The 520,081-nt window shown below is 47.3% G+C and overlaps 3 protein-coding genes across 4 annotated transcripts; 2 read left to right on the top strand and 1 right to left on the bottom strand.

The window, feature by feature from the left end:
• Nucleotides 1-41,866: 41,866 nt before the first annotated feature.
• On the top strand, nucleotides 41,867-54,053 carry LOC136005110 (disintegrin and metalloproteinase domain-containing protein 19-like). The gene is made up of 13 exons (XM_065662273.1): nucleotides 41,867-42,145; nucleotides 42,480-42,569; nucleotides 42,861-43,056; nucleotides 43,954-44,062; nucleotides 44,550-44,754; nucleotides 46,022-46,099; nucleotides 47,664-47,772; nucleotides 48,102-48,252; nucleotides 48,988-49,078; nucleotides 50,037-50,267; nucleotides 50,560-50,726; nucleotides 51,462-51,479; nucleotides 52,902-54,053. Exons 1-13 carry the CDS (start codon nucleotides 41,882-41,884, stop codon nucleotides 52,951-52,953), a joined length of 1,761 nt encoding a protein of 586 aa, XP_065518345.1. The 5' UTR covers nucleotides 41,867-41,881; the 3' UTR covers nucleotides 52,954-54,053.
• A 192,593-nt stretch (nucleotides 54,054-246,646) lies between these two features.
• GFRA4 (GDNF family receptor alpha 4) lies at nucleotides 246,647-323,401 on the top strand. 2 transcript variants are annotated; one of them, XM_065662252.1, is made up of 8 exons: nucleotides 246,647-247,084; nucleotides 305,216-305,494; nucleotides 308,406-308,486; nucleotides 312,074-312,419; nucleotides 315,400-315,509; nucleotides 316,450-316,584; nucleotides 317,341-317,498; nucleotides 319,225-323,401. In XM_065662252.1, exons 1-8 carry the CDS (start codon nucleotides 247,045-247,047, stop codon nucleotides 319,423-319,425), a joined length of 1,350 nt encoding a protein of 449 aa, XP_065518324.1. In that variant the 5' UTR covers nucleotides 246,647-247,044; the 3' UTR covers nucleotides 319,426-323,401. The 2 variants fall into 2 exon arrangements, with proteins under 2 accessions (XP_065518324.1, XP_065518333.1); XM_065662261.1 differs by having other exon boundaries at nucleotides 318,897-319,317.
• Nucleotides 323,402-329,535: 6,134 nt separating this feature from the next.
• On the bottom strand, nucleotides 329,536-510,747 carry ATRN (attractin). Its single transcript, XM_065662241.1, is given in 30 exon segments — nucleotides 329,536-334,934; nucleotides 336,013-336,127; nucleotides 351,276-351,383; nucleotides 366,339-366,417; nucleotides 380,968-381,029; nucleotides 407,801-407,958; nucleotides 408,689-408,767; nucleotides 409,265-409,359; nucleotides 411,098-411,150; nucleotides 412,613-412,706; nucleotides 419,676-419,813; nucleotides 420,511-420,744; nucleotides 424,195-424,380; nucleotides 426,089-426,305; nucleotides 428,885-429,066; nucleotides 431,174-431,312; nucleotides 431,783-431,904; nucleotides 433,003-433,223; nucleotides 435,179-435,263; nucleotides 439,440-439,594; nucleotides 441,543-441,726; nucleotides 443,112-443,355; nucleotides 445,601-445,691; nucleotides 446,917-447,028; nucleotides 447,031-447,084; nucleotides 449,713-449,918; nucleotides 453,393-453,521; nucleotides 463,781-463,894; nucleotides 468,501-468,584; nucleotides 510,351-510,747. Coding segments are annotated over 30 exon segments (4,188 nt in total). The 5' UTR covers nucleotides 510,674-510,747; the 3' UTR covers nucleotides 329,536-334,809.
• Nucleotides 510,748-520,081: the final 9,334 nt, after the last annotated feature.

The raw sequence follows: 520,081 nt of genomic DNA, 5'->3' as shown, positions 1-520,081 counted from the left end.
GGTCCCCACGCAGCCTTCTCTTCTCCAGGCTGAACAGCCCCAACTTCCTCAGCCTGTCTTCATACGGGAGGTGCTCCAGCCCCTGATCATCCTCGTGGCCTCCTCTGGACTTGTTCCAGCAGTTCCGTGTCCTTTTTATGTTGAGGACACCAGAACTGCACACAATGCTCCAGGTGAGGTCTCACAAGAGCAGAGCAGAGGGGCAGGATCACCTCCTTCGCCCTGCTGGTCACGCTCCTTTGGATGCAGCCCAGGATCCGGTTGGCTTTCTGGGCTGCGAGCGCACACTGCAGCCGGCTCATGTTCATTTTCTCATCGACCAGCACCCCCAAGTCCTTCTCTGCAGGGCTGCTCTGAATCTCTTCTCTGCCCAACCTGTAGCTGTGCCTGGGATTGCTCCGACCCAGGTGCAGGACCTTGCACTTGTCATGATTGAACTTCATAAGGTTGGTATCAGCCCACCTCACAAGCGTGTCAAGGTCCCTCTGGATGGCATCCCTTCCCTCCAGCGTATCAACCGGACCACACAGCTTGGTGTCATCGGCAAACTTGCTGAGGGCGCGCTCAATCCCACTGTCCATGTCAGCGGCAAAGAGGTTGAACAAGACCAGTCCCAAGGCCACCTTAACCCAAGCTGTCCTTACTCATGGTCAGGCTTTGTTTCAAAGTGTTTGGTCGTGCACCTGAGTCTCCCTTGAAGCATCTCTGGTACCTCCACATCTTGGAGGCTGGTGGATATCCAGGCTGGATCTGGGGTCCAGCATCTGCTCTGATAACAAGTTACAGAATCAGTCAGGTTGAAAGGGACCTCTTGAGATCCTCCTCAGATGACCTCCAGAGGAGAGTATGAATGAACTGGTCCCTAAACCTTCCCAAGGTCCCAGTCTTTTTAGTGATCTCCCAAGGAATTCTGACATGGTCAGACTTGAGGAAGAGCCTACGGAGCTCCTGGAGAAGGGAAATCTTGCTCCTTGCCTGTGAATGCCCTCCCTTTTACAGTCCAGTATGGGTGTTAGCAGAGGGTTAAAGACTTGGAGAGGGCTTGGAGAAGTCACTGATGAAGAAGTGGTTGGAAGAAACTTTTCCCAATGATTTGGGCCATTTAACTCAATGACAAAGTGAGGGATGACAGCACAGCAGTCAAAAACCCACCTTACTGTGACACCAACAATTGAACGACCACATGAAGCTGATGCAATGTCCCTGGGCTTAGATTAGTGCCCATTGCTGTCACCTACCTGGCCATCACACTCCCTTTCATCTCCTCCTGTTCCCTATGGGGAGTGATGGGGAGTCTGCCCTTTACAACTGTCCAAGAGAGCAGAGCAAGGACATGCACATTTGGGGCTAAATTTGAGCTATCCAGGCTAGAAAGGAATTGATAGACCCTCAGTTTGTGATCTCAGGTATCTGCAAAGATGTACTGCCTTAATCACTGTCCCTGGAAGTGTTCAAATGCCATGTAGATGAGGCCCTCAGTGCCATGGGTTAGTGGTGGCCTTGGCAGTGCTGGGGTAAAGGTTGGACTTGATCTTAAAGGTCTTCTCCACCTGAGTTGATTCTGTGACTCTGTTCTAAGCACAATGAGTACTCAGAGATATTCTTGTCCTTCCCAAAGCCCCTTTCTCTGCCTGGGAGATGTCCTTATGTGTACCAGTGGGTTTTTCTTGAGGCAGATTGGCTTTGCTATGGTGCAGAAGCAGCCATTGCATCCCTTTTCCCCAGGCAGAGCAGCAGTGCTGAGAAGAGCCCTCCCAGTCCACATGCTCAGCCCAGCTCCTCTGCCCTTTGATGGCAAGCTGGCTCCCTGCTTGGAGCAGAGGTTGGAATTCAGGGGTGAAGCATGATGGTCTGTTTGCTGTCTAACCTGAGGTGGTCACAGGGAGTGCAGGTGGATGATGTCCGTCCTGATGTATCCACAGACGTGTGTGGGGGGTCCTTGGGATGCGCAGTACTTGAGGCCATGGAGCTGCTGTGAGGGCTGGAGCAGCTCTGCTCTGGAGCCAGGCTGAGAGAGCTGGGCTGGGGCAGCCTGGACAAGAGAAGGCTCCTGAAGGGGAGACCTGAGAGCAGCTCCAGTGCCTAAAGGGGCTGCAGGAAACCTGGAGAGGGGCTTGGGACAAGGGCCTGTAGGGCCAGGCCAAGGGGAATGGCTTGAACCTGCCCGAGGGGAGACTGAGCTGAGCTCTTAGGCAGAAGCTCTTCCCTGTGAGGGTGCTGAGGCGCTGGCACAGGGTGCCCAGAGAAGCTGTGGCTGCCCCATCCCTGGCAGTGCTCAAGGCCAGGTTGGACACAGGGGCTTGGAGCAAGCTGCTCCAGTGGAAGGGGTCCCTGCCCGTGGCAGGGGTTGGGGCTGGATGGGCTTTAAGTTCCCTTCCAGCCCAAACCAGGCTGGGATTCTATGGTTCTATGAACTCAATGAATGCAGGGAAGGCTTTCGGGTGCCCAGGCGGCACTAGATGGCAGCAGATGACCATGAAATCATCTGCTCAGCCTCGCTGCTGGGTTGTTGCTGGGTTTCTAGGGACCAGGTCCTCAAGTCTTTGACCTTTCTCCCCTGCCCCATCATCTGCAGATCCATTAAAAGGATGAGCTGGGCATGAGAGCTCTCGAGTGCCTCTCATGACTCGCTGAGCTTGCAGCTCATCCAAATGGACCTTTCCCCATTATAAAGAGGTTTGCTGCCTTTGGGTACCTTCGGATAGATACAGGAGGAGAACTGAGAAACCGCAGCCTTTCACCATACCACATCTTCAGCATCAAAGGCACCTTCCTGGCTAATGGAGCCTTGCTCACACAGCATGTGCCTGGTGAAGGGGAAAGGGGAAAGCTTCCATGGTCGTGGTCCTGTGCTTCAGTTCCCTTCAGTTTGTGAAATGGAGCCATTGTCCTTCATCTGTCCCAAGTGGTCCCCATCCTGCCCAGTCACCCTGGGGAGCAGGAGCCACAGCAAGAGGCCAGATCTTGCTCTGAAGCAGCTCCATGGCATTCTGGCCTGCTTGGTCTCTGCAGGGTTCCCAAGGGATGAAGGGGGACAGGAGGAAGAGCTGAGCAACGGAGGGGACAGGGAATTGTTCCCAGTGATTGAGTGGCTTCCAGTGAGCTTCAGACAGTGGGTGGCTTCTCTGGAGCACCCTCTGGAAGTCACTTTGGGACATGAAGCATCCTCCTCAGCTCCCTGGACCTGCACTTGGAGGTGCACCAAGTTTGCTCCGACTTGGCTGCGGGTGTCGTGGCACCAGGCAGGCTCTGCCCCTGGGATGCAGCACGAGGTGACACATACCGCATGTAAAACCATCTTCCTTTTGTTTCTGTCACCTGAAGCTGTGTCCTGAGGGGGCAGAGAGGGGGGGGACGGGCACCTGAACCAGGATCACACAGCTTCGGGCTGACAGACACATGCACAGAGCCAAAGGGAAAAGGAAAGAGGGGAAGGCAGGCAACAGGGCGGTTAATGAAGAAGAGGCTCCTGCAGCCAAGGAAGTTGGACCATTCATCATCTTCCAGGGCCTTTTCTTTCCTGTTGCTGTATTCGTCTTTGGCAGAAGACAATTCCTCTCTCCACCCGCTCCTGCCGTTCAGGGGCTGATAGCTCTCTCCTTGGAGCCAATAATGGTCCCATGGCTAATGGACGTAAAAAGCACAGCTTGATTTTAATTCACTGCGTCAACATCTCTACGTACACAGAGAGGTGGAAATACATCTGTAATATCATACACACGCACGCTGAAAGCTGGGGTCCTGTTGAGTGCTGTCACTGAAGTGTTGCCTGAAGCTGATTTCTTATCTCCCTCATTTCCAAGTATTGCTTAAAGAAAAGCATCTTTCAAGTCCCATTACTATGCAGTACAAAGCAGGGTTGGAGATGGAGCACACTTGTGGCAGTGGTGTCAAAGCAGGAGGCAGCTCTCCCTCTCCAATTTTCTGCTTTAAATCCTTGCTCGGAGAAGCAAGTGAAGAAATCAGAGCAAATCTGGACAACATTTGGAGCTGAAGAGGAACCCTGCTCTGTGATGATGGGGCATCTCGGTGCAAAGACACTGCTTTCGCCATCCACCATGGTTTGAAGAACATTGGCGGGAGGAGGCAGGTTGTACCCGGGTATCAGAGAGCGTGCAATGTGCCTGTTTCAGTCCCAGATGCTCAGATGAGACTGAGCTGAGCTCTTAGGCAGAAGCTCTTCCCTGTGAGGGTGCTGAGGCGCTGGCACAGGGTGCCCAGAGAAGCTGTGGCTGCCCCATCCCTGGCAGTGCTCAAGGCCAGGTTGGACACAGGGGCTTGGAGCAAGCTGCTCCAGTGGAAGGGGTCCCTGCCCGTGGCAGGGGCTGGAGCTGGAGGAGCTTTAAGCTCCCTTCCAACACAAACCAGTCTGGGGTTCTATGATTCTATGATTGCAGAGTGTAGAAATGGAGGTTGAGACACCACAGCGTGGCTTCAGATGCACTGTGTGACACCCCTCTTTTCAGTGGATGAGATCTGAAATGAAGAAGGATCTGCTCTGGCCTGATTAGCAAAGACAACCCAAATCACTGCCTTGAGAAACACATCTCAAAGCTCTTCCTGGCCTCCACACAGTGGTCACTGATGATGTGCTATGAGATGTTTGCAGTCACGACCAGCCTGACCCTAGACTAGGGAGTGAATGGGGCTGGTGGTGTCCAGGAGAATGGCTGAGCTTGCTGTCACCATCTTAGCCCACAGTGAAGGTCAGGGTGTTACTCACCAACCTTCCTACTTAGACAGGGAAAGCTGGTGGGCTTCTTGCCCAGGGCCAGAAGGAGGTTTATTGCTATTGCTGCAGCTTCTTTGGTACTCAAAGGTGCTTTAAATAGGTCTAAGATGATGTTTTTGTCATGAAAAGATAATTTTATCTCTATTGGTTTTGCATAGAAATAGATAAAGAAGCTGTTCCAGTCCAAAGTAACCTGTAACAGAGGGACAGAAGGGATGCCATCCAGAGGGACCTCGACATGCTTGTGAGGTGGGCCGATGCCAACTTTATGAAGTTCAACCACGACAAGTGCAAGGTCCTACACCTGGGTCGGAGCAATCCCAGGCACAGCTACAGGTTGGGCAGAGAAGAGATTCAGAGCGGCCCTGCAGAGAAGGACTTGGGGGTGCTGGTCGATGAGAAAATGAACATGAGCCGGCTGCAGTGTGCGCTCGCAGCCCAGAAACCAACCGGATCCTGGGCTGCATCCAAAGGAGCGTGACCAGCAGGGCGAAGGAGGTGATCCTGCCCCTCTGCTCTGCTCTTGTGAGACCTCACCTGGAGCATTGTGTGCAGTTCTGGTGTCCTCAACATAAAAAGGACATGGAACTGCTGGAACAAGTCCAGAGGAGGCCACGAGGATGATCAGGGACTGGAGCACCTCCCGTATGAAGACAGGCTGAGGAAGTTGGGGCTGTTCAGCCTGGAGAAGAGAAGGCTGCGGGGAGACCTCAGAGCAGCCTTCCAGTACCTGAAGGGGGCCTATAGGGATGCTGGGGAGGGACTCTTCATCAGGGACTGTAGTGACAGGACAAGGGGTAACGGGTTCAAACTGAAACAGGGGAAGTTTAGATTGGATCTAAGGAGGAAATTCTTTCCTGTGAGGGTGCTGAGGCACTGGAATGGGTTGCCCAGGGAGGTTGTGAGTGCTCCATCCCTGGCGGTGTTCAAGGCCAGGTTGGATGAAGCCTTGGGTGGGATGGTTTAGTGTGAGGTGTCCCTGCCCATGGGTTGGAACTGGATGGTCTTGAGGTCCTTTCCAACCCAAACTATTCTATGATTCTTTGACTTCATGCACGTTGTGATCCCCAGGCTTGCCGGGCAAGGAGCTTTGGTCATGGCTTTGCTCATAGATTAAAATGTGCTTGGGAATGTTTTGGGCTCCTGAGGCCAACGGCACAGGGCAGTCTTCATCTGTGTTATTAAACTCTCCTATCTTCAAAACAAAGTGGCCATCAGCAAACTGTCTGCAGGGATGATTCATGGGCCACATAAGTGGCTGACCCATGCAAGAAGCAGAGCTTTGTGCTGAGGCCAAATGTGAGTCAGGATGGACTGAGCTTGAGTTCAGGCCACTCTTCAGTTCATGAGTTCAGGCACAGCCCTTGGGACTAGGCTGAGAATGAATGGATTTCATCTCTGTGGCTCTCCTCAGCCAAGGGTGATCCATTTTTCTCTCCTGCTTCTGGCCGTGGTTGGTAAAGAATGGGTGAAGACAAAAGAAGAGAGTCCTTAAGTCATCTTAGACAGCATCAGTGCAAAAGGACTGCTCTAAGATGTACTTTGAAATGACCAGATGATGGTGCCAACATCCACCTCCACTGTGAGAAGCCAGTTATTCCTGTGGTCTGTGGTGTATATGAAGAACAAGGAAGTGTTAGACCCTTGTAAGTCCCTTCTCATTTACGGTCACCCTTCCTAGCTGGATCCACTTGATACGGCTTTTGGTCTCATTTTCAGGCAAGGTGTGGATTTACCCTTTTGGATTCATAGTGAGCTACTGCTAACATGAAGAAGGGCAGAAAGCACAAGGGGAAGGGAAAGGCAAGAGCCTATAGCTGCAGGACAGGACTTACCATGGTAGGAAATAGAGGGTCTCTAGAAACAGAGGGTTTCTAGAGCCTCTCGATGGGTGGCTCCGTGAAGACTCCTCCTTCTATGCAAAGGTCTCCAGCCATAGGCATATGTGTTGAAGCAGGATCTGAGATGAGAGTATACATCAGGTCAAACAGACAGGACAGGAGGTACAGATGTCATCCAGGCAATGTGTGACAGAAGGTACGTGGTGACCGAAGGCCAGAGTCCAACCTGCCAAGCCATTCATGGCTTTGCTTGATGAATCCAAACTGAGCCCCAGTTGAGATGAACAGCCTGATTTCCTCCTGGGTATAAAAATGAAGGTAGTTTTTCCAGCTGTTTCTTTATTCTACTTCATTTTGTTGGGTTTTCTGCACCTTCTTGCCCTTTCCAGAAAGAAAAGCCACGACTGCAAGGCAAAGTTTAGCCATTCTTTGAGTTTCAAATCATTCCTGGCGTGAATTGTTCACTGCATTCTCCCCAGCAGAGTGTTTCCCAGGAGGGTTTTGCGTGTGTGAAGCTTTATATTACAAGCATCAAGGTATTATCATCCATTCTTGTGCCTTGTCTCTACAGGACTCTGTTCCCAGGCACTTTATCATCATCACTTTGGTCTTTGCATGTTCTTTAGTTTATAACAGCAGTGAAAACAGCTCATTTTCTTTTGATGCTCCCTTGCATGGAGCTCTCTTTTATTTTTCTTCCTCTTTTAGAGCAGAAGCAGAAGAAACTCAGTTTAAATAAGGCACAGAAAGCTCTCAAAGCACAGTCTTCATCAAGTCAGCTTTGTGTTCAGTGTTCCTCCAGATCAGCTCTGAATCACTCCCCAAACCTGGCTGTTAATGACAAAGGCAAATCAGTGATGACACACTCGGAAATCCTCGGCATGAAGGACATGAAGGACAATTCAACCTATGAATGACATGCACAAACTCCAACAGACACTTGGCTGGAGAACTTTCTTCATCAAACTTCAAACCCCACATTGGTTTTTGGGATGGGAAATGCTCTTCTCTGCTCTGTCCTGTTAGAGAGCAGACCCTCGGTATAACTGAACTGAGCCTTGTTCTATCTTCAGCAGGAGGTCAGGATCTTCTCCAGGCCTTGCAGAGCTGTGACTGCCATCCCAAACATCCAGAGGATGCTGTCCCTTTCCTGTGGCAGGGATTAAAGATGAAGAAATAAGGGAGAAGTTCTTTCCTGTTAGGGTGGTGAGGCACTGGAATGGGTTGCCCAGGGAGGCTGTGAATGCTCCATCCCTGGCAGTGTTCAAGGCCAGGTTGGATAAAGCCCTGGCTGGTATGGTTTAGTGTGAGATGTCCCTGCCCATGGCAGAGGGGTTGGAACTGGATGATATTAAGGTCCTTTCCAACCCTAACTATTCTATGATTCTATGATTCTAAGAGCGCAGGTACAATTGGCATGACTGCCCTTTGGATGTCCATGTGGAATCTCCAACACTTCAGACAAAAGCTTGGTGTAAAAAGAGCTTGGAGACTTCCTGGCCCTTTTTTCCCTGTTAAATTGTGTTGGTAGCTTCACACCTCGTTTGAACTGTGCTACCTGGACCCTTTCAACTTGCAGAGGGCAGAGGTCCTTGGAGGTCTCTCACGTAGAGCTTGCAATGCTGGTGTCTCCTTGAGAACTAGGGAATGACCATGGGGCTGCTGGCAACCACGCCAGGGCAATCCCTGCCTCTGATGGGCATCCCCTGATGCTGCAAAGCTCTCTCTGTGATGAGACAAGGCACTCTCTTGGCTTGCAGGATGTGAATTTCATCCATTCTCAAGAATCACAGAGGTGCCAGTTGGAAAGGACCTGGAGCATCGGCTCAGAGCCTTTCCTCTTCTTCTTTCCAGGAAAAGGCTGGTGGTGATGGCACTTATGTCAGGTCAGCTTTAACATCCCCACTTCAACAAGACAGTCTTCTAAAACCTGGTCAGTGCCGGAGAGACAAGTCCTGTGCTGAGCAAGAGTCAGTCCCTCCTTGAGAGACTCCTTGGGGCCCCTTTCAATCTGTCCCCTGTGTATGCTGTATGTACGTACATATACTGTAAGTACATGTGTGTGGGTTACACCATCTCCTATGGTCTGGTGGTTGTTTTTTTACTACCATTGATCTGCAAACCCCACAAGGACTCTGCCAAGCACTGACCCAGCCCCAAGGCCTTCGATATGTAGCACATCACCAGCTTTGCCACTATCCACCTCCCAGACAACATCAGACTCCAATTCTCCATGACCCCAGGGGCTGACTAAGCCTTTGTCCCAGTTATTTCCCCTCTTTACAAGCGCACAACAGGGGTTATTGCTGTGAGGACCCTGCTTGTTTGCTCTGTCGATGAAGGACTGATGCGAGGTGGACTCCATTTCTCCTTGATCCCTAATGACCAGCAGAGCTCAGCCTGGAGTGAAAGCAGGAGATGGCTGCTCTGCAGCAGAATACCAATTCTGATGATTACACGCTGCACCGACACCCATCACAATAACAGGGGCCGCTGATGGATTTGGTAGCACCGGGCGCTTTAACGTTCTGCCTTGTTTTGCCTCCTGTCATTTCATGGTGCTAATGGCTTCTCCGTGATTTGTTAGATTACATGACCTCAAGGACATCCAGCTCCCTCCTTCTTTCCTCTTCCCTCCTTCTTTCCCTGTGTGTGTGGACGTGCGCTTCTGTTTTAATAGGATCTAAATGACACATCTCTGCTTTGGACAGGGCTCAGGAAAGCCATTGCAAGGACGGCAAAACCACAAGCGCCTTAGGAATGATTTCAGCTCTCTCTTGATAAGCTGGTGACTTGTTGCAGTGATGAAGATGAGGGGCTATTGGTTCAGCTTGTGGTGAACTGGCTTGGCATGTTGCTGGGAGGTTACACCTGTTTCATGATGAGAATGAATCACTGCTGAGCTGTTATGCCCGATGGTACCAAGTGGGACCAGGAATGAAGGAGCTGCTCTGGGGTTTCAGGGTCTCAAATAAATGCTTGACCTTAAGTATTAGACTTTACAGTCTATGGCCTCAATACATAAAGAACTATGGTCTTTAAGTCATAGACCTTACTTCACCAGCAGCAGTTTGTGGGACCAGAGATGGTGCCTGGATTGGGGAAGTCAAGGTCTTTCTAGTTCCCAGAGTCATAAATATGTCCTAGCTAAATCCTCTTGTCCATGTAGGAGCAAGACCTGGGCATGCATTGTGCCACCTCACAGCCCTACCTCGCTTTCCAAGCACAGAAAAGCCTCTTGCATGGTTCAGCGGAGAATCCTGTGGGTACAGTCTGAGGAATGGCAGAGGAGGACCCCAGTTAGGGGCAAGGGCATCCGGATACCTTGGCTGTGTAGGTGCAAGCAGAATAGACCCTCCAGCCACACAGCATCCTTTGTGCTTGTGCTGCCTCCAGGTCATCTCCTGCAAAGGAGTCTTTTAGGGGCATGGGAAATAGAGGCAGGGTCTGTGGTACCTTGGGGGTGGTTCTGGAGCCCATTATGAAGCTGCAGGACCAAGTTCTCTGCTGGGATGACACTATGGCAGCAAACAGTTTTGCTCTAGGACCAGTCTGAATGGGTGGGTTTATGAACCGGTGCAGCACCACCTCCATGTGAAAATCAAGGGCTTTTGGGCAAACCATGGAGCTGGACCATGGTACAGACAGCTATCGAAGGCAGTCTGGCTCTTGTCACATCCCTGCCGGCCCGTCTGGCCTGGCCTCACTATGCTCTCACCCTCCTGCCTCAAAGGCTGGGAGGAATCCAGCACGTGCCTCTTCTCTCCATTTGGGTTGACCAAGAAGAACGGTGGCTCCTTTTCTCCTGCTGTTCTGCCCAGATTTTACCTCTCCTTCTGAAACCAAGTTTGACCTATCTCTTTTGAAGGAAGCTGAGTATCACACATCTTGTTGGCATGGGTAGGAATTGCTGCTCAGTACACATTAAAAAGACTAATCAGAGAATCAATTAGGTTGGAAAAGACCTTTAAGATCATCAAGTCCAACCTTTAGAGAGTCATTATCCATTGAGAAGCTGGTGTCTCCTGACTCCAATCATCTAGGTCTTATGTTGATGCCCTGGGGTAACTCATGTGTCCCCTATGTGCTGCTCCAGGAGGATGCAAGTGTCTTGAATGACTTTGGGCATCTTGGATGCTTCACTTCAGGTAACTAAACGAAGTCTTTGGTCTTCATTGGCTGTGACAGGAACACAGACACCTACACTTAGACACTGAAATTTATGTGTTCCCATATATCAGTTAATCTTGCCTAGGGATTCAATGTAGCTGTTAATAATAAGTGTCTTGCAGGGCAGGAGGGAAGTGTCTCAATTATTAGGCTTATTCAGCCCTGAAATACATCACTGCTGCACTGCTGGGCACCTGCAGTGATGGAGCTGCTTGCAGGATGTCTCAGGAGATGCTGGACCCTGCAGGTTAGCTATGGGGCATATTGCCTTGAGCATCTTGATGCGATGAAGCACAGATGAGACCTTACAGCTGGCATGGAAGCAGCAAGGAGAGGAGCTGGAGATCCCACCTCTGGGCTTTGTCTTATCCAAGGTGGGCAATGCACGTGATTGAGGGGCTGGCTGGGAAGTTGTAACTGCAGCAAAGAGAAGTCCACACTACAGACCTGCCTCATTGCAGTGGACCAGCCCCAGCCCCTGGTTTCTCTTTTCCATGCAAGAAGCATAGAATCCCAGACTGGTTTGTGTTGGAAGGGACCTTAAAGCTCATCCAGCTCCAACCCCTGCCACGGGCAGGGACACCTTCCACTGGAGCAGCTTGCTCCAAGCCCCTGTGTCCAACCTGGCCTTGAGCACTGCCAGGGATGGGGCAGCCACAGCTTCTCTGGGCACCCTGTGCCAGCGCCTCAGCACCCTCACAGGGAAGAGCTTCTTCCTTATCTCCAACCTGAACTTCCCCTGTTTCAGTTCGAACCCATCACCCCTTGTCCTATAGCTACAGTCCCTGATGAAGAGTCCCTCTCCAGCATCCTTGTAAACCCCTTCAGATACTGGAAGCTGTTCTGAGGTCTCCACACAGTTTCTTTTCTCCAGGCTGAACAGTCCCTATGCTCTCAGCCTGCCTTTGTATGTGGTATATTCCTGTTGCCTTTGCACCAGGACTCACTTTGCTCCCGCTCCCATTTTATCCTCCCTTTGCTCCCAGCCTTGCAAGAGGAATTACTCAGTGGTGAACTGTTGCAGGCGGCTCTTCTCCAGCTTGGGCAGCTCAGTCCAATCACAACGGCCCCGTGTTGTTCCCTCCTGTGGTGTGGGGCTTTTTCCTTCCCCTTTTGTCTTTAGCTTCCAGATTCCCCTTAAGCCTCAGCACTGAAAGATCCCTGCTCTCCGTCCTTATCTGCAAGGTGAAAGGAGGGAGAAACTGTCTTCTGCCTTTGGGAAGATAAGTCACGTCGGAGTCTTCCTCTTTAGAAAACTCTCTAATGCCATTTATCAATTAATTACTGGGTTGCATTTATGCCCATTAATTCCCCCTGCTGTCTTTCATGTTTGGGAAGGTCTGTGATGCTCAGGATCTAATTGTCTTGCTCTTACACTGCTTTCTTTCTCATTTTCAAGTTAAGTGGATACCAGCGCTTTCTATAGCTGCTCTTTTAATTCCCTGCGGATTTCGCTGCTTCCCTCCTTTTCCCTTCCACCCCTGTCGTGCTCAAAGAGGATTTGACTGGGTTTGAGGAGGGAGTGGATTAAACAGTGTGGCCCAAGCCTGAAACCCTGATTCTGCTCATGAATCGATTGTTGCTGGAGCCAGGAAAAACATTTTCACTTGGAACCTTTTACAGTGAAAGATCCACTTTCAGGTCACCTGCAACACGCTGTGGCTTTATATCAATCCAGGTTTGTTGTTTGGGTTGAAATAACCAAACCAGACCGTTCTGGAAAGGAAAAGCTTCAATTTACTGCTTTTTTCCCCCCCACAACCAGTTGGATGTCTCCGTCTGAAACAATATCCCACTCGCTTCATTCAGCTTAAAACGCACAAGTATTTATTTTAAATGGGAAGACGTTCCCAAGTAAACAAAATGGGCTTATTTTCTTCAGATGATTTGCCAGTGGAAAATTGCAAAGTATACCTTCCACACAGGCCCAGCGGAATGCTTTCCTTCTGTTCAGTCACTTAATGATGGAGCTTTACTCACCACCCCACAACCGCCATGCCCAATGTCACCCAGAAGAGCAGAAATGCTGCCATTTCAGCCCTGTTTCAGCAGGGAAGGGGTTTATAATCCTTTGGTGTTAACTAAGGCAGCTTTTTAAAGGCCTGAGCAGGGTCAGCACCCTGGGGAAGGGGCTTGGTACCGAACAGCAAGAGCTCCGTGTTTCAGGACCCTTTTCCCCATGCATTCTGGAAGACATCGCATTGAAGGAAATCTTCTGTAATCACCCCCCAGCTTTGGTCAGAAAGAAGAGGGATGTGTTTTTTCTAATGCATCCAAACCCCATTGGTTCCTGCTGAGAGATAGATGTGTCTGGTGGGCACAGATGTGGTTGTGCCCAAGCTGGTAAGGCTAAAGACATGTGAGTTCTCCTATTGCCATCTGTCTTTGGAGACCAAGAGGAGATGAGCTATAATGCAAGGAGAGGGCTTTCTCTCAGGGTGTGCTCACCCAAGCCCATGGGTGAGATGTTGCTTTCGTTGCCTCCAGCAGGTCATGAACCTATTGACGCTGAACACCCTGGCAGTGTTCAAGGCTACGTTGGATGGGGCTTGGAGCAAGCTGCTCCAGTGGAAGGTGTCCCTGCCCGTGGCAGGGGTTGGAACTGGATGAGCTTTAAGCTCCCTTCCAATCCAAACCATTCCATGTTTCCCTGATTGTAAGTCATTGCCACCACACTTCCAGCTTCATGTCTGGTACTGGGTTCCTCCGCTATGTTGCTTCATGAATGGAGACCCTTGGAGGACTCAAAGCCAAAGCATCCCATCAACATCACCCTGTTGTTAGTTTTCATTATGAAGAAACTGGTACAATGAGGGGCTAAAGCTGGTCCTTGCTGTGTGCCTCCTTGCTAAGTGATGGGCAGCTTCTGGTTGCATTCCAACCATCTTCCTGTTCATGTGCAGAGAATTAGAGCATTTTGCTAAGCTGTGGCTGCAACTGGGAGAGTTCAGCACTCTTCGAACAAGAAAACCAAACCCAACAGCATCTGTTCCTGCTCTGAGTTTGGGGGGAAGCATAAGAGCAGGGGTGTTAAATGGTGACAGCTCAGTTCCTGCAGGGTTTAGACTGAAAGATGAAGTAACGCTGACACCGCATGGCCACACTGCCCACAGAGCCATTAAATACCCTTCATTGTCTTTGGCTTCTCATGCCAGGGCGGAGCAAAGAGTGGACACAGCAGATAAAGTCAGTTCTTACCATGGGAAAACGGCGTTTCTTGTTCTGCAGGATGTTTGGAAAATGGGATGGAAACCAACCAGGACCAAGTTCTGGAAGTGGTATGGAGAATATACATGCATTTCCTCCTATTTTGTACCTGCTGGGGGTGGAAGAAGGGAGAGATGCCTGTGAGATACCTGTGAGATACCTGTGAGATGAAGACAGGGTGAACCTGTCAGGGGACAAGCGGATGCAGCTTCTAAACCCGCTGGCCTTTTTGAAGTGTATAGAAGAAGACAAGAAGGGATCAAACACCTGCAGTTTTCACCCCTTTGTGAATCCCCAATATGCGACAATAAAAAGGCAAACCCATAAAGCCCTCCCTATTGACCCTACCTTTCTTGGGCATCTTGACCGCGACCCATAGAAAACCACAGGTCCCTGGGAATCTGCAGGTTGGAAACCTCCGGAAGACAGAGAAAGAGGGATGGAGGGAATCTTGGGGGGGAGATGGTGGAAGGAGAAGACTAGATGTAAAAACGGGAGCAGCTGCAGCATGTATTAAGCTTTAGCGAAGCCTTTTTCCTTAATGGCTGACAGGAGCTTAAATAAATCACCTGGAATGCTGGAAAGAAGCGGGATTGAGCTCTGCCTTGCTCAGAGCTCAAGAGCAGGAGAGATTCATGATGCACGGGCAGGTGAATGCTATTTACATGGTGGGTTAAGTGCTCTCCATCCACTGAGGTTGAGGAGATGCAGCTGGCAAAGGGGAAGCGAATGGGGAATTACGGTGAAAGTCCTTCGGTGTCAACATCAACAAGGAGGTGGAGGAGCAGGTTAGTGGGGGAGATCCTCGGCCCCTGCAAACGTGGGATAAAGTCACCATTCCAGCTTGAACCATCCCTTGGTGTTTTCTATGTGTGCAGGGGAGTTGTGCTTTTGAGTCATGACCTCTTATAGCTGGAATCATGACCTGCTTACGCACAAGTGCCCAACCTGGAGGGTTAGAGAAAGGTGAAGAGGCACCATGCAGGGTTTCCTGTTTCCATGCATTAAGCCATAGCAAAGCCCCTTTCCTAGCTGGCTGGCAGGATGGTCTTACTAAGCCATCCCTCTCGCTCTGTCACAACCCCAGCTTTAGGCTGCAGGTAGGTCCTACCTTCACTGCCCAGCACTCCTAAAGCTAGATTCAAGTGTGGCAAGGATGGTTATCTACCTTAGGAAGTTGGGGAAGGTCAGGTACCACCTTTGCCTGGTTCAGTCACCTCATCACCTGGACTTTAATCTTCTTTTCCAGACCCTCAGCCACCAGTTCCTTCTTCCCTCCAGGTGGAAAGGCCAGAAAGCAAATCCCATCCTTCATGCTGGCCCATTGCCATTCGTATTTTGCAGCAGCAGCTGTTGTCCAGCTTTACTGTACAAACCTTTGCTTGCTTTCCTCTTCTCATTCACAACACCCCCTCTCTGCTCCCCCTGCCCTTTCTCCTTCTCCTCCTCCTCTGGCCATTTGCCAGTGCCAAGCCAGAAGCCTGAGAGCCAAAGTGACATCCTTGTTTTCTCCTTGGCAAGAGACTGCCAAGGATCTGGGTTGTGTGAGGACGTGCACAGCAAGAAAGGGGAAGGAAGGATGGGATCTGCTTTGTAAAGCTGAGTTTTGTCTGCCTGGGAATGCGCTGGTTTGTGGTTCTCTCTGGACTGGAAGGCAGCAGGTTTGGTGGTGGATGCTCATCTCTGGGGGATCAGTATTACCCCTGGATTTGCCATGTCCTCCATGGAGATGCTGCACATGAGCTGTGCTGCAGCCCCATGCGTGATCTCCATGGGGAGGTGGTTTGTGGGGTCCTGAGGGCCCTGCATGGGTGCTCTTGCAGTGTGGGGGTGAGAGGTTGTCCCCTTGTCTTCAGCAGTGCAAAAGGGGATGCAGTGATTCACCCACTCTCCCTTTACCAGGCAGCCACTTGTCTGGGGCTGGAACCAGGACTGTGGTGGTTCCTGGGATGGTGTGAGCCTCCTGTGCCCCATCACTCTCAGCCCATATAGACATCACAACCCTCCCCAGTGGGCTGCCTTCCTCTCCATTTCCTGTGCGTGATACTCACTCTGTTAATGTCCACCTTCAATAACTCACAGGGTGGCTCTACAATTCCAGTAACAGTGGAATCTCTGCGTGTGAACAGGGGAAGATGGAGTGAATGTGTAATTGGGCTTAATCTTTCCTCACTCAAGGAAGCAACAAAACATCTCTCTTGGTCTATTTAGTCCAAACACGGCAACATCATTGCTCTGCTGCTCAGGAACAATAAAGATGCAAATAAAGTCAACATCTCCCAGGCTTTTGCCAGGACGGTTGCTGGGGAGAATATTATTGTGTTGTGATTACTGTGTATGAAATCCACTATCAGTGCTTGTGTGCGGCTTTGCTTCTTGAGGATGCTGAACTGAACCGGAATGAAAATGAGAGCCAGCAGCTCTGCTGCTCGGCCTCCATGCTCTGACTTGTGTTTTAGCTCCGGAGGCAGAGCTGGGTCTTTAGCAGTGCTGGAGGTAAAGAGAAGGAGTGCAATGTGTGGTTTGCGTTGTGTGGCGTTTGCACGTGTGTCTGGGGGTGGAAGCGGGATGCGTGTGGTGGTGAATGGATGTATGATATAGACTGGAGGGAAAGCAGTTAATATTCAGTCTCCTTGGCTGCACTGTGATGAAGTTGAACATGTACTGTTCATAGGGTGACCTGGGATTGTCACTTCATAGAATCATAGAACCAGCTAGGTTGGAAAAGACCTTCAAGACCTTTGAGTCCAACTGTTACCCCAGGACTGCCAAGTTCACCACTTCATCCCCTTCCACTCAATTTCCTAGGGATGAGGAGTCTTTGAGATTAAAAGTAGATGGATCCTCTTCACCTCCTTACCATGACCTGGAGACATACCTAAGGCAGGTCTATGCTGCAAACAGGAGTATGACACGGGTAAGGATGAGGTTTGTCCATTCCTGCATGCTGGAGGAGTTTAGCTGCAGCAGGAGGGAGAGAGGATGGAATCTTAGCCTGAGAAACAAGTAATGGAGCAAGTTATCAGCATTCCTGAGCTGCATCCAGATTTTCCTTTCACTGGTGGGGTGGGAATTTCTAGGACCTAATTTTCCTTTTGCCAATCCTTGAGACATGGTGCTCTGGGGACTTGCTGGAAAAGAGTGGTCACTCTTCTGTGCGTAAGGCAGTTAAGCTTCCCTAGTGAGGTTTAGTGTGAGGTGTCCCTGCCCATGATAGGGGGGTTGGAACTGGATGATCTTAAGGTCCTTTCCAACCCTAACTATTCTATGATTCCCTATATGTCCTATATATATATGTATGAAGAGATGTATATTTATACCTGTCCAATACAGAACCAGAGTGATGGGATAAACAACCTGGGGAGGGGACGATGGGTTGTGTTGGATGGGGATGCATGAGGTGTCCGGAGTGGGAGGTCAGCAGGATGGAGCTGGAAGGTCAAAGGACCTTTAAACAAGAAAACCCAGAGCTTTTATGGACTCAGTGCTGAGTGAAGGAGTCTGGGGCAGGGAAAACACCACCGTGAGGGTGATCTTAGTAAACCAGGTTGCATTGCCAGCTCCAGCATCAATGTCTCCTACTGAAGGAAATGAGTGGTTATCCCAGGAACGGTGTGTTGGTGGGTCCCAATGGCCTCTTTGTCCCGGGAGGACCCAGGAGCTAGTGGTGTTTATATCAGCTCCCTCCCCAAAAGCATTTGCTACCCATCAACAACAGCTATGAGGTGCTGATCCCCTGTGATGCCGAGAGCTGCCTCGTGTGACTTTAATTACTTCTGATAGGAGGCAGTGACAGATATTTATCCCCAAAAAGAATCCATTGCTCCCGAATGAAATATTTAGCCGAGAAGTGACTGGCATCTCTGATAGGGGAGCTGAAAAATACCAAGAACACAGGTACCAGCTATCTGGTACATGTGTGAGGTTCATATTCTGATACCAGTGTGGGAGGTTTCCTCAGTGTTAGCGTGCTCCTCTAGCTATACACAAGGAATCATTTCCCAGTAGCATGGGCTCGTTGATAAAATGGGGTTTCCAAACACTTTCTCCTCAGAATCACACCGATACAAAAGTAAAATTAAACTTTCAACACACAACCTTGATGTTTTGCCAAAAAAACGTAGAAACAAACCAAGACGCGCTCTTCGGTTGGGTTTGAGTTGGATTCTTCTGATCTTAATTGTTGCAAAGGGTTTTTGAGGGGGAAATGAAAGGCAGAAGACTCCTGTTTGAAATGCAAAAGAGTTTCCCTGGGTGTTTCATTAATTCCCAGCGCAAGAATAACAAAAGATAAGATAGAAAATCTCTCCCCAGAAAACAAAGTTACAGCGAGACGTTCATTTCCAAACACTAATGTGTTTGGATCTGAAACACTGTTTGGCTCCAACAGACAGATCCCGTGTCTGCTCCTTCCCCCCCTTGCTTCAGTTCATGTTTCTCTCTTCCCCTTTTGAGGCAGGGACTGCATGATGAATGTTTTACTCGATTATATCCCAAACCAATGAGTTCCAAAGGGACTGTTTGGTTTGTTTGGGTTGTTTCCCTTCTGCACTGCAGGAGCTAAAGGTTGTGCTGTGGCTTGTGTCTGCACTGAAAGCCAGTGAAAAAGGTCTTTAAAATCTGAAGGAAAAAACAATGTAATTGCCTACATCTCCTTTGAAAAGAGATTTTGGCTTCTTAGGTCATTTCTGTGCCTTGAACCTGCAGCCTTTTGCTGCCTACCTGTTATAAATCATGACGGCCCCATTGGTGCAGCCTGTCTCAGATGGTTTCTACCTCTGGCATCGCTTTCTTGCCTGTTCCCTTACCAGTTCATGCTCCAGCCTTTGTTTTTCCTTCCTTCCTCTCTCTCCCCAGCCCTTTACTTCAACCATTTATCTCTCAGATAAAACCTTTGAGATGCTCTTTGAGAGAAATCACAGTCTGAGAGAGTCATTTGCTTCCAATGCCGCAGTAGAAATGTCTTCAAAGATGCTTGACAAATCACCTAAGTGAGACCTCTCATTCCTGAGCTCACGCTGCTGCCTTTATTCAGGGCAGAGTTTGACCTGGCTTTTCCATTGTCCTCATGGCTTTCAGTGCAGTTTAACTCACTGAATGCTATGGAGAGGTGTGAATTGGGAAGTGAAGGAGGTGGGTTATTGATTTCATTCTAAGCCTGATGTTCGTCTCTATGAGGAGCACAGAGAGGGTTTGACAGTTTCCCACTGGCTCTAGGGTTACAAAACTCTCCAAGGATCAGGAACATGTCTACTCTCTTCCCCATTCCTTACCTCCCTGTCACCCCCTGAGCCCCACAACACCTCTTCAGCCATCGATGCCTGACACTTCTTTCACTGTCCTGAAGGAGGAACAGTCCACCATCCCTGGAGGTATTTAAAACACATACAGACGTAGCACTTAGGGACATGGTTTAGTGGTGGACTTGGCAGTGCTGAGTTAACTTTGGACTCAATGATCTCAGAGGTCTTTTCCAACCTAAGTAGACCAGTGATTCCAAAGTCTGCAGTGGGTACTCAGACCCTTGTATAACTACATGGAGGCATCTAAAGATGGGCATTGAGACTGGTGAATGAAATCCCACCTGCAGTGAGTGTGGTGCGAGCTGTACTTGACCATCTGCACTCCCATCCTGAGCTGTAACTTGGCAATGCTTTTGCTAGGCAGGAAGTGAAGAAACACCCTCCCCATCATCTCCACCTTCCATTGCAGTCTATGATGACTAACGGAGCTGGGAGCCTTCCATAAAGCTTGGACACATCAAGCTCTTGCAACATACTTGAAAACAATTGAGCAATTGTGCTTTAATGAGGTACCACCCGGTAGGAACTGATCTCGCACATGTTAATGTGTTGGTTTCAGCTGCTGGGAGCAGTTGTGGTTTGCTCGCATTGAGTCATGACGGACAGACCTCTATAACTATGCAAAGCACCCTGGATTGTCTCAAGGGCCATTGGGGTGGAGAACTGGTTCCTTCAATCACTGCAGAGTTTTCCAGCACAAAGCACTTGGGTTATTTAGGGAGTCACTTGAGTCCAGAAGGAATATGGATAGCTAAGCCTACATTGTCTCACAGCATTCCAAACAATGGGGTCACTCCTATAGATATCAAGGCAGGTTTAGGGACACCCAGCATCAGCTCCAAGTGAGGAAGCAGGTATCTGGTGTTACTGGGTTTTAAATACATACTTCAGCTGTAGGGACAGGCCAGGGGGAATGGCTTGAACCTGCCCGAGGGGAGACTGAGATGAGCTCTTGGGCAGAAGCTCTTCCCTGTGAGGGTGCTGAGGTGCTGGCACAGGGTGCCCAGAGAAGCTGTGGCTGCCCCATCCCTGGCAGTGCTCAAGGCCAGGTTGGACACAGGGGCTTGGAGCAAGCTGCTCCAGTGGAAGGGGTCCCTGCCCATGGCAGGGGTTGGAGCTGGGTGAGCTTTAAGGTCCCTTCCAACCCCAACCATTCCATGATCCTTAAATACCTTACCACTCACAATTCCCTTTGCGTCTCCCCCTGTCCATTGTTCCATCTCAGGACAAACCTCCCCTCGCACAGCCCCAGGAGGAAGGCCCACACTGGCAATGGCTATTTGCCCTCCAGCAATACTGGAGCAAAACATGTTGAAATGGATGTTCTTATCTGGCGCCGGTTGTGTGCAGAAGGGAGCGGGTTCCTTGCCGCTAATTGCCAGTGCTCTCTGCAATTTGTTGCACATTATTTCTTCTCCCTCCTCTAATTAACAATCGCTTTGTGTTCTCTCTGCTTGTTTTGCGCCTCTCACTCTCTTTCCCCAGCTCAGCCTCTTTGTTGGGTTATTTCTCTGATGCTTCTTCCTCCCCCTTCATCTTCCCCAACATCATCTGCTTGCTCTCTTGGGGGTCTCTTTCCAGTTAAACTGCTGCTGTTTCCAGCACACCAAGTTTCTCTTTTCGCATCTACTTCACTTTTGTTGTTGTTGTCCTCTTGATTGTTTTTTCCCCAACTGTTTCTTTAACATTCCTTGCATTTCTGCTTCCAGAGTGCACAGAAATTGTCCAATCCACTCCACTTTGGACCTGGCTTTGCATTTCTAGAAATTACCCTTAGTTTTCTGTGTTGTTTTATTCTTATAGAGGCTTCCAGCTGTGCTTCAGGTCACGGATGAGGTTGGCAAGTCCTGAGAGACCTTGGACATGTAATAGGAGCATCCAGAGGGTTGAATGTGCCCTCCGTCTCCAAAGCTGTTGACACGACAACTTGAATATGGATCCCTTGATTCAAGGAGCACACTGACCATTTGGAAAGCATTCAGAAAAGTGCCACAAGAAAGATCCAAGTTGTGGCAAATTTGCTGTCCAGGCAAAGCCATGGGTTATGTGTCAGTGTGGATTTCACTCTGCCCGTTGTTGGCCAACTGCAAGGCAGCTCCGAGGCAGAAATGAAGTGGGTTTGGCAAGCTCAATGGCTTTCTCAGGTTATTAAAGCTCAGCAGTGCTCAAACTAAGCTGTGATTTGGGTCAGACCTTGCTTGGGCAGCTGCGCTGACTATGGACACAGTGGGTTCAGTGATGCCTCGAGGGAAAAACCCTTCAGATCTGCCAGTGGTAGCAGAGAGCCCTGCGCAGAGCACTCCCACCTCATCACCAAGCTGCCTTCCCCAGGCTGTGGGAGATGTGCTTCGACCCTCAGGAGCAACAGCCCTTCCACCCTGTGGTTCTAGGATTCTATGTAGCTGGCCAGTCATCTCTGACACATTCTGGTGTGGATGGGGAGGAGAGATACCCCATGGGTCACACTTTAACCTCTTAGAATCATAGAATAATAGAATGGTTTGGGTTGGAAAGGACCTTAAAGCTTAAAGCATGGGCATTAAGTGTCAAATCACGGCTGCTGACATCAAGGCAGTGATGTGATGGTTAAGGAGATCTATGCTTTCTGGGGGCTTTCTCTCTGCACAATATCGCCCCATTTTTCCAGGGCACTACAGAAAAAGCTGTTTCTGCTGCTATACCATAAAAGAAGTATGTTTTTGAACATTATTTCTCCCTTTTTCTTATGTCCAGAGTACTCCAGGAGAGATTCAGCTCCAGATTCACATCCTGTACTTGCAGGTGTCTCCTAGGAGCAAGGCATGGGAGCTCATGGCAACATTTGGTGGCAACAGCAAGTATAGTCCAAGGAGCTTGGAGAGCAATTCTGCTCCCTCTGGAGCAGACACAGGCTCAGCTGAATTGCTCTTCATGCTCAAATGTCTATTTATTGGGGGCTTTGACTCGGTTTCTTAAAGGCAGATTCTAACGCTATTTGGGTTGTTCAGTGTTGTCTGAGATGTAGGGGTCTGCACAGAGTGTGTCCAGGGATGGTTGCATGAGGATTGTAGACCATGGATGACTTCATAGAATGGTTTGTGTTGGAAGGGACCTTAAAGCTCACCCAGTTCCAGCCCCCTGCCACGGGCAGGGACCCCTTCCACTGGAGCAACTTGCTCCAAGCCCCTGTGTCCAACCTGGCCTTGAGCACTGCCAGGGATGGGGCAGCCACAGCTCCTAAATCTCCCCTCTTCCAGTTTATCCTCTCACCTTCACAGCCTCATTACAAACCTGATCTTCTGTGGGGAGGAGCAAAGCTGCTTATTACAAGGGAATCTGACCACCACCAAGCTCTTTGACCTGTGGCTTCTGCTCTGCACTCACTGATGGGGACCATTATGTACCCTGCCATGCTGTGGCAGTAATGAACTGTAGCCATCTAAGCACTTCCCTGGGTTTATGTTTAGCATTCCCATCTGCTCCTTTATAATAATGCAATTTACCCTAATTCTTGGTGTCAGAGCATTCGGGTAGGGAAATTACATTCTGTCACCAAGGTGTCAGCCTTGCCTGGCTTTTAATGAAGCGATGACACCATTTGTAAGACAATAAATTAGGAGTTCCCATGTTCAAGCCCTGCCTCAAACCAGTGATGTTTCCTGCAGTCCCAGAGTAAACAGTGACAGTCCTGCAGGAGCACTGCACATTCCTTGTGACTAAGAATCACTGCACATGGCTGGAAACAGTGGGATGCAAATAGCTCCGGTGTTGGCAGCAGGTCCCACTTGGATGGGTTTCTGGGAGTAAGTGGCTGGGATACTAGGAGAGGATTTATTCTTAACCCATGCAAGGGAAGAGGAAAAGAATAATTTAGGGATGTCTGAGCTAGGAGTGAATTCCCCAATCTTCAATGTCAGAAGACCTGGAAATGGCTAAAATCTTGGTTTCTAATGGCCATAGACACAATGAAATGCCTTGGGAAGCCTAAGTGGAGCATTTAAGTAAGAACTCTTCTTTAGGCCTTAATATTCAGGTTAAAAGTAGGGGGTTGGAATTCAGCCCCTCTCTTGTAAGGACATCCTGAACCCGTGAAGTTGGAGCACATGGGCTTTCCATCCCTGGCCATGGGGAGGAGAGCTCCTGCAAAGCTCCTGTTCAAATGGGGGAAGAATAATGGTGTTCTTGTGAACAGGGAAGGAATTTACTGCACCAACACTGCAGTGGCAGTCACTGGCTCATAGTCTGGCTGGCACCACGGTCCCAAACCTGGAGGAGAAAGCAAGCCCTGTCTGCAAAATACGGAGCTAGATTCAGCCCAGGGGCTTAACCAGTCATGTCCCCTCCAGCACAGGGCCAGACCCATTGCTGAGCGTGCTGCTCGCATCCATCTGCTGCTCTCGATGGTGCTTTTAATGCAGCTCCTTTTTCACAGAAAACAAACTGTGTCAAGAAGAAACATATGTTAAATAAAACCCTATTGCCCAAATGGAGATTTAATGCATGTTTGGATACAGGGCCAGCTCCCTGCTGGCCGTGAATTGGCATTGTCCCAATGGTTTTCTGCTGCTTTACACCAGAGAAGGATCTCACCCTTAATTACTCTTTGTTTTGGAGCTAATGGGCTTTGTATTGCAGAGTGGATGGGCTGCATTTCCTATCAGGAACCCCCAGCCGACACTGAAGTGATCCTTGGGGTAGGGTTGGCTCCATGGCTGGGTGGCGAAGCAGGTAGATTGTACTGGAGAGGGCTTTTTGGGTCCCCCCATTTCAGGTTTGAGCCCTGAGTGTGCGTTTCACCCTTTCTATAGCCAAGGCTGCCTGCATTGCACTTTAACTCCTAACCCTCACCCAGGACTTACAGTTGCATGGAAAACTTGGAATTTCCATCCCAGAAAGGCCATTTCCTGCTGTTTGCCTCTGAGAAAGGATCCCATTTCCACCTCTCCTTCTCCCAGCTCTGTCTGAACCCTTCTTACCTCCAACCTATCACTCATATCACTGTTCAGCCTGGAGAAGAGAAGGCTGTGTGGAGACCTCAGAGCAGCCTTCCAGTACCTGAAGGGGGCCTATAGGGATGCTGGGGAGGGACTCTTCATCAGGGACTGTAGTGACAGGACAAGGGGTAATGGGTTAAAACTTAAACAGGGGAAGTTTAGATTGGATCTAAGGAGGAAGTTCTTTACTGTGAGGGTGGTGAGGCACTGGAATGGGTTGCCCAGGGAGGTTGTGAGTGCTCCATCCCTGGCAGTGTTCAAGGCCAGGTTGGTCAGAGCTTTGTGTGGGATGGTTTAGTGTGAGGTGTCCCTGGCCATGGCAGGGGGATTGGAACTGGATGAACTTAAGGTCCTTTCCAACCCTAACTATTCTATGATTCTATAACTCTATAGCAGTATCACTGCCCCTGGGGATAGTGAGAATTCAGAGAAAAACAAGATGGAAAAGATTTCAGATGTCTCCAAGAAATAACCCTGCAAATCACAGCAAGTGTCTTCCTGCTTCTTTGGGTCTTTGCTTTTCCTTATGACTACTCTAATATGGACCCCTTGAGGAAAAATGGAATAAAACATATGTACGTTACAGGGGCCTGGTGCATCGCCAGTGTTTAGCTTGCTCAATTAACTGGAAAATCCAGCATTCACATGCAATTTCACCATTGAGGGGGAAAAACCATCCCTGTCAAGAGAGTAATACTGGTTAATATGAGTGCTAAAATAAGGCTGGTAAACAAATAGACAGCGCATCTGCAAGGGGCAGGGGGGCACTTCCTAGAGAGGGGAAATCTTCCATTACAAATGGTTCAGTTTCCAAAAGGAAAGGCGCCCAGATGCAGAAGGGTTTCAGCTGGATGTGCATGCATAAACATCTCAACATTCAGATGAAATCTTTATTGCTGTTTTGTAACTAACCCCTGGTTTTCAGCATCCAAAATCCAGCTATCTTGAATATTTGCTCTGCTGAGCTGAGCCCACCTCCTTACTGCTTCTGAATTGGAAACGCAAACCTAATTCACAAGGTGAAGGGTTTGATTTGCGGCCACTGGGTTTCACAGGCTGCAAGAAAGTCCTGTGTTAGATGCCTACCTTTTATCCCACCCCTAGTTCCAAGAGTGGACAGTGAATTTACCCCATCCCCAGCACCAGAGTGGACAGTGTGAGGTCCCATAAGCCTGTGAATCACTGATGTCCTTCAAGCCACTGTATTCCAGATCTGTACTTCTGGGGGGCTTTCTCTCTGCACAATGTACCCCAGTTTTCCAGGGCACTACAGAAAAGGCTGTTTCTGCTCCTGCCACAAAAGAAGTATGTTTCTAAACATTATCTTTTCCTTTTTCTTATGCCAAAAGCACTCCAAGAGAGATTCAGCTCCAAATTCCCACCCTGGCTTTAGCTCTGTACTTGCAGATGTCTCCTAGGAACAAGGCATGGGAGCTCATGCTGTGATTTGGTGGCAACAGTAAATATAGTCCAAGGAGCTTGGAGAGCAATTCTGCTTCCTCTGGAGCAGACACAGGCTCAGCTGAATTGCTCTTCATGCTCAAATGTCTATCTGTTGGGGGCTTTGACTCGGTTTCTTAAAGGCAGATGCTAATGTTATTTGGGTTGTTCAGTGTTATCTGAGATGTAGGGGTCTGCACAGAGTGTGTCCAGGGATGGTTGCATGAGGATTGTAGACCATGGATGACTTCATAGAATGGTTTGTGTTGGAAGGGAGCTTAAAGCTCCTCCAGCTCCAACCCCTGCCACGGGCAGGGACCCCTTCCACTGGAGCAGCTTGCTCCAAGCCCCTGTGTCCAACCTGGCCTTGAGCACTGCCAGGGATGGGGCAGCCACAGCTTCTCTGGGCACCCTGTGCCAGCGCCTCAGCACCCTCCCAGGGAAGAGCTTCTGCCTAAGAGCTCAGCTCAGTCTCCCCTCGGGCAGGTTCAAGCCATTCCCCTTGGCCTGGCCCTACAGGCCCTTGTAAAACGTATTGCATCTTTGTAGCACCGTGACCCTCTGGATAATCTACAGCATCCTTCATGTCATGTTCTATTCCATGGTTCCATATGTTACATTCAGGCAACTGAATCAAGCACCCAGATCATGCAGAGATGCTCGTATTTAGGTGTCTGAATCTGCTTATGCAGTCTCCGCCTCCAACACATTGTGGTGTATTTGCAGGCATCAAGGTGCTGAGACCGTGGAACGATGAGAGAACTCCGCAGGGAATTCTCGCTGCTCTCTGGCATTTCCACCCAGTGCTTTTGTTCAGATGAATGGGGGAAGACACTGAAGGACTGCAGGGCTCTGATGTGTAACAACCATAAGAGACCTTTTTGCATCACGGAGCAGCTGTGTGCAGCAGCTGTGTGGTGACAAAAGGCCATTTGAGTTCATAACTGTTCCCATCTAAATGCAAATGCTGTCATATTCATGGGCTGGCAATGGGAGGGTGCATCCCCTGGCTCAGTGCTTGGGGCATCCTGGATCACGGGTTCTTCCACACAGGTACATCCAGAATGAGTAAGCGGACCATGGGCTATTAACACAGTTGTTACACAGTTATTCCCAACATCATATTCTCTATCATTTGTCTTCTCATTTGACCTCCTGCTTTGGGGAGACTTTCCTAACTTTAGTGCCAAGAGACTGGAAAATGCCAAGGGGGAATTTGGCACTTACTTAGACACACACCAAACCATAGGTGATTTGAGCTTCGAGTCTGGCGCCATCACCATCCCATGTTACTGCTTGGATAGGCCAGCTTGGATGGGGCTTGGAGCAACCTGCTCTAGTGGAAGGTGTTCCTGCCAGTGGCAGGGGGTTGGAAGTAGATGATCTTAGGGTCCTTTCCAACCTGAACCATTCTATGACACACAGCACAGCCCGTTCAAGCATAGCAACACCAATGACAGAATTGAGATTGAGGAGAATACAGCCTGAAAAGCTTTCCACATACTTTGGAAAGACACGAAAAGCTTAAGCATTGATTTAGGGCCTTACAAAAAAACCCTCTGTAAAATATCATTTCAGTCACTCACCCACAACATCCATTAAACAATTCCACTACGGTGAGCTCAGAGCAAGGCATTGCTCAGCAAAAAGGGTCTTTCCAACGGAAAGTGTTTGAATTCCCCTTGACTTGCTCGTCCATGGAGGCGGAGCAGGGGATGCTCAGTCCTGGGCGTTTCAAGCCTGTGTGGGAGCAGAAACTCAGCAAGCGTGGGCTTTACCCTGTTGTTTTCCATGTCTCTGCATGGATACCATATGCTGCCAAATTAATCTTCAGCTCCTTCCCTACCCAGCCTTGTCCTCCTGATTGTTCTGGTCCTATCTGCTCGTGGCTGCTTGTCTGTGGTCCAACAATTTCACTGTCCTTGAAGAACTGGAGCAGAAGAATGTAGTTGTATAAGCCTGTTGTTCTCAGGATAAAATGGTACTTGCTTTGGTCCCAAAGGCTCACCTACATGAGTCTTGCTCTGTGGGTCCTTGATTCCCTCAGCTGTGTTATGGGAGTACCAAGAGCCTTGGCACTGGAGTTCATCACCCTTCTGGTGTTATGCTTCCTCGCCAGTGTGACGTCTCTGACCTACATGTTCAAAGTCAAGGTCTCCTTGGTAAAGAGAAGAGCCAAAGATGACAACTGAGCTTTGGGGGAGCTGCTTTGTCTATCTTTGCTGTTGATTTATTTAAGGGGTGTCTTGTGTTAGAGCAGAGATGCCATTCTTTACACAACCCCTTTTCCCAGTTTGTCAAACCAGCTCAGCCTTTTAATCATTCCTCTATCCACGACCAGAGCTTGGTGAGGAAGCTTTGAGTTATTTTCTTGCAAACAAGGAGACAAAGATAAGGCAGTCGTATGTTTGGCTTGGTAAACACATGTTACCTCAGCAGGAAAATCAGCCCTGCAGACAGGACACAGGACTGCTCTAATAACCCATTGCTAATTCATCAGCATGGTTTCGCCTCCATAGGAATAATCAGCACACTCGGGAAAGGAGTTTATTAGTCAATCAGTCCCAGTGATTATATTTATCTTTGGAGCACATGCACAGAGTTGTTTTTTAACAAGACTCTTTCGGCCCCTGCAGATAATGGATGAAAAAGAGGAAAGATTCTGTTGGCACAAAGATGTGATCAGGTTTAATGGGATGGGGATAGGTCGATGGGGAGATGTTTTTGCATCGGTCTACGTGAGTCCATCATTCTCCTGATAACAACCTGATCCTCCACTCACCTTTGTGTGGGTTTATTATGGACCACCAGGATGAAGCATGGATGTTACCAAAAGAGCCCTTTCCTGGTGGGTCCCTGCAGCTGAGCATCCTCTCTGCATGATTACGGAGCCTCGCATCAATCCTTGGGGATCTTGGATGCTACGTTTGCTTCAGCTGAGCCATTTAATGGGACTAAAAGGCTTTTCCCAATCATCTTGTGATTCAGTCATCAAATCCCAACTGTGCTGCTCAGCTAACCAAGTGATCCAGCATTGGCCTTGCAGGGCAGGGTATCTGTGGCCACAAAATGTGTGCAAGAAGAGAAGGGATCTAGAAGAAACCACCTAATAAAACAAAAGCTATAAATGAGGAGTATCTCAGAAGAAAAGAATACGTTGAAAGTCTCAGGTGATATCAGAAGTGTAGCTGTGCATGTTCCAAGAATAACAGTTATTGACAAAGCTGAGAAGCTGGCCCATGATCTCTACTTGTCAGTATTAGTGTCATTACTGCTTGCTTTTAATTGCCTCTGGCATTCAAGGTCCTTTGGAGATGGCTGGTGTGGACCACTGGGAGAACAGGAGAGTGTGATGCCTGTTCTGATGCGAAATGTCAGTTATTAAAGTTAACTTCTAAGCACATGAAGTGTTCTAATAGAACTGCAAGGGCTGGGACAACCTTGTATGTGGACTTGCTGGGGCCAGGATGGCTGGAAAAAGCTCAGAGATGAGCTTAGTTGAGTCCCATTCTGAGGAAGTGGAAGGAGGGGATGAGACAGTGCCATCAGGGAAGAAGATGTGTGTGGAAAAATCCCCTTTGATAACTGGCACAACCTTTTAGCTCTCTGGGGCAGTTCATTCTCATAGTCCAGAGTGGTTTTAAGATCCCTTTATAACCTGAAGCACATTCAGCCATACGTAGATAGTGATGGGTGCTCTGTGCTAGGGGGAGAGAAGAGAAAGATCTCCCTATCTTGTCCTCTTTTTTATGCTTTCTTCCTCAGCATTGCATTGGCTCATGGTCAATGCACCAGGTGATGCTAGATGGACCTGTATGGTGGCTGAGGTCTTCTGTATGATGGACCTGGGCTCATCAGGCTTGTTTCCAGCTCAGAGCATGGAAGGATTAGGTTTATCTCTGTGTGTACCCAGACTTGTAGGCATACCCATAATTGGGGAGGGATTTAGCTGGGATACTGGCCCCTCTGCTACTACTTCAGCCCACTGTGGAACTGATGGGGCTTGAAGATATCACAGCCCGAAAAATATCAGCCCCTGGTCCCTATTATTGTCACCATTCCCATCTATCACGGTTTGTACAAGTGACGATACAGTCAAAGGACTTCCCATCCAAGTCAAGTGCAGATATGATCATTTTAGGTGGGATTCTTGCCTCCCTTAACCTTTTGCTTACCTAAAAGACTTCATGGGTTTACTCTGCCCTGACGCCAGCTCAGAGTCCCATCCTTGCCCAAGCATACAGATAGCCTTGCTCTAAATTTAACTCATTCATAGAATCACAGAATGGTTTGGCTTGGAAGGGACCTTAAAGATCATCTATCATCATTGATAACTTTTAACCCAAAAAGCCTCATGGATCCTCTTTACAAGCAACATCAGCAGAAAAATATTAAATAAATAAAAAGCAACATCGAAAAGAACCCTTAAGAAAACAGACCGAAATATAACTATGCAAATAAATACCCTTTGCAATCTGGACGCTTTACGGTTTGGGAAATGTTCTGGATATATAATCCAAGCAGTTATATTGCCAAGGAAATGTCACATAAAACCAGAAGAATCATAGTTTAGATCAGGGAGATAAAAAAGGACAAGACAATCTAATCAGATGTGACAGATGCAGCCCAATTCAGCATAACAACCAGAGCCAATGGGGGTTTGCTTGCAGAATACACCCCTTGCTCCCTCCCAACCTTCTCCTTTTGTTCCAGTATTCAGACCAGTGTTCATTTGAAGGGAAAATAAGTTGCATTTAGAAAGCTTTTTAGAGTTGTCCTTATAAGAAGGTAAATCACTGTGATCTTGGGAGCTGGGGCTGGTCGTCCAAAAATGAGCACCTGTATTTTGCTCTTTATTGGCCCAAACCCCAAGCAGGATTGGAGGAATCCCTGCTTGGGATTGCTCCTGGGGTCATGGCAAGCAGACAGGACGTGACTAATCACAGCTCTGCCAAAATTCATCCTTACCATGTCCACTGTGAGGACCACCAGCACCTGCATGTGTAACTGGGGACAGGCTGTGAGTTGAGCAGCGGCTCTCACCATCTGTAGGATGTTGTAAAAGCCATTTCCAAGCCTTGGGGTTCAATTTATCTTGCATAATCTTAATAGTCTACATGTGGATCTGAAGTAGGATTTCCCTCTAGGTTCCAGAATCGGACCTTAGAGAGTGACTGGCACCTCTGGTAAGTGATTTACCTGTTCTTAGACAAGTCCTAGCCTATTTCTTAGACAAACTCAGTGAAAACCATTCTGGATGCGAACCTACCCACTGCAACCAGCTCCTTTACCCACTGCAGATGGTTTACTGTAGGCTTCCAGTTCTTCATTACTTTAGAAATTGTGTCAGCACCTTTTTCCTGGCAGTTCTGGTCTTCACCAGCAAGAAAGGAATTGAATCATAGGATGGGAAGGGACCCTACCAGCCTGAAGAGGTGAAAGGCATCTGAACAGCATCATTTTGCTAGATGAGTTGGAATGGAGCTAAACTTGGGTCAAGGAACAATGCAAAAAGCTGGATGGGCAAAGTCAGACACTGTCCTTTGCCCATGTCATAGGCTGGGTACCACTCTGGCTAAGCTGGGGGAGATGAAAACAGCAACACAGTCAGGAGAGCAATGGCAAAAAGGCTTTAATGCTTCAGTGGATCAATTGTGTGAAGGCAAACAGGGCCAGTCCCCTGTGGCAGTGTTACTCAATGCCCTTGCAAAGAGCAAAGACCAGCCCTGGCCTCACCGACTTACTCCTGACCCAAGTAATTCACATCGGCAGTTGCTGAAACCCTCTCCAGGGTCTCTTCTTCATCGCATTTCCTGCAGAGAGAAACTGATATTTGGACCCAGCACTGGATCAGTTTGGTTTGGGTTCATCCCTTTTCCCCCCACACTCTCAGAGATAAAGGTGTTATTATCCCCAGTGGTACAGAGCAACAGGACTGGGAGCTTATCTCGAGGCCAGACATTTGATTTTTACCTTTATTTCCCCTCGGTTTGTTCCAATTAAATATGTGAACCTCCTCTGGAAATGATCACCACCTATTTAATGGCTCATTGATTTTAGGGGCTGCTGTATTTTCTTTCTCTCTCTTTATATTTAACTGTACATGTTCACCGCTATTGTTACTCTAATATCTGATTGTAGACACAGGAGGACATGGTTTTCAGTGGGAAAGCACCTGACAGCACAGGACAGGGGTTTGGTGTTTCCTCGGCATCTGCTCCCTGTAGACACTGCTTCGCTTTGCTATATTGAGATCTATGAAGTTTCTTTCTTTGTTCCCCGTGTTAGAGAGAAGAGAGGGTGTTGGTGAACTCTTCATCCTTGGGAAAGCACAATGGGATTCAGGAAAGGCCCTGAAAGGACAGAGCTTCCACCCCCTGATGTTTCTCCTAGGAACTGTAAGGTGAGAAGCGCTACTTCCCTTCTCCTCTCTGGATTCCCAAGGTGGCATTGCTCACTGCTGATTTTGCCAATGCCTGTGGGGACCAGGGAAAGGTTCTGAACTCTTCTGCAGAACGGAGAAAGGATAAACTTGTGCACAGCAAACCAGCAGCCTGGGACAGGGTGCTCAGTGCGTCTCCATCCTGCAAACCAAGTGAAGGGACATTGGAAGTGTTCAAGGCCAGGTTGGATGAGGCTTGGAGCAAGCTGCTCCAGTGGAAGGTGTCCCTGCCCGTAGCAGGGGTTGGAGCTGGATGAGCTCTAAGGTCCCTTCCAATACAAACCACTCTGAGAGTCTATGATTCTATGATCTGAGGGAGATGTTGCAACTTCATGCCTTTATGGTACATTTGCAGCTCCCTCCATCCCTGGGTTTAGTGGATGCCCACATGCAGACTGTGGGGGTTTCTTGTTGGGTGAGGAAGGCATTGTCTCCCATCCCACTTAATGGGATAAGAGTGGATTTAGGAGAAAAGAACAAAACCCACCCAGGACAGGTTGTGAAGTCTTTCCCATCACTGAGCAATCCAGCACGGCTGATCCACTTCTATTTACCCTGCCTAGCAAAAGAGCAACCGAACGTAATTTCTTGTTTGGTTGTTGTCCTGCTTTAACATGCAGCCTCAGGATCTTGTTATCTCTTTGTCTGACAGACAGATAAGTGATGCCAGCTTTCTGCACTTAATGAGGGGCCTCACAGAGAGTGCTCCAGCCACCCCTTGGCCTTCTTCTTTCGTAGCAGAATGACTTAAATTGCCAGCTCATCTCTGGTTAACTCAGACGTTCCACTTATTCAGCTCTTTCTGCTCTTGCTTTCAATGTAAATGCCAGAACAAGATGCAGTGTCCTAGTAACCCTACTGCTATATACAGATGTGATACTTTGCTCTCTCCTTGCAAAATCCCTGGTTTATGCACCCAAACCCCACACCATCTTCATCATCACACCATGAAGATGATGGGTGCTGAGGCACTGGAGCAGGTTGCCCAAAGAAGTGGTGAATGCTCCATTCCTGGCAGTGTTGATGGCCCCGTTGGACAGAGCCTTGGGTGACATGGTCAAGTGGAAGGTGCCCATGGCAGGGGGGTTGGAACTGGATGATCTTAAGGTCCTTTCCAACCCAAACCATTCTATGATTCTATGAGCCTCTGTACTGATCATACTTTGGACAGTATTGCCATGCCCACTGACTGCTCATGTCCTTCTCATCTAGGCTGCCTTCTATCAGCAGTATACTTGGCCAGTTTTGTTTCATCTGTAGGCTTCTTTGTCCTTAGGGCTTCTTTGTGGGTCACTGCTAGGTATGATGAGGGTGCACTGATCCCCTGGGATCTTCCTTGAGAATGTTTCCCATCTGTTGGCACAAGCTGAGGTCAGTCAAGGGCTTTGAATCCCTTTAATATGTGCCGTGTTCATTTTTGATCATCCTGCCTGTCCACCAAAGGGCTGTGGGGTAGAAAATCTGGTCTCTTGCAGGAGTACGTTAAATAAGCAGCTTTGCTTTTAATAACCACAGTGCTAATGGAGGCTTCCCTTTGAGTCTTACACAGAGAGCTGCCAAAAGAGATGTGTCTCCATCAGCTGGGTTTAATTTGTCTGCAGACTGTCTGAACACTCAGCCTGCTGCATGAAATCACCCAAACAGAGCATAATCTGGAGCAAAGCCTTTCTCAGTCTTTCCAACCCCACCTCTCTCCTCCTTATTCTTCTCCTTCATGTACCAGCCCAGCAGTGAGCTCTGCCAACCTACCATAAAGTCTTTGACATCTCATGCCATGAGTGTGCACAGCTTTTCCTGCCTTGGGTTGCTCCCTCTTGTTCTCCAAAGGTTGATAACATCTTCAATAAGCAACCTGCAGCACCTATCATCGCCTGCTGCACAGCAGTACATGTGTGTGTCAGGGTGGAGATGTGATGGGAAGGTATCTGATCTGATGCTATGAACCATAGCATGGCTGCAGCACCTGGTTTTTGCCAGGAGGATTATGGTAAAGTCCCCAGCTCCAGGATGCTCAGGGTGGTACAAAGAGCATCAGCTTTGATGGAAATTCCAGGGTGCCTGTGTTTTTCTGCAGCCCCATGTCCCTCCATCCCTGGCAGGTGGGATGAGCAGTCCATTTGGACACCAGAGTATTCATAATTTGATTTAGAACTATAACTAAATTGATATAAAATTACAATTACATGAGTGAAACACGGCCTTTTGGGAGAAAGCATTGTGTGAGCATCTCCCATTTGGCCAGGTACTAACCAAAGGGCAGGTATGGATGCCATAATGCACATGAAAAGGGGGAAGGCACTGAGGCAACGTACTGAGGTCGTGTGTTTTAACTGGAACACTAAGTTTTCCATATTCAAAGGCTTGTGACAAACCTATTTGCACATGGTCATGAGGCAGAGAACACCCACAGAAAAATGAGGGATCCAAAAGTTGTGTTGGACAGAAGTTTGTATTTGGACCTAAGTTCTTTATGTCCAAAGTTTTACAACAGTCCCTCCATTGGCAATAATGTTTATCACAAATATTTCAGCAGATGATACACTTTTAAAGTCCCAATTCCAGGAATTACATAATTATGCTATATTTTTTTATTCCCTCTCTAAAATTAATCTGTAAAAGCTCTTGTAATTATGAAGGAAAGCTGAAAAGTAAGACTTCAACACCTTAAACAGGAGCAGGCTGATAAGGAGGACATAATCCGGGTGGGTAACAGAGAGCTTAACCTGATACTGGTGATTTGGGAGAGGAGGTTGGATCATACTTGTTCTAGACTTAGAATCATTGAATCACAGACTGGTTTGTGTTGGAAGGGACCTTAAAGCTCACCCAGCTCCAACCCCTGCCATGGGCATGGACCCCTTCCACTGGAGCAGCTTGCTCCAAGCCCCTGTGTCCAACCTGGCCTTGAGCACTGCCAGGGATGGGGCAGCCACAGCTTCTCTGGGCACCCTGTGCCAGCGCCTCAGCACCCTCACAGGGAAGAGCTTCTGCCTTATATCCCACCTGAACTTTGCCTGTTTCAGTTTGAACCCATCACCCCTTGTCCTATCACTACAGTTCCTGATGAAGAGTCCCTCTCCATCATCCTTGTAGGTCTCTTCAGACACTGGAAGCTGCTCTGAGGTCACCTTATTCTTCTTTTACTGCTGATGGCTTTCTCTTCCCCAGCACACAATCTGCTTGAGTCTTTTTTATGAAAAACTCCTTTTTAGGACCTGAGTGCAGCTCTGCTTCCATTTATATAAATCAATTTAGAAACAGGGGACTTGAAGCAGTATCCCATCTTGGTTATGCAGTTTGAAGAGGACATAAGCGATAATAGCTTGTTTCTGCAATTAGAGAAACACCTTAATAACAGCAGAAAGCAGTTACCATAAAACCCTGAAGAGCAATAATCCCTATGTCCTGTACAGCACCCACCATCAGTGATTTTAAGGAGCAATTCACAGTAAAAAGGAAAATGAACCTGGAAAAGTTTTCTGACCACTCTGTGATGCAAAAGCCAGATGTTGCCCCTTGCTACAGTAATAGCATAGTGAGCACTAAGCTTTTAAGTACCCTTTCCAGAGCCCACTGTGCCCTCCCACAAAGCTTTTTGAAGCACAGTGTGAAGACAGTTTAGGCCTTTATATAAGACCTGCCCACCAACACAATTAAATCTGTGCTGGTCACTTTTCGGTTTCCAAAGGCAGGAAAATGCCTGGAAATGTCACAGCAAAAAAGCATCAATTGGGGTGGGTTTTTTTGTCCTGACAAGGAAGAGGGCTGGGAGGCAGAGGGTGGGACAGCTGCAAAACGAAGCCATTAATCTTTCAACAAAGGACAAAATAGAGATATTTGCCACCAACCATCTTTGTAGAGGGTAATGGGAATAATGCGGCATTTTTGCTGCCTGTTTTGCCAGGTCTGCAACAGAGGTGACAAGCAACAAGGTGTGAGAGGAGCTTTGCAATCTGGTTCGCTGTCCTTGTGAGAAAGGTGCATAGTACAGAAGTCGGTGGGACGGGGGAAAAACATTCCCCTGCTGTGTTTAGTGTCCCCAGTCAACTGGGGTTGGTCCTGGTGCCTCTTCTGCCTGTTTACCCAAAGCAGAGGGGACCCCATACCCTGCGCTCTGGACTGGGACACCCTTGGGACACCCCATGGCTGAGTGCCATACACAGATTTAAAGGGTGGCCCACCTTCATCTCACCTAGGTACAGGTGGGGCAGGATGCAGGGGCTCTCCATTCAACGTCCTAGTGTGATGTTTGATCAATGCCCATAGGACCTACAGGCCAGAATTAGCAAGATCAAACTGGTCTAGGTTTTCTCAGCTGTCACTAGCACATCTGATCTCTTACCAGCCAGGAGACAGGTACAGCCATGACCATGTGGAGCAGCGGTCTTCAAGTGGACTGCGGAGCTTAGAAGAGCCTCTGAGCCTTTTGAGAACCATCCTTAGGTTATAGAATCACAAAATCACAGCATGGGTTGGAAGGACCCCTGAAGCTCATCCAGTTCCAACCCCCTGTCACAGGCAGGGACACCTTCCACTAGAGCAGGCTGTTTCAAGCCCTGTCCAACCTGGCCTTGAACACTGCAAGGATGGAGCATTTGCCACTTCTTTGAGCAATCTGTACCAGGGCCTCACCACCCCCATTGTAAAGAACTTCCTTGTATCTAACTTAAATCTCCCCTTGTCATGAAGCTTTCAGTTTGGCTGAAAATACTCTATAAATGGGATGCTTTTGTACTCTACCTCCTATGGCCTGTGGACATCAGACAGGACTCTTCTCTGGTGCTGCTCCGTGTCTATAATATCAATAGTGACAGCCCCAAAAGATACCCAAACCCAAAAACTTAAATTCAATTCCTACAGAACAGCACTGTCTGCTGGATGCACGCACTTACTCTGAGACAGAAAGGGGAGACGGGTGAATTGCACATGACAGAAGTTGTCACTTAGGGTAGGAATCATTTGTCCACGTTTAGATTAATATGACCTACTTTCAGATGTCTACCTGCAGGAAGATGGACTTGCAGCCCAAAAAGAGAGCTGAGACAAAGGGATACGTGTGTTGTAAATATCCGAAGTTATCAGAGCTGCGGGACAGAAATAGAGGTGATAGAAGAACATGGACAGATCAGTGTTTCATATCATATACATGGAGAGGTTCATTTGCACATCAGGAGCCATCCTGTTTCCCTGTGTTTTCTTTGTGTCCCTATGTCCCCATGGATGTACCTGCATCCACCACCCTGCAACATAGATTTAGCTTCCTTTCAAGCCTTCCCTGACCCTGTTAATGCAATTTTTAGTGCCACACTGGGTCCAGAAGACTCCTGGAGAGTTTTCCTGGCTTTCCGCAGCAAGCTTTGCACTGGATCTGGAGCCTGGATGCTGCCTGCATCAGCAGATGCACCAGGAAGAGGTGAGCTTGGTGAGGTCTCACCTTCAGGCTCTTATCCTGCCACAAAAGCAAGACACTGGAGGGCCATGGAGACAAAGGGCCCTCAGTCTGTGCTTTGCACATACCTCCAACACAGTAAAACTCCCCAGGAGCTGCAGCTTAGTCCTTTCAGCAGGTCTTGGGCTGCAGCTCGGAGCTGCTAACTCAGGATGACAACGATTGTCAGCTCCTATTAAGATCAAGATAAAGGCTTTATCAAGCGAATCGGTGTGGATGCTGCTGTCCTAATGTTATTTTAAGTCACTCCTTCTCCATTACAAGGAGATTTGTGAAAGACAAGGGGCTATTGGTCCAAAACTGAGCTGCTGGGATTGGGACTCTGGCTGCTAATCCTCTTCTCGCAAAGAAACCTCCCGTCTGTAGGAATCATGTCCTGCCTCCCAACAGTCTGTATGATTACTCCAATTCCTTTCAGTGGAAAGCACGTTTTAACACTTATTAAATTGCTGTTGCTCTCAGCAGGGGCTGGGAGCCTGTTCTATTGCATCCCAAGAAGCACAAATCTCCCCCTGCGTTGGTGATAGCTGGTATCTGATCAATAGCAATGCAATCTTCTCTGCTGTGTTGTAAAGGCGTTCAGTTGGGCTAAAAATCAGTCAAAGTCATTTGATTCCCTTGGAGGGATGCCCTCTTACACCACCTGAGGATCTGGTCTCCATATTCTCTTTCGTTTATACAATTCAGGCCTTTCAGACATTCATTTAATAGCAGCGAGAGCGCAGGAGTCTGAAATGGCTGGGTTGGGATATCTTTTGTTATTGCTGGTTTTGCAAGTGCTTCATAGGAAAAAGCACCAGTGAACCAGCTGTAATATGTGATACTGTCTCGAATCCTGATTTAGAATCCTGCCAACTACATCAATTTGTCACGAATCCTGATTTAGGATCCTGCTGACTGTACAGATTTGTTTCGGATGAGTGGTTTAGATCGCTTAGAGAATCACTGTCAGAGGTATTAGCAAAAGGGGTTTTAATATGATGTTGTAAAAGTGCCGAACAAAAGTTCCATGGTGAGGTTCGCTCTATTATTTACTACGTGGAGGAAAAGTACAGAAGAAAATCGAGTTAGAATTGAGCTAGAATGATCTTTCCCCCTCTGATGCATTCTAGAGAGACCCCCCCCCCCCGTGTCCAGCTTTGGGGCAACAGCACAAGAGGGGCTTTGGGCAAGGTCCTGTAGGGCCAGGCCAAGGGGAATGGCTTGAACCTGCCCGAGGGGAGACTGAGCTGAGCTCTTAGGCAGAAGCTCTTCCCTGGGAGGGTGCTGAGGCGCTGGCACAGGGTGCCCAGAGAAGCTGTGGCTGCCCCATCCCTGGCAGTGCTCAAGGCCAGGTTGGACACAGGGGCTTGGAGCAAGCTGCTCCGGTGGAAGGGGTCCCTGCCCATGGCAGGGGTTGGAGCTGGGTGAGCTTTAAGGTCCCTTCCAACCCAAACCATTCTGAGATTCACATAGAGACCAAAGATGCAAAGGTGTAAGGGAGACCCTCTCATTGAGACATGAAGTTCAGAGCAAACTCACTTGTTCCCCAAACTGCTGAAGCAGCTTACATTTGTCTAGATCCAGTCTTAGTGTCAGACTTGGACAAACCTGCAACAGAATTGTCTATACAAACTTTGTAATAATTAACATTGAGTATTAATTTCATCGGTGTTAATTCAGCACTTACCAAGCATCTGTTGGGGCTAAGGATCTCTCTGCCTTGGGTAAGAAGGATTTCTTAGTCCCAGATTAAGGACTCTCAAGTCTTGAGAGGTGGCCTTGCCCAAGGGAGTCTCCTGGCATGCAGTTCAGGACTGATCCAAAGACCTGTCATTGGTAAAAGATCTTTATATCTCAAGGAGCAACCTTGAGAGGTGTTCTGGCTCAAGGGGAGATTGCTGCCTAGCAGGGAGAACTCAAAGGAGGCTCACTCAGGCTGTCATATTTATGGGATAAAGAGGTTGGCTTGTGGTCAAATTGCATACAGTGGGAAAGGTATGCGTCGAGACTCCTTGTACCCACAGCTTTCTTTGTTCCTTGATAAATGAGTCTTGGAAAAGCCACCCCCTATTCATATGATCGGTGTTCCAAGCATCAGCATTCACTGGGTCACTGTGTTGCTTTGTGGATTTCCTGGAAGAGGCTGCAGCTCAATCCTTTACCTCCTTTAGAGCCTGTACCAAACTACTGTTGGTTTGGTTAAGGGGTCAAGTGCATCCATCACAGATGACAGGGAAGGAAAGCAAAGTTCCAAGTTACAAAGTTCCAAGGCCTCCTTGGAACTCAATCTTGCTAGTCGGGTTAAAGACAATAGAAAGGGCTTCTTCAAATACATAGCAAATAAAACTAAAACAAGAGGCAATATAGGCCCACTGCTGAACGAAGTGGGTGCCCTGGAGACAGAGGATATAAAGAAGGCAGAGGTGCTGAATGCCTTCTTTGCCTCTGTCTTTACTCCTGCAGACTCTCCCCGAGGGCCCCGGATTTCTATAGCCCCAGAAGGAGTCAGGACAAAGGAGGAGTTTGCTTTGGTAGATGAGGATTGGGTTAGGGATCAGCTATGCAAACTGGACATCTGTAAATTGATGGGTCCGGATGGAATGCACCCACGGGTGCTGAGGGAGCTGGCGGAGGTCATTGCTAGGCCACTTTCCATCATCTTTGGTAAGTCGTGGGAAACGGGCGAGGTGCCTGAGGATTGGCGGATGGCAAAGGTCACACCAATCTATAAGAAGGGCAAGAAGGAGGAGCCGGGTAATTATAGACCGGTCAGCCTTACCTCCATCCCTGGAAAGGTGATGGAACAACTTATTCTTGACTCCATCACTAGGCATATCAAGGATGAGGGGGTCATTAAGAACAGCCAACATGGTTTTATGAGGGGGAAGTCATGTATGACCAACCTTATAGCCTTCTATGAGGAAGTGACTAGGTGGAGGGATGATGGTAGAGCGGTAGATGTAGTTTTTCTTGATTTCAGTAAGGCATTTGATACTGTCTCCCACAGCATCCTCATAGATAAGCTAAGGAAGTGTGGGCTTGACGATCAAGTAGTGAGGTGGATCGAGAACTGGTTGAAAGGAAGAAGGCAGAGAGTTGTGGTCAATGGCGCAGAATCTAGCTGGAGGTCTGTGACTAGTGGAGTCCCTCAGGGGTCGGTGCTGGGACCGGTGCTGTTTAATATTTTCATCAATGACCTGGATGAGGGAACTGAGTGCACCCTCAGCAAGTTTGCTGATGACACAAAACTGGGAGGAGTGGCTGACACACCAGAGGACTGTGCTGCCATTCAGCGAGACCTGGACAGGCTGGAGAGTTGGGCGGGGAGAAACTTGATGAAATTTAACAAGGGCAAGTGTAGAGTCTTGCATCTGGGGAAGAACAACCCCATGTACCAGTACAGGTTGGGGGGTGACCTGCTGGAAAGTAGTGAAGGGGAAAGGGACCTGGGGGTCCTGGTGGATAGGAGGATGACCATGAGCCAGCAATGTGCTCTTGTGGCCAAGAAGGCAAATGGCATCTTAGGGTGCATTAGAAAGGGAGTGGTTAGTAGGTCAAGAGAGGTTCTCCTCCCCCTCTACTCAGCCTTGGTGAGGCCGCATCTGGAATATTGCGTCCAGTTCTGGGCCCCTCTGTTCAAGAAGGACAGGGAATTGCTTGAAGGAGTCCAGCGCAGAGCCACAAAGATGATGAAGGGAGTGGAACATCTCCCTTATGAGGAGAGGCTGAGGGAGCTGGGTCTCTTTAGCTTGGAGAAGAGGAGACTGAGGGGTGACCTCATCAATGTTTACAAATATGTGAAGGGTGGGTGTCAGGATGATGGAGCTAGGCTTTTTTCAGTGATATCCAGTGATAGGACAAGGGGCAATGGGTGTAAACTGGAGCATAGGAAGTTCCACGTTAACATCAGGAAGAACTTCTTTACTGTAAGAGTGACAGAGCACTGGAACAGGCTGCCCAGGGGGGTTGTGGAGTCTCCTACACTGGAGATATTCAAGGCCCGCCTGGACAAGTTCCTGTGTGATGTCCTGTAGGTTACCCTGCTCTTGCAGGGGGGTTGGACTAGATGATCTTTTTAGGTCCCTTCCAACCCTTGGGATTCTGTGATTCTGTGATTCTGTGATTCTCCAAGAGGTTTCTTGCTGTGAAGGGTTGATGCTCAGGGGCTGCTGTAGAGCAGCTCTGATTGTCCACCCCATCCCTTTCTAAAGGGTGCTTGGGTTCGGCGGTGTCCTCTGGTTGTTGTTCTGGTGCTCAGCTCTGTGAGTTGGGTGGGAGATGCTCACGGTCTCGATGTACGGTGGCGGGTTCTGCCCTTGGAAGGGTTTGTGCCAGTTTGCCCATGTCCTTATTTCCCAGTTCTGACCGCGGTTTTCCACCTTCTCCTGGCCCTGGTCTCCCTATCCCTCCCCATCTATCCCCTTGCAGGCACCCCTTCCCTCGCGTGTTCAGCTCCTGCAGCAAGAGGCAGCTGGAGAGCTACTTCCAGAAGGGAGGTGGGATGTGTCTCTTCAACCTGCCCGACACCAAGGACCTGGTGGTGGGACGGAAATGTGGCAATGGCTTTCTGGAGGAAGGAGAAGACTGTGACTGCGGGGAGGTGGAGGTACGCTGCTGGGCTTGCATTGCTCTCCTGCACAGGCTTCTGCAGCTCAGCTCAAGGTAGCAGGATGCGGGCCATGTATTTCCAAGGGGTTTTCCAAGGGTTTGCTGGTCCATCCCAAGGGCTCTTCCCAGTCCCCGCTTCCTAAACCCATTTAACTGCTCCTGGCTTTCTTCTTGACTTTGCCTTAAGGTGCTCAGTTCTTCCTCACACCCCCGTGCCTCAGTTTCCCCAAATGAGGAGCAATGCTGTGGTGGGTGGAGGATGGATTGGGGGCAGCAATGGGGTGGAATGGAATCACTGACCATGGTGGTGTCTTCTCCACCTCTGCACACAGGAGTGCACCAACCCATGCTGCAATGCTCACAACTGCACACTGAAAGAGGGGGCCCAGTGTGCCCATGGTGACTGCTGCCAGAGCTGCAAGGTAAGACCTGCAACCGTGTCCCCACCATGACCACCTATGGGATGAGCAGGGAGATCCAGCCCCCACCATTCCCTTGGGACTCATGTGCTGCATGTCCGTAAGGTCAAACCCCCTGGTGCCAAATGAGGGCTCTGCAGGAGAGTCTCTGCTGGCTGCTTTGTGGCTGGGGTCCAGCCCAGGAAATTGGCTTTGTATCTTGACAACCCCATAGAGACCCACAGAGGACATTCTGGATGGTTTATGGTTCCAAGATGTGCTCGGTGCTGATGTTTCTCTCTCCTCCCATGGCAGCTGAAGGTGGCTGGGACAATCTGCAGGGATGCAGCAGGATCCTGTGACCTCCCTGAATACTGCACTGGTGCCTCACCCTACTGCCCAGCCAACGTGTACCTGCTGGATGGCTCATCCTGTGCCTACGGAGAGGCTTACTGCAACAACGGCATGTGCATGACCCACCATCAGCAGTGTGTCCAGCTCTGGGGACCGGGTGAGTCCCATCAGCCCCCAGCCTTGCCTCCTGACATCCCTCTCCGGAGCAAGAGCAGCCTGGTCTGCCCCAGCCCATGGCAGGGGTTGGAACTGGATGAGCTTTAAGGTCCCTTCCAATCCAAACCCACCCGGGATTCTGTGGTTCTCTTCTGCGCATGATCCCCATGCTGTGCATGACTTCATATGCTGCAAGTGACCTCCATGCTGTAGTGCAGCCCATAGACTACCTATGGCTTCAGCACTGCCTGCAGCTTGTACCCTACACAGACTGTGACTCCTTGCTTTAGTTAGCCCATATTCTGCATATGGCCCCCATGTTGCCTACAGACCTTATACTGCATATGGCCCAGAGGTGATGGGGCTCATAACCTGTTCATAGAATCACAGAATCATAGGTTTGGGTTGGAAAGGACCTTAAGATCATCGAGTTCCAACCCCCTGCCGTGGGCAGAGATGCCTCCCACGTGGCCGATGCTTCATTTGGTTGTTGCACACTTCATATATATGTATACACACACACATTATGTGGCTGCAGACTGCATACAGCTGCATATGGCCCCCACTCCACATACAGTCCATAGCTCATATACTCGCTATGACCTGGCAGTGCTCAAGGCCAGGTTGGACACAAGGGTGTAGAGCAATCTGCTCTAGTGGAAGGTGTCCCTGCCCATGGTAGGATGAGCTTTGAGGTCCCTTCCAAGGCAAACCACCCTGTGAATCTATGATTTCATCCCTCCTGTGCTGTTCTTGGCCTGGCACCCACAGCAGCAGCTCTCCAGGAGGCTTTTCCATGATGTTTTCTCCATAAGCATCCAGCTGCTGCTCCCAGTTTTGGTATTTCTCCCCATTGGCTGCTTTCCTCATTCCATGTGGACCTTTCCTCCCTCTGCAGGTGCCTGGCCTGCCCCAGATGCCTGCTTCCAGGATGTGAACATGGCTGGCAACACCTACGGCAACTGTGGCAAAGACAGCCAAGGGCGCTACGTGAAATGTGACAAGAGGTGGGTGCAGCGCTGGCACCCATGGGTGCCCCATCATCTCCTCCTCCTGCACTCTGTGAAGGGACTGGCAAGGTCCTACCTCAGCCTCTTGGCATCAGCTCCATTTTGGACCTCAGGAAGCCCCAGGTCCTTCCTGGGCTCCATCCCTGCAGGGAGGTTGTCCCACCACACATCACCTCCCAGCCGGGCCTGAAGGGAAGATCAAAGCCAGCATCAGCAGGATGCTGTTTAGGGACTGCGTGCCCTCCAGCATTCCCAGTTTGACCAGGGTTGTCAGGGGGTTCCTGACTGTTCCCTCCAGCATTTCCCTGTGCTGTCCATGATTTATCAAAGTCCTTTCTGAGCCCACTGAGTGTCTCTCATCACAACCTAGCATGGACATAAAGTCAGAGGGAGAGGAGCCAGCAGGCAGTGGGGCAGATGGGGCAGGCAGGGTGAGGTGGCTGGTACTCACATCCGCCCTCACCTCGCTGTGTCCTGCTCCTAGGGATGCCATGTGTGGCAAGATCCAGTGCCAGAGCTCAGCTAAGAAGCCTCAGGGGACCAACACTGTGTCCATCGACACCACCATCCGCTTCAATGGGCGGGAGGTGAAGTGCCGTGGTACCTACATGTACACTGCGAAGGATGACGAGGAAGACCTCTCTGACCCCGGGCTGGTGATGACAGGGACTAAATGTGGAGATGGGATGGTGAGTACCTCTTCCTAAGGCTCTGCTCTCCTACAGAATAACATCTCCTTGGCTGTTACCCCAGCTCCAATGTGGATATTGGCTCTTCCCTGCATTGCAGCTGGTCCATGGGATGTGGTTTCCTCCGCGCTTGCAGACATCTCTCTGGTGACATCTCAACCGGGGCATTTCTACACATCACCAGATGCTTGTGTGTAGGCCACCAAATTCTTCTCTCCGGCCTCCATGCTTCTTTGCTGATTTCATGCATAGTGCAGCGACCCCAACAAGAGTTGCATGCCCCAGGGCTTGATGGATGAGGATTCCTTCTGTGAATGAATTGCTTCCCAGGAGAAGTCTTAGGGAATGTGCGTTAGGGCAGCGTTAAGGATCAAGATGGGAGATCCAAACAGATGCTGCTAACTGAGCATTACTCTCTTTTCCAGCCCCCTACATCTCCAAGTACTTTAAGAAGGCTCAGTTCAGCTGAGAAAGGGCAGAAGCCTGGTAGAGCGCGTGGTAGCAGGGATGCGCGCCAGACAGCATTGGCCATGGAGATGTGCCCTTTGCTGTTTGGCATTTTAATTGTGAAATCTTCACCCCAGTTTAGGGTGGAAAGCCAAAATGTCAGCATTTTTATGGGAAAGGATGGCTGGGCTTGAAATCCAGTGTCGTTTTGCTTTGGATGGTGCCTGCGTTTTAGGGCCAGGTGGGAAATGCCATCTCCAGGAGCTGCCAGAGGGGTTGTCAAGGGAATAGTGGTGGCTGGTCTCATCTGAGCCATCCTGGATGAGGGAATGGCAGAGGTTTCCTGGGATGTGCTGAAACCTGGAGTGAAATGCACTGACTTGGCACAGTGTGATGTAACCAACCTGCATTTTGGATGCTGGAGAGGGACTCTTCATCAGAGACTATAGCGACAGGACAAGGGGTGATGGGTTCAGACTGAAACAGGGGAAGTTCAGGTTGGAGATAAGGAAGAAGCTCTTCCCTGGGAGGGTGCTGAGGCGCTGGCACAGGGTGCCCAGAGAAGCTGTGGCTGCCCCATCCCTGGCAGTGCTCAAGGCCAGGTTGGACACAGGGGCTTGGAGCAAGCTGCTCCAGTGGAAGGGGTCCCTGCCCGTGGCAGGGGTTGGAACTGGATGAGCTTTAAGCTCTCTTCCAACTCAAGCCAGTCTGGGATTCTACATTTTCCAATGGACAGCATCCTTTCAGAGCATTCCCAGCTGTAGATCCCTGTCCCTCTCCTGGGCCTTCCTCTAACCACAGTTTCTTGGCTGTCCCTTAGGTTTGCAAGGATCGCCGGTGCCAAAATGCCTCCCTTTTTGAGCTGGAAAAGTGTGTTTCCCGGTGCAACGGCCATGGGGTGAGTTACTCCCCGAGCAGGCTCCTGGGATCAGACACATTCTGAAGCAAAACCAAGTGTCTCCCACGGGGACGAGCCTTGCAATGCAGTGGGCATCTGCTTGTCATAGTTGTCTCATGCATCAGCTACGGGTGAGGCTGAGCTCAGATCTTTGCTCACCCGTGTCCCAGTTAGAGGAAGAAGATCATTTGTGATGTAAGGACCATCTGCAAAACTTGGATCAAGGTCCGGTTTGAACCGCAGGGTGTTTAGAGCTCGGAGCAGGTGCCTGTTCCCTCTGAGAGCAAAGCAAGGGTTAGAAACACAACAGGGACTGCAGAAAGGAGGGAAGTGGTTTAGTGAATAGGAAGACCCGCTGTTGTCCAAAGCTTAAAGCCTGCAGAGATTTGACCTCTGCGGAAGGCTTTGCCAAATCAGACAACAACAAGCTGCTGTAGAAGAGTCACTGCTGGATTATGTAGAGAAATATGAGATGTAAACCACCCAAATTTACCCTTCCTTTCTGCTCTTGGGTTGGATTCTCTGCTTCAGAAAGGCTGTGGTTTACTGGGAAAGACCCTGAGGGGAAGATGTTCAACAAACCCCTGGCTAATATAAAGTGTTAAGGGCGTTCAGCTTGTGTAGTCCAGCAGTGTGAAAGCTGAATGTACGAGATACCTGCCTGCCTTCAGGGTTTCTGCAAAGAGCAAGGAGATGAAAGTACCAGCAAGGAGATAATCTCTGTACATCACAGTCACAGATGTACGAGTACCCGAAGGGGGCCTATAGGGATGCTGGGGAGGGACTCTTCATCAGGGACTGTAGTGACAGGACAAGGGGTAACGGGTTCAAACTGAAACAGGGGAAGTTTAGATTGGATCTAAGGAGGAAATTCTTTCCTGTGAGGGTGGTGAGGCACTGGAATGGGTTGCCCAGGGAGGTTGTGAGTGCTCCATCCCTGGCAGTGTTCAAGGCCAGGTTGGATGAAGCCTTGGGTGGGATGGTTTAGTGTGAGGTGTCCCTGCCCATGGCAGGGGGGTTGGAACTGGATGATCTTGAGGTCCTTTCCAACCCAAACTATTCTATGATTCTATGTGAGGGCAACTCTGGCATGATCCAGGTGCTGTTCAAGGAGTGAATATTGGCAGGGGTTAAGCTCCCTCAGCCTGGACTGCCGCCATTGGCCATCTGCTGTCATCCCCATCACACAGACCATCATTCCCAACACAAGAGGGACGTGGAGCTGCTGGAGCGAGGCCAGAGGAGGCCATGGAGCTGCTGCGAGGGCTGGAGCAGCTCTGCTCTGGAGCCAGGCTGAGAGAGCTGGGCTGGGGCAGCCTGGACAAGAGAAGGCTCCTGAAGGGGAGACCTGAGAGCAGCTCCAGTGCCTAAAGGGGCTGCAGGGAACCTGGAGAGGGGCTTGGGACAAGGGCCTGTAGGGACAGGCCAAGAGGGAGATTGAAATGAAATCTTAGGAAGGTTGGAACTGGAGGAGCTTTAAGCTCCCTTCCAACACAAACCAGTCTGGAATTCTATGATTCCCACACCTCCCGTGTGTTCTCCAACCCTCCCTCTCTCTCTGCAGGTCTGCAACAGCAACAAGAACTGTCACTGTGATGCTGGCTGGGCTCCCCCCTACTGTGAGAAGCCAGGCTTGGGTGGCAGTGTGGACAGTGGCCCTGTGCAGCGAGACAGTGAGTTACATCTCCATCCCATGCCTTGTGACACTGCTGGGGCTGGAGCAATGCCATGAGAGGGGGAAACAGCATCACACAGCTGCTGACAGCCCTGCTTCCGAATGGGCTGGATTGGGTCCATTCAGGCTCACAGCCTGTGCCCAGCTCGGTGGCCACCCATCAGAGGCCACCGAATGGCTCTGCTCCCTCTTTGGTGGTTGATCAGCAATGATGTCCCTAGTTCGGGTGGCTGAGGATGGGCAGATGGGAGCAATGTTTCCACAGAGCGAAGCCAGAGGCTGTTTGCTCTCCCAGCCCCACACTTATCTTTGTGCTTTCCCTGCCAGATCATGAAGCCATCCTAATGACCCTCCTGCTCATCTTCCTGCTCTTCCTCCCGGCCCTGATGATCATCATCTACTTCTGGTACCGGAGGGAGAACTCGCTCCTGAATAAATGGATAAAGGAGATAAGGAGGAGGAGCCAGGAGACGTACAGGTGGGTGATGCCTCCTAAGTCCCTTCTCTCTCAAGGACCCAGTAAGACACAGAAACCTCATTTTCTTGCCACTGTTGGCATCCAGCCTGGTAGGAATGAGTGTGGAGAGCTGGTGGTGCACAGGGTCTGTTTCAAGGTGATGTGCGACCTGGTTTGAGATATGAAGAGCTCTCTCCTGGGAAAATCTGAGGCTCTCAGCTCTTCCCAGAGCAGAGGACAGGGATTGTCCCCCGAACAGGACAACCCCGGAAAGTGATGATGGAGGTGGCCTGGTACCAAGAAGCTTTCTCCCCATTTACTCCTAGGAGACTGCAAGAACAGGGAGGGCTCTAAAGAAGCATTGAATTTAGAGACTCTCATTTGGGCAACCTGGTCTTTTAAACAACCTGCTCTAGTGGAAGGTGTCCCTGCCTGTGACAGTGTTGGAACTGGAAGGGCGTTAAGCTCCCTTCAACACAAACCATTCTATGCTTGTTTCCCCTCCCGGTACAGGTACAGACACACACATACCTCAAAACCCCTGCAACAGTCTGAGAAAGCCAACCAACCACCTTCATCACCCTCATCACCTCAAGACAGATTTGTCATCCCTGCTCACCCAGTGCTTATCCCTCAGTGCCATGGGGTAGCGGTGGCCTTGGCAGTGCTGGGCAGCGGTTGGACTTGATGATCTTAAAGGACTTTTCCAACCCAGTTGATTCTGTGATCCTGATTTATGTTTGTGATCCCGAGCAGGAATAAAACCATGGGGCGGAAGTCACCCAGTGGCCACCCCAAAGCTGCTTTCACCTTGAGGAACATTTCCACCTCCAGCCACACTAGTAAAGTAAGTCATAACTCACTTGCCAGGTGGGGGGATCACATCTACTCTAGCAACCAGGCAAAGAACTGATGCTCCTTGATGGTTGTGCATTGGGTCTACACTGTGAGCCCTCGATCAGTTGTACACATCCCTCCTTAAGCTGAGTTTGTTGGGCTCTGCCTGTTCAGAAAGACCCTGGTGATTGCCAAGGGCCTTAACCAGGAAGTTGCCCATCACCACAGCAAAGCCTAACAGGGGCTGTGCTCTCCCTGTGATGACCTCGTGTTGGGTCTCCGGGAGGCAGATGTTCCTGCTGTGGTTGTGTCAGCTCTGGTGAGCCTCGGATGGGTAATTCCGGGTCTGAATCTGGGGAAGAATTGAGGTTTGTTGAGCATGGCCACAGCGGTTGAGAGCAGGGCAGTGTCTTTTCATTAGGGACTGTAGAGGTAGGACAAGGAGTGATGGGTTTAAACTTAAACAGGGGAAGTTCAGGTTGGAGATAAAGAAGAAATTCCTTACTGTGAGGGTGGTGAGGCACTGGAATGGGTTGCCCAGGGAGGTTGCGAGTGCTCCATCCCTGGCAGTGTTCAAGGCCAGGTTGGATGAAGCCTTGTGTGGGATGGTTTAGTGTGAGGCATCCCTGCCCATGGCAGGGGGTTGGAACTGGATGATCTTGAGGTCCTTTCCAACCCAAACCATTCCATGATTCTGTTTGTGGAAGTGGATTCAGCAGAGCTGAACCTGGTCCAGGTCTCCTGAGACCAGCACCTTGCCCATCCCTGTGTGCTCTCATATGGTTATCAGGAGCAAACACAGCTTTTGGGCTGGATGGTTAAAGTGGTGGTCCCAGGAAGTGCAATAAATACCCAGTGCTCCTCCTGCTGCTCCCTATACTCCCATTCTGGGCTCCATTTGCTTTCCATCACCCAGGCAAACTCACCTAAGGATTTTCTCCATGCTTCTGCTTTTCTCATCCCTGCAGGCCACAAGGGCCACGTTCCCTCCCAAACCCAGCTCTCAGCCCGTCAACATCGTCCACCCTCTTCGCCCAGCTCCTCACTCCATCCCTCCACGTCCAAGAGACCCCAAACCTGCCAGGCCACCACCTCCAGCCTGCAGATCGCCCATGGTGCCCACCAAAGCAGCTGTGTCCCAGGCTAAGCTGCCACCTCCAAAGAGACCTCTTCCCTGCAGCCCCGTGAGGACCCCACTGGTGAGCTTTGGCTGTGCTTTCCTTCTGGACTCATAGGAATTCCATGGGTTGTGGCTGTCTGTGGCTCTTTCGGGTTAGGTATCATTAAGGAGCTGTCATGCCAACCCTAAGAGATGAACCTGTTGTGGTGATGAAAGAAGCTCATTGGATAAGGAGAACCTTTTAAGCTGGTTTGGGTGTTATCAGATGCTTTGACGCATCCCAGCTCTGCAGCAGGGCACAGAGGTTTCTAGGAGGTCACTGGATGCTCCTCTAAGGATGTTGTCTCTCCGCATGCACTTTGTGATCCCAGGTCGCCCCAAAGCATCAGCCACCCCGTCGGCCGTTGCCTGGAAGTCCTCTTCTGGCCAAAGAACTGCCTCCTCCTGCACATGGACAGACCCTGCTGGTCATGGTCCCTCCTACCAACTTCAAGGTGCCAGGTACAAGCACCGTGAGCCACCCCACGAGGCCATTAAAGTAAGTTGAGGGAGCAGTTGAGCCACCCTGAAGGTGGACACAGTGGGGTGTATTGTGGGTCATGCCTGAATGGGACATCCCAAATGGCACTGTGTTGTGCTCTGCTCTGACCCTTATGGTGTCTTCACTGTGACCTGGGTTTCTCCTGTTTCTCCCCCAGGCTGGTGTGTGCAGGACAGGGTGCTCAGGAGCAGCAGAGATGTTCTGTGCTCTGGGCTGTGGGGGTTTGTTCTCTGGACCTACAAAGGAGCAAAAAGCCCACCAAATTCAGGGGAACTGGCCTGTAGGCCGTAGTAGATCTTTGGTGTGGGGCATTTGTGGGCAAAGGTGGGAAAGAAATCAGGAGACATCCTAAATTCTACTTGGGGAGTAGCTACAACCAAAGCATTTGTCTAGATGGGGATGCTATATGCATAAAAAGTCTTGTGCTCATTCTCCTTCCTGCATGGTGCAGGAAAAGAGCCTGCCCACTCAAGCAAGGTACCTGCAGGTGCCCATTATCTGCACCCGTGCCTTCACTGGGCAGGACCCCACAGGGTTTGGCCATTGACCAACGATGACCAAGGTTGGGACTTTGGGTCTTATACGGTCCTGATGGGTTATGGGAGATGCTATCCTTTGGGGCGCATGTGGCATCTCATCCCAGAGCACGGAGGGAGCTGTTGGTGTTATGCTGGGGGGCACTGGGGTGAAGGGGTAGACACTGATGCTGTCTTTCATCTTTCCTCCCTGCAGGCCGATGCCACCTCAAAGGTGAGTCACAGACACCCTGCAGGGCCAGGGGGACTGCTGGTGGGGGATGGCCTTTGGTTAAGCAGTGGAATGGGAGCCAGGATGCTGGGGAATAAACACCCACCTTCCCAGAGGCTCCTAGATGAGCAGGACATAGCCCCACTTGGTACCCCAACACGAGGTCCAAGGAATGAAGGGTTTTGAGTTTGGAGCTGGGAGATTCAGCCCAAATCCTTTACAACATCTCTACAAGCTTCAGCTCTCCTCTTGTGTACTGCTAAATCCTCTGCATATGGTCAGTGGTGCCTCAAGGGATTGTGCTTGCATCCACTCCTGTTAGCCAGGCTTGTGGGCTATATCCAGCCATGGAGAGCAGGCACCAGGCTGAACTGAAGCTGACCCTCATCTCCAGACAGTCTTAATGACTGCTTTGACCCTCCTACACTATTTTAGGTTCAGTTGTCTTTGTAGTTGCCACCACAGAGGCTGAACGTGCCCTGGCATTTCTCAGTGTAACTCAATCCCTGTAGCTCAGCTCTTCCCGTAGATAAAACAGGCCTGTTCTGCGGTCCCAGAAGGGAAAGACTTGGCACATCCTGGCAGCCAAACTTAGCTCCCTTTCTCAAAGGGTGTAGTTTTGTCCTTGCTGCCCACTGGACTGTTCCTGTCCGTTCTCTCTAGAAATAGTGCCCATGCCAGGACGTGTAGACTGGCAGAGCCAGACTTGGGCCATAGAGCAGGACATCCCCGTGTCCTGGTCCGTATTCACTACCTGACACTGCCAACATGCCAAGAGAGGGCCAGGGAGCTGTTGTCTTCCTGGGATGGATGAGGGGAGAGATTTCATGAATTCCCATGGACTGTAACATCCATATCAGGTTGTCGATTTGGTGATGTCTCTTGGTAGTGCTGTAGCAATAGGACAAGGGGGAATGGGTTTTCACTTGAGAAGTTCACATTAGACAGGGCTTGGAGCAAGCTGCTCCAGTGGAAGGTGTCCCTGCCCGTGGCAGGGGTTGGAATTGGATGAGCTTTAAGGTCCCTTCCAACCCAAACCAGTCTATGGTTCTGATTCTAGACCACCTTGCCTGAACTTGGGAAGCCAAGAGCAGTAAGCCTTTTGGGGATACCAATCCTACTGCTGATGAGCTCCCAGTTCTCACTGCTGGCTACTGCCTGGTGTCACCGTGTGCTTTGGTGGACTCTGTGTCCTGTCAGGGTTTTGAGGGTAGGCCAAAGGAAAACACTTTAAAACGATACAATCTGGGGCTGTATCTTTGAGACAGGATGTGGGTGACCATGACAGTCCCAGGTCTCTCTGGTCTCAGGGACAGCAGATGTTCTGTCTCCCCTGAGCTGTGGAAGGATGCTTGTGGTGGAGGTGACGGTTGCTTGTTCTCTGCACTCAAATGAGTTGTCTCCTTCCTCTTCTCCTCACTCCAGGCCAGTCCCAGCCATCAAAGTCCCATCAACCTCCTTCCCCTTGAAGAAGTGACAAACCAAGGACACCTTAAGCGCATCCTTCCTGAGCTGGCTCTCCTGATTTGCACTGCTGCTGGCGACAGGGGTCTTCTATTCCTCTCTTGTTTTATTTGTCTTTTGATACCAGAGGACTATTTTTATAAGACAGAATATGTATTCAGCACAAAAAACTGTAGTTTTGGTGGGGGGAGGAGAGGGGAAATTGGTACCGTGATGTAACTCAAGGGTTGGGATGGATTGGTGGTGGGGTTATACCATGATGGAGAACCCACCACAGCTCTGGCCGATTTACCCCCCAGCTTTAGTTACGTTTTGACATTGCACATGGGCTGGGATGGGGTGAACATCCAACACTGACAACAGTGGCAGCAAAAGCCTTGTCATATCCTTCTAGCTACCTCCTCCTTCTCCTCCAGGCCTGGTGAGACCCCACCATCACCCATGCCACCAGAGTTCAATGCTGGGCATTGTCTCCAGGGAGACATTTGCCATCAGAGCAAAGTGATTTCCAGTTTGGGCTGTGCCATACAGTGTGCTGGGACAATTCCATGAAGGATCCACGTTCTCGGGCTCCTCCTGGCCTCCTACCTGCTTGCACAAGAAACAACAGTGACAATGCTGGGGTCGTAGCTGGATGGAGAAGCGATATGAGAAGTGGTTCAATGTCCTAAGTACTGGTGGCGGCTTGTTACCAGGGTGCTTTCAAGGGGCTCAGGAGCCCCCCATAAACATTGCATACTCCCTGCCCATGGGGCAAGCCAAGCAGTGGCTCTGTGAGCTGCTCACACTCTGCTCTCCAAAGGGGGAAGGAGCCACAAGCCAGGAACAAGAGCAGGGAGACCTCCTGCCCGTGCCGTTGGCTTGCCAAGAGGCCTTGGCCAAACCGTTGCATTTCTCTGTGCCTCAGTTTCCCCCCTTGTCTGTCATGGGGGGGGTGATACCTACCTCACAGGGGTGTTGTGAGGTTTAACAAACTCGTGTCTTGAAAGGGCTTTTACAATCCTCAGACGAAAGGTGCTGTTGACCTGCACAGTATTCTACCGTGCCACTTTCCTATGACTTGACATGCGGCTCTGTCAGGGGCTGAAGTGAGAACAAAGGCTTTGTACAGTCCCCTGGCTCCTCTGTCTCTTTTCTTGCGCAGAACTTCCCCCAGCCTTTAAACCCCAAAGTCTTTGGGTATCCAACCACGCTGGTGCACACAGATCCTTGGAACAGCTTCTATTAGCCCTTAAACATGGGGTCGTTGGTCCAACTGTGTGTGATGTGTCAACTACCCTGGGGTACATCCCTTCTGACCTGGGATAGGTCTTCCTGGGGTGTGTCCAACCAATGTAAAGGTTGTTCACAGTGCAGGCTCAGGGACAACCCTCAGGAAACTGTTCTGCTGTTTCACAATGCCCAGTGTTAAACAATGGGTTGCTAATTGCAGGATGTGGTTATAGAATCATAGAATCATAGAATGGTTTGGGTTGGAAAGGACCTCAAGATCATCCAGTTCCAACCCCCCTGCCATGGGCAGGGACACCTCACACTAAACCATCCCACCCAAGGCTTCATCCAACCTGGCCTTGAACACAGCCAGGGATGGAGCACTCACAACCTCCCTGGGCAACCCATTCCAGTGCCTCACCACCCTAACAGGAAAGAATTTCCTCCTTAGATCCAATCTAAACTTCCCCTGTTTCAGTTTGAACCCATTACCCCTTGTCCTGTCAATACAGTCCCTGATGAAGAGTCCCTCCCCAGCATCCCTATAGGCCCCCTTCAGGTACTGGAAGGCTGCTATGAGGTCCCCACGCAGCCTTCTCTTCTCCAGGCTGAACAGCCCCAACTTCCTCAGCCTGTCTTCATACGGGAGGTGCTCCAGCCCCTGATCATCCTCGTGGCCTCCTCTGGACTTGTTCCAGCAGTTCCATGTCCTTTTTATGCTGAGGACACCAGAACTGCACACAATGCTCCAGGTGAGGTCTCACAAGAGCAGAGCAGAGGGGCAGGATCATCTCCTTCGCCCTGCTGGTCACGCTCCTTTGGATGCAGCCCAGGATCCGGTTGGTTTCTGGGCTGCGAGCGCACACTGCAGCCGGCTCATGCTCATTTTCTCATCGACCAGCACCCCCAAGTCCTTCTCCGCAGGGCCGCTCTGAATCTCTTCTCTGCCCAACCTATAGCTGTGCCTGGGATTGCTCCAACCCAGGTGTAGGACCCTGCACTTGTCGTGGTTGAACTTCATAAGGTTGGCATCAGCCCACCTTACAAGCGTGTCAAGGTCCCTCTGGATGGCATCCCTTCCCTCCAGCGTATCAACCGGACCACACAGCTTGGTGTCATCGGCAAACTTGCTGAGAGCGCACTCAATCCCACTGTCCATGTCAGCAGCAAAGAGGTTGAACAAGACCAGTCCCAAGGCCACCTTAACCCAAGCTGTCCTTACTCATGGTCAGGCTTTGTTTCAAAGTGTTTGGTCGTGCACCTGAGTCTCCCTTGAAGCATCTCTGGTACCTCCACATCTTGGAGGCTGGTGGATATCCAGGCTGGATCTGGGGTCCAGCATCTGCTCTGATAACAAGTTACAGAATCAGTCAGGTTGAAAGGGACCTCTTGAGATCCTCCTCAGATGACCTCCAGAGGAGAGTATGAATGAACTGGTCCCTAAACCTTCCCAAGGTCCCAGTCTTTTTAGTGATCTCCCAAGGAATTCTGACATGGTCAGACTTGAGGAAGAGCCTACGGAGCTCCTGGAGAAGGGAAATCTTGCTCCTTGCCTGTGAATGCCCTCCCTTTTACAGTCCAGTATGGGTGTTAGCAGAGGGTTAAAGACTTGGAGAGGGCTTGGAGAAGTCACTGATGAAGAAGTGGTTGGAAGAAACTTTTCCCAATGATTTGGGCCATTTAACTCAATGACAAAGTGAGGGATGACAGCACAGCAGTCAAAACCCCACCTTACTGTGACACCAACAATTGAACGACCACATGAAGCTGATGCAATGTCCCTGGGCTTAGATTAGTGCCCATTGCTGTCACCTACCTGGCCATCACACTCCCTTTCATCTCCTCCTGTTCCCTATGGGGAGTGATGGGGAGTCTGCCCTTTACAACTGTCCAAGAGAGCAGAGCAAGGACATGCACATTTGGGGCTAAATTTGAGCTATCCAGGCTAGAAAGGAATTGATAGACCCTCAGTTTGTGATCTCAGGTGTCTGCAAAGATGTACTGCCTTAATCACTGTCCCTGGAAGTGTTCAAATGCCATGTAGATGAGGCCCTCAGTGCCATGGGTTAGTGGTGGCCTTGGCAGTGCTGGGGTAAAGGTTGGACTTGATCTTAAAGGTCTTCTCCAACTGAGTTGATTCTGTGACTCTGTTCTAAGCACAATGAGTACTCAGAGATATTCTTGTCCTTCCCAAAGCCCCTGTCTCTGCCTGGGAGATGTCCTTATGTGTACCAGTGGGTTTTTCTTGAGGCAGATTGGCTTTGCTATGGTGCAGAAGCAGCCATTGCATCCCTTTTCCCCAGGCAGAGCAGCAGTGCTGAGAAGAGCCCTCCCAGTCCACATGCTCAGCCCAGCTCCTCTGCCCTTTGATGGCAAGCTGGCTCCCTGCTTGGAGCAGAGGTTGGAATTCAGGGGTGAAGCATGATGGTCTGTTTGCTGTCTAACCTGAGGTGGTCACAGGGAGTGCAGGTGGATGATGTCCGTCCTGATGTATCCACAGACGTGTGTGGGGGGTCCTTGGGATGCGCAGTACTTGAGGCCATGGAGCTGCTGTGAGGGCTGGAGCAGCTCTGCTCTGGAGCCAGGCTGAGAGAGCTGGGCTGGGGCAGCCTGGACGAGAGAAGGCTCCTGAAGGGGAGACCTGAGAGCAGCTCCAGTGCCTAAAGGGGCTGCAGGGAACCTGGAGAGGGGCTTGGGACAAGGGCCTGTAGGGACAGGCCAAGGGGAATGGCTTGAACCTGCCCGAGGGGAGACTGAGATGAGCTCTTAGGCAGAAGCTCTTCCCTGGGAGGGTGCTGAGGCGCTGGCACAGGGTGCCCAGAGAAGCTGTGGCTGCCCCATCCCTGGCAGTGCTCAAGGCCAGGTTGGACACAGGGGCTTGGAGCAAGCTGCTCCAGTGGAAGGGGTCCCTGTCCGTGGCAGGGGTTGTGACTGGATGGGCTTTAAGTTCCCTTCCAGCCCAAACCAGGCTGGGATTCTATGGTTCTATGAACTCAATGAATGCAGGGAAGGCTTTCGGGTGCCCAGACGGCACTAGATGGCAGCAGATGACCATGAAATCATCTGCTCAGCCTCGCTGCTGGGTTGTTGCTGGGTTTCTAGGGACCAGGTCCTCAAGTCCTTGACCTTTCTCCCCTGCCCCATCATCTGCAGATCCATTAAAAGGATGAGCTGGGCATGAGAGCTCTCGAGTGCCTCTCATGACTCGCTGAGCTTGCAGCTCATCCAAGTGGACCTTTCCCCATTATAAAGAGGTTTGCTGCCTTTGGGTACCTTCGGATAGATACAGGAGGAGAACTGAGAAACCGCAGCCTTTCACCATACCACATCTTCAGCATCAAAGGCACCTTCCTGGCTAATGGAGCCTTGCTCACACAGCATGTGCCTGGTGAAGGGGAAAGGGGAAAGCTTCCATGGTCGTGGTCCTGTGCTTCAGTTCCCTTCAGTTTGTGAAATGGAGCCATTGTCCTTCATCTGTCCCAAGTGGTCCCCATCCTGCCCAGTCACCCTGGGGAGCAGGAGCCACAGCAAGAGGCCAGATCTTGCTCTGAAGCAGCTCCATGGCATTCTGGCCTGCTTGGTCTCTGCAGGGTTCCCAAGGGATGAAGGGGGACAGGAGGAAGAGCTGAGCAACGGAGGGGACAGGGAATTGTTCCCAGTGATTGAGTGGCTTCCAGTGAGCTTCAGACAGTGGGTGGCTTCTCTGGAGCACCCTCTGGAAGTCACTTTGGGACATGAAGCATCCTCCTCAGCTCCCTGGACCTGCACTTGGAGGTGCACCAAGTTTGCTCCGACTTGGCTGCGGGTGTCGTGGCACCAGGCAGGCTCTGCCCCTGGGATGCAGCACGAGGTGACACATACCGCGTGTAAAACCATCTTCCTTTTGTTTCTGTCACCTGAAGCTGTGTCCTGAGGGGGCAGAGAGGGGGGGGACGGGCACCTGAACCAGGATCACACAGCTTCGGGCTGACAGACACATGCACAGAGCCAAAGGGAAAAGGAAAGAGGGGAAGGCAGGCAACAGGGCGGTTAATGAAGAAGAGGCTCCTGCAGCCAAGGAAGTTGGACCATTCATCATCTTCCAGGGCCTTTTCTTTCCTGTTGCTGTATTCGTCTTTGGCAGAAGACAATTCCTCTCTCCACCCGCTCCTGCCGTTCAGGGGCTGATAGCTCTCTCCTTGGAGCCAATAATGGTCCCATGGCTAATGGATGTAAAAAGCACAGCTTGATTTTAATTCACTGCGTCAACATCTCTACGTACACAGAGAGGTGGAAATACATCTGTAATATCATACACACGCACGCTGAAAGCTGGGGTCCTGTTGAGTGCTGTCACTGAAGTGTTGCCTGAAGCTGATTTCTTATCTCCCTCATTTCCAAGTATTGCTTAAAGAAAAGCATCTTTCAAGTCCCATTGCTATGCAGTACAAAGCAGGGTTGGAGATGGAGCACACTTGTGGCAGCGGTGTCAAAGCAGGAGGCAGCTCTCCCTCTCCAATTTTCTGCTTTAAATCCTTGCTCGGAGAAGCAAGTGAAGAAATCAGAGCAAATCTGGACAACATTTGGAGCTGAAGAGGAACCCTGCTCTGTGATGATGTGGCATCTCGGTGCAAAGACACTGCTTCCGCCATCCACCATGGTTTGAAGAACATCGGCGAGAGGAGGCAGGTTGTACCCGGGTATCAGAGAGCGTGCAATGTGCCTGTTTCAGTCCCAGATGCTCAGATGAGACTGAGCTGAGCTCTTAGGCAGAAGCTCTTCCCTGTGAGGGTGCTGAGGCGCTGGCACAGGGTGCCCAGAGAAGCTGTGGCTGCCCCATCCCTGGCAGTGCTCAAGGCCAGGTTGGACACAGGGGCTTGGAGCAAGCTGCTCCAGTGGAAGGGGTCCCTGCCCGGGGCAGGGGCTGGAGCTGGAGGAGCTTTAAGTTCCCTTCCAACACAAACCAGTCTGGGGTTCTATGATTCTATGATTGGAGAGTGTAGAAATGGAGGTTGAGACACCACAGCGTGGCTTCAGATGCACTGTGTGACACCCCTCTTTTCAGTGGATGAGATCTGAAATGAAGAAGGATCTGCTCTGGCCTGATTAGCAAAGACAACCCAAATCACTGCCTTGAGAAACACATCTCAAAGCTCTTCCTGGCCTCCACACAGTGGTCACTGATGATGTGCTATGAGATGTTTGCAGTCACGACCAGCCTGACCCTAGACTAGGGAGTGAATGGGGCTGGTGGTGTCCAGGAGAATGGCTGAGCTTGCTGTCACCATCTTAGCCCACAGTGAAGGTCAGGGTGTTACTCACCAACCTTCCTACTTAGACAGGGAAAGCTGGTGGGCTTCTTGCCCAGGGCCAGAAGGAGGTTTATTGCTATTGCTGCAGCTTCTTTGGTACTCAAAGGTGCTTTAAATAGGTCTAAGATGATGTTTTTGTCATGAAAAGATAATTTTATCTCTATTGGTTTTGCACAGAAATAGATAAAGAAGCTGTTCCAGTCCAAAGTAACCTGTAACAGAGGGACAGAAGGGATGCCATCCAGAGGGACCTCGACATGCTTGTGAGGTGGGCCGATGCCAACTTTATGAAGTTCAACCACGACAAGTGCAAGGTCCTACACCTGGGTCGGAGCAATCCCAGGCACAGCTACAGGTTGGGCAGAGAAGAGATTCAGAGCGGCCCTGCAGAGAAGGACTTGGGGGTGCTGGTCGATGAGAAAATGAACATGAGCCGGCTGCAGTGTGCGCTCGCAGCCCAGAAACCAACCGGATCCTGGGCTGCATCCAAAGGAGCGTGACCAGCAGGGCGAAGGAGGTGATCCTGCCCCTCTGCTCTGCTCTTGTGAGACCTCACCTGGAGCATTGTGTGCAGTTCTGGTGTCCTCAACATAAAAAGGACATGGAACTGTTGGAACAAGTCCAGAGGAGGCCACGAGGATGATCAGGGGCTGGAGCACCTCCTGTATGAAGACAGGCTGAGGAAGTTGGGGCTGTTCAGCCTGGAGAAGAGAAGGCTGCGGGGAGACCTCAGAGCAGCCTTCCAGTACCTGAAGGGGGCCTATAGGGATGCTGGGGAGGGACTCTTCATCAGGGACTGTAGTGACAGGACAAGGGGTAACGGGTTCAAACTGAAACAGGGGAAGTTTAGATTGGATCTAAGGAGGAAATTCTTTCCTGTGAGGGTGGTGAGGCACTGGAATGGGTTGCCCAGGGAGGTTGTGAGTGCTCCATCCCTGGCAGTGTTCAAGGCCAGGTTGGATGAAGCCTTGTGTGGGATGGTTTAGTGTGAGGTGTCCCTGCCCATGTCAGGGGGGTTGGAACTGGATGATCTTGAGGTCCTTTCCAATCCTAACTATTCTATGATTCTTTGACTTCATGCACGTTGTGATCCCCAGGCTTGCCGGGCAAGGAGCTTTGGTCATGGCTTTGCTCATAGATTAAAATGTGCTTGGGAATGTTTTGGGCTCCTGAGGCCAACGGCACAGAGCAGTCTTCATCTGTGTTATTAAACTCTCCTATCTTCAAAACAAAGTGGCCATCAGCAAACTGTCTGCAGGGATGATTCATGGGCCACATAAGTGGCTGACCCATGCAAGAAGCAGAGCTTTGTGCTGAGGCCAAATGTGAGTCAGGATGGACTGAGCTTGAGTTCAGGCCACTCTTCAGTTCATGAGTTCAGGCACAGCCCTTGGGACTAGGCTGAGAATGAATGGATTTCATCTCTGTGGCTCTCCTCAGCCAAGGGTGATCCATTTTTCTCTCCTGCTTCTGGCCGTGGTTGGTAAAGAATGGGTGAAGACAAAAGAAGAGAGTCCTTAAGTCATCTTAGACAGCATCAGTGCAAAATGACTGCTCTAAGATGTACTTTGAAATGACCAGATGATGGTGCCAACATCCACCTCCACTGTGAGAAGCCAGTTATTCCTGTGGTCTGTGGTGTATATGAGGAACAAGGAAGTGTTAGACCCTTGTAAGTCCCTTCTCATTTACGGTCACCCTTCCTAGCTGGATCCACTTGATACGGCTTTTGGTCTCATTTTCAGGCAAGGTGTGGATTTACCCTTTTGGATTCATAGTGAGCTTCTGCTAACATGAAGAAGGGCAGAAAGCACAAGGGGAAGGGAAAGGCAAGAGCCTATAGCTGCAGGACAGGACTTACCATGGTAGGAAATAGAGGGTCTCTAGAAACAGAGGGTTTCTAGAGCCTCTCGATGGGTGGCTCCGTGAAGACTCCTCCTTCTATGCAAAGGTCTCCAGCCATAGGCATATGTGTTGAAGCAGGATCTGAGATGAGAGTATACATCAGGTCAAACAGACAGGACAGGAGGTACAGATGTCATCCAGGCAATGTGTGACAGAAGGTACGTGGTGACCGAAGGCCAGAGTCCAACCTGCCAAGCCATTCATGGCTTTGCTTGATGAATCCAAACTGAGCCCCAGTTGGGATGAACAGCCTGATTTCCTCCTGGGTATAAAAATGAAGGTAGTTTTTCCAGCTGTTTCTTTATTCTACTTCATTTTGTTGGGTTTTCTGCACCTTCTTGCCCTTTCCAGAAAGAAAAGCCATGACTGCAAGGCAAAGTTTAGCCATTCTTTGAGTTTCAAATCATTCCTGGCGTGAATTGTTCACTGCATTCTCCCCAGCAGAGTGTTTCCCAGGAGGGTTTTGCGTGTGTGAAGCTTTATATTACAAGCATCAAGGTATTATCATCCATTCTTGTGCCTTGTCTCTACAGGACTCTGTTCCCAGGCACTTTATCATCATCACTTTGGTCTTTGCATGTTCTTTAGTTTATAACAGCAGTGAAAACAGCTCATTTTCTTTTGATGCTCCCTTGCATGGAGCTCTCTTTTATTTTTCTTCCTCTTTTAGAGCAGAAGCAGAAGAAACTCAGTTTAAATAAGGCACAGAAAGCTCTCAAAGCACAGTCTTCATCAAGTCAGCTTTGTGTTCAGTGTTCCTCCAGATCAGCTCTGAATCACTCCCCAAACCTGGCTGTTAATGACAAAGGCAAATCAGTGATGACACACTCGGAAATCCTCGGCATGAAGGACATGAAGGACAATTCAACCCATGAATGACATGCACAAACTCCAACAGACACTTGGCTGGAGAACTTTCTTCATCAAACTTCAAACCCCACATTGGTTTTTGGGATGGGAAATGCTCTTCTCTGCTCTGTCCTGTTAGAGAGCAGACCCTCGGTATAACTGAACTGAGCCTTGTTCTATCTTCAGCAGGAGGTCAGGATCTTCTCCAGGCCTTGCAGAGCTGTGACTGCCATCCCAAACATCCAGAGGATGCTGTCCCTTTCCTGTGGCAGGGATTAAAGATGAAGAAATAAGGGAGAAGTTCTTTCCTGTTAGGGTGGTGAGGCACTGGAATGGGTTGCCCAGGGAGGCTGTGAATGCTCCATCCCTGGCAGTGTTCAAGGCCAGGTTGGATAAAGCCCTGGCTGGTATGGTTTGGTGTGAGATGTCCCTGCCCATGGCAGAGGGGTTGGAACTGGATGATATTAAGGTCCTTTCCAACCCTAACTATTCTATGATTCTAAGAGCGCAGGTACAATTGGCATGACTGCCCTTTGGATGTCCATGTGGAATCTTCAACACTTCAGACAAAAGCTTGGTGTAAAAAGAGCTTGGAGACTTCCTGGCCCTTTTTTCCCTGTTAAATTGTGTTGGTAGCTTCACACCTCGTTTGAACTGTGCTACCTGGACCCTTTCAACTTGCAGAGAGCAGAGGTCCTTGGAGGTCTCTCACTTAGAGCTTGCAATGCTGGTGTCTCCTTGAGAACTAGGGAATGACCATGGGGCTGCTGGCAACCACGCCAGGGCAATCCCTGCCTCTGATGGGCATCCCCTGATGCTGCAAAGCTCTCTCTGTGATGAGACAAGGCACTCTCTTGGCTTGCAGGATGTGAATTTCATCCATTCTCAAGAATCACAGAGGTGCCAGTTGGAAAGGACCTGGAGCATCGGCTCAGAGCCTTTCCTCTTCTTCTTTCCAGGAAAAGGCTGGTGGTGATGGCACTTATGTCAGGTCAGCTTTAACATCCCCACTTCAACAAGACAGTCTTCTAAAACCTGGTCAGTGCCGGAGAGACAAGTCCTGTGCTGAGCAAGAGTCAGTCCCTCCTTGAGAGACTCCTTGGGGCCCCTTTCAATCTGTCCCCTGTGTATGCTGTATGTACATACATATGCTGTACGTACATGTGTGTGGGTTACACCATCTCCTATGGTCTGGTGGTTGTTTTTTTACTACCATTGATCTGCAAACCCCACAAGGACTCTGCCAAGCACTGACCCAGCCCCAAGGCCTTCGATATGTAGCACATCACCAGCTTTGCCACTATCCACCTCCCAGACAACATCAGACTCCAATTCTCCATGACCCCAGGGGCTGACTAAGCCTTTGTTCCAGTTATTTCCCCTCTTTACAAGCGCACAACAGGGGTTATTGCAGTGAGGACCCTGCTTGTTTGCTCTGTCGATGAAGGACTGATGCGAGGTGGACTCCATTTCTCCTTGATCCCTAATGACCAGCAGAGCTCAGCCTGGAGTGAAAGCAGGAGATGGCTGCTCTGCAGCAGAATACCAATTCTGATGATTACACGCTGCACCGACACCCATCACAATAACAGGGGCCGCTGATGGATTTGGTAGCAACCGGGCGCTTTAACGTTCTGCCTTGTTTTGCCTCCTGTCATTTCATGGTGCTAATGGCTTCTCCGTGATTTGTTAGATTACATGACCTCAAGGACATCCAGCTCCCTCCTTCTTTCCTCTTCCCTCCTTCTTTCCCTGCGTGTGTGGACGTGCGCTTCTGTTTTAATAGGATCTAAATGACACATCTCTGCTTTGGACAGGGTTCAGGAAAGCCATTGCAAGGACGGCAAAACCACAAGCGCCTTAGGAATGATTTCAGCTCTCTCTTGATAAGCTGGTGACTTGTTGCAGTGATGAAGATGAGGGGCTATTGGTTCAGCTTGTGGTGAACTGGCTTGGCACGTTGCTGGGAGGTTACACCTGTTTCGTGATGAGAATGAATCACTGCTGAGCTGTTATGCCCAATGGTACCAAGTGGGACCAGGAATGAAGGAGCTGCTCTGGGGTTTCAGGGTCTCAAATAAATGCTTGACCTTAAGTATTAGACTTTACAGTCTATGGCCTCAATACATAAAGAACTATGGTCTTTAAGTCATAGACCTTACTTCACCAGCAGCAGTTTGTGGGACCAGAGATGGTGCCTGGATTGGGGAAGTCAAGGTCTTCCTAGTTCCCAGAGTCATAAATATGTCCTAGCTAAATCCTCTTGTCCATGTAGGAACAAGACCTGGGCATGCAGTGTGCCACCTCACAGCCCTACCTCGCTTTCCAAGCACAGAAAAGCCTCTTGCATGGTTCAGCGGAGAATCCTGTGGGTACAGTCTGAGGAATGGCAGAGGAGGACCCCAGTTAGGGGCAAGGGCATCCGGATACCTTGGCTGTGTAGGTGCAAGCAGAATAGACCCTCCAGCCACACAGCATCCTTTGTGCTTGTGCTGCCTCCAGGTCATCTCCTGCAAAGGAGTCTTTTAGGGGCATGGAAAATAGAGGCAGGGTCTGTGGTACCTTGGAGGTGGTTCTGGAGCCCATTATGAAGCTGCAGGACCAAGTTCTCTGCTGGGATGACACTATGGCAGCAAACAGTTTTGCTCTAGGACCAGTCTGAATGGGTGGGTTTATGAACCGGTGCAGCACCACCTCCATGTGAAAATCAAGGGCTTTTGGGCAAACCACGGAGCTGGACCATGGTACAGACAGCTATCGAAGGCAGTCTGGCTCTTGTCACATCCCTGCCGGCCCGTCTGGCCTGGCCTCACTATGCTCTCACCCTCCTGCCTCAAAGGCTGGGAGGAATCCAGCACGTGCCTCTTCTCTCCATTTGGGTTGACCAAGAAGAACGGTGGCTCCTTTTCTCCTGCTGTTCTGCCCAGATTTTACCTCTCCTTCTGAAACCAAGTTTGACCTATCTCTTTTGAAGGAAGCTGAGTATCACACATCTTGTTGGCATGGGTAGGAATTGCTGCTCAGCACACATTAAAAAGACTAATCAGAGAATCAATTAGGTTGGAAAAGACCTTTAAGATCATCAAGTCCAACCTTTAGAGAGTCATTATCCATTGAGAAGCTGGTGTCTCCTGACTCCAATCATCTAGGTCTTATGTTGATGCCCTGGGGTAACTCATGTGTCCCCTATGTGCTGCTCCAGGAGGATGCAAGTGTCTTGAATGACTTTGGGCATCTTGGATGCTTCACTTCAGGTAACTAAACGAAGTCTTTGGTCTTCATTGGCTGTGACAGGAACACAGACACCTACACTTAGACACTGAAATTTATGTGTTCCCATATATCAGTTAATCTTGCCTAGGGATTCAATGTAGCTGTTAATAATAAGTGTCTTGCAGGGCAGGAGGGAAGTGTCTCAATTATTAGGCTTATTCAGCCCTGAAATACATCACTGCTGCACTGCTGGGCACCTGCAGTGATGGAGCTGCTTGCAGGATGTCTCAGGAGATGCTGGACCCTGCAGGTTAGCTATGGGGCATATTGCCTTGAGCATCTTGATGCGATGAAGCACAGATGAGACCTTACAGTTGGCATGGAAGCAGCAAGGAGAGGAGCTGGAGATCCCACCTCTGGGCTTTGTCTTGTCCAAGGTGGGCAATGCACGTGATTGAGGGGCTGGCTGGGAAGTTGTAACTGCAGCAAAGAGAAGTCCACACTACAGAGCTGCCTCATTGCAGTGGACCAGCCCCAGCCCCTGGTCTCTCTTTTCCATGCAAGAAGCATAGAATCCCAGACTGGTTTGTGTTGGAAGGGACCTTAAAGCTCATCCAGCTCCAACCCCTGCCACGGGCAGGGACCCCTTCCACTGGAGCAGCTTGCTCCAAGCCCCTGTGTCCAACCTGGCCTTGAGCACTGCCAGGGATGGGGCAGCCACAGCTTCTCTGGGCACCCTGTGCCAGCGCCTCAGCACCCTCACAGGGAAGAGCTTCTTCCTTATCTCCAACCTGAACTTCCCCTGTTTCAGTTCGAACCCATCACCCCTTGTCCTATAGCTACAGTCCCTGATGAAGAGCCCCTCTCCAGCATCCTTGTAACCCCCTTCAGATACTGGAAGCTGTTCTGAGGTCTCCACACAGTTTCTTTTCTCCAGGCTGAACAGTCCCTATGCTCTCAGCCTGCCTTTGTATGTGGTATATTCCTGTTGCCTTTGCACCAGGACTCACTTTGCTCCCGCTCCCATTTTATCCTCCCTTTGCTCCCAGCCTTGCAAGAGGAATTACTCAGTGGTGAACAGTTGCAGGCGGCTCTTCTCCAGCTTGGGCAGCTCAGTCCAATCACAACGGCCCCGTGTTGTTCCCTCCTGTGGTGTGGGGCTTTTTCCTTCCCCTTTTGTCTTTAGCTTCCAGATTCCCCTTAAGCCTCAGCACTGAAAGATCCCTGCTCTCCGTCCTTATCTGCAAGGTGAAAGGAGGGAGAAACTGTCTTCTGCCTTTGGGAAGATAAGTCACGTCGGAGTCTTCCTCTTTAGAAAACTCTCTAATGCCATTTATCAATTAATTACTGGGTTGCATTTATGCCCATTAATTCCCCCTGCTGTCTTTCATGTTTGGGAAGGTCTGTGATGCTCAGGATCTAATTGTCTTGCTCTTACACTGCTTTCTTTCTCATTTTCAAGTTAAGTGGATACCAGCGCTTTCTATAGCTGCTCTTTTAATTCCCTGCGGATTTCGCTGCTTCCCTCCTTTTCCCTTCCACCCCTGTCGTGCTCAAAGAGGATTTGACTGGGTTTGAGGTGGGAGTGGATTAAACAGTGTGGCCCAAGCCTGAAACCCTGATTCTGCTCATGAATCGATTGTTGCTGGAGCCAGGAAAAACATTTTCACTTGGAACCTTTTACAGTGAAAGATCCACTTTCAGGTCACCTGCAACACGCTGTGGCTTTATATCAATCCAGGTTTGTTGTTTGGGTTGAAATAACCAAACCAGACTGTTCTGGAAAGGAAAAGCTTCAATTTACTGCTTTTTTCCCCCCCACAACCAGTTGGATGTCTCCGTCTGAAACAATATCCCACTCGCTTCATTCAGCTTAAAACGCACAAGTATTTATTTTAAATGGGAAGACGTTCCCAAGTAAACAAAATGGGCTTATTTTCTTCAGATGATTTGCCAGTGGAAAATTGCAAAGTATACCTTCCACACAGGCCCAGCGGAATGCTTTCCTTCTGTTCAGTCACTTAATGATGGAGCTTTACTCACCCCCCCACAATCGCCATGCCCAATGTCACCCAGAACAGCAGAAATGCTGCCATTTCAGCCCTGTTTCAGCAGGGAAGGGGTTTATAATCCTTTGGTGTTAACTAAGGCAGCTTTTTAAAGGCCTGAGCAGGGTCAGCGCACTGGGGAAGGGGCTTGGTACCGAACAGCAAGAGCTCCGTGTTTCAGGACCCTTTTCCCCATGCATTCTGGAGGACATCGCATTGAAGGAAATCTTCTGTAATCACCCCCCAGCTTTGGTCAGAAAGAAGAGGGATGTGTTTTTTCTAATGCATCCAAACCCCATTGGTTCCTGCTGAGAGATAGATGTGTCTGGTGGGCACAGATGTGGTTGTGCCCAAGCTGGTAAGGCTAAAGACATGTGAGTTCTCCTATTGCCATCTGTCTTTGGAGACCAAGAGGAGATGAGCTATAATGCAAGGAGAGGGCTTTCTCTCAGGGTGTGCTCACCCAAGCCCATGGGTGAGATGTTGCTTTCGTTGCCTCCAGCAGGTCATGAACCTATTGACGCTGAACACCCTGGCAGTGTTCAAGGCTACGTTGGATGGGGCTTGGAGCAAGCTGCTCCAGTGGAAGGTGTCCCTGCCCGTGACAGGGGTTGGAACTGGATGAGCTTTAAGCTTCCTTCCAATCCAAACCATTCCATGTTTCCCTGATTGTAAGTCATTGCCACCACACTTCCAGCTTCATGTCTGGTAATGGGTTCCTCCGCTATGTTGCTTCATGAATGGAGACCCTTGGAGGACTCAAAGCCAAAGCATCCCATCAACATCACCCTGTTGTTAGTTTTCATTATGAAGAAGCTGGTACAATGAGGGGCTAAAGCTGGTCCTTGCTGTGTGCCTCCTTGCTAAGTGATGGCCAGCTTCTGGTTGCATTTCAACCATCTTCCTGTTCATGTGCAGAGAATTAGAGCATTTTGCTAAGCTGTGGCTGCAACTGGGAGAGTTCAGCACTCTTCGAACAAGAAAACCAAACCCAACAGCATCTGTTCCTGCTCTGAGTTTGGGGGGAAGCATAAGAGCAGGGGTGTTAAATGGTGACAGCTCAGTTCCTGCAGGGTTTAGACTGAAAGATGAAGTAACGCTGACACCGCATGGCCACACTGCCCACAGAGCCATTAAATACCCTTCATTGTCTTTGGCTTCTCATGCCAGGGCGGAGCAAAGAGTGGACACAGCAGATAAAGTCAGTTCTTACCATGGGAAAACGGCGTTTCTTGTTCTGCAGGATGTTTGGAAAATGGGATGGAAACCAACCAGGACCAAGTTCTGGAAGTGGTATGGAGAATATACATGCATTTCCTCCTATTTTGTACCTGCTGGGGGTGGAAGAAGGGAGAGATGCCTGTGAGATACCTGTGAGATACCTGTGAGATGAAGACAGGGTGAACCTGTCAGGGGACAAGCGGATGCAGCTTCTAAACCCGCTGGCCTTTTTGAAGTGTATAGAAGAAGACAAGAAGGGATCAAACACCTGCAGTTTTCACCCCTTTGTGAATCCCCAATATGCGACAATAAAAAGGCAAACCCATAAAGCCCTCCCTATTGACCCTACCTTTCTTGGGCATCTTGACCGCGATCCATAGAAAACCACAGGTCCCTGGGAATCTGCAGGTTGGAAACCTCCGGAAGACAGAGAAAGAGGGATGGAGGGAATCTTGGGGGGGAGATGGTGGAAGGAGAAGACTAGATGTAAAAACGGGAGCAGCTGCAGCATGTATTAAGCTTTAGCGAAGCCTTTTTCCTTAATGGCTGACAGGAGCTTAAATAAATCACCTGGAATGCTGGAAAGAAGCGGGATTGAGCTCTGCCTTGCTCAGAGCGCAAGAGCAGGAGAGATTCATGATGCACGGGCAGGTGAATGCTATTTACATGGTGGGTTAAGTGCTCTCCATCCACTGAGGTTGAGGAGATGCAGCTGGCAAAGGGGAAGCGAATGGGGAATTACGGTGAAAGTCCTTCGGTGTCAACATCAACAAGGAGGTGGAGGAGCAGGTTAGTGGGGGAGATCCTCGGCCCCTGCAAACGTGGGATAAAGTCACCATTCCAGCTTGAACCATCCCTTGGTGTTTTCTATGTGTGCAGGGGAGTTGTGCTTTTGAGTCATGACCTCTTATAGCTGGAATCATGACCTGCTTACGCACAAGTGCCCAACCTGGAGGGTTAGAGAAAGGTGAAGAGGCACCATGCAGGGTTTCCTGTTTCCATGCATTAAGCCATAGCAAAGCCCCTTTCCTAGCTGGCTGGCAGGATGGTCCTACTAAGCCATCCCTCTCGCTCTGTCACAACCCCAGCTTTAGGCTGCAGGTAGGTCCTACCTTCACTGCCCAGCACTCCTAAAGCTAGATTCAAGTGTGGCAAGGATGGTTATCTACCTTAGGAAGTTGGGGAAGGTCAGGTACCACCTTTGCCTGGTTCAGTCACCTCATCACCTGGACTTTAATCTTCTTTTCCAGACCCTCAGCCACCAGTTCCTTCTTCCCTCCAGGTGGAAAGGCCAGAAAGCAAATCCCATCCTTCATGCTGGCCCATTGCCATTCGTATTTTGCAGCAGCAGCTGTTGTCCAGCTTTACCGCACAAACCTTTGCTTGCTTTCCTCTTCTCATTCACAACACCCCCTCTCTGCTCCCCCTGCCCTTTCTCCTTCTCCTCCTCCTCTGGCCATTTGCCAGTGCCAAGCCAGAAGCCTGAGAGCCAAAGTGACATCCTTGTTTTCTCCTTGGCAAGAGACTGCCAAGGATCTGGGTTGTGTGAGGACGTGCACAGCAAGAAAGGGGAAGGAAGGATGGGATCTGCTTTGTAAAGCTGAGTTTTGTCTGCCTGGGAATGCGCTGGTTTGTGGTTCTCTCTGGACTGGAAGGCAGCAGGTTTGGTGGTGGATGCTCATCTCTGGGGGATCAGTATTACCCCTGGATTTGCCATGTCCTCCATGGAGATGCTGCACATGAGCTGTGCTGCAGCCCCATGCGTGATCTCCATGGGGAGGTGGTTTGTGGGGTCCTGAGGGCCCTGCATGGGTGCTCTTGCAGTGTGGGGGTGAGAGGTTGTCCCCTTGTCTTCAGCAGTGCAAAAGGGGATGCAGTGATTCACCCACTCTCCCTTTACCAGGCAGCCACTTGTCTGGGGCTGGAACCAGGACTGTGGTGGTTCCTGGGATGGTGTGAGCCTCCTGTGCCCCATCACTCTCAGCCCATATAGACATCACAACCCTCCCCAGTGGGCTGCCTTCCTCTCCATTTCCTGTGCGTGATACTCACTCTGTTAATGTCCACCTTCAATAACTCACAGGGTGGCTCTACAATTCCAGTAACAGTGGAATCTCTGCGTGTGAACAGGGGAAGATGGAGTGAATGTGTAATTGGGCTTAATCTTTCCTCACTCAAGGAAGCAACAAAACATCTCTCTTGGTCTATTTAGTCCAAACACGGCAACATCATTGCTCTGCTGCTCAGGAACAATAAAGATGCAAATAAAGTCAACATCTCCCAGGCTTTTGCCAGGACGGTTGCTGGGGAGAATATTATTGTGTTGTGATTACTGTGTATGAAATCCACTATCAGTGCTTGTGTGCGGCTTTGCTTCTTGAGGATGCTGAACTGAACCGGAATGAAAATGAGAGCCAGCAGCTCTGCTGCTCGGCCTCCATGCTCTGACTTGTGTTTTAGCTCCGGAGGCAGAGCTGGGTCTTTAGCAGTGCTGGAGGTAAAGAGAAGGAGTGCAATGTGTGGTTTGCGTTGTGTGGCGTTTGCACGTGTGTCTGGGGGTGGAAGCGGGATGCGTGTGATGGTGAATGGATGTATGATATAGACTGGAGGGAAAGCAGTTAATATTCAGTCTCCTTGGCTGCACTGTGATGAAGTTGAACATGTACTGTTCATAGGGTGACCTGGGATTGTCACTTCATAGAATCATAGAACCAGCTAGGTTGGAAAAGACCTTCAAGACCTTTGAGTCCAACTGTTACCCCAGGACTGCCAAGTTCACCACTTCATCCGCTTCCACTCAATTTCCTAGGGATGAGGAGTCTTTGAGATTAAAAGTAGATGGATCCTCTTCGCCTCCTTACCATGACCTGGAGACATACCTAAGGCAGGTCTATGCTGCAAACAGGAGTATGACAAGGGTAAGGATGAGGTTTGTCCATTCCTGCATGCTGGAGGAGTTTAGCTGCAGCAGGAGGGAGAGAGGATGGAATCTTAGCCTGAGAAACAAGTAATGGAGCAAGTTATCAGCATTCCTGAGCTGCATCCAGATTTTCCTTTCACTGGTGGGGTGGGAATTTCTAGGACCTAATTTTCCTTTTGCCAATCCTTGAGACATGGTGCTCTGGGGACTTGCTGGAAAAGAGTGGTCACTCTTCTGTGCGTAAGGCAGTTAAGCTTCCCTAGTGAGGTTTAGTGTGAGGTGTCCCTGCCCATGATAGGGGGGTTGGAACTGGATGATCTTAAGGTCCTTTCCAACCCTAACTATTCTATGATTCCCTATATGTCCTATATATATATGTATGAAGAGATGTATATTTATACCTGTCCAATACAGAACCAGAGTGATGGGATAAACAACCTGGGGAGGGGACGATGGGTTGTGTTGGATGGGGATGCATGAGGTGTCTGGAGTGGGAGGTCAGCAGGATGGAGCTGGAAGGTCAAAGGACCTTTAAACAAGAAAACCCAGAGCTTTTATGGACTCAGTGCTGAGTGAAGGAGTCTGGGGCAGGGAAAACACCACCGTGAGGGTGATCTTAGTAAACCAGGTTGCATTGCCAGCTCCAGCATCAATGTCTCCTACTGAAGGAAATGAGTGGTTATCCCAGGAACGGTGTGTTGGTGGGTCCCAATGACCTCTTTGTCCCGGGAGGACCCAGGAGCTAGTGGTGTTTATATCAGCTCCCTCCCCAAAAGCATTTGCTACCCATCAACAACAGCTATGAGGTGCTGATCCCCTGTGATGCCGAGAGCTGCCTCGTGTGACTTTAATTACTTCTGATAGGAGGCAGTGACAGATATTTATCCCCAAAAAGAATCCATTGCTCCCGAATGAAATATTTAGCTGAGAAGTGACTGGCATCTCTGATAGGGGAGCTGAAAAATACCAAGAACACAGGTACCAGCTATCTGGTACATGTGTGAGGTTCATATTCTGATACCAGTGTGGGAGGTTTCCTCAGTGTTAGCGTGCTCCTCTAGCTATACACAAGGAATCATTTCCCAGTAGCATGGGCTCGTTGATAAAATGGGGTTTCCAAACACTTTCTCCTCAGAATCACACCGATACAAAAGTAAAATTAAACTTTCAACACACAACCTTGATGTTTTGCCAAAAAAACGTAGAAACAAACCAAGACGCGCTCTTCGGTTGGGTTTGAGTTGGATTCTTCTGATCTTAATTGTTGCAAAGGGTTTTTGAGGGGGAAATGAAAGGCAGAAGACTCCTGTTTGAAATGCAAAAGAGTTTCCCTGGGTGTTTCATTAATTCCCAGCGCAAGAATAACAAAAGATAAGATAGAAAATCTCTCCCCAGAAAACAAAGTTACAGCGAGACGTTCATTTCCAAACACTAATGTGTTTGGATCTGAAACACTGTTTGGCTCCAACAGACAGATCCCGTGTCTGCTCCTTCCCCCCCTTGCTTCAGTTCATGTTTCTCTCTTCCCCTTTTGAGGCAGGGACTGCATGATGAATGTTTTACTCGATTATATCCCAAACCAATGAGTTCCAAAGGGACTGTTTGGTTTGTTTGGGTTGTTTCCCTTCTGCACTGCAGGAGCTAAAGGTTGTGCTGTGGCTTGTGTCTGCACTGAAAGCCAGTGAAAAAGGTCTTTAAAATCTGAAGGAAAAAACAATGTAATTGCCTACATCTCCTTTGAAAAGAGATTTTGGCTTCTTAGGTCATTTCTGTGCCTTGAACCTGCAGCCTTTTGCTGCCTACCTGTTATAAATCATGACGGCCCCATTGGTGCAGCCTGTCTCAGATGGTTTCTACCTCTGGCATCGCTTTCTTGCCTGTTCCCTTACCAGTTCATGCTCCAGCCTTTGTTTTTCCTTCCTTCCTCTCTCTCCCCAGCCCTTTACTTCAACCATTTATCTCTCAGATAAAACCTTTGAGATGCTCTTTGAGAGAAATCACAGTCTGAGAGAGTCATTTGCTTCCAATGCCGCAGTAGAAATGTCTTCAAAGATGCTTGACAAATCACCTAAGTGAGACCTCTCATTCCTGAGCTCACGCTGCTGTCTTTATTCAGGGCAGAGTTTGACCTGGCTTTTCCATTGTCCTCATGGCTTTCAGTGCAGTTTAACTCACTGAATGCTATGGAGAGGTGTGAATTGGGAAGTGAAGGAGGTGGGTTATTGATTTCATTCTAAGCCTGATGTTCGTCTCTACGAGGAGCACAGAGAGGGTTTGACAGTTTCCCACTGGCTCTAGGGTTACAAAACTCTCCAAGGATCAGGAACATGTCTACTCTCTTCCCCATTCCTTACCTCCCTGTCACCCCCTGAGCCCCACAACACCTCTTCAGCCATCGATGCCTGACACTTCTTTCACTGTCCTGAAGGAGGAACAGTCCACCATCCCTGGAGGTATTTAAAACACATACAGACGTAGCACTTAGGGACATGGTTTAGTGGTGGACTTGGCAGTGCTGAATTAACTTTGGACTCAATGATCTCAGAGGTCTTTTCCAACCTAAGTAGACCAGTGATTCCAAAGTCTGCAGTGGGTACTCAGACCCTTGTATAACTACATGGAGGCATCTAAAGATGGGCATTGAGACTGGTGAATGAAATCCCACCTGCAGTGAGTGTGGTGCGAGCTGTACTTGACCATCTGCACTCCCATCCTGAGCTGTAACTTGGCAATGCTTTTGCTAGGCAGGAAGTGAAGAAACACCCTCCCCATCATCTCCACCTTCCATTGCAGTCTATGATGACTAACGGAGCTGGGAGCCTTCCATAAAGCTTGGACACATCAAGCTCTTGCAACATACTTGAAAACAATTGAGCAATTGTGCTTTAATGAGGTACCACCCGGTAGGAACTGATCTCGCACATGTTAATGTGTTGGTTTCAGCTGCTGGGAGCAGTTGTGGTTTGCTCGCACTGAGTCATGACGGACAGGCCTCTATAACTATGCAAAGCACCCTGGATTGTCTCAAGGGCCAATGGGGTGGAGAACTGGTTCCTTCAGTCACTGCAGAGTTTTCCAGCACAAAGCACTTGGGTTATTTAGGGAGTCACTTGAGTCCAGAAGGAATATGGATAGCTAAGCCTACATTGTCTCACAGCATTCCAAACAATGGGGTCACTCCTATAGATATCAAGGCAGGTTTAGGGACACCCAGCATCAGCTCCAAGTGAGGAAGCAGGTATCTGGTGTTACTGGGTTTTAAATACATACTTCAGCTGTAGGGACAGGCCAGGGGGAATGGCTTGAACCTGCCCGAGGGGAGACTGAGATGAGCTCTTGGGCAGAAGCTCTTCCCTGTGAGGGTGCTGAGGCGCTGGCACAGGGTGCCCAGAGAAGCTGTGGCTGCCCCATCCCTGGCAGTGCTCAAGGCCAGGTTGGACACAGGGGCTTGGAGCAAGCTGCTCCAGTGGAAGGGGTCCCTGCCCATGGCAGGGGTTGGAGCTGGGTGAGCTTTAAGGTCCCTTCCAACCCCAACCATTCCATGATCCTTAAATCCCTTACCACTCACAATTCCCTTTGTGTCTCCCCCTGTCCATTGTTCCATCTCAGGACAAACCTCCCCTCGCACAGCCCCAGGAGGAAGGCCCACACTGGCAATGGCTATTTGCCCTCCAGCAATACTGGAGCAAAACATGTTGAAATGGATGTTCTTATCTGGCGCCGGTTGTGTGCAGAAGGGAGCGGGTTCCTTGCCGCTAATTGCCAGTGCTCTCTGCAATTTGTTGCACATTATTTCTTCTCCCTCCTCTAATTAACAATCGCTTTGTGTTCTCTCTGCTTGTTTTGCGCCTCTCACTCTCTTTCCCCAGCTCAGCCTCTTTGTTGGGTTATTTCTCTGATGCTTCTTCCTCCCCCTTCATCTTCCCCAACATCATCTGCTTGCTCTCTTGGGGGTCTCTTTCCAGTTAAACTGCTGCTGTTTCCAGCACACCAAGTTTCTCTTTTCGCATCTACTTCACTTTTGTTGTTGTTGTCCTCTTGATTGTTTTTTCCCCAACTGTTTCTTTAACATTCCTTGCATTTCTGCTTCCAGAGTGCACAGAAATTGTCCAATCCACTCCACTTTGGACCTGGCTTTGCATTTCTAGAAATTACCCTGAGTTTTCTGGGTTGTTTTATTCTTATAGAGGCTTCCAGCTGTGCTTCAGGTCACGGATGAGGTTGGCAAGTCCTGAGAGACCTTGGACATGTAATAGGAGCATCCAGAGGGTTGAATGTGCCCTCCCTCTCCAAAGCTGTTGACACGACAACTTGAATATGGATCCCTCGATTCAAGGAGCACACTGACCATTTGGAAAGCATTCAGAAAAGTGCCACAAGAAAGATCCAAGTTGTGGCAAATTTGCTGTCCAGGCAAAGCCATGGGTTATGTGTCAGTGTGGATTTCACTCTGCTCGTTGTTGGCCAACTGCAAGGCAGCTCCGAGGCAGAAATGAAGTGGGTTTGGCAAGCTCAATGGCTTTCTCAGGTTATTAAAGCTCAGCAGTGCTCAAACTAAGCTGTGATTTGGGTCAGACCTTGCTTGGGCAGCTGCGCTGACTATGGACACAGTGGGTTCAGTGATGCCTCAAGGGAAAAACCCTTTAGATCTGCCAGTGGTAGCAGAGAGCCCTGCGCAGGGGACTCTCACCTCATCACCAAGCTGCCTTCCCCAGGCTGTGGGAGATGTGCTTCGACCCTCAGGAGCAACAGCCCTTCCACCCTATGGTTCTAGGATTCTATGTAGCTGGCCAGTCATCTCTGACACATTCTGGTGTGGATGGGGAGGAGAGATACCCCATGGGTCACACTTTAACCTCTTAGAATCATAGAATAATAGAATGGTTTGGGTTGGAAGGGACCTTAAAGCATGGGCATTAAGTGTCAAATCACGGCTGCTGACATCAAGGCAGTGACGTGATGGTTAAGGAGATCTATGCTTTCTGGGGGCTTTCTCTCTGCACAATGTCACCCCATTTTTCCAGGGCACTACAGAAAAGGCTGTTTCTGCTGCTATACCACAAAAGAAGTATGTTTTTGAACATTATTTCCCCCTTTTTCTTATGTCCAGAGTACTCCAGGAGAGATTCAGCTCCAGATTCACATCCTGTACTTGCAGGTGTCTCCTAGGAGCAAGGCATGGGAGCTCATGGCAACATTTGGTGGCAACAGCAAGTATAGTCCAAGGAGCTTGGAGAGCAATTCTGCTCCCTCTGGAGCAGACACAGGCTCAGCTGAATTGCTCTTCATGCTCAAATGTCTGTTTATTGGGGGCTTTGACTCGGTTTCTTAAAGGCAGATTCTAATGCTATTTGGGTTGTTCAGTGTTGTCTGAGATGTAGGGGTCTGCACAGAGTGTGTCCAGGGATGGTTGCATGAGGATTGTAGACCATGGATGACTTCATAGAATGGTTTGTGTTGGAAGGGACCTTAAAGCTCACCCAGTTCCAGCCCCCTGCCACGGGCAGGGACCCCTTCCACTGGAGCAGCTTGCTCCAAGCCCCTGTGTCCAACCTGGCCTTGAGCACTGCCAGGGATGGGGCAGCCACAGCTCCTAAATCTCCCCTCTTCCAGTTTATCCTCTCACCTTCACAGCCTCATTACGAACCTGATCTTCTGTGGGGAGGAGCAAAGCTGTTTATTACAAGGGAATCTGACCACCACCAAGCTCTTTGACCTGTGGCTTCTGCTCTGCACTCACTGATGGGGACCATTATGTACCCTGCCATGCTGTGGCAGTAATGAACTGTAGCCATCTAAGCACTTCCCTGGGTTTATGTTTAGCATTCCCATCTGCTCCTTTATAATAATGCAATTTACCCTAATTCTTGGTGTCAGAGCATTCGGGTAGGGAAATTACATTCTGTCACCAAGGTGTCAGCCTTGCCTGGCTTTTAATGAAGCGATGACACCATTTGTAAGACAATAAATTAGGAGTTCCCATGTTCAAGCCCTGCCTCAAACCAGTGATGTTTCCTGCAGTCCCAGAGTAAACAGTGACAGTCCTGCAGGAGCACTGCACATTCCGTGTGACTAAGAATCACTGCACATGGCTGGAAACAGTGGGATGCAAATAGCTCCGGTGTTGGCAGCAGGTCCCACTTGGATGGGTTTCTGGGAGTAAGTGGCTGGGATACTAGGAGAGGATTTATTCTTAACCCATGCAAGGGAAGAGGAAAAGAATAATTTAGGGATGTCTGAGCTAGGAGTGAATTCCCCAATCTTCAATGTCAGAAGACCTGGAAATGGCTAAAATCTTGGTTTCTAATGGCCATAGACACAATGAAATGCCTTGGGAAGCCTAAGTGGAGCATTTAAGTAAGAACTCTTCTTTAGGCCTTAATATTCAGGTTAAAAGTAGGGGGTTGGAATTCAGCCCCTCTCTTGTAAGGACATCCTGAACCCGTGAAGTTGGAGCACATGGGCTTTCCATCCCTGGCCATGGGGAGGAGAGCTCCTGCAAAGCCCCTGTTCAAATGGGGGAAGAATAATGGTGTTCTTGTGAACAGGGAAGGAATTTACTGCACCAACACTGCAGTGGCAGTCACTGGCTCATAGTCTGGCTGGCACCACGGTCCCAAACCTGGAGGAGAAAGCAAGCCCTGTCTGCAAAATACGGAGCTAGATTCAGCCCAGGGGCTTAACCAGTCATGTCCCCTCCAGCACAGGGCCAGACCCATTGCTGAGCGTGCTGCTCGCATCCATCTGCTGCTCTCGATGGTGCTTTTAATGCAGCTCCTTTTTCACAGAAAACAAACTGTGTCAAGAAGAAACATATGTTAAATAAAACCCTATTGCCCAAATGGAGATTTAATGCATGTTTGGATACAGGGCCAGCTCCCTGCTGGCCGTGAATTGGCATTGTCCCAATGGTTTTCTGCTGCTTTACACCAGAGAAGGATCTCACCCTTAATTACTCTTTGTTTTGGAGCTAATGGGCTTTGTATTGCAGAGTGGATGGGCTGCATTTCCTATCAGGAACCCCCAGCCAACACTGAAGTGATCCTTGGGGTAGGGTTGGCTCCATGGCTGGGTGGCGAAGCAGGTTGATTGTACTGGAGATGGCTTTTTGGGTCCCCCCCATTTCAGGTTTGAGCCCTGAGTGTGCATTTCACCCTTTCTATAGCCAAGGCTGCCTGCATTGCACTTTAACTCCTAACCCTCACCCAGGACTTACAGTTTCATGGAAAACTTGGAATTTCCATCCCAGAAAGGCCATTTCCTGCTGTTTGCCTCTGAGAAAGGATCCCATTTCCACCTCTCCTTCTCCCAGCTCTGTCTGAACCCTTCTTACCTCCAACCTATCACTCATATCACTGTTCAGCCTGGAGAAGAGAAGGCTGTGTGGAGACCTCAGAGCAGCCTTCCAGTACCTGAAGGGGGCCTATAGGGATGCTGGGGAGGGACTCTTCATCAGGGACTGTAGTGACAGGACAAGGGGTAACGGGTTCAAACTGAAACAGGGGAAGTTTAGATTGGATCTAAGGAGGAAATTCTTTCCTGTGAGGGTGGTGAGGCACTGGAATGGGTTGCCCAGGGAGGTTGTGAGTGCTCCATCCCTGGCGGTGTTCAAGGCCAGGCTGGACAGAGCCTTGTGTGGGATGGTTTAGTGTGAGGTGTCCCTGTCCATGGCAGGGGGGTTGGAACTGGATGATCTTGAGGTCCTTTCCAACCCTAACTATTCCATGATTCTATAACTCTATAGCAGTATCACTGCCCCTGGGGATAGTGAGAATTCAGAGAAAAACAAGATGGAAAAGATTTCAGATGTCTCCAAGAAATAACCCTGCAAATCACAGCAAGTGTCTTCCTGCTTCTTTGGGTCTTTGCTTTTCCTTATGACTACTCTAATATGGACCCCTTGAGGAAAAATGGAATAAAACATACGTACGTTACAGGGGCCTGGTGCATCGCCAGTGTTTAGCTTGCTCAATTAACTGGAAAATCCAGCATTCACATGCAATTTCACCATTGAGGGGGAAAAACCATCCCTGTCAAGAGAGTAATACTGGTTAATATGAGTGCTAAAATAAGGCTGGTAAACAAATAGACAGCGCATCTGCAAGGGGCAGGGGGGCACTTCCTAGAGAGGGGAAATCTTCCATTACAAATGGTTCAGTTTCCAAAAGGAAAGGCGCCCAGATGCAGAAGGGTTTCAGCTGGATGTGCATGCATAAACATCTCAACATTCAGATGAAATCTTTATTGCTGTTTTGTAACTAACCCCTGGTTTTCAGCATCCAAAATCCAGCTATCTTGAATATTTGCTCTGCTGAGCTGAGCCCACCTCCTTACTGCTTCTGAATTGGAAACGCAAACCTAATTCACAAGGTGAAGGGTTTGATTTGCGGCCACTGGGTTTCACAGGCTGCAAGAAAGTCCTGTGTTAGATGCCTACCTTTTATCCCACCCCTAGTTCCAAGAGTGGACAGTGAATATACCCCATCCCCAGCACCAGAGTGGACAGTGTGAGGTCCCACAAGCCTGTGAATCACTGATGTCCTTCAAGCCACTGTATTCCAGATCTGTACTTCTGGGGGGCTTTCTCTCTGCACAATGTACCCCAGTTTTCCAGGGCACTACAGAAAAGGCTGTTTCTGCTCCTGCCACAAAAGAAGTATGTTTCTAAACATTATCTTTTCCTTTTTCTTATGCCAAAAGCACTCCAAGAGAGATTCAGCTCCAAATTCCCACCCTGGCTTTAGCTCTGTACTTGCAGATGTCTCCTAGGAACAAGGCATGGGAGCTCATGCTGTGATTTGGTGGCAACAGTAAATATAGTCCAAGGAGCTTGGAGAGCAATTCTGCTTCCTCTGGAGCAGACACAGGCTCAGCTGAATTGCTCTTCATGCTCAAATGTCTATCTGTTGGGGGCTTTGACTCGGTTTCTTAAAGGCAGATGCTAATGTTATTTGGGTTGTTCAGTGTTATCTGAGATGTAGGGGTCTGCACAGAGTGTGTCCAGGGATGGTTGCATGAGGATTGCAGACCATGGATGACTTCATAGAATGGTTTGTGTTGGAAGGGAGCTTAAAGCTCCTCCAGCTCCAACCCCTGCCACGGGCAGGGACCCCTTCCACTGGAGCAGCTTGCTCCAAGCCCCTGTGTCCAACCTGGCCTTGAGCACTGCCAGGGATGGGGCAGCCACAGCTTCTCTGGGCACCCTGTGCCAGCGCCTCAGCACCCTCCCAGGGAAGAGCTTCTGCCTAAGAGCTCAGCTCAGTCTCCCCTCGGGCAGGTTCAAGCCATTCCCCTTGGCCTGGCCCTACAGGCCCTTGTAAAACGTATTGCATCTTTGTAGCACCGTGACCCTCTGGATAATCTACAGCATCCTTCATGTCATGTTCTATTCCATGGTTCTATATGTTACATTCAGGCAACTGAATCAAGCACCCAGATCATGCAGAGATGCTCGTATTTAGGTGTCTGAATCTGCTTATGCAGTCTCCGCCTCCAACACACTGTGGTGTATTTGCAGGCACCAAGGTGCTGAGACCGTGGAACGATGAGAGAACTCCGCAGGGAATTCTCGCTGCTCTCTGGCATTTCCACCCAGTGCTTTTGTTCAGATGAATGGGGGAAGACACTGAAGGACTGCAGGGCTCTGATGTGTAACAACCATAAGAGACCTTTTTGCATCACGGAGCAGCTGTGTGCAGCAGCTGTGTGGTGACAAAAGGCCATTTGAGTTCATAACTGTTCCCATCTAAATGCAAATGCTGTCATATTCATGGGCTGGCAATGGGAGGGTGCATCCCCTGGCTCAGTGCTTGGGGCATCCTGGATCACGGGTTCTTCCACACAGGTACATCCAGAATGAGTAAGCGGACCATGGGCTATTAACACAGTTGTTACACAGTTATTCCCAACATCATATTCTCCATCATTTGTCTTCTCATTTGACCTCCTGCTTTGGGGAGACTTTCCTAACTTTAGTGCCAAGAGACTGGAAAATGCCAAGGGGGAATTTGGCACTCTACTTAGACACACACCAAACCATAGGTGATTTGAGCTTCGAGTCTGGCGCCATCACCATCCCATGTTACTGCTTGGATAGGCCAGCTTGGATGGGGCTTGGAGCAACCTGCTCTAGTGGAAGGTGTTCCTGCCAGTGGCAGGGGGTTGGAAGTAGATGATCTTAGGGTCCTTTCCAACCTGAACCATTCTATGACACACAGCACAGCCCGTTCAAGCATAGCAACACCAATGACAGAATTGAGATTGAGGAGAATACAGCCTGAAAAGCTTTCCACATACTTTGGAAAGACACGAAAAGCTTAAGCATTGATTTAGGGCCTTACAAAAAAACCCTCTGTAAAATATCATTTCAGTCACTCACCCACAACATCCATTAAACAATTCCACTACGGTGAGCTCAGAGCAAGGCATTGCTCAGCAAAAAGGGTCTTTCCAACGGAAAGTGTTTGAATTCCCCTTGACTTGCTCATCCATGGAGGCGGAGCAGGGGATGCTCAGTCCTGGGCGTTTCAAGCCTGTGTGGGAGCAGAAACTCAGCAAGCGTGGGCTTTACCCTGTTGTTTTCCATGTCTCTGCATGGATACCATATGCTGCCAAATTAATCTTCAGCTCCTTCCCTACCCAGCCTTGTCCTCCTGATTGTTCTGGTTCTATCCGCTCGTGGCTGCTTGTCTGTGGTCCAACAATTTCACTGTCCTTGAAGAACTGGAGCAGAAGAATGTAGTTGTATAAGCCTGTTGTTCTCAGGATAAAATGGTACTTGCTTTGGTCCCAAAGGCTCACCTACATGAGTCTTGCTCTGTGGGTCCTTGATTCCCTCAGCTGTGTTATGGGAGTACCAAGAGCCTTGGCACTGGAGTTCATCACCCTTCTGGTGTTATGCTTCCTTGCCAGTGTGACGTCTCTGACCTACATGTTCAAAGTCAAGGTCTCCTTGGTAAAGAGAAGAGTCAAAGATGACAACTGAGCTTTGGGGGAGCTGCTTTGTCTATCTTTGCTGTTGATTTATTTAAGGGGTGTCTTGTGTTAGAGCAGAGATGCCATTCTTTACACAACCCCTTTTCCCAGTTTGTCAAACCAGCTCAGCCTTTTAATCATTCCTCTATCCACGACCAGAGCTTGGTGAGGAAGCTTTGAGTTATTTTCTTGCAAACAAGGAGACAAAGATAAGGCAGTCGTATATTTGGCTTGGTAAACACATGTTACCTTAGCAGGAAAATCAGCCCTGCAGACAGGACACAGGACTGCTCTAATAACCCATTGCTAATTCATCAGCATGGTTTCGCCTCCATAGGAATAATCAGCACACTCTGGAAAGGAGTTTATTAGTCAATCAGTCCCAGTGATTATATTTATCTTTGGAGCACATGCACAGAGTTGTTTTTTAACAGGACTCTTTCGGCCCCTGCTGATAATGGATGAAAAAGAGGAAAGATTCTGTTGTCATAAAGATGTGATCAGGTTTAATGGGATGGGGATAGGTCGATGGGGAGATGTTTTTGCATCGGTCTACGTGAGTCCATCATTCTCCTGATAACAACCTGATCCTCCACTCACCTTTGTGTTGGTTTATTATGGACCACCAGGATGAAGCATGGATGTTACCAAAAGAGCCCTTTCCTGGTGGGTCCCTGCAGCTGAGCATCCTCTCTGCATGATTACGGAGCCTCGCATCAATCCTTGGGGATCTTGGATGCTATGTTTGCTTCAGCTGAGCCATTTAATGGGACTAAAAGGCTTTTCCCAATCATCTTGTGATTCAGTCATCAAATCCCAACTGTGCTGCTCAGCTAACCAAGTGATCCAGCATTGGCCTTGCAGGGCAGGGTATCTGTGGCCACAAAATGTGTGCAAGAAGAGAAGGGATCTAGAAGAAACCACCTAATAAAACAAAAGCTATAAATGAGGAGTATCTCAGAAGAAAAGAATACGTTGAAAGTCTCAGGTGATATCAGAAGTGTAGCTGTGCATGTTCCAAGAATAACAGTTATTGACAAAGCTGAGAAGCTGGCCCATGATCTCTACTTGTCAGTATTAGTGTCATTACTGCTTGCTTTTAATTGCCTCTGGCATTCAAGGTCCTTTGGAGATGGCTGGTGTGGACCACTGGGAGAACAGGAGAGTGTGATGCCTGTTCTGATGCGAAATGTCAGTTATTAAAGTTAACTTCTAAACACATGAAGTGTTCTAATAGAACTGCAAGGGCTGGGACAACCTTGTATGTGGGCTTGCTGGGGCCAGGATGGCTGGAAAAAGCTCAGAGATGAGCTTAGTTGAGTCCCATTCTGAGGAAGTGGAAGGAGGGGATGAGACAGTGCCATCAGGGAAGAAGATGTGTGTGGAAAAATCCCCTTTGATAACTGGCACAACCTTTTAGCTCTCTGGGGCAGTTCATTCTCATAGTCCAGAGTGGTTTTAAGATCCCTTTATAACCTGAAGCACATTCAGCCATACGTAGATAGTGATGGGTGCTCTGTGCTAGGGGGAGAGAAGAGAAAGATCTCCCTATCTTGTCCTCTTTTTTATGCTTTCTTCCTCAGCATTGCATTGGCTCATGGTCAATGCACCAGGTGATGCTAGATGGACCTGTATGGTGGCTGAGGTCTTCTGTATGATGGACCTGGGCTCATCAGGCTTGTTTCCAGCTCAGAGCATGGAAGGATTAGGTTTATCTCTGTGTGTACCCAGACTTGTAGGCATACCCATAATTGGAGAGGGATTTAGCTGGGATACTGGCCCCTCTGCTACTACTTCAGCCCACTGTGGAACTGATGGGGCTTGAAGATATCACAGCCCGAAAAATATCAGCCCCTGGTCCCTATTATTGTCACCATTCCCATCTATCACGGTTTGTACAAGTGACGATACAGTCAAAGGACTTCCCATCCAAGTCAAGTGCAGATATGATCATTTTAGGTGGGATTCTTGCCTCCCTTAACCTTTTGCTTACCTAAAAGACTTCATGGGTTTACTCTGCCCTGACGCCAGCTCAGAGTCCCATCCTTGCCCAAGCATACAGATAGCCTTGCTCTAAATTTAACTCATTCATAGAATCACAGAATGGTTTGGCTCGGAAGGGACCTTAAAGATCATCTATCATCATTGATAACTTTTAACCCAAAAAGCCTCATGGATCCTCTTTACAAGCAACATCAGCAGAAAAATATTAAATAAATAAAAAGCAACATCGAAAAGAACCCTTAAGAAAACAGACCGAAATATAACTATGCAAATAAATACCCTTTGCAATCTGGACGCTTTACGGTTTGGGAAATGTTCTGGATATATAATCCAAGCAGTTATATTGCCAAGGAAATGTCACATAAAACCAGAAGAATCATAGTTTAGATCAGGGAGATAAAAAAGGACAAGACAATCTAATCAGATGTGACAGATGCAGCCCAATTCAGCATAACAACCAGAGCCAATGGGGGTTTGCTTGCAGAATACACCCCTTGCTCCCTCCCAACCTTCTCCTTTTGTTCCAGTATTCAGACCAGTGTTCATTTGAAGGGAAAATAAGTTGCATTTAGAAAGCTTTTTAGAGGTGTCCTTATAAGAAGGTAAATCACTGTGATCTTGGGAGCTGGGGCTGGTCGTCCAAAAATGAGCACCTGTATTTTGCTCTTTATTGGCCCAAACCCCAAGCAGGATTGGAGGAATCCCTGCTTGGGATTGCTCCTGGGGTCATGGCAAGCAGATAGGACGTGACTAATCACAGCTCTGCCAAAATTCATCCTTACCATGTCCACTGTGAGGACCACCAGCACCTGCATGTGTAACTGGGGACAGGCTGTGAGTTGAGCAGCGGCTCTCACCATCTGTAGGATGTTGTAAAAGCCATTTCCAAGCCTGGGGGTTCAATTTATCTTGCCTAATCTTAATAGTCTACACATGGATCTGAAGTAGGATTTCCCTCTAGGTTCCAGAATTAGACCATAGATAGTGACTGGCACCTCTGGTAAGTGATTTACCTGTTCTTAGACAAGTCCTGGCCTATTTCTTAGACAAACTCAGTGAAAACCATTCTGGATGCGAACCTACCCACTGCAACCAGCTCCTTTACCCACTGCAGATGGTTTACTGTAGGCTTCCAGTTCTTCATTACTTTAGAAATTGTGTCAGCACCTTTTTCCTGGCAGTTCTGGTCTTCACCAGCAAGAAAGGAATAGAATCATAGGATGGGAAGGGACCCTACCAGCCTGAAGAGGTGAAAGGCATCTGAACAGCATCATTTTGCTAGATGAGTTGGAATGGAGCTAAACTTGGGTCAAGGAACAATGCAAAAAGCTGGATGGGCAAAGTCAGACACTGTCCTTTGCCCATGTCATAGGCTGGGTACCACTCTGGCTAAGCTGGGGGAGATGAAAACAGCAACACAGTCAGGAGAGCAATGGCAAAAAGGCTTTAATGCTTCAGTGGATCAATTGTGTGAAGGCAAACAGGGCCAGTCCCCTGTGGCAGTGTTACTCAATGCCCTTGCAAAGAGCAAAGACCAGCCCTGGCCTCACCGACTTACTCCTGACCCAAGTAATTCACATCGGCAGTTGCTGAAACCCTCTCCAGGGTCTCTTCTTCATCGCATTTCCTGCAGAGAGAAACTGATATTTGGACCCAGCACTGGATCAGTTTGGTTTGGGTTCATCCCTTTTCCCCCCACACTCTCAGAGATAAAGGTGTTATTATCCCCAGTGGTACAGAGCAACAGGACTGGGAGCTTGTCTCGAGGCCAGACATTTGATTTTTACCTTTATTTCCCCTCGGTTTGTTCCAATTAAATATGTGAACCTCCTCTGGAAATGATCACCACCTATTTAATGGCTCATTGATTTTAGGGGCTGCTGTATTTTCTTTCTCTCTCTTTATATTTAACTGTACATGTTCATTGCTATTGTTACTCTAATATCTGATTGTAGACACAGGAGGACATGGTTTTCAGTGGGAAAGCACCTGACAGCACAGGACAGGGGTTTGGTGTTTCCTCGGCATCTGCTCCCTGTAGACACTGCTTCGCTTTGCTATATTGAGATCTATGAAGTTTCTTTCTTTGTTCCCTGTGTTAGAGAGAAGAGAGGGTGTTGGTGAACTCTTCATCCTTGGGAAAGCACAATGGGATTCAGGAAAGGCCCTGAAAGGACAGAGCTTCCACCCCCTGATGTTTCTCCTAGGAACTGTAAGGTGAGAAGCGCTACTTCCCTTCTCCTCTCTGGATTCCCAAGGTGGCATTGCTCACTGCTGATTTTGCCAATGCCCGTGGGGACCAGGGAAAGGTTCTGAACTCTTCTGCAGAATGGAGAAAGGATAAACTTGTGCACAGCAAACCAGCAGCCTGGGACAGGGTGCTCAGTGCGTCTCCATCCTGCAAACCAAGTGAAGGGACATTGGAAGTGTTCAAGGCCAGGTTGGATGAGGCTTGGAGCAAGCTGCTCCAGTGGAAGGTGTCCCTGCCCGTAGCAGGGGTTGGAGCTGGATGAGCTCTAAGGTCCCTTCCAATACAAACCACTCTGAGAGTCTATGATTCTATGATCTGAGGGAGATGTTGCAACTTCATGCCTTTATGGTACATTTGCAGCTCCCTCCATCCCTGGGTTTAGTGGATGCCCACATGCAGACTGTGGGGGTTTCTTGTTGGGTGAGGAAGGCATTGTCTCCCATCCCACTTAATGGGATAAGAGTGGATTTAGGAGAAAAGAACAAAACCCACCCAGGACAGGTTGTGAAGTCTTTCCCATCACTGAGCAATCCAGCACGGCTGATCCACTTCTATTTACCCTGCCTAGCAAAAGAGCAACCGAACATAATTTCTTGTTTGGTTGTTGTCCTGCTTTAACATGCAGCCTCAGGATCTTGTTATCTCTTTGTCTGACAGACAGATAAGTGATGCCAGCTTTCTGCACTTAATGAGGGGCCTCACAGAGAGTGCTCCAGCCACCCCTTGGCCTTCTTCTTTCGTAGCAGAATGACTTAAATTGCCAGCTCATCTCTGGTTAACTCAGACGTTCCACTTATTCAGCTCTTTCTGCTCTTGCTTTCAATGTAAATGCCAGAACAAGATGCAGTGTCCTAGTAACCCTACTGCTATATACAGATGTGATACTTTGCTCTCTCCTTGCAAAATCCCTGGTTTATGCACCCAAACCCCACACCATCTTCATCATCACACCATGAAGATGATGGGTGCTGAGGCACTGGGGCAGGTTGCCCAAAGAAGTGGTGAATGCTCCATTCCTGGCAGTGTTGATGGCCCCGTTGGGCAGAGCCTTGGGTGACATGGTCAAGTGGAAGGTGCCCATGGCAGGGGGGTTGGAACTGGATGATCTTAAGGTCCTTTCCAACCCAAACCATTCTATGATTCTATGAGCCTCTGTACTGATCATACTTTGGACAGTATTGCCATGCCCACTGACTGCTCATGTCCTTCTCATCTAGGCTGCCTTCTATCAGCAGTATACTCGGCCAGTTTTGTTTCATCTGTAGGCTTTGTCCTTAGGGCTTCTTTGTGGGTCACTGCTAGGTATGATGAGGGTGCACTGATCCCCTGGGATCTTCCTTGAGAATGTTTCCCATCTGTTGGCACAAGCTGAGGTCAGTCAAGGGCTTTGAATCCCTTTAATATGTGCCGTGTTCATTTTAGATCATCCTGCCTGTCCACCAAAGGGCTGTGGGGTAGAAAATCTGGTCTCTTGCAGGAGTACGTTAAATAAGCAGCTTTGCTTTTAATAACCACAGTGCTAATGGAGGCTTCCCTTTGAGTCTTACACAGAGAGCTGCCAAAAGAGATGTGTCTCCATCAGCTGGGTTTAATTTGTCTGCAGACTGTCTGAACACTCAGCCTGCTGCATGAAATCACCCAAACAGAGCATAATCTGGAGCAAAGCCTTTCTCAGTCTTTCCAACCCCACCTCTCTCCTCCTTATTCTTCTCCTTCATGTACCAGCCCAGCAGTGAGCTCTGCCAACCTACCATAAAGTCTTTGACATCTCATGCCATGAGTGTGCACAGCTTTTCCTGCCTTGGGTTGCTCCCTCTTGCTCTCCAAAGGTTGATAACATCTTCAGTAAGCAACCTGCAGCACCTATCATCGCCTGCTGCACAGCAGTACATGTGTGTGTCAGGGTGGAGATGTGATGGGAAGGTATCTGATCTGATGCTATGAACCATAGCATGGCTGCAGCACCTGGTTTTTGCCAGGAGGATTATGGTAAAGTCCCCAGCTCCAGGATGCTCAGGGTGGTACAAAGAGCATCAGCTTTGATGGAAATTCCAGGGTGCCTGTGTTTTTCTGCAGCCCCATGTCCCTCCATCCCTGGCAGGTGGGATGAGCAGTCCATTTGGACACCAGAGTATTCATAATTTGATTTAGAACTATAACTAAATTGATATAAAATTACAATTACATGAGTGAAACACGTCCTTTTGGGAGAAAGCATTGTGTGAGCATCTCCCATTTGGCCAGGTACTAACCAAAGGGCAGGTATGGATGCCATAATGCACATGAAAAGGGGGAAGGCACTGAGGCAACGTACTGAGGTCGTGTGTTTTAACTGGAACACTAAGTTTTCCATATTCAAAGGCTTGTGACAAACCTATTTGCACATGGTCATGAGGCAGAGAACACCCACAGAAAAATGAGGGATCCAAAAGTTGTGTTGGACAGAAGTTTGTATTTGGACCTAAGTTCTTTATGTCCAAAGTTTTACAACAGTCCCTCCATTGGCAATAATGTTTATCACAAATATTTCAGCAGATGATACACTTTTAAAGTCCCAATTCCAGGAATTACATAATTATGCTATATTTTTTTATTCCCTCTCTAAAATTAATCTGTAAAAGCTCTTGTAATTATGAAGGAAAGCTGAAAAGTAAGACTTCAACACCTTAAACAGGAGCAGTCTGATAAGGAGGACATAATCCGGGTGGGTAACAGAGAGCTTAACCTGATACTGGTGATTTGGGAGAGGAGGTTGGATCATACTTGTTCTAGACTTAGAATCATTGAATCACAGACTGGTTTGTGTTGGAAGGGACCTTAAAGCTCACCCAGCTCCAACCCCTGCCATGGGCATGGACCCTTTCCACTGGAGCAGCTTGCTCCAAGCCCCTGTGTCCAACCTGGCCTTGAGCACTGCCAGGGATGGGGCAGCCACAGCTTCTCTGGGCACCCTGTGCCAGCGCCTCAGCACCCTCACAGGGAAGAGCTTCTGCCTTATATCCCACCTGAACTTTGCCTGTTTCAGTTTGAACCCATCACCCCTTGTCCTATCACTACAGTTCCTGATGAAGAGTCCCTCTCCATCATCCTTGTAAGTCTCTTCAGACACTGGAAGCTGCTCTGAGGTCACCTTATTCTTCTTTTACTGCTGATGGCTTTCTCTTCCCCAGCACACAATCTGCTTGAGTCTTTTTTATGAAAAACTCCTTTTTAGGACCTGAGTGCAGCTCTGCTTCCATTTATATAAATCAATTTAGAAACAGGGGACTTGAAGCAGTATCCCATCTTGGTTATGCAGTTTGAAGAGGACATAAGCGATAATAGCTTGTTTCTGCAATTAGAGAAACACCTTAATAACAGCAGAAAGCAGTTACCATAAAACCCTGAAGAGCAATAATCCCTATGTCCTGTACAGCACCCACCATCAGTGATTTTAAGGAGCAATTCACAGTAAAAAGGAAAATGAACCTGGAAAAGTTTTCTGACCACTCTGTGATGCAAAAGCCAGATGTTGCCCCTTGCTACAGTAATAGCATAGTGAGCACTAAGCTTTTAAGTACCCTTTCCAGAGCCCACTGTGCCCTCCCACAAAGCTTTTTGAAGCACAGTGTGAAGACAGTTTAGGCCTTTATATAAGACCTGCCCACCAACACAATTAAATCTGTGCTGGTCACTTTTCGGTTTCCAAAGGCAGGAAAATGCCTGGAAATGTCACAGCAAAAAAGCATCAATTGGGGTGGGTTTTTTTGTCCTGACAAGGAAGAGGGCTGGGAGGCAGAGGGTGGGACAGCTGCAAAACGAAGCCATTAATCTTTCAACAAAGGACAAAATAGAGATATTTGCCACCAACCATCTTTGTAGAGGGTAATGGGAATAATGCGGCATTTTTGCTGCCTGTTTTGCCAGGTCTGCAACAGAGGTGACAAGCAACAAGGTGTGAGAGGAGCTTTGCAATCTGGTTCGCTGTCCTTGTGAGAAAGGTGCATAGTACAGAAGTCGGTGGGACGGGGGAAAAACATTCCCCTGCTGTGTTTAGTGTCCCCAGTCAACTGGGGTTGGTCCTGGTGCCTCTTCTGCCTGTTTACCCAAAGCAGAGGGGACCCCATACCCTGCGCTCTGGACTGGGACACCCTTGGGACACCCCATGGCTGAGTGCCATACACAGATTTAAAGGGTGGCCCACCTTCATCTCACCTAGGTACAGGTGGGGCAGGATGCAGGGGCTCTCCATTCAACGTCCTAGTGTGATGTTTGATCAATGCCCATAGGACCTACAGGCCAGAATTAGCAAGATCAAACTGGTCTAGGTTTTCTCAGCTGTCACTAGCACATCTGATCTCTTACCAGCCAGGAGACAGGTACAGCCATGACCATGTGGAACAGCGGTCTCCAAGTGGACTGTGGAGCTTAGAAGAGCCTCTGAGTCTTTTGAGAACCATCCTTAGGTTATAGAATCACAAAATCACAGCATGGGTTGGAAGGACCCCTGAAGCTCATCCAGTTCCAACCCCCTGTCACAGGCAGGGACACCTTCCACTAGAGCAGGCTGTTTCAAGCCCTGTCCAACCTGGCCTTGAACACTGCAAGGATGGAGCATTGCCACTTCTTTGAGCAATCTGTACCAGGGCCTCACCACCCCCATTGTAAAGAACTTCCTTGTATCTAACTTAAATCTCCCCTTGTCATGAAGCTTTCAGTTTGGCTGAAAATACTCTATAAATGGGATGCTTTTGTACTCTACCTCCTATGGCCTGTGGACATCAGACAGGACTCTTCTCTGGTGCTGCTCCGTGTCTATAATATCAATAGTGACAGCCCCAAAAGATACCCAAACTCAAAAACTTAAATTCAATTCCTACAGAACAGCACTGTCTGCTGGATGCACGCACTTACTCTGAGACAGAAAGGGGAGACGGGTGAATTGCACATGACAGAAGTTGTCACTTAGGGTAGGAATCATTTGTCCACGTTTAGATTAATATGACCTACTTTCAGATGTCTACCTGCAGGAAGATGGACTTGCAGCCCAAAAAGAGAGCTGAGACAAAGGGATACGTGTGTTGTAAATATCCGAAGTTATCAGAGCTGCGGGACAGAAATAGAGGTGATAGAAGAACATGGACAGATCAGTGTTTCATATCATATACACGGAGAGGTTCATTTGCACATCAGGAGCCATCCTGTTTCCCTCTGTTTTCTTTGTGTCCCTATGTCCCCATGGATGTACCTGCATCCACCACCCTGCAACATAGATTTAGCTTCCTTTCAAGCCTTCCCTGACCCTGTTAATGCAATTTTTAGTGCCACACTGGGTCCAGAAGACTCCCGGAGAGTTTTCCTGGCTTTCCGCAGCAAGCTTTGCACTGGATCTGGAGCCTGGATGCTGCCTGCATCAGCAGATGCACCAGGAAGAGGTGAGCTTGGTGAGGTCTCACCTTCAGGCTCTTATCCTGCCACAAAAGCAAGACACTGGAGGACCATGGAGACAAAGGGCTCTCAGTCTGTGCTTTGCACATACCTCCAACACAGTAAAACTCCCCAGGAGCTGCAGCTTAGTCCTTTCAGCAGGTCTTGGGCTGCAGCTCCGAGCTGCTAACTCAGGATGACAACGATTGTCAGCTCCTATTAAGATCAAGATAAAGGCTTTATCAGGCGAATCGGTGTGGATGCTGCTGTCCTAATGTTATTTTAAGTCACTCCTTCTCCATTACAAGGAGATTTGTGAAAGACAAGAGGCTATTGGTCCAAAACTGAGCTGCTGGGATTGGGACTCTGGCTGCTAATCCTCTTCTCGCAAAGAAACCTCCCGTCTGTAGGAATCATGTCCTGCCTCCCAACAGTCTGTATGATTACTCCAATTCCTTTCAGTGGAAAGCACGTTTTAACACTTATTAAATTGCTGTTGCTCTCAGCAGGGGCTGGGAGCCTGTTCTATTGCATCCCAAGAAGCACAAATCTCCCCCTGCGTTGGTGATAGCTGGTATCTGATCAATAGCAATGCAATCTTCTCTGCTGTGTTGTAAAGGCGTTCAGTTGGGCTAAAAATCAGTCAAAGTCATTTGATTCCCTTGGAGGGATGCCCTCTTACACCACCTGAGGATCTGGTCTCCATATTCTCTTTCGTTTATACAATTCAGGCCTTTCAGACATTCATTTAATAGCAGCGAGAGCGCAGGAGTCTGAAATGGCTGGGTTGGGATATCTTTTGTTATTGCTGGTTTTGCAAGTGCTTCATAGGAAAAAGCACCAGTGAACCAGCTGTAATATGTGATACTGTCTCGAATCCTGATTTAGAATCCTGCCAACTACATCAATTTGTCACGAATCCTGATTTAGGATCCTGCTGACTGTACAGATTTGTTTCGGATGAGTGGTTTAGATCGCTTAGAGAATCACTGTCAGAGGTATTAGCAAAAGGGGTTTTAATATGATGTTGTAAAAGTGCCGAACAAAAGTTCCATGGTGAGGTTCGCTCTATTATTTACTACGTGGAGGAAAAGTACAGAAGAAAATCGAGTTAGAATTGAGCTAGAATGATCCTTCCCCCTCTGATGCATTCTAGAGAGACCCCCCCCTGTGTCCAGCTTTGGGGCAACAGCACAAGAAGGGCTTTGGGCAAGGGCCTGTAGGGCCAGGCCAAGGGGAATGGCTTGAACCTGCCCGAGGGGAGACTGAGCTGAGCTCTTAGGCAGAAGCTCTTCCCTGGGAGGGTGCTGAGGCGCTGGCACAGGGTGCCCAGAGAAGCTGTGGCTGCCCCATCCCTGGCAGTGCTCAAGGCCAGGTTGGACACAGGGGCTTGGAGCAAGCTGCTCCGGTGGAAGGGGTCCCTGCCCATGGCAGGGGTTGGAGCTGGGTGAGCTTTAAGGTCCCTTCCAACCCAAACCATTCTGAGATTCACATAGAGACCAAAGATGCAAAGGTGTAAGGGAGACCCTCTCATTGAGACATGAAGTTCAGAGCAAACTCACTTGTTCCCCAAACTGCTGAAGCAGCTTACATTTGTCTAGATCCAGTCTTAGTGTCAGACTTGGACAAACCTGCAACGGAATTGTCTATACAAACTTTGTAATAATTAACATTGAGTATTAATTTCATCGGTGTTAATTCAGCACTTACCAAGCATCTGTTGGGGCTAAGGATCTCTCTGCCTTGGGTAAGAAGGATTTCTTAGTCCCAGATAAGGACTCTCAAGTCTTGAGAGGTGGCCTTGCCCAAGGGAGTCTCCTGGCATGCAGTTCAGGACTGATCCAAAGACCTGTCATTGGTAAAAGATCTTTATATCTCAAGGAGCAACCTTGAGAGGTGTTCTGGCTCAAGGGGAGATTGCTGCCTAGCAGGGAGAACTCAAAGGAGGCTCACTCAGGCTGTCATATTTATGGGATAAAGAGGTTGGCTTGTGGTCAAATTGCATACAGTGGGAAAGGTATGCGTCGAGACTCCTTGTACCCACAGCTTTCTTTGTTCCTTGATAAATGAGTCTTGGAAAAGCCACCCCCTATTCATATGATCGGTGTTCCAAGCATCAGAATTCACTGGGTCACTGTGTTGCTTTGTGGATTTCCTGGAAGAGGCTGCAGCTCAATCCTTCACCTCCTTTAGAGCCTGTACCAAACTACTGTTGGTTTGGTTAAGGGGTCAAGTGCATCCATCACAGATGACAGGGAAGGAAAGCCTTATTCTAAATAGCATCCAACCATGTGTCCAGGTCTGTAGAGCTGCACTTTAACGATGGTTCCTCTGCCAGTGGGTTGGTTGGGTGTCTCTGGTGCAAGAGAAGCTCGGTGCTGGCCTTTCTGGTGAGAACAAGTGTCCTGGCTTGTCCATAGCTTGTCTATCCGCTGGATGAGCAAGATGGGTGCTCTGAAATGGCTTGCAGGACAGGGCGAGTATGAGGTGTGCCCTCAAAGGCTGTCCCAGCCTCCAGCAATTTGGAGGTTAGGGAATTAGCTGAGCTTGGTGATGTTCAAAGTGAAGATAGTCCAGCTTACTGTGAGAAATGAAAGTGGGCAATGCTTGCTGGAGATGGCTTTGACTTGTTCTGCTTCTATCACCTGGGTGGCTCTCTGAGCACTTGTCACTCTAACAGGGAAGAAGGGATGGCTGATGCTAAGATGTCTGCAACATCCTTCTTAAAGCTGTTTCAGCAGCTTGTGGGGATTTCATGCTCAAACATAGGACAAAAACTAACGGGACTTTTCAATAGCTGCATAAAGCAGCTGGGTAACCAGTGACTCAGACCCATGGATCCATCTCCCCTTGTCCACCACAAAGATTTGCCAGCTCCAAGCTGATGTGGTGGGCACCTCCAGGGAGGGATAGAGTGTGATAAACTCCTTTTGGGAAGCAGAATGCACAACGGATTTGGGGTTTGAGGCCCATTAGGGACACAGGGTGGGTAGCCCGCAGATTCTTCTGAACCAAACATCTTCCCCTGATTCCAGGTATTCACAGCTGAAAATCCATCATCTCATGCATCACTAACACCTCCTTTCACTGGTATGCTGATGTAGCAATGGCTTGGCACCTTGTCCTGCCTCCAACCCAAAGAGAACCAGTTGCTCCAGAGCCACAATGGATTACCCTGCATTTCCTTACACTGGGCTGTTTCTGCTGTCCTTTGCTGAGAGCTTTATCATTGTTGAGTTATATAGAGAACTACTAGTGACAAGGCATCACCGATAACTTCATTCTGGGTGCCTACCTTCATTCTGCTGTTGAAGCTCTTACTATGCTGAAGATGGGAATGGCAGCTGGATTGGTTCTGACAGGAGCAGTTTCTCCTCTCTGTTCCCATTACAAATGCCCTATTTCTTGGCATTTGACCATCTCAAAGAGCTAGTCTGGCTTTCAGCCTTTGTGTGCTGAGTATTGGGCTGCCCGTGGTAGGGAGAGCTGGGCTGCTGAATAAGGCAGAGCTGGAAATCCTCATGCAGATGGGTTAGAGCATGTTTCCATTAAAATCCTGCCTGCCTCTCCACTCTGCAGCATCAGTATCACTGGTTTGAGTGGCAGGATACTGAGGGCTTAGGAGAAATGTCCAATAGACCTCAGCAGGCCTCCTACCCCTGTTCATCAGAATGGGCAGCTGATGTGCAAATCTGAAGTGCTGCATAAAGTTAGAATGGGTCAAAGAGGAGGGATTAGGGATGGAAAACCAACATCAGGCTTTCAGATCCATGCTTTTGTACGCATGGAGCATGGAAGACCCCAAAGCAAACTGGTGTTTAGGACCTGGCAGAAAAGGCAGGCAAAACACCATCAAAACAGCACTAAGACAGTTTGACACGGGGACTGGAGGTGGGATAAAGCTGGTGCTGGGAGGCTTTTTAGGCAGAGAGGGGCAAGCAGTGCTGCCAGCATGGACATTCACATCCTTCTTGGCTCAGGATGATAATGCACATCCTGGCTTGCCATGAAAACCCACCCTGTGCTGCTGCCCAGCATGTGGTTGATACTTGGCTCCATGCACTGGGTAACTTTCTGGCCCCAGCATGCTGCAAAGGAGCTAAAGCCAACAGGCAGTTTTAGACCTGACAAAACACAGGTTAACTCCTTTAGAGGTCAGGAACAGCAGTACCTGTTGCCCGTGACCCAGGATGGCTTGTAAGCATTACCCAGGACTCCTTGTTCCCCCCTTCCACCTCTCTCCCAACAAAAATAAGGCCTGACATAACCACCAGCTATGGAAATAGTGTTAAAATGCAAAGCATAAGGCAAGGAAATGCTGCCTGCAAGCCTGGTTGTGTAATCTGCATCCCTCCTCCACTGTACACCGGATGCAAACCCTAATCCTGGTCACACACTGCTTTTTCCATTTACTCCCTGTTGCAGAGTACCACGGCAAGAGAATTTCCAGAACAAAAGCCTTACCACAAACTAATGAATACAGGAAAGCACTAGGTATTCCCTTGGAATATTATACTTGGAAATAACCGAACGATTTCTGTAGATGAGGTGAGTCTGGGGTAAAGCATCCTGTGTAGAAAATGTTAGACTAGCTGGATTCAGTTTAGCAGAGTTATAACTTACTGCAAATAAGCTCTTGTATGAGAAAGTGATAGGTGGCCTGAGCTAGAGGTTTATACACTTCTTCTGTGCGTAAAATCTATGTTTGTATGGCACAGATCAACTTCTTGAGCTCTCAACAATTAAGGAATTATCAAAGCAGCTCTTCACTAGTGAAATCACAAACCATACGCAGACCCTTGAAATGGTGATTTTTGATTGCCTTCCGTCATCTCCAAGCCTAGTTTAAGTGAAGCCTTACAAGGCAATTGTTTGCTTCCCGAGACAGGTCCTTTTCTCTTCCTATCCCGTTCAGTGAGAGAAACAGCCTTGAAGAGGGACTCTTCATCAGGGACTGTAGGCACAGGACAAGGGGTGATGGGTTCAAAGTGAAACAGGGGAAGTGCGGGTTAGATGTAAGGCAGAAGCTCTTCCCTGTGAGGGTGCTGAGGCGCTGGCACAGGGTGCCCAGAGAAGCTGTGGCTGCCCCATCCCTGGCAGTGCTCAAGGCCAGGTTGGACACAGGGGCTTGGAGCAAGCTGCTCCAGTGGAAGGGATCCCTGCCTGTGGCAGGGGTTGGAGCTGGATGAGCTTTAAGCTCCTTTCCAACCCCAATCCTTCTATGATTCTCTGACATCTTGTGGGATACCCTCTTGGTGGCCAAGGGGTGGTTCAGCATGCTCTGGATTCGCCTACCCCACGACAGGCTTGCAACAAGCAATACCAGAAGTTCTTCTCACTGCAGGTCCTGACGCAGCAGGTCCTTCACTTTACTTTCAGCGTGGTGTATGATAAACGTTAACAGTGGAGGGAAGCTGGAGATGTTCCTTGAGAAGAGATCCACTGAGGGTTGTTAAATTCATGGCAACCCTGTCTGGTTTGGGAAGCTGCAAAGGGCTGGACGCTGGGGTTGCGCTCAGGAGAGGTTTTGTCGTGGTACTGCCAAGTTCCTGCAGCAAGGGAAGATAAAATGCTATGAGGAATGTTTCCTGCTCAGAGCAAAATCCTTTTGCCATCTCTATGAGGACTGTAACAGAGAAGTGGAAAATCACTCTGTCTCTCCAGCTAAACACCCTATCTGCCTGCCCTTCCTCCACTGAAATGCTGCCCATGGATGTCAGTGAGCCTGGCCTCGGAACACCTCAGTGACCTGAGGCAGCGTTCTCCTTCTGGACAAAGAAAGAGAAGCCTGGGGTAAGGGCTGGATTTCCACCAGCCCGTTTGAAGGTCTGGCTCTTCATATCACAGTGGGAGATGCCAGATGCCTGCGGTCAGGAACAAATCTGGCTCTTGCTTTGGAGGGGTTTCTAACAGGAGCTGAGCTCTTTGAAACCTCTGCCCTGAGCTCGCTTGTTCAATAATCACATGGACAGCCTGAGGCAGAGCCAGGTTTGGAAACTGTGTCCCAGATCCAGAGACTGAAGGAGAGGAAAAGATTGCTCCTTGGGAATATTGCTTTCCGAGGGCCTGACAGCCTCACCTGCAATAGATGGGGAAATGGGTCCTGTCCGAGCAGTGGCTTGGGAAGTGGAACGTGCAAGAGACTTCATCTGCTGATGAAGGCACCTTATACCCAACCAGCAGGAAGAGCTTTAAAGGAGCAGGCAGGATGCTTCCCAGACCCAACCTCATCTCACCCAGCCTGATCCATCTCTCCTGAAGGTGCTAATCTCCCTTCAGTGACTAGAGAGGGAGTTTAAACTGGTGTAAGGTGTATTCCTAACCTTCAGGTGGCTAAAGGAATGATCAGGTCAGCCCTCGTTTTGGAGCTTATTTTCCTTTAAGTCTTGAAGCTGCTTGAAGGCAAGAGACCAATATTTTAGAGGTGGTAAACGGATGGATTCTGGTAATGAGTGACATGGGTTAGGGGTGGCCTTGGCAGTCCTGGTAATGGTTTGACTTGGTGATCTTAAAGGTCTTTTCCAACCTGGTTGATTCCATGATTCTATGATGTGTCTGCTGGCTTGCCATTGATTCTGGGCTGAGAAATAAGGAAAAAAGGATTGCCGATGGGAAACCTGGGAGCTACCTCTGTATGTGACTTTGTGCAAACACAGGCTGAGTGCTTTCCGCTCTCAATTGTGTTTGAATCCTTGTTTTATGAACCATAGCCTGAAATCTGACTTTTTACCAAACTAGTCCAGACAGAAAGTGATATTCCTACATAAAAAATCACTGCTCTCCTCTATCAACATCCATTGTGAGTCTTGGAGCCACATTCCTGATGGCCTTTTGAAATACGAAGATAACAAATGTGTACTGAAGATTTGAAACACTTAAACCCTTAGGGAAAAACAAGATCTCTGGCACTGTTGCAGAAAAGGGTCTCATCTGGTGTGTGACAGCTGAATGGGAGCACTGTCACTGCCTGGTGATCCTGGCTTGGCAAGGAAGTGCAGCTTTGCAAGAGGTTTAACTCCCTGCCTGCAGTGGTGCCAAGGACTGGGGTGGTGGGGCTGAGGGAGAAATGGGGAATAGGATCATCTGTGGCCAGTTCAGCTACCTGGATAAGTGGAATTAGATGGTGGTTACTTCTGTTCTGGCTTCTATATGGACTTCTATGAGGACATGCATCTGTGTGGGACTCAGTGTGCACAACACAGGGTGGTGCATCAGGACTGTGGTCTTCACTGCTGGTCTGGTATTCCTGGAGCAGAATCTGAATGTAGGACTCTGGTTCAGAAAGACACATGAGCACAGGACATCTTAAAACACTTCTGTGTCTGAGGAACCAGAGATGATCAGGGGCTGGAGCACCTCCCGTATGAAGACAGGCTGAGGAAGTTGGGGCTGTTCAGCCTGGAGAAGAGAAGGCTGCGTGGGGACCTCATAGCAGCCTTCCAGTACCTGAAGGGGGCCTATAGGGATGCTGGGGAGGGACTCTTCATCAGGGACTGTAGTGACAGGACAAGGGGTAACGGGTTCAAACTGAAACAGGGGAAGTTTAGATTGGATCTAAGGAGGAAATTCTTTCCTGTTAGGGTGGTGAGGCACTGGAATGGGTTGCCCAGGGAGGCTGTGAGTGCTCCATCCCTGGCGGTGTTCAAGGCCAGGTTGGATGAAGCCTTGGGTGAGATGGTTTAGTGTGAGGTGTCCCTGCCCATGGCAGGGGGGTTGGAACTGGATGATCTTGAGGTCCTTTCCAACCCTAACTATTCTATGATTCTATGATGAAATGGCTCATCAGACATAGCCCACACAGCATATACAGGGGGACCAGACTCAGCAGAGCCACTCAATGCAAACTGACACACTGGGCGTTGGACGCACTGAGGGTCTGGACAGGATGTGAGCTCCAGCTCCTGGGGTCTGTCCGTACCTACAGGATGCAAAAGTGTTTTCCAAGAAAGTGAGGTTGCAAAAGAGCTGATAAGTGAACAACAGTTCTGTGCCTGGGGCTAAACAGGCTTAAGCCATCCTTGGCCTTACAGACAATGGGCGCTTCAGTAAGAAAAAGCAGGCTGTATCACCTCTGCTTTTGGCAGCGCTGCAAATGCTATAGGAAAACTTCATCCAGACTGGGATCAAGAGTTGACTAGAGAGGGTTCAGGGAAGAGCCAAGAAAATGCTTAAAGGATTGGGAACCTGCTTATTGTGAGAAGCACCTGGATCTCACTGCGTTCAGCTTTACAATGAGAGGATTAAGGAATGACTTTATGCCAGCCCATGAATGAAGAACAGAAATCGATGAGAGAGCCTTGCTAGTCCTGCAGACAAAAGTGTAACAAGAATGAGTGGCTGCAAGTCCAAACTAGACAAATTAGACCAGAAAATGATGCTATTTTATTAGTGATGAAAGTAATTGATCACAGGAGCAGCAGACAAAAACCTGTGCTGCATTTACCCTCACTGATGATAGTTGTACTAAGGCGGGCTGTGTTTCAAAAGGAGGGATTCTCATCTGATCACAGTTATTGGATCTGAGGTGGGAATTAGTGCACAAAGCTTTTGGGCTGAATAGAGAAAATGATCCCAATGGATATTTTCATGCTTTTCTAAAAAATCTGTGAAGTCCTAAATGCAGCTGAATTTGTGTTCTTTTTTTTTTTTTGGGGGGGGGGGGGAAGGTAATAGGGAATTGAATCAGTTCTAAGCTGTTACAGATAGTGCAGCAGAGCAGAATAAATCACCATAATCAAAACAGAGCTGCCTTACGACGCTGAAAGCTGAACAATGAGCCTTCACATAAATCCACTCCACTTATTAGGCAGCAAAGCCCAGATAGTCAATATTCACATTAAACGTCTATCAGAAAAGCGCTTCACAGATTGCATCCCCATTTGGGAATTTCTCTATTTCATTGTCACTTGAAGGAGTACAGCTGATGATTGCTATTGGATAACACTACCTTCATGGGATGTAAAATCACCTGGGGAAGGGATGCTCGGATAGACGGGGGCATCTCTGCTGATACACAGCAATTGGGAGGCTCAGCTTGTTACCAAAGGTGTTACTGCTCTGTAGGACTTCTCTTATGGCAGATGGTCCATACAAACAGGCAGACATAAAGAGATTTCACTGCTGTATTCTTGGCATTTATCAGGAGGTGGCAGTCAGGCAGTAACAGCTCTCCATGAAGTCTGTAAGGAGGAGAATTTTGGCTTCCAGGAACCAGGCTGCTGAGGAAACACATCAAGACCAACTGTGAGGAACAGTGAGAACATCTGGAGATGATGGAGGTGATTGCCTTTTGTTGTTTAAGACTGATGGTCTATGAGGGGTGGTTGCCCCAGGCTACCCCGGTCTGCCATGCATCCACCATCCTGGTCACTGTGCATGGAGTCAGGCTTCTCCTCTTCCCTTCTTTCTGCTGCATCAGGGAACGGCTTTAAATACCAGTGATTTTAGATGACCAGTGGAGGTGTCTAACCCAGGGGTAAGGCAAGTTTTAATGTGAACAATGAAGCACCTTATCAAGAGTGAGAGCTGAGCATGTCACCCACAGGTCACAACTATGATCAGGATCAGCCAGGGCATGTCATGTCCCATGTGGCACAACATGGACCTCCAACATGAGAAGGACGTGGAGCTGTTGGACTGAGTCCAGAGGAGGCCATGGAGATGCTGCGAGGGCTGGAGCAGCTCTGCTCTGGAGCCAGGCTGAGAGAGCTGGGCTGGGGCAGCCTGGACAAGAGAAGGCTCCTGAAGGGGAGACCTGAGAGCAGCTCCAGTGCCTAAAGGGGCTGCAGGGAACCTGGAGAGGGGCTTGGGACAAGGGCCTGTAGGGCCAGGCCAAGGGGAATGGCTTGAACCTGCCCGAGGGGAGACTGAGCTGAGCTCTTAGGCAGAAGCTCTTCCCTGGGAGGGTGCTGAGGCGCTGGCACAGGGTGCCCAGAGAAGCTGTGGCTGCCCCATCCCTGGCAGTGCTCAAGGCCAGGTTGGACACAGGGGCTTGGAGCAAGCTGCTCCAGTGGAAGGGGTCCCTGCGCGTGGCAGGGGTTGGGACTGGATGAGCTTTAAGGTCCCATCAACCCAAACCCTTTTATGATTCTAAGATACGATTCGATGTTTTAACACAAGCCCAAAGACCACTAATGCCATAAGGATGCGGGATGAAGGAGATATTTTTCTAAAAGACCTAATGCAGGCAAAGAAGTGAATGGAAAAAGTGGTCAGAAAGAAAAACAGAAGAGTGGAAAAATAGGAAATACAATGATCGGTACCACAAAGAGAGGAAGAAGAAGGCACCGTCTGCATTGTGCACTGCTTAGCACTCTGAGGGAGCAATAAGCATTCCTGGAAACTTCTGTTTTTATGCTGCCTGAACCTCAATTCTCTATTTGTAAGTAGGGATAATGTACTCAAAGGAAGGCAAGATTAGTTAATTAATGGGTTGTGACATACTCTGATGCTGTGATAATGAGCTCTGCTAGGAAATCTGTGATTAAGGCTCTGGTTCAGTGTATTTTATTTACATAGCTCACCTGGGGGACAGAATCAGGCCCTGAGGCCATCTGAGCTTCTATGTAAGACAGAGAAATCCTGATGCTATGTCCTGACAGGCAGAGATCACAGAATCGTTAGGGCTGGAAGGGACCTTTGGAGATCATTGAGTTGGCTTAGGGAACACCTTGGAAGCTTGATTATGCCAGGTGATGCATAGCTCTTGGGAAAGGATGGAAACGTCACATCATCCTATACTGGAGCTGTCTGTACCATGACATACACACCTGTATACATACAGGCAAAAGACACACTGAACCCATGAAACCAGGCTGCAGGGCTGAGAAAGACAAGGACAGCATACAAGGAGCCACGGCTCAACCACCAGCGGTACAGCTGAGGGTTGGGTGACTTTGAGCAAGAATCAGTTGTATCTAGCACTTTGCTTTGGGCAGCTGTTGAGTGAAATGAGAGGAGACAGACGAGGAATAGCAACAGGATGGTCCAAAGCATCCAGAAATCCTGAGTCTGATAGGAAAGATCCAGCAACCGAGGTCACAGCTCAATGCATGGATGGAAGGGATGCAGGCTGAAGGCAGCATCCTTCCCTTGCCCTTCCCAAAGGGCAGACCAGGGCAGGAAGCCAGCATGCCCAAAGGCCCCCATGAGTCACCAGTGTCCTCAGAGAGTTCTCATGGGGAAAATGCCTCCTTGAAGGCTTTTGTGAGTCAGGCCTGCCACCGAGCTGATGATTGGAGTGCTTTGAAGCGATGGAAGATGAAGGTAAAGGGAACAAACGTCCTTTCTGCATCCTCTTCACTGGTGACCTCTTTCACAGGCTCCTTGCCCTGGAAATCATTGAAGGCTCCTCTTGTTATATGAAATGACCTAAAACTTTCTCAGTTACCTCCTTTCTCTTCTATTCCTACCATGAGAGCATGTAGCACCCATGAATGGGGCTCTTGCCACCTTGCAGGCGATGCTTGAGCTGGGGTAGCTGAGCTCTTAGGGGCTTTAGTTCTTGCCCTGGCCTTTTAGGCTGCAGAAATATAGGGTGTTAAGGGGATGCCTCACCCCATAATCTTGCCCAGGGTTGGAGCAGGAGTCTGAGGCAGAGCCAGCTACTTCTGCACATTAAACTCCTCACCTCTGCTTCCTGTTCCCATTAACAGACCTCCCTTGGATAATTTCTCCTTTGCACTGGGGTTGGTGGATCTTCCAGTTCTCACTTTACTGAAGCTTTTCTTTCATTGACCTTTTAAAGTCAAGTCACAATGGCTTGAAAGAAGATGACTCAAGCCTTAGAAGTCCCAGCAGCTCTTATCTCCTCTTTGGCACCAGCTGGGAGGTGGGAAAGAGGGAAGGGGAATAAGAACAAAGGAATCAATACATCTTTGATATGGTTTTCCACAGCTCACCTGTTCTCTGTGCTCTCTTTGCACTGCCTCTCAGCTGGGGAAGATAAGGTAATTTACTTGGTGGCAATACTTGTACCCTTTTAGTCTATAAATGCTTGAATTCATTAGCAGAGGTACAAACTAGTAGGATAGGAGTAGCTGTTTTTTGAGCATTTTAGGCTATAAGGAAGGAATCTTTCCTCCCCTTTTTATGTATATTTTGCATATTTGTATCTGTATATTTTTCTGCAATAGATACAAATACACACAGTACAATCCAGTGTGAGGGTGGTCTACAAAATCATGATGCTCACGGGTAAGATGGACCATTCAGAGTCTTCTCCAGGGTGAAAAATAGGATGCAACAAATGATGGCATCCAACTAGACAGGGCACCAGGTAGTTAAGCTGATGACTCTTTTCTGCAGGATGTTGTGGGTGCCAAGAGGTTACTTGGGAGTAACTGAGGAAAAAAATCATGGAAGAAAGGGTAACAGATGTGGTAAATTAAATGGAGGCATCACTATGTGGAAAAGCTGAGATGTGAAGAGCAGGAGGAGTAATCTGGAAGCTATCACTGTGTGCTGGCTGGTTTTCATGCTCTGCCTTTGGCAGCTGCAGCTGGCCACTGGGCCCAAGGTCTGGCTTGATTTTGCCGCTGTTGTATATCCTCCCTCACCCCCAACAAGACCACATCTTATCTTTTCCCACTGTGTGGGACCTGGTGCTGTCACTAACCCGATACAGTCCCTGTCAGAGGGACACAAGTCATAGAATCACAGCCTGGTTTGGGTTGGAAAGGACCTTAAGATCATCCAGTTCCAACCCTCTGCCATGGAACACCTCACCATAGACTAAAATTGTGGGTATCAACTGCTTCCAGGTGACTGGAAGGATGCTACCAGGTGCCTTACATCATCCACCTATGGTGGAGCTGGCCTTGACTACAATGCAAACATCCTCAACAGGGAATGACAAGCTTAGATAAATGGACCAGAGCCCTGCTACCAAGCTTGGTTTGAACCTTACAAAGCCATGCTGTGGATGGTGCAACAAGGAGAACTTTGCAGGGATGCCCTCATCAGCCAAGAGGTGATTCATGGTACCAGGATGTGGCAAGAAGCAGGGGAGGTGAAGGATGTGGAGGCGCATTTTCAAGGCCAGTAGATGCTTGTCAGAGCACAAAGAGCAAAGGGTGAAGGTATCGTTCTGTATTTCAGTACATGTCAGCCAATGCTATCATCCTTGGAAATGTTCAGGGATAGGTTGTACTGGGCTTGGAGCAAGCTGCTCTAGTAGAAGGTGTCCCTGCAAATGGCAGGGGTTGGAGATGGATGAGCTTTAAGGTCCCTTCCAACCCAAACCATTCTATGAAGTCAATGTTGGGAGTAATCAGGAAGTTCATTTGGGGAAGCCCTGTCACAGAAGAGATGAAGTTTTTAGGTCTCATATACTGGCCCATCATGTTTTAATGTGCTCCAAGTAAGGCATCAAATGCTTGATTAAGAGCATTGCTTGCTCCTGCCCTGCGACACGTTCTTCTGTAGAGCAGTGCCACCATCACCAAGACAAAGCTCCTGGCACTGTATTGACCTGGTCTGGAAAGGCAGTGATTTTGGGGGCTGGTGAAGAGAGGGAATCGTGGAGGGGCTGTGCTTCAGGAGCTTGGGATCCAGCAGGCCTGGTGCATGGGTTGCTGGTGGGAAGAGGACACTGGATGAGGAGTCTGTGTTAGTGGATCTGCAGGGCCAAGGAGATGGAGGGAAGCTGATGGAGAGCACGGGCATGAAATGAAGTACCTCCCGAGTCCGTAACCTGCTTTTTCCAGATAGTTTAGGCGAGGCTGGGGTTAGAGTTATGTGTCATTTTGGAAAACCATGGGGCAAAACAACAAAGAAAAGTAAGTAAGTGCAAATAATGCTCCCCAGGGACCAGCTTTAACTACAAAAGCACCAGAAACTGGCCTTTTAAAGGTCAATTGAAGTGAAAACCTTTGTAGAAAAATCACTTAAAGGCTTAAATCCCTCAATCACTTTGCCTCAGGCCAGTGGTTTTGGGAACTGACCTTTCCTTCTGCCTGTGGAGGGCAGCTCCCATTGATGCTCTGCAGGTGGCTGCACCCATCCAACACAGCCTTTCATCCTCCTGGAGCAATCTTCCTCTAGAATGGTAGAGGTAGAATAGTGTTAGAGGCCCGCATCTGGTGGTACAACATTTTGGACCCATTTCCAGCTCCACCATAGACTTGCCTTTGGCAAGGAGGTAGGTTTCCAGAAGGGTTTCCTTCTGGCTGCAAGCTGCCCATGAAGGGAAAAATCGGTTTCTTCCACCCTCTGAACCATCTCAGAGCTGGATGGCATCCTGGGAGGATTGTGGCTCTTATTACATAGAGCATTCCTATACAACCTCTCTGGCTTCCTGCCATCACTGCTCCCTTCAAGTAAGATTTGGAGTGGGGTTTCACTGATTTATTTACAATTATAATGATGATAATGTGATGATTGGGAAGGTGGGTCTGCTGAAGGAAATGGGAAGTTCAGGTTGGATATAAGGAAGAAGCTCTTCCCTGTGAGGGTGCTGAGGCGCTGGCACAGGGTGCCCAGAGAAGCTGTGGCTGCCCCATCCCTGGCAGTGCTCAAGGCCAGGTTGGACACAGGGGCTTGGAGCAAGCTGCTCCAGTGGAAGGGGTCCCTGCCTGTGGCAGGGGTTGGAGCTGGAGGAGCTTTAAGGTCCCTTCCAACACAAACCATTCTACGAAATGTGAGTTGCTTTCCATTTCCTCTTGCTATATGATACATTATATGTATATATATACATACACATGTTTACATATATATATATATATAAACAAATGCTTTTATAGCACTGGGAGTTGGTGAGTTGTATTGACATGCCCCAGTGCTCCTTTTGCACAAATGCCGCAGCTGAAGATCAGTGCTGGGTGCTCACAGACACCGTTTGGGTAGATCCTGATGCCTGTTGTGCATTTGTTTTGCTGGATAAAAAGACCTTGTTCACAGAAGCTGGAAACCAGAAGAGCTTCACCCCTCCAGAGATCCAGCTGGCAAAGGCGAGCATCCTGGAGATGGCTGGAAAGCTGCCTGGAGTGAAGCCAAGCATTCTATCAGAGGGTGGGATGTGCCCATGGGGATCACCATCCCTCTGTTTTCTGGCTGGGGATAGGCATATAGTGACTCTGTAGATATTTATATGCAGGGAAATGTTTGCCCAATGAGCTGGAAGAGATGGGCTGATCCTGCTGGAGAAGGGGCTGGATGGTGCCTTTCCTGAGGAAGGCAGCAGGTCTTATTCCTGCCTTTCCTGGGCACACATTGACCTCATGCCAACCTCTCTCACTGCTAAACTGCTGGGTCTTCCCCTCTGGATGAACTGGACTCAGCAGTGTGGAGCCAAGATGCGATAACTCCGTGTCTTTGTCAATAGGAATAGGACCTTATCCCTCTTCTATGGAGAGGCTGAAGCTACCATATCCCATCCGTACAGATCCAAACTAGGTGAGGAGTCCGTGTCTGTGGCTGCAAGTCAGACTTGAGAAAGCATCTCCTTTGCTTTTTTCCCATCTGAAACCATCCATGCATCCTGATGGTGACAGGAGGTGCTTGGACACACGGGGGTGAAGAACTGGTGTGCTGGGATCCAGGAACCGCAAGGGCTGCACTCAGACTTCAGGTCAGCCCCATGGGATGCTACTGCCTTTCCCCACTGCCCAGGCATGGAATGTCTGGAAGATGACAGATATTGTGGCCATGTCTTTAGTTGGCAGAGCCCAAATGGATTAACTCTTGGCAAACCCCTCCTTGCTTTCAGTCCATTGGCTTTCAGTTAATCCCAGCATGAATAAATCTGTTTGCTGGAAAGGTTTTGTGAATACAGACATTTAAGATGAGCTGAACAATGCTTCATCTTACAGCCTTTGAGATGGACCAGGCTTCCTAACAGCTCCAGGAGAAATGGTGACGTGTGTAGAGGTGCAAGACAAACAGACAGTATTTGTCCTGGTGCTTTGGGAGTGAGAACAGACATAGTGACACTTGTCAATCACAGCCATCAGTGACCCATCATTAGCAGTGATTAAGAAGCAGTAGGAAATGTTTTGGAGTGGCATCACATTTCCCTCCCCTCTCACTTTTGGGATGATCAGAGGAGGCCAAACGAGAGGCCAGTCTGTTGCAGAGATTCCCCTTTCCCTGCCTCTCATTTCTCCCTCTTCTCCCAAGGGATTTATAAGGTCTGTGATTTGAAATGGAAAGTAGTGTGTCTTAAATAAGCAGCGTTTGCTTCTAGTTGGGGTGCAGCTCTGCACACAAAAGGGAAAAAGGCAATTTAGGTGGCACATACTGTGTTGAAATGCTGGATTCTGGCTAGCAGGAGTCTGCAGGTGCTTGTGTAGGGAAAGCTGCCTCTGGCTTTGCCTTGTGGGCTGTGAAAAGAGCACAGTGCCTGGAGCACTGTTGGCTTTAGCTGTGATAGTGGCTAGAGACTGGTCCAGGCTGGCATTGCAACCCCAGCTTGTGCTCCAACTACCTTCCCAGCTAGGCAGGAATATGGCACATCCAAACCAGACGGGGATTAGATAACTTCATGGACAGCAGGTCCATAAACAGAGATATAAGAGGGGCAGGGATGTCCCATTAACATCCGCAGTAGAACAAATGGAGATGCTGGAGGAGAAGTGGAGAAGAACTGACAAAAAGCATCCTGGCTCACCCACTTCACTGAACTGTGTCTCTTACTGGTGCCATAGGAGGCAGCACACTGAGCTAGATGAACTGCTGCTCTGACTCTCTAGGGTACAGACTGCTTTAAGCAGTGAAAGCTCCAATTGGCCAGGACTAGTTACTATTTGGGCTGTAATTCATGTGTTTAGGGCTCATTTCTGGTTCTCCTAGGGCCATCCAGCTTACAGCTTTGGAAAAGTCCTTTAATAGTACTGTATTTCTGGTTTACATCTCTGTAAAAGCAGAAGTATAATCAGGTCTTGCTCTCAGAAGGCATTCCTTCTTCAGGGGGCCTCAAAGGGCTTTAGAAGGGAGGCTGCAATCTTTCCTTCCCTGCGAAGGAACATTGGTGGCGGTTTCAGCCATGCCAAGGCATTGGCCAGGAGGGGGTTTGCTCAAACCACCCAACGCTATACCAGGAGCTGATCAGCCTGGAAGATGTTCTCATGGCTTCATCCTGGATAAATGACCGCAAATAGAAGTCCATCAATGACTCATATAGGCGTAGCTGCAAGGGACAGGGCGGAACTGGGGGATGAAAGCTGAATAGAATTTGGCACCTTAATGCCAGTTCTTTAAGAGCCTTGAGGTCAGATGAGCTTCAAGATCCTTCCCAACCCAAACCATTCTATGATCCTATGATACTTCATTTGTCAGCTTTACAGTGAGGAGCATGAGGTCTGGTGGGCTGATACCAACCTTATGAAGTTCAACCACGACAAGTGCAAGGTCCTACACCTGGGCCGGGGCAAACCCAGGCACAGCTATGGACTGGGCAGAGAAGAGATTCAGAGCAGCCCTGCAGAGAAGGACTTGGGGGTGCTGGTCGATGAGAAAATGAACATGAGCCGGCTTCAGTGTGCGCTCGCAGCCCAGAAACCAACCGTATCCTGGGCTGCATCCAAAGGAGCGTGACCAGCAGGGCGAAGGAGGTGATCCTGCCCCTCTGCTCTGCTCTTGTGAGACCTCACCTGGAGCATTGTGTGCAGTTCTGGTGTCCTCAACATAAAAAGGACATGGAACTGCTGGAACAAGTCCAGAGGAGGCCATGAGGATGATCAGGGGCTGGAGCACCTCCCGTATGAAGACAGGCTGAGGAAGTTGGGGCTGTTCAGCCTGGAGAAGAGAAGCTGCGTGGAGACCTCAGAGCAGCTTCCAGTACCTGAAGGGGGCCTATAGGGATGCTGGGGACGGACTCTTCATCAGGGACTGTAGTGACAGGACAAGGGGTAACGGGTTCAAACTGAAACAGGGGAAGTTTAGATTGGATCTAAGGAGGAAATTCTTTCCTGTGAGGGTGGTGAGGCACTGGAATGGGTTGCCCAGGGAGGTTGTGAGTGCTCCATCCCTGGCAGTGTTCAAGGCCAGGTTGGATGAAGCCTTGTGTTGGATGGTTTAGTGAGAGGTGTCCCTGTCCATGGCAGGGGGGTTGGAACTGGATGATCTTGAGGTCCTTTCCAACCCTAACGATTCTATGATTCTATGATTTTATGGTGTGCACATCAGAGCAGCCTTTGGAGGACTCCAGCAAAGCCACCCAACAAAGGACTGAGGAATCCTGCCTCCTTCTCTCCTCCCTGGGTTTCTGAAGGACACTGCTTGCAGGGTATTAGCTCTTAGGAGTGGCAGCTACACTGATGGCAGTGCAAACACCATTGCTGCTATTCCCGAGGGAGCCCAGGGTGATCCAAAGTCATTACAGACTATTTCAGGCTGTTTCAGCTGAAGTAGAAATGGTGTTTCCCTTCTGTCAACTGAAAGTCAGAGCTCATTGCAATCCATGGTGGAGAAAGGGACCCTTGGTGCTTTGAGGCCAAGCAGCTTCCAAAACATGCTCCTTAGGGAACAGGCTGAGCCCTCCCTTATGTCCTTGAGGGTCTTTACAGGAGGAGCTGGCCCAGCCTGCCAGATTGGATCAGCCATGGAGACCAACCCTGGATCCCTTCTCCAGCACCACGCAAGGAAGGAAACGCGCCTCTCACCTCAGCTGTCTGCAGCACATCACATCCCTGTGCTCCTCTCTCACCTTGGACTGATGTCTCCCAGGCTGGAGACGTACAGGACCACTTCCATCGCACTGGTTTCCAGTGAGACCATTGGAGCTGCCTGGGAAAACCTGAGCAGGGTCTAAGAGAAAGGAGAGGATGCTGTGGGCCTGCCTGTGCGTGTGCAGAGGTGGCACTCTCAAGGTCTAAAATAGCCATAATGGTTGTATGCCACAGGCTTGTCAGGTGGAAAATGCCCTATTTGCATGAGATGCTTTGGCAAGGGCTGTGTTTATTGAGATTGGGTCTCACAACGTGATAAGACTTGCAAATGAAGATGTGACTCATGCAGATTCTGGTCTGTTATTTCTTGTTGTCATCTCTGGGGTCAGCCCCAACATGAGAGCAAGCGGGCTTCAGTGCTGCTGAGCTGCTGGAGCTCATGGGCCTGGAGCAAGGGGAGGCTGCTCTGGCTCTGCACCATGCAGGGCAGAGCTTCCTCCTTCAGGTGCTGCATGTCCCTGCTATAGACAGCCATGTGTGGGTAGGAAAGCAGGATCTTGGGGAAGGAGCTGGAAGCAAAACAAGCGAGAGTGTGGTCTGGAGCCAAAAAAGCACAGGCATGGTCCCCTTTGCACCCTGGGCTTTGAAGTGAGGATGCTGTGACAGGCTGGAGCCCTGCTCAGATCTTGGACCCAGGTCCCTCACAAGTGTGGGAGAAGCAGAAGGAGGTACCAGTGAGGCAGTTTGGCTGTGAGGACAGAGGGAAGCAGCAGAAGGATGCCCAGAGGCCAGTTCCAACAGCTGTCTCTGGAAATGGATGCAATGTCCATGGCCAGTCTCATGAATATGGAGACCAAGAGGTCTGCCCAGGCCTCTGCAGAAAAGTCTTGCTGATGTCCATGAAGATTTGATGATGGTGTTAACAGTGCTAAAGCAGTGCCTTCATGGAGGCATCTCCTGCGCTGCAGAGCTTTCAGGCCAAAAGGGCCACTTCACTGTACATTGGGGCAGAGAAGCAGAGGCATCCCCAGCTGAATTGCCATCATCAAAGTGTTTTATGTAATGGAAGGATTTTGGGATGCTGAGGGTACGAGGGGCATGTTTGGGCTGTTTTGGTGTGCATGTTCCTGGGCCAATAGGAACTCAAGCAGAGCCAGCTTGATTCGGGGAGTCTTCACAGCTTGTTTACCACAGGAAACAAGTGTTGGTGATTATCCTCTGTGTATGAGCATCCATTTCACCCCACCCTCATCTACTTTCTGAGCCAGTGAGAGAAAGCATTGGAGCAACAGACTTCATTTGCTGCTGGGTGATGGGGTCCCACCTTGCTCTCCTTGCCCCAGCTGCTCCATCAGCCCAGCTCTTTACACATCTGTCCACAGCAGTGGCTAAAAGAACTTATCCTGCTTTACGGAACCAGAAATCATGCTGTACGTTTCTCTCCCTCCTGTCATAGAATCAACCATGTTGGAAAAGCCGTTTGAGCTCATCCAGTCCAACCGTTCCCAGCACTGCCAAGGCCACCACTGCCCCATGGCACTGAGGCCTCGTCTCCACGCTGTGTGAGCACTTGCAGGGCCGGTGCCTGCAGCCCTGCCCTGGGCAGCCTGTTCCAATGCCTGAGCACCCTCTGGGGCAGGAATTGTTCCTCAGCTCCATCTAAACCTGCCCTGGGGCAGCTTGAGGCCGGTTCCTCTTGTCCCATCACCTCTCACTTCTGACACGTTGCAGGAGCCCAAGCTCCTGCATGAACCAGGGAAAACAGTCCCTGTTTCCCTGATTCATGCACCCCTCAGCTGACAGCCTTTGGAATGCCACTGGTTTGACGGGATGCATTAGCCTTGCTAAGGTCTGTCATGGCTTCAGGTTTATCACTTCATCACTTGGGTAATGAAGAGTGGCCTTGTCTGTTCCATCACAGGCTGCTGCCATCAGGGACAGAGACAAGTGATGATGAAGAGTAAGCTGGTGTTTAATTAACCCATGTGAGTCTCTGCAGGTTCCTTGCAGAGGCTGGGGTGGGAATGGGGCAAGGCAGGATAACAGAAGGGATTCACTGATCTTCGCTTCCCACTGCATTCCCTGCTTTGGTTTGCTCAAGAGCAGGCAGTGGTTGGAGAAGTGAAGGCTTTATAATGAGCAAAAGGGGTCCCATGCAGTGGGGAAGAGCCAGCCTCTCCCAGGTACCAGCGACCAGTGTGCCAGGTTGCCGTGTGGTCAGCCTGGATCCGTATGATGGCTTCATGCCTTTACTTCAATGATTTTGTGGGCCCTAAAATAAAATAGCCTTACGGAGTCAGTCAAAGGTGCCCCTAAGCCAGAGCAGTGTCTCTGACCAGCAGATGAATAAGGAGGAAGATGAAAACAACCAGAGAATGAGCTTTAGGGTTGCTGCAGGAGACACAAGGGTATGTTCAGAGACACCGCAGCTCCTGGTTGGGAAAGCTCTACCCAGGACCGTAACAGCATCCTCTTGTGTCAAATAGTTCTGCAGCCCAGCTGGATAACAAGTAAAGAGTTTTCACACTTGGTTGGTTTCGCAACTATTGGGGGATTTCTTCTCTGTCTCAGGAGGGAGATGCTCTTGGATTCACAAAGAGCTTGTGGAGCACATGATCCTTGAGGTCCTTTCCAACCTGATATTCAATGATTCTATGGAGCTCAGGATGCCATTGGCTGGGCTTACGGCCCTAAGGGCACACTGTTGGCTCGTGGGCAACTCCTTGTCCACCAGGACCCACAGGTATCTCTCCACAGAACTACTTTACAGCAGGCCAGCCCTCAGCCTGTACTGGTGCATGGGGTTATTCCCCTATAGGTGCAGGACTCTGCACTTGAAGATCCTCTCTCTTTGGATGTGGGCTCTTCGCATCCCTTTCCAGTGGTTTTGCTGAACAAAAGTCCCCAGCACTTCACTGTGGCCGTTCTGTTCTTTCAGCACCATTTGCAGTCTGGGGTCAGAGGAGAGAAGGCACCCCCTTGGCTGTCACAAGTCAGGCAGGGACAAGGTAGCATATGGGAAGGCACATGGGGCGAGTCCTTGGCTTTGTCTGTTTTAAGGGCAAAGGATGCTTTGTTGCTAAGGAGGCCAGCACAGTGGGCATCCTTGGAGTCCTAGATACACTCTTCAAAGGGAGGCTTTCCTGCCTGCCAGGCTCCCCACTGATGCAGTTCCCTTTGATTCCTGTTCCTCTCTGACCCACCTCAGGCAATGGTGTCCCCATTCCCCTGTGTGACAACATGCTGCGATTTAGTGATGGTGACCAGGGCTTCCTGCAGCTCGCTGTGCTCTGTGCAGAGCAGGTGGTGTGGGTTTAGAGCTGATCTGGTCAAGCACAGGTTGCTGAAAAGCAAGCTAAGGAGTGTGAAGGGTGAACCAAGCCACTCTCACCCACCAGGTTCTGTCATCTACAGGCTGGGGGTCCCGTGCAAGCTTCTGCAAGGAGCAAACTTAACGAAAAGAGAAGAAAACCCCGTTACTGAGCTGTCTTACAAATGTGAGCTACTTTTAAAAGGCCATTATGTATTTTTGCAGTCATAGGAGATGGGTTTTGGTTTGCTGACCTCTAGGTTCTTGTACTACCAGGGTGTGGAGCGGCTTCCAGTTGGCTGTGGCAGTCTGTCCCTGGTCTGTCTGTCCTTCGGGTCTTGCTGATTAATCCCTCAAGAACTCCAGGACTTTGGTGATGTTTAAATTCAAGTGGATTTAAGCTGAAAAAGGGTAGGTTTAGTTTTGATACACAGACAACATTCTTCACTGAGGGTGCTGAAGCACTGGCACTGGGTGCCCAGAGAAGCTGTGGCTGCCCCATCCCTGGCAGTGTTCAAGGCCAGGTTGGACACAGGGGCTTGGAGCAAGCTGCTCCAGTGGAAGGGGTCCTTGCCTGTGGCAAGGTGTTGGAACTGGACGGGCTTTAAGGTCCTTTCCAACCCTCTTCCTTCTATGATTCCATGATTGTGTGATTTCTCCCTGTGCTGGGAATCCAGGCATAACCAAAGGGAAACCTGAGTGTCTGCTGTGGGTAGGTTTTACAGGGAGGTGCAGGCAGGACTAAAGCTCGGGTTCTCACAGCACGCTATGGGTTCATCTCCATTTCATGTATGGCAGAATGAGGTCTAAATGTGAGGATGTGGACCCCTGGGAGGGTTTCAAGCTTGCTGTCCACAGTCCATTCTCTACAAAGGTTACACTAAGATACAGCCTCGGTCTCCCAGCCACTGGATTTGTGATGCCTTACTCACCAGATGTCCAGGTCTGTGACTGAAGTGGGAGGATACCAGATCTGACGGACACTTCTAACCCTAGGGAGTGATGAAAGGTGGATTCCTTCTTTCCAAACAACCACTTTGACATGTTCTTGTCAGAGCATCAATGGAAAGAGCAACAGCCATTGCAAGAGCACGCTGGCGCCTGTGTGCCCTAGTGAAAGACAATCACTAATTTCACTTGACAGCTCCCCTTAAGAAAGACACAGGGAAATTTGTAATACTGGCCAGAAAGGAAAAGGAACACGATGGAGCATTTCCTGGTACTTGACTGAGGTTTTTAACCTTCTGATTTATTTTTCCCCTCCCTCTAATAAAAGTCAAGCAATTATAAATAGTATTAACCAGATAAAACCTGCTGGCTCAGACACAGCTTTCCCATGCACTGATTTCTAGATCCTTGTCACTCCGGCTTGCTCCAGCTGCCACAGAAACAGAGGAGCTGGCAGATTCAGGATTAGAAACCCTTTGCCACCTTCTCTTTGCTGGAAGTGGTGAAAGTTTCTTTAGGAGAGAGAGATATTGCAATAAAGGTGATCATTTCCTTTTAGATCCCAATGTAGGTCGGGTTCCGAAATTAGGAGGTCACCTTGAAGTCTTGCAGCACTGGGTAGTTTGTGCTAGAACAAGGGTGGGTTTAGAAGCAGAGTGGGTAAGTGTGGCAGCAAATATCCTCAGCCATTAGAGGGATTAGATTAAAAGGCAGAAGCTCTTCCCTGTGAGGGTGCTGAGGCGCTGGCACAGGGTGCCCAGAGAAGCTGTGGCTGCCCCATCCCTGGCAGTGCTCAAGGCCAGGTTGGACACAGGGGCTTGGAGCAAGCTGCTCTAGTGGAAGGGGTCCCTGCCCGTGGCAGGGATTTAACGTCCCTTCCAACCCAAACCGCTCTGTGATTCTAAGTTCACACTCTGCTTTAGCTGCATTCTGAGCCTTTCCTCCTCTTCCAACACCCCACAGATTTGCTCTGGGGCCAGACCCACGCATTTGCTGTGAGAAGAGCAGTGCGATAGCAGAAAACCAGTCACATACAGGAATGTTGTGAGCCAGCTCCTGAGCTGAACTTAGATCTGGCTGCAGAGCCAAACCAACCCCTTCCTGGCAGGCTGTCCTGACACTTACAGTGTCAAACCGCTTCGGCACCGAGTTCATGGGATGTGAGTGGTGGCATTTTTCCCTGCTAGCACCATCCCGCGATTCTCCAAACAAACAGCACCAGCAAGAGCTCTGGGAAGGGAATGAGCTGTGCAGGGGAGAGGAGAAGGCTCTGGCTGAGTGGAGGCATTGCATTTGGAGGAGGGCATGTAATAATGCACAGTACGTGCTCTCTGAGAGCCCCGTGAGGGGCAAACGTGCTCGCACTGGGGCCAGTGTTTGCAGTGTGGGTTTGCAAACGGTGTGTTTGCAGCGGTATCTAAAGTGTTTCTAGCCTGATTTTTAGGTATGGATCTGCAGAGATACTCCCTTTAGCTCAGCTTAGAGGGCCTGGGCTGTACTATGGAGAGGAATTCAGTATGTTCATAAAGCTTTACTGTCTTTCATGATCAGAGATCCTGGCTACGCTCTGCTGCTTCTCAGCCAGTTCAAAGACAGGCTGAAGCATGCCAAGGGCAGTGAAGCTTATGAAGTGGGTGTAGACCAGTCCTGTTTTTTCCCTGCATCAGAAAAACACCCTTCCTACCATCCCTGGGAGCTTTTACACATCTTTGCTTAGCAGAAAGGTAGCACTGAGATTTTGCTGAGGACCAGAGAATGCTGAACAGACTTTTGGGGGTGAAAAATCTTTGCAATCCATTTGGGTCCATTGCTCTGAGGATGCAATGACAGGACAAGGGGTGATGGGTTTAAACTTCAACTGAGGAAGTTCAGGTTAGGTATAAGGAACAGTTCTTCCCTGTGAGGGTGCTGAGGCTCTGGCACAAGGTGCCCAGAGAAGCTGTGAATGCTCCATCCTTGGCAGTGCTCAAGGCCAGCTTGGACAGAGTCTTGGATGACACGGTCTAGGGTGAGGTGTCCCTGCCCATGGCAGGGTGTTGGAACTGGATGATCTTCGGTTCCTTTCCAACCCAAACCATTCTCATTCTATAAGAGAATGGGTGAGAATGGCTTGGGAAAAGTCTGGTGTTATTTGGGCTGTATTCCTGGTCTCTGTGCATAGATGTACCAGAGGTTTTGCCTGGTTGCACTCTCCAAACTAAGCAACACCCAGCCACTTGCCCCTTGTCTGCTGTTCCATGGCTTTTTGCTTCACTGTGTGCTGCTCCTCACCCACTGCCTTTGCCTCAAGCCCTGTGCTGCAAAAGCATTTCCTCAGTAGTAGATATTATTTAAGTAATGACAGATTTCCAAACAGCAATTCCACTGATTTATTAAGGAGAAAGCTGTGCTCATTATGCTAACAGGCCATGCCAGGATAATTCTTGCTGCAGTTATTCCCCCCATAGCCAGTCAGATCCCACTTCAGCTAACGTCTCCAGCACGGCTGCGTTATCACAGGATGCAGCATTCCCCCCAAGTGAGCTGCAGCAGGGATCTAACAATGGATTACACAAACCCAGCTTTTTCTGCCTTAGCATCCCTCCAAACTCTTATCTGTTGTCTGTGGATGGGCCCAGCTCAGTATGGGCATGGTGAGTCCCAGGGTCATGGTCACATGGGTCTGCTCTGCTCCTTGGACTTGATGATCTTAAAGGTCTTTTCCTACTTGGTTCTATGATTCTGTGTAGAAGGAAATAGTTTCTTTGCTTGTGTTGTTTTTACTGTGTTTAGCCCAGATACTTGAGGATGTTGGGAGGAATTCCCTGCTTTCTGGCCCAGACAAGAAGATGAAGATAAGGATAGTCCCTGTTGCTGGGGGACTGGTCTTGCTTCTGGACCAGGGGGGAAGGATAGCACAGCAAACCTCCAGCTCCAGTCTGTCACTGCTCTATGGATGGGCCGGAGAGACTGTGTTGGTAACATGGGCCCAGGTGCCCACGTTGGGGATGGAAAGGGCAGAAGCTCAGCACCCACCTGTGAGCTGTTTGTCTGCCCACAGTAATGAAGGTGAGAGCAGACATGGATGCACGGCTCAAGGCACATCCAGGGATATTCTTATGTCTTCTGTCCATTTGGCTCAATCTATACTTCCTCTTCCATGGGGAATGAACATCTCATAGGGGAAAAAGCCTTGGTAAACAACACCAGGTAATGCTGTGCCTTGGCTTGCAGACTAAGAACTCATGTTTCATCCTAACAAAGACAGCTAGCACTGAGCACTTGTCACCTTGATATCCAAAAGGTGATAATGAAGCCAGCGTAGCATGAATGCCTGTGGATATATCATCGGTGAATTCAACCCTTCTGTGATGCCCTGCTTACCAGTGAACAGGCTGGGACAACAGTACGTCCTCATTGGCAATGCTCCCCTTAGAGCACAGTGCACATAGAATCACAGAATAGTTAGGGTTGGAAAGGACCTCAAGATCATCCAGTTCCAACCCCCTGCCACGGGCAGGGACACCTCACACTAAACCATCCCACACAAGGCTTCATCCAACCTGGCCTTGAACACTGCCAGGGATGGAGCACTCACAGCCTCCATGGGCAACCCATTCCAGTGCCTCACCACCCTCACAGGAAAGAATTTCCTCCTTAGATCCAATCTAAACTTCCCCTGTTTCAGTTTGAACCCGTTACCCCTTGTCCTGTCACTGCAGTCCCTGATGAAGAGTCCCTCCCCAGCATCCCTATAGGCCCCCTTCAGGTACTGGAAGGCTGCTATGAGGTCTCCACGCAGTCTTCTTTTCTCCAGGCTGAACAGCCCTAACTTTGGAGTTCCCCAAAGTATTTCTACGGGACAGGACAACAGTAAGGACTGTTGTGCCACCAAGCATCTGCCACTACAGGAGAAACTCTGAACCTCACATTCTGGGGTTTTCAGGCTTGGCCACAAATTCAGGGCATTGTAACTCCTTGGAGCGTTTGGGTGGTGGATGTTGGCTGTCCTGTAGGCTAAGGAATGGCAAACTGTGCTCTACAGCCATTTAGCCTTAACAGTCCCTTACCTCTCCTGGAGATCAAGACCATGTGAAAGCAAAGGCCTTGGGTGGACAATTCCCCATTGGGCTTCTGGGCTTATGACCAGGTTTTTCTTCTCCAAATCAGTGCTGGGGTTGGGGTAACAGGCAGTGCAGTTCATCCCAGGAGCCATGAAGACTTTTATCACTGACAGATTAGATTATGAGCTGATCTGAGCTTTCCGGGAAACCAGCACACCTGCACATTATTGCTTGATGCCTTCTTTCAAGTCCCTGATAAAATACCCTCCCTCATCCTCCCTACTCCTCCAAAAGACCTGGCCTCGCAGCTGTACAAGCAAATGACATCCCCTCCATTTATAACCATCAAAGGAAAAACCAAGAAGGAGAGAAAAAAAAAAAACCCCAACCCTCAATGCTAAGAGCATGCATTAAAATGTTATTAAGTCTCTTGAATTTCATTTGCACAGCTGGAGCTGTCTTGGTCTCTTTGGAAAACCAGCAATAGGAAGAAAGGACACCCCTTCACCGCTTGCTGTTTTCCAAGCCTATCAGGGCAGCATCTCAGCAGGACGCACGTGTCCCTGTGTGATACACGGCAGATTTCTTCTCCCCTCTTCAGGCAGATGTATAAATAAACTGAATGGGTAATCGTGGTGTACCTGGGGAGTCAGTGATCCACCCGCAGCATTTCCCACAGAGAGCTGTGAGTGGAAAGTGAGGCGCATCGGAGATAATGGCTCAGCTTCGGTGCCAAATTGAGATGGATTTTACACCTCAAACCCCATCCAGCCCACAGCTAAAGCATCCTGGGAAGGCAGGATAAGATGTCCAGCTTTCCCTAAACACACAGACAAGGGGCTCATTTTTGATCCCTGGAAACTTGGGGTGGCTCCTATGAAGGGTCACCCTGATTTCAATGTGTCATTGCAAGCCAAGAGGGGAAAGCCTGGAGCTGGAGGAAGTGCTGATGAACTTGTGGAAGAGATGTCTTGCCATCACTCAGTGGGCAGGGAATTATAATGCAACACTGGGGTCTTTTAAACTTGCTCAGATCACAGGATTTTCCTCATTCCTAGCTCACAGACCACATGCAGAGGTGGCGTTGCTGCAGTGGCATTCTTCATAGAAAGGGCCAGACCTTTGTTCCCTCTGCAAGGTTTGCTGTGATGGAGAAAGACGTGGTCCTGCCATCATAGGCACAGCATCACTTACTGCTGGCTTGTACAAACATTGACATGCGCCTTTTCATCCCAGACCCCACCTTCTCTTACCCTGCTTTTTCCTGTTCTGTGCTATTCATCCCTCTGGACCTCAATGCTCATTGCTGGCTGCCATGGGGATCTGCTGTCCCTGTGGATGCCTCCAGCCTTCCCAGCTGCTCTCTGTGCTCTCTGTTTTCGGCTGCTGTTTCCCACACAACCAGATTCTGTTCTGCTTTCCTGCCTGGATGGACCCCGAAAAGGAGGCTGATGGTCACTGTGAGATGAGGAAAAGCAATTCTGCTCCCTCACTGGAACACCCATTGCGGGTGCTTGGCACGTAACAGGTCAGAAATGAGCACAGGTCGATATGAAGTTTGTGCTAGGAAAGAGTATTTGATAGCACTGCACAAGGGTAAAAGGATCAGCAGGAACTGTTCACCCTGAACCAAATAGCCCATGCATCAGACCCAAAAGCTGGGCTGAGCATGGGAAGGTGCAGGCAGCTCCAAATCCAAAAGGCCAGTTTAGTAGCCCAGGTCTGTCAATGGGCATCCCAGTTCTTAAGATAGGAAGATGGATGGTGGCTTTTTAGAGGGTGGTCAGTGGTTCATGCTGAGCAATGATGGGCTCCTAGAGAAATCAGTGCTATGCCTTAAGTGGCAATGTCCCAAAGCTCCGTCTTTGGGAAAAGATTGAAGATGTGCCATGATAGCACTAAGTGATGTGAATTGTGGTGCCAGCGTGCAAGTTCAAGGTAGGTTTTGGAGCACAAGTTCCCCCTCTGGAAGGTTTTCTTCTCCATGGTTGTGCTGGGGATTGTCCACCAGGTAAGAGGTGATGCTGTCTGCAAGTAACAGCAGAGGGCACAAGGCAATGCCAGTCCTCCAGATACAGGATGCTTTGTGGATGGGCAGGCTTGTGGACACTGACATTGTAAAGATCCAGCTGCTGTATCAGATCTCCAGGGATGTGGTGCCACCCCACCAAGCTGCAGGACCAGATGGTGAGAACCACTCGTGCCTCCATGCCCTGTGCACTGGATCCCCTGAAGCAAAACAGCGCTCACCCATCTGCCATCCCCTTGCACCAGCGGCTGATGTGCAGGGAATAAAACCACCCTGTGTGGGCATCACCCGTGGGGAAACCCTGAGGACAGACCTGGCAGCATCAGCCCTCCCCACACGCCACCTCTTTGATTAAAGGGAATAGGAGTGGGAAAGGATGGAGGGGAAGCCCGCGGAGGAAACCAAATCGAAATTCATGACAGCTCTGCCTTTTATTTGATGATTTCAGGGCCCTTCATAAATTTACATATTTAATTAAATGCCACAAGCAAATGATTTTTCCATTAGGCTCCGTGTTCCTTATTACACTTCACAAGGCGCAAGCTCTCCTTCCTTGCGTGCAAGGCCAGATAACGCTCCCCTGGCGTTCAGGGAAGCAGCAGGAGCACGTTTCCAGGTCTGTTAACACTGTGTGGGTTTTGTCTCTTCCCCATCACTGCTTCTTTTCTGAACAGGCTTGAATATATATATATAAAGAAGAGGGACGTTTCCATGCGGTTATCCCCCTCTCCCCCTCCTCTCCATCAAGGATGTCTTTGAGAGCATGAACTAGCAAAGAAGGAAGAAAGAGGGGATGCAGCACTGTGTGAAAGGAAAAGGGAGGGAATACAAAAGGCAAGTGAGCTGTATCCTTCCAAGTTGGTTTAAAAGCTCAGCATTTACTGCTTGAAGCTCCTTCCTGGCAAAGAAGATCCCAGGAAGAATCCCCTTTCCCTATACATCACTTGTCCCCTTTCAAGGAAAATTAGCTGGGAAGCTGCAAGTATGGGGCTGCATGGTGGAAATAAAGGTCTCTGGGATGAAAAGTGCTCTTGCACCCATCTCTTGCTTTTACTGCTGCTCCCATTGTTTCTCAGGACTGACTTTGTGGCTTGTTCACAGATGAAGTGAATTTGCTGCAGTGAAGCGCTTTGGTACCACTGTGTTTGACTCCAGGTGTCCCATCCTCTCCCTAAGAGCCTGAAAAGGAAAAACCTTGCCTTCCATCCTGTATTCACCCAGAGCCCTTGGCAACAACCCCTGCACATCCATAGTCAAGGGTTACATCAAAGATGTTTTGACATAGCAGTTTTCCAGTGCCTAAAGGGCTCAGCACTGATGCTTCTTATGGGCTCAAGACATCCAGGGAAGGATAATGCAGAAGAGCAATGAAAAACAGCACAAAAAATAAAGTTCGGCTCAGAAAGTCCTAAAACTGAAAGATTTTATGCCAAAAAGATATCATTCCACACCCACCCTCTTCTTGAAGCTCTCCCCTAAGCATTGGGACCTTCAAGGACAGACCTACCACTGGTTTGCTTCCCTCAGCTCCCTTGGGAAGCACCAACATGGGGATGTGGAGTGGAGCCATGACCTCTGTAAGAGGGCAGAGCACCCTCCTTTGCATGATGCTGTATTCAAGCTGATTAACCATGTCCTCTGTGGGGTTATTACCTTGTGTGCAGTGCTTAAACAACATGGATCTGGCTGTCATGCTGATGTCTGGTGCTGCTGCCACCAGTAAAGACACTGAAGTGTCTAACAGTGAGTATAAAGGCTGCCACTGTCATTGCAGCCCACCATCCCCAACTGCAGGGGGACCAAAAATGGAATGGAATCAAATAGAACAACATAGAATGGGTTGGGTTGGAAAGGACCTTAAAGCTCATCCAGCTCCAACCCCTGCCACAGGCAGGGACACCTTCCACTAGAGCAGCTTGTTTCAAGCCCCTGTGTCCAACCTGGCCTTGGACACTGCCAGGGATGGGGCAGCCACAGCTTCTCTGGGAAGCTTGTTCCAGTGCTTGGCCAAGCACAATGCCTAGATCAAGTCTCATTGTTATTCTTCCAGGTGACATTAAATCCTGTGTCTCAAGGAATAGATACTGTGCCATTCATACTTAGGGGAAAAAACCCACAAAACACCCCCATAACAATAACAGTGAAAAATATTCTGGGAGAAAAGCATGGGAAGGTTCTTTCCAGGCGATCATTCCCTTGCAGGAACAATTGGTTCTCTCCCTTTAAGCCAAAGACTCTTTGCTTCTGCTGATGGAAGTCACTTGAGAAAGGTAAAATAAAAGGCTCATGTAATCCTTGCTGTAGCCAGCATGCTCAGGAGACTGTACCCTCTTTTGTCACAAGGAAAATGAGCCTTTCAGCCTTTATTCCTAAGAAAGGACCACAAAACCCGACTTATCTCCTCAGTGATGCTTGGTTGCTTTGGCCCTTCTGTAAGGATTGGTTCCCTGAGTGCTAGTAAGCAAATGTTTAATGAAAAAACAACAGTTGTGGCTCTGGAAGGATATTTTGAAGTTGTTTTGTTCTTAATGTTGCTGGAGAGAGACGGAGATACGTAGCAAATTGGTTCTTGGGATGCATATGACGCTACAGGGAGCTGGGTATAATAAGGGAGTGTGATCATAAAACCTCTCGTCTCGTCCTCATAAAGGAATTTGACCCTCTCTGGAATTTGTCATCTGGGATTATGGATGATTTTTATCACGTTTTTAATAACTGCAGCCGGTGGTGGTCTTTCAGTTGCAGTCAGGGCTGAGCGGTGCCCGTTTGGAGCTGCTCTCATCGCAGCTCAGCGTGGGGGGAGTTGAGGGTACAGAACATTTTGCCTTTGGTCACCTCCCTCTTCCCGCAAAGAGTTTTACTTCCCTGCCAGGCAGGTGGGAAAGGAGCCAAAGGACTTTCCAAGGCTCTGCAGCATCTTCAGGAGGTGAGAAATAAGACCTCTATTATAGCAAAAGGGAAATAGAGGCATCTGGTTCCCACTACTTGCCAGGGTCAGACAGCAGGGGCCTGGCTGGACACTTACAATAATGCTTTACTACACTGTCACCTTCTCAGCTGCAGCTCATCCATCCGTGGTTGAGATGAGGTCAGCTGCTGGATCTCAGCTGGTCCTGCCTCAAGGGTCACAACTTATTAAAATGTAATTGCCTTGTCAATGGAATGCATTGAACTATTGTCTGATCCCCATCCAAGTCTGTGACCGGGATGGTAGAGAATGTTAATGATCTGGTCTACAAACCCCAGGAACCAGAGGAAACTTTATCTGCAGCCCTCACTCAAGGGCTATGTCTTGCTTCGCTGTTGGCTTGGCTCTAAGAGCAAGATCCTTACTCCTCTCTCAGCTGACATGTGGAGGTACCAACTCCACATGTGGTAAGCAGTGTAAAGGGTGGGGGGGGGGGGGTGTAAGAGATGCTGCAGTCTCCTGCAGTATGTGAGTGAAAAAGAGCAAGTGTAATGAGAGGAAAATGAGAGGAAAACAAGCAAAACCAGGCTCGCCTTTCCCCTTTGTAGAGTGCAGAGCTACGGAGGTCGCTGGCACAGAGACTCAAACCAGAAGCATAGAAATGCTCCCAAATTAGTGATGCAGCTAATATGCTGGATGGAGTTGGTCCAAACACAACACAAGCACCAAGGAGCATCCAGACAACACAGCACAGGCAGCCAAGGAGCAGAGACTACCAGGTAAGGAAGGTAACACAGTAGGTTAAAAGGTGACAACGAAAGCACATTGGGATGTCCACAACTTGTTGTGTCCAGTGATGGGGTTTAAACACTTCCCCACCTCCTACATGAGCCCTCAAGTTCCTCCTCTATGGGGCCGGCCAGGAGAAAAGGCATTGCTGCTGGTGACCTGCTGCAGAGCAACATCAGGAGCTGCTCGGCTGTGGGTCCTTCATGGGGCCCAAACGATGGAGATACTGACCCAGAGTATCCATCATTGCTCCTTCTCCCCTTTGAGCTCCAACCTCTCTCCCAGCAACATCCCCGGTCTATCCAAAGCAGGGGAGAGCAGATGAGTGATTTCACTCCAGAGCTGTTTGCTGGAATTGAGTCCGTGCCATCTGCTGTGGCATATGCTGTTCACACGACATGCCGACTGCATTGATGAGCAGACAAAATTGGATCCGCGGGTAGACGAGCCCCATTAATGAAACGTCACCAGGATCTTTTGGATCCTGTGGAGCTGTGAACACGTCTGGCTCGAGGGAGGCTTCAGAGGGGTGCCAAAAAGCCATTTTGGGAGGGTTATGCAGACCGCGGCTCAGATTGTGTCAAAGGAGGGGGATGTTCAAGCGAGCAGACCTGAAACGCAGCGCATCACATGCAGAGGTAATAGAAAGATGGTGTTGAGCTTAGAGTCCCACTTTGGTAATGACAGCAATTAGAATAGAGCTCCCATTAAAAGAAACACAATTCTGTTGTGTACACAGGCAGAGAAGAGTAAATACCCATTACTTTATCCATTTTATCTTCCTGAGTGTGGGCAATCAAAGGCTTCTGCTTGTTGGCAAATGAGCTCATTTACTGCATTGCAACCACCCCCCCTGCTCTGGGGGGGTGGTGGATGGAGGTGGAATCTGCTCATACTACTTGAAGAGAAGCCCTATCCCTGCTCTGCAGCTGTGTCCCACCATCCCTGCCTCTGGGCTGCATCTCACCTCCTATCCCCAGGTCCATCAAGCATTCACTGCGCTCTCTGGCCCTTTTACAGGACAAATCCCTGCAGACTCAGTTGTTCTGTCCTTTCCTTGCAGGAAGGAGTGGATTGCATGGAAGGTCTCGGATGCTGCAGCGTGGTGGGTCATGGATGGGGCTAGCTGCGAGGTGAAGTGACCAAAGCACCAACACGCTCTGCCTTGTGAGAGCATAAGCACACACAATGTGAGCTCGGAAAGATTTCCTGGATCCATGGGAGGTAAAGGCAAGCTCAGGGATGGTGGGGGAATAAAACGCGCTGAAATCCATTGTCCCTGCAGGGTTCCCGGTTAACACGGAGAAACTTGTCTCCCATCCCGTACGATAGTGCAAAATGAGCAGCAAATTGACCGATTCACAGCACATCCAGCTGGGCACGCTCTTTCTTAAAGCCTTTATATTGATATGTGGCAGAGAGGCCACGCCAGCACATGGAACGATGTTTGGTCAAATAGTTTATTATGCTGGAAAACGCAGATTTGGCTTGGGTGAAGCTCTCGGTGAACTTGTTTTCTGGTCATTTGATCAAAAGCCACTTACAGGATTTTTGGGGGTTTGCTTTTAAGATGATTCTGCTGTAGAACAGTCACAACAGCTCCGTTTGAATAACGCTGTCACATGAAACACTTTGATTTTTGCATTTGCCAGTGCTGCCCCATCGCAAAACATAGCAAAATGCAGCGATTCCTCTACAAGTAAAATGAGGGGAGGGAGCAACAAACCGAAACCTTTCCTTTGAGATAGGAAAAACATAATATCCCGTCGCTGTGCATCCAGAAATGATTTTTTCCCTCTGATTTGAAAGGGAGAGGAAGGGGTGATGCTGCATTCTTAATTTTACTCGATTCTGTGGGTTTTATTCCGGGTGGACTCAAAATGCATTTAAATACGTTATTGCTGCCATTGTCCCAATTAAAATGGAACAACCTATTTCCCACAGCATAGAAAAGGCTGCAAATAGAATCATGAGGAATTAGGAGAAGTGAGAGCTTTTCTTATGAAAATGTATTGGTTTCCAGGCTGATAACTGCCTGCTGATTTGCTCTGGGTACATTTGTCTGTTTGTTTGGGGGTTTTTGTTTGTTTTTTCTGTCATCTTTAACTGATGCAGTGATGTTTCACCATGCAAAGAGGGGAAGCCAGGCTGAGAGAGCTGGGCTGGGTCAGCCTGGACAAGAGAAGGCTCCTGAAGGGGAGACCTTAGAGCAGCTCCAGTGCCTAAAGGGGCTGCAGGGAACCTGGAGAGGGGCTTGGGACAAGGGCCTGTAGGGCCAGGCCAAGGGGAATGGCTTGAACCTGCCCGAGGGAGACTGAGCTGAGCTCTTAGGCAGAAGCTCTTCCCTGTGAGGGTGCTGAGGCGCTGGCACAGGGTGCCCAGAGAAGCTGTGGCTGCCCCATCCCTGGCAGTGCTCAAGGCCAGGTTGGACACAGGGGCTTGGAGCAAGCTGCTCCAGTGGAAGGGGTCCCTGCCTGTGTCAGGGGTTGGGACTGGGTGAGCTTTAAGGTCCCTTCCAAACTAAACCACTCTGTGATTCTATGAATCTATGATTCCATGTCCCTTGCTGTGCAGGGGACAGAATGCTGAGCATCACTTGAGCTTTACTGGGGAAAACTCCCAAGTCTCTGTCTCAGACTCCCAAAACACTGCTGGCATCCTCCAGCCCTAGAAATGGGAAGACTGTTGGACCACGTCTGTCCTAGCAGAATAAGTAGGAGAATCAGAAGCGGGGCTGCTGCCCATGTGGATAAAGGCAACTAGGGAAGCGATGCCATCGTGGGAGGTGCCTCTCACTTTTCATCTGCAAACTCCTCTCTGCAGGGATCGCTTTCACACCGTACACAAGAGCACCAGGGAGCATATTCCTCTCCTGTTCCGGAGAGAAACTTAGATCATCAATACTATTTGTTAAGTGTCTGTCCAGAGATAGGGAAGAGCTTTGAAATGCTGGGCTGAGTTCCTGTGGGGAAGCAAAGAGGGGAAATTGTTCTGCTGAGTTCAAAAGGGAAATAAGAAAAAATCCAGATTAAAATGGAAGATAAAGAAGAGATTCAGCCTCATGTATTAGTCTGAAGGACAGAATATGGAGAAAACCTCTTACTCTGATTTTCTGTATAGTCCAAAGCATCAGAGATGTCTTTGTCCCTTCCCTGTCATAGCAAAACAGCACAGAGTCCATGAGACATGAGCAGCTTCTGCTTGGGTTCACGCGGGTCTCATGGCGCCTTGAGGACAATGTAGGCTCATTACAGCATTAGTTTGGTGATGATAAGGAGGTGAGGAACACCTCTTCGTGGGGAATGGCAGTGAAGCCACCTAACTCCTTTGATATCGGTCGCTCTGCAAGATCCCTGCGTATCTACTCTTGGTGGATCCAGATTCAGCCAGACCCTGACTGATGTGACCCTTGCAATGCCCCAGAAAAGAGGGCATGGCACCAGACCCACTGTGGAAAAGGAGAATTGGGTCTATTTTTGGTGGAAACACTGTCCTTTTTTAAACTATAATGTAGGACCATGAATAGTGACTCGGGTTCAAGACCCTCATAAGGGAAATAGAGTTTCCCCTTGTCCCCTTGATTGGCAAGGCACCTTGTCCCGAACTTCAGGTTGGCATAAGGTGGCTGCCCACAAGGAAGGTCAGGAAGGGGCTTTGAGATGTCCAAAGGAAGAACAAGAGGTGTAAAGCCTTGGAGTAAAAAGTCCTGTGTGTTCATGCTGGGGTACTCATGATGGGGTAGATAGGGAGCAATGTGTACTCATGCTGGTAGGAGAGGGGAGATGGTAGCCCCACATCAAAGTGCAGGGCTCCATTGCAGGGCAAACCACATCTGGACTGGAATGAGGTACCTGGCAGTTATTCCAACCTGGAGCCAGGAAGTAGGAGAGAAGTGTCTTGGGTGCATGCACGCTTAGATGACCTCTCCGCAAGACCTGGTCCCAGGTATCTCCATGGCATGGATGGACAAATACCCCACAATGCCTAACCTAATACCTATAGGTCATGCTCTGGAATAGAAACTACAAGACCTTGATCTATGTGTAAGACTCTGATCCATGCTAATACAGTAAACCTGTGACAAAGCAAGGGTTTAAACACAGATATTCCCAAACCCAGATAAGAAGAGAGGTGAACATCCCCCTTTGCCCTCATCCCCTACATGAGACTGTTCTCTCCAAGCTAAGTTTTCTCCTTTCCCATCCTGTTACTCTTTGGCAGTGAAAACCCCTTATGCAGGCGTTCATGCAGTGTTAATTTTGACTGATAGCTGCTTTCCAGCCTCAGGAAAAACAGCTGCTGAATGTGTGAGGTTGGTACCATCCTTCTGCTGTTCCAGGGCTGGGGATGTGTTGGCTCCTCTGTTCAAAGCAGGGAGGATGCTCGGGGGAAGCTATGCTTGTTTCCCTCTCAAACACCTCCAAGAAGTGAGGAATCATCCCTGTGTCACCCCTGCTTTAGGCAGGCTTCAAGCGCAAAGGGATGGATCATCCCTTTGGTCTTGCTTTTCCTACTGTGGTCCTCACTGACATCAATGTCCCCTGGGGCAGGGCCACCAAACCGACAGAGGGGTAAAGGATGGGTAGGATGTTTTCTGGGCAGAAAATTGGGAATCTCCAGCCCTGTGAGACGAGAGGACCCCCCTCTCCATTCCACAAGCAGGTAAGTACAGTGCTGAGGGTCACAGACCAGATTCTCAAGAGGAATTGCATTACCCAGCACCATGGGCAGCCTTCATCTGCCTTGGACAAGATCACCTAAGATAGCTATAGGGTGGCTGGGACACAAACACCCATCTCCTGAATCCTTAAGCAGATGCCCAGACACCTCATCATCATTCCTGAGGTGGAATACTCTTTCTAGCAGTGCTTTAAGGGCTGGCCACCACCTCCTCCACTACAGTTGTAATTAGTTGTGACAATTGCTTTCCCTGCAAGAATAAAATGAAGACGTGTGAGTAGCTCTGTGACCACAGCAGCACAGCTCTCTGCTGTCAAGGCCTGCAAAAGCGTGATGCCTTCAGGCTCTGATGGCAGTGACAAAGTAGTCTGCTTTCCTTAATGCTAATTTTATTAGGATAGGTTTTTTGGGCAGGAGATAGCCCATTCAACTGCTGTACTTCACTGTCCAAAGGTAGGTGAAGTGGTGTTTTCACAGCAAGAGCTGCACAAGAAGGCAATGAACTTGTGGTTTAAGATGAAGAGTTGCACAGAGGGGTTGAGGTTGGGTTTCAAAGAGTCATAGAACAACACCAGGTAGGAAGGGACCTCTTTATTTCCAAAGCAAAAGCCTAAAGATTCCCAGTTCCAGGCAGGAGGTGATGAAATCACAATCAAGATCTCCACAGACAATGGAAGTCTATAATTCTGCTTTATTTTTTATATATATCATCAAAGAATTTATAATTCTACTGTTTTATATTCTCCTTATAAAGGGTCAAAGCAAATGTATAGACTGAGGGTGTGTATGTGTGGGGAAAGAGAGCACAATCACCTTCTCTGCCCACCCCAGCTCTCATCCTTCCCTTGCTAAACAACCCCACCTCCCCACTTCTTGCTCTCCATTCCCCATCGTCCCTCTTTGCCCCTTTTTTAACACGAGTTGTGCGATTTAGCTCATGATCCAGCCTAAAAAGTGATGGCTGGGACTCTGCAGCCATCAAAGCTGCTTAAAACACATCCCCTCTGCTCCTCCCTCGACACTGCCACAGGGCTCTATTGTCCATAAAGCAAGCAAACCGCTGGGCGTTGCTCCTTTGCAGCTCGTTTCTGCAGCCCACAATAGGCTCTGGAATCCTCCCTTTGAGGATGGCGAAATGCTAATCTAACCAAATTGCATGGCCCTGCTCTGTCACCACTGCAGGCTAAAAATCAAAGCTGTTTTGACATAAATGGCATCAACCGGCATCATTATAACCTCGACACTACAGAGACCAGCTGTAAAGCCTGTGTCAGAAGGAATATCTCTCCACGTATTATCAGCTGATTTAAATACTAATGAGCCAATAACCACATTTGAGCAGAATAATGGGCATGAGAATAGAAGCCATAAAATACAGAGGTACCTGCTATGTTCTCGGAAACGTTTCCAGGCTCCTTTTCACGCAGGTATTAGCCCTGTTAGTAGTTCTTGCAGGACGAAAGAGGGAAAAGGATGTCCAACAGTGCTCAGATGCAGCTGTAGAAAGGAGTTTAAGGGCACTGCATCTGGAAGGAACTGTGGACAGGTCTATTCTGCATTGTGGGCAAATGTGAGAAGTCTCCTGGGTCTGGGTCTCACTCCTTTTGTGGGTGATGGCAAACATTTGGAGCAAGTCCAAAGGAGGCCGCGAGGATGATCAGGGGCTGGAGCACCTCCTGTATGGAGGCAGACTGAGAACACTGGGGCTGTTCAGCCTGGAGAAGAGAAGGTGAGCAGAGACCTCAGATCAGCTTCCAGTGTCTGAAGGGGGCTACAAGGATGCTGGAGAGGGACTCTTCACCAGGGACTGTAGTGATAGGACAAGGGGTGATGGGTTCAAACTGAAACAGGCAAAGTTCAGGTTGGAGATAAGGAAGAAGTTCTCTACTGTGAGGGTGCTGAGGCACTGGCACAGGGTGCCCAAAGAAGTGATAAATGCTCCATCCCTGGCAGTGTTCAAGATCAGATTGGACGAAGCCTTGGGTGACATGGCTTAGTGTGAGGTGCGCCTGCCCATGGCAGCGGGGTTGGAACTGGATGATCTTAAGGTCCTTTCCAACCCAAACCATTCTATGATCCTGTGACTCTTTGATTTCCATGCTGGAGGTCTGTGCCCTGACTTGTAGGGGACACTTGACTTCTAAACGTCAGTGTAGACATCCGGAAGGTGTTTTGAAGGAAGATGATGTATTGGAGAAGGACTGAGTGGCTAGGAGTCACCAGATCCTCTCCACTGCGTGAAGCTCTATGGTAAGCCTTTGGTTTTCATGTCTTGAAGCAGACACTTGGATGCTGGCCCGAATCTCTCCCATCAGGTCTTGGAGGATTTGACTATGCTCCAGTGCCTAAAATCTGGAGGCTTTAATAGACTCCTCCAGAATCCAATGGAACTTGTTCATGTTTATGAGCCTTTGGATCTGTCCATGGCACAGCATCAGCTCTCAGTGCTACCTAGTGTTGATGAACATTTATCTGTCTTCAGACCTCTGCTTTTTCATCTTTAACCACTGTTATTATTATTACTATTATTATTGCCATTATTACTATTACTGCTATTATCACTATTTTAATTTTCCTTCTCAGACTTATGAAAGCTGGCTGCAAGCAGGGGATTGGAAATGAGAAAATCCACTCCTGGGTTACATCAGAGAGCCAGTACAGCAAGAGAATAGGAAATGAAGAGCAGCAATAAAATGAGTTATTAAATAAACCCCCGTTCCTATCCCCGAGTTCCTTGGTCAATTAGTAAGACTATAAGTTATTATAAAGGAAGAAGAGAATTACAAAGTGAAACCAAGTGAGGAATAGGAATTAATTAGAGGGGAATATAAGCAACAGTAAATAAGTGAGAAAAGAAGAAAAGATGATCAGGAGGTGGGAAGAGAGATGCTTGCTTCTGCAGCCTTGCCAAGGTGTCAAAGGGACACCTTTGGGGACATTCAGGAGGGTAAAAGGGACTGTGTAAAGGAGAAGCCAGTTTTGAGCTCGTTGGAATATCTGCCCCACCACTAAGTAAATCTCTCATGATTTGGCAGGATCCTGTTAAATTATCACAGCTTCCTAGGAGCCTTGGACTCACCATTTACCTACAGACCAGCCCCAAAACCTCAACCAAGGCTTGTCTGTGTCAGAGTAGATGCTGAGGAGAGAAAAGAACTGATTTCCCCAAGGTTTCCCAGCAGAGAAATGACAAAGGGAGCTTGGAATAGGTCCTAGGATTAGATCTGCTGCATTTATTTCTGGCTCTGAAGTACAGGAGCTGTTCAGGCTTTTAATTCATCTGAGAAAAGCTGGATCGTGGTTATGCCAAGCCTGTGATGTGGAGGAAGAGACACATATTGTCCTTGCTGAGCAGGCACCAACGGCGCTACAAGGACTTAGGCTCAGGGCAGGGGATTTGTTTTAATACCACAGCTGTCAGATCTACCCAGGTTCTGCTCCGTGGCGATCCGACACCCTCCTACTGATGGAGCATCTAAAGCCTCGTGGACCTGTATCTACAGCAAGATCAAGAACTAAATGCTTCCAAAGAGTGAGCATTTAGAGTCCTTTGGCCCCAGAGACACTCCCTGACAGCAGGAGATGAAGCACACTGCAAGCATGGGAAGGGGCCAGGGAAGGGCTCCAGCTTTCTGTCAGTCACTCTCACACCATATTTTGGTGACAAAAGCTTTAAGAACAAATGACTCATTTGACAGGAGCTGTGACATTCACCCTGTGGTGAAGGTCAGTTCTGAACTTGTGGTGCCGCATCGTGTAATGTGGGACCACGAGCAGCCTGTAAGAGTGAAGAGTGATAAGATGTATGATGTGGAAGAAGCCAAATGATGCCTCCAACAGCCTGTGCATGTTATGGACTGAGTGTAGATCAGGTGATGTCCAAGCAAAACAGTGAAGAGAGGAATTCTCCCCTTGCTGCATCCACAGAAATCTGGAGAGACTGGGTACCGGGATGATGGAAATCTGCATCTCTTGAACAGATTTAGCCATTGACACTGCATGAGAGTCTTTGCACAGACAACTTGTCATCTTGTGAGTGTTGGCGAGACGGTTTCAGAGAGGAGCACCCTTGCCAGGGTGGGTTTCCTACACTTCCAGCCAGCCTCATCCAAGGATGGGAGGAAGGATGTGCAAGATGCGTTTGCACTGAATTCAAACCTAGAGTGATGTTAGCAAGACCATCAGCATTAGTCCAAATGATGCTCATGGAATGAGACCTGAGAACGGCTTTTGGACCTGCCCTTGCAAAAGGCAGAGGAAGCAAGAAGCTTCAGCTGAAGGGGCCTGACAAACTATTGCCTCCCTAAAGCCTTTCTTGTAGTGGTTTCACACTCACCAGACTGGCAAAAGACCCCACTTACTCCTCACCAGGGATGCTGCCGCTCTGATACCTTGCTTTTGAGGTCTAACCTGCAGCAGAAAGCATCTCTGTGGCCAGGTATGATTTTCAGCTGTACAAACCTTGCAATTGGAAGGTCGCAGACTGACACCCAACCCAGCTTGCAGTGGTCCTGAAACTGCACAAGGGACAATGGGTCAGTTCTTATGTCTCTATGAAGAAACACCTCCTGACATGGATAAGGGCTTCATGATGGCTTAATACACCTAAAGGCACAAAAGTTCTCCTGTGTGAAAAGCCTGACGTATGGGAAGAGAACATAACTGGTTAAGCCATGGGGTCTGGGTCTGGTTTTGTCCTAGAGGGTTTCCAGCAATACAATAAGGAAAAGGGGGCATCATCCCATCACCCTCCCAACCATCATGCACATGGGGTCCATCTAGCACCAACGGTGTCAGAAGTGGTTTTGCCAACCTCCACTCTCCTGTGAGGGTGCTGGTGAATCCAGCTTTAGCAGTGAAGAGAGGCAGAAAAGGCTGTTCTCCCTTTGTGGAGCAATGGGTGAGCCCTCTGTTCCGAACTGGGTGCAAGTAATCATCTTGCTTACACCAGTGATGTGCTTTGGGGGCTTTCCTGGGGCTTGGAATCTTGTTCTGTCATTTCTGGCTGGCACTGGGGTGCCGTGGGGACAGGAGTGGCAGGGAAGGGTAGGAGACAGGCAGCAGGGTCTGGGTAGGAGATCCAGGTCTGTCTGAAGCCAACTGTTTCCATCACACTGAGCAGCAAAGCATAGGCCACATGTTTTCAAAGCAATTCCTCCTTTGTACTGGTTCAAACCAGCTTCCTGCTTCCCAGGAAAAACACACTGGGAATCCCTAGCCATGGGGGAAGGATCACTGCTGCTATCATCTTATTGAATTTTTAACAACATGAATGTTCTCTAACCAGAGATATCTGCCGTATTATCAGTGAAAGCTTTCCAAGACCACACAGGCCAGGCTGGATACTAACTATGACAAAAATCTCAGGTTGAACTGTTCCAGCCTGGCAACGAATGCAGCCACTGGAAACAGGAGCATGGAAGAGTGACTTCCAGGAAAGGTTTGCTGCTGTTAACAGCTGGACTGACCCACACTTGGTCTGTGGGACAGCAGAGATGACCCATACATAACATGGGTTGATGCTGAACCTGGAGTAGGGTACACGCATACAAATCAGAGCATCATCAGGGCTGAGCTACCTCTGCCTGAGAGCAGCAATGAATTAGCTGTATTTTATTTCACCAAACCTAGAAACCATGCCCAGGAAATCTTATTTGCCCCTGCAGTTGCTTCTGTGCCCAGTGCCTGGATGGAGGAGAAGGTGCATTATGATTACAGCAGATAACTTCATGCTCCACCAAAGAGAAGAGCTGTTATCAATGATTTCTGGAGCAGAGAGTGTCTTGGGCCCCATGGATTGTGCTTATCACAGAATAACATGTTGTTAAACTATAATTCACCACGGGAAGTTTCTCTTTAAGCTGGTTTAAGTAAAGAATTGATAAGTTGATAGAAGGAGCCCAGCTCGCTTATGGTGACCTTTAAAAGGAATATGACAGGGTTTCAGTGTCAAAGTTGTTTTGGCTGGACATGAGCCACAGGCATGCGGTTGCTATCGATTTCAAATCTGATTGCTGAGGTCCTGGGGAGAGCTGATGGGTAAACAAAGCTTTAGCACATTTCCCCTCTTGTCCATTTGGCACCCATCGAGCTGAGCATGGACAGGAAAGTCCCAGCCCTGCATCTACACCATTATCTTGTGGGGTTTTTTACCTTTCAGGTTGTGCAGCCTGCGGTATCTTGCCTGCAGGGATGGCAGGGCTACTCCAAGGTGGAAAAGGAACAGGGCTGCTGGAGGCAGCAGGCTGTGCTCATCTGGGTGTGCAGAATTGGTGCCGCGCAGTGTGGAGCAGCCATCAACAGCCACAGAAGCCATAGCCCAGATTTGGGACCTTCCTGCAATCCCAGTCTCAGCAGTGACCATACTTCCACATGTATTGACCTCCCCTCCTCTAAGATGAATGTCAGCAGAGGAGTTACACCAGAAACCAACCCATGGAACACCCAAAGATTGCCCTGGGACTGAGATGTGTTGGGTGCTTTTGCTGGGCAGCTACACAAGAGATTGACCTGGGGCTTCCCAGAGCATTGTGGTCTCCATGAGCTGTTCTCATCCATGTTAGCCAGTGCCTTTCAGTGCAGATCTCTGGGAGCCATGGCTAGTGCAGATCTCAGATGTTCCCTGAGGACCCCAGCAAGCTGCACGTAGCTCTCTTGTTCGCTGGTGGAAGTTGGATGCCCTGTTCTGGATTCCTTGCTTTCCATTTGGATGCAAGGCTCGGGGAAGCCCATGCACCATAGGAACAGCTTAGGTGGGGAACTCAGCAGGTCACAGATGTTGAAGAGGCATCTCGCAGTGAGCATCCATCTACCTGCAAAACCAGCTGGGCTGCAGGAGAGTGGCTGGGCAGGGACATGGTCATGGGATTGAGAGCCCATGGATGGAAAGTGCTCTGCAGCCTCCCATTGGGAAAGTGTTCTTTCAGTACTGGAGCAGTGCAGAGGGAGCAAAGGCTGGAGGCAGAAGAGCAATACTATCTAACCAACCCTTCATCCCTGCCCATCCAGTGCTGCCAGGCCATCAAGGTGCGATGGAAACACATCCCCAAAGCCCGTCACTTCTGCAAAGCTGAGCCCAAGGGTGTGCTTGCTCTCACTTCCTGCATGTTGACTACAGATGAGAGACTTTTATACCGATGCCAGGCTCCAAGTTGCTGTTTTCCATATCAGAACTCGAATATTTCTGCTTGCTAATGGAGATATACACATAAAAACCAGAGCAGCTCCCCTGGAGACCCCCATCATTTTAAACCTAGGCTGGGCAAACCTAACTAGAAAACACAGTGGGGGACAAACCTTTGCTAGCAGTGAGGTAGATGAGCTGCGCTAATAAGATCTTTTCCCATCTCTAATTTCTATGAATCTAACTGCTCATGCAGAAAGCAGGCACTGAGAGATTTGGAAAGGTATTTGTGTGGGTAATTGACATTATTTCCTCCACTAGGCACGATGCCCGACTTCCAGTGTTAATATAAACATTTTTTCAAATGATAGCTTGTGCGTTTTGTGGGCATAAAGCAGCATTTGTATTTACAGCCAAAAAGCATCATACAAACACGCATACATTCGATAGAATATTTTAGCTCCCTGGAAAAAAAAGAAAGCCTATCTATTCAAGCTGACCAGAAATGCTGGCTCATTCTGGCTGGACTTAGCAAAACATTGTGGTTAAAAGCATAAAACAAAGACTTGGGGATTTATTTGGATGTTCTGGAGGATGTGAAATGGGTTTTGATGGCCAAATGCAGCACAAAAATGCTTCTTTCTCGGAGGTTTGAAGTGATGTTTCAAAATTGACCTCTCTTAGCCTTTAGGTTTAGAAAAAGCTGGAACAAGGAAGCAAAGGGTTTATTCCAGGTTTGGTTCAGCCCACAATTGAATGTCTTTTGGGGGGTTTTGCGTATTTTGTTTGTGGGTCAATGGTTTTTAAAAGCTTGAGCTAAACCACACTGCTTTCCTCCTGTGTCTTCCATAGGGAACTACGGTTGGAATCAGATTCTGGGGAAGGAAATGGCTTGAGGTTTGTCTTCAACCCTTCTCCACTGCCCACCCTTCCCTGCTCTATGCCTACACCCCAGATGCATTGGCAGAACATTTAGGGCCCTGTGCTCTGTACCAGATGTATAAGATGATTTTCCATGTATATACAAACCAGTATTGAAAAAGGAAAGGGAAAGAATAGGCTGTTTCAACCACGTTCTGTCACCTTGCAGTATAACCTGGTCCTGTGCAGGGGGTTAACGGCAGTGCCCCTTTGCCCAAATCACACTAATACCATTTACCCTGTTTGCACCTTCCTCAGGTGGTTGTTGAGGGTATGTGGTCCATGGAGGGATGATGGATTAGGGATTCCTGCCTTCCCTTTCCTGCTCTTTCCTTACACATGCTTCCCCTCTCCTGCCCTTGCCCACTCATCAGTCTCCAAGGCAATGCTCTGAGCCAGATCTTTACTTGTCAGTTCAGCATAAGGCCCCTTGCTAAATATGTTTATAGGGTGGTGCAGAGCAGGATGGAGTAGATAGGGCAGCAAAGCAAAGAAGTAAGCCAGCACTGCTGTTAACAAATAGGCATGTGGAACCTTTCCTGATGCCCTGATGCTGCCAAACACATGCTCTACCCCAAGATCTGGCTGTATTAGAACACTGGATAACGTGAATTCCTATAAATCCCTTTTGGGAAATGCCTCAAACCTTGTGTCTGTGGGGTACGAAATCACCAGGGTGAGGGCCCTGGACTCAGCCCTGAGAGGGATGGAGCAAACACAACAGAAAAGGAAAGCCAAGTGGAAGTAGTATGGAAGTGACTGCAATATAATCTCCACCCTCTGGCTTGGACTTCCAACCTCACTAGTCCAAGGGGAAGAACAACCTCTGGAAAGCAGGAAGGAACTCATGTAGTGCACAAAGGACCTGAGATACATCAGCTCTGTAGTCAGCACGTGCAATCCCCTCCTCTGACTTCAAATTCCCATCCTTGTGCAGGCCAATATCCTGTTGAGGGATTCATGTGACTTCATCTTCAAGATACCACAATTAATGACTGATTTCCATTTGGTCGATCTCAAACCAAAGAGCTGTGACCAAGGCAGAGTAAGTAATAGCTCACTGCAGGCAGGATCAAAGCCCTTCTCCTAGCAGGTAGGGAACTGGCACCTGAAAGGGCATTTCAGCCTGCAGCTGCTCTGTGTTTTTGGAAGAGTACAGCTCAGTTGCTGCCTTGAAAGGGGAAGAGTAGGGCCTTTGAGTAGAGAAAACCGGGTAGAACTGAGTGAAATGGGACTGGAGAGCATTTCCACACTGTGACAGTAGCCAGCTCTGAGTATGGGAAGAGGCAGCCCTGGCAGATCAGTGTTGGGAGCCAAGATGAGTTGCCCAGTTAGAAATAGAGCACACTCAGCATCAGGAGGACCTCTCATCAGCTAACACAAACCCAGCTTCCTGCCATTTGCTATGGCTAGGATGCCACATAGTTCTTGTGGCCCTTTCATGCTGTAAAATCTTCATGGCTGAAATAATCCTTCCTGGATTGGCCAAAAGAGAGGTTGAAGGCTGGCATGAAAGCATCCTTTTCTCTACAGCAAGAGCGAGACATTTAGAGCTGCTCAGTAAATCTCTCTGTTTCATAGCTGAACACCATGAATTGGAGGGAGGGAGCTGGGCACCAGCAGCCTGTGCCACCTCCAGTGGCAGCTTGCTTTAAACAGGTTGATTTTGCCAGGGCAGGGATAGAAGCATTCATACATTTCCATCCCAGCACCTGCAGTGCAGGGACTACCATGTACCTTTACAGAAGGCGAAGTATAGATCAGCTTCCTCATTTAGAAAACGTCTGGGTTTTTTAAGTAAAAAACCTCAACCTTTGAAAACCAAACAAGAGGACTTATTTTTAAGGTAGGGAACTCTTCAAGGTGAATTTCTTCGCCACTGATGGAGTCGAGCCTCTGAACCCTGGGGAAAAAAGCTCTGTTGCTAAAGGAGTGCTCAAATGCTTCTCATTCCCAGTTCTGCATCTAACAAACGTATGGCAGCAAAAGATGAGGAGATGGAGCCAAGACCACAGCACATACATCTAGACAGGGTTCTGTAACCTTTCTGATAGGTGCAGTTTGGCTGTGGAAGATACTGGAGTTGGTTTTAAGCAGCATCAATGGGAGGTACAAAATGCACTGAGTCAAGTCCCTCGTCCCAGAATGGGAACAGGAATGACACACAGTCATGAACATCCACCCTCGCTGGCAAAGCACGAGTGGAGGGTGATGAACAAGCAGAAATCCAGTTGGCAAGGGAAAAGGGAAGGGAAAAAAATCACCGTCACAAAGTGAAACTCAGACTCTCCCAGTGAAATGCAGTGGTGAATATATTGAGTGTAGAAAATCTCATTGTGCTTCCAGAGGGACCTCTGTGGGTTGATGGCCCCATTCGGGGACCATCAGGTATGTATGAAATCATTGTTTTTGTCTGGGAAGGTTGCAGGTGAAGTCTGGATTTCATTATCTCCCTGCCCTCTAGCCTCAGAAACAAAGTCATGAGATAGTCTTTGGAGACAAGTTAGTATAGATTGGAAACATGCAGCAAGTCTCCAGGCAGCTGAATGCAGAAGGTAACTCTTGCCAAGCTGTCTGCTCACCTAAATAACCCTCCAAAGAGGGTGTGAGGGTCAAGTCCAACCACTCATTAAGACCTTGTAACTGCAGACCTCTATGGGGAAGAGAAGTCAGTCCTCATGTGAGCAATGCTAGCCAAGCCATCTGCACAGGGGATACCTTTCTCTTCAGTCATGGCTTGATACCTACTTCAGAGTGTCATTTGGGAAGTGCTGCCTGCTATGGGGTCTATAACTCCTGCATCACTGGGCAGGAATCCAAGAAGCTGACATGTATGATTATTATTATTAATTTTAATTCTTATTCTTACTACTGCCATTGAACTATGTTGGAGATTTCCTTTGAAATTCAAACCCAAGCCAACCAAACCACAAAACCCCATCTGCACTGGGATTCCCATTGGCCAAGCTTTGGTTCAAACCACAGGGAGACCACAAGCCCTTTTGGGGATCTTCCATGGAAGTAGGAAGGAAGAGACTGTTCACTAATGGGGTAGTGCCCAGGGAGGGAATTCATGCGATCACTTGTGAAATGAGGGAAGAGCTGAGATTTGAACCAAGACCTTTCAAAACAGCTCGTGATTATGAAAGCACCTTTTACTTATTATGTGATGAGTGTAGCTGTCCTAAGGTGTCCATCCAGGTACTGAAACCACCAAGCTCCTTGGAGAAGAAAGGGATTTTCAGCATCACATCAGATCATCGCTGTTGCTACAGTTCTCTTCCATTAAAATAGAGATAAGACAGCAATGAAACAACACCACTAAACTTGTTAACACTCCTTCCTTGCTTATTCCTCCCACCAAACATTTCCTATCAGCATTCAACCATTCAACCAGCTAATCTTCTCCTTTTGTCACTGAAACAAAAACACTTGCTCATTTTGTGTCATCTCCAAATACAGCAACAATAGAAGAATGCAGCCATTAATTACTGAAATTACAGTTACAAGAGAAAATTACAGTCATTAAACCCGAGGTGAAACTCATTTGTACTTTCCTCAACTTCTCCCTTTTAGATGTTTATGGAGTCACCAACTTAATGCATCCGGTAAAGACCCCGGAATGAAGCAAACTAAAAAGTCTGAGAGATGTGAGTGGCATGTTGTCACTTCCGAGAGCACTTCTGTTTTACTGGTGCAGATGCTCCTTTTCTTTCTTTGAGCTGTGCTGTAATATGGGGATACCTGGGGTAAGTGGCTTGGTCTTCCTTGTGACCCTATTTGCGCAACCGTGCCCCTGCTTGACATGATGGAAGATGTGTCTTGAATGGCCTTTATCCAAGCAGCATTGCTTTGGTGATGCCTTCACTTGGTTGATGTCCCCACAGAGGGAGAGTCAGTGGTGACAAGCAGTCACTTGATGATGTTCTGATTGCTTTGGAAACTGTTGGGCTTTCTGTTTGCTTCCACTCACCTTTCTGCTCTCTGGTGCTCCACTACACCTACCCTGATGCTCCTGCCCCTGTGTCCTCCTGCTTCAGCCAGACAGACTGGACTTTGTCATTTGTCTCATTTGAAGATCCAGTCGCTGTGCGACAGCATGAGAGAAGTGGAAAAGAAATATAACATCCTGTAGGGCATTGGAAAGATACCTGTTAAATCTCCCTGCTAGGAGGTGAGATTTGAATTTAGGTCAAAGCCTAGATGAATTGGGAACATTATTTTTGCTGTGAGTTCCAACAAGCTGAAATTATACGAAGGGGTCATAGATCTGCAAGGTCAGTGGTTGTGGTGCAACTGAGGGTTAGAAAATGCAGCACAATGTATTTACATTTCCTGAGAGCTTCTTGACAACATGAGTTGAGGCTACTACTCAGAGAAGGGCTGGTGGAAGAGTGAAGACCTGTTGCCAGGTTTTCCTCCCTCCCATCCATCAGAACCACTTGTAAGTGTTACCCTCCACCTCCTCAGTGTGATGTTCCTACAGCTCCAGAAAGGTCAGGATTGAGCACTTCTGTACTGTCTGTCCATGAAAATGTGGGATGTGATCATGAAGCAGAGAAGCACAGCACTGCTAGAAATGACATGGAGAAATACCAAAGCCTATTGAATGAACACAAGAGCTGCTGCGGATGTAATTGAGCTCTGCAGCAGATCTGATGTGCATAAACTCTCATGCTGAAGGTATCTAGGAGTTTTGGGAAGGACAAATATTTTCCAGCCACTGGAGCAGTGGAGGTGCTTTAGTGGCAGTCTCTGTGCCTGCCTTCCAGAAGTGGCAGTGGTTGAACAAGACGGTCAAGGGGGAATTTGAGAGTAGACGAAATAGACATTACAGGATCTATTGACCCTTAGTGTGGTCTTTTTGTCCTTTCTCCTATGAAAAAGGTACCTCCAAGGACAGTTGTATCCAACCTCAGAACTGTTTGTTCCATGAGAGCTGTAGTGACACTAATCCAAATGGGAAGCTGAACACGCACACCAGCACCCGATCAACAGCACTGGGGAACACAAGCTGATGTGCTAAATATGGTTACCATCATCTGACTTTGTTGATACCAGTGATGGTTAGTGGGAGTTAAGAGGAATCTGATTCATTGGTCTTATGCTGGATGCTTTATACACATAGATATAAACTGTATTTGTCATTTTCCACAGACTTCAGCCATAGGCAGTGCTTGAGAAAAAGAAGAGCATGGCTGGTTCATGCTATCAAGATAAAGGTTAAACACCCAATTATTATGTTTGGTAGCAAGGTTATGGGCCAGCACAATAAATGACTTTGTTAATATCTGCCTGGAAACTCAATTCCACTCCAAGCCACAGACTTGGCCTTTCTCTGTACACTGTTGCTCAGCAGTAACATTCAAGGTGTGCTTCAGCAGCCGTTTATTCAAAGCACCTTCCTTAGACTTAGGTTTAACTCTAAATTTTCATTCTTATTTCGTCACAGCAATCACTGAGTGCAGACAAAAAAGCAAGATTTTATGATTTCCTGCAAGGCTTTATGGGCAGTGACAAGCACCTCCTTAATCTCTGAATTTAGGTGACTTCTTTATGCCATTGCCTCGCTGTCAGCTATTTCACATCTGTGAGATGCCTTTTGATGAGTAAAGATGCACCAGGCCTTGTAGCTATTTTGTTTCTGGATGAAGCTGCATGAACAAAGGACAACCAGCACATCACACAACCTGGTGTCTTGCGATGGTTTGGCTTGTTTGGAGCTTCCCCCATAGAGTGATTTGCAAATGCTCTCATAATTGGGGAAATTCAGATGCAGACTCAGTTTGTCCCGTTTCTTTCCTCCCTTCTTTTCCTCTCTTACCATCCTTTCCTCTTTCTCGGCTGACTTTCTTCCAACTGCCTGTCATCAAATATTGCTCTGGAAGACGTGCCCAAGGTTTTACTTTTGGTTGGAGTTTTTTGTCACCACCACTGGAATGAGCGTGTGGTTGTCTAGTTCACAGGCTCCTTTTCAAACAGATGGCTAATTGTAAGCAGCCACAAAAGTTAATTCTAAATACGTAAATTGGGAAAGAATAAAATACTGCTTAACCATTAGGCATTTACTATGGAAATTAAGTGTCATTAGATGCACAAAAGACTTGCCCAGTGTTCGCTCTTGCGGCATTTCTCTTTAAGCCTTCATTAGTGGAGTGATCCTAATAAACACAGAAATGGGCCACGGCGTCTAAATGAAACCAGAGCCATCCTGAAAGTATGCCCAGAACCCAAACCCAAACATTTTTTACTTGTTTTGAGCTTTGGAGCTCTTCCATTGCTTTCATTTCCTTCCCCAGTTTGTGTTTCCTCTTTGATTCTTCATTCAGTCCCACAAAAGGAGTAAAGTCTACAACATAACACCATTTTTCTGATGAAAAGCCATTCACATCAAGTTTCTGACTGAATTGGAGCCAGATATTACAGAATCTTGAAGCATTCTTGGCAAAGTATTTAGAAAAACACCGATTTGGGGCTCTAGAGTAGGCAAAGTAGGGGCCTGGACCAAAATTCTTAGATTCTCTGGGAGCTGGAGATCAGATCAGACAAATATTTTTCCAAAGTGAAATAGTTATGGATTATCCTAACTCGTTTTCCGTGAGTCTATGAAACCAGCATCAGCATAAAGAAATCCAAAGGGATGTTATATTACATCAACAAGGGCATCTCCAGGAGAGATAAAGATGCCATTGTCCCACTCTGCTCAGTGCTGGTCAGGCCACCACTGGAATACTGTGTTCAGGTTTGGTCCCTGTTGTACAAAAAAGCTGTGGATGGGCTGGAGAGGGTCCAGAGAAGGGCCACAAAGATGATCCAGGGGCTGGAAAACGTGTGAAGAAAGGCTGAGAGAGCTGGGACTGTTCAGCCTGGAGACAAGAAGGCTCCGGGAGACCTTGTCACTGTGTTCCAGTATTTAAAAGGTGGCTACAATGAAGACAGAGGCTCCCTTTGTACAGGGAGTTGCATGGAAAATGCAAGGGGTGATGGGCACAAGTTACTGCTGGGGTGATTCCAGTTGAACACATTTATTCACAATGGGAACAATGAGCCACTGGAATAATCTCTCCAGGGAAGTGGTGGCTCCCCAGTGCTGGGGAAGGTCTGGCAAACTGTTAAGGTTTGGCTGGAGAGGTGCAGGGTCATTTAGTCTAGGTCGTGCTTTGCCTAGAAAGGTTGGACCAGATGATCCTTGAGGTCCTTTCCAGTCTGGGATTCCAGGATTCTATGATTGATGTCTTTCTAGTCCAGCCTCCCATCACGCTCACTCAGCATCCTCTCTGTCAGCCCACTCCATCTATCATAGGCCATGACTGCAGATGGAGATTAACTGCTTTTCTCCACAGCCTTCCTGCACTTTAGAGGTGGTGTGACATGGAAACCCACATGTGGAAGCTTCCAGAGGCCTGGGTCAGGTTTCTGAAGGACTTGTTTAGAGATGCACCAAAGCAGTCCTCTCAGATCCAGCAAAGTCAATCTGCTCACCAGGTCACTAGTGCAGAAGAGTTATTGATAGCAAGAAGTTCATTGGAACTCATCTTCAGGAAGAACTTCTTTACTGTAAGAGTGACAGAGCACTGGAACAGGTTGCCCAGGGGGGTTGTGGAGTCTCCTACACTGGAGATATTCAAGGCCCGCCTGGACAAGTTCCTGTGTGATGTACTGTAGGTTACCCTGCTCTTGCAGGGGGGTTGGACTAGATGATCTTTTTAGGTCCCTTCCAACCCTTGGGATTCTGTGATTCTGTGATTCTGTGATTCAGATAAGAAGATAATAACAAAAGGCTTGTGTGAATGATGGTGGGCCTTTGTAGATGTGTGAACTCTCCATTGTTAAGGTCTAGGGGACTTGCTGTGGTGAGTGGACTGAGAAGGTGACACTTTTATCCCTCCACACTCCATGCAAGCTAGTCAATCACAGTCCATGCCAACCTCAGCACTACAGTTCTACTTACAGCCAAAAAATTGTATGGAAAAGTGAAAATATTTTTTTTTCCCTGTAAATTTTCCCTAAGCCAGGATTGATTTGTCAAAATGAAAGAAAAATAAACCCAGGAAAATCAGAAACTTGGGAAAACTGTGGTGAAAGCACGTCAGTTTCTGTCTTTTCTCTTTCTGCAGCACCCCCCTACACACAGTCAGCCTATTGACAACAGAAAACTTATGATAGAAAAACACCTCAAATATTGTCACAGAACTTTCTATATTGTCCCCTTTAAGAGATTTTGAGACACTTTATGAGCCAAAATCTATTGATTTTGTGGCTACAAATACTGCACCACACAGTGTCCATCTAAGTATTTTCGGTATAAGTATATTCAGTTCAATACATTTTTTATCCCAAGTTCTTGCTCTATATTTTCTATGTATTAGTAATTCCATGCTGGCTTGGATAACAGCTGCCCCATTTTGCAGCATGTCAGTCTCACGTATCAGAGGAGAGCTTCCTTCTCTCCACAGAACTGAAAGTCATAGTAAAAGCATCATGGAAGGTCTTGAACCTTCTGTTGTCCTCTTCACCACCTAGGTGAGAGGGCTGCAAGTTGTTCCTTCAGCTGGGATCTTCTTATGCAGTCATTTTAGGTCTCAGTTGCCGGTCTAAGAAAGATGTGAAGAATATTGTTTGACTTGTCTGAACCAGTATTAACGTGGTGGGTGTTTGGCTCTAAACTCGCCTATTCCCCAAGATGGGCTTGGAGAGGCTGTGTTTTGCTGGCTATTCACTGGGCTGGAAATCAGGATCTGCTCTGAGATGTATTTTAACCTGTGTGACATAGGACAAACCAGCAAGATGTTCTTTATCACATGCCCACAACCATAAGAAAAACTCACAGTGATAGTTTGGACACCAAATACGACTTACAGAATGCATCATGAAAAGATGCTCCATCATAATAGATGATATTTTCTCTCTTCATAAGGAGAGATTCACCTCTTCCTGCTGCTGAAGAAAACCCACCATGGCATGTGAATACAGCTTAAAGGACTGACAGTCAATGGGCTTTCTAGTTGCCTTTTGAAGTAACTTCTGGTGCCCTCAGAGAGTCTGGATGCCACAGGCAACAAACTATGACACAGCATGAGGTGTAGGTAAAACATAACACCAGGATTTAAACCAGAAGCAACTGTCACTAGTGACAATGAATCCTTGTTGTTTGTAGGCAGCTTGCACTTTGAGGATACGCTTGCCCATGGCACCTCAGGCAAATGCCAAACTCTATCACTCCAAACTCCATCAGCCATGGGGCCCAATGTTCCTTAGACATTCGTCCATGAATAAACACAACCAAGTAATTATGAACTGTTTGCCTTCCAGCCAAAGCTTTTCTAGCCCTGAAGGTGTGATGGCTTTTGCATCAACCACAAGACAGCATTGTCATCTCCACTTTGTACCAGTGCTTGTGGGTTACAGAGGAACTTCTATGCCCCCTGCATCTTCCCGAAACATTACATCTTGAAGTTCACCGGACCATGGTTTGAAACATGAACGGTGTATGATTGCATGCAGATGGCTGAAGACCTGGATCTGTTTTATTTGTGCTTCTTGGAAAGATGTCATTCAATATGCCGATAGAGGTTTAAATGTTTGTTCTGAGCAATTCCCAGGCGAAATGTAACTAGCAGTCAATGGAAGAGCTTAATAAGGAGTGGGATGGAGGAAAGTCTTGTTCTGTGTCTGTAGATCATAAATCACAGATGTTGCAAGGGCCACAAATCTTGGCTTTTCATGCCATTTAATTTCAGCTCCCTGGCTGCTGATGAAGGTGATTTAAATTTAAATGAAGGAGATTTTATGCTCCTCGGAGACATAGGTGTGCTGATTTGCTCATTCTTTAAAAAGCTGAAGGGCTGGTAAAGGCTTCTACAGGCACAACATTGTGTCCAGGAAAGGGGAAAAGTAGTTTTCACCAAACGTGCTGAATAACACACGTGATTTTGGGCTGAACACCTGCAAAATAAAGAAAGTTCCCTTAGATCTGCCCTTGGTTTGACTTAACCAAATTAAACACATCTTGTTCTATGGATGTTCAGATAGTGCTAAATTATTTTGGCTAATGACAAAGTATTTAGGTAAAAATATGTGCTTTACTCCTTGCTAAATCATGCCCAGGATCCACTCCCAACCATTGGGTTGCCCAACCATCCGAAAGCAGAGCTGTCCTTTGGAAAACTTCTTGGGTGGGATGGTTTAGTGTGAGGTGTCCCTGCCCATGGCAGGGGGGTTGGAACTGGATAATCTTGAGGTCCTTTCCAACCCTAATGATTCTATGATTCTAAGCTCCTCATCCAGAGTCCCCCAGTAAAACAAGTTTGTGTTCCCTTTCCTAATGTCTGGGCACTTTCCAGAGCTTTTTTCCACCTCCTCGACCCTGGAAGCAAAAGGAGGGTTTAAAACTTTTCGCTTTCCTTTCGGGAGATGGTTGCAAACGCAGCCAATGCTTGAGGGCAGAAGAAAAGCTGCATTGGCCGCTGTCAGGCCTAAAAAACAAGTGACCTGGATAAAGCAATGCGCAGTCCTGGAAGTCTGAAATGTCTCTGCAGATTGGCAAAGCTCTGTTAACTTGTCAAGCCGGGGCACATAAAGTGGGGCCCTGGTCCAGCTCTAGTGTTGGCCTTATTGATGTCAAAGACTTTTCCTTGGTACCCACTGCATCCGAGATGCTGTGCTACCTCCTGCATCCAAAGCTGCATCCGACCCTTTGGAGAAGAGGGTTGTAATGGTGCTGTGAGCACGAAGGAAAAGACCAGATGTCTTTGGCAAGGCTGAAACATCAGCAGCATCCTTGCCAACAATAAATGCTGTTTTAAGGAAAACCCAGCCCTGATGCTATCTGTTTTTGCAGCCAGACTGAACTTCTCTTGTTTTACCTGCCTCTGTCTTGGATTGTTGTGGAATAACAGCTACAGCTCAGAGACCTTTACTTTTACAGCCATGAAGGGTCCATGCAGGCATTAGGTCCTACAGTTACCTCCCCATCCCAGCACAGGAGGAGGTTGGAAACTGCTGCTTGGATGCACAGGAAAGGAAAGGTCCTCATCCCGTGTGTCCTCCTCCATGGGACACTCCTGCCCCTCATTTTGCAGCCACCCAAAGGGACCAGGCACAGGAGGTGCAATATTTTCTAGCTGGTTTCTGCCAAGAGGCTTTGCCTCCATGTGTGTGTTGGGGGCATAAAGCACGGGCTTGTCAGAGGGAGAGCTGAAATACCTGTTCAAACCCAGCTTTTCCCGGAGGCTTTTGTCATATGAGTACAGGGTTCAGAATTAACCAACACATAAATAAATAACCTCTAAACACCAAGCCCGGCTGTTCTTTAAACCTGAGAAACCTCCTGGCAGGTGCTTAGGAAGTGATTTCATTCCCCAGGGGAAGAGTGATTTGTTTTCACACATGACATGAGGCTTTATTAAAGGACAGAGGCAATTTGGTGCTGGTGTTTCCCTCTGGCTCAGTTTGGTTCCCTTCCCTTCTACACCAGTCATGGGACAGGAGGGTGAGAGAAGAGGCTTTTAAATCGTCTTGATCTATTAAGCTGGCCAGGTCTAAAAGGGCTGTGTGTCATGACATGCACGTCCCAGGCTGGAAGGTTCCCCGTTAATGGGGTTTTCTTGCCCTTCTGGCCCTAGCCCCCTAGTTCCTTAGCTAAAACACCTGCACTCCCTCAGAAACGTGACTCTAAAACCATTTGTGTCTCCAAAGATGGTGGAGATGTGTGGACTGGCAAATAACACCATCCAATGAACCTTTGAGTGAGCTGGTGGTGCTTAGCAAAGCACCATCAATAACACCGTATAATAAACTTTCCTTATCCCACTCGGATTCAGGCGACTTTTCACCTGTCAACAAGCACATATCATTGGTTCCAGGAGAGGTCATATCCCAGTATTAGAATCATAGAATCATAGAATAGTTAGGGTTGGAAAGGACCTCAAGATCATCCAGTTCCAACCCCCCTGCCGTGGACAGGGACACCTCTCACTAAGCCATCTCACCCAAGGCTTCATCCAAGCTGGCCTTGAACACCGCCAGGGATGGAGCACTCACAACCTCCCTCGGCAACCCATTCCAGGGCCTCACCACCCTCACAGGAAAGAATTTCCTCCTTAGATCCAATCTAAACTTCCCCTGTTTCAGTTTTAACCCGTTACCCCTTGTCCTGTCACTACAGTCCCTGATGAAGAGTCCGTCCCCAGCATCCCTATAGGCCCCCTTCAGGTACTGGAAGCTGCTATGAGGTCTCCACGCAGCCTTCTCTTCTCCAGGCTGAACAGCCCCAACTTCCTCAGCCTGTCTTCATACGGGAGGTGCTCCAGCCCCTGATCATCCTCGTGGCCTCCTCTGGACTTGTTCCAGCAGTTCCATGTCCTTTTTATGTTGAGGACACCAGAACTGCACACAATGCTCCAGGTGAGGTCTCACAAGAGCAGAGCAGAGGGGCAGGATCACCTCCTTCGCCCTGCTGGTCACGCTCCTTTGGATGCAGCCCAGGATCCGGTTGGTTTCTGGGCTGCGAGCGCACACTGCAGCCGGCTCATGTTCATTTTCTCATCGACCAGCACCCCCAAGTCCTTCTCTGCAGGGCTGCTCTGAATCTCTTTGCCCAATAATCTCTTCTTTGCCCAATAATATTGTCCTATGAAAAGCAAAGAGGCAGCTTTGGCAAAGGCGACTGTGATTGAGACCCTAGCAAAGGTGCTTGCTTTGCATGGAAGTGAGTGCTGGTGCTGAGCAAGATTCTGTCCTACTTTCGAGGGAGGCCTATCTTAGGAAAAACACTGTTCTCCTACAGTTGGCAAGACTTGGTGCAGCTGCTTGAAGGGCAGTGAAGCAAAAAAGAGCCTTTGAGTTTCTGCCAGGCTGATCAGCAACTTCTTCATGGGGAGCTTGGAGGGCTCCTTAGCAACTGAACATTTCCATAAGCAAACGAACAGGGCCCCAAGGTACAGGGGAAAAAGGCATCCGCAGACTGCAAGGTCCAAAACCATCTGCTGCCCAGCTTCCTGCAGGTGCATCCGGCAGAACCAGAGGCTGAAAGAGCTGAAGTCCATCAGATGACAGGTCCTCATCTCTTCGAAGCAACACTGTCCTTTCAAAGCGCAATGTGAATGTGGAAGGAGAAGGAAGCAATAGGTTAGATGGGGAAGAGGGGCATGCCTTGATCTCTCCTACTCCTCCTTCAGGAGATGGTTGGGGCACTTTCAGTTAGCTGATGCCTTCTGCAGGGTGAAGAAGGGTGCCTTCTGCACCCATTAAGCCCATGGTGCAATTGCTTGCTGCTTTGGCAGAATAAGGATTCACATGCCAGCCAGCTTCCTGTATAGAAAGTTTCCTGTACAGCTCTCAGAGCAGGGCTTGTGTACATCCAGTAACACCTGCACCTTAGTGATGGTTGAGTGTTGCTCCTTTTGCTTAGATGCCCTGCTGAAAAGCATCCCACCAAGATCCATCAACACAAATTAATGACCACCAGTCAGCAGAGACACCATTACTGGATGGTGGATGCTCTTGTCCTAATGTAACCTGCATCCCAGTTTATTAGCTGTAACTCAATGATTAATGATAATGTGACTGTCCACCTGTGTTTGTTCTCACTGGTGCTCCATTCCCCATCTCTGCACCAAAGAAACTCAGGGTGCTCTCCATCAAACCAATGCACTGCATCAGTGCAAGAAGGATCAGTGCCTGGTGTCTCTGAGAAGTAGGAATGCTGAAGAGAGCACTGATTGAAGAGAGTTGGAGTGAAGTGGTAAGTGAAGCAATAGCTCCCTTTCCATGATGCTGCCCTGTGTTTGTAACCTGCCTCATGGCCACCAGATGATTAGGACCTTTCCTGAATGCATGATTTCCCTTTCCAGGGATGTTTACGATGGCTGGTTTCAATTACTTCTTTCCTTCACACTCTGTATTTCAACCTGCCTCTGATGAGCAATTCATCTCCTCTATCAAATGACTTACCAGGATAGATTTCACATACAAGGTGAATGCATTTTGCCTCCCTTCATAATTTCACCACACTGCTTTTTATAATTCTGCTTCGCTTGCCTTATTCCCAGCCAGCCTTTACCCAGAGCAGAGATTTTCATGGGTATAAAATGCCATTGGATAAGAAAAGCAACATTCACCTCTATTTTGTCTTAACTCTTGTGCCACAGCTTTTCCCGTGTTACTTGTCTTGATGTATAGAACTGGGCCAGAAGAATGCTGGGACCCTTGTGTAGGGCTGCAACAGCACCCAACCATGAGCTTCGCATTGATGTGTATGTTCAGAGTAATTGGTGTCAATGTAAAGTTGCGTTTAGTTGTGTTTTACCTATGCACGTGAACTCACACATGACCATCAAGCACCAGCTCTGCGACAAGGCTTGTGAAAAAGCTCCTTTCCCCACATATTTATCTTCTGTGAATAACTGATACCAATTTAATGAAGAATTATGGGAGAATTAAGGGAATTGGTGCATTTTTATGCATATGCATGTGGTTGCTCAGTCTTTATTTTCTTCTGCATTTAGCTAGCACGGGTGGGACCCACAGAGGGTGGCTAAATGAGTGATGAAGGCTCGGAGGGTGATTCCTTAGACATGGCATTGTGTGAGAGCCAAGGCTGGCACGGACACTGCTGTGGTTGAGATCTGTGTCAGCAAAAAAGCACAATGAATATCCAGGCGAGGCTGAACGAGCACTCAGCAAAATTCATCTGCAGTTCATTGAGGCAACACAGGGGAAGAGTTCACGGGGAGTTTATCATAGGAACTGTTGAGGGTTAATGGGCAGCAGAGCAGGCTGAGCGGTGGGATTACCAAATAATGAACTTTTCTCTCCAATAAATTCGGCCCTGACTTATAAAAAATCAATAACAAGCTGCACTTCAGACAGTTCCTTTTTCTTTCAGGGGTGGGGAGGGGACGTGGGCTCAGAGCAATTTTTAACCTGCTCTTTCATATATATATATATATATATAAATATATTTTACCCTGAACATTTATACAGAAGCTCTGATGTGCCACATTTACTGCAGCTTCATCACCTGGATAGATTTTTATGTGGGTGCCTGGCTATTGCTTTGTTTAATCATTCCTTTCTCTTCCCTCCCCAGCCCCTTCTCTCCTTCCCTTTCTCTGCTTTTTATGCCTCTATCACCAGCGTAGATCTACAGGAGGGTTTTCGTGTGATAAAGGATGTCAGAGAGGCCAGGTCAGCTGGGACAAAGCCAAAAATATTAGCATTTTCTAACCACTGAAGAGAGAAATTACAATAATCGTTGGCACTTACAAACTGGCAGATTTTCAACTGCAAGAAAAGGGAGGGCTTCTCCTTCCCTTTGGTTTTATTTTCTTTCTAAGGGGAGAGAAGATGGTTTCAGTTCCTGGCTGTACAACAGGCTTTCACTGTGGACTTGTGCTGGGGTTATGTTTGGGTTAGAAGTGGTCACTGGGCTGCTCTTTGAGCTTTGTGCTTCCTGGGTTCCCCCCAGTCCTGCTTCCCTCTATCTCTGTATGGAGGTAAGTCCCTCAAATGACCACATATAGTGGGTTCCCTCACAACAAACATCCCCTTCAATGCAGCTAAGTAATTGCTAGAACTAAATTTAAATTCTAGAGATGTATTCCCGGGAATTTCATCTCTCTTATGTTGGATATCTCTCAAATCCTGTCTGTTCTTCAAGGGGCCAGTGTACAGGACTGGGAATTAGACCCCAGCTAAAAGGTCCTGTTAAGCATCTGAACACCATGACCTTCAGCAAAGCTACTCAACTGCTTTGTGACATTTTTCTCTCTCACATAAAATGATAGGAAAAATCAAATCCAGATGCCTTGTGGTGCACAGAGGAGTCGTTTCATCACGAAGCAAAGGACTTTGCCTCTTTGATGGATGTCATGAATAGGTATGGATGTAAGGTTGCTTAGTGTGTCTCTGTGTGTGCTCTATTGCCCTGCAATGGGGAAAGTTAGAATTACCTTGCTGTGTACAAGTGTCTTCAAATCCTGTATGGTGTCAGAGAAGCTTTCTCAGTGGAAAGAGGAGGGATTTTACAATAAGGACAACTTGAGTGTCTACAGTTTTGTCGTTGTGTGCATACAGCATAGCAGAGGTGCACACAAATAGTTAAGATACCAAAATGTTACTGACCATTGCTCCAGAGTCTGTGAACCTGGAATCCACTGGGGATGGGCTGTGGGTGTATGTGAAATGGTAGCTACTGCTGGGGAATAGAATCATAGAATCATAGAATAGTTAGGGTTGGAAAGGACCTCAAGATCATAGAAATAGAAAGAGGCTTCTTCCAGTAGCTTCACTGCTGTCCTCACTCTTTGTCCTGGAAGCAGTGACAACCAGCTCTGATTTTCAGGGATCTCCTGGTCTCTTTGTTCTAACCATGAACTGTCAAATGCTGGTCAAACGATGACTCTTTCCCTTTCAGGTAAAGAAGCAGCCATTATCGATGCTGCCCTCAAGACATGCTCAAGAAAGTCAGGACTGAGATACAAAAGATAGGTGTCAAGGAACATTGCAAGAAGAGCATGGAGATGTGTTCTATCCCTATGTACCACATGCATCAGCAGGTCCACATGGCTCTGCCTCTATTCTGATGTGACAAGGCATCATGAGGATCTTCATGAAGGATGTCTTCCCAACAGGCCCACTGCAACCAGCCCTGGGCCAGCATTGCCAATAGACAGATAACACTTTGTCCCTAGCACTGGCTTAGATGACCAAGCATACTAAGTGCATGAAACCATTGCCCATGTTTCAACACTGGAAAGCTGCTGTCAGCAATGTTATGGGAAGTAGCTAGGATGATAAACTCCATCATCAGAAAGTCAAAAGCCAAGAGGTTTTAGGCTTTATAATTGAAGGTTGTTCCACAGCTCTCTGCAGGTTGGCAGTGAGTGGTGACCTTCACGTTACGGACAACATAACATTCCCAAAGGACAAGCAGCTGGGATGCTTATTTAAACCAAGGAGACCACTGGCTTGGCCTTCAACCCACTGTTGACTCTTCCAAAGGTCTTCCCTTGTCTGTCTGCTCATGGGCAGGCTTCAGCAAGAAGGTTTCCAGTCCCGTGTCTGTGTGATTATGGAAGTCCTACAGAGCACAGGGAGAAGCAAGTCTATTAGACATTAAAATCAATGTCTGTGGCTCTCTCTTTACCTTTTCCTTAGCACTGTGCCTATTTGTGGTGACTTACAGACCTCCCTAAATTCTCCAGGAGCTTACCCACACTTTTCTGACAGCTATTGGAGCTCAGCCGTCTCCTCTTGCTCCTAATTGCAGTTATTAACTTTTAGAGGGAGGAAGATTTATAGACATTATGAAATGGCCTAAATATGATTCTTTTCCTTCCAGTGTCATGTTGTCCTTGCTTATTTGGAAATCGTGACAAAAAGCAAACAGTTGGTGCTCATTAAAATGCCATCATGCAGGAATGCAGTGACATTTAGTGGAGGATGTTTTGGAGTAGTCTTTGACCTTTGCTCAGTGACAGAATTCAGGAGGTGCTTCCATGCCACAGCAACACTTCATTGAGCTAAGGAGCTTCTAGCATGATAGGGATTGCCACTGCGCAACAGCAAGGCCCACTTTTGTTGTCCCTGTCCTCTTTGTACCCTCCTGTCAGGTATTTATAGAATCATAGAATAGTTAGGGTTGGAAAGGACCTCAAGATCATCCAGTTCCAACCCCCCTGCCATGGGCAGGGACACCTCACACTAAACCATCCCACCCAAGGCTTTCTCCATCCTGGACTTGAACACCGCCAGGGATGGAGCACTCACAGCCTCCCTGGGCAACCCATTCCAGTGCCTCACCACCCTTACAGGAAAGAATTTCCTCCTTAGATCCAATCTAAACTTCCCCTGTTTCAGTTTGAACCTTTTAGCCCTTGTCCTGTCACTACAGTCCCTGACGTAGAGTCCCTCCCCACCATCCCTATAGGCCCCCTTCAGGTACTGGAAGGCTGCTCTGAGGTCCCCACGCAGCCTTCTCTTCTCCAGGCTGAACAGCCCCAACTTCCTCAGCCTGTCTTCATACGGGAGGTGCTCCAGCCCCTGATCATCCTCGTGGCCTCCTCTGGACTTGTTCCAGCAGTTCCATGTCCTTTTTATGTTGAGGACACCAGAACTGCACACAGTGCTCCAGGTGAGGTCTCACAAGAGCAGAGTAGAGGGGCAGGATCACCTCCTTCGCCCTGCTGGTCACGCTCCTTTGGATGCAGCCCAGGATACGGTTGGTTTCTGGGCTGCGAGCGCACACTGCAGCCGGCTCATGTTCATTTTCTCATCGACCAGCACCCCCAAGTCCTTCTCTGCAGGGCTGCTCTGAATCTCTTCTCTGCCCAACCTGTAGCTGTGCCTGGGATTGCTCCGACCCAGGTGTAGGACCTTGCACTTGTCGTGGTTGAACTTCATAAGGTTGGCATCAGCCCACCTCACAAGCGTGTCAAGGTCCCTCTGGATGGCATCCCTTCCCTCCAGCGTATCAACCGGAGCACACAGCTTGGTGTCATCGGCAACCTTGCTGAGGGTGCACTCAATCCCACTGTCCATGTCAGTGATGAAGATGTTAAACAAGACCGGTCCCAACACCGATCCCTGAGGGACACCACTCATTACCGGTCTCCAGCCGGGCAGTGAGCCATTGACCACAACACTTTATATGCATTAACAAGATCATTATGAGCCTTCTCTTCTCCAGGCTGAACAGTCCCAGCTCTCTCAGCCCCTCCTCATAGCAGAGATGCTCCAGCCCCTTCATCATCTTCATGGCCCTTTGCTGGGTTCTCTCTCTCTGTCCACATCTCTCTTGTACTGGGGAGTGCTCCACTGGACCCAGTGCTCCAGGTGTGGTCTCACCAGTACTCAGCAGAGAGGAAGGATCCCTTCCCTCAAGCTACTGGCAGTGCAACCCAGGATACCGTTAGCCTTCTTTGTAGCAAGGAACTTGATGTCCACCAGGACTCCAAAACCTTTTCTACCAAGCTATTTTCCAGCCAGGTGACCTCCATATACTCATATACTGGTGCATGGGATTGTTCCTTCCCCAGTGCAGGACTTTGTAGTTCTCCTTGTTGAACTTCAGGAGGTTCCTTTTTGCCCATTTCTCCAGCATTGTGAGGTTCTCCAGTACCTGGGACTGTGGGACCAGGGCACCATGACCCTCTTACTTGTTTTATTTCCCCATTAAGGAAGAACTTAGTGAACCATTATCACTTGAACCATCAAGCTAAAGCATTGTAGTGGTTTGGAAAACATTCAAAACAGAAGCCACCCATTGTCACCAAAGCCCAGAGTGCTTTGCAGGACCTGCCATCCAAAAACCAGCTCTCATCTGGTCTCCGGTGCTTCACTCTAACTCAGGCAAGGCTGTTACATGGTGGGGGAAGAAGCCAACCTGAGAGAACCAGCAGCTATAGAGCAATAACTGTTACTTGACCAAGAGCTGCAGCTGCGGTGCCAACAAGAACAAGAGAACAAGCAGCTGGCTTTGCCATCTGCGCCTGTTTAAATGCAGCTCAAAGAAACCCCTCTCCAGAGCTCCCAGCTGTGAGGAAAGGCAACAAATCCATGATAACATGGGGCTGCGCGTTGGGTCTGTGGCTTTTATGCACTCAGACATGTCAAGCCGTTCACACAAGATGTGCTACGCTTCCCAGCCTTGGCTTTGTGGGAGAGGGTGGTGATGGGCTCTGATGGACACGATCCTTCACTCAGCTGTGCAGATTGGACTTATTTCTAGCCCTGGTTGCAGTCCACAGTGAATAAAAGTCCAGGTGTTCAGAAATCACTCAGTGCATGAAGTACTTGCAGAGCTTTGCTGCATCTTTCCATCTGGCTGGGCATAACGAGGACAGCTCTGCAATAGAATCATAGAATAGTTAGGGTTGGAAAGGACCAGTGCTTCCCCTAAGAGTGCTGGGACACATGGGTGGAAAAGGCCACCTATGAAATCTGTCTCCTATGGTCCCATAGGGATCACAAACGTCCAGACAATAACCCCAAACCTGAAAAACAAATTAAAAGCATATGAAGTTATTTTCTTTTTTCCAAGGATTTTCACATGGTATGAGAGGAGACAGAGGGAATCCCCAATGTGCTGGGATCCTGCTATGATGAGGAAAGCTGAAAGTCAATTTCGAAACCGGATATTTACCTTCCATTGACTCCAAAGGGGTCTCAGACACCAGGTTAATCTGGATGGTGGACTCTCATCTAGTCGATTTTACCTGGGGTGCTTTGAGACACCTTGAGTTGTTCCTTCCCTCTCTCTAGACCATTTGTTATGTGTTTGGTGTCTTGTGTCTACACAAACTCAATTCCTTGTGGCTTTTGCCTGTCTGAGACCTGAGACAAGGCAGCAGGACCCCCTTTCTTTCTAGTATCGGGGGGAAGTGGTTCCTGTTCTACCTTTTTCTGTGCTCACCTGGAGCAATTCTGTGTTTGTTCCCTTTTAGCCATTGCTGTTTCCCTGATAAAGAACACACAAAGAGTCTTGGCAGAGATGAGAAACTTTGAACTCATGATCTGGTGACTGCTCCAGGGAAGGAATTGCACTGCTGTTTTGTTTTATTCGCATCGTCTGTGCCTCTTCCCATCTGGAAGTCCCCTGCAGCTCAGACATCAGAGATGTGGCCTCGCCAGTGTCCAGTACAGGGGCACAATCCCTGCCCTGGCCCTGCTGCACACTGATGCTGGTACAGACCACAATGCTGGTGGCTTCCTGCCTGCCTGGGCACAAGCGGCTCATGTTCAACTCCATCAATCAGCATCCCCAGGTCCTTTTCCATGAGCAGTTTCCAGCCACCTTTCCCCAAGCCTGGAGTGTTGCAGGGGATTGCTGTGGCCCAGGTGCAGGACCCATCACTTTGCCTTGTTGAACCTTATACAATCGGCCTCAGGCCATCGATTCAGCCTGTCCAGATCCCTCTGCAGAGCCTTCCTACTACAAACACATCAATACTCCCACCCATCTTGGTGTCATCTGCATGCTCACTGAGGGTGCACTTGATCCCCTCACCCAGATCATTGTTAAACAGAGCTGACCTCAACACTGAGCCCTGGGGAACATCAGTTGTGTCACCAACTGGGTATAACTTCCATCCAGTTTGCTTTATTCTGCCTGCAGCTGGTAGCACCCAGCATTGCAGGGGCTCAAAGTCTTGGTGAGGGGAGGCCAGGCCTCCAAACAACAGTCGCAGAGAGCTGCTCAGCTCATCTTTGTAACATCTGGAAACTGCTGGGCTATGTGGCACTCATTCCTGGTCTCACATTGGCTGTTTCTGTGCAGGGGCTATCCACTTAACAGTGATCTGTGTTTAATAACTGAGAAGCAGATGCCTAGGAACAGCCAACTAGAGCATAGATATACAATAAAGCATCCTGTAAGGGATTAAGAAGAGCACTGTTTGTTGGGGATTATCCAAAATCAAGACAGTTTTATCTATTACTTTTCTACCTCACTGTCTCTCTGGAAGTTCAGAAATCAAGGCTGTCTCTAGGTTCAATGTACTCTGTGACAGACAACAGGCATAATTTGTAGGGGATGCAAGGTCTTAAGAAGGTGAAAAGGAAGCAGTAATCTTTACTGTGCACTACATTTGCAGGAGAGATTCCCACGAGCAATGGCTTTGGTAGTCTGATTCATAAGGAGATGACCATCTGGAGGCACCAACACTGAGAAAGGAGGGAAACAAAAGTAATTATGAGTTTGACTAATGCATCGTGTCACAGCGTGCAGGAAGCTTGCTGCTCCTAGAGCTTCTGGCCCCAGATAGCTCTCTTTCTATAATGTTAATTAGGGTCAGATTTAGGGCTGTCAATGAAAGTCCTCCTCTTGGTTTTCCATCTCATCTTGCAACTCCCCAGTTCCTGTGATGGTCTCATCTCTACTTGCCATGCACATCTCCCAGACATTCCTTTTCCTACCATGAGGTTGACAAGCATGTTTGCATGCAGGTCTCAAACAGAGGCAGCTCACAACCCTAATTCCTCACTTCAACAACCTTCCTTCTGGCCTGGAGATAAGATTTCATGTCCAGCTCCTGCAAGGCACCGTGAAGGAGGCTGGAAAACACCTTGATATCACACACATGAAAGAAGAGATCACAATGCAGGGGTGGGACATCTCGCATGACTTTGATGGGAGAACAAAATTGACTACAGACATCACTGTAGTTACAGCTAAGCTGGCGCAGGAGCATGACAAGACAGGAACAAAATGCTCTATCTAGCAGGCATGCCCTGAAAGAAGAAGGACCAAAACTCCCTGACATAATGAAAGCGTTTTTATTAGGAAGGGTTTTCCCAGAGACATTCTTCCTTTGGCATCTCTGGAGCTGCTCAGTCACTTCTGCACTCAGTTGGATGTAGATGGGTAGAAATACAGACATGTAGTGCATGCTCTGCCCTAAGGCTTAGCCATTATTCTTTCTCATTTCTTTGATTCCCTATTTACAGTAAAGGTCACGCTACCTGAAAGCACTGGGTGGCATTTGGGAGTTTCTTTTCCATGAGGCCAAGGAAAATAACTAAGGTTACACTGGATACAGTAAGTATTTCTCAGTATTTACTCTGCATCCCCAGACCCATGTCGAGGAAGGAAAGCATCCTTCAAGAGACAGAAGAAAAGCTGGTAGCAGTAGCTTTCTTTGTATAATTCAGGCACCAACTATCTGTCACCAGAGCAAGGTAATTATCACAGTAAGATTTCCTGAACAAGAAAATATCATGGATTTTATAAGCCTTATTAACATGCGGTATGAATGCAAAACAACAAAAGGAGTCTTAAACCAAGATGTTATGTTAAAATCAATATTGATTGCCAGTGATAAGTGTTATACGAGGCAGTAAAACTCCATAAAATTCCTCCCCCAAACAAGGCTGTACACAAAGCAAAGGAGAGTGAAGAGTTCTAAAGCAGTCTAATCGCTTTGCAGATTGGGGAAGGAGCATCCTGATGCTGATGTGTTCCAACATCCTTCTTCCTCCTTTCATTCTTGTTCTCCTGCCCCCGTGCAACAAGCCCAGATAATAGCCCATTACTGAATGCTCCATAATGGTGCCTTCAGGGATGGGATTAGAGTAAGTATCAATTTGGAAATTAGCAGCCTGGTTCAACGAGCAGCACACCAGCCCTGCAGCACCGAGGCGACATTTGAAATCCACACATGTGCTGCTGCTTTCATCACCCTCTTCTCTTCTCCTCCCTGCAAACTCCTACAGCCTCTTCAGACAGACAGGCTCACTCACACCAGCTCATTGGCAGCATCCCTCAGCACCATGCTAAAGCAGAGACATTGGCCGGAGTATCCTTGTGTGGTCCTAGAGTCACAGAATCATGGAATCATGGAATAATAGAATGGTTTCGGTTGGAAGGGACCCCAAAACTCATCCAGTTCAAACCCCTGCCACGGGCAGGGACCCCTTCCACTGGAGCCCCTTGCTCCAAGCCCCTGTGTCCAACCTGGCCTTGAGCATTGCCAGGGATGGGGCAGCCACAGCTCCTCTGGGCACCCTGTGCCAGCGCCTCAGCACCCTCCCAGGGAAGAGCTTCTTCCTTATATCTAACCTTAATCTCCCCCGTTTAAGTTTGAACCCATTGCCCCTTGTCCTATCACCACAGTCCCTGATGAGGAGTCCCTCTCTGGCATCTTCCAGCTGTTGGCTTCCCCTCCATCCATCCTAAAACTATATGTCTTCAAGGCCCAGAGTAAGTGAACCCCAGCACTTGGGTGATGCTGTAGCAAGCTGAGGAACAGATCATGGTGGTGCTGGGCATCGCTGTGTGCTGAGCTCCTGTCCTTGCAGCATCAGGCTGCCAGGCTTCAGCCTCGAGCTATCTGTAGAGGTACATCCTGCCCCATGGTGTTTTGCAAACACCTCCAGGCCTTGCTTTGGGGATCTAAGATTGCCCAAATGCCCCCATACACAACTCAACTGAGATTTAAGCCACAAAGCCCTGTCCAAGGACTGCAGCTTGTCTGCATCCTGCACTGAGTGGAGGGAAGGGAAACTGTACTGTTCACTGCCAGCAACACTTCACTCTTTGGAACCTCAGCAGCAAAATGGATCTGGAATGACAGCCATGCACGGACACAGATCCTGGTCCTCCCACTATGAGGGGTGTCACGCTTGGGAATGCAGAAACCTGGGAGCTGCTTTGCCGACCTTTTGTCTCGGTCTCACCCAGTAAGTTCAGACAAGCACACATCTCTCTGCTGCTTTCAGCTCCTGGGCATCTCGGAAACATCTGGCGATGCCAAAAGGGACTTGCACCTCCACAGGTGCACTCAGGATTGACTGATGGTTGTGTCAGTGCTCTCTGCAGTAGCTAAGGCCAAGTGAATGCTTGGAGATAGAAGATACTTTACAGGGCAGCAGAGATGGGGCAAAGCTGCAACTCCACTCTGGAGAAGGTTGGTGCAGTAGGAACAGGTTTAGATCCCAGAACATGGATGGATGGGAAGGGGAGAAGGAAATAACTGAGTGGCTTCTGAGGTCACCTGGGCCAGGCAGGAACTGGGCTTGGTGAACTGAGAGTGCCCTGTTTGCACTGTGCTGCTACGAATAAAGAGCCACATCTGCCGTCAGAGAGCTGGAAGTTCCTCAATGGAATAAAAAAGGCCATAAGAATTCATGGCTTGGTCTGAATTAACAAATAAGTGTGGTGGATGAGAGAACTGCCAGCAATTCATTTCAGCATGTAGATCCCCTGGAGGAAGACAGAGCATTAATACTCCAGCAAGTGGTCGGAGACAGGGATAAACCAACACACCTCGTTTACTCTCCAAAGGGTATTTCATGCACCCTGTCTTCTACCTTCTTTCTCTGCCTATAACATCCCCTTTAGGAAAGGACACAAAATGACTCAAAGTCTTAGTAACTTCTGATGTTTCAGATGTTTCAGAGTGATGCTGTGCTGTCAGCCAGGGCTGGCAGCACTCTGGTGCCAGACAGGACATCTGGAAAGGAAATGAAGTCAAACCCACTCATTCTCTTTTATAAAGCAACTTTAGCTTGCAAAACTCCCCTTTGTTTGCCTGGGATGGAATCAGAGGATGCCCTGGAATTGATCTGACCTGAATCTGAAAACCTATGGTAAAAGGTACAAGTAAAATACACCTGGGATCAGAGCAAAACCCATGTTCCCTGCTCTCCCGCATGTAGACACACACACGCATGTCAATCTGGGCCACTGACTGGTTGCATTATAGGTGACATGAACTTAACCACAGGTAGACCTATAAAATGAGTTCTGGCTGAGAAACCCAGTCCTGGAACCATGATGGGCATACAAAAGAAGTGACATTTGGGGTATTTCCAATGAACACAAAGCTTCGATTCTGACATGTCAGCTCTTTTTGTGTCCCTGGAGAGGCTGAGGTGAAACATTCTGTTATTTCTAGGAATAAAGGGAAGTAATCAGGAGTTCTGTCTCTTTTCTTAAAAATTATTAGTTTTGTTAATACTTCAGGTTTGCATCTTGACTCAAACAGGAGCAAACAGGAAACACCAGAACTTCCTCCAGGACAGAAATTCCACTTTTCCCCACTGCTTTATTGTAGCCTATCCTCTTCCACAAGACGTTCCACTCCATGACAGATGAACCTTCGAGGGAGTTTTTCCAGCTAAGCCCTTAATACTTACATCATCCTTAGGGTGATGAACATGTCATTAGATCATCTTCCTCATCCTCACTCATTTGAGCCAACCCATTGATTAACTGCCTTAGCCACCGGCTCTCATGCCTCTTTTCACCCCAGTAAATGCAATGATGCTCTTCAGGCGCCGCAGACCTCAGCACTGGTTTTCTTTGATTTAGGGCTATTTTGGCCCATCATTGCTGGTTGGTAATGGTGTGAGGGTGTAAATGTCATTACAGCTTCCCCATCTGTGTTAATATGCAGAATTAATGCATATTAAGTGTATACCAGATGTGTACAAGAGCCAAAGATTCTTGCTGTGGTTTTAGTTTTGTCCTTTTCTCATTAAAATTACGGTTTGTCTCTGACCAGCAGTGAAATCCTAATGTGTAATTAGGGTTTCCTTTTGTAATTTGTTGCATTCTTTAACTTAAAATCATAATGCCTTTCTCTTTCCAGAATCAAGTAGAAGATTTTATCTCCTGGAATGGGGAAAACACCAGTGTGTGATAGAATTAGTACCCATCCCTTAGGATAAGCTGGATTTCACCCAGCAGACTCTCTTATCCACATTGACCAACCATGTGTGCTGTGAATTGTTCACCTCTGAGAAAGGCTGAAAGTCGAAGTAGGTGGTGGGCAAAGGGTGAACATTGCATTGGGTGTTGGAACAAGAGGTCCTGACTGTATTGGAGTTGCTGCAGCCCTTTGGTACCCTGATGGCCCTGCTTGGCCATGGGTGTAACTACTGCTGAAACCGAATGAAGTAACAGCTCTCTGGAGTTTTAGTCCTACTCCAGGCACTAGGAATGGAGGTGGGGATTGCAGAGCTGGCTGTTCTCCAGCCAGAGGAATTCCCACCTCTCACTGTGGATGCAAGCACATGGATCAAGAAAGGTTTGCCACAAAGACTAAAGAGAAAAGGAAAAGAGGTCGGTGCTCATCTCAATCCTACTGTAATCCCTTTGGAACTCTCAGCAAAGCAGATCAAGGCTGTAAGCTTGACCAGGCATGGGGTGTTACCACTGTGTTTTTGGAAGTCAAATAACAACTGAACCCTGATCCTGACCTCAATGCCTCAGAGGGGTACATTAAAATTACTAAAGAAATAATGTTAGTGATAATATTAATGATGAGTTTTGCACTGCTAAATGGGAAGTTTTGATTAGCAACAGCAACATTTCCCTCTGTGACGGGCAGCTAATTTGTTGCAATTGATGCCTTCTGCAATGAACACTGCAGTGATGCTGGGAATAGGTGGGTGAGTATTTCTCCAACCAAGCACTCTGGGTCAAATGCAGAATGATCTCATGCACTGTGTCACATGGCTGGCCTGAAATGTCAAGCCCTGCACTGGGACAGAGGGGAGAGCAGGCTAGGTCACATCTGGTGTTAAAAGGATTGTTTGTGCCATGCTCCGTCCAATGCCTTGGATTGCGAAGGCCCAAACAATCCGTCCCTTCATTCTCCACCAGAGTGGTATTTTCGGGGAGACAGGGAGCAGTAACTTCCTCGCATCTAATGGTATTTTTTCTCTTTTAGTTTTGACACACACACTGCTTGTGTAGTTGAAGGGAGGGATTCAAGTCTGGACTGATAACTGCGTCAGAGACAACAGAATCCGTAGGTCATCTCTTTCTTTCCCACTGTCCTTCTAGCAAAGAGCACAGACACCTTGAGGTTTGCATTCATTGATCCTGGGGTGCTGGGGACCTCCCAAGAGGAACAGACACACAGCAGTGATTTATCCATCACACACATCTCTTCTTCATCAGGACAGCAATAATGGAGCTGCACCTCATAAGGAAACCCCTATACAGAGTAGATGCTCCGGAGTGGTCCAGATCCATGTATTGCTCATGTGCTCAACGCTGTCATGACTATAAGGAGCACTTCATGTCACCTGCTCCACAGCATGGCCAGACCTCTCTGTGGAAGGGAGGGAGGTGGCTAGAGCATGGAAGATCACCTGCCTTCAATGCCAGAAGTTATTTCTATCCATAGGGAAATAAGGAGCCAGCGTTTGCAGGATGGGTGCTTCACACTGATTGCCTCCCTCTTGACCTTGCACAGCATGGTACTCACAGCGACCTCTCCATTAGCAGTATTCATCCTCAGCTCTCTTTATAGATGATGGCACTTCTGTGGCATGATTCATCCCACCAACATCAGCCAAAGCAGATCACCCGCTGGGAGTGCAGATTTCTTGCTGCTGACTGCCAGGTCAGCCAAAACCGATCAGCTCCAGTGGTGGCATTTGCAGCCCGCATGTCTCAGGTTAAAGGAGGTGAATCCTGCTCCCCACAAGGCACAAAAGGAGTCTGGATTCCTGAAAATGTTATAAACACCTCATGCAGGTCTGAACTCAGCCATAAGAATTTATCTGGTCTGGAGAGGAGGACATTATCCCCCAGGCCATGGAGACATCTCCTTTCCTGCGTTGCCCTGTCAGAGCTCACTTAAGAGCAGGGATTTGCAGAGAAACTTGCAGCATACTTGTCCCTGCCTCTTTGCACACTGGAGACAACACTACGGCTCTTCTAGCCAGCATGTAATGATTACTTCTGAATATGTGTGTTTTCACATCAAAGGGCCTAAACCAAAGCTATAGTTGTATTGTAGCCAGTTACTGGCTCTGAAGTTACTGCTGCCTCGTGGTGCGCAAGCATAGGGGTAAAGGGAATTCAGGCAGTCCAAATCTTGGTGGGATAATGATGAGGACTGGAGGTCTATTGCTTTTAGGACATTCTTGGGGTTAAATATCCCCAGAACGGTGCCCAGGTTTAGTTCCAGAGTTTTCTGTCTCCTGAAAGGAGTTGAGAATGGACTAATGTATGTATCATGTGGATCATCAAGGGAGCAAACAGCAGAGGGTTAGCTCACTGGGCAATGCAGATGCAACGTGGAACTCAGACCCTCAAAACCCCCCATGAGTTGAACACCTCAAAGCCTTTAAAGAATGGGGCAGCTGCTTCCTTAGCTTTGCAGGTAGGATTTCCTAAAAGGCTTAGCCACTTCTTAACCCTGCTCCCCTTAGCATCAGAAAGTGGAGGAGGCGGAAGAAGGAAATGACTGTTACAAGATTTCAATAGATGCTTAGAGTGTATTGAAATTGTCTCTTCTTCTTCCATCCTGTGTTGCAAGGATGTGTCCAGCCAAACCCTCATGATTCATACTACAGAGGCATCAGATCCTGTTACCACTTCTGTGTTTCGCTGTAAGAAAGACAGGTTATATTTCCTGCCTGTGACAAAAGACCAGTACCAGCAATTTACAGACAATACCCTAGTTAAGCACAACAGACAGAGTGTGTGTCATTAGCAACCAGACAAGTTCAAAGGCATGTGTACTCCCACCCAGGCACTCCAGTCAGTCTATTCAGGATTAGGAGAGCACTGCGTGTGCTTCTTGAGAACTCTTCTCTGTCAGACCACTAATATAACAAACCTTTTGTGCATCTTTTGTATAGCAATAAATGGGCTTGCAATTCTTCTTCAAAGGTTCAAGTACCGAGGATGAAGTGGTGATGTACTTGGGACCCAACAACCTCCAGATGTTGGGGGAAGGTAAGAAATATATCCAAGGAAAGAATTCCTTTCTTCCAACTGCCCAACCAGGGAGTGGGAATAGAACTCTGTGGGTTTGTAACCTGCTGGAACTGCTAAACTGATGCTGGAGGGCTTCTGTCCCACTGCTTGTTCACCAGGGGCTGAGCAGCCAAGGCCATCTGCTGTCTCAAAGAAGGGTTCATGCACGTCGGTCATCCCTACCCATATATATTTGTTGTAGACATTCATCCATGCCTCAGATCTAACAGTCCAAGGGAATGAGTCCCACTAACTGACTACATCTTGGTCATATTTTGACTTCCAAACTGACAAAAACTAGCCTTAGTCACCCAGAATGAGCCCTAAACATTTCAGAAACTGTTCTGTGAGCATTTATAGATTATAAAGGAGAACTTTGTCAATGAATAGGAGGTTTTTCCTGTAGGGACCACATCTTGTGTCATAGCAAGAGCACAGCAGGGAAAGCCAGATGGAAGAGCTCATAGTCTGACTGCAGGTGAGGTTCATGGGTTCTTTGCTAACCAATAACCAAACACAATTTCCAGTGAAACCTATTTTGAAAGCAGGGCACCGGACCAGAACCTCACCTCTGAGGTTGCTCTTGGTTTTCAAGGAGATGCTGAACTCTCTGCCTCACAGTATGTTCCCTGCTCTGAAGTTAACCAAGGGTAAGTTGCCCCTCATGCTTCAATAACAAGCTGGACTCGAGAGCACATTTGCTGCCAGCTCCTACGGATGGGAAAGCACGATTTATGAGATGCATTGTACATAAAGGAGTCACACACCTTCGTGTTGTATGCAGCAGAGTGGCCACAGCTGGAGGTCAATAGGCCAATACTTGACAGGGCACGGCTAATCCTCACTTGTTGTTTTGACACCCCGCTGCAAGCAGAGAGCAGAGACTGCGGAATCAGCAGCATTGGTCACCCTTCCTTTCAGTGCTTAAATTATTTACTTTACTGTTTTCTCTCCTCCTGGCAGCTGATTTGTCAGAGCAAGTGAAGCAGCTCGAAGAAGAGTTGTGGCTGCAGCAGGAATATTACAGCAATTAGAAAGGGCCATAAACAGTTCCCTGCATATGAAACCACTCATTGAATTTGACAAGCAGCCTTTTCTTCTTCTCCCAGCCACCAAACACAATGCAGCCTCTTTCCCCTTCAGAAATGCCAGCACTTTCTTTCATTCCCACCAAGGGGCCCATGCACACAGACCAATGCACTCACAGACTGAAAGAGACTTTTCTCCTCACTCTGAATGTCTTGTGGATAGAATTAACACTGATGGAGTATGTCACAGTCCGACCGTAATTTAGAGACCCATCACGAACCCATGCTGTCCTGGCACAGGTCCAGCTGTCAGATGCGATAGGAAAGTAAACCAGCCTCATCCAAGCCACCAGCACACTGCTCTCTGGCAGCCACTGATTCAAGCTTCCTACACGTTGTGGTGTGTCACTGGGAGATGATGGATGAGGTACCAATGGATGTTGCTTGCCCGTTCCTGGTGAGTAGTAGGTATGTCAGAATGACAGCTGGAAGGATTCTCTTAGGCTCATTTCCATGTTTGTGTGGACTAGAGAAAAAGAGAGAGGACATGCTACCACAGAGGAATGTTACAAATACCTCCATGCTATACTGAATAGGGCAGAAACCTGCCAAGGTTTCTTCAGACTTCATAGTCGTGGGGGGAGACATCCATCTCTTTACAGAGTTCCCTCCCATTTATGCGTTTTCTAAGGGTTAAAAATCTCATAACATCTCAGAAATAAGTCCTGCAGGGGATCTCCTAAACCACATGCCCTGCCATGAGGTAGAATCAGCTTTTCCCATTCCAGTGCTATCTAATTGCTGCACACTTGGGCCTTTGAGTCATTTTGGTTAATTTTTCCTTTGGAAACAGGCATCACGAGTAATTAATGTGTTAAGGTGTCCTTGTGGGAAGAAGTTGGTGTGATTTGAAGAGGAACATGGAGGGTTTTGCACCAAACTGCATTGCAATTGTGATGAGCAACTGCATTCAGCAAATACAGGCTGCCAACAAGGAGCAGGGCAAACATCAGCCCTGCAACACCAGGGTGGACACAGAGCGCTTCGCATTTGTCTGTGTGCTCCCTGTGTGTCTCTGTGCCTGTCAGTTTTTGCGAGGAAATTGGAGACAATTCCCTCAATTGTCTCCCGCTACACCATCCTTCTGGAGTATAGAATCATAGAATAGTTAGGGTTGGAAAGGACCTCAAGATCATCCAGTTCCAACCCCCCTGCCATGGGCAGGGACACCTCACACTAAACCATCCCACCCAAGGCTTCATCCAACCTGGCCTTGAACACTGCCAGGGATGGAGCACTCACAACCTCCTTGGGCAACCCATTCCAGTGCCTCACCACCCTTACAGTAAAGAACTTCTTCCTTATATCCAGTCTAAACTTCCCCTGTTTCAGTTTGAACCCATTACCCCTTGTCCTGTCACTACAGTCCCTGATGAAGAGTCCCTCCCCACCATCCCTATAGGCCCCCTTCAGGTACTGGAAGGCTGCTATGAGGTCCCCCCGCAGCCTTCTCTTCTCCAGGCTGAACAGCCCCAACTTCCTCAGCCTGTCTTCATACGGGAGGTGCTCCAGCCCCTGATCATCCTCGTGGCCTCCTCTGGACTTGTTCCAACAGTTCCATGTCCTTTTTATGTTGAGGGCACCAGAACTGCACACAATGCTCCAGGTGAGGTCTCGCAAGAGCAGAGCAGAGGGGCAGGATCACCTCCTTCGCCCTGCTGGTCACGCTCCTTTGGATGCAGCCCAGGATACGGTTGTTTTCTGGGCTGCAAGTGCACGCTGCAGCCAGCTCATGTTCATTTTCATTTTCTCCAACTAAATACCCCAGAAGGATGCTGTTTAGTTGGAGACAATTGAGGAAAGAGCTACAGGAGCAAGTGGAGGCTTGGAGATAGGGGTGGCAGGAGCAGGGGGAGGACACACATCTAAGGATCGGAGGCTTATGCTGCCTGGTGTTATGGAGAAAAGGTTAAAGGGTAATTTATCATTGTCTCTAAGTACCTGCTTGGGAACAGTAATTTGAAATGAGAGAGCTCTTAAGTTTGCATCACAAAAGACTAAAGTGAGCCACTGGCTCCGAGCTGAAGTGGTGTATTTTCTGAGACAGAGGCATAACAAAAGGAGGGGAGGAACGGCAACCCCCTGCAATGGATGCACCAACCCTCCACCTCCAGTGGTTACAAACCCCCTCTTTCCTTAACTGCACTTGTTCTCAAATGGCAAGGCTAATTTGAGCAGAATAGATGGGAGAATTAATCCCTCTCCCCATGAAAATACTAACATTTTTTTTTGCACAATGGGCCAAAATCATTGACACTCCAAAATTTTCTGCCGCCTTGTAATTCCGAGAGATCCCGACATGCCAGACTGTTTAGCTTCAGCGATTTTAACCCAAAGGGAACTTTAATAAACTCCCAAATCAATATGTTTGATTTTGCTACCACATTCCTCAATATTCAGCTGGAAGTCATGTCCTTTGTTAATCAGTGTTTTCTCGTTTTGACACGTTTCTTGTAATGTCATTTTGACCAATACCATCTACGTGCTATTGGCCTTGTTCCTTGGCTGCACTACACTTCCCATGTCACAAATAACCCTTGATTCTCACAATCATGCAGCTTAGGCATTGAAGAGACTCCTTGTGCACTATGAGGGACACAGTCCTCCAGCAAAGTCAGCTCTGAATGCAGCTTAAAGTCTGGAGTTCCCATTTTGCTAACATAATGTCCTCAGGAAAGAAAAATGTCACCTGAGACCAAACTCACAACGAAATCATTAATTCATATTGAAAATATAATTAAGGCCAGACGCAAAATGAGAGATTTCATCCTTGTGTCACGTAAATAAAAAGTTTTCCCACACCAAATGTAAATGGTGTGAAAAACCCTCCTGGGAAACCTGATTGATTGGAAGGTCCACGGCCAGTTCTGAGAATGATCCATTCAACATAGACCCTGATGACTATTCCACTGGAAATCAGTTTTATCTGCTAGAGGGAATACAGAAGAAGCAGCTCAGTTTAGCTTCAACCTCTGGGTCTATCTGTGGGTATCTCTAGGAGCTTTGTCTTAAGACAGTTGGTGAGACCACATTGCCGCTTGCTAGAGACAAGGACAGGAGCTTGCACCAGGGGCAAGTTGTCCCAATGTACTGTTCAGTGCTACATGTCCAGACTTTCTGGCTACCAAGCATTTAGATGGACAATGCAATTTTCATCCAAACACACTGCTCCTGGGCAGCTGAATGCAACCAGTCAGTCACAGCAAGGGCTGACCATGGGCAACATCTGGGGTGAGATGGGAATCTTCGTTCTCCAGTTGTTTCATGGATTATTTTAGGCTGTTTCTCCGTAAATTGGAAGTGCAGTCTTCTCCAAGGGGCCGGCTGTGTAACTGAGGGCTTTCCGTGGGACATACAAAATAAGAAGAAATGCTTACATTCTGCTTTCATCTCTAACTGCCCACACCCATGATCCAGAAACACAATGGTTTGCTTGACTCACACCTGATCTTGTAGACTGCTTACCTCCTGGAACAACTTCATATGGGAGGATTCACCTCCCTTGCCTTTAGTTGTGTAAAGGCCACGGGTCTGTTCCAAAGCAGGTGTCTATGCTCTCTTTTTTGACCACTGGATATAGATCAGGTGGGAAGACGAAGCCTCAGATTAGACAGAGGACTCAAAGTTAGAAGAAATGATTACCATCATATGCTATCTACATGTTTGCTTCTATGCATTTCCAGAGTGGCCCAAGTCCTAAGCACCAGTCTCTCTAAATGGCCCAGTGAAATACCCAGAACAAGCAGAGCTTTGTTTCATCATGAGATCCCACTTTTCAAAACAGGTCTTGCACATACCACAGCTGGAGCAGGAGAGAGGACCTTCTTTTGTACTGCGATTTGTTGGTGGCTACAGCATCTCCCCAGAGAGCAAGAGACCAGTGATACTCATCTCCTTCACCTGCAATCATGTGAGTCTTCTCATCCCCCATGAGTATCCAACAACATGGTAATAGGATACTCCAACACCAGGATCTCCTGTGATGATGGTGAAGCTACTCCATTTTCCATGAAAGGTGAGTGATGAACATCATTGGGGCAGTGACTATAGCTCACTTTCTTCATCCTCACTGTTGTATCATGTAGTCTGGCATCTGCTCTGCCTCTCCAGCTGGCTAATACTCTGCTTTTCAGCCCTAGCTTAAAGAAAAGTCAATCCAGATCCTGTCAGAGCCAAAGGATGACTCCCAAACCCCAGCCTGGGAGGGTATTGGCTCTCTTCCTGAAATCCACATTGTTCAGGGACCTCCACAAGCAAGTCTGAACAGCTCTGTGGCCTTTAGCAGGGCGGAAGACAGGGAGACAGCCCAGCTGGGAAAAGGATTTATGCCCATACAATGAGGATTTTTCATGGTGTGACATTTTATTGTGTGCTGATGTGTTGTCATGAGTCCCGTGAGTCACCATGAAGGCTGATTTCCGTCTTCTCAATTCTCAGCTCCTCTTTTGTCTACTGGGTTTGCTTCTACCAGGGATTTAGAGCTAATGAAATTAAGGTCTTTTGCTTCTGAATGAATTACGGCTCTAGTTCATGTCAGAGCATGAAGTCTGCAGAAGGGGGTAACAGAAGCATCTGATGGGGATGTGAGATCAAAGAATTAGAGGCAAACTTTTTCTGGTAGCAGGCTTTGTAGTTGTTCTTTTGAAGGTAAATTTGTTCAGGAGAAACTGAACATGAACTGCAATGTACAGCTCAGGGGAGAGCTGTGCTAAAATATGTGTTACCTGTAAGAGACACATGAAGACGGGTCTTTCTCATGGAAAGCATCAGATGGATAAGTTACAAGGTCCATGTTAACCCTGTCTACTTTGACACAGTGGATTTAAGTATCTCAAGATTAGGAAAACCCATTTGTAGATGGCAGGTGATGAAGCAGCTTAGCCCACTGTGATCCCAGAGAAGGAAGCCCATGGTGAGGCAGAATCACTTATGGATTTGGTATACAGCTCTGGAAACAAATCTGAGGATGATCATGATGGGAACAGCGGTGCAGCAACAGAATGAAGACAGTTTGTAAAGCTGACATGGTGACAACCTTGACTTGGCCCTGTCCAGACCACTGGAACCTTCTGTCCAGGTCCTGGATTTCAGGCAGTCTCCTCTGCCACTGTCAGTGTTGGAAGCTACTTCCTCATCTCAAAGGAACCTCTTCTCAAGCATGAACCCAGAAAAGTCCAAAGAAACTCAAATGTGCTCCATGAAGAGGCAATAAAAGAGCCAGGGTATCACCATATTCATAGCAGAAAAGCCTTGATTTTTGTAGCAAGACCAAGTTTGCAGACGGAAGCAGAAGCATATTTTGTTACGACAATCTATCTGATGGACAAGAGCAAAGTTCTCTGAGAGGATGACCCTTCTCCACGCTCAGATTGGAAATAAGGTGATAGATTCTGGGCCACCCTGCAGAAGGCAGCAAAAGGAATTGCAACAAACCCTACTGGTTGGACAACGGTTTGGGAACAAGGGAGGAAACTTCCTTCTTTATCCAGCTCCAGGATTCAGTTTAAATGCCACCATTCTTAGCTGGGTGAAACCAATGCATCTTCATTAACCAGCACACTCTGCCTTTCTGAAGATTTGATCTGCAAAGATGTCTCTAGGTCCAGCTAGAGGTGGGTTACTCATCCATAGGAGTAGCCATGCGGAAGGAGGTTTAGAGACAGAGCTATCAGGCAATTGTTTTGTAGGGAAGCCTGTGCCAAAGCTCTCAGTGTTGGCATTGTTTTTAATCCTAACTCATAATAGCTTCACTATTATAACCCAGGAGCCAGCAGCCAGGCAGGAAACATGACTTCAGACAGTGTGAAGGTAGCTGCTGTGATTTCATACACGGATGTTTTATGAGCGGTGTGCATTGACCTGTAACTTGAAAAACAAAAAAGGAAATCAAATTAACATCTCTATTTTAAACACAAGTTCTGTTTGCAACAGACCCACGGGGCTAATTTACAATTAAGCAGAGAGATGCTGTTTACAACCAGCAGAAAATTATTATGGATGCGTGAAGAGTAAGATTAATACAGCCCCTAAACATTTTACCACTAACACGCATAGTATTCTCTTCTGAAATGACCCTCTGCAAGCAGTCTGTGTCCTAGACCTGCAACACAAGGTTTAGGAGGTTGTGGAACTTGTGTTTTCCTTGTCCAGAGCTCCTATGTGATTGGATGGAACATATGCAGCACCCGGATCTTGGGGAGTTCTAGTTGCCTTTGCCAAGAGGCAGCAGAGGTGAACAACTTTCTCAATATGGGGCCACCCAGGCCATCTCCTTGTGTTTTCTGCATGTGCCTTCATGTGAGTAACTTCAGGGTGAGAAGTCTGTGTTTACAAAGCAGCATCTTACTAGGGTGTGTTAAGAGTTCCTGAAGTATTGCCATGTGTTTTCAATCCACACCATGATGACACTGTGCCTGGTGTTTCATTCTTACCACCATCACCCCCCTCACTTCTAGCAATTCATTGAGTGTTCAGTTCTGCTGCTACAATGACCCAGAGGAAGAAACAGAATGGCTTTATTCCAGAATAAGAAGGAAACTCATAGTTCATTTGTCACTCAACTCTATTCTCTACAGGTACCTTTCCATTTCACAGAATGAAGGCCTCAAACATGCTCCTGGTCATCCTAGCAAGCAGGGTTATTCTCTCCATCTGTGGTCTGATTATGGCAGCTGTCTTGAATTTGAAAGGAACTGGGGAGAAAGGGCAAGGGGACTCCACAGATACCACTCTCAAGGGCAAAAAGCAGAGAAGTTCCAGAGTCAGTTTCCAAACTGTGTCCGACTAGTGTGAGTAACGTCAGCAGCAACGGAGAACTAGGCATCTCCTTCTTGGCACGAACATCATGACAGCCACTTATGGACCCAACCCCATCTCCTCGCATGCAAGTCAAGGGAGCCCCAGGATATTTGCTGTTCTGATGGGAAAGTTGTCAGCTGTGCTCATTCCTAAGCTGTTATCCAGAGAAGCAAGCCTGGCACCTTCCTTGTGGTGGCGTAAATATGGAATCGTAGAATCAAGGAGTGGTTCAGGTTGGAAGGGACTTTAAAGATCATCGAGTTCCAACCCCTTACTATGGGCAGGGAAAAATGAGAAAATAATGGGCCAATAATGGGGAAAAAGTGGACAGAATATGCAAGATGTGGTTTGCAATGGATTGCAACCACCTCAGAATGATGGCAAAAACACCAGCAACTTGTAGGTCGTATCACTGGAGGCTAGCAAAGTACACCAACCTATTATATCCTTCCTGAAGTCTCTTCGGAAGGCAATTGCTGGCCATCAGCAGGCCATGTGACTCTGTAGCTGCAATTGGGCTAGACGAGGCTTTGGTCTGCACTGATGTGGCTGTTCTTGCTTTAATTCATCCTTCCAGCTTCCCCTGCTCTTGTCCCTTCCCAAGCTGTCCGGAAAAAGGAAAGCACTCAGGAGGGCACTATGAAAGAATATTAACTTCCCTATGAGGCTATATACAACCCTCAGGCCATGAGCAAACTGCTTTAGTGTATTCAGGAGATACATGCATCAAATGCAGCTTGAGTGGTCATATGTTACAGATAGACCATGCTTTCACCCCTCGAACACAGCCCTGATTTCTCATCGCCGAGCCCCCTCTTCAGAGCAGCTGTAATTTATGAACAAGATGATAAAGAAACGAAAAAGGATCCTGTCAAGGTTCTCTGTGTGTGTTGTAAATTGTCCATATATCAAAGATATTGCTTGCATTCAGCATTTAATGCTATCAGTAAAAATATAATGTGAGAGAGGGAAGAAAGAAGTTGCTCACAAGGAAGAATGAATAATCGGTGTGAAATATGAGGGTTGTAAAACCAGCATTTCTCCTTTTGGCTGGAGTGCTGGTATTTCTTCCTATTTAATTTGCATAAATCAATGAGGAAAAAAAAAGATGCAATAACAGAAATCAGATTCTGTAGCTGCAGGGAACCAGGGTAATCTGAAGAAGGATTTGGGGGATTATAGACGTGTTCCACAGAGAGCAGCGCTAAAACCACTGATTTTTCTCAACTTTTCTTGTTTTCCTTGCTCAGAGAAGTTTGCCTCTGCTGCTGCATGCCAAGGGTGAGGCGATGCCAGGAAAAAACAACAAAGTTGGCATTTTTAACTTTATATTTGTTGGTTCATTCATTGGATTTTCCACTGAATTTTGACTTCTGGAATGGTGACCTCAACCAGACCTGGCTAGTGAAAGAAACCAACAATAGAATCATAGAACCGTAGAATGGTTTGGGTTGGAAAGGACCTTAAGATCATCCAGTTGAACCCCCCTGCCATGGCCAAGGACACTTCACCCTAGACCATGTCACCCAAGGCTCTGTCCAACCTGGCCTTGAACACTGCCAGGGATGGAGAATTTACCACTTCTCTGGGCAACCTGTGCCAGTGCCTCAGCACCCTCATGGTAAAGAACTTCTTCCTTATATTTATAATAAAAGGTGATAGAAATATTCTGCATCACACTCCAATGTCTATTGAGAAATGTTGCTGGAAAGCAATTGAAAGGAACCAACGTCGTCTTACTATGGTCTCAGAACAAGAGAGGAGACACCTGAACGTACAATAAGCAGGAAAGGGACCTGGAATGAAGCTCAGGCTCTGCCACCCTAAACATGCCTTAATGCCTCCCAATCTAAACCTTCAGGATTCACTGATGTACCCATGTAGGATTCAGTCTTGGCTTGCTTTATGGCTTATCTCAATATCAAGGAAGCTGATACAGGACAGGGAAGGAGGGCAGTAGATCAGAGGGAGCTGTGTGGAACCTGCTGATGGATTCTGCCTTGCTCTTGGCTACAGCTCCATGTGCGGTGCTGGAAAATGAGAGTGGTTTTGTAAAGACCAGGAATCCAGCAAAGCCACTGGAGCACTTGTAAAGGGAGCCAGAAAAAGGCTGGAACTGGGTTCTTCTAGGTGGAAAAAAGCTTCCATCTATTTTCTTCCTTCTTCCTTCCTTTGTTTTCCCTTCCTGTGCCCTGAAGAAGCTGTTGATTATAATTTCAGTGCAGTTTGAGATGCAAGCTTTATGGATCAGGCCTTTCTATTTCTGTGCTCTGAGCATTGTCATATGAAATAACACAGATTATATTTTGTTGTTCATTCATTGAATATACTTGATATTTAAATCCAGCAGTGTTTACAGCAGGCTGAGGTTCTGTGCTGGGATTGGAGAGGCTTGAGGTTTGGTTGGCTTTCTTATTTATTCTGTGGAGATATGGAGACTCTGTCTTGTGGGTTTGTGGGCTTTGTTTTACTTCTTTAACCAGGCAACATTAAAACATAAATTGGAATGAAGGCCGGTTCTATCCTCCTTACTCATAACAAGCCCCATCTTAGAATCACAGAATCATAGAATAGTTTGGGTTGGAAAGGAGCTTAAGATCATCCAGTTCCAACCCCCTGCCATGGGCAGGGACACCTCACACTAAACCATCTCACCCAAGGCTCTGTCCAACCTGGCCTTGAACACTGCCAGGGATGGAGCATTCATGAATTCCCTGGGCAACCCATTCCAGTGCCTCACCACCCTCACAGTAAAGAACTTCCTCCTTAGATCCAATCTAAACTTCCCCTGTTTAAGTTTTAACTTGATCCTTACTTGATCCTGCTGAAAATGATTGCTACCAGCTTGATGTTTTACGGTAAAGGTCTAAAGGCCCAGTGTTAATTCTCTGTAGTCATATTTCTTACTGATCCTTCTGGTGTGATATTTCTAGTCTTAGATTTCTGCTTTCCCATTGTGGTGTCCTATAATTCCATTCCCATTGTGTGCTGTTCTCCACTGTTAGAGAAGCTTACACTGGTTAACCATGAGTATCACTGAGGCCAGGGACCAGCTGTGATGCTCTCTGAACTTCTGTTGTTAGAACCCAGCATGTGAGAAACTGCCTAATCCAGGAAGCCCTGAAATAGGCTAAGAACAGGTATAACAATGGGCTAAGAAGGGATATGAAATGGGCTAAGAAGTGATATAGCGGACCCTAAGCCTATTATTTGGGAAAAGCTCAATCTAAAGGGATGTGGTCCAAATTTACAGGGTGGTTCAGTTTTCTGCAGAGCTGGATTTTCAGAATAGGGCAGAAGGAATGTCTATTTCGGGTTTAATTTGGTTATGAGAGTGTCCCTGCACTGTTTCTCCACATTTCTTTGTGAGCATGTAGAGTGCGTTCAGTACCAAGGATGCTCTGCAGTTTCAGGGAGGTGACCCCTTCTTTTGCTGGATAATTGTTGGATGGTCCAGACATTTTAGCTAGAAGGCAGAGGCAAGGTTGGTTCAGGACCCACTGAGACCATTTTAGGCACCGTAAGGCTGCTGCACTAGAGCAGGCTACTCAAAGCCCCATCCAGCTTGGCCTTGATCACTGCCAGGGATGGGGCAGCCACAGCTTCTCTGGGCACCCTGTGCCAGCGCCTCAGCACCCTCCCAGGGAAGAGCTTCTGCCTAAGAGCTCATCTCAGTCTCCCCTCGGGCAGGTTCAAGCCATTCCCCTTGGCCTGGCCCTACAGGCCCTTGTCCCAAGCCCCTCTCCAGCTTTCCTGCAGCCCCTTTAGGCACTGGATCTGCTCTCAGGTCTCCCCTTCAGGAGCCTTCTCTTGTCCAGGCTGCCCCAGCCCAGCTCTCTCAGCCTGGCTCCAGAGCAGAGCTGCTCCAGCCCTTGCAGCATCTCCATGGCCTCCTCTGGACTCCCTTCAAAAGGTCCACATCCCTCTCGTGTCGGTATCCCCAGGACTGCAGGGGGGTCTCCCCAGAACAGTGCAGACTGCAGCTGAAATGGCTTCAAGAAACATCACCGTTCAAGGCTCTGCACTGAAGAGGGTCAAGTGAATCTAGACCAGCCTTGACAGCTTTATTTTACCTATTCATCAAACCTCACTGTGAGGGGGATGCTGTGGTCCCCCAGAAGCGAGGTGGATTGTTTCGCTATTGGGTAGTTAGAAGGTTTTCCCTATCATCCTTAATTCTTATTTTCACTTTTATTTTTAATATAAATGAAGCTGCCTTCCTTCTTGTCCTTCTCTCAGAGGACAAGACAACAGTTGATCTTGGACCCCTTTATAACAACCTTTTACTGCCGGAAGAGGGTTGCCATGCCAACCTTTTCTTCTGTTGCCAAGCAGAGGATGGAGTGATAGTTCCTCTTCCAATTCAGCACCAGGCATGAGATCTCAAGGGAAGCCATCTCCTCCACACTGAAATACAGCAGCAAATTCAGAGCACCCAATCTGTGCAATGTCTTTGACCTAACTATATCACCCTCTCCCAGGTGAGTCTGCTTGAAGTTAGCCCAAGTCAGATGCACCTCGTTTCTGTAACAGAGCTTTTTACTCTTGCATTTACTGATATAGGCATAGATGGGACCAAGTTGTTGTGGCTTTTTCCACAAGAGGTTCAAGCAGAACAGAAAAGTTGGCTCTGAGGAGCTAGAGGAAATCTGTCCTTGAAATCATGTACCAAACCCCTGGGAATGCTTGTGGGAACCTTATATATGCTTGAGAGGAGCTGTGCTTGGATCAGATGAATCAGGGGAAGGGATCAGTGGCAGCATGCACTGGTTCAGAGCATCAGTCCTTGCACTCAGATAGGAAGAAGCCTGTATTTGCTACTGATGGTAGAAGCAATGAATCTGCCTTTTAAATAGAACAAAGCAGAAGATGGAGCAAGATCAGAGATGAGGAAGAACCTGTTTGTCTCATACAGTTTCCCCAAGTCCATCCATTGGAGAACCATGACAATGTTGAAGGCCAAACTGAATGAGGCTTGGAGCAACCTGCTCTAGTGGAAGGTGTTCCTGCCCATGGCAAGGGATTGATCTTAAGGTCCTTTCCAACCCAAACCAGTCTGGGATTCTACTATTCTATGACATTTGCAAGGTTGACCAGGTTATGAGACCAGTATTGCTAAGTGTCAATCATGCAAGGTCAAAGCTGCTTGCAGTGGTGATGCCCTCAGTTGCCCGAATCAGCTAATGTCAGCAATGGGATCTCATTGCTAGTGGGTGGGCTTGTGTTAGTGCCGTACGGCACAGACAGGAAACCCTGGGTACCACTCTCCATGACTGCAACCTGTCTCTGTATCCCTTTTCCTCAGCCTGATAAGTATCTGTACAACCTCAGCCAGCTTCTGCAGTGGATCCCACCATTGTTTTACCATCATCTCTGACAACTGATAGTCATCAAAGCCACAATCTGGCCAAAGGGGAAGAGAGCCCAAGAAGATGAACACCCATGCATTCACAGGACTGATGTTTCAGAAAGCTGTATCTAAATGGAGCTGTGGAGGAGAACAGTGACACAATGGCACTCTAAACCCATTGTTTTTTCCTTCTCCTTACAGCCAACAGCAGCACAAGTCAATCAGGGTTCATGTCTGGGTACAGATGAGCTGAGGATGTTACATGATGTTTTGTCATTAGCTTTCAATGAGACCATGTGTCAAGGGAAAGGGTTCTGCAGTTTGAAGAGGGGATGATTTACAGACCTGAGAAATAACGAGCCTTGTAAGGAACAAAGCTTGGAAATAAAACTGCATGCTCCACCTGAATTGCTACCTACCCGTGTGTGTACTCAGAGCTCATATTTAGTGCTTCTGGTGGCACATTGACAGACGGCTTAGTGAAAACAAATGTTAATGTTAATTAAGCTGGAAAACTTCCCAGATTTTGAGAATGAGAGTGTTTGCTTGGATAATAATTCAGATAGCCTGTGCCCCGCTTAGCACTTCCATTGGGGAATGTGATCACTCAGAAACAGGGGATCAAACAACAGGAGGTACTCAGATAGATCTCAGATCTTCCTAGGATGGAGGGGTGCTGCTCCTTACAGCATCATTTCCAGCACTTTGAGCACAGCAAGTTTCACTGATACAAGTGATCAGACTTGTGAGAATACACTGTGCTAACAGAGCTCACAGCAAGGAAACACTTCCTCACATGCTTCCTAAATCCTCCTTTATTTAATTTCACTCCAATGCTTCCAGATGATGATAATTAACCTCACTTGCTGCAGAGGATAGCAAATAGCAAGAGCTTGGAGGTGTGGGTAAGGACAGGTTGGGCTGGGTTTCTTATGCGTATAGTCAGATCTCCCTGCTTAGTCTAAATCATTTTAGTTCTGTTGACTTTGACTGGTCTTCGCTGACTTGCACCAGCTAATGATGTGGCCCATTGATTTTAACTTCCCTGCTCCATCCTATTAATTCAAATCATGGTCACCAGTGCCAACCCGAGCCTTGCAAATACCAGAGAAGGGCTGTGGGCTAAATAGATGCTCCAGCTATTATCATGGGGCTGGGAATGCTTACGTATTTATTGAGTTAGTTATTGCTGAAAGGACTGAGGATAAAAAATAATAATGAGGAAATGAGGGGATGCACACAAATAGCTTAGAAACCCCTGGTAGCACTTCTCCCTTTTTAGAAGGCCACATGATGGCTCAACGCAGTCCTATTTTCTGCTTCAGTGAGATGACTTTCATATTGTGGATACAACATGCACCGAGTCCCAGCTGGCAGCTCAGCTGACCGTTGGTATTGTAATTAAGCCTCCTTGGTGTTCAGTTGGGGTGATGTTCCCCAGAGGCCTCCAAAGGGACGGAAGGGCAGCACTCAGAGATGCTGTCAGAGCATGGTGCAAGGCAGGATACTCTGCAGACCTCTCCCTGGAATGTAGAAGGCACACAGCTTATTTTCCTTTAATTGCCACTTGCTCAGAGGTCTCCTCCAAACTCTGTCATTTGGGTAGGAAGCATTTTCCCCTTCTGCATTTCCCCTTTACGACCTTCCTATATCCATCCTGGTTTGCATCGTGGCAGGTCTTGGAAGCTACAGTCAGGCTGTGGTGGATGTTGTGCTCACACTAAGAATATATGTCCTGGGAAATGTGCCATTTCAGTGCACTTCCAGCAAAGCCATTTAATCTAGTGAAAATACTCACAGGCTCCTCCCTAAATCATAGGATTGATGAAGGCCACATTGCACGAGGTGCACCAGGTTTTGTTATGCTCCATGTGAGGCTCTTTTTTATGGTGGCTCCTTTCCAAACAACAGTAAAAGTAAATAGAAGTGGGGGGAGAAAGGGTATGAAAATAAAGACCAGAGCATAAGGATTGGTTTGAGATGTGGTAAGTCACCTCTCAGTGAGCTGGCACTGAGTCCACAAGCAGTTACTGAGATGCCCACTGCTCTGCTAAGCTATTTGATGTGACACCAAGAGCTCAGATGGGGGGGGTCAGGAGAGGTGGTGACTTGGGAGCATTGGTACCTAATCACGAAAGCCTAAAAAGCCAACAAACAGCAAAACCCTGGAGTGCTGTGCTGCTGATGTCGCGTCTTCAAGGCCAGAAAACATCACTGGTCATTTCATTTGACCTCTTATTTGTGATTGAATTTCGCTGGTTAGCAGCACACTGAGAGCTTGAAGTTGAATGTGGTGCCTCTTTGAGGAAGATATTCAGGCTTGATTTGAAAGCCTGCAGCAGCAGAGAGATGCAGTGCTTGCCGTGGCACTTTGTTCAAATGGTCCATCACTCTGCTGAAAATTATTTCTATTTGAATACGCCAGGATTCCACTTCCAGTCATAAATACACCTTTCTCCACAAGATTAAAGATCACTTTGCTAGCCACAATTTTCTCTCTATGAAGGTACTTACACCTTAATCAAATCAGTCACCTCTCCATCTTCTTTTTATTATAAACTAAGCAGATTGCATTGAGGGAAGTCTCAGTACGATGCACTTTCTCATGCTCTCAAGTCATTTTTCTTGCACTTCCTTCTTTTGGATTCTCTTCAGGCCTTTCCCCAAACTCCTTTATAAAGTTGGCAGCAGACAACCAGCTGTTCTACACGCCTCAGTCTCACTGGTGTCTCACATAGAAGCAGAAAACATTTCTCCTCCCCTAATTACAACTCCCTTCTTGTTTTCTCCAGGGTCTCTGTTGATCTCTTTGCTACAGCACCATGGTGGGAATTTCTGGTGAGCTGCTTGCTTTCCGAGACCCCTTAACCCTATTCCCTAACATGGTCTGCATTCCTTAAATCTCTCTGGGTAACTTTGCAATTGTCTGTTTAAAACCTTTCCTATCCCTGTCTCGACTGATAAATATATTTACTTTGAGGAAAAGCTCATGTTTAAGCAGTGCAGGGATTACTACACGCCTGTGCAGATCTCTCAGCCAACATTTTAAGTGCATTATAACGACCTAACAAGTTTCAAACAAATGCATTCCTAGTAGTTACTTAATATCTTCTTCGATAATTATTGCTAACCATATTCATGAAAAACAAGTGCTTCTTTCGTATTCTTTTACAAAATGGGAGAGGAACGTGAGAACATCTTGAGGGGTGGAAAACATTCTTCTTTTGAGCTAGCAATGAGCTAAAAGCCATTGCTGAGATGCCTCGTGGTTATGACATGCACTACAGTTCTTTAAGCCCGAGACTTTCCCTAATGTCTTCAGTTTTCCTAACCAACTGAATTTTATAGCTTTTTATCGTCGCTAATCACCATCTTCCATGTTCTATTTTTCCTCTCTTGTCTTTTTATTTCTAATTGTTGCCTTCCTTTCACTGCTAGGCCAAAATGGGATTTTAGGCCACGCTGTCCTTTTTCTCTGTCTGCAAATAATGGTTTTACATGGAAGTGTGACTTGTTTCAATACTCTGTGGCGCTGGAAAATGTATAAAGACAGAATGACAAATCAGCAACAGTGCAAGAGCTAATTATAAAGCAAGAGCGAACAGTGGATACAGGCAATGAGGCTGCACAAGAAAACACTAAGGCAAATATACCCAGTTGCACCTAGCTGAAAAGTGTCTCATCCAGCTAAATTTGGTCATCTTCATGTCTCTGATCATTTACTCATGGAGGGATAACAATCTCCAATACCTGTTATTCCACAATTTCCCTCTATCTGTTACATTTCACTTAGGAAGAGATCACAGACAAAGGAAGAGGGTGTTTTATTCCCAAAGATGATATTTGGAGGTCCTGAATAAAGACTTTTCAAAGGCAGAACCTATCCAAGAGAAAAATGGCTTGGAATAATTTTGCTGTCACATTGCTGTTGCCAAGCAAACCAGGTTAATGCAGGCATCACAGAAAGAGAAGAGAAAAAAAAGCCTTTCTGTTTTCAGGGTACAGAAATAGGATAATTTGATGTTTTTGGATGGTGAAACTATGGCCAATAGAAATTGTATAGAAGTGGCCCAAGAAGTTATATTGAAAGCTGCATCTGACTGAAAGCTTATGGCTAAAAGAGCATTATGGTCTTTGGAAAGCAAGAAGAATGGGGGTACTACCTGGGACCAGAGCTCTGTCTGACCCATTATCTTGCATTTAATAAAAGGCAAAAGGCAATAGAATAAATAATTTCCAATAAAGGAACCAAAACCATGCGAGATCATCTACCTGGACTTGTGCAAAGCATTTGACACTGTCCCACACGACATCCTTCTCTCTAAATTGGAGGGATATCAATTTGATGGATGGACCACTCGGTGGATAAAGAACTGGTTGGACGGCCACACACAAAGAGTTGTGGTCAATGGCTCGATGTCCAGCTGGAGACCGGTAATGAGTGGTGTCCCTCAGGGACCGGTGTTGGGACCGGTCTTGTTCAACATCTTCGTCGCTGACATGGACAGTGGGATTGAGTGCGCCCTCAGCGAGTTTGCCGATGACACCAAGCTGTGTGGTTCGGTTGATACGATGGAGGGAAGGGATGCCATCCAGAGGGACCTTGACACGCTTGTGAGGTGGGCAGATGCCAACCTTATGAAGTTCAACCACGACAAGTGCAAGGTCCTACACCTGGGTCGGAGCAATCCCAGGCACAGCTACAGGTTGGGCAGAGAAGAGATACAGAGCGGCCCTGCGGAGAAGGACTTGGGGGTGCTGGTCGATGAGAAGATGAACATGAGCCGGCTTCAGTGTGCGCTCGCAGCCCAGAAACCAACCGGATCCTGGGCTGCATCCAAAGGAGCGTGACCAGCAGGGCGAAGGAGGTGATCCTGCCCCTCTACTCTGCTCTTGTGAGACCTCACCTGGAGCATTGTGTGCAGTTCTGGTGTCCTCAGCATAAAAAGGACATGGAACTGCTGGAACAAGTCCAGAGGAGGCCACGAGGATGATCAGGGGCTGGAGCACCTCCCGTATGAAGACAGGCTGAGGAAGTTGGGGCTGTTCAGCCTGGAGAAGAGAAGGCTGCGTGGAGACCTCAGAGCAGCCTTCCAGTACCTGAAGGGGGCCTATAGGGATGCTGGGGAGGGACTCTTCGTCAGGGACTGTAGTGACAGGACAAGGGGTAACGGGTTCAAACTGGAACAGGGGAAGTTTAGATTGGATCTAAGGAGGAAATTCTTTCCTGTGAGGGTGGTGAGGCACTGGAATGGGTTGCCCAGGGAGGTTGTGAGTGCTCCATCCCTGTCAGTGTTCAAGGCCAGGTTGGATGAAGCCTTGTGTGGGATGGTTTAGTGAGAGGTGTCCCTGTCCATGGCAGGGGGGTTGGAACTGGATGATCTTGAGGTCCTTTCCAACCCTAACTATTCTATGATTCTATGATTCTATGAGACACATACCCAGAACAGTAATTTGCACTGTCTTTTGCTGTATAGCTGCTAGTTTAGAGCCTCTCTTTCTGCCTTTAGGAAAGTGTGTGTACAAACGAGTTTTGGGGCCCCCAGTGGCTTTTCATACATTTCTGGATGCAAGCTGAGGTGGCTGCTGGCACCTGGAAGACTGTGAAAAATGCTTTTTATCAATGTAATGTTCTCCTCCTGTGCCCAGCTGAGCTTCTTGAGCTCAGAAAAACATGAGTTTAGAACAGGCGTGTCAGGAAGGAAGTTTAAGTCAACAGTCCTTATGGGGTTTTTTTGCAGCTTTTTGCCTGAAATGGGAGTTTAGAACTTTGTGTAGGTGGAAAAAAGAAGATATTTGTGTTTTCTACTTGCTTTGGGTTTTTGGAGAGCTCTGTGCACAGAGCTCAGCAGCTTCCCTCTGGTCACAGCTCATGGTTGGTTGGTGTTGCCAGAACTGAGTTCTCACTCTCACAAAGCTTGAGGTTTCATGTGGCTTCATGAGGAAGCTACAGAAAACTAAGGATGCCAGAGAGGGGCTCTTCGTCAGGGATTGCTGTGATAGGAAGGGAATGGGTTCAAACTGAAGAAGGGGAAGTTCAGGTTCGATATAAGGAAGAAGTTCTTTATTGTGAGGGCAGTGATGTGCTGGCACAGGGTGCCCAGAGAAGTGGTGACTGCTCCATCCCTGGCAGTGTTCAAGGCCAGGTTGGACAGAGCCTTGCGTGACTTGGTCTAATGTGAGACATCTCTGCCCATGGCAGGAGGGTAGAACTGGATGATCTTCAGGTCCTTTCTAATCCAAACCTTTCTATGTTTCTAAGATTTCAGCATAGGACCGTCCCACATTTGCTTCTGGACCAAGGTGCATTCAATTGAGATGAGGTTCCCAGAGATATCTGCTCCCCTCAGTCATTTCAGGCAATTCCAGGGGTTTCTTGCAAGATAGAAAACCAGATTGATCCATCAATTGATCGATCCATCAATTAATTGATCCGTGAATGATTGTCAGTGTTACCCTGGGTGCATGGCAGAGACAAAAACCTGGAGTTATAAACCTAAACAGCAATTGTAGTGAAATTAGGGTTCACTTGTGAACATCTTCCTTTTACTGGCTCAGGGCATGTACTGTAAAGAGACATTGTGCAAATAACCACGAACATTGTATATCCAGAGACTGTCAAAAAGCCAGATTAAGAAGAAGGAAAATGGGCACACAGTGTTCAGTCGCAAAACCACTGGAAAAGATGCTCAACAATGAAGTGGAATTAAACGAAATTCTAGCCACTCAGAATACATTATCCCTGCAGCATGTCCATGAAATCACTCTCTGAATTGCGGTGTAATTTGCTCTTAGCCTATGAAGCCTTTCTGGGCTTTTTTTTTTTCCCTTCCTTTATCCCCTCCTTCCCTTAATTTTTCCTCTTTTTTTTTTTTTTTTTTTTTTTGATAGCAATCATTTCAGAACTCATTTCTCCCTCATTTTGTTCCCGAAGGAAATATTCTACAAGGGAACAATAGTGATGTGTCATCATGACGTTACGGGTCACTCATTCAGCAACAGTAATGTGCCCACTTCCCAATTGCTTTGCCTGTGTGCACTAAGCTGCTTCTGGAAGGGCTTTCATGTCCTTTAACTCTTTGCTGGATTACTGGCTTATCGTTCCAGCAGCCACGAATTTGTCTTTCCAGAAGAACAAGCTGCATAGACTGACCTGGCAAGGATCCACACCAAATACTTCTCTTAATGTAATCAGCAGCTCTGAGGGAGAATAAAGCTGTAAAGAGTCTTTTGCTGGTGCAGAAGTTAAAACTAGCTTGACCCAAAGCAGTAATGGACAAACTAATTGCCCTAAAGACCTCCTGTGCTGTAGATCCTAGGTATGATGATCTTCATTATCATACTGTAGTATGATGATTGCTTGTATTTGCTGAGAGTCTTAGTGGTGGGGCTGGAGAGGATTGCGTCATAAGATGTAAGGGCTGATACGGCTCATGATGATGTGACAGCAAGTCATGTCCCCTGTTCTCCAGTTTAGGAACTGACTGTGGCATTCGTGTGTACAACTTACACAGGGCATCATCCTGTTTTGGGCCTGGTTTCCTAAGAGATTCAGCTTATGCATCTGTGCTGCCTTCATTCATCTGTGTGTCTGTCTGCACATCTACCCTTTGACAGAAACTTTTAACTCACTTGGATAATTTCAGCCAAGGGGGGTGTCTTTAATACATTAAACCATGAGTACATTAAACTTAACGAAAACAGACAGCTGGGCAGCAGAAAAGCTTTTTATTATTATCAAAGCTTATAGGATCAGCTAAAAAACCCTATTAGACACCAGAGAATCTACTCCAGCTCCAGCTCCACAAGTTCCTCCGTTCCCAGAACTCCTTATTAACATAATTAAAAGCCCTGAGACACAGACTCATCCCTGGCTCACATTTCCTGTTGCCATTTGTACTGCTGGAGAAGAGGTTTGAAGAGCTATTGGGTTTGAATAGCTGAGATGCTGCATTCGCTTTGCCACGATGTGGATGATGACACAGAGGAGCCTCGAGCTCTGCGAGTTCTGTTTTGTGGGGCTTTTTTAGTTGAGAAAAAAAGAGGCAATCTGTTCATTTTGCAGATGCTCAGCAGCTCTTGAGATATAATACAGGTGTGCACAGAAATAAACCTGCTTTGTTTGCTATGTAGTAAAATTAGGTGGAAAAAATCAAAAGGTATTGGAAAGTTTCTTTCTTTTCATTTCTTTTCACTTCTTTTCTTTCTTTCTTTCCTTCCTTCCTTCCTTCCTTCCTTCCTTCCTTCCTTCCTTCCTTCCTTCCTTCCTTCCTTCCTTCCTTCCTTCCTTCCTTCCTTCTTCCCTCCCTCCCTCCTTCCTTCCTTCCTTCCTTCCTTCCTTCCTTCCCTCCCTTCCTTCCTTCCTTCCTCCCTCCCTTCCTCCCTTCCTCCCTCCCTCTCTCCCTTCTTCCCTCCCTCCCTCCCTCCCTCCCTCCTTCCTCCCTCCCTTCCTTCCTTTGCCCAGGGGGGTTGTGGAGTCTCCTACACTGGAGATATTCAAGGCCCGCCTGGACAAGTTCCTGTGTGATGTACTGTAGGTTACCCTGCTCTTGCAGGGGGGTTGGACTAGATGATCTTTTTAGGTCCCTTCCAACCCTTGGGATTCTGTGATTCTGTGATTCTGTGATTCCTTCCTTCCTTCCTTCCTTCCTTCCTTCCTTCCCTCCCTTCCTTCCTTCCTTCCTCCCTCCCTTCCTCCCTTCCTCCCTTCCTCCCTCCCTCTCTCCCTTCTTCCCTCCCTCCCTCCCTCCCTCCTTCCTCCCTCCCTTCCTTCCTTCCTTCCTTCCTTCCTTCCTTCCTTCGTTCCTTCCTTCCTTCGTTCCTTCCTCCCTTCCTCCCTTCCTCCTTCTTCCCTTCCTTCCTTCTTCCCTCCCTCCCTCCCTCCCTCCCTCCCTTCCTTCCTTCCTTTCTCCCTTCCTCCCTCCCTTCCTCCCTTCCTCCCTCTCTTACTCCCTTCATTCCTGTCAAAAATAAGAAAAAAAAAAACAGTAAAGCCTCTTATTTGATGGAGGAGGAGGAATAAAAAAGTGGTGGAAGTTATTTTGTAAAATGTATTTATTTGTGTGCCTGAGCTCCTTTCACTAACTGAGTTTTCAGTCCTGCAAAGACTCACAAATGTGTTTAACTTGCAGGACCATGAATACGTTCATGGATTCAGTCTGCTGTCTCGTACGGAGATGTCAGTATCTTGATCTGGACACAAAAAATTAAGTTAAAAAAGTGTCTGGATTCTATTCATTTTCTATATCGCAAGGTTTTGATCTGCCTTGGTGTCCTTGTGTCTCATTTCAATGACATTTATTCTACAGCATCTCTCCACGCATTTAGGTTGTCAATCCCAACTAAATTTGCTCGTGTCTGCTTACAGAAAACCTATGCAGACATCAAAAATTGATCTAGCAGAAGTCAATAAAAATGTGGGCATCAGGAAAGCATCACAAGATAATCCAGAAACATTCTCTTTACTTATTCCTGCTGGAAGAAGTAAATAAGAGCAACATAACTGCCATAGCTGGGTTCAGATGAGCACTCAATTTACCAGCATGACAGATGCGTGTTTCTGGTGTAACTCAGTAATGAAATAAGAAGATGGGGATTTAGCCTGGGAAAGAGGCAAGTGAGATGACATAATAAAGTCTGGAAGTCAAGGTATGGATGTCACAGAAACTATAGAGAGGATTAATTCCTTCCTGCGTTTTCCAGTTCAACAACTAAGGACCATTGAAGGAAGCTAATGACAGATGGGTTCAGAAAAATAGTGAACAGAAAAGGAGTTTATTCTTTGCCACAATGTGAAGAAGAGCAAAGTAGCTTCTAGATGCAAGATGTTGTGGATAATAAACATTCATACTTGTTTGAAGGGAGACAGGACAAGAACAAGCCATTCACTGAAGGCTCATAGATACTAAGCCTAGTCCTGAAAGTCCTTTTGAATGATCGAAAGCTGGAAGATGCGAGTGCTTGTACTTAGACTTTTCGCTTGGCATCTGCTTTTAGCCATGCTTACAGATGGTACTGGGCATATGGTTCGATCCAGTAGGGTCTTTCTTACATTATCATTCATCTGATGACACATCAGCCCTCAGAAAGTTTGGAGAGGAAGCTGAACTAGTCAAAAAGGCTTCTTCTCTAGTCTGTGCAAGCTGATCAGCACTGCTAGGGAGGAATTAATTGCAGCCAAAAATAGATGCTAGTCCCTGTTGGCTCAAAACATGATGCTGGTCCAGTGAATGTAACATCCTTCAAATAATTCATGGACAGGAAAGCCTTTGTACCTGCAGACGGGTAGAAGTGTGCCTTAGAAATTATCCACTGGGACATGTCTGTACAATTAATAAGACAGGGCAAAGGAGCAATCTTTGGCTCAAAATCCAAATGGTGCAGTGACTGATCTCCACCATACCTCTAGTGCATGTCTAAAGTACCAGAGCATCTAAAGGACTGGTGGTACTAGCACAACTCAGCGCTTTCCCTGGGTTTCCTCTGGGGCCATGCTTCTCCAAGACTCTTGATGCACTCATGGACTATACTTTAGATCACCCTGCAACCTACTGGAAAGTAGTATTATATCACTAAATGCTATAACTTTATGGTCCTTAACATGGCATGAAGGCAGGGGTGAAGGTGCAAAGCAAGTTAGGATAGTGTTGGAGGACTTTGTAAGGCAGAGGGAGCCAATGCCGCCTTCTCCATGTGCTTTACAAGTGCACGACCATATTATTAATAATACTGTGGTGCAAAAAACTCAGCCAAGCGCAGGATCTCCTTGAGCTCAGCACTGACAGACACAGAACAGAAGTCAGTGTCTTATTTTAAGAGCTGTCATGCATTCCACAAGCACTAGCAAAGCACTGGCTTCCCATCCCTAGATTGCATCGGGATACAAGGAAATGAGGGACCAGTCCGATGGAAAATTCATTTGCATGAATATTTTTGTTTCACTTGCAATTGTCTCTCTGCACATTTTCTATTTCATGACTTGGCTTGACAGTTTAATTCAAAAGCATTGCCCCTAGACCCGGATGTGGTCCAAAACAGGCTGAAATGAAGGCCAGGCTGGCTAAAGCTTTGAGCAACCTGGTCTAGTGGAAGGTGTCCCTGCCCACAGCAGATAGATTTTAACTGGAAGAGCTTTAAGGGCCCTTCCAACCCAAACCATTCTATGATTCTATAATTCTATTAATTTTCTCATTGCCGGGTGGCTATCTTTCACAAGAGGGGTAGGAGAAGGAGGGACTTGCACAGTCCCTTGTAACATGGAAAAGAGTAGTTGGATTACATCCTGCTGCTTTCCGATCCTCCTTGAGATGATCTCTTCAATACCACCAGAAATAGCCCATAGTCTTTCCTCAAGCTATCTTTACCACTGATGCCATGCCTAGCACTGTGGTTGGGAGCTCAGACAGGTTCACGCACCGTCAGAAACTCCAGGTCATTCAGTGTCATGGTCCTTGTGGCTTTCCAGGGAAATGGAGGTGTCTTAATTTCAGAGCAAATCAATGATAACTTGGTGGTTTTCCCATTTCCATGGAGTTCTGACTAGAAAAAACAAGTTAAGATTGCTTGTTTAAAGTTCACTTGCACTTCAGGATTCATTTGGCAGCAAAACCCTGGAACTGGCAGAAACACTGATGATAAAATATTTCAGAAAGAGGAAAGGTTTTTTCAAGCAAAACATGTTGTTTTCTGGGAAAACATTTCCGATCATTTCTTTTCCAGAAGCAAATAAACAAACCATTGAACCAGAAATCCCTTTTTTTCTTCAAGCTTACACAACTTCCTCAATTTTATAGCACGATTATCCTCATATAAAAGGGAACCAGCAGTGTGGGAGGCTGGGAAGTAGGGAAAGGTCTTAGAAAAATGAAAACAAAGACAGGATTTTCATCTTTACGTATAGTAGTGAAGATGAGAGTGAGAAAACCCATTGAGGACTGTCTCTGTGTGTGTATGGAAAGGGCCATTTACTTCGCTCACACTTTCTCTCTGACCCAACCAAATTATGGGTTGAATGTCAAACGCTGCCAACGTCCAACCTGGTTTAATCCTTGGAATGCAAACAAGTGATCTGGGAATTTCTGACCCCATAAACACGTATCTTGTCTTCTCCTTGACCACCTAACCACAATGTCAGCAACAATGGAGAGCCTTATGCAGAAGCGAGACTGGTGTTGTGCTGCAGTCAGTCCTGCCCTCGCTCTGCACTCCCTTTCCTCTCACAGTGAAGATTTAAGGTAGAAATAACAGTGGGAGGTCATTAGGACATTTTAGTGTGTGTTTTATAGGACATCGTGACTCACTGTTTCAGGGAAGAACTTTGCAGCTCCCTACGAAATTGCCTGTTTCAATCAATCCTGCTGGTGGCTTCTCTAGGAATTTTATGAAGTGTAACTTATATATGTGTGTGCGAGTGCATATATATATGTATATTATAGAGGGTGCTGTATTTATTTTTGTTTCTGGAAGAAGCGGTTAAAAGCAAAAATGAAAATACTGTGATGGAAACCATGAAGCCTCCATGTGCTGAAAGCAGCACAAGACTCCATCAGGTCAGGAGAAGAGGATAGCTGTCATGAATAATCCTGGCAGGAAGGTCTCGGAGCTCAGTTGCTCAGAGAGTCAGCAGGGTCGTTGTCTTTGTTTTGCTTCTTTGAGAGATGGAGGCAGTCACCACCTCCTATGGCTCTAAAACTCCTGGGACAGTGATTTTCTAAGCTTTGCGAGTCTTTCTGTCATGGATGAATGGGTCATAAATCAGCCTTCTGCTGCTGGTGCAAATATTCTCTGTGTTGTTTTCAGTCTGGCTGCTGCATAGAGAGGTCTGAGGTCTCTGAGGATGCAGAGAGCTTGGCTGCTGCTGGTGTAAGGAACCTAAATACCCCAGGGTAGATACCTGTGCACAGTCCATGTGCCTCAGTATAAGAAACAACAACACTATGCTTCCACCTCCATCTTTTCCTGAAGGGAAAATACAGACCCTGGAGATAATATTACCAAACGCATCTCCAGGTTGGACTTGGAGCAAATCCTGGGCAGTGATTAAGGATGCTTGGAGGGAACTGGGGCACTGAAGAAAGAGAGAGAAAAGGTCAAGGGAAATTAGTTACTTTGGTAGTGATTCATCAAAGGTTTCATCTTGAGTGGGGACAGGGACCCTGAATACTTCAAATGAGCTTGTGGGAAGTGTAAAAGAAACATCTTTTCCCTCTTCTGGAGAGCTGTGTTGGGCCTTTTGTTATGGGATTGCACAAGGAACCCAGCATGTACACTTCTGATTTTGGGGATGGCAGAGACATCTCCATTGCGAGTATAGAGATGTCAGTACATAGCTGTCAAGGAGAACATGAAGGCTGGAAGAAGAGGGAGAACAGTTTGCTGTTGGCTCTTTGGGAACATGAGGAACATGGCTCGTCCAAAGGGTTAATTTGAACCATAGCATCAAAGGAAAAGAATATGCAAGTGTCGCTAAAGGGAGAAACTGAGGCAGAAGCTGCTTCCTTCAGAGAGGCCGTTGGGGTCTGAGGCTATGCTCTTACAGGGGGTTTGTGAGTGAAAAAGCTCAAAGCCCCAAAAGAAGAAGAAAATGGAGGTTATCTGTTGGAACTGTATGGGCCACAATGGGCACGCAATAAGACAGACATACAGCAGAGAATCCCTGGACTTGTTATCTAAGAGCAGTTTCTTGGCAATGGAAGGGGTGCAAGTTCTTCCTGAAGATGAGGAATGAGTTATGTTATAAGGCAAAGCTTAGGAAAGCACTCAAGGAAGGAGTACAGCCTGCTTATAGGCAGGCTTTAGGATATGACATAAATAGAAAGAGGCACCTCAGTGTGACTGCTTGGGGGTGACATCATGTTTAAGTGTGTGAATCAATGTGCACTTACTCGGTATGTTCTCCTTTCTCTTTTCTATAGGGAGAACTTCCCCTCCTGAGATAGGAGATTGCACCTTCACCTGGGATCTTCTCAGGTTTTCTCCAAATGGACCCTTTTTGCCCACAGTTCATTCATAACTGAACACTCATAACTAAACTAAAGGCACTGGCTGCAATGAATTGAGAGTATCATCCTGTTCCCATCTGAAGTCACTGGCAAAGGTCTCACTGAGTCTTAAGGAGAGCAGGATCAAAACACAGGGGAGAAGAAGCCCAAGAGTCCCACCATCTGACTTCCAAACAGGTCGCTGTGTGTAACACTGCTGTTGCTACTCTCACAGGAGAGGATTCATGGGATTACATAGGTTTTTGACACTCAGCTCTGATCCCTCTGAGAACACCTTATTGCAGGGAGAGACTCACCCGGAGTGCTGGGTCCAGTGCTGGGCTCCCCAGTACAAAAGAGACATGGACAGACTGGAGAGAGCCCAGCAAAGGGCCACAAAGATGATCAAAGGACTGGAGCATCGCAATTGTTCTGCTGGAGAAGGCTCAGGTGATCTTTGCAAGCAGTAAATGCTCCATCCCTGGCTTCGTTCGAGGCTAGGCTGGACAGAGCCTTGGGCAACATGGTCTGGGGTGACGTGAACATGCTCATGGCAGGGGGTTGGAACTGGATGATCTTAAGGCTGTTTCCAACACTAACTGTTCTATGATTCTATGATCTTACTATGATCTAAGATGTTCGATGGAGTGAACCCTACACTGAACTTTATATATATAAATACTTGAAGGGAGGCTGCAAAGAGGATGGAGCCAGGCTCATTTCAGTGGTGCCCAGTGACAGAACCAGAGTGCATTCAAGCCAAATGCATTTCTTCCTAATGTTTGTAGAAATTCAAGGTTTTTGAGGCAGAAAAATTGCCTGAAAATTGTCGGTGGGTTCAGAATTTATGAAGGAGGACTAAGACAGACAAGCAGATATTTTGGTACATAAAGGACTCATTTCCTTAGGAAGCCAGCCTGAAAAAATAATCACATCCTTCACAAAAAACTTATGTAGACAGATCCATCAGATCTGAGCCTGAACCCCGCACACATCCACAGTTCTCCCTGGAGAGGAATCCTCCCACCCATACTGTCTCAACTCGAGATCCTGGCAGGAAGCTTTTATCCCATCTGAGATGTGTGTTGTCCCGCAGCCAAGACGAGACCTCAACACCTCCCAGGGTTTCAGTGCGCAGCTCTTGTTCTTCCTGGGGGTTTCAAACATACCTGCCAAAAATAACAAGCCCTATCAATGACTTTTTAAGTTATAGCTGTAAATCTGATAGCAGGAGACTCGGGACTCCTGGCAACCTCAAAAGCAGTGGCAAGTGTCATTGACCCTGGACTCCCATATCTTCTGTCTTTACTGGATCCACACAAGATGTCAAATACAAGTGGCACATGTTCTAAAGGAAATAAGGGTCCTGCACCCAAGCAAGCTTCTGACTCTCCCCAGCGGTCTTGTACAGGCCATTCTGCCTGGTTCTTGGCTCATTGGAAAGTGATGGGACAGAGAAAGAGCACAGGACGTGCTGCTAGTGAAAGGTTCACTCTTTTAGCACAGTGTCACTGTGACCTCAATGAGAAACAGTGTGTTTGTTTACCTCATGTTCTTTATTGCTTAACAAGAAGAAATCCTGCTCTTTGCTGGTATGTGGGCAGAGAAGAATGCACAGCATTGCAGCTTTTGGTCTCTATTACGTTGCAAATGAAAAATGACAAGGCACTAACTAAAAACAGGGCTCATAGGTGCTACTTTCTATATTTCTAATGTAGAGATCCATTGGCATTAGAGATGACCTACCTCCTCCAGACTCGAGCTGAACCCATGGATTTGGTGGGTTTCTTGTAGAAATTGTAAGCCATCTGCCAGACTTTGGCGGTTGATAGCTTAGAATAGCATATATCTAGAATATCACTAGACACCAAGTTCAGAATTGAGCTCTAGTCTTCCCATGTCACGCTTAAAACCCTGTGCAAGGTGTCCAAACATGAGATGTAGATTATGGCTCATATGATGATCAGTACAGTGTGGTTAGTACAGTCAGTGGACAAGGTAGATCCTCCAGTTGACATCTGTGTTAAATTGGAATAATGATGGACTGAACTCTCCAGTTTGCATTGACTCATTATCTATTTACTACAGTCACACTAGACAGCTAAACTGGAGGTAGACCCCCGTGTTGTAGCTAATTCATCAACAGGAATGGCCAGCACAGTGAGGCTGACACCTGAAAGCTTTATGGCCACTTCAGGGCTCTGTAAGGATGGGTCATGGGATAGGCACAACCAGGAAAACAGCCAAAAACCAAGACTGACCAAAGGGAAGACTAGAAGAGCAGTAGCTCCATGCATTCACAGAATCATATTGGTGCTTGAGGTGGGCTCTGAAGGTCTCTAGTCCAACCTGTCACTTGAAGCAGGGTTGTCCCCCATTCTAGATCAGATCAACCATACCTCTCCTTGCCATGCAATGTGGAAATGGTTTCTTACTATCTGTAGTGCTGTTGTCTCCAGCCTTAAACATTTTCCTACGGCACAAACATCTGGGCTCCGAGAGACTTTGGGTATGCAGGCTGCCCACCTCACCTGCATATTGCATTACAGCATGATATCAGCACTGGACACAGGGGTTTCAAGGAAACCTTCTGCACCTCTAAGTAATGGCCTAAATCAGCTGCATTCACAACCTATCTATGTATGCATGTCTTCTTAAGCTCTTCTTCAGAAGGTGCTCAACAACATGAAAGAAGTCACATCAAAAGGTTGTTTCAGCAGTGTATCAAGTATCCATCAAGGCTGTGCCGGCTCCCATCAAGTAAAAGATTTGCACTGGTGTCAAAGACCATAGAAACTGCATTCCCTATAAACAGGGGATGCGGTGGTAGAAGGGTGGTTGAACAGAGTCCTTAAAGAGCAGTGCCTGCTTTGTACAGTAGCACTGCTTAATTGAGATGCTTCTCCCTGTGGTGGGCTGATGGTGCCCCACTAGTGATATAACTGTACCCACGGTTAGGACAACAAGCAGGGCCCACAAAGCACGTGGGGTACATTTTGCTTGCCGTATTATATTATTCTGTGCTACTCATGTACTGCATTATATAGCAAATTCTCTATGAGGATCTCAGTGCCATTAAGGAAATAACTAGTTTAAAAACATTGCTGGTGCTGGTGGCTTTATAGACCCAGAGGTCTGCAGGGCAAGGGGGGACATTTAGATCACATAATCTAAGGAGATGTGGTTTAAAGGGAAGCTCTCACACCGTTTGGTCTGTGTAGGGCCAGCACAGGCCTCTTCCCATCCTTCAGCTAATGCTGCATTGGCACTGTGGGGTTGGGGACTGTGGTCCTGCTATAAATGGGGAGGGACAGAGCAGGTTGGCCTCACACAAGTAATTTGTTTGTAGGTCAGACTCAGCGACTGATACTTGTTTTCTCATCTGTCACATACAGTTCACACTGCATTTCCCCTTATATATTCTATTTTAAAGTAACAGAAGAAGCAGGGATTTCATTACTTCCCTCACACAAAGGCCAACTACTCAGCACAGGTAGAAATGGCATCTTAATTTCCCTTTTACTGAGCAGATACCTGCTCTATCAGAAGGATGACATTTCTCTAAGAGCAGGCTACAAAACTCCAGTGAAATGATAAGCACAATGAGTGGACAATCATAACTCTTTGATGATATTTAGAAATGAGAAATTCGAACATCCTGTTTCAGTGGAACAGGGGGCTGGGACTTGTTTAAAAATGGAAAGAGAAAAAAAGTTCCCCTTTCCAGGAAGAGCACTTAACAATACGCAAGCAAAGTGGATAAAAGCAGATCCGTAACAACCCCAATTGCACAGAGATTGTCTTCTGCATTCCTGCACATCTTTGCCTTTTTGACATTTAACTTTAATTTATAGCAATTTAGCTTGCTCTTAAAGGCTGCACTGTACGTTTGGGAAAGCAAAGTGATCTGTTAAATGTTTGTCTGAAATTCAAATCAGGCACAAAGTACCTTTGTCTTTCCCTTAAAAAGGGAAAAAACAGAGCACCCTTTACTCCCATCTGAATAGACATATTTTGGCAGAGAGATGAACTATTCTCCTATGAGAAATACATAAATAGATAAAAGGACAGCTACAGATTAGTTTGGCCCATTGGTCAGGAGTTACAAAATGAGACAGCCATAGGCAGATTCCTAAATACGGAGTCAGGTTTGGAGTTAAGGTCCCAAATCAAGGAAAAAACACTCAAGTATATGGTGCAACTCATGGCCTGACCCTCACATGTGCCAGTCCCTGTGTTCACTCTGAGCTAGTACCTCATCACAACTCCTATTGGGAATTGAGTCTGAAGGGGATTGAATCTGAGCTCAGCCAAACTCTTGAGGTTTTTGGAGGCAGCTAAGGGTTATTCTGAACAGACAAACCTTGCTCATGGTCATTGTCTGTGCTGGGACCCAAAGGTCTCATTGCTCTTTGTGTGTCTTCTTCAGCTCCACGTGCCTGGAGTAACACAAGGACCATGCAGCCGCATGCTTGGCTTCGTTGCACACCCTGATAGTGTTACTCAGGCAGTCAAAGTCTTCAGATCCTTGTTGGAGGATTATGTAGGTCAGAAGGAACCATCCTACATGAGATGCATGATGGAATGAACCCTGCACTGAACCTTACCCAGCCATTTCCCCACAGGTTGATGTTCTGAGCTGCCAAAAACTAAACCTGGGACAACAACAGTGACAGGACACAACATTTGCTCCATAGCATCCTTTTATTTAGCAGTGGAAATGTAACATCTGAAAGCCACTGAAGTTCACTAGTCCTGCTGAGATCAGAAAAGGGCTAATCTGCCATGCTCAGGAGCCAGATCACGGTCGGAAGAGTCCATGAACACCACAGTCAGAGCAGAAGGACCACATGGCCATGAACAAGTGCGAAGAGAAGAAATAAGACATTTCTTTGCCATCGGTGAACCATTTAGTTGGTATAATTGCTCACAGTGACAGCTTTCTACAGGTGTCTGCTGCTCAAAATCGTTGGTGACTGAAATTTTTCTGTGCTGTGATGAACATCATTTTGTTGTCCGAAAAATATCATTTCCTTGCGTCCATTTTAACAAAACTAAAGCAGTGATAGGTGTCTGGGTAACAATTCATTCAAACTCCTACTTTCTGCCTCTTCCTGCTCATGAATTCCCTCGGGTTACCAATTATTCGGTTAGTCACTGATGACCTTGTGAATATTCCTTTCTGTTACTTGTGAGGAGTCTGTGAGAGGGATAATGTCTCAGGTTCAGGATTTGGTCTGGCCTCCAGGAGAGTCAGGTGGGACTGTGCATCTCCAACTGAAGTTGCACCACTTAATGCCTCTGGGCTTCCCATTCCAGGTCTGAGCTGAAACTTCCCTTCCATGGCAAGGACAGTTTGCATGACAATGGGGAAATCATTCACGTCTGCAAGGTGCTTCTGTGCTAATGCTAGTCAAAGGCCAAGGTGGAAGTATCCTGAGCCGTTAATTTCGAGGGAAGACACAATAAAGGTTGTGCTTCTGGTCAGGTGAGAAACTTAAAATCAGGTTTCTTGGGCACTTTCATATTTGAATGCAGATTCCTAGAAACCATGTGCTAACTAAATATGAGCTATTGCTCTCAGTGTGGGAGCAAGTGCCTGAAATCTCATAGCCATTTGCATACAGGGCTTCTTTTAGCCTTATAAATCAATTCAAAGCTTAATCCCCATGACCATTCTTGCACGCCGGCTGGGGGCAGCCAATTTCTGTTGCTGTTGCCTCCACAGTCTCAGTGCCAGGACTATTTGAAGAAAATGCACAGTTGAGAAAGTGTCACTGACACATTTGAAGAGGTTTGGTTAAAATTTCCAGCAAAGGCTGATGGAAAAACCCTTCTCAGATCTTACTGTACCACTTGTTAGAAGTGGCACAAAACCCCATTGACATGACATCAACCATGACTTCCTTCTTTTGTGGTAATCATAGAATCACATGATGGTTTGGGTTGGAAGAGATCTTAAAACTCATCTAGTTCCAGCCTATGGGCATGGGCAAAGACACCTTCCACTAGACCAGATTGCTCCAGCCTCATCCAACCTGGCATCTGACAATGGGGCGACAATACCGGTGACAATCTTCCTTTCAATCCCCTGCTTTTACCTCTTGCCTCCTGTGCTGTGTTTGCCAGTGAATGTCTCCTAAAAACATTCTGTACAAAGCCTCTGCTTTGCTGAGTGGAGGGGAGAGCTCAGGAAGTGTGACAGCTTCAGCAGTGACATTTAAGGGAGGTAAAAGCCCACGGTAGATTTGAACGCTGACATCCGTGCTCACTTACTCGCATCACCCCTTGGATTACCTGACAGCCGCGCACTGCGACCGTGCCCATCACAATGTGCAAGTGCCTGCTTCCCGAAGGCTTAAAGCAACTGGAAGGTGTAAGTCTTGGCCAGGACGTTCATCATGAACACATGGCTGCACATCATGTGTGTATCGCTGTGTTTGCTTATTGCCGTGGTATCTATTCTCCTGCCTCGATGGAGATAATGTGGATATTAAGGACATCAGAGAGTCTCCTCTTCTGCATAATATTCCTTTTCCCTAGTAATTCCTGCTGAGAGAATTATTCTTCCATAGCACAGGCATGACAGCATTCAGCCCATAAAGTTGGAGCTGAACTGCAGCATATCTTTTAGTAAGAAATCCTATCTCACTTTAAACCCTGGAGCGATAAGGTATTTACCACTGGCTTTGCAAAGCTCTTGCAGTCATTACTTCTCTGTGCAGCTAAAAAAATAAATCACCTTTCATTTCCAATGTGGAGTTTTTAACTTCAATGTCCAAACATGTTATATCAGCATGTGGGGAGGGAAAAAGTCTAATGTGAGGTACAGATCTTCTAACACCATAGGTAAACGAAATCTTGCTGACTCAGGTATTTATTCCATGTTCATCATCTCTGCGTGAACTAAGTAGGAAACTGAAGCTGTTCACATTATTTTGATAGACTCAGCTTGTCTCCAAATGGCCTTGATTTTTCCCTGCCCCATCCCTTTTGCTACATGAGACAGAGTGGCAAGCTTTTCTTTTTTCTTAAATGGCTTTTCTTTTTCACATGAAATGCCTCTTTTTCTGACATGTTCTGGTTTGACATCTCTTCATTACTGAACCAGTAATGAGCCATTACTGTTCAGCTGGGTTTCCTCTCCCCTTTACTCCTTAGATGCCGCCATTATAAGTCATCAGGAAAATGATGGAGAGGACAGTTGAGGTGAAGCATGACAGTGCCTTTGATACATTGGTCTGAAATCCCAACCTTCCTTCCAAAACTGTTGTGTTTCCATTGATGCAGCAGAGGGTTTCTGGCAGGTTCAGCCAACAAGGACAGGCATGAGCATCCTTACAGAATCATAAAATCACAGAATAGTTAGGGTTGGAAAGGACCTCAAGATCATCCAGTTCCACCCCCCCTGCCGTGGGCAGGGACTCCTCGCCCTAGACCATGTCACCCAAGGCTCTGTCCAACCTGGCCTTGAGCACTGCCAGGAATGGGGCATTTACGACTTCTTTGGGCAACCTGTTTCAATGCTTCACCACCCTCACAGTAAAGAACTTCTGCCTTATATCTAATCTGATCTTCCCCTGTTTAAGTCTGAACCCATTACCCCTTGTCCTATCACTACAGTCCCTGATGAAGAGTCCTGCGGCACCTTTGCAGGCCCCCTTAGAAGGCTGCTATGAGATCTCCACGCATCCTTGGTCCATACAGCGAGATCGAGATTGATGAAAACACCAGGCTGCTTACACCCTGTGGTGATGCCTTTCAGACACCTTTTTGCCTTGGCCAGCTCTGAAGACGTGGGTTTCCCCAATCAAGTCTTACAACAAAAGGCAGAGACATTTTAACTGTACGGAGCCCAAGAATCTGGCCACCCACTCGCACCAAAGAGGTAAAGAATAGTAAAATCCATTTAATTTTAAAGCCTCCTCTAGATTGTTAGATTGTCCCAGTGTGGATATGAGTTACTGGTGCCTGAGGAAAACTACATGACACCTCATCTAACAAATTAAATGTTTCCATGCAATTAAAATGAAGCACTCAGCCTTAGTGTAATAAACTTGAGGCTATTAGTATTCCTAGCGCTGTTGCCTTCATTGTGCTTTACAGTGCCATAAATATAGGCTCAGCATGATGGCTCAGCAGGCACTGGGCATGGAGAAAAATATCTTGTAATATTTGTTATTAAAACATTAAAAAGTCCTTTACTTGAGCACACACATTTTTAAAGTGTGTCTGACTTGGAGCCTCTGCTTTTAATCAGCCTCTGTGCCCTGTGGCATTCCATCGTGGCTTTTTGCTGGAGTGACAGGGAGAGATGCTGTGAAGTGCTGCATCCCCTCAGCTGCTGTGGGAAAAGCACCTGAAGAGTCATAAAATCATGGAATGGTTTGTGTTGGAAGGGACCTTAGAGCCCATCCAGTTCCAACCCCTGCCATGGGCAGGGACACCTTCCACTAGAGCAGCTTGCTCCAAGACCCATCCAACCTGGCCTTGAGTGCTTCTAGGGATGGGGCATCCAAAACTTCTCTGGGCAACTGGTCTGAGGTGAAGACCAGGCCCAAAGGTAGTGGAAACTCTGAGTTTTTCCAGGGACTTGAAGGCTGGATATGGAGAAGACTGTGCAGAGAAGGAAATGATCACAACTGGAGGGTCAAAACACCTGAGTACAGCCTGGTACCTTCAGATCAATAATCCTGTTAAGGGAGGATCCATCTTTCCTGGTATTAACTGTGGGATTCAGCTCGCATATGGTGGCACTGAAGTTCAGATGCCTAAATATGAGGTGTCCAGCTCCCTATTGTAACTTGAAGGAGATCAGGCATCTAGAGAGAAATGAGCAGACTTCGGGTAGAGTTGCCCATGTAAAGTTGTCTGGTACTGCTTGAGAAGCCATGGGGTATCTGAGACATCTGTGCAGTCCTAGATGACAGGACATAGGAGTCATAGGAGACTCAGGTTAGCTCCAGGAGGAACTGACCCAGCTCATAGGGTAAAACATCCCAAAATAAAGCAGCATAAAGTGTAGTTGTCTCCATGTTCTCTAGGTGTGCAAACTGCATGGAAATGTTTTCAGTAAAGTCAGTGAAGATGATGGTGTGATCCATCCAGCTGAATGAAGGCATCTTCTTCCTCATGGGATAAATCATGTCCTGGACTCCACCAGCTACGTTAGCAAGGTCTCCCCAAGGTGATGTGCTTGATGTGATGTCTCTAAAGAGCAACCAGGTGTAAGCAAACAAAGCTAATCTAAAGGCACTTGGAGGAGACACCTGAAAGCTCACAGCATCCCACTCAGTAGCCTGTGGTCTGGCTGGGAAGTAGCACAAGGAGCAGAGGAGGAGGATAGAATCATAGAATCATAGAATCATAGAATGGTTCGGGTTGGAAAGGACCTCAAGATCATCCAGTTCCAACCCCCCTGCCATGGACAGGGACACCTCTCACTAAACCATCCAACACAAGGCTTCATCCAACCTGGCCTTGAACACTGCCAGGGATGGAGCACTCACAACCTCCCTGGGCAACCCATTCCAGTGTCTCACCACCCTCACAGGAAAGAATTTCCTCCTTAGATCCAATCTAAACTTCCCCTGTTCAAGTTTTAACCCATTACCCCTTGTCCTGTCACTACAGTCCCAGCCAAAGAGTCCCTCCTGCTCGAAAGCAATGCAGAGCTTGGCTCATGGGATTTCCTTGAGTTAAGTCATGGAAATGTGACTCTACACTGAGAAAGGTAAAGCTGGAAACACAATTAGGAGCTGAGAGTATTGAAGGAGAGAAAGATTTCATTTGAAGGTTGGAGAAGAAACAGCAGTGTCTCAGTTACTCTAGCAGGAGTTATCCAAAGGAACTGGATTCCCGTTTCCCTCTTTTCCCCGCAATGAGCAGCTTCTCCACCTCTGAAATCCATCTGAGTCATCTTTGTCACGTTTTCACCCATGCCCTCCTATTTACACCCTCTTTAGCACCCCAGAGCAGTCTTGTGCCTCTGCAAGTCTCTATAGATGGTTAATACATTTCACACCCCAGTTTCCTCCATCACAGCCTAGCTAAGCAATGTGTATTGGAATTCATTCGGAGAGCAGGGTTGCAAGGGTTTTAATAAAATCCAAATAGAAACTCTTTATCCACTAATAGTTTCAGCTAAAAATAGGCAACAAATTTCTATGCTGAGATTTACTCTTCATATACTCGGGCATATGCTTGTGGGTTTGAGCTTTTTTCCCTCTCTTTATCCGCTCTGTAGGTACTGATTTCACTCAGCACTTGTTCTATTCGTTACACTTACAATTGCCAGAATTACTCTTCTTTCTAGTGAATGCATATGTTTTTTTTCTTAGATTTGCTTTTGCATTTTCAGTTTTGCTTTAGAGTTTCTTTTCTTCCTTCATTTTCCTCAGTCTGTAAGGGGGTGCCACTTACGCAGCCATACTAAATTCCTAAGCTCAGCTGGGCTATTCCCATACACCCCTGGATCCATGGTACCGTATCTCTTCTCACAGCTGTTGAAAGAGGATGAAGCATCTTTCTAAACCACCTGAGCTTTCCAAAGCCAAAACACTGAGAAGTGAAACTCTTTCCTCAGTATTAGAGCCTTCCTAGCACTGCCCCTTTCTCTTTAGAAGGGGACACATCGTTGACTCCACATTATTTCATCAATTCTTCAATTTCCAGTTTAAACATTTGCCAGTGGATTTTCTTAGCATCCTCTGCAGCACAAAATTGGGTGGTTGATTTGTGCTGTGCCTGCTCACAGTTTCTGAGAATCCCCTTATTGCCTCTTTATCAATAGCCACCCTGCTTTTCCAGGCAGCCTCACAATTTGTCTTGGCTGTTACAGATGGATTTAAAACAAGGAGTTTTATCTCTCAGCTATTTCTGGCTCAGTATCCCGATCACCTCTGCCATCATTCCCCCTCCTACTGAGATTCAACCACCACAGAATGAAGTGCATTTTGGAAACGTCTTGTTTATACCACGTAAAGGATGTACAGCCTGTCCCTTCAGCGTCCTCGTGCAGATATCCTCAGTGAATCTTGAGCTCATTTCTTACAGTATGAGCAAGTTGGAAATCCACTGTGTGAAAGCATCACCCATATGAAACCTGCAGTCATAGGTGCATGAAGGTTACCTACTGGGAGAGTTTGGAATGCAACAGCACGAGAGCTCTTATTAGCTCCCTGAATGCCTTTAAACTTTACAGACCGTCACAACATGGCCATCTGGATCCTGGGCACATGATCTAAAGAACAAAGCACTTGCCATTTACAGTACATAAATCTGGGGAGATTTCAGTGGAGGTGATCATAAAAATGTGGAAGCACTAGAGGTCAGGACGCTCGTACGATGGCAATAAAAACAACCACAATGCAGAAAGCAAGTCCTTTTCACTCAAATCTCTAATATCCTTCACTATTAGAAGCGAAATAACACTCATATAAGGCAGCAGGAGAAGACAAACCAGGGTTATCCTAAATGCTGGAGGGAAGAAATCTACTCATGTACTGTGAGACCAATAAAAGCATGTGCTATTTAATCTGAGAGATTCCCACTTATTGCTGGTGCTCCAAAGGTTTTCCTGTTGCTCCGTGGGAAATGCAAGTGTAAAGCATCCATCCAGATCTCCATCTCCTCTGACAATGGGTACCTTGCTCAGCGTCTCATCAGGGGAATTTGGTATTTACCGTTTGAATTAGAGTTCCATCCTGAGGAAACATCCTGCTGGAACTCGCCTGGCAATAGATTCATCACACAGCTTTGTGTATGTGCAAGTGAGAAAGAGAAGGAGCCTGCTAAGCCTTGCATCCCTGTCCTTCCTCCCCCACTATGTGCACTCACCCTAGTGCCGTCCAATTAGCGCTAATTGATGCTTTCAGCAGTGGGAGCTGAGCATGTCCCATTCTGTCTGTATTCCTAGAGAAGGTCATTCCTAGTCCCAGGCTGAGAGGGAGGTGTGGGGGGATGCGCTTGCACATGCATGGGGGACTGTGGAGGGGAGAAGGACTGGAGACCACCATGTCTTGCAGCAGAGATGCGCCTCCATCCTTCTCATTACCTGTCACCAGGGCTTTTTAATTACCCTTTCTCTCTGACAATCAGAATTGCAGCTCCTCCAGGACTCGTTTGCTGGAGGTGGGCAATGGCATTATTAAAGTCTGCCATGTACCAAATGTCAGGGACCGGAGCTGTCATATCCCCAGCATTAGTGTGCCCAGCATCAAATCCTCATCTCCCACTGCTCCCAGTATGGATCCTTCTGCAAAAACTTTCCATCTGAGGCAGTGTGTGACATGTATCACTCAGTGCTCTATGGGAGAAGAAAACAAGAGGTCAAAGACCTCATCAGAAACCTGCAGACATAGCAAATTAACCATATGGGCACCCACCAGCCCTTCCCAAGCTCCCCAGCATCACACCAACGTCATGCAGCAGGAGCTTCCGCATTAGTATCTGACCACTTCAGCATCCTCTTTCCATGGCTTTTTACACTTGGATCAGTACGATTACACTGGTAAAGGCAGAAAGGGGAAAGCTGTGTATGTGAGCCTGTATGACATGAACACATTTCTATCTGGTGCAGGATTAGACCTCAAATCCCTCCAGAGTCACCTCCTGATGGATCAGATATAAGCTGCTGCATCGGCTGGATTTTAGGGGGGGCTCAAGGGTAAATGATAGCATTCAGAGGTTCCTTTGCTCTCACTGAGACAGAGTTAGGTGTTTTTCAAGAGCTTTACTTCATAGTTATTTAGGTAGCCACCATTTTTTGACAAGAACATTAAGAGGCAGAATGAGATTTGAAAAGGAAAATAAGGGGAAATTTGAAGGGGAAAAAGAATGGAAACACTGCAAGGGTGAGAAAGAAAAAGGAGGACAGGAGTAGAGGAGGAGGATGAGAAGGGGTGCGAAGGAGAGATCAAACATGGGATCACATGGCATTTGAAGACTGCAGGGATCATCCTGGAGAGATGATGTGGTCAGGTAGGAAGCAGTGGATACTCCCTTAAAGGGAATTCCAGCTCTGCACTATGCTTTCAGGCACTAGACCCTGCATACCGTGATGAAGGGGTCACGAAGAGAGGGGCCATGTCATGCTGCAGTGCACCATGGCTCCCATTGGTTTGAGTGCTCCATGCTTCGGGTGGGAATTTGCTGGCTCATCCCAGCTGTGAAACTCTTATGTTCAACCCACAGTTGTCCAAGGATGGGCACAGCAAAGGTTGGAAGAAAGGAACTGAACAGCAATGCGGGGAAGATGACTCCTCTACTAGAGTGTCCACATCCCACCATACAGTATGAGGCTATAAACCGGAGGAGGAACTTTCCCATTGTCCCTCAAGGACATATTACATGGAAGGGCACACTCCTGGGCTTTGCAAGGAGCTCCTGCACTTGCGTAGTGAAAGTCAATACCAGAGTCAGAGGGTACCACTCAATGGCACCTCCAGTGCAGGTGCACCGCAAGGATGCAGGGACAAGTCCTCCTGGAATGAATCCACAAACAGTGAGCTGGCTGGTGAGGATCTAGTCCCTGAATCTCGAATAAAAGCTGGTCAGCAAAGCAAGCTGTGAAGTGACTAATCTGAGTAAGAGCTATTCTAAAATGCCTGTGAGCATGCTTTTAACTCTCTAACACATGTAACTTACCTAAACACTGCTCTACATACCTCAGAACTGCTGCTTTTCTCAGCCCTGAAGCAATACTGGTGTGTCTGGAGGAAAAGTGTGACGGTGCCTACTCTGATAATGATACAAGGGAGTCTGGGGGAGCTTTTAATAAAGCTCAGTCACGGGCACAAATTGCACCTTTCATAGTGGCTTTGGAGACAGAATCATTTTCATCTGGGGACAGGTGCTTTCGGGGCTCTCTTTATTTAAACTAATCTCTCTGTTTCCAGGAGATGGCAGATTGCAATTAGAGCACAGCATGCTGGTCAGGGCTGGGTGTCCACATTCCCATCCTCCAGTCCAACTGGGAAGGGAGGCATCTCCCCTAACAGAAGCAGCTGTTGGAAAGTGCAAAGCCAAGGCAGGAATGAGAAGGCAACACACAGCAGTGAGACTAATGAGTCTGCTGCTCGGCTCCTGCCTTATTTGAATTCATTTTGGGCTTAGGGAACTTTTCCTGCCTTTTCTTTATGGCTGTTCCTGTGTGGTTGAAGGACGTTTGTGCTGAAGGTAATTGGGTGGATTTAAAGCCTGTTTGAAATGCTCGGGAAGGAATTTTTCCCCCAAACAAAGCAAATTGTCTCTGGGTGAGATCCTCAGCTGCTGCAAAGTGATAGACATCCTGTGACCTCTGCTAAGGATTGGACATAAAGTGCTTTAGGAGGCTGTGTTTGTGTCCCTGTTGTTATTAATTTGTTAAAGGCTGAAACCTTCAAAAGGAGCCAAAGGAACAGAGGAGCCCAGTTCTTGCTGAATTGTGGCCAGGCTTATATGAATTTCTACAGGATACTGAATTCCCACAGCGCTCCTGGAACAATTCTGGCCTTTGGGCTGCTGATGTGATAAGCACTGTAACACACAAATAAAACTATTCCATCTGTGCCTCCTGAGCCCAAAGAGATTGACAGATTAAATTGAAAAGGTCCAAACAGGTCCTATTCGGAGGTTTAGAAATGCCCTATCTTCAGCCCAGCTCCCAACTAGGATGGAGGCGTGGGAGATCTATCATGGCCTGGCAGAGGTTTCATTCTTACATCAATATAGGGTTACCCCATCCTTCTTCCCCAAGGCTGAAGACAGAGTAAACCAGGACAGATTGCTTGTGGGCCACTTCAGCTGAGAGGGACACATCTCAAAGTGACTGTCCATGTAGGAGTCACAAGAGGTTTTCTGGCTGAGGATGACTAGGAAGCTATGCTGGCCATCCCTTCTAGCCTGCATATATGTGAGCCTATCTTGGGGCCTCCAAAGCACTGGAGCAAGAATATCTACTTGCAGTTTGTTTCAGAAGCACAATCGCATGCAAGATTGAGGCCTCAGGGATTCCCACCCCAAGCAGGAATGTGGTTTGAGGTTTGGTGAGTGAGGCACATGGTGCTGTTATAATGTGTACGCCCATGCCCTAGCACACAAGGTGAAAGATCATCCTCGCTGTTAGGTCAACCTCTCTCCCATTTAAATCATTCATAGCAACACAATGGTAGGGCCATCTTTAAGCCCCATTGGACTGAGGCCATCTAATACAGGCTCTTCAAAAGGATGGAGACACCCACCTTCTCAGAGGAAAATATTTCTTGAAGACAACAACCAACTGCCTTGTTCATGGTGCATCCCGTTCTCATCCCACAGACCTACCGAAGGATCCCTATTGCTAAGCACGTCAGCCTTTCACTGCAAGCATGGTTTAAGGTCTCAGGGAGACCAGGGATGGTTTCCACCAGGCAGTGGTCTAACCTGAGGGGAAGGGATAATCATATCCATATAGATGGAAGCTGGGCTGAGGGAGATGTGGCCTGAGGGATGCTTAAGTTTTGCAAGGCCAAGATTCCTTATGTCTCTGAGCTGCTACCTCTTCTCTCTCCAAATGGGGACCATGAAGTCCCTGCTTACCTGGCTCTGACTGCTGTGGTTACGGATCCCTCTAGTTTGGAGTAAAGTTGTAAAGAGCATCTGCTGGTGGATTGGGTTTGATTTGCTTGAGGTCAAGCAAAATCAAGCAAGGTCAGCAGCCATCAAATGGGATGGGGATGTGCCACTGGGATTTGCTGGCCCAGAAGTGAGTGAATGGGATCAGTTACTGGAGCTCAAGCAGGGCTCCCTGGTGGAGCCCCTGTGCTGAGGAAAGGCTGGATGAAGATCTTTCCAGCAGTGAACAAAGAGCTGGGGATGCGATCCAAAGTGAGGTGCATGGGGTCACACAGTCTGAGCAGCAGAGGCCAGCCCTGAACCCTGCTGCCTTCCAAACCAGCCTGGCATTCAGTGAGCATCCTGCTGCCTTCCGTGTGGGGTGATCGCCCTGTTTTAAAAAGCAAAGAGGATTGATTTGCTGAGTGTCCCTCTGCGCATGCAGCTTGCAGCTGCTGCTCTAACTGTGATACAGGAGCTCCTCCTGAGACAGGAAAGAATGTCAGCTTAGGTTAAAAAAATATGAAAATAAAAGGTGAAAACAGTCCTGCAAACTTAAGCAAAGGAATTTCAATTCAAACTTAAACAGGGGAAGTTTAGATTGGATATAAGGAAGAAATTCTTTATTGTTAAGGTGCTGAGGCACTGGAATGGGTCGCCCAGGGAGGTTATGAGTGCTCCATCTCTGGTGGTGCTCAAGGCCAGGTTGGATGAAGCCTTGGGTGGGATGGTTTAGTGTGAGGTGTCCCTGCCCATGGCAGGGGAGTTGGAACTGGATGATCTTCAGGTCCTTTCCAACCCTAACTATTCTATGATTCTATGAATTTGCACCATTCTGGAGCTTAGTGACAAGAATCACTCCCGAAACACCTCAGTAATAGTTAGTTCTAGTTAGAGCTAAGGCAGAAGCTCTTTACTGTGAGGGTGGTGAGGCTCTGCCACAGGTTGCTGAGAGAAGTGATTAATGTTCTATTCTTATCAGAGTTCAAGGCCAGGCTGGACAGAGTCTTGAGGGACATGGTCTAGTGTGTGGTGTCCAAGCCCATGGCAGGGGGTTGGAACTGGGTGATCCTTTCCAACCCAAACTACTCTGTGATTCTATGGTCCAATGTTTTAGTCCAGTTTCAAAGAACAAGCTGTGTCCTGATGTTGGATTTGTGCTACCCTGGGATTAAAGAACCAAACTGAGTTTGCAATATGTCATTTCCTTTGTATACAAGAGGCGTAAGGTGGGAATTTATGTTCAGATTGGGCTTTGGCCTCATTAACTCTTCCTAGCAGAGCAACGAGGTGACCAGATCAGCTTTGGGGAGGAAGCTAGAAGGAAAAGTTATTCAATGAGGATTTAAAAATAGGAATCTTTAAATATTCCCCTTCTGAAGCATTGTCCTGTTTTGGTATTTGTTCTTCTCTTCAACAGAGCCAAGAAGAGCCAAACATTGAATAGCATTTGGTTCAAACAGGAAAAAGAATTGTCTCCAAGGCAGTCAGATTGAGCTCAGGCAATGAAAGAGAGCACCAGATACCCCTTGAGCTACTGTCCAGGCGGAAAGAGAAGCGCATAAAACAAACCTGGGTCTAACAGCACTGGGAACTAATACTTCCATGAGGAACTGGCACACCTAGGGATGAATGAAACGTGAAATGAGGCAGCTTGTCTGGATTGTTCTCCATTGAAATTCTGTTAAAATCAATTTTCTCATCAATTTTTCTTAGTTCTGAATCATTGCGATTCCCAATGAGATGTAAAAGCTGCTTTTGGCCATCTGGGGTCACCGAACATATGAGATCTGTGCAGTTTTAAAGCATTGAAAATGCACACAGGCAATTTTATTTCGCATTGTAATTTCACTAAAGTGCTCCAATATCATGAACAACCCACACAGAATAAACAGCAAAATGTTTGCAATACTACACAAGAAATACGGGAAAACCAACCAGGTTTGCAATGCTCCAAGCCCATTTCCACCTGGGATAAATCGGAGAAGTTTTTGCTCCTTCGACTTTGCACTTGCTTTTCATTAAGATCTCCCTCAAAAGGGAGTAAAGGTGCAAAATTCTTTATCCCCCCAAAATTTGCTATTATATCTACCCACAAAGTAAAGTAGCAGCTTTGGGGTCCTCATTCCCACTTCTTTGTGTGCTTCCAGCTGTGCTGGCTTTGCTAATGAAAAAGGAAAACAACCCCAATCAGCTTCTCCCACCAAACTACTGTTGTGTAACATTCATCCACTGGTCCCTCAGACCAGAAGACAATAGATCGTGTTTTGGCTCAACATGTCTCCAACAGAGCAAGTAAAGCAGGCAAAAGATCCTCCATCAGCAGCTAGAACTATATATAACTATAGATAACTAGAAAGTTGTAGTTGTGGCTTGGGTCAGAGAAGCAAAAAGAGCCACATGGGAAAGCACTAAAGCTATGCAGATTGGTTTGACTTCCTTTTGGTCCTGGTAACACTACTGCAGCCACCCTATACTATGGAGATCCACACACTGAGAAGGTTGGGCTGTTGGATCAGTCATGTCCATGCAGCTGCAAGATGCAAAGGAGGTGCTTTTCTTCACACCATGTTCTTGTATTCATAACCCAAAGGGTCACAGGTTCATTTGGACTGAAAGAGACCTCAGGAGTTTCCCAGTCCAACCTCCTGCCCAAAGCAGGGCCAGCTACAAGATCAGATCAGCTTAGTCCGGCCTTTGTCCAGTCTGGTCTTGAAAACCTCCATGAATGGAGACTATGTTGGTGTCTCAGCCCTTTCCAGTGCTGGAAGATGATTTCCTTGCTGCTAGATACACATGTATATCGAACGTGAAGGTTATTCCAAGGAATCTGTCCTGAGGAATAGTGAAATCCTCAAATGATCAGTCTGGGGCTACAATTACAAGTCCATGGAATAACTCAATGCTGCATTTCTGCCCTCATGTGTCGGGCTGTAAAATTCTCAGTTACAAAAAAATGTTGGCTTTACCTAAGTCCAAAGTGAAAAAAAAGACCCCAACACCTTGCATCACAGGCAAGGAAGAAGTGTCCTACAGCATAGCCCATTATCCTCCTTCTAAGAGCAGCCACAGCAGAAGGTGTGAGTAGAATACAAACAGGAGTACATACATTACACTACCCAATAATACTCCCCCAATTCACAGTAATTCGTGGCTGTGTGTAATGAACAGATCTCACTGGATTTCCCACTGTGAATTCATCTCATCGACTTCCCAACCACTGTAAGTTTTTAGCGCACACCGTATCCTACAGCAAGGACCACCACTGCTAACAATGCGTGTGAAGAAGCACCTCCTTTTCTTCCTTTTAATCCTACCTCCTGCTGCTTTCCTTTGATGCCCTGGCACCCCTCAGTGAGAAGAAGCAGTGCTGTGCTGGCTAGGCACCCAAGGCTGGATCCTGGCTCTTGTTGTGAATAGTGCTTGGAAGCAGAGAGATGCTTTTATTCTCTGCTCCAAAGCAAGTGTGGACTTTAGAGGGTGTAACAGAATCATAGCATGGTTTGGGTAGGAACGGACCTTAAAGCTCCTCCAGCTCCAACCCCTGTCATGGGCAGGGACCCCTTCCACTGGAGCAGCTTGCTCCAAGCCCCTGTGTCCAACCTGGCCTTGAGCACTGCCAAGGATGGGGCAGCCACAGCTTCTTTGGGCACCCTGTGCCAGCACCTCAGCATCCTTATAGTGAAGAACTTCTTCCCCATCTCCAACCAGAACTTCCCCTGTTTCAGTTTGCACCCATCACCCCTTGCCCTGTAGCTACAGTCCCTGATGAAGAGTCTCTCTCCAGCATCTTTATAGCCTCCTTCAGACACTGGAAACTGCTCTGAGGTCTCCCCACAGCTTCTCCAGGCTGAACAGCCCCAGTTTTCTCTGCCTGCCTTTGTATGGAGGTGCTCCAGCCTCTGATCATCCTCGTGGCCTCCTTTGGACTTGCTCCAACAGTTCAACAGTCCAACAGTATCGTTAATGACCTGTGTTGTTGGCCAAATACCCAACTGTGTTTGCATTCCAGAGCCAAGGGAAAGTAGATTTGGGTACTAGTGAGTCCCCACCAAAGCTGCCATTCTTACAGTCTAGAGGATTATCCCAGGGATGAGATTGAGGGGTTGGACTGCAGGAAAACCATTTACCCACCTGAGTCTTAGCTTCTTCACTTACAAGGTGGGACAAGCTTTGCTTCAAAGAAGCTAGACCTCATAGCAGCTTCCAGTATCTGAAGGGGGGCTATAAGGATGCTGGGGAGGGACTCTTCATTAGGGAGTATAGTGATAGGATAAGGGGTGATGGGTTAAAACTTAAACAGGGGAAGTTTAGATTGGATATAAGGAAGAAGTTCTTTCCTGTTAGGGTGCTGAGGCACTGGAATGGGTTGCCCAAGGAATTAATGAATGCTCCATCCCTGGCAGTGTTCAAGGCCAGGCTGGACAGAGCCTTGGGTGCCATGGTTTAGTGTGAGGTGTCCCTGCCCGTGGCAGGGGGTTGGAACTGGATGATCTTAAGGTCCTTTCCAACCCAAACTATTCTATGATTCTAAGCCAGGGGATGCAGTTTGGCTTCTACACCACCTTTACCCTCAGTTTTACAACTCAAGTTTCATAGAAATTATGGAACTGGCTGAAGCTCACTACCAGAAAAATGCATTTCCACCAGCAAATGAAGCACTTCCCCAAGTCCTCTCCAGATGTAAAGGCACATCAGAGCTGTGGTTTAAAGCTCAGAGAGTAAGAAGCTCCTTCTGCCACCTGATGGTGAATGGAGGTAAGGAGTCACAGCACTACATCTGCTCAGTGCTTATCCAGAATTACTGAGGACCAGGCAGGGCATCGGTTTTTCCCACTCAGCTATTGGCAAGGGCTGAGAAACATGGCCACAGGGAGAGCTTCAGCTTCCAATGTCCATCCTTCACCTCCTCCAGTGACATGTGCAGTAGTCACTGGAACAGAAGCCAAACTGAGAGTACATCATGGGGTGCAAGCTGAAACGCCCAGGAAGATGTGGGACTGTGTTTGGACTTGTGGGAGGGAGGTGTGGGAGTGATCCTTGAACATCTTTGTTCCTCATGGGCATTTTTCTTTCACTGAGAGGACTATAAGAAACCGCTTGTATTGTAGGGATGCTCCCGTTTAACCAGCCCATAAACTAAAGTGACCCACAGCAAGGGGAAACAGCTTTGGAATTGACTCAGGAGCAGCATTACTGGTGCAAGCTTCCTTTTGGCCCTTGGAGAGTCTCTTCCCTCTCATCACTGCCCCAAAACCTGACTGAGCTCATTGTCATTGCTGTGACACCCATGTTCTTCCAGTCCAAGCATGGAGCTAATGGTATCTCCTCTGTCCTTCAGACTTCATACCTGCACCCAGTCTCTTTGGTCCCTGCACAAGCCGGTCATTCCAAGCATGGTGGTGCATGCATTCCCTGGCATGCTGTGACCCTGCTTTCTGGGAGTCCAAATTCCTGCTGCCCTGCAAGGTCCCAGAGCGGCTGACAGGGCATTGAGGTCTCTGTCACCGCAGTTAGAGTGTGAGTAGTGACCGTGTAAGTCCCCAGGTCTGCAAAGTGAAAGGTAAATCACACCTCATGTCAGTGCTGCTGGCTTGATGGAGGTTTGGGAGGGAAACAAACCCCAGCCATTGCCAGAATGGCAGTCTTTCAAACTGATAACAAGGGCTTGATTTTACAGAGGGTGACATTCCTCACATTTTTCCTTGTGATTAATGCTTTCCTTGTATGTCCTTGCCACACCGAGAGCTCCTTCATTGCACAATAACCCTTTGTGCGCTGCAGGACACATCCAGCAAGCAGCAGTAAGGTCTCGAAGCTAGATCCGTCATGATAAAGAGATGGGGGACAGTCTGGGTACCATGACTAAGAGTGTGGGCTGTATTGGGTGGAACAACCCTAGAAAACAAGACACTGGTGAAACAAGACACTGATAAAAGCATTCTGATAGTGGAAAGATGTGTCCCCCCCCCCCACAATACTGTTGACTTTGAGGCTCTTGGCATGAGCATTGTGGCATAAATCATGTCTGAAATGGCTGAGCTGGCCGCAATGATGCATACCAGAGCTTTGGACCTTCTCAGGGCTGTGGAAACATCATCTGCAGGGCCATGCTCGGGAGACAGACCTTGCAGAAAGCAGTGTTTTCCTGAAGAAGCCTCTGTTGCACCAGTTGTGGGACTGTGTCCGGGCAAGGACCACTTAGAAGCAACCCTAGACAATGGCAAAGAAGATCTGGACAGAGTCCCAAAAGCCTGGGAAGACATTCAGCATGGAAACACAGATAAACAGCCAAGGACCATCCTCCTTTGCAGTCTGCTGCAGTCTGTGGTCATGCTGTAGAGTCCATGCCCCTATGGAGGCTTTGGGATGAGCAAACAGCTGCATTATTGCTGCCTGACTGCCCACTGCAAACTCAGGTTGATTTCCAAAGCTGAGTCATGAAGTAGGATGGTATGAAAAAGGCAGCATCCCTTACTCATGCATGACATATAAGAGTGTGGGAGGAACAGGGGAGCTCTTGGGTTCCCAAGGCCTTTTGTAAGTCTGAAACAAAAGCAGTAAACTTCACATCACGACCAGGATGGAGAGGATTATTGCATGCTTTGATTGCTGATCAGTGAAACAACTGGAGCTGGTATCACTGGAGCAGAGATGTAGCAAAGAGAGAGCGGTGCGGTTGTTAATTTTCCTTATGAGTCTTGTTTATGTTCACAGAGTGTTGTGGCAGCAGCAGCATTACTCATCTGAGACCTGGGTCCTTCATGGACGTCAGACCTTCACAAGTAATCAGGTATGAGCTATTCTTTCCAGGGCAGGAACAAATCCTGAGAGTGTATCATCGCAGAATTGAATAGGGATGTGAAAGCAATGGAGAGTGCTTTTCAACATGGATCCGGTGCATTTTATTGTGTGAGCAGTGCATTCAAATCTCATTCAAATCACTTCTGGGCCCCCTCTCTGGGTGCTGAACAAGCCCCTCAGCATTTCTAACAGGTTCATGTTCATTGGTTCTCAGCTCAGCTTACTCCTTCTTCGTGCTTTACCATCATGTTGGGATTGAAGGGCACATCCGTTCCTTCACAGCTTGCTTACAGCAGTGGCTTCAGTGTTTCCGTTCCCTGCATGAAAAGGAAGCCAAGAAACCAGTGCTAATTGTACAGTAATTAAAAGCCAAGTGTGAACACTCAGTCAAGGGTCAGCTTGGGTGAAGTCCCAGGCGCAGCAGCAGAGGGGCTGTTTCAGGAGTGGGAACGTGCCTCATGTCTGAGCTCTGAGCACTGCAGAGATAATTGCTTAGCTGGGAGGGCTGCCCAGCTTTCAAGACCTGAGCCAGGCTCTTCACTTGGAGCCATGTGGTAGCAACAGCTTGTCCACATCTTAAACCTGGGGGTTGCAAGGCACCAGGGCAGGAGTTCAGGGATCAAGAAGCAAAGCTTCCTTCCCGAGAGGTTTCTGTCCTTGGGAGGCTCTGTTGGGAACTGTGACAAGAGGAGTGATGATCCAGGATGAGGTCAGACAACAGAGGATGTACCTTTCTTCTCTTGGGGCACGTGTGATGGGCACAGCTACACAGCACAGCTTTGTAGAATCTGGGCCTGGTCCTTTTGCTCCAAGGTGCAAATCATGAGTAGCTTCACAGATGCCATGGAGGTACCTCACAGGCTTTTTGGAAGCTCCCAAAGGGTGAGGGTTCCTTGATTATTTCTCTTTTATTAGTCTGATTAGTATATGTTTTTGAAGGTTGTCTCCTGGAGGCCATTTCCAGGGTCCCAGCTCTCCTGGGATTTGGTGGTTGAGGAAACCCTTAATACTGGGCTTAGGACCCCATTTCTTTCCTTCACTTTATTACCATTTTATTACTTTATTACTTTTCAAAATGTCTGTATCCATCCATGTGGAACTGGTGTGAGAACAGAACATGGTGCAGTGGCATTTAGCTGCCTTTTCATCTATCTTCCATCTTGATGTCATACACCAGAACCATCTTCTCTTTGAACCCTCATAGAGATGCTCTCCCACTGGCTTTCTCTGCAGCAGTGTTTACTCCACTCTACCTAAATATCAGATCCAAGCTGTCCAGTCATCAGGCAGTCAAATGCCCTCCTGAGTAGCTGACTATCTGGCAACAATACACTTGAATGGATGTTTTGAGAAACACTCCTGCAGGAAACCTTCCTCTCCTCCATCCCACTGTGATAGCATTGTCCATGTGCCTCTGTAGCCCATTGTATAGCAACAAAAATGCCTCTCCTCTCTTATTTAGATGAATAAAGATTTACCAAAAATGCTCATTTTCTAAGAGGGCACAGGAAAAGGGTTTCAATAAGATGGAATGACAATAACTAGGCAAGAAAACTTTACATTGCTGGGGGCTACCGATGAGATCAGTCTCAACTGAAGGAGACATTCAGAGGAGCATTTTCTCCAATTGCTACTACTGGGTCCTGGGGAAGAGCTGCATCCTAATTTCTTAAGGTAATTGTAGCTCTTGAGGTTCTTTCAGAAGAGGTAAAGGATTTGTCTGCATTTCATGGCCAGTTTTGAATGAGGTGATCCCATTTTACCTCCAGGGGAGGATGGCCTTCCCAATAACTCCGGAGCACTTGTCCCTAAGTCTGTGCATTTATGTTATGATGTGATACAAAAAATGCACATTGCCAAGTTTTCATATAGCTTCCACAGAACAGAACAAGATGCAGTTTCTCTCTATTAAAGAGAGTGCAAGAGTATGTGATTTAGTAATACTAGCTCCAGCTCTGGTGGATAGCTACATGCAAACCACTTGGGAAAGTGCCTGCCCAGAAGTGCATCCAGTGGGTGTCGAAGATTTCAGTGTCCTGTAATGGAAACAGGATGAACCAAGATGAGATGGATCCAAGTAGCAATATCAAAGATGAGATGGATCCAAGCAGCAATATCAAAGTAGCCACCATTAGAAAGTCTGGTTTTGTCTACATGCAACCAAGTTATTTCCTGCCAGTCAAGCAAGAAAGAGCAGTATTTCAGACATCTCCTTAATGGTTAATACAAGTCAATTTGGGCCATCAAATGCTGGATATAGACAATGCCACGGGCTATTGTAAATCTGCATAATTGGTACTTAACCAGTAATAGTGGAATCAGTTACAGCCATAATTAAGAGTGTGAAGTTTCAGTGTTTATTGCATTGGTGTAATGAGGACTGATCCTTTCTCAGTTTAAAGTGGAGTAACTGCCATCAGCCACCATCAGAAGGTCTCCAATCTTCACAAAGTACCCTAGCTTCTTGGATGGTGACAGCAGCTCTACGGTGGTGAGACGTTGATATGCCACCAGCTGAGGATCAGGCTCTCCTTGGTGTGCTCCAACTCAGGCACAGCAGAGCTCAGCAAAGCCAAGCAGGAGCAAAGAAAACATCTTTGCTCTTGTTCCCATACTCCTGAGCCTCTTCCAGGAAAGGACCAAGCAGTAGACGATAACAGCTCTTTGAGCTGACCTGGGGAGGGCAGGCCTGTGACTGAGATATAGGTCTCTGGGGACAGCAACAGTTGAAGTCTTTCCAATTAGCACTTTGGATTGGAGTCAAGAGCTGTCAGGGCTTTAATTTACTAACCTGTGTCCCTCTCCCTATATATCCATGTGACAGCTCATTCGTTTAGGGTTGATAGAGTGCGTGGTTGGCCTCTAACTGTTCTCCCATCCATCTCCCTCTCCAATTTACTCCCTCAAGAACATTTTCCAAAGTGGAATTTCCATGGCTTGTGAACGCCCAGGCCAGTTTGTGCCAAATATTCCTGATGAAAAAGAAAAGCTCAAGTCTCTCTGAGTCCTTTTACGCCTGTGGGTATGTTGGTTGATGTCCATCACCATAGGGAGGAGACAATGTTTTTCTCAACTGTGTGTTAAGCAAGCTTTTATCGAGCTTGTTGGGCACCAGCAGAACATAGGAGCTCTATTGATCCTCTTTGTCCAAGGTCAAAATAAGGGCTAACAAAATTGCATCCTGGTCAAATTGTTCCCTGAGAGACCCTGACACTTCAGTCCAGAAGATAGACTTCCTGGAAGACAGGGTATTGCATGTTCACCATCCACGTGCTTTGTTTAGGGTAGGCTCTTACCTGCCTCTTATTACCCAGCATCTCCCACCAACATCAACACTGTATTACTGTTGGGATAAACATGGACAGCCTTCCTTATTATTTCTGAGCATGTATTAAATGCCACTAAACTCCTGAGTCTGGTCAGAGCAGTAGATAAGGCCCAAGGCTCAAGTATGCACCCAAGTATGAGCCCCGGTAACTTCCTGAGATCCTTTGGCAACTGAACAGCCAAAAGCAGCAAACCGCTTGCAGATATGGTATAGGAACCCTTCTTTGGCATTTACAATCTATCCTACATCCTCATTAAACCTCATGGTTTCCTACCCAGAGCTGTCACTTTCGCTTTAGAGTGCAATAGATTTCCCAATGATATTAGGCATATAACTGAAAGGGTCTTATATCCAGAAAGGACCGTTATTACTCTTCTTAAACACCCATAATCCAGACTATCAGGCTTCATCTGACCTAGTGTCCATCCTAGAAACTCTGGTTCTGCTCGAATCTTCCTTAATATTATTTCTTCAGTCTACATGCCCACTTTTGAGCCAGTTGTCTACAGTGGTTCCTTTGGCCAAGTAGACAGGTCTACAACGTACAAGTCTCCACTGGAGTTAGCCCCCTGGGTTCCCTTTGTGGCCAGTGGGGAGAAACAGGATACAAGCCATCTGGTCTGTTGTAGAAATTTACTTAGGAGGCAATGAGTCATTCCTAGAAGTACCCATTTTGCTCCTTGGGTTACAACGGAGGGTGTGAAGCTAATTTGGATGGAGATGTGTGCACTGATATAAAGTCTCGGAGATCTAAGGTTTAAGGGCTTCAAATGATGTGAATCCAAATAACCATAATTACAGCATAAAGAGGAAGGAAAGGTACTTCAGCATCATTATGATGCTCATGGAATAAGAAACAAGAGTGAAAATACAGAGCCAAGACCACATGTTCTGCTATTAAACAGGCATCACAGGTCAGCTTCTCAACTGGTGGGAACCCGCTACTTCTTTTAACATCCATACTCCTTGACCAGGGAACATGAGTACCAAAAAGATGCTGTTGGTAGGTAGTTCCAGAGCAATGCAAGAATTAGTTTGAGGATCAGTGTAAGATCTCACAGTTTCTCGGTGCTGGTGAGATTTCAAGGACAGAAAGACACCTGTGCTTCAACAGAGACTGATGGGGAACAAATCCCTCCCGGTCCTTTGTGCCTTTGGATCTTTCCTATTCAGCTGCATTATGATAAAAACTACTGTAAACTGCGAGCTGGGAGGGGCAGAAAGCAGTGAGCAAGATCAGTCTTGTTAGTTGTTAGACTGACAAGAATAATGGAAAGGAGGAGGAGAGGGCACGAGAGAATGCAGAAGCATTAGGCAGAAACTCAGTGAAGCTTACGCAACCTAAAATACAACGCGATTTGCACGCAGCGCCGTTTAACCTCACGGCCCTGTGACTAATGAATTTTCAGTGCTGGGGGATAGAGAAAAAAACCAAACCACAACAATGACAGCAATAAAGTAAAAGCCACAGCAACCCACAATTAGCCGGCGAAGCAGCAAAAGGATGGTGTTTTCCCCAGCCTCCTTCGCAAAGCTTTCTCAGCAGTGTATCTTAGGGGGCATCAGTGGGAGACGGACAGGCTCAGCTCAGGACTTCAATTCTCAGGCATCGTCTGTCTGATAAAGGTTTTAATTGGAGTGTTTATGTTTCCAGTCCTCCAGCAACACAGATCTGCTCCGATAGTGTGTTTTAAGGGACCAGAGGTAACGTTTGGAAGATGAATGTGGTGTCAGATGCCCACTGGGTTACGCAGACATTATAGCCCACTGAGGATCCATTTTCCATTGTATTTTGAAGGCTTTTAATGAGTTTTCCAGGCATCTGCTTCTGGTTTTATGGAACTTTGCCTTTTCCCTCTGCTTTTAGGTATCAGACTGAATGATCACCTGATGTAAATCAAGTCACTTTCCTCGGCTGGCTTAGGTGGGCTGTCAGGTAGGATCTTGAACAGCAGAGTTACTCCGAAGACAGGACACTGGAGCTGCTGTTTTTATTACAGCCTAGGTCAGCAGTTTTCATAGGTAGGGGTTCTAACATGAGGAAGAGAAGCAACTTTTCATTCTCAGCTACAGGTTACAGACCATATATACAAAGGAAAAGGAGCCATGCTCTGCCTGACCTAATAGCCTATATGGCCATCAGTATCTCTGAAACCATGGATTAGAGGAAGGCAGGTAGAAGACATTCATGGTTGCACTTCCAACACCCAATTGTGAGATCTAGCTTTGGTGCCTAGCCCCGACCACTTCTTGTCTGGGGATAGGGTTGCTTGGCCAGTGACTTGTGGATGTGGATTACCCAACCCTGAAGCACCCAACAGTTCTAATTCAGAGATGGCTGCAGGCATTCTGCTGTGACTCTGGCCTTAGCAAGGGGCAGCAGTGTCATTCCCTCCCTAACACGCACAGGCAGCGACCTACACCATTTGTCTTCACTGCCTCCAGTGGCTTGATTAGCATGAGAAAGTCGGGCTGACACAGATTTATTTGTTTTAACTACATGTGGGACACATTCCAAAGTGCCACATTGACAGCCTGGGAGAGCACAGTCCTGCATTTGCCCTGGAAAAAGGGAAAACAGCCATACAGGCTCCAGCTTTTCTGGCCACCATCTTTAACGAGGAGCTATTAGGAAGATGGACCTCCAGGTAGAAGAATATTATCCCCTACCTCTTAAAGACAATTTGAAGCTGCCTCATAGCAGCTTGCTGGAACACCCCCTTTTCAGACTTGAAATCATTACAGATGAGTGAGGGGCAACTTTGAGCCTTTACAGCTTGATTTCAGCAGCAACCTAAGAACAAACACCACAGAAGCCCTCCGGTTTGTTCCCCTAAAAGACCACATTTGTCTAAAAAGGAGAAACCCAAAAGAAGTATTTTCCTTTCAGAAGTGATTTCCCCCTCTCCCCCAAATTCCTGGTTGTTCCCTTACAGCTTACAGGGCGGTCAGACTCATAGAGCTTGGGAACACGGAGACATGAAGTATTTAGAATTGGCATTGGCTTTATTTTCAGTCTTCCAAAGGCAGCCCGAAAGCAGAAAATCAGCCTCTGAAGATTCATATGCTCTTTGAATAAGCAGAGAGCAGAGATTTACATCGATCCCAGTTCATTTAAAGTGAGAGCTGAGCAAGGCTGGGGCTGTTGTGGGGTCACGACTAACAGAGATACACTTCCAAATGTCCTTGGAAATCCCAGTGTTATCGGCAACATCCTCTGCTCCTAGAAAATTCTTCCTTCTAGCAGTATACCTAAAATCCCTTAAAGATGGATATGCTGGGGCATGGCACATGAGTGTGCTCTTGGGGTAGATGCCGTGTACCACAAAACAATATCTTCATCTCCTTGTGGCTGTGTCTAATGAATGAGCTGCCCTCTCTCTTTGATGCAACTATAGAGATGTGTGTAAGGAGCAGGAAAACCAGCAGAATCACATCCAGTTTGTAACAAGAGGAAGATTTCCTTTATCCCAAATGGTTATCCAATTGAAACTGCGAAATGCTGGATGAACAGGGATGCTAAAAAGAGGATTCTCACTAAGAAAACAAGAGTTTCTCCTTTACAACCCACCCCTGAGTCAGCCCCTGGGAGAATTCACTGTCCTCCTCTTCCTTACAGTGGTTTGAACTGCATGGTATTGTATTATAACTATATGCAGAGTGCTCAGTATTGGGCTGTAATCACCAGCTCATGGCTGTCCTCATGTTCCCACCATTGCTGGATAACCAGCAAACTCCAAAGCAAGAAAGCAGAAATTGAAAGCTGTTGACTGACTTGGACCCAACATTGTGTAGGGTCCAATGAGTCATTTCGCACCAGAACTGATTCAATTAAAAGTGGAGGGATGGAGCCCGTGTGTTATTTGTGAATACGGGTTGAGTGCAGCTGATGGCTTTGGCTGAAAATAGAAGCACGGGGATGATAGAAGGGAAATGTCCAAATGTTTCTTTTCAACCTGTCTTATGTTTCACATCAGAAACACCGAGGCAATTTCAAAGCAAAACCTTTCAGCTTCTATCTGTCATTTCAGAGTGGAGTTTCTCTCAGTGTGGACCGGTTTCTTTTTAATAACTTAGAAATGAGACAAAAAAATTTAATTAGGTAGTCAAGGGAAATATTTTGGATTGACCCTAAATGATCTATTCCAGCTTCTTTTCCTTTCTCTGGAAATGAGAGGGGAAATGGTTGGGCTTGACTTATATCAGTTGTTTTTTATTGATTTTCCAGTAAAACCAAGAAAAAGAATGATTCCTGAGCTCTGAACCTTGCTCTGAACCATGCTGTATCTCACGCTAGTGTGGGTGAAGTACCTTCTCCTGATTATAAATAGTCTGTGCTTATAGAGAGTAGTTGAAAATACAAAGGATTGGGAAAAAAAACAGAGAAGAATAAAAGCTGTTTGAATGTCTCACCAGCTTCCATCATGCTGACAGCACTCAGCTCTGCTGGGGTTTTATCTGGAAGCACATCAGTCCTTAGAAGATGGGCAGGGATGGAGACAGAGCTGGGCTAAGGTGCTGGAGGTGGAAAGGGTAAAGAAATGACCAGGGAGCCTTGGGGTCACTGGAATGACTATGACACGGATCAGAGCTTGTTCTCCTCCTGCAGCCAAAGCAGCAGGGGAGGAAAGAGCTCAGCTCTATTTGGCTCCCTAAGGAGAGCATCTCTGCCCATAGCACTTCATCTGATCCCATTCCCCTAGTTTTCTCCCCTGGGAATGAGGCAGTAAGCACAGAAAAGGAATGGAATTTACCCCTTTAGGGTGTCTTGTGCTAACGCAGTGCTCAGTGCCTCCCAGGATGTGCAGTCTTCTGTTTAAACATGCTCCCAGGAGCATGCTGATTTGTCTGTGCTCCCTACTGAGACCTGCAGGGTCTTTGTTAGAACTGGGTGGGCAGTCCACATCCCAAAAGCTGCTATGAAAAAGCAGGCCAAACGTCTGAATTCTGGTCCCATGTTCTCTGGGAATGTGGATCATCTTCCTTGTGCACTCCAAACAGCCAGATTTACCCACAGCCTTTTCCTTAAAGAACTGGGGTTATTTCTGCCTGGTTTTAGGTCTTCCCTTCCCTCCTCCTCGCAACACCTCTTGAATCCACTTATCCGTTATCCATTTTTAAACCCCTTCAAAGCAGAAGGGAGAGTTCTCTGAGCTAACAAAGTCTGGGAAAAGCAGCAAGGTTGGGGAGAGAGACTCAAACACAGGGATTTATTTGCAGGCTCTATTGGCTTTTCTGGCCCTGGGCTTTGCTTTATCCTTGCTCAGTATCTCACAGCATGGAACAGACTTCGGCGCAGAGCTCCACAAGGCCTCACTTAGTCTATTGTCAGGACCTAAGGAGCCTGAGGATGTCCAAGATGTCTTGCTGACACCAGATGGGGTTTTCTATGGTTGTTTTCTAGAGGTGGCCTAGGTCCAAAGCAGGATCTGGCATGCTGCCACTGAGAGATGATGGTATAAATGCTTCCCTCATCACACAAATCAGGAGCTGGTGGCTCTCAGCAGTGGCAGTGGGAAGGTGGAAAGAGAAGATTTCCAGCCATCCCAATGCAAATCTCCTCTGTAAATCTCCCTTGAAGACTCTGACATATGTTGGGGCTGTTAACACTGAAATCCAAACTATCTGGGATTTCCTTTCCCAACACATCTGTATTCTCCTGGGAGAGGACTCTGCTCTGCGTCATGTCAACTCCGCGCTGAGTCTATGCTCAACACCTCTCCCTCTCTGCACACGCCATTTATACGTCTGAAAGGAGAAACTCAGAAAAGTAAAACAGAACAGAACAAATCAACCACCTAAGAAACACCAGGAAGAAAACAGCTGTTTCTGCAGCCCCAGAGGGAAAGCACAGCAAAAGAGCATCTTCGGAGGCTAGCAACCATCTAAGCAGGCAGAAATCCTCTCTCTGAGGCTGTGAGCTGCAGACTTTCCCACCCTTGCTCTCAGCCTGATTTCTGGGCAGCTGCAGCACAAAAAGGCGAGCTCACAAATGAATCAAGCCATCCCTGACGCTGCTTCTGCAGAACCCGTTGGGGAAATAATGTCTGTTGGGGCAAAAATAAAAGAGGAGAAAAACAAAGACATCTTTTAACACGTGTATTTTCTTTTACAGCATTACAGAGAAGACCAAAATGGACCAGGAAAAGCAGGCTGGTGCTCACCCCGAGTATGTATTTGACTCCAGTGGTGCTAGGGGATGTACATTAATTTATGCCAGTCAAGAAACAAGGCCTGGGGTTCTTATTATACAGACAGCACTGAATCCTGATTTATTGTTCCCCAGGAATGAAGAGAGGGAGATGGAGGGTCAGGCAGCATAAAGTCTGGATCAATAGGAGCAGGGAGTTATCCGGGTTCAAGTGGTGCTGCTGAAGTTTCAGGACAAGCAACTTCTTTACTGTAGGAAATGCTCTTTCTTCAACACCATCATGAAGTAAAGGAGTCCTCCCTTTTCAAGATCATGGAACCTGTGGTGGGGGCAAACCCAGCTTTTTAGAGGGGATGGGGAGTGCTCCCGCTCCATCTCCAATGGAGCAAGGCAAGGAGATCAGTGTGGCTGGTGGGACTGTGGGAAGCCTGCCCAAGCTCTGGAAATTGGTTGGGAAAGGTGACACAAAACTGGTTGGAGAGAGGCCAGAGGAGGCCATGGGGATGCTGCGAGGGCTGGAGCAGCTCTGCTCTGGAGCCAGGCTGAGAGAGCTGGGCTGGGGCAGCCTGCACAAGAGAAGGCTCCTGAAGGGGAGACCTGAGAGCAGATCCAGTGCCTGAAGGGGCTGCAGGAAAGCTGGAGAGGGGCTTGGGACAAGGGCCTGTAGGGCCAGGCCAAGGGGAATGGCTTGAACCTGCCCGAGGGGAGACTGAGCTGAGCTCTTAGGCAGAAGCTCTTCCCTGGGAGGGTGCTGAGGCGCTGGCACAGGGTGCCCAGAGAAGCTGTGGCTGCCCCATCCCTGGCAGTGCTCAAGGCCAGGTTGGACACAGGGGCTTGGAGCAAGCTGCTCCAGTGGAAGGGGTCCCTGCCCGTGGCAGGGGTTGGAGCTGGAGGAGCTTTAAGGTCCCTTCCAACCATGCCATGATCTATGACTACGTCTGCATCTCTCTAAAGAAAGAGAAAGGACGGTTTTGAGATTAAATGCCCCCAGAGTTTCTCTGGATTCTCTTCTTGAATCATACCCCTTGGCATAGCTGTCTCTTGGTGCAGCTGTAGACTCACTCTGCAAATGCAATAGCTCTGAGCTCAATGCTGACCTTTGGGGTGCAAAGGACTGGCTAAACTGTATGCGGTAATATTGCTCTGAAAATTGCAAGCTTTCTAGGAAAATTTAGGTGGGTTTCCCATTTTCTGGATAAAAGAGAGTACAAGGCAAAGAGATATCTCTGTATTCCCCATATGGTGGAAAACCAGGCAACAATAAAGTGGAGAATTTAGTGTGACTATCTTCTCAGGCAGCAACATCTGATGACCATGAGACATGTTCCTGTGGGGAACCAGATCATTCATGGAGCAAAGCTTGGAAAATGAATGTGGACACATAGCCCAAGGTGGAACATTAGGAAACACTGCCCTGGGACACGTGGGAATCATAAACCATCTCATAGGAGGGAGTAATCCTCACTATTGATGCAGAGATACCCATTTCAGCCAATAGACCACATGGTTTAGCTGTCCAGGCACTATGGGTTGTGTCTGGGAAATGCTGGATTGAACCAGTTATTATGTAGGACACTGGGCTAAGTGGACATAAAGGTATCTCCTGGCTTTTCTATCATAGACTCATAGAATAGTTAGGGTTGGAAAGGACCTAAAGATCATCCAGTTCCAACCTCAGCACACATCCTGACAAGGCTGGAAAACCAATGGCAGAATCAAACAGAAAGAAGACCCTTGTCATGGGAACCAGAGACTTTGAAGAATACCATAGTTAGTCCAGAGATGGTGCTGCAGAATCAGGCTCTCTGATAAGTGGTGCCACATGAGGACCAGGGGAAGAACGGAGCTCCTTTCCCTTTGAACCACAGGAGGATCTTTAGGAGTACAAGGGAGGACAAATAACTCTGCAGATCTCCTGCTGACATCCTTCTCTGATTCTGTTTGGCTTCCTGAACTAGGTCGAAAACTATCCTGGCTAATGAAATTCTGGGGTAGGAAGCTGAGCTTCTGTGCTCCTGTCGTCCAGCCCAGAAGGGAAATGAACTACAAGGGGATACGTTATAATTGTGATTGGAAGTAAAGAATACGCTCAAATGCTTCCCTGGAGGAAAATCATAATTGCATGTAATTTCAGAAGCTGTGAGAGAAGATGTGGGAGAACACAGGCCTGGAAAATAAAGCTTTCCCTCACTGTTGGAGTGGTTATGGGAAACACTGATTGGAGGGCACAGGGTAAGATCTAGGATGCTGTGATGATTAAAGAAACCCAAACCACAAATAGAAGAAACTTCCTAGTTAATGGCATGGAAGATTCCCCTCTAATAAACTGGAAAGCACTCTCTGAAGTAGTAATATAATAAGGCATGCTCCAGGAGGGGCTGCAGAGGAGCCAGCAACGGAGCAATTACCTGGTCATTGGCTTTGCAGAAAGCCTGAAGTGCAAAGGGAACCATCGCGGTGTGTGGTGCTGTGAGCTACCTGAGTGCGAATGGAAGTAGCTCTGACATCCGTCAATCACTTGATTCAAGATGGAGATGTCTGGACAACGATTGAAGAAAAGCAGAATTTGTCAGGATTTCTCCTAGAAGGTGATGCAGGACGTTAAAGAGTAACATTGCATCCAGCTGTTCAAATCTTTACATTTACACTCTTTTTAAGTGGGATTTGAGGGGTATAGAACAATTTCATTTTATTGTATTATTTTATTGTATTATTTTATTTTAGTTTATTTTAGTTTAGTTTATTTTATTTCAGTGTATTTTCTTTTGTTTTGGTTCATTTTATTATTTTTATGTTATTATTTAATTCAATTTCAGCTATTTTTTGTATGTGGGAAGTGTCTGCTTCCTCAGAAAGTGGTCCCGCTTCTCATTGAAGACTCAGGGAAGCTTTTTGCCAAAACCTCAAGAAATACTGGGGTTCAGTAGAAGGCTGGTTTTTTTCATCCTTGAAAGAACAGAAGCTCTCCTGTTCCATCTCTGATTCTGGTTTGATTCGATCTCTGCTTTCCGGAAAGAACAAACCATTTTCCAGCCACATTCACCTTAAAGGCTGGTAAGGTCAAAGTCTTGGAATATCTTCAGAAGCTTGGAAGGGGTCTCAAAAGTCTCTGTTCAAACCTGACTCTGGGCTGTAGCTACAGCTTCTGAGATAACGAATCAATGACTGATACAAAGATCAAGGACCTGAAGAGTTTTGAGGCTGGGACCAGAACAAATGTCACACTTTAGAGAAAGCATTGAAATCAGTGCCAGTTTCTGGCTCTGAATTCTCCAAATCATGGAGGCAGCTGCCAAGGGAAGATCCAAATTCCTCCCAATCCAAGACAAGATCAGAGTGCTTTGAAATGTAGCTTGATTCAAAGCTTGGATGTGAGTTCTGCTGGAATTCTCCCTGTCTTCCAGCAATGCCTTCAGAAAGCATCAGAGACACCAGAAGATCTCATCAGGACAAACCCAACTTGTGCAGGACTCCTTATTTTGATGTTATTCTTCATTTCTGGCGAGCAAAAGGGAGAAGAAGCTGCGTGACAAGAGTAACATATACAAGACACAAGAAGTTGGTCTGGTGTGTGATGGGGTTGGTTTGCTTTAACATCTCCCTGCCACAGCCATTAAGACAGTCAATGACTGGGGGCCAGGCAGGTACCTGACCATAGTAAGCCCTTAGATGCAGAAGAAGATGCCTCCTAAATCCAAATGAGGATGGAGGTTGATTCCCTGCTGTTTTTCACCATCCCAAGACTTTGTCAAAGAGTAGATTAATCTCTCCTAAGCACAGAGTTGAGATGCGGTTGCAATGCTCCTCACCCTGATGCTGGAGGTATGTAGCCAGAGGCAATGGTGGAAACAGGTCAACCAAGCTTCAGACCTCCACGTTTACGTTGTCATGACATGCTTCAGGCCTCACAGTTTACAACTGTCCCATGTAAAGGATGTATTTGGGGCTGATGTCCTCCATTGTTTTAGGGATCTTTGGTTCCAGCTTGAGAACCTGCTCATCCAGATGCAATCTCAAGGAGATGGAAGGGTGAATTCATTCTTGCACAACATATGTAAGAGATTATTACACAAAAACCCAAGAGATCCTTGGGCAGGGGCATTGGTGAAGAAAGCCAGTGGAAATAGTGTATTCTTGGAGTTCCTGCAGGTGTTTAAAAGACATGCAGAGGTGGTGCTTAGAGACATGGTTTAGTGATGGACTTGGCAGTTAACTGGACTTGATGAGCTTATAGGTCTTTTCCAACTTAGGTGATTCTACACTTCTTGGAGTTAGGACTTCTCCAGTTTATCTGACCCTCCAGATAAGCATAAAGCACCTTTTCAGCTTTAAATACTATCCAGGGATGTGGTCACTCCACTTCATGCATCCCAGCTTTTTTTTACCCAGGGAGCTTTGATCCTGTGACATGTTTCTCCATGGTCCAACACGAGAGACGAAGGGTATCATCAAGCAGTGGCCAGTGCCTGAGTGCTTGGAGCAGATGAGTCCAGTGGATTGACCCCTTGTACAAAAGAACTACGTACCCAGTGATTTGCTTGCCCGGTGAGGATGCTCCTTATGACAGGGAGGGGATGGAATCATAACTGGATCAAACTCATACCAGCCTCCAAAACAGCCACTGGTGCATCTAAATGCAGCATCTTGGCCTCATCCCTGTGCAACCCACCTGATGCTTTCTAAGAGGCGACTACTCATCTTCCACAGCTGAGCCTGTTCATGGGTTTATATGTGTCTGTGGGGTGAAGCTGGCTGGCTCCTTCCCCACACTTGCACACCACTCCATGCCCAGCTCCCCTGTCAGCAGTAAGTCCAGCTCTTTTCTGGCCACTGAGTGCATCCTTAGCAATTGCCTGGCCCCAGGGTTAGATGAAAGGAGAGCGGTGACAGGAGAGCTCTGGAGATTTGCACTTCCTTTGCCAGCATCCTGAAAGGCTGGTGCGTTCACAGACACAACACTCCATTATTCATGCCTGAAAGATGAAAAATAGGGCACATTATGATATCAAAACCCAGCACCTAAAATCTCTCACTTTGCAGTCTGCAACTGAAAGCATGTATCTGGCTGTATTAGGATGGAGAAATTTCTTTTCCCAGGGAAATTTCTCCTTCCCTGCTGCCGCAGGAATCTGTGTCCCTGCACTGTGGGGCACAGATTTTTGGCTGTGGCTGCTAACTCTGAAGGCAGAACATCTGCCTGCGTGCTCGGGGCAGCAAACTCCATCACCATCCAAGCATATCTTGATTTATATTGTGGCAAACCCAGACAGCAATCTGGTCTGCTGTTTCTTGGGAGAGGGGTGTCTGCACATATATATATAATGTATATATATATATTATGTGTGTATATATATTTATAGCATGTAAATCCATGCTATAAAGCAGCACTCATGGAGCTGTGGCTTTGCAAATTCACCTTCCTGTTGAAGCCACTGTTTTTCCCCGGGTCACACAACAGCCTTGCTTGCCTCTGACCTGGAGTTTTGAGGCTGAACAAGTGGCACACTTCAGAAACAGACCTTGCAGTGTTACCTGCCTGGCAGAACAGGGGCAAACAGCCCTGAACATCAAACATACGTGTTGCTGCTGTCTTGTTATGTCAACTCACTGTCTTCTAGAAGTAGCATTCATTTGTCATAAAGGTTAGGTGCCATTACTAGACCCAGAGGATGAGATTCATCTCATCAGCCTCCAGATGCAGGGCAGGTACCTATTCACTGTTGCTCTTCAGAGTCAATGGTGTAAGAAGACATGATGCTGGGGAGGGACTCTTCATCAGGGACTGTAGTGACAGGACAAGGGGTAACGGGTTAAAACTGCAACAGGGGAAGTTTAGACTGGATCTAAGGAGGAAATTCTTTCCTGTGAGGGTGGTGAGGCACTGGAATGGGTTGCCCAGGGAGGTTGTGAGTGCTCCATCCCTGGCAGTGTTCAAGGCCAGGTTGGATGAAGCCTTGGGTGAGATGGTTTAGTGTGAGGTGTCCCTGCCCATGGCGGGGGGCGTTGGAACTGGATGATCTTAAGGTCTTTTCCAACCCAAACTATTCTATGATTCTGTGTGTGCATATGTAGACATATAGCTTGAAACAAGATGAGTTGCACCCTAAACCTACCTATTTTTCCTTCCTAATTCTAAGGGTAATCTCAGTGACTGTCTTCAGCAATCAGCCTGACACACATTTCAAGTTCCAGCCTTGTCTTTCATGTTTGCCAAGGAAGACATTACACCAGGCATACCTTTGGGACAAGTTGAGACAAGGCAGAGGCATGCGAGGAAGGAAGAGTCCTGGCAATGAGGCACCTTGCTGCCAATTGGCTCCCCATCTGCAGAGACTGCCAACATCTGCCTCTTTCACAAACATCTGGATGCACTGACAGCAATGACATGTCAAGGGAAGATCTGCGATGAATCTTGGGAAGCAAAAGAGTCCAAAACCAACAGAGTATGTGCTTGTCTTCTTGCAAAAGCATGTTTCATGTAATTCCTTCTTACCCTCAAATCATTCTCTGAAGCACTACTGATTTATTATAGTTGGGGAAACTGAGGCAGACACAAGTGATGGTTCCAAGAGTGTTAGTCACTGTATGCCAAAGAAAAGGGTTGAGTCTTAAGTCTGAATGCTTTGGTCAGTGCTCTGAGCATTAGAAAATGTACCTTCCTGGTTGTCACATTGCTCCCCCTCCAACTTGGGAGGGAGAATATTGGCTGCAGGTGTCCCTTAAGAGGAAAGGGGAAAGATTAAAGGACAGAAGCAAAAGCTGTTCCCTTGTGGCATCATTTCCCTTTACAAGGTCCCAAACATCCATTAAGGAAGCTTTTAGGACCAGCCCTTTTTTTGTCTTACAAATGAAACCAGATGCCAAACCCCCTGAAGTGGCAGCAACAGTAAAACAAACCCAACCAACAGCTTCACCTCCTGAACCAGGCAGCAGCGTGAGGCCACCTCAGCAAAGCCATCACGGGACCATCCATCATCTCATCAAATTACTGCTGCTCTAATTAAAGACAGACCATAAAGATTTTGGAGGTTTTATCCAATATTGGAAAGCAAAGGCACCCACTGAAAAAGTGATTAAGATCTTCGTTGCTATTCATAAGGAGTTTCACTCAATGCGCATCTATGATGGATGATGGAGGGTTGTTCCTGCTCAGGAGCAAAGGGGCCTCATCCTGCATGGAGTAGAACATGGAAAGGGTTTTATTTTCAGTAGCCTTTCTTCTAATTCAACAATGGCTTGTGGGAAGAGATGCTTGTTTTTTATCTAGCTGGGGATGCTCACTTGTTATCTAGCTGGAGATGCTTGCTTCTTATCTAGCTGTGATGTGAAATACACCCTAAATATGCCCTTTCATGTGAAAAAAGGGTTCTGGGCTATATTTATTTGCTACCTTTTCCTCTGAACATCTTCATCTTCCCAATCCCTGTTTAGTGCTGCTGCAGCTCTGGGAGGGTGCTTCTCAAAACCAGAGACCTGAGCAAGGTCTCAGGCAATCCCATTACAAAGGGGTTGGGGTGAGCAATCATCTCCTTTCCAATGCCCCCCATCTCCTGACAAAGCACCTATTTAGGTTCTGATTTATGGAGGTTTTGGGCCACGGAGGAAATCACAGAATTAGAATGAGAAATGTGGGTTATATTTGCCTTTTTACTGAGCAGGTTTTTCACCAGGCAAAAGATGACTGGGGGAAAAGTGTTCTCGTTTCATCATCAAAACATCCTTCACTCTTCAGTGGCAACCTTTGCCGGCTTTTAACAAATCTTTTGAGGTGTGGAAGGGTTTTAGTACTTCCAGCAGTGTCAAGAAAAGATAGTACTTTCCCCTTTTATTCCTCCTCCTAATCACATCCTCCCCTGCCTGCCTTCCATCTCCCCAGAGCTGCCTGCACCCTGCTGCTTTCCCCATCCCAGCCTCTGTTTTCTTGCCCTGTTGGCATTTTTGCCATTTGCTTCCCCCCTCCTTTTATTTCCTGCCATTGAGGAGTTTTGGTAGCTCCTTTCCAGTGAATTTTTAGCTTTGGTAAATGTGCAAAGCCTGCTCCTTTGGGAGAAGCCGAGGAAGCATTTCCATTTCACTGCTAGGGACTAACAGTTCCTGAATCCCAATGCCCTTGAAGCTATGTGCCTTCCTCTGATTTAATATAGAGCCTTTATATGAAGTTAAGGACAAATACCTTCCCTTACAGAACCACTCCCTGTGACAGCCTCACTAATTAGTTGTTATTAACAGTGATAACAGAGCTATCAGATTTAATAGGCAGCAGATTATGGCAATTACAGTGAATTCACTGAGTATGGGAAGACTGAGGTTTGGCTCCGGGGACAAGAGGCACATTCTCTCAGGCAGCACATGCAGGGCAGAGCTGCTGCATGGAAGGGTGCTCCTTAAAGGTTGAAACCAAGGCTGGGATGATGTACCACCCAGTGGGACCATGGGGCCAGGGAGGGTACATACCATACATGTGAAAAATGGAAAGAGCAGGTTTGGAAATGCCGCTTTCTTGCTTTCCTTCATAATTTCCCTCTTGATTTCCTGTTTGCTTCCTTTCCCTCTTGCTTCCCTTCCTACTTGCTTCCCTTCCTTCTTGCTTCCCTTCCTTCTTGCTTCCCTTCCTTCTTGCTTCCCTTCCTTCTTGCTTTCCTTCTTTCTTGCTTCCTTTTTTTCTTCTCTCCCTTCTTGCTTCCCTTCTTTCTTGCTTTTCTTCCTTCTTGCTTCCCTTCCTTCTTGCTTCCCTTCCTTCTTGCTTCCCTTCCCTCTTGCTTTTTCCCCTTCCTTCTTGTTTCCCTTCCTACTTGCTTCCCTTATTTCTTGCTTCCCTTCCTTCTTGCTTCCCTTCCTTCTTGCTTCCCTTCCTTCTTGCTTCCCTTCCTTCTTGCTTTCCTTCTTTCTTGCTTCCTTTTTTTCTTCTCTCCCTTCTTGCTTCCCTTCTTTCTTGCTTTTCTTCCTTCTTGCTTCCCTTCCTTCTTGCTTCCCTTCCTTCTTGCTTCCCTTCCCTCTTGCTTTTTCCCCTTCCTTCTTGTTTCCCTTCCTTCTTGCTTCCCTTTTTTCTTGCTTCTCTTCCTTCTTGCTTTCCTTCTTTCTTGCTTCCCTTCCTGCTTTTACTTTTCTCTTGCACTTTTGCTCTTTGTCTCTCACTTTGTTCCTCTCTCCCCTCCCCTCTTCCAGGAGAAAACTGTGGGAAAGAGAAAGATGAGGAACATTCAGAAAACACGAACATGTAATTGTTTCTCACTGTCCCTGGCCAAGTGTCTCTGATGTGTGTGAGCTGGTTTTGCTCGCTCCCCTGGATGATCATGGAGAGCAGGGTGCCAAGGACCAACTTCAGGCTGAATCATTCTATAAACCACAGTGCAAAAGGGTCTGGGGTCCAAAGGCCACCTGGTCGGAGGAGTTGTGGTGTGGGAGAAACCCCAGAGGTCCGCACAGCTCAGCTCATCAGTGATTTCATCAAGTCCACCTGCCTGGACCTGTCTCATCAACCGTAAATGTGGAAACACCGCTGAGGACCACCTCATCCTCCCTCCCCGCTGAGCCTGCAGCCCCTCCGGCAGCGCAGGCATTTCCCTCTGCTCATGCATTCCCTTTTTCCCTGCTGAATTTTTCTTCATTAAATCAGCCTTTGGGAGCAAAACCACACACAACATCCTGACACCGCAGCCCATCACTCCTCGGGAACGCACTCACCAGAGGCAGCCCCGGCTGCTCTGTTTTCCCCATTAGCATGGAAGCTGCTGAAGACATCCCCCTCCAGTTTCTATAACATGCAAATCCCCGTCTCCCACTGCTCCCTCCACTTCACTCACCCCTCAGGAAAACAGCTTGGCTGGAAAAATGATCCAAGACACAGAGATCCTGGAGCACGGTTGCTGTGATAGCCCCCAAGGGACCACTCCTCTGGTCCTGAGCTCGACCCCCATGCCTCATGTAGCATCTTAGGGAGGGAACCCCACACAAGTGATGGCAGAAAGGCAAGAGGCTGAGGGGATACAGGTATGAATCCCCTCATGCTTCCACTTTGCACTTGTTTTCTTAATCAAATTCCAGGAGTGTTGAGACCACCACCGAGAACAAAGCCTTGTTAGGCTGAAAAAATAGGCAGATCCTACCCCTACAAAAATGATGAACTGAGCTGGGAAAAGGATAAGGGAAGGGGGCTTCAGGGACAAACTCCCAGGTCCTGCTTTTAAAGGCTGGGGTACAACCAGAATTACATCTCCTATCCCTTCTTGTGAATCATCATCCCTGGTTTCTCCGAAGCCATGAGTGAGATTTGCTGGCAAAAGAGGTGATATCAGAAAGAGATTTAGAAGATGTGGTATGGAGAAACCATATCTATTGCTCTTTGTCTGCTGCTTGCCCCTGCTGAGATTTTGCTGGATGCTTGCAAGGCTTGGGCTTGAATTGGTTGCTGTGTTTTAATGTGAGGAGCTGTGAAAGTCAATGCGTCAGACAGTGCTATAAGGAGAGCATCAGCCGCTAGCACAGCCACCATGAAGGGTGGTGGAGCTGTGATGAATAGGTGACCTCCCCAGACCTGAAACAGGCTGGAAAGTAGGTCTGATGGAAGCACAAACCTCCCAAAGACTATTTTGTGCAGCATCCTGTGTTGTAACAGGCCTTTTCTAAGATGTTTTGTCTTCTCCATAGATTTACAGACTCCTTTTTTCTGCTCCTCCTTCTCCCATCTCAAGGCTACTTTCTCATCACAACCCAACTGAGACCCCAAAGGGAAACAGCTCGACTAATAAACACTTGACCACTTGCCATGGGTTAGCTAATTCAGGCACAAAAAGCCTTTCTGGCATATCCAGAATGGGCCAGAACAGATATCTATGCAGCATTTTGGTTCAGAGTGGTTAGAATAAAAGAGATGCAAATACTGATAAATGATTCACTTCATTTTTTCCTTCTCTCTCACAAAGAAGAAAATAAATGGCACAGACTCAATTTCTATAATATTCTGTTTTCATCTGTAAGAAGAAAATTTTCAAGCTTAGGTGCCAAAAGCAGGAAAATTAAATCTCTGTTTAGACAGTTAAATAAGAGGCTCAGTTTTCAAAGGTACCAATACCCTGTATGCCTAATTGCTAGCAGAAGAGGCTGAAACCTTTACTTTTAAAAGGATATTTTCCAGCTCCATAAAAAAAAATGCTTTATTTTCAAAGCAATTTCCCAGAAAATGTCCATTAGGGAATGAGGGACAGAAGTCCGCTGAGAAACAACATCCATGTTGTTTCCTTTTAGAGTTCAACTGCTGGTGCTAGGCAACTCGGATTCAGTGGCAACAGAATTACAGTGATAAAGGTCCCATGCTCAGCTCTTCTTCCATTCCTCTGTACTGAAGGGTTGAATCCAAACTACTTCCAGTGGAAATTACGGAATTCTCAGTGTTGACCTCCTATGAGTTGACCTCCATCCACATGCTGGCTGGATGAGGGAAAACGCTATGGATGTTATCTACCTAGACACCATTTCCTACAGTATTCTCCTGGAGAAACTGGCTGCTTGTGCCCTGGATGGGTGTTCTCTTCTCTGGGTAAAAACCGGCTGCATGGCCGAGCTCAAAGAGCAATGGTGAATGGAGTTGTGCGAGTCCTCTTCTTGAGCTTAGTGCACCCCTACCTGCTCCATGTATTGAAAGTACAAATCCATTATTATACAGCCTTTGTTATACTGGTGTTCAATTCAGTACTCAGCACAGACAGGGAGGTCTCTAAGCAGATGGGAATGTCATTGGAGTAGGAGCTTCAGGATTTGACCTTGACCAAATCTTGAGAGATCTTGGATTACATCAAGCACTAAGAACTTCCTATCATTTCTCCTCAAAATGCCAAGACCCAAGATGGACACTGATGGAAGATTAGATGCTCTTAGAAAACTTTATGCGCGGTGGAATGGCTATGAGCATCAGGAAACAAATAAAATACAACCCAAAAGTATCATGAACTGAAAACCAACCTGGTGCTGGAATGAAGAATAACACGGTTTGGAGAAGAGCTGTCATCTAAAGATGGGTGAACTTTGTCCTCGTGTGCTTCTGAGAAAGCTCTGAGACATGCTAGTAAAGCCATGTGGGAAATGCAGTGTCAACCCTCCATGCCAGTGGATGAAGAGAGGACTTTGGTCCCCAAGGGCTGTCCATCAGCTTTGAGGCTATTCCATCAGATTTGCTCAAACAAGCTTGGAAGGCAAAGGCATAGACTTTAGAAGAAGGCCTCCAACCACAGGGAAGAGGATTCTTTGCCCCAGGTTCTATTTTGTTCTATTTTATGCTCATGCTGACTCCGAGTGGACACCCCCAGTGTGTGTGAGATCGCACAAATGCTGAATAAGAGAAATTCCTTTCTCCAAAAGGATGGGCAGCTGGATCAAGCCAGCAAATCCACTTTACAGGGTGAAAGTTATTCCGGCAGCTGCTGTTTCTGGACATGCAAACAAATTGGCACTGGTATATAGCTGGTTTCATAGCACTGTGGTTGTTCTCTAGTGTCTGGTCCCTAATAACCTCATGGGATGACCCATGGGTCATTTGGTGCATTGAATATTGAAGGGACTAAGGTGGCATTCAGGACATATGAATGATGTTTGTCATCAAAGACCCTCTTGCATTACACAAGGCAGCGAGAGCGTAGCTCAGTTATAAAACATGGTCACCTTGATAATGCATCAAGACACTGGCTATTAGAAGTTTAGCAATGAGCACAATATCCTCATGCTCTGAAGAAAAGGAGGAGGGGAGGAAAGCCTTTCAGCCATAAAAATGTCAATCTCTGGTTTACTTCAAAAAACCACTAAAACAATGAGCCAAAAACTGGAAATCCAGAAAACTCCTTCAATAAATGTCAGTACTTTTAAATTAGGACAAAGGAATTAGAAAAATGGAGGCTTATGTTTAATTCACTTGAAAGCAAATTAAAGGGTTCGGCTTATGGATGAAAGAGAAAATTAGGTTATTTTTTCTCTCGGAGAGTTACCAAGGCTACTGCAGCCCAGAGAAAGCCACAGTTCAGCACACAGCTTTGGAGAGCTGCTATTGACAGGGCTGTTTGCACATCTTAAGTGGATTTAGGAGAAGTGGCTCCATCTCGGAAGCTGGACCAGACACTGTCACATCCCAGCAGGGGCAGCACTTGGTTGGGTCTAACCCAGGCATTTTTCCCAATATGGGGATGAAGCCTCCAGCAGCAGGTTATTTGATTTTTGAGATACTCATGTGCCAGTTAAAGTCACCTTCTGACCCATAGTGTGGTACCTCCAGCATTTTCACATGGGCTAAATACCTGCTTTTAATCGAGTACCCTAAAATGTGCCCTTCAGTCTGTATGTGTGTGTTCATTACCCATTTATACTGCCATGGTTCAAGCTGGGAGTGATTTAACAGAAGAAACAGGTTTAACAATTGCTCTGTTCAAGGAAACCTTTGTTTTCAGGTTCTGAGTTTACATTTTGTACTATTTCATCCTGTTTCTGCTTGTTCTCAAGGTCTTCTTTTATTCAGCTCCTCCTACATTTCAGGGAGGTTTCTCAGCTTTGTTCCACCAACAAGCTTCATTAGCACTTCTTTTTTACATTGGGAGCCAAAATTGCTATAGGAAACCTGAAACAAATCAATTGCAAGAGAGACCCAGGAGATGCTCCACTGCTAGATGAGCTCCCCAGATCAGCACTGTTCAATATCATTTCCCCGTTAGCCACTGCCTTACTTTTGGCCTGGTTCCCTCATCAAACGCTGTGTTTTCTTGCTAGAGTAACAAGGTTACCCCATGGCATCGCATCAATTTTCCACTTAAACTCCAAAGAAAGGAGTTTTTTCTCATGTCCATTTTTTTGTTCCCAAACAAATGTATTTCATCCAGGAAAATACCAGGTTTGCGTGCTGTGATCTCCTGGCAATTCCCCATGTCTTCAGTTCCCCATTCCCCCCATATTCTTATAAAGCCCAGTGAAGCTTTGAGCAGATATTTGCATCTCTGATGTCTCTTGGATTACTTCTGTCTTTCTGATGTAAGCACTGCTCTTGCTGGTCCCCATTCCAGAGGCTGCCCCTTGAGTGGATAGTTTCTGGTTTGCATCCTTGCCTCCAAATCCAAGTTTGTGCATGTTGATCTGCGGAGCTATGGTGATGGAGAGTATGCAGTCCTTCTGATACGATGTTTTTGGGGATGGAGCTTCCCTGTAGTTCTCATTTCTCAAAGCATTTTCTTTCTCAGTGAACTTTGCTTTTGCCACCCTCTTCAAGAGTTCATCTTAACTGAAAGCAAAGGTGAAATACTTGTTGTTTCCCAAGGGATACCTACATTATGCAAGACATACAACTGGATATCAGCCATGAACTCTTCTTTCATTTCACTGTATAATGTATGCCCATCTTCTGTGTTTTCTTTTCAATGTATCCTATGAATGGATATATGAAGAGTACAGGCAGATTTGGGGTCACTACAACACCCAGATTCCTATTCCCTTTGTTTACCTCCAAATAACTACAAACCATGGAAGATTAACCCTGCTGTATCCCACCTAAGGGGTGGCTGTGGTCCAGCAAAGTGAGGAGTGTGATTTAATGCATTTATTGATGGCGTAACTCTGCAAGGTAATGTGGTCCTCCAATTGACCTGGCTGGGAGCTCAAGCTTCCCAAGATCTCAGGCTTCCCAGGATTTCACTAAAGGAACAGAGTTCATAAAACCTACAAGGATTCCCGAAGTCTTTGCATTTTCCTGGGAAGCCAAACCTACTAAACCAAGCAATGGGTTTGGACACCCTACAGGTGCTGAGACACTTTGGGGTCCTTGGAAGAATGAAGTTCTTTCTAGAAAGGTTTCACAGCAGCCACAATAAATTGCTTTGGGTGGTTTTGTTTGTTCTTTATTTGCTCCTAAATGGTAGCAAGAAACTCTCCTTCCCTCGTGGCAGCCCGATTTAATAGGTTTGCATGACATTATCGCAGAAGTTCAGCAACCAGAGTCCGTAACAACACACCTGCAAGCAACAAAGAGGAGCAAACCCCCTAAACTAGCAAAAACCCAGATATGTTTCCAATTCACAGCCCTTACAATCTCACAAAGAGCTGATAAGACCCTCAGCTGAACAGAACCAAGACCCTCCCCCTGCCCTCTCGTTAAAACCAGCACCAACACCACCTGATTAAGGAGGGTATGTAGAGAATGCGAGTTGGTGGTCAAGCACAGCAGGTGAGGATGAACATCACAGCAGCTCTTCCAGCTCAGGACAAGGTTATAGGATCACAGAGTCATAGAATAGTTAGGGTTGGAAAGATCATCCAGTTCCAACCCCCCTGCCATGGGCAGGGACACCTCACACTAAACCATGGCACCCAAGGCTCTGTTCAACCTGGCCTTGAACACTGCCAGGGATGCAGCATTCACAACTTCCCTGGGCAACCCATTCCAGTGCCTCACCACCCTCACAGTAAAGAATTTCCTCCTTATCTCCAATCTAAACTTCCCCTGTTTAAGTTTTAACCCGTTACCCCTTGTCCTATCACTACAGTCCCTAACGAAGAGTCCTTCCCCAGCATCCTTCAGATACTTCAAGGCTGCTATGATGTACCCATGCAGCTTTAAGTTAATCAGTTTCTGATAGTGGCCAGTATTGGTGTCTAAAGAAGACAATAAGAATGGGAACAGCTTGGGCCAAAACCTTTATAGAATATTCCCTTAACCTCCAAACTTGCAGCTCTGGGAGCTCCTGAGCTACAGGTAAGGTTTCTGTACTTAACTTACCCTGACTGGAAAAAGGTTACTCCTTACTTGTTACTGGAGTCCTTACTGTGAAGTAATCTAGTTTAGTTTTTTGGCGCTATGTTAGTTTCTAACAGTTACAAAGTCCTGTGTGAAGGCAGCAACACACGAAAGATCCACTTTTTGCAATCAGTTTTGGATCTGTTTGCTTTTGCTTTAATTTCTTGGCCCTTGCTCTGGTACAAGATGAGGCAGAAGACAGATGATGGCCATCCATCTTGTCCAAATAGATCTCTACTCTCTACTCACGCCTGCATCTTCTCTAGGCTGAAGAGAAGATGTAGTCAAGCTAAAGTTACTCTTTAGATCTACAGAAGCTGATCCACATCTTAGATCCTATGGTATAGATGAAGCAGGGAACAACCCCTCACCTGGCTCTGCAGGTTGAAATGGTTTTTGAAGGGGGTGTTTGGAAAAGATCTAGGAGCTCCAAAATCCTAATGGCAAGTGTGGTATTGACTTCCATTGGGAACTGCTCCCCCTGCTCCATGTTGTCCCCAGGAAGGGCACCAAATGAGCATCCTACAAGTAGGTATGTATGCGCCATTAACCATCCTACTGCAGAGCATCCCATGCTGGCTGACTTAGAAACATCCTCCTGTGCCTGCAGACAAGGTGCCAGCAGTCCTATGGGCTCTGAGTTTATCCTCCTCGCTTCCTGAGCTCTAACATCTCCAGGAAAACTCTCCTATCTCTGATCCACCTCCTTTGGGTGATCTCATTTTTGCTCATACAGAATGAGGTTTGTCTTGCCTTCACCTCTCTCTTTGATGCCCATCACTCCATCCTCCCTCGTAGGGTTTTCCAACTGGATTTTCCTCCACTGGATTTTCTTCCTGGGCTAGACAGCCAAATATTTCATGTGAAGGGGAGACAGTTCATCCTTTTTCCTCCTGTTTGTGAACATTCTCAGCACAGCAGGGGGTATATTCCCCTTTTTATTGCTTTGGTAAATATTCCTCTTTGCACTCAAACTTTTGCGTAGTTTTGAGCTTGAGAGGCAAAACGGTATCCAGTTTGGACACTCAGATTATTGCTAGAGTGAAGAAGGACTGGATCTCTGCAATTGTTTGGTTTATACACAGCTGATGTGAGGCTGGATGGGTTTTCATATGTTTTGAGCAGTCGTACCAACTATATCATCATCATCATCATCAGTGTTTTTTGAAGCCACATCAAGGAAGCTTGCAGAGCTGACCCGAAAGTGTGATGCCATTTTTTGGCTTATCTTAGTACAAATTTTGAGGTTTTCCAAATGGTTCCAAACAGTGAGGTAGAGAAATGTTTGGGGCAGGGAGTACTCTGGTGCCTCCCACTTTTGGAGGTCAAGATAGTCAGTGCTTGGAGCTTCTATCCACCTCTGCTGCCTGAGGCATCCCCTCCATGTCTGCCTTGCTTTTTCTGCCACCCCAGCAGCAGGTTTCCATAGATTCTTCCTGTTCCCATCCCACTTTTCTAGACAGTTTCATGTCTCCTGGCCAACATTGGTTTATCTTGTCTTGTGTGTTATAGGCCAAGAGCCTACCACCATTTCCATGAGAGGTGTTGTGAAGCAAGGGATGTTTGTACACGAGTGCTGTCCATGGATGGAGGGATGCTCTGGAATGGTCCTGACTGTTTTCCAGCTTCCCTGAATTGCATGAATCCCTTAATCTCTCAGTCATCGTTTCGCTGCTCATAAAAAGAGACAGCTACAGTTCTCTTGCCTTGTTTCTATGGCTATTTTTGGATGAGGAGACCATCTATTATCAAGGGAGTGTGCATGGCTGGGTCCTCCACAGCAGTCTTAAGGAAGACAAACCAACCTTGTGTTTCAGTTTCCATTGTAACCTGTTTCTGTCTCACAGCTGGATTTCTTTTAATCAGCATATTTCATGTGCCTTCCGTGCCCCACGATTTCTCTGTGGACCTACACGAACAATCCTTTCTTTCATTGCCTTTGCTGAATCTGTTGTCTGGAGCTCTGGGGAGCAGCTCCTTGGGATAGGTCTAATATGAGCAACAATACTTTGATCAATACCTGGATTCATTTGTAAGGAACGGTAGCAGGTAATTTCAGCAGAGGAGTGTGTATGTGTGTACAAGGAGTGGTTTACTTCCTTAACTCTATTCATCTCAGCATCTACCCAGCAATTAGGAGAAAGCCCGGATCTGATAAATAAGACAGCAAGCAGCAATGATCCCTCTTTCTTCATGGCATTTGCAGCATGTCTCTTCTGGAAGGCTTTTCCCAGTGCAGGAGTCCTTCTCCTAAAGAAAAAGCAGGAAATGCCTCCCTGTTGGGATAGGTGGTAGGGGTTGTCTATGCCTGGACTTTCGCCATCTCCCAACCCCCTGCTATTTCTATTTTCATCAAACTTAGGATGAAGTGTTGCTTTCATCGCACTGATTCACTGATGACTTCCCCTTGTACGAAGGGGGAGGCTGTAGCTTGTCCTTAGCCCAAGAAGGGACAGCAAGGCTGCTTTCACATTGCCTCCCCCAACTCTACATGTGCAGGTGGAGGAGGTTGATGCCGCTTCACTGATTGGACCAAAGGGAATGTTTTCCTGCAGCTCAGACCTCATCAGGGGGACAAGGTACAGTGCCAGGGAAAGAATCACAGCATCCCACATTGGTTTGGGTTGGAAGGGACTTTAAAGCCCATCCAGTTCCAACCCCTGCCACGGGCAGGGACCCCTTCCACTGGAGCAGCTTGCTCCAAGCCCCTGTGTCCAACCTGGCCTTGAGCACTGCCAGGGATGGGGCAGCCACAGCTTCTCTGGGCACCCTGTGCCAGCGCCTCAGCACCCTCCCAGGGAAGAGCTTCTGCCTAAGAGCTCATCTCAGTCTCCCCTCGGGCAGGTTCAAGCCATTCCCCTTGGCCTGTCCCTACAGGCCCTTGTCCCAAGCCCCTCTCCAGGTTCCCTGCAGCCCCTTTAGGCACTGGAGCTGCTCTAAGCCTATCAGCACCCTTGTGGGAGGTGGGACACTGGGTTAAACCCATCCTTTCTTTAAGGAGTGGAGTGACAAGGCTTAGGTCACCTGCTGTGGTCCAAGGGCATCAGAACATCTCATTCCTGAGGGGAAGGCAAACGTTTTCCAAGGAAAATATTTTTATTTGCTTGTTGAAAAGCCTACAAACCCTCCCATATGTTCCAGCGCTATTCTTTTTCCTGGGCAAACAGCTCCTTCAAAAATAGAACACTAAAAAGGAATCTGCAAAATAATTAAAAATAATAATAAGCAGAAAAATCCAATAATTCCCCCAGTTTCCCAGCTGGATGTTTCAATTGCATCTCATTGCCGTTTCACTTGGAAATTTGCTTAAACACAATCGTACTCTTCCTTAAGAAGTCAAAAATACCCCAGCTCCACAGTGATGCTTTTTTACTCCAAATGAGGTTTTCTTAACACTTTCTTTTCCTCCACTGAGTAGCTGAGGAAATGTTCCTTCGGGATGTGAAATACAGTTGTTAAAGGCACTGATTTATTTACAGCTTTTCAATGCTGACAGAGGACGAGGAAACTTGCTAAAGGAGCAGCTCCAGCCTGGAACATGGAAGAAGCTTTCCAAAGGAGAGGAATGCCAAAGATCACACTTTCTTTTTTCATTTTCCAAGAGGAAAAGGAAAACCAAAAGGAAAATCTCAAGTAGTATTTTCTCCACTTCTTTATGCTTGACACAGAACACCTACATGTGGCTGTAGGAATGATTTCCCTTCTCTGCTTTGCTCATTGGAAACACAAATGTGCAATTCCTCCTTTTTTTTCCTAGGAGAACTTGCAGGAGGATTAACGTGGTGATGCCACGAGGAAACCAAGTTAAGAACCCTGAACAGCTCCAGTACAAAAACCTTCCGGGGGCATTTAAGTACCTGCAGAGCTGAAATCCCAGAGCCAGCAGTTGGGAAAAGCTCTGGCTGCAGATGTTCAAGAGCATTGTCTGAGCTTTTGGCATGGAAAAAGTGCTCCAGTGCTGCTCTGAATCATTGGAGGAACATCTGTGTTAGAGAGATGGACAGGGAGGAAGGAGGGAAGGAAAGAGAGGAGGGAGGAAAAAGAAGGGATACACATTAAGAAGGGAAAAGCAAGAAAAAGAAGGGAATGGAAGGGAAGAAAGGGAAAGGAAGGAGAAGAGAAAGAGGGAAGAGAAAGGAGAAGGGAGGGAAAGGAAAGGAGAAGAAAAGGAAAAGAGAGGAGAAGAAGGAGGGAAAGGAGGGGAAAGATAAGACCTTTGGAAGGGCAAGCCTGCATTAGGAGGAGGAACAGGGGGGCTGTGTTTACAGGGTACTGCCTTGGGAATGAGGCTGCTTCCTCTGTCGGTCAGTTAATTACTAGGTGAACCTGAAGCCATCACTCCACATTTTGTGTCTCAGCTACTCCATGCATGAAATGGAGGTAGTGGAAAACGATGCTCACTCATCATAAAGATTAAGGAGCCAGGCTCTGCTGCTTGGCTTCCTCAGCGTGGGTCACATGCTGGGACATAGAGATGAGGTGGGGGGGAGATCCTGGGGAGTGAGAGAAGCACCAGGGGACCGCAGTGAGGGGTCTCTTGCAGGGACAGGATAGGGTCAGGGCACCGTGGAGAAGGAGGTGTGGGGACATGGATGGAGGTTTATGGAACTGAATTTACAGAGGTGTTTTCTTGGAGGAGCTTTGGCAGGTGATCGTGTTGTAGGGGATTAATGGAAGGTGTCATGGGAGGACGTGGCCCAAGACTTCAGGGCTGGGTCTCTGCTAGCAAGCAGTCAAGACCAGGACACAGGTCCTAAGGGGATGGGGCTGTCAGAGGCTCCCAAGAGATGAGGGTTTGGGGGTGTGGGGTGTGCTGGGACCCTGCAGGAGGTCACCGGGTGATGAAGAAGACACCTGGAAGGGGCCATGCCCCGGGAATACCTGGGGGACTCCAACACACCGATCTACGACCTGCTGCGGGTTGGAGGAGGCTCCACATCCCCCGGGGAGGCGGGGAGGAGCGGGGCCGGGCTGCCAGGCCCCTCCCCACGGGGCCGGGGCGAAGCGGCGGCGGCGGCGGCCCGGGGAAGGCATCCAGGGCTGCGGACAGAAGTTTGCTGCTGAAAGAGAGGGGAGAATCAATTATTTAATAAGAATAATATAATTAAACCTTCGAGGAAGCGCCCACCCCCTCCCCATCCTTCTTCATCCCTGCGGGGATGCGGCGGCGCTCGGCCGGCGGCAGCCCGCGGTACCCAGCCCGGCTGCGGGCATGACACGGGTCCGGAGCGGGGCTGGGCCGGCCGCGGTGTGAGCGATCGCCCCGGGGGCCGGGCTGGGGCGGCGGGGACGCCTCTCGCCCTGCCCAGCCTCCGCGCATCCTCCGCGGTGCCGAGCCGAGCCGGGCCGGTCGGTCCGAGCCGTGCCGAGTCGGTGTGATCCGCGCCGTGCCGAGCGGTAGGATGAGGGGCATCTTCTACTTCTGCACGCTGATCCTCCTGGGTGAGTAGCACGGAGGGGAGAACTTTGTGCTAGGGGTTGTTTGCGGGGTTGTTTCGGATACCCCGGGCTGGGGGGGGGGTCTTCCCTTTTCATCCCTCTTGGAGCAGTGTCAAGCCCGGGGCAGCATCGCCCATCTCTGCTGTGGACCGAAGGGCTGGGATGTTTCATACTGTCGCTCTGGATAGTCCTGTCTGTCGTGGAAATGGATAAATGTACCCCGAGAACTGAGGCTGGGGCAAGAGGAACGCGGAGGGATTGTGTTGAGGGGCACGGACACGGGTTTTGCACAGCGCCCGGAGCCCCACGGTGATGATGGAGATGGAATATGTCGGGGTTTGGGGCTTTGGGTTACGGGGTTGGCAGCCCCTGCTCCGTGTTGCGCCGTGCAGCGCCGTGCACCGTGCCCGGAGCACCGACCTGACCCCAGCCTGCTATGGGGTTCCTGCTGCAGATTTGCTCTTGTTCTCCCCCCAGAATGGGCTTTTGTATTGCGTGGGAGCAAGGGGTTCAGGACCCCCGATGTCTCCCCTGTTCCTTCAAGCCCTCCAAGGCAGCCTTCCTCCGCTCTCGTGGCTGGGAGATGCTGTTCCCCGTGAGGTGCTGCCGTATCCGGGAGGATGCGGTCTGCAGCACCCTTGCTTGGAGCATCCCGCTCGTATCCTGCTTCTCCCCAGCTCGGAGCGGACAGTTCTCCCGCTTGCAATTCCCAGGGCTTCCTTCCCGATTCCCTGGTTAGAGGCTGCAGCTCGGCTGGAAGCCGCCTCTTTTGCCTGGTTGTAACCCCGACAGCTCCCTTAGGGTATTATTTGCCCCTTTCCCTGTGCTTCTTGGAGATAGATAGCAAACCCAGAACGACTCCGTGCTGAAATAGACCAGGGAAAGCAGTGGGGAGGCAAAGGGGAGGATGCGCCCGTCCTCTTCGGTGATAACGTCTTGGGATGTATTGAAGCAGCTGGGACGTCCCGGGCCGCCTCCTCCGCCCCATGAGCATCCCTGCTGGGAGCCCACCTCCTTGGGAAGACCCTGGGAAGATTCTTCCCTCGGTGGGGAAAGCTTTGCCAGGGCTCCAGGTAACCTCTCTTGCCGGCTCTGCCTGTCACTAGATGTCAGCATCAGCAACTCTTGCAAGTCCCATTGACGGGTGTGTGTGTGTGTGTGTTGTGATTTCGATCCCTCAAGAGGGACCATCTCCAGCCGGGGAGCGCTTTGCTCCAGGATGCTTCTGCAGCCAACATGCCCCATGCTGGGATGGCTGCTGCCTCGCCAGGTCTGGAGCTGTGCCTTGGGCTGGGGAAGGTCTCAGCATCCCTCAGAGCTGGAGATTTTTCCTGCTCACAGGGCTTTTGGGTGGGAGCCCAGGTCTCTGCAGGACCCATTTTCCGAGCGGTTCAGATTGACTGCCTCACTGATTGACTGCCTGATTGACTGACTGCTGCACTGATTGATTTTCTCTAGAGAAAGCGGACTTAAAGAGCAAACGGGCAGCTCCCCATTGTCAGCAATGCAATTGGGAATAGCGGGCAGGTGTTAAGGATACACTCATCACTAGAGCCAGAGTAAAGCCGTCAGCTGGTATTCACCCTTTGGCCTTCTGATCCTTGGGTGTCCAAGAGGACCTTTTCATCTCCGAACTGGCATTTGATCCCCACAGGCTCAGCACCCCCTCAGCAAATGCCATTCAATGCCCTCAGCCTGCTCCCTAGGTATTTTCTAGATGTCTGTGTTATGGATGGGTGAGGGCTGCTCATTTAGATGTGCCTGAGGAGATCCCCTGCAGGGATTGGGGGTGCTGGGCTGGAGATGACAACCTCTGCAGCTGCAGGCATGGCAATTCCCAGCTTCTCCATCACTGGCTGCACACCAGAGTGAGAGCCTTGCTTTGTGTGTGTGTCCCCTGCCATGTTTGGGATGACCCTGGCTGGAGAAGGCAGGGCTTGGAGAAATCAGGGCTCTCCAAGATGAGATTAGGCAGCATCGCCATCATCCAGCCTGGATGGGGAGCTCTTGCTGCCACTTCGTACCCAGCAAACTGGTGGCACAGGGTGACCCAGACCAGGCAACTTCCATAGTTGAACGCAACAACCACTCTTTATCTAGACCAGGTCCCTGACTTGTCCCACCAGCAGCCACAGGAGTACCAGCAGCAAGGACAGAACAGTCACACAGCTGGGGACAGGGACGTGGCTTTGGGGAAGTTCATAGTAGTGTCCTCTGGTATTTGCTTGCATGTGTGGTATTGGATAGAAATCTCACCCAGAGGACAGTGGTGAGGCATCCAGGAAGAGTTGATGGAAAATCAGTGCTCTGGAAAGCACTTATATGGTGAAATATAAAGAAGATAATGAATTTTACAAGGACACTGGGTTCCACCTGCAACCAAAGCTTTGCCCATCCCTCATGTAGCTTCCAGAGGACACATCAGTCCCTGCACTAACATCATAATAATGAAAGGATGAGAATGAAAATCTGGGCTTGAGTTTAAGCAGCAGTGAAGTCCCCAGTGGGACCAAGAGTCATTTCTGGACCATTGCAATGGAGAGCAGGATCCCAAAATGACATCTGGGCTGTCTCCTGCTGACAACTGCTGCTTTACCTGGCAGGTTTTACTGCGCTCCGTCGTTAGCATAATTCCTGGCATATGTTTCGCACAGGCTCTTCACAGATGCAATCAAACCCAAGGGATCGTCTGGCGGATTTTCACCTGGTTTTTGGGAACTCGCATTCCAAGGGGGAGAGCAAGAAAAAAAACCTCTCTTGAAAAACGCATCTGTGTGTATGAGAGAGGGAAACGCTCCTTAAATTAGCGCCTTTGTCAGTTCTGACAGGAGCAATCCGTTACTTGCATCAATAAGAGTGGGATATTTATGTCTCTCCATATTGGTGTGGAGGAGAAATAAAACCTCTCCCTTACCAGGCTGCCCTCAAACACTGTGCAAATCCCTCTGCAAGGATCTCGCTGCACCCAGAAAGTCGTTTTTCCAGCGCTCTGGAGCCTTAAATAGTAATTACTGCAGGGTAAAAATTAGTACTAGTTAAGACGAATCATTATGACGAATTACTGTGGCTGGGGTTTTATTTTGCTTTTGGAGACAGAAATGTCTTCTCTGCTCTCTCGGCAATTTTCACAGATGACTTCTATTGTGCCTGCAATTCCCCTCATCATTTTCACACAAGACTTGTTCATTTTTATAACTTTCCACTTGGTCATTTTTAAACAGGGCTTTTAATGTCGCTCAAGTTTCCCACCTTCCAATAAAAATACTCTCCTACCCATGAGTTCTTTTTCCTTCCATTGGCCTTTATATTCCTTTGGCTTCCTTAGAATAAATGACCTCTTTCTTCTCAACCCCAAAGTGGGAAAGGACAGATTCAAAGGCAGTTCTCCTGCTGAAACAGCTTTTTTAGAAGGACACAATTCACTGAAAAAAAGGAAAAGGAACCCAACTATAAAAAGCTTGTTCCTGTCAGTCTTCAGTTCAGAACAGCTCCCTTGTTTCAAGTGCATCTGTCAAAGTCCCCTCTGGCAACACCTGCTGGCAGTGATCTTCAAGCCTGGATGGACTGATGGTGGGAGCTGCATGGTAGCGGGTGCAGGAGCAGGGCTGGGAAGGCATTTCCATCACCTTGTGTGCTCCGCTTTCATCTCTTTGGGTATCACAGCTTTAAAGCTTCAAATATGGGCACGTTGGGGATGGAGTCCTGATGAAAGCAGAGTGGAAAACAACAGTTGAGAGAATGGGTTTGAAGAGGTGGATGGGATGTGGAGCTGTGGATGGGAAGTGGAGCCATTGATGAGCATTAGGTCCTGGAGATGGAAAAGGAGGAAGAAAGAAGTTGAGTGGGGAATTGTGTCCAGGAGGGTGTTGTGGTGTTCAAGGTGATGGAGGCTTCGGACCCAGGAGAGCAGGAAAGGTTTCCAGAAGGTGAAGCCACCATTCGTCCTGAGTAATGAGAACCTGGGACTGCCATAGGGTAGAAAAATTGGTGTGCAGGAAGGATAAGTCTCTTCTAAGGTCACATCACATTAAAATCACCCAAAACTCCTCCAGGATTTGGGTCTAATAACAAGTGATGTCACAGCTGCCTATTGCTGATCTGTAGTGAGCTTGGTAGGTGTTAAGAAAGGTTGAATATGCCCACGCATCCCCCTGCACCTTACTGCAGCTGAGGTGGTAGGAAGCTCTACCCTAGCTCAGATCTGCCTTGACGGACCCCCAGAGATAGAGACCAAATCTCTCTGGGATGCTGGTCCACTGCTTGACTGCCCTCATGGGGGGGAAACAAGTGCTTCCCTGTATCCCACTGGATAAGATATATATTCCCCGGCTCTAAAGTGCCCTGGCCATACCCTTGGATCTCATCTTGTCACCTCTCTCCATGCAAATCTCTCTTCTTCCTTCACAGGTAGCTCCCCAGGGCTCATGTTCTTTCTGTCCAAAGCCATCTGGAAAGCAACTTTGTTTGAAAGATGCAGTAAAAATAGTTGTGCTGTGGTTTTGATTTATTGAATCCAACTGGAAAACCCTGTCTGCAATACCTGCCCTCGCTGAGTGCTTTGACAGAGCTATTAGCAGCACTCCCCACGCTACTGCTGACATATGGGCTGGGGTGTCGTTTTCACACACACAAGTGCAGGCATCTGGCTTCAAGTTCATGGGTCCAGTTTATTGAGGGGAAAGGAATGGGGCAGCTTTTCTGGTGCTTCTTCCAAAAGCAGGATCAAATGGCTCATCTTTCATACATTGCCAGGCTAAGCCATCAATTCTTTGTGCCCAAGGGATGGCAGCTCACTGTGGGATGGGATTTTAAACAGGTCCAGATGTTACAGGGCTGTGAGTTAAGACCTGAGAAACTAGTGAGTTTGGCTTTCCTCCTCTCTTCCTCTTACTTGTACAATGAAAATAAAGGCCAAGCACATAAGCTGAGTCAAGACTCAGCTTTGATGTTCCTGTCTGAACTGCAGGTCCTTAGCTATAAGTGATCCTTGTTCCCTGGATGGAGGCATCACACACATATGATTCTGATCTGATCTAGTGGAGGGTGTCCCTGCTCATTACATGGGGATTGGACTAGACGACCTTTGAAGGTCCCTTCCAACCCAAACTGTTCTATGATTCTATGATCTCTTCTGCCTTAAGGGAGTTTAGCCACTAAACCCATCAGGAGTGGAGGTACCCATGAGAAGTGCTTGATTCTCCAGACAGGCAGCAACAGGAGTGTCCTTGGGAGGCTCTGTCTGTGTGATTTGATGTCTCTGGAGGCTCAGAGCTGAACTAGACCCAACGAATGCTCAGGCCAGGTCTTGGGAGAGCTCCAGGGTGCCTTCAAAGATGGCAAGTTGAACATAATCTCTGCCAAATAATCAGGCTTCACTTCAAGCCTTGCATCAAACGGGGCTGGCTGATGCCTCTGCAGCAGCCACCTGGGAAATCCCATCATTCTTGATTAATCAGAGCAAAGGAAACACAGGGCAGCTACAGCCTCGTGGGAAGGCAGCCTTCACTTGCATGACAGCTGTGCAGTTTTTGGAGCAAACCTGGTGTCTGGGCCACTCATACAGGGTTCATGTGGTCCCGGCCGTGAGAAGTTTTCATAAACACCCAAATCAATCATAAAGGGGTTTGAATTTCTCAATTCATCTTCTTTTACAGCCTTTATTGAATGCTTTGCTCTGTCGTTTTTAGCTCCTGCTGCCCATACTGAACCCTCCTTAAGTATCGGCTCCGTCATGCTTATAACTTGAATTTCTTCCTGTCCAGCGCTCATCTGCATCACCCATAACTAGTGTCCAGGACCTACAAACTGGCTCCCAAGGTGTTGTATGGAGATGCAATGATTTGGCTCGCAGTCGACCTGACCCCGTCAGACTTTTCCCAGAGGAAAAGCCAGGAGGAAACTCATAGCTTCTCAGAGCTACCTGTCTCTGTGACTTTGGATAAACAAGCCTTAATAACACACTAGCTATTTCTTCTGAGATTATAACTGCCATGCATGTGAAGATAAATGCATCTCCCATGACAGCCTTCACAGCAATATCTCTTAGATATTGTACAGCCGACTCGGTTACCTGCAGTCTGGAAACAGGGAGCAGATGTCTCCTGTAGCACCAGGCATTTTCCCCTTTGTTGCTGTCTGTGCTCTCTTTTGATGTTCGGCATGTACAGCAGAAGGCACCTTAAAAAGATGTCACAAGGCACAGGGCGACATAAATCCATGCACACTGAATCTTCTGTAATACAGGCTGCAGGTTCGGATGGTGTGTTTGCTATCTGCTAATGGAGAGGAGAGCAAACCAGCACACTGAATTATGAGACAGGGCTTGGAATTAATCAAAGCTGTTTGACCTGTTTGTGTAAAGCCCCAGACAAAGCTGAGTGTCCTAAGTGTTTCCTCTGTGTGGTGAGGCATCACACTGCTCCTTGCCAGTGTTAGTTGATTTGATACTAGAGTTAGAGCAATTTCATGTAGATCTCTTCTTTCTTCTTCCTTTTTTGCCCCTTCCAATCTGTTTTGTTTCTTTCTCTTGGTAAGAGAACTTAACCCAGAGAGGCTGCTTGAGAGACAAACTGCACACCTTGGTGTGCCTTGGTCACCGCCACACCATCTTCAGAGAGAGGGCATGGGCAGGGGCATCTCAGCTGAGCTTTCCTCCCAGTGTGGGGAAAAAAGGGGTTCATGGTGCTCACAGCCTACTCAAGGTGATGCAAGGGCTCTGTTCTCCACCTCACAAAGAGCTGAAATGGGAAAGAATCTGAGCTGTGTGTTAGGAATAAAAGCTTTGATTTCAACCAGGATAATATCTGATTACTTAAAAGAAGGGAGAAGAGCAGGTTGCCCTTTGGGAAGATGATGGGATCACCTGGGGGCTTGTCAGGGTTTTTAGGCTTTAGCAAAACTTGAAGTCATAAGCTGTGCTGCCTGAGGAATTCCTGAAAGGTGGACAGGTATCCTATTCCCAAAGAATTTTGTAGAGTCCCAAACTGGTTTGTGTTGAAGGGACATTAAAGCCCATCCAGTTCCAACCCTCCGTCACGGGCAGGGACACCTTTCACTAGAGCAGGTTGCTCCAAGCCCTGCCCAACCTGGCCTTTGTTTTCCCTGTTCCATAGGAAAGCTTATCTCCTCTTTATTATGATCTAGGATGCTCATTCTAATTTCTAATTAGGATGCTAATGCTAATTTCAGGAGGAAATTCTTTCCTGTTAGGGTGCTGAGGCCCTGGAATGGGTTGCCCAGGGAGGCTGTGAGTGCTCCATCCCTGGCAGTGTTCAAGGCCAGGTTGAGTGAAGCCTTGTGTGGGATGGTTTAGTGTGAGGTGTCCCTGCCCGTGGCAGGGGGGTTGGAACTGGATGATCTTGAGGTCCTTTCCAACCCTAACTATTCTATGATTCTATGATTCTAATTGTAGGGAAAAATCTGAGACCCAGATAAGGAACTTCCTCTAGGATCCACCCTTAGGAAGCTCTCTCAGGAACTGCAGAAAACTTGCAGCACAAGACTTCTCCATAGGGGCCTGAAGGTATGGGAAGTGAATAGAAGGGGAAATCTTAAGCTAATTCTGGTCTGGATATGGGAAGCAAAGGAGAGGCTGGATGGAAGATGCAGATGAAACTTAATAGGGAATCCAGGAGCTGGGAGTAGGAAAGTGTAGGACTGTGAAGGTCTCAGAGCCATTCTGGAGCTGGGGAAGCTCTAAGGGTTGGATTCCCCCATTTACAAAAGGTGATGTGAGACTCCTCAGGCAAAGTGCATATGAAGTGAGAGCTCAGGGACCCATCCATCAGTGTGGAGGCACATGCTCCAGGTACAGCAGCTTCAGAGTTACCACACTCCTGGGACTAATGCAAGGAAATTTATCTCCTTCTCCTGCTATTGCTTCATTCTTCCTCCCTACAGATGCAGCCAGACCAATCCTTAATGTGGGCTGGAAAGCCTGTTAGAAATTAAGTACTTGACTAGAGGGGAGCCAGATCCCTGGCTGAGTTTGTTATATGTTATTACATTACCAATAAGTTTTAATTATAATCTGAAAGAGTAGAGCGAAAACCAAAATGAACAAATAAACCCTTAATTAACAAAAAGAAATCCCATGATCTCCCCCAAACGTGCTCAATCTGCAGGTTGAATGCTGTGCAAAGGTGAGGAATTAGGGCATCTCTTTCTGGGTGTCTCTCAGTTGTGGAAAATGATGCACACTCACTACATCACACTGTAAAATGAGGTTATTTTTAAGGTAAGGAAATGACGGTGAGGCAGAACCGGGTGAGAGCGCAGGGTCTGACCTGAGATGTTTGTGTTTGTGGGAAGCAGCTAACTACAAGCTGGGATCAGAGCTTCTCATCAGCGCATCGGGAGCAATGTGACTTTCAGCAGCACCCGCTGTGCACGCAATGTGTTCGGCTCTTATTTTGCTGGGCAAGAAACTGAATTCAAGTGCAGTAGCTGGCTAATCTGCTCTGAAAATCTTCCCGTATCCCCAACACGGGGATCAGGGATCCTGCTTTGCTCTGCGATTAGTGCTGTGGGCTGCTAAAGAGAAAGGGTTGAATTCAGCGGCGTGGCACAGAGATGGGAGCAGCCGTGGGGTGTAGAAAAGAAAAGCCTCTGATAGCAGAGGAGGCTGGAAAACAGAAACTCATTCTGCCAGAAAAATACTGGGCTTTTGGTACAATTTGGCTCCTGAACAACAGTGACAAATCAGGAATAGTAAATATTGCAATAAAAGATAGCGAGAGGGAAATAAAAGGCTCATTGAGGATAATTTCAGGGGAAGGAAAATGAGGACTAAAATAAAGCCCCAGATGTTTCTGTTCTGTTTTACCTGCTTTTATTAAGATACCAGAAAGCGGTCTTCCTGGAGGGAAGCTAGACAGGAAAAGAAATGGACCCTGTTTCCTACTCCCCATACACTAGACAGGTCCCAGCAGGCTGCAGGAGATGGATTTCACCCCACTTGGTTTTCCCCTGGTATTCTGAACTTTAAATCAGAGGAGAGAGACTGACAGGTCCGGAGGGACATTTGCCCTCTCTACAGATTGCTGTTATCACCAAGGACTACAAAACAAATCAAGGTGGCAGTTTTAGGCCTTTCCTTCATTTCGCTTGAAGCTCAATAAGATGAACCCATCTAAGACACCAAGGTCTTGGCCTACAAGAGAGCTGGTGATGGAAGGAGCAGTCAGGGAGCCATCATTTCAATTTCAAACCCAATTAAAACTAAAAGAAAGATGAAGAATGTAGTATTAAAACATTACTTAGCACTTTGTTTTTCGACTTACAACTCCCAGATTTTCCCAGGGAAAGCATTTTCCCATGGTAAAAAGAGAAAGAAAGGAATCCAATGGGGAATTTCCAACTGATGGCTCCAGTTGCAGTGATGATTGGAAACACCTGGAGCTGGTGACATTGTTGGGGGTCATGGGGGCCACTCGTAAATCACACAGTGCCCAGGAGCCTTTGGAGGTGTTTGAATCTGGTGGTCACATCTATTAAAATCCCTGAAGTGGTTTTGACCATGGCCAACTAACCATCTTCTGGACGTTGATCAGAAGATAGCACAAGCCAAAGCCCATCCCCAGTTGTTTTGCAAGTGGTTGCTGTGTTTTGAAGGGGAGGAGAGTTTAATAGCATAAATGAGGCAGTTCTGGGTCACTGGGACCAGCACCTTGAGTTTCTTTAGTTAACTAAGTGTAAAAACCACGCTTTCCCTTTCAGACAACGTGCAGATGTTGGACAAACGTGTTTCGTCTTAATCTCTTTCACCCCCCTGCATTCATCTTGCTTTTTGCTGCTTCCAGCTCAGAAGGCAGAGCACGAACAATGACATGAGATAACACAAAATAACTGATAACACTGGCTAATTTGTTCAGGAAGAGATAAATCTCCCTGTTCCTAATGCGCTCAGGTGTGTGCAAGCCTCGTTTACGCAGACCCAGCAAGAGGCCAGGGATGTGCATATGCAAAGTGAGTCCATCAGAAGTTTCTTGCAGAGCCTGCGTAACGGCTGTATCAGCTCTGAAGTGTCCCCTCCAACAGGCAAAGCCTTTCTTGCCTTGCCATCGCAGTTAGCATGACCTCGTGAAAGATAAGACACATGAGAGAAGTCTGAGGAAGCTTGATTTGTCTCGAGTTGAAAAGGGAAGAAAGACACAGGAGAGAACACGATCACACTCTATAAATACCTTCAAGGTAACAGTGCAAGGGAAGGAAGAGGATTAGTCACACTTCTGTAAGACAAGGAGGGGAGGAGAGAGAGCAACAGCATGAGGCAAAGAAAGAAAAAGTTTTAAGTATTAGGAGTGAAATGTTTAGGCTATTTTTCTGTCTCATTTTTCCTGGAAAAAAAGGTATTGAATGTCTTGGTTTGGGCTTGAGGCTTAATGAAATTCTCCTTCAGGAGAGTTGTGGATCATGGGCATGAGGATTAAATGGTGCATCCATGTGTAGGATCCACAGGTCCTGGGTCAATCTGTGAGCTAAATAAGGGGCCCATGTAGCCTCCATGGCAGCATCAGTGTCACAAGACACAGGGTTACCACGCTTCCTGGTGCCCTTGGAGTTGAGGGTTGGCCGGAGTTGTTTCACTCCCCCCTTTTCCCTGGACTCCATATATCCCACACTCATGTTGAAGGTACCATGGAGAGATGGTGCTGCTCAACCAAGGGTCCTAATGGTAGAGCTGCAAGGTGGCTCAATGATGGATGACGAGTCTGGGTCAGCCAAGAGGCTTGGCTGGCCCTGGGCTCTGCCTGTTGGTAATAGGTGACGAGGTTTCTCCTTCTCTCTAGTAAAACAGCCTTGCACTCGGTGCCTTAGACCTCACCTCACCCTTTCCACCTCCCAAATCATAGAATAGTTTGTGTTGGAAGGGACGTTAAAGATCACCTAGTTCCAGCCCTGCTGTCAAGCGCAGAGACATCTTCCTCTAGACCAGGTTGCACTCAGGACAAGAAGCCTCCTGCCCTCAGACCTGGCCCCATCCTCCCTGGGAATGGAGGTGAGGAAGGCAGGAGCTTTGATGCAGCCTCCCTGAGGGATTAGCTCCAAGTCGGGCTTGGACAATCATTGTTACTGTCACCTTCTATCATGCTGGGACTCGAAAGTAAACCTTTTCCCAAAACTGCGGGTAGCTGCTGCCAAGATGTAGCAAGTGCCAAGAACTCTTTCTTCTCATAACAAATCAGCTATCCAAATATAGGTGTCCCTGGAGGAAACCCTTTAGGCTGGTAAGAATGAATGTATTGATTCAAGTAAAGGTAAACAAGCTGTTCTTCATCTGTGGTTTCCTAAGAAAATGGGTCTCGTGTATGTGTGTCAGTCTGTCCGACCCGCATGACTTTTGAGTCCCCTGGCCAGGTCAGATAGGTTTGATAGAAGCCTTTGAAGATGTTGAGATCCCATAGGTTGATGTGAAATTGACTGTGGAAAAGGGAATGAGCATTTAGTTTTGCTAAGACTTAGTGAAGTTCATAGCAGAATAGGTGCCTGTGGAAGGAGATGTAGAAATGCAGGCTTCTTTCATAGGTTTTTCCTAGCTAAGCAGTAAGGTGTCTGATGCAGATCAGTGCAGAGCTAAAGAAGCATCTTCCTAGGACCACAAAAGCAGTCCATGAAACTTGCAAGTCCAGGGAGAAAAGGTAAAGTGAGAACTTTATGTGGGTTCAGAACTGCTCTGAAGATAAAAGCGGCTGAGTATGGTACTGTAGATGTTAATCATTGCAATGTGATATGGCTATGGACACTAATGCAACGTGCCACCTCCCAGGTGCTGCCCAGGACATTGGTCCTCTGCCATCTGCACCTTCCAAGGAAGGCTATGTATTTCAGAGGGATGCATATTAGCATGGAAATCTGTAGGAACTTCCCAAGGTTGTTGTCACCTTGAACATGCCAAGGACGTAGGAAAATTGCTCACAGGGCATTGGATAACTGATGGTGATGAAGGGAATTGGGTAAAGCATAGGCTGGTATTCAGAGGGTCCATAGGTCCAGAGCATCCCAAGATGAAGTTCACCTTGTTGAACAAAGTATGGACAACAGGGAATGCCTGGTTATAGTAAGACTTTCAGTGTGTGCTGCAGCTCTGCTTACACCTCCTTTGCTGCTTGGCTCAGACGTGACACACAGCTCTCTCCATCTCCGTCATCTGATGGTTTGGGTGGCAAAGGTTAATGGCATGGCATGCAATGGTCGATAGCTGTCGACTACAATGGATATTGTGACAGCTTCCAGTGAAGAAGGAACAGGGATTAAGTGAATTGGCTGGTGCTGTCTCTGCTTCTGTGCATACGATTTGTGTGTGCACCCATCTGAACCTCACTGTTTGTTCTTGTTGCCTCATGTCCTGCCACCCCACAAATTCAGGGGCTGGTCCAGAGGTGCAGAGCATCAAATCTGCCCCATGGTAGATTATCAAAGGTAAAATCACAAGGTAAAAGATGAGAAGGAAAAAAGGTGGAAGAGAGGGAGGGGAAATAATATTCCTTCATGGTGCTTTTGTTTTCTAACAGTGTTGACATTATGTGGAGTAACCGAGTATAAAATCTGCCTATCGTTTGGGAGCTGGTGTGCAGAAAAGATGCTATTATCTGAGCCTTTTATGCCTCTTTACCCTGTCTGGATCAGAGGAGATAAATGCGTAGATAGGAGCTGAGGCTCCTATCTTTATATAAGCTGTCAGGTACCACTACGTTATTTTATGCTGATTGTTATAGAAAGCCTCCACAAAGAGATATATGTTTCTATATTCCCCCCACGTTTCCTATTTTAATCTATAATTTAATAATAAAAGAGATGTATTTGCCTATATTATTTTTATTTGTAGTGTCAGTGCTTCTCTTTCACTCTTATTTTTTCATATAAACACTCACAGACACAAAGCACTTAAAATATGCACATAATCAATCTTCCCTGTTCTCATTTGGGCTCCCTTTTGACTATTATTGCAGTCCTACTTTAATTTACACACTAATGCAAAAACATCTTCGGTATAAAGCAGGTTCCCTGTGGGGATGGCAAACTCACACTGAGCACACACACATGAATGCATGGCCATAATTACATTCAAGCACTTCCCCACATCCACATGGCTCACAGGGCTGAAGTTAAGCACACATACACATGAAATGATGCAAAAGCCATATCTGTTGATGTTAAACAGTCAATAGTGCTGGGAACAGACCAGGTTGACCAGAGAAGTTTTAGGTGCCCCATCCCCTGGCAGTGTTCAAGGCCATGCTGGATGGGGCTTGGAGCAACCTGCTCTAGTTGAAGATGTCCCTGCATATTGCAAGAAGTTTGGACTAGATGAGCTTTGAAGATCCCATCCAACCTGACCCTGTGATTCTATGATTCTGAGCATCCTTAAGCCTGTCCTACTGTTGTCCAACCTGGTTATCTATCACCTCACTGATACTGTTTTGGCTTCTCCTGACCAAACAGTACGTTGGCACACATAGGAGGTGTTGTAGACTCAGGATGAAGGTGTCTGTACTGGTGGAGGAAGGTTTAAGCATGTGGACACAGGCAAGCCAGAATGTCCCTTTTGACTCCAGGGTCAATGGTTTTCTCCAGGCTTGTTTTACATGGTAGTACAGTTAAAACTCAAGATGCCCTCAGAAGCATGGGGCTGACCTCAGTTTCCAAAGGAATGTTTCCCACCATGAGTTAGCCATTTCTCAGCTATTCCTCAGTGCAATACGGACGCTTTAAGGCCAAATTGCAACTGGGTCAGCAGCCAACAAATGTGAATAGGAAATATATGGGGCACAGAGTTTTGCTAAAGTGAGTCCATGTTTGACCTCCTGCTTCTTCACAAGCACTGTCAAAGACAGGGTCTTTCTCTTCCTTTCTTCTAGTTGCACCGGTTTTACCTGTGCATACTCAGGGACTGTAGTGACAGGACAAGGGGTAACGGGTTCAAACTTAAACAGGGGAAGTTTAGATTGGATATAGGGAGGAAATTCTTTCCTGTTAGGGTGGTGAGGCACTGGAATGGGTTGCCCAGGGAGGTTGTGAGTGCTCCATCCCTGGCAGTGTTCAAGGCCAGGTTGGATGAAGCCTTAGGTGGGATGGTTTAGTGTGAGGTGTCCCTGCCCATGGCAGGGGGGTTGAAACTGGATGATCTTGAGGTCCTTTCCAACCCTAACTATTCTATGATTCTATGATTCTACCCCATGCAGCCAACTATTCAATAAGGCCAACAGCTGTAAAAGTGCCTGCTGGAAAAGCAAGTGATTGACATATCAAAGGACAGGGAAAGCACTGATGCCCAAGATTGAAATGTGCGAGCCAGGAGGGACAATGGAGATGTCATTGTGGGTAACTAACCGAAATTGCTCCATTTCTAATCACAGAGCTTTCAGAGGTAACTCAATCACTTTGCTGTTACGTCTGTTAACAGATGTTGGGGTTGACTTACCCAGCAGGGCTTGGGCAATATTGAGATGCCTTCATCATATTAGGACATTGAGCTTCCCACAGGTTTTGGAGAGAGTTAAGTACCTTAGGAGGAGGTATGTCATGAATGCCTATGGGTCTGGACCCAGCCATCTAGCATACATTTAGATCTTGGGTGAGTTTGCTTGAGTTGAGCCTATAACCATGACTTCTCTGCAGCTTGGACTCTCTTTGACCTTACCTGCTTGAGTCATCAATGTAGATAGCAGACAAATTGCTCCAGACACCGCTGTAGGAACCACTGATGGTTGAAGCAAGCAAAGGGCTTGTGAGGTGTCTTTCTCTTGAGTTTAACAGACATTTCACCTCACTTCTTCCTCTGCAGAAATAGTCTTTCAATCATCTGAAGCCACTTAGAATCATTTCTGTTTTGGAGGAGAATTATCTGCCTTCTGCTTTGGCTTTATTTTGAGGCTTAAAGGAGTGTAATAGCCCTTACTGTCCTCAGAATTTCCAATGGGCAGCACTTGGGAACATCAGTTTGATGGACTTGAGGCTGTAGTTGGGCTGGGCTGTGTCACCAGACTATATCTCCTAAGGTGCATGATGAGAGCCCGGTGTGCAACTGTCCTGCTGGCGAGCCTGGACTATGGAGAGAAGGGTAACTAAAGCTGTTTGAACTATTCCCAAGCAGCAGCTTGGCAGCATTTCAGCTTTTCAAAGTGACACAATTACTGGAAGTAGTTTCAGTCTTGATTATTTCCCTCTTATGGCAGAAAAACAATCTGTGGAAAACTGGGACAGTTTCTCTCCAAGTGTGTTGAAATTGTATCCAAAGGGAAAATGAGGGAATCCCAATGTTGGCCCAAGATCTTTTGCTACTACACATCTGAACCTTGTGCCATCTAGTACCCAATTCTGTCCAGCATCTCCTCATACGCCTGTCTATAGAACTACAGTACTGCAGAACTACAGTAGGAGTTACAAGATAGGAATTACAAGCAGGAGCTTTATCTAGTTTAAACCCAGCCCCTGATATCCAAGCAATAGGATTTCTTCAGGAAAAAAGAACATCTGTATAAAGGATTCCTTCTGCTCACATTAAAAAACTCCCAAGAGAAAAAATTATATGACAAAGCAAAAAGGAGCCACTAATACAGACATGTCTCTATTGTAGTGATTTCTTTTCATTTGGATTAACACGATTGTGTTTAAACCCCAGATCCTGCTTTCAGGTCGTCAGAGCTGCAGGTTGTTTCTTGACCTCCATCACATCTCGCGGTGGCAGTAGGAAGGCTGTTATTTGAGATATACAGAACTCTGGATTCACAGAGAGACCATGAGCACAAAGACTGCCTGTTGCTTCCTCCACACTGTGCTCAAAGCCAGGAGCAAAGTTTCTCTGCATCACAAAAGAGCCAAGTTGGAAAGGACCATTCTGACCTTTCCCTGCCAGTTCATAACTGGCCTTTAGATTGGAAAGATGCACAGACCATCCTTTCCAGCACATTTCCCAAAACCCAGGAAAACTGCAGTGCAAACTATTAACACATACTCCCTGTGCCTCCTGACATGTGGTGACTATTCCCGCTGGTGCTGTGCATCCCTTGGGATATGAGCTCGGCCACGTACACCCAACCATGCACACTGATGCTCTGAGTCCTTCAAGGACACAGCCATGATGCAAAGTGCAAGACAGGCTCAAGAACAGACTGAATCATTTTCCCCCCTGGGGACCTTGTGCCCATGTTGCCCACATTGCTGCCCCGAACCCAGTTGGAGCACAGCAATATCTACACATACATCTATACTCCAACTCAGTTGGAGCACAACAATATCCGAATCTACTGTTTTGGAAGACCTTTTCTGAGAGCAGGAGGTCATCTTTTGTGGTCCTGCTCCATCCAGCCCACTGATGCTTCTGCCTTCCAGAGAGGTCTATGTGGGAGTTGCTATTGGGACTGGCAGCATGGACAGTAGGTAAGGACTTAAGAGTAGTCTTAGTCCAACCAATACCTGCTGAATTACATATATCTTTATTTATGGTTTTCTTCCTACACAGACAGGGAGAGTACATTCATTGTGGCTTCAGGTAGGAAATGAATCAAAAGCTTATGCAAAGGAATAACCCAGCTTGGTCCTACTACAAATCTTTGTCCTCCTCCAGCCCTGGCCACCTCCCTTGGCAGTTCATGACAACCAATTTCTACCTGTGGCCGTGTCACAGGCCATGAAAGGCTGCCCATCTCCCCAAAGCCTGCTACAGGGACCTCAGAGATCTGGTTTAATCAGCAGGTTTGCAGAGAAAATGAGATTTGTTTTTCCTGGCTGACTTCCATCAGCAGCAGCTCCATCTCTCCAAGGCACATCTCAATTAATTAATACAGTCAAACCTTATTAGAGACAATGGTTGGCCAGAAATTACCCTGTCCTGAGTTCTCTTTGCTTTTCTCCTTGTTGTTTCTCACTGTTACTTTCCTCCCCAATGCCTCTCTCAACAACAAGGGGCAAAGCGTGATGTAAAGTGGGAGCTTCTTCAGTGTGCAATGGGAGTTCAGCCCTTCTCTAGCCCAATGCCTTGCTGCAGCTGAGGTTCCCAAGCAGATCTCAGCACAGCCTGGCCAGAAGCTATGCAGCCAGCCCAGGCAGGTTACAGCAGTTGGGGTCCCAGGGGCTCTCCTGTCATTGCAGACTTGATGTTGGTTGAAGAGCAGTGAGCTTCTGCTGTGAGACAAGTGAGAATGTCACCCAGGAAGCTGCTGTGATGGGGGCTAAAAGCACGCCAGGCAGATAGAGGTTTGACCTGAGAGCCTCTGAGTCTTCTAGACAAGAGAGGTTGGAAGGAAGGAAGGCTGGATAGATGATAGAAAGATGGAAGGAAAGAAGAGAGGAAGGGACAAAGGAAAAAGGAAGGAAAGAAGGAAAGACAAAAACTAAACCCAGCACATTCCAAACCAAAACACACATCAGCACATGCAAAAGGTGTTTGGTTCTGTGTCACTAGCCACAACTGCTGCAGAATTCCTCACCTAATTGTTTTGACACTTTGGTAAATACTAAAGTGCAAGGAGGACAAAGGATAGTCCTTGGAAGCAATACGTGATGCCGAGGGAGGAAGGGCTGAGGCAATGCCATGAAGAAGAAGGTGGCAAGATCCCCCACCTGCCCTGCCAGTGGTGAGAGCCTTCTTAAATGAAATCAAGTCCTGGGGCTGGGGTTTGCTCCTCTACTTAGCAGGAAGGTTTTGGGATACCTGAAGATGGATGCCCCATCCCTGGCAGTGTTCAAGGCCAGGTTGGACACAGGGGCTTGGAGCAAGCTGCTCCAGCGGAAGGTGGCCCTGCCCTTGGCAGCGGGTTGGAATTGGATGTGCTTTGAGGTCTCTTCCAACCCAAACCATCCCGGGATTCTATGAAGACCAGGAGGGTCCCTTTACCTCAGCTCCCACCCTACAGCTGCGTGAGCCATGGTCATGGGTTGTTGGTGTAGCGATATCCTGGCGTGCAGCTTGCAAGAGCCCCTGAGCCTGGGAAGTGGAGTTTTAAGTGACAGAGACATGGTTTGGAGGGTGGTCTGGGGTCCTCAGAACAACCGTGTCCAAAACTAGGCTGCTGTCTCTCAAAACAGTGGTGACAGAGCAGCAGAGACTGCTTTGTGTCTGCGGGTAAATGAGAGGCATTGTCCAGGGCTGTCAGAGCAGCACTTTTCATCAGCCTCAAATTATTATTATTACTTTCTTTTAACACGAATGCAAACACATCAACCTTTCTAGATGGCTTCATTAACCAGCCAGCACGTCACTCAGAGCCTCACAGCTCTTGTCAAGTACTGACACCCGCTTCCCATGTTCATTGCAGGGGCTGAATTCCTCTAACTCCATCTCGTGATGGAAAACAGGCTCAGGGTAGGATTGAAAACAAAGATAACAGCAATTGTTCTTCTTCCTTACAGTCCCTAAATAACAGGGTAGTTACCTGACAGTCACTGACGCTTACATCCAGACTAACTCAGTGCTGTATCACAGTGATGCAAGCAAAAACTGAGTCTCATCCTGGGTTTTAGTGGGTTTGAGTTGAAAGGCAGGGCAATGCCTCATCCTGTGTGGGGCGGGGAGGAAGAAATCTCTATCTTCCTCATTTTGCTTCTTCTGATTGATTAAACAGGAGGGAAACAAGAAAAGTGTTGCAGGGTTGTTATTAAAGCTGATCCAAACTTCAATTGACTAAAAGCAGAAAAATCCTTTTATTACATAAAGGTCTTGATTTGCTTATTTTAATCAATGCATTTCTTTAAGCCTCAACACATGCCATTCCATTTCCCAGGAACCTTACCCACCTTTCTCTCCAAAACATTGTCAAATAGAGGTTGTGCATCACTTTACCGTGCATCACTTTACCATGCATCACTTTACCGTGCATCTCATGGTCAGAGACCGCTGCAAGCCTTACCCATGCCTGCTCCACTCTTTGTTGGGCTGGCCCAGTGTCTTGTTGTGTTTCTCCTTCTCAAGCCTGGCTTTGAGACTCAGCGTTCCCCCTTCAAAGCTTCAGCTGCTAGAATCAGGTGCTTATAGGAGAATTTAATTTCTTTTCCCTGAACAGCTACTCATCATGCAGAGAGAGAGATGTCAGAAAACAAAACATAGAAGGCTCTGTCCTCCCATTCCTTCGGGGATGCAAACAGCCCTTCCCTTGTGCTGATCCCTTCCAAGGCATGTCCAGGCTGACCCTGTTTCTCCCACTGCATCTCTGCTGTCCTGTAAGAAGGTCCTTCTCCTCTCAGACACATACCATCGAGAGGTCTTTCCTTCAAAGCCCTCAGAACAAGGGACAGCTCAATATATCTCCTGAATAAATGGAGCATGGAGAGGTGGTTTCTACACCTCTTTTGAGGCTGGGGAGCTCTTCAATATACTGTAAGAAAACACAGTTGAAGAGGTAATTTGGAGGAAAGGAATATTGTGAATTCACCCCTGGTCCTGCTGCATTTCAAGATCAGTCAAGAAAAGAATGTGTAGAGGATTTCAGCAGAAGGCACAACACATGGACCGGCTCAAAGATGTTGGGAGAGGATCAAAACCATTGCTTCAGATGTGAATGGAGAAGACTGTGTTGGCTGATGTGCAGGAAGGCAGTTTTAAGTATGTTTTAGCTGCAGTACGTCTAAAATGCTTGAGCTTTGATCCTCAGCTAGACAAAGAAAGGAGCTGCAGGCTCCAAAGTCTTTGAGACTTCGTTTTAATCAAGGATAGGTACTCCAAAAACTGCAGACTGAACTGGCAAGAGAAATGAAGGAAGTCTGAGGCGCTAATTAAAACACCACAGTCACTGTTTGGTTACTCATAGAGCCGTGAAAGCTGTTAGAAAGCTCAAACCAAGCTTTACATTTGATGATGCGGTGGTATTTTTATAGCTGAAGTAACTTTGGCTGCACTGGCTTATTATCAGCCTCTGCAGAACCATACCTGTGAACCCTCCTGGTCCCTGGAGAGACAGAGGGCCGCTGCTGGTGACCCTTTTCAAATCAAAGGCGCTGTTGCACAGAGGAGGTATCAGCGTGTCTGAAAGCAAAGGCATCCTTGGAGAGGTGCAGGGCACATGTTTACAGATGAATTTCCTCAGTGCAGTGGTGGGGAGCAGGGAAATGTGATTGCCAGCCTTTGAAAAGCAAGGCTGGGAGCTGTAAAACCAGCTGTGTGTGGAAAAGCAAGCAGAAGTCAAGGAGGAAGAAAGAGCAGTCTCCTGAGGTTAAACTCTTTCAACTTGAACCAGTGCAACATTCAATACTTACAACTTTCAATACTTACAACTTTCAACACTTACAACTTTCAATACTTAAAGGGGCTTACAAGAAAGATGGGGACAGGCTTTTTAGTAGGGCCTGTAAGGGAAAGGACAAGGATAATGTTTTTACATTGAAAGAGGGTAGATTCAGACTAGATATAATGAAGACATTTTTTACAATGAGGGTGCCGAGGTGCTGGCACAGGGTGCCCAGAGAGCTGGTAGATGCCCCATGCAGTGTTCGAGGCAAGGTTGGATGGGGCTATGAGCAATCTGATCTCGTGGAAGGTGTCCCTGCATTGCAGGGGGGGCTACGTACCCCAAAGGGCTACGTGAAATTTAACATCCTGTCCAACCCAAACCACTCTGATTATAAGCATCCTTAAGCCCTGTCTTAGTGTTGCCTAATCTGGTTATCTATCAGGTCACTGGCATAGTTTTGGATCCTCCTGACCAAAGAGTGCGTCTATGGTTCTATGTTTCTGTAACATCCATTTGGTTGCACCAGGCTCCGGGAAAAGCAACCCGCTGCCAAGCTTCTGCAGCCAGGCTTGGAGAGGGCACCTGGAGCGGATCCTGGTGGCTGCCGTGAGGGCTATGGTGGCTATTCGTGAGGGCTACTCATGGGGACTATTCTCGCCCTGCGGAGAAGGACTTGGGGGTGCTGGTCGATGAGAAAATGAACATTCAGTGTGCACTCCCAGTCCAGAAAGCAACCGTATCCTGGGCTGCATCCAAAGGAGCGTGACCAGCAGGGCGAAGGAGGTGATCCTGCCCCTCTGCTCTGCTCTTGGGAGACCTCACCTGGAGCACTGTGTGCAGTTCTGGTGTCCTCAACATAAAAAGGACACGGAACTGCTGGAACAAGTCCAGAGGAGGCCACGAGGATGATCAGGGGCTGGAGCACCTCCCGTGTGAAGACAGGCTGAGGAAGTTGGGGCTGTTCAGCCTGGAGAAGAGAAGGCTGCGTGGGGACCTCAGAGCAGCCTTCCAGTACCTGAAGGGGGCCTATAGGGATGCTGGGGAGGGACTCTTCATCAGGGACTGTAGTGACAGGACAAGGGGTAACGGGTTCAAACTTAAACAGGGGAAGTTTAGATTGGATCTAAGGAGGAAATTCTTTCCTGTGAGGGTGGTGAGGCACTGGAATGGGTTGCCCAGGGAAGCTGTGAATGCTCCATCCCTGGCAGTGTTCAAGGCCAGGCTGGACAGAGTCTTGGGTGCCATAGTTTAGCATGAGGTGTCCCTGCCCATGGCAGGGGGTTGGAACTGGATGATCTTAAGGTCCTTTCCAACCCTAACTATTCTATGGTTCTATGATTCTATGACGAAGACAGCAAAACGCAGGTTCTGCTCACTAATCACCAGGAATTTACTCGGGGACAGGGGCTGTTTGCTTGTCGCTCAAGCCCTACTTTGGGCTTTGAACTGGAGGAGAAATGGGCATTGGAAGTGCTTGGCCACACTGTTGATGTGCCTGAGTGCAGAGGTGTTGACAGGGCTGTGGAGGAGAAGCAGAGGAGGGTTTTATTGCTCCTCTCCAGTGCTCACACAGAGGTAAGAGCTCAGCCACAGTGTCTGCAGAAGCATTCAGCAAAGGTGATGCCAGATTGGGAAGAGAGGAAGAACAAACCCAGCACAAATCGGGGTGTTACAGAAAGTCTTTAATGTTCCCCAGCCTTCTCGCCACAAAATCCATGTACTGCTTGAAGAGAACCTACAAAAACCTGTTTTGGAACACCAATGCTCATACTGTCTGTATAAGACCCTTCATTTTCATCAATCTGAAAGAAACCAAAGATTTTTTCCTTTTAGAACCATTTTTCGTTTAAATTTATTAATACTCAGGAGTGCTACTGCTGTCACTATCACAGTAAAGATGAATTACTCCAAATCGATTAAAATGACCGTGTAAGTTGTCAGCATAAAATCTGATGAAGTCATGTTTTCCTTTAAAATACACAGCTCCTTCCGCTCAAATAGCAGAGGAAACCCTGCACGCTCCTAACTCACCTGGTACAAACACCCGTGTGTGTTTGTAGAGCTGTATCTCTTAATGCAGGATCCGAGGCAGGTGGCCTTTGGCTTTGTGGGTTTGCTTTAGACCTCAATGTGCAAATACATCATTCTTTGGGTTTGGAATAGTTTGCAATATTCCTTGTATGACCTCAGAATGCTTTACTTGAGAAATGCTGCCATGCAGAATTCCTTGCAAACTACTGCTAAAGGAGGTTTTTATCTGCTCTGTAAGCAAAGATAGGGACTTTGGTTAGCAGAGGCAATCCATGCAAAACCCAAGTGCTGTGTGTGCAAACTGAGTTATAATGATGGTTATAGTTATTCCAGGGCTGTAGTAGGAACAGCTACTCCCTCTGGGAGGTCTGGGTTTGGGCAGAGGAACAAATGAGTAGAAAGCAGGGATTTTAAGCTCAGCAGCCAAACTAAGTTGGAAACCCAAGTCAAGCTAATACACAGCAGTTAAGGGGCAAAAACGGGCATGGGCTGTGTGGATGCATGTGGCTCTTGGGGGACACTTCAGAGACCCCTCATCTTCTAACTATTTCTTAGCATCTGGGAAAGCATCACCCCCTTGGACTGAGAAAATGAACTCTTCACACTCCTTTAATAGCAAATAAATGCTGGGGAGAAGCCAGTGTTTTCAAGGTTATACCCAGGGGGGCCTGTCAGAGTGTATTTAATGCAGATTTTCTCAGCCATCCTGAGACTAGAAACTTAATGAAGTTTGAAAGGAAAAGGAGCATCCCTAGGATTCAGCAAAAGGAAAACCCTTTTTAATACCGCTGGTCTCTCTGCACTGGAGAGCAGGGCGGTGGTGTCAGCAGCCACTGGTACTTCTGACCTCAGTGAATGCAGTGTATAGGGTGGGTGAAGGACTCTCATGGTTCCACCTTTAAGGGTCTGAGTCTGATGTCTCCTGTGCAAGTGACTGCTCTCAACTTTCTTTGGGGGTTGGAGTTTGCTCTCCAGGTTGTTTTCTTGTCTGTTTGTCCCCAGGTGTCCACTCCCGATAGAAAGCAGAGACTGCCTTGGGCCAGTCTCTACTCAAATCTAAAAGCAAGCAGCTGAAAAAACATGATGTGTTTTACATATTTGCAATGTATTCCCTCGTATTTGCACTCTCACTTCTTTCCATAGAATCATAGAATCATGGAGTGGTTTGGGTTAAAAAGACCTTAAAGCTCCTCCAGCTCCAACCCCTGCCACGGGCAGGGACCCCTTCCACTGGAGCAGCTTGCTCCAAGCCCCTGTGTCCAACCTGGCCTTGAGCACTGCCAGGGATGGGGCAGCCACAGCTTCTCTGGGCACCCTGTGCCAGCGCCTCAGCACCCTCCCAGGGAAGAATAAGATCTGATCTTAGGATGGAGGGAGTGATACTGAACATTTTACTCATGGTTACAGTCGTGCTGTGGCCCAGGGCTGTTGTTATTTGGTCACTCCAAATCTCTCCAATTTTCCCCTCTAAGTGAATTTTTTCCAGGATTTTGCAGACAAGATCCAGTAACCAAAGCCAAGCAATTAAATCATCCATCTCCTTTTTCCCCAACTTTTCCTCTCGTTTGCACTGGACGAGTCTGTTGGCATCACAAAATGTTATTTCCTTTTTCACGTTTTCCACCATTTTTTCCTCGTTTAAAATCTCATAAGGAGGCTTTTCTACTCTCCATCACACAGTGTTTCAAACACCCGTCAGTGTCATATATGTATTACTTACAAAGTCAAGGGAACTTCCATCCTCCTGAGCAGCCTTTCAATAGGGGCAGCCATGAGATTGGCCAATTTTGAGTTTAGCTAACAGTGTGTTGTGTATCTGAAAGTGTCAGTGCTGTTGATGAGGCTGAGCACACTTCCTGGTCATATACCACCCATATACATACACATATATATACTGGTCATATTCATCGTATACATACATATTCTGATATAAAGTTCTACTTTATACTTGTGTTTTTCCATGTCATGCAACCGTGTTTAACCTTGTTGGAGTCTCCTAAAGACCTTACTTTCACCTAGAAGTGAAGGACACTACTAGAAGATACCTCAGATTGCAAATACCTCTGCAACACGTATGGAGAGAGGGGCAGAGGCTCTATCAATGTTCCTGCAACTGAAAACCCCTCTTTATTTAACCCCTACCCAGGAAGAAGGTTTGCAGGCTGGTAAAGCATCCCTTTGGGTGGCATAGGACAGACAGAAGAGGGACATGGCTGAAACCCTGCTGCAATAACAGGAACCCAGGGTGGAAGCTCCCTGCTGTGAGTTTCAGTATAGAGCATGGGTGAAAAGTGGGGATGGGATCCCTCTCCTGTGTGTTTAATTGATGCTGATCCTCTCTATTACTGTATGGAAGATCACTTTCTAAATGTTCTAAGGGCGCTGGCTCTTCTGGTACCCATGGCTTCATGCAGGTATCAGGTAGACAACCCAAGGAATTTCTCATGGCAGGGCATCGTGGATGTGTACATGGGTCTCTGGGGAAACTGGAGAGGTTCCCCAAAGAGAAATCTTCTCAGAGGGAATGTATTGTGTAGAATGTATTGAATGACGTCCTTTTTGCTCAGGACGTCAGATACCGTGTAGATCAGGCCCTTAGTGACATGGTTTATTGGTGGTCCTGGCAGTGCTGGGGAGCAGTTGGACTTGATGACATTGATGGTCTTTTTCAACCTTGTTGATTCTAGGTTTCTATGTCCACAGAATGAAGACTGGAAAGGTTTCGGGGGGTAGTATCATGTGCTGATCCCATTTTTGCAGTCTTCCCCGGGCATTTTCTGTTGGTCACTGCACCCAGACCCCCTGGAGCAGATGATGGAGAAGAGGGGCTCAGTGGTGCTAACAGGATAGACTTTGTCTGAGCACAAACCTGGTCTTGCGCCGCAACCTTACAGCATCTTCCCAACCCGGCAGGCAGGGAAAACAGATGGAGAGATGAACCCAGCAGGAGGAGAAAATGTTTTGAGAAGAGGGAGGAGGAAGGGAGAGGAAAAAATACAAACAAGGGGGATGGTGTCAGCATATTAGCAGAAAACAGTGTTTGCCAGGATTTGTCCTTGGGAGTGTTCGTGCCCAGGGTGCTTTGTGATGCTAATCGAGCAGGTGAGGGAAGGAGGATGATGTAAGTCTTTCTCCCAGGGTAAGAAGAGATGTGATACCTTTGCCAAGTGAGGAGGGAATAAAAACACTGCTATCTGAAGTCCGAGGCAGAGTTAGCAGCATGGAGGACTGAGTCAATAACTCGGGGCAGGAGGGATGGAGGGGCGGGTTTTACAAAGTTCATTTATATACCTGGAGTTAAAATGCTACTTACCCATTGTGATAAAAGTTAAGGGAGAGCTTTTCACCCATCCCTCTGGGGCAAAGCTAATGACTTGTCTCTGAATCCATCAGCTCCATGCTGTTCCTCTCTCACCCCAGCCTACACCAAGGTGAGCAGACTGGTCCGTGCTGGTCTGTCTCAGCTATGTGCAAGGATGGAGGTCAAATGATGGAGGAGTCTGGCTTTGTGGCCATGCTGGAGTGGAAGATGACCCAGGGCATCATGACAGCACTGGGAAGGACTTCTTATGTGTGTGCAGGATGGATGCGATGGCGCTTGAACGGCTGAGACTAGGGTGGATGTAAAGGGGTCTTTATGAACTTCTGTAGAGTTATTTGCTTGGCACTGGCTTAAATTTGGTCCCAGAGCGTGCAAGATTAGTATCTAGTTCCCCCAAAAAAGCTTTGTTAACCCACCTCTGAAGCCTTTGAAATCCAACAGGGAGCAAGTGCATCATGGCAGGTTACCCCTGCTTTCTTCTACAGTGTCCAAAGTAATTCCAAGTCTTGAGGTCAAAAGCACCAGCTCCTGCCCCCAAATAATTGATACTTTGGGGACCCAAACATCATCTGCATTTGACAGCTCAAACAGAGGAAATGGCAGCAGCTTCGCAGGCCCCAGCTTTGCAAAGCTGCCTCATGTAGTGCTTTGTGTTTGATGACAAGTTTTCCTTTAGTGATTGAATGTGCAGGGAAGTAACCCATCTCAGGGTGACACCATGGACCTCAAACACGACCCACGGAGGAGACCCAGTTGTGAGATAACACAATAAGGAAGGGTGAGAGGGAAAGCAGGCAAAGGAGGAGGTCTGGAAAGCCTAACTGGGCACAAAGAAGATAAATAAAGCTTAGATTTGTGATTGGCAAGGGTGGGAGAAGGAGTGTGTGCTGTCCTGGGATTAATTTAACTCCTAGGAATGTGCTCCCAAGCAACCAGTTCATTTCCAGTGTCCAGGGGAAAAGAAAGGAGAAAAAAAGGAAACAGTCCAAACCTCAAATACACCCACTAAAGAGAATTGCAGTGATACAGAATCATAGAATGGTTTGGATTGGAAAGCACCTCAAAATCATCTAGTTCTAACCCCCTGCCATATGTAACTAAACAGGCGTACCCACACCCAAACGCCCAGATTCCCAGCTAAATTCTTAGCCCTTCATCCTCCTATTTATGAAGGATCTCTGCTGGTTCACGTCTGCTGAAGCTCTGGCTTTGACACTTTGAAATGGCCAGCGTTCTTTTGGAAGATAATCAGCACCTCCAAAGGCTTTTCTTCCTCCTTTCCACCTTCCCACCAGGATAACAGATTTCCCTGCATAATAATTGGCCCGAATGGAAATTGCACACGTTTTTCCCTAAGGTATGCACAGCCGAGCATCTGCGGGCTCAGCTGGGAAGTTCGATTTTATTCAGCCATTCAGCCCGGTGCTCAATAAAAAATGCAAGTGTGACAACAACATAAAACCACCCAAATCAAAGGGCAAAGGAAGGTAATATTGCTGCCAGCTAAACGACTCCTTTTAATCTGGGCTCTGTCCCCCTCCTTCTGATGGGGGGAATGGTGTTGTTATTAAAGTCAGATGAGAGGGAGAGATGGGATCCTGGGTGTGCGGAGCTGGAGTGGTTTCAGGAGATAACATTTAATTTTCAGAGGCAGAAGCTGGAGCTTTGTTGTTGCAGAAGGTGTGTGGATGCGTCAGGGGAGGCTATGGAGAGCAGATGACGTTTAAACTTCACTCAGTACCAGTGCAGAGCGGTACGGGGCTGGATCTGTATGGTTGGCCAGAGGCAGAGCAAGTGGAGAAGAAGAGAACGATTTATGCTGGGTTTCAGATGGTGATTTGTTCTGAAAGATTCTTTTCCTTATTGGGATGAGGTGGGAGCTCCTAATGATACAGTTCCTACATCCTGAGCTGCGTGAAAAGGAGTGTGACCAGCAGGGCGAAGGAGGTGATCCTGCCCCTCTGCTCTGCTCTCCTGAGACCTCACCTGGAGCATTGTGTGCAGTTCTGGTGTCCTCAGCATAAAAAGGACATGGAACTGCTGGAACAAGTCCAGAGGAGGCCACGAGGATGCTCAGGGGCTGGAGCACCTCCCGTATGAAGACAGGCTGAGGAAGTTGGGGCTGTTCAGCCTGGAGAAGAGAAGGCTGCGTGGGGACCTCATAGCAGCTTCCAGTACCTGAAGGGGGCCTATAGGGATGCTGGGGAGGGACTCTTCATCAGGGACTGTAGTGACAGGACAAGGGGTAACGGGTTCAAACTGAAACAGGGGAAGTTTAGATTGGATCTAAGGAGGAAATTCTTCCCTGTGAGGGTGCTGAGGCACTGGAATGGGTTGCCCAGGGAGGCTGTGAATGCTCCATCCCTGGCGGTGTTCAAGCCCAGGTTAGACAGAGCCTTGCTTGCCATGGTTTAGTGTGAGGTGTCCCTGCCCATGGCAGGGGGTTGGAACTGGATGATCTTGAGGTCCTTTCCAACCCTAACTATTCTATGATTCTATGATCCTTTGTAGCATCCCAAGGCATCCAAAGCGCATGGAGCCATTCTGTATGGGTATGTGGATCCTACCCAGTCTCTCCACTTGCTGCAATGGGAGCTGAGGAAGCTGCCAGCCACATTAACTGTCTTATGGATCAACTTGGTGACATGGAGCTCTGTGCTCTGACTCCAAATTGGTTGAAGGCCCTTCTTGTTTGTGACACAGGATTCCCCTCTCCTGGTCCCTGTAGCTGGTGGTAGCTGGAAGGACATTCTGCCATGGATTAAATGCTCAAGGATGTTTGGCCAGTTAGCCAGTTTTGGATGATGGTTGGAGACATACAGTGCAATGCAAACCCAACTTTTCCAGGCGCAGCAGCCCAGATTGTATCCCTGGACACCAAATAATCAGCCTAACTTGGAGAGGTGCTGACTTTCCCACTTCAATTCTTTTATTGAAGGCCAAGCTGGATGGGGTTTGGAGCAACCTGCTCTAGTGGAAAGTGTCCCTGCCTGTTGCAGGGGGTTGGAACTGGATGAGCTTTAAGGTCCCTTCCAACCCAACCCAGTCTGGGATTCTATGATCTTATGGTTTTGAAGGAATATGGACAATGTTTGGCACCTCTGACAGGCAGACCACTGTTATGCCCGGAGTAGTTGCAGGCAGCCATGTTTAGGAAGCCAGGTATCCTGGAGTTACAAGAGAACCTGTGTAGCTCCTTCGTGGAGCTACAAAGCCTGCTCAGAGCCTGCATTTTCCAGCCTATTCTGGGTAATTCTCCATTATCATTACAGATACTGCTATGGCATTGCACAGAATCGTTGAGGTTGGAAAGGACCTCTGGAGATCATCTGGTCCAACCCCTATTCTCAAGCATGGTCACATAGAACCAGTTGCCTGGGACAGTGTCCAGTTGTGTTTTGAATATCTACAAGGATGGAGACTCCACAACCTCTTCAGTCACCCTCACAATAAAAACCACTTGTTTTTCCTGCTTAGTGGCAATTCCTGTGTTTCATTTCTTGCTCATGCCCTCCATTCCTGTCACTGGGCACCACTGGGAAGAATCTGCGTCAGCCTTCCTTACTCCTCCCAACAGGTATCTACATGAAGGCAGAGCTCCGGCCTCAAAGCAGAGGCAGACTGGATCCAAGGCCAGGGCTCAGCTGAACTTCTCTGGTCAGGAGTATGTGAAAACTTGGAGCTGGGGCTCAGGGGACTCTGGGCTGTCCCTTTTCTGCCACTGACTTTTTGTGTTCCATGGGGAAGAAACCTTACCTTGCCAGGTTTATGCTTTTTGTCTTTGCATTAAAACCCCACAGCAATGGATGAATGGCTCCTCCTTATTGTCTTAAAGAGGCTTTAGAGTGCAATAACTACCCTCAGTGCAAGGAATTCCACTTTTTAGCCCTGAAATGGACCAAAATGTCATCAATAACCTCATCTTGATGAGAACTGAGTGTTTTCCTGTGTTCCAAAATGCCTATTTTTTTTGTCCCAAGGTGCTCATGTGGTGCTGGGAAAAGAAACTGTGCGGAATACGAATATGTAAGTGTGTGTACATCACAACTGCTGAGGAAGAAAGAGGAAAAGCATCAGTCAGGCATGGGTTTGCCATGCTTAAAGATCCAGCAGGAGTAAGTTCAGGTCCTCCTTTTGTAACTCACCCCCATACAGCATCAGGAACATGGTGGTTTGGGTTATGCCTGTATAACCCCAACCCAAACCTCTTTAAAGAGCTATTCCAGATGCCTGTTGATGGTCAGAGAGAAGGAACCATCAGTGTTAGTGAGGGCAGGTGGGGATGGAGGGCTTGTTTGCTGGTGCTCAGCAGTCGGAGGTTGGTACAGCTGCTTCCGTATCCTCAGCTTTAGTTTGGTTGGGATTGCTCTGGGATTGCTGTGTGATGGGCACCAGAAAAGTCCCATGATCCCCTACTGCTGGTTGAGGTCAAGGATTAGGTGTGAGTGGTCTGCAATTCTGAACTGTGGCTCAGAACACTCGTGTCTTAATCTCAGCTTTCGAATCATCCTTTTTGCTAGGACCAGGGCTTTCTGCCTTGGTCTTGAAGACCTCCGTGGCAGGGACCATATGCTTTAGAGAGGTGGTGGCATGCAGGGGGACCTCACAGTCTCCTGTGCTACAAAAATGGCCATGCCCCCACTATTAGAGCCAGAGTGAAATAATAGAGAAGTAACTTGCCCTGAACTGTGCCAGGAGCCTGTGCCAGGAGTGGGAACAACCCTGAGGGATTCCCAGTTGCATTTGATGCTTATCAACATGCCAGCAGGCTTTTCAATGACAAACTCAGCCTTAATCCTCACTACCTTGATGGACTTTTTGAGTGTGTGTTTATAGCTACCAAACAGTCGGGAAAGTGTCTCTGAGCTTTAAGGGAGTGAGAATAAACCCCCACGCTTTCACATGAAGGTAGGGATGTGAGCTCCCAGAGCAGCCATTGGTGTGAGACAGTGAGAACCCTCTGGGTACCTGAGTGAGTAACATTCAGGCATCCTCCTGCATTCATAAAATTGGGGTCAATAACACCATTACTGATTCTAACTATGGCAGCCCCATCTCCCAGAGTGTCTGCTGCAATAAAAGAGCTCCCCAAATGTCAGGCTGAACATAAAGGATATTAGAAACCTAATGGAGCACATTCATACTCCTAATTGTGAGTAAAACATCAGCAAATGACTGCATACTTTGACAGGGTTGTTTAATAATTAGGCCAGGATGCAAGAGATGGGATTGAGCTTGCTGCTGAAAATGAGGCAGGGCTCATGATGAGGGGAATAAAGAAAGCCTTTTCCAAAGGCAATTTGAGACGAAATATTGCTGGAAGAGGGCTGTAAAAAATGTCATGGGTATGGTCTCAGCGTGCATAGTCAATGGGAGGGTGAGCTCGCTGCACTGATTGCCCAGGGAGGAGACTGCCAGAGCTACATGTGGGTGAACACATGAAGTTTAAAGAGCAACTTTGTCGTGTTTGCTTTCATTTGGGTTTTTACATCAAAGACCTCATTTATCCTCTCCTGCAAGCAACAGGCTACAAGAGGTAGAGCCATCCTGCTACCTGAGCGGTAATGAAAACCCAACGGCTTTGAGCTAGAAACATGAATGACCTTCTTTGTGACCCTGTTTTGACTTTGACTCTGGAGGTCCTCCCCATCCCTTGATTGCTGCACTTCTCTGACTGATGCCATCCCTTCATGTAACTGCACTGAACTGCTGGGGAGATGTTTGGTGTTGAAGATATGAGAAGAGTCTTCTCTTTTTCCTCCATGGGGATGTGGCACTTTGACCACCTCCTCTCACCACTGTGTAGGAGAGACTGTTACCTTTGGTGACTCTTATACCAGACCACGTCCATCAATGTCACCTTGATGGAAGAGTGTGGACAGAAACGGTGCAGCAGATCTACTCAGGGCAAAGAGGGTTGTGAAGATAGGTATGGGGAATACAATGAGTGAATTGAATACTGCTGTGATAGGGGTTGATGAATGCCTGTGACATACAGATAGGAGATCTTTGAGGAGATACCAGTGGATTTTAGGGTACAAGTTTCCAACCAGTGCAATGTTGGCTGGACTTTGGGACAGGAGAACAAATAGAATCACAGACTAGTTTGGATTGGAAAGAACCTTAAGATCGTCCATTTCCAACCCCTGCCACAGGCAGGGACACCTTCCACTAGAGCAGGTTGCTCCAAGCCCCATCCAATCTGGCCTTGAGCACTACCTGGGGTGGAGCATTCACAACTTCCTTGAGCATCCTGTTCCAGGGCCTCACCACCCTCACAGTAGAGAACATCCTTATATCCAACCTAAATCTCCCCTGTTTGTCTGAACCCAGATGAAATGATCTTCTCTTGCCTCCATCAGTTGTGCTTTACAACTCCCATGGCATTTTCAGCACAATCAGCAGAGGGTGATCGCTGGCATCCCTGCTCTGTTCCAGCAGTAACAGTTATACTCTGCCTCCCTAAACCCATCCTATCCTCTCAATTAGAAACAATTTTCTTTCTCACTTCATGACCCAAACAGTTGCCTCTCTTAATGGTGCAATCTTGATTAAACAAGCCAGTTCTATAGATGGTTATGAAGGAGTCCGTAGGGATTCAAGCACTGATGGAATGCACAATATTAATAGAAATCAATCGAATTAATAGGTTAATTCCTTGCTAATACATAGTACTGGAGGAGAAGTTAGGCTAATGAAAATGCATGTATTCCCTAAACCATTCCGTTTGCATCAAATGACTCATCCACCAGTGTTTCTTTCGAACAACATTATGATATTAAAAGCACATTTACTAAGTGTGCATGACCAAGGGGGAAGAGAGCACAAAGTTGCTTTCAGCAAGTTCTGCCTTATCAAATTCCCTGTGTAAGGTGCTCTCTCTGTACCTGCTGTTTTGCAGGTTAGCTGGGGAGAAGAGAGAATCAGGGATCTGTTGTGGAAAGCGGGATTTTCCTTTGAAGCAAGCAGTTCTTCTCTAGTGATGGCAGGATAATTTGTCTAGATAGACACTGGACATGCCCTGGGCTAGCTAAAACGGTGGTAAGGAGTGAGAAGCTGTAGCTATTCTGATGCCACATTAAACCCTGCCTTGTACCGGCTTTGTTTTGCTTGTGCTGGATAGACCCACCAAGACCCAGCTCCTGGGTTTTTCCTTCTGCTGGTGCTGATTTGTGATTGGAAATGGGTCTCAGTGGGACCGCTAAAATGAGGTAATAGTTGCAAATATCTGGGTCTGCAAAAACAGATGCACATTTTCGATATACTTAGACATCAGTAGGCACCAGTCCTTGACAAAGGTCAAGAGAGCCTGGAGAAGAGATGCAGGGGGATAGAGTGTTGAGCAGCAGAGCAGATAATACATCTCTTGCATCCTTTTATAAAGGGCAAGAAGTCATGGGCTTAACATGAGGGAAGATCAGGAGTTAGAAAACACTTTCTGAGCACTGGCAAATAGAAACACTGGTGCTGCAGACATCATGGATGTGTGTAAAATGTAGAATCAGAGAATGGTTTGGGTGGGAAGGGGACTTAAAGCTCATTCAGTTCCAACCCCCTCCCATGGGCAGGGACCCCTTCCACTGGAGCAGCTTGCTCCAAGCCCCTGTGTCCAACCTGGCCTTGAACACAGCCACAGATGGGGCAACTGCAGCTTCTCTGAGCACCCTGTGCCAGCGCCTCACTAACTCCACAGGGAAGAACTTCTGCCTTATATCCAACTTAAATCTTTCCTATTAAAGTCTGAACCCATCACCTCTTGTCCTATCACTACAGTTACTGATGAAGAGTCCCTCTCCAGCATCCTTGTAGCCCCCTTCAGACACTGGAAGCTGCTCTGAGGTCTCCACTCAGCTTCTCTTCTCCAGGCTGAACAGCCCCAACTTCCTCAGCCTGTTTCCATATGGGAGGTGCTCCAGGCCCTGATCATCCTCATGGTCATGCACAACCAAAGAACATTTCAACCGTGACCCTGGGTGGTCGGTCTGATAAAAGAGCCCTTTGTAGGCTTCATCCAAAGGCCACCCGGGCAGCTCATGACTCACTTCAAAACCAAGGCAGGAGCTTGCTGTGGGGCAACCCGCCACTGGCCACGGGCAGCCTCAGCCTGAAGACAAACCCCACTGAGCAGGCGGTTATTCTAATCAAGCAGAGCAGGTTGCAAACCCTTTGGAGTTTGTTTCCCCTCTGTGGGAAGTATTGACAAAACCAGAGGCAAGAAAAACGATCCAGGCAGCCCCTGAAGTTTTGGCAAAAGAGAAAATGCTTTTGGCTGAAAAGTAGGTGATTTGGATCATGCATCCGTACTGCACGCTGGGCGATGAACTCCAGCTGCACAACCCAGAGCAGAACTGAGCCAGACTGCGGAACTCACCATGGCCACAGATCAGAGGCCACATCCGTCTTAGTTTGGGGACATTAGTTTCCTTGATTTAAAGGCAAAAAATATCTATCATCTTCTCTTTGTCTCTCTGCTTTGGGTAGGTGAAAAGAAATATTCGATCCCTCAGCAGTTTGGAAAACAGTGCTTGGAGAGATCGCTCCAAAGCTGGAAAAGGAATACATTTCAATCAGCCAGACAAAAAGCTTTGTGGCAAACGAGCAGCAACAGCCACTGAGTTTCCCACTTGTTATAGCAAGGCTGATATGGAAACTGATGGTCATGCATGTCCCACCGCTGTTTCTGCGTCTCCTGAGCTCAGGAACTCCCTCTGCCAAAATCCCTGTGCTGCTCTTGTGTTTGAGTATGTGCAGTGAGGCTGGGCTGGCAAAAGAAGACACCTTTTAAGTGATGGGTAGTCCTTGGTCCCCAGGAACACTGGAGCTGGTTGTTCTTGGCATCCCACTATCTCCAGTTTTCCATCAATAACCATTTGAAGAAGTCTTGTTATCTCCAGAGTACTTTCACTCTCCATTAAAAGATGTCTCTTTTTTGGCCCTGGAATACCCCAATCCACGCTTAGCAAATAATTCAGTGGTCAGAGCTACTGTCAATACGTGGATTAGCTTGGTTTAATGAGAATAGATTTTATTTTAAACATTGCCATTTGGGACAACTTTAGGCCTTGCCCAAAGTAAAATGCAGTGAAAAGGTTTCTTCATTTGGGGGAGGAAAGGTTTAGTTAGATAATTTGAGGCAAAGCCTTCCTTTTTGATTTAAACAGGGTTTCTGACTAATTCTGCTTTGTAGAGTGACTCCAAAGCTAAACTTGGGACTAACCCCCCAACCTCACCGCTTGCTCTATGCCACAAAAAACAAGATTTCTCCTTCTAACAAGGGTGCTTTTATCGTCTCTCTGGGTAGCCAGGAGACAGCGCCTTTCCCCAGCCACGCATGTACAATGTCAATACAATATTTTCTTTAATTTACCAAAAAGTGGCATTGATTTCCCACTTGATCTATCAGTCTTCTGGACCTGAGCGCCGCTGTGATTTTCACATAATGAGCTCTGTATTCAAAAGCACTTACGTGATGTAGGAACCTCATTTCCAGAAGTGGTTTACAATTTTATGAGCATGTCTCCTGGATTACAAGAGCAGGAGAAATGTCTCATTCCTGTGCCCATTGGTGTGCCTTGGCCCTGGCCCAAGGTTTTAGCCCACTTTAGGCTCTACTTTGACCTACTTTTTGGTATCCATAGGAAGGAAACCTGGATGCACAGCCTGGAAGGACTCAGGGAGCATGCAAGCCAGGACTGCTCATCTCTGTGACTCTTCTCCTCTCTCAATGAAATATGAGTTAGTCAACAGTGTAGAAATGTATGCATCTGTCTTCATTGGGGCTACCTTTAGTGGTGGCTGTTGGGACCAGTCATGGGTGTGAGCAACCATGATACAAAGTCACTCCTGATGTGTATGCACATCTGGAATTGTTCAAGGCCAGGTTGGACACAGGGGCTTGGAGCAAGCTGCTCCAGTGGAAGGGGTCCCTGCCCGTGGCAGGGGTTGGGACTGGATGAGCTTTAAGGTCCCTTCCAACCTAAACCATTCTATGACTCTATGGAAACCTCTCCAATATAAATGTTTGTATGCCCAGAAGAGGAAGCAGGGATAACCGGGCGCATCAGCACATTGTCCAGCTCATGAAACTTACCTTTAATCTCACCCTTTTATACACCACTGTCTTCACTGCAGAACTGACACCACCAAAAATAAGACCAAGGCCTTTTCCTTGTCCACTAGAGACACCTGTTATATTAGCAAAAACCCAGAGTCACCAGACTGAGCTCCATAGAATTACTGTGGCTTCAATGTTGTGTAACTGTGATTAAAACCTTGTCCATACATTAATTCATATTTCACAGACCTTTTTGTGGATGTTCCACATTGCGAGTCCGCTGGGGAAATTCCAGCTGCCTGTTCTAGATTCATGATTTGCTTTATTTTGCCATCTATTCAGTTCTTGTCACTGCGGCTACTCAGCCAAAGGAGAGGGAAATTGTCGTGGCTTTCCCCCAGGCTGGTGTAAATCAGCGTAGCTTCAGTACAGTCATCTTAGTCAGCTGTGCCTCGGGTATGCCAGCTTCTAATTTCGTGAAATTGGGGATATCTCCATAGAGAATGGCATTGCAACGGGCTGGGAATATGCAGAAGTGTAGTGCAAAATTCCCAGTTCACAAAAGCAACCTAAAGAGGGACTGTCTGAAAAGGAGGTGGATGGGGGGAATGGAGTTTGATTCATGACTTAGAGCCAGTAGACAACCAAGTCTGCAACCAGGATCACTACAGAATCACACAGAATCACAGAATCCCAAGGGTTGGAAGGGACCTAAAAAGATCATCTAGTCCAACCCCCCTGCAAGAGCAGGGTAACCTACAGTACATCACACAGGAACTTGTCCAGGCAGGCCTTGAATATCTCCAGTGTAGGAGACTCCACAACCCCCCTGGGCAACCTGTTCCAGTGCTCTTACAGTAAAGAAGTTCTTCCTGATGTTAACATGGAACTTCCTATGCTCCAGTTTACACCCATTGCCCCTTGTCCTATCACTGGATATCACCGAAAAAAGCCTAGCTCCATCATCCTGACACCTACCCTTTACATATTTGTAAACATTGATGAGGTCACCCCTCAGTCTCCTCTTTTGCAAGCTAAAGAGACCCAGCTCCCTCAGCCTCTCCTCATAAGGGAGATGTTCCACTCCCTTCATCATCTTTGTGGCTCTGCGCTGGACTCCTTCAAGCAATTCCCTGTCCTTCTTGAGCAGAGGGGCCCAGAACTGGACGCAATATTCCAGATGCGGCCTCACCAAGGCTGAGTAGAGGGGGAGGACGTTTGTCTAGTTCAATACGTGGGCCCAACTATCAGCCCAGACTCATAAGAAATACAGGAGGTTTGAGGGCATGCTTGATGAACCCAGATGAGCTCAACCCACTTCAAATCTGTCCCCATTATGTTTGTCCTTAACAAGTACCCCACAAAAGCTGCAAGCAAACTGGAATTGGGTTAAGTATGAAGGTAGAAAGGCCAAACAGTCAAAAGACAGATCCAAGGCTGTCCGTGCAATATTATTCTTTTCCCCTGGTCCGCATCCATTCTGATATGGTCTTCAATTGCATGATTAAAAAGATCGATGTTGTTCTTGGACAAGCTAACAATGTGTAGTGTGGAGGTACTGAGTACACAAATCCTCATCATGGGTACATAAGCGAGGCAGATGCAATGAGCTTTTTCTTCATCTGAATGCAGCGTCCAGGTTAACCAGGATGGGAGGGAAAACTGAATCCCTTATCACAGAATGATGATATTTTGGCAGGGAGAGGAGGTAGGGGCCATGGTGAGCAGGCAATCCTGATGATCTGCTGAGAAGATGTGGTCTGCAGGACTCAATCCCTCCATGGACACAGAAATGAAAGCTCCATGCTGGAGCACAGCTGGGGTGGATGCCAAAACATTGGCGATAGGCCCCTTCCCATTACCTGGAAGGTCAGATTTGGAGCCATTGGATCAGTGGATGAAAGAACTGCAGGAATAATATGTGATTCTGCAAAGGCCTTCCAGGGTCTGAGATTTTAAGGAATGCAGTTGTTGAGGAAGGGAAACGAGTGGGGCAATGATTCTGTTATCACAGTGTTTTCAGGAGGAGGAGAAATATTAAACCCCAAAGGGAAACCAGTAACAAGAGGCAGGGGAAGACGTTGGGCCAGATACAACCCAAAGAGCCAAAAGAAGCACATTTTGGCAAGAAGGGTGATTAACTGATGGAGCAAACTACTCAGGATGATAACAGATTTCTTTCTCTCTTGAGGTCTTTTAATCAATGGGGGTTCTTTCCTGGAAAATACTCTTGAGCCAAAGACAAATTATAAGGGCCATTCCCACTTTAAGTAGATGAAATCCTTTAGCCTGCGTAAAGGAGAAGGTCAGCTTTGACCTCCTGGCCTCTGAACTTGTGAATCATCTAGTCATTTGGCTTTCTGAAAGGCCCTTGCCTCTCTCACGTAGACAGCACTGAGGGATTTAATCAACTACTTGCTGACCACAGCAGAATGGTGATGCTCGCACATCCCGGCTGTAAATGCAAGCCGCGATAGAGAAACAGCCAAGTGCTTCAGACCTTTCCCCTCTTCCACCCATGGGTGGGTTTTGTTCCGAATAACCTTACACTGACCCACTTCTTGACTATGCATATTAGCTCTGTTCTGATCAACAACCACATCCACCCTCTGTTCATCCAACACAAACACTTCATTCCTACAATCCCAACGCCTACCCTAATTTGCTGCCTCTCCTTCATCTCATTTACTCCATAACAGCTGCTAACAATCCACTATGAGCCCACACAAGCAAAGGAGCTTGCACTCACACCAACATCCAGGAAGTTCCCATCATCTGCCTTTCCTCCTCTGAGATGGTACCAACCTTCTTCAGTGGGTCTGGTCTGAAGACAGGCTCACGCTAATTCCCTCCTGGCTGTCATCTCTCCCCCGTGGTTTCTGTAGTTTCAAATGGGTGTAGAAGTCTTCTTTTCCCAAGGGCACTGAGGTCTCCATCTCATTTGATGTTTCCCAACCTTCTTCTGCATCGGGTCCTTTCTGCTACTGAGCAGGGCGCCATGGGGGAATAATGCAGGAGTTTAATTCTTCTTTGGGCACTGGGAACCTCAAGTTCATCACACAGCTGAAAAAACACTTTGAAGATGAAAAGCAGCCACTGCAGCCCTTTGCTTTATTGTTTATCCCTGCACACAGCCAGGAACGCTGGCCCCTAACTGCAAGAGCAATTGTGAACAGAAGTATGACTCTATAAGGTGAAAGGCAGCAGAGGAATTGGACTTGACTGGTAGTATTGTCCCTGGCCAGGCTCCGAGCAGCTCTGAATTACTTTTCATCATGTGATGGAGGAAGGGGGTCCTCACAGTCAGCTGCTGGCACAGTTCTGTGTTGACTGAGAGCAGCCTTAATGCTCCATATGGGGGGAAAATGGGTTATTGAAATAACAAACGCCATTCAAGAAGGGCTGTGATTAGCTGGACTTCATACAGACAGTTAGGAGGAAAGCTCAGCTTTATTGCTTCTGGCTTTTTCAGCTGCCTCTGGTCTATTCAAACTCCATGACACTCAATATCAGATTAAACTTCTCTAAAGTGGGAAACCAAAGTCAACAGGGAGCAGGGAAGAGACCTAGCACGCTGTTACCTACATTGATTAGACGGTAGAAAATGTGATTTTTCTTCAAAGGTCCTGTCGATTTAAGTGCCTGAAATTCAGTGATGTGCAATAGAGTTTCTAATAGTCCACATGTTCCTGGTAAACCTTCGTAATCAATTTCCTTTATGCTGCTCTCTCGTATTATCCATCATAATCATCTTCCCCCAGCTCTCCTCAGCAAGTAATTCTAAATTTCAGGCTTGTTTGCAACCTGGTGACCTTACCCCCTTTCCCCAGTATGAAACCTATGAATAATCATTGGAAGCGTGTTATAAATAATTGCATGTGTACTGCAGCCAGTAATTAAATATTAGGATTCTGCTCCTGTGTGGATTTTCTCTTTGCCAGGGTAAGAGAAGCCTTTGAGCAAGACACTAGACCTCTGTATGGATGAAGTTGTCTTGGATTGCAAGGTCATTTCTTGCGGCAAAATTCTTCTTTGCTGATTTGAGCTGAGGCTGAAAACTGATTTCCAGGAGAGAAAGAGGGAGGGCGTAAGGAGAAAGTTCAGCATGAATGTTCAAACCTTGCTGAATAACTCATTATTATTTAATTTCCCTCCACCTCCTGGGATCTCTCGGAGGGATGGAACACGTAATTGCCATAAACGCAGGTCTAACTCAGGTGAAGACATAGTGACTTCAGGATGCTGTTTCCTTCCTCGGTGTTTCAGCAGTGCTGCTTTCCAGGGAGCTTGGTGTTTACAGCAGATGACACCGCTGGCACTTTGCTGATGCGTTGTGCTGTGAAAGCCCATCCCACCTTAAACAAGCCCTGGCTCCGCATGGTTTATTTAATCCCTGACACAAACCACAGGTCTTCTCTTTAATCAGCTCCCTGCTTTCCCTGACAATGAAGTTAATGATCCCTGCTGTGTCCACATTTGACACCAGGGGCTTACGTTTTCACTATCATCTCTCTTTGTTTCAATGCACCTTCAGCAGTTTGTTCCTATGTGACCAGGATTAAGCTTTAAGGGTTGTATCCCTCTAAATTAATACCAGTGTCCACCTGCGGCTGGGTTGGTTGCCCTGCCTAATGTTCTGCTTGGTTTCCAGCTGCTGCTGTGTATATGCACAGACTTCCCATGAGACTGTGTCACATCTGCAGTCCTGTTTATGTCTCAGATACCCTAGAGCATGTGGGATGGCACCAAGCACCTACAGATGGACAATCAGCTTCTCTAGGGATACAGAAATACCTAGCTCAGATGGGGTCAACTAACTGAATGCTGATGATTTCCCATCTCTCTTCCTCTGTTCAACTTTTTTATGACAAATAATCAAATTTTCACTTTTTATCCTGCATTTTCCATTTTTTTTTCTAACACACTGCCCTCATCCTTCATTATCTGCCTATTTCTTCCTGCCTCCTGCCCAACACCTCAACTCAGCATCTCTAGGGGAAACCAGTCTGTCATCTTGGGTTTGGAACAGCCCCAAGACATGGTCAACTTTTCTTCTCTCTTTCTCTCTCTCTCTCATATTGTTTCCAGTGTGTTTCCCTGTTCTGTGGCCTCCACATTGGTTTTATGCCTTTTATTGCTAACAGTTAGCTGGATGAAATACCTCTTTCACTCTCTCTTTTATGACGTGTATTTGGAAAGAGTAGCCAAGTCTGCTTAGATCTTGCAATGCTGCTTCTTACTGCTCTGTGTAGCACTCGAAATAATATACAAGGTACAAATATGAGGCTTATATCGCTTCCAAAGGCAGATATTTAACATGAGTTTGGTGATTAAAATAACATCTCTGGGTCTAACTTGCGGTCAGCCCCTGATGTTCTGGACAATGCAGATACACATAATAAGAAACACTCGTGTGTGTAAAGTTATATTGATGCATAGACTGGAGTTATTTTGTGATTGTGTTTGTATAGACTATGCCATCATGCTGGTTTGGGATGAGGACGGGTGATTTCAGCTCCTTCTGCATTACTCATGGCGTGTCCCAGCTTGTGAATCCTTGCATTTACAACCTCAATGTCCTTTTAATGTGGAGTTTTGTTGATTTCAGTATAGCTTCTCATGGGTTTGTCTTTTTGCTCTTCCAACACAGCCTGCCTTTTCCTTTCCATGACCTCCCACCCCATGCTTATTATCTGCCTCCCCCCATCAGCCTTGTTGGCTATGGGGTTAATCACAGCTAAGTGAGGCTCCCTGCTGTCTCCTGTAGTTGCTGAAGGCATGAAGTGTTTCCAGAGAGTAACAGAAAGCACTTAATTTAGCTTTCTCTTTGGATTGTAGCTCTCTTAATCAGCTCTATGTTGACTAACTCTCTGCAGTGATGCAATATATTTTACCTACATTTAAAATACATACTTACATATATGTAAATACATATATATATGTGCATGCCTCAAATCCATCTGTCTTGCACCGGCGCTCATTTCTCATTGCCTTTTCTCTTCCTCTCTTCTTCAACTAGAAGCTTCTTCGTTTTTTCCATCTTGGCTTTCTCGTCTAATCTCAGTTTCTGCTTTATTTGTCCTCACTTATGCTTTAGGCTCTCAAACTCCAGCCTTCATATTTAATATCTAGTGTCAGAAGCAAAAAGAGGTTGGCATGAGAAGAACAGATGATAGATAGAAGCAATGACCTGGGCTGGTACAGACATGTACACAAATTTGTCTTTGAACCCAAGGTTGCCTGGAAAAGTGCCACTGGAGAACATATATTGGAACCCTGTGGCTTGGTAAAGTCAGGAGAAGGATCTCTGTTCTTTGATTTTAATCATCATTCATCTTCATAAAACTTCAGGGGGGTTTAGCTTTTGTTTGAATGAATTTTGTGACTTCCAGAGAAAACAGAGACGGGGGAGTATAATTGAGAGCTTGTTTAGTGCCAAATTCATCTTAAAGCAAGGAATGCAAATCGCGTAGCAAGTGTGGAATTATATATGATTAAAACTGCTTCAGCCCTTGTAAAGAAAAATAGAAAAGAACCTTTATATTCACCAGTTAATCATGTTCAAAAAAAAAAAAAAAAACCCAACCCTGGATGGAACAAAAATGAACTTAATCACAGAAAAAGGGGTCACAGGTCCTGCTTAACATATAGGTTCTCTATCTTAACAGTGCAGAGCAGAATGCAATGTCACTGAAGTGGTTTAAAGAGGTACATTAAGAGGAGAGCTCATTGATAAATGAACCTTTAAAACTGGGTGAGAGTCTCTCTTTAGCAATGAATGCTCAAGGTCTGCACAGTTGTCTTGGACTGTCTTGCACGCTCTTGCATTTCGCAGGCAGAGCTGGAAGGTTTTCAGTGCTTAGTTCTATGTAATGATGTATAGATAAGAGGGCGTTGAATCCACTGAAGGCATGATCCAAACAGTGTCCATTTTTTGCTAGCAATTGCTAGCCTGGCAGTGGTTCAAACTCGGCACCGTTTGAGGTGGAATTTCCTGATCCACAGAGAGCCAGAGATCAAACAAAGAGAATGTAATTTTCTCCTTGCTTCTCTCCAGTGAGAATGGTAATCTGAAAATGAATCCCAGACCCTGCTGAACCAACGACGTTAACATGCTCTCAGGACTGTTTGATGCAGTGGGCATCACAGCTTCCTCAGAGAGCTTGCTGAGCTTCATGTACTGAGTGGTCTGTCTTTGAAGACACTGCACTTATCTTGCTATTGGCAGGAGTGGACAAGGGGATGCTACGTGCTCTGCCTTATGATCAAGCCTACAAGAGATGGTGTTGAGACAAAGGCAGGTGCGGAGTGAACCAATGGGACAGCAGGCTCCTTCAGCTCTCTGGCAGGGATGGCAAAGGAGGACACAGACCCTCAGTGGGTGCTGAAAAGTGCTTAAGACCGCTCCCCCCCAGCCACCTTTCTGCTGCTTTGGTAGCAGAGTTGTCAGCATTTGATGGTAGCCAGTGGATGCATAAGGAGCTTCAGTAGCTGTGTTAGAGCCTGGTGAAGCAAGGAAGAGCTATTTGAGGAGTGCTGGCCAGATCTATTTGCTGAACAAAGCAGAAGCATTCATGTATCTGAAATTTAAATACAATGGGAGAACATCCTACCATCTCTCCTGGGAACTGGATGTCCCTTAGTCAACCTGCCCAATACTGGGCTCTCTACCATCCCCAGCAGAGCCCTGTGTTGAGCCAGTAGGCACCTACTTTCTCTATATTTCATTTCCGGGGTAATACAAATAGTTAAATTTCCCCATTACCATGCTCAGCACATACCCAAATCTGTATTCAGTCTTAAACAGCTTGTCTTTTGTGGGTTAGTGTTGCGGTTGCAGCTCTTCCCTGATGGGAGGGATTCCAAATGCATTGCCTTTGCTTCCCAAGAATGTCCCTAAACACCAGCCTGCATAATCATCCTCAGAGGCAGAACTGATGCTTCTTATTTTCACAACAGCCTTACAGGCTTCTTTCTTCTCTGCTTTGTTTTTACACACCTTCATGTTGAATACTTCAGTGAAGTCAGTGCTGATGAACACCAACTTAACTGTGAGATGCCTTCTTCTGGGAGAGCCAGACTTCACACGGACTTCATTCACTTTTCATTTGTGTCTGATTCCAGTGTAACTCCTTTGATTTTGTGGCACTAACTCCCACTTTACAAGTCCACACCAGCCACAAGGTCTTCAGTGGACAGTGTCGCATGTATGGAGAATGGGAAGTGACTGCATGGATAAAGCCCGCTGTTCCAGCAGAGAAGGGAGGATGCAGGAGCTGTTTCTGACAGATGCTTCTGTAAATGATTCTACTGCTGGGGATTAAAGAGACCCTCTGGAATCTGTTCCACTTTTTAACTTCCATGGTACATTTTTCTTAATATCTAACTAAATATCCCTTGCTGCGCATTTACTCAGAATTATTCCCATCTTACATCCCACGACGGTGGAGGGTTATCTGTCACTGTCCTTCTGAACTGTCTTGTTTACGTATCCAATGCTCTGGTTTTGCTTCTTCACAGCCTTCATCCTAAACTACACAAACACTATTCTTTCAGCCTTTCCTCAGCAAAACCACTTATAAATTTAATAGAACTCTGCTGGGATGTTGTCATCTTATTTAATGCCTTTTTCTCCTCAAAAAGATGGACCCAAACTCCAGTTAACTCCTCAATGGAGCTGAGAAGTGCAGGATAATTGCTTCTTGTGATAAATATGGACAATTCATGTCCCAGAACCTTGTGTTTCCTGGTTTGCATCCTGTTGCTTTTTCTTGCGCAGCCCATGGTCATGTCTCCCATTGTCGTGGTTTAAACAAAAGTCATCCATAAATCACGCAGTTGCTTTCTCACTCCCCCCCTTCTTGCCCTCCCCTTACTCCCAGAGGGACGGAGAGGAGAATCAAAAAGAATGCAACTCCCACGGGCTGAGATAAGAACAGTTCAGTAACTAAGGTATAACACAAATCACTGCTGCTACCACCAATAATAATAATGATAAAGGAAATAACAAGGGAAGAGAATCCAACACCTCAACACCAGCCGACAAATAACTCGCCCCACTCCCCCTAGCTGAGCACTGACCGATACCTTGTCCAACCCTGCAGCCCCTCTCACCCTTCCGGGTCACTCCAAGTTACATCCTGGGCATGACGTGCTGTGGTATGGATACCTCTTTGGCTAGCTTGGGTCAGGTGTCCTGTCTCTGCTTCCTCCTGGCCTCCCCTCCGCCCTGGCAGAGCAAGAGGCTCAGAAAGTCCTTGGCCAGAGCAAACATTTGAGCAGCAACTGAAAACATCGGCGTTATCAGCGCTGTTCCCAGGCCAAAAATCAAAACCACAGCGTTGCACCAGCCACTAAGAGGGAGAAGAATTACTGCTACTGCTAAACCCAGGACACCCATGCTGTTGGCAAGCTACCCATTCCTTAGGGTCTGCTTTTCCCTCCTGTTCTTTTGCACTCACATCGCCCAGTGCCACTTTTGCTTCAGTGTCATCCTCCTGATTGCAGACAATGCCTTTAGCAGACTAAGATAACTTTGAATTCCAGTCTGGTCCTGAACATTGCTTGTGACCCCCTCCTCATCTTCTGTCAGCCACAAATTACAGAAACCTATTCTCTATTCCATCATCCAAGTCATTATGTGAATATTGAACAGCACCAGACTCAGGACAGACTCCTGAAGACCTTCTTAGTCTGAAAATGTGCCTTTCCTACTCTTCTTGGAGCACAGTATTCATGAGCATGCACTTTTACCGTGATTGCTCTGAGGCCATTCTTAAGGGCACATCATATGGAGCTGTGCCAAATAGCTTGCAGAAGTAAAATCATACCATGTCACCCCTTACTTTCCTCGCCAGCCTCATCCACATGATTGGCCTATAATTCATTTGGTTCCTTCTTCTGCTTCTTTAAAAAGGGATTCCTTTCTTTGCCTTTGTTCGCTCCTTTGGGATCTTATTCTTGGTGGGGATTGGGAAGATAAAGGTGTTACTTTCCTACCATTTCTTGTCGTTGATGTTCACAGGTACCAACAACCCCTGGGAGAACATATTTCGATATAAATAGTTGTGTGGCATGAAGGGTGGTGGTGTCTTAAAACAGTATCTGAAAGGAAAATCTCTTATTCTATGAAGAATGTGATGGCACATGGCAAGAAGCGGCCTGGATGTTGTTCTGAAGGTCTTGCCCAAAATGGTCCTCAAAGTGCTTCATCTTCTTGGAACTGCTGCTCATCTCATCACCTACCACCTGTCTAGCCTTTCACAACAGCAGAAATTCAGGGTCTTACATTTCATTTTCTCAGAGGAGGAGAAGCCAATGACATGCCTACCAGATACATTTCTGTTCCTGATTTATGAGTATGTACCTGTCCATCAGTGGATCACCGTCACTAACACCCACCTCTGCATCCTCAGCCTCACTCCATCAACTGCTTCTTGGTTAACAGCTCCTCCGTAGGAACTGATTGCCAACAGAGACCAAAGCAGATGAAAAACTTTCTCCCTGCTTTCATTTTTACCCCAGTGTAAATCCTTCTTTAGGTTTACATCTTTAAAGAATCTGAAACACTGGATGGTATCAGGAGCAGGAAAGTGATAGACAGCAAAGAAGTGTTGACCAGGAAAGAGAAGTTCTGGGATTATTTGGGGTTAAATTAAGCTAAAATTTATCAACCGACAAAGAGCATTCATCAGCAGTGTGTGTGGGTGGATCACAGTCATGAGATAGGTGAGGTTCTGACTTGTCATAAAAGAAAGAATCTGGTTAAAGATAAGAAAACAGGGAAAATAAAATAGCATTAAGATGTCTTTAATGGCACTGGTGAACAAGGCATAGGAATCTGTGCAGTCAGATCCAAATCACTCAGTGCTTCAGCCTCCAGGAATGCTTCTCTGTTCATAAGACACAAATTAAGGGAAGGATTTGGACTATCTACTAACACTGGAAATAACCTTGAAAAATAGAAGCCACTGCAATGTGCCAGCCCCCAGGAACAGCAGGAAAGAAGGACAAGTCCCTCGGACTGAGATTAGATCCCAAAGAACTCAACAGGAATATCCAGAGACAGTATTTTCCTTTGCCTGCCAAGGGAGATGTTTCCAATACAATGGCTGGAGATGTGTTTCCTTTTAGGCTGTTAGATGCCTCTCTTGTGTCCTTGCAAATTGCCCTGAGAGGACACTGGAAGTCTGCATTTTCAATCCTCCTTGAAGGGAGATGCTGCTTGTAGGGCTTTAACTTGCTCCTGAGGCTTTTGACAGAAAAGTGCAATAATTACTTAAAGGAAACGAGGGCATTGCAATACACATAGAGAATACAATAGAATAAAATATTAACTAGAATTAATAGAATAGAATAGAGTAGACTATTAAAATAATATCCTCAAAGATTGAGGTGGGAACAGCAAAAGAGGAAGAAGGCAACAAAAGGTTGCAGAAATAGGTCAGGAAATGGGGCATGGCAAGAGAAGTCTAATTTAAAATCAGATGCATGATCTATATGGGAGAAAGCATAACTGAAGTGACATCTACACAGACTCTGGCCAAAGCCGGGTGATTACAGAGATGTTGTTTTGACAGATAAGAAAGATTTGCAGAGGTTGGTTCCTGGAATAAAACAAGGTGGCAATTCTTCTTGATGGGTTGTAATGCATAAGGACTCAAAATGAAACAGAACTGTCGACCTGGGCTGGGAGCTTTGAAAGTCAAAGAAAGTAAGCACTTGAGTTCTGGCAAGAAGTCACCCAAAGATGCACTTCCTGGCCAGCGAATCCCTCTGTAAATGATTTAGGGCACTGCGACAAAACTCTTCTGCAGTTTGCAAGCTGGTGGCATGGGTTTTCAGAGACGCTCTGGGAGAAACAACATCTTAATGTCTTCTTGGCTTCCCAGGGTAGTGGTGGAATCGCGGTCCCTTGGAAGTGTTCAGAAACCATGTAGATGAGGCCCTTAGTGACATGGTTCAGTGACGGACTTGGAGTAACGATTGCACTTGATGATCTTAAATGTCTTTTCCAACCTTGTTGATCCTACGATTTAATGATTTAATGTATAGAGGGATGTCTTTGCTGCATGTTAAAGAAAAATACCCAGGTAGGGAAGATGGATTCCAACAAAAAAGAAGGACCCTAAATTCCAAGTTTCCAAAGCAAAAAGCTCATTCACCTGCCAGAAAGCAGGAGGGTGTTTAGCTTTCCATGAAGCCTGAGTAGTGTGCAAGCCAGGAAAATGAGAGCTGAGAGCAGCCACAGTCCCTAGACTGTGAAGGGACAGTCCCCTGAAGACTATGTGGAGAACAACATAACATATGCAAATCTGGGGGAAGAGATTTCTCTCATCTCAAACGCAGTAGGGAATAAACTTCTGGAGGCCACAGCCAAAGACAAGACATTGCAGAAAGCTATTAACAGTGTCACTGAAGTAGGCAGTGTCCACTGCTTGGGACTTAGATGTCAATTCAGATCGGAGCTTTCTGTAATTGATAGGATAGCATACAGATGCCGAAAATTAGCAGTGCCAAAAATACTGCAGCCCTGAGGTATTCCATAGAATCTGTGAGATCTTGAAGAATGTGTTGCAGTGGTCACAAATGGTCACAGAGGAGAAGAAAAATGATAAATGGATATGCACATGGAATGTCAATGTTTCTACCTCAGAAAAGCCAGTGATGATGGGTCAGATATGGTAGACCTGTTGGATTATCCAGGTACACTAAGAATGCATCACTGGAGACTCTTCTACTAAGGCATTTTGTAGGGAACAGTAAACCTTTTTTTGGCAGATATAGGCTTCTAGAAATAACATGTTTTAGATCATTCCATGCTTAACTGACAGGACTTGGCAAGATTTTGACGAGTTAGTGAACACCAGAATTCTTCAGTCAAATGATTCAAAGTAAAAGTGAAGTTAAGGGAGTTAAGAACATTTCATATATATATATTTTATATCTGTATAAAACCATTACAGGCTCTGAAAAAGATCAGTATCTTGCTCTGCTGGACTTCAGAAAACTGCCTTTGAGGCACTGATTGTTGCTAGCTGGAACTTTGATCAGAAGGCTGAGAATTAGACTGTCTTGCTTAGTCAAATCTGGGCTGGGAAGCTGAGATCATCTTGAGGCACAGATAGGTAGAGAGATATATAAAAATACAGGTGCAAAACAGAATGATAGATGAGAAACCTAGTGTGTGTGAGGTGTCCCTGCCTATGGTAGAGGGTTGGAACTAGATGATCTTAAGGTCCTTTCCAACCCTAACTATTCTATGATTCTATGAAACTCAGTTACTGTAGGCTCAGTGGCTGATGACCCCTGAATGCTGTTTTAGTGACAGCTGGACATAAGCTGCAATGCAAGAAGAACTTCTGTTTGCAAAACAGATATGAAGGGGTCACACTCAGGTTAATCTAGGAAATAGAGAGCAAGGAACATATTCTCCAATCTCTAGTCTCAACATAGGCCTGATAAGCATTTCTTTTCAATATAAGCCTTCCTATTTATTCCATAAATTTCCTGTATTTTCAATATAAATATTCCTATAAGGTGTGGATTGTTGAGGAACCCCAAACATCACAGCACTAAGCTCTTTTGAGATCTCACAGCTCAGTGACTATAGTTAAGGAGCATACACTTATCACTGCTGTGCTCAAGAAGGGAAAATGTAGTCATTAGAAGCATCAGAGCCTGTACTAACAGTTGGATCATGCAGCACTCTATTTCCTCTAAAGACTGGAAAACTGGCCCTGAAGCAATTAGTGGTAATGAACTCGAGGGTGGTCAGGCCCTGGCACAGGGTGCCCAGAGAAGCTGTGGCTGCCCCATCCCTGGCAGTGCTCAAGGCCAGGCTGGATGGGGCTTGGAGCAAGCTGAACCAGTAGAAGGTGTCCCTGCCTGTAGCAGGGGTTGGAACTGGATGAACTTTAAGGTCCCTTCCAACACAAACCATTCTATTATTCTATAATCTTTTTGAAGTCACTGGCTTCCCATCTAGAATTTCCTCTTTTTTGCCACTATATAGTCTGGTCACATGCATAAAAGCATCCTTTTTCCCCTCCAGTGAGGGATGGACTTCTACCTTTGGGGCTGCTATATTCAGATCTTGCTTAGAAAGAGACCTCATCAGGACTGTTGCTTTTACCATTGCAATGGAGAGCTCTGATATGTCTCAGTCTTCTCAAGGACATCAAAGAGGAAATGTCACAGCACTGGATGGCAAACAGAAGCCACCCATGTGTGAAGCATTACTGATGATTGCTCTCCTTTTCAGATCGCTCTCGATTCACCCGAATGAGGCACCAATTGAAGGGATAATGACTCCTCTTTCAATGGCAGCTTTCATTCCAAGTATTTTGATATGCCAGTAAGAGTTGCTTTAAAATGCTAGCAATAAATACACATTCAAAGCAATACATTTAGTGCCTCAGCTGTAAAGTCCATGTATGTTCCCATCAGCTGTACTTTTGATGGAATAAATGCTAGGCAGGAACAATATTCACTGCATTTTCTACAGCCCTTCCTCCACACACACACACAGAGTCACTTGGACATGCACATACACACACACGTTCTCTCTTCCCTGTTTTCTGGAGAGATCCCAATGAGGTTTTCCAGGAGATGCAGGTGACCTGTGTGCTTCCCACTTTGCAGCCATGGTCAGTTACACCACCTTGCTGCGCCATGCCTCTCCAAGAAAAGGCATAATGGATTCCCCTCTTAGGGACAGGATGCCCACAATGTCTTCTTGGGATCAGCCTAATAGGAATAGCAAAGATCATTCTGAATATAAGGAAACTTTGGTATTCTTCTCAAGTCACCTTCCTTAGGATGTGCTTTCTGAAGTGTATGAAAGTCAAATACCAGACTTGAAGCCACAGGAAGTCATGCAATCAAAGCTCTTCCTCATCATAATCTTTTGGGTGAATAGGGGCATGTCTGAGCCTTGTCCAACACATAAATTGATCTCCGGACTAGGAATATGAGATGTCAGAAAGAGGAAGAAGACAAGGTGGTATGATTGAATAGACCCAGCCAGAGTTAAACCCAAAAAGGAGACATCTTGGGTCTGAATTTGCTTTGCTGTGCCTCAGGAGAGAATATTTAAGTCTCTATCATGTGGCCAGGGTATTTTAAATTCAAACTTAATTGGAGCTTGTGGTCTTATATATATTCACTTTAAGTATTTAAAGACCTCCTCTAGCCCTTTAGACCTTAAAGTCTTCAATACAGTTGTCCTTACAGCTCTCTGCTGGATGTGTTCTTATCTTCACAGACAAGGAGCTCATATCCAAAGACCCTCAGTTATCCCACCGGACACTTATTTTTTGGCACCTATGTTAAGATCCTAGTGATCACACGCCTCTTTTACTCCCGTCTCCTGTTGGTGGCATAGCTGGTTGGCACTGGGATGGGGGAAGCACCTCTGTTATAGCAGAAATCAGGGATTGAAGCCCCCCAGTACAAGATCAAGGTGTCCCCAGATTTTGGCAAGCAATGCACATGACGGGGATCATGTTCACTGCAAAGACTTGTATCTTGTTTTATGATATGGGTTCAGGGTTCAGATTTCAGAAGAGTACCCAGTTTGAGACTTGATGGATGCTCAGAAATTTTGAGCTTTCTTTCTGATCAGATGGATTATTTGGAATAGATACAGAACTATTTGCAACCAGATCATGCACTGAGTGTAATGGCCTGATTTGCATCTTCTTTTCTCATAAGAATATTGTTGATAGCTGATTTTGTGGTTGCTCTGGTTGAGTCAGTCCGGGAGGACAGGGCATTCCAGAGGCATCTTTGGAAAACAAAGAGCTGAAGCCTTGTCAAAAAGGATGTGTTACTGCAGGAGAGTAATGATCTCTAGGGAGACTTCACCCCAAGTTATAGTGAGAGCTTTCATGAAGAGTTCTTTTCTCCTTTAGGGTAATGGAGGCACGATGTAACTTCACTTGACCGCGGACACCCAGAAGGCTATGGATGATCTTCCAACTTGAAAGTCTGCAAACACAATCCAACAACTAATGCCTCAGCACTCGGTTTTTGGTATTTTCTTCCAGTCAAGTTCTAGTCATTGACTTGGTGGGGGTCAAATAAATTGCTTCATCTATTTGGGCTTCATCAGAGTGACACTTGCCTCCTTGGCAAATGGCTTAGAGAGAAGGGCTGCCAAAGACAAATAGGGGATTATTGAGTTTATCTCAGCAGATGTCTAAAACCCAGCTCACTGAGCCCTCTTTGGCTTTCCTTTAACACTTGCGGCCATGACACTCCACTCTCACTTCGCATCGTAAGTCCTCACAGGGCAGAGAACTGGGCATCATCTGACTTGCTCAGATCCATCATGCCAAAGGGCAGGTAGGATGGTTTGCCTAATAAAATTAGGCAGGGGTCTTGACCCACAGGACATCTCAAGTTTTCAGGCCTCTCTGGAGATATCTAGGTGTCATGTATGATAAGCAGGATTGCTGATCAGAGGAATGTGGTTTCTTCTCGTTCTGATTCTATACAATAATTATCTTCTATGTGGATCAGCTATTAGAGGAGAAGAAAACATGTAGTGAATGTTACTGTGTTTATTTGTATTTCCGCAGTGCCTGTGAAGTCCTGCTTGAAGGCAGTGAGCAAATACAGACATAAGATTGCTTATAACCCGAAAGTAAGGCGAGAAAGGTCAGAGCTGTAGTTACAGTCAGGAAGTACATTTTCAATACCCACTCCAGACATGCAGTATGTTGTTGGCCTGAACTCTCTAGTAGTGACACCCTCAGACATCACATTCCTGAGGTGCCCTCAGCAAATTCCACCAGCCCAGTGCTGTCTGGGGAGAATCACTGGCAAAAGGAGATCAGTTTGCACCATTGGGTTTCATTATGTGCGTGTTATGTCTGTAAAACCATCTAAGTCCACAGAGGACTTCAGGCAGTGATAACAGTGAGTGGTGTCGTCCTCCTTGTATGAGCTGCTGGTCTAATCCAGCAGAACAGTGAGCCAGCCCTCAAAGTGTCCGTGGTGTTGGAGCAGTAAGCATGCACTAAGCTCAGGGCAAGAAGGAGGAAAGGGAAGGAAACCTTTCCTTGCCTAGAGAACAGTATCCTAAAAGGTACCAACCTGGTGTAGTGGAAGGTGTCGGGGGATTGGAACTGGATGAGCTTTAAGGTCCCTCCAACCCAAACCAGTCTGGGACTCTGGGTCAATTGCTGGGCACTATGATATCGAGGTGATAACTATGAGCTCTGGACAAGGTGTATGGGATACCCTGGAGAGGCTGTTCTCAAGCAGGTTTAGGGGAAGAACCATTGGTACAGCAAATACGTTCACACTGCAGCCATGTCGACAGTAAATGGGAAACGAAGCTTGAGCTCTTTCCTTAGGTGAGCACTTGACTGTAAAATCATGATGTGAGAACCTAGTCTAAAAGAGGTTTAACAGTGACCACCTGCGTTAGCCACCTGGTCCCATTCATGCATCATTGTTGGTTTATGGATAGTTGGGAAATACTAGGAATATTTCTTCCAGACTTTCTTTCCCATCATTTTTCACTCAGGACAACAGTGTGTAACAGCTTATTTCTGACAGCTCTGGGTAAGCTGAAAGGTTCTGGATATCAGGCAGTTGCCTATCAGCAAGCACCAGCATCTGTCCTGTAGATTTAATGTGACCCAGTCTGTTAGGGTTGCCCAATGATGGCCACTTCTCCCAACTGAACAGAGGAATGGTCTGGTGCCCACCTCAGGTTTAGACCCTGTTTCTATAGGTGTCTGCCACGTTAGTACAGGATGCAAGTTCACTTTGCAATGTCCTCTCCCAGTCATTTACATGCGCTGGCTGTGAGAGTGACTCTGGCATGAAGAGAGACATCCACCTTTGCTTGTAGAGGGACAGCCCCTCACACACCATGACATGTTGGATGTGGTGTGTTTGGTCAGCAGAAGACCTCCAAAGTGGAGCTGGTACAGGAGGTGGTAGAGCAGAAGGGATCGCATACCATGGAGGATGCAGGCGCACAGGAGATCCAGCCTGAGCACAAGGGCAGTGAAAGGCAGGAGCCTTCTGCATCACTCATTGTGCAAGATTTGACAGGCCTTATTTAGGGAGAATTATGTAAAATGTGTCCAAATAACCTACAGGGGTGATAAACCACTCCTGATGCTTTGTTGGAGATTTTGGGTGGTTATTTCCCTCTTTGCAGCAAATACTATAAAAGCAAACACCAAATGTTCTGGAGTCAACAGCTTGTCATGGAAATAACAGTGTTCATAGCTCCCTAGGACTGCGTGTGAATGAGGGATGTCAAAGGCTTCACACCTAATACACACAGAACTGGAGGGGAGGGGGATGCATCCCAGAGCACCAGGTCAAACCGCATCAAGGGAAACTGTGGCTCCTCCTTAAACATCCAAAGCACAAGTGTTGGTTGGATCAGGAAGGCAAAGTGACGGGGACCTGTGCGGGTGCTCTCCAGGCATTTTATTCACTGTTTCCAGAGCACATGGGGTCATTTTTACTGTGAGGGTGCTGAGGCGCTGGCACAGGGTGCCCAGAGAAGCTGTGGCTGCCCCATCCCTGGCAGTGCTCAAGGCCAGGTTGGACACAGGGGCTTGGAGCAAGCTGCTCCAGTGGAAGGGGTCCCTGCCCGTGGCAGGGGTTGGGGCTGGAGGAGCTTTAAGGTCCCTTCCAACACAAACCATTCCTTGATGCTATGATTCTACCTTCATACTTCTGTACCCCAGGCACAGCCGCCTTCCCTTGGTGAAGGAAATGGTCTCCTTGGAGGAGAGTCAGACCCCCTCAGTGAACAAAATGCACTTTGAGATACCTGTGTAAGAACCGAGGGTCTGTTAAGGTGGTGGGAAGAGACAGATTTTTCTCTTACGCCTGTGCATTAGGAGTAACTTCATGTAAGTGTCACTGAGGTAAGCAAGAGCAGAAACAGATGTGGAGCACGGCTACAAACAGGATGTGAAAATAAGCTCATTACTCCATCTGCCCTCCGTAAACAGCGTGAAATTAGCAGCAAGTGAGAAATAAAAATGCAGACAAATAGCCTTTTAAAGAGACCAGAGGGAGCTGGAAGGTCTGCTATTAGAAAAGCAGAGGCATTGAAAGCCCTTAACTACTCACAACCCAGTGCGTACCCTGAGCCCCTGGTCAGTCAAGGGGTAAAGGTGGAGGAAAATCCCTCAGCAGAGTCCACAAGGTGCTATGTTTGAAGGCAAAACCAGAAAGAACACTCCACCTTTAGGAGAGAAGACCTGATTTTGCTCCTGTCCCTGCCTGTTAGGAAGCACCATCTATTTCATAAGTCACAGAGATTTATTATCTTTTTCCCCCTAAGAGGCACTCTCTTAATGTTGCATAAAATTACTCTCCCAGGGGTAGTGTGCGGAGGATAACGTGGTGTTATGTTGTCTCAGTCGCAAAGACATCGCCAACAATCAAAGCCCTTGAATGATTTGGGTTTTAAGTGACGTGGTTATGGAACGGGTCATTCGTGACGCTCCAAGTTGCTTCAAACACCTCTGGCATTAAGTCTGAATGGGGGTGTTTTGTGCTTTGGGTTTAGGCTGTAAATATTCACCCCCGGCTTTCGTTCTATGGGGCAAATCTCACCTTGAGGATATATTTACTTAGAATTTCACAGGGAAATCTCTCATGGTCGATGTGCTTGATTTATTTAAAGTGGGATCCCAAAGTGGTTTACAGCTTTTACAGGCTGGCTGTGTTTATAACCATCCTGGGGAGTATCTTCCACATTTCATGTAGCAGAGAGGGGAAAGGAGGGTCATAACTTCTATTTCAGCCTACTTTTCTAGCAGCTGACATGACAGTGGCAAAGTCATCTCTTCTAGAGTTAAACCTGCCATGTGTTATCCTTGTCCAGAGGAGAGCCTTCAGAGAAAGCCAGGGTAAAATAAGTCAAGGACTTGCTTTCTTTTCCCTATGGCTTCAGATATGTGCATGGAACATTCAGTGGTGTTTGAAAGCAGAGGCTGTGAGCAGCTCCGGTTCATTTTATGGATCTCAGTGAAATTGCAGAGACCAAATGATATTTCAAGGAAACTGGTTCCTTGTGTTCAGAGTTCTTCAAGATACGACAGCCCAAGGCAGAGTTTGTTACACGTTGGAAATAATCTTTCTCTCCACATTTGGCAGATCCAAACAAGCCTTGAGTGCTAAATAAACCAGGTCTATGAATAAATCAGGGGTGGAAGAACTCAAATTGGAGGTGATGTGAGATTGAAATAACTGAAAGCTCGATGTTGGCCACAAGGCACTTCGAAATAGTCTGGAGTTTGATGAAAGGTTTTGCATTTGAGATGCCATTGGGATATTTCAGGAGGAAACCTCCTGGTGGGTTCACCCAAAGTCTGTAATAAACGTAATTGAAATATCTGAACCCCAGCTGCTGCCTTCTATTCTAATCAAGAGCAATAGAAGCAGCTCCTTCTTAGCAAACACCCTGCGACTGCTGAGGGAAGGGGAATGGCCGTACTGGGCTCAACACTCTCCAACTGGGAGGGCAGCAGAGGCAGACAGAGAAATTAAGGACAGGAGAGGTAGCAAGTGGAAATAGGGAAAAGGGAATTTATTGAAAAATCAGTAGAGTCTTGGAGAGAAGGGAGATCTCATGAACCCCCAGAAATGGAAATCAGAGCCCCTGATTTTCTAATATTGTCCAATTTGGATCTCATGAGGAACACATCCTGGAAAGTCTCAGAAACCAGAAGATGCACCCATCTTATATACCCCATGAAGGGTAAGGTATCCTTACCCTTCTGGTTGCTATCCAAAGGGAAGACAAGTTAAGCTAGGGACAAAGAGTTCCTTTGAGAAGTGTTTAAGAAGTCCTTCTTCAAGGTCATGACAGCAGTTTCTGGTGTTCTAGTACAGCAGGATCTGAAATTACATTATAGGCACAGGGACTGATTCTCCCCTTCCATAAACCAGGTTTCCTTCATCACACCCCCAAGCCATGGTTCAGTCATGCCTGATCTATGTCAGCATGGTCCAGAGCATCACACCAACTAGGAGGGTGATTTGACTTGTTCTGGTCCTTATCTCCTCTGGGTGCCACCATGCTCTGCTGAGTACAGCTGAGCCCCTGGCATTGCCATTGCTGGGGTGGAACAATACAACCATGAGCCTTGGAATGAGAACATCCCCCGGAGTCTGTCTGGATGTGGCCAGCCTGCTTCAGAAAGGAAGCACATTTAATAGCATGGAATTGGTCTGCTCCAGGCCATGGGGACACAGCATCATTGAGCCCTGCTGAACTAATTTATTGGTGTATGAGTAGCAATAACGTCTTCCTCCCATGCTTTCATCTCTCTTCTCAGTACGTGGAAGAGGGCACATTGTGTTTTTACAATAAACTCCAAGGAGAACTTAGAGAAGCTTGGAAAAAGCCAGGACAGAACAGTGGGAGCCCTGGGGAGGGGGTGACAGCAAACATGGGCCAACTGCTGGGATGCATGTGAGCTGACTCCATGTCAAATCACAGAGCCATCCATAGCTGCAGTGAGGTGTAGGCAGGGTTAAGCCATGTCCAAGGGGTAAAGGCTGGGATCTCCATAGCATTTGGGATGCTGTTAACTTTGGAGGACAAAATGAGGGAGAGCTGGGGGAGCAATGGGTTTGGAAAGCTTTTTGTGCACCAAGAAAGAGCAAGCACAGGAACTGGCCATATTTCTGCCATATATAATCTAGCTTCCAGATCCTTCCTTGTCCAGGGTCTCTCTCTCAAATCAGGAAGAACCTGGTCTCCAGGAGAGAGGTGACCTCTCCTGGATCCTCAGCAGGATGCCGCATTGCTACTGGTGACCCACCAATATGAGAGAGAGGGCTGGGTTGGGGTGTTGAATCTCAGGTTGTGTCTTGTCCCCTTAACACCCTTCCAACTTCCTTTTACCCACTCCTATTCCTCTGTCATGCTGCTGTGCAGTGCTACAGCCAGTGCTCTCCATTACATGGGCAACCCTTGTGTAGGAATGGTAAGACTGAGCGTTTAAACCCTCCATTGACCTGCTGGGGAGGGATCTGCCCACTTACAGATCTCAGAAGCAAGGTCATTGCTTGTAGAGCTGCTGACGATGAGAGGGATTTCCATCTCTGCATATGAAGTTCTGGAGACCTCATAGCATCATTCCAGTATATGAAGGGTGCCCACAGGGATGCTGAAGAGGGACTCTTCATCAGAGACCATAGTGACAGGACAAGGGATAATGAGTTTAAATTTAAACAGGGGAAGTGCAGGTTAGATATAAGAAGAAATTCTTTACTGTGAGGGTGCTGAGGCGCTGGCACAGGCTGCCCAGAGAAGCTGTGGCTGCCCCATCCCTGGCAGTGCTCAAGGCCAGGTTGGACACAGGGGCTTGGAGCAAGCTGCTCCAGTGGAAGGGGTCCCTGCCCGGGGCAGGGGGTTGGAACTGTATGACCATTAAGGTCCTTTCCAAACCAAATCATGCTATGATTCTAAGATGGACATCCCAGCTTGGTCATGGGAGACACAATTCATTTCCCACCTGAGGCTGCTCCATCACCCTTAAACCACTTGTCTGGTTTTCTTGCAGAAGGCATGGCGGAAGCTGTCAGCTCGAGCAGGGACTGCCTTCAAGCAGGCGAGTCCTGTACCAACGACCCCATCTGCAGTGCCAAATTCAGGACCCTCCGGCAATGCATTGCAGGCAATGGAGCCAACAAGCTGGGCCCCGATGCCAAGAACCAGTGCAGGAGCACAGTGACGGCCCTGCTCTCCAGCCAACTGTACGGCTGTAAGTGCAAGCGTGGCATGAAAAAGGAGAAGCACTGCTTGAGCGTCTACTGGAGCATCCACCACACGTTGATGGAAGGTCAGTCAAGCAGGGTGCTCATTTCTTGATGGTCTTCCTCAAAGGGAATTGCTGCTAGGGCTTTATACAGAGCTCCCCAAAAGTGGCCGCAAAGAAGGCCATCTCTGCAGCGTCCTATTCCCTCTCATAACCTACTGATCCCTATGGTATAGATATTTTGGGGAAAACAATCCCTCTCTCCTTTGCTTTTTTAACCTGGCCTCTTTTTTATGGTGTTCCCAGTATACCTTGATATCTTTTGCTGCAGAAATACATGCTATGTTTTCCATCTACCTGTGTTGCCAAGACCATGAAAGCATGGATATAGTACACAAAGCATGGGCACTGAGCTAAAAAACAGCATGAACTTAAAAAATATCACTCTCTTGGAGGCTTTCAAATGCGCCGATGTCTTTGGGTTAGTGAAGATTTGGGGCAGGTGACATCAGCTGGAATTTAAAGTGTTCCCAGAGCCAGTATTTAGTAAGTTTGGATTTTGATGGGTTTTAAGAGTCATCATAAAAGCACACCTCAGTGGCCATAACTCTTCCCTGTCAGGCTGGTGAGTATTTTATGCACCATGAAAATTAAAATGGGGAATAAAACAGAACCTTCCAGCTATGGGCTGCGATATAGATTAATAAAACACTGCTGGCTGAACACTGAAGGGAAAGGTGCAGGGTGATGGCACAGGCCAAAAGGCCAAGCAAAACAAAGAGGATGGAGACTCTAACGCACAGGCTTTGCCAGAATGGAAACTGCTTGATCAAGTTCCCAGAAAGCTGTCAGGTGCTACAGCCTGGGGGGAGCAGAGCATGGGGCTATGAAGTGACTGGGGAAATAAGAAGCCACAGCACCATCCAGGATCAAATCTTTCCCATAATTATAGCCCAGATAGTTGCTTGTGTTGAAGCAAACTTTTTATAAGGCACAGGCCAAGGGGAATGGCTTGAACCTGCCCGAGGGGAGACTGAGCTGAGCTCTTAGGCAGAAGCTCTTCCCTGGGAGGGTGCTGAGGCGCTGGCACAGGGTGCCCAGAGGAGCTGTGGCTGCCCCATCCCTGGCAGTGCTCAAGGCCAGGTTGGACACAGGGGCTTGGAGCAAGCTGCTCCAGTGGAAGGGGTCCCTGCCAGGGGCAGGGGTTGGGACTGGATGAGCTTTAAGGTCCCTTCCAACCCAAACCATGCTGGGATTCTATCATTCTAGGAAGTGAAGCCTAGGGAAGAGGTGGCAATCCAGCCTCTCCCTTCATCAGAACAGGCTGACCTTCACGTCCTGAATCTTTGGGCACACCTCATCTGCACCATGGCTGTGCAGGACAGTGGTGTCAGGAGCACTTCCAGATCCGGGACCACTCCTGGAAGAGCAATGTGAGGACAGCAGGGAGTGCTGGAAACAGGCAGGGGCCAGGTGTGGGTCTGCAGATGCAGAGTAGGAGATGCTGAATGGCCAGAATGGATGCACTTCCTGCCCAGCAGCCTGGGACCTCCATCTAGGGAATGACTGAGAAAGCTGGTATCAGAGACTGCCAAGACTCTGCCCTACGTGTCCTCTGCTGTCGTGTCCTGAGCCCCACATCTTTTCAAGCTCAGAGTGCACTTGCAATGCAGATTCACGCTCCCAAACCTTCGATTCCCTTACCTTAATTTCCCCCGGGAAATATACTTCATAACAGTCCCAGGTTTCAGAGTCCTTACACATGTTTAATTGACTGCGAAAGGAAGCCAATCCACATGCCCCGTGTAGAGCTTTGTCTCTCAGTCCTCCATACCCACGAGGCTGTAAAAAGCTTCCTAGAAGCCCTCTTATGAAATCAATTGTGGAAGTGTGCGTTCAGGGAATTTGCAAAGCATACTATTTACTCAGCTTCTCTTGAGCGCGCCTGTGTTTAGCCACCTTTCCATTTGGAGACACAATAACAAGATGACAACCCGATAACAATTCTCTGATAAGGTGCTATATCATCAGGACATAAAACTGCTACCCTGGAACATACAAATGGGCCCCTTTCCAGTCAGTAACGATGCAAGATATTTCAATGAAGGTGTAAAGCTGCCTTGTAAATGCACCTGTAGTAATTGCACAGGGCTCTGTACCCTGGGAGCTATTTCTTCCTGACCGCAGCTGGTGATCAGCATATGCCTGGAGCACGAGGTTTGATAGTCCTTTTATCCCAGCCAGTACATCTGCTGCTGCTGTCCGTATCCATCTAAATGTCTAATAAAGGAAAAAATGATACTGAGCTGTTTGCCTCAATAATATTCTGTGGTATCCATCAGGGTGACGGGGCATTACAGAACACTGAGTGCATGAAAGGGAAGCACCGACTGAACAAAATTAGCTTCCCAACAACTTAAAAATGGAGAGGGGAAGTTTCTGCGGGAGCTGTGGGTCATTAGCTCCATGCCAAGTAAGAAACGGCTGTTGGCAAGGAGAAAGGAAGAGGTGTAATAAATAGGAAGGCATGTGTTGCCGCACACACAACACTGTCCAGGTGAGGACCATTTACCCAGGGAGGGACATATAGGGAACAGCAGAATGGTGATGGAAACCCCATGTATATAGGGAGCTGGTGGTTTGAATCCTGCCCATGAGCCTGTACTACAGTTTGGTGTCCTCAGTGGCAAGCCCTATAAGAGGGCCCAAGACTTGAGTTACAGAGGGTTGCAACCCAGCAGTTCCCTGAAAAGCCTTCCAAAGCTGTGATGTACTTTTAAAAGCCAGTTATATCCTATTCCCTTTTCTAAGCATATGGCCACGCATCAGTTCCTGTGACTCTGAGTATCCACTTACTTATGGCCTTTTGGGCACATCCCCTTGGACCCATCAAGCAAACCTGCACTGCGGATGTTGAACCTTGTTCTGATGTCTGAACCCAGACACCCCTGAGGAGCCTCAGCTGCCTTCTCACCACCTTCTCTTTTCACCGCAGGCATGAACGTACTGGAGAGTTCCCCTTACGAGCCATTCATCAGGGGCTTTGATTATGTCCGGCTGGCATCCATCACTGCAGGTAAGTGGTGGAAAGATGCTCCTACACCTACTGGTTCACGCTGGGGGGAACTGGCTGTGGGATCAAGTGCTACAGACAGGGTAGTCCTTTGTGCTCTCTTATGGCCCATTCACACAATGGTTCAGGACTAGCAATCACTTTTCCAGGGAGCTGCTTATGATTCCTGGGTTAAACTTTTACATGTCCTAGGAAAAACACTTGTGATTTTCATAATTTGGCTTTTCCATGTCCCTACTGTGAATGGCTGGGATTGAGGAACATGGTAGGAAGGTCTTTTGCAATGAGCCATGTTGGGTGGGCTGATTCTCCATAGCAGGTGGATGACCTGTGTCATGCAGACACCCTGCTGGGGTATCGTTAGGTATGAGAAGGTGTTTCCACATCAGTCACAGGATCAAACTCTGTAAGCAAAAAGATCAATAACCTGATCTACGGGTTGATCCCAGCCACAGCCTTTAACCCCATGCCCTGAGGGCAACCTCAGGACTCAGACCCATGTTCTGCTCTGAGTCATATAATCCACTTCATAATGTTAGCAGAGCTGCCCAACACCTTTTAACCCCCTTGAGGACACGAACCCCAGCTCAGCAGCTAAAAGGTCAGTGTGGTAGCTGTTAAGCCATCCATCATCAACATCACAGCTGCCACCACAATCACTGTTTGACTCTGCTTATATACCACAGACACGGGGAACCTTTACCAGCAGTGATATTCCTTACCAAATAACCAATATGGGAGCACATAATGTTCTCCTCATGTGCCTCTAGCAGATGTACCAAAACATCAGCCCTGCTGCAGCTCATCCCAAATGTGCACAGGACTCCAAGGTGGCATCCACAGATGGAGTTCACCCAAGCGAGTAAGGAGCAGCAGGTCCCTGCAGCCGATGGATGCCTGCAGTCCCCGCGATGGAGGGGCACTTGTTAGGTGAAAACGTCCAGGAGCAAATTAACCCATCAGCCCTCAACAATATGAGCAGAGAGGGGAAAGGGGGTGCTCCTTGACCTCGTGTCTTCATATTGACTCCACTTGACTGATTCGAGCGTGGAAAGTGAAGCATGCACAAAGCTGTTTGCAGGGTCATGGCCTTCTTTACCAGAGACTTTTCCCTTTTGCTGAGAGTCCTACAGGGCTCTTCAGAGCACGGCAGAATCTATGGATGGGGATTTTTATGCATGGTTAACACATTGCAGGTTTTTAAAGCAGACTGAAACCGGTTGGGCAGTGAAGCAAATGGGCCCAGAGCAGCAAGGGTATGTGCCAAAGGACTCAGCATCCATCTAGGGATGCGAAGTTTCTTGGTTTAACCTGTTTTTCCCCTACTTATACTCAACACCTTCAATAACATACTTTATGACCTACTAACCAGTGCCCAGATCATACAGCCAGCACTGCCAAAGAACCCTCTTTTAAACCTCCCAAATACAAAAATTCCCAAGAGCTTATTGAAACATGAGACATCCTCATGACCACGCGTCAAGTCAGAGCAACAGATATTTTGAACCCGATTTTACATAAACAATGCATATCAATTATTCAAACTGTGCAAATGGAATTCTACCTCTCTGCTCTAATTGTAAAAACCGTGCAAATGGAATTCCATCTCTCTGCTCTAATTGTAGCGGTGATTTAAAAAAGCACATCCTGTTATTGCGTGGGAAGAGGAGACAAACGAGTGTGTTCCTTGTGATTCATTAGCTGAATGGGTAACGAAACCCTTACAAATAACTTTCCGCTGACAGCTCCCCTGGGTAAACTGTTTCGCTCACAGTATTCACCTCCGGGTATATTAAAGGGAAGGACTTCGGTGGTGGGAACGCACTAAGCAAACGTTTCACCCATCATAAAGTAGCTTCGAAACTTGGGATGTGACTTCCAGCTCACTATACACAGAGGGGACAACAGGAAGGGACAAAGAAGTGCTAGGATAAGGAGTATCTGATAATGCCAGTGAAAATGAAGAAGGGCAGCCAGTTCTGAAGTGCTCAGAGGGACTGTCAATGTTGTAACACTTGTTCAGCACTGACTGGCTGGTTTTAACCCACAACCAAAGACAAGGCTTGACTCTGCATTGGAAATTTATCTTTCTGGGGATATTTCCTCTCTAAAAAGTCCTTCTGTGCTGGGGACAAAGCCCTTCTAATGTGCTTCAGGTCGTGGGCTTCATTCAGAGAGGTGAAAAACGGCTTCAAATTCCTTTTCTCTCTTATGGTTGGAGGATCTTCATCTTATCGGTCTGATCAGACAGATCCTAATGTCTCAATCGAGTCCCACCTGTGGCATTTCCCCTTCTATAAAACAGAGATCAACTCACTTTTGAAGGACCCCAAAAACCAGTGTTAGACAAATACCTTTCCCTCTTATCTATTTCCCACATTTGTAGGGGAGGTTGCTGGCATACAAACTCATGAGAGATATATTTGCTTACTGAAGACGGTGTGTTTCTCATCTGTCACTGTAGGTTTTGTTTCATTTTCCTGATTGTTCCCCTGATGCAAGTTTTCCTCCACCTCCCCAGCATCCTAAAGGCACGCCACTTCTCTCAGGCTAACCTGGGGCTTCCTTTCCCCTCTTGTTCAAGAGGACAGAGATGCAGAGTGATCTTGTTGAAGCTGGTGATCCATCCACAGGGAGAGACCCACATATGCTCACATGCAGGCAGCATCAAGGTCCCAGGGACATCACGTTGGGTGGTAGCTCTGATTGCCATCCCAAAAAAGGCACTGTTGCGACTTAGGACATGGGCATACTGGGCAGGACTGGTTTGAATTGGGAAAACCAGGGCTTTGTTGCGATGCTTTGAGACCCAGATAGCTCTCGCTTAGCTAGGCAAGAACATAGCACAGCTGCTGCCAAAGCCAGACTTGGTCCTACCCAGGCCTGAAGAAACTCATTGTACAGCATACGGGTGCAAGTCTGAGATGAAAGGGTTGACACCAACCGCCCATGTATCATTGCCACTAACTCAGTGTTTGATCTTGAGCAGAGTTTGGGGAAAAAGGGGCCATTAGAAGAGGTCCCATCTCACTGGTGGATCCAGTCATGGCCAGAAGTAGATGCACTTTCTAACGACTGCTGTCTTCCCAGGCCACAAGTTGGTTAATTCATGTTGGGAAAGTGTTATGAGACAGCCAGGGTACTACAAATCTTCATTTCATTAAATCACAGAATCACAGAATGGCTTGGGTTGGAAAGGACCTTAAAGTTCATCCAGCTCCAACCCCTGCCACAGGTAGGGACGCCTTCCTCTAGAGCAGCTTGCTCCAAGCCCCTGTGTCCAACCTGGCCTTGAACACTGCCACGGATGGGGCATGTAAATATAGGAGCTTGGAGGAGCAGTCTCTGGGGTGTAAGGTTTGTTGTGTGGCCATGGAACCTCTTGGGAAAGGTGAGTAGGGAAAGTGGATTTTGTCCTGCCATGGCACAGAGAGCAAATGTAGACCTCACCCTGGTCACTGCCTTCCTGAGCAGGTGATGGTCTCACCAAGGTGGCCATGGGTGAGAGCAGGATGGGGTGAAGGTACCTGCACAGGGAGGTGCTGCTGGGTGGGGTGATGAGCACAAAACCCTATCCCCATCTCCCACAGGCTCTGAGAACGAGGTGACCCAGGTGAACCGGTGTCTGGACGCTGCCAAAGCCTGTAACGTGGACGAGATGTGCCAGCGGCTGCGGACCGAGTACGTGTCCTTCTGCATCCGGCGCCTGGCGCGGGCTGATACCTGCAACCGCTCCAAGTGCCACAAGGCTCTGCGCAAGTTCTTCGACCGCGTGCCACCGGAGTACACCCATGAGCTGCTCTTCTGCCCCTGTGAAGACACAGCCTGCGCCGAACGCCGGCGGCAGACCATCGTTCCTGCCTGCTCCTATGAGTCCAAGGAGAAGCCCAACTGCCTGGCGCCTCTGGACTCCTGCCGGGAAAACTATGTCTGCAGGTAAAGCTTGCATACACCGGGGTGGCCAACACAGAGAGCTGTGCCTTGGACAAGCCTTGGGTTCATCCACTGGTGACAGCCCAGAGCCAATGCACTCATCTAAAGGATGCTGACTAGAGGCACCCATCCCACCACAGCCCATTGACAGGCCGTTGCCTGAGTGGCTTCTTCCCATGACCCATGTCCTTGTCTTACATTTCTATATAGAAACAGAATATGTTCTGTTATATATAACAGAAAAAGATTTGAGATGTTCATGTTGGAGTTTTTTAGATCTTTTCAATGGGTTTTTGGCTTTTATCCCAAAAAAGACATAGTGTAGTGTAGTATAGTGTAGTATACTGTAGCACAGTGTAGTATATTGTAGTGTGGTGTAGTACAGTATAGTAGTAGTATAGTATAGTAGTAGTATAGTATAAGTATATATAGTACATATAGTACATCTATATACTATATATATATATATATATATACACACACATATATACACTATTTCCAGGTCTACTATGCTATGCTATGCTGCTATGCTATGATGCTATGCTATGCCATCCCATCCCACTCCATCCAATACTAATACCATACTATGCTAATATATAGTGTATAGTACATACGTAGCATAGCATAGTAGACCTGAAAATAGTTCCAGGAAGGTGCAAGCTAGGCGGGGATGTGATATGGGGTGCTTGCAGCCACTTTCACCAATCTGTCTCCCTACTGCCTATCTCCCCTAGTCCAGAGAGCATCCTACAGGAGCACCCAAGCTATCCCGACAGTCACAGGCACTTGCAGATACCTTAAAACCCCATTTTTCTTCTTTTTTATTAGAAAACTTAATGATGTGTGTAAAAGCACACCTTTCTGCTGCGAGGCTGGATCTACTGATTGTGATGAGTTCCAGCATCACGGTTGTCACTCCAGATCCACCATGTAGCATGTGGCCAGGGTGGTTTCATTCTCTGTTTCCATTTAAACTGCATACATGCACACATACACAGACCCATTCCAAAGTGCACACCCACAGGAATATCCCTTAAGTGTTTTTCCCTCAGCCGTATCATTTTCACCCCTCTATTTCTCCAAAAGGTTTACCCATACAGCTCTCAGGAGTGGAGCCCGTCTGTCAGTAGATGTAAGACTATAACAGAAGCCTTACTGCATTATGGTGGTCCCAGCCCAGCATCTTGTGTGCAGCTGTGGCCAGGAGCAGACACCTGAGGAAGAGCACAAGGGCAAGTGTAGGACACATGTCCCACTATTGTCCTAGTCTCTAATTAGAGGTGGGTTTTGGGACTTCCTGAGCCGAGCTTCCAGCAGCCGCCCGCTACCAGGACATATCTTTAAATATCTTTTTGCAAAGGGAGGTGATAACAGCAGCATCCTCTTGGAAGGGTGGACTGGTGCTAATGCTCTCAACCCCAGGAATGTGGATGAAGGAGAACAACTAAGCTATATATCTGAAGCTCATCCTGAAAGACGCAAAGCCCCTGAGCCACACCAGGTTTCCCCCAGCTACCGAGGGAGTCCAAAACGGATGGGTACTGCCCTCTCCCTAACAAGATATCAGGCCCAGAGGGAATGAAGAGGTTTAAAGCGATTTCCAGGAGGGTGGGAACCATCTCCTGCAAGCAGCACAGCTGATCATTATCTGGTTCTTTGGTCTCTGAATATATAATATATAACATCCTCTAGAGACACAGCAGGAGCACGGGGTTGACGTGTGACCTGGTCAAAGCTAGCGGTGCAGAAACCACAAGGAAAGCCAGGCACAAATCATGGCACTTGAAAGGAAGAGAGTAAAATACCCCAGGGCTAACCCAGCCTGCACTGCTTAATCCTCCTGCAGCTTCTCCCCAGCTGTAACCCCTTGCATGTCTCAGCTTGGAGGGATGGGATCTAATAATATGAATAATACAAACCTGCAATCAGTACCTCCCTCCCTAAATAATGCAGCAATGGGTTGCCTGGCCATGGCTTAGGGGAAAAGGGTTGGTGTGAGGTAAACATGGAAACAAAGAAGAGTTAAAAGGGAGGAAAGTAGGGGGCAAAGAAGCGGGCAGGAAAGTACCAGTTGGAGTGCTGACACTGACCAGGAGCACTGGCAAAATGCCTGGAAAAGAGAGGTTTTCTGGGGGATCAGCGTGCTCAGATTTCCTGAGATGCCCTAGGAAGAGCAAATGTTTGACATACTCGGTTCATAGTTCAGACCCTGCAGGTTGTCATCTAAAGGGCCCTATCTTTAAGTGCTGGCAATGCTAGTGCTTGCTCGGGTTTCCTAAGCAGCTCGAAATCCATGGGAGATGACTTCTTGCCTGGTCACAGGATGCTTGTTCAGACGGATCTGAACCTTCAGCATGTCCTGTGTCCTACCTGAAAGCTCCATGTGAACGGTTTAGATATCCCACAGTATCAGTTTAAAGCCATTCCCCTTGGCCTGGCCCTACAGGCCCTTGTCCCAAGCCCCTCTCCAGCTTTCCTGCAGCCCCTTTAGGCACTGGAGCTGCTCTCAGGTCTCCCCTTCAGGAGCCTTCTCTTGTCCAGGCTGCCCCAGCCCAGCTCTCTCAGCCTGGCTCCAGCGCAGAGCTGCCCCAGCCCTCGCAGCATCTTTGCAGCCCATTACTTGCAGCCCCAGAGGGACCTTGCAAAACATTCACTACAACACCTACTTGTGGCTCATCTCAAAGGGATAAAACCTGCTTCTGGGTTTGTTGGAGTGAGGGGGGGTGTTCAAGGCCAGGTTGGATGAAGCCTTGTGTGGAATGGTTTAGTGTGAGGTGTCCCTGCCCATGGCAGGGGGGTTGGAACTGGATGGTCCTTTCCAACCCTGACTATTCTATGATTCAACCCAGTTTAGTAACACCTACAGCAGCAAAGGACTTAGCAAATATGTCCCCTTCTGTAAACACCACCAGTGCGCCCCTATGTGCCTTTTTGCCCCGAATATATGTGCTGATATGTCCCTTTTGCTCTCTTGCTCCATCAGGTCGCGCTACGCAGAGTTCCAGTTTAATTGCCAGCCATCACTGCAGACTGCGAGCGGCTGCCGGAGGGAGAGCTACGCTGCCTGTCTGCTGGCCTATACGGGGATCATAGGTAGGAGCTGTGCCCTGCAGCTGGTTCCCTCTCTAGGTGGGAAATATCATAGAATCATGGCATGGTTTGGGTTGGAAGGGACCTGAAAGCTCCTCCAGCTCCAACCCCTGCCACGGGCAGGGACCCCTTCCACTGGAGCAGCTTGCTCCAAGCCCCTGTGTCCAACCTGGCCTTGAGCACTGCCAGGGATGGGGCAGCCACAGCTTCTCTGGGCACCCTGTGCCAGCGCCTCAGCACCCTCACTGGGAAGAGCTTCTTCCCAATGTCTTACCTAAATCTCCAGTTTCAGCTTAAAGCCGTGAAAATGGGGCAACTTTAGGATATCTGCAGCATAAGGAGAAAAACCATGCTGCAAAATCCCAGCTTCTCTCTCAGGTGGAAACAGATGGGCCATCCCAGGGTGTCTGCTCTGTGAGGGGTTCCCTAATGCCATCACTAGTGATGCCACTGGAAATCACCATCCGCTGCCATCTTGCTGTCTTCAGAGGCTGTCAGATTGGGTTTTACAGATACTCCAGAGACCCAGCTGGTAGCAGTTAGCACATACAGAATCCCAAAAGAAGTGCCAATGACCATTGGACTTGGTCCATGCTGACGGATGGGACAGATTGTCAGCTATTCAGGTCAAGATTTCATTCTGGTTTAATCCTTCTTTTGTTTTCTCTGACCATTCTGGAGACTGATTTTTGGCTCCTCTATTGACAGCATGGAAACCTTTATGCACATTCACATATGGTTTTTGAATGTTATTAGGGAACCTGAGATCCCAGGAGCTGCACGTTCCTTGGGCCAATAGCACTTTTTAATTGACTGACGGCTCTGTTGGTGGTGGGGTGAACAGAAGGGTCCCGGGGACCCCAACAAAGCAGCAAGGAGGGCAATCATTGTCCCTTCTTGATGTACCAGCCTTGCCCTAACACTTCTCCATCCTTCCCGGTAGGCAGCCCCATCACACCCAACTACATTGACAACTCCACTTCCAGCATAGCTCCCTGGTGCACGTGCAACGCCAGCGGCAACCGGCAGGAAGAGTGTGAGAGCTTCCTGCATCTCTTCACTGACAACATCTGTCTCCGTGAGTATCACCCCTGGTACATTGCTGCTCCTGCAGCATCACCTGCAAGCTGGTCAGGCTGCTTGTGGTGAGGATATGAATGATAAAATCCCAGCCTGGTTTGGGTAGAAGGGACCCTAAAGCTCCTCCAGCTCCAACCCCTGCCATGGGCAGGGACCCCTTCCACTGGAGCAGCTTGCTCCAAGCCCCTGTGTCCAACCTGGCCTTGAGCACTGCAGGGATGGGGCAGCCACAGCTTCTCTGGGCACCCTGTGCCAGCGCCTCAGCACCCTCACAGGGAAGAACTTCTTCCTTAGATCCAATCTAAACTTCCCCTGTTTCAGTTTGAACCCGTTACCCCTTGTCCTGTCACTACAGTCCCTGATGAAGAGTCCCTCCCCAGCATCCCTATAGGCCCCCTTCAGGTACTGGAAGCTGCTCTGAGGTCTCCACGCAGCCTTCTCTTCTCCAGGCTGAACAGCCCCAACTTTCTCAGCCTGTCTTCATATGGGAGGTGCTCCAGTCCCCTGATCATCCTCGTGTCCTCCTCTCAACTCGCTCCAACACTTCCATGTCCTTCTTATGTTGAGAAGGATGAAAATGCCTGGGTCCTCAAGTTGATAGGTGTTCAGCTCCCTGTTCTTTCAACAAAGCAGCTCTTAAGACAGGCATGCATTTGGGTGATGCAGTCAGAGGAGGCTGGAGAAGGGATGTGTGTGCTTCTCCTTGGAAACATTGCCCTGACAACACTTTTCTTCATCTCTTCCCCACACAAAGAAAATGCCATTCTGGCCTTTGGCAATGGGACCTACCTGAACGCAGCCATGGCCCCATCCATCCCCCCCACCACACAGATGTACAAGCAGGAGCAAAATGCCAACAGAGCCGTGGCCACCCTCAGAGAGAACATCTTCGACCACCTCCAGCCCACCAAGGTAGGAGAGGGCAGGGCCCTAAGACCTGCTTGGCTGCGTCTATACCTCCTCCATGTCCTCCAGCCACCCTCAGCTCCGTCTTCCACCTGTGTCGTGTCAGCTATGTACAGACATTCACCTCCTGAAGTCCTTGATTCACCCTCTTCTTCATACCCTCATGTATTCTTCCCCATCATCAAGCACACGGCAACATGTTCCTCCCCCTGACCCTGCCCTCCTGCCTGTTGGTCACCTTCTCTTTTCTTTTATGGATGCTACAGAGAGATATACTGAGTTTTTCTTATAAGTACTGGGACATCCATGGGCTTTTCAGGAGTGTAGGAGGGAGCCAGGACCACTCCACTCGTTTGGCTCCTCACCTTCCTGCAGGGCTTCAGACAAGCATTTCAGGTGCATGGGACACAGGTTCCTCCCTTGTTAGATGAGGCTCCTGGAGGTCATAACATAGTTTTAACTGCCTGAGGCTTGTAGATGAGATCTTCTGGCCATCAGCAAATTGTTAGCATCAAAATGAGATGAAATTTAAATTATTTCAAACCAAACGACAGATGAATTTACTGACGGTGGCAGCAGTAGGCATTAAATATCTCATTTTCAAATGAAATCACACCGACCTTGGTTTGTCACCCACCAGAGCGATTTTCAGATTGAATTATTTCACTGTTGAATAATTAACAGTGACCCTGATTTGCTGACCGTTCAGGCAACAGAAGCTGTCAGGTAACTAGACTTCAAGGGCTGAGCCTGGGCCTTGCACTGGGCTTAGTGGATCCCTTCGGAGAGCTTCCACACACCGGGCTTTTGAATCCCCTTCCCTGTTTCTTTTGCTGGGAAATCACTGGATTCATGTCCCACCAGTCTGTTTTCACAGAGCAGCAGGTTGGGAGCTTAGAAATGTGGCATCAGCTGCCTTCCTTTGCTGCTTTTCAGGGCATTGGTAGCCATGCGCAGCACAGGCAGACTTTCACCAGGTTATATATACACCCTATACAAACATTTCTCTTCCCCTTTCCCTTCCCCTTCCCTTTCCTCTTCCCCCTTCCCTTTCCTCTTCTTCTTTCCTCCCTTCCTCCCTCCCTTCCTTCCTCCCTTCCTCCCTTCCTCCCTCCCTCCCTCCTTCCCTTCCTTCCTTCCTGCCTTCCTTTCTTCCTTCCTTTCTCTCTTTCTCTCTCTTTCTCTCTTTCCTTCTTTCTCTTCCTCTTCTTTCTCTTCCTCTTTCTCTTCCTTCTCTTCCTCTTTCTCTCTTTCTTTCTTTCCTTCCTTCCTTCCTTCCTTCCTTCCTTCCTTCCTTCCTTCCTTCCTTCCTTCCTTCCTTCCTTCCTTCCTTTCTCTTTCTTTTGCTCTTTCTCTCTTTTCCCCTTCCTCCTCCTCTTCCTTCTCCTTCTCTTCCTCTTTCAGGTGGCCAGAGAGGAGAGGTTCCTGCGGGGCTCCACTCGTCTGTCATCAGGGACCTCCAGCGCAGCAGCTCCCTCCCTCTGGGCAGCCTCTCCACTGCAGATGTGGCTTCTCCTGGCTCTTGCCGAGCTGAGCCTCTTTGCGATGTAAAGCAGGGCGGGCACACGCCAGGCACAGACTCACTTTGTGTTGGTTTCTTTACAAAACAACCAGAAACTTGTTTGGGGAGAGGGGGTGGGAGGAGGGAGGGGATGGGAAGGAGACGCGAGCGTGCAGGCATCCCTTCCTCCTCCTCATCCGTCTGCCACTCGATTTGGTTTTATACAATCAGCATCGTCGACAGCCAGCTCACGCTTGGTCCTGGCCACCTTTCCACCCCATGGCTTGGTGGTCTCTCCAGCTCTGTGGATGGGGTTGGAGCCACGGACAGTTAATTCCCTTGGAAAAGGTGAAGGAGAGAGTTGAGCCAAGAAATGAGATCTGCAAAGGAAAGGCTTTTGCCTGCCCCAGCCAAGGGGGGAAAGACTTTTGATGGATGAGCTGTCAGGAGGTTTCCTGATGCCCTGACTCACACTGCGGGGCTCTTGACAGCACACGTCAAGCAATGTGGAGTTCAGACTGTCTCCAGGGTTGCTCAGGACACAAAGGGCATCCCAACCGGTTCAGACTGAAACCAGAGCACCAGTGAGAAGGTGGTTGGTTCTGTTGACCAGAGAGCACCTTTGGTTTGGACCAAGAAACCACACCAAGAACTGGCTTGAAACCATGGCCAGAGTGCAACCAGCATGCACCTCCAAGCTGTCACCTACCCCTTGGGCCCTCCTTTTTAGAGAAACCTGTGTCATGTATTGGTGGTGTTCAGGAAGAAACACGTGTGTTGCGTTTCGTTCGTGGCTGGCTTCCCTCATGCCCCAACCCTTGCATCACTGCTCACTGGTCCTGTAAAGCGTCTGGGGGAGGTATTTTCCTGTCACATCCAAACAACCAGAGGCCAATGTTGTCCCACTCCAAGTTAACCTTTCTCCATGAGGGATGAATATGTGAGCCCATGGGCAGGACTCGATGTGAACCCAATGCAACCCATTCTCACGTGCTACCTGTGCATCTGTTGGTCCTGCAGAGACAGATGTTCCTAAGTCAGGATTTCATTAGTTTTCCTAGGAAGAGATAGGATGGAAAAGGTTTGCCAGATAGCACCCTGGGGATGTAAATACCCAGCCAGTTTGTGAAAAGGCCGAGTCATGGACCGTTTAATGGGTAGAGAGTGGATTTCTATGGTTCCCCTCCTTTCATTGCTGGCAGAAGCAATCACTTGTATCCAGGTTATCAGGTGAAGGACATTGCCTCTTGACAAGTCCTATTTACTAAGCTGAGAGGTCATTTAAGCAAAGGTTGATGAAGCGACCCATTCCACTGAGCTGCAACCAGAGCCCAGCTGGAGTGTGAGGACAAGCATCCCCCTGGTCTCTCAGGGAGGCAGATACATGATTTTGGGCTACCTGAGCACTGGGGTCTTCTGTCCAGGAGGTGAGCTGAGGACTCCCAATGCCTTCTTGAGGGGGTTAACCCCTCACTAGGTCAAGCCAAGAAAGAAGATGATAAGGAAGGGCGAGAAGGTTTCCCAGGATAGAAGCTTACCCATGCTGACCATCATGGAAGGCACAGGAATAGCCTCAGATTTATCCAGAGTATTTGGGCCTGGGCTTTGAAGGAGCCCATTTATTCCTTGGTTTGTACTCCTCAAGGAACATCATTAGTTCCGTAGCATTTGGATCCACAGAAAGGCTTAAGAGCAGCTGATGCAGCAAAGTCCATCGCTTCTTATTCCCATTCCTTGCAGAACACCTTCCATTGTTTATTGCTTCAGATTTTGCTGGGAAACTGCAGCAGCTTTCTTGGGTTTTGGTCACTTGGTTTTGAACACTTGTGGAGGTGTGAAACATGCCCCGAAATCCTTCTGGCTGCATCCTATCCAAAGTTCTGCTCCTCAACGTCCTATGGGCTGTAGGGACCCGCCTGTCTTAATCCAGGGCTGTGCAAATGAACGTCAGTTCCTAGATTCATGGAGTTGTTCAGGTTGGAAAAGACCCTTAAGATCACCGAGTCCAACAGTTAACCTGCCAAGATCCAAGTCTTGCGTGCAGGGTGCCAAGTCTCACTCCGAACTGAAACTTGGATGTGAGCTCTCCGCTGCCAAGAGGCTCACCCAGAGCAGAAAAGCAGGCAGGGAGGCAGTGATACAGGCAGGGAGGCAGTGATACAGGCAGGGAGGCAGTGATACAGGCAGGGAGGCAGTGATACAGGCAGGGAGGCAGTGATACAGGCAGGGAGGCAGTGATACAGGCAGGGAGATAGTACTACAGGCAGGAAAGCCCCTCACCTCCCTCCCCAGTGCCACAGCCGTGCTCTGAGTGTGAACATCTCCCTTTTATCCAGGACATCAGTGTCCTCTGGGAGACCATGGAGCCATCTCTGCTCCAAGTGACACTACTACTAGCTGCAGCGGTGCAAAGCTGGTGTCCTCTGAGCCACAGGTGAGAAAGGGGTTAAACCCTGATGCTCAGCCCTTCAAAGGCAAGGAACTACCTCAACATCACGAGGTCATGCTGTGAATTGCCTTCTCCTGCCTCTTTCCTTCCAAGTCCTGTGGTCATGCCCTGCTTTTCTACACATCCATCTCCACCAGCCTTGAATCTCTCTGTGTAGGATAGGCATGAAGTGCCAGCTGCTTTCCAGGAGTACCCACTCACGGCTCCACTCCTGTGCCTCTCATAACTCACTGCTGGTGATGCTGAAATGACACTTTGCCATTTCCTTCTCTGACTGATCGACATCCAGCAGAGACAGACTCCTTGTGGGTGGTCAGGATGACAACCCCGCTTCAGGTCTCCCTTAGGACTGTGAAAAATACATCTGGGGAATCAGAGACTAGAGAGGATGGAGGAGACCTCCAGAGGTTACCTGGTCCATTACCATGCCCCACATCAGGACCAATGGTCTGTTTATGTTTTAAGGCAGATTTATCTTAAATGACTTTTAACTATGGACAAAGCCTTGGGTGGGATGGTTTAGTGTGAGGTGTCCCTGCCCATGGCAGGGCGGTTGGAACTGGATGATCTTGAGGTCCTTTCCAACCCTAACCATTCTGTGACTCTATTTCAATGAAACACATCATCATCATCATCTTCCCTGGGTTTATAACTTGCTTTAAAGACTCCTTAGGATATTAGCTGTCTCCAAGCATCACAGGCCAACGAGACCCTCAATTCCTATTGCGGTGTCTTCTCAAGCCCTCACTTTTGGAAGGCTGGCAAACCAACAGCTGAAAGTGACAGCCAGCTGCCATGGATCACACCAGAGCCGTTGCATGAGAAACTCAAACCCCACAGCAGTGATCTACTGGGATCCCTGCACAAGCTGCAGTGATCTTGTGTCAATAGGTGTCTGTGAGAGGGGTTTCCTCCTTATGCCCGTGGTTGAGGGACCTCAAATCATCTGTAGAGATGAGGGCATAGGTCTCAAAGTGTCCTCAACCTTTGTCTTGTGCTGTGATTTGGATACAGCATCCTTCAAGCACTGTCTTAGGCCAAGTCCTGCACACTGGGGTCTGGGGATGCTCCGAGGTGAAGGGCACAGAGTACTGAGCCTCTCATGCAGCAGGAGGGAGCCAGGGGGTTGGGATGGGCACTCATATGACACAGAATTAAAGCCAGTAATAATCCCCAAACCTGCATGAGTTTTTACCGGTCATTTCACCCCTTTTGCCACCATTTAATGACAATTCCCCCTCCAGGCCCATTGAAATCACACTTTGCGAAAGAAGGATGGCTTTCGAGCATTCCTGTTGGAGGAAGGAAACCCGAGTACATTCCTCCCCACCTACAGACACGTGTGTGCACGGGGCACTTCTTTTCCCTGGTGAAAAGTCAGTCATTTTCTGGGATGAAATTCCATCTCTGTTGAACTCTGTGAAGTGAACCACGGATCTTCATTTTGAAGTCTCCTGAGTCACCACCAAAGTCAGAGCAGCTGCTTGTAAAGGCAAAGGATAGGGAAAGCCAAAAGAGAGGGAAGGAAACAATACTTTTAGGGATTCCTCCATATCTGGGGACTTCCATAAGCACAAAGAAGAATCACGTGGGACAAGTAATAAGAACCAAACCAAACCAGCCACTGAACTCCGTTTTTTTGGCTGCTCAGCATCATTCCCAATGGTTTGGCATCCTGAAAGCCCATGGAATGTTGTGTGTGTGTACAAATACCATGTCATCATCAAAGCCAGAGCATGAGCAAGGAGGGAGACACCGTGGTGGGGAGCTGGTTTCGGAGCAATAACCCCATGGGTACCAGGGTGATGCTGAAGGCTCTACGTGTGTGTGTATACACATGCACATGGGGAGGGTGGTTGGTGTCTGCCTGTACTACTGGGGTATAACTTGTACTTATCTCTTCTGTACATGTCAATATTCCAATATATCCATGAATAAAGCACACATGCATTTTCCTGACCCCTTTCCTGTCTGTGATGCTGGGATGTCCGTGTCTGCATGTCCTGGTCTCATGCTGTAAGGGCAGCTGGAAGGAATAAGGGAGATGTTCTGGGGGGTGGGTAGCAGAGCTGTGGGATTCAAATGCCCTGTGCTTGGCTAGAAACCCAGCTCTGATGCGATGCCTCCCAGCAAGAAGGTGCAGCAGGGGAAAACCCAACTGTTGTGAGATGGAGAGACACCAGTGCCACCGGGGAATGGGACATGGACCCTTGTGAGTCCTGGGGGTGCTGGTGCTGCATGCAAGGGCCACGCACACAAAGATTTGAATACTCCATCCCTAGCAGTGCTCAAGGCCAGGTTGGACACAGGGGCTTGGAGCAAGCTGCTCCAGTGGAAGGGGTCCCTGCCCGTGGCAGGGGTTGGAGCTGGAGGAGCTTCAAGGTCCCTTCCAACACAAACCAGGCTGGGGTTCTGTGTAGCAGGGATGGCAATAGCTGCACCCACAATTAGGGGCACTTGGACCAATAATGCTGAGATACCACCGTATACCCTGGGTGGGTGGCAATAACTGGGGTGGCGGTTGCTGCATCCTCCCGCAGGGCGCAGGAGGAGGGAGCTGGAGGAGGAGGGAGGCGATGGTTGATGCCAGCTGGGGAGGCTTCTGTTCGTGCCATGCACATCTGTGAGTTATTTTTGGCAACTTAGAAAAACCCCATAAAATCACAGGCAAATTGATGAGAGGCAAATTGAATGTTTTCCTGCCAATTTTGGGTGGGGAAAAAAAGATCTAGAAAGCAAATGTATATGAAATTTATATTAAAAAAGCAAACGAAATTCAAGTTGTTTCCTAAACACAAAGTGAGCTCAAGGTCGAACCCAGAAATGTTGCACTTTTTCCTCCCCAAAACCATGTTTGTCTCTATACATGCATGAAGCAGCCTGAGGGGAGCGAAGCCTGAGGGTTATGGCCAGCGCTAGGTCTCTCGTCTGTCCTAGGTTCAGCAGTAGCAGTTATTTTCCTCCTTAGTGGCTGGTGCAGTGCTGTGTTTTGACTTTCAGCCTGGGAACAGCGCTGATAACGCCGATGTTTTCAGTTGCTGCTCGAATGTTTGCTCTGGCCAAGGACTTTCTGAGCCTCTTGCTCTGCCAGGGCGGAGGGGAGGCCGGGAGGAAGCAGAGACAGGAACCTGACCCAAACTGACCAAAGAGGTATCCATACCACAGCACGTCATGCCCAGGATATAGAACTGGGAGTTACCCGGAAGGGCAGGGACTGCAGGGCTGGAGGAGGTATCAGTCCGTGCTCTGCTGGGGGGAGTGGGGCGAGTTATCGGTTGGTGGGTGTTGAGGTGTTGTATTCTCTTCCCTTGTTATTTCCTTTATCATTATCATTGGTGGCAGCAGCAGTGATTTGTGTTACACCTTAGTTACTGAACTGTGCTTATCTCAGCCCATGGGAGTTGCATTCTTTTCGATTCTCCTCTCCGCCCCTCCGGGAGTAGAGGGAGGGCAAGAAGGGGAGGAGTGAGTGAACGAACTGTGTGGATTGGTTTAAACCACGACATCGTCAAAGCCAGTTCCTTCCCCACCGTTCTTGGGCTGTTTTGGTGGATGCGGTTTTGCTGGCACAATGAAGAACTCCCTGGGAAAATTCCAGCTGGTTGGATCCAGCTGATTGGATCTAAGGAGGAAATTCTTTCCTGTGAGGGTGGTGAGGCACTGGAATGGGTTGCCCAGGGAGGTTGTGAGTGCTCCATCCCTGGCAGTGTTCAAGGCCAGGTTGGATGAAGCCTTGTGTGGGATGGTTTAGTGTGAGGTGTCCCTGCCCATGGCAGGGGGGCTGGAACTGGATGATCTTGAGGTCCTTTCCAACCCGAACCATTCTATGATTCTATGACCTGGAATACGCTGCGGGAACGCTGCAGGTCTGGTGGGTTTTCCCTGCTTCCTGGCAGGCAGCTGCTCAACCAAGGTCAGCACCCGGAAAGCTGCTGTGGGACGGTCCAGGGCCTGATGGAGAAGGGGTTGACAGCAGCTCATGGGTTGCAGGGGGGAACCTGGCCTTGAAGGAGACCTTGGGACTGTCATGGTTGTAGAGCCTGTCCTGGCTCCTGCAGGCTTTGCGTGCTGGATTGATGGATACAGGGCAAAGCATGCGGCTGGTTAGAGCATTGCTGCTCTGGGTCATAGCGACTGGCTTCGAGCAAGTCTGGGCATCACCCTAAAGATGGGGCGAAGAGATTTTGGACCAGGAGCACCACCAACAGCTAAAGGGGGCTTTGCCTGACCCCCATTTCTATCACATCTCTGAGTATGGTTTTTGAGGGCACTGGCTGTACCCATAAGAAAACTGAGCCCCGCTCCCTCCTCTAACCAGACATTGTACAGATGAGGTCCTCAGTGCCATGGGCTAGTGGTGGCCTTGGCACTGCTGGCATAGTAGTTGGGTTTGATGATCTTAAAGGTCTTTTCCAACATGGTTGATTCTATGATTACCAGACAGTTACAAACACTGAAGCAAGAGCAGGTGAAGTGGTTTACCCTAATTCCCAGAGTAAACACCCCACAACCTCTGTAGAATCATAGAACCATAGAACAGTTAGGGTTGGAAAGGACCTCAAGATCATCCAGTTCCAACCCCCCTGCCATGGGCAGGGACACCTCACACTAAACCATCCCACCCAAGGCTTCATCCAACCTGGCCTTGAACACTGCCAGGGATGGAGCACTCACAACCTCCCTGGGCAACCCATTCCAGTGCCTCACCACCCTCACAGGAAAGAATTTCCTCCTTAGATCCAATCTAAACTTCCCCTGTTTCAGTTTGAACCCGTTACCCCTTGTCCTGTCACTGCAGTCCCTGATGAAGAGTCCCTCCCCAGCATCCCTATAGGCCCCCTTCAGGTACTGGAAGGCTGCTCTGAGGTCCCCACGCAGCCTTCTCTTCTCCAGGCTGAACAGCCCCAACTTCCTCAGCCTGTCTTCATACAGGAGGTGCTCCAGCCCCTGATCATCCTCGTGGCCTCCTCTGGACTTGTTCCAGCAGTTCCATGTCCTTTTTATGTTGAGGACACCAGAACTGCACACAATGCTCCAGGTGAGGTCTCACAAGAGCAGAGCAGAGGGGCAGGATCACCTCCTTCGCCCTGCTGGTCACGCTCCTTTGGATGCAGCCCAGGATCCGGTTGCTTTCTGGGCTGCGAGCGCACACTGCGGCCGGCTCATGTTCATTTTCTCATCGACCAGCACCCCCAAGTCCTCCGCAGGGCTGCTCTGAATCTCTTCTTTGCCCAATAAGTAGTAGCCCCGAGGATGGAGAAGAGCCCAGGGTATCTGTCTGCAGACAGGACCTGATGGCGACCAACAACCCCCATCACACCATGACCGCAGACTCAGCACAAGCCAAACCCTGCAGCTGATGTGCAACCGCTGTGAGGGGACCTTTACAGCAGAAACAACAACTTCCCATCCGTTATCTCCATGCAAACAGTGCTCATGTGCTGATAGGGCTGGATGCACCTCGCTTCGGTTGTTAAAACGCTGTCATTCCGTGCCAAGCACGGAAACAGCGGCTCTTTGCCAAAGGGAAGCGCTGCAGAATCAGCTCTGACATCAAAAATGTTCAAAGCACTTTGGGTTTTCTTAATCGAAGGAGAAGTGGCAATGATTTCTGGTGGGAACAGGGATCCCAGGGAACGTGACAATGGAATTCCTGCCCGGCCTGCTGCCGGAGGCACAGTGAGGCTGCAGACTGGAAAGCTGAGCTGACAAAACACTGAGGGGGCTGCTGGTGATGGATGGGGAAATGTGGACACCAGAGTCATAGAATCATGGAACAGTTTGGGTTGGAAGGGAACTTCAAAGCTCATCCAGTCCAATCCCCCTGCAATGAGCAGGAGCACCTTCACCTAAATCAGCTAGATCCACGCTCTCCTTTCGGACCCCATCCCAGTGTGATCTGCTGTCACGGTCCAAACCTACCCACTAAACCTCTGCTTCCATATTAAATTCAGGGGATAGCGTGAGGACCAGGATGGGTTAAACCCCCCCTCTCGTGGCATCACTGATGACCACTAATACGGGGTGAGACCAGAACCAGCCCCAGTCCTTCAGGCTATGGGCTTACGGAGCTGTGACCCCAGCTCCTTGCCAGCAGCAGGGAAATAAAGAGGAGCAAGTTGTTATCCTCCCTGTCAGAGCCAGAGGGGCCACAGGTGCTTTTGGCAGTGTAATTTGGGCTAAATTCCCTGCGGATGTGGCTTCTTCGAGGTGCACGAGGTCTGAGTGGGGCTTAGGAATAGGAAAAGGGGAAGGAAGGGTCTGATTGCGCATCTCAAGGTGGTTTGAACCTTTGAATGTTTGAACCATCAAGGCCAGGTTGGACACAGGGGCTTGGAGCAAGCTGCTCCAGTGGAAGGGGTCCCTGCCCGTGGCAGGGGTCAGAACTGGATGAGCTTTAAGGCTCCTCCAACACAAAGCATTCCATGGTTCTGTGGTCTTGCTTCGGTTTGGGGGAAGGTTTTATCATGCAAGAGTTATGCAAAACCCCATCTTAGGGTTCCTTGGGTAAAGAGAAACAGCGCCCAGCCTCTGGTCCAGGCTTTCTGTGGGGTGGTTGGGTTAAATTGGTGGCTTTGTAAGAAGACTTAAAACTGCCTCCCCTCTTCCCATAAATACTTGATATTTAGGTCTTGTGGGAAGAAAACCTGCATGGCAAATACTTTACTCGTTACTCACCCAACCACGTTCCTCAGCAATGGGATGACAGCAAAGAGCATCATCCTGGAGGCACACAGAGCCTTGCAGTGCCTCCACACCACCTTCCATTCCTTCCCTGCAAACCACGTTTCTTCGCTACAGCACAGGAATAAAACATCAGAGCAGAGATGGAACGTGGCCCCAGACCTCTGCATTTTATCCCGCTGTCCAAAATGAGTTTACACCGGCTGTAAAACCACTACCCCCTGCCCATTTCATTTCAAGCCTGGACACACCACGCTGTGCTTGCAGGCTGGCATGCTCCGCTCAGCTCAGCAGCAAACTGGGCTTCTGCATCCAAGTTTAATGCCATGGGATGAAGCAGCACAACGGTCCTCGGAGATGGCGGTGACTGAAACCTTCATGGCTCATAAAAGCCAGGTTCAACCCTGCTTCGTCTCAGCGGCGCTCAATTCCAGAGCTGGAGAGAGACATAAAAATAAATGGAGAACAACGGATTGCATCTCACCAGGGATGCGTTTCGGGATGCCAGGGAGCGCTGCAGGCAGGGGTGGGAGAGGAGAGGTCACCTCCGGCATCGCTCTCCAGCTTTCCTGCGTGTCTCAAACACCAGCTGGCACCAACATGCGATAAGGTGGCAACATCATCAGCGAAGCTCTTTGGAGAGACAGGCTTCCGGGATGTCAGGTTCCCCTGCTGGAGTTCAAAGGAAGGAGCAGTTTAGTGGGGAAATCGGTGGCGAGCGAGCTGAGATTGCGCATTTTGATTGGGTTTATTTAACCACTGAATGCAGAAGCCCTGGGTGCTGGGGCAGTAACACAGTCACCAAACCAGATAAACACAGATTCATAGAAGCATGGGTGGGAAGGGACCTTAAAGCTCCTCCAGCTCCAACCCCTGCCCCGGGCAGGGACCCCTTCCACTGGAGCAGCTTGCTCCAAGCCCCTGTGTCCAACCTGGCCTTGAGCACTGCCAGGGATGGGGCAGCCACAGCTTCTCTGGGCACCCTGTGCCAGCGCCTCAGCACCCTCACAGGGAAGAGCTTCTGCCTAAGAGCTCATCTCAGTCTCCCCTCGGGCAGGTTCAAGCCATTCCCCTTGGCCTGGCCCTACAGGCCCTTGTCCCAAGCCCCTCTCCATGTTCCCTGCAGCCCCTTTAGGCACTGGAGCTGCTCTCAGGTCTCCCCTTCAGGAGCCTTCTCTTGTCCAGGCTGCCCCAGCCCAGCTCTCTCAGCCTGGCTCCAGAGCAGAGCTGCTCCAGCCCTCGCAGCATCTCCATGGCCTCCTCTGGCCTCGCTCCAGCAGCTCCACGTCCCTCTTGTGTTTTATCCCGACAGCAAGGACTCACAAACCCAGCGCTGCGGAGGTCGGAGCATCCTTCCCTTCGCTTTAAGAAAGCACAAGAAAAGAAGACAAAAGCAGAGGAAACAGAAATTTAACCAGGTCATCTACTTTTTATTTCAGAGGAAAGATTTGCGTTATTTACTTTTGATTTATGTACACGGACTTCACATTTTTGTATTTAAAACGCACAGACCTCCCAAGAATTTCCTCCTTCCTGCTTGAAATTGGCTGTTATTTTACAATACAAAAAAATTATACCAAAACCTGCAGTCCCAAATGTGTGTCTGCATTAACACCCCCAGCCAGGAAATAGTTTACAATGCTTGCTCGTATTTACATGTGAATGCAAGAAATGCTGAATTATACATATTAACAAACTAAGCTCAAGTCGGAACACAGATAAGAATCGTCAATAATTACAGAACAAAGGGGAAATAATCCAGAATACAATTAATTCAAGGATCTCGGTGGAAAGAACAGTTATTGTGCACAAATCCGAGTCATAGAAAACGCCGTTTTTTATTCTTTTTTGTTGTTTTCTTAAAAAGGAAAAAAAAAAAAAGAAATGGGCTGACATCTGTTCCACTCCACTATTCTTTATTTCTCTTCTTTCTTCTGGTGAGGTTTGTGGAATCAATGATAAATGGAGAGGAAATGCCTAAAGAATTATAGTACCTGGAAGACGCACACCAATAGAGCGTGTGTAGTGTTAGAATGAAGGAAGAAACCGAACAAAACATGCCCCGGTGCAGAAGCAGAAGAACCAGCTTCTGCACTGGTATCCTAGCAGGGGAAACTCCTCTGATTTAAGCAGCCATCAACAGAAAAAGGGGGAATTTCAGTTAAGTTGCCACCAAGATGTCCAAAACTGAGGCTCCGTCCCTTTGCTCCTGCATCCCTGAGTGCTTGAGCATCTTCCAGCAGCACCTTCCCACGTCAAACACGCACAATTCCCTCTCCCAACCTGCAGCTTAGCTCAGGAGGCTCCGAAATCCCATCCCCGTCCCTCCCCTGCCCCTATGGCATTCCCAAATGAAGAGAAAAAGCAGGAAAAGAAGAGGCATCCGCAGGTGATGCAGAGTTGGATGGATGAGGTTAAGAGTTGCTCCTGGCACGCAGGGTCTGTTCTTTGCTCACAAGCTCAGTGCTGGCAAATCCCTGTTTGCAGGGAAAGGGTTTTAGAGGCTCAGGGATGCAACTGATGCTCCATCCCTAACTCGGGTAGCATGGAGAAGGGAATGCAGCTGCTGACACTGGGAGCAGTCAAGGATGGAGAATCAGCAGCGTCTTTGCTGCACTGGGCTTTTGGTGGGTTACGGGAGAAGCCTGAGGTTTAAGCGAAGGCATTTCATAAGAAGCTCTTTTCAGCTTATTTAGGGCCCAGCAAGCTGAGCTGCCATTTGAAAACCACACCATAAACCCAGTTTAATGATGTTTATGAGCAATATTTACTATAGAAACTACCGCATAGGAAGCGTGTATCTGCCAACAGGGGCCGTCATGCTTTCCTGGTACCGTACCATCACATTTTGGTACATTGCACACTACAACTTTATGCTAATCACAGGCATTATCCCATCATGTAGAGCTTTATTCTGGCAATTCCAATACAGCACATTTTAAACCCAGGGAGGGTGGCAATAACTGAAAACTCGTGTCCCGTACATCTTCTTGCATCCAACATATTGACCCACACTGGGGCAGAGCCACTGTCACTGATGCTACAACAAGCCGGAGGGAATTCTGGGCTAAAGAAAAGGGAAAATGGTGAACGATGAAATACGTGTTATTTGGAGCTTTCCACAAAAAAGGGGCTACAGTATTTCCAAGGTTTTATGGGTTTTCTTTTAAAGGCTACTTTCAATGAATAGAACTGGAGGGTTGAGACCTTGAAGGCTGAATTTCAGGCAGTTATAAACGCTTGAGAAGAGTGATTCTGAATGGAAATCACTGGCACAATCTTAATGGTAGAGGCTCAAACTGCTGACTTAATCCTCCAAGTAATGACTCCTTTAAGTACATTTATTACTTGTCTTCAAGTGTTGGGGTTTTTTTCCTCCCCTTTTCAAATGGAAGAGTTGTATTTTACTTCACTTATACAGTTAAGTGAACTGCATTTGAATACATAAAAGTCAAGTTATGCCTCCCTGTTTTATACTGCAAGATAGCACGACTATAATTTGATGTTTCTTTAAAGCTCTGGGAACTTACCTAATACTGATCAGATGAAGAAGTTATTAAGACAAACCTCATACATCATTTAAAATGCATCAAAAATACATTCAAAAGGTTTTCTTCTGGTTTATGTACACTTTAAATCTTCCAGTGCTCTGCACGCTACTGTATACGTTATGTACAAGTGCAAAATCGGTGTGTTATTTGTCATCTATTTACAGGTTCTCCCATGAAATAAGGTTGTTCTTTCCCCCAGCACCACCTCCAAAAGAACTGAACCCACAAATCCTTCACTTCTGATATTGGCCTGGTGATAAAGCACCGGCAGGTCTCTTCCCCCCATCCATTCCCACCTTTGTCTCTATTTTACCTTTCAAGTTGGGATGAAACTGCTTGCAGCAGACACGTGTGTGAGAGTTCTCTTTCCCCCTCATCAGTATGGAGATGAGACGCAGAGCAGAGCTGCATCCTCAAGGAGCTGTTTCATTTTCTATATATAAATAAGTCTTGTTCCTCCATTTACATCATTTGGTTCTCCTAAACCTCAAAGTTTGATCATTTTTTGCTCCGCTTTCCAATATCTGACACTTGGTGGCTACAGTTCTGGGCACATTCCAGCATTAAGACCCAGCTCTCCAGGAGGGGGAGATCACCCACCAAACCCACATTTAAGTCTTTTTGTAATGTAAGAATACATCACCCCTCTAGGCCCATTGACCTGAAAGCTGTTTCTGCCCAGCAAAACCCAAGCAATGACTTTAAGCCCTTGCTTAAGCGCTGTTCTAACTATGGAGACTTAAGCACAAAAGCTTGGGGTGGCAGTTCGGCTCCTAAAGCAGCACTGGAGAAGCCAGAAGCCATCTCCGAACATGAGGGTGTACATAACGACATGTAAAGGAGTAACAGGGAAGGGATTTTAGTCCAGTATTATTTCTCTAGTTCAGGTTATCACTATACACATAGGGAGTTAGAAACTACTTTCAGGAGATGAATCTGTCTGAGGTACTCTGTGCATCAGTTAAAACTTCAATTGCCTAAACCCCTTCATCCTAAAAGACAAAGCTCACCCCTTCCCCTCCCGTAAGTTCTTTTCCCCAGAGGGCATTTAAACTTCTGGTTTAGAAAAGGATGCATTTTATTTATATATATATCTATACACACACACATATATATATATAAAAATGCATTTTTTTCCACAATATCTTGTTTCTCTGCAGTCCTCTCGTATTTGTTAAATGACACATTAAATCAGAATTATAACCCACCACAGTCTTTAAACCAGCAGCCTTTTACCCCATCACTGCCGCCGGGACACGCACAACCATTCACATCTTTATTGCGATGCCGCCGCGCTCCAAAGAGCTTCTTCAAAATACATGGTTAAATAACCCCCAAACAAAGCAAAAATGAGTGGCTGATATGTGATTGATCACCAAAACATGCACACAAAAAAAGATGCAGTTCCTTGGGTTTCATTTTGGGGAAGGATGCTACCTGGCCAGAAGATTCGAGAGCACTCTCCTTCGCTCCTCTCCGTGTGTTCTCTCTTCATTTCACAAATACCTGATGTTCTCATCAGATACCATGACCTGAATGAAACCACATTATTAAGCAATAATTACAACCCCTCATTTGGCACCTTCTCTTAACATCTTCCTACCAGCTTCAACATCACAACCTCGTGCGAGCTGGCTCCAGCACTGCGCCACATTCCAGAGTCAAGGGAGACACTGGACAGCAGCAGGCACAGACTGAGGTGTTAATTCCAACCCTGAGCCTCAAAACATGAAACCCAACCAGTCAGACTACTTCAGATGGTTTGATACATCCCCTCAAAGCTAAGCCTTCTCTTTGCTCTTTGTAAGTGCCTTCCTTTCACCAACAAGCCACCTCCTTCAGCATCCTAGAGCTCAACCCCAATGGGGAATATCAGGTAACTGACCTTGGAAAACTTGAACCTGTGGCCAAACGAAGCTGCTCTGCTTGCCTGTTATTTAAAGTGCTTTTTCACTTCATCCTCAAATGATCGGGCACCCAGAGCCTTGCTTTTTACACCCTATAAGGAGACAGAGCAAATCTTACTGCTGAGGAGCGATGCCTGAGCCCTGGCACAGCTCAGCTCTCATCCAGAAGAATGGCAGGAGGGCAGAGGCAGGGAAAGAAAGGAAATGGACAGAGAAAATGAGAAGAAATATAATGCATCTGGCCTGGAACACAAACTGCTTCTATTAAAAGCACTGGTGAAACCAGTTTTCTTATGAGATACAGAAACTCTCCTTTCCCTCCAGGTATTTCCATCTGGTTGACTAGTCTGTTGGTCAGGAAAATGCCGTTTTCCCCTGACCGCATGTGATGTATCACAGGGAACACAGGTTGCCTGGGGTGACTGTATCTGTGTGTCTACACATACATTTAAAAGGAATATAATGATGGCAAAAAGGAAGTTGTGTAGCAGTCTCCTCACTCCCTAGATCTGTTCAAGTCTAGGCACTTGTGTGTGGTGTACTCCAAGCAGGTTAAGACTATGTAAACACTGAGTCCTTCCAAAGTGACATTCAGCTTCTCCAGGTACTGCACGTGGTCTGAAGCGACACGTGACATCAACCTTTAAACCATCCCAGCTTCTGCATTCCTCATGCTCTGGACCATGATGACTACAAAACCGCTGCACCTGGAAGAGAGTTCCACTTAAATGAGGGAACAGACATGTAATAGTAAATGAAAACAAAGGATGAAGATGCTTTGAAGATTAATAGTAGTGTTTATGTGTTGAGAGCTGACACCTGTAAACACTGCATCTTTTTCTTGCTGTACAGTTTGATAAATACAGGAACTACAAAGCACTTTCCATGTATAAACCTGAGTGTCATTCAGATTGGACTACTGTTCTATTTACACTGACCATGAATGGTGGCGACTGGATGTTACTGGACCTGCAATAAAATCATTTTACTTTAAACTGGAAGAAAACAAAGGAGCAATCTGAAGCCACGTGTCAGTAAAACTTAAGTGGAGCAGTTGTCAAATAAAGCCAACTATCACGTAGATGAGAGAAAAAGTTGGGTTCAAGGAAGTTGTGTTTCGTCTTCTAGTCTCTTGGGACACAACTTGGAAATCTTCCTCCTCCTCCTCCTCGGTATTACTTCTCCGTTTTGTTTAAAACCCTATGCAGTTTCTGATGTCCATGCATCAAATACAGGTTCCTGGCTGTGCAGGGGGCTGCTGTTTCCGATTTCGTATTGCACCCGATTTCTCTTTGTAGGCAATTGGCATCTGTTGTGAAATGTCCACCAGTGCACTGGCCACTGCGAGACCTGAGGCAACAAAAGAAACAGTCCCTGAATGAAACAGTCACAGAGATAAATCCCTCCCCCCCAGCCCAGGAAACCCCCAAAGCCACAAAATAAATATCATTTTCTGAGTTCTTCTTAAAAATAGCAAACTAGAAAAGCATTTTGGCTTCAGAGATTAAACCTCTAGGCCAGGCTGATGGGGCTTGGAGCAACCTGGTCTAGTGGAAGGTGCCCTGACTATGACAGGAGTTTGGAACTGTATGAGCTTTAAGGTCTGTTTCAACCCAAACCATTCTGTGATTCTACTCTGAGATAAGCTTTTAAATACTGCATGTTTTATCCAAAGCAACCGGCAATAAGAAGTATGGGTATTAATGAAACCCACCATATGGAAGAGATGTCTCTTCCTCTGCACCAGTGGATGTGCTGGAATAAATCCTGCAAGCACAAGGGCATGGAGGTTTCGCTGTGCTGCTGCACATCCATCATCTCTGCAACCTCCTCCCAGCAGATCCACTGACAAACCACTGCTGGCCACTGGGATTTAGCTCAATAGAGCTCACACACCAACCATCTCACCTCAAACCCAGCTAATGCTCTGCTCCAGTGTGCTCCCTGGGCATTGGAGAAACCCCAGTGAAACCACAAACTGCGCAGGACATGATGGCTCAGTGCCCTGACCTCAGGTTTGAGTGCAAAAGGGCTGAGAACAAGGAAACCTTAAGCTGAAGGGAGAAAACTCCTTTATCCAGAGCTGCTAAGAGAAGAACACAGACGCTCTGAAAGGATTCGATGTCTCTCTACAGGTGATGGGATCAAACTTAAACCGAGGAGATTTAAGTTGCATATAAGGCAGAAGCTCTTTCTTGTGAGGGTGCTGAGGCGCTGGCACAGGGTGCCCAGAGAAGCTGTGGCTGCCCCATCCCTGGCAGTGCTCAAGGCCAGGTTGGACACAGGGGCTTGGAGCAAGCTGCTCCAGTGGAAGGGGTCCCTGCCCGTGGAAGGGGTTGGGAATGGGTAAGCTTTAAGGTCCCTTCTGACCCAAACCATGCTGGGATTCTACGAATACCAAGCCAGCAGAGACAATGACATTCCTCACCTGACTGTCCTGGTGGTGGTATACCCCCAAGTCCTCGAGGCAACCTCACGAACACAGAGAGAACGGCTGCTTTGTTCCCAAAGCAGGGCTCCAGCGCGATTGGCTTTGGTACAGTCTGCAGTGAGGGAAGGGAGAGGAGAAAACAAATGTTATACAGCGTGTGACACCCTCCCTCTTCCTCCTGTGTTGTCTCTCTCGGATCGTACAAGCTTCAGGCCATGAACCGTGTTTCTGTGCCTGGCAAATATCCAGCCTGAAGCCTGCAAAACTCAAAGCAGTGATAATAACAATCAGAACCCCGGTCATGGCAAAAAACACATTTACCTAACTATTAAAAAGTCAAGCACTGCACAGGGTTTGTATTTCTCCCTGAATTCAATAACGAAGGAGCAGCTTACGCAAAACAACAGGATGGACGGTTAATTTTCCTTGGAACCCACCAGCACATGTATCACAAATATATTCACGTCTGACCACTGTAATTTGGCCATTCAACATCTACTTCCAGACTTTAACTTCATGTAACACCTTCACAGCACTGTAAGAACCAACACTGAATCATGGAATCGTTAGGGTTGGAAAGGACCTCAAGATCATCCAGTTCCAACCCCCCTGCCATGGGCAGGGACACCTCACACTAAACCATCCCACCCAAGGCTTCATCCAACCTGGCCTTGAACACTGCCAGGGATGGAGCACTCACAACCTCCCTGGGCAACCCATTCCAGTGCCTCAGCACCCTCACAGGAAAGAACTTCTTCCTTAGATCCAATATAAACTTCTCCTGTTACAGTTTTAACCCTTGTCCTGTCACTACAGTCCCTAATGAGTAATTCATCCCCAGCATCCCTATAGGCCCCCTTCAGATACTGGAAGGCTGCTATGAGGTCCCCACGCAGCCTTCTCTTCTCCAGGCTGAACAGCCCCAACTTCCTCAGCCTGTCTTCATACGGGAGGTGCTCCAGCCCCTGATCATCCTCGTGGCCTCCTCTGGACTTGTTCCAACAGTTCCATGTCCTTTTTATGTTGAGGACACCAGAACTGCACACAGTACTCAATACACGGCAAAGTACATTTACCCCTAAACACTCTATTTCACTGTTGTTTGCTTTAAGCCAAGTTCCCTCAGCTTTGTCTTTCATTTATCATCTTTCCCAAGCAGTTGTACTCATTTTCCAGTGGTCTTCCATACCACTCTGGACTATACTCTGAGATAGCTGCTTGCCCTGTGAGCTGAAAGTGCTTTAGGAAGCCTACTGGATTGTCCTGCCCTTTTTAGACTGAAATCAGTAGGGCCGAGGGTGGGTTTGTGATCCTGACTCTATATCTGGTTGCAATGACCTACGATGGACCACTCATAACATGCTTTCCTGAAGCCTGTTTAACTCAAATACAAATATTTCACACTTATGTTACAAGCATGGACATGAAATAAAGTCTTCAGATAAGATATGAATTGAATGGGGCTTGGAGCAAGCTGCTCTAGTGGAAGGTGTCCCTGCCACGGAAGGGGGTTGGAACTGGATGAGCTTTAAGGTGCCTTCCAACCCAAACCAGTCTATGATTCTATGATATAATGGGCACCCTTTCTCCCACCGTGGAGGAGCAAGGGACTGGCTCCCTTGTTGACCCTCAGTGTCTTTGAATATCACCCTCCCTCTGTATTCTTATAAAGATTTTCTTTCTATCATCAGCTAATTTCAATATGTCATTAGAAAGACAAAATGCAACAACAAAAGTCAAACTAGAATATGTTCTACCTGATCTGGGCCATGATCCCATGCAGAATTACATACATTCTTCTTGTATAGCACGAGACTAAGATGAGGATGCAAGACTATGGCTATGAGTACAGGTACAAGCAAATGCCTTCTTTTGTTTTACATAAGCAAAAAAGATGTGAAGCCCAATTTTAGCTGATACACTCAATACTTTCTGATTCAGTAAATCCTACCCTGGTATTAATGAAATAATTATTGTTTTTTCCATTAGGCATAAAATTGTTCTTCTGTACTTAAATGTTCAGCAGAAACTCAATAGAATGCAAAGCACAGAAAACAGGAGTCAAACAATGCTATTCAATTACTGCTGCTCAATAAAAGAGAAAGAAAGAGATGACAGCAAGCAAAATGAAACTTAAAACTGTTTTCATATCTCGTATCTGCTGTAATGATTGCAACAACAATTTGTATGCCTGTGCAAGGTGGATAAATACGTATTGCACAGGCTGTAATGATGTAAGCTGCTGTCTGCCTGCTTTATGACTGCAGTTTTCTTCATCTTCTCCCCAACGAAGGGATTAAACTCCAAACAATGCTTTTCCCACAAGGCACCCAAGCACAGCCTGGTGCTTTATCCCACAGGAGACTCAATTAGCAGAGGGAATAGGGAAAGCACAGGCAAGGCAACTGCGGAAGTACAGCCAAGGGACTCCTGGAGCAGGAATGGAAGTGTGCACGAAGCACAATGTTTGTTTTCTTTTGCAGAGAGCCAAGTACTTCACTTATGCCACTGTTGATAAAACATTCCTGCTGAATCCCTGAGCGCTTGGGTGTTACAGTGAGGACTTGTGCTCATCCTCAGCATTGAACAGAGTGAGCAGCAAGAACCAAGCAGAGGAGAAGCAGTGGGGGAAGAGGAGGACGAAGGAGCAACTGAACAAGCCAAGAAGAATTTGCGTTTTCTAAGACCTTTAAATGTATTCACTTTGAATTCCTATTGGATGAATGGCCACGGAGATGCTGCGAGGGCTGGAGCAGCTCTGCTCTGGAGCCAGGCTGAGAGAGCTGGGCTGGGGCAGCCTGGACAAGAGAAGGCTCCTGAAGGGGAGACCTGAGAGCAGCTCCAGTGCCTAAAGGGGCTGCAGGGAACCTGGAGAGGGGCTTGGGACAAGGGCCTGTAGGGCCAGGCCAAGGGGAATGGCTTGAACCTGCCTGAGGGGAGACCGAGATGAGCTCTTAGGCAGAAGCTCTTCCCTGGGAGGGTGCTGAGGCGCTGGCACAGGGTGCCCAGAGAAGCTGTGGCTGCCCCATCCCTGGCAGTGCTCAAGGCCAGGTTGGACACAGGGGCTTGGAGCAGGCTGCTCTGGTGGAAGGTGTCCCTGCCCATGGCAGGAAGGTTGGACTAGATGACTGTCAAAGTCCTTTCCAACCCAAACCATTCTATGACTCTAATTGAAACACTTGCGCAACTCTCTTCCTTCCCCAACATACATTACTTAGTGCAACTGTACTCCAACACACTCTGTAATGGCCTGGGGATGCTCAGCAGCATGCTCATCATCTTCCAGCCACTATGCAGAAACAGGAGAATGGAAAACCCTTCTCATGGTCACTAAATCCAGCCCCTCACTTATGGAGGTGACCGCACATACAAGTGCAAGGCTCTGATTTAAAAGCAGTTCCACTTTCAGCCTGTGTCATCACCTCTGTGAGACCTTTCCAGGGGCTCCTGGATCTCACAGCTCTGACACCAGAAACGTTCTTCTAAGCTCTTTTCCTTCCCACATGAATTTATTCATCCGCTTGGTTTCTTCTGTGCCCTCAGCCTGTCCCTGGGCTATACCCTGCTGCACATCCTGGCCTTCATATGGCTCATCTGAATAAGCAACCCTGCATTTCTTCTTTGAAGACAAACACTCCCTTCTCCAGCTCTCCCAACCATCCCTCCACACCTCATTTGCTCCTCTGGACCACAGGTGACCTGAGAAGTGTTTCAGGCTTTGACAAGGGTACTATAACAGCATCAAACCCACCCCAATTCTCCTGCATACCGCAACACGGTAAGGAATGGAAGCAGTTCATTATACAGCTCTCAGTCACAGAGCTGAAAGGATTTTGAGGTAATTTAGCTCATCCCTTAGCCCCAAGCAGGAACCTTTCTCCTCCTCTGCCCTTTCCAACTAACAAACCCTGAGCATGCAGCAGAAATTCTCATTATAAGTCCCTATGGGCAGGATCTTTCCCTTCCCATATGATTTCTATTTCATTCCTCAAGGGCAGACGTCTTCCTCCTCTCTGCTCTCCTGATCCCCAATCTAAACCATAAGAAGCTCCTATGCAGGTGCCATTGGTGCTGGTAAACCCTCCAGTCAGGCAGCCAAGTGCCATCCCCCAGCAAAAGACAGAGACGGCGACCACACCAATACCTAAAATCCAGTGTTATTTCATGGGGATGAGTCTGACCCTCATGCTGCAGTGATTTTTTAATCCATCTGATATTCCATGGATAGTTGACGGCAGAGGACGTACCTCTGAGCATCCTTCCTTCCCCTGTCAGAGAAGCTGAGCGTTAGTAACATGTTGTTCAGATCTCTCCGCATGGTGTACTCTGTTTCTATTTCCCATGCATAGCAAGGAAGTATTCTTCCCATAACCGTGCATCCAAAATCAGGCAGTTACAAGCTGATCTGGGAGGAATTAAGCACAAGATCATCTTCCTGCAGCTCCTCTTCACCTTAAATCTCAGAGGGGAAGAAGTGGTCCGCTGTCCATCAATACCAGCCGTTTTTCCTGACACAAGCTGCAGTTCAGAGCAGCGAAACCCCAGCATAAAGAATCAGATCCTGCCAATTTGGTTTTGACAGCACCAGTTCAGGCACCTGCTTTTTGAACTGTGACTCATTCTGCATCTCATCTCCAAAGCGTGCGCTCACCAGGCCAAGAGACAAAGCGCAGCCTGATGAAATGACTCACATGCGGAGGGATGGGAATGATGAATTGGATGCAAGCAAGAGGTCAGCCCAGAGCGAAGGGCACACTGTGAGCTCTGCGAGACACAAAGCGACCCAGCGGCGCAGCCTGGGGACTGTATTCTGTAGACAGGGAGGAAAACACGTGGGCAATTCAACCAGCAACTGAATGGTGACCACACTGAGCTATGTGGCACGCTGGGAGCCAGGTTGGACACAGGGGCTTGGAGCAAGCTGCTTCAGTGGAAGGGGTCCCTGCCCATGGCAGGGGCTGGAGCTGGAGGAGCTTTAAGGTCTCTCGCAACACAAACCAGGCTGGGACTACAGATCTCACTCACTGCTGGCCTTGCTCTAAGCCTGCTTGTGTCTTTACATGACCCACGGAGGTGATACCACGGCACAAAGCAGCTAAGGAGAAGCTGGCTGACTACATCAAGTTGACATTTTCATGCGGAGGCTGAAGAAGAGCTTATGCCTCCTTTCCTTCCCCACCTCTGCGCTGTGCCTGCCTCTTGCGTGGTTTCTGAATGCTCTCGTTGAAAGAGATCCAAGCTGCTATTCTGCAAGAAGGTTTGGGACTGGACTTGGGAACCAAGATGAGGTCATTATAAATGCTCGTGCTTCAGTCGGACAGGTGGCTTTTAATGGCCCACTTAAGGAAAAAGAGAAAATAAAGCAGCTTTCCAAACTTTGTAAGACCTTTCATGAGATGGTTAAAACCAGCCTCTGCCAGAGACTTCTATTTAGAGTGTTTTGATAAACCCATTGTTGAATTATAGAAGAAATTCCTTTTTATTGAAGGCTTAATGGCACAATAAAGTGGACATTATTCAAATCTATGCAAATAAGGTGCATCCCTCAGACACTTGGCACACAATGACTGCTTTGGGCAGTGCCTGAACAGCAGAGTCCCACACTAGGATTGGGGCACAGAGAGGAGAGCAGAGCCCAGCTGCTGGAGAGATGGACAAAGAGCACAGTTAATGGGATAAGAGGATCTTGGCTTTAGCGGATTGGGTCAAACTGTATAAGCCACACTGCCATCCAAGAGCCCATCGGAAAGGAGCCATGCCCTTCATAAAACACAGAGCACACCTGCATCCAGCCAACTGCACAGCAGCAGCAAGAAATGTGGAGCCAGATCACCTCCCTGCTGGCTGCAGCCAGGACGGAGGGCAGTGAAGGGGATGCTGCACTGCCCTGGTTGTATCTGTGATATAAACAGAGAACTATAGCTGGTCTACCCATGAGATACCTCCCCTAAAGGCTCTTTTTGTTCTCATAGAAGTACTGTGAGTGTGCAGGAGTGACAATTTAATGCAGCTCATCATAGAATCCCAGATTGGTTTAGGTTGGAAGGGACCTTAAGGCTCCTCCTGCTCCAACCCCTACCACGGGCAGGGACCCCTTCCACTGGAGCAGCTTGCTCCAAGCCCCTGTGTCCAACCTGGCCTTGAGCACTGCCAGGGATGGGGCAGCCACAGCTTCTCTGGGCACCCTGTGCCAGCGCCTCAGCACCCTCCCAGGGAAGAGCTTCTGCCTAAGAGCTCATCTCAGTCTCCCCTCGGGCAGGTTCAAGCCATTCCCCTTGGCCTGTCCCTACAGGCCCTTGTCCCAAGCCCCTCTCCAGCTTTCCTGCAGCCCCTTCAGGCACTGGAGCTGCTCTCAGGTCTCCCCTTCAGGAGCCTTCTCTTGTCCAGGCTGCCCCAGCCCAGCTCTCTCAGCCTGGCTCCAGAGCAGAGCTGCTCCAGCCCTCGCAGCATCTCCATGGCCTCCTCTGGGCTCGCTCCAGCAGCTCCACGTCCCTCTTGTGCTGCTGCCCCAGAGCTGGATCAGGGCTGCAGGGGGGGTCTCCCCATCACACAGCAGAGGGGCAGGATCCCCTCCTTGAGCTGCTGCTCACAAACAGCCTCAACCTTCCTCCTGCATTGGACTTGGATGGCTCCTCCACACCACCCATGCTATGATCAGTGGAAACAGTGGGAAAAAACCCAACAACTAACTAAGAATCAGAATAGTGCAAATTTCAAACAAAGACCAAAAAAATCCAGCAAAGTCCTCTCAGCTCTCAGCCTCGTGCAGATCTGAACACACTTTACTGGGCAATGTGCACCCTGAGGAAGGTGCACTGCAGCATATGGCTTTTAACCAGGAAGCGCTACCCCATGTTTGGTGTTAGGCAGCGCCTGGAAGTAGTGAATACCCTCTTTTGGATGAAAATGTAAAGTTCCTGGTATTTTACTAAGTGGTGACACAAGGCCGGTGTTCCCAGAGGCAGGGAATTCTGTTTTCAGCTGTTTTCCACTTTACTGTCCAAAACCAGCCCAAAAAAGCCAGGTCACCCAAGCCATTCAAAGCAGTAAGAAACCTGTTAGGTCATCTAAGTAGCCCAGCTTCTCCAGCAGGATTTCCTCCACAAAGAGGGAATTTCCAGGACTTTGGGCTATTTCTAGGTGACCCAGGTATAGAGTACATCACCAGTTCCCTTGGGAGACAATTTCACAGCCAAACGCTTTCCCCCATCAAGTTGAATTGTGCGATGTTCAACCTCCCCATCTCTCTTTCATTTCATCTCATTGTTTCTATTTGCGCTGCTTATATTTGACAAATTCGAGAGGTTAATAACGTGCCACATAAAAACTAATGGCCAGAACAATAAATATTCTGTGTCATTTCAAAAACACAGCGTCAATTTTGGGTAGGGCCCGGAACGCACTGCTGGAATATTGCTTTTCAACATGTATTAAGGAAGAAATAACTGTAGAGAATATTTCTGTCCTTAACAAGAAAACATTATTTCTGTGGTTTGATCAAATAACCCGGACATGGTTTTCAATTTCCAGCAAGGAAATTAAAATAAAGGGAAAATCTTATGGTGGGAGAAGAGGAACATTATTGAAACAGTTCAACTTTATTATTTGACTCCACTTCTTTAGATGGTTTTTTACTCGGTAGCAAAAAGGGTCAAACTGTATTTGCAAGTTTCCAAATGGTGCCATTAAAAGAGGAGCGAACGTCTGTAAAATCAGTTACAAGCAATTTTCTATAAAGAAGAGAGTATTAAGCTTTAAAGAAATCATATTCTCAGGGTAATATGTACGTTCTCCAGGATCGAGATGAATGGAATTTCAGCAATGATTTGCAGTAAATGAGTCTAGATTAGAAATGTACATTTACCTCATCCCTGATAGCTACGATGGAAGTGACACAAGGGCTGGGGAATGAATTGCTCACAACTCAGCCCCAAACCTGCAGACGAGGAACTGAATCAACTGAGTAAAAATCAGACGCAAAGATTTCTTCATCTTCAATGAATTCTAACAAGCTGAAATTGAAAATACGTACCCGAGCATCCCGAGCTTCCAATAACAGGGAGCACACACGCAAAGCAGCCTCCATGGGGCACCGAGTTTGCTCCCACTGCGTTTAACAACCGCTTTCTATCTTAAAGCACCCTTTGTCAACCCAGCAAAATGGAAACACAAGCTCTGGGTGAAGGAAAAGATCTGTATTTCAAAAGCAGTCATCCTGAAATGACAGAATCTCGTGTCACAGCTTGGAGCATTGCTGCTCACATAAACCAACGCTCGCCCTCCTTTCGCAAATCCCTGCTGATGCCCTGGGGAGGGGATGGGATGGACAAGGCCATGGGTAGCAATATATATATATATATATATGGCCAAGGGTGGGCTATTTATTTTGATTTTACATGGGTGAAGAGGCAGGATTTTTCTGGTTCTATTCAACCACTCGGCTGGTTTTTGCACTTGAAAAAGTATAAGCTAAAACCGCTACAAAATAGTACAGCTGGATGAAGATGGCAAACACAAGACACACAAAACAACTACTTGGCATCAAGGAACGCAAACAGGTCTCTGATAACGTTCTGGAGAAGCTGCTGGTGTTACTAGTACTTCAATCAGAACAGACACTCGTTTGCACTAGAGGGAAAAAAGAGCTTAGAAAAACCCTCTCCTGTGGGAAGCTTTGAGCTCCATCCTCTCCCTCCAGCAAATTCCTCCTTATTGGCGAAAAATCAGGGTCCTTCCTGCTGAAATAGTTACAGTCCTCAAACCTACAGCCAGTTAAATCTCAGTTATCAGCCAAATAGTCCCTAAAGACAAGGCGGGTTTAACAGATGTCTCCATTGATCTCATGATAGCTCCCTTCCAAATATTTATATTCCGTACTATATTATGGAAGTGGTAAAAGTTTCCCCCCTCCAAGTCCTTTATTCTGCAACAGAAATCAAAACAAGATACCCAGCACCAGTTAACTGGAAATAATTCATTAGGTGAAGGTTTTATCAGGTGTTTTTGTTGTTGGTTTCTCAGCAGGGATCACAGCCAGGCTATGTGCAGTTGCAGCGCAGCTAATCCATTCTGCACACTTCAGCTGTCCAGATAACACTCCCTTCTTACTATGTTACTCCCTTCTTATTCCATCCAGCACAGGGTTCCTTCAAAAAGGACCATACACTCTTACATGGATTAGAAAGTGGGCCAGTATAAGGAGAATTAACACCAAATGTAAAGTACAAGCTGGAATGCCCCATCCCTGGCAGTGTTCAAGGCCAGGTTGGATGGGGCTTGGAGCAAGCTGCTCTAGTGGTAGGCGTCACTGCCCATGGCAGGGGGTTGGACCTGGATGAGCTTTAAGGTCCCTTCCACCCCAAACCTGTGATTCTATGAGTCTTGTGCTCCCTCATCACCCTGATGCCACAGGAAGCCTCCTGCCTCCACTTGCACACACAGTCTAACAAGCGGAAAGGCTTTTGCTAAAGACAAGGAGACAGCTACACACTGACATGCTTTGAACACCTTCATGTCAATGCAAGGAAGAGCTCCTAGAAGCAGCCAGTGCTAGAAACCCCAGAAATAATACATTAGAAATCAAACTGCATCCCAAAAGGCAAGCTAACAAACCCAAGCAGCCTGTCCCAGACAGGTCAGGCAAAACGAAACCAGCCTTTCTGGCCTCAGAGGCTGCACGTGAACCATCTCCAGTAACTGCCACATCACATCAAGCTTATTCAGTTTATGGTTTCCCTCCTCAAATTCATTCCCTTTCCTCCAACCATTACCCTCCTTTTGAGGATAATGAATGACTCTCCCTTTCAGCTTATTTATACCATCCTTAAAAAACCCTAATTTGCTTTCCGCCTCCCTCTAATGCATCTTGATAGCCTGGGCATTTCTGCTTAAGACTACTTTTATATATCACAGCTCAACCCTGACAGCCTTTCAAACCTATCTGCTTGCACGAGGACCCCATGACTCTCAGCTCAGTGGCACGGTGACTGTGTGCTCACCATGCTTCCCCTAACCCAGCTCATTTTAAGTGAAGCGGGTTGGGAGGGGGTCACAGAAGCTGGCCCATCAGTGAATTGACGGACTAATAGCAGGGCAGTAACATGTGAAGAAAGGGGGGAAGTGAGTCATCAGAAGCGACAACCAAAACAGGCTAAAAGCTGTAAAAAAAATCAATTCCTTGGCCCTTTGTTGTTCTTCACTGAACTTCTCCATTAAGTGAAATAACCCAACATAGAGCTACACGTAAACATGAAGTTGTGCTGTGGAAGCACTGGAGCTGGATGATGCTTCATTTCAAATCACTCCTCAGTGCAGTGGTACCCCAGAGGCTTCCCCTAACCCACTGCCCTGTGGGACACGCATTTAACTATCATTTGCTTCTGCCCATGGCAGGGGGGTTGGAACTGGATGGTCTGTAAAGTCCCTTTCAATCCAATCCAGTCTGATTCCTACTCCTCTGCTGGTCACAACTTCACCGCAAGATAAAAAGAATTTAATAAGGGCTCAGATGCAAAATACAAGTAAACTGAAAATATATATCTGTGGTATCCCTTGCCCACTCCTAACTCAGCCCACCACTTCATCTCCGTGCTTCTCAAACAGATGGGATCTTCTGGCACTCTTTAAACCACTCAACAGCACTTTCTTCCCTAACAAAGCAAACAATTACTGGAGTAAGATGCTATTTCCCATCATTTTTTCCCTTCTGTTTTTAAGGAATCAGCCAGCCTGGTGAGCTGCTGAAGGATTTGCAGTGCAGCTATTCTGCCCTCAGAAGCCTAACACAGCAGAATTGAACGCACGTTGGCATGAAGGTACAGAACGTGCTAAATGAACTTCACGAGGAGTTTGTTCACTCAATCCTTCCCTCAAGAGCTGTGGACAGCCTGTCGATCACAGATGCAAAGATAATCACTTCTTAGCATTGCCTTCACACTTCGGATCCCTAAACGCAGCGCAGCAAAGGCTGCTCTATGCACCAGCTCTGCTAGGTGAACATCCACCTTTGTGGATGCTGTTTGTCAAACCCTATAAAAGCTTTCAAGGTATTTTTTTCTAATTTAAGGCTATTTTTAATCTAATGCAACAATCTTCTTGTTAACCCTGTAGGTGTTTTGCTCAAGCTAAGCATTTGCTGTGCTATGTATGTGGTACTCCCCAGGAATCCACAAACATTAACTTTTTGCCATCACCAACTTCAAGATATCTGGAAATCAATGTCAGAATTATAAACTCAGAATCACAGAATCATAGAATAGTTAGGGTTGGAAAGGACCTTAAGATCATCCAGTTCCAACCCCCTGCCATGGGCAGGGGGACCTCACACTAAACCATGGCACCCAAGGCTCTGTCCAACCTGGCCTTGAACACTGCCAGGGATGGAGCATTCACAGCTTCCTTGGGAAACTCATTCCAGTGCCTCACCACCCTCACAGTAAAGAACTTCTTCCTTACATCTAACCTGAACTTCCCCTTTCAGTTTGAACCCATCACCCCTTGTCCTATCACTACAGTCCCTGACGAAGAGTCCCTCTCCAGCATCTTTGTAGCCCACTTCAGGCACTGGAAGTTGCTCTGAGGTCTCCATGCAGGTTCTCTTCTCCAGGCTGAACAGCCCCAATGTTCTCAGCCTGTCCTCAAATTCTTTCTGGAAAGCTTCTTCTAAAAGTGGCTGCAGAGGACTACAGGACTCAGATTAAGCAGATAACAAGACCTAAAAAGGCCTGAGTTACATTAATACCAGTTCAGACACTTGGATGAGGCCCAGATACCCAGAGATGTTAAATACAGACCATTGCAATATGCACCACCTCCAAGTACACAAAAGCTGCAGAGAAAAGCCAGTGGATTTTGTAATAACTAAGCAAATTTAGCAGTAGATTTGCAATCCAGTGGGTATTTGTTGAGTGGGAAATCAACCCAAGCAGCTAGTTACGTGTTGCCTAGCTGCAGTCTGTAATATGAATAGTCTCCCTGCAGGTAAATCACTTTCTATTACTTCTAAGTACCCCAGGAAAAATACTAATTGAAAACATGGTTCTAATACTGTCCAGCTGGAAAACATTAGCTTGGGATGAAACTAGTTTGACACTGGCTGCCAACTGGCCTTCCACAATGGAAAAGGAAATTAATCTCTTGCAGACAAGACGTCCCATTTTCCACTTCTCCTTTGTAGCCCTCAAATCAACTCGTTATTAACCAAAGGCTTTGATTCACATGAGGAAAGAAAAACACCAATGCAGTTATGATAACACAAGGCTGGATTTCTTGCTTTAAAATGAAGGCGCTTGGAGCTGGACACAGCGAATGGCAGAGGAACTGAAGAACAGTTTAGTCAGCAACGCAGCACCACTTCACTCTTTTCTTGGGTAGTAACTGACAAAATACAAAGTAAAATGCACTTCTACTGCTCTGTATCATCCCAGCCCATCTTTCTTCAGCTCCCTCCTGCTAAGAGCCTTTTTCCCTACGCAGGTGCAAAAAGGATGAGGAGAAAAACCAAAGCTGATCCCACGGATGTTGAGACTGCTTTTTCACTTCAATTTATATTTATTTAGATGCAGTATCCAAGAGGCCAGACTAAGAAGTGTCATTTCCCAAGTTGCTCACAACCCCCATACTTCCGGAGCCTCCTCTCCCTGTGATTTCAACTTTGCTGAAACATTCCAGACTTTTATTCATGCTTTTATCCCCTATCCAAGTTCTCCAAGATGGTAAAAAACCTATATAAAGCACCCCCAAAATGTAGTGATTCTCCCTGCCATGGAGAAGCATCCTTGTTCTGCACCCAAATCTTCCAGCAGATGAAGGTACCTGCTGGCACAACAGCCCATGTCCACGTTCTGTATTTGGCTTCCTGTAACTGCACAGGTTTTGTGCCATTTGCCTCAATCAGACCATCTCATCCATGCCTAAAGTTGACTGAGAAACAGTTGTATGAGTTACCAGCACAGAGGGCAATTAGCAGTTGGTAACAGTTTCTGGGTCTAAAAGGGGACGTATGTCCACAGTCTGAGTTACTATGCTTAAAACCAGCTTCTCCATCCCTTCTTGAGTAACCCAAGGAGGTCAGAGAAGTGAGATACGGAAGATGACAGACATGGGAAAGCAAGGAAAGTGAGTGAGAGAAAGAGGAAATCCTGTCTGTGGTGCTGCCTATGGAAGCACTTCAAAAGAGAAGAGTTCAACATTCCTATGATCACAAAAGTAATTGAGATGATGACAAAGCACAGAGAGGCACGGAGGAGAAATCAGACCATAAGCCCAAATGAAAAGGAAAAGCATTGCCAGGTGAACAAGAGGAGAAATCACACACTGATCAGAAGGTAAGAGATCCAAGTTTGCTATCTCCTCTGCAGCTCTGAGTGCTGACAAACTTGTCAGAGAGATCAAAAAGTTAGGGATGGCTTTGTTCTGTCCTGATCCTACTGGAGAGGTGCTCTTAGTTTATCTTATTTCCAGAAAATGGGAAGAGGAGAAGGAAAGGGGCCCCAAACAGACAGACTGCAACCCAAAAGCAGCAGCAGCCAGGCTACAGCCTCACAAATCCACCTCCGGCCCGATGGGAACATCCATACACATCCCACAGCTTCTCCAACGAAGCAACCAAAAAAAGGCTCATCCTAATTTGCTGAGTGACAATCCTATTTTACAAGCCTGTATTTCAAAGTCTTGGGGAGCTATTAATGGCTAATGACTTCCAGAGCCTACCAGCCTTGTAAGAGAAATCACAGCAACTCACAAAAACTGAGTGATCTGGAGTCAAATGAAAGTCAATGGGGAGTAGAACTACTCGGAACCTCTAGAGGTCCCAGAGGCAGGTGAGCTTAGCTGCTCAGTCACTGAGTATCCCAATATCCCAAATTACTGAGTACCTTTGTAAATGGAGCATAGTGTGGAAATGGAGTTACAAGTTTCACCTCTGCAAAACATGGACATTAATCCCTGACTTCAGAGAAAGGCAAGGGGGAGCTCAGGAATTATTCAAGCTTGGGACTAAAGGTTCGGATGTAAGACAGTAAATAACCAGAACAAATAATGAAACTAGGAGAATATACCAAAAAAGCTTTGTTCTTTACTGTGAGGGTGGTGAGGCACTGGAATGGGTTGCCCAAGGAAGTTGTGAATGCTCCATCCCCGGCAGTGTTCAAGGCCAGGTTGGACAGAGCCTTGGGTGCCATGGTTTAGTGTGAGCTGTCCCTGCCCATGGCAGGGGCGGTTGGGACTGGATGACCTTAAGGTCCTTTCCAACCCTAACTGTTCTATGATTCTACACAGTGCCCACCCAGAACATGGTTCAGGACATCAATCAGGCAGAAAAAGTATTGCAACTTGCCATGAAACACTATATTCTCACATAAATAAGGAAAAGCTATAGCTATCCAGGCATCCTTAATTGTGGCATTTCCTGATACGAAGGCCAAGATTTAAATATCCCTACTCAGCAAACAGAAGTCCTGGGGTCAGACTGTTTTCATGTGCTTTGCAATAATTAAAATACACATTTTTTTAATAGAAAAACAGAACTTGCTCTCTTGTCCCAGCAACAGAACATGAGAAACTTAGTGCCTGGACTAATGACTTCCAAAATACCTTAAGTCTAAATAAAATAAGATAAAACAGCTGTGTCAGGAGAGAAAATAATCAGTGTTCTCAGGTTCTTAACTTTTTCCTTTTATATACAAGTCTGCTAGTCAAAGCATCACATCAAAAAGGTCTTTTAATTCATTAGTTTCCTTTTAAACAGGCTTTTCTTAAAACTATATGTTCTAAGAACACGCCAGCCTGGTGCAAGACAGTGATTTCTCCCCACTCATCTCTGCACATCACAAGATGTATTTGAACTTATACATGATATAATCTGAAATATGCTAACTCTATTGTAATACACAGACATGATTATATTCCTGTTTACTTTGAGATATCACAGAAAAAATGGCTTTTATCTGCAGCACCTATAGCTATTTGTAGCCAAACTATTGAGTGAAGCTGCATCCTTCTTGATTACAAGGGATAAAACTTACAAGGCAAACAAAATCCATGCCACAGACCCAGCATAACTTTCAATCTAAACCAGCCCCCAAGTAGTAATCACATTCCTGAAGGGATAAAACCAAATCAAAACAGTATTTATTGGCCTTCCCAAACTTACTGCTTCTTGCAGGTATATAACAGAGGATTTGGGATTATCGAGTTAACCAGAGTTGAAAAGAAGCATCCATGATTAATTGTGAGGATCATCCTCAAGCACCAGCTCTCACCTTTATGCTTCCCCCAATGAGATCTGGCGGCTCTTCATCTGTTTCTAAGGCAACGTTGATGGAGGCGAAGGGGCGACTTGCCATCTGTTGCATCTCCCGGAGTAGTTGCTAATTTAATAAACAGAAAAATATTATTATCATCTTGTTCCAACACAGAGATGGAAAAAACCCACCACATGTATCTGAGGGGTTTTACCCCATATGAAGGGATACCAATGAATATAAAGAAATAACCTCCTGGTGCTGTAACAGGCTTAAGGGTACAGAGAGAGAATCGTAGACATTCACATCACTACAACGGAATAGGTTACTGCGAGTAAAGCTACATAGCCTGAGCCTGACCCATTTGTGATGGCAAATGCAGCAGCTTAACTGTCCACAAAGCAGTTATTTACTTTTTAAGCTGCGATACCCTGGTTGTTTGTTATCATCTGGCTGGGACACAACAGGGCTCCATAGGATTTGTGGGAACCATTGGAAAATGCAACTCATAGCAGCATGGAACCACTGTAAGACAGGATTTGATATTGTTTATAACAGCGCTAGCAAAACGCTGTCAGGTTTCGACTGAATAATCATCTTTTTCTTAGTGTTTGTTTCCTTCTGAATGCAGCAAATGGGAAGAACGCGTCCTTGTTGCAATGTGTTTTATTAAAATAGAAAACCTTTTCCTGGGTAAATCTCTGCAGGCCTTTATGACACGAGGCATCTTTTTATTGTCCTCTTAAGCACTTTGAAGCATTATGATGCAGCTCCCTTTCTTTAACACATACAAAAAATAAGACATTTCCTACATGGCTGGGCTGCAAACAGCATTTCAGTTTTAGCTGAGCTGTGGCTATCCTTCTTTTTGGCTTTGGTGCCTAATCTTTAATACTAAGAGCAAGCTACACAACCCAGAAGTGGGTGCAGAAGCCATAACCCTAATTCCCAGAAGCAATGGGTCTGATGTGACTCAGTGCCCCTATTTAATAAGGGAAGAGGCATCCACTTTGTGTAAGGTGGAAAAACACAGCAGTCTTACCCTTAAGTGCAGCAAATGCCTACTGAATCACCTGCTGTATGCAGCTTCACACACTTAGCATTCATACTTAGCTGCAGCAATACTAGTTATACTCTATTTTTAAGCTAGATTGAGGCACCATCAAATGTCTCTGTACTTGCCACCATCACCACCCACATTTCCCCATTAATTCTGGACAATTCGACCTTCCAAGTCCTAACTGGTCATTTAGAGCACTCAGAAAGGGCTAAAGAAACACAACAAAATTAATTGTGGCCCAAATAACCCCCATCCAGAACAGCAGAAGAGGACAGAGCAGATGAGCAAAAGGGAGATGATGCTACAAGATGTTGTCGATGCAGGGGAGCCCTGAGGAGATGGACTCGATAGTGTTGGGTGAGGAGAAGCTCCCCATGACCCAGCTTCAGTGAGCGCTTGAGCCCAGAGCCCCCCCGTGTGCTGGGTGCACCCCCAGAGCGTGAGCAGCAGCTCAGGGAGGGGATCCTGCCCCTCTGCTGTGTGATGGGGAGACCCCCCCTGCAGCCCTGATCCAGCTCTGGGGCAGCAGCACAAGAGGGACGTGGAGCTGCTGGAGGGAGGCCAGAGGAGGCCATGGGGATGCTGCGAGGGCTGGAGCAGCTCTGCTCTGGAGCCAGGCTGAGAGAGCTGGGCTGGGGCAGCCTGGACAAGAGAAGGCTCCTGAAGGGGAGACCTGAGAGCAGCTCCAGGGCCTAAAGGGGCTGCAGGGAACCTGGAGAGGGGCTTGGGACAAGGGCCTGTAGGGCCAGGCCAAGGGGAATGGCTTGAACCTGCCCGAGGGGAGACTGAGCTGAGCTCTTAGGCAGAAGCTCTTCCCTGGGAGGGTGCTGAGGCGCTGGCACAGGGTGCCCAGAGAAGCTGTGGCTGCCCCACCCCTGGCAGTGCTCAAGGCCAGGTTGGACACAGGGGCTTGGAGCAAGCTGCTCCAGTGGAAGGGGTCCCTGCCAGGGGCAGGGGTTGGAGCTGGATGAGCTTTAAGGTCCCTTCCGACCCAAACCAGGCTGGGATTCTATGATTCTATCCAGCCTGCAACTCATTTGGACAATACTTATTACATCACCTTTTTCTTAAACTCATAAACCTTCTATGGCCTTTTCTCTGGGAAGCCACCGTTTGGTTTTGGAGTGGTTTTAGTGTAGAAAACTGGAATGCTGTCTCTTTAAGAAGCTTTGGATTCAGGCAATGTGGCAGGCAGGCACGACAAGGTCAATACAACTAAGCTTTGGGTATATATAAGCCTCTATGCTTTTCATACAGCTCTCACACTAATAAAATACAACAATTCACTGCCATAAAAGGCCTGTGGCAAAGTTTTCCTTCATTTCTGAGAGAAAAGGGGAAAAAAAAAAAAGGAAAACAGAAAATATTTTGGAGCAGATTGTAGATACTGTCACAAAGCAAAAAACCCAGCGAACTGCCACCAATGGAGCCGTACTAAGCGCTTGCAAGCAAACTTGTGGGTAACTCACACTTGGGTAAGAGAACACGAGGAGTTTTGGAATATTTAAAGCACGCCAGCAGATTGCAGACGAAAGCAAGTGTGAAACAGATTGCTGGGTTGTTGTTTCTGCAATTGTCCCCTTCAGCTATCATAAAGCGCTTTGTTGAATGGCTATAAAATCAAAGAACAAGCTGTCCTGATGAAGATGTCCAAGAGACTTAGGAACTAAAAGCTATCAGCTCTTTGAAGGAAGCTTCGTTTACTCAAGGAAATGTGCAATTTGGCAACATGACTCCTATTGAAGTCAATCGTAGCTTCGAGATATAAAACCCAGAGCAGTGCTGTGAAGGCAGAGATGTGACACAACATGAGCAGTGGGAAAAGCAGTGCTGACAGCGGCGTTATTGTCTTTGTGTTCTGAACCGGCTGAGGAATGGCACTGCTTTTGGGGTTGCCCCAGCTGAGTCTCAATAAAACAGTGGCCAGACCAGGTAAGACAAAAGGTCCCGGGTACAATCAGAGCAGTAAATGCCTAAGGGAGCATCCTGTTCCTACCGCCAGTTTATGGCGCAGCACAAGTGATGCTACTCAATTTCAACCCCCTCAAAATCAAGAAGAAATTTGAGAAGTTACTGTCCTGTAACCAGAATGTCACTCTTTCCCCAACGCATGCGCTGTGCATGTTTAACCCTAGAACCACAGAATGGTTTGGGTTGGAAGGGACCTGAAAGCTCCTCCAGCTCCAACCCCTGCCACGGGCAGGGACCCCTTCCACTGGAGCAGCTTGCTCCAAGCCCCTGTGTCCAACCTGGCCTTGAGCACTGCCAGGGATGGGGCAGCCACAGCTTCTCTGGGCACCCTGTGCCAGCGCCTCAGCACCCTCCCAGGGAAGAGCTTCTGCCTTGTATCTAACCTAACTCTCCCCTGTTTAAGTCTGACCCCGTAACCTGTGCACATGTGTTTCCTTCAGTGTTTTTTGGTATATGAAAACTTTAATTAAAAGAAGTTATTGTGTTGTGAGGGAGAAATTGCGGCGTTTCCCTAGCCGAGACATCGAGCACAGCATTAGAAATCAGCAGCAGTTAACGTCAAGATACCACGAAGCTGGCTCCCCCTCATTCCTAATGATTGGCTTTCTGAGATTCGACATAACGAACCTCAACGCTCTTTCAAGCAAAGCTTTGGTTTCTAGATCACACAATTAATAAGACAACCTGGGAATATTTTAAATCACTTAGGTCTGAAGAGGATTTAAAAGGCAAAACGTTTGACAGGCTTACAATAAAAACACATCAAAAAGCAGGAATTGGAGCCCCTGGCCTTTAATATTTAAGTAACTGCAAACTGAGAACCTGCAACTTTCATTTGCATTGATTTTCTTTTTTTTCCTCCCACTATCACTAGCAAAACTCTGCTCAAAAAGAATCACAAGTTAAAGCAATCGCAGAGTGGGAAGTGTTGAAACAAAGCCTGAAGGCTTTGGTGCAACCACACTAAGAGAACCTGACAATAAACAAACTCAACAGTCCACAGCGGAAAAGAGCAGCGAGGTGGGGAGACAACCGATGTCACCCATCTCATTGTGCCAGGACGAGGGGTGCAGATGCGGGAGCAAGCAGTGCAGAACTGCAGTGTTTTATACCAGTGATTCTTTAAACTCATACCTGTTGAGTAATGGAGAATCCAAAATGAAAAGTGTGCTGCTGATGGGAGGAAAAACCACCGGAGGAACTGAGGAAAACCTCTACATGCAATAGCATAGGCTCTCACGTTAAAGAAAAACAGCTCTTCAGGTTACCAGGTTAATTGACTAATATAACCTATCCTGTGTTTTCTGACAAGAAAAGCCTGAACATTTTATTCATGCTAATAAAGCAGTCAGCACTCTTTGTATAACCATGCTGCTACCATCCATCTCAGCAATTGCCCCCTGCAGAGGCTCTTTTATGAGCACGGTACCTTTCGGGCTGGGGGTCTGGTATCTTCAGCCGTGAAAGGGTGATGATTCTTGCAGAAGAAAGCCACACGTTTCGGATTTTATTTGCTCCTTATAAAGGATGGCTTTAAAAAACTAAGCTAAGCAAAACTGCTATCTACAGCTTGTAATGAACACAAGAGTGTACATGAGTCTTTCATCTCGGTTTTCAATGGAGATGAGAAGGAAAAAGGCAGAAACTCAAGGAGGAAGAAACCACGGGTGTGCTAAGTGAACAATGGGCACGGTGGAGCTTTCATTTAAAGGCAGAGTAAATGCAAAGGAAGCAGGACCCCAGGAGAAAGGGAACAGTTATGTCCAGCAGACAGGAGGCACAGCAGGAATAATGTGGACATGCTGCAGTGGGTCCAGAGGAGGCCATGGAGATTCTCCAAGGGTTGGAGCAACTCTGGAGCCAGGCTGAGAGAGCTGGGCTGGGGCAGCCTGGACAAGAGAAGGCTCCTGAAGGGGAGACCTGAGAGCAGCTCCAGTGCCTAAAGGGGCTGCAGGAAACCGGGAGAGGGGCTTGGGACAAGGGCCTGTAGGGCCAGGCCAAGGGGAATGGCTTGAACCTGCCCGAGGGGAGACTGAGCTGAGCTCTTAGGCAGAAGCTCTTCCCTGGGAGGGTGCTGAGGCGCTGGCACAGGGTGCCCAGAGAAGCTGTGGCTGCCCCATCCCTGGCAGTGCTCAAGGCCAGGTTGGACACAGGGGCTTGGAGCAAGCTGCTCCAGTGGAAGGGGTCCCTGCCCGTGGCAGGGGTTGGAGCTGGAGGAGCTTTAAGGTCCCTTCCAATACAAACCAGGCTGGGATTCTATGAAAAAAATCAAGCTTCACTCTCTTATGAAGAAGCAAAACCCCTTCCCGTGTTCTCCATGCTCTCTAAAACCAACTTTAAGAACCAGGAGACTCTGAAATGAGCTCTGTGTTCTGAGCCACTACCCTGTCTGTATTGCAAAGATAAAGTGGCCAAAATAGGCCAGTTTAATTGGCCAAAACCCAGGGACTTCACACAACAGCCCCAGTGTCACAAAAAGAGGAGAAAGACAGAAAGATGAAGAAGACAAGGAAAGGACCAACCAAACCACAAATCATTTTAAGACATTTAGGAAAATGAAATATTTTGGGGCAGAACCGAATACTTTTGATTTTCCTGTATCAAGCTGAAGTGTGCAGCTCTACCACACAGTGCTAAAGATTCTCCAGCATGGATTCTGCAAGCCTGGTCATCCACTCCCTTCCAACGTTAAATACAGGGTGGTCCAGAAACCAGAGATGTTTCCTTCTTCCTGACCAGTCTTCTAAATTGCATTAGTTCTGCAAAGTTAGTTAAAGAGTGTCAATCCTCTTACATGTCCCCTCCAAGGCACATAAAACACACAATCTAATTGAATACCTAAAGGTCTCTCTGCATTCACAGAGCAGAGGGTAACAGAATTCTCTCAGAAAAGCTCTTTAGCTCTGACTTGACTGTTTACTGATAGCAAGGATTAACAGGGATTTGGTTGAGGTCAAAGGATGGAGAGCACTCCTATCCTTCCAGAACACACTATGTAGAGTGGTTGCACTGATAGACAGGCAGTTTGAGCTTATTCCTGCACATCCTACGTTGCTTTAAAGGCTTCATTTGAATTCAGAAGGCGGCTCATCCCATTTGTGCACAGATACATATTTGCGTATGCACGTCAACTACCAGCTACCTATCTGCAGGCATGACTTAGAGAACCTTGTCTGCAGAACTTGTCCCATAGCTCTCCTGTAATGACATCTGCCCAAGCAGCAGCTCAGAGGCTGCTGATGGCCAGTGTGGAAGGGGCCATCATCTCCTGGGGCTCCCAAAGGACTTTGGAGATGGTGCCCATCTTGGTGGCAGTGGCAATGGTGGGCAGATGGAGCTGTGTGGCTGGTGGGTGAGCAGGCATCACTGTGCATTAGTCTGAAGCAAAATAAGTATCCCAGTGTGGAAACCTTTGCTTTACATTATAGTGACCTTAAAGGAAAGAGGAGAAAACAGTGGAGCTTCCCAGAAAACACAAAGGGACATCAGCAAAGAAATACACAGAAAAGCCATAAATATTGCACAAAGACGAGCCACATCATCTCAGAAATCAGTGATTTAAAGCATTTAGCCACAATTACATTAACTGCCATGTAAGTCAACAAGCAAACCATTTGCTCTGACGCTTCCATCATCACTGAAAATGAAGTTTTTCAGCCCCTAGAGCTGTGCACATATTAACATTAGTTAATTAGTTCTGCAACTGACGTTGCAGGCTGTGTTGAAAGAGAGAGGAGGAGAGAATTAATGTTCAAATGCTTGTGAACAGGCATTTCCACACTTCAAAACCATAACAAACCAGAAAGCAAAAGCTGTTGGGAAGTTGCCTTATGCTGAAATGACAGAAGAGATTTAATTCAGGGCTGATTAAGAGAACTAAGTTATTCATCATAATCATGCCCAGTAGGAGGGCACAGAAAAAGCTGACCTTTAATAAGAAGAATAAGATATCATTTCTTTATAAAATGATCAGAAGTATATGGCCCATGCAGACTAAAATATATACCAATAGCAGATAATTACACAATAGCAGAGCACACCTTTGATTGACTAGAGCTCTTCTAGCCTAATTACACAACACTGCTTCTCTCCCTGATTTTCCCAAATGGCTAAATTAGATACCTGTACCACTGATTCCTATCATCAGAGAGGGATCTAAGAGTCTGAAACAACAGCATCAATATACATACAGGTATGGGAGTTATTAAATGAGGTTGAACTCTGCTAAGGCCAGATTTGATGATAGCTGAGCTTCAGCATTGCAAATAGAATCACAGAATGGTTTGGGTTGGAAAGGACCTCAAGATCATCCAGTTCCAACCCCCTGCCATGGGCAGGGACACCTCACACTAAACCATCCCACCCAAGGCTTCATCCAACCTGGCCTTGAACACTGCCAGGGATGGAGCACTCACAACCTCCCTGGGCAACCCATTCCAGTGCCTCACCACCCTCACAGGAAAGAATTTCCTCCTTAGATCCAATCTAAACTTCCCCTGTTTCAGTTTGAACCCGTTACCCCTTGTCCTGTCACTACAGTCCCTGATGAAGAGTCCCTCCCCAGCATCCCTATAGGCCCCCTTCAGGTACTGGAAGGCTGCTATGAGGTCTCCCCGCAGCCTTCTCTTCTCCAGGCTGAACAGCCCCAACTTCCTCAGCCTGTCTTCATACGGGAGGGGCTCCAGTCCCTGATCATCCTCGTGGCCTCCTCTGGACTTGTTCCACCAGTTCCATGTCCTTTTTATGTTGAGGACACCAGAACTGCACACAATGCTCCAGGTGAGGTCTCACAAGAGCAGAGCAGAGGGGCAGGATCACCTCCTGCCAACTGTTCAAGGCCAATTTGGACGGGGCTTGGAGCAACCTGCTCTCATGGAAGGTGTTGGAACTGGATGAGCTTTAAGGTCCCTTCCAATCCAAACCACTCTATAGTTTTTGGGATATACTAAACCCAACTTAATTCTCTAACAGCAACACCACTAAAGACCATGTGAGGAGAAGAGCTCAGCTGGATACCAACACTGCATATGAGATTGCCAACCTGATATGATGGGGCCCGACATGGACATACTAAGGCTACAAATGGCCAGCTGTAACCACAAGTTCAACCAGAGATGAGTTCAATTAGGCACAGATGTGACAGCAGCCATATTCAAACAGAAATGGGCCATTGATTTCCCACTAAGCTGGAATCTCTTGTCAACATTAATATTTTGGGAGGTTTTTCCTCTTCAGAGCATCTTATTTCTGCCACAATTTCCTCCAATTGGTGACCAAAGCCACACAGATCACTGCAGATGTTTCTTATTTGAATAAAGTCGACAGGTACTATGAGGTGGTTCCCACTTATAGATTTTAAATTTAGGGAGAGCAGAAGGACTATTTGATCTGACCTCCTGCATAGTATGAGCCACTGAATTCCACCATGCAGTTGACCTAGAAAAGATCCTTCTAAGGGCAATCAAATTCTGAGAGCCATGGTCCTACAAAAACCTGCTCACATTGCCACTCTTCCCATTCAAAAGAGGAGAAAAACGTAACAGCTTTTGACTTTTATACCTCCAGTTGCAGACACAGGGTGTTCTGCCTTTGGCTGATCGGTTACAAGAAGCTCAACCCATCATGAATCTTCTACGATTCCTCTTCAAAGACACTAACTCATCGCATCTCTGCATGTTCTTCCTTGAACAAAATGAGCCACTTGTGATGCTTTAGTCTCTCGCTTACATTCTAGACCGTGAATTAATCCCAGCCTGGTTTGGGTTGGAAGGGACCTTAAAGCTCCTCCTGCTCCAACCCCTGCCATGGGCAGGGACCCCTTCCACTGGAGCAGCTTGCTCCAAGCCCCTGTGTCCAACCTGGCCTTGAGCACTGCCAGGGATGGGGCAGCCACAGCTTCTCTGGGCACCCTGTGCCAGCGCCTCAGCACCCTCCCAGGGAAGAGCTTCTGCCTAAGAGCTCAGCTCAGTCTCCCCTCGGGCAGGTTCAAGCCATTCCCCTTGGCCTGGCCCTACAGGCCCTTGTCCCAAGCCCCTCTCCAGCTTTCCTGCAGCCCCTTTAGGCACTGGAGCTGCTCTCAGGTCTCCCCTTCAGGAGCCTTCTCTTGTCCAGGCTGCCCCAGCCCAGCTCTCTCAGCCTGGCTCCAGAGCAGAGCTGCTCCAGCCCTTAGATCATCCTTCAGAGCTCAGTCTCTTGTGGTGTTGTTCTTTACCATCTGCAACACCCAAGACATCACTGAGACCAGAGTGGACACAGTATTCCAATAACTGGTTACTCATAACACTAACACTATGCTCTTTTATTATTACTCTATTTCTAAATGCAGGAACTGGGAAATGACGTAGGGTTATTAAACCACCACTGCCATCACCATTTCAGTCTGTGTTCCAGGAATAGGCATTCTGGGAAGTAAGCTCACCTTAACTGCTTAAAAAATACATAAAGGCTTATGTTTCACCGGGCAATGACACAACTGAGTACACTAACCGTGTCATCTACCCCTCCTTCAAAGTTACCTGCTAGCCACGATTTCTCACTCCTCCAATTCGTGTTTCCTCTACAAACTACACCCCCACCAAGTTAATGTTTCCTTCTCCCTGACAGACACTGAATAGCACTGTCAGCTTTATCGAACAAGGTCTACATGCCAAATGACTGCTAGGAGCTTGGAGAATACAGCAGCAAATTTCAGCACCAGCACATCTTGTTTCTTACAAGCCCTCCGAAGCACCACGGGCTGCCTGAATCTAAGGATGTTTGTAGCCTGACCTTTTCATGTTCCTGCATAAAGCTGATACCAGATCCTTCCAAAACACCACTGTGGGCTCTAGAGAGCGAGGAACATCCTGGTTTACAATTACGGCTGGAAAAAATTCCAATCCTGAATCCTTTGCTTTGACAAAGGATGCGCTAAATCACAGCCTAGGACAGAAGATTTGAGGTGAATGAAATACTAACAGGTGAGAGCAGGAAGGGGAAGAAAATGAAGGCAGGGCAGTAACACAGCACACACCCCTTGGAAAGTCTTTGCTGTCAACTGAACACAGCAATCTGCCTCCCTAAATGGTATTCAGTGTTCTCAGACGTTACAGAGGAGGATGCCAGTGGAAAAGAAGCACTGCTACAGTTTGAATCCACTTGGGAGGGAAAAAGGTTTCAGCAATGAGGTCAGGAAGGAGAAGGATAATCCCTGCAGTAAATCAATTCAAACTCCATCCTGAATAAACCGGGTAGTGCACAGAGTGAAAACGTTCAGTCCTGGATAGTCTTGGCAAGAAGGGAGGCAAAATGAAGACAATTTTATGTATGTTAAAGGTGCAACTGAGGTCTAGACACCCAAATTTAGTTATTATAGAATCCCAGACTGGTTTGGGCTGGAAGGGACCTTAAAGCTCCTCCAGCTCCAACCCCTGCCATGGGCAGGGACCCCTTCCACTGGAGCAGCTTGCTCCAAGCCCCTGTGTCCAACCTGGCCTTGAGTACTGCCAAGGATGGGGCAGCCACAGCTTCCCTGGGCACCCTGTGCCAGCGCCTCAGCACCCTCACAGGGAAGAGCTTCTGCCTAAGAGCTCAGCTCAGTCTCCCCTCGGGCAGGTTCAAGCCATTCCCTCTTTTCCTACCACTTTGCTCCCCACACATCCCAATGGGGCACTGCCATTGCTCATGCAATTACACTGGGTTGGCCATCACTACCCACGCTCCATTTGCTGGAAATGTTAAGAGGAATTATTTCTTGCTCAAAGTGGAGGAGACGAAGCAGACTGAGGGTGAAGAGAACAGAAACTGGATGCTGGAATAAAATAGGACAGAAAATTCACGACAGCAGATGAGCATATTAAATTTCTAATGCCACTCTCGTATTTTGTGCATTATTCTCTATTACCACCTCGATACATTTAACGTGTCATTTTCTAGAGACAAGATAGAAAGGTTTCCTATCCCTATTTCCTAATGTCATTCACCCCTTCCTAAGCCTCCTATAAAAGCTGCCATTTGATTTCCATTTTCCCCTCTTTAAGATGTCTGAAGGTACTTAAACTTGGTGCTCACTGGAGAGGGAATAAACACACAATTTACAATCTCATCTCCTCCATGCCTGAAATGACACAAATTGTTCCCATTTTTACTTTGGGTCAAGCTTTATACTCTGCAAGGCCTGTACTTTTGCCCAGTGCTCTAAACTCATTTTCCTACAGCTAAACATTTGCTACACAGTGTTTGCACACCCAAAAGACCCTTTAGCCAGGAAGCTGGGGAGCATCAGCACTGATACGTGGTCAAAGAGGATTAGCTGCAGAAATGAAAAGGGAAAGAAAAAAAGGGAGAATCTTATGGAATCATAGAATGATTTGGGTTGGAAGGGACCTTAAATACATTGTACAAGATCCTGATGTAGATGCTGGATTTAACACACTGCTTTCTCAGTAAGGAGTAATGCAAATTCACTTTGAACCAAATGATGCTGCTCTGTTCCATTAACCCAACGCACCAAGCGCAACTGTACAACTTCTCCCAGAATACTGAATAATTCTGATTACCAGACCTTTCAACACACTCCCTCTCCTGTCCTATACATATCTCAGATCTAGCTATCTACTTTTCACTCTGCACTGTGATAAGAAGTTAGGCACTGCAGTGCTTATATTGGAAGCAGACGTGATTGATAGCCGGGAATTACTCACAGATTGTGTTATATTTTACTTACTTTGGGGTTAAGATTAAAGAATGAGCACAGAATTACTACAGCACAGCCCATGGGAGACAGGCAACTGTAACATGACTACTAAAAATACAGCCCAAACCAGAGAAATACCTTCCTCCAGAGCTGCTGCATATATTCACTCAAAGGTTGATGATGATGTCTGAATCCAGTGCCCTGCCACTGCTGCTTACTCCACCCAGCATTTAAACTGCAGTGGGAGGAGGTGGAGGAGGTGGTCTCCATCAAGTATGTCAGCAGTTTGTAGAGGAAAAATGAGTGAATCATAGAATGGTTTGGGTTGGAAAGGACCTTAACATCATCCAGTTCCAACCCCCTGCCATAGGCAGGGAAGCAAAACCTGTTTTTCCCAGTCCAGCAAAATGTGACATAAGAGCCCTGTAAACGTACTGGAGAAACCCAAAGAGAGCAGCCACCACCAAAGGAAGGGAGAATGGCAGGTGTGAAACGGACCCACTTCAGGAACATCCTCAGAACAGAGGGAAGTTTTGGTACACCTTAACTTTGCAATGAAATAAATTGCTATTAATCACTGAGCAAGCTGCTCTAGTGGAAGGTGTCCCTGCCCATGGCAGGGGACTGGAACTGGAGGAGCTTTGAGGTCCCTCCCAACCCAAACCAGTCTGGGATTCTCTGATTAACTACTGATGCTTAAAGAGAGCCTTGATAGAATTTATTGACAGTCTGTATAAAATAAAAACCCTGCAAGCTATAAAATCATCTTAGATTATATAAAAAGCTGCAGAATTTTTGAGTGAACTTCCGCTTCTGAAGACAGACTTTATTAATGCACCTAATAATGGCACGACAGAGATTTAAAATGGCTTCATAGAATCACAGACTGGTTTAGACTGGAAAAGATCTCAAGATCTTCCATCTCCAACCCCTGCCCCAGGCAGGGACCCCTTCCACTGGAGCAGCTTGCTCCAAGCCCCTGTGTCCAACCTGGCCTTGAGCACTGCCAGGGATGGGGCAGCCACAGCTTCTCTGGGCACCCTGTGCCAGCGCCTCAGCACCCTCACAGGGAACAGCTTCTGCCTAAGAGCTCATCTCAATCTCCCCTCGGGCAGGTTCAAGCCATTCCCCTCGGCCTGTCCCTACAGGCCCTTGTCCCAAGCCCCTCTCCACTCCCTTGAGTTGTACGGGTATCTCTAACAAAACAGGAATGGAATACCAGAGATCTATGACCTACAAGATTGAGATGAGAAGTAGGAACAAGACAAATAGCAGCAAAAGACAAGAATCTGGCAGGACACACCAATGAGATGCCCATCAGACAGAGGTGTAAATGGAGTTTAAAACATACCAAGACGTTATAAGCACTCCAGCTTTTTTCCTTAAAATGCAGATCAGACTGAAAGGAACTTAATTTACCGAGACATTTTTCATTTAGGCCCCTGCTAAAGTATTTTAACTGAGCTCCAAAGCGCTGTATTTACTTCTCAGTCTATACCCCTCCTACATTCCTAGATAACATTTAACCCCAGGAGCCAACAGGGAATGCTACGCTGACTCCAGCTTACTTGCCTGCCAAGAAAGTGAGAAGGAGAAAACCAGGCTCCCTAGTAAAAATTTATCTACCTTCAGAGAGTACAGGAAACCTCAAAGACTTAAATTACTTCCAAGATGAAGGCTTATCAGCTTGAAAGCCACTGATTATATTATGCATTTGAGCTCACTAGTAAGAGCAAAAACATCCGAAGCAGAAAGAGGAAGAGTTATCAGGCATCGTCCTGCTTTATTAGGAGAAAGGAGATCCTCAGATTGAATAAATTTATCCTATTCCCACTACTGTGCTGGAAAGTACAACCACATACAGAGTTTGGAAGAGATGCATGAAATGGGCACTTGCACTGAATTTCAGCACTGTAAAAATTAATCCCCAGAATAGTCTTGATCAACTACTACATATGAATAAACTGCCCTTGAATAGAGCAGTTACAGGGCTGGATGTCTGCAGCATCATTCCAGCAGGGCAGATAGGAGGAAAAACTATGGGAATAGGCAGATTTCACCCTAAAGTCTAATAGCAGGGGAGAAACACACCTCACTCCTTAGGAGATATCTGGTCTTGAGGGATGACCTCCTATGAAGAGAGGCTGAGAGAGCTGTGCTGGTTCAGCCTGGACAAGAGAAGGCTCCTCAAGGGGAGACCTGAGAGCAGCTCCAGTGCCTAAAGGGGCTGCAGGAAAGCTGGAGAGGGGCTTGGGACAAGGGCCTGTAGGGACAGGCCAAGGGGAATGGCTTGAACCTGCCGAGGGGAGACTGAGATGAGCTCTTAGGCAGAAGCTCTGCCCTGTGAGGGTGCTGAGGCGCTGGCACAAGGTGCCCAGAGGAGCTGTGGCTGCCCCATCCCTGGCAGTGCTCAAGGCCAGGTTGGACACAGGGGCTTGGAGCAAGCTGCTCCAGTGGAAGGGGTCCCTGCCCGTGGCAGGGGTTTGGAACTGGATGAGCTTTAAGGTCCCTTCCAACTCAAAACAGTCTGTGATTCTTACTTAAATATGAGAGATAAGGACACATTCTGTATACTATGGGGCAACAACATGTTGGCCGTCCTATCTTGATCAGCCTGAGTACTTTAGGTCTAACATGAAATTAGCTTCAACTGATAAGCAGGAAAAAGGAGCAGTGAAAAACCCCCACCAAATGCATCAGGGATAAACAAGGAGGACCCATATTTGGGGTGTGTAAAGCACTTTTTTTTTTACATGCTGCAAACAGGAAGGATTTGGGAAACTGGTATGGGCTGAAAAGGAGAAAGCTCTGGCACTAGAAGTGTCCTTTTTAAGTAGTACACAAAAGCTTTCCAAGTCCTGCGTGGCTTCTCCCACCTTTCTGTTCTGCTACTATGCTCCCCGGGTAAAAACCATCCCAAAACACCCACCCAAACCATTTAGATAGGCTTTTAATTTGAAAAGGGGGATCAGCCTCTTTAAACAGATTGAAGCATGGGCAAATGTGGGTCAGAGGCTTCAGCACAGAAACCTCCCCTTTTGACACAGATGTAAAGAATCTCCTAAATTGTAGTGGGGTTATATTTCTGCTCCAAATACATTTCAGTCTAGAAGCTGAGTTCTTGGAACTCAGGACATTCACCCCTATTTTTTTTTGTGCTTTACAGAAACTGCAGCATCAGGATACTAAAATAGCATCATTTGTCACTGAGACTGCAATCGAACATACACTATTATAAATCCCTAAACAGAAGCACTTATAGATTAGTGGAGCTTATCCTTAACTGAAGGTTAATGCTATGCATATGTGAATAAATACAACAGAGAACTATAAAAGAAGTCATTGAAAAGATAGCATTCAGTTTTGTCATTTCAACCTCTCTTCGCCGCGATGCCCAGCAACTCTGCTTGATCTTCCAAACCACAGCTGCCACCAGGAGCAAAGACAGGAAACAACTGTAAAGGGAAAAGAGAGAGAAAATATCTTATTGGCCTTGCTCAGAACGTGACAGCAGCTGAAAAATCCTAGTAAGTCAAAGAAACAGACTAAAAGTTCATAGAGTGCTTAAAGGTACTTGGCTAGAAGACAACACAGGAGAGTGGTTCACATGTTTCAGTGCCTATGACACTGGGTGAGGAACAATGCACATCTGTTTTATCAGGGAAGACTGTTGCTCCCACATTACCTGTTTGATCTGCTTATATGACATCCACCAGTCTTCACTAGGAAATCAGACCAGTAACTTAAAACTTAAACAGGGGAAGTTTAGATTGGATATAAGGAGGAAGTTCTTTACTGTAAGGGTGGTGAGGCACTGGAATGGGTTGCCCAGGGAGGCTGTGAATGCTCCATCCCTGGCAGTGTTCAAGGCCAGGCTGGACGAAGCCTTGGGTGGGATGGTTTAGTGTGAGGTGTCCCTGCCCATGGCAGGGGGGTTGGAACTGCATGACCTTAAGGTCCTTTCCAACCCTAACTATTCTGTGATTCTATGATTCTATGAGGCTGAAAGATTAAATTAAATTGAAAAAGCCAGGATTTCCCATCTTGTTAAAGTGAGAGAATAAGCCCCAAAAGAAAAGCCTTGACAGAAGCAGAGAAAATTGATCATTTATTCTTCTGTACCCTAAGATAAAGTGTGTAGTAGCTGGGTTCTTTTTAACTGGCTGTTGCAGAATATAAGCATCTCCTGCTTTCCCCAACTATACTCCTTTCCTTAAATCTAAATAGAAGAAAAGGAAGAATAAAATCATCAATATCCAGGGAAAGTGCAAAGATTTAACAAAGCAGCAGATTTAACAAAAAGCACTAATAATAATAATAAATAATAACAGCTGCTGACTCTATTGACAGATCTTATCATGGTGAATGCTCAATGAGCAACTTCAAGGCACACAAGCTTTTTAAGATCAAAATCTTTCCTTTTAGATACCTGGACCCAACGGAAAGCCTCTCTTCTCAAGTATCACATTGATGGGTAAGAGAAAATGTCTCCAAACCTCCCTCCCCACTCTCTAGGGTGTATTTAAAGACAGTGCTTAAAGGAAGATGAAAACAGATAAATTATTTCCTAAGGTGCACTATTTACAGTGACTGCTGGGCTCTGTATGCTACAACAGGGATTTCTGTGGAAGGGGGGACTGGCGTGCCCCTCTCCCTGTCTCTGCGCATGGCTTGGTTCTTGCCATTCTAGGGCTTCCAATGGAGACTACAGCCATGCAGAACAGACCATGGTGGGAGCAAGACTGTGACTGCTCAGTACTCCCTGCCTTTGACGAGAAACTCAGCTCTGCTTCCAAAACTCTATCCCCCAAGCTCCTATTTCCAAACAACACTGTGGTTTCCACTGTGCTCTCCCACCCTACTCATACAAATAGCCATGACTACAATGATCATAGAATCCCAGACTGGTTTGGGTTGGAAGGGAGCTTAAAGCTTACCCAGTCCCAACCCCTGCCACGGGCAGGGACCCCTTCCACTGGAGCAGCTTGCTCCAAGCCCCTGTGTCCAACCTGGCCTTGAGCACTGCCAGGGATGGGGCAGCCACAGCTTCTCTGGGCACCCTGTGCCAGCGCCTCAGCACCCTCCCAGGGAAGAGCTTCTGCCTAAGAGCTCAGCTCAGTCTCCCCTCAGGCAGGTTCAAGCCATTCCCCTTGGCCTGGCCCTACAGGCCCTCGTAGCCCTACAGGCTTTCTTGTAGCCCTTTTAGTTCTTGGAAGACCGCTTCCATTGGACATGAAGCCACTGCTGCACTGCTGACCAAAAACCCAGCTTACAATGATCAATGCCATCAGTTCTCTGCTGGTCCCTCTCTTCCTAACATGTTTGCCTTATACGAGCTGCAAGGGCTGCACATTTTGGCCTTCAAGCATTACTACAACTGGGAGTCCTACTCTACAACGGCAAATCCTATAGCAGTGACTAGTGCAAAGACTTGGAAATATATATCATTAAAAAAAGGACAGACAGCAGGAACCATTCCTTGAGATGCAAAAGGAGGAGAGCCCATTCCTCACTCCATGTCATTATCCACAGCCTATATATTATGAAAGCTGCATGTGATTGGGCACTGAACACTCAAGGGGCAACACAACTGCAGTTCTCAGGCTTGGATATGCACAAGAATATGTTTTACTATCATATAGTGTATGAGATTAAAACATTGGCACTTGTGTCACTTCAGCATTAAAACGTCTGCACAGCTTTGAAAGACTCCTACAGTGCCTACTTCTTTATAAATCTAAGCAGGATCATGGTGAGATTTTTTGGGGCCCTTTCTCATTTCAAGACATATGTATTCCAATCACTTCCCCCACATTTTCTCGACATACTAAAATCTGACATTATTTCACTGTAAAAGCCAGGCCATTTTTCTGCAAGCAAAAATAGTTTAGACAAGCATTGTCAGTGGCTTTTATTTTCCTGTTTCATGGCATCATAGAACAGACCAAATCTACTCTCTTGAAGGCCAGGGTAGGGAGCTTGATGTGCACCCTCCCTGGAGAAGAGAAGGCTGCGTGGGGACCTCAGAGCAGCCTTCCAGTGTCTGAAGGGGGCCTATAGGGATGCTGGGGAGGGACTCTTCATCAGGGACTGTAGTGACAGGACAAGGGGTAACGGGTTCAAACTGAAACAGGGGAAGTTTAGATTGGATCTAAGGAGGAAATTCTTTCCTGTTAGGGTGCTGAGGCACTGGAATGGGTTGCCCAGGGAGGTTGTGAGTGCTCCATCCCTGGCAGTGTTCAAGGCCAGGTTGGATGAAGCCTTGCGTGGGATGGTTTAGTGTGAGGTGTCCCTGCCCATGGCAGGGGGGTTGGAACTGGATGATCTTGAGGTCCTTTCCAACCCAAACTATTCTATGATTCTATCTTGAACATCATTTTATGGTCACTCATGCCAAGGCTGCCCTTGAGCTTCACATTCTTCACCAGCCCCTCCCTGCTGGTGAGAACAAGGTCCACACAGCACCTCCACCCCTTGGCTCCTCTATCACTTGGAGAAGGAAGCTATCACCACCGCATTCTAGGAACCTCTTGGATTGCTCATGTATGGGTGTGCGCTTCAAGGAGGCTGAAGTCTCCCATGAGGACTAGGGCTTGTGAGCACAAGACTGCACCTACCCAACTATAGCCTCATCCACTTGGTCTTCCTGGTCAATCAGCCTGCAGCAGACCCCACTATAATGTCCCCTGCCCTCTCTTTAATCCTGACTCTCAGTTGGCTCCTCATCCATCCCCAAGCACTGCAGCTGGTCACAGACACAGAGGGTAACACTTTCTGTCTCTTCAGCCTGGTCTGCATCCTCCCGTTTCACCGCTCCAACCGTAGGAGCCATCCCACCACATCTCTGTGATACCAGTAACACAGCCCTGCAGGCATGCACACAGTGTGCAAGGCCAAGGTGGATAGGGTCTCGAGCAACCTGGTCTAGGTGAAGGTGTCTGTGCCCATGGCAGGAGGGTGGGAACTGGATGAGCTTTAAGGTCCTTTCCAACCCAAATCATTCTACGATTTTATGATCTCTAACTCCTCTTATTTATTACCCACTCTACATACGTTTGCACAGAGGCTTTTAAGTTGGGCCTCAGTGCTAAGCCAGCTTTCTGGCTGGAGGGGCTGGAATTCCTTTGTGCTGCTCTTCAGGTGCTCTCCTGCTGACCTGTGATGCCTTTCCAGGCTTTAGGCATCTCTTGCTGGCAATGGCATCAAACTCATGGATTGAGGCTCCCCTCCCTACAACTTTTAGTATAAAGCCCTCCTCATCAGCCTGGCAAGCCTGTAACTGAAGATGCTCTTCCTCTTCTCTGACAGATGGACCCCATCAGGCCAGGTTCCTCAAAGCCAGTTCCATGATCTAAGTAGTCAAACCCTGGCTGTGACACAAGTCCTGTAACCATTTATTGATTCACCAGATTCAACTGGCCCTTCGGATGGGAAGGCCTGATGAGAAAACTACCTGCGCTCCAGAGTCCCTCAACCACCACTCCCAGGGCTCTGTAATCCTTGATACTCCTCACACTGCTCCTGGCTATGACACTGGTGCCCACATGAAACAACAGCAGTGGATAATGTATGAGGTTTGGTCTCTTGGTGACATCCCTGATATGGCCCCCAGCTGGCAGCACACCTCTCTGCAGAGTGCATCAGATTGGGAAAAGTGCCACCATTAACTAATAAAGCATACATTACATCTTTAATTGCTATTTTTGTTAAGGAAGCTAGCATGCATTATTGATGACTGAGGATTTCATAGAATCCCAGATGGGTCTGGGTTGGAAGAGACCTTAAAGCTCACCCAGTTCCAATCCCTGTCATGGGCAGGGACAACTTCCAGTGGTCCAGATTGCTGAAAGTCCCATCCATCCTGGCCGTACCTGTTCACACATTCAGCTTTCCCAAAGCTCTCTACTGCTGCATTAAGTACGATAGCAGACTGTACCACCTGGGAACAGTATCTCTCCTGGACAAGGTCACGTCTGGACTAGATGGGTTTTCACTTATGCCACAGATGAGCAGGCACGAGTGAATGATGGACCAGAAAAATCCTGAGTGCCCGCATTTGTCTTAGGACTCCTGTCGGCTCCCCATGGCATGAATGCCACCACTCTTGCTCAATGCCTTTGGTAAGCTTTTTTCCTCTTGTTTTAAGCTCCTTTTTCCCCCAAGAAACCTAAAGGCTTTCTAAGGTGCAATGTTTGATTTATCCCTGAGGCCAAAAGAGGACAGTGCTCCTTGAAGCGCAAAAGTCCAAGATGTCTCCATGCAAAACCAGCAGAGCTAAGATCGTAAGGTAAATCTTTGGTCTGCTTTGGTTTCAGTATCATTTTCACATCATCATACAAACGGAGGGTGGAAACAAATCAAAATCTTCAAAGCATCAGGGAAAAGCATTCCTAGCTCCTCATTTAATTGAATCATGAAAACAACAATATACAAAACGTGTGCAGGAGTCTCCAGGACAGGCTGCCAAAGCTCAATACCTACAAGGCCACCATGTTCACCTCTTGACTCCAGTGAGAGGTTCTATTTCAGATGCAGCTTATGGGCAACACCTACTGCCATGCATTATCCAAGTCTACCTCCTCAATATCCCTTTATCTGGGGAAAGGAGACGGAAGTCCAAAGAGATGGATAATCAATCAACAATCTCAGCACCTCTGTGTTATAAAGACCCATTTTACAGAGGTTTACCTTCATGAGGAGTTTCTCAGGTGGTCAAGCATACAGATGAACCCGCGCTGTCCCATCCTGCCATTGAGATCTCCCCCTTTCTGTAGGTTACCCTTATAAGACATATGTGCTCCATTCACATTTATCTATCAGACAGCACCGGAAACATACACACCAAACTGAGGATACCCATCAAAACATGCTGAATTCCTATCAGGATGGCTCCTTTTTAGGACAAATGTGACCTCAGTGAGCTGTCCATGTCGCTTAGGGAGAAGTTTCCCTGTGAGGGTGCTGAGGCGCTGGCACAGGGTGCCCAGAGAAGCTGTGGCTGCCCCATCCCTGGCAGTGCTCAAGGCCAGGTTGGACACAGGGGCTTGGAGCAAGCTGCTCCAGTGGAAGGGGTCCCTGCCCGGGGCAGGGGTTGGAGCTGGAGGAGCTTTAAGGTCCCTTCCAACACAAACCAGGCTGGGATTCTATGATTTGAACATGGTGTCTCCCTAAATAATCATTTACATTTAGTCCCCTGGAGAAAGAAGGCTGGAGTGAAGAATTAAGAGCATCACCTTTATGCTTATATTAAATATATCATATAGAAATGTATTATATATCCTTATATTAAATCCCCTTTCCAAAACATAACATTGCATGAGATTATACATGCCAGAACCTCACAGGTTTCTCTTTCCTGCCTCACTTCTGGCACCACAGCCAAGACTTCCTGAAGAAAGCACAGTCAGGAATTAACAATTAGGGACTAATAAAAACTCCTCCTAAACCACAGCACCCTGTATTTCAGAGGAACAGCACCATACATCTTTGTACCGTCACAAGGAGGCAGCAAATACCCACAAAAGCCATAAAACCTCTAAGGAAATACATTTCCCCCCTGCACTACATCCCCCTGGCAGCAAAGGGAGGAATGAAATGCAGCACCCACTTGCTGGGCTTCAGTCCATCACCTACTGGAGGAGCCCTGGGGGTAGAGCAAAGTCAAGATCTATGTGCTGGGTTTACTCAGCCGAAACTCTCCTGAAATAAGGTATGAAGACTTGTCCTCACATCAGCAGCTTTAAAGAAGCGTATTTTTCCCCATCCTTTCTCTTGGAAAGCAACTGTGTGAATATGGAGCCAGTGGAAAGAAACTTCTGCATGGAACGAGAGCTGCCTTGGAAAATGATGTGGAGTGAAAGCCTACGGTTGGCAGAGTCCTGGTCAAACACCATGCTCTGTCCTTAACTGGCTCAGCAATCTCTGTGCCAGCTATGAATATGCACCCATTTCCAAATGGCTTTACAAAGAAACCTTCACTGCAGGACTTGCTTTACCTTCTCCTTCTGTTCCTTGCTCCTCCAAAAATAACAGCCTACCAAGGGCCTCCTTCATCCCTGTTGGTTCAAGTCCTCTTTCTACACCTTCCTCTATCTCAAACACTGCTTCTCCTCACACATCTCTCTGAAAAGAAGGTAAAGGAGATGGAAATGTTCCTGGGGTTGGAACATCCCAGTACATTCCTGTAAGCATGTATGGGCAAAACAGCACATCCAGGAGCTGTACCTCAACTATCAGCTCTTGTATTCTCATGTTTCTAAGGCCAGCAATGAGTCCCATTTGAGAGCAGTTCAATTTTTACAACAGAAAAAGAGGAAACCAGAAAATTCAGCCTTAAGAGAAGCTGTGTGGAGACCCCAGAGCAGCCTTCCAGTATCTGAAGGGGACTACAAGGATGCTGAGGAGGAACTCTTCATCAGGGACTACAGCGATAGGACAAGGGGTGTGATGAGTCAAAATTGAAACGGGAGATTTAGGTTAGATATAAGGAAGAAGCTCTTCCCTGTGAAGGTGGTGAGGCATTAGAACAGGTTGCCCAGAGAAGCTGTGGCTGCCCCATCCCTGGAAGTGCTCAAGGCCAGGTTGGACATGGCTTGGAGCAACCTGGCCTGATGATCTTAAGGTCCCTTCCAACCCAAGCCATTCTGTGATTCAGTGAAACCAACTGGAAAGAAAAAGAGCTGTCTGCAGTCATCTAATACCCTTGGAGAGTTTTTCATCCCTTTACTCGTCTTTTGGGTAAAAAACAACTTTCATTGGTCTATACAAGTTATAAAGACTTATGCTTATGCAGCATAAATACTGTAATATAGGGAGAAGTTCCATTTATATTTTATGGACACTATTCTATTTGATAAATAGCCTAAGCAATCCTTAATTATTTCTTAGATTATTTAAGTCCAGTCAACAAGCTACATGCTCATAAGTTATCTCCCCTCAGCTGGCCTCAACACATCCATTAATCGCTAGTTGATAGACCTTCAGCTCTCTTTATACCACCGGGTATTCCCACCTTGGCCAAAACCCTGAACTTCCCCACCCTGTCTGGTTTTATTCTATACTCAGAGCTCTTTTTCATAGCAGGGAAGATATTTTCTCCACTCCAGGTATCCTCAGAGCATCTTCAAACAACTACTTTTCATTTCTAAAAGGCTGGAAAACTTCATCAGCACTTTGAGATGATGCATTCTCAGGAGGAGCGAAGGAAATCCATCCGGCATATTAGGGCCCAATTATTAACCTCTCCTACATCCAAATTGCTAGTAAAAAATGGCAGGTTTAAATGCCAAAATATACAGCAGCAGCAGTACTAATACGCTTTAACATATATAGGTTACTTAATAATTTTAGAAAGCACTGCAATGACTACTAGAAACACATCCCAGATTATTTTGATGAATTGGGAGCTATTGAAGGGCTATTTAAAAGTAAATTTTAATCTGCTGGAGAGTTACAGGACACATTTTTAAGTACTTGATGCGTTAAACCTCAAAATAATTGGTGTATGCACATAACGCAGGAGGAGCACACACGGTTTGCCTTTGCCAAACAGGTATCTGCGGCCTACAGCAAACCAGCAGATCTGATCTACAGATCGAACCTTACCCTGCTGCTGAAGACGGCACCGAGGTTTAACAAGCCACAACCCATGTTATTTATAGCAGGGGATGCTATTTTTCATTGTGTCTGTTTTAGGAAGCTACTTCTTGGCTAGCACAAACCATCTGACGCTACGTAAAACAGTGGCAGCTTCCATAAACACATCAGCCTAACCGGAGGTCTTTTCATAGAATCATAGAATAGTTGGGGTTGGAAAGGACCTCAAGATCATCCAGTTCCAACCCCCTGCCATGGGCAGGGACACCTCACACTAAACCATCCCACCCAAGGCTTCATCCAACCTGGCCTTGAACACTGCCAGGGATGGAGCACTCACAACCTCCCTGGGCAACCCATTCCAGTGCCTCACCACCCTCACAGGAAAGAATTTCCTCCTTAGATCCGATCTAAAAATCTAATCTTTTGGGAAAGCAGGTATTAGTATATTTGTCTGGGTTTTCTTTGTTTGTTTGGGTATTTTAACTTGGGTTTGGTTTGCTTTTTAGCATTCAGATTTGTAAGCCCTTCTTGGGCACAACATTAGATAAAGGGAAGAAGTCATCTTGCAGGTCCAGAAGATGGAGGTTTAAGTAAACACACCAAAAATCATGGGACACATGATGAAACTGGAATGGAAATCAGTGTTATTTTGACCTGTGCTTTGAAGGCTTTTCCCTATACTATTTTCAGACAGGAAAACAAGCTATTCCAAAGGCAGGGAAGTCTGAGCAGGCTGTAGCTATGAGTAGGACTGGGGACCAAGCATGGTGTTGGCCATGGTGATTCCTTCCATTCTCAGTTCTCCTCTTCTGTAGTCTCTCCACCCACCTGGTCATCTTGACCACTTAACTCATCATAAATACCAAAATGAATTAAAGTCAGTGGAGAGTGATGTGGCTCACCCTAAAGTGGACACTATGCCTGGTAACCAAACTGCTCTTAGGTGTCTGTCAGCTGCGCCGATTAGAACAGCTTCAACACAACACAGAGAAACCTCAATAAAGAGTGTCAAAGCTATAAACTAAATCCCACCAAACAAAGGTTTAAAAACCCAAAGCGGTTTTATCACCCCCTAAACCACGATGCTGTCACAGGAGACTTTCAAGTCCAAAAGCATAAATAAGTGCAGACAATGGTGGGACTAAGGAATGGAGGAGAGACCAAACAGCCCCAGTGCTCTGGTCTGCATGTGATCACTGTGGAGGACAAAGTAGAGAGTGATGAAGACAACATGGAAAACAGGAGAGATGCTGAACTGTTAAACTTCTTTCTTGTTAGATATAATGTGAAGATCCTCCCAAGCTCTTCCTTTTCCTCCAGAAGGGCTTCAGACTGTATTTTAGACATTACGTAGTAATGCCATTTGTGCTGCAGTAAAAAGAATACTTAATAAGCAAAAAGAGTGAATAACGTACCTGCAGCACAACTTTAGATTTGAATTATTGACACAGGTCATTCCCACTTATTGAAAACACCGGGTAAATGCTTACAGCCAGGAAAAACAATATACAGCACATTAAACCATCTGCCTGACTTGCACAGAGACCAATACTGCTCTCTTATAAGTCTTCTGAGGACCTAGTCCAATTATTTGCACAGAACTAAAATTACATTGTTCGATATTGAGACCTTAGGAGAGACACAAGATGTTTGATGCGATGAAAACACAAAACTGGCAACTTTTGTTCCATTCAGGCAATAGGCCCATTTCTCTAATAATCATTGTGAGACTAAGATGGAACTAGAGAAAGTCAGTGATGAGCACCCTTAGAAGGATGTCTGAAGGGGAGATATGAAAAATAAGACATACAACAGTTGAAAAATGGGATAAAACAATGCATGTGAGGACACAGAAGTGCAGTAGAAGGCACCACAACTCTGTAGTAAATCAGTTTAACAAAGCTCAGGATGAGATTCTAGAAAAGAATCAGAGCCCAACTGGTTTGTGTTGGAAGGGAGCTTAAAGCTCATCCAGCTCCAACCCCTGCCCCGGGCAGGGACCCCTTCCACTGGAGCAGCTTGCTCCAAGCCCCTGTGTCCAACCTGGCCTTGAGCACTGCCAGGGATGGGGCAGGCACAGCTTCTCTGGGCACCCTGTGCCAGCGCCTCAGCACCCTCCCAGGGAAGAGCTTCTGCCTAAGAGCTCATCTCAGTCTCCCCTCGGGCAGGTTCAAGCCATTCCCCTTGTCCTACTGCTACAGGCCCTACTAAAAAGTCTCTTCCCATCTTTCTTACAGACAGGTGCAGTGGCAGACATGGATTTTTTGGAAGATAAGGAAGCACAGATACTTACTAGAGACTGTCAAAGAGCTCAAACTATCTGCTGAAAGACAACAGCAAAGCTCCTGCCCAGAGAAACGACACAAAGATGATCCAAGGGCTGGGAAGCCTTTTGAGGAAAGGCTGAGAGAGCTGGGACTGTTCAGCCTGCAGAAGAGAAGGCTCAGGGAGCCCTTGTCACCATGCTCCAGTATTTAAAGGGTGGCTCAAAGAAGATGGAGACTCCCTTTGGACAAGGAGTCCAATAGAGAAGATAAGGAGTGATGGGCACAAGTTACTGCTCGGGAGATTCTGACTGGACACAGGAGGAAAACATTTGCCAGTGAGAGCAACCATCGGAATAATCTCCCCAGGGAAGTGGTGATTCCCCAACACTGGACACTGCTAAGATTGGGCTGGACAGGGTCCTGGAACATCTGGTCTAGGTGATGCTGTGCCTGGAAAGGTTGGACCAGATGATCCTTGAGGTCCCTTCCAACCTGGGATTCTAGGAGAATCTGTTAACCCAGGCCATCTGTAAAGTAAAGAGCTATGTTATGAAAAGCAAAGAGGAGGAAACAGAAACACACAGTTTGCCCGCAATTCATTCAGCTCTGCAAACGTTAACAGTATCATTGCTCCTGCAGCTCCAATTACAACGCAGTATTAATGACCCTGTAACTGCACCGTTCTACCCAACCTTTATCCACTGACATTTTCATAGCTTGAAATAAAACATTAACGTGATGCAGCATAAGTACTGGTAACACACAGCCACATGCCCAGCTTTGTACTGAACACTGACTCCAGAAGGAGCTCCACAAGTATAACAACACCTCCAAATGCAAGGAACACCCCTCCTCTAACCCGCAGTAGTCTGGCTCTTCATGAAATGGAAATCAAATCCAGCAGACCTGTTTCATCCTGCCCCACGCTGATGCTGTCTAATGTATAGTCAGGTTTCTGGCTTCTCCATCACGTTATGCGCTTCACCACGTCCAGCCAATGCCTGGGATACTCCATAAACTCAGCAGTGCTGGAGTTTGGGAATGCAGCTTGGTCTGCAGTGCCCACTGAAAGGGCTGACTTGACCTCAGTCATCACCAATGTCAGCAATGACACTGAAAATCTAACCCCCATGTTGCACTACACAGTTCCCCATGCAGCTCAAGGCACAGCTGTTTCTTATAGCAGCAAGGTGGAAGAGCACATTTAGGATGCGGTTACAATGGAGGATGTGGCCTCTAGAAGATGCAATGTGCCACAGCATCACCAGCACATAAAAAGTCCCCTAAACTACCTGCAGAATGGCAAAACGAAACAAGACCCTTGAACATGCCAAAGGAAAGTCATTCTAAATATTCATGTTCCAGAACAAATTCTCTTTTTGTGTCCATTACGGTAAAACATGGAACAGGTTGCCCAGAGAGGCTGCAGATGCGCGATCCCTGGAGGTATCCAAGGCCAGGCTGGATGTGGTTTTGGGCAACCTGATCTAGTTGAAGACCCCCTGCAGGGGTTGGACTAGGTAACCTTTGAAGGTCCCTTCCAACCCAAACTAGTATTGTGTGCAGTTCTGGTGCCCTCAACATAAAAAGGACATGGAACTGCTGGAACAAGTCCAGAGGAGGCCACGAGGATGATCAGGGGCTGGAGCACCTCCCGTATGAAGACAGGCTGAGGAAGTTGGGGCTGTTCAGCCTGGAGAAGAGAAGCTGCGTGGAGACCTCAGAGCAGCCTTCCAGTACCTGAAGGGGGCCTATAGGGATGCTGGGGAGGGACTCTTCATTAGGGACTGCAGTGACAGGACAAGGGGTAACGGGTTCAAACTGAAACAGGGGAAGATTGGACTCGATATAAGGAAGAAGTTCTTTCCTGTGAGGGTGGTGAGGCACTGGAATGGGTTGCCCAGGGAGGTTGTGAGTGCTCCATCCCTGGCAGTGTTCAAGGCCAGGTTGGACGAAGCCTTGGGTGAGATGGTTTAGTGTGAGGTGTCCCTGTCCATGGCAGGGGGGTTGGAACTGGATGATCTTAAGGTCCTTTCCAACCCTAACTATTCCATGATTCTATGATTGCACTCCAAGTACTGATATATATCTCTGTTTCCTAGTTAGAGGTGGCCTGTGTCCCAAAGGTGGTTTTACCAATTGTCTTTAGGCTTTGCAGGAAACATTTTCATTGCCTCTACTCCATGTGCAAATGTTCAGCTAACTCCATCTCATTAACATCACAGGGGGCTATCAGATATTACTTATTTATGACCTAACTTGGATTCAAGTGTAATTATGAAATGCACCCTGGAGCATTAAAAATGCCAGCGTTTCAATAGTTTCCCCTACAAATAGCAGAGATGGATCATGCTGTTCTAATATACTGCTTAATTAGTGAGTTGTAAAATAAAAGAGAGGAAAAGGAACTAAGCAGTAGCTACAGTTAAAGAATCAAAGCACTTTTAATACATCATAAATGCTTCCTTGGAAAACACCAATAAACTCTCCTCTCCCAAATACACATTTCTTATTCCTTTGGCATAGTATGATCTTAATACTGCAACATTACTTCTCGAGGAGATCCATGATAGCAGTGATGGAGGGAAGGAAAAGCACTGTTGATTATCTTCAGCCTGCCTGACTGTTGGACATGTATTTTCAGCTGCATGTGCTCATTGGGATACATAATTCACCTTTCTTCTGCTTCAAACTGTGATTCTCTTCCAACAATGGAACTGGAGGAATCACTCTTATTGAAGAGTTTCAAATTCTCATAGGCAGGTGGATTTGGGTCTGGAAAGAACTATGGGAGGTTTTTATAGTGTGGATTGATCTTATGCCTTCAAAAAGGAATTAAGGAACCAACTGCTTCCCCATTTGTTCTCCTTATAAGCAATTACCTGCCACCAAGATTTTTAGGGAAGACCTTGACTGTGATGGATTCAGCAGAACCAATGCTTAAGTCTGATCCAGGAGTAAGCATTTACACCATATCAGTGGAAGCAGAGTGGTGATCCCAGCCTGTTGTTCATCTGGGATTGTACTAAAGCACATTAAACTCTGCAAAAGTTACATCCTAAAAACATAAAACTGATATAAACCACTTGTCTGAAGAACCCAACTGAAGCTCCTTGCTTTAACTAAATTTAGCATGGAATCCCTGGCAGTGTTCAAAGCCAGGCTGGATCGGGTCTTGGGTGACACAGTCCAGTGTGAGGTGTCCCTGCCCATGGCAGGGGGGTTGGAACTGGATGATCTTAAGGTCCTTTCCAACCCTAACTGTTCCATGATTCTAAGATACTATTCCCACTGCTCATTTTTAAATGGGCATAATATTGCCTCCTTTGACCACGTTTTAGGATCTGGAGTACTGTTTACTCCATGTATATCCCTTCAAGGGACTTCTTATTGATCAAGTATTGCTTTATATATGTGGAGTATTAACAGGTCCTAAAACAGAGGCTAACACAGAAGATTTGGAAGCTTTATAGAAATGTTCTGCTATGCTTCAGGAGGTATTTAACCTCTTGGTTAGGGCTATATTCTTTCTGAAGGATGGAAGACAAAACAAGTATTGAAACTGAGTCTGTTGGTTCCAACTCCTGTGGAATCATCCATTTGCTTCACACTATAAATGAACTTCACCAAGCAGCAGGACGGGAGGGTGTTTAGCTTCAACGTTGAAATGTACGCTTGTATTTAACTTGACGTGCTTTCAGAGTCCAGCTGAAAACCAAAGGGTGCCACCTAAAGAGCCTGAAATCAACCCATGCTTAACTCTTTGCAAAATCACTTCCTTACTTTATGATTTGGGTCAAGTAACGTACGAGCATCTGCAGCTTCTGTAAGTCACACATTATTCGGAGGGTAGTAACTCGGGAGGTGTCTTCTATAGCATTTTAGAAGTTCTCCATGTCAAAACGCCCTCCCCACCTCCAAACTCCCCTTCCCTGCATGCACAGCACAAGATGCACAGATGGGCATCCAATTTCCTCAACATATTTCCTCATTAAATACTTTACACAGAGTGGAGATTGCCGTTTGCTGGGCTGTGATGCAAGCAGGATGCTTAAGTAAAAAACCCATAACCACAAAAAACCAACCACCACACTCAAACCCAAAGAGCTTTCCTGACGAAGAAACATAAAGGAGAAGTACCTGAAGAATGTCACAAAGAACTGTACCAGGTCCATAAAGTTGCTGTGCTGCGAGAATGCAATCTGCAAGAGAAAAGCAAATGCTTTCAATTACTGGAAAGGAAATTCATCTTTCAGCTGCCTTGTTGCTGGGCTGAAAAATGACAATAAAATACACCTTTACTTCAGTCACTTAACGTTTTTGTTAATTTGGGAATAGCACTGAAATATCCTGAGGGAAAAGAAAGCAAACTGTAAACTCCCATCATTTTGAAACCATACATCCAAGAAATGAGCCTAAACAAGGAACATCTCTCCCTGCGATGTCCCAGGAATAACCTTCAGCGCGCATTAACTACCATGGGGAAAACACTAGCTCAGAAAGTTAGAACACAGGAGTTTTATGAAGCTAGAAAGAGAGTAGCTTTAATCAGTGTATACACAGCAACCCAAAGTACAGCATTTAAAGCTCCACGCACATGCTCCCATTCAAGCAATATTCATACATGGAAATCTCCTTGAATAAGGAACTTACACTGAGAGCAGCAAAGAGGCATGAAACACAGAAGATAATAGATACCGTAAAGACAGCTATGGCATTCATCTTAACTCACTTTCCTCCAATCCACTCCAACTGCAAAGGAAAGTGGAAAACAACCGAGTATTTTGGATGAAAAACAGAGGGAAGAAAGCGAACAGGAAATTGGGAGGTGGTCAGAGGCAAAGGGAAAGATTAGGGAGCCTGGTTAAAAATCACAAAGCCGAGGGGAGGCAAGCCAACAACTTCTGCAATATTAGGAATCAGAAGTTCTTTCCAGGTACCTCCTATTTCCTCTGACTATCAATCTCAGCACCACAACAGGGCATTAACTCTTTCAGGAAGGAACTGAGCTGCTTTCAAAGCCAAACTGAAAGCTGCACTTCCCAAAGTTTTCCATGGATACTGAACTCATTTAAGGCACGATTCGTTGTTCTTTATTTCCTTAATAAACTGCATTTCATGGTACCATTAGCATAAACACAAAACTCCCCTCCCAGCAATAGTCACACTGCAAAACTGACAAATGCATGCAAAATGAGTGGTTGCTTGGATTTCTCTTGCTCTAGAACACCTTCTATCATCGTACTTGCTTTAAATATCCACCATCACTTGGCACAGAAGCTGCCCAAAACAATTTTCTTGTAAACATAATGAAATGCTCGAAAGCTGAAAGCTTTTTACAGCGCGTAACTTCTGTTTCGCTGGAAAGCGAGCTCAAAACCTGCAGACCAGATGCTTGGGACCTCAGTTAACTGCAGCCTACAAAAGACAAGAAAACACACAGCTTCTTGCTGATCTTTTCCTTTATAAAGTGCTTCCCAATAGCTCTCCGATTAGAAAAAGAGAGCATGATTTCATTTTGTCTTCTAAAACGCAGAGAGACGGTTTTCTATTCACGGAACTATTCTTTAAGGTGCTTCTTTAAGGCAAAGAATTTCCTTGCTAAAAATCACAGAATCATAAACTAACTTGGAAAAGACCCTTCACATCATCAAGTCCAACCTTTACCCCAGGACTGCCCAAGTCCACCAATATCACATCCAAAACCACAAACATACACTCAGCATATAGAAACACGGCTTGAGAATAACTACGATGCTGACCGACTATAAGAGATGCATTTCCAAACAAAGACCTTATTATGTACCAACAGCTTATATTCAAAACTAAAAGCACAAAGAACTCATTAACAGGCCAGTCCTTTGAAGACAGATAGACCAGTTTCTGTGATGGAAACCAAAGCCTGCTCCAAATTAGAAGAAACAAGTATCTGCTCATTTGAAGAGAGGTTCTATGAAAGATTAATGAGACTGAAATCTCATCTCTCGACTCACCAGAGAAGGGCTTCTCATTTTTTGATAACACAATTGTAGGAAACCAATAAAACAGAGAAGGAAAATGTGGGTTTCATCACACGGAAGCACTATAAATGCTTTACCAATGCTGGTTCTTCTCCCTACCTGTTGGAGCTCTTCTCTTGCAAAGACCAACTGAGGATCTGTACCTCATACATGGGTTAAAAAAGCAAGAGTCTAGGTTGGTTTCTGCAATTTACTTCTCACAAGCTGAAAACACTTTCTGTTATTAAACCTGACCAATCTGTGTCACAGGCAATTTAGTATCATAATTGTTAATGGTTTGCTTACTTAGAGCTTAATTTCCCCTAATATAATCTGTTCCTAGGACTTAATTAATTCAGTTACAGAGAAAGTTTGGTTAGAAATAGCTGTGAGAAGTAGAAGGTTCAGTCTGGATACAGGAAAAATATGGTACAAATTCCTTTGCAGTATGGATTTCTAATTATGTTTAAATGACAGTAGGAGATTCATTTAGCCATTCTCAAACAACTCATTTTGTACCAAAGGAATAAGCAGTGTAAAAGCAGGAAAACATCCTGTATCTCGTGCTGGGGGCTCGGAGAGCCTCCACCAGGTACTGAGCAGAACTTCAGCTCAGTTGCAAAATCAAACTGCCACTTTCATAACATCCATGTCATAGAACCATGGGATGCTTTGGGTTGGAAGGGACCTTAAAGCTCATCCAGCTCCAACCCCTGCCACGGGCAGGGACCCCTTCCACTGGAGCAGCTTGCTCCAAACCCCTGTGTCCAACCCGGCCTTGAGCACTGCCAGGGATGGGGCAGCCACAGCTTCTCTGGGTACCTTGTGCCAGCGCCTCAGCACCTTCCTTCAAGGATGCTTTATACTACGTTCTTAGGAATAAATGCAGCATCCTCAAGTAGGTGAGATGAAAAAACACCCAAAATTTAATTACATTAATTCCAGGGAATATTATTAAGCCAGTGTTTATCTGATCCGAAGAAGTACCTGCAAAAGCAAACCAGTCGACCACGCTTCTTTTAATGCCACATCATTTGAAGTACGGCAGAAATCTGGCTGCTTTCCAGATGAACAGAAATTGCTGGCAATAGAACGCATAAAAGCGTAAAAGTTTTGAGTTTTGTTTTCTTTATTATTTGATTAGCATAAAATATTAAGCCAAGGAGAAAATTTGGCTGCCTCTACATCTCAAAAGCTCCCTGGTTTTGTAATCAGCACACACACATTTCAGAGGAGTTAACGGCCAAGTACTAGGCCACAAAATCTTCTGAGTAGAGGAAAAGCAATTTGAACCCAACTGATGTTCCAGTAACAGTTGGTATGCCAAACTCCAAATGCTTCTGGAGTTAAAACTACAGCCTATGACTACTATCATAGAATCATAGAATAGTTAGGGTTGGAAAGGACCTCAAGATCATCCAGTTCCAACCCCCCTGCCATGGGCAGGGACACCTCACACTAAACCATCCCACCCAAGGCTTCATCCAACCTGGCCTTGAACACTGCCAGGGATGGAGCACTCACAACCTCCCTGGGCAACCCATTCCAGTGCCTCACCACCCTCACAGGAAAGAATTTCCTCCTTAGATCCAATCTAAACTTCCCCTGTTTCAGTTTGAACCCGTTACCCCTTGTCCTGTCACTACAGTCCCTGATGAAGAGTCCCTCCCCAGCATCCCTATAGGCCCCCTTCAGGTACTGGAAGGCTGCTCTGAGGTCCCCACGCAGCCTTCTCTTCTCCAGGCTGAACAGCCCCAACTTCCTCAGCCTGTCTTCATACAGGAGGTGCTCCAGTCCCTGATCATCCTCGTGGCCTCCTCTGGACTTGTTCCAGCAGTTCCATGTCCTTTTTATGTTGAGGACACCAGAACTGCACACAATGCTCCAGGTGAGGTCTCACGACAGCAGAGCAGAGGGGCAGGATCACCTCCTTCGCCCTGCTGGTCACGCTCCTTTGGATGCGGCCCAGGATCCGGTTGGTTTCTGGGCTGCGAGCGCACACTGCAGCCGGCTCATGTTCATTTTCTCATCGACCAGCACCCCCAAGTCCTTCTCTGCAGGGCCGCTCTGAATCTCTTCTCTGCCCAACCTGTAGCTGTGCCTGGGATTGGTAAGACCCAGGTGTAGGACCTTGCACTTGTCGTGGTTGAACTTCATAAGGCTGGCATCAGCCCACCTTACAAGTGTGTTAAGGTCCCTCTGGATGGCATCCCTTCCCTCCAGCGTGTATATATATATATTGCACCACAACATAACTCTTCCCACTTGTGCTGGAAATTTCTGTTATTTTAGAGAAATAAAAGCCCAACTAATAACAACAGCAGGGATGGGGCAAATCTCTCTCCAAACCTAAATAATTTCTACTACTATACATAATATTCTAATATTATACATAATATCAGTACTCCTAATCTAAACTTCTTAACTGCAGAACTCCTAATGTACTTAAGAATGGCATTTTCCTAACATATTTTGGTACATTTTGGGGATCTAAATGCTTGTGACAACACAAATGAAGACAGAAAACACTGTTTTTACAACTTTTCTTTCCCCGCTAACAATTCAGGGGCATTTATATGCTGTATTTTTGCCTTTCTCAACTACTGTATTAAGTGACTCGGTATCAGTGCTGCCTTTCTTCTCAAACCCTACTTTGCACTAGCGATGAGGAAAAGGGAAATTGGAAACGATATTTTCAACGGGACAAACTCTTAGAATAGAATTACGAAGGAGAGAAAAATAAAAGTCTAATTAAGTTATGAAACCAGAGAAGCACAACAGAGAAGGCACAACGCGAAGCAGGCTACGGAGCTCGGTGCTTGCTGTGCATTCAGGAGATATCAAAAGGTCCCTCCTGCTACATCCATTAACCTCAGCCAGCAGGTGGGAGGATGCTACAGCACTCGTGTTTTGAATGTCTCCAGGACCACACAGCACGGAAAAGCACAGGAATTCAGGGATTTGAGGCTGCTTTGCTTTTACATGAATACAGCCCCCATGACAAAGTTAATGAATGAAGAAGTAGCAGGTAATAGTGAAAGCCTGAGAGCTCCATGGGCTCCCAAAGAGACAAAGCCAACAGCCAAACAAGCTGCAGGTGACATGTATGTACATCTTCCTCTATTTCTTCCTCAGCATCTCCACTGCCTCTTCTTTTTTATCCATTTTTATGGTTAGAGGCAAGGATTCAATCTGACCTTGGAGAATACAGACAAGAATAGCAGGATGCTGCGGCCTGAATGCTGAGTGCCTGCGCTGCTGTCGAAGGACCTGCTGAAAAACAAATGGGTTTTAAGTATTCTTGAGCGATGCCAAAGTCATCAAAACATTCATTCTGCCCTCTGTGATAGTGATGGAATGAAAAACTGCTCTTCAGCTCAAGAGACACGTCGTTCCCTGCTTCAGTTCTCCTTTAAACACAAATACAACACGCTCTAGTAAAACACATAGCAGAGAACATGTGCTGCTCTTGGTGCTCTCCACTCAGCAGGAGCGATGAGCCAAGTCCAACAGACAGAGTGATGGGATTTCAAGGAACACTGAGCCAAGCCAGCAATCCAGCTCCACCACCTAAAAGGTGGTATCAGCTCTGCCACATGCTGATGCTGCTGTTTCATGTGTTCACCAATATGGTCTGGCTAGACAGGGCTTGGAGCAAGCTGCTCTAGTGGAAGGTGTCCCTGCCCGTGGCAGGGGGTTGGAACTGGATGAGCTTGAATGTCCCTTCTAACCCAAACCATTCCTTGATTCTATGATTCTATGGGTTGCTCAGAGAGGTTGTGAACGCTCCATCCCTGGTGGTGTTCAAGGCCAGGTAGGACGGAGCCTTGGGTGCCATGGTTTTGTGTGTACTGTAAGAGTGACAGAGCACTGGAACAGGTTGCCCAGGGGGGTTGTGGAGTCTCCTACACTGGAGATATTCAAGGCCCGCCTGGACAAGTTCCTGTGTGATGTACTGTAGGTTACCCTGCTCTTGCAGGGGGGTTGGACTAGATGATCTTTTTAGGTCCCTTCCAACCCTTGGGATTCTGTGATTCTGTGATTCTGTGATTCTGTGTGAGGTGTCCCTGCCCATGGCAGGGGGTTGGAACTGGATGATCTTAAGGTCCTTTCCAACCCTAACTATTCTATGATTCTATGATTCAGAGGTGGGAGATCCTGGAGAGTTTCTAACACAAACCCACACCTGATGGTGCAGGTGTGGACGTCAGAAGTTGTGATGCTCAATTGCAAGTTGACAAATGTGACTAGGGGATAACCACTCATAGCTGCAACACCAGCTGATCTGACAGCTCAAAGACCAGGAGACTTGGGTCATAGAAAGCATTTAAGTCCCAGACATAAATCCAGATTGAGCTGTCACTGCTTGCATTAAAAGAATTACTCATTGCTCATCAGAAGCTTAAAACCCAATTTGCATCCAAGCACACTCAACAGATTGCTGCTTTACATTTTGCAGAAGATAAACTTCTGCCTCCTTGGTGCAGCTGAAGGGGCTCACAGGCTCAGATTTACATTCTACAACAAGCCACAATAAAACCCCCACTAAAATTTGATTTTCACACCTACAACTACAAGCCACGGTGCTCCTGCGCGAAGGACCAATGAAAGAGATAAACGACTTCCTCCTCGCTTGCCGCAATATTAACTAAGCCATTGAGCTTTATGGCACAAACACTTGATCCTGTGCAAATAGAAAACTTGGTTCACTCCTGAACTTACACGAGATGGAAATCGATTTACATTCCAGTACTGTGCTGCCGTTCTGCAGCAGTCACTTTTCAGCTAATTGGTGCAGTTGGCTCCGAAATGCCAATTATAAAAGCTTTGTCTCCCTATGCGAACCCTCAGGTTGCTCTGCAGAGCAAAGATGGGCATAGTTGTCTGTGCATTACAAAGAGTGCTCGAGATTGAGTCCCCCATTTCTCTGCATCAAAAGAAACTGCTACACAAATATGACAAAGGGGAAGTATTTGTTCAATAAACAGCCAGGGGTTGAAGAGTGATATGATGCTCATCTAAATTTAAAGTGCACTAGCAAACAGTGTTCTGGGAAGTCCCGTAATTGGAATAGCAATCTCAGCTCAGACCCTGCACACCTTCTCATTACAGTCACCCAGCACCAGATACCACATGAAGCATAACGTAGGGCTGGAAAAAAATCAGTTCTGACCGTCAGGCAAATACAGTAAAGCTAAAGATCATTCGCTCCCATAGACCTCTGCAGCATCAAGGCCAGGCTGGATGGGGCTTGGAGCAACCTGGTCTAGTGGAAAGTGACCTTGCCCATGGCAGGGAGTTGGAACCGGATGAGCTTTGAGGTCCCTTCCAACACAAAGGGGCCTAGGATTGTATGATGCGATAGGCCGCTGATAAACCTTGCTGCAGTGGGTTAAGAGGTGCTGTCCCAACTCTCCTCTCAACCAGGAGGTAAGCAGCCTCCAAGGAGGTTTAGAGAAGGAATTCACACCTGTAATTCTGCCCCAGAAGTGCAAAGTGCAACTTCTCAGGCTGATCTACAAGATGGTGACTTTCCACCAGAGCCCTGTGTTTTGTGTTGCGGCAACAAGTCCATCCTTGCAGGTGACTCCATAGACACAGCGGCCAAAGTGAGACTGAAGAGGGAGGTATCAACTTCTAGAAGTACTTCGGCAAAAAACTCCATTGGGCTTGTAAAGCTTGACAGAACATTCAGTGAAGAGGCAGAGGATGAGAGCAGACGAGAGGATGAGGAGTAGATCCAACAACCTGAGATGGCCAAGTTATCATGAAAAACTCCATGAGGTTCCAGAGAAGCTGTGGCTGCCCCATCCCTGGCAGTGCTCAAGGCCAGGTTGGACACAGGGGCTTGGAGCAAGCTGCTCCAGTGGAAAGGGTCCCTGCCCGTGGCAGGGGTTGGAGCTGGATGGGATTTAAGGGCCTTCCATGGGGAAGATGACCTCCGAGGTGCACTTCAACTCCCCCAGGCTTTGGTTCTCCAAAGCGAAGAGCACAATACTCAAAGAACCCTGCTTCATTTGTGTTCCTGCAAACAAGTGAACCAGTTACTCAGTTGTTTCAACTTGCTGTTGTTGAATCCTGGTGAATCTGCACATAATCACTCACGCTTACGACTGAAGTTAAAAATAGTGCATTTCATGATAACGGCAATTAAGTTCAGACAAATTACTATCATCAACTGGAGACAGAAACTAACAACATTAATCACTTCTAGCAGTAAACAGCACCACAGATTTCAGTGTAGAAAGGAAAATCTGCTTTAGGAGTATTTAAGGCTTTGGGAACAGAATCGAATGGTCAAGACTCTCCCAACCTCACATACTGCTGGTAGAAGAAAATCTGTGCTTACCCTTGGCCTCCCCAAAACCCAAGCGTTGGTGAGGTGCCCACAAGAATAACTTTGAGTGCAAATATGGTGCTGGAGATGCAGAAGGAAAAGGGTGTTATTGCCCCAGAGATGGATCAGGAGTGCAAGGGGGGGATGTCTCCCCAGAGCGTAACACAGGGAGAGAATCACTTCCATGCCCTGCTGCTAACGCTCTGGGGGTGCAGCCCAGGATACAGTTATCACATGGCTTTTGCGCCTAAACAACTCGCTTCCTAAGAGCTTCTTTTCATCCAAGAAGGGAATTCCTGTTGCTTACAAACTCTTGTCTGCACTTAACCATGAAGACTGACCCACAGGTTTGGTAGAAGTCACTTGAAAAGGGATTCATTGAGCAATCTACATTGCCCTGTTTAATTCTGCAGTATCTAAAGCAACGGTACCTTCGCAAGCACAGCAGAGAAACTTCATGCCATTTCTACTATAAATGTTTAACTAGAGGGAAAAACCTCTTTGGTAAATGGTCTTGCATGGTAAACGAAGTTCAGGTACGGAATTCACTCCTTTAAGAGGAAGTCAGCTGAGAAAAACAATGCAATAAAACCCCTCATTTATAAAATAAATAAAAATGCACATTTTCCATTGCTTGGTTTTAAAGCAGCAGCTTCCAAAGGATAAGATTCATTCAGAATGTGTATAAAACATCAACCCTTATACTGGACCTCAGATGCGCTTGTTCTGAGTTACCTTTCTCTTGGCAGTAGGGATTGTGCACCCATGGGCTGTCCTGAGCAATGGATGGCTGCAGGAGGCTTGCAAGGGTGCATCTACCCAGGACAGGCACCCCAAGATAAGCCCCAGCAGCAAAGCTGGGCTCACTCATAAAGCACAAAGCACTCAGCTTATGCTACAAGAAAAAGGTTATAATCTGCAGCTGAGGATAACATTTTGGTTACAGAGTGAGCTTTCTTGCCAATGTGAGAGGCTTTAAAGAGAAAAATGCTGATGTGTTCCTTATTTTAGAGGGATGTGGATTTATACGTGACTACAAAAATAATTCTGGAGACAAGGCAGTTCTGAGCTACTTTGAAAAATACTGATACAAATAAAAATGCCCAAACTAAACTAATGCCCTAACTAGACACAGCAAGTGAGCTGTGAGCATTAGAGCACACCACTCTCCCCAGATGCACGCCCTCAAAGAGGACAAAGAAGTTCCCCAACACAAGAGGGATGTGGAGCTGCTGGAGCGAGTCCAGAGGAGGCCATGGAGATGCTGCGAGGGCTGGAGCAGCTCTGCTCTGGAGCCAGGCTGAGAGAGCTGGGCTGGGGCAGCCTGGACAAGAGAAGGCTCCTGAAGGGGAGACCTGAGAGCAGCTCCAGTGCCTAAAGGGGCTGCAGGAAAGCTGGAGAGGGGCTTGGGACAAGGGCCTGTAGGGACAGGCCAAGGGGAATGGCTTGAACCTGCCCGAGGGGAGACTGAGATGAGCTCTTAGGCAGAAGCTCTTCCCTGTGAGGGTGCTGAGGCGCTGGCACAGGGTGCCCAGAGAAGCTGTGGCTGCCCCATCCCTGGCAGTGCTCAAGGCCAGGTTGGACACAGGGGCTTGGAGCAAGCTGCTCCAGTGGAAGGGGTCGCTGCCCATGGCAGGGGTTGGAGCTGGAGGAGCTTTAAGGTCGTTTCGAACACAAGCTATTCTATGAAATACCTCCCTGAAGTATCAGATGTTGCTGTGTGGATGCATTTGTGAAGGATCCCATTCCTCGGCTTTGTGCCGAGCAGAGCTCTGACACCATCTGCATTCAGGAGAAGTTACGTTCGTCAGCATACCAGCTATCTCTGCAGAGCTTCCACATGGAAAACATTAAAACCTCAGCACACAACAGCTCAAAGATTCCCTCAGAACCTGGAAGTCCGGCAAAAAGATGAGCTTTACGATCTACAACTACTTGTGTGTCAAAAGCTGAAAAGGATTAAAAGTTGCTTTGCTAAAGAGCTTGAACTGGAAGTACACAAGAAGGAATCAAGAACAGAAAGAAAAGCAAAGCAACAAATCCATTCTTTTTAGGCTGCAAACTAGCTGACAGATGGAAATGGGCCAAACCTTATGTCTTGCATCATTTCTGACCAGACAAAACACTAGGAACATACGACAGACCGAGCTCAGTGCTGCAGTGGGTATTAGCGGAGAAAAACTCTGCCTCCTTCGCCAAGGATGCTTTGATTTCTCAGCATCATGTGCGATGACAGATTAAAAATGTTTATCAATCTGTATCACAAAAGGCTTTGCAATGCACCAGCTGCAGGAGGCTCTACAGCAACTCAAAGTATTTTATATCCTTAATAAAATAAAGTAGTAAAATAAGTGCGTATATTTATATACACTGCATATACCAACTATATATACAGTTCAAGGTAAAATAAGTATAGATTTATATAAATTACCAAATAAAAATACCTTTTAGTGACAATATTTCTTACATTACTGAGCAATACAGAAGCCACACGCTATTTCAAACCTGCTGTTGCGTTACCATGTGAAGTGATGTGACACTAACAAAAAGCAAAAACCAAAGCCAAAATTACCTTCAAACTACCTATTTGGAGGGAGAAAAAAAAAAAAAAAAAAGATAAAAGAAGCAAAGACAGGCACAATAATTTAAAGTTTAACTCATTTTAGGATTTTTTAAATGAGAATGCTCCAGGGAGACCTTAGAGCAGCTCCAGTGCCTAAGAGAGGGGCTTGGGACAAGGGCCTGTAGGGCCAGGCCAAGGGGAATGGCTTGAACCTGCCCGAGGGGAGACTGAGCTGAGCTCTTAGGCAGAAGCTCTTCCCTGTGAGGGTGCTGAGGCGCTGGCACAGGGTGCCCAGAGAAGCTGTGGCTGCCCCATCCCTGGCAGTGCTCAAGGCCAGGTTGGACACAGGGGCTTGGAGCAAGCTGCTCCAGTGGAAGGGGTCCCTGCCCGTGGCAGGGGTTGGAGCTGGATGAGCTTTAAGGTCCCTTCCAATCCAACCCATTCCATGATTCTATGTTCTAGCATACTTATGAAATTAAAATGCTGAGAGCTTTAATGAACACCCATAAGCAGCAGCACTGGGAGCTTGATCTGTGTTTCCATCATAATACCAGAGGAAAACCATCAGGTTCTTTGAAAGGTAACTGGATGCTGTGGAGCACCGTGTCTGAGCTCACGCAAGGACTGATGAAAGGGCTGCCTCATTCTGCAGCCTCAGCTTTGAGAGAGCTGTGAAGTCAGAAATCACAGCCTGGGCTGGTTTACTCATCCAGGTTTTATTTGTTGAGAGCCACAGCTATGAATTTATGCTAAGGAAATCTTAATATGAAAAACATAACAGTGCTGGGTAGGGAAAAATGATCAGTCTACATATATAAGCTCTCATGTTGGCATTAAAAAAGGAGAGGTAGTTACTATCTACCAGTAAGGGCTTTCTAGAACATCTATTTCACCACCGTGTCTTGAGAAACCCAGTAAAGAACTGAACTGCCAAATCAATCTATTCTGATGTATTTCAATCCCCGTAGTCAAAGTAGTCATGTAGCTTAAGGATAGTTTGGGGCCAGGTATAGAAACCAGGATGGTGCTAGTCCCATACACAGACTGTTTTAAGAAACAACTATACACGACACTCACAAATAAGGGGATAAAAAGAAAGAAGAAACCAATTTAGGGGGAAATAACCCACCAAAACCCCCCCAGTCATCCCAGAGATTTATTATACAGGGCTGTGATTGCACCAAACCCCTGATCCCAGCTCTCCACGCTGGTTGCCAAGGCTGCTGCGAGCAAGATTTGCCAATGTGGTTAAAGGAAACATCACGTAATAATAGGAAGTCAGGAAACTAAGGGAGAGAAAAAGGAGTTTTAGTGACATTCCAGGAACGGTTTGCTTTGAACAAAAGCAGACCCGCAGAGCCATCTGAGGGCTGTTATTCTAGCACTGGTGGCTCTGTCTTCACGTCCCTTAGTTAAACAAGCCTGAGGCTTTTTGGTGTTCTCACCCAGGATACATTCCCCCCTCCATGATTTACCCAGGCTTTACTGTTGCATTTGAGCCTGCTGGTTTCTTCTCTTTTATTAGCAGCGTGCTTTTCTCCTCTTCATTAACTCTGCTTACTATTCTTTGACTCTTTAAATAAGCTTTGGTATACAAGGAAATATATCCAGCTCTTCTGATAGCTGTAAAAGCTTCCCAGCCATGGCCCACATGGCTCGTTTTCTGAACTACATCTGAACCTGAGGTTTACATTTACATGCAGCCAGTGGCATACTGTATTTTCAAGAGCTATACAGAACCGAGGTACAGCAAGTGCAAGCAGCCAGCACACCATCACCCCCGGCCTCACCCAGGAGATATTACCTGCCTAATGTGGACTTTGCTTCCATAGAACATTAATTCTGAAGTGTTTTGATAGCATGCTTCCCAGCCCTGCATCTTGAAAGGGCAGAAAAAAAGATCCTTAAAAATAGGACAATCCATACATATCTTATGCTCGTATCTGAAAAAAAACCATCCTAAGAAATCCTCCTGGTATTATTAAATCTGGATCTCAGTCTGTGTCTCTCTGTTCTCCTCTAACTTGCCTTATTTATGCAGCTGATGTTTTGCAACAGCCACATGAGACTTCCAAAGCTGCGCGGTGTTATAGTATACCTGGCAAACAACAATACATGAGTTACTACACTTCATCCATGTATAGCAACAAGTTGTAGACACAAACCCCCAAGATTTCAATGGGTAAAAGGATAAAAAACCAATGCAACAACACAACACTTCAGAACTGAGTCCAGAGGTGACCATAAAGATGCTGCGAGGGCTGGAGCAGCTCTGCTCTGGAGCCAGGCTGAGAGAGCTGGGCTGGGGCAGCCTGGACAAGAGAAGGCTCCTGAAGGGGAGACCTGAGAGCAGCTCCAGTGCCTAAAGGGGCTGCAGGAAAGCTGGAGAGGGGCTTGGGACAAGGGCCTGTAGGGCCAGGCCAAGGGGAATGGCTTGAACCTGCCCGAGGGGAGACTGAGCTGAGCTCTTAGGCAGAAGCTCTTCCCTGGGAGGGTGCTGAGGCGCTGGCACAGGGTGCCCAGAGAAGCTGTGGCTGCCCCATCCCTGGCAGTGCTCAAGGCCAGGTTGGACACAGGGGCTTGGAGCAAGCTGCTCCAGTGGAAGGGGTCCCTGCCCGGGGCAGGGGTTGGAGCTGGAGGAGCTTTAATGTCCCTTCCAACCCAAACCAGGCTGGGATTCTATGAAAGTTCAGTGTTAGCCATTTTCAAGGTTGCTGAAGCCACCACCTCCAGTGAAAAGTCCTGATGTTAACAACCCATCCGACAAAGGGCTTAACTGCTTTTGGGAGAAACCCTTGGTTTTAAGGATTTTAAGAAGCTGCTTGCAAAAATACTACTTATATACGAAAGGGAACAACTTCTGAAAGGGGAAAAATGTCACCGGTTGATGCCAAAAATAAGGCGGCGGGAGCGGATAAAAAGGAAGCAGCTGTTTCATGTTTTAAAGTACCATTTAACTGTTGTGTTTTAAATCTTTCCCTCCCCGGCAGAAGATGTCAGTTTGCCTGCTCTGAAAAACCAGCATGTAATTGCATGTCTCCAAAAAGTAATTACATCCAACAGCAGATTTCATCAGATTAACAAATTGATTTACGTTTCATTGTTGAGTTTAAAGCAAAGCTCTCACCGCAGCGAGGGGGCTGCGGCAGAAGGGGCTCAAAAGCACCTGCAGTTATAGCTAAATAAAGGCAAGGGGCATCATTAGCAAACAACTTTGGCATTCCACTGCTTTCCGAAGCAAAGGAAAAAGAACATTTTTGGAACAGAAGGGTCCCAGGGAGCTAAGGATGATTTTATCTCCGCACCTACATCTATTCCTCATTAACGGTGCATGAGGCACGCTGAGGACCCGACAGGAATGCTAGCAAGATCACCAGCCTCAGTATGGTTTCAAGCCTACATAATTATTTTATCAAAGCAATCACTACTTATCTATATGTATTTTATTCTCTTTGGCCAACAACAAAGATACTTTTTCATTCCCTTTGCCCTTACTGAGAGCTTTCACTTGGTTAACCCAGAGCTTTTTATTACAGAACGACATTAATGTAGAGGAAGGCTGGATACCTCCATGGGTCATATCTGCTCCTTAGGGATATTGATGCCCTGTATCAAATACATAGTGCTTCCTCCAGAGACAAATCAGGGGATTAGAGTCAGTTACAGACCCTGCTTTTTAACTGCGGCTCTGTTTCTTCTCTCCATCTTATTATGTGCATTATCAAAGCCTTTTCGTTAGGCTGTTAACCCCACTGAGGTAACCCTAGAGAGCAGCACTGCTGGTGCTATTCATGTCACCTTAAAGAGGTTGAAAGCTGAATATGAAAGGAAGGTGGGAGCACGGGATGTGACATTCCTCCAGTTCTGTTTCTGAGCCTTCCTCGCCTGGCAGGAGCTAAGGGTACCCCAACACCTTCCTTGGCTGTAGCAAAGTGCCATCCATCATTTAACTCTGCAAGAAAACAAATGCTTCTTGAACCACACTAAACACTGAATGGCAAGTAAAATGAAAGCTTAATTGAAACTGGTATTAAGATTCGTGCTAATGGAGACCACCTGCTTTATGGGTAACAGAGCCAATAAAAATAGAAGGATGGGGGAAAGAGTGTCAGGAGAAGAAATTCAATCCAAAGCTGCTTTAATGAAGGAGATCTCCTTTGAAAAATGAGAACTTGGGAAGATGTCACTATCTGCACACCGCTGGACACATGAACCATGTAACATTAAGATAATGATGCTAAGGAGTAAGAGCTTTGAGGACTGTGAAGTCTTTTCAGGAATGGAATTCTTGGCACTTTAGAAAATATTGGCTACTATTTCCCACTTAAAAAGCCCCGCTCAGCATAAGAGAAAATGAACCTGCTTTAATCAGCCAGACAGCTATTCCTTAGAAGAACCTAGCTTATAATTCATCTCCACTTTGAAATCCAGCTGACACCAGCAGCATATGGCTCCACGTGAACGTTGCCTACATACTAACACAGGGAATATCTACTGGCTTAAGGAAAAGACACATTTACAATGTCACTGCCAGCTCTGCAAAGCCAAATAGATGCAAAGAGAATCTGCTCTCTTACATTCCTATGCAGACGTTCAGCATACCATTGTAAACCACTGGGAACAGCAATACAGGTCAAAGGAGCCCATTAGAGGAAATACTACAGTCCCAGAGCAAACTCAAAATGAGAGGCAGAGGAGAAGTCTTTTGATGCATGGGAATAAACAGAGCTTAGGCTGTTCCCTTAATCTAACAACTAAGGAAGGAAGAAAAGGTCTTAAAACTGCATCAAAATTAGTAGTCACAGGCATAATATACAGAGCACTCAAAGCCAAGAAAGTGTCATTGCTGGAAGCTTGATCCAGAGCCGAATCGTACTCCTACATCTATTTGAAATCTTATTAAATCACAGCAGTGCAGCTCTTAACTGAAGCACTAAAATGCACATTTCAGCTTCCCAACTTGGATGGAGTCATCCTGGCAATGTCTGTTGCCAGAACAACAGGAACATAAGGCAGTGACAGGAGGGACCCAAAGGCAGGTAGCTTGTTATAGAGTACATCATCCAAGAGGTCTGCATCCAGTGCTTCACGTTTCATTCCTTACACATGGCACTGCGCGCACACACAGGATAGTGATGGTCACCCGGAGCAGCTCCTAAAGCACGGGAGGCTGAGTTAAGGACGGAACAATTGAGGTTCTCCTCAGTTTCCAGGTCACCCGTTTGGTATGGTTTCTGCGCTTGAACTTCTGGCAGCTCCTTGGAAGCAGCGATCAAGTTAAGGGAGATGGATTGCTTCCACCTTTCACTTCACCATTCACAGTTTCAGCAGAGGAACTAGGCAGCAATTCAACACTTGGGGTGGGATCATAAATATTTCCCTATGGCAGCAGACAGTGTATTTTGAAACACTGAGAGTAATGATGATAAGACATGTAGATGCCCCATCCCTGGCAGTGTTCAAGGCCAGGTTGGACACAGGGGCTTGGAGCAAGCTGCTCCAGTGGAAGGGGTCCCTGCCCATGGCAAGGGTTGGAACTTGAGGAGCTTTAAGGTCCCTTCTGACACAAACCAATCTATAATTCTTTGATCTGATTCTATGAATTAAACTATCTACAGTGCCTTAACATTCTGTGTAGAAGCGAATTAAGCTTTAGAAGAGACTATACAGACCCACAGTCCTGAAATAAGTCGACTGGAGGAACCCAAGAAATAGCTTCAGCAGCCCATGCAAAACTTTGGGAAACTACAAACTCTAGACAGCAGAGGCAATTTTAGCTGGTTTTCTACTACAGCATTTATGAAATCAGAGTGGAAGGAAACAATTTAAGTGACTTGGAAATTTTCCACTGATTATCAGACACTCACATCCTCCAACAGTGTAAGCTGTCTAATGGTGCTGCGCTGCTCCACCAAGCAGCATGTGCAACGATGCTACGTAGTCATGGTGATGATACAAGGGCCTATAGGGACAGGACAAGCAGGAATGGCTTAAATGGAAAGAAGGCAGATTGAGATGAGCTCTTAGGCAGAAGCTCTTCCTTGTGAGGGTGCTGAGGTGCTGGCACAGGGTGCCCAGAGAAGCTGTGGCTGCCTCATCCCTGGCAGTGCTCAAGGCCAGGTTGGACACAGGGGCTTGGAGCAAGCTGCTCCAGTGGAAGGGGTCCCTGCTTGTGGCAAGGGTTGGAGCTGGATAAGCTTTAAGGTCCCTTCCAATACAAACCAGTCTGGGATTCTATGATGAATTGTCAGGCAAGCAATATGTAGTGACTATTGGATGAGATTTTACAAATGGTGTCTTTTGTATGCAAGAGGCTCAAAAATCCATTTGCTTCTTTTTGTTCCTTGAAGCATTTGGCTCATAATTAAGGTTTAAGCACATTGAAGTTAAAATACTTCAACCAACGTGAGGGAAAGAGCGGAGGCAACTGACAGTTAATGATACAATTACAAACTGTGTTTTTCCCTTAATCAACTCCTAGGCTACTTCCAGACACTCAGAAAGAAGAGATCAATGCAAAAAGACTTCCCAGTGAGGGCTCTGGATCTGGGAGAAAGATCTAAAATCAAATGGGACAGAATGTTAATGCAAAGAACAGTTTGGGAATGAAACGAGACAAGAACACAGGTTTATATTCAGTGAGTGGTAGAAAACACCATCAGCAGTAAGCTGTGATGGAGCAGAAAGCTTACAGGCATTAGAAGGGGTTGAAGCTTGCTTTATCAGCAACTCTGATTTTCACCCTGTGCATTCAGGAGAGGGACTCACCCATTGGAAGCAGCCCCAGGTAAATACATGCCACTTTAAATGTTATTAAGAACCGCTGACATGTGCGCCACTATTAAAGAGAGGTTCAAATTCTCACCATTAACTACTTGTCAGCTCCAGAAGTGATGTTTCACCTCTGGGTGAGCTGATTTGTGTGGATTGAAATCCATGGAAATGAATCCTCTGGAAGTTTCTGCATTTAATTTCCTTGCTCTTGGCGTAATATTGTAGAGCTGGTTATTTGTATTCCATAGCTCCTTTGTAATCCAAGATATATGATGAAAGAATTACAGAGCAAACTTCCGAGGAAGATTAAGAAAACAGAAGAAAATAGTGGGGGAAAAGATAATACTAGATTTGCATGACTACAGAAAAAACATCAACCATAACAGCATCCACTAATGTCCTTTTCTAATGGGTGCACTCACAGCTGGGTAGCAGATGAGGAATACTTAGGGCAGCTCTTTCCAAGGAAAAGAGACATAAGTGAAGAGCTGGAGTTTGCACGATGCTTATAAAGCTTCTGTGGCTGTTCCAGACCAAGTCTGGCAGCAGGGAGGAGCTGCAAAGCAGAGAATGGAGATACTCAACAAGACCTTACCTGGATTTTCACGAGAGCTTGGCAAGCAAAGGTTGGAAGGGAACTCCGCAACGCAGCTTTCAGCCCTTGAATCCACTCAGCCAGGAGGTGTTAGGAAGCCGACCGCTGTGTTTAAAGGCTTGCTGCATTTTGCAGCTTCAGTTCTTTTACAAAATCATCATTTCAAGTGATTAAAGGCGGCAGGGAAAGACATCTTAAACCAGTGCACTTAACAACACCCCAACTGAAGTGGTTTTGAAGAGAGGTGGAGCAAGAGGTGGGGGGGGGAAAGCCAGCATTCAGCATTGGCAGGGACACAGCTATCTCTAACACAAAAGAGCATTTATACTCTCCAAGTCCACACTTTAACAGGCAAGAAGAGAGGGAAAGAGACAGATTTCCATCAAGGACTTGAGAATTAAGTTCCTAATGCTTAAAATTACACAGTGTAGATCCAGTGCTCTGCAGTAAAGCCTGTTCATTTCTGAAGTTCTCTGTTGCAAGGTTTTGTGTAGAAACAAATCCTTCTGTTTAGCTACACCTACTGTACTTAAACTGAAAATAAGCCAAGATAAGAGTGTGTAGGTACAATGACTGCTTATTATACTATTCAAACAAAGAAACCCCCAAACTACCCATTGGACACGCATAGGAACAGCCCAAGCACATGCATAAGCTACAAGGTGACGCACACACAGACACAGAGAGTATTTTCCAACAGTCTGGCAGTAGCAGAGTTTCACTGACTTCATCCTAGTTCTTATATTAAAACCACCCCTGTTTTCCAAAGGGAACTTGAAACATGTTGTGCAGCTGCAAAAAGTTTGATGGTGTAATTGCAGTGGGCAAACCTGGAGGAGATGGCGTCTGAGATAAGAAAAGCAGTTTGCACCCTGGCCACAGCGTAACACAGGGCTTTAGTTAATGCCTCAGCTTGCCTGAGGGACTAAACCAAACTGAACTGGAACTTCGGTGCACAGAAATAAGTGACAGTAACTTAGAAGAGGGGCCACAGAGATGCTGCGAGGGCTGGAGCAGCTCTGCTCTGGAGCCAGGCTGAGAGAGCTGGGCTGGGGCAGCCTGGACAAGAGAAGGCTCCTGAAGGGGAGACCTGAGAGCAGCTCCAGTGCCTAAAGGGGCTGCAGGGAACCTGGAGAGGGGCTTGGGACAAGGGCCTGTAGGGACAGGCCAAGGGGAATGGCTTGAACCTGCCCGAGGGGAGACTGAGCTGAGCTCTTAGGCAGAAGCTCTTCCCTGGGAGGGTGCTGAGGCGCTGGCACAGGGTGCCCAGAGAAGCTGTGGCTGCCCCATCCCTGGCAGTGCTCAAGGCCAGGTTGGACACAGGGGCTTGGAGCAAGCTGCTCCAGTGGAAGGGGTCCCTGCCCGTGGCAGGGGTTGGAGCTGGAGGAGCTTTAAGGTCCCTTCCAACCCAAACCAGGCTGGGATTCTGTGAGTATGGAAAAGTTCTGAGTAAAAACTATTCCTAAGAAGAAAAGAGTGGTTTTGCTGGTGTGAGATGAGTGCTGAAGGAGCAGCCATAGGAAGCAGTGAGGTCAAGAAGGAAGAAGTCACTTTATGGCTTTCTTTTAAATCTCGTGGTGACCCCCAGCCAAGGACTGATTGCTGGGAAGTCTTTTTCCCCAAAAAATCCATACCACGATTTATCTTCTATTTTATCTCATTGAAGATAAACTTCTACAGAGAGCCAAGACTTTACAAGAAAGGAAGAAAAAGTAGGGAAAGCAAATCGGAAGGAGGTACAGCAAGGACAGGCAGGGACACAGACTGCAATTAAGGGCAATTGAGGGCAGCTCAATCCACCACAGAAGATTGCACAAGACCTGAAAGGACACAGTGAGTCCTGGAGACAAATCATACCTTTTTATTGACTTTTCTCCAGTCCTTCCTCTCTGCAACCATTACTTTTCGTAATCCATCTCCTGCTCATAAACTGCTTTGAAAAACTGATAAGGATGGTGAGGAGGGAGAAGAAGCTGGAGTAAAGCAGAACGCCGGGGTGGTGTGAGAAGGGTAGTGTCAAACTGTATTCTCCAGCCTCTTGGCATAAAGCTTTCATGTGGCATCAATTCTGATAGTGCTGTTACACCCAGTGGTGAATGGACTCAACAGTACGGTGTGATACCAGCCAAAAGCAAATCAGCAGTGGCAGTGCCACACCTGGAGTACTGGGTACAGTTCTGCGCTCCCCAGTACAAGAGATACATGGACAGGGAGAGCTTCCAACAGAGGGCCACAGAGATAATTCAGGGGTTGGAGCATCTCTGCTATAAGGAAAGGCTGAGAGAGCTGGGACTGTTCAGCCTGGAGCAGAGGTGGCTCAGCACAGGTCTCAATGTATATAAACCCCAGAAGTGAGGCGTTTCAGGCTCTTTCCAGGGGAGCCCAGTGAGAGGACAAGGGGTGTCGGGCACAAACTGAGCACAACAGGGGGTCTCTTTGATTGTAAGAACATCTGTACAATGACCGGTTCCATATGTGCCTATCGGTGACAAGCATCTCAATGAAGATGACCCTGCTCATTCCAAAGAGGTTGGACTAGATGATCTTTGGAGGTCCCTTCCAACCCAAACTATTCTATGATTCCATGAGGAAACACTAGTTTTACTACAAGCATGATCAAACACTGGCGCAGGTTGTCCAGGGAGGTTGTGGAGCCTCCATCCTTGGAAATACTCAAAAGCTGCATGTTCATGGCTCTTGGCAACTTGCTTTAGGTGGCCCTGTTTGAGCAGGAGTTTGAATCAGATGACCTCCAGAGGTCCCTTCCAATCTCAGCCACGTTGGGATGCTGTGAAGGCGATGATGCTGTTTGTCAAATTAAGGAATGCGAAGTCATAGAACCACAGAAGAGTTTGGGTTGGAAGGGCCCTTCAAAGCTCATCTAGTCCAACCCCCTGCCATGAGCAGGGAAACCTTCGATCAGGTCAGAACCACTGGTTTTATCTAACACTCAAACACTGCTGGGTTGCTGTGAGAAAGAAGGGATGAATGCTGTGTTGAGTGATGATGGTACATCCAGCGAAAGGAGGTACAAGTGGGCTTCCTGGAGAAGGATAAAGCCATAGCAAAGTAACAACTGTTACTGCAAACAGGAGAAAGGACTCAGACAACACCAATGAGTATTTGTAGACAGATGACAGAAAAACAGAGCGAGGAAACAAGCTTCTTAGCTATGAAATGAAAAGCAAGCTACTAGAAATCATAAGGACCACATATTCCTGGATGCTGTAGCACTGCCAGGCTTCTTCACTAAAAGGGTCTCAACCTGTAAGAGCTGATGCTACTTTAGGCTGTGTTTTGGCAAGTAACAAGGGCATTAAGAAGAGCTGGTGCTACAAAATTACCTCGGATTGAGCGCACACAGGCACATTCATTAAATTAAGGATCAAATGAGGTAAGTGTTGTAAGAGAATCAAAGTTCACTCTTTAACTATGAGAAATTAAGTAAGACAGTAAAATCAAGTGGACTGAGGAGATAAGGAATAGGAAAGCAGCCATCTAAGTACTTCTCTCAGGTCAAAGATGCAAAACTATTTGAAAGCTGTATCCTCAGAACTAACCTTAAAAAGGACATCAGGAACAATTGAAGAGTCTGCTTATTATGGAGAGGAACGGACTCATTAGCAATGCCTTAGAATCCAGCAAGTAGTACAGAGAGAAAATAAGAACTGCCAAATGTCAGGCTGTGCTAGACCCCAGCAAAGGATAAACAAAATAGCGTGAGATGTTTCAGCCACACAAGTAAAGGAGACCAGGAAGGGAAGGGGAAGAGGGCATGCTCTGAGGATAGGCAGGAGATTAAAACCACTCAGCTGCATCCCTAAAGCTAATTTAGAGCTTTCATTAAGGACAAGGACACTGAACACAGGTGCAAGGGAAAGTGCTGAATGGGAAGGAGGTTATAAGATACACAACCAAGGTGGAGACAGAACTTAGATGTTTCTATGTGTTTGAAATCAGTGAAAGCAGAAAGCGAGCATCCCAGCACTCTAAATGGCACGTGAAATAACACCTCTGATAGCAAGACAGTTAAAGGAATCTACCAGCTGAGCATGGCCCTATGGAACACTTAAAGTTTGTATTTAGAGCAGGAAGGAGAATCTAGATATCCATGCTTCCAAGACCTCAACATTATGTAAAGCTTCAGGACAAGTTTTGAGTAAAAGAACTGAAATAGTAAATGAAAGACCAAAACCATCAAGCAACAGAGCTGACAACAGTGATCTGCACCATACCAGCCCAGTGTTTTCTGTCTGTAATAAGAATTGTATAGACCTAAGCAGTACAGCTGAGCTACTCAAATTTCATTATAAATATCCATATATTGGGAATTCCTGGGCAACATGAAGGTGGTGAAGATTATTTCAAAAATCATAGGACTTAAAGAGGATAGAAGTTAGTTCAAGGATAGCATTTGGACAGTCTTTTGCTGATCTATCCATTAACTACACAGACACAGAAAAAAAGCGTGCTAACATCACAATCTGCTGATGAAGTTGAAGGGGTCCATCAATATGGACAAGAACCACAAGAAAGAACACAAGAAAGAGCACTGCTGATACTATCCAGGAACACCAGGGAGATAACATTTTTCAATTTACCTCTGCTCTGGAGCCAGGCTGAGAGAGCTGGGCTGGGGCAGCCTGGACAAGAGAAGGCTCCTGAAGGGGAGACCTGAGAGCAGCTCCAGTGCCTAAAGGGGCTGCAGGAAAGCTGGAGAGGGGCTTGGGACAAGGGCCTGTAGGGCCAGGCCAAGGGGAATGGCTTGAACCTGCCCGAGGGGAGACTGAGATGAGCTCTTAGGCAGAAGCTCTTCCCTGGGAGGGTGCCGAGGCACTGGCACAGGGTGCCCAGAGAAGCTGTGGCTGCCCCATCCCTGGCAGTGCTCAAGGCCAGGTTGGACACAGGGGCTTGGAGCAAGCTGCTCCAGTGGAAGGGGTCCCTGCCCGTGGCAGGGGTTGGAGCTGGGTGAGCTTTAAGGTCCCTTCCTACCCAAACCAGGCTGGGATTCTGTGATGCTATTAGTGACTGAGAAGAACGTTCGCTACCGAGACTGGGAGCTCATCATCTGGAAACAGAGGACGTGAAAGAACAAGGTGTATTAGTGCATATGAAAATGAATAAGGACTATCAAATACTGCAGCCATGAGAATGAGCAAACCAAAATAGCTCTAGTACAATACAAAACAGATCTAGTAAGGTCTACAAAAACCCAGAGATACCACTGTGCAAAGCAGCAGCAAGACCTGATCTACATGGCCTTATACACGGCTGACCAAAACTATACAAGAGAGATTAATATAAGTGACAGTAGTGGAAACTACTGTCAAACAAAATGAGAAATTTGTTTCTCATTTGGAAACAAATGAGGTAACTGAACCTGAATATCCTGTTTCACCGGATGAGATGAAGAGGGTTTGTCTTGCTCAAGCCAACAAACACTAAAGGCTGAGAGAGGATACGACCTGTCCAAATTCATCCAGGGAAGCAAACAAGACGATGGAGAGAACATTTAAGCTCAATGACAACACTGACATAGGAAAAGCTAGCAGAAATTCATTCTAAGTACAGGTGGGGTGGAGGCTGCAGTAAACACAGGAGAGATTAAGGGACTTAAGGGACAGGAGACAGCACTGCTCTTAAACATCTACAAAGTCCGAACACACGGTTCTTCCTCAAGAAATGGCAAATAGATAAATCAGGGGAAGGTACAGTACAGCACTGCTTACGGAAAGTAAATTATCAGCCAACAGAACCTCTAAGTTACATAAAATATGGCTTTTTTCTGACCCCTGTGATTACCAATTTGATAACAGAGAAGCCTGACTATTTAAATAAACCAGTAAGTGAATCACAGCGCCCAGCTTTTACACAGAATGTTAACTTCCTCTGTTGGAGGCAGTACTTAAATGAAAATGATGAGGCATAGTACTCACTGCTTGAGTATCCAGTGACATAAAGGTTTTCACCTTGCAGTTCTTCAGTACCTGAAGGGGGCCTATAGGGATGCTGGGGAGGGACTCTTCATCAGGGACTGTAGTGACAGGACAAGGGGTAACGGGTTCAAACTGAAACAGGGGAAGTTTAGATTGGATCTAAGGAGGAAGTTCTTTACTGTAAGGGTGGTGAGGCACTGGGATGGGTTGCCCAGGGAGGTTGTGAGTGCTCCATCCCTGGCGGTGTTCAAGGCCAGGTAGGACAGAGCCTTGGGTGGGATGGTTTAGTGTGAGGTGTCCCTGGCCATGGCAGGGGGGTTGGAACTGGATGATCTTGAGGTCCTTTCCAACCCTAACTGTTCTATGATTCTCACAAACATACATAAAAATGAGGATTTGACAATGAACCAAGACTTTACCAGGGTGCAAGTAAAAACTCTCCAGCTGGAAAATAATTACCCATATTATCAGTGATATTCCAAAGTACCAAAATGCTGCCCTAAGTCAGCTTATCGAATGGACCAAGCAACAAGACAAAGTTTGTCAGTACTTAAACCCCCCTGTCTTTACCACAGCGTGATGCAGCACAAGTATCCCTAAGAGTTTCCTAAAAGTTCAGGAAATACCTTGAAAAATACCACTACAGAGTAAAGATCTTCTTTCCAGGAGGACCTCATTTCCTTGCTCAATATTACGATGTGCATTATCCTTGTTGGAAGTGACCCCTATGGTGAGATCGTGGGACTGACAGGCCTGAAATATCAAGGAAATTACTGTGAAGATATCATCTTTCATAGAATAACTGGCTGAATAAGGGTGAAGTTGGAAGAATGTGGTCCCCACTTTTGACTAGCCTACTTAAAAAGGAAGAATCCAAATACACAGAGTCTCACTGGAGTCTCTGTTCCAGACCAAGAAGTACTTTTGCCTTTCAAAGGGCCCCTGTATCACTGAGTACACTATGGGTTCACACTTGAGTTTAGCCCAGAGCAAGAAGGTGGCTGAGGTTTCTCTGAATTATTAGCTGCTGCAGTGGTTGCAGAGTCTCTGTGATTGCACTGTGTGATCTATGAGTGTTTTCATGATCCACCAAGCTTCATCAGCACTAGCCTTATCATCACAGTCAGTCTGACACCACAGGCAATGCGTGTGTTAAAGGACTGCAGTGAATTAAGGGAAAGAATGAGCTTCATCTCATTCTTGCAGGTACCACAAGTCTTGGGCAGCGCAAGGAAAGAAGGGATGGCCCTTAAGCTGTGACTTTTGAGAACAAGATGTTAAAAAGAGACACTAAGAACATTTCCTCTGTTTTCTCATTCCAGGACTGGGTTTTGGCTGTACGACTCTGTTTTCTTCAACATCAGTATCTACACGTCTAAAGTCAGAGACCTTGTTAGAACACAGCCCTGTTAATAAGTGAGCATCCCGCTTTATTTCACAGCACATTTTTAGATCCACTGGTGTTGCGGTTTAACCCCAGTTGGCAACCAAGCCCCATGCAGCCTCTCACTCATTCCCCCGCGGTGGGATGAGGAGAAAATGGAAAGATAAAAGTGAGAAAACTTTTGGGTTGAGATAAAGACAATTTAACAGGTAAAGCAAAAGCCGTGCACAAGCAAAGCAAAACAAGGAGCTCATTCAGCACTTCCCATCACAGGCAGGTGTTTAGGCATCCCCAGGACAGCAGGAATCCATCACAGGTAACAGTCACTTGCAAAGACAAACGCAATCACTCCAAATCATAGAATCACAGAACAGTTAAGGTTGGAAAGGACCTCAAGATCATCCAGTTCCAACCCCCATACCATGGGCAGCGACACCTCACATTAAAACATCTCACTCAAGGCTTCATCCAACCTGGCCTTGAACACCGCCAGGGATGGAACATTCACAACCTCCCTGGGCAACCCATTCCAGTGCCTCACCACCCTCACAGGAAAGAATTTCCTCCTTAGATCCAATCTAAACTTCCCCTGTTTCAGTTTGAACCCGTTACCCCTTGTCCCACCACGACAGTCCCTGGTGAAGAGTCCCTCTCCAGCATCCCTATAACCTTCAGGTACTGGAAGGCTGCTCTGAGGTCTCCACGCAGCCTTCTCTTCTCCAGGCTGAACAGCCCCAACTTCCTCAGCCTGTCTTCATACGGGAGGTGCTCCAGCCCCTGATCATCCTCGTGGCCTCCTCTGGACTTGTTCCAACAGTTCCATGTCCTTTTTATGTTGAGGACACCAGAACTGCACACAATACTCCAAGTGAGGTCAAATATCCCCCCTTCCTCCTTCTTCCTCCAGCTTTATAGGCTGAGCATGATGCCATCTGGTTTAGAATATCCCTTGTGTCACAGCTGTGTCCCTCCCCAACTCCTTATGCCTCCCCCAGCCTCCTCACTGGTGGGGTGAGGAGCAGAAAAGGCCTTGACCCTGTGTAAGCACTGCTCAGCAATATCAAAAACATCCCTGCGTTATCAACACTGTTCCCAGCACAAATCCACAACACAGCCCCATAACCAGCTACTGGGAAGAAAACTAACACCCCCCCCAGTGAAACACAGCCCAGCTGGGCTGAGGCAACATCAGAAGGCGACGCAACATTAGATGAGAACACAACGTCAGAGGATGACACAACATTTTGCCCTTAATTGGGAACATCAACCCCTCTGTCTGCTGCAGGACTGTACTGAGAGCTTGGACCACAAAGAAGAATGCAAACTGCCCTGAGGGAAACCAGAAAGTACTTCCAAGTGATGATACACAAGGTAGCAGCTCCTACCTGGATTTTTATCGGCCAGGTGAAATTGCTGACGTAGACGAAGAAAGTGATGTTCGGATTGTTGCGGAAATCAAACTTCTCATTGGAGAAGCTGTCCTTGTATTCCTTTATATTGGTTCTTGAAACAACTGGCATCTCCTCCCCAGCCTGTGTGCCAGCTGTTTTAAATGACAGAAAGCAAGAAAAGTTGTTTCAATGCATATTTTAAATTACAAGCAAAAAGGCAAATCATCCCAGATTCTAATGCTATAAAATCAATTATTCATCTGAACGTGACTATTCTAAACTACTGTCATAGAAATAGTTAGGGTTGGAAAGGACCTTAAGATCATCCAGTTCCAACCCCCCTGCCATGGGCAGGGACACCTCACACTAAACCATCCCACCCAAGGCTTCATCCAACCTGGCCTTGAACACTGCCAGGGATGGAGCACTCACAACCTCCCTGGACAACCCATTCCAGTGCCTCATCACCCTCACAGGAAAGAATTTCCTCCTTAGATCCAATCTAAACTTCCCCTGCTTCAGTTTGAACCCGTTACCCCTTGTCCTGTCACTACAGTCCCTGACAAAGAGTCCCTCCCCAGCATCCCTATAGGCCCCCTTCAGATACTGGAAAGCTGCTATGAGGTCTCCACAATCGACACTGCATATGCCAACCTACTGCATTACTAAAAATCAAATTGGCACCTTTGATGTTTCCAAAATACACTATTAAGATGGAAAACATAGTTCTTTTTAACAGTCTGCCTCCAGCTCCAACATTTAAGAACTAAGCAACAAGTTCATAGGTTAAAAACCAAACCTGTTTCCCCTATTAAATCTGTGTTTCTCAGAAACTGATAACTGAAACAAGCTACCAAGCAACTAGGATCATGCTCATTTTACCTGCAAAACTCGTTGACCAAGTGATGTTGAGGTTGAAGTTTTTAGATGCATTGATAAACATGTCCAGGTCTCTGTTTTGCTAGGGAGGGAAGAAAAAGAAACCCCATTTTTAGGGTAACCAATTTTAGTGTTTCCTCACGAATCTTCAGTGAAAAATAAAATAATCTTGGAATTTGTTACTGACGTGAAGACCGCAAGCAAAAAGCTATTTACATTTCCTGAAAGCAGTATTCTCCTCCCCAAGGAAAGCATAATAAAGGATAGAACAAGTCACGTGTACAGAATATGAATTGAGACACAACGTATGGGGTGAATAAGCAAAACTGGAGTAGCTCAGAGGTTTTAAAACTGTGAAGAATCAATTGTGGTTCCTTATGAAATTCTACTGTGAAGATTTGAATCTGTATGGCCAAAGCAAGGTCGAAAGGTTCTTGCTTTGTGGAACTGGACACACATGCACATCACCAGACTGAAGCTGAAGACTCGCAGAGCTGTAACGATTCATCACCTCCATGGCCAAGAGAGGACAAAAATACACCCAAAGGATGAAGTTTAAAGGGAAAGGAGAGAATTTACCTCTTCAGGTGTTGCTACAAAGTTGATTGCTGTGTAATAGCGATCGTCCTCTTGAGAAAGGCTGAAGGTGAACTGATAGTCAATGAGGAGAGTATCTGTAAGGAATGCATGGAGAGAATTATCCCGTGTCTTGGAATAAACCAAAGTACACTGCATCATGCAATGCAAGGCATGATGCTGCTGAAGTGCTTCATGCACTGAGAGCACAACCAGGAGTCACTGCACTGCTGCAAATGACTCCAACACAAAAGGGACAAAGATTTAAGTTAAGCCTAGAGAGGAGAAAGAGGCAACTTACATTTTCCAAGCAAAAGCCTCCAGCGTTAACCTAAATGAACATTCACACCAATACACTGTAAAAAGCATAAGCATGCCAAGACATTTACTATTTCCTTACTACAATACCTCTATGTTCTAAGGGAATACTAGAACAATGAAATAGATGTGTAATCCCTGCTTGGAGGGGACAAAGTTCCACACATTAGATGTCTCTATACATCACTGGACTTCACAGAGGGGATTTCTACAGAGCAGCAGCTTGATAATGGACCAAGCTACCATCCTGCTCCAAATCACATCATCCTCACGCATGCCAGGACCACTTTCTGGTCTATGCCCTCCTATACTCATGTCTACCTCAGGCTGGGGTACCACCTCTCTGTCAACCAACAGTGCACAGCTAGTCTGGGGATACATCCACCAGTCTCAGCATCCTGCTGTTAAAACACACTTGTAGGATTGTACGTATTCCCAAAGCCTTGCAGAGACTCCAAGCAACAATACATATGAAGATATACACTAGGTGTTATTTTTCTCTTATTGCCTCCTGGAGACCCTTTGTTGGATAGACACAAGCTGGATGACCTCCTGACACACACCACCTTCTACTTAAAACATCTATGAACATTAATGAATTTTCAAGGAAGAAAACCAAGTGAGGTTATAACACAAGGCTGTTCCTTAAGAGTTGTTATGCTCTGCCTGTTTCCCCCTTTTTGCCCACTTTATCCCCACTGACAGTAATGAATTTGGTCATGGACAGAGTCTTGGGTGCCATGGTTTAGTGTGAGGCATCCCTGCCCATGGCAGGGGCTTGGAACTGGATGATCTTAGAGTCCTTCCCAACCCAAACTATTGTATGATTCTATGGTTCCTCCAACGAGGCTGTTGTGAGAAGCCATCAAAGCACTCTTTGGCTGTCGAAGGGGAATTCGAACCTGCTAAAGAAAGCATGAGGATAATTTGCGTTGCACAAACCCACTATTTGAGACTTGCTTCTTTAAGTCATTTAAGATCTGTGCATGCCAGTGAGCTGATTGCTAATATTTGCAAATAGAAGCTGGAGAGTTTCCATTTAGTAATCTGAATCTTGGCAAAGGATCTTCTGTAGTTGCACAAGAATCCAACTGTTCATTTCAGAGGAAACGTGGCAAGTTTGAAACCTTACCCACGCTAACACGGACCAGGATGTTAAGCAACACCATTTTGCACTTACAGAAGTTCTGAAGACGTGCTTTGGGTTGGAGTTCTTAGCTATGTATTTTAGTGTTATTCTCCAGAAGACCAGCTTTTATTTCAAAGCCATGTGAAAAACATTCACAAGTTTGTTCTGACAGATCCAATCATCACACAAACCTTATCAAGAGAAGTATTTTCAGTCTCTTTAAACAATACTTCTGTGAAAACGGAAGGATTTTAAACCAGTTTTCAATCCTCCCCTTAATCCCCTGTATTTTAAATAGGTGCTGAGGCAACCAAAACTAGTTTCAAATAAGATATTTTAAACTTCAAACACATTTTATATCTGAGAAATAAAATCCCAAGAGTACTCACAGTAACACGTTCCTTTCAGTGGATTTCCCTGATATCTGTTTTCAACTTCACACCTAAAAAGAACAAGTATTTTTAATAAATGGATTTTTTCACTCTATTTCTATCTATTCCCAGCCACTACAAACCAGAAAACACCACCCAGGCATATAACAGTATGCAATTAAAAGCAATAGATGTATTTCTGAGCTGTACTGAACTGCTCCAGTTCACGGCCACGACCATGGTCCGGACCAGAAATTCCATGGTCAAAACTAGTTATGCAGCAAGAACTGGATGTAAAATCCTGGCTATTAACCTTTGCATCACTTGGAATGTATGTATGACATGGTGTAGTGTGTGGTGTCCCTGCCCATGCAGGGGGGTTGGAACTAGATGATCTTAAGGTCCTTTCCAACCTAACCCATTCTATGATTCCATGATTAACTCTTCACAATGCACAGAAGTGGATTAAGACACTCAAAACCTAAAGTCTCCATTTACATTTACGGCTATTCCAGGATCTAGTCTTATAAATGCTTACTCATGTGAACAAGCCTTTAAAAATAAAACTGGCAATGAAATTATTTGGAATGAAATTATTTCCACTAACATTACACTAAAAGCATCCCTGTTCTGTTACAGGGAACCCTCCAGCACATTTGCTGTTCTCAAACTGCTCCATTAAAATGCTGGAACGTCAAATTCTTATTTCAGGTATATCCACGCTCCCCCAGAACAGCATCAGAGTGCACAGACCATAAAAATCTAACAATTAGAGGGATAAAGTGAAGTGGAGCGAGGCCAGAGGAGTCCACGGAGATGCTGCGAGGGCTGGAGCAGCTCTGCTCTGGAGCCAGGCTGAGAGAGCTGGGCTGGGGCAGCCTGGACAAGAGAAGGCTCCTGAAGGGGAGACCTGAGAGCAGCTCCAGTGCCTAAAGGGGCTGCAGGAAACCTGGAGAGGGGCTTGGGACAAGGGCCTGTAGGGCCAGGCCAAGGGGAATGGCTTGAACCTGCCCGAGGGGAGACTGAGCTGAGCTCTTAGGCAGAAGCTCTTCCCTGTGAGGGTGCTGAGGCGCTGGCACAGGGTGCCCAGAGAAGCTGTGGCTGCCCCATCCCTGGCAGTGCTCAAGGCCAGGTTGGACACAGGGGCTTGGAGCAAGCTGCTGCAGTGGAAGGGGTCCGTGCCCGTGGCAGGGGTTAGAGCTGGATGAGCTTTAAGGTCCTTTCCAAACCAAGCCAGTCTATCATTCTATGTATAGTTTGTAGGGCTGGTGGCATTATTTGTTCACCCCATCCCTTCTGTATGACATTCCTGGTTGAAATGTTCTTAAAAATGGAAATCTTCAGGAAATCATTTAGTTCATGTCATGCCCCCGGGGGAAGCACGGCCGGCTGCACCATCAATGGAGTTAGTCAACTGTCAGCAGGAAGAGAGCAGCAGATACATCACAAATACAGTGATTAAAAAATGCAGGGGTTCTATGCCAGTATGTGCACAGCCTTTTGATTTCAAATAACAAAGTGAAATGAACTCACAGTTGACACTCATCTCCTTTTATTCCCTTTGTGGTGCAGAAACATTTCCCTGTATTTGTGTTGCAGACGGACGCGTGGCCATTGCACTTGCAAGCTGTTGAGCAGAGGGAGAAAAAGATGCAACGTTGAATGAAGCAAAAGACACTGATTCCATAGCAATTAAGTCCTTTAGTTGCCAAACTGAGAGACATCAACAACTGAAGTGGATATGAAAACCTATTTGGTGCTATTTGGTTTCTTTGTGATGCAGAAGGCAGCTAGAAATAGAACTGTGCGTCAACCGTGCAGAGTGAGTGCGGGCTCCAGGACTGATGTTTTACATGAAATCACAATCACACTGTGGGTTTTAGCCTCAAAATTTACTTAACTTCCTCTCTTGTTGTTAGATAGTGCAAAGTTCTGTTACAGTTCTGGTGTCCTCAACATAAAAAGGACATGGAACTGCTGAAACAAGTCCAGAGGAGGCCACGAGGATGATCAGGGGCTGGAGCACCTCCCGTATGAAGACAGGCTGAGGAAGTTGGGGCTGTTCAGCCTGGAGAAGAGAAGGCTGCGTGGAGACCTCATAGCAGCCTTCCAGTATCTGAAGAGGGCCTATAGGGATGCTGGGGAGGGACTCTTCATCAGGGACTGTAGTGACAGGACAAGGGGTAACGGGTTCAAACTGAAACAGGGGAAGTTTAGATTGGATCTAAGGAGGAAATTCTTTCCTGTGAGGGTGGTGAGGCACTGGAATGGGTTGCCCAGGGAGGTTGTGAGTGCTCCATCCCTGGAGGTGTTCAAGGCCTGGTTGAACATAGCCTTGGGTGACATGGTTTAGCATGAGGTGTCCCTGCCCATGGCAGGGGGTTGGAACTGGATGATCTTAAGGACTTTTCCAACCCTAACTAGTCTATGGTTCTATGGCTCTATAACCAGAAAGAAAAAGCCAATATTTGAATAGTTTGGGGCTTGGTAACACGTTTCAGTCAAACTCAAAGCTCTTGAGAGGAGACTATTTTTGCAAATCAAGCAGAGCTCGTGGTGTTTTTAGGGATTTTTCCAGAGACAAATAGGCCTTTTAGAAAATAATGGCATTATCAACAATGTCAATGTATCTGCACTATAAAGTGGATGGTGCTAAGAAACCACGCTCTAAGTGGTCTGAGGCATACGCCCAATGCGTCTGAGCTTTAGCCTGGTCTCACGAACTCAACGTCACTCATTTGTGGAAGAAGCAAAGTAGCCCACTCCTAGACTACATCAGGTTTGTGCCCTGCCCAAAACAGACCAGCTCATATGCTCTGAGCCTGCTTGAGATGCAAACCAAGGTATGACAGTGGGATGTAAGGGAGGTGTCCTTCAAAAGAACACTCTCGATTAACATCAAGCTGCTAACATTGATACACTTTAAGCCTTTTAGTCATAAAGAAGTAGAGGAAGTACATGCAAAACCACCCCAAAACCAAACCAACAACCAACATCAAAACCAACACAAGCAGTTGTCTTTGATATAATGTTCACTGTAACTACAAGAACGGATATAACAACTTTTCCCAGAAGGTAGATGACTTTTAGAAGCTGTTCTATCAAGGAACTGGAAGATGCTTTCATCTGAGCTCCACATGGGAGAGCGTACAATATAAGAAGGGAAAAAATACATAAAGAGAAGATCCTTCATTTGGTGCCCCTGAGCTTGCTGCAAATAGTATGCTTCAAAGGCTGCCAAACCTCCTTGTTATGAAGACATATGCCTTCTCATTACGAAGACACGAGCCACTCAATGTACCAGCAGATTCTTAGACATGAAGTACCCATCCTGAATATCCTTGCCAACCTTGAAGCTTATTTTATGAACCTTTTTGATGTCTTCTTTATATTGGCATGTAATGGAAGCTCTGTTGTATCAGGGACACTTAATTGTGCTTCTCAGATGTGGATGAGTGGTTTCCTAGCAGCAACACGGAACAAAAGAGGAAGAAGCATAAAGGCCTATTGTGGGAACAAGTAGATTGAAGGGAGATTTGACAAAATAATTGTATTCTGTGAAGCAAACACAATTCTCATTAGTGGCACTTCAAAAAAAATAACCCTTCACACATTGAGGATGCTCTGTACTTCCTTACGCTCTGCAAAAGGTAAGCAAGGTGAAACCTGACCAATAGTCAACATTACCATACAGAACAACTGGGAGAAATCTTGAATTTCATGTTGTTTAGACGCAGATCACAGCATCTCGAGCACTAACATTAATGCTTCTTCATCCTGTGATAACCACACGCTTATCAAGGAGAATGAACACTCCAAGATCTCTACTTAAAACAGAGCCTATTTATTCATGTATTTTCCTAAGAGCCCTGTAACTGGAGATCATTGACTAAAGGACTAGAATATGCCCAAAGAGAAATCTGCCCATGGCTTTTCAAACAACTGTGGAGTTTGGAGACAAACTATGGACAAGAGGTACTAGATACTGGAGTCTACAAATGAGTATTTCTCTCCAGAGTCTGATGCCAGAGCAGAAAGCCAAAATTACTGGAAACAGCTTTTTGACTGGCCTAGAAGGGTGCTGGAGAGGGACCTTCATCAGGGACTGCAGTGACAGGATGAGGGGTGATGGGCTCGAATTGAAAGAGGGGAAGTTCAGGTTAGATATAAGGAAGAAGCTTTTCCCTGTGAGGGTGCTGAGGCATTGGCAACAGGATGCCCTAGAGAAGCTGTGGCTGCCCCATCCCTGGCAGTGCTCAAGGCCAGGTTGGACACAGGCGCTTGGAGCAAGCTGCTCCAGTGGAAGGGGTCCCTGCCCGTGGCAGGGGTTGGAACTGGATGATCTTAAGGTCCTTTCCAACCCAAACCATTCTATGATCCTGTAACTGTGAAGCACGGTCTGACAATGAACCACCTCACAGTGAGTCTCTTTCTACCTTCTTCCCAAGCCATGGATCAAGACCTCACTCCAAGATGTTCACAGGGATCGCTGCTCCTCTTCCTGCAGTCATTATGATCTAGCTTCCTAAGAGCAACTACATCACCCACCTGACCAACCCTATTTGTCCACTCTAAGTGCTTTGACCATCCTCTAAGACCAACGTGGCAGCCGAGAGCAGGCAGGACCACAGCCCTATAGCTCATCACGGGCCACCAGCACACGCTCCACAGCGGCATTCAGTAGCGCTGCCGCCACAGCAATCTGATTTCAGGCATAATAGTGCCTTCCCTTCTCTTGCAAATGACTTCCTTATCTGCCCCTAACATATTTTCCTGTGAAACTTTAATCAGAAGAATTCTAAATCCTGAATGCAGAGAAAGCCCCTTGCAGCTATTTTTACATTTGATGTGCTGCATTTCCTGCTCTTCCCGATTAACACTCCTCTACGTTGGACACTACCTAAAAGCAACTGCTGAGGAGTGATTTACCTCCCGTTTAGTTATTATCTGCCCAGCTCTGCGAACACCAATGCCCATGATGATATGCAACCAATTCCTTCAGAGAAATAACTGCAGCTTATCAAAATGTTTTCAACACAAGGGATATGGCAGCATTCACCTGGTGGCACAGAGCAGAAGGAAAAAGCAACTTATTCCATCCACTCTTCTTATTCCTCCCCTGGCTTCTGAAGCCCAGGACCGCTACTTCCAGCTCTGCATGGCCTAACATGTTGGAAGGGTGGCTGCTATCCCAGCAGTGTCACTCAGGCTCCTCATGGAATGGGGAATACCAAACACTAACACTCTTCCCAGCGCTGGAAATGGATGCCATTCTGAGGATATTATTCTTGAGGATGGGGTTTTGGAGGATTTTTAGGGCTGACCTACAAGAGAGCAGTTCAGCTGAGGACCTGGGAGTGTTGGTGGATGACAACAACTATGAGCAGCAGTGTGCCCTTGAGCCAGGAGAGACAAGAGTATCCTGGGGTGCACTGGGAGGAGTGTGGCAGTAGGTCAAGGGAGGTGATTCCTCCCCCTCTACTTGATCCAGCTGAGGCCACATCTGGAATTCTGTGTCCCCGTCTGGGCTCCTCAGTACAAGAAATACAAGGAGTTACTAGAGAGGGTCCAGCGGAGGCCACAAAGATGAGCAAGGGTCTGGATCATCTTTATCATAATAAAGGAGAGATTGTGGGAGCTGGATCTGTTTAGTCTAGAGAAGAGCAGACTGAGAGGGCATCTCATTAATACAGATCAATATCTCAAGGGTGTGTACCAGGAGGATGGTGACCGGCTCTCTTCAGCAGCGCCCAGTGACAGGATGAGGAGCAATGGCCATAAAACACAAGAAGTTTCATCTCAACAGGAGGAAGAACTCTATATTGAGGGTGACAGAGCCCTGGCACAGGCTGCCCAGGGGGGTTATGGAGTCTCCCTAACTGGAGACATTCAAACCCCACCATGGACACATTCTATGTAAGCTGCTTCAGGTGGCTTTGCCTTGGCAGAGAGGTCCCTTCCAACCCTAATGATGCTGTCATTCTGTGACATTTATGGTCCCCATGCTGCTCGGGCCACTGGGCTGATGTTACAGATCTACACCTCAACGTACAAGGACTCACAAAAGGCACCCAGCGTACAAACACACGGATGCTTGTGCATCAGGGTGGAGGGTACCAACAACCATCTCCAGCACAGATGTGACCGTGGGCTCTAAAAACAGTGCAACACACAACATTGGACACAGAATACATTAAAAAAGTGGAATCAGCACATTATTAATGGGAAAGGAAGGAGGGACCCATGGCTTAGAGGAGGGAAAAAGCTGGAGTTGGCTCTGTTGCCCATCACCCATTCCTTATGTGAGGAATTGTCCTTTGGAAACCTTCTCATCAAGGAAAATATGCAGCAGTGGCTCTGGCTGCATCAGACAGATGGCTTCCTTTTGCTTTCCCTCTTCCAACCCACCTCAGTCTTTTTGCCCAGCTTCCTGTGTTCCTCACTCTTTCACCTTCACAGTAAATACCGTTAAATCACAGCAAATTAAAACCCCGGGCCCAAAGCACTTGAGAGCACAGCACTTCTGACATGAGCTACTGGTTTCATCAGATAATGAATGAATGCTGTTCCACAGTCTCTCAACACATTCTCTAATTTCTTTTTCAGGCATCTGGATGACTTTAGTCTATCATTCATTATCTCTACAATAAACTGGTTTTGGACAATCCTCATGCGAAAGAGTCCAAAGGAACTTACTCTCAATTTCCATACACATAGAAAAGCAACAAACATCAAAAGGCACGTTGCGATCCAGTGATTAAACCTGAATGCTCTGACTAGAATTGTGTCTCTTCTCAGGCCAACTCAGCCTCAATTTATTCACTCCTGCACTTCACATTATCTTCACACAAAATGAGTTTACATATATCAGCGGTATTTAATCTTGCAGATAATGCTCTGGAATAAAGTGTCAGAGATGCACCTTCTCCTCTGCAGCTGTGCTGTTGTGCTGCCTGCTGTAATTTCATATCCCAGCTACTGCAACACCCTTTTCTCTAAGCAAAGCACCTCATCCCTGCTGTGATCTTTTCACACCCCCCTCCTCAAATGCATCCACATGAAGGTTCTTCATTGCCTCATTTGCCACCAACATGCTCTTGCTTTAGGAAAAAGGATGTTCATGCTCCAGCTACTGACTCATCTTCATCCAAAAGGTCAACGGAATTTCATGTATCTCCAAGTATTTTCTACTGGATTGTCTCCACACTTGGAAGGAGCAACTCAAAAGTCTTCAATGTCCCCTCGTTAATCGTGTTCCCTTATTTCTTCTGGGATGCCTAGAAAACATCCACACTCTTTTATGTGGAAGTACTGATATTACTCTGACAGTGAAAGATGTTATTTTGGTTCTGCCTTTCCCATCATTGTATCTAGCCAAGGAGGAGGAGGTTGACGGTTATGTGGTGAGGAAACAGCAGAGCTGCTTTTTGGATGTCTCCAGAATGTGAGATTGAACTGATTCTGGAGACTCTACTCAAGCAGCACTGATTTACAGCGATGTCCTGGACTAAACGAGGTCTTTAACAAGGGCATGCAAGGATAGAACAAGGGGGAATGGCTTTAACCTTGTCAAAGGAGAGATCAAGATGAGCTCTTAGGCAGAAGCTCTTCCCTGGGAGGGTGCTGAGGTGCTGGCACAGGGTGCCCAGAGAAGCTGTGGCTGCCCCATCCCTGGCAGTGCTCAAGGCCAGGTTGGACACAGGGGCTTGGAGCAAGCTGCTCCAGCGGAAGGGGTCCCTGCCTGTGGCAGGGGTTGGAGCTGGATGAGCTTTAAGCTCCCTTCAACTCAAACCAGGCTGGGAGTCTGTGAATTATATCACTCCACCTAACTACAGTCCATTAAAGCTCTTCAGAGTAAGAAGCACCTTCCCATACATCTGTATATCACCTGTCACAGCCGGATTCTGGTTTACAACTCTTCTCCCCATGCCACAACTACAAAATTCCCAGTAATTCAGAATAACGTTGCAAGGTTCAAGGGCAAGACTCCCAATCCCTCATGTTCATCTCTCAGTATTTACCTGTATTGCTCCCTCAAGAGAGACCTTTTCCCTGCTTCTTAACACAACCACAAAAAGTTCTTCGTGCCAAAGAGCCCCACAGCACTTGACAAACTCAAAATGCAATTTTAACAAGGGTTCACCTAATCCTCAACTGAAATCCAGCCAACTCCTCTGTGCAATATGGCAAGCCTTTTATGCAGAGACAATTACAGCAATAAGCACACAACACATTAACCAAATGTAATAGAAGGTGGAATTTAGATAAGCAGAAATTTGTTCAAGACATTGGGATTAACAGTGTTTCTTTTCAAAATGAGGCTGTCAACCACTAAAAATCACATGTTTTTCACTGTGGTCATCTCAAGTTTATGAAGGACAGTAAAAAACCATCTTTATCTCATGCAATGAAAGTCAAAGAAAATTTCATCAAGCAGTTTGCCTATCTTTCATTTGAAGAAATAAGGATTGTGCCTTGCTTGCAGGAAAGACATCACGCATTATCAGGGTATAATTTCGGTTAAGATAGCAGAGGAATGAGTAAAGAGAGGAAACACCAAAGACTTCAGCGTAGGAAGATTTAGAGCATCACTTACGCTGACATGTTCCTCCATTGGTAGGATCACCGTAGTAGCCTGAGATACAAGTTTCACAGTGTTTGCCAGTCGTCAGATTTTCACACTTCTCACAGATGCTTTCATTGACACACTTACTGTGCCCGTTACACTGGCAGGCTGCAGGAAAGAGGAAAGGATGAGTATCTGTGCTCAAATATAGTGCTTTATTTAGATCCTCAGAGCAATGTGTTCTGCAGAGCCTGAATGAAACCATGTCATGCACCTTCCAAAGCAGTTCTTGCAGTCTTGCTGGAGACCCATGAACTCAGAAAGGTGTGTGCTGGAAACATGGAATGTAAAGCAATACATGGAAAACCGAACTCCAAAACATTACGTGCATACTGGAAAGACACGATGGGAAGCAGCTGGTGGGATAGATTTACAGAGAGGAATGGGGAAGAAAGGGTTTAGCAGCAGTCCATGTAAATTCATTCCATACGTTTGGTGTCAAAAGTGTTACTTCCCTGAGCATTACTAACAGCTAAATCACCCTTCAGAGAGAGAATTGCCTTGTTTTCCAACAACCCTAAGCCAAATGAGCAAACTAAAGTTAAAACTCAGTAAAGGTTTGTAGGGAAAGGGAACATCTCACTGCAGTAATGCATAATAAGTCTTCGTTCAGCTCCCCTGCAGACACTTGCATAACTCCTTCCACCTCAAAATGAGTTATTTCTTCTTTGTCTTCCAAGCTCTTTTCGTCCCCCCATGAACAGGACGGAACACAGACAACACTACAGTCTGAAACAGTCTCTCCCCTCACATTTAATTGTTGCCACGGCTGAACTGTTTGAACAATTACACATTGCTCATTTACCTGGACACTGAATAAAGGACCAATTATAGTTGTTCTCCACAGGACACATGCTGACATTGAGGACGGGCTCCAAGCTATGCTTCCCTGTTGAGGATGGGGTTGGCATCTTCACCGGACCTCTGTAGGAGCCTTCGATGCACTTCCCTTTGCCTGTGTTGCTTGGATCCGTGCACCAACCGCAGCCAGGCTGCTCCAGACAGTGAGCACACGTGCAGTAACCTGAACAGTTTTCAGCTATAAAGACAAAATCAAACATCAAATTGTGGCATAAATCACTGCCCCAAAACACAGAAAAGAATGGAAACAGAAACCCTTTGATGTCCTTTCTGACCTTAAGCATTTATGTCACCCAATCTGTATACATTTATTCTGATAGTCACAGTAACACATATATCAGAATCATAAAATGGTTTGTGTTGGAAGGAGCATTGAAGACCATCCAGTTCCAATGTTCTAGTTGAACACTGCTAGGGATGGGGCAGCCACAGCTTCTCTGGGCACCCTGTGCCAGTGCCTCAGCACCCTCACAGGGAAGAACTTCTGCCTGAGATCTAATCCAAATCTCCCCTCTTGTCAGTTTAAGGCCATTCCCCCCTGCCTGAGCCTTACATGCCTGAATGAGTATATACAGATATACTCATAGAATAGTTAGGGTTGGAAAGGACCTCAAGATCATCCAGTTCCAACCCCCCTGCCACAGGCAGGGACACCTCACACTAAACCATCCCACCCAAGGCTTCATCCAACCTGGCCTTGAAAATTGATTGAATGAATATATATATATATATTCATACATATATATATATATATATATTCATATCAGCATATTTGTTGTGGTTGCCCCATCCCTGGCAGTGTTCATGGCCAGGTTGGACACAGGGTCTTGAAGCAACCTGCTCTAGTGGAAGGTGTCCCTGCCCATGGCAGAGGGTTGGAGCTGGATGCTATGAAACAACACGACACACACAAAGGTTTTTTCTAACCATTGCACACCACCCACTGAAACCAGAGGTTAATGCTCCCAGCTACAAAAGATCTCTGATGTACAACACATCAGATGATAAAATCAGCCATCTGGAAGCAAAGGCTAAAAACCAGTTTATTTACTCGCTTTGAGTCTCTTCTTACCATAGGCTTTAATATCCCATGCTACTATTGAAAGTATTTATTGAGCCAAAATGCATAGAATACGAATAGAGAATCAAATCTGTCTTAGGATGCCCAGAGTGCCACATGCAGATCCCTGGGCTCAGCAATCAGCTATATCAGGGAAAAGCCATCCCCACCCTTTCACCATTCCCTTCTCAAATGGGATTGTATTTCAGCGGTGACAAACTCTTTCTATATAGAAAAGTTTCTCTATTCCTTTCCCCATCCCATCTTAGAAAAGATATTTTAGATTCTTGGTGTTCCATCTTGATGTTTCATAGAACCATAGAATAGTTTGGGTTGGAAAGGACCTTAAGATCATCCAGTTCCAACCCCCTGACATGGACAGGGACACCTCACACTAAACCATCCCACACAAGGCTCTGTCCAACCTGGCCTTGAACACTGCCAGGGATGGAGCACTCACAACCTCCCTGGGCAACCCATTCCAGTGCCTCACCACCCTCACAGGAAAGAATTTCCTCCTTAGATCCAATCTAAACTTCCCCTGTTTCAGTTTGAACCCTTTAGCCCTTGTCCTGTCACTACAGTCCCTGATGAAGAGTCCCTCCCCAGCATCCCTATAGGCCCCCTTCAGGTACTGGAAGGCTGCTATGAGGTCCCCACGCAGCTTCTCTTCTCCAGGCTGAACAGCCCCAACTTCCTCAGCCTGTCTTCATACGGGAGGTGCTCCAGCCCCTGATCATCCTCGTGGCCTCCTCTGGACTTGTTCCAGCAGTTCCATGTCCTTTTTATGCTGAGGACACCAGAACTGCACACAATGCTCCAGGTGAGGTCTCACAAGAGCAGAGCAGAGGGGCAGGATCACCTCCTTCGACCTGCTGGTCACGCTCCTGTCGATGCAGCCCAGGACACGGTTGGTTTCTGGGCTGCAAGCGCGCACTGCTGGCTAAATAAAGAGTAATGTTTACATAAACAGTATTTGCCTTTAAGACAAAAAGTAGTAGAAAACCCTTGTTTTCCATTATTTCAGCCTACTGAAACAATGCATCTCCTGCCTGATGCTTCCTCCAGCTCCTGACCTTTGGCAATATGGGAAGTTCACACTCTCATGTGTGACTGTTACCTGAAACTGATTGCCTGGATTTGGCAACACTTTTGACCTTATTCTCATCAGCTTCTGAAAGTTCCTGGAGCAAATAAAGCATCTTCAACTGCCCAGCTTCCCTCCTGGGGATCATACGCACTCCTCTCCGTATGCTATCCAGACACTCCTGGCTTTCCCAACTCTCCTGCCCACACACAGCTCTTAAAGGACTCAACATACAGCAAAATAACTTCTTAAGCTGTTCATAACTGTTTAGGCTATTTCACCCAAGTTTGAAACCAAAAAACACTGTTCCAAAGCACCATCAACCTCCGGCACTTTGCTCACATCAACCTAAAGGGTAAAAAGGAAATGATTCATTTAAAATAAGTTAGAAATTCCTACTTTGGGCTGTATGTGGACAATACTTCAGAATAAATCAGTCCTGTAAACCCTAACCTGGATTTGACAGTCTAATATTAAATTACGTGGCTCCATATGTGAATAAAAGAGATGCAGAAGAGCTACAAAAGCAATTAATCACATGAAATTATGTAACAATTAATTTGAAGGATGGCAATTCAAATAATGACACAAGTACTTCATGTAAAACAAAAAGTGGAGGTTTCATCACCTCACATCAAAGCCTTCACTATGTCCCATTTAGTTTAACTGACAGTTCCCATCACTGGGACGTAATTCCATTTAATGCTTTACATGATGCAGGACTGAGTTGGACACATGTTGCTTTTGGGGTCAGGCACTTGTCACTTCTGTCCAGTGGATTTTCACTGTGACTGATGGGCGGTTTGATGACTTTTGCTACCACCCTCAGCAGGTTTAATGACAACAGCGAGCTGTGTGGTGCAGTCATCACACTGGAGGGAAGGGATGGAATTGAGAAAGACCTGGACAGGCTGAAGACGTGGGACTGTGCAAACCTCATGGAGCTCAACAAAGCCAAGTGCAAGGTACTAGGTCAGGGCAATCCCAAGCACAACTCTGGCTGGAAAAGAATGCATAGAGAGCATCCCTGGGGAGAAGGACTTGGGGGTGTTGGGTGAGGAGAAGCTCCCCATGACGCAGCTTTAGTGGGTGCTTGAGCCCAGAACCCCGCTATGTGCTGGGCTGCACCCCCAGAGCGTGAGCAGCAGGTCAAGGGAGCAACAGGACAAGGGCAAATGGCTTTAACCTGCCCGAGGGGAGACTGAGATGAGCTCTTAGGCAGAAGCTCTTCCCTGGGAGGGTGCTGAGGCGCTGGCACAGGGTGCCCAGAGAAGCTGTGGCTGCCCCATCCCTGGCAGTGCTCAAGGCCAGGTTGGACACAGGGGCTTGGAGCAAGCTGCTCCAGTGGAAGGGGTCCCTGCCCGTGGCAGGGGTTGGAGCTGGAGGAGCTTTAAGCTCCCTTCCAACCCAAACCAGTCTATGACATGCTGGCAGACCCATGACTCCATCCCACCCACCAAGACGCAGAAGCAATTACTCACGTGGACAACTGCTCATGGTGTACCACTCCATGCACTGCCCGTACGGGAAGGAGGCCACGTAAGCGTTGGAGTCCACGCACTGTTTCATGTTGCTGCACCACATGCATTCGGAGCTGCCGCTCGTGCACTCCCCGCACATGGTCCGCAGGGCGCAGGGCGTGCGGCACTGCTTAGCGCTGTGGTTAGCTGCGGAGACACACATACACAAGAGTCAGCTTTCCCCCAGAGAGAAACAGGCAACAAGCCCCAAGATGGAAGGGCAGAAGATAAAAAGCCTTGAGTAATATTCAGGATGAAAAATAGTTCAGTATCATAGATCTGAAACACTTCCTCTGGGATGCGGTGATGCTGGATGGAGCTGGAGATAGCTTTTCAACAGTGAATATTAGAAATGCAGTATGTACTGCAAAATATTTCCCTCTTTATGTATCCTCCAAGTGTTAATACCTTTCTAAGGTGGGCAGGAAACAACTCAAATGGTGTATGAATGAGGTCTTTATCTGTCTGCAGTGTAAATGGTCTCCTTAGCTATTCTCTCAACCAAAGCGTTGGGATGGAATCCCACTTTCTATGTGGGCACACTGGGATGTGTTTTAAGTTATTTGATCAGTTTCACACATAAAATGAGCACTGAAAGCAGCTCTAACGCAGGAGTTTCTGCTGTGAGCCAATGCTTTATCAACCATTTCAAGCGGCTGTTCTCAGACCATAAAAAACAAGTTAAAGCTTAAACGAACCCACAGCGCTGCAAATCAAAACATACAAGGCTTTGAGGTCAGGTTCCACATCCATGATCTGCATCCTGCTCTTCCACAGAGAATGATTTAAAGTTGTGGCTGATTACATGGAATTGTAGAAATTCCATGCAATCAGCCAGCTTTCTTAGAACTTAAAGAGGTATTCAGAAATAATCAGCTACGATGGAGAGGTAACAGACCAAGCCCTTGGAAAAGAGAGGTGGGTCCAATGACACTTGAAGTCTTCTCCCCAAAGCACAGGGGTTCTTTGTCAAAGTTCTCACATTTCCAAAGGGTTTTTCCCAGTTCATTTCAAAGTTTGATAAAATCCTCCTCTGGCTATGGAGCAAGGGAAGGAAGAAGGGGGAGTTCAGCTGGAAAGTAGCTTTGATTTATTTCATTTATAAACGGGAGATTGCTCCATGCTATAATTAACCTAAATGTCACATTCAGGTATGCAATTAAGATAAAAATAATTAAACTATAATGTACGTGGAGCAGTTTACAGCTAACAGTGCAAAATTAAGATCTCCAATTCCCGCATGAAATACCTACACAAGACACTTTTCCAGAACTACTTCTCTTTGGCAATGTTATAGAAACACAGAATTACCCAAGTTAGAAAAGCCCTTTAAGCTCATCCAGTGCAACCATTCCCAGCACTGCCAAGGCCACCACTGCCCCATGGCACTGAGGCCTCGTCTCCACGCTGTGTGAACACCTCCAGGGCCGGTGCCTGCAGCCCTGCCCTGGGCAGCCTGTTCCAATGCTGAGCACCCTCTGGGGCAGGAATTGTTCCTCAGCTCCATCTAAACCTGCCCTGGGGCAGCTTGAGGCCGGTTCCTCTTGTCCCATCCCTTGTTCCTTGGGAGCAGAGCCCAGCCCCTCCTGGCTCCATCCTCCTGGCAGGCACTTGTAGGGAGCCATCAGGTCCCCCCTGAGCCTTCTCTTCTCCATCTGAACCCCCCAGGTCCCTCAGGTGTTCCCCATCACACTTGGGCTCCAGGCCCTGCACCAGCTCCATTGCCTTTCTCTGGACCCATCATGATGCAGCCAGTCTTAAACTAATGAATGGGATCCTCTTTACTCTCTATAGGACATACAAATACTTATCAGCCCCCCTGCTCCCATGGGACACACGAATTGAATCTCATCACCTGGCCTCTCGCAGACACTGCCATTGACCTCATTGATGCACGTTGCTGCCTTCAGGCCCTCATTGGAAAGCTCAGCTAAATAACCACAAAATCCAGCGTCACTTGGTTCGCTGGGAAGCCACTTGAGGAGGCTGTTGGTGAAGGGGGACATGTCTTCCCAGCACCAATAAGACACGTTGATCTTCCTCAGGCCAACCCATGGAGTCAAAGTTTTGGGCTAGAAATAAAGGAAAACAGTAGATTTAATGCTCTGTTTTATTACCTTGGGTATGAAAAGAAAATACACATCACCGTATCATGCTCATAACAACTTTGCCAGGTTAGGTATTGCAAAAACAGATGAGGGAAGTAGTTGTTTCCCAGTGCTATCAGAATTAAATGCCAGAGACAGAAAAATCCTGCAGGAAACACCACTGGTTCTTTTCCTAACTAAATTTCTTATTTTCTGAACCAAGAGGAGAGCAAATCAAACCTTCACACTGGCTGACATTAACTGCAAGTTTCATTGCTCTTTATATGCTTGTGACTCCTATAAATGGCTAGAGATAGGAAAAGAAATTCGGGAGCTACAGTTTGACATGAGGAAGAAAACTAGCTATCCCCTGTACAATTTAAATGATACAATCTACTTACTCTACAGTGTGACTGGGAGACCTCTACTTTTTAACAGCGTGTATATATGGATGGGTGGAGAGACAGAGCAGGGCAAATCTGAATTTGTGTTGCTGGTAATAAAATTCTCCATATGAGGAACTCATAACACAGCTATTGCTACTGGCAATTTCTTTTTTAGCATACTTATATTGGGGAAAGGCAGTTTAACTCTTTTGATACAGAATCCCAGACTGGTTTGTGCTGGAAGGGACCTTAAAGCTCCTCCAGCTCCAACCCCTGCCCCAGGCAGGGACCCCTTCCACTGGAGCAGCTTGCTCCAAGCCCCTGTGTCCAACCTGGCCTTGAGCACTGCCAGGGATGGGGCAGCCACAGCTTCTCTGGGCACCCTGTGCCAGTGCCTCAGCACCCTCACAGGGAAGAGCTTCTGCCTAAGAGCTCAGCTCAGTCTCCCCTCGGGCAGGTTCAAGCCATTCCCCTTGGCCTGGCCCTGCAGGCCCTTGTCCCAAGCCCCTCTCCTGGTTTCCTGCAGCCCCTTTAGGCAGTGGTGTTATTACCTATATTACAGATACTATCCCAAACCATCTATACACAGCTTATTTAAAGGACCAACTGCAAACCACAGCCTCCCTCTAGAACAGTCACAACGTGCCAGTGAGTGGCACAAGTTCACGTACCAGACACAGGCTGGATTTTAGCAAAGGCATTTTCCCACATTACAAACATTCCTTACTGATATCGACTAAAAAGAACTTACAGTCTCTTTAGATTTCCAAGGCTCTCTTTTTAAAGGACACTACAGAAGAAAAAAAGCTGTAGATTATCAGCTTTTTTCTCCCCAGTGTACTGGTTCAAACACTATTAGGCAAGGGTTGCCATGTGTCTTTAGGGATTTACACTACACTTATCTACTGGCATATCCAGAAACACCTGGAGCTGCTCGAACCACACACTTTTACTGCACCCCAGGTTTGACTTCGCCTTGTTACAAAAGATTTAACAAACAATCTTGCTTGAATTGCACCTTACCTTTTTTATGGCTAAACTGAAACCCCTCTAAAACCCCATAATTGTGGAAATGCCACTTTCAAACTACAAAGAGAATCAAAGCAGGGAATGTTTTCTTTTCAACAGGGGAATATTGCTCTTTAGTATTCAAGTACATTCTGTGGAAAGCAGCAATGCTACTGCCTCCAGCCTCATTTTTCATTAGATCATAGAATCCCAGAATGATCTGGGCTTGGAAGGGACCTTAAAGCTCCTGCAGTTCCAACCACTGCCATGGGCAGGGACCCCTTCCACTGGAGCAGCTTGCGCCAAGCCCCTGTGTCCAACCTGGCCTTGAGCACTGCCAGGGATGGGGCAGCCACAGCTCCTCTGTGCTCATCACTCTCGTAGTAAAGAATTCCTTCATACTGTCCAATCTTTCCCAATATAAAGCTCTCCCTGTTTTGTCAGCCCTGCCCACAGCATCCTTGGGACCCATGAATCTGATGTGGTGTGAAGCCTCAGCAGGTCTGCATTCTAACCCAGGCTTTCAGCAAAACTGCCCAGCATCATCATTCTTCGTTAGGGCTTTAGCATCAGCTACACAACCTGCCCTGAAAACCTCCAAACTTCTGGTGGGGACCAGGAAATCAAGAAGCATTCATTTTCTTGATGCATAAAGAGGAAGAGATTCCAATTCGCTTCTCACCGGCTCCGACAGAAAAGCACCTGCCACTAAAGCAAAGCTAAACAACTCTAAATAAGCCATGTAGCTCTGCGGTATAAGAAGCCAACATTTTACACAGCTCCTTTTCTAAGCAGAATAAACAACTTTAAATGCTTTACATGAAGCACCTCTGGTGCCCCAAAGGGACCTTTATTTATCAACTGTTGTGTACAAGTCACGAGAGGAGCCCTGCCGCAGTCGTGTATCGCCACAAGAGACGTGTGTGTGTGATTCCATTACAGATGCGATACCTTTGAGGCACAGTGTGTGTTTATATTTATCTTCCCCATTTACATTCTCGACAATTTCGGTTCAAAAGCACCCAGAGGGGATGCTGAATTTCAAAAGAACGAGCAGTCCTTTGCACTGAAGAGGCATGTCTATGCCGCACCGAGCATACAATACCACAGCAAGGACTTCTCCGCAGTCAGAGCTTAATTACTCAGGGGACAGAGAAGAGAAGCACTCACCGAAGACTGCATCTTCTGCAGCTCCTTGAGGACAAATTCCACCTTTTTCTGCGTCGTGAGTGAAGCCAGCAAAGCACCGTTGGATCTGCAGGACAGTTTGGCGTGATCATAGGTCTCCTTTGCGTTTGTGATTTTCAAGCAGGAGTTGCCAACCAAATGCCAGTTTGTTCCACAGATGTTTTCTAGAGGGGAGGATAAGAGATACAAGTGACCTTCACGACATATAAAGCACTGGAAGAGCCCTTCCATCACAATAAAACCTCCAGCCCCATCCCATGAGCATGACCTATTGGCATGCTCATAAGTATCTATGTAGGATAATCCCAGAGGAAAAGGAAAGCTGTTTAGGGGAGCTGAAGTGCGACATCAGCGCTTATCTGTAGTAGGTGGTCAAAGCACTTGTTTCAACATCAAACAGTAAAACCATTGTAGAAGAGCAAGCAGAGAAAAGCAAATGAGTATTTTGCTGATGGTTTAAAGCCACTTATTCAACCACAGTTATTAGGATACCAAGCAACAGAAGAGGGTTGATGGGCTAATCCTGCCGACAGCTTCCAACTTGCAGGATTAATCCCTATTTCATATTGAGCACAGCCATCCCTGCTACTAAAGAACTCCTTATGCTTCGGGGTTAATTATTTCCCTTACAGAAAACCTGATGGACATATTCAGTGTGAATTTCTGCAGAGCTGATGTCTAGCTCCAACATCTTGGTTTAGATTTAACAGATTGAAAAACTCTCAAGTGTCAGTTTTTCAGATGGGCTTTTTACACCTATGATCAAGTCACCCCCTTTTCTACAACAAATTAAGCAGACCAAGCTCTTTATCTCATTAAAAGATGGTTTTCTCACTCTCATGGCTCTCCTGAGAGACTGGGGAGGGTAAAGAGTGGAAGGAGCAGCCCTGAGGAGGACTTTGGGGTCCTGGGTGAGGAGAAGCTCCCCATGACCCGGCTTCAGTGAGCGCTTGAGACCAGAACTCCCCCGCCGTGTGCTGGGTGCACCCCCAGAGCGTGAGCAGCAGCTCAGGGAGGGGATCCTGCCCCTCTGCTGTGTGATGGGGAGACCCCCCCTGCAGCCCTGATCCAGCTCTGGGGCAGCAGCACAAGAGGGACATGGAGCTGCTGGAGCGAGGCCAGAGGAGGCCATGGGGATGCTGCGAGGGCTGGAGCAGCTCTGCTCTGGAGCCAGGCTGAGAGAGCTGGGCTGGGGCAGCCTGGACAAGAGAAGGCTCCTGAAGGGGAGACCTCAGAGCAGCTCCAGTGCCTAAAGGGGCTGCAGGGAACCTGGAGAGGGGCTTGGGACAAGGGCCTGTAGGGACAGGCCAAGGGGAATGGCTTGAACCTGCCCGAGGGAGACTGAGATGAGCTCTTAGGCAGAAGCTCTTCCCTGGGAGGGTGCTGAGGCGCTGGCACAGGGTGCCCAGAGAAGCTGTGGCTGCCCCATCCCTGGCAGTGCTCAAGGCCAGGTTGGACACAGGGGCTTGGAGCAAGCTGCTCCAGTGGAAGGGGTCCCTGCCCGTGGCAGGGGTTGGAGCTGGATGAGCTTTAAGCTCCCTTCCAACCCAAACCAGGCTGGGATTCTGTGATTCTCCGAAGTCTCTTCATTTTTTCCCTCTTCCAGACTAGCACACATCACACGTACCAGAGTTACCAGGGGAAGGCTTTCCATGCCCATTAAAAGGTCTTGTTTGGTTTGGGTTTTCCCCTTTCCCTATTCTTTATTAACTCCAAACGTTAATCACTGAAGATGTTACATTTATTTCCCAGCTACCGGGGAAAGAAGAAAAAGACTTACTATAGGGGGACTAATACTCTACTCCTATGATCTCCCACTGGAAACACTCTAATAAGAGAACTTTCCTTATACACTTTAGCTGTTACTCAGCTAATTCGTCCAGTATGTGCCATTACGCCTTCGCACAAGTCTACTTGCTAAAATTAAATAGCATGCATTATTAAATCTAATATCTTGCAGAAGCCTATTATATCAACAGTCCCACTTCCATCAAATGAAAAGAGAGAGATGAAATACAGCCTTATAATTATACAAATGATCACACTCCTCTTCAGACAATTGGGACTGAAAAATATTCCATCAGGTTTGACTGGAAATTAAGTTTCATATTAAAGCTGATATGATTGAACAACATTATTTACTCCAGCTTAGCACTAAATATTATGCATTTGGGGGATAAAAAAACCCAAAACCAATAGTTAAAAGCCCCAGGGCTTTTGGACTGGGTGAATCTGTTTTCTTTTTCTTATACAAATACTATCAGTACCTACCTGGTAAAGCGATGCACTCCTGATTCCTAGGTTCCCACTGGCAGTTTTGATCCATGGCACAGCTTTTACAACTTGTCTTTTTGTTACAGTAATAGGCAGGGTTATCCTTCGGACAATTGTCGTAGACAGTAATAGGAACCTACAAGAAATAGCACAGATGAGGCTTTTTCCCATCCAAACAATGCCAGTTTATAACAGCCATCCTTACTATACTAAACTTCACAGTTCAGACCTACAAAGCAACCCACGTATTCAAAAGCTGTGACACTGGGCACAGGCTGTGCTCTGTATCCAAGGTATTCCCCCAAGCCATCATTATGCATTATCCTTACCAGAGCTTCTACAAAAGGGTTAAGTTTTTCCTTAAGGAATGCTAATAGCAAACCCAACTAAGGTGCCTTACTGATAACCACACCATCATGAAACCTTCACTTCTTCCCCTACCCATGGCCATCCTCCCAACATAAGGGGAAGAATCCCACCAAAAGCCCTTGGACCAACTCAAAACCAGTTTAGAGCTAGAAATAACAAAACAAGGGTCAGAATACTGACAGATGGACATTTACTATTTCAAATTCATTTGCTACAGAAGAATTAGAGAGCCTTTACCTGTTCCTCTGTGCAGTTGTTCTGTATTGAGACGCACTGGTCAGTGCACCATTGGCAGTTGTTTGTATTGGCTGTACAGCTATAGCAGTCTGTAATCTGATCACATTTTTCACTGTCTACAGCTATTAAAGAAAAAAACCTGCATGACCAAAAACAGGCATTTCCTGACAGAGCAATAAGAACTTGATTACATCCAGCAAAAGATACAACCAAACAGTAGCGCCTGTGGATTTTCCGTTATCAGCTACTTGGTAAATCAGATGCTCTCATGTGATTGAACTGATAGAAAAGCACATTCATTTGCAGCATCAATCAGTTTTAGTGCCTGAGGAGCAGTAAACCACCACCACAAAATGCACCAAGATATGTAAGCATGTTCAGGCAATGCCCATGCAAATGATGCCAGAAGACAATCCACAAGGAAAGTGAACATCTCTCACCATGCTGCAGCAAGCCTGGCCTTCGATTACATGCAAAGCCTGAACTTTCCACTTCATCCTTCCAATGGCTTATTGCCTGTGTATTGTGAAAATCTACTGTACGTTGAGAGCCCATCAAAGCAATGTCTCTTTACATCAATTTCTATTAAATAATTAAAGGCTGTCATCTATTCCGGCATCAAGGTTCATATAATTCAATTCGAAGCAAGGAATGCACCAGGATAAAGCATTGAGAAGTTATCTAGAAATTGTCATAAGGGAGAACACAGGAATTGGACCTTAAAACAAGCGTTCTTTCTGTATGTCCTTATCCTTATAGTACCATAGAAGAAAAAATAAAGTAACTTTTTAAAACGCTAATCCTGCTGTCTTGAAGAGCACAGGATAACACTGCAGGACCCAAATCATCCTCCTTTGCCCCATGGTGCCCATAAGCGAATTGCTGCCTCTCACAAGGCCAGCTCTTGGAGCAAACATCTACAGAGCAATGGTCCAAGCTTGATTCCTGACTGATGATGTCTGTTTAGGATGGGAAAGTAAGTACAAGCAGAATGGTAGCAAACAATCTAATGAGCAAGCAGCTTCAGGAGGAGTGAGAGATGGAAACCTATCCACATCGCTGCAGGCACTTGGTCAGAGGAAAGTCTCCCAGGGCATGTAAGGAAGCACAACCCCATCATCTTACACTTGGTCTGATAATGGCATACAACCAATATAGGGCAGAATTTGGGAAAGAAAAGGACCCTACCTGCCTTTTGGAAAGAGGAACGTGGCACATACCTGGCTTGGGAGGACAGTCTTCAAAGACCTTTTGCTGCTGCTTTACGGATGCCATTTCCCAGGGGATGCAGTGAGGGGGGACTCTGACCCACACACATCTGACACCACGACCTGTTCTCACACAGGCTGTTTCGTTGTCAAAAGCTTCACATTTCTCAGGTGTGTACTTCAGGATGTCACTCAGGAGGAGGCTGTTGAAGCCTCCAAACACGTACATGGTGCTAGACAAAACAGAGGGGATAAGAACTCACATCTATGTTTGTAGACCACGCGCTGCTCTGGGTCAATGCGATCCAAGGTGTGAGCAAAGTGGTTTACAGCACTCCAGAATGTATAAATCCAAATAAACAGCTCGTGGTTAAGGAAGACACTAAAGGAAAGGTCAGGCAAGTTCCACTGTTTCAGAGAACCCACAAAGTCTCAACACAAGGGTGCTGCAACAGAGTCGAGCCTATGCGAGGTCATGGACCAACCCTCCCCATCAGCCAAAGCTCTGAGCGGCACCTCATCAATGTGACTATACACGAAATGCTGCAGGAATGCAAGATCCTCCTGCAGAGAACAGCGGCAAGAGAGGGAGGAAGGCTAAAAACGAGGGAGATGGTTTCACACCATTAAACCAGCGTGCAGAAACTGTGACAAAACTACTCGGTGCTGTCACATCTCCCTACGCCACTGTGACAAAAGCAGTTATTTTCACGGCTCTTAGACACAGAGCAAAGAGTCATTGTGACAACCAAAAGAAAAACCAAAACACCACCAAACCCCAAAACCAAATAGTACTTAGGGGAGGGGAAGATGGGGGGTTTTAAGCCTTCTTTAGTATCCCAACTGCTTCAGGCAAAACATCAGATTTCGTTAGTTACACAAAAATGCCACCCAAAAAGCCTCTGTGCATCCATGTTGGGGAGGGACTCTTCATCAGGGACTGTAGTGACAGGACAAGGGGTAACGGGTTCAAACTTGAACAGGGGAAGTTTAGATTGGATCTAAGGAGGAAATTCTTTCCTGTGAGGGTGGTGAGGCACTGGAATGGGTTGCCCAGGGAGGTTGTGAGTGCTCCATCCCTGGCGGTGTTCAAGGCCAGGTTGGATGAAGCCTTGGGTGGGATGGTTTAGTGTGAGGTGTCCCTGCCCATGGCAGGGGGGTTGGAACTGGATGATCTTGAGGTCCTTTCCAACCCTAACTATTCAGTGATTCCATTCTATTCTATTCTATTCTATTCTATTCTATTCTATGTTTGTAATATGCACATTTAAAAGAGAGTGAAGAAGAGTTAGTGTACCTGAAAAGAAAGGGTTTGCTTGAATAATAAGTATTTATTAATATGATTTTCATCCTATTTTCAGATCAAAAGAACTGATGCAAAGGCTTAGCTGTCCTTCATGGAAGTAAATGTATGGCTGGTATTCAGTACACTGAAACAAGCAGGTAGTGAGTGAGTTTTCAGAAGCAAAAAAGAGTATCTAGAAGCAAGCCCTCTTTTCCAAGGCAGTGACAGTTATCTGCCTGGCTTAAACTGAGCTTTAAATAATGTTAAGTGAATTACAGGAAGTATCCTCAAAGGATAAAGGAACCAGAACGAAAGACTCCTACGAAATATCACTCCTCAAGCTTGGTTCCACAGACTCAAACACAGTAACAGATGTTCAGCTGAAAGCACAGATATTATTACAGTGATGTAATGCTCAACAACAGAAATCTCACCTATCATTTCACCTAAATGAACCTCACATATATGTAAAGAATGTACTTAAAGGTACCTCATTCACCTAAATGTACCTCACATGAATGTAAAGAAGAATCACATAGGATAAGCTATGTTAAGTGAAATAGGGACAGATGAAGAAAGCATGAGGGAAGATAAAAGTTGTCACTGCAGCTAATAGAGAAATATGAAATAAATGAAAACAATTATAAATAAAATTATGAGATATACAAGGAATAGAAATATGGAAAGAAACACAGATTTTAGAAAGAACTGAGCTGAAACAATTTAGTCAATTGAAGAAGGGCTGACAGGAACACCTAGGTACTAAAGACATAACAAGAGTGAAGATCTGGGAGCTTTGAGAGAGGTTTGCAACAGATCCAGTCTAAGTGCTACTGATTGACATGCATACATTCACTCAGGGATGAGAAATGCCAACAGCTCACAGCTTGTTTGTGACCTTACCTGTTGTACAGCACAGCAGAATGTCCAAACCTGTTCACATCGTGATGGAGACCTGGGCGAGGAAGGACGTGCCACCGATCACATGCTAGGATGAAATAAAAGCTCATGTCAGAACAGTTTCTCAGTATAAGCCATGACTCAACTTATGTAGCACATTTCTTCCTGAAAGATCCCAAAATACTCGGGATCTTCTGCACTTGGGTCACGACAACCTCATGGCACACTTCAGGCTTGGGGAAGAGCGGCTGGAAAGCTGCTCAGGGAAAAGGACTTGGGGGTGTTGGTCAACAATAGCTGAACACGAGCAGCTTGTGCCCAGGCAGCCAAGAAGCCACCAGCATCTTGGCCTGGATCAGCACCAGTGCGGCAGCAGGGCTAGGGCAGTGATTGTGCCCCTGCACTGGGCACTGCTGAGGCTGCACCTTGAGGGAGACATTGAGGTGCTGGAGCGGGGCCAGAGAAGGGCAACAGAGCTGGTGCAGGGCCTGGAGCCCAAGTGTGATGGGGAACGGCTGAGGGACCTGGGGGGTTCAGATGGAGAAGAGAAGGCTCAGGGGGGACCTGATGGCTCCCTACAAGTGCCTGACAGGAGGATGGAGCTAGGAGGGGCTGGGCTCTGCTCCCAAGGAACAAGGGATGGGACAAGAAGAACCGGCCTCAAGCTGCCCCAGGGCAGGTTTAGATGGAGCTGAGGAACAATTCCTGCCCCAGAGGGTGCTCAGGCATTGGAACAGGCTGCCCAGGGCAGGGCTGCAGGCACCGGCCCTGCAAGTGTTCACCCCCCGTGGAGACGAAGCCTCAGTGCCATGGGGCAGTGGTGGCCTTGGCAGTGCTGGGAATGGCTGCACTGGATGAGCTGAAAGGTCTTTACCAACCAACAATTCTACAATTCTACTTTAACACCTATAGAGAAACCGTGCCACCCACCACCAAAATGCAGATCTTGAGTGAATCAGTACACAGAAGCTCTGCGTTATCTTCCTTCGCAAGGCAGAATGCTCAGTCCTCACCCCAGCTGCCACAGTGTGACAAAAAGGGATGGATGCAATGGCTCTGCTCCATCATCTAAACACCTCATCAGAGGGAAGTTCCAGGGCACTGTGATGAAGGGGTTATTAGCTTTTTGGCAACCACATGTAATCAAACAGCATTGGCTTGAGCTGATTTTCTTCATTACTAGTGGAATTTTTCACTGTGTAACAAGTTCAGGTTGTATCTGTTGCTATGTGATTTATTTGCAGTTTTGCCCCAAACCAGCATCACTGAGAACAGAGACTTATCTGGTTTATTTTATTTTTTTCCTTTTCTGTTGCAATTATGTTCCTAGAGGGCAGAGATCCGTGTTTTTCAAAATATTCTTCACTCATCATGGCTTTAGGATTTGTGGTTGTTTTTCTTTTTTAACATAATGCGAGATTATTCCACCCTTTTTCTATTAGCATAACATTTCTAAGCTCTGCTTCATTTTTGACTCGGTTTCTCAGGTAATTTCTTCCTTTAGGCAGCAAGGCAAAAGAAACAACCTAAGAAACATATAAGCCACTGAGCAATCAAAGGAACAAAAGCAGGAGAAGTCAGTCTAATTCCGATCACTTAAACTTTGGGCAGTGCATGGGATCACCTTGGTGGCCAGTACCCCGGAGGCAGGTGTATGCAATTCATGCAATTAGAATAGAAAAGTCCATCTGCTGTAAAGATCTGCAAACCCTCAAATACTCAAAAAGATTCTTTAATAGAATCATGGAATCCCAGACTGGTTTGGGTTGGAAAGGACCTTAAGATCATTCAGTTCCAGCCCCCCTACAATGGGCAGGGATGCCTCATGCTAGACCGTGTCACCCAAGGCTCCATCCAACCTGGCCCTGAACACCGCAAGGGATGGAGCATTTACCACTGCTTCTGGCAACCCACTCCAGTGCCTCACCCCCCTCACAGGAAAGAACTTCTTCCTTATATCTAACCTGAACTTCCCCTGTTTCAGTTTGAACCCATCACCCCTTGTCCTATCGCTGCAATCCACGATAAAGAGATAAATACAAGATGAAACTGTTGTGCCATGGACCAAACCTCTAAGATAAAGAGCTTCCAAACCCAAACTAGTACATAGAGAGGGCAAAGAAAAACAACCTCTTTCATACTGGAATGGGTTGCCCAGGGAGGTTGTGAGTGCTCCATCCCTGGCAGTGTTCAAGGCCAGGTTGGATGAAGCCTTGGGTGGGATGGTTTAGCGTGAGGTGTCCCTGCCCATGGCAGGGGGGTTGGAACTGGGTGATCTTGAGGTCCTTTCCAACCCTAACTATTCCATGATTCTACGATTTTTGTCCCTGTTTAATCAGGTAAAACAACCGACCCCAACCCCTGATCCAGCAGAAACTTCTGTTCAAGAGGGCTGATAAATAAAGACAACAGAACCCAGCTGGCTGGATTTAATGTAAATTGTGATGTCGAACTCCATTTTTAGACATCATTTGAGCCTTTCTCAAAGAGTTAAACTGGGCCCAGCATCACTCTTGAGACGAACATGCCTGCTTCCAATTCTTAACAAGAGACCTAAGCAAAATTGGACGGCAATTTGCAATTTTATATCCATTAAGTTGTGAGTTATGTGAGGCCAAGAAACATATTTTTTTGGATTAACAGAAGGCCTGGAATGTTTTGCTTTCTAAGCTTCTTCCCCATCTTTAACTAAAGCTCAAGTATCGGAAAAAAGAAGTCTGAAAGTACAAAGAATCCTCTCCTTCCTGACTAAAGGGTTAAGCCAAGCCTAAACCTTACAATGCCCAGGATTTATTAAATATGCTGTTCAAACAGAACACATCTGCTATGGAAACATCCAGTTTGTCATCACAACTGAATTTTTGATGGGGTAAATAGAAAAGTTTTAATTTCCCTCCTGTGGGGAGAACAGATCATTATACAAAAGTATGGCCACTACATGAATATTTCAAGCTGAGGTTAAAAAGAGAAAACAACATAAAGTAAAAACTTGTTTAGAAATAAGAAAGAATGGTTATTTAACCCACAGAAACTGCATTCAGAAGTTATCTTAACATTCTGCCTGTGAAGTATAGAGTCACAGACTGGTTTGGGTTGGAAGGGACCTTAAAGCTCCTCCAGCTCCAACCCCTGCCACGGGCAGGGACCCCTTCCACTGGAGCAGCTTGCTCCAAGCCCCTGTGTCCAACCTGGCCTTGAGCACTGCCAGGGATGGGGCAGCCACAGCTTCTCCGGGCACCCTGTGCCAGCGCCTCAGCACCCTCCCAGGGAAGAGCTTCTGCCTAAGAGCTCAGCTCAGTCTCCCCTCGGGCAGGTTCAAGCCATTCCCCTTGGCCTGGCCCTACAGGCCCTTGTCCCAAGCCCCTCTCCAGCTTTCCTGCAGCCCCTTTAGGCACTGGAGCTGCTCTCAGGTCTCCCCTTCAGGAGCCTTCTCTTGTCCAGGCTGCCCCAGCCCAGCTCTCTCAGCCTGGCTCCAGAGCAGAGCTGCTCCAGCCCTCGCAGCATCTCTGTGGCCTCCTCTGGCCTCGCTCCACCAGCTCCACATCCATACTCCAGAGCAGGACGCAGGACTGCAGCGCACATGGCTGGGTCCTGGGGAGTTTCTCTTCCACCTTCTTTTATACAATTTCATCTCTTCTTTTCTTCATCTTCAATGCACCTTCTCTAAACTCCAAATTCACAAATAAATGCTGCCCTCTTCTGGCTTTTCAAACTCACTGAACCCAATCCTTCCAAATAAAATCTAATCGTTTGGCTTTAAGAGCACTTATGGGGATATTTGTGCTTATAAAACAAATGGACATTACAAACAGCACAGCCAAACAAGTCAGCCAGGCTGCAGTTAAAACAAGAGCGTGCATTGTACAAGTGGAGCTTCAGGAGGGTCCAGTGCTTGTAACTGTCCTAACAGCCTGCACTTTTGATAAATCATTGATTAAAACACACTTAAAGCGTCAGGATAGCTTCATGGCTGAGATGGTAGAACAGTATGCTTACCATTTAAGAAATACCTTTTAATGCCCAAGGTTGGGTATGAACATTTGACCAAATAACTGCTACTGTATTTGCCTAGAAATCACAGCACCAGCTCATATGCTTGGTAATGTGTAGCGAGGTAAATGAGCCTCTCCTCATTACACATTCTTCTGCAGCACTCTTAGTAGCATTTGGTATAATCTACCCAGCATGGAAATGAGTCCATGACAGCTCTTTTTGTCTATCCAAGATGCTTTTTATTATAAGGATCATTTTTGCGACAACTTACCGATATCATACGCCATAAAATCTGAAGAGAAGCACTTTGCACCGTGGCTCATGGAGGTGTCGTTGTGCGTGTTTCCTCCAAACACCAGCATGGTTCCACTCACTATCACAGCCGTGTGCAAGTAGCGGAAAAATCTGCTGTCCTTAAGTATGGTCCTTCAAAAATAAGAGTGTATGTATTAATAACACTGATTAGTAGCTGCAAAACACAGGACCATCCACACCTTCAAGTTGAAGAAGGCTTAGGGGATCAAAAAGGAGCATGAGGGCAGTATTCAACAACTTCGTTTCCATGCTGTTTAATTCCTCCTGTAATTTCATTCTCTCATCTTCCCACCCGCTTGCCAGTGTCTAGGAGAAATACATTGAGGAAAGCCTCTTTCCAAAGCTATAGAGCTGGAATTCATCGATTCCTTCCCTAGGCATTGCCAAGTTTTCACACTAACTGGGGTTTTGAGCGTGATCAGCTAAACCTGCTGATACAGGCACTGCCTGGGAACAGTCCAGTAATTACATAGCAGGCATGAAACACTAATAGTAAATATTAAATAGTCATACAAATGTCATAGTAACTCTACTCTTAGAGCAACCTAAACAATCCTTTCAACCTGGGGGGTTGTGAGTGCTCCATCCCTGGCAGTGTTCAAGGCCAGGTTGGATGAAGCCTTGGGTGGGATGGTTTAGTGTGAGGTGTCCCTGCCCATGGCAGGGGGGGTGGAACTGGATGACCTTGAGGTCCTCTCCAACCCTAACTATTCTATGATTCTATGATTTTATTATCATCTGCTGCTCAGAACTAAAATAAACCTCCTATTTTAAGGAAATCTGTGCAGCTGCTGACAACCTGCAAACTCGAGGCCTCATCCATGACTAAATCATGGCGAGCATTAATCAAACTTGCTGCTCGCATCACCTTTAGTCAGCTTGATTAATGGCACTGAATACAGAGGGTCACCCTTTGTGGAATTCCCCTACTACCTTGAGAGGGTGGGATTAAAGGGAAATGCTGATGTGGCCACATCCATACCATCATAGAATCATAGAAAGTTTAGGTTGGAAGGGAGCTTAAAGCTTCTCCAGCTCCAACCCCTGCCACGAGCAGGGGCACCTTCCACTGGAGCAGCTTGCTCCAAGCCCCTGTGTCCAACCTGGCCTTGAGCACTGCCAGGGATGGGGCAGCCACAGCTTCTCCAGGCACCCTGTGCCAGCGCCTCAGCACCCTCATGAGACTGACAAAATAAAGGAAGTTGATGCTGCAGTGGTTTGGGAGAACACTGTCACATTTGTGATAATTTTCTGCCTATTCAGCCAGATTTGCCTGCTCATGGCTGAAGTAGAGGATTGAATGAACCACGAAAGGAAGCATGGCTATTACTGGATGCATAATGGAGCAGGAAGGAAGGGTTTTGGCAATTAGTCACCAGTTACTTTACTCATCGTATGGACTCCCAGTTGTTGCAGAAGTACGGGCTATTTTTAAGTCTCACAGAAGAGATATGGTCACTCTAATTTACATGTGTAAATGTTCAAAATACAGTTCCCATGCTCAAAATTCAGTTTCCTTTATGTCAGGAGCGTTGAAAAACAACTTTCCAAATTGAGGAAAATGTATTTCACCTCCACAGCTCGAAAGCTGAGAAGTTTTGCTGTGGGTTTTTAATAAAACTCACCTTTGGGCAGAAATAAATCACTGAAGATTTCAGCTTAAGAAATGAACATTTCGAGCAGTTACAGAGCCAGGAGAAAATGGGGTTATAATAGAAATTCTGTTGCAGATTTAACTGTGGAATGAATTATCACTCACTTGGCTGCAGTAGCCACACTCATCTGCACAGTCTGTACTGCTGACAAGAAAATCCCAGCCAATGGTTTCTCTTTTCATCTTTAATACAACAATAGATTAAAATGGATTTCTCGGCTTGTTCACAGCCTTGATTATATGTGATTACATGATTCCCTATTCATAAAGGGACATAACAATCACAGATAGAAGAGCACAGTATCTATCTTGAATGTAGATTACTACTGCAACCTTATCCAATACCCCATCCTCTTGTCCATGACAAACACAGATGATGAGTGGTATACAGGAAGAACTACTTACCACATACGGGTATCAACTTCATATTTGTACAAGTCATCTGCTAGCCTGTATTTGTTGGCACTGAATGCTTTGTAACCTCCATGGATATAAATGGATCTCGTATGCGTGTCATAAACACTACTGTGACCATACCCTCCTTGCACCAAAGCTCCACTCGTCTGTAAAATGCTCCATGTATTTGTGGCTGAGAAATGAAAAAGATGATAGAACATGGTTAATTCATTGCCATTAATAAGAACTTACCAACAAATCTCACTGTGGAACAAACTGGGCTTTCTCTTGACTCAGGTCTAGACACGGGCTCTATCACTTCATACCCAGAAATATCCTCCTTTAAGGAGTTTGTTGTCAAGAACTACTGTGAAGTATCTTTAATTAGAGCAGAAATATCTCTTCTACAGTCATTTATTACATCCTTTTCAGACAAGCTAAGTAAAAATGAGAAGAAAAAATGCAGAAATAACACATTGCATTGCAATGACATGAAAATGGCTTGATTTGGAATAGTACCCAAGAGCACTTTCATTTTATATCTATATATATATATAAAGCCAGGCAGCACTGAAGACAAGTATGACTGCAAAGAACAGTGCAGTTAAAAACTAATATGTGATTAATGGTCCTATATCTCACTCACTAAAATAACATTGGTCTGAAGCACTCTAGACATAATATAATGGCAACTGAAACAAAAATGTCAAATTACATATTAAATCTCTGGAGCAAGAGCAGAATGAAAACCTCACTCTGGCTTCCCAACTCCAGGAAAGATCAGGCACACAAAAGGCAAAGGAATTAGATAGTCTACAAGGTCACATATGGGAAAACCAAATCACTGCCCCACACACATCCTGGTTTTCTCCAGAGGAGGAGAACTCATTCAAGTGGACAACAGTGGACTCCAGTAGAACCTCTGGATCAGGATGACCAAACGACAGAGATAACAGGTCCAATGGGAAGATAGGGCAATTATTTCTGGCAATAACCAATACATTCCTGTTGGGAATGTCCTGTGCTTAACTGTGTTCTCTTGCATGTGGAGCAAGGGACATGCCTCCAGAGTGACATTTCAGAGCAGCTAAGCCAGGCACAAGCTCTGTTCATCTGGAGAGCTTCCTACACTTCTCTACTGGCAATACCAGAAACCTCTGGACCCTAAAATCAGTGCCTCAGCACCGTCACAGGGAAGAACTTCTGCCTAAGATCTCATCTCAATCTCCCCTCTGTCAGTTTAAAGCCATTCCCCCTTGTCCTACCAGTACATGCCCTCTCTAGGTAAAACAATCTAAAAGTCTAAATCCTTCAGACATAAACCACCGACCAAGCCAAGACTGACTCTGGATCCAGCTCTGCCTCCCTGAGAAGTTGTTCAGAACACAAGGGGATCATTTCTGAACATCAGGACTCAACAAGACTTGATCTGCATATTTACTTCCCACTGAATCTTGTTAAATCACTGTCGCATTTAACATCAAACTTGGTTAAATCACTGTTTTATATCAATCAACATCTTGCTACTTCTCCCTTAAGAGAGAAGAGAGACTCCATCCGTGACAGGGCCCCACTCACTCAGGTTGTACTCCTGGACGTTGCTGATATACCCATAAAGAGGGCAGTGCCCAAAGATGACGAGCATGACCGCGCTGTCGCCTGGCCCGGTGATGATGTGAGCTGAGTGGCCAACAACCGCGTACTGCTCCTTGGCTTGCGGTGTCACTTGAGCCCAGGTCTGGGTGGGAATGTGGAACACCCACAGCTGGCTGGTCACGTTCCCCGTCGCATCTATTTTTCCACCATACATGTAGATATCATCCTGAAAGAAAGTAGATTTAACACTGAAAACGAAGGCAGTGAGTTTGGCATTAAGGGAACAGCTCAACTTGCTAATACACACATAATAAAGCTGTGATACTTTATCGTCTCTCAGCATAAGATTTTCTCCCCTCTCGAAGAGAAACATACCTCCTTCACCAGTCACATTTTATATGAAAGCACTCACAACTGCCAGGGTTTGTACTCAAGTGTCTAATGTCAGAATACCCAAAACATACACAATTCACTCAATATCAAGGTATGGAGAGGAAAGGTGTGTGGGGCAGGACTGGCCTTCAGGTAACAGACAGAAAAGCAATGGTTCAAAAAGCCCTTTCAGCTCATCCAGTGCAACCATTCCCAGCCCTGCCAAGGCCACCACTGCCCCATGGCACTGAGGCCTCGTCTCCACGCTGTGTGAACCCTTGCAGGGCCGGTGCCTGCAGCCCTGCCCTGGGCAGCCTGTTCCAATGCCTGAGCACCCTCTGGGGCAGGAATTGTTCCTCAGCTCCATCTAAACCTGCCCTGGGGCAGCTTGAGGCCGGTTCCTCTTGTCCCATCCCTTGTTCCTTGGGAGCAGAGCCCAGCCCCTCCTGGCTCCATCCTCCTGGCAGGCACTTGTAGGGAGCCATCAGGTCCCCCCTGAGCCTTCTCTTCTCCATCTGAACCCCCCAGGTCCCTCAGCCGTTCCCCATCACACTTGGGCTCCAGGCCCTGCACCAGCTCCACTGCCCTTCTCTGGCCTCGCTCCAGCCCCTCAATGTCTCTCTTGTAGCGAGGGGCCGAGAGCTGAACACAGGAGTCGAGGTGCAGCCCCACCAGTGCCCAGCACAGGGGCACAGTCACTGCCCTGGCCCTGCTGCCGCACTGGTGCTGATACAGGCTATATAGTGGAGCCTGGAGCATAATTCAGCTATCAAAAGCAGGGAAGATGTGCCTACTTTGAGATGAGCTGACTTGCTCTTTGGATTTCACTACCCGTCCCGACTAGGTCTGTTTTCACTATAAATGGAGCTCAGAGGCTCCCAAAGGCACTCAAAGTTAGCACTTGAAGTCAGTCTGAAGCCCTCCCACAGCTTGTAAATGCAAACAGCAGAAGATAGCTGATAAGAAAGGCAGTTAGGATGGAAAATGCCTGTGTATGTAACATTAAAAGTACTTTGTCTTCCAAGTCCAACTTAATGTACTGATAAAAAATGAGGACCCTTTGCAAAGAAGAGAGCCAGGATAGTTAGACAGGGTTCAATTAAACATCCAGTAAAAGCTAGGTTCCAAAACTCTATCCAGTTTCCTTTCTGGGGTTCTCCAGGCATCTCAGAATCCACCCTGAACCCACCAAAGCGTTTAGTGGACCATTCTCTCCCTATGGACAAGGTGGCAACCTTGGAAAAGGAAATTCTCTCTTATGGCTGGTGCTTCTTGGGAAATTCCTGGGAAGTACAGCCCATCATTGCTGATCAACCACTCATCATACCCTACCTTTGAACAGTTATTGGGTGATTGCACATTGAGCCCTCGCAGGTAGGGATTTCCATCCTCCCAGGCTGCTCAAGTGTTCTGTTTGTGAGCAGTGCTGCCTAGAGTTGTTTCAAGTGTTTCTAATTATGCTCTACATAGGCTTGCAGTGTGATGAGCTAATTAACATTTCAAAACCAAAGGTCACTAAAGGATTAGCTCATTTCCTTCTCAAAGACCTTGCCACCCTGCTCTCACATGGCCTGCACGCACAGCAAGGCATGTAGGTGAGAAATGAGGTGAGAAACAGGCAAATCCACTTCTTGTTTCAGATGCTGGAAGAACACATTCACGGGTCTAATGCAGAAGCAGAGCAGGCTCCAAAACTCCTTCATTCACCAGCTCTGATTTGGTACCTCGAACAAGGGAGCTCATGAACACATTTATGTGGTCTACACAAAAGGCAGATGGGGAACCAGATGAACTCCAGCAGATTCCAGCCATCAGGCATGTCTTGTAAGCACAGACAGCAAGGAAATAATGCACTCACTGACCTCAGACACCCTTAATATCTCTGAGCAAATGGCAAAGAAGCAACACACAGCAAAAGCACTACAGAATTCCACTGACAGCAGCATAAGGATTCCCTGGAGTACAAGTACACACAGGGCAATCATGGACAAGCTTTTGAATGAGAAATGCTTCTCCCAAAGCAAAACTGATTTGTTCAAAGGGGTGCGCAGAAGAAGGGAAAAATCAGCTGGGAAGCGAGGCTGCAGCACTGAACTTACCTCATGCAATGCCAGGGAATGACCGTATCTCATCTCTACTGAGTTCACAGTGTTGGCCAGTGGGAGCCACTCTTCAGAAATCAGATCATACCTGTATAATACAAACTGAATTCATCTTCTGGAAGTACTGAAGTTGAGAAAATGACTGCTTGTGGGAATGCTAAAGCATTGTCTATTAAGCCATGACTTAACTTACACCACATGGTCCACCCAGAACAGCAGAACAACTTTACACTAAGCTCAGATAACTTCCAACTACTTGATTAAATAAAACCTGCCCCGGTTTAAAAGGCACTTTTTAATTATGCCTTTGTCATTCAAGTGTATTTTTCCTGTGAACTTGAAACAAGATAAACCCTCTGCCCTGAAAATGGCCTGTGGCTGTTGAGATAAAAGCATGAACTATGCTCACCAGGCTGACAGCCTTAGAAGATAAAATCACCTCTGAGAGAGCATTCAGTGAAGCCACAGGGTATATACTGAAAACTCAAGCATGACTTTGAAACAGTAAATCGTGGATGTAATCAGCAACTAAGGGTGCATTGTGCATGCAATTCTCTAACTAAGGGTGCATTTTCAGCTCCTCTTTAACTTCCCCTACAGGAACTATAACCTCTGGACCCAAGTACAGGACACACAGCTCGTGCTTAGGCCCGTGAAAGAGAGGTATGCAGGTAACCTTGATAAAGAAAATCCAGCTTTTGCCTAAATCTGCCCAAATGGCATCAAGCACAAGAGGAAACTGAAATGTTTGGGGTTTTTTTTCCTGTTTGGGTTGTTTGCTTTTATATTTAATGAGGAATTTCCATTTGTTATCTTAGTTACTGTTGAATCTCTTAATTGCATAAATGCCATCATCCCAAAAGTCACTCCCTGTTTGGCATCCCAACCATTACGGGTGAACATCCATAGCAATCAGTATGCATTAATTAAGGAGCCAAGCACTCTGAAGTCACACAGATATAATATAAAGAAGGCTAACGACACCGAAGCAGACCTACGCTCTTGGAATACAAGGGTAGATATAATTGAGGAGCCAGCCTAGAAATCCACAGTGAGCAGTTAAATGCTGTCAGAAGCCAATGAATCACAGATTCACTGAACATCAGGAACCTCATACCTTTCCTTTTCCAAAATTAGCACCCTTCAGCAACGTTTTCCCACACCTCAATCATGAATCCAAGTTTTTATTAGGGCTGTTTTCCCCTGGGCATGAAGCGCAGGCTAAAGCACAGCATGTCAGATGGCATCTGCTAAAAATAATCCTCATATCTGAGTTCCTCTACTTAGACTTTATTATCTAGGTTCATACTCACGCTAAAACCTTCTGAGAGTCAGAATGATTGAAGACATAGCCTCCAACAATCCACATTTTATTGTCGTGGATGACTGTTTTGTGAGATGCTCTAGGAAGTTTGGGAGAGAATATTCCTCCCGGGTCCAAAACGACTGGTTTGCAGGAACAGGGATTGAACAGCCAGGACCTGGGAAAATAAGGTTTTAAAATCAAGTTGATCCCTTTCCAAAGCCTGTATTTCGGTAAAGGTCAATACCCTGCACCAGGGGTGACAAGCAGGCAATATTGCTCAGCTCTCCCCTCCTGTGATTTGAAGGAGCATGATGCATAACCCTTCCCCTTCCACACTCATTGGGTATATTCAGTACTTTCCTACCTACCGTGGGCCCACCACAAAAGCCCCAACACAGCCTGCAAAAGCTTCAGAAGAGCTGCTCAGCAGCATGCTGTAAAAACCCAAGGGTCTATAACTATCTTCCCCTCTTTTCATCCCTCTCCTTCCCAGCCATGAATTGCTCACTTCTTTTTTCCTGTATTTCTGCTGCTTTTGAAACCATCTTCCTCACTGCCAGGCAGTTCCCTGTGACCTGCCCATGCTGTCAGTGACCAACCAGACTCCAGAAAAGCATCAGGAGGCACTAAACTGCATAAAAGGAAGGCCACCGGAAATGCTGTGAGGGCTGGAGCAGCTCTGCTCTGGAGCCAGGCTGAGAGAGATGGGTTGGGTCTGAAGGGGAGACCTTAGAGCAGCTCTAGTGCCTAAAGGGGCTGCAGGAAAGCTGGAGAGGGGCTTGGGACAAGGGCCTGTAGGGCCAGGCCAAGGGGAATGGCTTGAACCTGCCCGAGGGGAGACTGAGCTGAGCTCTTGGGCAGAAGCTCTTCCCTGGGAGGGTGCCGAGGCACTGGCACAGGGTGCCCAGAGAAGCTGTGGCTGCCCCATCCCTGGCAGTGCTCAAGGCCAGGTTGGACACAGGGGCTTGGAGCAAGCTGCTCCAGTGGAAGGGGTCCCTGCCCGGGGCAGGGGTTGGAGCTGGATGGGATTTAAGGTCCCTCCAAACACATTCGATGAGCTTCCCACCACCTGCTCTTTTATAAAGCTCCATCTGATTCACCACATCCACATTTCTTTTCTATCCAAAAGGCTCACACACTTAGTATTCCCACCTCATTTATTCCTGAATGCTTCTGGATGTCTCTGGCTGTTTCTTTACACCCTTCCATGTTCTGTGGTACCCTCCAGCCTTTTAGTTTTCCAGGGCTGGCAGAGAGATGAGCTTTAAGAACCCTTCCATCCCAAACTAGTCTGTGATTCTATGATAAGGGGATGTGGTCTTCCAGCTGAGTACAAGCCCTGCAGTACACTTGTGGCTGGTTTTACATCCAAGAGGCAGACGTGCTAACCTCAGTACTGGGTGCATTCTCTTCAGGATGCTCATTTTGGTAACCTGGATTCTTTCCACACTGCCTAACACGCTGCCAGTTTCTGCAGCACAGCTCAGTGGTGGTAGGAGGTGCAGCCAGTGCTGAAGCTGACTGCATTTCATGTAAGACTAATTCATGCATATCAGTCTATCTTTGCAAATGCAATATGCAAGTTTGGTCCAAATCATTGCTAAGATAGGGCTGACCAGCACAGCTGACATGAAAAGGCATTTCGTGTGTTCGAACAGATTAATGCTGGTACCAGGCTCAAAAATCTGCTTTAGGTACACAGGAACAAGGTTTAAAGCTTTTATCCAATGCCTGCACGCAAGAGGTTGGTACTTTTAAAAGTACCAACCTGTAATAGTTGTTTTTAAAAGCACCACCCTATAGTAGTTGCTTTTAAAAGCATTTGATATAAATAAGGCATCATAGAATAGTATATAAGAAAAAGGAAAGGAAAGGAAAGGAAAGGAAAGGAAAGGAAAGGAAAGGAAAGGAAAGGAAAGGAAAGGAAAGGAAAGGAAAGGAAAGGAAAGGAAAGGAAAGGAAAGGAAAGGAAAGGAAAGGAAAGGAAAGGAAAGGAAAGGAAAGGAAAGGAAAGGAAAGGAAAGGAAAGGAAAGGAAAGGAAAGGAAAGGAAAGGAAAGGAAAGGAAAGGAAAGGAAAGGAAAGGAAAGGAAAGGAAAGGAAAGGAAAGGAAAGGAAAGGAAAGGAAAGGAAAGGATCATAGAACAGTTAGGGTTGGAAAGGACCTTAAGATCATCCAGTTCCAACCCCCCTGCCATAGGCAGGGACACCTCACACTAAACCATCCCAACCCAAGGCTTCATCCAACCTGGCCTTGAACACTGCCAGGGATGGAGCACTCACAACCTCCCTGGGCAACCCATTCCAGTGCCTCACCACCCTCACAGGAAAGAATTTCCTCCTTAGATCCAATCTAAACTTCCCCTGTTTCAGTTTGAACCCGTTACCCCTTGTCCTGTCACTACAGTCCCTGATGAAGAGTCCCTCCCCAGCATCCCTATAGGCCCCCTTCAGGTACTGGAAGCTGCTATGAGGTCTCCACGCAGCCTTCTCTTCTCCAGGCTGAACAGCCCCAACTTCCTCAGCCTGTCTTCATACGGGAGGTGCTCCAGTCCCTGATCATCCTCGTGGCCTCCTCTGGACTTGTTCCAGCAGTTCCATGTCCTTTTTATGTTGAGGGCACCAGAACTGCACACAATGCTCCAGGTGAGGTCTCACAAGAGCAGAGTAGAGGGGCAGGATAAAAACAGAGATACGCTGCTTCTAGCTAAAATGCTAATATATGTCCATCAGAACACTCAAAACACTCCCAGTTAACCTGGAAGAGCATAGAAAAGGCATCAAACATTGATGAGGAGACTCACCTTGCCAGCCTGCAGAGCACAAACATGCCTTGGTATCATTGAAGTTGCAGTGTCCTCTCTCAGGTGCCCCACAGTCGTCTGTGCAGTAGGGAATATCACAGGCTTCTCCCTTCCAGTATTTGGCACATTCACATTCCAGAGCATTGCTGCTGTTATTGAGCTTGCACTCCCCTCGGCCCGAGCAATTATTGGGACACATATTGAAACTGCAAACATCAGGGAAAGGAGCTCTGTCAGTAATGAAACAGATTCCCTAGCTGTTCCTCTTGTTAATGAATACAATATAGAAGTTACTACAGCTGCATGTTAACATGCAAACCCACAAGAGCTCCTCATCTAGAACCTGAGGTCATGGAGCCGCAGGGATTTGTTGCCTACCATCTATAGAGCTACTCAATGGGCTAGACTTACAACTCCTCTGAAACAAGTATCAATATTTCTAGCCATCGGTGATGCAAATGAATTCCCTTAAAACACCCAACAGTAAGTGAGGGGTTTAATCAGTGCATAAGGCTTTTATGGTGTCTATGCAATTTATACTTAAAAATACTCACAATTAGGTGCTATTCTGGGATCAGCTTAGCAAAGGAACACACTTGAGATGAACCCTGAGCCAAAGATGGGCCTGTTTTGCATCATTTCTAATTATACAGTATCTGTAATGTAGCTGGGCAACACCAGACACATCCTCGGTGAAGATCCAAATTCAGAGATCCTGTTCATTTCTACATTCCAGGTTTTCATAGGGCATCAGTCAGCATAACTCGCAATATCCTCACTGTCATGTGATAAGTGGAGTCACTGGCTCCAAGACCCTAATTTCACTAGTGCTTGTTGGGTACCTATGTTCAGTACTAACTAGAGAGACTGTTAAACCTCAGGAAGTACAAGAAGGCCAAGTCCAACAAGGTCCTTCAAGTGGGTGGGGGCAATCCCAAGTACAAACGCAGGCTGGGCAAGGAATTGATGGAGCAGCCCTGAGGAGAAGGACATAGAGGTGCTGGGTGAGGAGAAGCTCCCCAGGACCCAGCTTTAGTGAGAGCTTGAGCCCAGAACACCCCCCCCCCCCCGCCGTGTGCTGGGCTGCACCCCCAGAGCGTGAGCAGAGCTCCTGCCCCTCTGCTGTGTGATGGGGAGACCCCCCCCTGCAGCCCTGATCCAGCTCTGGGGCAGCAGCACAGGAGGGACGTGGAGCTGCTGGAGCGAGGCCAGAGGAGGCCATGGAGATGCTGCGAGGGCTGGAGCAGCTCTGCTCTGGAGCCAGGCTGAGAGAGCTGGGCTGGGGCAGCCTGGACAAGAGAAGGCTCCTGAAGGGGAGACCTGAGAGCAGCTCCAGTGCCTAAAGGGGCTGCAGGAAAGCTGGAGAGGGGCTTGGGACAAGGGCCTGTAGGGACAGGCCAAGGGGAATGGCTTGAACCTGCCCGAGGGGAGACTGAGCTGAGCTCTTAGGCAGAAGCTCTTCCCTGGGAGGGTGCTGAGGCGCTGGCACAGGGTGCCCAGAGAAGCTGTGGCTGCCCCATCCCTGGCAGTGCTCAAGGCCAGGTTGGACACAGGGGCTTGGAGCAAGCTGCTGCAGTGGAAGGGGTCCCTGCCCGTGGCAGGGGTTGGAACTGGAGGACCTCTAAGGTCCCTTCCAACCCGAACTAGCCTGTGACTCTCTGAAACTGAAAAGGAACAGATACACCCTTTTATCTACTGCCAGCAGAAATGTTAGCAAACCTTATGACCAGAACACATAGGACATTGTCCTGGGTTCAGCAGTAGCAGTCATTTTTTCTCCTTCTCAGTAGCTGGTGCAGTGCTGTTATTTTTGACTTTCAGCCTGGGAACAGCGCTGATAACACCGATGTTTTTTGTTACTGCTTAAATGTTTGGTCTGACCAAGGACTTTCTGATGAGCCTCATGCTCTGCCAGGGAGGACGGAAAGCCGGGAGGAAGCAGCGACAGGACACCTGACCCAAACTGACCAAAGAGGTATCCATACCGCAGCACGTCATGCCCAGGATGTAACTGAAAGTTACCCGGAAGGGCTAGGACTGTGGGGTTGGACTAGGTATCGGTCAGTGCTCGGTCGGGCAGGGCAGGGCGAGTTATCAGTCGGTGGGTGTAGAGGTGTTGTATTCTTTCCTCTTGTTATTTCCTTTATCATTATTATCATTGGTGGTAGCAGCAGTGATTTGTATTATACCTTAGTTACTGGACTGTTCTTATCTCAACCCATGGGAGTTGCATTCTTTTGATTCTCCTCCCCATCCCTCCGGGACCAGGGGGAGGGCAAGAAGTGGGGGAGTGAGAGGGCAACCGTGTGATTTATGGCTGACCGGGTTTAAACCACGACAGACATAAACCCCCCCTAAAAAAAACCCAACCCAGTACTTGTAGATTATCTGAAATAATCAATCAGGTGAAGAGTTCACGAAATAAAAGAGTATCTTAAAAGAACTTATAACTGGCACGTTATTCTCTAAGAGACCATCTCCCTTGTACCGTAACGGTGCAATACAGACAATGGGCAGTAGATGGTGACATGGCTTATGGGATCAACCACACTGTAACAACGCTGCAGCTTCAGCGGCTGTTCCAAGTAAGCTGTGAAGGCTCATCTCCTTCGGGAGCTCTCGAGGGGTGCTGGATACCCACATTTTTCAAAGGCTAAGGATCCACTGCACATTTATGTGCTTAGCAAGGATGAAAGCACCAAGCCGGATATTCAAAACCCTCATTTGAAAGAGAACATTCAATTTTTGCACAATGCCCATTGTGACCGAGGATTTCTTTGTGAAATAGAGATGAGAACTTCTGCAATTTACACCCAAATTCACATCTCCCACAGCAGCACAAGCATGATTTGGGCTTTGAATGTTTTGTCCCTACATCCACATGATCCTCACCAGAAGCAGGACATTCTATCTCTGTCAGTATGTCCACACTGGGGTCGTTTAATTCCAAACAAAACTTTTCCGAAAGCAGTCGATGAATTAGGGAATACCCCAGAATAATTTATAAAAGCTTATCAATAAGGATTAAATACATATTAGGAATCCATGTCTCCCTTGGAGGTATGGGTTCCCTGCCCATGACAGTGGGGTCGGAACTGGATGATCTTAAGGTCCTTTCCAACCCCAACTATTCTAGATTCCAAACAGAAGAATCTGCCTATAACATTTAATATATGAAGCAAAGACCACAGCAAAAAACAAGCCAGAGTAAGTGATTCAATCCAAGGGCTGAATCAGAAAGAGCATCCCAAAGAAAACTGCTTGAGCATCCTCAACAGCAGGCACACTCCAGGGTCCCAAGTGAAAAGTGTGTGCCTAGGCAAAGGTGTGTTTGTGCAGAAGTATCTATGCAGAATGCATAAGAACACCCACGTGCACAATATCCATCAATTCTGGTTGACTGAATACAACCAAACAGAGCTAATAACATAAAATAAACACCATGATGCCTTTCAGAGCAAACATTTGCCCACGCTTACAATTGACAACTAAAGGTAATGTCGAGCACGTTACAGTTATAAGCTGCTGCAAAGCTATATTAAAGATATGAATATAAGCATAAATATCTACTCATAATGACATGCTTCAGTGGCAATTGCTTTATTTCAGGACAGAACTGAGAAAAGAGGAAACCTCCTTTTACTCATCCTGCAGCACCACTTTGAAGCGGGACTACTTACTTATATGTGATGTTAAACCCTGTTAAATTATAAGCAGCATCACTGAAGAAGTGCAGAAGAGCATATCCAGAAGTAGCTACAACTTCTGGTACCGTTTCATTGCTCTCTTTCTCAGGAACAATAAGACCACTGGAAAAGAAGAAAAAGAAAACGATGTTAGAAGGGAGATAAAAGGGAGCGAAGCAACAACAGTAAATGCATCAGTATTAATAAACCAGTTTAAACTGAAGGTATTTATGTGCATTTGTAGTAAAATGAATCTGAGTAATCAGCGTTTTCATAAAGCAGTGTTACCAGATTGTTTTTCTTTAACGGAACTCAAGTACTCCAATACCTGGCCAATGTGAATGTGGAGAGCCAACCAACCCTCAGAACAACCCCAGTCTCAAAGATATAAGAACCCTCAAGACCATCTCAAGCAGATAAAGCCACATTCTTTAGGGACCTATTTGTTAAGCCCTCTTGCTTGGCTTAATTATCTGCACTAAAACAGCCATGTCACTGACGAAGGAACGCAGACAAGTCGGGATGTAGAGGCTACCGAGGCTATCATTCCTTCTACAAGAAGGAATGGCTGCAGAAAGAAATGCAAATACAAAACCCTGAAGTAATCAACATGGCTCTTCTGAATGATAAATGTGGATTCAAAGTATTCCAATCCCTGGAATTACTCCAGGCAAGGCTGGACAGGGCTTTAGCAACTGCTCTAGTGGAAGGTGTCCCTGCCCATAGCAGGGGGCTGGAACTGGAGGAGCTTTAAGATCCCTTCCAAACCAAACCATGCTGTGATTCTATCATCTTCCCACCACCCGCTCTTTTATAAAGCTCCATCTGACTCACCACATCCACATTTCTTTCCTATCCTAACGGCTCTCACACTCTATTCCCACCTCACTCATTGCTTCACACTTCTGGATGCCTCTGGCTGTTTCTTTACATCCTTCCATGCTCTGTGAGATCCTCCAGTCTTTTAGTTCTCCAGGGCTGGCCGAGAGAAACAAGGATGCTGGGCAAGACTATTTACAGTATTTGAGACTGGACACAGTATAGACCTATATAATGATCTGCCAAAAGAACTGGAGTAAGCCAAAACAGACTGAATGGCTCCTGAATAGAGTAACTACTACCTATTTACCTATTGTACCAAATAGTTCGTATATGAAAAGGAGTGTTTATCCCTCTTAACAGAAGCCTGACAACAACAAAAGAAAGCAGTCCATTATTCCCTCATACAAAAGACATAAGAGCAGGCATAAATTTGAAGTCTACTGAATTTATATTCTTAAGAGCCTTTATCTAAGCAAAGAACATTGTTTACCACCAACTAGTCACATCAGCTCTCATGCCCTCATACAGAAGCATCTTGCCTCAGCCCGACTTGCAAAGTTGAAGCTTTCTGACAAACAGGGGGGACTTCAAATCCCAGAGAGGAGCATTTCATGCAGAGAACCAAAGGCAGCAGCAGAAAGGCTTGGGAAAGCTGCCAAGCCTGGTTTTGTGCCCTGTGACTTCTGAATATCCGAGGGTACCACTGACTAAAAACCAACGATGTAAAGAATTTCCCCCCCCTGAAAAGAACTTACTTTTCCTCTTCTTACAACTATTCAGAACCGAAAGCAAATGCAGTTGAGAACAGGATAAATGAGTTTCCATTCCCAAAGAAAACACTCACAGCTCTCCACAGCAGCCCATTCATATTGCCTGCAAAGTGCTCTTTTGTGACCTGAATTTTGCTGTTCAAATGCAACAGAAGACACTGCTGCACTCGAAGAATAACAGACACTCAGTGAACCTTTCTAAAAGCTTTTGCTGTAGAAGTTAGAATCATAGAATGGATCATAGAATCACAGAATACACCACAGAATCCCAGCCTGGTTTGGGTTGGAAGGTTTGGTTGGGAAGCTCATCCAGTTCCAACCCCTGCCACAGGCAGGGACCCCTTCCACTGGAGCAGCTTGCTCCAAGCCCCTGTGTCCAACCTGGCCTTGAGCACTGCCAGGGATGGGGCAGCCTCAGCTTCTCTGGGAACCCTCTGCCAGCGCCTCAGCACCCTCACAGGGAAGAGCTCCTGCCTTGTACCTAATCTCAATCTCCTCTGTTTCAGTTTGAACCCATCACCCCTTGTCCTATCGCTATAGTCCCTGATGAAGGGTTGAAGCTGGGGATGTTTGCCCCAGGACTAACAGATGAAGGTGTTACCTACATCTGGATAAGGCTGCAAACAGCCCTTTCTGCACAACAAATCTTACTGCGGACAAAAAGAAATCCTTCATTTACCAACATGCCCTAAAAACAGAGCAACCTGATCCCATGTTTTGGCCAAACAACTCCAGCACATTTGCTGACATGCAGCTCAATAAGTATTTCCTTGTGAGAAAGCCAGTTGTTTATTTCCTCTTGCAGATCTCAAGGATATGGGGTTAAGAGGTAAAATTCACTGCCTTTTGCTCCCGGAGTAAGAGCCTATTCCATAGACTTGTGATGTGAAGATCATCTCTCCCAAAAGACCATCTCCTGCAACACTGAAGAACAAAAGGGCCAAGAAACTTCTCTTTGCTATTAGGTTCAGTCTCCCTTTGTAATGCAAACTGTAGATGTGTCTGCCGCAGGAAAACAGACAACTGAACACAATTGAGGGTAAGGCAAAGTGCAGCTCGGGGACAGGAGAAAATTCCTTTGTTCTGGTTCATTCTTCTCCAGTCTTATTCTTGCAGCACTTATCACTGATATTACAGGGCAATCTAGGAAGGCCCTGGAGAGGGGAAAATAACAACGGCAAAGAATAAAAGTTCAGAGTGAACAGTGGTGGTGAAAGACAAAAATCCCTCCCAATCACCTTTCCTAATAAAGGGAACAACACTGGACAGTTTGTTTTCTCATACAGATCTTGATTTGGGATCTGTTTCAGATGAAGGCGGGTACCCCCATAGCAGGATGCTCTTACCGCATCTCCCACTTGCTCCTTTCTTTCCGTCTTCTGATGATACACAGGTAAGTATGCCAAACAGAATGTTATCCCACTAACGAGGATGTTATCCCACCTCCACCAGTTCAAAACAGCCGGATAAAACTTAGGGAGATTGTCATTTCTTTCAGAGAAAGCCAGGAGGGAACACAACACAACAACAATCAGGTCCTTGAAAGGTTGAACCTCGAAACCCATGAATAAATCAGTGTGTGCACAGCAGCCTTTTGAATAAACCAGCACAAGCAGACTTTACGTGATCTGCCGTGAAGAAAAGCCCAGACAGAATCAGAATGATCGAGGATTATGCAAAACTTGCTTTAATCTACAACCCAGAACGTCTCAGAGCCTCGGCTGGCCAAGAGCAGCCTATTTCACAATGTCCCGCTTCTGTTGCTTTTCATGAGGTTTCCAAACATTTCACAATCATCACTACTCCAAAGCAAATAAATACTCCTACTCAGTTAAGCTGTCTAATGACGTTATTTCTTACACGCTGAAAGGCAAGCCTCTGCTTTGCCCTGAAACAACTCCTGTATAACGTGTGCTGGATTTGCAGTCAGTGAGAAACAGCATCCAAGAGAACAAACTTCTCCATCACCATGCATATGGCCGCTTACTTTGCTCTCCCCCCTACATCATAGAAAAATGGTGATTATTTAAAGCAAAGAGCATCTCCTCTATTATTTCTCCTTCATTTGCTATGCAAGCAGCATGGTGATGGTGTACTCATCATTTTCTCCTGAGACACAACCTGCCAGAGTGGCAGAGATCAAAAGCATGAGAAGCTCTGCTGAGAAGAAAACAGCCACAAAGGAAGAAGATGGGAGCCATGAAAGGAAAGGATGAAATTACAGCGTACGGATCATAGAACAGTGTGGATTGGAAGGGACCTTCAAAGGTCATCTAGTCCAACCCCTCCGCAATGAGCAGGGGTATCTTCAACTAGATCAGATTGCATGGATCATGGAGAAGTGAAAGGATAAAGGTGATACTGAAAAATCACTATTTTCAATCCACCAAAATGCAATGTTAAGCAATGCTCTTCCCTTAATTTTTCAAGGCTTTGATCCATCTGGCCACACACATAAGCCAAGTGACACCATTTCTCCCCAATTAAAACAGTTCCTGCATGTCACCTAATACACACAACGACAAGAGTGAAAATAAACAAGCCAATATTAGGAATGACAAGAGACTACAAGAAAATCAGTGCCAAAAAATCAAAAAGGGACAGAGAAAATAAAGAGACCTCAAATCTGTTCTCTTAAAGGAAAAGCTCCAATACTTGTGCAGCAAAATGGCTCCCAGACTTTAAGGACACAAAGCAATCACCTCTGTGCCTGGCAGGATCACAGAGCACATCTCGCTGGAACATGTGCAGTGGACATGGACAATAAGGATGTGCTTGGTGACAGACAACATGGCTTCCCTATGGGTAAATCATGCCTGACAAATTTGGTGGCCTTTACAGTGGGCTTACATTGGTGGATAACGGAAGAGTGATTGGTATCTACCTGCACTTGGGCAAACCATTTGACCCTGCCCCAAACGACATCCTTGACATCCCAAACATCTCTAAACTGGAGAGGCAGGGTTTGGATGGATGGACCACTCAGTGGATAAGGAACTAGCTGAATGGTCACACTCAAAGAGCTGAGGTCAAAGCCTCAACGCCCAAGATGAGACCAGCGACAAGTGGTGTTCCTCAGGGGTTGGTGCTGGGACCGGCGCTGCTCAACATCTTTGTCAGCAACATGGACAATGGGATCGAGACCCTCAGCAAGTTTGCCAACACCACCACACTGTGTGGTGAGGTCCACAAGCTGGAAGGAAGGATGGGATCCGGAGGGACCTGGACAGGCTGGAGAGGTGGGACTGGGCGAACATGATGCAGTTTAACCAGACCAAGTGCAAGGTCCTGTCCCTGGATGGAGCAGTCCCAATGAGGAGGGCCTGGGGATGGTGGCTGAGCGCTTGGAGCGGGTCCAGGGGAGGCAATGGAACTGCTGCGAGGGCTGGAGCAGCTCTGCTCTGGAGCCAGGCTGAGAGAGCTGGGCTGGGGCAGCCTGGACAAGAGAAGGCTCCTGAAGGGGAGACCTGAGAGCAGCTTCAGTGCCTAAAGGGGCTGCAGGAAACCTGGAGAGGGGCTTGGGACAAGGGCCTGTAGGGACAGGCCAAGGGGAATGGCTTGAACCTGTCAGAAGGGAGGTTGAGATGAGCTCATAGGAAGCAGTTCTAACACCTCTTTTGCCATTACAGCGAAGAAGTACTTTAAAAGTTAAAAAGTTATTTTAGTTCCTAGTGCTGGAGACAGACCATGCTACCGGCAAGGATGCAAATCCTTTTCCTTTATTAAACCTAAAGACTGTCCTTCTCATTCAATACCCATGCAGCTCGGTACAGGACACCTGAATTAATGAAAACAAACTTAGAGTCTTCAGAAGCAGTTTAAAAGAATCAAGCAAGTGAAGAGCTGAAGAAACTTCCTGCTCTAAACTTCCTTGATGCGCCTTGATGTAACTCAGAGGATTTATCTTTTCAAAACCCTAAAACAGCATCTCTCTCTCTCCACCCCATCAGATTGATCTGGTGGTTTTGAAGGGGATTACAGGTTTAGAGAACAAAAGCAAATCTGATACAATGCATTTATATTTGTCTAAGGAATCTGACTTTCTACCACAAAGACACTTTGATTAATCAATCCTCACGCAATCCAAGGATCAGCTGGCTTACGGACTACATGCGAACAAGGGAACGTCACCCAGCAGGTACATCTCTAGCAAAATCCCATATACATTTGCTCCTCACCTTATACCAATCCCTTTTTTTATTCAATATCCTAGAAGTTATTGGGGATACAAAGAAAACAAATAGAGCAAAATAATAAATATGTAGAGGACAGGCTGCTCCATGAACTGTGTGATCATGATGACTGTATCGCAACAAAGTCCAGCACAGGGTTTTAATGGCATATAGAATCCCAGACTGGTTTGTGTTGGAAGGGACTTTAAAGCTCATCCAGCTCCAACCCCTGCCACGGGCAGGGACCCCTTCCACTGGAGCAGCTTGCTCCAAGCCCCTGTGTCCAACCTGGCCTTGAGCACTGCCAGGGATGGGGCAGCCACAGCTTCTCTGGGCACCCTGTGCCAGCGCCTCAGCACCCTCCCAGGGAAGAGCTTCTGCCTAAGAGCTCAGCTCAGTCTCCCCTCTTTCAGCTTGAAGCCTAACCAAGCAACCCGAACCATTCTATGATTATGAGGGTAGCCAAGCACTGGGCACTGGTCCAACCAATGACATCTCCATCCTCCAGAGAGATTCCCCAATTGACTGGGCAAAGTCTTGAGCAAGCGCCTGACCCTACACGAAAGCTGACTTTAAATGAAGGATTAGACCAGGGTCCCTTCCAACTCGGACACTTTCTACACCTAGACTCAAATTTGGGTGGATAAGTGCCATGTTCACTTGTAACTAATGAAAGGAAGGCGAGCTGCTCCTGTTTTTCTAAGGGTACAAGAGGCACCACAGCTCAGCAAGCAGCCATAGGGCAGTCACGGACATCCATCAGCGCTGTCACCAAGACATCCATCTGCCAACCTGTACTGTCCATTTGGCAACCAGGACCATCCATTTGGCAACCAGGACCACCCATTTGGCCACCAGGACCACCCATTTGGACACCAGGCCAATCTATCTGCCATCGGACAGCAACCACGAGGTGCTCCCAAGCGGATTCACCCCCAGTGTCAAGGGACGAGCCACGGCCAAAGGTCTTGCATAGGAAGGATTGGTTTTAAAGAGGAAAACACCCCCAACGGACCAGCACAAAGTGAAACCGAAGGTGCAAAAGCAGCTTCAGTCAATGTTTAACATGGACTCGGATTAAAAACAAAAACACCAGAGTTCACAGACAATAGGTGCAGGTCATCTGCATCAGATTGCTTCATTCTGTGCAGAAGAACATGCTGGATTTTCCACTTCCTCCCCATTATTTTAGTGCATTTTTGAAGCAGCACATTTACCCACCCTCGTGTTGCCTTTAATCACAAATATAAACCAGCAAAGCTATTTTTAACCAAGCCTGATAGAAAACCCTTTCATAGAAAAAAAAGCTTCATGTACAGGCCCAGACTGCCCTGGGGGCACTCAGACTACCAGGAGTTTAGTAAACAGCTTACATAGACACTCGCACTGTGTAAATGTTCGCATTACGCAAAGACGTAGCACAGTCATAAATTGATAAAACCCATTTAAGGTTCCTTCATAGTCCAGTGCTGAGGATTTCCAAGACTATCTTAGAGTCAGGGTAAACAACATATTGTGAGCAAACACAAGCGAGCATCAGAAGGTCAAGAATACAAGATGAGAGCAGGGAAGGAAGGGAGGGCTGGGGAAAGTGCTGTTAGAAGCCAGGGAGGTAACAAAAACTGAGCTTTAGAGGGAGGAATTTACAGTGTTCATCAACAAAGTGGCCAACTGTACAAAGCTCAGCCTTGCAAATCCCCTGGCACGGAGCATTAACAGCGAAGAGTGCAATGTGGTTATGGGTAATACTAAAATCTATTATAAGCAAAGAAAAGAGCTAAAATATTAAGACTGCTCTTGAAAAAACCTTGTGCATTTCTTTTTCTATCAGAGAAAGGTATTTTCAAACAGAGGGTTTTTTGCACTTCATCCCAATATGAAGCTTCTGCTATTTCATAGAATGGTCTGGGTTGGAAAGGACCTTAAGATCATCCAGTTTCAAATCCCTGCCATGGACAGGGATGCCTCACACTACACTATGTTGCTCAAGACTCTGTTCCTGCAGTTGGTTTACTGAACAGTATCTTCCGTATGAAGATAAAAACATAAAAAGGACATTAAGCTGTTAGAACGAGTCCAGAGGAGGCCATGAGGATGCTCAGGGGACTGGAGCACCTCCCGTATGAAGACAGGCTGAGGAAGTTGGGGCTGTTCAGCCTGGAGAAGAGAAGGCTGCGTGGAGACCTCAGAGCAGCTTCCAGTACCTGAAGGGGGCCTATAGGGATGCTGGGGAGGGACTCTTCATCAGGGACTGTAGTGACAGGACAAGGGGTAACGGGTTCAAACTGAAACAGGGGAAGTTTAGATTGGATCTAAGGAGGAAATTCTTTCCTGTGAGGGTGCTGAGGCACTGGAATGGGTTGCCCAGGGAGGTTGTGAGTGCTCCATCCCTGGCAGTGTTCAAGGCCAGGTTGGATGAAGCCTTGGGTGGGATGGTTTAGTGTGAGGTGTCCCTGCCCATGGCAGGGGGGTTGGAACTGAATGATCCTTAAGGTCCTTTCCAACCCTAACTATTCTATGGTTCTATGAACAGCACAGCTCATGACTAATGAAGATGAAATTCTAATGTCATCTAAAGAAGCAATTAAACAAGTAAGTGACATCTTTTCCTACCTCAAAAATATCACTGTATTAAGCTTGTCCTCAGGCAGAGATTTCCTAATGATTTACTGATGACTTTAAAGCCCGAACCATAATTGTTAATGCTGTGAACTACTTATAACCTCAGTTTCAAAAGCCTATTCATTTTGGGGAAACACACAAGAAATTATGGGCACAAATCACCAGTATTTCACCTTTTCAACAGCGTATTGAGAATTAGCTTGAGAAGAGCAAAATGACTATGACTCAAAAGATGACATTTCTTCCTCTTGCCGCATATCAATTCAATGCATGATACCAGGAGGGTGCTTCCAGATTGTACTTAGAATCATAGATAGTTAGGGTTGGAAAGGACCTCAAGATCATCCAGTTCCAACCCCCCTGACATGGGCAGGGACACCTCACACTAAACCATCCCACCCAAGGCTCTGTCCAACCTGGCCTTGAACACTGCCAGGGATGGAGCACGCACAACCTCCCTGGGCAACCCATTCCAGTGCCTCACCACCCTCACAGGAAAGAATTTCCTCCTTAGATCCAATCTAAACTTCCCCTGTTTCAGTTTGAACCCGTTACCCCTTGTCCTGTCACTACAGTCCCTAATGAAGAGTCCCTCCCCAGCATCCCTATAGGCCCCCCTTCAGGTACTGGAAGGCTGCTATGAGGTCTCCCTGCAGCCTTCTCTTCTCCAGGCTGAACAGCCCCAACTTCCTCAGCCTATCAGGAAGAAGGTTTCCCCTTCTTTAGATGTGGTGCGAATAAGATAATAACTCATTTGTGGGTCCTGTTTTGACTTCAGTTACACTGAAGGTTTACAGGAAGCATTCTCTCAAGACAAAACAACTCTGGATTTTCAGTTGAAGACAAGGAAAAACACATGGTGTTTTTCACGTTTTCATCAACTTTTTGTTCCTTTGCTGACCTCTTCTCATAGAGATTACAAGGGTTTTTTAGAACAAACATGAAGTATTTTTAGAACTTCATTTCACAAATGAAAGGAAGCACAGCAGAAGGTTAATTCTGGAAACAGTTACTCAATCACTTGGAACAAGCAGAGTCCAAAGGGAAACATTAGTTTTTCCATACACAACTTGGGATTAGTTTCTCGAATTTCAGCTAAAAGAACAGAAAACGTAAGAGGGTGCTTGTCACTGCAAGGGTGAAGTACATAAAGGCACAGGTACAAAGAGGATTCAACGTATCGACCATTGACCAGCATCCACAAATGAGCCTCTCACCACAGACAGACAAGCCAAATTCCAAGCATCCATCTTGCATATTATCTTTTTAAACACATAGTATCTTTTATGTTTTTAGCAGGTTGCTTGACCCATCACTGCTGTTTCTGAACATGTTCCAAAGAGTTTGGAAATGTAAAGTTTAAGGTACATAAGATGAAGCCAGGCTGAGAGAGCTGGGCTGGGGCAGCCTGGACAAGAGAAGGCTCCCAAAGGGGAGACCTTAGAGCAGCTCCAGTGCCTAAAGGGGCTGCAGGAAATGTGGAGAGGGGCTTTGGACAAGGGCCTGTAGGGACAGGACAAGGAGAATGGCTTGAACCTGCCAGGGGAGACATGTACATCTGCAACATTGATTAACCAGCTTTTGCCTTCTGTCAGCATTGACATATAATGAGTTAAACTTCAGTCGTGTTCAAACCTGATAAATGGGGCAGCTTTCTACTTGAGAAGCAGCCTGCATACCAAAGCATCTCAAGCTCTACCAGATGACAATAATTTTTTGTCTCTCAAATAATCAGGATTTGGAAATGAAAACATAATACTTTACATGCTACAGTGCAGTAACATGATTTGTTCATTGTACAAGCAAAAACAACCCCTTAATTGTTGATGCTGACGACGACTGCACAAAAGGACACTTGCTCTATGTGCTGTCTTAGCAGTATTATATATTTAGATTACTTGAACATATTTAGGCTGCTGGAAGCCACATTTGTTTCAGGCTCCAAACTGAAGAAATATCATTGCATCAAGTCAGATTCTTACCAAGAGGAACTTACCTAAAAGCTGCCAGTAAGGGAGCGTAAATTGAATCTCCATCATACACATACAAGTGGTCCCAACTGCACTCTGTGGCAAAGTGATTGAATCGAAGCCTGAGGATTGTGTTCGGCCTGTAAAAAACACAATAATGAACAAAAGGGTTGTAATTAACCTCTTGACACAAAGTCCCTCCAACAAGCTTCTCTGGTGTGAAGCTCTGCTTTAACCAAGACTAAACCGAGTGACTTGGTGTAACTGAGGTGTATCAGACATGTGGCTTTCTTCATTTGGGTGCATGCTCCCATGGGATTAAGCAACATGTTCTTCACAGCCAGAAAAACTGTGTCCTTAAACTTGTCCCCATCAGCAGAACTGAAGAGCAAGCACAGCCAGTCCACTGCTCTTCACCAGTGCTGACTCCCTTAGTGACAGGGCTTCGCAGGGGCAAGCAAGGAAATCCTGCATGTACATTGCACATGAAGAATCACAGACACTGTCAGGGAGGTCACCAGAGTTGAAAGCTCTTTTCTGCAGATTGATATCATTACGATGGCCTGAGATGATCTATTTGCCCAGAAGCTGGAAGAAATCCTTCTTTTATTACATTATTACTTGTGCAGTACAGACAGCTTGCCCGAGGGAAGCTGCTCCAAACTGAAACCAGAAACATGCCTCAGTGGATGCTAACCTAAGAAATTATCTGTCTTGCTCTCCATCTTCTGGGAACGTGAATAAACAGGGCAAAAGAACGCAGAGGAGACCCATCTTCCACAGGGTGGAAGGCCCTGGAGCTTTAACTTTAGCCAAAAATAAGGTTTTTGGTTGTTACGTGGACTTTCAACACGCACAAAGCAATCAGTGGCCCTCGCTCTCGACAGATCTAATGAGGCAGCTTGGCTTTCTTTTGGAGATGAGTTATAAAAACTACCAGGACCAGTTGAAAATGGAACGAGCTGGAAGTCCTCAGAAAGGACTTGAAGCCTTCCTGATGAATGCAGCTGGCCCAGCACACCACCCTTCAAGAGGCATCTACAGGGCTTGGAGCAAGCTGCTCTAGTGGAAGGTGTCCCTGCCCATGGCAGGGGGTTGGAACCGGATGAGCTTTAAGGTCCCTTCCAACATAAACCATGTTGTGATTTTATGATCTACTCTGCTGACTCACTAAGTCAAGAGAAGACCATCTGGATGCCTGATCTCCCAAGATGCATCAGCAGGAAAAAGGTTTTAGTTCTTTGATCTGAGGATGAAAACACTAGTTCAGACACCAAAGCTTGTCAGCATTTCTTTCACTCCACACATAAAAGATGCCCGCTAAGCCATAACCAAGTTTAGACACTATTAGTTTCATGGCTAATGAGCAAAGAAATATCTAAAGAGAACCACACAGAAGCCATGGCAGATACCTAATTTAGGGCTTAGCACAAGGAGGATGAAAATAACACTAGCATTGTGCTTGGAGCCGGAGATAAAAGGGAAGTGACTCTATAGACCCCTGCCTTTTCCTACCCACAGCTGGGGCTGTTGAAAGGATAGGTGTGATTAGGAGCTCTTCAACAGCATTTGCCCTCAGGTTCAGATGAAATCCTTGTTCATCCTAATCAAATAAATGAATAACGTGTCAGCTTGCCAGAGTCCCCCCCTTCCCACAGAAGGGGAATTCTTTAGGGAGTTACTCTGCAGAGAGAGTCTTTTTTGAAAGGCACAATGATCTACCCCAGACCTATGGAAAGAGAGCAGCAGGCGTAACTCAAGGATAATGTCTTGCTTAAAGGAAAGCTATAAAGAGGACTCATCGTTTCGAAAGGGAGCAGCTATGAAATTGTAGGGGGGTTGCTGCTAATGTAATGCTCTGACAGTGGAAGAGCAGAAAGAAACACTTAATCAATAAAATCTTTAGGCCAAGAACAAAAAGCGATTCTCTTTGCTACAGCTAACAACTCATTACCAGACAGCACTCATCTGCAGGGTCACAAGGTGCATGGCTACAGGTTCTGCCTCAAGAGGGATCCTCAGGCTGGATGGATCTCACTGGCCTTAACTCATGCTGCTGGCGAAAAATAAGGAGGACATCCCAGGATGAGGACCCCAGCACAGAAGAATCAAGAATGGAGCAAGAATATAGCAAGGAACACATGGCTTACTTCACATCTGCATTTACCCAGCGTCTCCAATGCATGTTTGGGTGGTACCTTTATTTGGTAACCCCAAAAGCCCTCCACATCCTGGCACGCTAGCAACAAGGTGAGGGCACCCAACAGAATTTAACAGGTCTGCAGATGTTGTTTTCCAAGTCCGGATCTCTCTGGGAATTTCACTTTTGGCAGAGAGCTTGGGCTATTTTCCCAAGGGTGCGTATTTCAGCTGCTGAATCGGGGTGATTATGTCCTTTCTGTTTACCACCATCCTCTCACAGCAGGCGGTAACAATCAGGAAAAGGACACCGACTTAAATGCCTGGCTATGAAAGAAGGAGGAAGGTTTTCGCCTACCTCTTCCCAGCAAGTTAAGATCTCACTTCAAAGCCCACAAAGTGATAGCTCTCTAGGAAGCTCCTCAGTAGAGCAAACAAAGGCTGAAGGAACAGTTATGGTGACATTATCAGGGACACATGAGCAGCACTTCACTTCTGATAAAAATATGAGTCACGTTATCCTTTAGAAGAAGACGTTCTGAGAGTGAAGCTGGCTGGACTGGAACTGCTGAGGCTGGCTTGTTTGCAATAGCATTCCTGCAAAACCTAGTTTAATTACTTGTAATTCCAAACTGGTTGCAGATGTATTTTTATTACCTACAAAAATGAAGAGGTGTTGCATCTACCTTTTGATCTTAACCACATTAAAGAACTGGGCTCCTTATTTGGTTAATAGTGAGTGGTAGGCTCCTGGTTTCAGTGTTCTGGATGGTGCTCTGGAACAGCTTAGCCCTCACCAATGGAGTATCTCCGGAGCTTAGGCATTTAACTTACTCATCCAAAATAAACGTCTGAAGCAGATGAAGAGAATGCCAACTCCCTTTCGCTCATCAAACCTCCCAAACATAGAGAGAAGACTAAGGAAAAGTGTACTCTGGGCTTTGAGTAAGTTCTCATCCACTAAGATCAGATCCTCCAAGACTGAGAGAGCTGGGCTGGGTCAGCCTGGACAAGAGAAGGCTCCTGAAGGGGAGACCTGAGAGCAGCTCCAGGGCCTAAAGGGGCTGCAGGAAAGCTGGAGAGGGGCTTGGGACAAGGGCCTGTAGGGCCAGGCCAAGGGGAATGGCTTGAACCTGCCCCAGGGGAGACTGAGCTGAGCTCTGAGGCAGAAGCTCTTCCCTGGGAGGGTGCTGAGGCGCTGGCACAGGGTGCCCAGAGAAGCTGTGGCTGCCCCATCCCTGGCAGTGCTCAAGGCCAGGTTGGACACAGGGGCTTGGAGCAAGCTGCTCCAGTGGAAGGGGTCCCTGCCCGTGGCAGGGGTTGGAGCTGGAGGAGCTTTAAGCTCCTTTCCAACACAAACCAGTCTGGGATTCTATGGTTCTAAGATGCTAAAAGACCTTGGCTTACAGGCATTCACTGCAAGTCCTAACTCTCACATGAGTCGATCCGATCCACAAAGTGCTCTACTTACAGATTCAGGGAACAGCATGGAATGTAACTCAATGCAGAGCTGTTATCACACAGCATCATAACTGACCGTGCAAAGATTGAGAAACTAAACAAAGTGGTTTCACAGTCCTGGCATCAGACCGCACCTATGAAAAACGTATTTCGACAAGTCAGATGCTCTGAACTGCTGCACCATCAATCAGAAGACAGTCATAGAATCATAGACTAGTTAGGGTTGGAAAGGACCTCAAGATCATCCAGTTCCAACCCCCTGCCATGGGCATGAACACCTCACACTAAACCATCTCACCCAAGGCTCTGTCCAACCTGGCCTTGAACACTGCCAGGGATGGAGCACTCACAACCTCCCTGGGCAACCCATTCCAGTGCCTCACCACCCTCACAGGAAAGAATTTCCTCCTTATATTCAATCTAAACTTCCCCTGTTTAAGTTTGAACCCGTTACCCCTTGTCCTGTCACTATAGTTCCTAAGGAAGAGTCCATCCCCTATAGCACCCCTTCATATACTGGAAGGCTGCTATGAGGGTATGCACTACATATGTTACTCCTAAAATTCTCGGCAAGAAATCAGTATAAGGAAGATAAGGATCAAACACAGGAAAGGGAGGAAGTGAGGGGAAGAGGTCTGAGGGTCTTCTGCAGTTTAGGTAGCCTTTGGAGAACAGGTCAGTGGTACCTCTGAAGTCCTTGTGGCCCAGAGAATAAATAAGCATCTGAAGTGCGTCATATAGAAACTGATTCTTCATGAATAAGAGGCTTTAGTTTGCTCTATTTTTTAACATACTACCATATAGTCCCATATATGTTGAAGCCCAAGATCTGAATGGCCTGATAGAGCAACAGTTAAATGAATCATGATTCTTCATTTATTTACACAAATGCATGGATTTTCACGTTCCACATGGAGTTCCAACTTGAGGGGGTATTTTACACAGCAAATCTGCAATTCAGAAGCCACTTTGGTGGGCTCAGTTGCACAAAAAACCCAACTTACTTACCAGGACTGACTAAATGCTGGTCTATCTAGCTTTAAGGATAGCAGAAAAGAATCACAAGACCTAGAATTAGTTAATGCAGATAAACCTCACCTAAAATTCACAATATGCAACACTAAGCCCCTGGTTTTCTACACTCACCTTCCTTCTATGAGCCACGTGCATTTTGTTTTGTATTTGTAATTCCCAGGCCCATCCGTGACATACCCTGAAGGTCCAGTGAGCCTGTAACGAAAAAGCAAAGGCAAGCATTAGCCTCCAGCAGAACGAAGCATTCATGAAGGATTTCCTAAGTTTACGAGATCCATCATAAGGGCTTTGGTTACTTCAGAGCCACTACAAACAAACCAACAGCACAACAAAACACAGCTGAGCAATTGGGGTTCTCCTGCTAAACTCTGTACATGCTTTCTGATGATTGCCCTGGAATGACAGTTGAGAGCGATGGTTTCGCCACCAGCCCAATGGTATGGTTCCCAATCCGTATCTATGTAGACATCACATAACCAGAAACTTGAATGCCCTAACAGAAAAGCTAAAATTATTCCTATATCATATATATTCCTTATTCCTTTATACAAACAACACAATTCTTGCATGAAGCTCAGATGATGTCCATGGTGCAACCTCTCACCCATGCGCTACTTGACTCTTCACAAAGTTCCTTGACGACCTCCTGACAAAAACACTAACCCCCATAACCCTTTGGTGCAAATTAAGACCTTCATTCCTCAAGTACCAAGAGCTGCATCACTCAGGACACCAGAGCATGGCAGCTCCAGGCAGCCAGCACCTTCAGAAGCATGTTCCCATCCCCATGTCATCTCACACTAAGTGACTGAAGTCCAAGAGCTGAGTGGTCCCCAATGCCAGGACAGTGCCAGGACAACCCTATGAATATCCCTTCCCCTGTGCATCTATAACTACGTGCTGACAATTTGACAGTAGCAAAAGACTGTGGAGAAGGAGGTAAAAGCAGAAAGTACAGTTTGCATCAGTCATCCCAGGACACTCAGTGACCTGCACCACTTAAAACCATTAAATATTAAGGTGCCACTGAAAGAGAGAAGGGAACAAAGCCAACAAAGGACTCAGTTCTCTCGACATCTGCAGAACACCATGCAAAAGTTCATGCAAAGTCTACACAGCTGCACTGTCTGGCCACTGCTTGCAGGGCTGTCCAAACAGAAGCAGCAAACCCCATAGGTCAGAAGGGTGTTCTGATGAACAGCTGGCAGCACATCTCAGAACTATGCTCAACCCTTTGTTGTGGTACCAAGGAAATGGATATTCAGGCTCGGCACTTGGAATGCTCATCACTTGTAATGACCATGAATTAGGGACATAGGAAAGAGTGAGTGAAGCCACACAAACTTCGCTTTCATGTTTCCATTAATCCTACTCTCCAAACGTGACAACCAAACACATCCACACCACTGAGGTTAACAATGCACTGGCTGCAGCTGCAACTTCTCCTCTCCGTATATTTTAATGAGGTGTATTTTCTGCAAAGGTCTCCAAAGGCCAGGTTGGACACAGGGGCTTGGAGCAAGCTGCTCTAGTGGAAGGTGTCCCTGTTCATGGCAAGGGTTGGAGCTGGATGAGCTTTAAGGTCCCTTCCAACACAAACCAGGCTGGGATTCTATTCTCACAGACAACAGAGATGACACTCACACTTCATCAAGGCTGAAGGAGAAGGATCTAGCAGGAGTCTGAAGTACCAGATATATCACTGGGCTCCAAAAGAACAGGCACTGAGGTTCTGCATCTACTACCTTCACACAGAGACTGGTAGGAACATGCATGGGCAGAAGACAAAGCCAAGAGCCAGACCATTGAGATACATACTCCCGTCTCATATACATGAGTCAAAATATTCCAGATTGGCCTCAACAAATAGCTGAAGTATGGCAGGACCAGTTGAAAATAAATTACCAGGCCAGGATGACCTCAAATGGAAGCGGTATTTGCAGATGCCCAACCACTACGGTCTGGCAGAGCCCATATTGGCACCTGAAGCAGGACTGGCACCTGAACGTAGGGAGGTTATGAACTCCATCATCAGCACGTGGAAGGAGCACAACACAGCCTTCTGGCAAAGCTACATCGTCCCACTTGCAACACACGTGTAGCAAAACAAAACCACTGCAAAATCACATTTGGCAGAAAAGAGGAGGAAACAAGATCAGAAGTTTCCACACCCCGTATCTCGGAACCTTTTGCTGTGTCTTTTGCCAGTGATCTGTTAATGTCATCAACTAATCTACCTGAAATAGCTGGACTGAGTTGAAATGATTTTCCACAATCTTTTCCATAAAGCACTTTGAAGGTTCATCCCTCATCCAAATTAACACGGCAAAACTCACAGGTTCTGACAACCCCCTTCCCCTTCACATTCATTTATTATAACGCTTTTCAACCTCAGACACTCAGTGTGATATTTTCAAAAGGCAGGTGCTGAATAAAGCTTTGAAAATGCACATTTCTTATTTCCTGAGCAGGAATTTGCAAATCCAGACGCCAATTCTAAGCTGTACACAATAACATACCCACTTTTTATCTATAAAATCACCCCTTGGATCATAATACCTGTGGAAAGGGAAGGATCTGTATCAACACTTCGGTACTGACAGCATAAAGAGACTCTGGAAACCTGAGCAGTCTCACAAGCTCAAAATGAGCTTATGCAGCCCTCACAGAGTCTCTGCTCAGAAAACCCTTGGAACAATCTTCTCTGGAAACTATTATTAAACCATTCACCACAGGAATGCTATCAAGAGTGATAGGAACAAAAAGTACAGTACCCTTGTTAGTGCTATAGCCCCAGCTATGACATATCTTGGGAATAAAAAGGAGCATTTCAACATCAGCATAATTTAATCATATCTAGGTATTTTAACAAGGAACATAAGGACTTCTGAGAGTGGTCTGCAAGGTCTTCCCTTGAACCTGCCCGAGGGGAGACTGAGCTGAGCTCTTAGGCAGAAGCTCTTCCCTGTGAGGGTGCTGAGGCGCTGGCACAGGGTGCCCAGAGAAGCTGTGGCTGCCCCATCCCTGGCAGTGCTCAAGGCCAGGTTGGACACAGGGGCTTGGAGCAAGCTGCTCCAGTGGAAGGGGTCCCTGCCCGTGGCAGGGGTTGGAGCTGGAGGAGCTTTAAGGTCCCTTCCAACCCAAACCAGCCTAGGATCCTATGAGTCTATGATAGTTCAGCAATATAAACATAAACCGTGGGATTTAGCTTTACAAAAATAACCAAACCCAAGTATTTAGCGAATACCATATCAAAGAAGTTCATCTGCAAGTATCTCAAATTCTTTACTAAGCTTTAGCAGCTGCTGCCATTATGAACAAATAAAGAGTATTAAAATAGTAACAATAATAATCAGAGTTGACATCTCTGAAAGCAAAAGCAATTGGAACCAAGCTCTTTACCCACATACTGCCCGGTATGAGGAGGGCATCAGCAGAACCATGTTAGTCTATGAACAGCCTCCCACAGACATGCTCCAAGAAAGACAGAAATAAACACACAGCACTAAAAGCAAACTGAAGCTTTTAGATAGCAGACAGAATGTAGAAGGAATTCCGTCTTTACATTCAATAGGGAAAGCTAAGCTGATGCCCCAGCTCCAGTAAAAAAGCAAACAAACTCCTTGCTCTTTCCAACTCCGTCATGGTTGGGACACCAGCACTGGAGGGCACCGATAACCAGGACACATCCTATACAACGTTTTGGCTTTGTCCATATTCAAAGGCTGGGGAAAGGAATAAACAAGTAACTCAAGGAGCGAAAACACTCCAGGAATGAAGTACTTTAGCACAGGACATTCTCCTACATACATGGGGCTATACAAAAGTGAGACCTCACTTGGAGCATTGTGTGCAGTTCTGGGGTCCTCAACATAAAAAGGACATGGAACTGCTGGAACAAGTCCAGAGGAGGCCACGAGGATGATCAGGGGCTGGAGCACCTCCCGTATGAAGACAGGCTGAGGAAGTTGGGGCTGTTCAGCCTGGAGAAGAGAAGGCTGCAGGGAGACCTCATAGCAGCTTCCAGTACCTGAAGGGGGCCTATAGGGATGCTGGGGAGGGACTCTTCATCAGGAACTGTAGTGACAGGACAAGGGGTAATGGGTTAAAACTGAAACAGGGGAAGTTTAGATTAGATCTAAGGAGGAAATTCTTTCCTGTGAGGGTGGTGAGGCACTGGAATGGGTTGCCCAGGGAGGTTGTGAGTGCTCCATCCCTGGCAGTGTTCAAGGCCAGGTTGGATGAAGCCTTGGGTGGGATGGTTTAGTGAGAGGTGTCCCTGCCCATGGCAGGGGGGTTGGAACTGGATGATCTTGAGGTCCTTTCCAACCCTAACTATTCTATGATTTTAAATCTGGAGTTTTATAAACAGATCCTTGCAATTGTTTTTGCACCTGGAGGTTTTAAAGTTAATATTGCGGCTTTGTAGGTGCTAAATGCATTACTTAGGCTTTGTATATGTTTTCCCACCTTTGTGTATGGGTGTTTATGCAACAGGAAACTCTTAAAGGACCTTGCTTTTTGTTTTCTTAGGGTGTAGCACATGCAGCTTGTAGGGTAAGAGCTGGAACACCCAAGTAGTTCATAAGTGCTTCTAGTAGAGAAGCATCACATCCTACTAGTTAGCAAAGACAAATAGGAATTGGTATTTCTCCATACTTCCTTGTGTCTAAATCTTGCATCTGAGTGATGAAGTTGGGAATGCGCCATCCCTGTCAGTGTTCAAAGCCAGGCTGGATGGAGCCTTGGGTGACATGGCTTAGTGCGAGTTGTCCCTGCCTGTGGCAGGGGGCTGGAACTGGATGATCTTAAGGTCCTTTCCAAACCAAACCATTCTATGATTCTATGATATAATAAATATGCTGAAGGCATTCAGTAGGGCAAAAGACTTCAGAGCCTGATGGTGTTCGTGGCATTTTACCTGGAGGTAGGAGTCTTCTAGTGTGCGTTGTGAGAGTATTATAGAATCATAGAACAGTTTGGGTTGGAAAGGACCTCAAGATCATCCAGTTCCAACCCCCCTGCCATGGGCAGGGACACCTCACACTAAACCATCCCACCCAAGGCTCTGTCCAACCTGGCCTTGAACACTGCCAGGGATGGAGCACTCACAACCTCCCTGGGCAACCCATTCCAGTGCCTCACCACCCTCACAGGAAAGAATTTCCTCCTTAGATCCAATCTAAACTTCCCCTGTTTCAGTTTGAACCCATTACCCCTTGTCATATACATAGCCTCATACGCACACACACACTACTTACGGCTTGTTTCAAACTCTACCGGGTGGAAACTGTGCTGCAGAGCTGGTGTGAATTTTGCACTGATTTTCACATGGGCTGCAATCCTTAAAGGGGGAAAAAGGGATTTGAGAGCTGAATTCCAAGGGCTTCCACCTTGAGTGAAGCTTGGTTCAGTTTCTTGTAAGACAAAGGCAAAAGGGAAGCAAGGAAAAGGATGGAGATCACAAAAGAGAGCTTCAAAGAGAGACACGGTATGTAAAAGAGCTCTGTGCATTCAGCTACTCCCTGCTAGTTCTGGGAATCCCTGACAAGCACAACGTTAACACAAGAAAATAGGATACAAACAATGGCATCTCCTGGGTAAAAAGCCAGATGTGATACTGGAAAAGTTCAGATAAATCCATGTTTTAATAAAGCACAAGTAATGATAGAAACACGCATTTCTCAAATACAAATTAACACAGAGCAACAAAGTTCCTACAGAGACGTGAAATGCACAGCTAGGCAAAGACTCAAAGCTGTTTTCTAATTACCGTCGAATGAATCCAAAGTGATTCCTCCTGTTAACAGCCGAGTACAAAAAGTCACAAAGTTGAGAATAAATTGTAACGTGGGATAAAATCATTCTGCAGCACTCCCTTCCAAAGCATCGCAACAGTGAAGGTACATGATGGCAATGGGGTGCTGCAGAAATTTATGTTCCCTGGAGGAGATGGGACGGAGCAGCCCTGAGGAGGACTTTGGGGTCCTGGGTGAGGAGAAGCTCCCCATGACCCAGCTTCAGTGAGCGCTTGAGCCCAGAACCCCCCCGTGTGCTGGGTGCACCCCCAGAGTGTGAGCAGCAGCTCAGGGAGGGGATCCTGCCCCTCTGCAGTGTGATGGGGAGACCCCCCCTGCAGCCCTGATCCAGCTCTGGGGCAGCAGCACAAGAGGGACGTGGAGCTGCTGGAGCGAGGCCAGAGGAGGCCACGGAGATGCTGCGAGGGCTGGAGCAGCTCTGCTCTGGAGCCAGGCTGAGAGAGCTGGGCTGGGGCAGCCTGGACAAGAGAAGGCTCCTGAAGGGGAGACCTGAGAGCAGCTCCAGTGCCTAAAGGGGCTGCAGGAAACCTGGAGAGGGGCTTGGGACAAGGGATGCAGGGCCAGGCCAAGGGGAATGGCTTGAACCTGCCCGAGGGGAGACTGAGCTGAGCTCTGAGGCAGAAGCTCTTCCCTGGGAGGGTGCTGAGGCGCTGGCACAGGGTGCCCAGAGAAGCTGTGGCTGCCCCATCCCTGGCAGTGCTCAAGGCCAGGCTGGACACAGGGGCTTGGAGCAAGCTGCTCCAGTGGAAGGGGTCCCTGCCCCTGGCAGGGGTTGGGACTGGATGAGCTTAAAGGTCCCTTCCAACCCAAACCCCGCTGGGATTCCATGAAGAGGTAAAATGCAGGCTGGTTTCTGTTCATTACCCAGAAAGGCACGCTGGCTTGTTTGGTTTACATAGCACATTAAACCTTAACCTCTAAGAGGTCACCGATGGATCTCAGGATTGCTTTGCATTGCACTCACTAAAACTGCAGTGACACAACAGCACAGAATTATCAGCATATTGTCTGGAGAGTCTTAGCACAGCTTTTCCAACCATAAAAAAACCACACAAAAAGAAACAAACCCCAAACCCAGTTCTCATCCTAATTTTGAACTTGCTAAATCTAGACACTGATGCAAACAATGAGTTTTCCTCCTCTCCCCCTTTTCCTTCCCAAGTGTTGCTTCGCTGCCTCAAGCACACCACAATTAAAAGCCATTGTTTCGGGTAAATCTGAAGTTGAAGCCAATAAAGAAAGGGCTGTTACAGCCTATTACCAGAACAATGGCATTCTAGCCTCAATTGATTAACAATTTAGCTTTGTTCATTTGCTCTCTAAACGCCTGAGGTTGAAGGATAGATATATCCTTCTAGGGTCTGCTATAAGCAAATGCCCTCATTTATAGGCAGGGAAGAGTGCTCAGCAACAATAGGGGATGAGAGAAGCAGATGAATATAATCTATGCAGCTACTGGATGAGTTTTGAATGTGTAACAGCTAAATCCCCTCTTCTGCCACACCGTGGGCACAGCTGGGAAAAGAAATTCATTACGCCCCAGGTCTCACACTGATGAAGGTAATGGTATTAGTGCAAAATCAAGTTCCATAAGGATTTAACCTCTGCAGCAAAAGGTAGCTAAGGATGAACAACTCTGGGTGTACACAGAGACTCCAAAGCCTGCAGTGCAGCTAAGACAAGAGAGTCCTCAAGGGGAGTGAACTGCAAAAGTCACTGCTTACCGTGACCCCAGAGTGCCACATCTATTGCAGAATCATATCATAGAATCCCAGCCTGGTTTGTGTTGGAAGGGACCTTAAAGCTCCTCCAGCTCCAGCCCCTGCCACGGGCACGGACCCCTTCCACTGGAGCAGCTTGCTCCAAGCCCCTGTGTCCAACCTGGCCTTGAGCACTGCCAGGGATGGGGCAGCCACAGCTTCTCTGGGCACCCTGGGCCAGCGCCTCAGCACCCTCCCAGGGAAGAGCTTCTGCCTAAGAGCTCAGCTCAGTCTCCCCTCGGGCAGGTTCAAGCCATTCCTCTTGGCCTGTCCCTACAGGCCCTTGTCCCAAGCCCCTCTCCAGGTTTCCTGCAGCCCCTTTAGGCACTGGAGCTGCTGTAAGGTTTCGCCCCTTAAGGAGCCTTCTCTTCTCTGAGCAACCCCAGGTCACTCAATCTGTCTACCACAAAGGGTACAAAGTCACTTCTTCACCCTGAAACTTTTTCAGTTACTCCTCCCATGGTGCCTTCCCATTGGTTTCTGCATCATCTTAAAGACAGCTCTACCCTGTGATTTCCAAAACTCCGGGGTAAAACCTTCTGGATGGTGCACATCTCCATCTCCAAGAAGCCCAGCTCATGTCCTCATACTGCGGTAATGGTGGCTTGACACAGGGTCTGAAGAAAGGTCCCAACTTCAGTGGGAACGCTCCTCAACAGCTCCAAAGAGCACTCAATCAGTTCGCAAGCTACAAGCCGATGAAGGTGACTCCACTACTGATCTACAACTGCAGCCCAACTAAACACTCCAGTTGGAAAGCACGAGCTTAACATTCCCCCAGTAGTGCCATAGTCCTTGACAGAAAGGAACACAGCCACGAAATCCCTAGAAAGCCCGATGATTTTGCAAGCAAAAAGCACCTTCAACCATTCTCACAACATGCTGCTATTCCAGCGTTCACAAACCATCCTCTGCATTGCCTTCATCACGGTTTTCCTCCCAGAGAGGATCGGGTATCTCAAGGTCACTCTGCACTACGCCACTCTCAACATGGCACAAGGTCAGAGAGGAGGGACAATCACTCCCTATGCTCACTATCTGCTGTTTTCATCCCACTTCCCATGGTAGAGTTAAATTGATGCTACGGAGCTGTCTTGCTTTAAGAAAAACAGGTGACTGACACAGTTTGAAATGGGAAACACGATTTCTCCAAAGGAAGAGATTAGTTCGTCCTTCTGTGTGAGATATGTAAAAATATGGAAAGTGATTTCCTGGCTGCTGATCAGAGATAAGGGCAGAGCCTGGAAAACCCTTCGAGGTCTGACAAAGGATGCGGAGAGAAACTGCAGCAGGTAAAACCCAGCAGCAGGTACCAACACAGCCTCTCCTGTCTGAGTCACAATGCGCAGCACTGGTGCTCACAAACCTGCTAAATCCCTCTTTGCTCCTGAAAGATAGGCCTTAATCTGACAGGCTGCTGCGCTCCAAAGAAGAATGAACGACCATGGACAGGCTGAGAGAGATCAGGAGGAGCAAAGGCAGCATTTGTTCCTACAGTCTTAAAAATCATAGAATCATGGAATGGTTTGGGTTGGAAGAGACCTTAGAGCTCCTCCAGCTCCAACCCCTGCCACAGGCAGGGACCCCTTCCACTGGAGCAGCTTGCTCCAAGCCCCTGTGCCCAACCTGGCCTTGAGCACTGCCAGGGATGGGGCAGCCACAGCTTCTCTGGGCACCCGGTGCCAGCGCCTCAGCACCCTCACAGGGAAGAGCTTCTGCCTAAGAGCTCAGCTCAGTCTCCCCTAGGGCAGGTTCAAGCCATTCCCCTTGGCCTGTCCCTACAGGCCCTTGTCCCAAGCCCCTCTCCAGCTTTCCTGCAGCCCCTTCAGGCACTGGAGCTGCTCTCAGGTCTCCCCTTCAGGAGCCTTCTCTTGTCCAGGCTGCCCCAGCCCAGCTCTCTCAGCCTGGCTCCAGAGCAGAGCTGCTCCAGCCCTTGCAACATCTCCGTGGCCTCCTCTGGCCTCGCTCCAGCAGCTCCACGTCCCTCTTGTGCTGCTGCCCCAGACCTGGATCAGGACTGCTGGATCAGAGCACAGCAGAGGGGCAGGATCCCCTCCCTGAGCTGCTGCTCTGGGGGTGCAGCCCAGAACATGGGGGGGGTCCGGGCTCAAGCGCACTCTGATGGGTCACAGCTGGCTTTCAGTAAGTAAACCACCAGGAAGTCAAAACGCTAAAACCCATCATTTTCAAACATCGCTCCTCTCCAGTTGGCCACCAGTATCTCCATCATGCTCCCAACCCTGACACACTGTCCAGCTCCTGCTCTTCTGCTATCACCTCCATTGAATGCCACCAAAGTCATCTCTTCAGTGATGGTCTGGCTGGTCCCTCTGCCATTATACCGCCAGAGCTGCCAGTAGCTTTCAGCATCATTAACAGCATCAATCTTGAAATGCTTCCTCCACCTTCGCTTAAGTACTCTTGAGCCACACCTGAGCTCCTCCCAGTTGTTTCGTTGTTCCTTTAACATCCTGCTTGCCCGACCAGCTCTTCTGCTGGGGAACGAGAGGAATATAAAAGGCATTTAATCTAAAAAACACACTTCAAATCCTCTTTATGGAAGACACTTGGTTTATCTCTTACCCTTTACCCCAGTGAATTATATCCAGGGTGAAACCATTTGACAAGGCACTGAATTAACCCAACCAGACAACAGAAACAATAAAGGAAAAGCTGTTTTTCCTCCTCCAAAACCACGTCCTCATGTCAGAGGACACGGAAATAATGAGAAACTACTGGATCCCCAAACCAACCAGCATTTCACCCGTTTTACAAGCACCAGTTAAAGACACTGCCTTGTAATAACATCCACGTTCGGACACGTCAGAAACACACTGGAGCTCCACCTAATGCTCTTGCCTCTGAGTTTCTCCACCTATTATATCGAACAGGAAATGTACATCCATGTCTATCCTTCCAGTTCTTTATTTCCAGCCCCATCTCCGAAGTAGCAAGGCAGCACTGGTCACCCCTGAAACTAAGCTCTTCCTCTGTCGAGCCAAACATCCAAGCTAAAATGTAAATGTAGATTACTGCATACTTTGACTACGGCAAATTCTTCCCCCCGATCACATTTATGGAGGAAAATAAAGAAGGAAAGCTACTATAAATATCATTACACTGCAGGAGCATCTTCTTCACGCCACCTGTTTTTAAGTGCAGGTTTTGGTGGCTTTGCTCTACTCTATTTCATTGCTCTGCCACCATACTGCAACAGCTCCACTCTTGATCATCAGTCTGTTTTTATCTTCAAAACACCCTTCCCACTGCCACTATTATAAGCAGAACCGTTATCATGACAAAAGGCCGCTCCGTGACGTCCCTTCGAAGCCCACCTTTACCCAACAACCATACAGGACACAACGGCCATGCAGATGGTGCACGCTACAGCAGTTGTCTGTTCAGCTGATCTAACAGTTGCACTCTGCTTTCCCCATCTGTTCACAAATCCCTTTAATGCATCTTGCCCTAGTTCTCTGAAATCAAGATAATTCAGCTGCAAGTGTTTGTAATGCCTGAAGAAACTCGACTTTCTCATCTTTCACTGGGGGTTCTGAAATGCTCCTGGAGTTTATAGCAGCAACTTGTGTGCTTCACGCCTGGCAGAAGACAACAGTGCAGAGCAGAAGCAAATAAAGCTGACACACGATTGAATCCCAGCCTGGTCTGGGTTGGAAGGGACCTTAAAGCTCCTCCAGCTCCAACCCCTGCCACAGGCAGGGACCCCTTCCACTGGAGCAGCTTGCTCCAAGCCCCTGTGTCCAACCTGGCCTTGAGCACTGCCAGGGATGGGGCAGCCACAGCTTCTCTGGGCACCCTGTGCCAGCGCCTCAGCACCCTCCCAGGGAAGAGCTTCTGCCTAAGAGCTCATCTCAGTCTCCCCTCGGGCAGGTTCAAGCCATTCCCCCTCGTCCTACAGTCCCTCTCCAAGTGTCTTGCAGGCCCCCTTTAGGCGAACTTAGATCAGATAATAACTTTGGCTGGAAGGTTAGGTCCCAATAAACCATTTAACTCTGCAGCAGAAAAAGGAATACAGCAACCCCTCCGTTCCTTGCACACAATGAATCCTTATAACCTGTGTCCAGGAGCTGTTGCATACAGTCTTACACCCCACACAGCATCCCTCAAAACCCAACACCCTGCAAGACGAAAGTAAGGAGAAAGCACGTTATTCTGATCAAAGAAAATCATCAAAGGCTAATGAACAACGATCTGCAGAACCAAACAGGTACCATCACTGGAAGATCAGAAAAAATTCATGGCATTAGATGATTCAGCCTGACTACAGGAAGTATGTAAGATACACACTGTGTCTTCGACCAGAGAAGCTGCGGCTGCCCCATCCCTGGCAGTGCTCAAGGCCAGGCTGGACACAGGGGCTTGGAGCAAGCTGCTCCAGTGGAAGGGGTCCCTGCCCGTGGCAGGGGTTGGAGCTGGAGGAGCTTTAAGCTCCCTTCCAATCCAAACCAGGCTGCGATTCTGTGATTCTACTCCTGTTGTGTCTACAGCATCCTGTAATCTTCCTACTCCTGAACAGGGAGGTTTCCTTCAGTGAATGACAGTCGTTCACTTATTTATTCACCTTGCTGCAGAAAAGCAAGACAGCCCAAAGAGGACCCCACTAAGCCATGCCATGAAGTACTCAAGCTTTTGCAAATTTGCTGATGTCCATGGCTCTATCATCACTTTACATCAGCAGGGGCTGGAGCTGGAGGAGCTTTAAGATCCCTTCCAACACAAATCAGTCTGGGATTCTGTTCCATGATGCACTTCTATCAATTTTAATCCCTTTTTCCAGCAGTCAACATCATTCCATTCGTTCTTCTGCCCTCCCTCCTGTTTCAGGAGTTAATTGTGATGCACCATTGGTTGCAAAGAGCACACAAGGTTTGTTGGATGATTTTTCAGCACTTCGTCAAAATTAGAAACATTCAATTAGTCAAAAATGTATCTCAAGTACATGTACGAGGATTTTAGTTGCAATTCACCTCCTCTGTGTACCTCGGAAATAAGGCATCGGAATTCCAACTTGAAAAGCACGCACACTCAGAATTGACAGACACGTCAATATTCTCCTCCAGCTGAAGAGCACTTTAGTCTGATAAGCTTTGAAGTCACCAGTCCTGCATTTAAACACAGGCAAAAGTGTTCACTGGTGGGACGTGCGTTGTATTGCAAATGAAATCACAGCATCACAGAGTGGTTTGGGTTGGAAGGGACCTTAACGCTCATCCAGTTCCAATCCCTGCCACAGGCATGGACACCTTCCACTGGAGCAGCTTGCTCCAAGCCCCATCCCATCTTGGGCATCCAACCTGGAAATGGGGCTGAGCTGTTGACTTAACCTTCCATCCAGCAGGAATCAGAAATAAATGGAATACAAGGCCATCCCCATGGAGAAGATGACCATTGTCCTGCTGCAGTTTGCCAAGACACATACAAAAACACCACCTCCATACCAGAAAAACAGATTCAGCAGCAGCAATCCCTTCCCCTTTCCAAAGCTTCCTAATCCTTCCTAACCCCTCCACCCCAAAATACTCAATTTACACCCTCAAGAAGCATGTTTAAACTCTGTTTTAACTGCACATGTGCCCCACTCCATCACTGCTGATTTCCAGGCCAGACGCAGAACACAGTACCTGGTAGTAGCATTTACAGAAGAACTCAAGCAAAGATCAGCCAGTTTCGCAGCAAGAAAAGGAAAATGAAAGTATTAAGACATCCTACAAATAAATACCACGGCCTGACCCACTTTCCTAACAGGGATAGAAATAATTCCTTTTATTTCCTGCCTGACATCCAAAAACTTCTAAGCTACTATGGATCCGTGCTACCTGCTGGGGAGACTGTTCCCTAAGACAAAATAACTTCGAAAACAGCTCGGCGTGAAGGTTAACTTCCATTTGGTGCTGACCTGAAAAAACAGGATTCTGACGTAGATCCTCGGGTGTAGCTCACTAAAATAGTAAAAGTACGTCCCAAGATGCAGACAGGGCTTTGTGAACCTACAGAATGACAATCTCAAATGGTTTAAAGCAGGTTTCTGGCTGAAGTGACACAGAGAAGGTCATGAAAAGAGCTGGGAATCAACAGTCAAATAGGAATCGTAGAATCAAAGAATCATAGAATAGTTAGGGTTTGAAGGGACCTTAACATCATCCAGTTCCAACCCCCCTGCCATGGGCAGGGACACCTCACACTAAACCATGGCAGGCAAGGCTCTGTCCAACCTGGCCTCGAACACTGCCAGGGATGGAGCATTCACAGCCTCCCTGGGCAACCCATTCCAGTGCCTCACCACCCTTACAGTAAAGAATTTCCTCCTTAGATCCAATCTAAACTTCCCCTGTTTCAGTTTGAACCCGTTACCCCTTGTCCTGTCACTACAGTCCCTGATGAAGAGTCCCTCCCCAGCATCCCTATAGGCCCCCTTCAGGTACTGGAAGCTGCTATGAGGTCCCCACGCAGCCTTCTCTTCTCCAGGCTGAACAGCCCCAGCTTCCTCAGCCTGTCTTCATACGGGAGGTGCTCCAGCCCCTGATCATCCTCGTGGCCTCCTCTGGACTTGTTCCAGCAGTTCCATGTCCTTTTTATGTTGAGGACACCAGAACTGCACACAATGCTCCAGGTAAGGTCTCAAGAGAACAGCGTAGAGGGGCAGGATCACCTCCTTCGACCTCATGGAATCATAGAACAGTTTGGACTGAAGAGGCCTTAAAGCTCATCCAGTTCCAACCCCCTGCCATGGGCAGGGACACCTGGCAGGGGGTTGGAACTGGATGAGCTTTAAGGCCCCTTCCAACCCAAACCACTCTGTGATTTTCCAGTTCAAGCAGCTGCTCTATCCCAGGGCCTGTTGTGCTTCATTCTTAATCCCAAGGAGAAAAAAGAATGATTTGCAACCCCTTGAAGAAAAGCACAAGTGGTATTTTCCCCAAATGACTCATTTTTAATGAAAGCAATTTCACACCAAGTAGAAAAGAAGGAGCTAAATATTGAACACTTGAAGTATTTCATTAAGGCAGATGTACACAGCTTCCTTGAGAAGTCCCTTTTAAGCAGAACAAAACTCAAAGATAAAGGGTAATTCAGATGACTCAAACTTGGGCAGGTCTCCACGCAGATGCTAAAAAAGCAGATACTGTCCAGCTACATGTTCTCATTTCTCTTTGCTTCTGCTGCAGCAGTGTGCTGGGCTCATGACTCCGTACACCACCAAACCCAAGCCATACTGCTGCCAAATAGGTCACATACCAATGTGAAACAAGCTGGTATTCAGACTGTAAACAAGGAGGAAAGGGAAAGAAAGACAAGAGTATATTGAATGTGAAGGCTCCTCAGGAATCAATCTGCTATCAAAATGCAACTCTACCACATCTGTAAGTTTACATCATCCTCTATGTTCAAGTCGACACCAGAAATACTGATACTGAAGATCAGCCTGATAAAGCTGTATGTTCGGTGAGCATAAAACCTCACTCTATACAAACCCTCCGGTGACTTTTATCAGTTAAATGGCTGGTTAAATTCATCTGAAAGAGTCAACAAATTTGATCAACCCCATGAATGCTCTACAGATCCCTCATTTTGTTAGTGCTGTAAGGAAACACAGCTTTTGATGGGATGCTGTTCACAGCTACGAGGTGGCAAGCCATGTGTGCCGGTTTCCACCCAAACATGCAGCCAGTGTCCTGGCTTCGCAACTGGAGAAAAGAACAGACTCTAATCATAGACATGCTTGGGTTGAAAGGGACCTTAAAGCTCACCCAGCTCCAACCCCTGCCACGCGCAGGGACCCCTTCCACTGGAGCACCTTGCTCCAAGCCCCTGTGTCCAACCTGGCCTTGAGCACTGCCAGGGATGGGGCAGCCACAGCTTCTCTGGGCACCCTGTGCCAGCGCCTCAGCACCCTCCCAGGGAAGAGCTTCTGCCCAAGAGCTCAGCTCAGTCTCCCCTCGGGCAGGTTCAAGCCATTCCCCTTGGCCTGGCCCTACAGGCCCTTGTCCCAAGCCCCTCTCCAGGTTCCCTGCAGCCCCTTTAGGCACTGGAGCTGCTCTCAGGTCTCCCCTTCAGGAGCCTTCTCTTGTCCAGGCTGCCCCAGCCCAGCTCTCTCAGCCTGGCTCCAGAGCAGAGCTGCTCCAGCCCTCGCAGCATCTCTGTGGCCTCCTCTGCACTCCCTCCAACAGCTCCATGTCCCTCTTGTGTTGGGGACACTGATTGAGTTAAATCATCTTAATCCCTTAAATGAACACTTCCTATTGCTGGCACGGAGCGGTTTAACCACACTCAGCTCACTCCACCGTCTCGCCTAAGCTTTTCCACCAGCTTTTTGCAAGCATGAAGTAAACCCACGCCACTCAAACCACCACAATGCTTATTTAAGAGCCTGAAAAATAAAGCCAATGTGAAAGCCATCCACTGACAACAGCTCTGAGCTCATGGAAGTAAAGATTTGGAGTGATTTTTAAGTACCAGAGAACGTTTGTCTGCCTTGCCGTGATCAGTAAGTGTAAATCCCTTAGGAAAAGCGGTGCTTTTAGCCACTATAAACTGCTCTGCTTTATTAAGCGCTTCTGCAAGATAAATTTTACAATGCATGTAAGGTATTTCCTAACCCACAAAGACACATTCTTTGCTATTATAACACCAAGCCTTGATTCCTTACCATGAGGGAAGAGGCAGCAAGAAATCTGACTACAAAAACATAATTCTGGCAAAGAATAAACTTTTAAAGTGCATTTTAATCAAGCAAATACCATGAGAAACCATTAGATTTTTGGAATAAACATGGAAAATTTGGAAACAACGAACTCATTGGCACGTAATACAGAATTGATGGGTTGTGTCAACGCAGCCTTAGCAACAGACTCACTACAACATCTGTATAACCCAAGATCTTTATATAATAAGTAGCTCTGGAGTGTTTGTCTATGAAACAGCTCAGCAGGGCAGGGAAGGTGACAACCTCCAGCCTACTGGCTTCTCTGCTGTGGAGGTAGATGTGCATACATGGACCGGGTTTCTTATCCCTCTTCCCTTGTAGTGAGGCAGTGTCTTATACAGAGCTCTCTTGATAACCACTCCAGAGCAAAGAAACCCTCCCTTAAACACAAATGACCAACATAAAACCCAAACTACAAACCAACAAATCCAACAGGCAACGTACTGCACCAACAGTGAGGTCAATCCAGAACCTAACACCACTATGGGCATCCTTCGAGCCACCCAACAAAGAGCCAAACTCCCCAAGGCAAGGCGTAGCTGCAAAAATCACTGCTTCCAACTCCACATCTACCATGTGCACCTTCCCTACTGCCTCTGAAACGACTTGAAAAGGAGTTATTCTTGGACAGCAGAAGGAAAAAAATGAAATTCCATCTGCTCCCAACAGATTTATAACAAGAAAAACAAGGACAGTGGCTCAACACGACTTACAGAGTTGCGAAGTAACCCCTCACTTCACTACCAAGCTGAGCATGATTTACAGGCCAGCTCTCAACTAACCGTCTCGAAACGAACATCCCACCCGCCTATTTAGGATTCAGGCATCACAAGTTCTTTCCAGTAACATCCACAGGAAAAGCATCTTTGCACTACCAAGGAATTCTGCACAAAATGTTGCTCTGTTCACATGAGTTTATTAAGCAAAATAAGGAAAGGATTTCACCTCGTTCCAGTTTCCCAGCTACCTTTTTACATTTTCATTTTGTTATCTCTTTTTGTAACTGAGATGTCTTTAAATGTCTTAAGAAGAAATTAGGAGGGGGGCTTTTGTCCTACAGGGACCGGCCAAGGGGAATGGCTTGAACCTGCCCGAGGGGAGACTGAGCTGAGCTCTTAGGCACAAGCTCTTCCCTGGGAGGGTGCTGAGGCGCTGGCACAGGGTGCCCAGAGAAGCTGTGGCTGCCCCATCCCTGGCAGTGCTCAAGGCCAGGTTGGACACAGGGGCTTGGAGCAAGCTGCTCCAGTGGAAGGGGTCCCTGCCCGTGGCAGGGCTTGGAGCTGGAGGAGCTTTGAGGCCCCTTCCAACCCAAACCAGGCTGGGATTCTATGATTATTTATAAGAGAAACATCAAACACCTCCTGCAAACACCCTTAAGCCCTGTAAAAGAAGTTCATTCCTGCCTTCAAACTGCTGAAACTAAGATGAGACACTTCAATGTACCCTACCAGGAAGGATCAGAACCACTTAGGCAGAGTTCTCCGGCACAGAAAGCACTAACCCACTTCACATCAAGTACTTCCCTCTGCCACTCTCAAACACTGCCGCACTGTCCGCCCAGCCATGCTATGCCTTCATGGGTAGGATATGAAGGTGATGTAGCTTGTGTATTTATAAGGGTGTTTTCCTCTTACCTGGCCCAAAGCAGCTTGTTGCTGGGCTGATGAATGCACCCGGACATAGCACTGAGGGCAATCGTGGCGTCTTACTACTCATTTCTGCTATTTAACACAGTAAATACCAAACTTCAAGCTATTCAAAAGAGGAAATTTCAAGCTGAATGACTGCCAGACCTAACCACAGACATATCAATGCATCATAAGGTCTGTAACTTCCTCTCATCTCCTGTGCTTTAAATCAATCTGTCAGAGATAATTTACAGAACAAGGAGTGAGACGATTGCAGCAGTAAGTTCCTCTTTGACACATGAAAAATACAAAGGTACCAGTCACTGGGTAACAGTTTTCAAGAACCATATTGTTCTTAGGCTTAAATTATCTTTGCAAAGGTATAAGGAAAAACTCTACTTCAGTTTAAAACCAGCTGGGCATGTTTACTAGACTTGCAACCACTTCTGAACATGGCAGAGAAGTTTCATAGTGGACAAGTTTCATTGTGGACTCCACATCCTGCTTTTAACTCTGGGCTTCAAAAGTTTCACATGCAGTGATTTCAAAGACCAAAAATACATGCAGATAGAATCACAGAATCACAGAATAGTTAGGGTTGGAAAGGACCTCAAGATCATTCAGTTCCAACCCCCCTGCCATGGGCAGGGACAGCTCTCACTAAACCATCCCACCCAAGGCTTCATCCAACCTGGCCTTGAACACTGCCAGGGATGGAGCATTCACAGCTTCCTTGGGCAACCCATTCCAGTGCCTCACCACCCTAATAGGAAAGAATTTCCTCCTTAGATCCAATCTAAACTTCACATGTATAAGTTTGAACCCATTACCCCTTGTCCTATCACTACAGACCCTAATGAAGAGTCCCTCCCCTGCATCCCTATAGGCCCCCTTCAGGTAGTGGAAGGCTGCTGAGGTCTCCACGCAGCTTCTCTTCTCCAGGCTGAACAGCCCCAACTTCCTCAGCCTATGGCTGAGATGATGAAGATGATGGCTGCATAACATTTCCTCAGAAACCTTAAAACTGACACGTCCAATTCCAGAGCCATTCCAAGCACCCCAAGCATCGGGAACAAACAGCACTGGATTGGGTATGGATCCCATCACCCAGATCATGGCACAGCCCTTTTATACTCAAACACAGCGAGCTGCAATCTCCACGATTCACAGGAAAGCAGAGGGAAAGGTGGTACCCAGCTCCCAAGAGCTTTATCAGCTGGGATGAGCCCAAGGATGAAGGAAAGCCATCACAGCAGACTACTACAAGGCCAAGCAAGATGAAGCTGGAGACCCAATTTGGTTTTCCCCTTCATCCTGGCTGCAGGAACAGATGTGCTCTGGCCCACAAGAGCTCTGCAGTGCTATTTTGAGCTTTTGCATCTCATTATTTAATTTATTTATTAAAGTCCCAGTTGGGAAAAGGGAGACAAACTTGCCCAAAGCATGTGGGTTTTATTTAGATTAAGCCAGGCTGTTCAAACTGGCTCCTAGTCAAATTGTTCCACTAATTAGACCCCCTATTTTAGAGTGCAAGCATTCAGATAGATGGCTTTAAGATGACAGAGGGGAGACTGAGATGATCTCTTAGGCAGAAGCTCTTCCCTGGGAGGGTGCTGAGGCGCTGGCACAGGGTGCCCAGAGAAGCTGTGGCTGCCCCATCCCTGGCAGTGCTCAAGGCCAGGTTGGACACAGGGGCTTGGAGCAAGCTGCTCCAGTGGAAGGGGTCCCTGCCCGGGGCAGGGGTCTGGAGCTGGAGGAGTTCTGGGGTCCTTCCAACCCAAACCAGGCTGGGATTGTATGTATGTTAAAGACAGAAAAAGAGCAAACTGATAAATACTGAATGCTCAGCATATTTAAGAGATGGGCCATTCATTTATAGGCTTAACTTGAGCCATCCATGTTCTGCTACGCGTGGTCAACAGTTTTAACACCGAATTCTGAAGCGTTTCATGGACAGCAAACATGGGAAATCCTTGAAAGCAGACAGTGCTCTTTGGGCAAAGACAATTATTAAACTGACCCATCCAGTGACAGCACCTTGCACAACAGCCCCTTTAACATCAGAGGGCAAACAGGCCAGTTTGGCAGAGTTCATACAACATGTGCGAGCTAAACGTTGCTGTTGCTTCCAAACCCAAGTGTATTTAGCTCGTATTTGCATGACAGATTTACTACCTCAGTGAGACAGAGGATTTCACACTGTTAATGTTGGCTGGCTTGATAATCAATAAATAATTGGCACATGGAGAGTGGACAGTAGAAGTCACAGCTGATATATTCATTAGGCATTTGGCTCAGCACTGCCCTTTCCCTGTGATCCTCACCACTCTATGCTGAGCTGAAATACAGGCACTTTCACATGGCTCTTTGTCCTCTTCTCTCTGGAGGCAGAATTACTTCTCCATGAACAGCACTGTGACTTCTCAGCAAGCAAATAGTGCTCTGCCAGCTGAGCCCTGATACTCCTAAACCTCCTCCAGCCACTTATTTGCTCCAGAGCAGTTAGCATCCTGCCTGCTCTCATCACATCGGCTGCATCGGCACAGGGTGCCCAGAGAAGCTGCGGCTGCCCCATCCCTGGCAGTGCTCAAGGCCAGGTTGGACACAGGGGCTTGGAGCAAGCTGCTCCAGTGGAAGGGGTCCCTGCCCGTGGCAGGGGTTGGAACTGGATGAGGTCTGTTCCAACACAAACCACGCTGTGATGCTATGGCTCTAGGCTTTACTGAAATACTACATCAGAACTATAACACAGACCTGTTGTTGTGCAAGTTCCATCCTTCTTCACCAATAATGTAACATCACACATCAGATTTTACTTGGATTTTCCAAATTTTTACAAGTTAAAATGGCTGAAATGAATGTTCAACCCTATGGGCACTTAAACACTTCAACATTATCACCTGAGCAGTGACTACCTGCACTATTGAATCCATCACAAAAGTGACAAAACCAGGGAGAACATTTCCAGCAGAAAACTGGAAACAGAAAACCTTGACCTGAAAAAAGAGCCCAAATATTGCAAACAACTAAACGTCTTCCTGAAAATTACATTTCTGTATAGAAGGGCACCTGAGACCTGTTGCGAAGTCCCCAAAAAGCTCAGCTCTCTTCAAACAGTGGTTTTGCGGTTAACTTCAGCTGCGGATGGAAAGCATGGGGTGGGAACACGCAGCCAGTCAGAGGCTCACCATGGCAAACAATGCTGAGAGATAACACAAACACATTAATTGGCTTTAATTGTTTCCATTCGAGACTGTTGTTCTATATTAAGAGTGTTACAAGTTTTTATATAACAACCCACAAGGTTAAATTTTAATGTAAAAATACTTTTTCCATTTGGGAAAATCCTGACGACAGGGAACAGAGAATCTGTATCTGTTCCATCTAAGCTGTGAGCTGGAGAAGAACATGTGGGGAAAATAAAGACTTAGAAAACAGTAAGTTTTAAATGAGAAGACTACATGAGAAAATGCTCTGCAATCATCGGCATCCATTTGTAACACGTCTGTGTGGATGTTGCTGGGCTGTACAGCCAGCGATGAGCAGGATCAGAGTGACTGGTGCTGAAGTGATTCATAATCTCTCTGGATTAAACAACAGCACTTGTTTCAAAGAATACAAAAATCAGTATTTGTTCCATTTTTCCAAATCTCAGGACAAGTGACACACGTTTGGCAAAGTGCACCTTCAATAACTGAATTAATGGTTTCTGTTTTGAATCCCAGGCTGGTTTGTGTTGGAAGGGACTTTAAAGCTCATCCGGCTCCAACCCCTGCCACAGACAGGGACCCCTTCCACTGGAGCAGCTTGCTCCAAGCCCCTGTGTCCAACCTGGCCTTGAGCACTGCCAGGGATGGGGCAGCCACAGCTTCTCTGGGCACCCTGTGCCAGCGCCTCAGCACCCTCACAGGGAACAGCTTCTGCCTAAGAGCTCAGCTCAGTCTCCCCTCGGGCAGGTTCAAGCCATTCCCCTTGGCCTGGCCCTACAGGCCCTTGTCCCAAGCCCCTCTCCAGCTTTCCTGGAGCCCCTTTAGGCACTGGAGCTGCTCTAAGGTCTCCCTAGAGCCTTGCAGCACTCGTGAAGCATTGCTGAATGAACACCACCTATTTCTTATGCTCACGCATTGCTGAGTGAACACAACTTATTTCTTATGCTGATAACAAATAGCTGCAGGCAAAAGCATTTGCTAATCAATAGACGTAAAGAACTTAAACATAAATTACAACCAGACCCCCTAAAAATAAGAGCAGAGGAATCCTCTTTGTTAACTGGTGATTAAAAGGAAATATGTCTGATCAGCAGTTGATGGTATTACCCAGGGGATGCTCTTCGCATTGCTTTGAACCATAACATCATTTTCCCTCCCCCTTCTCCCTGCCTTTTTATTGTGTCTTTGGAAATGCATCATGCTGACAAATAACAACCATTCAAAGCCCAATTACTGTTCCCGGGTCTTTTTGGTATATCTTCATTCGAAGAGGTTTTCTGCAAATCACTGCATTGCACAGCCCTGTTTCATACCCATTCTCTCACTTTATTCACCCTGATTTTGCAGGCTGTGATCCCTCTATCCAGGCTCCCCTATGATGTCGTAAATGATGTCATCAGTGCACATCTGTGCGCTCTACCCAGTTCATCAATGAAAATAGCAGATTCCAGCTTCAACTTCTTGACAAGAAATACTTCCCTTTAAACTCCAATCACAGAACCCTGGAGTCCCAGCTCAGAAGCCACCTCATGGACCAGCTGGTCCAACCTTTCTACGCAAAGCATCACCTACACTAGAGGGCCCAGCACCCTGTCCAGCCCAATCTTCACAACGTCCAACGCTGGAGAGTCACCCCTTCCCTGGGGAGATTATTCCAGTGGCTGACTGTTCTCACTGAGGAACATTTTCCTCGTGTCCAGTCAGAATCTCCCCAGCAGTAACTTGTGCCCATCACCCCTCATCTTCTCCATGTGGCACCCCTTGTCTTTTCCACAGGACTCCTTGTCAAAAAGGAGTCCCCATCTTCTTTGCAGCCAGCTTTCAAACACTGGAACATGCTGACAAGGTCTCCCTGAGCCTTCCCTTCTCCAGGCTGAACAGTCCCAGCTCTCTCAGCCTTTCCTCACACGCTCCCCATTCCTTGGATCATCTTTGTGACCCTTTCTGGACCCTCTCCAGCCCATCCACAGCTTTTTGTACAGTGGGGACCAAAACTGAATCCAATATTACAGGGGTGGCCTGACCAGCAGTGAGCAGAGCGAGACATTGGCACCCTTATCTCTGCTGGTGATGCCCTTGCTGATGCTCCCCAGCACCCTGTCTGCTTGCTTTGCCACAGCCACACATTGGTCACTGCTGCTGAGCTTGCATCCAGGACCCATAGGTCCCTTTCCAGAACTGCTCTCAGCCAGGCAGATCCCAGCCTGTGCTGCACTTGTGCTTACCCAGGGCAAGACCTGGACTTGTCCTTATTGACCAAATATAATGTTTCTTCCACCTGTTTAACACCTTATCCACTGCTGCCCTTCAATATCTATCACTGGAGAAGGAGCCCGATTAATTTTACGTCAACAGAAATAGAAGATAAACTTGCTTATCAGCTTATCCTATTTTTCCTGGCTTCCACACCAAAGGGGAAAAGTTCTCCATACGTCACGTAGGGTCACGCATTTCAATAACCCTCCAGGTGCCACTGAATCAAATGGGCTTTCAAAGTCCAGAGAGCATTTCTGTTATAGATGCCTTCAGTCTCAGTGCTTAAAGAACATCACCCCCCACATGTATCATTAGCACTCTTGCAAAAGACATATTTTGTTTAAAATAGCATAGAATCATAGAACGGTTTGGGTTGGAAAGGACCTTAAGATCGTTCAGTTCCAACCCCCCTTTGCCATGGGCAGGGACATCTCACACTAGAGCAGGTTGCTCCAAGCCCCGTCCAACCTGGCCTTGAACACCGCCAGGGATGGAGCACTCACAACCTCCCTGGGCAACCCATTCCAGTGCCTCACCACCCTCACAGGAAAGAATTTCCTCCTTAGATCCAATCTAAACTTCCCCTGTTTCAGTTTGAACCCGTTACCCCTTGTCCTGTCACTACAGTCCCTGATGAAGAGTCCCTCCCCAGCATCCCTATAGGCCCCCTTCAGGTACTGGAAGCTGCTATGAGGTCTCCACGCAGCCTTCTCTTCTCCAGGCTGAACAGCCCCAACTTCCTCAGCCTGTCTTCATACGGGAGGTGCTCCAGCCCCTGATCATCCTCGTGGCCTCCTCTGGACTTGTTCCAGCATTTCCATGTTCTTTTTATGTTGAGGACACCAGAACTGCACACAATGCTCCAGGTGAGGTCTCAAGAGAACAGCGTAGAGGGGCAGAATCACCTCCTTCGACCTGCTGGTCACGCTCCTTTGGATGCAGCCCTTGCAAATTATCCAGTCATCTCTGTCCATCTCCAACCATTCCTGCCTTTAACATGCTTGAAAGCCTCATTTGCTCCCAAGGTCAGATTGACAGGTCTGTAGATACACAGATTATCTTTCCTGCAACTACTCCCTTCTAAATAGACACCCCACATCACTACTACGCAGTCCAAAGACTCAACTAATGTTACTTTCAATGACCAGCTCTTCACCCCCACTATTATTAAAACTGCTCTTAAAAGGCTATGAGTACCCAAAGGCACAGTTCCATTATAATTACATGGCAGAAAGATGTTTTAAAGTGAATTAAGGACATAAAGGATATAACACAACTTCTGGAAACCTAACCAAAGCACCAATATAAGAAAGAGTAGCAATGAAAAAGGCACAAAATCAGATTTGAAGCAGAGAATGTGAATCCCGTCGGTACAAATAATCATAAAGGAAGTACAACATGGACTATTTTAGGGGGAACACAATCCAATGTTATGACTAGGACTCCTACGTACTCCCTCCGTACAAATAAGTAATACGATATGTATCCATATGTACCACGTTCCCATTTCCAGCACTTGGGATGAGCTCTGCAGTTTAACAGTCAGACTCTGCCTTCTCCAGAACACTGGTGTGGAAAACAGCGCTCTCAGACAAGCTCGAGACTGACATCTCAGGCTCTGATTTGCATCAGAAGGCTGACAACAGCTCAGCCTCAGTCTACAAGGGCTGCAAAGTACCTACTTGTACTGAATCAATTAGGCATCAATGCAGTTAATCGCATCATAAATCAATGCTGTAACTCCAGCCTGCATTCATTCAATTGCAGAGGGAAGTGTGCTACAGGTTCCTGAAGTGAACCATCACTGAAAATACAGGGAGGTCAAGGTGCAAACCATGACTTGGGGAATAAAAAGATTAAAATGAAAATATATACCAGACTAAGCAATGCACAGTGATTTCCCTTCCCCAGTTTCAGTCCTGTTGCAACTTGCTGCAGTGAGTTTGCACTCACTGGTTTCATACAATCCCAGCCTGGTTCGGGTTGGAAGGGACCTTAAAGCTCCTCCAGTCCCAACCCCTGCCACGGGCAGGGACCCCTTCCACTGGAGCAGCTTGCTCCAAGCCCCTGTGTCCAACCTGGCCTTGAGCACTGCCAGGGATGGGGCAGCCACAGCTTCTCTGGGCACCCTGTGCCAGCGCCTCAGCACCCTCCCAGGGAAGAGCTTCTGCCTAAGAGCTCAGCTCAGTCTCCCCTCGGGCAGGTTCAAGCCATTCCCCTTGGCCTGGCCCTACAGGCCCTTGTCCCAAGCCCCTCTCCAGCTTTCCTGCAGCCCCTTTAGGCACTGGAGCTGCTCTAAGGTCTCCCCTGAAAGCAATGTTTCATCTGCACACGCTGAGCTCCTACAGATGAAATAAGGCTGAAGAGGCATATTGCCATCACCTAGCTTCAGTCACCTAAAATGCTCAGTGTCTCTTTTAGCATGGTCACCTCCCATGCATTCCATGGATATAAGGAGGAAATTCTTTCTTGTTAGGGTGGTGAGGCACTGGAATGGGTTGCCCAGGGAGGTTGTGAGTGCTCCATCCCTGGCAGTGTTCAAGGCCAGGTTGGAGGAAGCCTTGTGTGGGATGGTTTAGTGTGAGGTGTCCCTGGCCATGGCAGGGGGGTTGGAACTGGACGATCTTGAGGTCCTTTCCAACCCTGACTATTCTGTGATTCTATGAAAGGCAACTGAAAAACATTTTACTTCATGTTTAGATCCCAATCAAGATTTAATTTCAAAATGCAGAAATCTGGGGTTAGCTCATGTGTATATGCAAGTCTCAAACAACATCAGAGCCAGCAAGTGTGTCTTTAAGATCCTTTATTGTATAATCAGTAAGACCTTTGCTAACAAGATGATAGGATGAGATGATACATGATATACTTCACGTTATATAAATCAAAACTACTCTGGACAACTGCTTCATGCTGCTGACCTGGTCTTCTCACCTCCGTAGCTCCTTCACTTAAACACAATACAGAATACTAAGTAACATCAAGTGCCTGCACACTATTTTAATTCCATACCAAAGGAACACAGAGCTTTACCTACAAGTGTGTTACACGTAACAGGCACTGAGGTAACTGCCAAAAGAACATCCCAACAATTAAAATTAGGAACTTCTCACTCCTGTATTTTCACTCCAAACAGAACACAAGAGTAATCAGGGGCAAAATTGCCCAGAGTTTGTTTTTAAAGACTTTACCCCATATTACCTCATAGCAGCCTTCCAGTACCTGAAGGGGGCCTATAGGGATGCTGGGGAGGGACTCTTCATCAGGGACTGTAGTGACAGGACAAGGGGTAACGGGTTCAAACTGAAACAGGGGAAGTTTAGATTGGATCTAAGGAGGAAATTCTTTCCTGTGAGGGTGGTGAGGCACTGGAATGGGTTGCCCAGGGAGGTTGTGAGTGCTCCATCCCTGGCAGTGTTCAAGGCCAGGTTGGATGAAGCCTTGTGTGGGATGGTTTAGTGTGAGGTGTCCCTGCCCATGGCAGGGGGTTGGAACTGGATGATCTTGAGGTCCTTTCCAACCCTGACTATTCTATGATTCTAATTACAGAGCCAATAATGAACATGCATAACCAAGGGAAAAGCTTAGAAAAAGACTTTTAACTACAAAGTGATTCCCACTCCAAGCCATTAGCAGAAAGGAATGTCAGGATGCCAGGGAGTCACTCAAGAGAGAGATATATGTGTATGTGTGTATATACTTAACCCCACTAAAATTATAGCTATCAGGGGTTTTTGATTTAATTGGAGATGAAAGGGGAAAGCATCTTGTGCCAAATCACAGTCCTGACCTGCTGTTAATCTTTAGCCCATCACAAGTCCATCAACAGCCTAGACTCCCAACAGGCTCCCAATTCTCAGTCTGTTCGTTAGCCTCAGCGCCTTGTACTACTCTTATCACATGTGTGAATTAGGAGAACCTAAAAATTCAACACAATACTTTTTAGCCTCAAAATTGGAGTTTTTTCTTATTCAAATATGACAAAGATGCCAGAGGAACTTCACAGTGGTTTACATCCTCCAGTATCGATAGTGGCCTTCATCAATCAGCTACTGGAGAGGGGCTTTGGACAAGGGCCAGCAGGGACAGGCCAAGGGGAATGGCTTGAACCTGCCCGAGGGGAGACTGAGCTGAGCTCTTAGGCAGAAGCTCTTCCCTGGGAGGGTGCTGAGGCGCTGGCACAGGGTGCCCAGAGAAGCTGTGGCTGCCCCATCCCTGGCAGTGCTCAAGGCCAGGTTGGACACAGGGGCTTGGAGCAAGCTGCTCCAGTGGAAGGGGTCCCTGCCCGTGGCAGGGGTAGGAGCTGGAGGAGCTTTAAGCTCCCTTCCAATCCAAACCAGGCTGCGATTCTATGATTCTACTCCTGTTGTGTCTACAGCATCCTGTAATCTTCCTACTCCTCCTGAACAGGGAGGTTTCCTTCAGTGAATGACAGTCGTTCACTTATTTATTCACCTTGCTGCAGAAAAGCAAGACAGCCCAAAGGGGACCCCACAAAGCCATGCCATGAAGTACTCAAGCTTTTGCAAATTTGCTGATGCCCATGGCTACATCATAACTTTAAATCAATAGAAGATGTATAAGAAAATAAAGTGAAAACAGAAATCAATAGACACTTACATAGCTGTCTCCTACAGAATTACTTCTTCAAATCTACAGGTAAAAGCAAGGAAACCCTTTCCAGGAGCCACCTTCTCCTGTTCTCCAGCCTCAACAGAGAGAAAAATAAATCTCTTTTCAGATAAAGCTACAGAATCAGGGTCTGCAGAGAAGGGAATCTCAGAATCCCAGCCTGGTTTGGGTTGGAAGGGACCTGAAAGCTCCTCCAGCTCCAACCCCTGCCACGGGCAGGGACCCCTTCCACTGGAGCAGCTTGCTCCAAGCCCCTGTGTCCAACCTGGCCTTGAGCACTGCCAGGGATGGGGCAGCCACAGCTTCTCTGGGCACCCTGTGCCAGAGCCTCAGCACCCTCACCATAAAGAACTTCTTCCTTATCTCTGACCCAAACTTCCCCTGTTTCACTTTGAGCCCAACACTCCTTTTCCTATCACTACAGTCCCTGATGAAGAGCCCCTCTCCAAGGGGAAGCTCATTCTGTACCACCATTTCCAAACCACAGTTTGGATCTGCAGAACAACAGGGGCAGAGCATCCTTCCCTCCTCCTCACACGTGGTGTAAAGAGAAGATCTCAAACCCTTCTTCAAGAGATTACAGAAACACAGCTCCTGACTCAAAGGCTGCATAAAGCCTGCACATAGACAGCATCAGCTGCAGTGCACCTCCTGCAAGATCTCACCAGCTTTGGTGAACCTCATGGTAAAATACAGCTTAATGCATACAGTTTTTAGGGTAAGCCACTATAACTTCACATCTGCATTGATGTTTCACCGTGTTTCTGTCCTAGCTGCCTTGCAATGCGGAAAGATCCGTGGGTTTTAGGAGGCCAGGAGTACAGCAAAAGCATGTGTTCTTCAGCACAATATCTCATCTCATGCCTCCTCTCATACATACAAATCTTGTCTTGAAAACAAGCAAACCTCAGGCTCTAAAGATACCTGACGCCTTGACCAGCTTTGATCAGATAACATGATGTTCTCAAAGTGGCTTATCTTGCTTGCAATTCCACATGACAAATTCCTGGGAACACTGAATGGGGGAATTGAGATCACATTTGAACTTCGTCACTTTCAACACACAGTATCCTTTTTCATAAGTGAAGATGATCTAGGCATATTTATAGTAACATTAATGACATTTCTTCTATAGGACAGTGGAATTCTCAGAATAGACAAGTTGGATACCACTTGACACACAAAACTGCCTTTCAAAATGCTTTTAAACCTCAAAATTCTTACTTAAAGAGCATCATCATCAGGACATCTTTAAAGCATCTAACTTGTCCTTATTTCATGTATGAGGAAACCAAACCATGAAGACTAGATGGTGAACCATACTTCTGCTTGATTCCTCGAGTTACGTGGTCCTTTACACTCAAGGGAATCATGCACAATGAATGTGACAGCTTCACCCCAAACATCTTCGAAGTAAAACACAAATGAACTGATACAGTGGTCCTTGGAATTCGGCAGGACTGAGGAGCTGGGGGAAGCACCACTGCCTGTGATACCATCCTTGTCTATCAGAGGAGACACTCCCACAACTAACAACAATATAATATCCAAGTATCTTTGCTTGGAAAAGACTTAACCAGGAAACATGGACAAAGACAAAAAGCTGCTCTCTATATTCAGGCTACCAGAACAGATGACACCTCCTTTCCAGATGGCATCACGTAAGGGGAACCCACATTTTCTTCTCCAGAAGCCTACCCACAGCAACCAAAGCCCTGCAGAGACTTCGATTTGAGCAGTCATAAAATCACAGAATCCCAGCCTGGTTTGGGTGGAAAGGACCTTAAAGCCCATCCAGCTCCAGCCCCCTGTCACGGGCAGGGACCCCTTCCACTGGAGCAGCTTGCTCCAAGCCCCTGTGTCCAACCTGGCCTTGAGCACTGCCAGGGATGGGGCAGCCACTGCTTCTCTGGGCACCCTGTGCCAGCGCCTCAGCACCCTCACAGGGAAGAGCTTCTGCCTAAGAGCTCAGCTCAGTCTCCCCTCGGGCAGGTTCAAGCCATTCCCCTTGGCCTGGCCCTACAGGCCCTTGCCCAAAGCCCCTCTCCAGAGTAACAAAACCAACCAGCATGCCAACATTGGGCAGTTCATTCATTCATTCATTCCCTTCACCTTTTCAGGACTTACATCCTCTTACCCCCTTTCTATTCTTCATTAGGTGGCATTGGAAACATTACACTCTATGAAGTCACATCTTTTTCAGCTGGATCACACATTCCTGTTTTCCACCAGCAATCCAAATCCCCATCCTTTCACATGCAAACACCAAACCTGCAGAGAAATTTTTACACCATTTGCATTAGGGAATTACACACGTATTGAGATATCTGCTGCTGCCCCAGAAATCAAGAGTTCAGGTTACTGAGAATAGCTGCAAATGATCCAAGAATTACTATTTTAATGTTGTGTTACAGAGCTCCAAGTTTTCTTTGGGCTCACTATAAAAATTTAGGTAAAATAATCTTCTTTAAGGTCTTTTTCACCCTAAATGATTCCATGATTCTAAGTTAATATCTGCAATATCCACTGGTAAAAATGTATATAGATAACTTCCAGCAACATTCTATGGATTTTTTAGGATGCATGTGCATAGGCGGGAAGTCAAGTTCTGTTTCTGACTCTGAACCACTTCAACACCTCCTCAAAATGATTCATTCTCCCAAAGTTGAACAAGGGCACAGTTAAACACCCATTCCCATTCCCAAAATGAAAACCACTCACTTGAACGAATGGATGCAACCTGTGCTTGTGAGAAACAGACATCAAGTGACCCAGATTTAAAGATGTGCCTGTTACGTGTCTGAATGGAATAAATCAATCAGTTAACAAAAGGGCACTAACATACTGTTAAGCAAGCAGGCAGTACCTATAAATAAGTGCATATGGAAATAGAGGGTGTATCATAGCATCACAGAATCCATGAATCCCATGTTGGAAAGACCTCAAGGATCATCTGGTCCAACCTTTCTACGCAAAGCATCACCTACACCAGATGGTCCAGCCCTGTCCAGCCCAGTCTTAAGTGCCCAGCATTGCGGAGTCAACACTTCCCTGGGGAGGTTGTTCCAGTGGCTGCTTGTTCTCATTGGGAAACATTTCCCTCTTGTGTCCAGTTGGAATCTCCCCAGCAGTAACTTGTGCCCATCACCCCTCATCTTTCCCACGGGACTCCTTGTCAAAAAGGAGCCCCCATCTTCTTTGCAGCCAGCTTTCAAACACTGGAACATGCTGACAAGGTCTCCCTGAGCCTTCTTTTCTACAGGCTGAACAGTCCCAGCTCTCTCAGTCTTTCCTCACACACTGCCCAGCCCCTGGATCATCTTCGTGACCCTTTCTGGACTCTCTCCAGCCTGTTCACATCTTTTATGTACAGCTGGGACCAAAAGCGAACAGAGTGCCTTGTACAACAATAACTCCAGTTCCAAATTTTTCAACAAAACTAAAAGCAACTGCCCAAATATGCCTGTTCCTAATCTCCATCTCAAAAAGAATGAAAGGATGACAGAACCATCAGTGGTCTCAAAAGTAATTATTTCTTAGCGTATTATTTGGAATATAAAAGAGAAGGGGATCCTGCCCCTCTGCTGCGCTCTGGGGAGACCCCCCTGCAGTCCTGATCCAGCTCTGGGGCAGCAGCACAAGAGGGACGTGGAGCTGCTGGAGCGAGGCCAGAGGAGGCCATGGAGATGCTGCGAGGGCTGGAGCAGCTCTGCTCTGGAGCCAGGCTGAGAGAGCTGGGCTGGGGCAGCCTGGACAAGAGAAGGCTCCTGAAGGGGAGACCTGAGAGCAGCTCCAGTGCCTAAAGGGGCTGCAGGAAAGCTGGAGAGGGGCTTGGGACAAGGGCCTGTAGGGCCAGGCCAAGGGGAATGGCTTGAACCTGCCCGAGGGGAGACCGAGCTGAGCTCTTAGGCAGAAGCTCTTCCCTGGGAGGGTGCTGAGGCGCTGGCACAGGGTGCCCAGAGAAGCTGTGGCTGCCCCATCCCTGGCAGTGCTCAAGGCCAGGTTGGACACAGGGGCTTGGAGCAAGCTGCTCCAGTGGAAGGGGTCCCTGCCCGTGACAGAGGTTGGAGCTGGATGGGATTTAAGGTCCTTTCCAGCCCAAACCAGGCTGGGATTCTATGAGTCTAATACTTACAGCAGACCAGCAATCTCAATGTCTCTTGCAGTTTGGATACAGTGGAATATTTTTTCTAGGAGCATCAAATTAGTTGATGGGAAATAACACAGAAGTTTTCCCTGATTTCATTCCTCACTGCAGACTTGCGCAGTCAGCACTTCAGTCCTATGCTACTCTGCCTCTCAGGTCTTGCAATGACTAGGAGTTTTATCCCTTGGCATGCCTTTGCTGATTCCACACCATATCAAAGCCTGTAACAAAGGCAACCAGCAGAGATCCTAACCTCTGGCATCGCTATAAACCCCACATGACACTCTCCACTCTGCATTCATAAGGTATCAGTGGTGTAAATGAATCATTAAAGAGGCAGGTGCTGCACACTGCTACAAAAAACCTTCCCAAAACTATGCTGAAAAGTTTATTTTAGAACAACTCAACCACGTCCTCAATCGTAGCAGGCAATGAAATCCACAAACTGCACTCAGGGTGAACATCAATCACGGGGTTTTCTCCAGATAAAGCAATTACATGCAAAATATCTGGCAGCAGCGCCACAATAGCAACACTTTGAGCATTATAACACAGTGAAAGGAGGAATATAATGACACATGCACAAAGAAATAGGGGGGGAAAAAACCCCACTCAATCCACAGCTCTACATTATACCAACAGCAACTCAAAGCTAAATCCACTGGAGGTGTAATTTTTTCCCTCGTAGCAATACTAATGACTGCAAAACAGCAGGGATGGAAACTACTACAGCTTTAGAAGCAGAGTAATTGAGGACACAGTTATTCTTTGCCTTCACAATGCAAGAATACTCAATCCAAACTCCATTTTCTGAATGGCAAAAACAGTTTTCACCTTCTGCATATGAGTTCATGGAAGGTGTTTACAACGAGATGCTAATCCATCTCCTTACACCTCGAGCAGACAAGTACCAGCCTGGAGATGGGTATGAACTCTTCATGCAGGACAAACACTGACTAATAAGAAGGCCTTCAAAAGGGTGTTTTCCTAAAGCAGCCTTCCCTATTTTGTGTCCTTTTGCATTATAGAAGCCAGCAAATTAAAAACATAGGGTGGGAAATGGAAAGAGAAGACAAATAATAGAAAAGCTGGGATTTATACAGCTGCATTACACCCCCTGCAATAGTCTCTGCAGTGGCACCGGCTAATGGTAAGAGACATTACAGCTAATTTTCACCCCAACAGGACTATAACGCAAAGCATCGACCCCTGTTTGAATGGTTTGGACATGCAAGACGCACACCCGAGATGTGTGGTGTACAGCAATGCTGTTTCATCTGCAACCGTGAGCTCAGCAGACACGCCAGGGAAAAACAGGGAATTTACATATTGGAAAACCCTTGGTTCAAACACTCAGATGGCCTCCACTAGCATGATCACCCTTAAAGCAGCCTAATCCTGTTCCTGCATTGCCAGAGAACTGAAAATTCTCAATCTGATGCTGCTGCAAGAAACCTGTTTTACCAAACTAAGCCACAAGCAGCACCAGGAACCTTAACTACATCCTGCAGCGTCCTGAGAGTGCTTCTTACAGTCTGATTTAGAGATCAGCCGCACTTCTTTAGCATGAAAACTGCTCAAGCAAGCAGTAACACATACAAATTCTTCTCCCCCTATGCTCTGCTGAGACCCCCCCCGCAGTCCTGATGCAGCTCTGGGGCAGCAGCACAGGAGGGATGTGGAGCTGGTGGAGCGAGGCCAGAGGAGGCCATGGAGATGCTGCGAGGGCTGGAGCAGCTGTGCTCTGGAGCCAGGCTGAGAGAGCTGGGCTGGGGCAGCCTGGACAAGAGAAGGCTCCTGAAGGGGAGACCTGAGAGCAGCTCCAGTGCCTGAAGGGGCTGCTCTGCTCTGCCAAGGGGAATGGCTTGAACCTGCCCCAGGGGAGACTGAGCTGAGCTCTTAGGCAGAAGCTCTTCCCTGGGAGGGTGCTGAGGCGCTGGCACAGGGTGCCCAGAGAAGCTGTGGCTGCCCCATCCCTGGCAGTGCTCAAGGCCAGGTTGGACACAGGGGCTTGGAGCAAGCTGCTCCAGTGGAAGGGGTCCCTGCGCGTGGCAGGGGTTGGGACTGGATGAGCTTTAAGGTCCCTTCCAACACAAACCAGGCTGGGATTCTATGATTCTTCATCATGCGAAATGCACCAAGGCCATGATCAGCCAAAACACCGAGTCCATTTTCTTTAACAGATTATTCTAAGAACTCCCTCACTGCTCCAACGTACCAGATTTAGCCTATCAGATTTGCACATGAAGGCTGCTCTGTGTGCAGTTACAATCTCTTACCAACCCTAATGATTTCACAATGCCATAATCAGGACAGAGTCCTTCTGTTTTGCGCATTCCAAGGATTTCAGGTTCCACAAACCAAATCCATGCTCTGTTATCACAGGCACATCCACTGAAACCCTCGCAGCAACCTGCATCTCTGTCAAATAAATATTTATTGGAAGCAAAGGGAGGGAAGGGCATTATTACAGCCTCAAGTAGACTCCAAAGGAACTCCATGTGCATCAGCCACAAACAAAGCAAGGGAACAAAAGCAGGAAACAAAAAGCAAACATCATTACTGGTTCAGTCTTTCAGTGACTAAATGAGCATTTGATTCAAAGCCATGCACATAGCAAATTACCATCTCTGTTCCACGCTGTAAAATTGATTATCAAATTCTCCAGCCCTGCTTTAAGGCCCTGCAGTGGTTACAGTGGCCGATGTCGGCATGTGGCTGTACAAGAACAAAGTACTGCAATGAAATTGTCACTGTCCTTCTTAGGGGGAATTCCAGCTTGTAGCAACTCAAAGCTCCACCAAAACCATTTCACCTCCCAAATCACATCATTCTCCATCCCACCTTCTGCACTTTTTACTCTATTTTGCACTACGCTTTAGAAGATGTGATGGAAGAGCTCCTGAAGAGCTACGTGCTGGGCACATTTGTGTGCAGGAGGAAAAAAGCAAAGCTCTCCCGGATCAAGAAGGTAATTCCAAGCGCTGTGCTTGGAACTACAAATGGGAAAAAAAAATCCTTCAAGGAAACCTGCTGTTTAAGAAAAGAGCACCCAAGGGTATCATAAATTAATGCAATAATACAACAGCTTGGTCAGCAGCAGCATTATCTCAATATATAGAGGATTTTCAGCATGCCTCTCCATAAACCCTTACGTTAGACACAGTAAGCTCATGGTTTTAAATGTGATTGCTCAGGAAGGCTTCAGAGGAACAAGCCAGGAAAGTGAAATATGTCACATGCATTCCAAATGTTATTTAACTTTATCAGGAAGCACGATAAAAGCATGGCTGGTCCGAGCTCTTTTGAATGCTTCAAAAGAAAAAGCCAGTTGTGTGAGCACAGAGCTAACCTCAGTCCCTTCTTGATATCTGAATCAGAGTTATTTGTATTAAATGTAAATTGACTAAGATGGCAACAAACACCCCCTGGACATGAGCTATGCGATGGGCTGCAACCCCAGAGTGTGAGCAGCAGCTCAGGGAGGGGATCCTGCCCCTCTGCTGTGTGATGGGGAGACCCCCCTGCAGCCCTGATCCAGCTCTGGGGCAGCAGCACAAGAGGGACGTGGAGCTGCTGGAGCGAGGCCAGAGGAGGCCATGGAGATGCTGCGAGGGCTGGAGCAGCTCTGCTCTGGAGCCAGGCTGAGAGAGCTGGGCTGGGGCAGCCTGGACAAGAGAAGGCTCCTGAAGGGGAGACCTGAGAGCAGCTCCAGTGCCTAAAGGGGCTGCAGGAAAGCTGGAGAGGGGCTTGGGACAAGGGCCTGTAGGGCCAGGCCGAGGGGAATGGCTTGAACCTGCCCGAGGGGAGACTGAGCTGAGCTCTTAGGCAGAAGCTCTTCCCTGGGAGGGTGCTGAGGCGCTGGCACAGGGTGCCCAGAGAAGCTGTGGCTGCCCCATCCCTGGCAGTGCTCAAGGCCAGGTTGGACACAGGGGCTTGGAGCAAGCTGCTCCAGTGGAAGGGGTCCCTGCCCGTGGCAGGGGTTGGAGCTGGAGGAGCTTTAAGCTCCCTTGCAACCCGAACCACTTTGTGATGCTATGATTATTTTAGATCCATAATGAAAGAAGCAACTGAGACTCTGAAATAAAGGAAAAATTTAGAGCAGTGTCTGACAACCTCTAAGCTGACTCAGGCAGCTGCTCCCCAGTATTTAAACAGTCATGGAGAAACAAGACAGAAATCTCTTATATTGACCACTGCAGAAAAGGAGACGCTTACCATCAAGTCTGAGGCATTGGGCTGAGGCAGTGCTGTGTTCCTGGAACTGTCAGGGACAGCAATGTTATCCTCTACCTGCACTACTCCTGGAGGTCCCAGCGCTCAGCAGGAAGACAGCAGCTGGATGCTACTCACTTCTCTCCCCCACAGGTTAAAACAATGAGCAGCTCATTAATTCCAGTAACTAATGCTCCAGTGCTGAAGACGTTTGATGTGCATGAAGCAGAGGTGACAGGAAGGATCTAGCACCGCATTATCTTACTGTTCCGAGTTTACCACTATATATACCACTCCTTGCTATAAAGCAGACTGAAAAAATCATGGTAAGAAGTGAGCTTCTTGCAAACATTAACAAAGCCTCATGCAAGTCAAATATTGATGCTGGCTGTTCAGTGTAAGGCGAGAAGTGTCGAACAGAGCACATATTTCAACAATGCTGAATTATTTCACAGGGATTTTTTGTTCTTAAAATGGCCCTAATAAAATATCACTGTCCAATAAATCAGCCAGAGAAACAATAAAACAGTGGGAACTCACAAGGAATATTAGCCATGAGTTTCTCTCTCAATGAACAGGCCATTTAAATACATATATAGATACACAGAAACAGCGATGTCAGACAGATATAAAAGCACACACCTAGCAAGATTATAAATCCAGAGCTGGAAACAATGCTTCCAAGAACTAAATGAAAGCACATAAAAGATTCTTTTTTCCCCCATTGTATTGTTTTGAATTGATAATGCTTAAGTATTTCCTACTTGAATGGCTTATTCTTTTAGTATCAGTGCACGACATTTGAGCGAGCCCTTCACACAGCAATATGGAAGGGAAAAATCATTTTAAAGCATGATAAAGTGCTAATGAAAAGAGAGAAACAGAATGGGGCACCAGGCACAAACGCAGCACTCAAATCTAATTTGAGCACCTAAACTCATTTGGTTCAAACTGCCAACATCCTTAGGATATATTCTGTAGTTTCCTGGCTTCCCTAAAGCCTTAAACTGCCTCACGTAGCTTTGTAAAGACAAGAGGGCTGTACATACCACCCTTGGACCAAAAGCTCCCATTTACTGAAGAACTGCAACTGTGACAGCTCCTTGCCAGCAACTCTCTCAAGTTCTGATTTACCCAAATCTTCCAGAGATAAAATTCCTCTTCACTGTAATATTCTTTGGCCAAGGACACTTTATAACCACCAACTCTTTACTAATGTTCAATCAGCAGCCCATAACTGCCTCCATTAAATTAATAAAAAGACAGTTGAAAAGACACACTCATCTTTTTTTTCCTCCCCTTCCAACTGTCACGTTGCATTTTAAGCACTGCTTTGCATTTTCTATCTCCCACCTCAAAAAACACTCACAAAAGTATTACCATGAAAGGAGAAGGAGTGCTGTTACACACAAGAAACAGCTCTCTGGAATCATTTGTGGTTTATTATCATAGAATGGGTTGGAAGGGATCATAAAGCTCATCCGGTTCCAAGCCCTTGCCATGGGCAGGGACACCTTCCACTACAGCAGGTTGCTCCAAGCCCCATCCAACCAGGCCTTGAACATGTTTTCAGCTACAATCATATATCAAATTGCCATTTCTATGCCTAAATACATAATCCACACACAATTAATGGTCCAGAAGCCAAGGACTAGGCTGCATTTGTGAATCCAGTCTCTGGTCAGTAAATCTATGTAAAATAGTGGTCATTTCTTAAGCTGTGCTTTACCTCCCCAGCAGCCTTTGTCTGCCTGCAGACGAAGCAGCTGGCTTAAAGAATTCAATTCAGGCAGGACAAGAGGTTGTGTCACTGAGCTACGGAAAGCACTCTGAAGAGCCTGTGGTCTGTAAGCTTGCGGTATCCTTTTGACTGCACAACACCCAACGTTGGCAAGTTCACTCTCCAGTTTGGTGCTCCTGAGCTGTCCCCGCTTGGAAACGCTATCTCCAGCGTGCTGCTGCAGCTCTGTGACTGGGAGATTGCCCAGCAGACAGCCTCGCAGCAGCAGTCCCCTCCTCTTCCAGCTTGAAGCCACTGACCTGCAGCAGACTCCAGCCTGCACAGAAGCCTGCTTGAGGTTTGTACAGAAATAGAAAACACAAACGCATCAGGCACGTCCCTTATTTTCTACTTCAGCTTCCTTTAAAACCAAGATCTTCACCCTTAAAGAACTCAGGTGGTTGGTTGCACACCTTAAACACAAGAAAATCACCTCGAGTCTTTCCTAATTCAATCTTCCACCCCCTCAAGAACATCACTGATCTGTGCAGAGGTCAATGCTTTCTCAGAAGCCGTTCCTACCACCAAGAATGATCACGTGCAGGTACACTTCTGCTCTGCCCTTTCCTTTGTAAGAAGTCTCGGCACACCACACGAGCTTAAAAACACCCTACGCATCCACATAAGAACAGCACACGATCTCCCTTTTGTGGGATGAACCAAGGAAGAAAACGGCCCACCCCAGGTTTGTTACCTATATCTCTGGCTGTGGCCTAAATAAACAGATTTTCTCAATGGAGAAGGCAAGTAGAATGTTAGTGGAGATATGATGATGTTAGTGGAGACACAGAGCTACGATGCTCATTCTTCACTGTTAACACCGGAAGAGGTGCAGAATTAGTAGGTTAGTGAAGCGCAAGCTGTATCATCACAACCTCAGTGTTCAATGTAAATAAAGTCAAGGCCACAAATCGAGTCATCATGCACATCTAGATCAGGACAGGAAGATTACCATGCCAAAACTTAATTACATCTCTCAGGCAAGCAGATAAGCATGTGGAACATACCACACTTACTAAACAATTTTCACCTGCCCTTCTGCTTCCCATTTGCATCTAATAACACTTAAAGCCAAGCTCTTTATAACCAAGCACCAAAAGAACAACCCTCCCGTGCTATTTTGACAAGAAACGCAGTAAACTCGTGTGAAAGTTGTGGCTGCAGAGCTCTGAACATTGTTAAACACACTTGTTTGCACTTCTGGGAGCTCCGAGTTTAAAAACAGCTCCCTAATAAATAAATGAACAGCTAAGTAAAACCCCTAGAGAGAAAAACATGCATTATGTTTTCAGTTACCGTTTTAGACCATTATTATATGTGACAAACAAACAAGAAGCCTTAGAACAATAGATACGAAGCTAAAAAGAAAAGGCCTTTAGCAACACATATACACCAATTCTTCTTTTACTCAGCAGTACCAATTTTACCATTCAGACAAGAAACCTCTGCCTGTATTCAAATCTAGTCTCTTTTAAATGCCCAACAGCCTAAACCGCTTGAGGAATGTAACAGGTAAGTGGCTGTTTCACAATGCTCTCCATCAACCAGAAGCAAATTCTTATCATGACAGTGACAAAAAACACATTAAAACACATTCGACTTCCAGGGCTTGCTTAGCCTGGCATCATTTCCACACAGAACGCCTTTCAAATTAGCTGCTCACACACAAATCTACAGCCTGTCAAATAAATACTAATAAGTAAATAGAAACCTCAACTCCTAAAGCACACAAAGTGGTCTTCCTCCAGGGATTGGGCTTATAGAGGCAGCATTCATTCCCCCAGATGTACAGGGCGCATCGCTGAAGGGTGGTTGGTACTTTCCATAAGAAGTTCCCTAAGAAAGCAATCACGACCCAGAATACTGAGTCTTTTTCCATTTCCTTCTTTGCCACGAACCGGCCCTGCATAGGGAATTCACCTAACGCACACAAACACCCTGGCTCTCTGGCTGCCACAGCTGATAAAACCAAAGCAAGTAACCAGCTTACAAAAGCCCCTTCCACTGAAAACCTGAGTTTTCAGTGCATTTCCACAGCCTATTCCCATGACCATTTCCAATGTCTCATCCTATGGGACAGGCTTCAGGCACACAACCCAACTAAGCATCCCATCGCCAGCTGAACTGGCCTTGGCACTGCAAGCAAGGAGCTTACCAGGATCAGAGAGCCCAGAGATCACCCTTCTCCAGTGCAAAGGGGCCTCACATCACCCCTGTCCTGTTTGATTCCCTCCACCTGCCAGCTCTGGCCTTGTTCTCCAGCACACCAGGGACTTCCCCTCCACCAACCTGTTATGCCCACTGTCCCTCCCCAAGAGCCAGCACACACTCCTCTCCCCACATGCCAGATGTCCTCTTTAAGATGCTGCTTCTCTCCCCACATCTACCTCTCCCAAACTTGCCCTTACCCAAAACAAACACCTACTTAAGCTATCTGCAAAGATGAGCTTGCCTAAACCCCCCTAACACTCCTATTGCCTACACCCAGCCATAGCACCTGCTTGCATGCCCTTCCTCTCCCCCCTCAACTGCTCCCTGACAGATCCAGTTCCCATCCCCACGTCTGTCTTTCTCCCTTATCTGGCCCCACACCCACACTGTCCTCCACTGAGAGCACCCACTCCTCACTGCTCCCATCTGCGTCCATCTCCATGCACAAAACCAGTCCTCACTCACAGAATGGTTTGTGCTGGAAGGGACCTTAAAGCTCCTCAAGCTCCAACCCCTGCCACAGGCAGGGACCCCTTCCACTGGAGCAGCTTGCTCCAAGCCCCTGTGTCCAACCTGGCCTTGAGCACTGCCAGGGATGGGGCATGGAGCATTCATCCACCATCCTTCATCTCTTCATACACTCCCCAAACCTAACCCTGCTGCCTCAAATACAAACCCCTACCCCATCCCCTCCCTTCCTACGTTTTCTCCAGACCTACTGCAACACAAACCCAGTTACTCGCAATCGGAGCCCATCATGTCCAGGCTCAGCCCTGCACAGTCCATCACGCCCAGATCCCCACCCACCCCATGCCTTACACCCACACCCCTTCTCCAACAGCCACAGCCCCTTCAACTCCCAACTGCTCCCTGTTACCCCTCTGCAACCCCGGCACCCCAAAGTGTCCCCTCAGAAACACCTCCTTCGGGTGCAAACACCCTGTCCTCACCAATGACACCCACATCCCATTGCTCCCACACCTCCCCCATGCAGCCCCATCCCCTGCCCACCCCAGACCCGACCTTGTGCACTCCCAGCCCATCACTGCCATGCTCCCATCACCCTCTGTCACCCCTCAAACCTGCTCCCTCACAGCCACATGCTCCCATTCTACACCCAAATCGCTGTTGTCTCCTCCTCAGCCCTTTACACCCCCAATCCCCGGATCAGCCCCGCACACCCGCACCCCTCTTTGCGCTCGGACTTGCCCCTTGGCAGCCCCCAACGGGGACATTCACACCGCTGCTGCCCCCTCCGTGCGCTCCCCCCTGCCCCTTCACCCGCGCCGCAGGCTGCCGGCCCATACCCACGGCCCCGCTGCCCTCACAGCAGGCGGTCACACAGCACAGGGGGGCTGTGTGCGGACCCCGAATCCACCTCCCCTTTTCCCCTCAGCATCCCTTGGGGCAGCTGGAACCGGGGCCATCAAACCCCTGCTCCTCCTCCTCCCCAGCCCCTAACACCCGCCCCCCCCCCCAGTGCCCGTCGCACGCCCCATACTGGCCCCATACTGGCCCCACACACCCCCGGCGCCCCTCCGCGTCCCCGTCCCCCCCCCCCAGCCCGCAGGCCCCTCACCTGAAGCGTCCCCCGCAGTGCTGGCACTGGTCGCCCACCCAGCCGGGCTGGCACTCGCACTGCCCGCTGGCCGGCTGGCACCGCCCGCCGTTGGCGCACGGCTTGTCGCATTCCTTCGCCGCCGCCGCCGCCTCCTCAGCGGCGGCAGCGGCGGCGGCGGCCGCGGGCCCCAAGCCCGGCAGCGCCGGCAGCAGCACCAACACCAGCAGCAGCGCCAGCGGCCGCCTCCCGCCCCGCCAGCCCGGGCCCCGCCGCGCCATCTGCTGCCCCCGCCGCCGGCTCGGGAAGGGGCGGGCGGGGCGCGGCGGGACAACGCGGAGCATCCGCGGCGGAGCCTCCCGGGACGGCGGCCGGCGAGCGGGCACCGCCGCGCTACGGTGGCCGATAAGGGGAGGGGGGGGGGGACACACAGGACGGGACGCGACGCGGCGCGGCGGGAGGAGCGCGCAGCAGCCAGGCGGCGCCGCCGGGCCGCGGCCGATGACGTCAGCCGCACGCAGGCCGCTGGCGGCGGGGTTGCCGGTCGCCCCCGCTGGCACAACCAGCGAGTGGGGTGGAGAGAGCGGCCCCGCGGAGGGCAGGTCTGCGGTGGAGGGGCATAGAGACAGGCGCTCCCCCCACTGCGCCGGGGGTGTTCCCGCGTGCTCGGGCTGGCCGTGAAGGCGGCGGGCGGGCGCCGGTGGTGTCGGGGTTGGCGGCAGTGGTGGTTAATGGCTTCGTTGATGTGGGTGAGGGGATCGGGTGCACCCGGAGCGCGTTTGGAGGTGACACCAAGTAGGGTGGGAGTGTTGAAGGACAGGGAGGCCCTGCAGCGGTGGGCAGGCTGGGTCCATGGGCCGAGGTCAGCTGTGTGAGGAGCAGCAAGGCAAACAACAGCCAGCACCTGGGACACAACAGCCCCGTGCGGTGCTCCAGGCCTGGGGAAGGGCGGCTGCAAACTGCTCATGGTAAAGGGCTTGGACTGAGGGAGCTGCACATGAGCAGCTTGTGCCCAGGCAGCCAAGAAGCCACCAGCGGCCTGGCCTGGGTCAGCACCGGTGCGGCAGCAGGGCCAGGGCAGGGATTGTGCCCCTGCGCTGGGCACTGGTGAGGCTGCACCTCGAATCCTGTGCTCAGCTGTGGGCCCCTCACTGCAAGAGAGACATTGAGGGGCTGGAGCGGGGCCAGATTTACTACCAAATAACTAAAATAGAATCCCAGAGTGGTTTGGGTTGAAGGGACCTTAAAGCTCCTCCAGCTCCAACCCCTGCCACGGGCAGGGTCCCCTTCCACTGGAGCAGCTTGCTCCAAGCCCCTGTGTCCAACCTGGCCTTGAGCACTGCCAGGGATGGGGCAGCCACAGCTTCTCTGGGCACCCTGTGCCAGCGCCTCAGCACCCTCACAGGGAAGAGCTCCTGCCTTATCTCCAACCTGAACTTCCCCTGTTTCAGTTTAACATAATCAGATCTGTGCAGTGGTTGATGGGTGTTTTTTATCAAGCAAACTTTAACTCAAATAAAGAGTTTTGAAAGCTCATCCAGCAGGAAGGGAGAGTTCTCACACCGTGGCAAGCCAACAGTCAAGCTAATAGAGTATTCATCAGCTGCTGTGGCCAACCTCAAATACTTGAGAGAAGACTAACATCCGCGCGTGTTGCGCAATAGAAGAAATCCTTCCCTGACCTTGTTAGTGAGCACACTGTGCCCTGTCGCTGTCTGCATGAAACATTAACTGTGGGAGATCATTACTGTGAAATTAAGCTGAATCTGTTCAGTTTTAACATGCAAAGAATATTCAAAACCACTTTTGTTTTTGCTTCTTTTATTAGGAGGAAACTGCCTGACCTGACAATACACTTTGGAAGGGGAGGAGTTAGGGTTAGCCCAGAGTGCAGGCCAGGCTATTTTTGTTTCAGAAAACAGAAATATTTCATAATAGACGTACTCCAATGATTAGAACACCCTTTCCTGGCAAGAGGCACAGCAGGACAATGGTGTTTTGCAGACCACACGTAGCGAGGGGATTGCACTGAGGGATGGACTAGTCCTGGGTATCACAACTAAAGATATAATGTCATCAGAGCAGTACTTAAGTGTCTTTTTACATGTGAGATCAACAACTAATCAAGGAAGCAGTTCCTTAGGCATGGATTTCAGACAAGAGGAAGTACCACCAGCACTGAATCCTTTTTGGAGTGAGGAGCTACACTCACTCCTGTTCACTCTTCCTGCCAGACTCCTATGGCCCATCGTTGTTCATGCAATTGAGTGCATATTTGCTCAGCACATATTTGCTCAGTATATAAGTCAAGTTACTACCCTCTTCATATGGGCAATGACAGGATAGCCAGAGATGCTAATTAACAAATTGGCCTCTGGGGTGAAATTATGGCCTCGTTAAGAAGACTCCCATTGATATTAATAAGGTCAGAACATCATCGCTGATGGCTGAGTCACGGCTGAGCTGGATATCGCTGGGTGTGTAAACAATGGAGCTGCCTTGGGAAGCTGGTTGCTTGGTCTATTTATCTGTGCCATGCAAAATGGATCAAGATATGGCAATATCTGGGGTCAAAAACCACTTGAAGCCATAGCCATCAGGCTGCATTGTACCTGTTTTTTTACCTTCTGTTGAGATGAGCTGCTTCACAGGAGCCTTTAACTCTAGGAATAACTCCCTTCCCAAGGGTCTGGAACCAGCTGTATCCAATCAGCTCATAACCCAGCACTGCAGTTTTAAAGTTCCTCACCCAACCTGCTGATTCCACCCACTGCAACCTCTGCCCACATTCCCAAATCCATAGATCTCCTGGGTGATCCTAAGGTCCTTTCCAACCTGAAGTATTCTATGAGTCTAGGACTCTGTTGAATGTCCTTCCAGCTGCCCTGCTTATATCCAGATGGCATGGGGCAAGCTGGCTCCAGCAGTGTGTCCTTGCTGTCTATCCAAAACATCGTCCTTGCTCTACCACCAGCAGGAGAAAGGAGGATATCCTGTTATCCACCACTGAAATAATCCCTCACCCCCCATCAGGAATTCATCACCTTCCCAGGCTGAATAAAACAGCAAGAAAGGAATCCCTGCTACTGTAAAAAGCAGCTCACACACATAGCACTAGAGCCCTTCTCCTTAAATGCAAGATCAAGCCAAGACGACTCAAAACAACACCCCATTTTCCCCACAGCTCCTCTTCCCTCAGTGCTTCACCCCTGCAGTGCCAGTGAGTCTGAGCAGGATCAGGCCAGATCAAAATATATTCACCTGAGATGCTTGTTTGCTGTCTGGGAGGCGTGCGAGCCAACCCTACACTTAACAACTGCACGTGATCCTCCTTCCAAACACTCCCTGGGTCATATGAAGGGCTTGTTTCGTGGTGGTTTTCCGCTCTCCAGAATTCAGGCTTCCTGAAAAACTCACCCTTGTTTTCCTTAGGTTTCTGTGCTCATGTCCCAGACCCCACACTGCCACAAGTCCTCCTTCTCTCATGCAAATCAGGAGCTTTTCCACCACCTCCCCAGCTGATACAAGTGTAGAACAGCAGGAGTAAGCACAGAAACCCTCTATTTTCTATCCACCCACCTGGAAATCCTGCTGGGAGCGTGTTTGACAACACACATCCAATTATTAAGCACATTTAGGCTTACACTCAGAGTTTGCTGGGGATTTAGTTTGACCTCTCTTTTTCCTTCATTTAGATACGGACATAATGACCAAAGGTCCTTCGAAAATGCAACTTAATAAGGGATGAGATATAGTAACTGAAGTGCCGCCAGGAACAAAGGTCTGATAGATTTGCAGGCACGGTAATGATGAATAGCTGACAAATCCCTGCATCTGCACAGCTGCTTTAGATCTTTCATTGTTAGGGTCAGGTGAAACCGATGATAAAACTTTATTGAACTGCAGAAAATAGAAGAGAAAAGGAAGAACGTTCCTCCCATCCAAAGCTGTTGTGGAAATGGAACAGTTAGTGATGGTCACAGTTAGCAGTGGTTGGTGAGATGGTATCAGCCCCATATGGATGTGGGTTGTATCACTTGTCTCTATGCAGAGACCTCTAAGAGCTCTAGTGATTACAGATGTGAGGACCTTGGGTTTATATCTAATTCAAAAGAAACAGCATTTCCTACTGTACGAGTCTGCAGCACCACAAAGGCTGCTGGATCAATGCAGGTTCAGCAAAAGCATCGCACGAGCACGGTTACTTGCAGTGTATCTGCTTTGCTGCTGTTTTTTCTTGTAGGTTTTCTATTTTCAGTTGATGTCTTCAAAGAGCTTTATGGAAAGATTTGACCCACCTATCTCCGTCTGATTTCAGTGGGAAGATGTGCAGGCTCTGAAGACCAGCATCTGATTGCCTCAAGTTGGGTAACTATGAGAACAGAGCATCTGTTTGGGCAAATGTCAATTTGTATAGACTAGGGACTAAAATTAGGTCCAAACCTGGAAAGTATGGCTCCCAGCCCGGAGCCAGAATCCTTGTAAAGCCACTCCTCTGAAATCCTGGTGGATTTTGAGATAACCTCCAGCTTCATAAAGAAAATCAAAGTATTGTGTGAAGTGTAAGGAGGAAAAAGGGGGAAAAAACGTCAAAAGAAAGTAAGTTGTGCTTCTTGGGAAGAGAAAAGCCACTTCAGCGTGCCATCTTGATGGGTATTGTTTGAACACCACCGCAGAATGGTAAATTTGCTGCAGAACAAAAAGCCAACTGCACTTTTAAACTCTGGTGTTTATAAAAATAAAGGCTTTGTTTGCAAGCGGAGCCTAATTGTCCAGTTCCAGCCTGCTCTTTGGGAAGAGCCTGTTGAATGCATCAGCCCTTTCTTTGTAAGAACAGAGCAAAGTCCCAAGCCTAGCAAGTAATTGAAAGATCATTGACCAACAATAGCAAGTGAGATGCAGTCTGGAGAGAGCCTAGATGCTATAAAAATAGCTCTGTCTTCCCTCCTTCCTCCCCAAACCGAGCCCAGTGAGAGGATAACGAAAGGCATTCAGAGCCGCCACCAAAGCCTGGTCTAATGTGACCCTCTGCACTTCAGCTGGAGCGAAGGGGCTGAAAAGAGAAGAGCTGCTGTCATTGTGTGGGGTATTCTTGGGAGGAATAAAGGGAGGCAAGGGAGTTTTGTGTGTTCAAAACAAAAACCTGAATAAAGCAGCAAAGACAGGCTGCGTATTGTGAGGGGCCATGCCAGACACGCTGTATTTCTCGCTGAGAAGCATCCCTGATACGTCTGACCTCAGTGACACTCTCTTGTGACATCAGGGCTCACGGAGCAGCTGGTGACCGTAGTGGCTTGGTACAGTGAGAGCCGTGGCAGCATTGATGGGTGCCAGACTGACACCCTGCTCATAACACCATCCCAAGGGTGCGTATCAGACAAGCAGATGGTACGGGGTGTTTGAGGAGGTCTTGCCTCCCATAGAGAGATCAGATTGGTGAGGAAGAGAGGAAGGGAAGGAGGTGATATTGCATTCATGCCTCTCAATCCTTTCCTCTTTCCCAGCTCGTTTCATAGACTCACAGAATCCCAGCCTGGTTTGGGTTGGAAAGAACCTTAAATCCCATCCAGCTCCAGCCCCCTGCCACGGGCAGGGACCCCTTCCACTGGAGCAGCTTGCTCCAACCCCCTGTGTCCAACCTGGCCTTGAGCACTGCCAGGGATGGGGCAGCCACAGCTTCTCTGGGCACCCTGTGCCAGCGCCTCAGCACCCTCCCAGGGAAGAGCTTCTGCCTAAGAGCTCAGCTCAGTCTCCCCTCGGGCAGGTTCAAGCCATTCCCCTTGGCCTGTCCCTACAGGCCCTTGTCCCAAGCCCCTCTCCAGGTTCCCTGCAGCCCCTTTAGGCACTGGAGCTGCTCTCAGGTCTCCCCTTCAGGAGCCTTCTCTTGTCCAGGCTGCCCCAGCCCAGCTCTCTCAGCCTGGCTCCAGAGCAGAGCTGCTCCAGCCCTCGCAGCATCTCCATGGCCTCCTCTGGCCTCACTCCAGCAGCTCCACGTCCCTCTTGTGCTGCTGCCCCAAAGCTGGATCAGGACTGCAGGGAAGTCTCCCCAGAATGCATCGGAGGGGGAGATTTGCAGTGGCTCTTACAAGCTCCATCACTTGCTTGACTTTGCCCTTTCTAGGAGTCAAGCAGTGCTGCCCGACCCTGGGTGACGCTGCTAAAAGGGAACGCAATCTCTACCCTTGACATGCAGCCTGGCTCTGGCTGACTCACGTACCCAGGATGGAAACACCTTCCCTAATCCGCCCCTGGCACCACCATCTCCATGGCAGCTTTCACTGCCCGTGAACTGGAGTCACCCCAACAGAGGGATTACGGGGAGGTCAGGCACCGCTCCAGGGATGGAGGTGCCTTTCAGGCTGTGCGCAGACAGACCCTGTGCAGTACCCAACCTCTGCTGGGTGCAGTTCCACCAACGGGCAGTAATTAACTAGGGATTAAAGCATAAGTATACCTGTAGACACCAGTTAGCTTTACTTCTGTCTCTTAGTTCTGCTACCTCTTCTTTCTCTTTAACCCTCTGCGTCACTCATTATGTTGACTCGTTCTAGCTCTTGGGAAAGACAACTGAATCTTATTCACTGTCTGCAAGAAGGCGTAGATTGGATATTAGGGAAAGTTCTTCCCTTTGAGGGTGCTGAGGCGCTGGCACAGGGTGCCCAGAGAAGCTGTGGCTGCCCCATCCCTGGCAGTGTTCAAGGCCAGGTTGGACACAGGGGCTTGGAGCAAGCTGCTCCAGTGGAAGGGGTCCCTGCCTGTGGCAGGGGTTGGAGCTGGAGGAGCTTTAAGGTCCCTTCCAACACAAACCAGGCTGGGATCCTGTGATTCTGTGAAATTACACTGGTTTAAATCAACTTAACAATTATCTGGGGACTGTGTTCCACTGTGGTTCAGCCACCTCAAGCTAATTTGGTTTCATCAAGCAGAGTTCCTCTGCGATTCGGAGCCTTGCATTCGCAACCTACATCCTTACCCAAGCTTTTACACGTGGACTAGTAATTAAGAGGGTGAATGGTCGGGCTGACTTCCATGGGAGTGGCTGGATGTGCAGTTAAACTTGTGCCTGCAGCTTAATGAGAGTGAAACTTCCCCATGGGCTTGCTCATGCCCTGGTGAAACACCACAGGAGGAACTTGGCCTCTAGATTACATCAACACCTTTTGCTTCCTCCTATCGTGACAGGCCAAACCAGTAAGGAGTTACTGGTTTCAAACTGGAACCAATTCTCCCAATGCCTTTTGCACCTCAGTGTAAGGTAGTTGTGCAAAGTATAATTGGGATAATAAAGCCCTGGATAATAACAGCATTTGAGCAGGTATTTTGCATGGACAGCACTAGGGAGTAGGAAATGCCTGAAAGAAGGGGATGCACTTACTTGAAGAGCACAGATGCAGGGATAGATTACTTATGGATGGAGAAAGCAAATGTGGAAACACAGAAGAATTGTGTTAGAAGAAATCTCTTTGTTCAATCCTCTCCCTTTCTTCCAAGCAGCTCAGACCACCTCGGATCCCTCTTGCAAATAAATGGTTAGTCAACACCTTTGACCACTAAAGCAAGATTAATGGCTTCATGCTACTTCCAGTACAGCCATAGATACCTACATATTATTAGGCTTAGCAAAGAATTAAACTAAGTTTAGGAACGAAAGGAACTTGGAAGGAGGGATGCTCACTCCTCACATGTTTAAATCAGTGTAACTCTGACCAGGGCATGGTTTTGGGGGAGGCATGGGGAGGAAGAGTAAACTGCTTGGAGTAGCCTTGAGTCATTGCAAAACCAAGGTCTGAGGATAGAGGGATCGTGTGGGAAGGTGGAAAAAGAAAACAGATGGGAGTGTAGGGATCTGTTTTATGTGGGGTTTATGATGGGTCATGTAGATGGAGGCAAGGAAGGACCATTAGATCATCGCGGCTCGCTTCCTGCAATCACAGCTCTTTACCTCCATCCTGTTGCCCCTGCCCAAGGTGTGAATTATATTCCCTTTCCATCTGCAGCCCCAGAGGGTCTCACAGCTCTGGGCTCCCCAGTGCTGCTGTAAAAGCTCAGCTCTGTGGCACAATTTGGGGTGATTATCACTGCAATTTGAGCCCTGTGCAGCTGCTCAAGGAAGTTTGGCTCAAGAAACACATTGCTATGGAATCCCTTGGGCTTCCTGGGAGGAAACAGTGTCTCATTATAATCCAGAAAGGTCTAGGGGGCTGGGTTTGGTTTCATTATTTTCCCCAGTTTAAATTAATAGTGCTAAAATGTAAAATGTGATGTGGTTTATAACAGAAATATAAAAAGGCCTTTGGTCTTTTCTTCCACTGCTTTGAGTTCTTCTCATTATCTTTATTATGTGAGTGCTCAGCCTGAGCAGAGGCAACAGAGGAGGAAAGATGGGGGGCAAGGAATGAGAAAAAACAGCCCCCATTCAGCACAACACTTGTTGCACATCCCTGCGCTGGGGTGCTGCAGGGATGCTCCACCAGCAAAGGCTTGGAGGTGGATTATGGCCATTATGTTCTCCCTGCTGTGCAAGTGCAGGTTGAAGACTATTGGGAGGCAAAGAGAAAAGCTGCCAAAATAGGGATTGTTGGTTTGGAAAGAGCAGAACCATCTTGTGCAGCAGCTGTTTGCTGAAAGGATTGACTCTGCACATACAAAGGTGGCTGCTGCTGCGGTTATGTTTGAGGGTGCAGATGGAAAACAGAGGGGGCTCTTCAGCAACAAGATTCTCCCAGGAGGTGTCTTTATAGCGTTATTGTGTGTTTTTAGTAACGACACTGGATAGAGGCACTATCTGGGGACCTGTGAGTCAGCTTATGTTTGGTACTGGGAGATAAATGTGCTGTTTAAGCACACAGAATAATTCCCATCTCGAAGGAACAGCTTTGAGACTCAGGCAATCGATAGGACCAGCGCGTCTGCTAACGGCAGCGTGCAGAGGTCAGCGTTAAGAAGTCGTTGTGGTTAAGCCCTGAATAGTAAGGGAAGAGCCAAGAAAATGCATTCCTTGGCTGAACATTGTTCCAGGGATGAGTAGGCAGTGATGGCCTTTGTGAAGCCATGGATACTCCAGCCCGCAAGTGCTGCAGCAGCTCCAGGTTATTTGATAGCTTTTCAATAGCACTGCCTCTGTCTCGAAGGGTTGGACTCACCTCAGCTGGCCTCAGACATTGACAGCGCAGACGGCTCCATCCGAGCTGGTCCCAGAGGTTTGCTCTGTAGCCAACAGGGAGCTGTAGCTGTTTCAGCATGGGATTTGCTTGAGCTGCTTTGCAGGGATGTCTCCGTTGCAGCCCTGTGGCATGTACTGTCTCCTGGGACTGCAGAGGTTGTCCAGGCATGCCTGGATCCCTCTCACAGGCATCTGCAGACTGAAGCATGGCAGAGTTTTGCTTTAATCATAGAATCATACAATCCGCTAGGTTGGAAAGACCTTTAAGATCATCAGTTCCAATGGAAAGTCTCATTCCTATGTGAGGGCAGCCTGTAATGTCTGCCCCATGGCACAGGCTGAGCTCCAGAGCTCCTGGTTCAGGTCTCAGCACTGCAATGCCTCAGGCTGGTGGTTATGATCCCGTTCACTGGAGGACCACACTGTCTGGAGCAGACAGGGGCTTGGAGCAAGCTGCTCTAGTGAAAGGTGTCCCTGCCTGTGGCAGGGGTTGGAACTGGATGAGCTTTAAGCTCCCTTCTAAGCCAAACCATGCTGTGATTCTATGAAAAGCTGTGATTTCAGCCTGTGCTTCGCAGGCTACAGCAAG

This window comes from Lathamus discolor, chromosome 1, assembly GCF_037157495.1.
Source record: "Lathamus discolor isolate bLatDis1 chromosome 1, bLatDis1.hap1, whole genome shotgun sequence".
NCBI lineage: Eukaryota > Metazoa > Chordata > Aves > Psittaciformes > Psittacidae > Lathamus > Lathamus discolor.
Note: the sequence above shows the minus strand (reverse complement) of the source record. Positions and strands in the feature narration are given on the sequence as shown.

Bases quoted from the DNA above. Each gene is read 5' to 3' on its own strand.
- LOC136005110 (XM_065662273.1), top strand. From the start codon at position 41,882: ATGTCCTTATTTCCCAGTTCTGACCGCGGTTTTCCACCTTCTCCTGGC. The intron at 44,755-46,021 runs GTGAGTACCTCT...GCTGTCCCTTAG, and splicing joins CTAAATGTGGAGATGGGATG to GTTTGCAAGGATCGCCGGTG. The intron at 47,773-48,101 runs GTGAGTTACATC...TTTCCCTGCCAG, and splicing joins TGGCCCTGTGCAGCGAGACA to ATCATGAAGCCATCCTAATG.
- GFRA4 (XM_065662252.1), top strand. From the start codon at position 247,045: ATGAGGGGCATCTTCTACTTCTGCACGCTGATCCTCCTGG. The intron at 316,585-317,340 runs GTGAGTATCACC...CCCCACACAAAG, and splicing joins CACTGACAACATCTGTCTCC to AAAATGCCATTCTGGCCTTT. The intron at 317,499-319,224 runs GTAGGAGAGGGC...TTATACAATCAG, and splicing joins ACCACCTCCAGCCCACCAAG to CATCGTCGACAGCCAGCTCA.